Below are 576,716 nucleotides of genomic sequence, written 5' to 3'. Positions count from 1 at the left end.
GTACTTTATAGTGTACAGAAATGCAAAATAAATGTTAACATATATAGTACAGAATTAATTCTCAAAAGACACTAATGTACTTTTGATGCATGGCACATCTGTAGCCATGTACAGACCCATTACTAGTCAGTTATATAGATGCACGAACACACGTTTATATTGTACCACAAGATTTTAATTCCAGGTATTTGAGAACCCAGGAGGCACAGTAAGAACTCCTATTAAGGAAAAGGAGTTTTAACACACATGGTAGTTCTATATTTAACTATGACTTTCTTTTAAAATCTATAGATACAAACCTTTCAATGTGTACTTTGCAACAAAATTCTCAAGAAAACAATATTCTTGAATTTACTAAAGCAAGTCTACATATTATAGCTGTCAACCAATAAACACATAGGGACACTTCATAGGTTCAAACATTCATTAGAAATGTTCCATTTTCAGTCATATCTTTCCCATTACCTTCTCAAAGGTTTCAACTCATATATTCCCCAGCAATGGGTGGGCTTACATGCCCCAGCTTAAAATTGATTCTGAATTTTTACTCCAAACATAAAGAACTCCACTCCACATAGCATAACAAAAGCATAAATTACAACAGTGCACCCTTCATTTCAGATCTACCACAGCAAAATAAGATATTTATTTGAGAAAATGCACTCCCATGAATGCTTATGGGGAAGCAGCTAAATCCTAGTTAATAGCAACCCTATGCATGCATGTGTGTATTTTGCCACATATGGTGGAAATTCGGGTCAGAATTAACGATTAAGGCAGCAGAGTTAAGAGAGCCAAATTTGAAACCTGTTCACAAGTGGGTTTTACATTCAAACAGGTAACTGCAGCAAGGTTCTGCAAGATGTGTCCAGCTTTGTCCAGCACTCCTCTTTTCCAAACAACTTACTGCAGGACACAAAAGAACATAATTCGCTCCCTATCCAACAGGCTGCCAGCGCTTCTGAATTAGCTATTAACCTTATTAAAAAAGTAAGAAGTTAAATGGACTTCAGTTTTGCCAGAACAAACCCAGAGGGAAATTGAAGGTATTTATAATGGAAAGTTTGAAGGACATTTTGAAAGAACCATAACAACCCTTATGGGGTAAAGACCTGAAAGTTTATACAGAACATTATCCTCACTGTAAAACATTCTAGGTTAATTTTAAAAGAAAATCCATAAAATAACATTATTTTCTACTGAATAATTAATGTCATCAAAGAAGGTCTATAGAACTGTATTGGTTACTTGTCTAATAAATTCAGCATAACTTTTTCCTAAAGGAAATGTCATCTTTCCTATACATACTAAAAAGTTCCCTTCTCCACGTTCCAGAGGAGATTCTCCCAAAGCCATTTTCCCTTTCATTAATTGGATATCCACCATCCAGCTGTTTGGTACATCCCACAGAGGAGAGGAAGTTCCCTGGCCACAAAGAACGACCCAAAATTAGAGCATAACCATGGAACGCTGCAGTTGGAGAGAACGTTCAAAAAGGTCAATAGCAACTAAGGACAAGCAGATTCTATAGAAGTCTATGACAAAACCACCAAAAATAAGATTTTACAGTTGACTGCTCTTTCACCCTTGGAACATCTAACATTTCAGCTATGCAAATATGAAAACTTTATTCTTTTACAATTAACAATGACCAAGACACACGTTTATTCTCAGTAAGCACCAGTCTCTGCTCCAGAGGAGTTCTGTTGGCTAATTGTAAAATAGGAAATTACTCAGTATGAACAAAAAGATTTAAGAGTCTGGGCTTTATTTTAGAGCATTTAGACTTCTATATTGACACATACCCAATACTGTCAGATCTTATTTTTCTTTTGAGCAAGGAACTATGAAATATTGTTTCGTATGTGAGAATGTGCATAACACATCTGGTTTTAAAAGAAGTTTGCCCATGCTTTTCCTATAACAAGGCCAAATCAAAAACTACAGGGGAAGGCTCTTAGAATTTTGAATGAGTTGTAGTCTTGTGAATATCCTCAAGCATGTTCAGTCAGATTTAATCCTGTATTCTGGGAAAATATTTTTTCCTGTATTTTTTCTAGTACTTTGTGTTGACAGCTCTTGTGCTTTATTATATTCTCTGTCTTACCCTGAAATGCCATCCTATTTTGCATGACTGAAGTTTTGAAAGCTCTAATTGATTCATTGTAACTACAGTTAAAATCATCACGTATTATGTTATGTTATGAGAAGTCCCCGTTTCCCTCAAATAGAAGGGGGGAAAAAAAGCCATAATTATGAAAGAGAAAGAGAAGAGGCTTATATAAAATTTCCTTTTGCCTGGCTTAGCTATCCAAAACTTTTTCCACTGTAATCTCACAGATGAATAGAAAACCCACTTTAGGGCTTCCTTACAACTTCTAGTGGTTAAACGTTAGCAAGATCCCAGTACTTGCTCTCTAAATGGGGCAATTTTGCGCTATAACAAAGTCATCATCATTTCACTTCAGCAAATTTTACTAGTCCTGATTGTGGGGGTGTGTGTGTGTGGGGGGGGGGGGGGGGGGGAGAAAAAAAAAGTCCAACATTTGTTTTCTCAAGGTTTGGAACAGTAAAATGATGAAAAGTTCGTTTAACAGACATTAAAAATAGATAACAATACTCAGCAATAGTTAAGTAAATAAAACTGCCATTTATCAAAAAACACACAGACAGAAAGACAACCTGCAATTCAGGCAAGCATTTCAGAATATAAAAAATTACTCTGAGTCAAAAAAAAAAAAAAAAAAAAAAAAAAAAAGAGAAAAAGTACCACCAGATTTTCAAAACCCAGGTCAAAACCAATCTTTTCAATCTGTATGAAGTCCAAAGGCATATTGACATCTCAGTTCATGAATGCAGCTTTTAAGCACCACTGACACATAAATAATAAACCACTGGATGCATACAGAAAGCAAAGGCTCAAGAGTAAAATGAAGAGACTGAGCCATTCAGCAAAAGCTTTGGTGATTTTCAGACCCAGGCCCTAACCCTCCACCCAAACTTTGCAGAAACTACTCCAGCATTTTGGCCTGTGTTCAGATATGTAAAAGAGCATGATGCTGCAGCACAGAATCCCAGAGTAACAGGGATAAAAGCTCTAGACTTCTGTTTTTATAAAGTCACTCTTAAAAACTTACAAAATAGAAATTTATGTACTTTCTAACAGTAAACCAAGTCAGATTACCACAAGCTACGAATTCTCTAACAGAAGCCAGCACCTGACAAAGCTCCTTTTCATAGTAACAGACACAGCGGAATCGAAAACCCTGAAGACAGGTTGTAGCACTGGTATATGTAAAATGGTATGAATTCCATAAGCTATATGAAATAGTTCTGAAATGTTTATAAGCAAGCTTTAATAGGAACAGGATGTGTACAGTTGAACAGTGTAATATTTCATTAGATATTCCTCTTTTTTTTCCCCCAAGACAATTGGCGAGGATTACAGCATGTTTCAGCTGCTTCCACCCTTCCTACATTTTAACAGTGTTTTCTGCAATATACATGTGCTGCATCAAATATTTTAAAACAAGCACGCAGGGTCTGATTCAAAGTCCGCTGAAGAAGTCAGTAAGAGTTGTCCACTAAATTCAGTGGGCTTGTAGAAACATTATTGACAATCAACATTTTGATAAATTTACACCATTTCCACTTTGCTTCTCACAAAAAGCAGTTTGATTTAGCCTTCCAAATGAGTTTTGTTTGTTGATTTGTTTAAGATACCAACACAGACTCAGCACCAACCAGAGTTAAATAAAAGAAATGAAAAAAAGAAATTCACTTCCATTTTGCTTTGGATGTTGCACCTCTTGAGTCTGAGGAGGCAAAAAAAGCCAGTTACTATGAGAGAGTTTGCTAACACCAAGTCAGTTTCGACAGCAATAAGCAAGATGAATTTCCTTCATTTCACAGTTAAAAATGGAAGATAATAAATTTGGAAACCAGTTGTAATCTGAGCAATCCTTCCAGTTTCCAGCAATTAAAATGGATATTATGCTACACTGACATGCTTCCAACTAGGATATAAATGCTTTTTTGTCCATATAGGGCTACTTTCTGTGGTGACATAAAACTCAACACAAGAGGGAAGTTCCAAACATGGGCTTGGTCCTATTGCAGACTTTGATAAGGGTTCACTAAGGCAAGTTAATTCTTAAAACAGAAAGGAAGCCAATAATTGATCTAAGACTTAAACAAATAAGCAAATGCATCCTTCCCCCTAAATAAATAAATAAGTCACTGCACCCACCCACCCACATATATCCATTGAATCTGTAATTGCCAACCCTGATCATCTGCACCTTCTGTCAAGAAGCAAGGTGCTATGCCTCTGCCAACATGAAGATAAAAGGGAGAGGGAAAGCAATGGTTAAAGCTTGGGGGAGAAAAGAAGACAGCAGTGAATCTCCCATCCCCCTTTTAGAAATAGGATTCTGGAGACAGAAGTTTCAGTGGGGTGTTGTGGTAGATCTATAAGGAAATAGTGCAAATGAATGCCCCAACAAACCAGGCAATCCCAAGCACTCGCAACTAATCAATTTTGTTCCCAATGCAAGAGTGATGTGATAGGACAAAACAAAAGGAAGAAATATTTTAGTAAAGGTTTAGTTTTTAAGGAAGGAATATCTTCAGGAACTCATTGCCATGTAATAGCACCAAAGGCAGCAATTATGTCTTTAATCCGTCTTTTCCTCCCTCCCTCTCCCACCAATGCAAACCAACTCAAGAAACTTATTTCCCATGCAGTTGCACTGAGGTCATCATGAGTTTAATGTCAATCAAAATTGCTAAATGTGAACAATGAGAATATTTACTCAAACCAGGCAGGAGCAATCTTTCCACTCTGGAGTAGAGATCAATCCTTTGCTGACAGGTGTCAGGAACTGCCCCCATCATCCTGTTTACCCACAGAGGAATTTCTCGACTGTTCTTTGGGAGCATCTGAGACTTCTCAAGACTGCAGTTCTATCAGCTGTCCAACACCAACTCTTTTGTCCCTGAGGAGTCAAGGCTCCCTGTCTCAACTACAACTTTTTGGGGAGCCAACTGCTCTCAGCAGCACACAAGGGCACTGCTGTGGCACTGACAGGAATGGCAGTGCTGTTTGTGGATTCCCCAGGTGACTTCTCATAGTACCCAGTTCTGGCTTGAAAGCTTCCCGCTGCACGGTTTTCCCTGCTTAGCAGGATAAAGCTGATGGGGGAGCAGTATGACTGCAGCAGAATACATAACAGTAACGTGTCAGACTATCTAATAAGTTAAAAAAAGAATAGCCTAACTTTATGCTCAACACCTCTCTCTCTGGCTGTTCTTGGCACACTATTTTTATATGTATTAGAATAAAAAAAGTTTACAATGTGTTCACTATGCTAAGAGCCAAAGTGAGGCCATCCTTAAAATATGTTCAGTTTCCTACTCCCAACCAACTGCTCCTAGATTAATCTCTGCAACTAGAATCTTTGGATGGAGCTTTAATTTTTCATAGATTTTTTGTTTTAGTCAATTAGAATTATAGAGGAGCAAATGCAAAGGCTGACCTATAATTAAAGCAAACAAACACCCCCCCCCCCACACACACACACACAAAAGCAGAACAACCTCTGAAGAGATGTTGTATTATACCTAGAAGAAGTTAGGGACTGGAGGACTGCATATATTTCTCAGAACGAGTCTAAGGTGCTGATCATGAATTAAGAGAAAGAACACTTCAGATCTGAAAAGGATGGTAAAACACACAAGAAAGACTACAGCAAAGAGAGAATAACATCAAACTGATTTTGACAAGATGTACTCTGTACTCTTAATTTGTCTGAATGTTCTTTAATTGCTTTTGCTTTTCTAAAGTATCCTGCTTGAACAACACTGCTGTGAGGAAGTCGTAAAGCTTTGGTACCATCAAGACCATGTTCCACAATTATTTTTATGGCATATCAGTTTGTCCAAGTAATCTAGCTAAGTGAAATGCTACTACATGCTGCTATACTTTATAACATGACTGGAAAACTCTAGATAGAACCAAAATTTTCTGACAGATTGTCAGCAATATCAGATTCTTGTTCATCATTGCACAATAAATGTACAGACTTGACTGTTTTCTTATTGTAAAAAAAATAGCCCATAAAAACCAGTAAGAGTACAGGAAGTGCATTTCAATGTGACTACAATACTTCTGTTGGGTAAATTAAGTCACAGCCTTTGGCCATAACATGACCCAAAGTATGTTGTAATGGTCCACAAATTAAGTGCCTTCTATATGTTATGACTTAGGTATGTACTGCGAAACTTGGCTTCATCATACTTCAAAATATCAGAAGAGAAACATTTATGTCTTCTGACAGAATGCTTTATTAAAAATAATGATGTTTCAAGAACTTACAATATTTGCAGGAAAGACCATTTCAGCAGGGAAATACATCTTTGCAGCATTTATAGTTTTACAGTGAGGGAAGCTACTTTTTTTTTTTTTTTTTTTTTTTTTTTACAAAAAAAAAAAAAAGCACAACAAAACTTACCAGCCTACACAAATATGTTCTGGTCCTCTCTTCCTACAATATAAGAATCCCCCTTCTGCACACACATGCACACAGAGCTAGACAAGTTCTCACACACACGTCCTTTGACACAAACACTCTTGCCTCTGCATGCTTGCACACAAACACTGTGCTCACATGTTAAGCTTCTCACACGTAATCAATCCTCTGAGCTCTGGCACTCTCTCTCACGAACACAGACGTGCTTCATACCTTCTCCTGCATTAGAAAACCATGTGAACCATCTGTCACTATTTAATCTCCCACCCCAAGCCAGCCAAATATGCCCCATCTCAGCCCCAGGCACCCCAATCAGCCTTTCTAGCAATACACTCCTCACAAGCAGACCATTCTTTCAGCTACTCCCTACCTAACATTAACCAGTTTTCCACTCTCTTTCCCTTTCACCGCCGCATGCCGTGTAGAAGAAGGAGCTATACCACTGCCCTTGCCAGCAGTCAGGTCTTGATCAATCCAGTGCTGTGCACAGCAGAGCAGGGACCAAAAGATGCTTTGTAGCATGCAACATGCCAAAAGCTAGCCACTGAGATCAGTAGGCACCACAGGTTTCCCTCTCGGTAAATAAGTTCACCCTATTCTTTAACTGGATGCTTGGGTAAGTGAGCAGAAAGAAAGAATCTATAAAAAAATAAAAATTTAGTAATCACACGAGGAACAGAAAAGACCTAAACCTCAAAACTTCAACTGAATATACTTTCATTTCATAGATAAAAAAAAGGAAGAAAGGACAATTTTAACATTTGGGGCAAGCACTTCAAAATGCAGCCTAAGGAGAGAATAATGTAAGAAAGGCCTAAAAGCTCTGGATCAAGTACGTAAAAGACAGGCCAGCCAAAACACTGAATTAAGGAGAAAGACCTCTGTGTTGATAGGGCCCTCAAAAGTCCAGCCGAAGGCAGCGTGCTGGATGTTGGAGGAATGGGATCAAAAGCCAGGCTTAAGTACTTTGTGCATTTCAGGGAAAGCTCTAGTACAGCCCCCCCAACCAGTGCAGAAGGTTGCTATTACTCACAAAGATGTTTATGAAAGACCTCTCCAGCTTAAATGTCACTTTAAACGGCTTCTCTTTCTCTCCCCAGATGCAGAACAGAAGTTCACATCTGCACTTTGTACCGGAGATACTGCTCATCATACTGGTGGTGATACTGCCACACGGGAGCTTACGCTAGTCCTGAAGAACTGGTGCAAATTCATACCTGGGGACAGAAGCATAAACAGAGACACAAACCTCAGCATCTCAAATACTGAGAAGTCTCCAAACTCAGGACTAAGCCGTGGGGTTTCTGCTTAGCACAGGGTGGAACAAACTGCACAGTTTAAGAGGGGCCTGCATCCATCCAGAACCTCGTTTTACTTAAACATTCACATTATTGCCAGGGTTTGTTTGTTTTCACCTTGCAAACTCTTTGAAGAAAGAACTGTTATGAGACCTGTATCGGTACAGCACTTGGCATGATGGCATCTACCAAGGCTGTGACTTACAGCAAAGGGTGTGGGGTCCCAAGAAGATGGGGGAAAGGAATCCACTTTCCACTTTTAGGAGATGGTGCCAAAGTTGGGAATCTCTTCAGGCAAACACATTTTACACAAAAGAAAAACTACCCACAGGGGAAGTTGTCATTCAACAGCCTATGAACCATACTTTTCCAGCAGGACTAGCAAGCCACCCTTACACATTTCTGCAAAACAAGTTTTGTGGCAAGACAAAACTGAAGAAGTGTACAAGATGACCTCTGTATATCAGACGTTGTTGAAAGCAAAGCCCCTAGAAATGACCACCTGTCTTCAATACATATTGCAAGAGGTATGAGTACACATATGCAGTGATATGAGCAGACTCCAGGACAGAAAACAGAAACGTGTCTGCTCTGTGACATCCTGACCTCAGTAAAATTGGGGATCATATTTTTTCCACGACATCACATTTCCTTTATAATTCACACCAGGCAGCACATCTCACCTAACTGTTAGTTTCTACTAGGGCACAGACACCACATGGAGAAAACCTGTGCAAGTAAGAAGGACTATTAAAACTCTCAGTGAAATAAATGCCATGAGGACTGTAAGCAACAGATGAAAGAAGCATTATTCCATAGTGTTGGAACACCAGAAAAGCTGGACCTCCTACCAACCACTTGGACATCCAGTGAAGTTGCCAAGAAATGGCAAGTAACATTTCTCAGGAGAGACTGTATTTTGTCTCTTCTTAGGATACAAGAAAAACCTAAATAACATAAGTTGAGAAGCATCTAATCTTCTCTTTTCCAATGCTGTCCTGACAATGTCCTGACAACAACTGCAGGCAGAATCTACCTCTTCAAAATCTACTTACACCTGAAAACATGAAAGGAACAAAAACCCTTAAGAGACCATCTTGTCTCTTAAGGGAACTACCATTAGCGATGGTGCTTCTTCAGCAGATAGTTCCAGTACACACAACAGAAGGCATGCCTCACATGTCCATATTAATAATAATAATAATAATAATAAAACACCACATCTCCCTTTCTCTCATCTCATGGTGATCCAGAGGACTTTCCACAGAGGAAGGGGTTGTTTATACTAACTGTCTGTCACTTAGGCAAGAAGTAAGAGAAGTCAGTAGCCATGATATAAAACATCTGTTTGAGCTACCATAAAATAAATGATCCAGTACTGGAAGCAAAAAAAAAAAAAACAAAACAAAACAAAACAAAAAAAAAACACAACCACGACTGACTTCCAGAATAACACGAAGATGAAACTGCCAAAATAGAAAACATGCCTGTTTGCAACTGCTGCTAAAGAAAGAAGCCCACTCACAATAAGGATAATCCAGTAATTTGCCTTCTGCAGGGAAAGGACTCTCACAATACATACAAGGTGTTTGAAATGTGAAATTTCCATGGAAAAACAGTGACAATATTCAAATGCTGTGCAAGTTTACTACAAAATAAATAAATAAAATGTTCAACAAACAGTTATTAAGCAGTGTATTCAAAATGAATATTTTTTCCCATAGCGTTGCTTAGAATCTCATGCCACAGCCAACTCAATCACCTTAACCAACACACCAAGAATATTCACAGTAGGCCCCTCACCACCTCATGCAAGGGTGAGACCCTTGGATGAATGGTGGATGAATGTTCATCCCAATCTTGTTTTCCCAAGCAGTATCAAACTGGTGCTCTAGTGCAGTTACGTAGAACCCAATTGTTCTGGCCAATGGAATACCTCTAACTTTGATGGCTGTCACTAAGTAAGGATGTGACTTAACATCATGTACTATATTCTGTGCCATGTCAAAAAGAACAACAGTAATTTCAGAAGTAAAATTCTATTACTACATATGCTCCAATTCAAAGTATTGCACTTAACTCATGATTTGGAAAACAAGGCTGTATATCAATATATGATGAATTACCAACTTAAAATCAGTTCTTGTAGGCTAGCAGAAATCACAGAATCACAGAATTGTCTAGGTTGGAAGAGACCTCAAGATCATCAAGTCTAACCTCTGACCTAACACTAACAAGTCTTCCACTAAACCATATCACTAAGTTCAACATCTAAACATCTTTTAAAGACCTCCAGGGATGATGACTCCACCACTTCCCTGGGCAGCCCATTCCAATGCCCCACAACCCTCTCAGTAGAGAAGTTCTTCCTAATATCCAACCTAAATGTCCCCTGGCACAACTTTAGCCCGTTCCCCCTCATCCTGTCACCAGGCACGTGGGAGAATAGACCAACCCGCAACTCACTACAGCCTCCTTTTAGGTACCTATAAAAAGCAATAAGGTCGGCCCTGAGGCTCCTTTTCATCTTTATCATCTTCTTTAAGAAGAAAAAAACAAAGTAAGAAATAAAATTATTGCATATTTCTACAAACACCTACTACTCAAAGTATCTGTTCTGGTAGTTGGATGAGTTCTGTCCTGCAGTTAACCAATACCATCAGTCAAGCTGACAAATTCTGAAACAAGAGAAAGAAAGGCAAAAGCAGCCATTTCACAGAGAGAGCTAAGACTTAACAAGTGCAGCAAATCATAAACTATCCTATTACTATACGTATATAAACTCACTCCACTCTTGTAATCATTTCCAACATCCTTTCAGAACATCCTTCAACTCTTACTAAGCATCATCTGCTCCACCTGGATAATTCAATTGACTTTTTTGAGCAGGTGTTTCTCATTTTCTGCTACCTGACAGAAAAACTCCTGAGTTTAAGTTATTTTAAAATACAAATGTCCAAATGCAACACACCACTATGTGGATATGATAATTAGGTTTGCAGAATTAGATAAAGATGACATCACAAGTCATCTCTTCTTCCTTCTTCAGTTCCTAACCCTGCTTCTTACCAAGTCCCAAATCTGACAAGATGGTGGTCATTCATCTAGAAAGCAAATTGTGAGCAAATCGGGCTAGATTTAGAAAGAGGAGAAAAGACAAGAGAAAACAAGATGAGCAATGATAGGTGTAATTATGACAACCTGTAGCCAGCACAAAAAGATATTTGGGTTTAGTTCAGCACTGCCTGGTTATCTTTGTACTCTTCAATGCTTAGCAAATTGTGAGAGAACATCTGCTGGTACCAATCTCACCCAGCTGATGAAACAGCTGAAGAAGTTAATAGCTTCTGACCTCAGCTGAGGGGCTGGTCACGGTAGCATAAGACTCACTACATCTGGTCATCATTTAAATAAAAGTAAGCAGAGACTTCTGAGACAAAATCTGACATGTAAATAAAAGAAACAAAAAGCTAATTACAAAAAAAAAAAAAAAAAAAAAAAAGTGTAGGCATTTTGTTATATCAAACTACAAAAACATGCAAGGATTTAGTTTTAACTTCTGGAGTTTTACAAATGCCATGCTCCAGACTGAATCCATCTCTAATAACTCTCAGTACAACAGCTGCACAGTTGAACACCATTTCTAACAACACCAGCATAGCATTCACTTTTATGCAAGTATCTGAAGTAGATAAGAAGTTACTTAATGTCCCTTATTATTTTCTAATAAAATGTGAAAAGTTAAGAATACTGAAAGTTACTGAAAAGTAGAGCCGTGCCAGCAGTTTCCAGTGATGTCCTTAACATGATTTTTCCTCCAAGTGACATCCAAGTAGTTACAGAATTTATATATTCCAGCCCAGCACTCATTTAAAATGAAACTTTGTGTACCATGTGGTACTCCAGAGACATCTGAAGGATGGAAGAAATGGTTAAGAAAAATCACCACATTGTACTACTTTATCACAGCACTAATTTAGGTTTCCTAATTTAGGCATAAGCAATTGGAGAGAAGGAAAGCACAGCCAGTGTCCTGCCACAGAACGTGAAGAGTCATTTTAGAGACAAAAAAAATAAAAAGGGAGGATCCAAGATCAAACACCAGAAATATGGTGAAGGGTGCAATGAAGTCACAGCATTCCCTGTTTGGAAACTTTCCAGCATTTCCATACTCAATAAATCTGTCTAGAAACATATATTGTGTCTTTATTGTGAGGAAGCAATTTAAACTTGTGTTTCAAGAGTCATACTGAAACACACACACAAATTTTACCCACCACAACAACCAATAGATCTCCAAACAGAGATATTAGAAAAAAAAAAAACAAAACACCTCTATATTAAACGTGTGCTACTCCTAGAGTCTTATCTGTGTCCTCCTCAGTAGTACTTAACCAAGCCCCTTATCTGTGGTCAGTTCCCCTGCTTGATGCTAAAAAAAATACAGTAAATCATCACCATGTGGATTTGTTCTCCCTCCACTAGATTTACTGGGCAGCAGCAAGCAAACAAACAGCCCCAAACATCCTAAAACAGTACTCCCTCACTATCAACACAAGGTCTCTCTAAATACCCCAACGAGGTGCTTCAATTACTGAATGATTTTTTTCTTTTCTTTTCTTTCCTTTTTTTTTTTTTTTTTTTAATGAGACTTTTCACAGCAGAATAAAGGATGAACATTTTGAGTTTATCTTAAAGAAGAGTACATTCAAGCAATAAAAGAAGAAATAATGATCAAACAAGATGTTCTGTATGCTTAATACAACTACTTTCAGAAATAAATAAATAAACTGACTTTTGCTTTTAGTAAAAAGAGACAGGTTATTAAAGTCAATGAAACAGAGTCACCCTCAAACACCAATATAGTGCAAAGGACCACCTTACCATACCAGGATCGGCCAAGATCTATGTCCCAGCTGAGTTTGTATAAACTAACTAGTACCATTCAGGCTGAGTTATGACATACCTACACAGACTTGAACAGTCTATGTGTGTGTTTGCAAACAGAGGCAATTGCAGCAAAGGTCACCAAAGGCCGTCTAAGATATTAGGTGGTTTGCCATGACTATGAACATAAAACATGGCAAAAGACTTTTTTCTGAGCTTTTTTGACTTAGAAGCTCTGAAGAAAAACATTCGAGCCCAATCCTGCTTCAGTGCGTTTGGCTTTAGATATTTTCCTCTCACCTACATGTCCTTTTCCATCCCACAGTTTGAACAGCAACGTTATCACAAAGCACAGATGCAGCTGAGTACCACAGAGACAGCCATTTTTGATGAAAATGGAAATAGTACCAGAAAACGGCACATAAGGGAGACGGTAGGAGCACAGAGACAGAACTTTCTTGCCTGTACTCCCTGCCTACTTTGCTGGCCCATCACAACACAGTCTGTCCCATTTGCTGCTTCCCTTCTGTCCCCTCCTGGTTGTCTGCTCAGGACTTCTTAGTATTTCTTCATGGCAAAGAAAAGTACTGTGCATACAAATGGCTTGCTGGATTACCAAAACAGAGAAGAGATTCATAAATAGAGGGAGACATAGAAGGAAGAGCTCAATGACTTGAAAGAAATACCACCACACAAAAACTGAAACAAGCCATTTTAAAGAAACCAGCCCTGTACGTGTGTGTCAGATTTACAAGACTGCAGGCTCCTTGGAGCAGGGACCACGCAAGACAAGGTGCTTATTCAGTGCTCAAGTACAAGCTTGCCATCAGCTGAAGCTGCCTTTGGACATGACCTCACTCTAAAAACATCCCCCTTCATCACAGTGGTCCTTGAAAACTGCCTCCTGGATAGTTGATCCTTATTATGGATTTCACAGTAGCTATCGAGTATATTTGTGTCTTTTTTTTTTTAAAAAAAAAAAAAAAAAAAAAGAGAGAGAGAGAAAGAGAGATACCTGGGGAGTAGCAGGGGGAGAGAAGTAAAAAAGCACGTCTGAACAGATGATCTCTACCGTCCCCCCCTCCTGCTGCTAGAAGCTTCCCACTCAGCTTCTGCTCCTATTTGTTCATCTTTTTTTCTGGCAAGAACTGCTCTTAACTGTGTTAATTTTCCTTTTTGTGGGTTAATGTTGGGTAACGTGCTTGCAATTGCCCACAACTAATAGATTTCCAGTGACTGACTTTACTGCACTCATGGCAGTAAGTAGGGCACATTTCTTGATCCGGGGTCATTTTAAGGGATTCCAGAAAGTACCTTCAGACATTTCATGGCTTCATTTAAAGAGCTACTTTCCTGGTTCCATGCAGGATTTTGAGCAGGAGGACAGTATCTTCAAAGGGAGGTCACTATCCCCCTGAATATTAAGTGAGAACCATTTCAAGAGTTTGTACAAAGCATGAAGCATGACCTTTTTTCATTTATTTATTTAAGGCTAAACTTGGCAGATATGAAAATATCCAACTGTAGTTAGACAGCCATGATCTCAGCCTCTGGCTGTGCAAAGACATCTTAAATCTGTAGGTTCTGTGCAGATCCAGGGGATTTTGCCAAAATCTTTCCTGAAAAAAAAATAAATATTCCTTCACGTTGAGCTTTACAATTTTTATTCCTCTCTCCTTCATAGTCTATTATAATCCCAAATTAAAAATACATAATGCTTTAGGATTAGCGGTGCTTATTCTGCAGATTCCCAGCCAAAAATGACTGCTATCATTCTTTAATGATTAAAAAAGGCTAAAAGTGTTGCACATCTGCCTTTAAAAAAACAGCCAGACATAGCCAGTTCCTAATTAATCTCTGTTTACCTGGAAGTGATACAAGAAGAAGGTGGGAACACTTTGTCCGACCACAAAATCTCCAGAACGCTGACACCCGAGGCTGGGTTGTAGTTACAGAATAAAAGGAACCTGCCAAGATCACCCTATAAGAAGCTGCATACCCGAAGCCATCCGCATCATTTGATGCCAAGGCCTAGATAGATGATCATATAGATGCTTTGGCCTTTCAAAACCTGATAAAAGCATTCCAGACAATACATCTGTATATGTATAACTGCATCAGTCTCTTTCCCTCCTTGGATTTAGCAGCTTCACATCCTCATAAAAACCCTGCCAAATCTTCACGTGCAGTATTAGTTGCACTGTAATTGAGGTTTCTTCGTAAATACTGGCTACCACTGGACAAGATCATGATTTCATATTTCACAGGGCAGAGAGAAGATGACTACCTGTAGTTTTCCGTCTACCTATGCAGACAAACGGCAGTGGGTTTCTTCCCTGAGATGTGGCAGAGGAAGGCATGTGGCTAGGTCATTTGTCCTCCTGTGAGTTTTACATCTGCACACTGCCACTGTTGCTGTGCCAGCTGTAGGTTTCCCATCTAGTCAAATCCTGCATCTCACGTGCATCTTCAACTCTGCCTAAATCTCAGCATGCAGTTCTTAGATACTGCACTGAAATCCCAAGCACTTTCAGACTTCCTCATGCTAATTCAAGCATATACAGTTTGGGAAAAAAAAAAAAAGTAGCATAGCATGCACTAAGAGGCCATGCAAGCCAAAGAACTAGTGGTGCAACAATGCTGAATGTCTGAATAGGACCTTCTGAAGACAAGGTATCTGTATGTTAGAAATCAGCCTATTTCACATACCATCACCAAAACCCAAGGTAATTTCCATTATTGGCCTTAAAACCCTGTTTGAGCCACAGCACTGTCATCTGGACTCAGAAGTCCCATTGCAAGAAAGTGTTGTAGTTCTTCACATACCATAAACAAAACAAAACAAAGCAACAATAAAAAATCCACCAACATCCCCAAAATACTAATGGCAAGGACCTTGATTTATCCAATGCAAAGTTTGCCCTGTATAATTTTTTTTGCATTTTCAAGAAGTTACTGAACCTCACAAGAAGCCAAGCGTACCTTAAAATGAGGGAGAGTGGCAGAGCAGTGAGAACTGACCACAGCTCCATCCACACAGCCGAGGACACTTCATGTCCTATGGGCATGCTCACCTGTTAGTTACCACTTCCCAGATAAACTGTGATGAGCCCTTTTTTGATTTGGCCTAGGAAGAGACTGGGAGCACTCGCACATCCTTACATAAAATATTGTCTGGAGATAGAAAATAAAAGCAGAAAAGCAGGAGAAAGGCAACTTACTCAACTGCCTGTTAACAGCCTCTAGGTGTGAGTGCTCCCAGTCTCCTTCCTGGCAATGTCACACAGAGCTAAAACCACCTGTAGGTTATTAAATTTTCTTCCCCAAAACAGCTGGAGAACTTGCATGGGCAGTTACAATGGAGACCTACCATCCACTCTTACTCATTTGTAAACTGTAGTTACTAAGCATAACATTAGAAAGAGATTAACAATATACAGAGTGGATCTGCAAAGCCTGAACAATAACTATAGGCAGCATAAGCCCATCTTGGCAGTAATCAAGCTAAAGGAAATATAACAGAAAGACACTGCAGGTGAAAAAGGATTAAAAAGTGAAATGTAAGTCAGGACTTTACATGGGAATGGTCAAGGAAGCTGACCTGATCACAAACAGAACAGTCAATTTGCTTACCTTACATAGATACTCCTAATACTTGGTTATGCTAACATAAAAGCTACATACAGATTTAGTAATTTTTGTAAAAATGATTATAAAAAGGTCTATTCTCGAAGAGAGCATACTTCTGACATTTAGTCCATGCTCATGCAGAGGCTGCCATCTCCATACGCACTGTCATCTTAGCTTTGTGGGTATTTCAGCTTTAATCTCTAAATTAAGTTTTCCCTTGAAGACTCACCATTTTTAGTGATTTCCCAGTATAATCTGAGGGTTATCTCTGTTTCCTCTCTCATTTATTTATCATTATTAGCATTTCATATTGCTGTCATGTATGACTCCTCCACCTCTGATCTTCATGGCACTGTTTTTTAGTTTTTAATTCTCCTCTTATGTTGGGGCTAAACACTAACCAGAAAACAATGTAAGAATCAATCTATTACTAATGGACCCTCAGCTGACTTGACTCAAACACAGTGTGGAAGGCTTGACACATGAAATACAGTTGCTTACTCCACATGTTAGCAGACATACTCAGAATGAGCTTAGGAAGGCAAGCTCAATTGCCTAATGTGTGGGCACACCTTAAATGTCAACATTATTAGCCATCACACTGTGACTGACGCAATGAACACACAAACCTAATGTATTCAAGCCCATCGAACCCAGACAGTGTCCCTCCTCTCCTCCTCCAGCATAAGCCACAACTGTTGCTCAATGAGTTGCCAAGGTTTCTGCATTATCACTAGTAACCCGAGAACATGATTGTGCCCAAATACTACAGAAAATTTAAGGCCATGGGGAGAATACACAAAGCAGCTTTATTAATAAACTAGTGCTTTATTAGCGATCATTACAGCCTCTGTTTTTGCATGTTATTAACACAATGCCTTTTAAAAAATAAATCGTCAATTTCATGTCACTGGGTGTGCGCAGCTCTCCTCCTTTCCTATAGAAAAGCACCTGCCTGCGATATGTTCAAAGACCATGGCAAGCTGGTGATGAAGCCATAAAACGCAGCCCTCTGACAATACTGTGCTGTCAGGTGAAGGCGGACACGGATCCTCTCGCACATTACTAGTAAGGGTAGTAGACGCACATTCCTTCGCTGACCAGGAATAGGGAAGCTGCTTCATTTATTCTTTTTTTTTTTAATAACAGAAGAATAACTAAGGAAAATAAACAAAAAATACAATGTAAGGTCAGGGAAATGCAGGCAAACTCATATAGATCTTCACTCTACCAGAAATCAAAGAAAAACTGCTAACTTTTTACTTTGCTTCATCTGAAAGATTAGCCACATGTTTTCAATTTCATTTCATTTTGATCCTCCCACCTTTATGGCTGTCCTTTAGTTTTAGAAGGTATTCTAAGAGCCTTCCCTCTGTGTCAGCGAGGGTCTCTCTTGCCCAGGCAACACCACTACAAGTCGAGGAAGCATCTGAGGCCGCTCAGGCTCCCTGCGCAGTCCGTGGGATGTCTCCCTGGGAGATCTTTTCCACAGTTGCTCCCTCTCCATTGACTAGGGCAGGCAAACAGCAAGAAGCAGGCGTGGACTCAGCCAACTGTACAACCTGACTGCGTCCAACAGCAGCTGCTGCCTTGAGTCACTGCTCACTGGTAGACTGGAGCATCGCTGTCTCAGGGCTGCGGCCAGGACAGGAGGAACAGATTAACGAACATCTTGTGCTCGCAGCCAGATGGAAATGGGGAGACAGCATCATCACGACAATAATTATCCTACAGCTTCATGGAGCCATAAATGGAGTCCCATCACAAAGACCCAGGAGATGGTTTTCCAGGGAAATGGTTATTTAATCAAAGTCCCGCTCTCAAAAGTCACTCATACACTCAGGAGACCTCTCCGCTGTTTTTCACTGGAACTTCAATTTCTGACACTCCAGGCATTTTTATAGCATTACCATACATGCTACATGAGCAACATAGCTGAAATATCCAAATGCCCACAAATAATTTAAAAGTCATCCCTATTTTTAAAATGTTCTGATAAATTTATTTCTAGGGCAAGTCCGTAATTCATCCAAAGTCATGCTTTCCAACCAAAGCGACTATGTCAAGTACTTAAAATATCAGCACTGTCCCTGTGGCTCTGCCTCATGATGTTGGTCAGGATAGCTTTTTTTCCCCTAGAATATAGATAGTGACCTCACTTCTTGCTAGCAGCAGCTCCAGACCGAGCTGTGCTATGCAGTACTGCACATGCCCTCTCCTGCATGGAAACACCAACTCAGCACAATGCTTAAGAGTGAGCCTTTTATTTTACTTCAAACAAGGCTCATAAATTTGTACCTCTGCACACACTAACATACCTTTCTGAAACAAATGGGAACAGAAGAGCACCTCAACAACCTTTATGAGACAGTGGATGAGAAAGCAAGTCAGCAACAACCTGAGGAAGACACTTTTTTTCCCAGTAGTGCTTACAAAGCTATTTTATAGCATATGTACCCTGTCCGTGCTCTGTCTCTTCCCAAGCATTCTGAGTTTTCCTTAGCTTTACATCTTTCCACCATTCCGTTTGCAGCTCCACATACTTTGAAGTGGGTTGGTGAAGCTGTCTTCCCTTTCAGCATGTTGCATTTGATCCTCTGAAACTAAAAGTTAGACCCAATCTTTCCTTCCACAGCATCTGGAAGGCAAATCCTTGACTGTTGCAGGACAAAGTAATTAAAAAATCAAAATGTAACACAAGAAACAATCAGTAACCATTGAGATAATCATCTTGGAAAGCATGGTCTTTCCCCCCTTTAAAAAAACACCTTACAGAACCGTTGTTACTTTTCTGTGCCCCTACCATCGCTCCTTCCCCCCCTCCCCCAGTGACAAACGTTGCTGAACAAAGTCAAAACTATCACTTTTTTTTTTCCTTTATATTATAATATTGGCACAATAAATAAATAAATAAATCTGCCCAATAGGTCCCTTCTCTTACCCATGCCCTCACAAATGCATAAGCCTCTCTTGTTAAACTTCTTAACTCCAAGCAGGCAGATCTTCCAGAGTGGGATACAGAGGTACAGTGGGCTTGATTGTTTCATGGATCAGAAGCTAAGTGGAAAAAAAGAATGACCAGAACACCAAAGATGGAGAGGAGGAAGTACAAGAGAAACTGAAACCTCTAATAGCACTCACAAGGGAAGAACCGCTTTGCTTTTCCACCTGCATCACAGAAATGTGAAGAACGAGAGCATGCAGAGCTCAAATCCCAATTGCCCCATATGTGATAAAACCACAAATGGAGTAAAGACTGAAACTGAACTGATAATGACAGAGTATGAGGTTAGGGGCAGAATTCCAATGCAGAATTTTGGGTTCAACTCTGATTTCCATTAAATCGATGCAAGCTTTGAAAAAAAGGTCAGAACTCAATTTTCTATGTCTGATGATCCCAAATTAAGATTTAATAATAATCAATAGCTTCACACCAGACAAATGTGTTCAAGACAAATGTGAACATTAAGCACTCGCACAGATCATCTAGTATTAGTCAAAGACTAGTTCAGTATTAACTGCTCCCTGTAGTAATTACTAGGGAAGTATCCTTTGCGTAGACATGATTCTCCAGAGGGCTACCCTTAATAATAACTGAGACCCTCAAAATCCTGCAAGCACTTCCTTATGCACATGATTAACATCTATGCATGTGGCCAGTCACACTGAATTCAAAGAAATTAATCATGTATTAAAAGTCACTCTTGGGCAGAGGTGTTTCTAGGAGTTCAACTTTGCCTCTGGAAGTGTTTTGCAACAGTTCCCTCTCTAGAGAACAGTTTTGTAAAGTGCAGAAGTATCTCAACTATCACTCATATTTATGACAATGGAAACCGTTCAGCACCCTCAAAAACTGGACCACCGGGGAGGTGGAGGAAAAAATGCATTTATTTATCTTCATACACAATCCAAAAAAAAAAACCAAACCAAACCAAACCAAAAAAACAAACAAAACAAAACAAAACAAAACAAAACAAAAAAAAACAAACAAACAAAAAAAAAAAAAACAGAAAGAGCAGCCCAATGAGGATTTAGAGTTTCTTCCTCCCCTGGAGCCATCAAATCCATCATAATCAGAAATCTCTGCAAGAAAATGTCCAGAATACTGTATTCTGTACCCAGAAACTGCTGGATAATGATGAGCAGCATTACTGAACAATTTAAGCACAATGTCATGTCCTGAGAAGTGTCCATATTTTGTTTGTTTTTAAACCAACACCCTCCATTTTTGCATCTTCCACGCTAGCTTTCAACACATTCGTAGAAAACAGGGATTCACGGAAAATAAGATCCTTCCCTTGCCACTATTTTGAGCAATGGGCTTATCACAGAAGGGAAGCCCTCTGCTTCAAATGCAATTGAAAAATATCTTTGCCATCGGCTGGCGCTGAAGCCAGAAAGAACTGGTCAAAAAGGAAGGAGTCATCTGCTGAAATACTGTTGCCTACATCTATGCTAGATGTTTGGACTACTTTTGTATTCAATTGGCAGAAACAGCACTTCTCAGATGTGATTCTGCTGACTAAACATAGACTTTCACTTTGGGAAGAGATGAATAGCACCCTGGAAATGTTCTGCTTCCTGACAACAAAGGGAGGTCAGAGAGCTGCATTTCAACAGACGAATATCCCCTTCTCCATGCTGGGTGTCACTAACAAGGTGCCACAAACACCCTGAATGACCACATCTGGTTTCTCTGGGGAGGCCCTCTCAGCTTTGCCAGAGTTTCTGCAAAATAGGTAGATACAAGTAAACCAGTACAGTTGCCCTAGGCTCCATGCACAGTCATTGGGCACCTCTAAGAGACAATTCGGCCCATGTAAAATCTGAGCTTTCTATGGAAATGCCACTGTGTCTCTACAGACTCCAGGTATGAGCCTTAGAGGCTCACCTCTAAACGTGGTGATGCAGCAAAGTGCCGTGGGTTAGACACATGGGTTCTGGCGCTCGCTGTCGAGAAGCTGAAGGCTCTCATCCCTTACCTCCTCTCCACAACAGCGAGGCTTGAAACATGTGGCATCCATAGTATCAGACCCTGCTCTACCAGGCGAGGTTACGGTATGGATTACAGAGCCCTTCACAGAATGCTTTGAAGAAAAGTAAAACCAAAATCACACCAGAGAAGTTCAAAAAAAATCCATATCATGGCCTACATAGAGTCTGTCCACCCACAGCTTTGCCAACGGAGGATAAACAAGAGCTGAATGAAACTCCACAAGCACACGCTTCAGTTGGCCACAAACCCAACGGAGTCTGGAGCAGCTAAGAATGAGTACGTGCCCTCTCATGATTTAAAAACAGAAATGCAGACCCTCAGAAAAGCAGCAATGGACTTGTTAGCGACGTGTGCCCTCGCTTCATCAGGCGACACGGAGGCTTGAGATGGCAGACCGGGGCCCAGGCCCTCCCGCCCTCACGCTTGTGCCGCTGGGAGAAGTCACCTCGTTAGCCGAGGACAGCAGAGCTCCTGCGCCTGAGTTCTGCAGGAACACAGCATTTGGCAGCCTCCAGAAATCTGAGCTCTCTATTTTTCTTCCCTTCGTTTACTAATGCCCGTTTCCCCTTCCCCGCCTCCCTGCTCCCAGCGCACACGTTTTAACGCTGAAGCCCGGTGGTTACATGGCTTTTCCATACTTCTGGGCAAGGGCTGCACACGCTCCCTCCAAACTAGCAAGCATGCCTCTCTACAGGGGCAGTAAGCCTTCTGCAGGGACACGGTGCTTTGCTCTGAAATCCTTCAGATTAATCCAAAAAATCACCTGTGCATCTCACGCCTGCAGAAAGCCTCACACCCACCAGCTCACACAGAAACACGCTCACCACAGCATTGTGATACATGGCACACTCCTAATGGTTTCTACAGCTACGTACCCACAGACAATGTAATTAACAAGCCACATTCCTTCCTGTGAAACACAAGGCAGAAAATAAACAGAGGAAAAGTTCATAAAAATAAAATCTGAGCTCAGAAATAAAACTAAATTTTAATTTCAATTTCACCATTTACTGTGCCAAGGACTACACAAGCCCGGATTTCCTACGTACAGCGCAGGTTTTCAATCAGTTTGATTTACAAAATACCTTGTGTCCACTTAGAAGGAAAACGATACCTTATTTTCTCTCTTTGTATACACATCAATGCTTAATTAAATATTTCTTTGGTTTCTATTTCATTTGCTTTGTGCACATTGAAATCAAGAAAAAAAAAAAATCCAATTTTAAAGTTATATTTTGTTTTCTGTTTCTTGTTACATAACCAGAAGTGTCATAGGAAATACTATTGTGGAGTTAAAAAAAAAAAAAAAAAAAAAAAAAAAAAAGGAAAGGAAGGAAAAAAAAAGAAAAAAAAAAAAAAAAGAAAAGAAAAAAAAAATAAAAAGGAAAAAAAAAAAAAAGGAAAACCAGACACACACCACTGCATCACAATAATTTGTAAGGTGTTCCTACACCCACTAATGGCATACATTTAAATTAAAATTACACGTAATCTATAGCCAAGTTTCAGGTCTCTGCTGAATGCCCTTCCTGTGTTTAACCTCGTCTATTGCTGACAAAGAGGTAAGATTTTCCAGGTTAGTAACAGCAAAATTCCACATTGCAAAAAACATTGAATGCTGTCATGCAAATAAAGTAATTCACAGTGCCTGAAAATGTCCCTCAAATGTCAAGATTGGTCTTAAGCAGACAAATGATAAGAAAATCTGGACATGAATCTTATTTTCTTGTGGGAGAGCCAAGCAATTTAAAACCAACAACCACATAAACCCAAAGCCATATCTTTTGAAAGAGATGGTGAATGACTAGGAGTGCTCCTTCCTAACAAAACCAGAAGAGCACACCAGTCACTGTATTGGAGACATTTCATTGCAAAAAGCAAAAACATCCATGGTGGTGAGTGAATTTCATGATCTGGGCGACTCGTGACACGACGAGCCTCCACGTCCTTCACAAAAAGGGCCCCGGACTCCATGTTGGAGAACACACTCCTTCCATCCCTGCCGGCTGTCTGCCCAGGCTTACACCTGCCCGGACAGAAGCTGCGTATTTCTGAATCCCAGCAGACAAAGAGACTGGCTCTCGGGGCCACCTGAACCCACCGCACCCCCACCACCTCCCATCGTGGTCTCCAAAGCCATTTGCAACAGCCTGAAACACTGCTCTGAATCCAACTGGTATTTTTGTCTCTTCCCTGCAGTACAGCTCCAGCCCCAGAGCACCGTAGCTGAGCTTGGTTCATCTGGGCCCACTTAGTCGAAACAAACACAAGGAAGGGAACCCACTGGGCTGGCTGAGCAGCGAGAAATTCGGCTGCAGAACGCCCTCCCTCACACTTGTGTGCATAGCTGATTTTACACCACCCAGCCTCTACATCGATATTATCTTGTCAAAAAAGTGCAGAGCAGCTTTCACCACAAATACTTGGAGCTTGAAAATTACAGCAAAGCACCAAGGCTGGGGAAAAACCAACTTTAGCTGGATGCAAAGTGCGCTGCAAGAGCAGCACTGGAAGCCTCGACATGACGCAACCGAAATCACACCAGGGATGGGGGCTCGCCGAAGGAAGCGGGACCCACGCGAAACCACAACGCCTGTACCAGGTGCCTCCAGCTCAGCGGCTGCCCAAGCCGAGCACAGCCTGCAAGCAGATTTACACGAGCTACAAATCAATGAGGCAGCGTGGCTACACCACCGCCAGTGACGAGCAGCGGCGGGGAAGGCAGCCGGACCTCCCAGTGGACCCGCAGCCCCCCTCGGCTCCCCACCCTCGCCCCCTTCCCTCTCTCCATCCCCATGCCCCTCTTAACCCTTCCCCTGGCAGAAGTTCGCCGTCGGCACGGGGGGACCAGCCCTGCTGTGTGGAGCCCGTCGTGGCAGCAGCCTGGCCTACGCGCCCAAGTCACCCCGCTGTCGGTGGGCTGCAGGAGGCCAGCTGGGCCGACGCGCTCCTGCGGTGGGCTGCCGGCTGCCCACCGCCCGGCCACCTGCAGGCCTCCGCCGCCCTACCTTGCTCCTCGCCGGCCCCAAAGCGGGCTCTGGGGTCCTCGGGGGGGAGCCGGGCTCCGCCGCCCTCCAAGGCTTTGCGTTTCTTCGACATCTGGTCGGTGTTTGGGAGTTGAGTTTCTCCTCTCTCTCTCTCCGGGGAGATGAGTGTGTGTGGAGAGAGAGGGAGAGTGTGAGAGAGAGACACGGGGAGGGAGAGAGAGAGAGATTGAAAGAAATCGCTGCTTAAAGAGAGGGGAAGAGACTTTGGAGTGGCTGGAGAGCAAGTAGGAGGCAGGGACTAAGTGGAGAAATCCTACAAATCACAATCCCATCAATTCAGCCCCACGTCTAAAGGGGCTGTTTAGGTCCCCCCCTTCCTTGCTCATTCATCTGAGCGTGTGTGAGTGAAAATTGGAGAGGCAACCGTCCTCTGTTGTTTTTCCAAATGTTGGCGGGTGGTGCTTTTTTTTTATATATATATATATAAATACATATATATAAATGGGGGGAGGGAGAAAGGAGGGAGACGATTGATATTATCTTCCCCTGTTGGGATTCCTCCTGGTTAAAAAAAGACAAGGGGAAAGAAGGGGGGAAAAAAAAAAAAAAAGAAGGGGAAAAAAAAAAAAAAAGGTAAAAGCTGAATGGATTGGGTGGGGGGGGGAGGGAGTGGGGAGGATGAGAGGATTAAAAAGCAAACCGGGAGCAGAGGAGGAGGGATGACAAGAGCCTGCAGGTGCAGGGAGGCTAAATTCCCTGCAGGGGTCATGTGCTGCGGGAGCCGGGGATCCTGGGCTCCCCGGGGCCGGCGGCGGAGGGCCGGGGCCGGGGGCGGCTCGGCGGGGGCTGCGGCACCTGCGGGGGGCTCGCCCCCGGCCAGCACCCCCGCAGGAGGTCGGTCGGTCCGTCGGTCGGTCTGTCTGTCTGTCTTCCTCGGTAACCCTTTCGGTGCCGGGCGCGAGATGCCGTCCCCTGGGGGTCCCGAGCGCACCCCCCCCCGCCACCTGCCCCCTCTCCTGGCGCACTTGGAGGCTCGCTAGCGGGTATTTTTCGCGGGGGGGGGGGCGGGAGGGGGGAGGACACAACTTACCCTCCAAACTATGCACAAGCTCGTCTCTGCTTTCCCCTTCAGATCAACTTTAAGGAGCAGACTGCCGGTCCGGGAGGCAAGGAGGCAGGGGAGGAGAGGGGAAATGGCTTAGGAACAGCGGCTGCCAAGCGGGTGAAGTTCAGGGCACAATCCCGGCTCGTCCACGCTCCGGCAGCCCAGCATCTTCCCGGGGTCTGGAGAACAAGGTGTTCAACAAGTCTTCCTTGTTACCCGAAATTGATTGATGATGGCTTTCCCGCCCGGCTGTATTTAACAGAGCGATGCGGAGAGCTACTCTGACGAGCAGGATGTTTTAGAGGAGCTCGCTCTACAGCAGCAGCTTTAATTTCTCTCCCTCTGTCTCTCCGTACACATACACACAAACACACGTACACACGCACACCTGTGTGCATGTGCATGCATAGATAAATAAAAATACGGCACTGTATCAGTACGGTGGTGGGTCCATAGGATCTTAGAAAAGCCTGCCTGTCGGCTGCGTGGAAGTTAAAGAGTTTTTCTTAAGCAAAAGGGGCTGATGCTTGGACACATCTCACGTCCAACAGGAGGCAATGACGTCTGTAGCTTCATTGCTATAACAGCACCAAGGCTGCAATTGCCATTCACTGAAATGATAAGGGGCGCTCAGACGTAAGCAGTCTGGACCTCTAGCAAGAGACTGAAGCGAAGATGATTTTTCCCCTCCCAAAACAAATAATAATGCTAAAAAGCACCTAAGGAAAGAGACGGGGGAGCGGGGAAAGGAATCTAGGTCTTGCAGTCACACGCTTCTGCAACATGATCCTCCAGCTCCAGAAACATTTATTTTTTGCAGCTGACTAGACTTTGGGCAATTTCAATGTATTATGATTGCTCGGGCGGGGGGGTGGCGAGGGGGGGGGGGGAGAGGGGAGGGATTTTTTTTTCCCTTTAATTATTTCTGTCTCTCTTCAAGCAGGCATTGATGAGAGCCGGGTAAAAGTGCCCTTCCCCCCCCCCCTCCACCCCCCTCCACCCTTCCAAATATATTTAGGATCGGGTGCATGCTGAAGTGTTTCTGATCTTCTTAAGTAGCAATTTTTTGCTGTGCAGGCTGCAGCGATTTATTTATTTATTTATTTATTTCCAGCGCTGGAAGGTGCTTACAAAGGCAAAAATAAAAATAATTATAATAACACGATAAAATAAAGCCAACCGAAAGCCGAGCCGAACCAGCCGGCTCCCTTCCACCTGGGGTCACGCTCGCACCCCCACGGCTTCCACCGCATGCGGGGGCTGCCGATACCGGGGAGGGGGGGTCTCCCCCCGTCGCCGTGCTGGGGGCGGCCGCGGAGCCCCCCCCCCGGCCCCGCTCTCCCCGGGGGCCGCCCCGGCCCACGCGTGTCCGCGCCGCCCCCGCGCTGCGGAGCGGAGCCGCCCCTGCTCCGCGCCTCGGCCGCGGCCGCGGGTGGCCGGCGCCCGCTGCGGAAAGTCCTGAGGCGCCCCCCAGCCCTGCGCCCCGGGTGCTCCCGCCGCAGCAGGCAGCCCGGGGGCACGGCCCGTGTGTCCTTCCAGCGCTGACAGGCAGCCGGTGGCTACTTGCCCAAAGCATTCAGCCGGCTCCGCGCTGGAACAGTTTGACACGCTGGTGATGTAAGTGGGATCGCTACAAGCCTGAGTCAGGTTCGCTGTCTGCTGGGAACGCTGACAAGGTGCCGAGTCCTTTCTCCTCTCGAAGTTTATCTTGGGGAGAAGGGAAAACAGCAAGGCGCGCCAGGCAGCAGAGGACGCGTAAAGACTCTTGCTAGCATGGATGTTAAATTCGGCATTCACACTGGCCTTTGATATATCTGTTATCTCCCACATAAGGCTGTGGTAAGATTTGGCTGCAAAGCAAAGGAGGAGGTTTTCCAATCGGCAGCAGGAGATGCCTGCTTTCTTACGCTGTCTGATTTAGCAAAATGCCTATTTTTGTGAATGATTTGCGGAGTTTTTCAGGACCTAGTAGCACATCCCTTCCTTCAGAGAGACGCCCTAAAAATTTACAGGGAACTGAATTGAACATACTTGTCAAGTTTTAGAGACAATCCTATGACACTCTATATTTCCTCTTAAGTACTAAATTTGTACTTAATTTATTTTTATTTTCACCCACCAGCACACAGAAAGCGATACTCTACCACAATACAAAACATTGCATTATCCCACTACTGTGTTTTAGGAAGTTCCCGTCAAGATCTGCCTTTACACAAGAATTTCCAGCAAGTTTCTATCATGCTGGTAGATCATGCTCTTATCAGGGAATCATGGAAACCAGGGCTGGAAATACAGCACGCAGATCACTGCCTGGGGGTGAACAGGGTAATTCCATCCACAACGGTCTCTGAGGCTGTACCAAGTCAAGCTGTAAGTCTAACTCCCTTTGAGACACTATTCCATCCTATTAGATCTTGCCAAAGGAAAGCTTTCCATCATCATCCCCGAGCACTTTTAATTTCTTCCCACCACATACAACAAGATTTGGGCCGTTTAAAGGAACCACCTTCTCCACCAGTTAAACGCCGAGGTGTACAACAGGAGCGAAGGAAGAAGACAGCAAGGCAGCGCCAGTTTCCATGTTCCGTACCAACAATGGCTTTCTTTACTCACAGTCTGGCACTGACTCTGCGCTTCAAAATTCTCTGGGACGATCCCAGAGGGAGGATGAAGGGCAGAAGATGGCGTGCTGCTCATTGGCTGCATGTGCTCAGAGCTCTCACACCCACCTCCAGATGAAGGTTGCCTCCCTTCTCTGCCTGGCACTATAAGTAGCTATCCCTCAGGCCTCAAGGAAGAAAGTATAATACGGTGCCTGGGAGCTCTGCTATTAGTTCCTTTTTCATGCCTTGAGAAGAAATTAATTTCTATGGTCTCTTTCATTTAAATGTTAACCATTTGCAATGATTTTGGTAACTTTTTTTGGATAGGACTACACGCACTGTTTTGGTGGACTGGCCAAAGAACCGCTTAATGTCACCATACTTAAGCAAGTGGCATTCAGTATATCAAGTCCAAAGTCTTTTCATTAGAAGAGAGTAAGGTCCTGATCTAAACCTTGCGAAGGTGAGCAGGAACCCTTGCGTTGCAGTCATCAGGCTCCAAAGATGCCCACACTTTGGGCTTCCAGAGCTAGGCCTTGTGACCTGGAGGTAAGGCCCTGCTAAACACAGTCACATTCAGATGTAGACCTGAAGCACTTTTGGGCTTTGGGCTGGGTATTTGCCTCACATGCGTCAATAACTGAAATCATCAGTCAAAAGACCTTCAATAAATATAGCTCAGTTTGCAAACACTTTATTTTTTGCTTTATTTTTTAAAGCGCTACCAGCCTAGCATGTCAATCATCTTCACAAAGGAGTGTTCATGGTGTTCTTCAGTACCTAGCCAGTCTAAATGCAACATACTTTAAAAAAGGACATAAAATTTAAAGTTCAGAGGAGATAGAAATAGCATTGGTTAAGGCAAACTTGGTTTTGTACAATACACACTACACAGAACCCAATACCAAAGACATAAGACCTAGAGAGATCTTGCACTGCAAGTCGTCTTTCTCTTACTTTCTTCTCCCATGGCTAACTCAGTTCAGAAATATTTGACCCAGCAATACTTACCAATACTTAGCAAGCGGCACAGTGAAAGAATCAATTCTCTTTTGTGCCGTGCTATACTATCACTTTTCCTGAGCAGTTCCCAATTTTTACTTCTTATGTCTTTAGGAGGAGACTTATAAAACAGCGTTCCAGATATTGCAAACATCTGTATCGTTAAAGCCCTCTCCCAACTCAAAGCAGTTATTTTGGTAAAGTGCCCCTGAACTGTGAATACACTCCTGCACATCTTGACAGAATACTTAGCATTTATATAGCATTTGGTTTTGTCTTCAAAGTGATTTGCTAGCATGAGCTAATGTATCCTTACAACACCCAGAACAGTTGGTAAATTTTATTATCCTCATTTTATAAATTGGGAAACAGGAACAGAGAGGTGAAGAGTCTGTTCTATCATCTTTACTCACACTGATTACTGCTGTAATCCCTGGCTAGTTCCACTGCTTTGAGTAGGAATCCTTGCACAACAAGATGCTACTTGATATGGCTGAAAACCACGGTGTCTTCCACTGAGTGATCCGAGCGAGGCCTTGCAGAGAGTTTTGTGCAGGTTTAGAACTGAAATGCCTGTCTCATTCTTTTGCTTCACCCACTTTCCTAATTCAAAAACAAAACCCAGAACATGCCTCCGTATCTGTCATTTTTTTACCCCACAAGCTAATTTGCAGAGGTCATAATGATCAAGTAGCCCCGCTGCACTGACATTACATACAATACGAGTTGACATGTAGCACAAAGAAAACTCCGAGGCCTGACGCAGTTCCCAATTCCTTGTGCTATGAAAATGACCACCTTTTTGATCTCCTAATTTAAGAATTCAAACAAGGAGGGTGAAAGCACATTTAAGTTTCACAGGAAATTAAGCACTACTGGGAAGGTTGTACAAAGTCTGTTAAAAAAAAAAAAAAAAAAAAAGCGCCTCTGTTTTTAAATACTGTTTTTCCAGCATGCAATTCATACTCTAACTTCATAACACTCATTTGAATTTGCATAGAATACATCAAAATTAGTACATTAATCTGAAGATGCTGAATTTGCTCCATTAAGTTGGAGAGAACTGGGTGTTACCACCTTGAAGAATAAAGTTATTTTGTCCATTTTTCTGTCTCCTGCAAACATTTCCTATTTCTTCAACTTCAGTGGCCTCCAAGTCTTGATCCATGTCCCCTCATAAGGAAACCTTAGCTATTCTATCAAGAGATACTACTTGTGTAGTAGCATTTTTAATTGTAAAAAATATGGTGGCTGATTTTGCACAGTTTGAGCCTTAACCAATTTTTAGAACTGTGAATTTGTTGATTGGATTTTCACACACCTCTCTGCTGGGAAGGATGGAAGTGTTCAGGGCAGCAGCTACTGCTCAAGATTGAGGGGGGAGTGTACAAAATCTCCCCCCATCCCTTAGTGGCAGCAACTCTGATTCTCCAGCACTTTCCCCCCATTCCCTGTCCCTGTTCCAGCTCTTCCCCCTCCTCCTCTGTTCCTATGGCAGGAATTTCACAACTCCTTTGCTGCTGGGAGGTAAAATACACTATCGCTTACACAGCTGAGAAAGCATGAACCTCCCTTACCAATGTCCATGGCACCATTGTGAGATGAAGCAGTAACTACGATATATTTTGTAAAAGGCTGCAGGTCGTTCTGCTTGCAAGTTTTTAGGTACTTAAACAGTAGCCCAGCGTTAGAAGGTCAGTACTGAGAGTTTCCATGATGGGGGTATGTGAAATACTATATGCTTTAAAAATAATCTGTGGTACATTGGGTAACCAAAAGGGTTGTAATAGGAGAAAAGAGCCTGCAAAGGTCTCTTGTCCTCAAACGCTGCCACTCTGGGCTTTGTCCCTGGCATTTTCCATGACACTTTCTCCCAGTGATCCAAGACCCATTTGTTTAGCTACGTATTTACTTCCACATGCCTCTTCATTATAGTCTCCTTTCCAGACCAGTCTGTATCGTACTGCGAGACACGATGGCCCACCCTAGCCCCTGAGGGATGCAGGCAGCCCGTGGTGGCAGCAAGGAGCTGTCCCACAGGGAGCGCCACCAGCACCCCACTCTGCTTCCCACTCCCCCGTGGTGGCACCAGCTGGCCTGGGCCTCCTGGGCTTTTTGGGAAGCACTCCTCACCTCTGAAGCTGTTGCCCAGGAGGTGTCAGGGAGGCTTATAAACCTGAGCTGTCTCCCCACTTCCTCTGGCTTGCATGTTTGGCAGCACAGGGCCTGCCTCAGTATCTCCTGAGTTCAAGTATTGCAAGCAGTGAGTTTAGCTGGGGTAAAACCTCTCAAATTCAAATGAAAATCAGGTTCTCCGTGGCTTTCAGTCAAAAACCTTCATTTGAGATTGTAAAATAAAATAAAATAAAATAAAATAAAATAAAATAAAGTAGTGGTTGGTAGATATTTCAGTCAATATGAGTAATTCCAACACCAAAAACACACCATTTCACTTACTTTTCATTTAGCTTTCATCCTGTTCTCTATCTGCACCTCGTTAACCATCTCGGTGGCTCATAGGAGTTATGCTTTTAAACCACTGCCACAGTGTCCAACCTACAGGATTTTTGTTTCTTCACAATTTTATGTGGAAAGAGGGGAAAAAATCAATTCTAACTGCATGTTTCTGCAAGATATGCTGCGCTCCCTATTTCCAATGGTTTTTTTTTTCAACCCTTTAAGGAACCCAGAAACAAGTGCCGTCAGAAACAAGTACAATTACTATTAGGATTTCTTCTCCACAGCAGATCACCTACCCTTACTATTCTGTCTTCCAGAGACTTAATTTTTGGTATTTCTATCTGAATATATATGGCAACAAAAATAAAATTTAAATTGCATTCTAAGTATAGCATAGATAAACACACGGTAACATTAAAGGAGTAGTTATAACAAAGTATTTCATACAGAGAAGAATTTCCCCTTAAAGGTGTATTTTGATTCAGCAGCACTGTTTCCTCCTTTCACTTATGCAGGTGTAAGGCAGAAGCAACCACACCCATAGCCAGAAAGCTTAAAACCACTGTGAGAGAAGGAAGAATCCGGCTCCTACTGAGCCTAAGACCAGCAGCAGCTCTGCTCTCCCAAATATATATAATATATGGGAGAAGAGGGTAATTTGAGCTGGGAAACCTGGTCTCATCTCCTTCCCTTCCACCAGGGTCAGCCTACTGCTTTGACCAAAAAAGCCCCTGAATTGTACTGGTGGATGAGAGAGGACAATCAGATGCTCCTACAAATATCCTGCCTGGAGAAAAAAAAAAAAAAAAAAAATACTGGCGCTAGCTGGGACACAGCCCGCAGCAGCCCTCGTGCAGGTCAGTACTGCAGCAGATTGCGCCACGTTTACCTCTGGTTCTTCAGCCAGGGCCTGTGGGCTACATTTTTGCTTTCCCTCAGAAATCACCTTGCTTGGCAGAAGGCGAAAAACTCTTTCCTGTGCTGTCCTTTTGATAAAAAGGTTGTACTGAACACGGGGCTGGAAGTTACCGGACCGATGACCCCAAAACGTGAGGTCCTTTCTAAGCGCTCTTTGGGAAGCGCACCCCAGGCACACAGACGAGGTATTTCCAGTGCTGCTTAACAGCAGCTGGAGCACCACGGCAGGAAACCTGAGCGCTGCCACCTTTTACAGCTTTAAGGGAAGCCTTCAGGTGCTGGAGACAAATGGTTACACGGCAGTCACAGGGAAAAGCTTGTGAATGGGATTCGAGTTCACTGCGAAGGCTCGACTCAGCTTCAGAGACACGTAACCCCTGAGTGCTTTTATTATCAGCGTGTGATTCTGCATCATGGGGGGCAGGGGCAGCGGCCATGGGGGTGGTGGTGGATTATGGGGGGGGGCTCCCCTCAGCGAGCCCCGCGGCAACGGCCGCTCAGCAGCGGTCGGGGGCGGCGGGAAAGGGAAAAAGAGCGGGAGGGCCGGCGCGCGCGCCCGCGCCCGGCGGCTGTAGCGGAGGGAGCGCCTCCACGGCCGCGCGCGCCCGCCGCTGCCATTCAGCCCCGCGCCGTCCCCGCCGCGGCGGCTGCTGCCGTCAGAGCTGCCTGCGTCAATGCTGCCTCAGTGACACGCACCGGGGCCCTGCGCTCCCCCGCCCCCAGCCGCCGCCCCCTCCTTTCTCCTCGGCTGTTTTTTTTCTTTTTTTTTTTTTTCTCTATTTTTTTTTTTTTCTCAATGAGAAGCCTAATGGGATTTTTATGATCCCGCTTATAAATCAGGCCGTCAGGCGGGTGCTGCTGGCACGTTCGCAGCTAACGGTTCCTTTGTGTGCCCACCCCCCCCTCCCCCCAATTCCCTTTCTCATTTAGAACAATAAATTTTGAGAATCAGGACTGTAATCCCCCCAACACACATTTATTCTCGCTCCCTCCTGTCCCACGTCACGCATGTACGTGGGTTTCCTCAGGTGCCTGCGGCCACCGCCCCCCCTGCCTCTGCAGTGCTGGCAGCAGGAGGCTGTGCCCAGACCCCAGCGAAACGCAGCCCCCGCACTCCCGGCTTGATGTACGGCCACGGGCTTCCCTCGCTGAAAACCAGGCAACCTTTTCTTACACACATACCACACCTCCATTTTTAATAGCTTACTCCTTCAGCGTTTTTACATTGTCTGAATGTAAAAATCACTCACTGTCATTTCTCATCTTCCAACTGTTCCCCCCCCCCCCCCCCCTTAATCATCAAGTCCTGGGCTCTGCAGAATAATGGTTTTAAAGAATAATGGTTTGTAAAATGGTCGCTCTCTCTGTGTCCTCAGCTGCACACCCAGCCCCAGCCTTGAGCCTGTGTTTCTGTCCTGCTGGGCAAGGTCAGAGGGAAGGCTGGAGGGCACAGTTAAACCCAGAGCGCATTTAGCGTATTTATTTACATTTTCTGCCCCAGTGTCGCCTTCCACCCCGTTTTCTTTTCCTCAGGAGAATGTGATGGCACAGCTCCCTGCATTGTTGTAGGGTCAGACCTTGCCCTACTTCGGAAGGTATCTGTGCTCAGCTAGGCAGAGCAGACAATATCCCGGCCCTATTAAAGTCAATGGGAATCAGTGAATTCAAGCGTCACTGGGTTTGGCTGGCAGAGCACGGGGCTCTGCTCCAGCCAAACCCTGCCCCGGGTCGATTCAGCTTCACCGCGGCCCTGCCAAGCTGCTCTGACGCTGGCAAATGCTGCTGGCGCAGCTCGCGCTGCCCTCCCGTGCAGGAGCCCTTGGTGACGCTGAGCAGCTGGAGCAGACCCTGCAACCCCACAACACCGCCATGTGAGCAGCACGAAACAAGCCCCCACCTCCCTGCACGTCCCCAGCAGATAAAGGTCTTCTGAGGTCGGGGATCAGTGGGATAAATCAGAGCAGCCTGAAGACTATGTATTCATTCAGACTGCAAACGAGCCTGGGGCCACCCTGCTTCCTGTGGTAGAAGGTATTGCCATTTCTACAGCCTCTGAGCTGCACCTACCCCTGCTCCCTTCCAGCTCAGGGTTGGCTGCATTAACAATTATATTGTAGTGTATTTTTCTCTGTCCATCCTAGAAAAGCAAGAGTTTCAGAAACAGTTTAGTTCCATAGTACCAACTACTTTGAATAACCATTTTACCTCAAAAAAAAAAAAAAATCTAAAAAGGGCAAGCAATTAGACCATGAGCTAGATTTTTGAAGGGGAAAAAAGAATCTAACAACTGAATAACTAATGCACAGCAAGGGCTCCACTGTGCTTTTGAAATTCATTATTTTTTTTTATTTTTTTTTTTTTTATACAAAGAAAGGAAACAAACCTGGTGTCTTAAAAACAATGCTGCATGGCAATAAGGATCCAACAGAAACATGCTTACGCATTTTAATACCCAAGTTACACATAAAACTGCATTTACATCACCTCCTTGTTAAGGCATTTCATTTAATGTATGAGTGGGGATTCTCCTCCCCAAATACCCTCCCACCAGGCCACAGCACCCCTTAGGGACAGAGGTTCTCAGGGAAATGACCGAGCATGGCCTGGTACATGCTCTCCTGGCCAGCAAGCAGCTCACTGACCTGACCTGTCCCAGGCACAGCCTGAGCAAGGAGCAGCAGCAGCAGACCCTTGGAGGAGGTCCCATGGACTCCCAGGAGCAAGCAAGAGCCCATGCTCACCAGCAATCATTCAGATTCTGCTGCTGTGACTCTGCTGTTTTTCCACTTTCCTTACTGTCTCATTCCAGGGCAACAAAACCAACCCCAGGCTTTGATCGGGCGCTTTGCGTGTTATGAACGAAGTAGCCATCCGTACCCAAGCACATTAAGGGGGAGACAAGGCTGATAGCACGCACACATACATATTAATAACAGTGACTTTACTATTTATTTCCCCAGATTAAAGCTGACCTGAAAGAGCGAGGGCACCCACTGCCTGTGTGTGCCATATGACACTGAAGGAGGAACACTGCCTGCGGAGCAGGAACTGGCCTGCTGTCTGTTCAGAAATAGTCTCTCCTTCCTGTCAGCGCACCAGAGGGGAGCACAGTGGCAGCCTAATGGATGCAGGGTAGCTCCCTGCCTTTGCAGGGAATATGGAGCTGCACTTACTGGATCTGTCTTCAGAGAAGCGGGTTTGAAACAAGTCAATCTTTGCTCTGCCTTGGGAGTTGCTCCAAGTCTTTGGCTGCAGATTGCAGTGCTAAATTGAGACCATTATTTTGCATTGAGCTATTTTCATCCCAAAGTGCTTTAAAGGCTTAGCAGATACATGGGCTATGGTGCTATATGCACAGGAATCACTTCAGCCACTAATGAAATGCAGCCACCTATTAACCAAAGCAGTGTGATGCCTGGTCCCTCGGTGTGATGACTGCCAGAAGATTTTGTTTTGTCCAGCTAAGCAGACTCTAGTTTTTGGTTAGCAGAATGCTTTGGTGCCATTTGAAAAATAAAATTGGCAGGATATACAGAATAGGAGGAGGTATAGACAGTTATGGGAAGCCCTGGAATTTGAAATCCCACCTGTGAGAGATCTCTGGAGCTGTGCTTTGTTCCATCACCCATATTCAATAATACTTCCCAAAACAGCCCTCCTTCCTCCTGGTGGTCCAGGGAGCTGCAAAGAAAATCTGGAGCCTTATTAAAATGCTTCCGGGGCCACTCATGGATGAAATATCATGGTGTCTATGCAGAAAGGAATTAGTAGTTTCACTGCAGTTTTTCAGGGACAGGTGGCTGCATCAGTAAAGCACTACAGCCGCCTCCACAACTGGCCTTAACTCACACTTGACTGCTTTGTCTAGAAGGAACAAGGAAACTGAACTACTGCATATTTGCTATTATGGAAAATTCATTTTAAAATGGAAAAGCACAGTGAAATATAAACTGTGCCTAAAATGAGCTATACAATATCCACTCAGTACTGTACATACACCTTTGCATAAGATTGCATGCACCACATTAAATAACCATGCCTCCCTGTCTCTAGTTAGGGTAGGGAGGGAATTGTGTGGTGAAAGACGTAATTTGTACATTAGGAAGTCTCTGTTGCCAGATCAGCAGCAGCAGCACTGACGTCTGTACTCTCTCGCTTTGTTCCTGCTGCTATAAATCAAAATGACTACAGTCCAAATGCCTCACTTGTTTAACTATAAATGCACTGATAGTCAGAAAAATCCACACCATGAGAGATCTAGATAATCTGCATACACTTTAAACTGATTAGACAAAGTCCAAAAAAAGATGAGAACAACATTTATAAATTTATTGTTTCAACAACAAAAAAAAACTTTTAAAGACTGGAATCCAGCAGAGCTGTAAAAATTCTGTGTCTACAGGCACTGATGTCTTTGCTAAATGAACTATCAAATTTGCCTTTCTTAATGTGCGTTGGGATTTTTTTTTTTTTTCAGATTAATGCAATCTCTTTAGAAACCTATTTTCCCCTGTGTCCCTATGTATTTTCCTGCTTGCGTAAACTACTGGAAGCAAATTAAAACAGGATAGATGAAGTGGGTCAGGTTTTATTTTCTCTGCTTTTATATGCCTGTGTATTTATAGTAATAAATGCAAACATATATAGCTGAGGTTGACTCTCATTTATTTGGAGTTTTAGAAAGCTGAATATCTTCTTTGCAGATGAAATAAACCCTCAAAGCCTAAAATACCTCCTAGATCCCTTCCAGGTTCTAAAAGAGGACTCGACTGTTACATAAAAATGGTGGTGCCAGTGCCTGCTGCTAACCTGTTGGCTGGGGGAGAGCAGGGGAATTCTCATCCTAGCACCTACCGAGAACCTGGAACCAATTTATAAAATGCGGCACGATTTCTTGACTAAATGGAAAGGGAATGGGAGAAATTAAGAAGGTAGCCTTCCAACACCAACATTAGCTCAGCTGAGCTGTAAATCCTGTGTGTTGGGCAGCGTAGCCAGAAATATGTTCAGCTATACTTCTGAAGAGGAAATAACAGAATCAGAGAACAGCAGGTGAGCACGTTGTCAATGCCACGCTGACAGTGCTATTGGAGCCACTGTCTTACATTTCCTGAGACCACCATATTTTTATTTTTTTATTTTTTACTGACAATAAGACATTCAAAGAGTATTAAAGCAAAAAGTCTGAAGGTATTTGGTTTGCGGAGGCTGTCCTGTTAGGCCTTGGCTAATGAATTTGCAACCAGATGTTCATTTTAAGACCTGATCCAAAATGCACTGAAGTCAATGGAAAGTCAATTGGAAGTTCCAGATTACTGGAAAAAAGCTACTGTAGTGCCAATATTATAGGGGGGGAAAAAAGATATAAACAGGATATAGCCATGGGTCATTCTGCTTGGCGATGATCCTAGGCAAAACAATGGAAAAGCAAAAGAGCAGACCCAGGATCCCCAGTTATCTGCCACCCGAGGTGGGGTGATTATGTGGATGGCTAGAGATGACAACAAATGGAAAATAACTGTATTGAGCTCACCTCCTCCTCACTGCAGGCTACCCCAGCCAGTATCCCCCCCCTCATTTACCATTAAGAGCACATACACATGGTTACTATAGTGCAACGAGCACAACAGCAATGCCTTAGGAGGAAGTAACTATGCAAGTATATGCAAATTAAGGGAGAGCAACAAGATCAATATTGGTTAACTGTTTGATAGAAAGAGCCAAACAGGCCCCAAATAACACTATTGTTTGTTTTTCTTTTGATTTATAAATGTATGTCTTGAAAGAGAACCATCTTGAGGTGACAGGCTTCTGTAGGTCTTTGGAATTCACTTCCATGTGATGCCAATCAAGCTATAAACACTAAATAATAACAACAACAACACACTAAAGGTGCAAACTTCGATCCAATGCCTGAAAAATGAAGCTAAACAAGATCATCCATGTTTTAGAGTAACTAACCACTGCATCTGCTTCCCCAGGACACAATCCACTCTGTCTGGAGTTTTAAGCTCAAGACTTGTTGGACATCGTTCCAGATGTTACCATATTGCTAAAGAATTTTGGGGGTGAGATTCTGTGGGCTCCACTATTCCTGACGTCAGACAGTCATCCTAATAGTCCTTCCAACTCTGAGTACACAACATTTGGGTACCTGGTGAGCCATGAGCCATTAACCTATTCTTGGACCTCTTAGGTGAGCTTTCACTTGAGCAAAGTTTGCTTTCCTGTTTTGCACATATTTGCATCTATCTGGCTTGCACATAGATCTTAAAATAACTAGCAAATCATGCAGTGTCTTTGTATTACAAGAAGGCTGTAGGTTGTTGGACAAAAGATCAGTTTTATAGCAGAAGAAAGAAAACAAATTTCAGGGTTGTTTAACTACCATTTGGTGCAGTCCTCCCTCACATCTACTGGATTTGGAAAAAAAATGAATTAAAACTAACAAATAAATGCCCATGCAAGAACTGGTTAGAACTGCAGTGGAGTGGAGACATCTAGCTGCCTTCTGTCTACCAACAGCATCTGTGGATCAGGAAATCCTGGCTCTGGAGAGTGTCTATAGAAATCTGCTTCTCTAGGAAAAAGCAAGCAAGCCGTTCCTTGCCCAAGAGGGAGCATAAAGCTAGGAGGAAGAGTAGATTATATGCACTGTTTACATTTCCTCTTGTTCTCTCTGAACAAAAGCTTATTTCCTTTAATTTCTGAAGTTTGGTTTCTTACGAGAGCTTTCTGTTTTGGCAGTTTTGGTTACACAGCCTTGAAAAAGCAGCTTTGAATGTGCAAATTACCATGAGAAACAATGCTGAAAACACCTCCTTGATCCAGAACCAGAGAGGATTGCAGTGAGCTGATGGAGATGCTGTGAATAAGCCTGATTGCCATTGTTCAGGCTGCACCCCATCCCTGATTAGAAAGCCTAAAAAAAGGGGCAGTGTGTCATTCCTGCTCTATGCTCTCCCTTGCTGTGTAACCAGAGCCAGTTAAACCTGCCTCCATACCTCCAGTGGTCCAGGAAAGCGTAGCCCACAGCAAGGTGTGGCTGCACGCAGCACACCATGGCTGCAGCCCCATCAGGGGAGACCAAGCAAGCTGCATAATGCTCTGCCTGCAGAGGTACCTTTGTGGCTCTGTCTGCAAACCAGAGCCTGCTGAATGACTGCATCCACACCTGCAAGCACAAACACCACCTGCTGAGGGGCTGAGGACTGAGAAGACTTGCTGCATGTGTACTTGAGGGCTTCAAAATGTCACACACACCCTCAGTTTGGGACGGCCCCAGCTCCTGCAGGCAGCTGTCACAGACTCCAGGACTGCAGCAGTCAGAAGCAGGGTGTCACAGTCTGCAGCCTTATTCCCTCTGCTTATCTGCACTCTTCCTTCCAGTTTCAGCCTACGCCTGCTCTCAGTGCACATAAACACACGCACGTGCTAGCTCAGGCAGCAGCCAGACTTTCTGCACTCAGAAATTATGACTCTACAGATGGGGAACTATCCAAAATTGCAGTTGGAGCCCAGCTGTTCCCTACCATCGCCTGATAAACAAAGGCCACATAATTCTGCATCTACACTCCCCCAGAAGACAAACTGGGAAGCTCTGGACAGGTGTTGTGTAAGAAAGTGCAGGGATTATACCAGTTACAAGTATCTAATCACAACAAAATAATCCCTGTGACTGTGGAAGTGAGGCCAATACTCAGATAATGACATATCTAGAATGAAGTAGGAGATTTAGGACAACAGGACAAAGGAAGGATAATAAAAACACTGGCCCAAGCTCAAACACTAATGCATACCAAACATTAATGCATACCAAACAACAGCCTCTTCAGAGGAGTGTTTTTTATTTTCCCAGGGAAGAGATGGTACCAGCAGAAGAAAGTCTGTGGTATTTTTTGGTAGATGAGGAGGTAGCTCGTGTTCTGAGGCACGAGCCATACACACGTCAGAAGCAAGCACCATGAGAAGCAACATTAGGTCTGTGGTTCAGACAAAGGAAGGCACATCTAGCTCAGAAGTCATCGAGTTTGCAGTTATCTGATGCATAAGCAGCAATGTCACAGGTGTAGGTGCAGGAACAAGTACTTCTCTTCTCTAGGGGGCTCCCTTGAGAATGAGTTTGAGGGTGCCCTCATGGCAGCATATCAAGCAAGGAAGCTCGCACTGCGGCATCCACTGCTTTATCTGTAGATGGAAGACTTCAGCCTCCAGGAATGTCAATTTAGCTGTTCTTTGCTTCTCCTTCCTTCCTCATATCAGCCCAAGAGTAACAGTAGGACCAAACAAGATCTACCAACTCCTTTGGTCTTTCTAAGCCAGTGCTTGGCCAGTACGTTCTGGCTGGTACCTCTGGTACCTGGGATTTTCATGTGTCTCCCCCCGTCTTGCAGCTGTCTGAGAGTTCTTAGCATCTAAGATCAAGTGTATTCATTATAATATAGATGAGGCTTAACACTGTTAACAAGGGCTGAATTTATCAAAAAGAAATCATCGAGTGAGCTAACCGTGAAGGTCATTATTCTGGAAGGTAAATGCTAGCACAAGGACTAAAGTTTACCCAGAAATATTTGCGCATAACATTTCCCAACTATTAGGGAAAAAAGAAATCAAGGGATATATTTTCAGAAAGCCATGGAGTGAAACACTAGAGGGTTCTTGCCATTCTGTTTACAGGTGCCAATGTAAGCAACTGTGTGGTTTGCCAGTGAGAAAAAGATAAATGAATGAATGAATTTGAGTTCAAGCCTTACTTGTAAGGAGCCCTCGTATTGCCATGATTCATTTTGGCAGCCCACCAAACCTGAGAGAAACTCAATGGACCAGCATAATCTCTGATCACTGAAGTTAATTGAGGTTGAGTCACACCTGGAACAATCTTGCCCATTCATTCATTAAAACTAGAGGATACTAAAAACACTGTATAGATTGTTTGATCTGTCTGGGGCAAGGTGTGCTAAGAAAAGACATTTTTGACTTACAAGCACAGGCCCGCCTTCTGTTTCTCCATAGAGGACAAAAATGCAGTTTTGTGGGAAATTTTGATCCAGCCAGTCAAGGAATAGTTCCAAGTTGTTCCACAGCTCTCCCATGTGCAAGTCCAAAGTCTTCACCACCTGACTGAGGCCACAATAGCTCTGCTTTTTCCTGTACCTGCTGTACTGTGATAATTAAGGGCAATTAAGCTTAGTCTAACGTAACAGTACTGTAACAGGGATGAAGCCCATGGTAACAGCAGGAGAATGTTGGTGTAGCATTCTACCACTGCTTTGACTCAGTGCTTGGGACTGACAGATACTTTATTGCCTCAGAAACATGGGTATCAGTGAAGGATACCAAATAAATGATTCCTGTATAAACCAGTTCTGACCTAGCTCATTTTCAGAAACATACAGACTCAATAGCATCTTCCAAAGAGGTGTTTACCTTGGGTTCTTGACTGTCATGGAAAAGAGAGCCACTGGGCTGGGACTTCACATAAGCAACACAACTCCGGTTTGTTCTCATCACTGATGGAGTATGCTATTGTCTTTAAAATGACCTGTTTTGATGTTGTACTGAAACTAAGGGTCTTTTTTTTAAAAAAAAAAAAAAAAAAAAAAAAAAGAAAGAAAAACTACAGTCCTTTGAAAAAAAAATCTATATTACCTATGCTTTTTTGGAACAACCAAAGAAAAGACTAACCATGGATGTTCCATCCCAGGTTTTACTCAGTACTGTACTGCTTCTGGAACCAGACATTTTGGGGGTGTTTTGTCAATTCCGTGTAGATATCCGGCCAGGATGTATGTATTGAATAAAAACCCTCAACTTGCTGCAGTGAAGTACTTCGGTTAGCTCTTTACCTGAAGTAATAAATTAAAAGAAACCCATTATCTGGGTTGCAATGCAGCTCATTCTTCTTTCGAAAGCTTGACATTTACAGTAGATGAACTCAAATATATAAACATTTCCCACTTTTACTAATACAACTTATCTCCTAATTCACTTCAACCACAAATGATTTTAAATAGCTAATAGATCTTTGGAATCACTTTTATTTGCACTTCTGGAATAGTCATCTCATGCCCTAATATATCTGCAGTAAAGGAATATGTCCAGAATACAGTTTTAACCAAAAAATAATTAAAATAGGAGAAATATTTGGAACCATTCTAGTAAGATTTTTATATGAAAGCTCTTTCTGCAGGAATAAAAGGTTGCACTCAGAAGTTAAAAACCACCTCAAAATTTTTTGCAACAGACTGGTCAGGAAAAAATTAAAGTTGCCTGACTTTAAAAAGTTATCTGCTACTTGTTTGTGATAGATCCAGACCGCTTCCTTCCATAGCAGGCTTATATGGGGAACTAATTATGAGGTTGGGAAACATTGTGCTACTATTCAACACATTGAAGTTCTACTCTCATAGGATTTAGATGGAGGAAGGAAAAATAGGGACTACCACATGCATAAACATGGAAATTATCCACGCAGATCAGAAGACTAGCACAGTCACTGATAAACATCTCAGCAGTAGAACACAGCATGACAAGAGCATAGCAGACAGGGTGGAAGAGTTTCTAGCAGAGCTGACTAGGAACTAGAATTCCAGTCCTAGGGAAAATCCCAATACAGATTTTTGTCCCATATTACAACAAAACTACCATTTCAGATTTTCCTCACATTAACAGTTATGAGATCAGTCACAGGAGAAAAAAACATTCTGTTCCTTTTCATTTTCACATTAAGCTCTTGGTCCTTCTGTATTTCAGTGAGAACAGCATTTGGGTGGTTTTGGCCCTCTTTTCTTCAAAAGCCCATGCCCCATCTAGATCCTTCCTTGTAAGCCATAGCAGTCTGTGACTGCAAGAGGAGAAGCAGTGAGCCCCATGCAGATGAAGCACCTAGGAGAATGAAGGGAGCTCTGATTGCAATAGAAATCAATTAGCATATAAGAGATTAAGTGCAAGCCCAGAAGCCTTTAATGAAGGCCCAGGTAGAGTCTGCTTGCACTACATCCCTATCTACATACTCATCCTGTGTGTGTGCCCGTGTCTAACTTTTACTGCCAGATTAGCTCGAACAACAGGGTTTTAGAACTGGGTTATGATTATAGCAAAGTGGAGGGAGTGTCAAAAAGTGGAAATATGTCACTTACTGTATTCTTGTCTCAAAACCTTATGGCTTGCTACCGCAGAAGGAGGCAAGGGAGCTGGCAGCTAACAAAGTCTTCCATTGTGAAAGGAGTGACAGGTCTAATCATCATTTCTGCTTCAGAAATTTTTAAAATGCAGTATGTGAAAACATGCTGACCCTTGGGAAATAAGTGAGGCTGTTAAAAATAAATAGGTTCCAGCTTTTCAGGAAGAACAGATTCACTACAGTGACGTAAAAACACCCAGCAGCTTGTCCCAGCCGTTTCCCATGAGACACTGATGATTTAGGAAGAAACAGCAGCTCACACAGCTGCCTGGAAATTTAAATGGTAGGATGTTACTTCTTGAATCTTTTATTTTTAACACATCTCACCTTTGACACTGTGACAGTATCTGCACAATCCCTCTATATCCTCAGAAAGACCCTTTGAAGATTTAAGAAAAAAAATAACCTTAGTGGAGCATCCATCCCCATATGTCTTGGAATAAACTACATGACACTAGTAGCCTTAGGAATATCCTCTTACTGTTGGAAAAAAATAATTCATAAATATTTCCTATTATTCATTTGAGGGTTTTCAATTTTCTGCTGAAAGGCACGAGTCCCAAGCATGTTTTGGATGTTGTGCCCACAGACTTGCCAGCAGAGGCCCACTGCTGTGGTCTGACGTGCTGGTGCACAGGGATGCAGCACATCGGTGGCCTGAGCCAAAGCAGGCTCCAGGTCAAGAGTGAAAAAGTTAGTGCTGAAACAGAAGTTTCTCTGTGAATGGACTTACTGATTAGCAGCCACATCTACCAGTTACAGCAGATTACATCTGTGATAGTATAGCTGCAGGTTTGATAGTGGCACATAAAATCTCTTAATTTCAAAGCAGACGTTTGCATCTTTAATTCAGAGCAGTTCCCTAGGGGCCCAGGTGGAGACTGCAGGGGTGAAGTATTAAGTCATTTTAGTTAGGGAGCTATTTCTTCCAGTAAACATTTTATGATTTTCTCCTCCATTAATTCATCAGGATCTAATTCTTTTACAGTTTCCTTCTTGTGTTTCCAACTCACTCTTTCCATTCCCCCAAAATCCTGTTAAATCCTAACCATCGCTTTCCATAAAACAGAATGCACAAATTACTGTTTGTTTATAAAAAGGGCCATAGGGATTACATTGCTGGACCAGATTCTTTACATTTCAGCATGTCTTACCACCCCACTTGCAGTCTTACTGCAAGTGATGTTTACTCATCTACAAGAAAGAGGAAATAGCTGGTTGGTTTTACTTCTGCTCCTACAGAACTAAAGACAAATGTTTGTAAGCATTAACAAAATATTCATAAAAAATATAAAGCCATACAAGCATAAGTCCAGAAACTGAAGGAAAACCATCCTCCCCAAAGGCTCTCCTTATTGATAGATAAGGAGTCAGATAAATTACCTCAGACAAAATCCATAACCTTGTCATCTTACTATTTGCCCTGAATAGTATATACCCATTTGCTGGACCAGTCATAGAAACCTATTCTACAGACCAAGACCTTTCACAGAAAATAGTCTCTTCAGAGAACTCCTGGTGGCAGCACCTAATTAGAATGAGAAAAAGAAGCTTGGAGGCATATTGAAGTTGCACAGCTTTGTGGGGAAACCCTGTGATGTTTACAGAACAGGGGTTACACACTCAGGCAGGTCATCATAGGCTCAGTGAATAGGAGAGCGCAATAGCCACACAATCCTGTGATTTCTACCCAAAAGAACTTTGCTTGGCTAATTCACCACCACTTAAGATCTTGCCTTCTCATACCTCTCACAGGAAGATCTACATTGTCTGCAGTGACTGCAAAGGCTTGTTGGCCTAAAGAAAACTGCAAGTAGTTCTCAGAAGAAATCAAACACAACAGGAAGGCCATCAGTCTTGCTGTTGGCTTCAGCGTGGCCAAGGCTTTCTTTTTTTTTTGCTCACCAAGCAACACCAGAAACCAGAAGCAAGACGTCTCCGTAACTGGTTGCACTCAGAAGCTGCTCTACAAGCAGCACAGCTAGAAGAGTCTGGTTTCCTGCTGGTATGCCAGGAGCATTACTTCTCCAACATCTTTCCTGGCACCAGCCCAGCCCCCCCCTGCATCCACCCAGCACCCTTTGGGGTGAGCAGCAGCCCATGCCGTGACAGTCACCCGTGGGCTGGCTACCACACAGGATCCTGGGCTACCCCTTCTCCTCGGCCAGCTCCTCACATCCCCCAGGCTAGTGGGAGTGTAATGGGCTTTGAAGCTTTCTTTCAATACTGGCGGAAACTGAGCAATGGGGTTAAAAGCTATGAGAGGGGACTGGGGATGGATAAACAGACAGTGAGCTCACATGTCTTGTTTTCTTAGCAATTCAGGCTAAAAAGGAACATTTTATATACACACATATATAAGGAGGGGGGGGGTGGGGAGGTAACTGGCAAAATCCTCAGTATTGGAAGAGGTTTGGCCTTCTCTCAAGAAGCCAACAGCCTATTTGAAGTTAGCGGGTGTGTTTTTTCCTCTGGTAATGACTTTAACAGTGTTCTTACTTTTACTAGCCACACTGGGCACTAGTCCATCTTACAGACTGAAGCTCTCAGTTCTCCAAGTAACTCTGCAAACCCAATAAGATTACCCCCTGAATTCAACCAGAGATGCCACATTCGTTCCTGACATGCCCCTGTTGCTGGGGGGGGAGAAGGCCAACCTGAATCAGAACAATCTCCCCAGCAAAGACAACAAAATCACTATTTGAAAGTGCCCCTTGTTTTGCCCTGCTTCAGGTGGAGGCGTTCCAAATCCACTGGGATGGCCATTAATTGGAGCAATCCAAATCTAAGGGCCTTCGCTGGTGCTAGATGCCAAAGGAAAATGTTTTCCAGGCCTTCGACACAGCTGGAGCATTCAGCTTTGGGAAGTCTGGCTTTGATTCACAAAAGGGCGTAAATGTCACAACACTCACTACTGGGGCCCCTGGCCTTTCTGATAAATTATTGGCTCATCAAATCTCTAATGTGGAGGTAGGAGGCAAATAAGTGGGTCTGGGATCTGTTACTAAATTGGAATTGAAAAAAAATAGTTGGAGGATGAATAATACACCATTCCTTTTATTAATTTTGAAAAAGTTTACTTTTCCTGATTACTTTAGATTAAATGTATTCCCAAAACAAATCAAAAATCCCAAACTTAAAATAGAAAATTCAGTCCTTTCAGGATTTTTTTTGGAGACAATAGAAGCCGTATATGACATTCAACATGACTTCATGGCTAATTCCATCTAGGCCAATCTACAAGAACATGAAATTCCATCTGTCATAACAAAAAGATGTTGCTGGGGCCAGATCTCCTAAATTTATGTATACTTGCTCATCCCAAATGGTTACTTCTTCTGAAATTACTGGTATTAGGGCTGACTGGATGCCAAAACTCTATAGTTTGTTATCCACTTCATCACACAAGCAAGAATTCACAGCTCACTATCTCTTACAACCATTTAACCTCCCTCCCACCCCAAATTAAATGAAGATGCAGAGGTAACTCAACGTTATCTGCTCTGGGCCAGCAACTGTGACAAGCTCCACTACTTGTTGTGTCACTTATGCAGCACATGATCTTCATGCAGCTTTCATGCCCAGCTGCCCTGTTTGTAGAAGTTGACGTCTATTTTATAACACTCAACATCACTCAGAACAATGCTAGGTAAAGGCTGTCAAAATTATTCTATCCTCAGCTAATCATTCAGCCTTAAACTTGCCACTAAGTGGGAAATAGCCCTCAGAAGTTTGTTATCTTCTGTTTACATTTAATAGATGATCAGTTGAACCATCTACTTGAACAAAAATTTTGAGTCCTCGTTAAACAAAGTGTACATGCAGTGGTTGCATAAAACATACCCATTTCATTTTAGCTTTCCCATCTCTAGGCAAATTTGAGACTTCCAAGTTGCCAGCTATGTTTTACGTAAATGGCACTCGGGAAATGCAAGATCTGCTCTATTGTGTTGCAATTGCACTGTTATCCAGCTCAGATTTCTTTCTGTATTATGCTGTCAATGAATCTGCCTTGGGAAGAAGGCACCTGCTGTTTCTGTACGAAGTTTTTGTATTTACAAACAGGGACTGAAGCCAAGCTCTGATGCTCAAGTCCTTATAAGCACTTAGACACCTGGGTGAAAAAGCAATGTTTGGATTTGGGGTACTAGGAGCTTTTATGTTTGTGCAGGGAAAAAAAACACAATCAAAAAAATCATAATGGAATATTCTTCATGTAAATCCCCATTTTCCTTTGAATCCAATAGAAGCATCAAGTCTCTTTTCAGAAAGAATTTTACACAAATTCATGGTGTCCATTTGGAATGTAATACGAAAATTTACTTTTACGATTAAAGAACAAAGAGACCAGAGTCATTCCCCTACATCAGACCCATTCACTTCAGAAAGGAAGAAAGAAAAAATTCAATAAGCACTTATGAAATAACTTCTTAACTGAGTGATTTCTTTTTGACTCCACTTAGCTTTTGGCTCACATCCTGCAGCATGAATGTTTACATCATATACAAATCACCCTCACAACTTTCAAATGCTTATCTTTTTAAAGCCCGATAAGTGAAAGATATACATATATTTAAGTTTCTTTTAAAGTTAGGGATGAATGATTAATCTGTAGTACAGGAAGCAAGCCTGTTAAATCTCATTTCAACATGCTAAAATTAATGTATTTAGTTAGCTCTGTGGCTCTGCATGCAGTGGATAACCAAGATGATCATCATCAGGTGAACAGATGTGGTAAAATGAATTCCACCAGGATACCACAAACCAAATGACACTTTTCCAGTCAATGCCAGCGTGCATTGACTGTAAAAAGAGTGAAAAGCAACAATATAGGATAAACTCCAAACTGTACAATGTTTTTATAAGCTATATCTTCACATAAGCTCAGTGCTTCTGGTATTAGTGAATGAACAGCAGATCTGACTTTGTACCACTTACACAACAAGTTTAGTTTTATGCAATTTTGTAGTTATTTGCCTTTTGAATCGCTGAGTTTCTTGCCTTCCAAGAGATAGCTGCCCTCTTTTTCTCACCTAAAATCCCAACCAGACCTGATATCTATGTGCATTTATTGCTGCAGTACTGAACTTACAAGTCAGCCCCGAAGTGCAGCAAGGGTTGTTATTAGAGACCACCTTGAATTAGACTCTTTTCATGAATATAAATGGAGAAGCCTTAAGCTGTGCCTAGAAAAGGCATGCTTTCAATAGACACAACTTTATTAATCTTCCTTGAAGAATGTCAGCTATTACAAAAACATCTAAGAATGATTCTTAGGTATTTTTTGCTGTTGTTACAAATAAAAAGGAATGCAAGGTACAGAAATACTGAATTCAGCCTATCCACCTGCCAAAGGGATTATCATTGTACTGACATTAACTGGCTTATCACTGGTTACTGCGGTTGGGAAAGAAGGGAACGGTAACTCCCTCCCACATCACCCAGTAGGTTCAAGTTCCCCCTGAAAACACACAGAACTGCTGACTTGATTGCAATCTTGCCTGGAAACCTCAGTCCTGAATCAGGCAAACATCAGATAGGTGTCCTTCCAACACAGTGCTGAAGGCTGATAGCAGTTTACAAACACTGAGTATGCTTACTCCACAAAATCTATACTCCAGTGTTAATAATCCATACAGAATATACATACAGCTCCTATTGTTATGACCAATATGATGGTTGCTTTGGCTTAGCCATCAGCTGATCTCATGACTTCTGCTCCAAGCTGCAGAACTAGCCCAGAGTGCAGATCCAGCCTGGACAGTTCCCCAGCTTGTGAACAAGAGATGCTGCTGGAAAGTAGAAAAAAGACTGAAAATAGCTGAACACAGAGCTATTTTTCACCTCCTATAGAGAAGGTACAGGTAGTTACCAAGCCACTACACAAGAGGTGAGCATCGCTTCCTTTTGCACCCTTATGCATCAGAGAAGCACAGGCAGTGTGCTGCATGTTCAGTGTGTGCCAGCAGTGCTCCAAGCATATTGAGGGGAATCAGCCCCTCCTGAGCTTCCAGCCACAAACACAACCTCACCTTTAGGTCCTAAAGGCACCCAGGTTGTCACAAGGGACCCAGCTCTCCAGGATGGGCTACCTGTGTGCATGCTTGCACATCCAGCTTTGCATGCAAGGAACTTTGGGGACAAACAAGAAGGAACTAGCTTAGATTTACACATCTTTATTTATGCAGCCACTGAGTGCAGACTGTAGCTTGCTGTCTTTGATCTAGACACCTAGATATTATAGGAATCCTGCTTTATGTGTCAAAGCAGGCATTCAGGATCTCACTCCAAGAACTTTGGAATCAATGGGGGCTTTTCCATTTCCTGTAAACTCATTTTATAGAAGCTATCACCAGAAAGGGAGCCTTTAAATCAAGGATATGCTTCTGTTAACCTGAATATCCAAAACCTCAAGTCTCCAAAGATGGAGACTCCACAACCTCTCTGAACAACCTGCTCCACTGCTTGAGCACCTTCACCATAAAAGTAGCATGATATTTTGGTTGTTTGCTTTCAATTATGTTTAAACAGGATTTCTTGTTTTTAAACTTTGCATCCACTGCATCCTGACTTCTGGATTTTCAGTTCAGGAAGTTCAGCAAATGAAAGCTTGCATCTCTAACAAAAATCCTTGCCTATTCTTCCTATGGGTCTCAGCACCAGAGGAATGGCTATTGGAAAAGCACTGGAAGCTAAGCATAACAACACTGCAGAAGGTATGATCACTTCAGAAACATGTCTTCCCTCCCAGGGCACATCTGCAGAACCGTCACCACCTGCACACAACTGCTAATTCCAGCTCCACCCCAAGAGGCTCTTCATATTTCTGAGTGCCAGCTGCCTACATGTCAACAGACAAACCACCCTTCCTTCAGCCTCTCCATAGCATAGTATGTGTGTGGCAGCGCTGCCTCCTGAACAAGATAAAGCACTTTACTCTGTGACAGTATGTCAGAACTTGAGCTTCCTAAATTCCCACAATTTGGAAATTCCACATGTAAACGGATACCAGAATTGTGAGCCCAGAATATGCCTAATATTGGTGCTACTTTAATTTTCTTGAATGTTGTAACCCCTTCTACGTTGGAGTAAGAGCTTGCATAGGGAAGGATTCAGCAGCAGGGAGAGCTTCCACGTCATTTTAGGACTGAGAATACATCAGCAGAACAGTTTTTCATCAACTAAACAAAATATCCTGCTTGCCTATGGAACTTCTACCAGATTTCCTTTGGCATTGCAGTTATAGTCCCTGAAGCATATTGCAACATTTTTGTCATTTGATCAGTCCTGCACAATTTACTTGATAGCAGCTGTGTGCACTTTCTTCATACTTTCCTCCCAGTGCATTAATAGTTCTGTTCTTTGAGAGCTTTCCAGGGGGTGTGAAAAATGTCTTTTGTTTCTTCCTTTTCTTACACTCCTCCCACACTTTAACATGGTGAGCTTTGCTTCTGCCTAATGGAAACCATCCAAGATACACCTTTAAAAGACAATAAGATTCTGTAACTGTTCAAAATTTGGAAAAAGGATATTTGCTTCTGCTATGAGAGACCAGAGCTGAATGTATGCTCTGCCACAAATATACAATTTAACCTCAGCTTAGCTTACCTGGATCCTTGCCTAATTTTTCCTGGAGAAGTATTGAAAGTATACCTGAAGATTTATTGGGATGAAGCAGCTTTATATCACAAGCATTTTCCTAGTATAACTTAACACATTTTTGAGATTTCCAAACTTTACAAAAAGATAATAGAAGGTGGCAATAAAATCTGTTTTTTCAAAACAGATACAGACTTAAAATGGCAGCTGACATGTTGATTTCAGTGATGCTCATACTGGGACAAATCAGAAAAGAACAGCAGTGGAAACGAGCACATCACCTGTAGAGTTATGCTCACTAAGAGTCTTCCTCACAGAGGTTACACAGCTGGGGACTGAGATAAAGCAGAAGGAATATTGCAAGCAGCGTGCATCTTGCATGGTAGAGTCAACAGATTGTAATGTGGGCTATTCCTGCAATTGTTGTACGTGATGAGTTCTCCAAATCACGCTGCAGCTTATTAACCAGAGAGGAAGGAGAACAATGGGAAAATTGTTAATTTGTGACCCAAATTCCATACACTTCTTAAACCACCTTCCCCTTGAATGAAATATCTGAAAGCAATATCCTGGCATGAGTTTAATCAAATTTAAAGTAACACAGGCTAATCTTCTGAGGCCTGTTATGTCTGTGAAAAGTTATTTCTTTCCTTAAGGCCTGCTTCCCTTCTGGAAGTCTGTAAGTCATGAAATGAGCAAGCAGCAGGGTCTGGGGCAGTAAATACAGCATTGTCCCCCCCATCCCACCCCCGCCCAAGGTCTGCTTGCTGCCTCCCCAGAGGATACCCCACCAAATTCCACTAATAAAACAGCTCTTATTTTCCTTGGGGATAAAGGGTAATGAAAGAGAATGGTTGATATCGGTGGTAACTATCACAACAAACAGACATTATAAGGCTTTGGCAGGCATTTTCAAGTACAGGAACCAAAAGTTGAGCACTATGGTTTGAGGAGTTCAGTTTACAGCACCATTTTTTTCTCTTGCTTTTTTTTAAAATACATTTTCCTTAGCATATGGATCCAGTGCTGATCCACATCTGGATTTCTGGTTAACTGGAATTTCTGGAGAGTTCCTAAAAGCCCTCTTGTGCTTCCCCTTCCCCGCCCCCCAGCTCTCCTTACCCACAGAGCAGGATCTGCTTTCTTTCTTTACGCTCTTTTCTGTTTTTAAAACAGCCAGTATCACCAGCAGAACCTGCTTTGTGTTTGTTTCTATGCTTTTCCTTCCAGGAAAGAAGGCTGGCTCCCATTAAACCTTGCTGACACTGGAGCAGCCAGGTATCCCATTGGGTACTCACTGCATTTGCTTGAAATCCCTCCATGCACCAAGGCTCAGCAAGGCACAACAGCCAATTGCCAAATGCATCTATCTTGCTGTTTTCAAATTTAAGAAGCAATTCATACCTTAGGTCAAAGACTGCATCCAAGTACTATCAAATCTGCCCCTTCATTCTTAGCGTAGTCATAAAAAAAAAATGCACCTCGAAACTCAAAAACTGTTAAAGAGGAATGGAGATGCACATGGAAGACCTGACTTTTGTCTTCTTCCATACATCTGCTTGGAGGACTCATCATTCTTCACATTAATTCAAGTGTGAAGAATGTCAAGGGTGGCATAGGTTTGCCACAACACTGTGGACAGTTTAAAACAAAATCAAACCTTCCACAATTTGGACCTATCATAGCTGCAGACTCAGCTTCTCGCTGCTTTCAGTGAGATCCCACACAGAACAGATAACCAAGGTCAGTCCCCTGTGGAACGTGGAAGGTCATTCCCAATGTCTTTGCTCAAGCTACCATCCTTGCAGTGGAACTTTCTGCATACATGGTTCTCCCTCCCATGAATCTTCCTTTTTTCTTTCAGCTCCAATTTCTGGGCTTTCTGTCCTGTTATTTCCCCCTAGGCATCATGCTATTTGAGCTTCTCCTTCCCTCTCCTGTTCCCTTGCAACCTGCTGAGAACACTGCAAGAAGAATTATAGCCAATTCATTTGCCTGCCTGCCAATTAGAAGTATACTGTGTCAGAGGCAAGTGAGTAAATACCAATAAACAATATGACAGCTATTGACCCTCAGACAGTTTTCAGTGCTTTCCACTTTATTAAAATGAGGTATTAATAGAACAGATACGTTTCACAAGACATGGCACTGTAGTACTTTGAATCACAGAGCTGACTTTTAGAGCCAGAAAAACAGATTCTTCAACACGCTTCTTATGCCAGATACTGTTAAATCATGAAGTTTTGAGGGCATTTTTTCTAGTATTTTTAGCAATAAAATAGTCACACTTGTGAGTAGATAGTCTCTTAACTCATTCTAATATTTGATTATGAATACCTGGGACAGGAACCAGTTCATAATGTTTCCGTACCATGTAGCATCACAAAGCCTCCAGGTCTAGACTCAAGTACGACGTCCTTTTGTAAAACACAATAGTTTAGCAGACACTATGTCAACAGATGCCTTTAATGTAAATAGAAGAAACAAGTCTCTCTTCTAAAGAGTTCATGATAGAAGACCCCCAGCCCCACATGGTGCACAGTGCCAAAGAAATTCTGCTTGCCCAGAAACATTTTTATTTGAAGAAGGCTCAATATCGGCACAGAGCACAACTGCACACTTCTCAGTGAGGTGCTGGAGCATAAACAGACTACAACTTGGAAAAGGCAAGCAATCAGACATATGGTCTCATGAAAAGTTATCTATCTCATGTCACGCATTGTTGGATATTTTTAATGCAAGGCAACAATTTGACATAATTCAAACTCAAGCAAGTTAAATCTGTTCAGCAAGCTCATATTTAATATGTAATATGAGTTGGTAGTTGTAGAAGCACGAATGCAGTGATTTTCTCTTGCAAAGATATGACCTTATGCTGCATCCATTTCTTTTTCTTTTGAAAAAAAAAAATCGCAACAATTATTTTCACTTACTCATATTTGAAAGTTCATCCCCAAAATATGATAGCTGAATTCCTGGAGAAAATCCAAACACAGCTCTAAGCTGTGCAACCGAGCATGAAGTGAGAAAGGTATCAGCACCCCAAAGCACAAGCATTAACTCATGCTCAAACCAGGGCCATGTAACAGAGCAGTCTCTTCACAGCAGTAAAAGCAGGCAAGTTCTAATGTGTGTCAGCATGAGTAAATAACAAGTGCAAAGCCTAATGTGAACAAGGTGCTGTACTGAAGGATGCTTTGTGAGCTTCCAACAATGAAAGACTGCTCTTTTCTTCCAAAATTAAACTATAGCAAGTAATTGAGTCAGGACATCTTGCTGCTTCCTGGCTACTGCTTTTAGATAAAAGAAAATATTTTCTCTTACTACCCCCATGCTTTATGGGAAGTGCACACAGAATGTACATGAAAGAATGTTCCTATTAAAGGAGGATGCTAACACCAACTAACTACCAGAAGACCAAGGTTTCCCTTCAGAAATGTTGTACCTGTCCCTCCAAAACTCTCCTTTAAAGATCCCAGACCTTTTCTAAAAAACCTTGTCTTGCGCTGTGGGACACAGAAAACCATGCAGTATTTCCATGCCACCTATTCAGGAATTTTACCAAGAGCTTTCTCCCTTGCATAAACACTGCTGGACTCGCACCTTCAAACAGCCACTTCAAAGCAGCACATCCTGTAGCCCCCAAAAGTGCAGCTCATCGTTGCCCAGCAGTTAAGTGAAGCATTGCTTTATGCCCCAGCCCAGCCATACTTTCCAGTGAAACCCTAGTGTAAGCAGTAATTCTCTAGCAAGGCACAGATAATCATTTCCCCAAAATTTAAAGAAAAGCATGTGGTTAACAGAGCCCACTAATAATGCAGACGAAAGGCTGCACTCAGTGCTACCAAGCAGATTTAACTTACATGTGTGAAAAAACTTCCAAGCCATGACTCTCTCTGGAATAGCGATACATGTTGCAAAACTTCCATTGCTTCCCTGTGTACGTGCTAAACAGATTAAAGCAAGTCACACACTAGGTAAACCATGACTGCCTCACTGTGGATTAAAGCAAAGACTGCTTGCATTAGATCACTATTGCCACTGAAATACAGGAGCTTTTTCTTTTGCCCCTCTAAAAGATTGATGTTTTGTTCAGGTGAGCACTCCAAAGTATTTCTGACCATTAAAATACATACATTTTTAATAAAATATAGAATACTAGTATTGGCTGACAAATAGCTTGCAATAAATGAAGCTGAATAGTCAAGTTGATCTTGGCTGAAATCACAACCATGCATCTGAAGTGTCTTGAAGCTTGCATTTCTGATATATGTGGTTTTATTCAGAGACTTTGTTTTTAATCAATAAATTTGCAAAAGCTGTATTTCAGCTGTGATCGACTACTCTCCATTATACAACCACGTACTTGGAGATATTTTTAATACCAATACTTGCTATACCCAAGTTCACATTTCCTTCCTTTGAATTCTTATGAACTTCTCTTCCTTGGAAGCACAGTCTGGCTAAGCTCCAGCTCTGAACTTCCTGGAGGATTTGCTTAAACAAGTAATAGCTTGCATCTGATCAGATGGATAGCAACAAACCAGATTGTTTTCACAAGAGAATGGCATTCTAGCTCAGTGTGACCTTTGCACAACTTGGGACCCGCTTTGTATCTCACCTGAGTCTTTTGAGCCTAGTTCAACAACAACAACAAAATTGAGTTGCTATCACAGATTTGTTTCCAAATCTTTTACTGCAAGTTCTGTAGCATCCCACACTGTATACAGTAAAAAAAAAAAAAAAAATGCTTTGACAAAGCAAGGATATCTTGTACAGGAGACACTGGTACCTTGTGGCATACTGAACACTTTATTTTATGCTGAACCATGGCATTGTAGCTGGGCTTTGTTTAGTTGCTTTAGTCATTCCATACATAATTTCAAAAGAATCAGAGTGATCTGAATTTTGCCGAGTACAGTACTATTAAACACATCCTTGGCAATCCATGCATATGCCTTCTGTATGGACACAATCTGGTTACCAGATGCAATATTTACCTAGCTAGATCAGCAGCTATAGCTGCTGGTTGTCACACTTGTATCTAGTTACTGAAAAATTACCTCTACTGATACATATATACACTATGCTGCTCAATCAAAAGAGGTTTTCATCAAGTTTTATATGCTACCTGTATTAATGGAAGTGTCTGAGGAATATGTCATTTATTCTGCTATTATACTTTATTTTCTATCAGATCTTTTGGACACAGATCCCCGAGTTAAACATCCATTTTTTTGCTCCTTCATTTGGGGAACCATTTATGTAAGCCTGCATTTTCCCTCGATTTTGGGATGTGAGAGCTCCCTATGGAAGGAAGAATCCAAAACAAGACTGCTCTGTTGCAGAACTCATCATAAAGTATTTTATTTTGAGCATTTCTGTTTAAAATTTAGAAGCCATGCCCAACCCAGGAGCCTTGGGAGGGTGCTTGGCCATGCTGGGGTCAGGAGCTGTGGCCTTCCCAGTGCAGGAGCACCTTCCTCCCCACATAGCCACCTGAAGACACCAGGCACAGTCCCCTCCAGGGCTTTGCTTGTTCTTCATCCCCACACCTCCATTTCATTGAGACATCATTCCTCAAGCAATGAAACAAGAGCTGTTTTATCAGTGAACTCCCTCCCAGTCCCATTTTATTGACTTAAGTTTCCATCCCCTTGACCTGGCCCCATGAGCTATTTAGCTGGAGCTTAAAAAACATCAATAAGTTTCAAGTTCACTTGATGCACAACTTCCAACTGCTCATTAAAAGGTCTTGTTTCAGCAAGAAAGCATATAAACAATAAAAAAAATGGTTGGATGGATGTATAATGCTTTTTCAACCCTATAACAAGGCACTAAAGGCTTAGAGAAAGGTTGTAGACAGAAGCTCTGGAGTGATGCAGAAAGCAGGGCAGAGCAGCATTAGGAATACCTTCAGTTTAAGCACTCATGGAATATTTGTCCAGAGCCAATTTCTCTTCCTCAGGCTCTTTTCCAGTGTCTGCTGCTTCTTATTAGCATTATGGAAAGACTCAAGAAGTAGCTTGTCTTGTCTTCACCCAGGACAAGCCTGAATTTTAACAGCCCCAGTGCAAAGTGATGGGATAAATAATCTCAGCTGCAGTAGCCCCTGAAACTCACAGGCTGATGATTAGCATTTCTCTCAAGCCATATGAGACAGTTGCAGCTTTATTTTGCAATTAAGGTGACTTATCTGCAGAGAACAGATGGGGGGTAGGTAACCTCTCCTCAGCAACACTCATGCAAGGAAAACTGTAAATCCAAGTCTTTGCCATGACCTTTGGTTTTGCTTCTATTTACTTCAGCCTCACTGAAGTCAGTACCCTTTTGCAAACAGGTAACATCCAGGTAGTGTGCCTCACATCATGGCTGCTTCCTCACCTTAAGTCTTCATGTTCACATGCCACTGAAACTGAGAAACAGGTTCAAAACCCTTAGGACAATGCCAATCAACAGGCAGCCAGTAAAGCCCCACCACTAAATTCTCACTCTTGTTTCTTCAGAACAAGTTTCTTGTTTCTTCAGAAACAAGAGTGAGCATTTGGTAAGAGTTGTGCCAAGTGGCCAGAACCTCAAGGTTTGATGTGGGAAGAGGAGGAGAGAGAAGTGTGCTTGAGGATCCCTTTTTGTCCTTTGATCTTGATGCTTGCATACACATTTCTTGGAGTAACTCTTACAAGCTGTGAAAATTCACTTTTAATTTTACACCTTTTCAGTCATATAAGTAGCAATCAATTCATAAGCAGCACTGCCAATAGAAAGACAATTAAAGTTTTGTACGACCAAGGTGCTCCATCCCTGAACACACACATGCCTTTCCCACATATGCAAAGCATCTGGGGCTGAAACAGCTCCTGGAGGAAGCCTGGGGAGGAAACTCTAACATTACAAGTTGAAGCCACAGAAAGAGAAGCTATTCTTCACAGCAGAAGGATACAGACATCTTTTCCTGCTCTTAAGAAAAAAGCAAATGCATAGTACAAGAACAATACTCTCTCACTGATTTTTAAATAAATCTCACTCCAAAGACATTTTGACCTGATGTGCCTTGCTCTGTCCTGTGCCTTGCTTTTCTCCCAGCCCTCAAGGCAGAGCCTGCTCTGGGAATTATAACAGAAGGATTTTCAAAGAAATTTGGTTGCTGTTGGAATTCCTACCCTGGTTTTCCAGGGAAAAGGGGTTCAGTTGCCTGTCTCCACACCTCACCCCCTTAAAAGCACAGCACATGTGGCCAGCACAGAACAGCACCATGGAGAGGATGCAGAGGTGAACCAGACGCACCTAAAAGCAGGGGAAAAAAAAAAAAAAAGAACAGAAATGCACGGGCAGTGGGGTTTCAGTGCTCCGGCTGCTTTGGGCATCCCCTGGTGGCACGGAAGGAGCCGAGCTGCAGAGAAGCGGCTGCGGGCGCGCCCTGGCGGCGGAGCGGGGCCGGGGCCGGGTTCGTGCAGCCGCCGGGCTCAGCCTGTACAGGGATCAAATACAATATGCAGACTACTTGCTAGCAGCAAGTGTCAGTTCCGCCATCCCCAAATTCAGTGACATCAGGAGTAACGCACTATTGTTGAGGCCAGAAAGAAGCCTAAAACACTTTCAGGGACAGGTAATGAGTTAGAAAGCTTCATCACAACACAGAATTTGAAGCAGGGTACAGCTGCAGGAACTCTTCCCTACCCCCGCACATCACCATATCACATCACCTGGTGAGATGGTGCAGCTGCCTTCTGGAAGAGCAGGAGTCCCACTTCCCAGACAGCAAGAAAAACCTGCAGGAGCAGTGCTGGGAGCCCACCTGGCTGAGGAGCACTCCCTTCTCCTCCATCCATCGCACTGCTCTCACTATTAAATCTGAAATGCTTTTTTCACAAGCTGGGAGAGCCCCCTGGCAGGAGTCAGAGAAAGCCCCCTCAGGAGTCCAGAGGGAAAGCCCTTGGTCCTGGCAGAGTCAGACCCGAGCACCCCAGCCCCAAGGAGTGCTTCAGTCTCCTTGCATGGCTTTTTGAGTCCAGGCAGGCTGAGAGGCACAGAGAAAAGACACCTCTCAAGTGCAGTTCATTTGGAGGAAGTCGCCCAAAGCAGAAACATTCACGTAACAGAAATTCACATTTATTGCCAGGTTTCAGGATCCAGAAGGATGGCACCAAATCCTGACTGGTGCCATCTAAGTGGCCACACTAAGTGGCCACGCTTTGCTGTGCACAAAATCCTACCCAGCTAAACACTGTCCTCTGCCCGTGGACAATCTCCACTCCTTAAAACTCCAGTCAAGAGATTTAAAAGGACAAGAGAAATATCTCAAAGCAAAGTTAGATGGGATGGGGATCTCAGCAGAGCAAGCCTGGAATTGCTGCCGCAGGGACTGTGCGAGAAGTAGCCACGGGAAGGAGCTGCAGCACTTACATCGGTACGGCAGCAAAGGCAGCCAACACAGCACCCACAGCGCCGGCGAAACCGAAGTTCGCGATCTTGCAGTTATTTATTGTACAAGCACTTTTCAAATCAAGTTTTTTCCCATCAGTATTAAAATACTAGAAAATTTACGGAGAGCTCAGATGCTAAAACGCAACATATCAACAGGAGGGGACAAAACAAAAGGCAGCAAGTGACAGCCAAACCCGAGGGGCAGCCTGCGAAGCTGTTCCCATTCCCAGCCCCGGGTTTGTCCCGGGGGCAGCAGCCCTGCGGCGCACGGCAGAGGGAGCCGCTCACCCGGGGACACGTCCCTGTCCGCCACCCCCAAAACGGGGGCAGTCCAAAGACGGGGCTACACGCAGCAGGAGGCTTCCTTCTTGGGGAACAAGGAGCAACCCCTTGATATGAAACCAGTCCAAGTGGCTTAGGCAGTACTGCAGGCTCCCCGAGTGAGCACAGCGTCGGCCAGGACTCACTCAATGTGAATCCCCACATGAAGCATGGGGGGAAGTGTTTGGGTCTCTACTGAAACCAAATTTGAAGCTTTCAGTGGAGAGCAGGTGAAGTTTGCCTTATTTAATACCTAACAGCAGAAATTTAGCAATGACCAAAAAAAAAAAAAAAAAAAAAAAGAAAGACTTCCTTAATCTGGCAAATTACCAGGCTGAGAGAAGGCTGTCATCTGTGCACTTGCAAGAAGAGGCATACCAAGATTAGTTTAGCTGTGATTGCTGTCAGCGGTCAGTTTAAAAATACCAATCCAGCCTCCTGACAGGCAGTTTTCCAATTGCTACCATTTTTTTGGCAGCCAGCATGTTTGCAGAATCCCTGCTGGCATCCCCTCCCAGTGACCACCCTGCAGCTTCCAGAAGCCTCTGCTTTGAGATGAGCACCATTCCTCACCTAGGCAGAAATATGTGCCATGTCAAAAAGGCAAAGGAGAGGTGGCTGCACACCCAGCTGCACAAGCCTGTCTCTTCACACAGCCTGGAGTGGGAGGTGGCACTTGCCTTGCATTCAAATTAGGGTCCATAGGGTCCAGCTGCTGGGTGGTGTTAGTCTGCTAGAAAACAACCCTAGCCAGGATAGTCCCTATGGCTCTCGTTAATTTTGCATTAGCATCTGCAGCACAAAACCCCAGTGACGCTGCTCCAGTGCTATTTCCGTGCCAGATGGGGAGATCACCACAATTGTTACAAAGCTACTCAGAAATAAAAAATTCTCTTTAAATGACAGATGCCAAGAAGTTATAGGGTTCATTTTCTTATGTTTCCCAGCTGGGTGCTCCCCTTCCACCTACACATCTCACCTCAGGCTTGGATTTCCCCCTTGACCTACATGGATCCCCACACTCCAGCTCCACAAGCATCCTGGCTGCAGCACCACAGAAAGGCGACACGTCTCTACTGCCAAAGGGGCCAGGAAAACATGAGACTGGCCCATGCCTATCTTGCATTGTTGTTGCAAGTTCATTTGTGTCCAGACCAAAGGAAGAGGAAGAAGCCAGAAGTTTCCACTCACCGAATGGAAAGACTTCGTTTCATCTTGTAGAGACACAGTGGCTACAGGAAATGCAAAATCCTGCTGCTGGGGCGAATGGAAATTTCTGCCTCTTCCCTCCCACCCACCAGAGTCAATTTATATCTGGGCAAAGTGGCAGATGATGGAAATTCATATGAACCATCCACATATTAATAAGAGAGAGGCTATCCTGGGTTACAGGTATTAAAATCATCTCACACAGGCCACAGGCATTGGGCATAGGTTCAGGCAGAGAATGCAGCAGGGGAAATGTCTTGGTATAACTCTGCTTCTCACATATCAAAACAGAAGCTTTCATGTGGGACATTCTCAAAATGTTTGAAGTTTCACAATTACTATCACTACTAGTGCATTGAGATGAAGGACGGCAAAGCGCATCACAAATGAAGTGTCACATACTCAATGCCTACAACCCAACTCTTTGAGTCAAACCTCTGCAAAAAGAGGCCAGTGGTTATGCAGGAGAGCTGATAGCTCCTAAATTAACACAAAAGCCACCAAGTTGAGCTCAAACTAAGGTAGCTTACAGGCCTATTACAGTTTCTCTTGGAGGAACCTCCTCCCCAAGCAGCATCCAGCTTTCTGACACTGGGACAAGCACATACAGAGCCCCCAGCTCCCTGCCACTGCCTCACCTCTGGGGGTGCCCTTTCCATCCCCAGCCCAGCCATTACTCCCCACCTACCTGCAAGCTCCAGGCTGCCTACTCCTGAGACAAGGGGCAAACTCTTGCCCACCCCTCGTACCCAGCTATATCTGGGCTTCCCTCTCTCCACCAGCGAATCACCCTCCCCTGCCATCAGGGCTCTGCCTCCTCACCTGTGCCAGCCCTGGCAGCCCCACCTGCTTCTCCTCCTTCCCCAGGAGGCCATTGCTCCTGCCCTGGGACTGTGCCACCCGTGTGTTGGCCCCACTGCCCCAGCACCAGGGCCCTGAAGCCCCTGCAGACCATCATAGACATAGATGTGTGAGCCTGTTGGCTCACACATCATCCCCTGCATTGGGATCCTGGATCACAAATATGAACAAGTGGGCAGGTCTTGGCTAGGAGCTGATGAATGTTCTGATTACCTTTCTGGATGCCCCATTAGACTTCTTCAGCCTTTTCCCCTTTCTTTTTTTTTTCAGGTTACCTGTATAAACTGCCTAATTTTCCCCATGCTCACCTACACAATTTGTGTCATGACTGGCCCTCCAAGGAGAAGTCACTTAACATTATTCAGGGAGATCAAGAGCTGCTCTGGAGCAAGAGGAAAGGGGAACCTGACAACCTTCATCTTGCTCTACTGTCTGCAGAAAAGCCCGCAGACCCTACACACTAAGAGAAGAGAGGGAGAAACAGGGTTGCTGTGCCATTAGGGCAGGGTGGAAATTAGGGATATTACAGGGCTTCTTTTCATAGTGTTCATTAGTTTGCTTCTGTTCTTAGGAAGAAAGAGGAGGTACAATGTCGGGGCTGACAGAGAAGCTAACGGGAAGCAGGGCTTGGGAATGGTCACCTCTGAAAAGCAAATGAAACTCAAGCAGGTTAGCATAGTTGAGCTCGGGGAATAAACACATCATTTCTCCTCCAACATTTTTGTACTCAGAATCATGATCCAGCAGCAAACATTTGTTCAGAGCTGGCCTGCTGTTGCACACTCAGCAAAGAGCAGACGTAGGAGGCATACTTTCAGAGGAGGTAGCAAGAAGCCACTTGACCTTACAGAGCAAACAATGTCACCACGAAGTTTGACAGAAATGAGAATTAATGATAGGGAACGGAAGGAGAAACCGGTGCAGCCTTAGCTGAAGGCATCTCCACTCCCCTCCATCCCTCTGAACGTCCCACACTACTGGCAAGGCCAGGGGTAATCCACAGTGCTTGGGGGGCTTATAGAGGTGCATCTCTCCCCCCAGCACCATTTCTCCTGATAGCCCTGCCTTCACAGGTGGCTTCAGTGGGGTGGCCGCTGTCCCCATGGGTACAGGGCTGAGATCTTTCTCCTAAATCACAGTGAGCATGCCAAAGGTCCTCTATGCCAGCTTTCTTCAATGAACAATTTTTAGGAAAAAACAGTAATTCTCAGTTGTCCAGATGCCACGGAAAGCAGTGTTACAGTGTCCCATGAGAAATTACTGGATGGAGGGACAAAAAGTTTGGCAAGTGAGTTACGGACCAGATAAGGGCATAGCTACTGGGGAAGGATCAGGGTGTTAGCAGAGGACTTGGGCCTGTCTCAGTTTAGCATTCACATTAATGATTCGGTCCAGAAATTAAGAGGTCATTGATAAAATCAGAGATGAGGCTGAGAGATGTCTTGGAGCAATGAAAGTGGAATAAAGCTAATCAGGGTAAGAGCAAAGTCACAGTCAAAAGACTCATAAGAAGACTTGATGCTCCAAGATGGGCATTCATCAGCTGGGAATAGCTAAAGAGACTTGGATGACCACCACCATCCAGTCACTGATGTAACACTAGGTGATGAAAATGTGTTTTTCAAAGGCATGGAAGTGGCTAATTTCAGTGCAGTGTGGGAAGCATCATGCCATTGCATGGGCTCTTCTGCAATCCTTCACATCATAGCCCGCAGGCTCATGCCCCCCTCCATGGAGCCCTGCTGGCAGCAGAGGGACGTGAGCAGCCCTGCACACCCCACTGAAAGAGGGGCAGAGGCATCACTGCCTACAGCACACGTCAGCTTGAATGTTGCCTGGGGGGTGAACTAATTAAGCTGGGGACAGGCTTTGGCTCAAGAACAGATGGTCATGAGACAAATTTCAGCTGGCAGTTAAAACGTGGCTCCTAAGCATGGGGAAGTGAGGGGATTAAAACAGTCTCCCAGCAAAAGATGCGGACACCACTTACCATGAGCACACATGAAACACTCCCCAGAATCTTACTGAGTGCCTTTGTGACAAATCTTGGTGCCCTCAGCCAAGGCCTCAGTGAGGGGATGGTCCATAATTAAGGAACCAGATCCAAGAGACCCCTTCCAACTCTGCAGTGTGAGTCTGATAACTGCATCTTATGGATGAATCATTGGAGTTGCTGGATGGACAGAGACAGTTAATTAGCTCACAAGCAGCAAGGAAAAGTAACCTCCTTCTGCAGCACAGCAAGACTGGCAGAGGAGAGGGAAAGGCAAGAAAAAAGCTGCAGCTTGCCCAGGGGGTGCAGGCAGTCATCCATCAGGAGGACACGAGCTCCCTGGTGCACATACCTGCTGTTCACATTTAAAAATGACTGCAAGCATAGTGCAACAGCGGGAGCAGCCAGCTCTGGCATCCCTTGCTGCTACACAGGGGTTTCCCAGGCATTTTGTGACTGCAAGATTACTGGTGGGTCCAAGAGGAGACCCCTGAGAAGAGGGAGAGCCTGCAGCTTCTATGCGTGAATATGCTGCTCCTCTAGAGAGTCACAAAATCTTGTGCTTTTAAGCCCACAATGTCCATATCATTGGTATCACAGCCATGTGTGCAGTGGGAGAACTTGGATTTGGGTTTATTCTTATTTTATCAAGGAATGCTTAAGATTGTCACAAGTAAAGATATCTTTAAGGTGCTGTTAGGTGTGAAGAGAACTACCAGACCTGCTCCATGCACCACACAGACTGGCTCTCTCACTTTCTTTATCTGAGCTTCCAAAGGCACAGAAATCCGGGAGCAGCTGAAGCCAGACTCTCTTAAAAGGAAATTATTTTCTCCATAGATCTATGCCACTGGAATGGGTCTGCATATGATTTAAATAACATATGTGTTTCTGCTTATTGTCTTCCTTATGACTGCCTAAGAATGTATCATGTATTTTCTTTTTCTTTTTCTTTTTCTTTTTCTTTTTCTTTTTCTTTTTCTTTTTCTTTTTCTTTTTCTTTTTCTTTTTCTTTTTCTTTTTCTTTTTCTTTTTACCGCTTGGACTACTGACACCAGTGGTGCAGGAGCATAATATGTGTTATCCTACTTATCTCACAAATGTAATAGACATCTATGGGGAAGAAGCAGGAGGGAGAGGAGCATGGGAGTACCCAGCATCATGCTTTACTTCTGCATGTAACTGAGCATTTGCATCGCTCTTGCAGACACAGCAAGGCAAGAGGACTGTGCAAGAGGACTGTGAGGTCTACAGAGATTTTTGCAGCTGGAAATTATTTGTTACCCAAAGGGAAAAATAAATAAATAAATAAAGCATTAACATGCCAAATGGGTTTTCCTAAAACTCCTGATCACTTCCTGATGGATAGCTCCCTGAAAGCTATCAGATCCCATTCAGATCTCTCCTAGCCTGCCAGTAGTCCTGTCCCCAGAGTTTGCCTGGCATGTGGCACAGTGACAGGGGTGGCAAAGAATTGGCAGGGAAATCCTAGAGCCCCACTCACCCATGGGCAGGCTGAGGCTGGGCTCGTCATCCCCACCTTCCCTAGAGTCTGGAAATGCGGGGGACGTTTGTGCTCCCGCCTTGCAACCACCAGAAGCCACCAAGGCGCTCAGCAGGTGGGAGCACAGTGCGGCACTGGTGTCGTGGGCCCACGGGTGAGAAAACCCTCTCCAGATGAGTCACACAAGATCCACGCGGTGTTCATGACAGCTTGAGTGTTGGTAGCCTGCTGGGTCTGGTTCCCCCAGCAAATGCAACTCTAGCTGTAGATGTAAGGGAACCTTGGGTTGCCTTTGATGGATGCTGGCCATGGGAAACTGTAACTGAAAAAGCACAGTCCAGGAACGAGACAGTGGCAGAGCAGGTGTGAAAAGAGGTGTTCAAATGCTCAGGCTGCTTTAAAGATCCATGCAACTTATGCTCATTGGCTTGAAAGGTTTTGGTTTCTTTAATTCAAAAGTAAGGGAAGGAAACAAAAACCCACACCAAAAAAAGCAGATTAGGCGAGGGCTGTCTGATAAAGTACTGAGCTGCCTGGAGATGTACAGTGCTGTGCTCATGAAAGACTTGTGTGCCTGCGTGGCTATTCTCTATTCTTCATGCTCACAAATCTTGTAATGGTAATTAATTGATTTTAAGAGTAATCTGCTCTTAGTGGTAAAAGCACTTACTGCACTTGCATGAGGCCTGCTGGACGTGGCTGAAGTACTGAAACAGGCATTAGGGTTTGAGGAGCAGAGGAGTCACCCGGTGACGTTACCGAAATGAGAGCCAACGTTCGCTGCTTTTATGTGGTGCAGAATTCCCCCCCTGCATCACTGGGGGAAAAATCCGCCTTTACTTTTGAATTGCTTATTGAAAGAAAAAACACCAGCATTAAACCCAACAACCTGCAAAAAGACTTTCCTAAGGACGTCCAGAAACGCCCCCGGCCCCCAGTTTCACACTGGGTCACTGGTGCTGTGCCGCCACATCACCAGGTCATGTCGCACATGGCCTTGCTGCCCTGACCCAGACCCAGGCCCTGGCCCATGGGTCCTTCAGCTGAGGAACCCTCACCTGCAGCAAGCACAGGGCCACACAGTGTGTCTGAGCCCACAGTGAAATGTGGGGCTCGCTGCAGGAGTTGCCACCAAATGAAAACACTTCTGCAGCAAAACCCTGGACAAAGGCATGGCCATGCTTCTGGGCCTCACCTACAACTTCAGTCCTAGTCAGAGAATTACCTGAGGTGTTGCACACAGGAGATCGTTAAAAATGCATAGGCATATATCCAAGTGTGCCTGGCTGCCTGGGGCTGCCTGCCCTTCCTGAAGGCGAAAAGCAGCTAGCAGCAGCATATTGCTAGCACCTCAAACATTTTAGTCTTTCATCCCAGCCACGTTAACTGATTCTGCCATGTAAACGAGTATCTGTGCATCTGGGGTCATGTACTCTGAAAGAAGCATTTCCGAAGTCTGTGGGTTTATTTCCAGACTCATGCAGACAAATTAATGCAGGAGTCATAGCACGTAGGTGTTTTCTCAACCTCATTAGTAAGGCGCTGCTTCTTCTGAAGAAAAACCGATGTTACTGCAAATAAAACCATGAGGCGTGAGCAGTGTTTTCGTTGGGTACTGTGTTGCTCAGGCTCTGCTTCTCCTCAACTAATATCCCACTGCAAGGATGAGGCAATTACATCCTTCCAAATATATGTAAACATCAACTAAAACTAATTAGAAAAGTAAGTTACAGTGCAGGTGAAAAGGGGAAAAAATCATGAGCTAGAAAGGCTGAAATTTTTATTTTGAAATTCTAAATACAGTTTTGTGAAATGGACACTTTTCTGGTAGAAAAATGACCAGCAAAAAATGACACAGATTGAATACTAACACATAATACTGATTCCTATTGCTCCCCAAAGTATATAGCAACTCCTCCACAAGTAAAGGAGTCACCTCAACTACCCACCACAGAGACATGTTCTCTTGTAGCTACATGCTGAATTCTTTCAGGGGCCAGAGGGGATGAGAAATAATTTAGCTCCTAAGTTAATTAGTATCTTATGTTCTTCCAGGCATCAGGAAGCTCCTGCTGGCCTTAAGTGCCTATCAGCACTGTCACAGAGGCCTCCAAGGCCGTGCACCAAGTTAAGGCAAGAAATGGGTAAATTGTTCCTCATCACACCAAGCAGTGCCTATTTGCAAGCAGGTGAGTTGGCAAGCTCCATCTAAATCAACAGATGGAAAAACTATTTCAGTCTGCATGGATGGCAGTTGCTTATTCAATGGAAGCTTTGCAAGAGTCTGTGAAACCATTGACCCCTGTGCTGGGCAGCAGCTGTGCAGCAGGGACATCCTGCAGCCCTGTGCTAGCACTTATTCCACACCTCTCAGGTCCCTTCCCTTCCACTGTGTGTCCCTCTTCACGTGAAGAGCCTGCTTTGAGGGCACAGGTATCCTTAGGCTGAAGGTTAAAGCGGACTCTGGGCTTTTTGACATGGGCTGGGCCTGCAACCTGACCGTACAGCAATGCCAAGCCAACACCAGCTGCAGTCCCACCCCACTCAGTCAGGGAGGGAGAAATAGAGGGAGAAGCAGATGATGAGGATGTAGCATCTCACAAAGTCTCTCTCTTAAAATGCTCACTTCCGCATTTAAGATCTTCACAACTACATAACCATTGATTTGGGTGCAAAGAACTATCAGACCCTTCGCCCACAGCCAGAAGATGTGCTGTGCAGTTTGAACCATTTGTGAAACCATACTGTGGAAGTTCAACATACTGTAGGTTCAGCGTGTCTGGTGTGCATTTGTTTCAGCTTTCCCCTTCGCCCCCCAAAAACTCAAAATTAAACACTGAGTTTATTTAAGAATCTTTATTCTTTTTTTTCCAATTTAAATTATGCTTCCAAAGAACAAGTAAAAAATTACAGTGAAATACATTGCTAACTTCTACAAAATATTCTAAATAATAATGCACTTACATCATTTACACAATTTGCTTTCACAATAAAATAGGAGAGCTTAGATCAATATTTACAGTATTGACAGAGAGCACAGTCGTGCAGCCATCTGCTTCTGGTTTGGTCTCTTGCCGGAGTACCTCCAAGAAACCGTGTCCTGCAGTTGCACACAAATCCTTCTGCAGGGAAAAAAATCCTGCCAAAATCTTTCTGGGTGCAGGGACCTGCCCGTAGGGTTCCAAAGAGACTGATGTGGTGGCTAATACTGCTTCTTCAGCTTAAAGCTGCCACCGTAGCTCTTGTGCACACATTGGTAAGTTTAAAGAATTCCCTGATTCAGATTTTTGCTTCAGTACATTAGGCACTTCATTATAAAAGTTATCTACTATGGCTTTTGCAAAACAATTCACTTTCCTTGGGATATGCACTTGCCAGTCAGTGGGAGACACAGACATCTCCAAGGGCACCCTTTGAACCAATGTATCGAGTTGGTCTGTGTAAGAAATTTAGATCTTAGTACTTAGTATCAGTTCTGAAGGTAGGGTTTTATCAAGATCTGGCCTTTCCATCAAGTCAAGCAATGTATTTTAAAGCTTAGTATATCCACACTTTTTCCCTAGTTACTGGTAACTAGAGTTTTCCTCTCTTAACAATAATTTAACTACTGACACCCACGTAGTTCCATGTGCCATTGGGTGACATATCCCACATATGATTGTCTTTAAAAGTACACTGTGGATTGATGGATTATTTACATATCTTAACATGTAGACAACAAAGTTGCAACTTACCAAATAATAAATAGATCAACAGAGTACAACACTGAAATAAAATAAATTAGAATGCTTCTCCAGGTATTGAATTCCCTCCTTTAAGGCCTGAGCCAGAGACCATCAAAATCAGTGATGTTTTTTTCAGCAACCTGAGAAGGTTTTAGACAGGGCTCCTTATTAGACACTGGCTATTTGAAATGAAGATGTTTAGCAAAGCTGACAGGTGTCTGAATATGATCAAACAGCAAAACGTACCTCAAAAAGGAGTCTTTTGGGTAAAACAATTTAGACTAAACAATAATACTGCAATTAATTAGGAAGAAAAGAGTTCTTGCAGATTGTCTCAACGTTAATTCAGCAGCAAGGAAATAAGCATACAGTTAAGAACACAACGTATTTGTGAGACAAATACGCGTTAGTGCACGTGATTTTCCAAAAGTTTCTGTCCTCAGCTACATTTGTGCAGATTTCAGAATGCTTCTAACTCGACAGTTAATAACAGTCTTCTCATGGCTATACCTAAGTTTGCCATTAAAACAGAACAAATGACAACAAAAAATAATGAAAAACAGTAACAAGTAACTTACTCAAGAAAGTTGTCCAGGTACCAAACTTCAGGTCCAAACATATTTGAACACTGAAACTTGGAATCAAAGTCAAAATCTTAAAAATTAGACCTATCAAACTAAAAAAAAAAAAAAAAAAAAAAAAAGATTAAAAAGCAGTGAATCTGCTCTCAGAATTGCACACTCACCAGGTTTGTAAACTCTACATGACATTAACGACGCACTGCTCATTACCAGAGGCATGACTTAAATGCTCTGTGCAAAGCAGTGCAGATGCTTTATCTGTAATTTACCTCACATCTTCTTTTTCTCTTCCTTGAGGGTTAAGCATTTAAAGTAATTCAGTAGCTAAACAGTCTGTTTCGAAGGAAAAGGCCTGGGTTTACATGGAAGGTGGGGTGACAGGCGTCCACGTGGATGCCAGCCGAGCGTGCGCGGAGGCATCGTACTGGCTGTCAGGGAGGTCCGCGGGGGCCCCACCGTCGTACAGCGGGGACGCAGAAGCGGTGGCAGCAACCGGGTGCGGAAGGGCAGAGTAGTGCGCTGGGGAGCCACGTAGGAACTGCGAGCTCAGGCCGTTGGACATCCCACTCGACTGGGACACGGGCGTGATGGTGCTGTTGCTCACAGACCACAGGTTAGGGTACTGACTGGAAGACAAACATAACAGGTTATCAGTGACTGCAGGCTCTGCTGGCAGGTGCTCAGCTCACCACACAGCTCCCACAGGTTCATTTGCTGTACACAAGTACACCAGTAAATTTTAGGCCAAACTAAGGAATTAACAGGCCAGCCTAAAAAAAATGCACAGGACTGAGAGCTGATTCCTGAACCGTGCCACACCCTGGCCTCACAGAAAAGTGCTGTGACCTTGGGGTGGCTGGATACAGCAGGTGTGGGACCCAGACAGGCTTGAATCCACTGCCACGAGTCTGTCAAAGCCCTGACCCCGCCTTGGGTCCTCTATAGTCAGAGATGGACAAACACCAGAGGGTAATTCAGCCTTCCTAGTACCTTGTTTGTCATCTCATGTTCGAAGGGGAAGAGCTGAATTGATACCTATAGATTGCAGGGAAAACAGAGAAAGGGTTGCTTGAAAGGGGAAGAAAACAAACAAACAAAAAAAAACCCTTGTCAGGGTTCTGCAGCCTCCACTCTCTCACCCTCTAGGGGTGCACACACACGCACACTCACACGCACTTTCTACTTTAGATTCCAAGCAGTTGACCAAAACAAGAGAAATATTACTCTTGCTTTATACAGACAACAGCGATGGAAGAAATGCTATCAAGATCCCACAGTTACAGCTCTACACATTCTATCTACTGGACAATTCTTATTGCAGCAACCAGAACTCAGCGCACTTTGCAACTTTTGAAGTATGTACCCTGGGGGGCAGCCTTGGAAAGAAGTGCTAGGAGTACCTGTTAACATCCACTAAGGACTAAAACGTCTGTTCAGTAATACAGCTATCTTACACTGGGAATTAGTACATATTCTGATTAACAGCTACGCATCAACGTGCATGGCTCATAGAAGAACGTTTTCCACAAACCAAGTGGTAGGTATGAATTGCCAAAAAAGATGCCTGAACCTCTGTCCTCTGTGGTTAATAGCAAAGATTTTACCACTTTAACTATATTCCTTTGAATTTTCAAGTTTAGCTCCAAGAGATTGTAAGCTATATCATAGAATGCTTTGGGTTAGAAGGAACCCTAAAGATCATCTAGTTCCAACACCCTTGCCATACAGTTGTTTAGGCTGGAAAAGACTTTCAAGATCAAGTCCAACCGTAATCTCTGCTAAACGACTGAAACTTTAATTGAGATAGTAAGTACAAAGAAGAGAACAGAAACATTTATGCAATTACAAAATTGTCAAGGTTTTAACCAATTACACAATTTGATGTTACACTGGCTTGTCAAACAATATCTTAAGTAGATATTTGCTACTACCCCAACCACTTGCTCCTTCTCCACACTGCAGTTCACTGCCACTTTATTTGTAGCAGAATAACGGTGTGTGAAGGCGGAGGGGAAAACAGTGACTGGCTAAAACAAGACAGCTCAAAAAGACATATTTAAATAGCATTTTGCTTGAAAGCAAAATGAGATGAAACTTAACAGACCATCCTCAAATTCAGTGGATGCCTGTCTAAATCATTTTTGATCTTTAATCTATAAAATGTTGTTGTCACAAGTAGCTACATTTCCAAAGCATCAAAACTAACTTACCTATTTCATCAATCTGTTTTCATTGTAATTAGACCTTCTCAGTGCCCCCCACATATATAATGATTTGCCTGTGGCCATACAAATTTTTTAATTTAATGGTGACTCTCTACCTCCTCTTTCAGCCTTCTCTTAATAGGGTTTCTGAAGGATGCCTACCTGGAGCCAGTAGCTGTGCCAGTGCTGTGACTCATGGGCAGCATAGTTGTGTGTGTGGGAACTCCGAGAGTAGACCAGTTGTCATGGGACTGGAGCATGGAAAGGCACGCAGAGGAATTATCGGCATAGGCTGCTGAGAAAACAAGTAATCGCTTACACTAGAATCAAACCAAGTAGTTTTGTGTTCAAATGCAATGGACTGCTTTAAACCACCCTCCTGCACTACTGCCTTGAACCCCCCCCAAAGAAAAACAGTCACCTACCAGTTGTGTCAAGCTTACAAGTTCACTGGCATTGCCCCTACTGAAGCAATGCTTTCCTCAACTTACAGCTGCAAAGTCTTACTTAGAAAAAGATATCTATATTCAAACTACTTGCTAATTCAGGCCATCCTTTCTTACTCAATCAATGGAAAGAGGTGGGCTCCTTACTTATGCTACTCCAGTCTCTCTTCCAAAGCACCTTTATCTCTGTCACCTACATGGGCAATAACAATTTGGCGGCCCTGGATAATAAGCAGTCTGAATCACATATCCCAGCATTAGAATGCCACCACAGGCTCTTAAGTCTGCCTTAGGCGTCATCAAGAGTGACCAGACTGTGGCTTATTTTTTTTATTCCCACTGCTGGGACCAGACCTGTACGATTTCATTTCATTGTCTTTACTCTAACTGGCAATTAAAATCCTCACTTGCAAATTTAATTTTTAAAAAAAAAAAAAGAGTCTAAGAAAGTTTAACCTCAACAGTCATAGCAATTCAAGAACACACAGCAAAACCAGCACAATGCAATCCAATCAACTAGCAGCCAGCATTTCTGCACAACCGCATTTCTTTCCACTGTAAAGACTACAGGACACATACCCATCATCACTATTTCTTTGCAATTCTAGCCCCAAACCCTCTGCGTCAACTGAACTAGACAGTGACCTCTGTTTCTGTCCATTTCTGTGGACATCACTCTAGATGCACACTGCTCTACGCTCGCATACCATGGCTAATTTCCCATCTTTACATAGCTGCAAAGTACAACTTACTTGGCGAGTTGTTTCTATGGGTGTAGGGATTGGGGTAAGGGGCAGAGCGGTGGTTCCTCAGCGATGAGTACCTTTCACAGCTGTGAGCAGGGGAGAGCGACAGGGGTGCTCCAAACTGAGGGTGAGGATTGGCAGGAGGGCACAGAGTCCCAGTCCCAGGAATAAGCCAACTACCTACTGTGAGAAAGCAAGAGTTTTATACGATGAGTATGTAACACAGCCAAGAGCATAGCGAAGAGATAAATAATTGATCAGAGAGGGAGTGCACACTTGTGAAAGGAAAACAAGTTTCTGTAAAGCTGAAATGTCTGAATTGTACAACACTAAGAAATGGTCTTATGAAGGAAAATTCAGAAAACAGCTTAGAAAAAGCCCCGTGTCAAGCTGACATTTTTTAAAAGCTACCATTTAGTTACAATCACAGTAAGGAAACACTGAAATGGTTAAAGCCTCCCTTACCTGGGTAGGGTGTGATCATTTGTGTGCTCAGTAACAGTGTAATTGTCAGTTTTAAATTGCCCTTTTGGGGGTCTCAGCTTATAGCTAGGCTCTGACATTTCTCAGGCTGCTAAGAACTCTTAAAACCAAGTGCTTTCACTAAAAGGAAGTAATTCCTACTACAGCACAACTCCCCCTTTTATAGGCTGCAAACATTTTTTTGGCAATAACCCTTTAAAACACAAATCATTAAAACATTACTAGTGCTTTTTACTCATCTGGCATAACTTTTTAAGCAAATGTTCCTAGTTGTCTTCAGTAAGAACTATTTTGATAGTTATCTGCTGTATTTTAACAGAACTTTAGTCTCTGTATCCATATGACTATTGTTGTCCTCAGCTGTCTTTTCAGAAACAATGGTTGCTGCAAAATTCTGTTAAGGAATTTTGACGGTAATACCACTGTCTGAACCACACACACACACACGTATATAAAATATATATAAATAATAATATATAAAAATCATCACATTTAAACAATCACAAACCTGCATGAATGCCAACCTTAAGGATCAGTAATATTATTTTCCATAAGAACTAATAGGCCAACCAGCAAACACTGCTCTCAAAGTTTTGATTAATTGACAGTTGAGATGGAAAATTCAGAGTTACAGGCGTGATGCTGAATGAAAGGAAACATACACTGCGAATACCCAGACTGCTGGTTGTCTCCCACTTCCTCCATCATATCTTTGTGATCGCTTCTGTAAAAGAAATCATGCCAAATTATTTCAGAGCGTGTTTTCGTAAATGTGAAAAAAAAATCCAAACTTTAGAATTGAGTAAAGAGCTCTCACCTTTCCTTTGCATCAAGAAATGCCTTCGCAAATGGATTGTATTTAATTTTTAAAGCTGTGATCTAAAAGCAACAACAAACATTTTTATTTGCAAGTATTATTATTCATCATCATAAAGAAATTTAAGACTCAAATTAGTACTTTCCGTTCAAATCAGAAAAATCACATTTTTTAAAGAATATGGTTGGGCCTGTGATACCTATATACATCAATTAAAGAGCACCTTATATCTGAAATATTAACAGCAGGCTAGGAATTAGTCCCTAAATTCTACAAGACTGAATTGCCTGAGTTTATTTATTGAGTAAGGCAACAGTTAAGAAGGCACACTAAAGTTAGAAGAAGCTTTGCGTTTCAAGACAAAGCAAAAGAGGCATCAACAAATCTCAACAAGATTGGTAACTTACAAGTCCATTAAATACAGATGCACGTTTTGGCAGACAGAAAGGTCTGTTCCGAAAACAACGCTTACAGTTATTTCATGATTCAGTTGAAAATAACAACTGTGTTTCTTACCATAACAGCTTGCCCTAAGGAATCTATTAAGAATTACTCTTTGGCAATAACTTTACAGTATATATTGAGATGATGAACAGAACTTTGTGTTGTTATACATGGATAGAGTTTTTACATTTAACTTCAAACGAAGTACGGAAAAGCACAGCGAAAGGAAAGCTGTGCCAGGAGCCCCGCTATTTTGCTTTGTAACAGCGCTTTGCCACTTGAAAGGGTGCAAGCTCCGGGAGGTTTCTCCCCTGCCGCGCATACCTCCTCGTTCTGGTACGCCGTCACGGCTATAAACTGGGTCTCCGGGAAGGAATGGCTGGTGATCATCCGCTGCGGGCCGCCGACTCTCACTATGTGAATCCGAGGCTCGTACTTGTGCAGGGAGTTCAGCATGATCTGAGAAGAGCGAGACAGAGCAGGTGAGCAGGGGCAGCTCTCCACAGCCGGGGAGGGAGAGGCAGCAAACCGTACACACACGTATAGGGCTGTTTATAGGAACCCTATGCATATATGTGGGGTTGCATATAGGAACCCTATGCATATATATAGGGCTGATGAACCCTGAAAGTTAAGCTGTAGGCAGGAAGAGGCGCTGCAGGTGGGCTTTCTGCCTCATCACCACCTCACCCCTCAGCTCAGGGGCTGCACCCAGCGCCTCCTGCGCCCCCCAACCCCCCCCGTGCCGGGGCCGTGTCCCTCGCCGAGCCACCGCTTACCTGCCCGCCGCCGTTGAGCTTGTTGGTGAGCTTGACCTTGCTGAAGGAGACGGGCGCCTTCATCCAGTGCGCGCCGAAGTTGGGCGAGTCGGGGTGGATGTAGACGCAGCTGGGCGCCTGCGGCTCGGGCTTGCCGCCGGGCACCCACTCGCCGTTGACGTACTTCCAGCGGTGCCCGTCGGCCGCCACGAAGTCGAGCAGGAAGGAGTACATGGCGTGGGGGTCCAGCCCCGACACGCTCACCTTCAGCACCGGGAACATCCTCCTGCGGGGCGACACGGGTGGGACGGGGCTGCGGGCGGCACCCGCGGGCAGCCCGCCTCCCCTTCCCCCTCTCCCCCTCCCCGGGTCCGTACCTGCCGTTCTTGGTGACGATCATCTCGTTGGTGAGCTCCTTGAAGCGCAGCCACAGCTCGCCCTCCTCCAGGCTGACGCGCAGCTCGCGCTCCGTCGGGTCGCCCTTCTCGCTGCCCGCCCGCAGCTCGCTCTCCACGGCGCTCAGCAGGTGCTCCACGCGGCACGGCGCCGCCTTGCCCGCCCCCTCGGCGCCCGGAGAGCTCATGGCGGCCCTGCCCTGCCCGGCCCGGCACAGCCCCGAGCGGCAGCGGCGGCAGCGCTGCGGTGTCCCCGCTGCCTGCCCTGAGCGCCGCGGCGGGCAGGGGGCCGCGGTTATACCGGCCATAAACGGCCCCCGCTGACATCACGCGGCCCGCGGGGGGCCCGCGCCCATTGGCGGGCCGCCGCTTTGAAGTGCCCGCCCGGGCGGCGCCATTGGCTCCCCGCGGCCATATCAGACCGCGGCCCGCACCCCCGCCTGCCTGCGCCGCCATCAAAGCGCCCGGGCGCGAGGAAATGGCCCCGGCGGGACGGGACGGGACGGGACGAGGGGGACAGGGGAAGGGACGGAGCCCACCACTCTGCCCGCCCCGTCAGTGCCACCGAAAATGAGTGCTACTCGTTCTTATTTTCACATTTTTTTTCTCCCCAGAGTCTTAACGCATCCACACGTTTCCCCAAAGCACCCACTCGCTTTTCAAGCAGTCCCAGCGCAGCACATGTTGATTTGGGTTCGCTTTGCCCTCAGCAAGCGGGAGGGTGGCACCCTGCCTCTCCCCGAGGTGGCAAAACTCCTGGTGGCTCGGGGAGATGCGTGCCTGAGTACTGCTAAGTACCCTCTCCGGCTCAAGCGCTCAGATCCTGAGCCTGCCTGCATGAAAGTCAATGATCAAACTTCCCCTGGCGACAAACAACTGGCGAAAAACAACCAAATAAACCGAGGCTCCCGTGAAAGCCCTTAAGGGAGAGGTTGGCTAAAGGATGGGTTGCATCAGCGAATCTGTGTGAGGATTACTTCCAACTCAGACTCAAAATGTTTAGGTAGAATACCCTTTCAGTACCTAAAGATATCAGTTATGACACTAGAGCTACTCAAACCAAACAATCTTGTGAGAGGTGGCAGGAGCAAGCAGATGGCACAAGTCAGAGCTGCCCTCCTCACAGGCCATTTCTCTAAAAACAAAAGAGGTTCAGAAGTGATGGACCACTGGGGCTGCAAAGGGAAGCAGCAGAGCAAGAGATGCTGTTTGCCACTTTATCCTGGCGTAAAGGATAATCTTTAAACAAACAAACAAAGCAAAGCCCGCACTGAAGATGCAGTCTACCTCGGGAGTACAATGACAGGGCTTGCCTCATCATAAGCATCCTACCAGGAGTCCTGCTGACCCTATCATAAACATGTTTTCTATGCCTGAACCCACACAGTTCCCAAAGCACACCACAGTGAATGTTTCTTGCTAAGATACGTCAAGGTGAGCTGAAAAGTCAATGTTCAAGTCACAAATGCAGAAATCTTCAGATATCGGATATTATTGATAACCAAAACAACATATTTTAATGGAAATATTCACCTTTGCCCCGAGTACTGCCCCTCTTTATCAAAAATATGCAGTGCTAAGTATCCATACTCCTTTTACAGTTCTTTTAATACCGAAAACAGACTTAAGGGCAGTAGAGAATCCATAGTTTTTCCTTTCCCTCTCCTTTGTGCACTTCATAGAAATTACTGTAGGGCTTGAGAACTGGGTGCTTCACAGCTACAAAATAACAAGGCCTCTAGAAAAAGACAAAGATGTGAGTCCTGATTGGTCACTGCAGAATTTTAAAAAGAAATCAATTTCTTTTCCATTTTTTTCCTCTGCCCTTTTAACCATTTTCTTCCCTTCTCCCTCACCATTCCACAGACAAGGTAAACACTGTTTATTTTAAAAATAAGGCTATCATTTTTCCTATTCAGCTGGCAACTTGTACCTAAATCTTGACTCTCTATTTTGGAACTTGCAATTGCCTTGAATGCTGCCTTGGGGGCTTACAGCTTCCTCTGAGCCCTGTACGGCCAAGATTATTCCTGACTTCTGGCTCTAGGTAACTCCCTCATCTGTATGAAATAAAAGCACTTGGACGGCTTTCCAATAAGGAGCTTCTGAAATCAAATTCTCTGCCTGTCTCAGTAGGGTTGTGGCTATTAAAAAAACAGCACAGAAGCTACCTGAGTCAGACACTACTGATACCCACCAGTAACACATCTTTACAACCTCTGACCACTTTCTAGGCCCCTACACTGCCGCCTCTCACACTGCTCTAAACACAGCCAGCTCCCTTCTTCCCAGGTGTGCACCACCTAGCTCTGCTCTCCTCATCTTACTCTTAATCTTACCCACACCTGCTTCTCCAGTGAGGACTCTGCCACACCTGATAAAAATATTTTCATATTAGTATTTCTAGGAAAGTGAAAAACTCCCAGACTGATCAAGTCACTGCCATTGTTTCCTGTAAATCATGTTTTTCATTATGTATACAGCATTTATGTTGTGCATCATCCTGGGCAGGTCTGCTAAGAGGAAAACACAGAGCAGAAGACATGCAGAGGACCATGACACCAACAACTCTAAATCTGGGCAAGGTCTAAATAAGCAAGGCAGCATTCACTGCAAAGTGGCAACTGCAGAGAGAACAGAAACTATTGCTATGACAGCTCCTTGAAGAAGCTTCTGCTGGTCTCCCCAGGGAGACAATGGGCAATGCCCGCTTCTTGTCATGCAGCACTCAGACCTGGAGAGCAGCTTCTGAGACGTTCAGAGGTGCTCGTGCTTCTCTGTTTCATGACCAGGAGTGTAAAATGTTTCAAAACCATCAGTCTTTCCACATTAAATGCACCCACCAAGCTCTGGCAAACAGGAATGCTTCCTTCAGTTCTCTGTGTTGAACACAGCAAAGGCTAAGCAGGTCTTGGCCATTTTTTTCTGCCTTTGTCACCTGATGAGGTGAGCTGTGGGAAGACTGTGGATTTAATCTACAGCACAAGGGGCTGGGAGCCAAGAGAGCTGATTCTGAGAGAGTGACCCTCCATCTCGCCTTGGGCAAGCCTCCAGTATCTCTACTTTGTCAAGCTTTTCTCTTCTTAGTGAAAATATTCCATAGCAAATTTCTTTGGTAATATCTCATCCTTATTTTCTCTGGAACCATTTGCAATGAAAGTAAGTACCGGAGAAGCTAATAATGCATAATAAGATGTCATTACATGTCAAAACAAAAATTTAGTATCTTTGTTCACAGGTAATGCTAATACTCTGGTTCTCTAACAAGGGTGTATTTTATCTGCTGGATTCTTTCTGAATACTTGCACTTTTACCAAACTCCTTGTTTTAGTTCCACCTCATTCCAGCATGATGCAGAAGTTGGCTTGTTTTGCACTTCCAATTTGTTTAAAAAAATAGTCCGCATAGTAAAAAAAGAGACTATTTAAGCGGTATCTTTTTGTCTAGCAGTCCATGCTGTCAGTACCACATGCAGATACAACAGAGATGATGAATGAGCAGCAAATGATGAATGTGTCGGGACCACGTCATGTAATAACCACCAGTGCATGTGCCACAGGAGGCAGTGCTGGGAGTGCCTAGGAGACACAACAGACACCCTGGCCCCTCTTTGAAATCCATGCACGTCAGACACTTTCCCAGGGCCAGAAAATATTTCTTGTCCTTGCTAAGAAAATGTCAGCTGTGACCTAGGAGTAGTGGTCCACGTAGCCTGATGTCCTGTCTAACAGTGGTTAGCTGCTACGCAGGAAGACATGCCCCTTCACCCCCGATTATGCAGATCATTTTGTAATGCTTCCAGTCGGTGGGGCATTGCCTTTGTGGTTCTATTGACAAGCTTATTCCCCAAAGCATGAAGACTTACAGCTGTATTTTTTTGAAAGCCAATTTTACTTTAAATGCTTGTCTGATCCACCCTGCCTCTGACCTTTAGGCTAATTAAAACTGCTCATCCTTGTGAAACTACTTTTAATATCTAGCTCAGATCCATAGATGCTCATTGCATTCCTGAGTTTTCATAAATATTCTTGCAGGTTGCTAGGAAAATGTATGGGTCCCTTGTCTAGAAAATCTGTGCTACCTTTTCATAGTAAGCAGTAGTGGTTAACTAGTTCCAAACATTGTGGATGCACATTTTTGATCACACTGTGCACTAAGTTTCCTATTTTCAACACTGGCTCCAACAGCCTAACAGCAAATTCTCCAAGAAGAACAACAAAACAGCAGAGTCTAACTGGGACAGCTATTTCTTTTTACTCCCTGGGACCTGAGAAAGATTCTTCACAAGCTTCCTCCCATACTCTCATAAAAGCTCTTACATTCCCCTGTGGATGTAAGATAATTAAAGAAGGTGAATCATTTATTTTAAAAGTTAATGACAGAAGCATAGGCTAAGATCTCTAAAAGAAAATGAAAAAGAAAAAGGAAAAAAAAAAAGAAAAAAGAAAAAAAAAAAAAGGAAGAAGAAGAGTTCAGGTGCACCCAACTTTTTATGGTTAGGAATTTAATTGGATAAAATCTTTCAAAAATAACATCTTTGTCCCCTCCTTTGCAAATACAAACATAATATTTGATAGCCACTTTGACAATCAACGCTGTGCTACACAGCAGTCTAGAGTACTCACATCAGTATTCTTGCTGTATACAACTCTGAATCTTCACTGAATCCTCCTGCCTTGTCTTGACCTTTTCTTTACAAATATGTGTGCCTAACTTCTGCATGGGAACAGAAAAACACATTGATCTCAACCATATCTATCCATGTTAGTACTTTTGAACTTTTGATACCTTCTAATTCAAGAGATATTTTGTCATTTGCCCTTTTTGTTGTTCTGCACTATGGTATGGGAATTTTCTACCAGTGAGTACTGGAAACTTTTGACCCAACTTCAGTGTTATTCCAGAGTACACATTCAAAAGGCCAAAAATATCACAGAATCACAGAATTTTCTAGGTTGGAAGAGACCTCAAGATCATCGAGTCCAACCTCTGACCTAACGCTAACAATCCCCACTAAACCATTTCCCTAAGCTCTACATCTAAACGTCTTTTGAAGACTTCCAGGGATGGTGACTCCACCACTTCCCTGGGCAGCCTGTTCCAATGCCTCACAACCCTTTCAGTGAAGAAGTTCTTCCTAACATCTAACCTAAAACTCCCCTGGCTCAACTTAAGCCCATTCCCCCTCGTCCTGTCACCAGGCACATGGGAGAATAGACCAACCCCCACCTCGCTACAGCCTCCCTTGAGGTACCCATAGAGAGCGATAAGGTCGCCCCTGAGCCTCCTCTTCTCCAGGCTGAACAAGCCCAGCTCCCTCAGCCGCTCCTCGTAGGACTTGTTCTCCAGGCCCCTCACCAGCTTCGTTGCCCTTCTCTGTACCCGCTCAAGCACCTCCATGTCCTTCTTGTAGCGAGGGGCCCAAAACTGAACACCAGGTATATCAGTGAAAGGAGAAAAAAAATAGCCATCATGTAAGAGATGCTAAGCATTTTAAATCTGCATTACATTTCTGTTCTTTCAGAGGTACTCTCACATGTGAGAACTCAGAAATGAAATCTGCTGATGCTAACAAGTGTGCTCAGTTAAGCCAACAAGTTGCTTTCAGTCACGGACTTTCCACTTGCATCCTTGCTAATGTAATAAATTAATAATCTTCCAGGCACATTGCAAACATTTGTTTGCCTTCCTCAGCTTTTTAAAATGAGTTGTTATTCTTCAGTTGAATTAAAAGAAATCTCAACTGTGTTATATTTCTTACTTTTTAAAAAAGTAAAGAAAAGTAAAGAAAAAGATAACACAAACACCACTAATGGAAGCCTTCTCAGATTCTGCCCCATAGACAGCTTATTATTGGTGTATATCACTGGCTTTGCAAAAATTTTTTCTTTAAGAAACCAGATGCCAAGGACAGGGCCAGTCTGAGCAGCAGAGAAAGAACTGCTTTACTGTCAAGGCACCTTATGTTAAGGGGAAAACAAAACTACACAAAACAAACAACAATGGCAAAAAAAAATAAATAAAAAAATCTTCAAGTCCCAATGCACTGGCAACTTTCATAAAAATAGAGTTTAATTCAAGACTTCATTTTCAGCAAATGTCTCGTCTCACACATTAGGTTGTCTCCTACATGTACTGTAAATAGATTTCTATTCAAATAGTAATGGTTGCGATGCACTTAATGTAGCCTTCAACAGGCACTGAGCTTTGCCCTCGAAGAAGTTTTCTCCCTTTTTCACATCTACAAATACAAGTTTATGGTGTTCGAAATAGACACAATATTAAGTAAGTCAGGTATCCTTTTCTGATAAAGAAATTAGAAAATCCACAAACATACTTTATTACTGAACCCTTATGCTAAAAAGTTATTAAACATCAGCTATATTCTACAGTTTTCACCCAGGGGAAATTTCTGTTGAAAGCAAGGGAAGTTTTTCCACAAGTAATCCTTACAAGGATAGGACTCAACAAAAAAACGAACGCCCCCATAATTCTCTTATAAGAGTAGAAGTAAGCAGCTGAAAACCCTTAAAACCCTTGCATTTGCAAAGCTGGGTAATAATTTGTGCCTGTTTTATTTATATATTTATTTATTTATGTTTGTTTTGTACCCTGAATTACAGTGGAGAAGGGGTGTAACATGACAGATTATATACATAACAAGTCTTCCTTCCAGAAAAGATAGGATTGAACTTCAGCAAATTTCCAGAAATTCTTTGGTTCTGACTCCTCTTTAAAATCCCTGGTGTTGCCACAGGGAGGTTTTGGCAAAGCACTTCTTTTGGGAAGGGGGGAGGAAAAGGAAAAGCCGGGGGAGGAACCTGAAAATCTCCACCTTTTGGCTGTCTCAAGTACTTGTCTGCCTGGAAGCTCAATATGATGCAATTAATGAACGGCAATCCTCCACCTTTGGTGCTTCCTTCCCTTTCTCGAGACAGATGTGCTGACAGCATGGCACCTCCTTTAAAGGAACTCAGTTTTATGGAAGCCGATCTCTCGGGAAGGCACAACTACCTACAAGCTTTTGGCTGCCCCATGTATTTTCAAGCAAAATCACCATGTTTCATGCCAAATATCCAGGAACAGCATCACACAGAGAAGAAAAGCTTTTCCCTGCAGGGTCTAGCAAAGACCTCCTTTTATCCAGATCCCGAACTTTCCTTTGCTTGTCTTAAAAAAACACTCTTGCAAACATTTCTCACTTGCAAGCTACCTTTTTTTCTCGTGTGATGTACACATTTTACCCTGCCTAATTTTCAGTCAATTCCTCCTAGACATCTCTTCATAAACACCTGAAATCAGTTCTCTGCCTCCGTGCCCTTACATCTGACAAGGCAGCAACGCCACCTTCTCCTTGCTTATATCCGGGCTCAAGAACCAAACCAGCTCAGAGCGCAACACACCCAGGCGCCTGAAGTTAAATACCTGAAGGAATGAGTTACCCTTCATCGGTGGTGCTAAATGCACACAAGTCCTGCTTAAGTCCAAAACGCTTGAAAATTGGGGTACTTCAATGCCCTCCAGCCTCCGTTTCCCACCTGGCCCCAGGCACAGAGAGGTGTGCATATTTTCAGCTTTACTCTCCCTACTGATTGTATTAGCCTCAATCACACTGAGTAAAGCAATTGCAGAAATTAAGTAATTAAACTGGATTCACATGCTTACATCTACCCATAGAAGTCTGATACATTTTGGGGCTTAATCGTTAAAAGGAAAAAAGAAAAGAGGAAAAAAAAAAAAAGAAAAAAAAAAAGAAAAAAAAAAAAAAAAAAAAAGAAGGTAGAAGAAAACAACTAGCTAGATACACAGGACACTGGTCTGTCTTTCAGCAGGAATCCCCACCCCACAAAGCGTCACAAATATTTCTTCCCTAGAATCAGCCAGCTGTCATGAGGGGTAGAGGCATGTCTTCTCCAGGCTTTAAGTGCCTTGCAAAAGCCATCTGAAGGACGGAAACAAAAGAAAATCTCTTCTGTATCACAGTATATGTAACATTAGAGATGAAAAAAAGTTTTAACTTAACCTTCTGATTCCTATGAAAACTGTGTATTCTCTTATTTGCTGGGACTTTTTACCTTCCTCAGCTTCTGCAAATAAAAGGTATTTTCCCTCTTCCACTTATCTATACAAATTTCCTGAATGTACAGGCAATTGCAAAACTGAACATTGACTAACAAGGATGGCTTTAAAATCAACAGGAGTGGGCTTGGGTTGTTACAAGGTCCCAAGACACTTCTCAGATATCTATCAAAAATCAGTACAGTTGAATTCATGCAATACAACAGTGGTTTTTTTTTTTTTGTTGTTTGTTTGTTTTTTGTTTGTTTTGTTTTGTTTTGTTTTTTTCTTGGTATTTATTTTATTTTATTGGTATATATTTTCTATAGTTAAAACTGTAGGTAAGAGACATAAGACAGCTTGATTTTAATTATAATACATAGATAAACCAACAAAATGATTCTAGGTTGCAATAAAAAAAAATTAAAAAGGAGGGGGGAAATGCCAAATATGTACTGTAACTACATCATCTGCAAACTTAAGCACCCTTTCTATTCTAATCCACATTTTTTAAAATACATGTTCAATAATTAAATTATATTGAGAAAGGTGGAGTGCTTCTCTAAAATGTTTTGAAGAATAAATTTCTGTAAGCATGTATAGTACTCATTTGGTGCTATAGAAGCAGAACAAAACAAATTCTCTCTCTCTCTCTTTTTTTTTTTTTTTTTTGGGGGGGGGTAGGGGGGACAGGGGTAATATATTTTGTTTTTTCAAATTTGACCACTTTATGAGATGATCTTTTTAAGACCCACCCCCTTTTAATTTCATATTCTACCAGGGGTCCAATACATCCTAAGCATTCAAGTGATACTCAGCCATCTTGACTGCGGATATCTACATAATCTCCTTCTAGTCTCCCTTCTGATCCTTTCCTCTTCATTCTCTACAAAAAATACACATCAGCAGACAATGACACAGCGTCATCTGGGATATAAAATTACACCATTTAACCAATCACAAAGACTTTAACAAAATTTCCATTTCCTAGCATTGCCAATGTTCTGACTTGGACAAAGATCAGAAGAAAGGAGTGATACCCAGCATATTTGAAGTATTATCTAAGTTTTTTGTTTGTTTGTTTGTGTTCTTTTAAAAATCTGTATGAAGTTTCAATCACCATTCAAAACATGATCTGCATTTTTGAAATATTTTTTTTTTTAAAAAAAGATGAAAAATACATAAATTATCCAAGTTAACAAAGCAACATGAACTTCTACACAACAATTACTTATGGAGGATGCATCTTTTCTTGAATTAGCATCAAACTACAGAAAGTGAAGTTTCAACAGCTTTAGACCAACTCATACATCATTTGAATAGAAAAGAAACAGTAGCCGTAAGGGGTAGGGAGGCGTTTTCAATTAGTGTACTTCAGATGCCTCAATTGAGAAACTCTGATACTAAATCCCCAGTGTTTCTAATCATTTCTACTTTAATGTTTTATTACTAGGTTTCAACGTAGAAATCTTGAAATGCTTGCCAAGGCACTGTCTTCCCTTCCTTGTGTACCTGAAGAGCTTTCTGCATACCACTGGAGGAATTCCTTCTGTTGCTGAAACAGTCCTGGTGAAGGGCTTCTTCAAGACATTAAACCCATGCAAACCTCAGGGAAAGAAAAGCATTTGCCCATTTCATACCTGTTTTGAAATTACTTTCTTCATTCTACATAAAGTCACAGCCTAAGAGACTTTGTAAGAAAAGGAAGTCTTTTTATGGGTTGCTGGAAGCTGTACTTTTCATGGGAAATTGACTGAAGATCTTGCATTTTAAAAAAAATGCCAGCTACTGGCTTTCAAAAGTATTTCTTTTACTAGAGGTGACTGGATTAAATATTGTTGTGTTTTTTTGTTTGTTTGTTGTTGTTTTTGGTTGTTTGCTATAAATATTCATATTAGGGAAAAAAAATTTTTTAGATTTTTGAGTGCTCTTCACCTAGGACTGAACTTCCGGCTTACACCACCATCACATGCAGTGGAGCTTCAGTTAAAATTTAGAGACTGAGTCAATTCCCATCACCGGTAACCAGCCAGCTAAAAGACTACAGTGCAGCAGAATGAAACGGGTTGTTTTCTTTCTCATTGTTCCCTTGACTGGCTTTGATCATACACTTTGTTAGTCTAAGAAAAGAAGCACACAAACAGTAAGTGCTACTCTTTTGCTTTGCTTCATTTTTCACTGAAGAAAGAAGTTGTATTCTGAACCTCAGCCAGTTAAACCAAGCAAAATCTTAAGGACTTGACACACTGTAATTTTCAGATTTAAATCACAGACTCCCCATAATTTTCCATCCAGATGCAAATTTATGAGTAAACTATGATTAAAAAAAAAATGGAAAAAGAAAAAAAAGAAAAAAAAAAAAACAGTTCAAATTAGCTTTTCAGTAAGTCTTTTTCCTCCTTGCAAATTCACAATGAATGATTACTACAGTACTCATCATTTCTAAATCATTTCTACAGGGAAAATAAATGGAATTGAAGCTTACAAATCCAGACACAGTGACACACCGTGTCCTGGTTTGCACCATGGCATTACGTTTCTTACTTTCCATCCTTCATTTCTATCCAATACCTTACAGTTGGTAAATAGCTGACTCATCTATCTTGAGGACGAGGGTAACTATGTAGAAGCTGAATATATTCTTGCACAAGTTGAGAGTATGGTTTTACATTCGTAAAGAAGTTATGTTCTCAGCTTCAATAACATCAGAAAGTAAATGCAATGATTACTAACCCTAATAGCAGTTAGCAACCAGGCTTAAAAAAATCCTTCTGCATAAAAGTAAATCACATACATGATCCAAGTATTGTGTGTATATATAATTATGTGTATATATAGTGAGATTTCACTGACCTGCAGCCAGTGCACATGCAGCCACAGCACTGTGGAAACTCAGCCGTGCTGGGGGCTGCACAGTTGCTCAGAAGTGGTTTTGGGGAACAATGCACGCCCACACAGCCTGAGCCTCTGACCACAATTTACTGCCATGAGGGCTACACTACCTCCCAGATGCTGCCCCTTCAGAAAGACACAGCAGTTTCGATCAGAAAGGACCTACTTCAGGAGCTCTGGTAAAGGAAAACGACTGCTGGGAGACCTTAGGCTACCAGCTGGCTTGCTCTTCCTCTGGCAAGAGTGGTGCTACCGCTCTTGCTTCTTACCAAAGGGCTGGAGGCTACAACGTTTCTCAGGCAATAGGAAATGGGTTTCAGTGCTTTTCAGCCTGAGGGCAGTAAAAACTGCAGCCTCAGGTGAGCTGAGGTCCTGCACCCATATTGATGCTGTGCCATGCCAGGGGATAGCAGGTGGCTTGTGCCCAGACCTTACAGATGGCCTTTGACATGTTTCGTGTGTCATCTTGCTCTCCTGGCTGAGCTCAGTGCAGCTCCTACCTTAGGCAGGCCCAGGCAGACCTCCTGGATCAGGGCTCCCTGAAGCCATAATTATAGGGTGACCCAGAGTCAAGGCAGTTGTCATATAAAGGTGACCTCGTGGTGAGTAAGGCATTTACCTACCCTAGGTGATCTGTATGAAACCATGGTCTGTCTAATATTGAAAAAGCCTAAGAGGGACAAACAAAGTCTTAGACTCTTCTTCAGTTATATTCACTCCGCTTAAACCCTTTCCCTCCCTAGAGTCTTATTTTCTCTTAATTTCAGCGCAAGAGGTGTTGTGAGCCTTGTAATGCCCTACAGTATCTCTGATATTTGCCTGGAGAATGCAACCAGACTGTTGTTAAACTTGGCTCTTTAGGGAAGAACCATCAAAACAGGAGGGGAAGGTAGGTATTCCCCAAAAGTTCTGTTAGGAGTTTACCATTCCTGTTGTTTTCTGAATGTTCTCTTAAACTTTAGAAAAAGACATTAATAAGTCTCTCAAACAATTGTCTACAGAAACTCTCTATGAAATAGTTGCATCCAGTACTGAGATAAATTGCATACATATGCTCAGAAGCAACAGGATTGTAAGTAAACTGTTTGCTGGGTGGCTGCTATAAGAATCCTTTCTGGTCAGCAGCACTTCGATTGATGATTACTGTGTGGAAAGTTTTCACAGAGTTTCCAGTTAGTTAAGCATCTTACGGGTAGGATGCTAAGATTAAAATACCCTGGGTTTGACGACTGCAATGGTGATGACAAAGCAGGTATTGATTTGAGAGGGAGCATATACAACCTAGCAGAGTTCTAGGAATTACAATATTTCAGAAGTCAGACCCAAATATATAGTTTGTTTTCTTTGTGGTACTTACCAGAGGTTGGAATGTTTTCAAACAAAGTATGAAACAATGATTTGTTTTTCACAGTTGTTGATATACCAGCACATAAATTAGGAACATCACAATCTCTTGAAGACAAGATTAATCCTTGAGGTATTTTATTGGCTTTAAATTACCTGCCTTTGCTTTCATTATGTGAACTGGGAGGCCAACAAAATTTTTTTATGTTAGAGCAATTGTTTAACAGGAAATTGACCAACAATGTCTAAAAAGAAAAAAAAGAAAAAAAAAAGAAAAAAAATTATTTAGGTTTTCTTCACTTTGGGAAGTTCTCTCCAAAGTTAGTCAGCTCTTTCCCAAGTTTCTAATTACATTTTTTATTTTATTTTTTTTAAATACACCTGCTAGGTCTGAGGGTTCCAGTACCAGGAAAAGCTGCCCAGCAGTTTAGTCTCTGTCTCAGGCAGAGGAAGAAAACCCCTTTTGGGGAGCAGTCTAAAACACAGCTCAGCTGAATTAAGCAATTTTAGGTTGCTCCTATAATAAAAACTGTTGCACTCCTATTGGAGACTGATGGAGCTGCTAGTGTGCATTCACAAAATCCTGTGGAAAAGCTCTCCTCATCAAAAGTTTGCATTGACTTTGGTAACCAAATAACATTAGATGCAACATCAGGGTCAGAATGTAGCTCCCAAGTGGCTTCAGGATGCCAGCGTACCTGGTGATCTCTAGGATCAGCTTAATATTGCAAAGGCAAGGGGATTGGAAGATCTGGTTATCTGGTCAGGTTTCCTCACAAAGCAAGATCTCCTCTTCTTACACTGGTATACTGTAAATTGCTGGGGAATTGCTGGGAAGGATGACAGCATTTTGTCACAGTTGTGATTAAAAGACTGAATCCTTAGGGCCCCTTTAAATTGCCTCTCCTGTTGCCCTAATTCAAGTAGAATTTCATTGTTTTCAATGCGTGGGAGGAATCAGGTGGAAATGCCAGCAAGTTTCTGTTCTGTCCCAGAGAGGTATGCAAACAGGCAGCAAAAGTGAACTTTTAGAGAAATGCTTTTAGTGCCTATTCGTGTCTGCTGGTTTTCATAGGTTCCTAAGGAAGCAAGAGAACTCTTCTATAAAGTCATTGATGTGCTGTGTCGCAGAGCAATGCTCGACCCTTTTGATCTCTGATATTAGGGATAATGAATGTGTAGGCACCTTCAGCTTCCTCGGCATTGCCAGGCAACCCAGGGGATCCTGCTCCACAGCAGACTGCAGGACTGGTGTGACTGCTGCTCATCCCATTCACACGGTGATAAGTAGCACGCTGTGATTGTCTCAAGCATAAACTGGAGGCAGGCAGGATTTTTAAAACTGCTGGAAGAATTTGAGTAGAAAGCAAAGGTGTTTCTTTTGCAATCGTAACATTATTAAAGGAGGGGAATAGATAAGAAACACCTCACTTCAAACTTTTTTTTCTTGGATGCTGAAACTTCCTTTGGTAGTTATTCTGGTAATCTTAACTTTATTGCTTATGAAAGTCTTTTATGGTTCTAATAGGAAATTTTGGTGACTGTGTTATCCTTGCAAAGCTGGGGAAGTTACAGTTGTGCTTTCTCCCTCTTGAAAGAGGCTGTACTTCATTTATGCAGGGCACCACCACACCAACAGGTTAATGCTATGCACCTGAAGCCTTTCTGTACTCTAACAGCTAGTTCCTTGCTAAAAACTCAAACATTGGTTTGAAAAGGCACTTACTATTTCTACACATAAAAGCTTTCTAAAAACCTTAAGAGGAAACTTCACCCCAAACTGACTTTTTACCTTAACTACACTTTCCTTCACAGGTATAACTGTACTTCTAAAAATGCTGTTAAGACACATTACGAAGGAAAGTCTTTAATTTTATACAGATGTCTTGAACAGCAATATGTCATAATTGCAAGTGAGTTGCATGCAGTCTTCCTTGGACTTTTGCATGTCCTGTTGGAGGAATATATGATTGTGCTTAATGCTAGTGTTTTCTTGAGGCATGTGATGGTTCCTTCTTTCCTCTGCCACCTTGTCTTCTGTCAGTGGGGCTTCAAGCCACCCAAGTTCCCCCATGAGAAAAAGAGAGCTGGGCTCTGGCTGCACAGCTCCAGAGTGCTGTGGGAACAAAGAGGCAGGCCTGCTGGCAGGGAGGGTGGGAAGGCAGCCAGCACAGGCAGGAGAAGGGCAAGAAGGTGGGGGAAGGGGCACTGGTGGCGAGGGGAAGGAGAGCAAAGAGAGGGGAAGCCTGGTAGGAGAAACTCCTTTGTTCAGAGGGAAGAACAAAGGGGATGGGGAGAAGATGGAAGTGGCGTACCTTTCAGCTTAGAAGAAATTCAGTACTCATATCCACTCCCAGTCTGCAGCCATGAAGGGATAACATAGATGCACAGAGAGGACTAGAGGACTGATTAACATATGCAAAGAAATAAGCTTCTTTTTTTCCTGGTTGTGTCAAATAAAATTGACTTCTTTTTTTTTTTTTTTTTTTTTTTTTGCCACTTAATTCATTTTGGAAAAAAACAAGCAGTTATGAAAATGTACATCTGAAAATCTAGTGTGGTAATGGTAGAGGACTTGGTACTGACTTGGACTGATCTCATCACATTGATCCAAATATATGTTTTTTTTAGCAGTTTACAAGTACTGGTTTCTCTTAGACAAGGCTGACTGCTGCAAAGAAAACTAATCTCATCCTTGGCAATCTGAGTTTCTTGTAAAACTAAAGCTTAGATCTGTGATGTTTCCTTCTCTACTTCTCCTGAGGTACAAGAGATTTATCAGGAAGAAGCCTGCTTTAATGTCAAAGCTCTTGTACTGTTAGTAACTGCTTTGGTTTAGGTTAAAAACTTGTGGAAACCAGAAATGCTAAATGTTCACAGGAAATAAATATCTTTAGTTGTGAGGAAGAACATATAAAATATCAAAAACATACTTCCCTTTTCTGAGTTAGCTAATATTAATCCTTTACTGTAGGATTGAATGTTTTCCTCCTAGCAATATTACCACAGAGTAGTCAGCATTTCAATGTAATCTGCACTACAATGCCGTATGTTAATGCAGACAGATACTTCAAAAACAGAACAACATGTTAATGGTCCCTCCCATATAACTCTTTGGCCTAACAATTAGTAGCCACTTTTATTAGCAGTTAAGTGCAGAAATATACCATTTTAAAATGTTACAACCTTTGTTCTTGATTTTAGGTGACTTCAACAAAATGTGTCTCTACTAATCCCTTTTGAAATCTTGCATGTCTGTTGTAAACAGCATTTTTTTCTCCCAGCTTGTCACCTATAAGGCAAAGAAACAAGGCACCTTATTTTAGTAAAACTGCTGCTTTCCTTTCAAGGTTTATTTTAAGATACGAGTAAAGGCTGCAAAGTTTCTTTACGGCACGGATGTTGTTTTGGCAGTTATCTGTACTTGAAACACTGATAATGGTAGTTGGAAATAAATTTTATCTTGATGTGATTGGGTTTAAACTCTGAATTTTCAGTTTAAAAATTGGATTAAACTCTTCAACTCATTGATCAATCCTGGAAAAAAAGGGCTCAAAAGAGAGCACTACATATCAACTTCAGCAAGATTCTTCCTATGACTCATTTATCAAAATAACCAAACTTTTGCAAAGAGCACTGGCCAATCCTATTTTTGTTGTTTTGTGAAGTGTCATCACTGACTTCACCTTTGAAATATTTACCATTTTAATTGCTTCTGTTTAAAGACATGTTATTTGTATTGTGTTCTGTAGAAGATATACAAAATCAGCGGCCATTTCTGGAGGTAAGAAATTATAATTAATGGTAAATATGCTCCAAAGTCTTACTCACTTAGCTGTATCCAGTAACATGGTTTTGTAATACCTGCTGTAGGGCTTCTCTTCCAACAGTTTGAGGGGCTGGAGAGGGGTGGGGAGGGGCAGGGGAACAAGGAGGGGAGTAAAACTTGCTGGCACTTTGACTTCATCCATATTTAAACAAACTGAAAGTTGGCCAATTAGTTCTCAGGAATCAAGAAGGCAGCCTATGTATGTATATAAAAAATATGGGCAGGGGTTGAGGTACCTATATAAATCTTATGGGTTTACACATTTCCTTCTTGGTTTCATTACAACTCCTAGCTCTCAGTGAACATTTCCACTTGAAAACAATAATCATGATCCATCTATGAGTTGTTGTTTTTGTTTTGTTTTGTTTTGTTTTCCCTTCTCTGACCCTTTTATTTATTTATTTATTTATTTTTAAGTGTTCTTATCTCTTTCTTTGGAAGAGTCCTGTTCTCTCACACGGCTGAGTAGTGTCTTGCCTATGCTACATGTATCTCTGATATATTTATTTCTATAAGCAGTTATTGACAGTATAAGATAGCCCACTTATTTTGAACTACAAAGTCTTTCGTAAAATGAAACTGCAAAGAGTTTTCTTCAACATACCAAGAATACAAGCAAACTTCTGAGTTCAAATAAGCTTATTATATTGTTTCATTGGAAGCTTAATTTATTTTTTCATGTTTGATTTTGTTGCTTGTACGTAGTAGTATACGGAAGATCTTAAACTGAAAAACATTTGCAACTTAGTTGCATCACAGAATCAAGAAACTTTCTCGTTTTGTGATTTTCAGTACTTTAAGTGCATTAGCTCAAATTGAGAAATTCTTGTTTCATTATACCAGTATAAGCTTTCAGTTGCAGTAATACCGACCACTCTGAAAAGTTAATTTGCAAGTTTGTTACAGAAAAGGAAGATAAAATAGCAGCAAAAATTCTTATCTTCATGCAAAGCCAGGATGATCACTAATACTGAGACTTCTAAGTATTTATATTGTCTGTACCTGATGTAGCTTTTAGAGAATACTTTAAAGACCATTTTTAGCTTCCACATCCTTTTCCAGTTTGGGAGATTTCTTCTTTAGCAGTGTAATTTGTAACTCTTGATTTAGCTTCCTGAAGTTAAAAAACAAACACAAGTTCACCATTGTATTGGAGAGTTAAGTCATGTACATTAATAGAATTAGTCCTGAACAAGAGATTTATCATTATCATCATTTTTTAGTTATATTAGCTTCTTAAAAATACTTCAGTATTTTGCTACTTATTTAAGTAGGGAGAAAAATGCCGTATTTGCAGTAAGTATTTTCATAGAAAGTAAGCATTTTCATAGAACTCAATTAATTTGAACTGGAAAATAGATTTTAAATCTGTTTCTAAGTCAAATCTGAGTCCTAATATTTCCATTTATTAAATCAGTCTAAATGTCTGGAGCCAAGTACAACACCTGCCCTGCTTGTGAGCCAGATTCCACAAGGATGGGAGCTCATTCCCAGGGGGGCTCCCTGGGCTGGACTGTGTATTTGCATAGATGCCAGGATTGCTCCCCTCTGGTAATGCTCTGGAGATTTCACGAATAGGTGCAGCATGGGAGAGTGGTTTGTTGTGGGCATCTGGCAGAGGTATTCTCTAGTAAGTGAGTTACTGTTCTGATAAATCAGAGGGGCATGGTAAGAATAAAGACTAATACCAAACTGACCCAGAACACTTTGTGTCATTCCAGCAAGCTGAAATAACACATTTTGAGCTAAGAACATCAGTGTTTTCACTGAGGGCTTCTTAAATCAAAACACATCTTTGCTATTGCCAGAATAAGTCATGGGGAGATTGCACAAATTTTGAAACATTTTCTCCTTTCTGAACAAAGGCAAAATATTATAGAACTCCTTTTGGTCCTTCCAAAGGGAGCAATCTCATTTTTAATCAGACCTAATTCTAAGCAGACACCTAACACTATCTTTGAAGGAAAAGGTATTAATTCAGTTTGAGTGAGACTATACACAGAAAATACAGTTGGGGACTCTATGTGTTGCTGTGTTTGGACCAGAGTGCAAGGTCAAACCCAAATCTCTTCTCATTTAATCAGAAATTACACAAAGCCTCCAAACCTGGTACAACAAACTGATGCTCCCAGATTTATGGAACTGAAGGTGATGATGTAGAATAAATGAGAACCATCATATCAGCACTGGATACTTCAGGGCTACCTCTTCAAGAGTTAGAGGCACAGCAATTGTTTCATATGAAATTAATGCACTGGATTTCTGATGCTCTGGACTGCAAGATACACCAAAAAACTGTTCTTAAAAATCTTACTATAAACAATGAATTTAATGGACCTAATTTTAATGTCCACTCTATAGTGCTGTGTGTACAAAACAATGATATTAGATATCTATTTTCTAATGTAACTTATTTCTGTCTCTTCATTTAACTAGCTCATTTCTTTACATTAGTACAATATCACACATTCTCTCCCTCAACTGAAGCTACTAGTAAAATGTTACTTCAGAATAACTAAACAAATTTGTCTAAAAAGGAGCTGTGAAAATCGTATTTGCATGCATTTCTGCATTCAAAGAAATCTAAACCAGTTTCTTTTATGGGTACCAAAGTTGGCACAAATGGCACACATCACTGGAAGGTAAATATGTCTGAAGAAATCTGGCTTCAAAATAACAAAGTTATGGACTTTTCAAAACATGCATCCTGGCTTGCACAGCAGGTTTTTCTCAACTTCAGAAGCAAACACCAGGATGTGATGTTCTGAATATTCACTTTCAGTATATCTGAAAGCTCACACCTACTTGTATTTGAATGTGTGATTACTTTAAGAACTACATTGTTTGTAATCACAGTTACAAAAAGGTGTTTGGATATCTTATTATTTATAATAAATCTGGTTTCTGCTTTCAGTCTGCATGAGAGAACATAGGCATTTTACTCAGAAGAACTATTATTACTCCTGTAGAAATAAACTTTAGATAGAACTTCCTGCAAGAATGACTGTGGTCTATAAAATAGGCTGATTCAAATCATTATGCAGAGAAAATGTACTCACATTTCAGTAGCTCTGTTATTCTCATTTCTCAACTCATCAAAAACTTTGCACACTTTGCAAGGAAGACTTCTTGCAATGCTGTTCCAGCTGCTTCCTTCTGGATAAAACTGGAAAAATGTTTTCCTCTGTCTCTCAGTGGCACCAGGTCATTTCTATTCTCTTGGAAATAAATAATTCACCTTGGGACAGCAGAAACACATAATTGTTTTAGATAACGAAAAACATTGCCACACTTCCACAAGAGAAGGATACTGCATATGGCTAGAAAACATCAAATAACAATTAACAATGTACTCAGAATTGAATGCATCATTACCTCCAGCTTTGGATAACATCTATTAGTTAACTAGAGCTACCCACCACCTGTGAGCCTAGGTACTGGTTTTACACTGGAATTTTTGAATGAAGAAGTACATTTCTGACAGTTACTATGGTGAGATTCATGCCTAACTCAGAATTGATTCCTCGTGAGTAACAGGGTGGGTAAGTGAGAAGACTGCAGGACTTGCCCAGCATAAATGTTCTGCTGCAATGCCTGTCCTTCCCCAGAAACTACAGGAGATGAGACACTTAATGCAGATACTTAAAAATAGGTAAGGTAATTCCTATCTAAATTAACCACTGTTCTGAGTGGGTTTGCTTTAGTAGAGTAACACTTGGAGCTAATACCTATACATTGCTTATTAAGCACACAACATAAAAGAAGTAATCAGAGGAAACATGCAGGGGAATCTTGTGAAAGACCAGTGTTTAAGGGCTTTGGTTTTTAAGAGCCATACATCCATGAATTCAGCAAGGATGTCCCATAATCTGAGATTACCAGAACCAATTCTTGGGTTTTGCTGGTTTTGATACTTTTCAGTAAAATTATATCTAACAGAGAGAAATATGTATTTAGTTATAAATTGATTTTCTTTTATTGCTTAAAATAATGGTTCCTATTTTAATCAAATGTCTATCATTCATATAGAAAAAAAAAAAAAGAAAAAAACGATGTTCATTTTGAACAAAATGGGTCTTTACTTTCAGATTTTCCCTTTGGTTTTTATGCATTTCATTAGTAGTAAATAATCAGCATTTCCTTTTGTGGTAAACCATACAAATCAGAGCTTACTCCTGGTCTTACTACAGTTATAGATTCATACATGCAAGCTGGTGTTCTCTTAGGAAATTAAGCCTTACTTTAAGTTTATTATTTTTTCAAAGGCACAGCACCCACAGCTCATATCTTGCTACCCGGGATCCTGATAGCATTTGCTTGGAAGCCTTATCTCTGCACATTAGATATCAGTAGATATAAATCCCCAGCTTTAGAGCCTAGAAGATCTTAAAAAAAAAAAAAAAGTCAGTCTGATATTTTTGATATTTTTTTTCCTGGTTAATACTTGAGAATACAATATTTCTATGTAGGGTAACAAAAATGTATTACTTTGTGCTTTTGGTGGATTTCATTTAATTTTTATCTGCAAAACGGAGACAAGGATGACACTATTGAATAGTGGCACAACCTCCTGATTTGGCCATAGTTACAATGTAGAGAACAGTACTCATGCAGAACAGGGAGCTGCTGAAAACAGATGTGAACTCCTGCCCCTCCAGTATTCTGTACAGATATACCAGAAGCGCAATTTTTCAAAGAATCTTTTAAAATAAACCTTCTGGTTAGTTTTAGTTCTCAAGAGCCAGAGGACATTCAGGCTGCAGTCCTTACCTGCCCCCAAACTGCCATTCAGTATTACCAGATTTCTGCTGTGTCAGTCCTGAGCTCAACATTATGGCAATTATACCAAACTGCACAACAGATTAAAAGGATTAATTCCTGTGTGCAAACAATCTGCCTCTGATATCTAGCACCCATCTGTCTGTCTGCTACAAGCTTTCACTATGAAGCAACTTGTTTTAGTTGCCCCCACACACATACTTGCATGTGTCTCCTGTCCTCTGCCCTGAAGCAATACTTGGGAAAGGTTCTATAGTTCTTATGTCACCTTGTAAACCCTCCATTAAAAAACAAAACATAGAAGAAAACTCATCATTTGATTACTAACCAGATTGTGGACACTGACATGGAAATTATTTTCAACAGCTGCAAACTGGTTGTTTCACTTCAGCCACCTGTTCCAAATGAAATATATTTGGAGAATAACAATAAAGTTCATCAGTCTTAAAAATATAAAGAAGGCACTAGTACTATTGCCAAATCACTGTCCATTATGCAGTACAGCATCCCTAGGATCTGACTGTGGAACTATCCTGAAAAACTGCACCTCTGCACACACTGACAGGAATGGTTCTCTATCAGTGTTACAAGTGGTCTGCTGCATTTCTGGAGGACTGGGGCTCTTGTACCATGAAACCAAATACTTCATCAGAGCTCAAGTATGGAAACAGTTCCCCCTCTCCCTCTTCAGGGAATAAAACAACAATCAGGTATAAATTTTAAACAACTTAGATTCCTAAAGTTGCTCATCATCTTAAGGAGACAACAGTACTGTCAGGAAAGCCATTTGTATTTTTAAGTGTTTGTTAGAAGTTTTAGAAAGGTGTTTGCCAGGAGGTCCATCAGCTTCCTAATTACGAGTCTGGTTCCATGAGGAGAAGACTGTTTTAGTCACAATAAATGCAGGTTATCACTTGGATCCTCCAAGTTCACGGTCCTAGATCAATATGCATTACATTTCTATTGTATTGCTCTGGTAATTGAAAAAAAGGACTTTGAGATGGGAATACAATGATCTAATCAATATAACTGGGATTTTCTTTAAGTGTTGATGTGGTCTTCTCTCTCTAAGACATCTGAGTCAAACAGAAACATCTTCATTCATGCAACACAGAACATGAAACAGCAAATTTACAACACTGCTTTGCTAAAAATTGTTGTCATATGTAGGAAAATAAAGCTGAAGTTTAATCAGCTTTTTATGTACATACTGGTTTGTCTCTTTCTTCTGTTGAGTACATGGTTAACATGGGAGCAGTACAGTCAGCTTCTTTAATGACCAGAGGTTTGTGAATTTATTTTTTTCCATCATTTGGGTATTCACTGATTAACAACCATGAATACAACCTTGCCATCATTTTTTCAAATGGAAAAACCACAAGAAATGCTTGCAAACAAGTGTGAATATGACATCCTCTAAAATTTGATACTCTGGCCGAGTCATCGAGTTTTTAACTTTGCTTTTATATATGAATTCAGTTGCTTTCTTGTCTCCTGAAGGAAACACATCTAGTACAAAAAATAATAACATAAAAAATCTGTTTTGTTTCTAATGAGTCATTACATGACTTGAGGACCAGCTGTAAGCTAAGGCCACAGGAGTTAGACTTTAGAGGACTTCAGGAATCTTAACGCAGGATCCATTTTTAATATGTAATTAGCTGATGTTAACACAGCACCTTCTGTTCTGTCTTCCACTAGAGCAAGCCTAATGCAACTGGCAGAATTGTGTAGTAACACAAGCAGAACTGAACCCAGACCACATGCTTGGGGGGCTGCTCAGCAGTACGCTAAAGGCAACTGATTACAGTATCATTTGCAATAGTATTTGTGTCCTGCAGGTAGTGGTAGGCAAGAGGTGATACTGAATAAAACTATTGGATTGGAATAGCAAATTAAATCAGACACAATAGTGTAGCCTGATGTCATCTTTGGAAATAATCCATAAAAACAATAGGTTGGTGTATCCAAAATAATGTTGAAGAAGAACTGACTTGACATACTACAGCTCTGACCCTTCAATAAGCCTGCACCTACCAGGAGTCTTAAAGGCTTCAGTGACTTGTTTATGCAGAATTCCTTGCAAAGCCTGATAAAAATAAGCCTTTGCTACAGAGAGGGAAAGTGCTGCTTAGCTTTCATCTGGAACCTGTATCCTCAGGACTGTTTAAAGTTGCATTCCATACGTAACACAGCATAACCACATGTAGCACCTACAGATTTAAATATACACAGAACTAGTTCCATGAACAATTGTCCAGACTTCAATATGACTGCTCATAGGTACAGCATCTTTGCATGAGTGAGATTTAAATAGAAAATGCTCCCACATCTGCTTACTGAAATATTTCTCCCTTCACCTTTGAATCCAAATTAAAACAACCTTTGAAAGGGTTGCTAAAAGTCTTCCACTCTTGCCTAAATTATTTTACTTTTTGCAGTAACAGAGCGTGGCCATTGTTAGTAGAAAATCACACTTTTTCATAATTTTGTCCTTCAAGCATCTGAATAGACACCAAGGTGGGGACGATCAGGACTCGTGGGAAATATGGAGTTAATGTAACCCAGGTTTGCTGCCATGAATAGGAAATAGCTTAACCCTGCAGTCAATTTGCCTAATTGATTAGAAGCCTGATTGCATCCCTGAAGGGCTAGATGCCCTGAAGGGATATGCATGCACAGAGGCAGCAAGCTTACAAGGCAGCTTACCAGAAATGGAACCTCCAGTGCTCCCAGAACACGGGCTGCAAAATCATTTTTCACTGACCGATTTGGGAACAGAGCTCATCTCTCCCCAGGGTGTTCCCAAGCACAAAACTAGCTTGTAGACTTGGAGAGGGAGACCACAAAAGAAATCTAAGTGCTACCTCCTACACATTGCTAACAAGCCCAGCTGGCACAGAAACCAGCCAGTGTGTGAGGACACTCAGCCCCCTGTGGTGAGGCTCTCCAGCAGAAGAAATGTTGTTTTGCCCACCCAAACATCCCCATCTGTAAACAGTAAACCACAGAGCACGGTTCAGTTCTTTAGTGTTTTCTTCTCTTTCATTTCTCAAGAGTAAACCAAAATGCTTTGATTGACACAAATCCTAATGCTTGACAAGCTTCCCCTTGAGTCTGAAACAACCCTAGTGGCTCTGTAGTTCCCTAATCAGCTTAGTAAAGTTGACTTGTGAAGCCCAGTGGCAGGAAGTAGTTTATAGTACAGTAACTCAGCCCATTGTCTGGGCTTTTTCAGCTTGGCTTCATTACTATTACCATGATAAAGACCAGGGTATTTTTTTTCTACTTCCCTTTTGCCCCTTCAAGTCTCTACTTGCTCTTGACTTTTCTGAATTTCACTTTGATAGTTTGACACCTTGGTTGTTCTCCCAGACAGATATAATTACAAGAGTTCAAATAAACTTTTTTTTTTTTTTTTTTTTTTTTTTTTTTTCCCAGTAGTGGTGTTTTTTCTGTTTTTGAGGGAATGAGTGTGCACGTTGGTAACAGAGATGAAGATTTGCCGAGAGAACTCACTTCCTCCTGAGTTTGGTGTGGTCTTTTCTGCAATTCAGAGAGACAAGAAAGCTGCAGCTGTGGGACATAATCCAATATTTGGATTATCATAAAATAGGAAGAGTCTAAGTTAAGTGAGCCCAACAGGATAAGTAGGGATTGCAACCTGTCTACTGTGTTTCAGTGTACAGTGGGCCGCCTTCATCTAATCAAATCTTGCAGCTCTTAACTTTAGGAAGAATTTGACAACGATTTAAATTTAAAGAGGAAGAAAACCTTTGTGAAGGCTCATTCAAAGTATCACACAGTGAAAAAGCATAGTGGCTTACACTCTCTATCTACTCATTCAGTGCTGATTTGAAAGAAAACCACTTTTTTTTTTCTTTTTCGTCTTTTTTATTTTTCCCTGTCATTTGCTGGAATTCCTGTGCAGTCCCCAAACCAAACATAACTTGGTCACCTTCACTTGTAGGACTTAGTGATTCCATGTTGCTTGGGCTGAAAGGTACCAAAAGAATAATAAATGTATTTCTGTGGCCCCACACAAAAAGTAATCTCTCTGATCAGACATCACAGAATTCTGTTCCACTTTCCTGAGAGTGAAAAATGAGTCATAATATCAGTTATGCTTCACCTGAGAGTAGCTTAAAGAGATTCCCCTTTATGTCACTACAAAAAAAAGGCAGTCAGCTGGTAACAGCAACAGAGTCATCACCCAATCTCTAATTCAGAGTAAACAGGAAAACTATGGTGGGGATGAGACTTTTACTCTGGTGACATTCATAAATCCCTGGGAACTATGACACATGGGAAAGTGACCCTAGATTCAATGGAAGAATTATTTCTCTCATCTCCAACATCTAGTTCTGTTACTAGACATAATACTACATTATTAGGAAATTGGGTTGTATTTCTACAGAAAGGTGGATCTCGTTGCTTTTCATCCTATTACTTCCCAATTCCTTATTTTTTTCTAGGCCATCATTCCTTGCACATGCATACATTTCACCATTGCAGCTCCTGATTTAGTATTATAAGGATTACTAATAGGACCAGTAGACAGTTTTAGTCCTTTGACAAAGTATATTACTTTATATTCCTCATATATTAATCTTATAGTGAGTCCATGATATATTACACAGTGACCTCAGTGAGTGAATAGCGGATGCATTTATTAAACCTGTGAATGACACCAAGTGGGAAGAGACTACCAGGAAGCTGGGCATTGAATTCAAAGTGATTCTGACAAACTGGAAGAAGTGGCAGGCTATCCCAAGACAAATGCAAGATAGTGCACATGGGCAAGACTGATCCACTATATGAAGATGCAAAACAGATGACTAGATAGCGAACTCTACAGAAAAGAAAGCTGCAGAAGGCTGCAAGAATAGCAAAGCCAAACACTGGAAGAGTAACTAAAAGTCTGAGCCCAGCCTGGAAATCATGAAACATTACCCTTCTATTACATGCTGCATTACTGCTTCAAGGGGAGTACTGCGTCCAGTTGTGTGTGAGGCATTTCAAGACAGATACAGAACAGTTGAAAAGAGCAATGAAGATGAACAGAGGTCTAGAAAAGAGGGCTTAGCTTAGAAAGAGTGAAGGCAGTATGGTACTGCAATACCGCAAACCTGCAGAAATGAAGTTATAGTTTATCTATTTATTTTGTTATTCCAAGGGGAAAAATACAAAAAGAAATAGGTTTAAGCTGTAAGGAGGGAGGAAGGTTCAGATTCCAGATTAAGAACTATATTTTAATTTTAAGGAGTGGGGGCTCTAAGTCAATGTTTGACAGGAATACCAGGACCCGAAAAAGTTAGATAAACATCTGTCAGAAGTTAGTAGGTGTTATCTGGCTGCACTGGGCAGGGGAATGGACTAGATTATCTTTTCATGTACTTTCCAATTCTGATCCCAATAAACTAGTAAGCCTAAAAAAATGCTGTTAATATTTGCAGTTAATATCTTCTGAAGCCCTCATCCCTTCTATTCTACCATCCTCTACAAAAAGCTGTCGTGTGTTTATTATATTATGATGTCAGCATTTTCTCTTTATGCTAAGTGAATAATGCATCAACCAATGAACACTAGATAGAATTTTAAAGACCATTAGTCTACAGAATTTTTCTGATTTCTGAAAACATCATGAAGTTTACTTAGTCACTGATCTTAAAATAAATTTTAAAAATAGCATCAGTCCTATGTCGTGAGATGTATCATCTAGAAGGATACATCTGTCTGCATGTTCTTTTATGCTTTTCTGTTAACTTATAAATCCAGAGACAGAAAAACAAACATAAATGAACACACAAATATTATACTCTATTAAAAATAGATTAAGTAAAAATAAATATTGTAGACTAATTTACATCTATTTAAAAAAATACTATTTTTTCTCTGATATACAGAATTATGTATTTCAACTACAGCTTAAAAACATGAGTTAAAACAGTCTCTAAAATTTTCTGTTTAAAAACATCACATGAAGAAACATTAAAAAAAAAAAAAAAAAAAAAAAGACTTTCAAGTATTTTTTAATTTATACCAACCAGCTGTGTATAACACAACACAGTTTGGTGCTCTCTTTCCCATTCTTCAAAGTTTTTAAAACACCCTGCTACAGCAGACCTGATTCAACTCCTGGCTAAAGCTGAAACATTTCTACTGGATGCCAATATCCAATGTGACTTTTTCCTTTCTTTCTGTTTCTTTTTTTTTTTTTTTTTTTTTTTTTTTTTTCTTCCCCTCTCTTTCAAGCAGGGGAAGAGACCCAGGCAGACTACTACAGTTACAAACCACAATAAAATTTCACATCATTGACACTGCACCCTTGGACTTTACTGTGAGATCACTCTGCACTTTACAGCAGGACAGTAACAGGACAATAGATCATTTTGTTGCCTTTTTTTTTTTTTTTCCTTTGTTCTGAAAGATTTTTTGTAACTCCAGTATCTTCCAAAATAAATTTCCCAAAGCTTGAACAACATTCACTGAATGTAATCAGGAATTGAATGCATTTTCTTTTATTCACCTCATACAACTTCTCAGCCTGGCATGTAGCTCATTCTGTTCTGAATTTTTAGAGTGTTATTTATTATTAAAATTATCAGTTAGGATATCTTTTGCATCTGCTTTTTTGGAGGACCTTTTTGGAGACACTTCAAAATACATTTGGCTTCCTTTTTTTTCTTTCTGGTTTCTGTCTTCCATTTGGAGTACTGACTACACATGTAGTAGAATGCCTTTGCCAAATTTGTAGCATACGAAACATAAGATGTTTTCAACATATAGATCTCAACACCTAGTGCAAAGCATCACTATCATTGCACAGGCAAGAACATGCAAATAATTTGAATCCTCCTTACAAGAAAATCTTGATTTAATATCAACAACTATACATCCCTATATGGGCACGTGTAGATTTTCTTATGTTTAAAGCATGTTTATTTGTAAGCATTTCAGTCCTCAGAAAGGTCCATCTTAGAAAAAACACTGTTATGTATTAGGACCTAACCCTAACGTAAAATATGAAAGTAAAATGTACTTACTCTTGATTTATTGTCTTGTAAATTAAATGCATGTAGTTCTTACATAGAAGACAACTACAGTTTGTATTTTCCCTTTATCCATTTCCCTAAACACACATTAATGTTAATAAAAAGTACTAAGAACATACTAGTTCAAAATGAACTTTTTGCCTCTTGAAGACAGGAAAGTTTGATTCCTAAGTGACTTCAATTCTTTTGCATGACCCCTCAGATTAGGCTTTCAGTTACAGTAAAGAAAAACAAAAGTGACTTTCCCAGAGATAGCATGGATATTGACCAAAAGTTAACTCTACATACATTTATAAAAAATAAAAATAAATAAAAAATAAACAAACAAACAAAAAGTTCTACGCATGTAACTAGGTGCATTATGAGTGCTATGGGCACGGGAATTACAAGTTTTCTGGCTAGAGCGTGATCAAAATCCTAACTTTTAAACACTGTGTTCATGCCATTTTTTCATACTTGAAAAATGAAGAATTTAGCTTTAGTTTACACATTCCCAAATGGAATAAGCTCTTTTCCCTGATGTTTATGCTAGCATGTTAAACTTAGCCCCCCCCCAAAAAAAAAAAAAAAAATAATTAAAAAGATAAAATAATAGTCATGTACAAACGAAGCCACACATTTAGCTTACAGTATTACCATCAGCATTTCCAACAAACCCCCACCCCTTCACATTTAAGCTGGTGGCCAGTAGCTCAATGTACCTGAGACAGCTAATTAAAAAAGGAAGTGGTCAAAGTCATGCTTTTTTGTAAACTTCAAAGGTGATCCCTCTCCTTCCTCCTCTTTACATTTTACTGTCTGGCTTTCTGCCCATCCTGCAGCTGTTAGCGGAGCCTGTGTTTCATGGCGTCAAACCTGCCTCCTCACGGTCCATAAAGTTACAGCAGGGATCGTGATACGCAGGTGTGGAAAAGACAGAAGTGCAAGATGGGCCCGTTAATGATTTTTCTGGCACCCCATGCTGAGCTGCTGAAAAAAAAAAAAAAAAAAAAAAAAAAAAAAAAAAAAAAAAAAAAAAAAAAGAGAGAGCAACTTGCAGAAGGCAAGTGACTCTTTGTTTGCAAAGGTATTTGAGATCATATTACTTCTCCCACAGCAAAGGTGTTGGGTTTTCACTTTAAGGGCTGTTTACAGAAATGATTCACCTTTTATATAGCTTTTAAAAAATGCTTTGAGGCTTTAATTGGACACACGATTTGTATCACACTAGTATGAAAATTCTTACTTTTCATTTAACCCCCCATTAAATCATTTAATGATCGTACTCAGTGATAAGCAGCCAGCTCTGGCTATGTGACCTTAGCAGAGGAAAACAGAAGTCAAATCATCAGGGGTTCAGTTATGTCATAAGCTTTAATCTGGAACTCCTGCACCATTTACAATTGAGCGATGAAGGGAGAGAGGACCAACTGCTGGGAAAAATAAAAAAATGAAAGTAAAAATAAAAAAGTGACAAAGCATAACAGTTTGCTGTTCTTGTTGAAATACCTGAACAATTTAGTAAGAAATAACTAAAACTCTTAGCTTATGAAAATCACTTAAATGTCTGCTTTATTTTAAACACTGTTGTCTGAATTGTACACAGCTGATCTGCAGCCTCACCAAAGAGCAATTTTAAATAACTCAAGCACAAGATTTGGAAAAACTGTGTGTGAAAGTAACAGGCTACAGAAAACATTTCTGAGAGCGCACAAGTGAAACATGATACTCTGTGTTGTTCAGAATTGATGGGACATAACTTGCAGATCACCCAAAGACCAAAGCATCACCCAGATTTAGCAAAATATTTAGTGACCAACTTCAACTAGTGCCTCTAGCTCCCACTAGGAGTTAGAGCCTGAATAGTTGCGTTTGGGCTTCTAATTAAACTCCATCCCTGAGCCCCTAGTTAACCCTGGGACTTTCAACACTTCTGCAACCTCTAGGTCCTAGCTCCCCTAGCACCCTAATTTTTAGATCTTTAGGCTTAAAAAAATATAAAAAAAATAATAAAAAAAAAATCAGTATTTTAAATCCAGGAAGTATTTCGGTGCTAACAATTAATGAGGGAATAAAGACAGTAAAGCTGCTAGCAAGGAACATATTGTGAAAGGATAGAAGTTGAAGAGGAGCTACTGAGGCAGATTAGTACAGACTGAACAATGTCATCTCTGTTGTTTATCCTTACATCATTTATTAAATAAAATAAAACTGAAAAAAAAAAAAAAAAAAAAGCAGAGATTTGTCTTCACATTATTCTGTAAGACAGCTACAATTGCTGTTGCTACAGCTCCTAAAAACAGAGCTTTGCTGGGCACTTCCCAAAGCTCAAAGATGCAAGTTCAGTTCTAGAACTGCACTGCATATCCATCTACGTCTACGTGATGGACAGGCGCCCTCTGGCAAGCAGCAGTAGATGAAGTTCAGGCTCCTGACCTGTTTGGGTATTTTTTTTCCCCTAATACACAATTTCCCTGAACAGCCTTTTCTGATGCAACAATCTCCAGAAACTCAAACAAAAGAAATCACAAACCTGAAGAGAAAAAAAAAAAAAAAATACAGGCTGACAATAAATGAGTCGGAACCAAGAGCATTACGCCTCTGCTACCACTTCAGCATTTGGTTGTGCTACTGAGTGGCATCTGAAGCTGTGAAATAGCAGGACTTTTCTTTTTAAAAAGGCCAGAGGGAACCAAAATTGACCCTGTTGTCTGCAATTGAAGAATTTAGTGGTTTTTTTTTTTTTTTTTTTTTTTCCATGCTTGCAGTTAAAACTCTTACTCAGAACTAACATTGCATGACTTTGCTGACAAACACAATTTGGATCAGGTGTATGACTAAGGACGTTAGGGAATATTGTGATAAGTTTTGTGCTGCTCCTAAGTCCAGTTCTGACAACAAAGGCTGGTATACGTCAGATGTTGTCTCTCCTCTCTTCCACTAATAGATGTGAAAAGTTCTGCATGGAAATAACACAAACTGCTCATCCCAGGTCTCCACAAAGGTGAGTCTGTATCCAAAAACAAACAAACAAAACAAAAATAAAATTCAAAACCTCAGGAACAATTGACAGAAAGCACAGGACTGACATAGAGAAAGAAATATAGTGAAGGTAACAACTCTATATGTTTTTGCTAGAAACTTGTTTCCCAGCTGCCAGAAGGAAGAGTAAGGTGAGCTCATGAATAATTGCTTTTGAAGGTTCCTTTGATGGCCAGAGTAATCTTTAGATATCCATCCTGCAGACTAATATCCTCTCCTTCTGTGTGAGCAGATACATTTTAGCAAAGTGTGAGAAACAAAATCTTTTAAACTCAACAAATCTCAATACCTTTTGCTTTACTCTTAGAAGCCATCTAAATTCCATGAACTGGCCTTCTTAATGATGTCTGCAATGCCCCCAAAGTCTTTCCAACCATAAGTCACATGGCCCAGCTCTGGAGGGCTGAGACAGTCTTTTGTGGTCTCAGAAGAAAATTTAAAAATGCATGTGAGAAACTTAAAAGTCAAGGGATTTTGGGCATGGTGGGCAGGTACTGCAGAATACCATGGTAAATCTTCTGCTCTGGGACAGGTCTTTTCAGTGTCCCAGGCATGCTCTACAGTCCTTTTGTACCACAACTCTTTTCTCTGATGGGGATAGTATATAACACCCATCTCACAACAAGGGGTTGCAATGAAACAAGCGAACAATCATCAGGACCATGAGGTGCTCAAATATTAAAATAATTGAGGCAATAGATGCATCTTAGATTAATATTTTTTTGTGTGTTCCACTTTTCTCTAGAATTCTGTGATTCTTTATTTTGAGATTCCCAATTTCTTTTCTTTTTTTTTTTCCTCCTCTTTCTCTGGGTTCTGCCAGCCACAGCAAGTGCCACCAGCAGCATCCTGATTTTTGCTGCATTAATCCCTTTCAAAATGCCTTGGGTCACAATTTGACAAAGCTGACTATTAGCCTCAAGGAGTAGGCATTGCACCTCCAGGCGTGCTCACCTTTTCTCCACCAGCAATTAAGGACACTGACTTCACCTGCTGAACATCCAACTGAGACCACTCTGTAGGGTTTTCCCTGCCAGCCATAGCTCTGCCTTCCCCAGCACAGCTAAGGGCAGTGGCAGCTGTAGCTCCCAGCCACGAGCTACATGGGGATGAGTTGTGTGCCACAAACAGCTGTACTGCAGCCTTACTAAATCCTATAGGCTACTTAAAACATAATATTCATCAATGCTGCATGCTGGCAGCATAACTTTTGTTCCTGTTGCCATCTCTCATCTGTATCAGGGTACTGGTGGGACACATTTTGACTTAAGTACTTTTGTGGCATCAAACTTGGATTTCTGCAAGCTGGTTCATATTATTCCAACATTAAATTCCAGTTAAATTCTCATGACATGGGACTGCTTATTTTGAAATCAAAGGCTAATCAAACCCTAAGGCTGAATGAGGCATGGCACAATGTGGTGCAAGGTTAAACTTCCTCTTTGAACCTGAACAGAGCACGAGGCTATCCAGGCTAGCCTGCTTCTTGTTCTCCATGTAAGCCAGTAGGATTGGTTAGAAGTTTCCAGTACACCCTGATTTTTATAAATGTGTTTACAAACTTTCAATTACAAATATTTGGGTTTTGCATTGTTTCCTTGCATTCTAACTGGCCAGCTTATAACCAAAACAAGTGTACAACTACAGACAAGTTTGTGCTTTTATTTTTAAATTGAAATATAATTTTCAAAACTGCAACAATTTTAAAATTAACAAAATGCTGAAAGCACGTGAAATTTAACAGCAAATCAAAACACGGTGAAAATCAGAGTTCAAATGGGGCATAAATACATCCTATTTCTTAATTTTCCCTTTTTTGTCAATTCTAATCAAAGAAATACTAAAGAACTTTAAAACTCAATAAATCTGTGATAATATGACAATGGATAAGTCTTCTCTGAGCTGGCAAACTGCAGAGAAATGCAGGAGGAATTCTGAGTGAGCGGCGGGAGTGAGAAGTGAAACTGCAAGCCTGTGAGATTGTGATCAAAGGGAACAAGGGCTCCCAGGCATGGTGAGCAAAAGTGTTACTGTCCTAGAGAGGTGAATGAAGAAAATCTGTAACAAACAGGGTCCTCTTTCTGCTACATTTCCCCCAGCACTGTTCAGAAGAGTAGATTTTTAGCTATGTCACAATATCTCAATTAAGCTTTCTTAAGCTCACCTGGTTATTTCAAATGATGTCCCAGACTCTGCAATGCATTTCACTATGTGTTGGGTTTAAATACAACACCAGATACAACATTTTATGGACTGTACAGAGGCTTGATGAGCTGATGTTTGAAAAATATTTCATTTAAGGACCTTGGAAGGCAAATAATACAGCACCACATTAGTAAGAAACAAATTAACCAGCTGAGTTTCTCTTTTTTTCCTGTTGTCAACAACTACAGTCTATACATCAAGCAGACCACTTTCAGTCTCAGATGATCATTGTGTTTTAAAGCAATAATGAAGGCTGTTCAATTTTTAACTACAAGGAAGCCAGATCTTGAGAACTCTGAAGCCAAGCTTAACCAAACCACCCACTGACACAAGTAACTCTGTATAACAATGGTTAGCAAGGGCAACTCCAGTAAGGCCACTGGAAAAAACTACCAACAAACATGGTCTTTTTTTTTTTTTTTTTTTTTTTTTTCCATATACTCAGCTTAGTAACTGTACAGAATAATTCATCTGAAAGGGCCCAGCGAGGGCTGAGATTTTCACACTTACCTTAGGAAATATTTGCTCAGTTTCTTTTTGGGGCTTTGTGTGTTTACAATGACGAGGTGGATGCTGGCAGCATACTGATCCTCCTGTTTTAGCTGAGTGTTGTGAGCATAAGAAACAAACCAAAGTAAGGATGTATTTTCTAAATGAGATATTCAACTCACAATGGTGCATTTGCCTCTAGATATGCCATATTAAAGTTCATCTAAACCTGGAAGAAGGTAGCTAACAAAATACGTAGGACTGTTAGAGATTATATCAGGTCAAGCTCCGTTGCTTTGGGAAAAAAAATAAAAAATAATAATAATAAAAAAAAGAGATTCCCGAAGAGGACCACATTCTGTTTTTTCCTTACTTCTCTTCCCTTATCCTACATTTTCTTTCCATTAGGCTGGCTTCTGATCTCATTTACTCAAGTGTAAATACAGAATGAATGCTTCAGTGTCAGTGAAATGGGTGCAGATTTACATGAGCATAGCTGAAGTAGCCCTTCCACTACCTCTCTCAGCCAAAACAAGAAGTTACCAGCTAAAGTTCGTCCTGTACCCTCTTCATAGTATTTGTACAGCTGTGGTAAGCCAGATCATGAAACCAGCTCAAAACTAACCTGAAGGGGGAAAAACAAAATAAAACAAGTGGAGCAGGGAGATGATTTTCCTCCAGATCTGCACCAAGACCTGCCTCCCACATAGCAGCACAAGCAGGGGTGATCTCAGGAAGACACCTTTCCTTTACACAGCACATACTTACATCAGTCCAACATTATTGTGAAACTACAGTCTTGGCCCAGTTTGCAATTAAAGAGGGCAACACAGCAGAAAGAACAGAAACACTTTAGAAAGTGATTTTGTTGTTATTTGTATGTTTGAGCTCTCTGAACTGACTCACTTTGTTGTTAAACAAGCACTAGCAGGAGGCCAAGGATAGGAAGGGAGAGCAGGACTTGGAAGCCATAGTTACTATATCAGTTTAGCTGTAGCACCAACCCATCACTTACAGCATCAGTGGTGTGCTGGTTATTAATAGCAAAATAAATAAAAACACTCCTTAAGTGATTTTTTGATATTTTCTTACTGGCTTGTAAATTACCATGGTTCTTTCTGAGATCTTTTATGAAGGGCAGATATATGTGAAAATACAAGATCTGACTCAGAGGCCAAGAATTGAAATGCAAGGGCTTGGATTTAAAGCCTTCCCAGGCAATCTAATCCCCTTCAGTAGAGAGAACCGGGGGGGGGCGGGGAGGAAGAAAAAAAAAAAAAAAAAAAAGAGGACACTATTACTCCAGGTGCTTATTACACTTGCATGAGACCTACAGTCATTCTATTGCATTGTTTCACTGTTCTTTCCAGACATTTGCTCCATCTGTCTCAAATCACTGCTGGTCAAGCAGCTGCTCCTTGCAGCTCTCAGAAACACTGTGCTAGTGTTCGAGAAATGCCTGGTTCTTGCCCTGCTGAAGACAGTGTAAAAGTAAGGTATTTGCACATTTTCACTTCTAGACACAGGCCAACAGTGCAAAAGTTCATGAATGAGACAACAAAAGAAACCTCAGCCATGACATAGGTTTGATTTGCATCAGTTGATGGTGAGTTTCAAGCAAAACTTTGTATCAATGCCTCTAACAATTTACAATCCCTCAGATGAAAGAGTCTAATACAATGATTTACTAAATAAAAATAATGTATGCAGTCAGCATTTTGTGAGAAATGTTAGGCTGGCTAAATAGATGCAATACATTTTGATTTTATAATGGATCTGATATAAAATTTCCCTATGAATTTCTGAGTAAAGATGCACTTGACAGCAGATTCAGAACTGCTATGTCTATGTCTAGAAAGGTGAGTTTGACTAGAAAAGATCCTGAGCAACCTGATCTAGATTTGAAGTTGGCTGGTCTTGGAGCAGAGATTGGACTAGAAACCTTCAGATGTCCCTTGCAACCAACATATTTTCAGTGACTTTGAGTGCACAAAGCAGTGGATTTGATCCAGTCACCTCAACAGAGGTGTCCTGCTTTATTTCAGGTGACATCCTGAAAGACGAATGGCATAAGGTGCAATGCAGCTACCTGGGGTACCCCTAAGCCATCTCAGAAGGAAGGAGGTGCCTATGCTCTGGTGACTGTGTGGAAGCTTGCTGCAGAAAGTCTGCCAGCCCTCTGAACAGGCCCTGTACTGAAACTGATGGTTTCTACTTCTTATGGCTCCTCAGTGCTGTATGAGGTACATGGGTACAACACCAATGTACAACACAGCTTTCAGGCAAGACCTAGGTCATATCTCAGCTACCATTGAGCATGGTGGAGATGAAAAGTGATTGTCCATTCCCATGCATGCAAACATCCCCAGAGATCACAAAAGGTGGTGTGTTTGGTTGGTTTTGCTGTTTAGTTTGATTTTGTTTTAATCAGAATAAAACCCACCATTCATCTGGCCTGTCCCAGGAAAAACACCAGCGTGCAGCAGCCCAAAACTGTTCTGTGACCCAAAAGGAAATACAGTGTTGCCTCTGCATAAGCTTTTAGGCAACACAAATTGGTGTGATGATGAAGAGGTGGAAAAGGCAGACCATGGCAGTCATCCGGGTTACTTACTTGAATGGGTCGGGCTGACAGCAGGCGCTGTGGTACAGCCCCACTCCTTGCTGGGAGACAGGAATGCAGGCTTTAGTGGCAGAGCTGGGAACAACCCTGAAAAGGAACTGGGGATCATAAAAGAGGAGAAATGCATCAAGGGCTCCTGACGAGGTCCTGAGAAAAGAAGGGCTAATGAGATCCTTAGCAGAACAGGAAAGAGGGTAACTAAGAGATGCAACAGGTTTTCCATCTCTGCACACTGGTACTCCTGGAACATATTTCTATATTTCTGACCAAAAAAAAAAAAAAAAAAAGTTACAAAAAAAAAATGTAGAAGATTGTGTTTGGTTTCCTTCTGACTCAATTTCTGATTGGCTGAAGAAAATATTGCACAGTGAGAGATTTTTAAAGTATACTTAATTTAGCTGATTGAAACAAAATGAAAAGTGAATTGACACCAGGATGTAAATAGCTCCATTAGGGGAAGCATTACAAATACTGAACTATGCCTGAAAGTCAACAAAAATAAGAACAATTAATAGATGGCAGTATCAGGGAAAAATAAATAAATAAATAAAATAATAATTAAAAAAAAAAAAAAAAAAAAAACAACAAAAAAACAGAGCATAAGCTTCAAGCATAGAGCATCATTAACCACTAATTAATTGCAAATTAGCAGCACAAACCAATAGATTTCCCATTTTTAGTGTCATCCAATCAAAACTGAATGACACTTCTGACTGTTTTGGACAAAAATGAGTCACTGAACTCCCTGTGTAAGAGCTGGCAAAATATAATGGACTCTTAAACGGGATACCAGATTCCATTCAAGGTGCTAGCCTCAAAACTTAGTAAGGACAGGATGAGGAGATCAAGGAGGAAACATGTCTGAAGTTTTAAGTCTCCCATGACTATCAGGTTAAATGTTATGTAGTTACAGATTTTTCAAAATCACAGTCCTAAACACTTGGAGTTCTTCAAATTGAAAGATTAGTATTAGTCTGGAGTAGAGTTTGTGTGCCACAAACTGTCTGTCTCCTTTTTCTGACTGCTCTAATTAAAGAAGCCTACAATCAATCTTGTCTGTGTCTTTCTGACCATACAGTACAACACAAACTGCTACTGAGACAGACAGTAACTAGAAACATCCCAGTTACAGAAGGCGGATTAAGCAAGAGGCCAGCTGAGCAAAGAGAATGCCATACCAGCCTCCTGGCCTGGTGCCCCAGGTTAGCAATATATTGTACCTTGTAAACAACAAAGTCCTAGCACTACTCTCCCTGCAGAATACCAGCACAGCCCTCACACAGGAGTTAAAACAAGAAAGAGGAATTATTTCCAGAAACCTTCACAAGCATGCCCCCCCATATTTCTTTGTCAAATGTACACTGTGCTACACAGCCATTCAGTACTTTACATGTGTGCATCCATTCTGACAAAACAAAAGCTAAGGAAAGCTCAGTCTCAGAGCAAAGGTGTTAAAAAGTCCCTTAGTCTTTATTAAAGTCTTGAGCACAGGACATAAGAACTCAGCTTTTATTGCTCTCTGGTTAAAAAAAAAAAAAAAAAAAAAAAAAAAAAAAAAAAAAGGGGGGGGGGGGGAGGGAAAAAGGAAAAGGAAAATCTTACCCAAATGCTTAACTATTTTGCTTTAAAAAGGAAAATTGCTATGCACTCATAACACAAGTAACACTTGTATTTGCCGTTTGCAGGAAACAAGGAAAAAAACAAGACATTCAAAGACATCCATTTAGCCTCCATAGAAGAGAAGTATGAGCAAGAACTGATTTTTGTGCTACTTGCCTCGTGGTCCTGCAAGTCGATGCAGATCCCCACTTACTGCTTCAGATCTGTTTCATGAGAGATTTTACACTCAGCAGGCAAAGTGTGCCAGCACTGGAGTGAGCAGTGTTATCGGGTGTTAGCTGCAGCACTCTGGTACATCCTTGAGAACTAGCACATCATTAGTGATACCTTCACAATGGAATGTGTGGGGCTTTGGTCCATACGCCATTCAAAACTGAGGATGCTCTCTCTTAAGGAGAAAGAAAAAGAAAAAGTGAACAAGAATAACTTTTAATCCATAAGTGCTCGTTTTGCATTTGTTTTCAGCACTATAACTGAGGTCCTCAAAAAAAAAAAAAAAAAAAAAAAAAAAAGGTAACATGACTCTGTACATTCTTCCATCAAAGAAGGAAGACAAAGAAAAACAAGATGCATCTATTTATTTGAAAAGTGCTCTGAAAGAAAAATATGCTGGGAACATATTTTGCAGTGCTATATAGAGCATTGCAGATATGCAATACTCTATAAGGTCTGATTCTCTCATCTCTGCACGTTGGGTAGTCATTGCCACCTCCCTGAATTAGCAGCAGTTTACACCTACTTGCGCTGATATAAATGACAACACAAAGACCAAGGTGATAGAAAGCAGGCCTGCAATGTGTAGCTTCAGCCAAACACACCTGCAACCCTTCTACAGAGCACTGCGTCTAACTGTGTGTATGACAATAATGCTAATAACTTATATGGAACTACATACAGCATAGATCACATTTTATACACTGAGTTTGAGAGATCTGGCAGCATCCAATGTTTGTGTATACACAAACAGTAAAATGCCCCCCTTTCATATGTTACATTCTAAACACATTTTTTAATGAATCAAGGATTTGTTCTTTGGCACAGCTGAAGCCAAACCTGCTCACCCAGCAGTCACCTCGATGAAGAAATTGGTGAGAGTTCACACTGATAAAGGTTTTGTCAACACAAGGCATCTCAGTTTCTAGAGAGCATTTTAATTCCCACAGGCAAGGACCTGTCCCAGCGACACAGCTTCAAGAGCACACCACAGACTACTACTGGGTTAAATATGGAACTCCCTGACCACACTGACATGTGATCTTAGCAGTCACTATTCATAAACTGAATGGGTGAAAAACCTCATATTTTCTAATAAAGAAGTGATATTGTGGCTTTGGTGTGTTTTTGTCATTGTTGTTTTTTCCTCTCCCCACGGTGAGGTTGCTGAAAGCATCAAGACCTTGTGGTGTTCTCCAGCCATCCTTACCCATACTCTTAAAAATGAGCTGGCAGAGTTTTCCTCTTCTCCACATCATTACATAGAGCAATCACCCCAGCTGGGATGTCAAGAGACTGCTGATAGCATACCATGGACTCCTCCACTCATGAAAACATTGGTGGTTAACAACTCTAGATTTTTTTCCTGCTTATCAAGTCTCACTCCAGAGATAACTGGAATTACTTGATTTGGAATAACTTCAGAAAGGTCTGCCTTACAGAATAACCATTTAGATTATTCCCCTGTGTTAGTTTACTTACTAATCAGTTATTAGTGCTTACTCCTTAACATTGCCTAGTCTATAAAAGGAAGCTCACTGTCAGAAAAGTCACCTGTGAATTCACAATATACCAGCTATTTTACACTGAATTCCACAGTTGCTTCCATCCATAATCCTTCTGCTTCATAACCAGCAAGTTAGTACAGTGGGGCCGCCTTTGAGAGTCTTTACCAAAAGCACATTGAGCTTCCAGTAAAGAATAAAAATTAATTTCAAAACAAAGCCCTGCCTCTGATACTGTTTTTGTTTGTTTGCTTTGGGGGGGGAAGCACAAAAAAGCAAAAACCTATAAACTTCTGCATCCTCCCTCTAAAGTCTAATAACCCTGCTCACAACAACTCTTCCTCCCACCAGGGTATTCCTTGACTCAGCTTGGCTTCTTCCTTTTCACCTCTGTGAATCAACTATGCTGGATATTGCATGCATTTGGTTCAGTTTTGTCCCCTCCTCAGCCCGGTGACATCTGCACTGTATTTTCTCATCCCCACTCTCCCTTGTCATCCTTTTTCTCCTTTAACGCTTGTCTTGGTTTTGTCTCCCTAGTTATGTCTATACTGTATGGTAAAGATATCCAAAGTATTTTTAATGGGCAAGCTCAAATGCCAGTAAGACGTCTAAGGTACATGGAACAAGCTGTAGGCACTTCTAATGCCCAACAGCTCTAACAAAGCTATCTCTATGCCCAACACATACTTCTATTTCTCATCCCCCTCTAATAGTTCCTCCTTCTCCTCTGTCTCTTGTCTGAAAGAGCTCTTCAAAGCTCTATCCTGGTCTCAGCCCCTCTATCTTATCCTCAGGAAGCCTCCCCTCTTCACACCGATATAACTATTACCTTTTGGTAAATGACTCACAAATCTACATCTCAATACCAAACCAATCTCCCTCGGTTTAGGCCTATGCAACTAATGACACTTCTGATCTACTTCCCTGGAAGGATTACTGTTGGTCTAATACTAAACTTTGCAGCTCTTACCAAACAGCTTGTATTTCTCCTTTTATGTTATTTCCTTGTTTTCACTACTCCTAGCAGCAACATCCTTCCCATTTCTAAAATTTTAATTTTTGATATGTCTACCCACCAATGCTAGAATATTTTCTGTCTTTCAGGTCCTTATCCATAATAAAACAAATCCAGACATGTTTGTCCATATCTTGGTCATGTTGACCTACTACAAATATTTCCTCTTTCAGTTCCTCATTGCTCCTATCATTCAGGACCTGTGATGAACTGAATGATACATATGCAGCACGCTCCCAGGACTTGATGCCCTTTGATATAGCAAGGTAATCAAAGTGTAGCTTCAATAACAAGAAGTCGTTCCTTATACTCTATGACTTCCTTCCCTTACTGTTAAATTTCCACTTCCTGTCCATTATCCCTAAATTCTACACCAAGAGCTGGGCAAAAGGCAGCACTTGCTGGCTCCTTGCAGTGCCATGCTGAACATGCTGGCTGAACATGTTGTCAAAGTGAGACAGTAAAAAGACAAATCGAAGCTGTGCTGAAATGTCTCCTTCAGATTTGTGTCTGACTCACACCCCTGTACCTAGGTATCAATTTTCACAAACCTTTTCAGAACATTAAGATGAAAGTGGCAAACGTATTCAAAAGTCACTGGCATCAGTGGGGGGCAAAAAGAGGGACAAACAGTCAACAGAATGACAAACAAACCTCACTTCCTTAGAATAAGGGTAAGACTGAAGAAATGTTTTACTTAAACATTTAGTTCCTCTCATTAATTTTATGCCAATTGGGTATTTTCAGTCATAATGTGACAGATTTTTGTGCTGATAGCACATGCACTTTTCCATTTCAGAATGGGGATTTGACCACTGAGCAAAGAGGAACAGGGCTTCTAGTTATCAGCAGAAACTGAGTTCATCCACCTCCTAAGCCCTCCAGGAGCTTGTGTAGTTCTTTAGGACAGTGTAAACCTGAATTGAATTCTTCAAACTAAAAAAAAATCCAGTGAAAGAAGCAACAATTATTACATTTAAGCTGTTGCCTTTACATTTTAAGGCTATATTTCAAGAGTAATTAAATGAAGGCTACTGATTCAGGATATCCTGCCATTTCACAGAAAGCTAATGTACACCTGTTTCTTCTCCACATTTTCACTGCTTTCTTCACACACTGTACTACAAACATTTTAGGGGCTGCTGATCAATACCAATAAACCAAGCACACCAAGGGAAGTTTTCTAGCCCAAAAGTTACATGGCATGGAGATGTTCGTGCTTATGCAAGGATACTCTTAACCTTCAAAGAGAAGCACACCCTGACACAGCCAAAGTGTAGCAGTTCAATGGCAAATTCCTGCATCCAGGAATGTATAGCTTATTTTTGCTGTCTATACCAAACAAAGGTTACAGGCTTCAGTTCCATGCTTGAGATGCATTTTGTTAAAACTCCAACTTTCAACAGTTGAATGTGCGCAGTTCTGCTTAGACAAATAACGTTCTGAGTGTAAGTACCATCTGAAAACAGCAACTATTTTCTTTCTATTCAGATAGAAGTCATTTACTTGGACGTTTATTACATGTAGTGGTATCAGCAAAGTTAAAAAAATCTCTTTTCCTACATTTTAATTGTGTTAATAACTGCAGTTTGGGAGAAACTTGCAAGAACAATGGTTTATTTGTAAAATATTTTGTACATGAGTTTCTTTTTTATTTTAACACTCTGAAGAAAGTAAACGTGATGCATTATATACTCTGGATCCAGCCCTCTTCTATTCTAGGGTTGTTCCCTGCAGCAAGCCATTAAAAATGCTCCAGAGTAATAAGAAGTTGGCTTTGCTGTAAACAAAAGTCAGAGCTTATTTAATTATTTTAAAGATTATTTATTTATAAGATCATGAGGCTGAGGATCTCCATTTGAGCTATAGCTGAAGCACAGAGTTGAATGAATTAAAATTGAAAGACTTGTGTGTGTTTATACAATAGGTACAGGGAAAATAAAAGAAGGGGAAGAACATTAACATCTACAGATGTTTTTACTGTGAACGTAAGCACCTAAGAACACGAGCAAGTTCTAGTATAGGGGTTGCATGTACATCTCTAACTCTGGTAGGCAGGAATACAAAACCAGGAAATGCTCTAGGCAAAGTCTTTGTAGAACCTTCATCAATTGACTGTATCAGTTACCGAACACAGATACATTTAAATTAGTGCCAGTTTGTGAGCAGACAAGGCCTTTGATTGAAAACTATTTACATTTCACGGAGAAAAACAAAAGCTTTCTGGGCTTGATTCTCCATAGACTTGTACCTGGTGGCTAGCTATGTACTGCATTGCTCAGGTACGCTCTTATCACAGTTTGCTTGCTATTTCAACTACTTGTAACTGCTTATATGTCTAGGAACATATTCCTAAAATGCAAAATACAAGGGAAAAAATAGAAGAATATAGAAGCAAATCTGCCTATGTGCTATTTTTCCCCTTTTGTTTTTCTTTCTCAATCATCACCTTGAGAATGCTTTTAAGATGTCACAGGCCGGGCACAAAAAATGAGTCAACTCATTCTAAAAAGCCCGTTTAAATTCTTAACTTTTTTTTTTTTTTTTTCTATTTTCCATATAATATAATTCTTCTAGAAATACCTGGACTGAAGTTTGATTTCTCTTCTCATTATTTTGTCAATATACTAAGTCTGAAATGTTGATTTTGTAAAACCCAGTTTGAAGCGGCCTTTACCCCTTTTCATACATGAAAGGCCACCCCTTCATTTCTCCGCTTTATTTTTCTCTCACATATTTGTGAACAATCACTTCTGCTTCACTCAAGCATATAGAAACAAGCACTGAGCCAAGATATATTTGTCTTGGGTCATGCAAACAGGGCCCATGTGGCCTACCTTTAGACCAGGGCAGGATGAAAGGCCAACCAGGCCTCCTCACGGTTTGGTGACATCTTAGCTAATCCTCCCTTCATTTGGAAACAATTACAAAAAGTCACCTGTAAGTGTCTACAAATAAACCTCTTTCCAAAAGCTAAGAAAGGGTGGTTTACCTCCAACACTTAATACCCGTTTTCTGCTGTCACTTGCACCGGTGGGAATCCAGAGTGCTCTCAAACAGAGAAATCATTTAGGACTTGCGCTGAGTATGTGACTTGTCTTCCTTGTTGCTAATCCAGACAGGACACTAGTTTGTGCATGATCAGTGATACAGGGATAAACAATACATTTTTTTTCCTTTAAATAATGACGCAAGTGGTAGTTCTGTTATTTCACTTTTGCTGTTTATAAGGTAAAATTCACTTCTCCTTCAAATTGATTTTTGCCAGATCTGTACACTACATTAATATTAGGCTCACTCTCCTGAAGGCCTCAACTGGTGTCTATTTTATGGATGGATAAAACTATAGTTTATAGAAGTGACATCTACCCAGACATCAAAGTAAGATGGGCACAAACATTACCTCAAAGCTACTTCCAATGGTAATGAAATAAATTGGCTTTGGCCATATATATTTGTCCAAATAAGCCTTCCTACCAGTCTACAAGAACATATGAAACAGGCTCTAACGCCACTGTTCTATGTAGGCTGTCCAGCAATCTGACCAGTTCACTGCGTATTCCTTCCATGTTCAGCTCAAAGAGTGTAGCTGTCAGATGGAAAAATTAAAAACAGAGTGAAATTTGCTTATCCAAACCTTTTACAGCTTACAGCCAAAAGATACCTTCTGGTATCTTCAAGTCTACCGTAGATCAAAAGTAAGAAGTCCATATCTGAGTCAAAGGAAAGCTCTAACAAGCCTTGTGCTCCAGTGCTAAATGTTGTTGCCCACATGGAGCAATGTCTGAGATAACCAGATATTTTTCCATCTTGTAGTAAGTTACAGTGCTACCCAGGAAAGGCAGAAATGATACTGGGGAGAGGGTGGACAATCAGAAGTGGTAAATAGTTCACTGCCCTTTCCCTCATCTGCAGACATCCACTTTCCAATAGCTCAGGCAGTGCTTAGCTCTGAAGTGCACCATTATCTCCATGGTAGCAGCTGTGCAGACAGCAGGATCCTCTATCCCAGGTGATGTGATGGGAGATCTTGCCACAAGTGACTACAGGTGGGATGGGGCTGTAAGTAAGACATAATTGTTGTGCAGTACTGACATGTCTTTCCAGCCCTGGAGGTGCTAAAGGGAGGCCCTATCAATACACTGAATGTGGTATTCAGGTAAGCTGTTGGCATCACAGCTAGAATAGCAGATAGCAGGGGGGAACTAAGAGGACGAGCTGTCTCTTTACTACCCAATGACAGGAGCTGAAAGAGACCCAGGGGAAGATAGCTGGTCTTTGGCAGAACCATTACGGTTTAGTGGAGGACTTGTTAGTGTTTGGTCAGAGGTTGGGCTCAGTGATCTTAGAGGTCTCTTCCAATCTAGATGATTCTGTGATTCTTCTCTACTGGAGAGGATGATATTGGACTAGTTTCATGGTTCTGCAGGTCTGCTTCCACTCTGTAAAGGGAGCATAACCTGGTATCTTCTCTCTTCAGTCAAAACAGAAAGTAACCGAGACTGCATTGTTGAGTGGGAGGGAGGAGAAAAGTCCTCTACAGGAACACTAATAGGGTTGATTTGCTGATTCGTAATCATCACCTAGATAACAGCAATGAATACGCTACAAGTCTGGAGATAGGGAAAAAGTTGTTCTGATGATCAGTTACTAGAGTGTTCAATTTCACTTGTTCTGAGGAGAGATCAAAATCTGTATCACGTAAGAACATCAAACGGAGGTAACATCGTGTTATGGTAATCCATAAAAATATTTTAAAATGAAAAGTAAGGCTAGTTAAAGTTCTAACTCAAAACATCCCCTACTCCCTCCCTCCTACCCCCTTTTTTTCTTTTCATGAAAAAAAAAAACATCATTTGGAGAAAAAAAAAACAAAAAACAAAACAAAACAAACAAAAAAAACAAACAAACAAAAAAACACAACACTTTCTTCCCATTTCTTTCCATATCTCATTGCTGAAATAAAGGGGAAAAAAGGAAAAAATGAGAGGGAGAGAAATAAGATGAAACTCTCAACCTCTTTTACTGTAAGATGTTTTTATCAGACCAGATATACTACTCCTCAGATTCCTCATTTACACAAGTAGTTCTTTATCTTTAAGTAACATTGCTAAAATTCAACAATGCTGATTCCTTCAAAGATGACCAAAGGTTACAAATAGCATACAAACACCTTATGCATTTAGAAATCAAACTTTGAGCAATACAATAAAATAAACAGGAAACTCCTGATTTCCTGTTCTGTAATTAAAAACCAAAAGCACACAACTGCTCTCATCTTTCAAAACTGCTTCATTGTCTAAGTTATTGTTTGGTAAATAGGCTCTATGTTTGTAAAATGCATTAAATAGAAAATTCTAGCACGGCACTGTGTACCTAATTTATGTAATAAATACAGTAATTTTTACAGCAAAATAACATGGCCAGAACAGGTAAGTTCAGACACAAAATAATCCTGTGAATATCTATATGCAATTAAAAAAATGGATTTAAGGTTAAAGTATTTAATCTGGCAGGAGACTGAAGCTCACCAGGTTTTTCATTCCTGTAGTAACAGCATTTTATTTTTGTCCCTTGCAATATCAATGAAATCAGTGTGTCCAACATGTGAAATACCTTCTGGACAGAGATGACTTTACTAAAGTAAAGGAAAGATGGATGGAACCCTTGAGTTCATAATCATATGACTACTTTTGACTTGTCTCCAGAGCGCGCAGTACTTCGGAAAAGAATGCAAACTGCAAATTAAACCCTCAGTTATCCTCAGCAACCTGACAGCCTGGCCCAAGAAATACTGCTAAGTCCAGCAGATTGGAGAAGTGATGTGTTCATTGCATGGAGGTGTGAAGAAAGAAGCCCACCCCAGCTCATCTCACAGGGCACAGCTGGTGAACTGTACACAAACAGGGGAAACAAGTGGGCTTGAGGGGAGGAGGTGAGAAGGGGCCCGAGGTAAAAATTGGAGATATTTTTGCTTTCCTTCATATTCTGCTGCTGTTTTAGCCAGTTTTAATTGGCAGCTTATTTGAAAAGTGTTTTCTACCCGGTTTTCAGACAACAAAATCAATCTCTCCAATTAATACAATTGGAACTGGAAGTGCTAGGGAGTCTCTTCATCCGTTCTTCAGTACTGTCCTTTAAATGCAAAAATTCTTTTTGCATTTTTAGTCTAGAGCACATTCACGAAGGACACATAGCAATAACGAGATAGAAAGGAAGGTTCTCTATCAAGAAAATAGGGGCATTAACCGGTAAAGCTGCTTCTAAGCATTTACACCCTCCCTATCAGTCACTCCTCTTCCTCATATGTCCTCAACTCCCCCCACCTGCAGGCCACTTCGCTTTGCACAGAGCATCAAAAACTTGGGTATGGTCACTGAGGTTCTTTTCTTTCTTTCATTTCCAGACAGTAGCAGCAGTCCCCTGAATCTGATGCAGAGCTTTCCCCACATGAAAGCACTGCCTGAATGAATAATATTTTTCTCCTTTAACTTTCTATTGTCTCTTCCCACTATTAAGCACAGTGTTATTCCTGTGGTATGAAGGTGGACAGATTTTCACTCTCAAATTAAAATGGAAAGATTACCTCAGGCCCTCAGAGTAAAAGCCAGGAGCATTGATGCTCAATCTTTGCAGTTTGGAAGTTACAAAAAACTGAGGGTCAAATGCAACATACATATCCTGTTCGCCAAGCATGGCCTGGTACTACTCCCCATTGAAAAAAAGTGACTGATGTGATAACAACTTCCCACCATTGTAGGGAAGGGGTGATACAGAGTCTGAGGAGAAGGCAGATGAGCATGTTTCTAAAGCTATATCCACATTTTAAATCTTGCCAGGTAGCCATATGGCTTAATAATATTGCGGGGAAAGAGGGAAGCAATTCTACTGTTATGGGACTCAACGACTGCAGCAAAACAGCAGTGAAGATACAGCTTGACAGGCAAAAATGCTGCACTACTGGGAGAACTTATTCATTTTAGCAAACAAGCATCAGCAAAAGAATTATTTTGCTAGTATAAAACACAACTTTATTTGAAATATGAAGGCAGGTCTTGGACAAGGACTGAGCAGAGACTCTGAGGCACTGGATCACCTGCCAGAGCAGACTGGCTCACAGCAGGTGTCTCCACTATTCTCCTGTACCAAGCACAGCTTAGACACAGGGATAAATGGCTTTGGATTACTTAATTCCAGTCTGTGTAGCACTGTTTGAAAGCACAATTGTTACGCTTAACTGTAACAAAAATTGCTTGCCTTTTTCAGCTGCCCCCACCTCTGGCTTAGAGAGGCAATGGTAGGCGGCTCTACACTAGTTTGCCTTTCTGTGCATTTGTAAAACTTTTGGAAGCAACCACTGCAGAGCCAAAACAAAACCGTAACCAAAATTGTAATGCTGGTTTATAGAAAGAAGAAAGAAAATTCTGCCATAATCAATTAGTTTAACTCACCAGTACTGGGATTTTAGACTGACATTTATCAGTAATATTTTTTAATTTCTTAATATCATAGCAGTCAGGTTTCTTTAAGACAGAACATTTTGTGCTAAAATTAGAGTGTAAGCACAAAGTAATCCATGTTCCATAACTACTGGTGGAGATTGAAACATCTTCCTATAAATCAAGGGATGAGTTTTGATCAACTAATAATCTGTTCCCTTAATTCATATATCTGGCAGTTTGATTCATTGTGCAAGTTTAGATTAAAGAGAGAGCTGCAGTGAACCAAGAATATATTTGCAGGATTGTGGCAAAAAGTTAGGATACAAAACAGCATTGGGGTGTAGAATACATAGGGAAAGGTTAAGAGAAGAGCAAAGTAAAGACAGAACAAAATCTGCATGTTTCAATGAATTTTAAGATGACCAAAATGAGCAAGTAATATAGAAATTATCACAACCAAAAGTCACGGTATTTCTCATCCTAAACCAAGAAAGATTATCGTACTTGAATAATTACTTTAGTGCTATAGCAAAGTCATTGATGAAAATCACTTTTTATAAAACACTTTAGGCAAACTAATTTTTCTACATACTCTTACATATAGGCTCATTTTTTACTAAAATAATTAAAAGATTACCTTGGTGTTTTGCATCTCTGTTTAAAAGGAATGTCAGTTTTTCTAGAGCTCAAAGTTGTTTTTTGTTTTTTGTTTTTTGTTTTTTTTTAAACAAGCATAAAAAATGCGTTAAGAAGTGATGATCTAAAGGGATGGTATTAAATTGCTGGGGTTGATTCTCAGGTGACACAAATATGCACAGTTGCATTGATTTTAATGACTTATACATGCCTACACCATTTAAAGGTTTAGCTTCATTTCTTGCTGTCATGTTACTGACATTTTTAAAATCAGTTTTGTTTTAAATCTAAATTGCTTAAATATTCAGATATGGTCAAGTGTGCAGGAAATCCAACTTTTTGATTTTGTATCCTCAAGTTTTTCTTGTGACAGCTGTGAGCTGTGACAGCCCTGTGGAATCAGCATCCAAAAGTCTTCACAGTCCTGTTGGTTCTTTAAGACCCTACACCTAATTTATTTATTCAATGGTCCTATAATCAGAGAGAGAATTAAAAATAAAATACTAAATAATATTCAATGACAAGAAGGTATTAGCAAATAACAGATCTGGCATTTGCTAAGATAGAGACGTACTTAGGAATGAGAAATATACTACAATATACTAAGCTTCTCCTCAAATATAGGAGAAATTAGCTACTTCTTCCTCAAATTTTCTTTTGATTACCATCCTCCCACCAAAGGGAAAGTAGGTTAGATGCCTCTTTTTTCATACAGGTCATGACCCTTTTGAAGTTGTGGTAAAGGGCTCCTGTGTTAGTTAGATGTGCTTTCCCTGAGATTGACCTGCAAATTGCCAATCTGTCTGGCTGCCTGTCAAGAGCAATTTTAGACCCATTTTCCTTAACCCTTTCTACCATGCAGATAAGAATAAATATTTTGAACTTGATATCTAAATCTCACTCTTCTACAGCGGGTGAAATTTCCTTTAGCTCTTAGTAGCTTCTAGACTCAGTGCTTGATAAAGGGGGGCTCCAGTTTTTATTTTATTTTACCTGAATTGGTAACACAAAATAGCAGGCAATAACACCCTATGGACAGTGCACCTGCGAAGTGTACAATGAAAATGCATGCAGAAGTGATTTATAAGTGAAATAGATTTGAAATGACAGTCAATGGTAATCAAGAAATTAGATTAAGGTCATAGATATCTTAAGAATTCCTTCAAGAAGCTTCCTATTGCAGCAGTTCTTTGTATCACTGATCTGTCTAGCACTGCTGTATATTTGCAAATAAAAAATATATTCACTATAAGGAAAGAGAAGTTGGGGGGATGTGTTGGGCGGGATGCAGCTGTTTTCTTTTTGAAATAAGCAACAAAAGTCAAAAAACTCTTTAAATGACCATGCCTGCTTTACTCCAAAAGAACATATTATTCCTGCTTCAAACCCCAGGCCACGTCTCAGAGAAGCAGCCTGAGGTAAGGGAGTTACTTTCTACTGTCTCCAGATAAAGTACAGGTCATCAACAGATCAAGCCTTCCCAAGACAAAATGCTCTTTATTTCACTGAAACCTGCCCCCACATTATCTGGTTAGCCTCTGAGGGCATCACAAACACTGACTGAGATCTAACGTATTACTGGTACAGAAGTTGCTTTCAGACGTACCCTCATCTCTAACCAACTGATTCAGTTCTTTGCTGTTATGTTTCCATATATAAAGCTGAACAGAATGCAGATATATAGAAGTTATTCTTCAAATGCAGAGTAAGAATTAATTGCTAAATTGTGGTATAGGATTTTTTTTGAGAAGTCTGCATTGCTTTTTAGGTTTACTGAAATTAAATCTCCCCATTCACCAGACCAAAAAAAAAAAAAAAAAAAAAAAGTGTAGGAGAAACAGATGACTCAAGATTATGGGATTAGGATGTTTTCACTAGTTCTAATTCTTTCGTGATCAGTAACGAGTGTACATGGTTATTCACCACAAATTATTCAGTAGCCTTGTTAGAAATAGCAGTTTCACTCCTTTTCCCAGCAGGGAGGTGTTCACACCATAGCTAGCACTGGCAGGCAGCTTTGCTAGGGAGACCGAGGACAGAGCATGCAAGGGTCTGAAACACCAACCTAGATAGTATTGTGGATTTTTTCATCCTTTTGGATCAGAACAGAAAAAAATATCACTAAGCCAAAACACAGTTGCATCACATGTAGGAACTCTTGTAGGCAAATCCTGAACATGCAAGTTTTCATTTTTTTGTTGTCCCTTGCAGACCATTTACAAGTATACCACAAAAAAAAAAAAAAAAAAAAAAAAAAAAAAAAAAAAAGAGAAGAGATTTATGAGAGAAGTGAGAACAGATGTTTAAGAAAATGTTGATTTTATCTGAGTTTTTTTTTTTTTTTTTTTTTAAAGTATCTAACCACACAAAGCTTTGTTGGAACCCCCACCCCCAAACGTTGATATTGCATAATTTTGTTAGTTAAATACTACAGATTGTAATAAACCAGATAACTTTCAAAATTGAGAACATGATATGCAAAACACTGTAACTTTTGAAGTACAGCAGATAATTACAGGACTGAGGAATAGACTTGAGGTACTTAGCATTGTAAGACAATTTGCAGTACGACACTTGATGTCCAGGGATACACTTAAAAGCAAAATAAAGTTTTGGTCAGTATTTTTTTTCTTCCAGTAGCTGGGAAACAAAGCACAAAACAAATGACAAGTAAACATTCAGCCACAGGAAGCCATTAACAACAGTGGGCACCAATTAGGACTCAGCAGGTATTCTTTACACCGCCTGGTGCTCTAGCTCCTCCTCAAATACTTTGGCATAACACTCTCAAACTCAGTCTTAGGAAACAACAGGCTGTTTCATTTACTCAGCAATTTGTAGCCACATATTCTTGCTGATAGGCCCATAAACCTGTTTGTAGTCTTCTTCTGTTTCCCTTCAAGTTTGTGTCATTAGAAACTACAATTACTGTCTGTCCAAAGAGAATACTTTTCAGGAAAGAAAATAAAATTGAGATACTGTGATCCCTTTCCTCTTTGTCTCTCTTCTTTTCAACTTCTTTTGGAAGCGAATGTAAAGCACAATGACTGGTGTCAGAAAAAGCAGCTCACAGAGAAAATATTTGTTAATTCTTTGAGGGTTTTTTTTTTGTTTGTTTGTTTCAAAAAGAACATTACTTTTTTAAGCACAACTTTTTGGTAGAACGGGGGAAAGGGGTATTATTCTAAAAATTAAGCAAAAGCATTAAATAATTGATAAAGAACTGCATAAAAATACATTCTAGTTCAACCAAAAACATTCCATAAAACATAAGTAATTTTGACAAACTTATATCAGCAGCAAGGTATTTCGTATCTGCTATCCAAAGAACCTGAACAAATTATCCAATCCTTTTAAAGTTACTCATTAATTGTACCTCACTTGTTCCCTTAGCGTAAAAGTACAGAGTTTTATTAAAATGTGACACAAAATAGATTCTTACCTTTGCATCTTAAGATCGTTAAAAAACAAAACAAAAAGAAAAAAAAAAAAACACATTTTAGAAACTCACAAACCACCATTTTGCCTTATTGCTATTGCATTGCCAAAATGACCAGGTGAGGTACGTCCTCAGCACCATACCACTGGGGGGGGGGGGGGGCCCCAAAAGACATGAGAATTCATTTTAACATGTGCCAAAATATAATGCCCTCTAAATTAACTCTATCTTTTCAATTGCCAACAGCTGTGGTCTCACATGCCACTTTTCCATCATTGCTGCTAGATGAAAGGTAACCAAAACACCATCAGCTGAGGTTTGATCATTTCTTGATACTTTTGGCATTACAAGAAAACAAGGAAAGCAGGCCATGATTACACTAATTCAGAGTTCTCTGTGTCAGGTCAGACTCCCTGATGTCTTCAAGACATGTTCATGTCCATCTGCTTTTCCTTTATTTTTTAATAATTTCTTTTGTTTCAACCTCTCTCTGCCATTTCAAAAATAAGAATAATATATATAATCTCAAAGTGAACATTAGCAGATTAGTTACTTAGCTTCCTGTAGTCTGTTATGTTAAATCCCCACTGGCTGTTCACAGAGATGTGCTGAGCTACCTATCTATCAGCTAGCTTACCCACTGCTTCTGACAGGTCTTGTTTTAGCTCCCACCTGCAGCCTGCCAGAGCTATTCATGCACAGTGTCCCATACAGCCCCCACAACCTGCACTGAAAATCCTTGGTGACAGTAGGACAAACACTGACAGTGTTCCCAGGACTCCTGCCTGACCAGCTATGTGCTTTAAGCCCTGTGACACATCTTGGTACTGCCAACAGGAATGCAGAGGTGTCCTTGTGGTCCCCAGGTATTGGCAGCCTAGAAATGACAGCACCTCTTTCTGGCATGCTCATGGACAGGAGCTCTGCATAACTAGAGCTATCCAGGCTTTGGGGTTCCTTTGGCAATACAGAAAAACACTACAGACAGGGAAAGCTGGGTACCGAAAGCCTAACCAACTAGCTCACTGCCACAAACTTTCACAGAATTTAACAGGGCTGGGCTCTGCTGATATGCAACTCCATGAACACATGCAAGCTCAAACATCACCTTTCACAGTCAAATGGATATGGCTATGGCAGGAATTTACTCAATCTGCATAATGAAGAGTACTTATTCCATTTCAGACGAGTTCAAATTGGCCTTTACTGTGTACCAAACTGGTGGAAACTCCATTAATTCCAGCAAGAGCTACACTGTTCCTCTGTGAGAAGGGAACTACTGTGCCTGCGTAATTTTATCTGCACACAAAGGTTTCAGATTTGTCTTATTGCTTCTCAAAAATAAATCTGGGTCTAAATCACATAAAATATACACTTAACTACTGATCACTAAAGATCATTAATGCAAATCCTTGCACAAAACTCCAGTTAAGAAGAAAAGCTGTAATATTTGCATAACTGTATGTGTGTGTGAATATACACACACACACATACATATAAGCAATCCTTTCAACGCTAAGAAAATACCTTTGAAAATTACAATTTATACACCAAGATCAAAAGAGGTAGTCTCCCTGGTCTATAGCCACCAACAAATCAGGTAGCTAGTCTAAGCCAGTCATCTAGGCTCCTTCTGTAGTGAAGAAAGAGATAAGTGCCTTCAGATTGCCATTTATCCCATTCTAGGAGAGGTGAGTAAAACAGGTGAGATGAATCACCCTGGCATTGCTATCGGCCATGTGGGGGAGGGAGCTCCTTAGATGACTGGCTTGGGAATGTACTTAACTTTTAGCAGCTAACACTAAGAGAAAATCCCTCCTACGAGATGAGGGAGAATTATGTAAACTCACAGTAAATATTTCTACCCACTTTTGAAAAAAAAAAATCATGTTATACATGGGCTCATGAAGGAGGTCAAACTTCATATTCCCCGTGAAAAAGATCATCATACAGTCTCCTCATTCAAGACATAGGTCACTGGATCTATTAGTCAGTGTTGTTTGTTTTGTTTGTTTGTTTTGTTTTAATTATTATTGTTGTTGTATTTCTAAGGAAGTAAGGTTCACTGTGTTCTGCTTTCCTAAAGAAATGACATTCACATACAATGTTGAGAAATTATTTGTTGCAAACCTGTTAGTTGATTTTATTTAAGTATGACAGAGGGGTCAGAGAGGTATGAAAAAATAGCCAATTACCAAGCGAAGGACAGAGCTATCAGTGCTGACCAAAGGGGAAAGGCCAGAACATTGCATCACCCCAGAAAAGCTGCAAGAGCCATTTTGAGGCACAGACCCACAGAACAAACTTCTTTAGCTCACTGCCCCAACTCATCCAACACCACAGTGTCAATTAGAGACAATTGTGTTTTGTGGTTGTTGTTTTTTTTATAACATGAATTGATCTGCGACAGTGCAAGATGTCTGTTTAGATTTAGCATAATATTCATGCAAACAGTAGAAATAGCTTTCATTAGCAATAATGCTCAATGGCACCACTAATAAAGCATCTGTTTCTCCATTCTTGCTAAGTATATGCTAGAATTCCTACTACTTATAGATGCTAAGTAAACCCATACAAACAAAAAACTTGGAATAAACCTACTCAGATCAACTGGACACAGATTGACATCTATGCATCTTAGTTTGTATGTTGTTTTAAACTACTAATACTTACCTTAAATAGGGAACAGTATGTAATACTTTGATATGATTCACACCTGACATACTTGCAAGGCCAGCTGTCAAAGGAGTTGAAAAATTCAGGTCTGTGCCAGTATCATACATTATCTTTAGTCCCAGTTTCTCCCTGCATGGGAAAGACAACGTGCTATTTTATGAGCCCTGTAAAACTAACATATAACTTGGAAATAGGTTTAGAAAGGGACAGACAGTGCATTAATATTTTTTATCTGTGCATCTCCTGCAGTCTTCCCCCTTTAGGATTTTCTTTTCTCCTATTATTTACTTACAAAAAGGGGAGAACACGAGAAAACTGATTAAATGAACACCTGATTGAACGTAGATATAGATTTAGAAGTCAGAGCCTGATCTCACAAAGCAAGTAAAATATAGACATGAGATTTGCCTTTCTCTGCACTGCTGTGGCTGGCTGAAGATTCAGAGATACCGACCAACAACATATTGGTATTTAGATCTTAATAAGTAACTGTCACAGTCACAACCGAAACATCAGCCTACACACAGTATTTCACAGTATGTGTTCCTTTAAACACAGCTATAACCATATCACGCTAATAATCTTACTGAAAATCAAAATGGTTGAGGAGAGAAGCAAAAAGTTTCCATTTTCTTGTTGGTTCCTGACCATTTTCTTTGCCCTATTCCCAGAGCCTGGTTCTGCTCTGCAGTGCTTCAAACACTGTTCAGGCTAGTGAGGTATAGAAGGATAGCTAAATAAGCACTAAAGACACACCATGGAGATCAGCAGATCACAAGCTATGTTTTCACAGCCCCAGTTTCCAACGATGCTGGCTTACTGAGAGCCAAAGGCTGGGCATCTGCAGGCTATGAGCAGAGCAAAGCCGCACCTACACTCTGCATGCCCATGTGCTCCCACTCTCCATGCCTGGTGACATACGTACGTTCATACAGAGAGCAACTGCAATGTTTGGGTTCAGCAAAATAGTGAACTTAAAGAAACATTAAATTATGTATTTAAATGCCTTCCTCCATAGGGGAGGAACTTCAGGGAGATTTTCTTGTAATATCCACTGCAACCAACAGAGAAGCATATTCTCTGGTATTCTAGAAGAAAAATCTGCTCTCATTTTTTCCCTGTAGTTGGTTTTCCCCACTTCTTCCTCAACACTCTCCAAAGTGTACTGTTCTGAAGAAAGCAGTTGAGGAAAAGTTCCCAAATTACCCTGTCCTTTTTCCTACAAGATTTATTTCCCTCTCTCCCCCTCCCCCCTTACACACAATGGTACAACCTGGATTATTTTATTTGCTAAAAATATCTGCCAAGTCTAAAAATAAGCAATCTTTTGCTCACCTATTAGTGCATTACATACCTGAGTCAAAGATTTTAAGTCCTAACAGTTTTACAAACTTCATCAGTGCAAATGACTCAATGGATTAAGAACTTCACACCACCTAAGACACGTTACAAACACTTTAAAAGCAATTAAAATTATCAGAATCTGAGTGCACATCTCTGGCCACGCCACATCAGCAAGTAGCACAACACAGCAGAAGCTGAGCCTGCAAACTGAAAGCCAGTGCTGAGGATCCAACATCCACCTTGAGATTTTTACGTTGGGCTACTTCTGGTTTGGATGTATGGACTGAAGCATGTACTAGCAGCTGGCATGCATGAGCTGAACACATCTTCTCTCTGCCTGTCCTCTCTGGGAAGTGAGCCACAGAGTGCGAAGAGGGGACAACTGGAGGTTCACTTCAAAGCACGTTGCAGAAATCGAGTTAAATGCTGCTGTAAGTAACTTGTGCCCATCAAATCTAAAGATGGTTTTAAGTTTGTCAGTAACCACAGCAACTTATTTCAATATGCTTATTCTCATCACCACTGCTGTTTTCCTGCTGTATCCCTTACATGCCCCACTCTGGGCTTGCATGAGGAGCTGTGCCTGCCACCAAATAGGACTGCAATTCAACACATACAGGCCTTCACAGCAAGCAAGCAGCATTGATTTACTTGTTTCTACAAATGCAGTCTGCTACATACATAGATTTTGGGCAGAGAAAAAAAAAATCTTTTCATTTCCATATTAATGGAAATTGTTTAATTTCCATATGCTTGGCATACATCCATACATTCAATATCCTGTAGAAAATACTTTAACCAAGCTTAACATATTGGAAGAGCAGAAAACTTAGGCTGGAGTTTCTTTTTAGGCTTTGATGCCCCAGTGACACCATCCACAATATTATAAAAGTTCAATCATTTTGCGTGTGATGGCCCAGGCAGAGGAAGCCTGTGTTTTCCAGTCATCGATGTATTTGTTTGACATACAGTGGGAAACAGCCATGTGGAAACCCTGAGCAATAATGTGCAAGTAAGTCCTGTAAAAAGCAGCATTAGCATACTTTTACAAATCTGAATGACAATTTAGTAATTGGATCCAGGGGTTTTCCACACAGGCTTCTAGACCCATTGGCACACCAGTGTGGGAAGAGCTTCCTGGAGGCTGCTTATGCTGCTTCTGTGGTGCAGTTAACAGCAGGCATCAGGCTGCAGGCAATTCAGGGGACACTTTCACTGGCAGCTACAAGTCATTAAAATAAAGGGGAAAATGTTTCCAAAAAAAAAAAAAAATCCTAAAGAACAACATGCAAAAAAATAGACTCTAGGAAGTTTGAACAACATAAAGCTCTTGGAAGCTCTTGGAAACTGTTTTTGAACTGTTAAATTTAAATTAAAAGAATATTAAGAATATTAAATTTATTTAAAGAATCTAAGTGTCTGGTCTGATTTGAAAAACACACACATCAGCTTTGCCAAATGAAGTTCTTCCTCAACCCTCAAGCCTTAATAGAATTTCCTTTTCTTTCCTTAAAAAAAAAAAAAAAAAAAAAAAAAAAAATCTCTACCAGTACATGAGACAGGCTTGGGTTTTCACTAGGCATGGCACAAAACAGTACATACAGGGGGGTCTGTCCTATTCCCTCTGCACCTGCAGCTCTCAGCTAGCTTTATAGAAACACCAGGCTGAATATGAGTCCCCTTCTGGCATCAGTTACACCCCACACACGGCATCTTTACTCTGTTCACAGGGTGCCCCAAATTCTGATAAGTCAAAGTGATTCTGGAATCCAGGCCAGGCTTTCAGGCACAACTTCTCTACTAGCTTGGATCAAGAAGAGATGTGCAGTACACTTTCCACAGCCAGTTGACATTGGATTCCCATAACACCACAAGTTAAGAAATAATAACGGTCAAGTCGTAGTCTGACTACAAGTGCAGTTGGGCATCCAGTGAAAAAAAAATAAAAAAATATATATATATATATACACACACATACATACTGACCTAGGAAAAAAATATTATGAAAGAGAAAGGTGTATATGACAGAAAAAAAAAAGTTAAATTTCCAAAAACCTATGTGAATATAAAAGAATAAGTATTTTGCTTTGAGAGCATTTTTTGTTCTGACAAAATTAGCAGTGTGTTTCTCCATCTACCTTACAAACAGGCAGTGCTTAACTACCGTCAGACTTCAGTCTACATGACTTTACAACTCCAAAAATCTGTCTGAGCACCAGGTTGTGCTGGTTTAGGAAACTTTTAAATTCTGCACTGAATTTAAACTTGTATAAACCTCATCTTTCAGTTTGTTAGTGACTTATATCAATCCAACATAAATAAAGCACTACATACACAGAAACAAGTGACTACTATTGTTCATATAAATAAAACAAAACTCGTAACACAGTTCAGCCTTTGCAGCCCTTTCTTTCTAACCATTTGATTAAATAAGTGAAAGTACTCGGTACACAACATTTCCTTTAACCAGAAAAAAAAAAGTCCCAGATGGTTGACATCTTTAAGTAATAGATATTTTATACCAGCCAAAATTAAGATTCAAATGTCATGAATAAAGTAATTCTCTCTTCAGTGACTGTGTTGCTCCAAAAATAATTCAATGCAGTATTCTTGTTAAACATGGAGAAAAGTGTTTCCTTTAGAAGAGGAAATTCCCTTAAGGAAGTTGTTTTAAGATAAATAAAAGTTCAGGATGAAGCCAGCAAAAGGTGTGAAGGATTTCTCTTTGATTTACCAGCTTGTGTATTTGGGCTCAGACACAGACTACATTTTATGCACATATTAATAGGATGCTAATAAGCCTACAACTCCACTTTAACAGGGACCTGTAGAGACAACCTGATATGTGGCACCAGATATATTGGCCCTCTTAAGCAGAAGATTTATTTCTTTCTTGTGCAGGGAGAGAATCAGATTACATATTTTTAATTACAAGTTCAGATGAAAACGCTTTGCAAAGTCAGACTATTACTTTTGTTAGGATTTTTTCTCGGTTAAGGAAACCTTCAAAAGATCAAGTTAAAAGCCAAGACTTTTAGAGTAACTATGTGCAGTTTTTACTCTTTACTGGGAATATTATACACAAAATAAGGCCACTGAACTGTAAACCTGCTTACTAAGTCATGAAAACAATTCTAGTATCAAAATCATGAAGCACAAGAATTGGCAGAATGTCTGCTACATTGAAGTGTTTGCTACATTTCATAGAAATGTTTGAAAGAGATCCTAGTTAGTTTTAAACATCAAAGGTATTTCAAAGTTATATCTTTTAGTGTTCTTTTTTTTTTTTTTTAAACTACATCTGCAAAATGTTAAAAAGGCATTAAAAGAGAAATAAAAAGCTAGATAAGGCTCATCTCATCTATGTACATATATCCTAGTTTATAGTTATCCTTAAAAAAAATCCTGAAATTTTATTGAGTAGTATCTTAATTAAACCACACATTCAAACAAATCTTCTGTACATTTTTTCCTTGCAAAGCAACTTTTCACAATTTCAACTTGCTTTTTTTTTTTTTTTTTTTAATTTTTTTTAAATACAGCAAAGATAGATTTGGACAAATTTGCTTTCATTATTAGAAGAAAGAAAGGCTAAAAAAGGTTTTGCTTAAAAGTCACATACAAATCAGAATAATTTAAAAACCCAAGTGGCTTCCATTTAAATTTAAAATAAAAATTCTGGGAAACAATTATCTTGTTCTTAGCTTGTTAACACAGAAACTTATCTCTTGTATTAACTGCTGTTTTAATATAATATAAAAAAATATAGCACAGATCTTAATTTTAATTAGAAAAATCAATAAGACAACTGTTTTGTTTTTTTTTTATTCCTTTTCTTTTTCCAATCTATAGTTGTATTTCCAGACTGGTCAACATGTACATGGCTAGACACTATTAAAACAGCATACAGATACCTTCTCCTAGCCTGAGAAGGTTCTCAGCTTAAAGCTTATTTTGTCAGCTCAAGACTGCAGTGACAATATTTGGCCCATTTGATTTCAGCAGCCAATAAAAACAGGCAATTGCCAATTACCGGTTACTTTTCTTTGTCAGCTGGAAGGAAGTCTGGTGGCTTTCCTATTTTTAATGCAAAAGCCAATAGACAAGTAGAGTTCTGAAATTACAAAGCAATGCAGTAATTTGAATGTTGGCTAATATGGGATTCCCCCACCCTGTCCCACCGTTTCTACAAGGCAAGTTTCGTTTGTTTTCTTAACCTTCTTCTCAAGGAGACTGATCTCTCGACTGTGTTCAAAATGCACTTGTGCCCATGTCATTGACTTCAAATGATCCGTGTAAAAGTAACCACACATATACTGAAATGATGCTCCCAGCACTTCTCCAAAGATGCTGTTCCTCCCATACATGCCACAGCCATCATTGTACAAGGGTTCTTTTTTTTTTTTTACAAAGTTGTTCATTTTTGAATCTCACCTGCCCTTCTGGCCACTGATGAGAAGTCTCTCACCCTCCTCCCACCTGAACTCCAGCTTTGAGAAGGCACACAAGAAGGTCCCATGTTTCAGGCCACAGATTCTCTTGCAGATGGGGGAGGACAGCTCCAGGGGACTGTCACAGTGTCTGGAGGGCTGTGCTGCTCTGACTGCGTGACTGGGTACAGTTGCATTCAAAGATTAGCAACAAGTCAAGTAACCACTGATATCTCCTGCACATCCTCTTCCGTTTCTTGGGTGTACGATCAAAATAGCCAGGGTGCAGGCTCAAGGGAGGAACACCTAAGAAAACAGGAGACCCATAAAGCAGAGCTCAGTGAACCACAGAGACTGCACGCAGAAGTACATACATACCAATGTAACGTATGTCCAAATGTACTGCAGGCTGCGTTCTGTACTGGAGGCAGTGAGATGTGAAGTGCACATGTGCCTGCAGCGCTTGGGCAGGTGTTCCCCTTCTTTTGGAAGCCTTTCATCCAAAGAGGCTTGTTTATGCTGCATGCCACCTCCCTCAGCATTAACCACATACACAGCCCACTCCATGGCAATAGAAAAACAGACTGTAAAGACAAGGCTGATTTATGCTCAAGTGGACTTGGTAAAGTAAGGAAACTGACCTTGGCAAAATCACCTCACAGCACCTCAGAAATGCTCATGTTTTTTTAGCTGTCCTGCCATGGAAACACATTTTTCACAAGTGAAGCTGAATCTTAGCAACCCACAAGAGCTTTAGAGGGTCTGGAAGCAGCAGTGTCCTGTCTAGAACAAGGATAAATAAATAAATAAGCAAAACCAACAGCAGCAACAACAAAACCAACTAAAAGTAAACAAACAATGAAAATTCACAAGGTTATGACAGCTTAATTTTCTTTTTGGTATGGGACTATATATGTTTACAGTAATAATCTTGCTTTCACTCCCATCATAAAAGTGTATTTTTCTCTCACCACAGAGAAAATCTATGGCTAAGTGAAAATCACAAATGTCATTTTTCTCTGTGAAGACAATTCATATTTTAGAATATAAGATCATCATGGTATAAAAAGGTATTATATATAGTTTCAATATTTTAAAACCTGGAGAACAGAAGAAGCAGCACTCTTCATTATTTATAAAATAAAGGACCTTCTGTTTGGAAAGTTTCTTCTTCCTCTGATTTTTATGTAATTTTAATTTTTGAAGAAGTTTTAAACTAATAACTAAACAGGAAAGCAAATTGCAACCATTCAATCTACACATTCATCTTACAGTGTCCCATCACTCTTTATTCACCACCGTAAGATATGCCTAAAATTTCACAACAAATGCATACTTAAATAAAATAATAAAAATAATAATAAAAAAAATAAATTAAAAAAAAAATAAAAAGAGAGAGAGAGAGATCTGACACCTGTAGGCTTAAAAATAAAGTTCAGTTGATGCCTATGAGAAAATTACAAATGTTTGGAAGAACCTATACTTGATATGAATGTTATTTATTGAATTGTGCATTCTCTTCTTTTACTTGCCATTATATTATGGAATTAGGAATGTCTAAACTTCTTCACAGAAGGCATCTGAAACCATGTTCTACCATTTGCAATTACATTAAAAGAAGCAAAGTACAGGGGGAAAAAAAAGGAAGAACATTATTCCCAATCCTGTGGAAACCATGTAATCACATTTAAAACAATCCTAATCAATGAAACATAGGATGAAACAAACACTCAGGCTTACACACTTTCCACCACATTATGTGTTGTATACAATGCTGCAAAGAACTGTAAGAATACCGCACTAAAATAAATAAATAAATAAGTATGAGATGTTCCCAAGGGATCTGTAACATTGAAAAACCTGCTTACCCTCTGTCTTAATTTTTGGAAACAAGCCTCCTAATTTTTTGTTATGGGGTTTGACTAGACTGGTAGTGCCAGCCAGTGCACAACAGGCGGGCTTTGCTGGAGCATGGCTGGAGAGACAGGAGGGCTTTGCTAAAGCATTAATCAAAGAAGAGTCCATGGAAGCTGTGAGCAGCAGATGAACCACCTACATAAAACAATGCTAATGAGGGAAAGAGTTACATAACAAATATGACAAAGTCCTGTAAAGTAAGTGGCAGATGAAAAGGAAGATATGTATTGCACACTGGTGGTCTGTGGTAGGAATATGGAAATGGAGTGTCACCTTATACAACACTGTGATGGCTAAGGTATAAAACTAAGATCAGAAAGCATGGAAGCTTTGTATTGGTAAAACAGTGCTTTTGAGATGTGCCTTTTCACAAGCACATCTACGTTGCCTGCCAGGCCACAACTGTGCAAAGGCTGTGCTTTACTGAGACTAAAGCTGGCAGAGCCTTTGCCATAGAAGCAAGGTCAGGGTCATTTTCTGGGACACAAGTATAGCCCTGAGGTCTCTGGAGAGGAGAACCATCAGCCCAGCAGGGTCCTAGGAGGACCCTGAGGAACCCACCACCACAAAATGCAAAAGACATCACGACCTAGTGATGCCTTTGGTCCAGATCATGTGGTTGCAAGGAGGGAACTCTGATCGCTGATCTTTCTGCTGCAGACTACCAAGGACCTGGCACATGAATAATACTGTAGATTTGCAAGCAATAGCGAAACTATACTTCTCAGTATAGGGAATGCCCCCAAGCTCTCTACCAGAATAGTTCAGCTGTTATGACTTCTTTGCAGTGCTCTGGTGCCTCTGAACCCCACAAGATTCAGTGCAAAATTATTCAGACAGAGTAATTACCTAACACAAAATGTGAGCTCCTCCCCACAGTGAGATTACAAATCGGTGTGGCCGAAGCACAGCTATGCCATCAAAATGCACGTTGCATGCTGTGCGTGCTGTTAACCCAATAAACCCCATTGCTGAATGTTGCCACAGGAAGAGTCAGCCTTCAAGGACTGCCCAACAAAGGCTGAAGGGCTTACATTGAGGTAGAATGGAAATGCTTGTGCGACAATATTATGCACTAACAGATGGTACCGTCTTCATGTTTCTTCCTCTATCCTTGTTTAATTGATTTGCATGGATTTATCAGAAACCATCAAATTCCTCATACTGCTTAGACAGCTTACATACCAGGAAAACTGTGCTAGCCTTCCAGAAACAAGTCTCCCATTCAAGTAAAAGTGCACAACATGATTGATTCATTCACTGTTCCTCTACATAGACTATGCAGATGAACTGAATTTTCAGTTTAGCAGAATTTGATAGCAGTTGCTTAAAATATAATTTCCCATGTCCAAATGGGAGTAAGTTTTGGAAGGGGAAGTTGTAAATCATGGAATGAAAAGTCCTGATGGAAGATCCTTAAAAACAAACAAAGAAACAAAAAAATCTGGCATTTGGTTTAGGTTTTCTAGTTTTCCTTTTTCATATTAAAGTTTGGGAAAAGGAAAAAAAAAATCAACATTCCACCCACCAAACTAAATGTAACAATAATAAACATAACAAACCTCAAATTTTAAGACCAGAAATAAAACAAAATACTTGGCTTGCACAGGATTGATTAATTTTTATGCTCTGATATCCAGAGGCTTTGTCTCAGGCTGTTGAGCAAAGTTGCTGCTTGCACTGTTTGAATGTTCGAACTTTTTGTTGTTGTTGTTGTTGTTGCAGGTTTCCTTAAACAGTGACCAAAGCTTTTTAAAAAAAGAGGGTTGTAATGGCTTTGGACACCTAGTTAAGCGGCCTGTTTCCCCAAAGTGCTGATGACCCAGGAGCTCCTATTCACTTCAAAGCATAGGATTTCGGAATGTTTGTTGCTTTAAGATTTATGGTCTCTCTACATCCTAACTGAGAGATTCAAGAAATTACAACTAGTAGCTCATCTCCATTAAAATTAGAAAGAAGTGCTAGACTGATTTGTGGCATCTATTCCAGAGGCCAACACGTTCATGTCTTCACAGACCCTGCAAGTGGAATAACTAGCGTGAAGAAATGAAGATGGCGCAGAGAAAGATTTGCTAAGGGTAAACAGGGCAATTCACTGCAAAACCCACGAGCTGACAGAAGCAGCCACAGCAGATGAGAGAGGAAAGGTGGGAGATGTTTCTGCCTGCAAGCTAGCGCTAAGTGAACAAAATATTGTTCAGATCACTGCTCTGACTATATTCCAGTGAGAGAACCAGCTTAACAAGATTTTGTAAATGCAGAACCACAGGCTTGGCAATAACAATCCAGGATGGCATGTGGAAATTCATATCTAAACAAAATAATACCACAAGGAGCGAAAACTTCCACACTAGATTGTTCCCCAGTTCTTACAGAAAATGAGACGAGTTTAACAGCAAACATTTCAGAGGACTTTCTCCTCTTCTGAGGAAAAAAAAAGTAGTAGCTACTGAGGAGGAAGAGTCCATAAAAGGATGCCAGTGTTAGCGACTTGAGTGACAGACAGGAAGGAGATTTCCACAATTGGCATTTGGTGAATTGCGAGCTATAAAAACTGTTTGGAGTTCGGTGGGTTGTCTGAGGTTTCTAGGCACAGCAGTTTAATTCTGTCTGTTACAAAAAGGTCTTGTTTTATTTAAAAAGATTTATTTCAGAATTTCTTCATATATTATATTAGAGGAATAAAAAAGGGAAGAAAACCAAACTTCTTGCTCTTAGTAGGCTACATTTTTCAGCGACTGCATGGTAATTAGTTTTTTTTCCATTTCACATACTCTGCATCTATCATTACAAAAAAAGTTACTTACACTTGTAGTTACCGTTGCAAACTGCCTTCCTTCCCTTTTGCCTGATTAATTTAGCTTTTATTCTACTGAGTGTTATACATGGTAATTTTTTGCTTTTAAATCTGCTTAGTGTTTACTATTATGCATAAATTGCTGAAACATGTTTGCATCTCTGCTGAAGCCTAACCTTAATAATCCAGGCCCTCAGAGTGTATTTGTCCATTTCAGCTGAACTGAAGTGAAATCCTTTCCTGTACCAAAAGAAGGACAAGTCTAAAGCTCTGTAGGCAGTCTGAACTCTGTGTCTGATTGAAAAGAGTGCATCTCTAAAATATTTAGACTAGGAAAAAGGTTTCAGAACAAAATATTTGTAAAGTCTTTTTGAAAGCAAATTCCTTCCCTAACCCAAAGTATTTCATCCACCTGATGAGGTAGAGGTAGGGGGAAGAAATTTGTCCTTTCTCTTCTTGTAGCACAAAGTCATATCATAAGAACAGACGGAAATCTCGAGAGAGACAGATAAATTTTTAAGGCTTAACATTCAGACATTAGAAGACAGGGTTAAAACAAAAACAAAAAACTGCTTTCTTTGTTGTTAATGTGACAATGTGTAGTGGTCTGATTCAGAGGAAAACTTTCGTAAGTGTCACTGCTCTGTTCTGTTGAAGGAAGCACACTGTCTGACATCAACTCTGCTGAACTAATGGCTCTAAAAAGGCACTTTTTGACATCGGCCATCAAACTGCATCTCTTAATCAGATTTCTCACTCTTTTTGACTATGTTGTTTCTCGTAACAACCAGACTTTCCAACAGTGTTCCCTAGCTTGAAAATTGTATTAATCTTCAGTAATAGAAACAGTGTAGATCCTCCACTGAACACATCAGTCGTATTAAAAGTAATAAATATAGAGTGCAACCTTCTTGTTATGTTACCTTCCCCAACATCCTCGAATCCCCCAGCTTCACACTTTTTTTCTTTTTTCCTGTTCATGATTTTGTTTGAGCCTAAAATCAGATATTTGAATCTGAACTCTGTTTCTGAACTTCTTTACTCAGCATCTTGGTAGCATGCATACTTAACATTTCTCCACCCACAGAGACCCTTACACATTTTAAGGTGGTGCTGGGAAAAAAATGCCTCTCTCATCAAGTAATTTATGCTTGGCAGGTCTTTTGTTAAATAGTTGTGTGTCAATAAAGCATGAAATATATATATAGCTTGGACAAATGAAAGATAAAATAGAGAACTGAAGGAGTGTGACTTATTTTGCAAGCTGAAACTATTTTAAATTATAAAAGCCCTTTGAATAGTCATTCCACATATTTGTTTCATTGTCTTTAAAAGGGAATAGACAGAATAGACAGATAAAACTACTTGCTGGCTAAACTGGAAATTGGGATGAGCTGTACCCAGAATGCCCATAATAAGCAAATAGAAGCAAAAATACCTCATACAGAATCGTTTACAAAGAAACGTATAGAAGTCACGAACCAGTAATAACTTCTGGAGGGTCATGCCTCCTGAGGAAAAAAAAAAAAAAAAAGAAAAAAAAAAAAAAAAAAAAGGAAGACTCCATCAGATTTAGACCAAGAACTTTTTCCCTTCCTCAGTTTCTGGAAGTTTATTTTCTCTATTCTCAATTAGGAAGAATTAAGATGGATTTTCTTTTTCAGATGATGATATACTGCTAATCTGCACACACTATTATCTGCATATTTTCAAAATCCACAATGTTATGTAACTACAAATATCTATTTATGTAAATATATATATGTATCTATAACTACCGAATATCTATAACTATAAATATCAGAATTTATTTATTTATTTATTAAACACTTCTGGCAACTACAGCGATTCCCCAGCAGATGGCAACATTGATCTGGCTTTGATGCAGTAACTCCTGGTGCCCACTCACCTATCCAGAAAGGATACAAGGATACATCCACAGCAACAGGTCTTCCCTCCTTTGAGCTTCAAAAACCTGCATGCCTTGAAGCCCTCTTTCACTACATACACATATATTTTTTGAGCAAAGCTTACTCTTTGTTTCTACATTCTGCTCGAGTCTCCGTGAGTTTCAATTACTAACTGCCTTAATCTATGTGTTCCTTTATGTCACAAATCTCCGACAAAGGTGTACAGAGAAGTGATTATAGCTAAATATAGTGATATATGCTAAATAACAATGTGTACTCAGAGATACAGTACAAGAAGGAAAAGAAGTCACAGGACTTCGCTTTCTGGAAGAAAAGCAGATTCAAACTTTCAATAGAATGAAAGGTGGCTTTTAACTGTATACTATTACTGTCTCTGGCACTAAAAAATTGTAGCTGTCATGCTACTGCATAGAACTGTTATGCAAACTTAACAATTGTTCTTGGACTACAGGTAAATCTCTTCTAGTTATCAGCAATGCTTGAGTTGAGAGATAGGGAAGTCTGCCCCTGATTTCCCTCTGTGCTTTGTTAGAGGAAATGCTGGAGTTAAGTATTAACTGTAAGAAGGTATTAAGAGAGCATCCCACAACGCTGACTGCAAAAGGGTTTTAAAGTTCTTCTGACATTCCATGTATTTGCGTATGTCATTACGCAAATAAATACTGATGAATACGGTGCCTCTAACTTTTAGGTTAACAAAGGTCAGCTATTGTTTGATGCACAGGTGAATACACTAAAAATGGTAAAATAACTCCCTATAAGCCTTCCTCTGCCGACCGTCATCTGTCTGTTGAAAATAATGAATGCCATAGCACTGTAATAGCAAGATAGCACACGTAAAGGTCTCATCTCATTTCCCTTAGTTTTAATAAGAATGCACAATAGGAGGGGTGTTGGTTTTTTTCTGAGGACATTTAGCACTAGGCTAAATGGTCCATTTTTTCCTCTTTCCCACGCAGAGATAAAGGATAAACAAATGAATTAAAGAAATGGATAAAATAACCACAAATTTTACCACAGGTAAAATGAAGCACAACCAGTGATATCAGAATCAGTTCTTTTATCACCTAAACCAAGGAATTACTTGGGCACTCCATCAACAGAGGAACTCCCTTTGCACCAGGGTACTACACAAGGGAGTTCCAGCCTTTGGGCAACCGAGACATTTCACTGCTAATTAAATCTTTAAATCCAGCAGAATCAGTTACCTGAAAACCTATTTTAATGGTATTACCTGATCCATCAGGTCTTGTTTAATTACACCTTCTTTGTCCTCATCGCTAAATGCTGATCTGCTGTTTTTCTTCTTCTCTTTGTCATCTTTGATAGCCCCCTCCTGCCTGTGGTTGTTCTGCACAAGGAGATATCAGTGTCAGAAAAGGGAAGCTGTACAGTTGTGGCAATGGATACACACTGCTCTTCTGGTGATGCTTATCTTTGCTGATATACAGTTCTGAACTTTGATAAATACATGCAATTCATACTTCTGTTTGAGTGTACATTTTCATTCATACTTTTCATTTTGCTACTATTAAGCAATAGCACAGGCTAACAAACTATTTCAAAGTATAACAAGTAGCATCAATGCTGTTTCTAAGGCTTTTGGTAACTGACCCCAGCATGCCTGCCTGGGTTTGTAACCCTAGCTACAATTTCAATAGATAACCAGAATGATGCTAGAACTTGGCTGGGCTTTTGCATGCTAAGCAGACTTCAAAAACCAACAGCCTGCTTCTGGTTCTCAGACATCTCCAGTAAATTGGTGTTGAAATTGTACATTTTTAAGAACCAATTAACACTCAGCAGACACTCTATGCAGCTGTACAGAACAGAGTTTTACAGCCCAAACCCTGCAGGCTGCACCAGTAAACTACGAAGATTTCCTCCTATACAACCTATGAATCCTGCTGAAGTACAGGAACTGTTGCACCATGCATGATGCTATAGTATATCAGGGACATCCATACAGGTAGGCAGATATGAGACAGGACCTGCAGGACATGGGAAACAGCTGGAGCTGGAGGGATATCCTGTGGCAGTAAAACAGCACTGGTTGCTCACCTATAGGCAAAGCTTTAATTTACTTCTTAATACAAGAAGTAAACTATGTTAGTTGGTTGAGTGCACGTTGTGCATTTTGAAAAATCTAGAATTTTACTGGAATGTCAAAATTACATTTCTTAGACTACATGCAAAATTAGAAGCATGAGTTTTTAAAAATGTTTCACCAATGTCTCACTTAGACCAGACTTCTCTGAAGAGCAGCACTACCTGACTGAACAAGGTGTCTGTCAGACTTTCTCTAAGTTTTAGAAAATAGAAAGCATCCCAGGCAAGCACAATGCACAGGTTCAGAATAAGACCCTGACAAGCTCTGTTTTTTGATGTCTAGATTGGAATGAGTTGTTTAATGCCATGAACACAAGTCAGCTCTTTGTCCAGCACTGACTTATGATCTCAGCTCTGGCTTGAGGAACTAAAGTACTCAAGTACCACATAAAGGAAAATCTAATGCAATTTTATGAATTCTATCAGTGACATTATTTTTTCTTGGTTTATTTTAAACTACCAATAGCTCAGCACTCATCTCTGCCTTAGCCAGATACTCCCCAGGGCTCATTAATTTTTTAAGTGTCATTCCAAGAAGCAGACCCTTCAGAAAGCAATCCTGTTTTCCCAAACCATAAAAAGCCATAGCTTTTGTGGCAATGCTTCTGGTGGTACAAGGTCCCACACCAATCAAGAGGCAACACAAAGCAGTTAAGAACATATACATTCACTTGCTCCTAGCAAATGCTATTTGAGACTATGTCTGAACACACTTTTCCCATTTGCAGGAGATGGAAGTCTGCAAAGAAAATAGTTACCATTCTCACAGGGGTACCTGTCATTACTGAAAACATTTCTGTGCAACTTTGCTTCTTCCTTGGCCCACTGGTGCAATTTGTTGCTATGAAATCTCAAGAATGCCAGTGACTGATTTTGAAAGTTGTTGCATATCTGATGCATATCTAATAAGCAGCAAAAGGAAGCAGATGCAACAAAAGACAGCAAAATAAAAATGATAGGCATACAGAAAGAAAATTTGTTTTGTTTAGGAAAATAAAATAAATTAAAAACACCACTACTTCCTTCTCCTGCTTATTTGCAAAATCCGTCTCTTTGGCTAAACACCAAAGTAGTGCTCAATAGGCACATTGCTCACAGTGGGGAGAATCCTGCCCGTATTGTAAGCAATCCTTTGCTACCAAGGACACGAGCAAACATGCATAATCCTGGCTGTTCCCACCCTGCAGAAAGGTCTGCAGGCACCCACTGAGCTGAGAAGCCCAGAATGCAGCCTTGGCACAGAACCTCCCAGCCCTCACCCCCAAGGATTAGGCAGTAACAGTGCCTGGAGTGAAGAAACACACCAACTGTACCTTATGGCTTTGAGAGCATTTTGTTAGAGGAGAGGGCTAAGGGAAGAAACTTAAAATCAGTATTGATAATTAACCCATTCCTGTTCTAACTTCTAAAGTGCTCTGGGCAGTGAGGTGAAGCAAACCTTTACAGTCCTACCAAAAGCAGTGAGTTGAATAAGCACCAATTGCACTATTGATTCAGACAAACATTCTCCCACACTGGATTAATGTTGAATGACACAGGGATCTCCTGTCTCAAAAAGGAAGAGACTGATGGATGGTACAGGTAGTCGTATTCTTCAGAGGCAAGATGATCCTACTGAAAACCACACGGACAGATTTATGAGAGAAATGGAACAGTGCCATGGGCCTTTTGTTCTTTTTGCCATAGCCCTTACTTCAGTATTTTATTACCACCTCCTACCCCTCCCCCCAAAAGATTAAACAAAGATCTTAGGTGTGCAAAATCACCTGAATCACAACACATATAAATCAGGGGCCTGAATCTACAGAAGTCAAAAGAGGCATACCCTTAAATTGAGGCAACACCTGGCACTATTCCTTCTTTCCCATCATTTAAGGCATTCAGCTCACAGTCTGGAATTCACAAGTCCAAGTCATACAGAAAAACCTACAACATTCAGTGGTGCTCCTGCCTACTCTTCTTCATGTCAGCCCTATTTTTCTATTTTCACCTTGCAGCAGTTCCCTGACACCCCATTTGCCTCTTCCCACACAGAGGTTCCCAACAGTACCATTCCGAGACAATGCTATACACTTCCTGGAGCTGAGTTCACATCTCAGTGACACTGTTAAAATAACAGACATAGATTACTTCTGATGAAGAGGGAGCATTGCAAGTCTGTGCCTATTCACCTCTTCCCTACCAACACAGTTCAGAAATTTATGTATATACTTAGTGCTGCAAAAGTGCAGAAAGCTAAACAAAAACAATTAAACCATCACGAGAAACTTTTCCGGACCAAGATAATCTAAGATTCCTTTGAAGCTTGTCCAGCACAAATCTTCACCTACAACACTTAAGATTCTGCATGCAACATGTCTTTTACTGTAAGTTTCCATACCTCCTGCAATACCAGCTGAGGGGAATTCAGTCTCAAAACAGGTGAGCAACAACTCAATAGGTGTTTGTTGTAGGAAAAGGAAGTAACATAAGCAATAGAAGACTGCCATCACATCAAGGTGAGTTATGTTGTGTAGCATCCTGTCATGGACACCAGGAAAAACAGAAAAGGTATTCAGAAGATATTCTGAGATACCTGTCCTTCTTTTACACAATCTAAACTTTGCCCTGAGTAAACACAATTGCTAAGAAGTCTCTGTAAATGTACTCTTAAATCCAAGTAGGAATCTGCTGGATGGCATGCAAATGGCCAAATTCTGATTAGTCTAGTGCTGAATTATTTACCTGCTGTACAAAAGGTACTGTGTTGAATCCACGCAAAACAACATTGCCTTGTGTCCACACTGCTTCATTCCCTTCTGTGGTAGGTGATGTTCTGGCTACCTTTTCTAAAGAATTTAAACAAAGCCCCACAGAAAGTACACATTGTAGTCCTAACCTCAGTACTTCATCATTCTCCTCCCTCCTCAACCCCCCACCCCCCCCCCAAAAAAAAAAAAATAAATATATATATATATAAAAAAATTAAACACAGAAAATTAAACACAGATCTTAGGCGTGCAAAATCACCTAAATCAAACACATATAAATCAAGGGCTTGAATCCACACAAGTTTAAATAGACCTACCCTTAAACTGAGGCAACACCTGGCACTGCTCCATCTAGTATTTAAGGCATTCAACTCTCAGTCTGGAATTCACAAGTCCAAGTCAGACACCAAAACCCACATCCATCATGCTTCAATGAGCCCGAGGATGAAGTCCTGGAGATATGCCCTCTCGCAGGTACACAGACATTTCCCATGCCCTGACTGCAGAGGGGAAAATAGATCCTAAGTAACAAAGTACCTAAGAAGGTTTCTCAAATCTGCACTCAGATGTTTCACTATAAATCTTGATTTAACCAAAAAGGGCCAATAAAAAGAAGCACTGCTCTGTTATCTCTGATAGTGAAAACTGTCCAAAGTTGGCAAACTTCGTATAACAGGCTAGTAGCTGTTAATTCACTCCCTCTGCATGAAAGAATTCAAGCACACATCCTTTTACCTTCCAGGAGAGCAATGTAACAACCACGCTGTTGACTAAATTGCATGAGAATATTTTGCCTCTCTTCTCTGTTAGACAAGGTGAAGATGGCACATGAGGCTATAACTTTAGCCTAAAACAAGTGCGTCAGCCAGGTAGAGAGGAATCTTGCTTTTTATTTGCTTCTTAAACTATGTGGTTTCTCTTTTAATTACAGTAATCTGACAAGAAAGAGCATTTCACAAACAAGATTTCCTCTTCCAAATCCTAGTCTCACAGATCCACACAAACACGCAGACTCCCGCATACACAAAGTTGCCCCTGAAAATAGAAGAGCCACTTTTGAAACTGGAGCTCAACAAGCCAGGCCACAGTCTCACAGAAAAAGCATTTACTGCTCACAGACAAGCAATAAAAATACCCCTTAGGCAACTGTTCAAACTGTGAAAAGAGACTGAGTCGCATGAGCTTTATTTGTTCCCTTCACACACACAGATTCCTGAGCAGATGAAATGCGAGAAAGAAGGACCCTATTAGTATGCTCAGGGAGCAGAAGCTCAGGTTTGCCAGCCTTTTACCAGGCAACATGGTCAACATCAAGCAGAACAAGTCAACATCACCAAACAGGTAATGTAATTAGATGCGGTTTGGGAATTTTCCATACATTGGTGCAAGAAAATGTTGTAAAAAACATCACAGCAAAGGGTAACAAACTCCTAGGAAGGTAACTAGGCTGCATAAGGAAGAGCAGATCCTAAACAATAAACGAAGCTGAGATCACTTAGAAAAAGCCTATACAAGTCCACAAGTAAACTGGGTGGATGAATTACTGAAGACCTAACTTTTGTGTGCTTGTCCTCTCAATATCAACATGTATGTGTATGCAACTTCCTAGGGCACTATTTTCAAAAAGGAAAAAGCGAATGCTGCCTTCCACCCAGCTTCTCAAAGAAATGACACTCCGTGTGCATCATGTTTTCCCCCCACACCAGCCACCAGCAGGATCAGGAGAGTTTGGGTGCCTGCACAGACCCAACTGAAGGAAGTGACTGTCTGTAGTGCCAGGCTGTCACTTGCTACCCGAGTCAACCCCAGAGGAGCCAGGACAACCATTTACTTCTAGGTCTTGCAGAGGTTTGCCAGCTCTCTCAACACAGTCTATTGAGTTCTGTCAGCTCCAAGGGCAGCAAAGCCTCCAGCTCTGCTCCTCCTGGCTGAACCTTTCTGTCCCTTCAGTCTGACTCTGACCCAAATCTATCATTTTCCCTTGTGCTTGAGGACAGTTTCCCTTGCCCCAGATCTGTTATCTCCAGCTCTATTTCTTGTGTTTTAATCCAAAGCCGAGGCTGGCAGAGAGTAGTGCAGTTTAGGAATGGCTGTTCCTGCTGCCATGTCCCACCTCCTCGCCCCAGGAGGCGGCTGTGGCTGCTCATGAAGTTCTGCCTCACTCCTCAGGTCCTCATTTTAAACACACTTCAGGCAAAAGAAGCCTTCAGGACAAAAAAAAAAAAAAAAAAAAAAAAAAAAAAAAAAAAAAAAATTTCTAAATCAACAAACACTTTGAGAGAGTGTGCAAAGTAACACATCATTTGATCAAATACAGATAATTTTTTCTCACAAGAAAGGGTTGTTATCAGACACAAAGGCAAAAAGCCAATCAAATCATTGCTACAAAGTGTGGAGATGCTGCATCAAGTACACTGATATAAGTGCACTTTGTTGTTCTTCTCCAATTTTAATCGAGTGCAATTGAACATTTTTCACTGAAATTTCAAATATATGTATTTTTACCTGCTGCGCATACTTGGAATATAAACTCACCCGCTCTGGAGGTTGTTTAATGGTTAAAAAATAGCACCAGGATCTAAGAGACACGGTGAGTCCTAAACATAGAAAATAGTTTACCCACTTTATTCTTGATTAGAGCACAAGTATTCAGTGCTGCAGTACAAATATTTGGCAATAACTACAACCAACTGCCACGACAGAAATATATTAGACAGAAGAGAGCGAGCGGCTGGTCTCATGTAAATTTAATGTCAGAATATATTATCTGCGGCTGCACTTTGCAATTCTGCATGGCTTTGTGTGGAAGATAAAATGCTCTGATTTACAGCACTATAAATGTTTGCTAAATGCCTTAATTGCTCTCTCTTCTTTCAAAGTGGCACTTTATTATTAGCTTACAGAGCGTGCTATGTAGGGCAGATAGTTTTTTCCTAATTAATTATTGACATGTTAAGAATCTGTATTTTACTAATATTCCTTTGAATGAGAATAGTGTCTGCTTTACCTCTGCTTCCAGTGATGAACAGCCACATCCATCTTGTTACTATGGCAATATTACGTAGGAGGAACAGAAACAGACTGATGCTTTTATCTTCTGCCTTTGTACTTCAAATATACCCTCTTCCCCCCTCTTTATTTTTGAACAAAACAGCCACAAAGGGGGACATGAATTGTTTAGAGAATCAAAACAAGGGTTATTTTATTAACCTTGTTGTCATATTAACTGAAGATAAATTTCAAGGCTATAAATGATTATATAAACACCTCAGACCTTAAGATCTGATCTCATAAACGATGTATTTTTGTTATTTTTCATTAAAAAAATGAAGTGCTAGTGATCTGCTCAGCTTTCTTCTCAAGTAAAGCAGAACCCCTTGGCTGTCAAGCAGAACCCAGGCATGGATGAGTGCATCATTCATACAACCTGCTGTTTCCCCTGGAAACAACTAAAACAGTTCATTTAGGCACATTTGTGAATGTCAGGTGGGATGAAATCCATCTTTTCATACGACCTCATTTAAAAGGTAATGGAAATAGACTGGTTTAATGACTACTACCAAGAACACCTTTTCTGTATCCATTTGTTTCTGACTACATTTTATATATATAAAATATATATAATATATATATATGAAAGGCAGGGAGGGGAGAAGAAAAATGTGGGATGCAAAGGACAGCTATTGGAATGCAAACACTCTGAGTCGTCAGTGCACTATGAGCAGTGTTTGGTCATGCTGGGTATAACCAAGAGATTTAGAGGAAAACATTTGCATCAACTCAGCCACTCGCAGAAACTCTCCCTAGTCATATTGGTCAAAGCAAAACAGATGAGAAAAAAAATCTCCAACTTAAACAGGCTGAGGTCATTGTGAATGCCCAAGCTGGGGAGCAGTCACATTAAGCAGCTCAGCCTGAGCTGTGGGGAGAGCTTTGCCACAGCTGGATATCAGCCAGTACTGGCACAGCCATCTTCAGACCAGGCTTGCTATGCACCTCCCATTCTGCTTAAAATCTGTATTAGTCCACCAGAGGTTACAGATAGTTATTGCTTGCAAATTTATTTCTGATTTATTGCTCTGAAATTATGAAGAAAAATAACATACTCTCCCCCCCCAAAAAAAAAAAAAAAAATAAAAAAAATCAACACTTCAAACTCAAGAAAGGTATGTTTTAGGACTTGTAAAAAAACTTTTTATGTTGCAAAAGAACACTAGCACAACATTTCTTTAGTCATATAGTCAGACAAGAGATTCATTTGGCAGTTGACTTCTGCAGTCCTTGATTCTACTTCATTGTCAGTACTGCATTACACAACTCATATTTCCTTCTACTTTGATCCAAGAAGTCTGTAGTTTTGAAATATATGCACTCTTAATGTGTATTCCTGTAGCCTTCAGCTTTTTTTGTTGTTGTTGTTGTTCAGGTTTTTTTGTGTGTGTGTGTTTTTTGTTCTGTTTTGTTTTTTAATAATTTTCAAGTTGAGATAGGTATTCCTGATTACCACATTTAAGCCTACAGACCACTGGTTTACTCTTCTTCCTGAAATTTCATGAAACTCTTGGAAGCAACACACAAACTGCAAGTAATACACAAATTGTAAGATTTTTAATTCCTGATGATATACAAACCAGTTTATTCCTGTAAATAAAAGAAAGGCATGGCATTTCCCATAGGAGCAGAGGGAAACACTGTAGAGAAACATGTTTTGTAAAAACAGGGGAAGGGAAGGGAAGGGAAGGGAAGGGAAGGGAAGGGAAGGGAAGGGAAGGGAAGGGAAGGGAAGGGAAGGGAAGGGAAGGGAAGGGAAGGGAAGGGAAGGGAAGGGAAGGGAAGGGAAGGGAAGGGAAGGGAAGGGAAGGGAAGGGAAGGGAAGGGAAGGGAAGGGAAGGGAAGGGAAGGGAAGGGAAGGGAAGGGAAGGGAAGGGAAGGGAAGGGAAGGGAAGGGAAGGGAAGGGAAGGGAAGGGAAGGGAAGGGAAGGGAAACCCCCTCAGCTTTCAGTATGACCCAAAGTAGGGTTAGCAGTAGGATGTGAATTCCATATTCTGCACACACACACACAAAACTTTCTCAAGCATGCCAGGGAGCAAAAACCAGTCCAAGAGGTACTATGAGCATCAATATGAATTCAGGATTTGCTGTTCCACAGTAGTTCCCTCTGCAATATTACTACCTTGATAGACACCATAGTTATCACTAATAGTAATTGGATGAGAGTGTTTCCCCTTTTGACAGAAGCCTACAGTAAGCTCAGTCAAAAAAAAAAACAAGGAAGTCCTGTGATCGAAAGCAGCAAAAAGACTAGTATTTTTTTCTTCTATTTGTAATTCATAGGATTCACATGCTAAGCACACCTTGTGTATTATCAGTCAAATACATCTGCCAAGCATCTACCCTAAAGTAGCCTGTGTAAATTAATTTTCTCAATATTAAAGCAAGCTCAGTGACTACCTATGAACTAAAAGAATCATTCTGCATAGAACATATGGTTGCATACCGTAACAAATACAAAATACCATAACTTTGTATTTAATGTCAGGTTATTAGAGCATGCCTTTTCAATGTTTGTACGGGGCATTTGAGGCTGAAATGAGAAGAGGTTACAGTCATTCCCATCTAACACGGAGGAAGCATATGCCAGCTAGTCCACTTGGTTAGAATAATGAAATTCACTCTTAAGAGCTGTTCAGTACTGCACAAAGTGGCAAATAAATAGATATTCCCAATGATGTACAGTCCCACACAACAGCCTCTGAGAAGCATTTATTCACCTGTCTACTCTGCCTTTGCTAGGAAGCTTTATACTGCATGGGAAGCAGGGATAAGAAAGGGGAAATGTCTTTAACTCACTGCCAAGAACAGTACAAAAATTACAATAGTAGTAGCCACAGAAAAAGAAATGGGGAATTGTATCATAGAAGCATTTATTAAAATGGAGAGAGCTTTGTCAAGGCCTTCAGAAACCAGACAGCAAGCAAATAAAAATAGTGATTTTTTTTTCTTTGTTTGTTTAAATCAGTTTAAAGCCACAGCTTCTTGCTGAGAAACAAGACCTGTGCCCCACCATGAAGGGCCTGACAGCCACTGAGACGGGACAGGCCAGCACCCTGTCGGCAGAGCTGCACAGGGGTTGCCATCGCCACTGAGCCTCGCTGCCAGCCTGCCAGGAGAAAAGGGGTGGCCAGCAAGGCCGATAGGGAAATATCCCCACATCACATCAGCTCACAGGAGCCCAGCTACACGTGCCCATACCCAGGCACACGTCACAGGCTTGTTGTTGCAGTGCCCTTCGAACAGTACCCCACTTCTACAGGGCTCCAGCCCACCAGGGCACCAAGTGGCCCCACGCAAAGCCAGGCCTGACAGGGCTGCCCGCCAGCCTACCCCTGCACCTCTGGTGGCACCTGCCTGAAGAGAATTAAATAAATGTAATGAAAGATGAAAAGAGCTTATTTCATTGTTTGTGGGCTCATCTTTCTGCTGTCACTGGGAACTAGCTGCCTTCTCTGGAAGAGGCTCCCTGCCCACACTGCATCTATTTTGCTGGCTTCCTCCTGAAGCTGTCTTGGGCATAGATCCAGATGAGAGTCCAGCAGCTGAGCAGCCCTGCTACAGGAAGGAATTCATTCAGCATCCTGATGTTTTTCCCATATTCTCAGAAGCAGCAACAGCATCTATAAATAACAAACCACCAGCACTATTTCGTGAGACTGTTGCCACAGGTAGTCCTTACTGGGAAGGGAAAAAAAAAACAACACATCTTTCTTTGGTAAGCCAGGTACTGAGCTGCTGTAACTTGGGTGCTGACTGAGCTAAGCAGAAATTACAGGTAATCAGCATCACTTGAGACTTGCCTTGTTGTACAGATGGCAGCTGGGAACTCAAACATTGCCGTAATTGGTTGTTGCAAAGTGGTGATTTCTCTTTCAGGAAGTATCAAAGCAAAACCTTTTCAAAAGCTCTTGCTCGCTCTTTACAAAACCAACACTTCGGAGAGTCTTTTCTTAAGAGAGGAAACAGAACTCGCCTTCAAGTACATCACACACACAAAAAGAAAACCCAACACCCCGAAGCAACCCTCCTCAGCTGCCACCAGACTGGAAGGAGAGTTGCTACCTAAAAAGAAGCCATCCCACCAGTCCCCTCAGGAAGGCCACCACCAAGTGCTCCCCTGCCCCTGTGCTATCAGGGGCAGACACAACCATTGAGCACCTCACCAGGACCATGGACCAGCTGGGCTTACAAGAGCCTTCTGGTGAGGAAGCACACAAAAGCAGCTGGGCAGCAGCATGGTATGCCCTCAGTTCTCAGAAGAAGCCAGTGATTTTGTCAGCGGGGTGAGGAAGGTTAAATGCAGGCAAAAGCTAGGAGAAAACTGAGTGATGCTCAAGGGTGAGTTGTTTCATTAGAGAGGGATGGGGATCACCTGCCCCTAGCTTCTCCAGGCTTGCTCACGTCAGCAGAAACCCTGATACCATTTATTAGCTAACTAAAAAAATGACCCGTTTTCTTTTTATTTTCTTTCTTTTTTTTTTTTTTTTTGTTTTCCTTTTTCTTTTTCCTTTTCTTTTTCCCTTTCCTTTTTTCTTTTCCTTTTTCTTTTTTTCCTTTTCCTATTCATTTTTTTTTCTTTTCCTTTTCCTTTTCTTTTTTTCTTCCACTGTAAATCACACTGATGTGTTTGGGGGAAGACAGGAAGCTATCTACCCCAAAGCAAGAATCAATTATTTTAAATACCTATGGCACCAGCTGCTCATAACTCTCTCAGCAGCTAAAAGGGTTATGAGCTGGGAGTCTCAGGCTGAGGCTCCTTGGGGATATCTAATATAGAGTAAAACCCAGCTGTATGAAACTCAAGTCTGCTTGTTGGCTCTTAGAGGAGCGCACATCTATTCTCCTGAGCACATCCAGATGTGATCCATCATATCAGATGGGAGAGGACTGAGACAGGATGAGCCAGACAACAGGCCCTGACACTTCAAAGGGCTCTCAGACTTTTAGCAAGAAAAGGAACTGTGGTTAACTTATGACATCATGCCTATTGACACCCAGAGGTACACTACATGCAAAATTAACAGTTTTTGGTGGTATGAAGGAAATAACTTTTTGTGTCTTTCCTAATTTTGCTTATAAGATTTATGGACATTTCAAATGAAAATACTTACACTTTATCATTTACCATTAAAAGAGAGCAGCAGATGTGGTAAATACTAAAACCAACAGGTGTTAATGTTCATCGAAGGAGGTACCACTCCAAGCAGGCATCAGCTGTATGACTCCAGGGACACCAGTGGCTCTCACCATCCAGACCTCTCCACAAGCCCATCTCAAGCCCACTTCCAGATATCACACACAAAGAACTATCCAGCACAAAAGATCCTGGCTGCATGATTTCTGGATATCTTTGTTCAAATCAATGCTTTAGAAAAGACCTACCCTGGCAGTTCCCCAATTCTCAAATTCTTGTTTCTAATGTACTTGTTCCTTTCTTTGTCAAACTTGGCTGCTTTTTTTTTTTTTTTTTTTTCTTTTCCCTCCCCAATCATGCTATTCATGCTATTAACAGCATTTTCTGCTGTTACGCATTCAAATTTCTCAAATTTTCTGCCACCCTTCATACTCTGAACAAAGCATTTTTCAGCTTCACAAGTAAGCTCCTTGATACTTCAGCCTTTAATGAGTGAATCACTTTTTGATCCAGTTAGAGATCTTAGTTATATTGGATGTGAAAGCGCTCAGAAGTTTTAAGGAACTCAGTATCTGTCCGGGAGGCTCTTTATACCCTCACGTTTCCCATGGAGACACGAGGCAAACCTAGCTACAGCTCTGCTACCAATGTCCTCCTCACTGCTCAGGAGGGGAGGGAAAGCAGATCTGACATCGGTCCAGCACCAAACAAATTTGGCAGGAAGTTTGCCATTGTTAAGGCAGACCGGCTGAAAGATGGTCGATGAATACAGCAGATCCTCATGCAAACTTGGTTAAAAAATACCAAGATGCACGTGTTTCATAGCTAGGAAGCTATGCAGAGCCATTTGTATTAAGTGAGACAGAATTACTGCCCGTACGTCCGTGTTTTGTGAAGCAAAATGAAACACCTTACAAAGGTGACATGCTACCGCTTTGTGCGACCAAGCTGCAAGAAGCCTCACCCCACGGCCAGTCGCACAGGGTTACACACCCACCCTCCGACCCACCACGGCAGGAGCCGTGCCATTCCCAGCCACACCACCACCCTTCCTCCTCTTTCTCCTCCTCCCCACTGTCTCCCCCTGCCCACAGCAGCCCCCCGCCCGCCCGCCCCGCGGTACAGAGCCACTGCGGCACGAAAGAGCTGTTTTATTCCAATAAATACAAACGCACCGCTCTGTACAAATATACAAAAGCGCCCCGCGCGTCTTACAAAGGAGCCGCGAGGCTTGTTAAAAGGGCAGGGGGAGGGTGCGGGAGGAGGCTCGGCTCGCCCCCAGCGCCGGTCCCGCTGCTTTGTCCCTGGCCCGGGGGCTCAGAGGGCGCCGAGGTGCGGCAGGCTGTCCAGCCGGTCCCCGCGGTCGCGGCCGGCCGCGCTCTCCACGCCGCGCAGCCACTCGGTGCATTTCCGCACCAGCCCCTCGTCCAGCGCCGCCGCCCCCTCGTCGTCCTCCTCGTACTCCTCGTCGTCGTAGCGGTGCCGCTCGTTCAGCAGGGAGATCTTCAGCAGGGCCCGCAGCTCGCTGCCACCGCCGCCCCCCGCCCGCGCCCCGCGCCGCGCCGCGCCCGCTGCCCCCCGGCCGCCGGGGGCGGCGGCTCCGGGCTGCCCCCGCTGCCGCTCCAGCCCGCGGCGCTGCAGCACCCGCACGGCCTCGGGGGGCAGGCTCAGCGACAGCCGCAGCGCCGCCGCCCCGCCGGGGCTCTTCTCGCAGGGCCGCCCGCCGGCACCCGCCGCCCCCGGCCGCGGCTGGGGCTGGGGCTGGAGCTGGGGCTGGAGCCGCGCCCCCCGCTCCCGCTCCGCCGCCGGCCGCCGCTCCGGGGGCGCCCCCCGCGCCTTCTTCTCCTCCGCCGGCCTCGCCGCCGCCTTCCTGGCGCTTGGGGCCGCCGCCGGCTTCTTGGGCTGCGCCCTCACGGCCGCCGGGGAGGCGGCGGCGGCGGGGCCGGGCCGGGCGGGCGGCAGGGACGCGGCGCGGCCGGGCGCTGCCTCCGGCTCCTCCCCGCGGGCCCAGGCGGCCCCGGTGAGAGCCGCGGCCCGCCCCGCCCGCGGGCAGGGCCCCGCTGCGCGCCGCGGCTGCAGCCCCATGGCCCCGGCAGCGGCGCGGCTCTGGGCTCGGTGCACGCCGCCGGCCGCCGCCCGGCCCCTCGGCAACCCGCCCCCTGCCCGCCCCGCCCCGGGCACACCCCTGCCGCCGCCCCGCCGCTGGGAAGGGCCCGGCCGCCCCCCGCGGAGGGCGCACGGCGAGACCGAGCCCCGCTCACGGGCACCGCGCACCCACCCGTGTGCGAGCCCTGGGCACAGGCACGGCGGCGAACAAAGGGAGGAGGGAGCGCGGCTGGGGGAGCGCTGCTGAGTGAGGCAGAGCGTTAGGGGGGGCTGGTAAGGGAGCAGAGGATGAACGACACCGCCACGGTGCCAATAAAAGCACAACAGTGCGCGGATCTCGCTTAATTCCTGATTCCCTTCTGTTGTGGCAGCGCAATATAAACCGCTAAGCTTTACAATGAAGTGGCAGCTTTATTTACCAGAGTGCATAAATGAGATCTGCATGACTGACACAGTGCTAATTAAAGGTCGCAGCAATTATGATCCTGCACAGGAACTGGTAGGTGATGGGCAACAAACCCCACTGCAACCTGTGAAGGACAGCCCTTTCCACAACAGCGTCTGTCATGCCCTAGGCACAGCCTAGCTCAGGTTCAGGGCAAGCTGCAAGCCCAAAGCAGCAGCAGCAGCACCCAGGGTCCACCAACAACCACAGCTGATAAGGGGCACCACTGGACAGGCGCTGCTCTCTGCCCCACCACCAGTCTGGCTGCCCAGCCCCTCTACCAGCAGCAGGGAAGATGCCACTGGCACTAACCCGTTAAGGTGGGGCTTAGCTGGCAGCTTAACTGCAAAATTCTGCTGTCATCTTTTATACAGCTTCCCAGAAGTTATTTTGTACGACATAGACCAAGATTTGACAGGAATGCACTGCAATTCATCTATTTTGTCTAAGCCCTGAATACTAAGTGGTAGTTCTTCCCCCTCTTCTTGACACTGCAGCTCACATCTTTTCAAATCCCTTCTGTATTTGTGGAATTTAAGTCAGAACAAGTTGTTTGTCTAAATTCGAACACAAAGAAGCTTTAAAGTAGCTTCCACAAGTCTAACCAAATTTGTGTAGTCACCTATGTACTCCCCCACTTTTTATATATTTTCATACTTATTCAACTGCAGTGGCTGAAGTTTTCAAGCCTCTATAGCTGATTCTTAAATAAAAAAATAGTTTAAGCACCTGTAAAACTAATTTATTTCACAAAGCATTCATACATTATCCTTAAGTTTTAAGTAAAAAGTATTTAATTGGAAAGTAACAAAAATGTTTAAAACATAATTTTAATAAAATCAATTAGCTTTTAACAGAACTTTCACATACTTTCATTAAGCTTTTTCCATAAAGCACAAGTATAGACATTTCAAAGCAGCAGTTAATTATAACTTACCAGATCTTTACAATGTTTATAAAACTCTGTCTTTGGAAAAACATACCATGAATAACACATAAACATAAATGGCACATTACAAGTTTTAGACAGAACAGTAAATGAAAACTTTATGCACATTACCCAGATTCTGGAGGCCTGCCTACACTGGGGAACACTCCATGTTACTAGATGCAAGGGAGTTTTAACAATCTTAACAAAAGTTTTAACTGATCTTAACAAAGAAGTATTTCAATGTACTTTTTTTTTTTTTTTGGTTAAAAAGCCTAAAGGCTCCAGGGTAAACATATAGCTTCACCTGATTTATTTTAAAAGCTGTTTCTAGTAAAAATCACTTAATCCCCCAAAGGCAAAAGGAAAGGAAAATACTAAATTATTACTGGGTTTTTCAGGAGTGGAGAAGTATAGTTCTCCAAGTAAAGTTCACAGAGGAGTCGGAGTTGCTTTCAAAGTATACAGTGGTTCTTGTTTTCAACTTATGCTAGACAGGACGTGAAGCATTTAATCACAGCATCCCTTTAAAAAGAAAAAAAAAAGGGGGGAGGTTGGTTAAGCTATTTGTAGTTTCACTCATATATATATATCAACCATTACATGTTTAAAATTAAGAATACTACACAAATTTAAGACAAAAAGCAATAGTTTGTCAAACGCAGGCTCTTACTGGCCATCATATGTTGAATGCACATCACCCCCTAAAGCAAAGGCTCAAGCCCCTCAGATCTGCCCTTATTTTTGCACTCAGACACATGCTACAACACAGACCACGTTGTTAATTGTTCTCAGGCATGCTGGGTGGCTTAGCAAGGGTCAGGGCCCTACTTCTCAAGGGCTGGCCAGCACAGGCAGGGCTGAGGAGCGTGCCAGATCCGGACAATCACCAAAGCACAGGTGCTTTGAGTCCAAGCCACTTCTGAGTTGCATACAATTGAGCTAAAAAAAAAGGCACAGCCTGAAGGGTTTAAAGTGACAACCCTAACACTGCAGGATAAAGAGCAGGCTCAGCCCAGAAGTTTGAAATATCTTGAAGGGTCTATTTCTTTAACCAATAATTAATAAACTCTCTTTCGACTGAACTATTTATTCTCTTTATTCTTCTTTATTTTTCATTTCCTTAAAAAAATGCATCAACTTATTAAGGAGCAGAAGTTATTCTGTTGTCAATCAATTTGAAAGAAAAATGCTCTCATAACTGCTTTTTTTTTTTTTTGTCATGTCAGCAAAATAGCCAGCATTAACTGGAAAAAAAAAAACATAAGTAAATTGGTGCTAAGAGTAAAACATTAACGAATTTAAATCAAGTAAGAATAACTTGGCTGAAATCAAGATAGATAGATACTTTAAACAAAATACATAATCCTGTTCTCTAGCACCTGACAAGGCTTAAATAGCTATCTTCATATGAAAGGCAGCCTATTCAGGAAGTTTATGATGGCACTCCACGTACGTAAATAAGTTCATAGCCCTTAAAGACATTACTGTATTACTGAAAGCAGCCTGTGGAAAATTCAGTTCTTCAGTGCCCCATAAAACATAATAGCCAAAATAAAAACAAAAAAAACCCTCAAGTGATGCATATAACCTAATTGTTTTCAGAGCTCTGAGTACTGCAGGTAGAGAAGAAAAAGGCTTTTAACCAAATTCTCAGATGCATAGGCTATCTTTAAGACCTGAAAATCAACTATGGCATCAATGCATTTAAACAAAATGCAAGAATTTAAATAAAATATTTTTTTTTTAAGAAGAAAAGCATGACGACATTTAAAAGAAAGTTACCATGTACTTTACTTGTATCTGAAGTTTGTACCAATTGTTACTTCTAGTTCACCTACATCATTTTCTAAAATTAAAACCAGGAATGTTGTGTTTCCACATTCTGAATTTAAGGGCTTTCTTCCCTCTATAACAAAGATTATTGTTTAAAGTTTTTGTTAAAATAGAATTATTCACTCACCTTGCAAAAGGAATATATGACAGACTATACCTGAGGAAAAAAAAAAAAAAGAACAAAACACATATTTGACAGAGTTCTCGTGTCCTTCAGACAGCCCACCTACTGCACTTTAGTGCAGCACCAATAAAAGCACTCTTCTACTGAAACTTTAAACAAGATTACCTACTCAATTCAACGCTTGCTATTAAAAAAAAGACAACAGAATTGGACAAGAACTAAACATACTGACAAGGGCTTACTGGCATACTTTTTCCTTAATTTCTCATATAGTTCATGATTTTCCTCTCACAAATTCAACTTTAAAAAAAAAAAAACAACACAGAAGCAGATTTTTTTTTTAATCACCATTGAATTCAAAAGGAATGGAGATTTCTGGGCAAAATTGTATCCTTCAAGACAAGAGAGGCTACTTTTTCCAGTATACATTACGACATTTCCAGTATACATTACAATGCAAATACACATTTGTGTAACTATACAGATGTACACTGTGGTAAGAATAACATGCCATGGTTTTGACACTCAAACAGCTGACATCGTCATCCTTTGAAACTTGCTTCTCACAAACACAGCCGTGGGCTATGTTTTGTCCTCATCCCCACCAAGCTCCGAGACACTTAAATGAGAAGCTGTCTGCTGTAAACAGGTAAAACACAGAAGACTGCTAACTAATGCTGCCTAGTAGCAAATATTAATCTGGGCCCAGCAAAACACCAAATAGTCCCTGTCCTGAACAAACACAGTTATTTGTGCTCAGATTTAAGTTCTGTATAAACACTATGTATTCAGGGCAAGTTCAAACAAGAACTGTGGTCAGCTGGGATCGGCTAACTTTTAGTAGTAAGTAATTCAGCCGGGACAAGGAGACCAAGTAGGTACAGTTACATCTCCATGGAGAAGGCAATAACTTCAGAAAATTCTGCCAGGCTTGCAGGCATTCATCGAACTGTGCCCACATATTTCCAGGCCTAGCCCCTGAAAGTACCTCTATGGCCATCACACCATCACAGTACCTGCTGCACTGAATTTACCCTCTCACACCCACTCACTGAATGTTCTCAGGGACAGGACAAACCCTATAAAAATGTGATTTATATTCTTCCACTTAAAAAATGAAGATTTAGTTAGAATTCAAAAAAGAGGGAGTAATTGTAAGCAGGGCATATGAATACACAGATACTTTTCCACCAGAGAAAAGGCACGACAATTTTTGCCTACATTTTCCATTCGTAATGCCTCAAGCATCCACACACTGCAGAATGTATTTGAAATTCCTATTTTTACAAAAAGACTGCATATAGATTTTGCTGAAGTTACACAACCCAGCTTCAAAAAATGTGTGGATGAGCATTTACATTATACCAAGTGTGTGTGTACATACATACAGGTTTATAAACATGCAGGTGTAGGGACAGAGAGAAGAAATCAAAATGAATCTTACCAGGTCATTGCCAAGAACTGCAATATGCAGAATAACAATGCCAAACCTTTTTTGTTCCACTATATCAGAAATAGAACAAATATTGCAAATTAGTTCATTTCTCATAAGTCTATACTGCGGACAAGTACAATAGCCTAGTAGCCAAAATTTTAGTTAAGTGACTATGTTTAAGATCTCATCTTAGCTTAATTAACTCCTCCTTCCCATTCTAACAACTCTTTCTACTCTCATTTATCACTTCATCAGCACTGTGCTACGAACGTAGTCTCTAGCTTTAAAAATACTTAAAAGCATCAATGCTAACACTTTCATTTTCATTCATACTACAATTCTGCAAACACAGAGTACAGCATTCACTTCTACATAATACGTTAACTATCCCATTTTTCAAAACGATCACCCGAAGCTATTTGCTCTGCCTCTCAGAACATTAAACTGATTAAGACGAATAAAGGAAGAATCTGTGGTTTCTAAAGACTGCTACACATTTTTTGACAGAAGTATATAAAATGTTTTAAGTTGCTTTTCTCAGTTCTTAGGCCAGCGGTCTGCAAATTAAACTGGATACTCTAGATTTTGCACTCTTATCCACATCACATGCAAGTGGAAAGACGCATTTGTTTTGTAATCATCAGGGTCATCACTCCACCCAAACTCAACTGCAGCTGGAAATCGAAATCACAAACACAAGCTCATCTTTCCTCAACCACTGAGCTGAATTTTAAAGCCATAATACAATCAATAAGATAACAGTTAGATTGTTCTTTAGGGGAACAAAGTATTCTCACTTACCCAGAATACAGCACACAGAGTCAATAATAGGCAAAGCTGGAGGGAGACAAGACAAGAAAAGAATGAATATTCAAATACACACCAAGCACATACAGTCACATACAGTACTGCTTTCATGTTTTCAGTGGATAATCAGCATTTTCAAGAATTGACTCATGAAGCAAGTAGAGCCAAAGACTGCCACACAGTGACTACACCTTGAAGTTCATACAAGTCAGTGTTTTCCATGAACACAGTGCCCCATGGCCAGAAGTACTGAGACTCATCTTAGAAGAAAGGGGAGGCAGGAACTGAGATCAGAAACCAAAAGCAATATAACCAGAAAGTAGTGTAGTCGTGTGTCAGGACTATAAAGTGGTGAGCTCAGATGATAAAGCGTGTTCAAAAGCACTCAAGGAGCCTGGGAATCACTATTCTATTAATTTGGTGCACAGTATTCTTCTGAATCCACTGTTCATAGTATCAGTTTCTGACATGACAGATAGGTGCATCACAACCAACAATCCATTACTAAGCATCCATTCTTAAATATGATATTTGGCAAACACAGGCTCTGCTGCTTCTGCCAATTATTGCTATTATTATTTTAAATCTTCTGACAACAAAGAAGAAAAGGCCACCAGGGATCAGCTGCCTCATACACAGTGAAAAAGCTCACGAGGATTTTTTCAAGCTACTCATGCAGCTCCTTTTTAATCCTTTTTAGCTGGTAGTTTGTAGTTAGAATTATAAATGTAATCTCTCAGGTTTTTAAAGAAACAATACTATTTTTCCTAGGGGGTGGGGTTTTTTTCCTCCTGGAAGACGAAATGATGCTCAAGGAAGTAGAGAAGCGAAGAACCTCACAACGTTGAGCTGCAAAGTTGAACATGTGGTTTCCTGGACTTTGAGGGGAGAAATTATTTTTTTGAATTGCTTTGAAAGTGTTGAACCACTAAGCTATACCAACTGAGTTACAGCCAACAAACAAATGTCCAGCTACACTTGGTGACCACTGGCTTCTCAAAGTAGCTGAAAAGTCTATCTCTAGCCTTGCTCTTGAACAAATTATTCTAGAAAACAAGTTAAAAGTAATCAACCTAACAGTAGTATTTAATAAGAAGTATTTAGTAATGAACAGTTTACTCCAAATTATTAAAAGTTTCAAACTCAACAACAAACAAGGTCATAGAAAGGAGTGAAATGATCTTTGATATAAAGGGCTAATCAGCTTGACTATAATTACTCAGTACAAACAAAATGCAGATTTAGAAATATCCCGCCTTTTGCAAAGCCTCAAAAATTTTAGCAAAAGCAGCTAGAAAGAGAAGTATATTTACCAGCATTACAATTGTAGCTACTAATCTTTTTGGCTCAAACATAGTCTTCAGTTGCTTCAGTGGCCCCATCAGAAAACACGTACTAACAGGAGGGAAGGAAACAAAGAAATGGTAAACCACAATCAAATAAGTCTTTGCAAAAGACAACAGGTATTTAATCAGTTTTCCAACAGTTAGATGACCACAAAAGTTCAGAAAGGCATTTCATTGCTTATCAACAGATACCTCTTAGGATGAAAGGTGAATTAACTGGGAAATCCAGAACTTAGTTCTGGAAGTAGCTCACATCCTGGGCTATGAAATTCTTTCCAAACACATTACCACACGTAGCAGAGGGTCGTTAATTTGGACTTGATTTTGAAATTGTTTTAAGAACAGATTTGACAAAAGAATGCGCAGAATTTAAAGACAAACTTCTGTAGAAAATTTGTTTAGCAGCATGTGAGTAGCTACGTTTAAGATTACAGAAAAGCTCTAAATCTTTGCCCAAACTCATTAAGAAGAGAAACCCTCCAGCCTTCTTCTCCGTGGTTAATTTGAAGAGGGAATGAAATCTATCACCAGCTCCAGGTTTATCTGTTCATCCAAAGAAATGCGATGTGAACCAACCATAGGAATAATGATCTGTCTACAAATATTGAGATGAGTCCCTTCCTTCTCTCTTGTTGAAGCCCCGCTGCTTTGCAGAAAATGTTTAATGAGAATGAGGATCTTGTCGCCTGGTGGTGGTCTGAATGCTTTACTACAGAATAAGACACCCAACCTTAACTTCTTTTCTAGTTAGTATTTATTTATATGAAGTGGAACAGTCAGTGAGCTCTCTGCCAAGATCAATCATAAGTCTGGTGAACTATGTATCTTTTAGGATAGAAATCTGGAGATATATCTCCGAAGAAGTAAATCGAACTATAATTTCCTACATCTAGATGTTACCCTGCTGTTAACTTTGTGAATACACCTCCCTTCTCTTCAACTTTTTTCTTGAAGTCACACAGATAGGCCAGACCTCAACATCTCATGTTAAATGAAAAAAAAAAATCGCAAATATGAAATATTTTAAATTCACTTCAATCCAAACCAACTTTTCTCAGTATTTCTCATCTTGGCTGCTGTGCCCCAAATTAAATTAAGATTAAATAAGAAACCTGAAAAACTAGAAGTAAGAATTAGTTCACCAGTGGAAGGATAAAGATGATGAAAATTTAGTGGAAAAAATGCAGGAGGCTCAAACATCCTAAGATAGGCAGAAAAAAAAAAAAAAAAACACATAAAAAGCTAAATGAATTGATGCTAGCCTGTTTAGCATTGAAGTATAGATATCACAAGAAGAACTTCTGCAGAGAAGTAAGAGAACCCAAAGGGTGCAGAAAGGCTGTAGGGAAAAGACACACAAAAAACAAACAAAAAACACCCAAAGGTCCTCCACTTTCATATGGTATTTCTCACACACAACACATTCTGTAGGAGACCTACCCATCAGCCCAGGGAAAAATCAAGTACGTATCATTGCTTTCATGGCTGTGGGTAGAAAATTACAGTAAAAACAGGCCAGAAAGGACTATTTACAAGGGGTGGTAGCTTCATTTTTGTTTGAAACGAAGTTTAAATCTCCTTGTCAAGCTGGGGTTTCCATTGTCATTTCCTAATATTCTCAGAGCGCACCTGCCTGCTGTTTGTATCTAACAGAATACCTGAAAGGGAAGGGGTCGTCTTTTTACTTCTTCAGTTAGAATCCAGACTAAAAGCATTTTCAGCGTTTTTCTAAAACAAGTACCAATCTGTAAAAGTTCTCCTCTTAGTTCACAGAGAATTAGACTTGATTAGTACAGAATTCCTAAAATGCTAATTTAATTTGAAACAGTGGAAACACAACACAAGGTTTAAAAAAAAGCAAAGAATGGAAGGGAGAGAAAGGGGAAGACTCAGTTTTGCCTAACTCCCAGTAATAACTTAGTACCTCAGAAAGACTTAAGATGTAAGAAGTGCAAGATTCAGCCAGCAATTTGTTATTCACGCTTCAGACAGGGGTTGTGCTATGTCTACAAAGCAATCACGTCAGGGCAACAAGAAATGATTAGGTGATATTCTTTGATTTTTAGTAACTTCAAAATTGTAAGAAAGATTTTTACAATATAATGGAATATTAGTATTCCAATATCAAATTGGAAAACAATGTTGTTTATACATAACAAATATATAACACTTTAGAGTAAAACAAATGTAAATGTAGATGAAAAGGAGAACATTTTCCTATTAATAATAATTAAGAAATCATACCTGGCCAATGCAGAAATATTTCCCAGGGTATAAAACACTGCAAAAAGCTTGATTCCCTTTGGGAGCCATAGCAATCCTGTTCCCTATTAAAAAAGATTGGATTTTTATATGTTTGTAATTAGTTAACTCAATTTATTGAGATTTTATAGCCTAGAAGTTTATTTTTAGAGATTAACCATTTAACATATCCCAGCAGAGCATATTGTTCTCAAATTTGTATTAGACAATATTCAGCATGCCTCTGTTGCCACCTACTGGCAAAATAATGTATTGATTTAATATATTTTGCAATAATTTTTACAACCAAGCTATGTTTACTTATATTGTTCATAACGGTTATTTATACTGTTAACATTATTTTTATGGTATTTTCAGTTTTGTTAAGAAGCCCTGTTTTCAGTTTTGTTAAGGCAAGGCAATCTACCTGACAGTCTGCACAGAAACTGCAAGTGTTATCCGCACACGCTATTCAAAGAACATCTACATCAAAAGCCACGTTCTGTGAAGAATCAACATCCTGCTTCATAATGAGAAAGAACTTAAAGAGCACCATGCCCACAAAACCCACAGACTGGGTACTTCCCTCAGTGTTACTTTACCTGCATCTGACACTACATGCAGATAAAGAAGTGCTTTATACTGCAAGTTACCCATGTTTACCCATGTCAGATTTTGAAAGACACAATCAATTAATAAACTCTGCTTTTAACTGCAGACTTCAGCCTCCTGACAAGTTCAAGAACTGATTTTAGTCACCAAATCATTTGTCCAACAGGAGTACAAGCTTTTCAAGTATCGTCACGCTACAGCTGTCATCACCTACTGATCTGCATGACAGGTTATACTTGTAGTTTCTTCAGCTTTTTAAAAATCTTTCAAACTTCCCCTCCTTTTCGCCCTTTCATGAAAGAGTATAAAAATAAGATGAGAATATTTTAAAGAACAGCAAAACCCTCTTTCTACTGCACCATACATATCTAAGAAATATAGTACATTGTCAGTGTTCATGCCTTTTGGTAAGAAATTGTTACCCTACAATAAAAACACTCGTTGCTGTGAATGCAAGAAAGATGGCCCAAAATGTGATCTACAGACCAGCAGCCCCTGGCTGCTAGTTATATGTGGTAGTGTCCACACAATCACGTATATGAATATTAATGATATTATTCCCGAGAACATTAATAAAATACAGGGGGAAAAAAAAGCTTGACTTACGAGAATAGAACACACAACACCAGCAATAAAACATATGGCAAACCACTTGACTCGCGTACTAAAGCTGAGCGTTGAGGCATCAAGAACCTTAACAGGAAGAGAAAGAAAAAAATATTACAAAACCAGTTTCAAGCAGCCTTAAGAACATTTCTTCATTAAGTCCTTAATTTTAAACAAGTGTTTTTTTCAGCCAAAACTAATTATTTTACCTTGCTTAAACACAACTGCTTACATGTTAGTTATTTTCCAGTTTAAGAATTACATCAACAATTTGGAAACGTTCACAAAAAAGACAGAACCTGTGAAGGTACATGCTGGCACTCAAGCAACATTGCTCCACTTTCAAGCTGCACGTCCTTTCCCCAGGTAATTACAACTGAAAAATCTCATGACGGTACCAAAGCAGAACAAATGGACCTTCCAGCAGGTTGCCGATGAACACACCTATTCGTTCAGTGCTCTATGTTCCTGTCGGTGATACCACCATTTTCTGTTACCAGACAGAATCCACTGTCCATATTTCCACAAGTACCCGTTGCAAGCACTACAATTCCTTTTCAGTTACTGTTCCTTATAGGGTGAAGGTATGGGCAGATTAACACACCATGTCTCATCAGACAGCTAACTTGCCGAAAGGCATAATTTTGCTTCCTGCTTCTCCGGTGATTCCAGAACCTGTAGGGTCCCTTGATGAGCTGAGCTGAGCCAACCAACATTGCCTGAGAAGCCGGAAGAGAACTAGGGTTCCTTTCACTTTGATGACAGCCCCATGCTAGACTCATGAGCCAAACCAGCTCTGCAAGATGACAGAAAAGCAGCAGGGCTTCCTGACTGCAAGACAAGAGGCAGGGCCATAGGGCTGGCAGAACTACCCCTTTCATCAGAAGTTGACCTTGTCCACCCATGCTGTGAGATCAATGAATTCCACGTTACTCCAGGTGACTGAAGTTAACTATGGCCTCTATTCTAAACTGCTCCATTAAGAAAATTGTAGCTTCAGCTTAGATAAACTGGCTGTAAATCTAACTCTCATTTTTGTTCAGATGACACAAGCAAACTTGTCTGCACTTGTCATCTGTTCTACAGATATTTTCAGTCAAACATTATTAATCAAATATACAACAGTTAGGGCTTCCTTAACCAATGAGTTTAATGCTTCTACTCTTCAGAAATTTCGCTTTCAGTAAACGAATGAATTAAATTTGTTTACTGCTTAGAACGATTTCACATCTGTATGAATACAGAACCTGTACTGAACTGAATCAAAAGGAGGCACAGACAAGCACACTGTTACGGCTGCAGTGAATGAGTCTTTGGACTTATGTCAACAGAGAATAATAGCCTGGACTACTTCCTACTTATAACCTTATTTAATCAAATCAAATACCTTAAGTATTTACTTAAGAAGAAAGATCAGAATACTAACAATGAACCTGTTACACTTGCACACTGACTGAGCAGACACACTGCTGCAATACAATATTGGTATGAATTTTTTCTTCTTTGTGTTCAACAGTCAAGACATTAGTTTCCAAAGGATGGAAGGTACAGCTTACCTTGTTTGTCCCAACTCTTTATCCTTACGTATGCATTAAAGAAACAGACAAAAACAATAACTGAAAGACGGTTAATGATTCAAAACCATTTTTGACAGTCATGTTCCTGAATGCCTCCATGGGTGAGAATTGCAGGAAGAGCTGGCAGTGCTCAGCTGAAGATGCACACTCAAAGCGCTCTTTGAAACATGTTTTTTAGTTACACCAATTCATGCAACTAACCACACTTCCACAAAAAGCAGTAAAAAACCTTTCCCTTCCTGCTCTGAAGCAAAGTCAGGACGTGCTGATACGATCAGGACGTCCAGCACACACATTGCAGATTGCCTGGATAACAAGGAAAGCTGGAAGGCAAATAATGCCAAGTGTATGAAGCAAACTGTTGCCACTTAGTGCTATTCTATTTCTAATAGCACTACTTGGTGGTCTTGAAGCATCTGTTCCTTTACACGACTATCAGGAAATTACATTTTCCACATAAATTTAAAAAAAAATCAACTTAAACTCGTAACAGTTATTTGGTCAAAAAGCCCACCATAAACAAATGAACCATACAAAAGGCCAGGAAAAATACATTTAAAATATGATTTTAAAACTAGCTTAATACATTTTGTAGATTTAATTTTTAAAAGCTTGGATTGGCAATGTAGATGAATTGCAGGAAAATAAGCAGCAGCACGAGGGCTGCCACAGCATTGCAGCATAGCTTTCTCTGTAATAACAGAACTAAATAATTGAGTTGGCATTAAAAATGAAGCCTGGTCCTCCAACCATTCCTGACGTCATCACTTTTTATGTTATCAAGCTGAATGTCTTGGAATCATAGAGCTCCAGTTCCTCCAATGCATTTCCTCGGTTCCCGATACCTGCTACCTCTTGGGCTTAGTGGAAGCAACAGAGCTGGCTGCATTTCTACGATGCCAGTTTCACCCCACAGTAAAGCACCTTGCAGCAGAAGCTGAACAACAGGTACACAGCTAAAATACTTAAATCATTGTTTTCAGCTTGTGCAAAAATGCCAGGTTATGATCTGTAAAAAACAAGGAACTGACACAGTGCCTGTTCTACCCAATCTACTGCAAGAGCAGTAATTTCTAGAGGAGGGGCTGTGAGACACCCGGAAATAACAGCTACACATCTACGTGCAACAGAGACTGTAAACCAAACCTTAAAAAAAAAAAAAAAAACAATTAGGACTTCTTTTAATTGTCTGGCAAACTGCAGTGCTGATCCTAGACTTCAGATAACAAGAGCTGGCACCACACTCTACAATATTAGAAAAAACTTTTACTTAGAAGACTGACAAAATTGCCAGGTAAATTCTGCATCTGGGGAAAGATTCCTAAGTGAAGAGGCAGGAGCAAGGACACTCCTGTAAGACATACCACTTGCTGTATCTCTGGGCTGTTTGTTTCCAAATGGTAAGAAACACAACCAACCAAACAACAATAACAAACAACCAGAAACTGACAAATAACCCGCCCTCATTTTGCTAAGCTTTACCATCAAACTCCTGGGAAAGAAGCAAAGATTTTTGCTCACAGGAGACTCCAGAAGAATTAATTATTATATCAAAGAAGTGACGTGGGAAAATAACAGGAAACCTGAAGTGGAAACTGGAATCAGGAAGGCAGACTTCCTGAAACGTAAGGAACAGTCTTGCAACAGGCCAGTACACCATTTGCAAGTGACAGAAAGCAGTCTCTTTACTGGGCAGCAGACACTCAGTATGGACACGCAGTAAATCACATGAACGATAATCTGCAAGGCTGCCTTTGATCAAAAGCGTTTCTTCTGGTTTTGATCATCTGAGGCTCCACCCACATACTTGTGTGATCTTATAGAAGTCTTCTACATGGGCAGAAACAATAGGGTTTTCACTGATTTTAAGAAGGACTCTATTAGTTAAAAATTTCTTTCCTTGATAGGAAACTTATGAGTATGCAAGTAATGAAGAAAACCCAAATTCAAACAGATTTTTTTGCAGGATTGAATTCGTAATCAATGTTTCAAAAGTTTCAGAGATGCATTTTCATATTTCATTATATGCATTTTTATCAAAACCTTGAAGTAAAACCAGAAGTTTAAACACCTGGTCTACTCCTCCTTGCTCAACTCTTACTGAATGCCTTCAGTGTTGCCAATTGACAACCATCAGGAAACTCCAAGAAGCCAGAAAGCAAGCCACTCAAAAGTAGTGACTTCATACTATTTTGGTATTGATAAAAATAAATGGCAGCATGTTACATTGTCATCGCTACACTGGTACATTTACAATTTATTATAAGTTCCTTTTTTTGTAAGAATTATTTCTTCTTCCCCTGAGAATCATTGATCTAATTGCAGCAAGACAGGTCAGCTTTCTGAAGAGGCTGGAAAGTGCATAAAGACTTCGTTGACTCACCACACAGTCGCCTCACTACACACTTTTCCTCTATTTAACAAGAATTACTGCTGACCTCATGGTTATGGTTCTGCAAAGATCAAGAGTGAGCAGAGGACAGAGATACCTATGAACATGAAGCATATGATCGCTGTTAAACAACCAGCAGCTACTCCTCTGAGGGGGTCATTGTTTTTAACCAAACACGTGAGTCAGTTCTGGAAAGGTCATCTAAAACACTGAAACATTTCACACGCAAAATGCAGAACCTTGCATTTCCTTTCACAGTGTCACCTCGTTAAGTGTCCTTCTCTGCATGGCTGCATGTACTTTTTTGCTCTGTTACACACATCTTTAAAGCAGCCAATACCATCCAGCTGTAAAGCTGTAGCTTTGGAGAACTTCACATACAAATCCCCTCACTAAATACAAACCCAATTTCCAGTGCTCCAGAAATAGAGTTACTTTGAAAGAAACCTACAACAAATACCTCAGCTAGACACCTGAGTTTTCTCTTTTGTGGGTATTTAGTTACTTTAAAAAAAGACATTTCTGGTTCATCATCTCAGCATGAAGTCCCTTTGTGCTATGCCAAAAGGGCATTAAACTTACATTTTATTCTTCTATCATGTAATAGGTAGTTTTAAGATATGTATAGATTCTTGCTGTTTGAAGTCTTCCATAACTATAATGTGCAATAATCAAACCACGATATAGCTTAATTACTGGCCTTAATAAATGACATTCTTATCTCAGTTTCCTCCTTCTCTGGATATATCTCTCCAATTTAAAATGATTAAGCATTCAGACATTTATTGATGGATTGCTGCCTTGAAACAAACAGCACAGTATCCAGTAAAGAACTCCAAGCCACCATTTGTGTCTCATGTAAAATGTGCCTGGAGACAGTAGATTAAATAATTTTCTTGGAATTCAACTAACGCTAATAGGAATAAGCATTCGACAATCTTGAGTTCTTGACTGGGGTGAAGCACCCCAAACACTGGAAGCTAGCTGAGGTGTGAGAGGACACAGATGCTGCGGTGCTTCCAGAATCACACCAGGTCTAGACGCACTTCGGTGCCTGCCTCACTATAACAAAAAGGCAAAGCTCGTGAGCCTCATGGGCCAGCATCAACTTTGCACAAAGACAGCTGAAGCATGTTAGCATCAAGCTGCTTGAACTAGCGTTATACTACAGACACCAACTGTACTGGTTCACTGAAACCCAGACCCAGGCTACCCCACATTCCAGCTTCCTCCACCACCCTGCAGCACACAGAGCCAAGGCCTTCCATACCTTAGAATCATTAAGGTTGGAAAGGACCTTCGAGTTCATCTGGCCCTACCACCAGTGTCACCACTAACCCATGTCCCCAAGCACCACGTCCAGCCTCTCCCTGAGCACCCCCAGGGACGGCGACTCCACCACCTCCCTGGGCAACCCGTCCCAGTGCCTGACTGCTCTTTCTGAGCAGAAATGTCTCCTCATTGCCAACCTGAACTTCCCCCGGCACAACTTGAGGCCATTCCCTCTGGTCCTGTCACTGGTTATCTGTGAGAAGAGGCCGGCCCCCAGCTCCCCACCCCTTCCCTTCAGGCAGCTGCAGAGAGCAGCGAGGCCTCCCCTGAGCCCCGGCAGGCCCGGCAGTCACGGCCCGCACAGCGCGGGGAGCACAGCCCAGCCTCCCCGACCGCCTCCCCCGGGCCGTGCCGTGCCGTGCCGTGCCGGTACCTGCGCCGTCAGCCCCTGCTCCTCGTCGTCCTGCCCGCTCAGCACCCGCCGCAGCTTCTCCATGGCGGGGCCGGCACCGGCAGCGGGAGCGCGACCCCTCCGCACCGCACGGCCCGCGGGCCCCACCGGAAGTGACGGCAGCCCCTCCCCTCCCTCCCTTCAGGCTCCGCCCCCGGCTGGGCGGCCGTTGGGCGCGAGGCGGGGCCGGCGCTGTGAGGGGGCTCGGGGCGGGCGGGGAGGCTGCGGGAGGGGGGTGAGGGGTCCCGGGGGGGCTGTGCGGGACAGGAGCTTCCCCTCACCCGCTCCTCTCGGCTGCGGGCGTGTGTTCCTCCCCACGCAGCTCCCTGCTCCGAGGGAGGGGCTCTGTGTGGCGTTGTAACCGCATAGTGGGCTGTCACATCTCGGGAAGCCTTAAATTAAGACCAAACCAGGCAATGGGAGAAACAGCCGCAGACAGCGGTGTGTGGAAGTAGGCAAACGACAGCACCCATCAGGTGCCCCCGGAGGTGGTTGGTGAGACCTGTACGTACCGCATCCAGTGTGCTGCGTGATGGCTGCACGGTGCAGTTTGCTTCACTGCTGTTTGCTTGGGCAGAGGGATGGCAAAAATTACCGACAATTCACAATTTCCTCTGATCCACAGAAATACTGTGTACTTGTGCTTCCATTGGCAATGGTGGCATGACAGCAAAAGTGTCAGAGCGTGGCAGTCTCTTCCCCACCTTGTCTCAAGTGACACAACCCACAGCTGAAATCTTTGGTCTGCCCCCTAAAACCCAAACCATGCAAGTATTTGTCCCTCTGAGCCTTCCAGCCCCAGGAACCCAAGAGACTGCCCCCAGTTGACTGCTCAGGATCCCACATGTGATCTGCAACGAAGCTGTGTGTAGCCAGGGCATGTGACCTCTCTGTAGCTCCGAGCCCAATGTCACAAGCCTCCTCACACACCTTTTTTCTCCAGCTTGGTCCCTCCCCACCACTTCCCCATAGCTAGGCTCGAGTTGGACACTGCTCAACCTGGATGCTGTAGTGTTAATTGCAGGAATTCCTGATGTGTTGGGGAGCAGGCCAGAGAGCTATCTCTGGTGGTGGTTTCACAGAAGTCTTCTGTGTGGTTCATGTATGGGGATCTGTCATGTTGCCAGAGAGAATATTCTCTGGGCTCCTTTGTGGCAGCAGCAGGACTGATGCCATTATAAGATGTCCAAACAAACATTAGATCTCAGCTGATGACCTGTTCAAGACCTTCATAACTGAAGCACATCACCTATGCTACCTCCAAAGTGCAGATGTCAGTTTTCAAACACCACAGCCTTTATCTTCAAGGCTTTAATTTTCCTTTCTCTTATTAGATTTAACTAGATACAGCCAAAGAAAATAAACCTAAAATTTAGAGCAATTTTGTGGATTACTACAGTCCATTAAGACAGCCTGGCACTTTCAGGGGGCACTTCTTCCCATCTAAAGCAGCTCTTTCAGCAGGGGACAGGCTGCCTTCCACTCTCTGCTGACTGTAGAGGAAGCACAGATGACTTGGTTAGACCAGACACCTCACTTGGTCTGCTGAATTAGGGCAATGAACCTCACCATTACCTCTTTTAATTTAAATACAGACAGGACTAGACTTATCTACAATTTCTCATTACTTTTCCAAAAACATTGTGTGTAGTGAGCATGACAGGTCTGTTAACTTCAAGCACTGGGAGGAGATTAAGTCCAAAATGCCCCTCAACTGGTCCACAGAGCTGATGGCATCAAAGCATTGTCAATGATTTATTACTTACAAATGTGTCTTAATTTCAAAGCATATTTGAGAGCCAAAAAAGAAAACAGGGACTATGGGCATGTAGGCACTGGACAGAGAGCAGGCTGAAAGTGTGCTTTTGTTTCTGTGTGAACATGCAGTCTGTGCCACTGCACAGCAGAGAAGAGCAGTGCAAACAGGGCTGCTGAAGCCCCAGGCGGTGCAGGGACCTCTCGCATCCCGCTGCTGTGCCCTCCCAGTTGGCTGCCACAAGTTTCACTCCTGACTGAGATAAAATGTGGCTTTTGGCTTTGTTTAGCTTCTATGCTATTTTCTTGAGCAGAAGGTTGGCAAAAGTTACCCCAAATTTATTTTTCCTAGTTTCTTGGCTTGACAGAAATTCTTAATTCTCTGCATAATCATGAAACACTGTAAGATGGTCATCATCTTGCCATGAAAAACAGGCAACCCAGAATGGCCCATTTGCTTAATATTTCTGTGCTGATAAATCCTGCTTGATGAGGCAGGAGGATCAAAAACTTATTCTGCTTTTGTAGAAACCTCAGTTTCATTTCTTGGGACTTGCCAGTTGTACTTGATGAGAACCCACCTGAATCCTGCTCCTTGGTGCAAACATCTCACGTCAAACAAGGCAGCAGCTTCTGAAACGCACTGGAAGGAGGGGAATGTACCAGGGAGGACAAACATTCCCTGTGTCCTTTGAAATGATCCCTTGCTCCTGAAAACACAGTTATGAATCTCCTCCAACAAACCTGCATCGCTGTCAGTGACTGGTAACGGTGACCCAAAAACAAGTAGCAAACAAGCAAAGGCTGGAAAATGCATCCCCTTTGTTATGCCTCAGTTCAGGAAACCCGCAGTTTCACACACCACTCAGTCACACTAGCAGAACACACACAGCAGCTTTGTACAGCTCCACAGTAATTGTCTCTGCTGTGACCCAAACCTTTCCAGATGCAGCCACCACTTTAGTGTCAGACATTGATCTCATCCACAGGTCTCTCATGCAAGGAGCTGAGGTCTACAAAGAGCAACTGCAGAAATAACAGCTGCTTCCCGAAGTGCTTGGCACCACATCTTTGTGTTTGTGCTTCATGTGAGCTACTGGAAAGATTTGCAGGGCAAGGCAATGGCCTTCATTGTGGCTAACGCAGCAAATACAAGGCCACAACAAGCAGCCTTCTGAGCTCAGCTCTTTCTGGGGCATGGAGCACTCAGATCAGGCATCACAGAGACTCAGTTACCTGATACAACATTGGGTACCCTGCCAGACCTTTGACCCTCTCCCGAACAATAATCAGGCTGAGAGCTGATGCTAGTGTTTACCAACATACACTATGAGACACACAAGGCATTGGAAAGGTTATCACATTGCTGGTTTCATGCTGTGCTCCCAGGTGACCCGCAACAGCCAGAGTGTACAAAAATAACTTGTAATTGCTTCTTCAGAAAACTTCCCGATGAACAAAATACAGTAATTTATTGCCTTGGGATGCCAGGGGCAAGGAGGCAATGTCTTTCTGAATCTGCAAAAGAGGAATGTTTGAGAGAATCTCTCCATCCCACTGATGTTACTACAAGTTACTACAGGTTTAAATTTAGAGATATTTCTGTGCTTAAGCCACAGCCAGACTGCAGGGGGACAGGTTAGAGGAGATTAGTATCTTGTCCTGCCAGGAGAGCTTTACAGTTTCACAACACCACATGTCCTCTTCAAAGCAAGAGAGATGCTCCTAGTCTCATTTACATCACTCAGCACCACCCTGGGAAGGCATCCCCTCCGTTAATACACCTCCTAGGACAACAACATGATATACAACTATTTCAAGCACCCTAAACACCAACTAAAGCAAGTCACAGCATGGTTCTGCCTTGGATAAGTTAGGGGTTAAATTCCATCAAAATTATACGCAGCTTGATTTGTATCATGTGTTTCTTCACAGATGGCCACACAGAACCATCACGTAAGCACTTGCAAGTGCTGCTGTAATTGGCATTGCTTTCACTTGCACCAAGGGCTGACTCCGTGCCACTTATTCCCGTGCAATAGTTTCACTTAATGAGAACGACATGACCCAGATTTCAGACTAAATGAAGAGGCTGAAAAGTCTTAGGCTTGTTGCCATAGCTACCTGAAATCTGCTGTTAGGAAAGGTAAGAATGAAAAGAGAGAAAGAGAAGAAGAGAGCAGTATCTTGGGCAGGGTTAGGCCACGTGACAAGGGGCAGGCAATGATCTGAAGGAGCGCAGCCTCAGCGACGGCACTCAGGGTGAGCTCTCCAGGCAGCCCGTGGTCCTGCAGTTTGCCATTGGGTTGGTGCTACGGACATAAGTTATTTGTAAGTGGTTACCACAGTGACAAAATGAAATGCACTGGCAGCTACTGGACCAAGAAAAATGGAAAAGGCTTGCGTGGAGAGAGGCAGACCTCCACAATTTCTTTAATAAAGAAGTTGCCTCATCTTAGAACAAAAGACTGCTTTAATTTCACTAAAGATAGTGAAGCTTGCAGCCATATCTTATTCAAACAGAATACACTTTTTAGCTTAAGATGACAGCAGAAATACATTCTGTAGAAGCAGAACTGCTGACATATTACATTAGCTAGTTACTGTTATTCCCCAAATGCAGATGGGACCAAATTGTCTTGTAAGACACAAGCTGAAGACTTAAAATAGTAACCGTATTTTTGAACCTTTCACATATTACCACTTTATATTGTTGATAGCTTGTCACATTAGCATAAAGAAACCGTTTTATTCATACAGGGTTTTGTGCTAAGTCTACCAGTGAATGTATCACTTACTATTCTCTTATGCTTTTATTCCTGCTCTTCTTTACTCCTTTCACTTTTTTTTTTTTTTTTTTTTTTATAACTGGCATGTCAGTTATACAAAACTATGCCAGTGTAACACAGGCTTGCCTACAACAGAAACATCCACAGCTGAAATAAACACATCTGATGCCCTATGGAGACCATAAAACAGCTTGTATCAGGATTCACTTCCCTGAGCATGCTCAGGGAAAGCATTGCAGTAGCTGGAAGGCTTCTCTGTCACAATCCAGCATTGCATTTTCTAAAAACTATTTCAAAACCTGTCTCGGCCCCAAGGAGTTAACTCTCCTGTAACCTTGCTAAGATTTTTCTCTGTTCCTTTCCCCCCAGTTCTCTACACTGCTGTCCTTGCCCAGATTGCACCATTGTGCTTTGTATGGAGAACAAAAGATAACCCACAATACCACGGAGAACTACATTTTACTAGCAATCTGTTTTCTCTGAGAGCTAGCAGGCTGTATCAGCAGTAGCCTGGCTAAAGGGGGTTTTCTGCTGGTTTTTGAGTAGGGAGAACTCACTTATTCAAACAGAAGCCAGAGAAGCAAAGTGGGGTAAAAAAAAAAAAAAAAAAAAGAATGCACTGAATACAGCAGCATTAGCTGAAATTATTATATAGCTTGTAGCATTTGGGGGAGGTTGAACAAAATTCACTACAAGTAGCTGTTATTACTGCCATTAAAGAAAACTTGCAGGTAATTTGTTCTCTTCAAAGCCCACAATTATGGTTATTGCTTTTTTTTTTTTTGGTCATTTATTACCATGCTACCAAATGACCTCCACATTTGAATCACAAATCAGCAAGCTTCCAGAGCAAGGACATTTAATCTTACAACTGCAGAAGAGACTGTGAGCTATTTTAATTCCATGGCAAGCTATTAGTCAGCCTCCCCTGGAAGAAGAGGGTCAAGAGATCTCAAGCTCAGACTGGGAGGCGAGGGGGCACAACAGAGACCGAGAACTTCGCTGGAGCTGCCGCCCACCCGAATTCCCAAGGGTGCCACATTCCTTAGCAGCAGTCTAGCAGCACTGCTCAGAAAGGTGACAAATTCTTTCCTGTCTGAAAAGATGAAAGGAGGCAGCAGCTGAGGCTGTAGCAAGATGGGAAAGGCCACACAGCTCCTGGTTGTGCTGTGGTGGAGCAGGAGACTCAGGGAGGAACAAGGATTAGTGCAGCACAGGTTTCTAGTGGCAGAACATATCTCACTGTTGAAAAGTTACTTGGATTAAAGCAAACTGTGAAATTAAAACCATTAAAACCAAATAGTTATTTCAGAATAATGGCAGGTAGAGACAAGCTCTATAATCTTATAAATCAAATGCAAATACTGAGCACTTGCTTTGGATTACTACTAAATTGGCACAGTCCCATTCTTTTATGCAACACCACCTGAGTGAAAAAAGGAAGCCCTTATCTATATTAAGATATTCAGGTTTCATATTGTAAAAACCTCTGGAGTCTAAAACATTGTTTATTTTGGGTTACTTCAGAACACCATTCTTGAAATGCTCATATACCGATGGATCACAGTATTCTGCACTAGGAGAACAGGACAGATTAACTGTACAGTTATTTATTGCAATAACTCCTCCCTTCTACCCACTATACCCTACCACCCCCCTCCTGCCCCATACATACTGCCAAGCACCATTGTTTAAACAAAAAAAGGGCAGATAAGCAGTTTGATTATGCTCTGAAAGAAGGACATGGGCCACTCCACCCATATAAACTATTTTAGCACTAGGTAGACTGACAGGCCATGTAACACCCGCCCCAGACTGGGCCCTGTCCTTTCAAGTCCCAAGAAAGATCCAGATCACTACACCTTGGAGGCTTCCTAAATAAAATCAGACTAGGATACATTGCAATTTGAACTGATGACAATGGTTACTGAACAGCAGAAGTGTTGCAGTCAACCAAAGGTTGTTTTAATTTGCCCAGAATACTACCGATCCTGGATTATAAATTAGTAAAAACTGCAAGGCAGATGCCTCCCTCAAACACCTGGAACAACACAGGCATTCAGAGCACAATTCAAACTGGCTGTTGGTCTATGAGATCAAGCTGTGAGGGGAGACCAAGGAAACAGTTGACAAGATTTATCGAAAAAGATCACACAGTAAAAGACCACCTGCAGCTTTCTAACACCTGAAGGAAATGAATGCTGAAGAGCTCATCTGCTTTTTGTCAGCTGCACCAATTGGTCAAACAGTAAAGACTACTTCCCCACACAACTTACAATTGATCTGCCTCAGCATTTCTACCACTTGCTGATCAACACCTGTTGAACAAGCTATTTCACTCTTTTAAATGCAGCCCTCATGAAGTCATTACAGCACACTCACACAGCCAAGGCTTTTTGCATTTGATCTCACTTGTGTAAGCAGAACTGAGCCACTTTAACCATGTAAGAGTTAATTATCCAAGTTTACAAGCTCCTTGCTCTTTCCTAACCCAAGCCTCCTGAGAATATCAAGTTGCAGCAGTTACAGCCCAGCACGTTCAGCAGCCCCCAAGTGCTGCTCCAGCTGTTCAGACTTGTGCATCAGCACAGCAGCAGTATCAGCATTATCTGCTGCTGAGACTGTGGTGCTTGGGAGGGGGTGCTGCTGTAAATAGCCTGTCCTGACACCCCAAGTCATCTGTGTTACCTGAAAGGAGCTGAGGAGCCAGCATAATGCATCTCAATATTCCATTCTACCCTCCCCCCCAAAAAAAAAGGGCTAACAGCCATTTATTTATTAATTTTAGTGCACTTATTTTGTCATTCAGTTGGAAAACTGCAAAGCTCATCCTTCTTCCAAGGTCTCTACCCTACCTTACAAACTACAAATGTAAAGGCCTTGCCTGCACAGTAGCCCTCTGCCACAGGCACATCTGAAACAGTAGAAGCAAAGCCTGGAATAAGCCTGGACCACATCACTGCAGGAGGCTATTTGGGTTGTCCAAGCTTGATTTTTCCCTTTGTAAAGCCATAACCACAGAACTCACCACCTTCTTATCCTTCATATATATAAAAATGGTTTCCAGGACTTTCTCCATCACCTTCCCAGTACCGAGATAAGGCCAATTAGTCTGTAGTTCCCTAGATCCTCCTTAAAACATAAGAGCTCTACTCACACTTTCAGTCTCTGGAAACCTCTTTCAGGCACCAGGAAGATTCAGAAATAATCAAGTGGCCATGTAACATCAGCCAGCTCTCTCAGCACTCATGTATGCAAGCCATCAGGCCCCAGGGACTTGCATCTAGTTTCAGTGCTCCCTGATCTGACCCTCCTCCTTGGGGGTGTGCATATGCATGTCTTCCTTGTTTGAAGCTCCCTCCTGTCTTAGTGGCCTAGGATTCATGATGGCCAGTTTTACTCATAAACAGTGAGACACTGGAAAAAAAAGGAAAATTTTTTAGTATTCAGAGGACATTTGCCTGAACTCATTGCATACAAAGGATATTTATTTTGCCAGTCTGTTTTTGCTTCATGCCATTACTGTAATGTGCCTCTTCATACTAATCTTTCACTTAGAATCTGGTATCACAGTATGATAAACAGAATTTTTCAAAATTTTGAGATGGTTTATTGCCATTTGGAATATGTTTTATTGTTCAAAAACTGCACCAAGATAAAATCCATCATGTACATTCTTCGTCATCTATAACTTTAACATCAATGTAACATTCAGGCAAGTCATGCATGAAAAAAAATCTCTCTTCCAATGACATCAAAAAACTACTGAAAGGCACCTTGTGTCCTTCAGATCTTGGAATCCAAAAAAGCTTTTGCCTGAACAAGGATTACATACATCTAGAACTCAAACAGCAGGAAAAAAATCCATTTAGAACTTCTTGATAAGTAGTATCAGACTGTTTCTTTCCTTCATTCAGTGCTATGCTTTTGCTTTTCCACATCTTCATTAAATAATGTGCGACTTAAATTGTGTTACTGATGTCTCTACTGAGACAAGGCATGCAGTAAAGGAAGATGGAAAGCTGGTCGCTTCCAGGCTGCCTGTCTACTCATTTGTTCTTGTAGATTAGCAAGCCATTGCTTAAGTTTAAAAAAAGAGAATAGGAATGAATGCACCTAAGTTAAATGGCTTTTAAGAATATGTTTACATAGAACAATACCACCTACAGTTCTGCTGTACTGACCTCTGATCGTATTAATTTGAAAACAAGTTGACAAACCATCATGAGCCATCTATTTTTGCAGACTTAGAGTTGGTTTTAAATATTGCTGGTTATTTACATGACTAACTCTTTATTAGAAGGGTAGTTAAAGACCTGTAAGGCAACAAAACATTAAATGCAATGTTTCCCTCCCATTGCTGTGTAGTACTTTTTTTTTTAAAGGCAAGCTAAAAAATTAGAAGGATCCTTGATGGGGTCATTCACAACAGGTGTTTTGGTTTTATCCCCATTGTAATTGTCACAGCAACTGTAGATGGCACATCTTCCTTGGTTGTGATTCGGGATGAGCATATTCCCTGGCGTATTTCAAGTTAGGTATTTAGTTCTTTTTCTCCATCCTGCCAAGAGAAGAACATGCTTTATAATAGTGAATACTGGACTTCATTCCTTGAGTTCTACTGTGCATCCAGGACTTTGCTCACAACTGAAGGACACATGGCCAGTTATTTATGCAAGGGCAGGTCCACGTATAGTTTTGTCAAGTCTTTGAGTTTACAGTTGAGGAGGCTTCATCCTCTTATTGCTCTGCATAGATTTCTTAGAGCAGAAGAGAAAAGCCACAACCTTGACTCATACAGATTGCCTAGGGGCAGTGGTTGCATTACTAGCTAGAAACTGCAGGTGTGAGACTTGCAGTATGAACCCGTTACACAGTATCAGATCTATCCCATATAGGTAAGACCAGTCAGCTTAGTTTGTTCTTGATTTGTCTTTCAGACATACAAACCCTTGTTTCATGGAAGCCTCCATCTCAGGAGTTACTGAGCTGGACACATGTAGATTAATCAAAATGCACAAGCAAAATCAAAAATAGCCAGCAGCTGCTAAAATACATCCACGACCATAAGGATTCAGCCTTTTCTGTGTGGACCTCTCCAAAGCTCCACAGGAGGTACAAGGCAACAAGCCACATTTCAACTTATCTCAACATTGTTCTTCACTACTTTTTGCAAACCTATTAAGAAGTCCAGAAGCCACCACAGTTACATGTCACTGAAAGAACACAGAGAGCCAATGGTTTATGGCTTCCCATTTTTAAAGTTGAACTTGCCTGTATTTGATCAGTCGTCCTCCTTGAATAAGTTGTGCAACTTCATTAGTCAAGTGGCATGCAAAGAGAAGCCAGTTCCTTGGCTGCACTTTGTAGGCAAATCTCATGAAAGTCAAGGAGTAACAACACAGTGCTGCAAAGTAACAGATACCAGTGATTATTTTAAAATACCCGTATTTTTTTGAGAAATCATTTTCACACCAGCAGAAAGCTTCTTATTGGCATTTGAATTTTCCATTTGTTTTTATAAACTTGTCCACTTTAAGTATCCAATGCAGAAAAATGTATAACAGCACTCATTTTGCTATACAAATTGTTGGGTTGCAGCCTTCCACAAAACAAGCTTGCTTTCCCTCAGAGTGTCCCATGAGGGAACTGAAACCTTTTTAGGTTACTACCTGAACTATCTCAGCCAGAAAATAAAAGGAGTCCTGTTAATCCTAATGAGACATGGCAAAAATTATCCTGACAATTTCTAGGACAGTGTTTTTAAGATAATTTTAATATAGTTCTACTGGAAAAGTTCTAAAAATGGACTTGAAGAGAAGCAAGTCTCCCCTCCCCCAAGATACAATGAACAATCAGAAGCATAAAGTTTTGTTACCAGCTTTCCAAGAAGGCAAGAAACAGCTTTAATCTACCTTCCTACCAGAAGTGGCCTTTAAAGCTATATTGCAAGATACTTAGTATCTCTAACTGCTTCGATCACCAGTTCATAAGCAGTTAGTAGTACATTGCTTCTTGAAGTATGGAATCTGTGTTCTGCAGTCAGCTTACTGACAAGAAGTTCCCAGTACTTACCAAATGTCATTCGGCCACTGATGATTTCTGGAGATTTCTTCATGTCATTAATAGCAGCAACAGGAAGTCCCCAGTTGGCTACTGGCCCCCAAAAGTGCTATAAAGGAGGGAAAAAGGAAAATCAAGTTGGACAAAACCACAAACATCCAGCAGCATACACACAGCTTTCCTTAGCCACACAAATCTTTGGACAATGGGGTTCAGGGTAAGATTCCAAGTTAAGACATACAGATTTGAACTCCTGTTTTAACAGAATCTAGTCTTCATGAAGGAGGCAGGAGGAACCCACTTCCAATCTTCTTGCAAACTTGAGAAAAGCTACTCTACGACTGCTGAAATGCAGTTCCATGTAATTCTCCTCAGATATTAATAAGCAGTCTCATTGGTTTAGCCTTACAGCAATCTCAGTTTCACAGCTCATGTCTGTGCAGAACGTTAGCATTCATCTCTCAAGTTGGAGTCTTCAAAAACATAATAACACGAGAAATAGCTTGAAAAACCAAGAACTCTTTTCATGTTATGCTGAGAATCAAGAAATACTCAGCATGTGCCTTCAACTGCTTACACTGCCTCTTCCAAAGAGCGAGGCCATTAAATTAAGCTAAATTCCAGCTTCATCTGCAACTACTGAACCAACTTGGTGACAACCTAAAGGTCAGTGACTAGCTTTAAGATAAGAACAATTAAGTGCAGGTATGTTCATGTGGAGACAAAGAATCAAGTCAGAAGTCAGTTGAAAAACTGACAAGAGATCAAGTTGTACTGGCTAAATGACTCCAAACTGAGAAAGATGGTGTCAATTTAACTTCTACTCTTTTTAGGAATAACGAGATTTTCACAGACTTCTTTCTGCAGAAGATGCACATAGTACTCCCATGAGTTTCTTTTCCCATAGGAAACTAACAATGTTCAAAACTGACTTGGGCTAGATATAACAGAGATGAACCTTGCAATAAAAAGCTTTGCAGATACACACTACGTCCATTTTTTTGTCTCTCCCTATTGGTAATACCACAGATATTTCAATGATTTGGAATTACCAGGGGGCAGTTCAAGTCTCTTGCAGCTTGAATTCCAAGACACCTTTTTGTCAGGCTGAATTATAGCTTCTAACATCATAATAGGACTCTGATTAGAAGTCATACTCACTTCCTGCAAATTTGGATAATACCAGCAACTAAGTATATAGAAGACGGAGGTAATGCCGCACAGTTTTGATAGTTTAACCTTAGTGCAATATGCAAACTCAGTATAGTACTTCTCCAAGTGTTCACAGGTTGTGCATTGGCACAAATTCAGACTTAAGAGTAATTATGGAGTGCATTTTTTTTAAAACTATATTTCTACTGATAGGAAAGGTGACACCTGCAACAGCTAAAGCCTCTTGAAGCCATTGTAGAGCACACAGCATAACAGGGAATAATTACATGGTTACACAGTATTTATACTTTACAGGTATGTTTAGATAGTGTAAAGAAGTATACCTATAGTACAAAATATTTGTTGCTACAGAATGAGAACATTCACAGAAAGTCAACAGCATGCAGAACATTTTTTTAGATGCTTTAATGCAACTATTTAAATAGTTTAACTGACAGTAAGAAGGCCAGCAACAGACGTACAATCACATAACCATTGTCTGCTCAGTAAGATAATCTAGGACAACTTGTGTTTGAATCACCATGCTAAAGCGGACTGCGAAAAGGTTACTGGTGAGGCAGCACACACTTCTGAACTCTTTATTGAGATGTCAGGAGTAATTTACATGATTTCAGTTCCAGAAAGCAAGTCTTTATGGTTTAACCCTGACATTTTTGGAATGTATAAAACAATTACAGCTTTGACAGTTTTAATGGTGACTTCTATTTTGGAAGTTCAGTAAAAGTGTCAAGTTGGCCATTAGAGCACAGACAAATAGCGCACACTATGCTATGGACTGCCTCAAGCTCCAGTAACACAAACTAAAGAGCCAGCAGTTCTGACTTCTGGTGCTGTAACAGTAACACTCCTCTGCTAACCAGGAAAGTAGATGCAAAGCCTTTCCCTGGAGACAGTTATCCAGCTGTAAGTGCCTGCAGGCAGGCAGCCCTTTGAAGTTCTCATACACAAGAATTAAACCACCCTTACACTGTTTGTCTTTGGCTTGCAGCAATGAGCAAGCCTTCCATAAAATTGTGATTATTGCTATTAAGAGTCAACCATAACAGTATGATTCACAGCCTAACAGGCCTGAAATATCAACTCCCAGTTTCAGGAGCAAACCAAACTCTACCTACGGAGTTTTTCTTTAACTGTTACCATTTACTGTCTTGAGTAAAGCTAGTTAAAATAAAATCAAGCAAGGTAATTCAATTAGGTTACCGCTGTATTACCAGTATTGTTGCTATATGAAAGGGTTGCTCTGGACTGATTTGATCTCCTTTGGAAAGGATATGGAAAACCTCTGATTTTCTAGTGATTACTTTAGGAGACAGCCTAAAGGAGCTAAAGGTCGGTCACATTAACAAAAGACTTGCAAGTAAGTATCACTAGTACATCATTCCTGGAGGTCAGCAGTATACTTTTCAGACATAGGCAGGTTTACTACAGTGCCGGGAGGAAACAGAATTACAAGTTACTGGAGCCAGGCAGAAAGTGAAAACACAAGTCCCCTCCCCTTCCTTACCGTGCTGTTCAAGTGGGCCATCGGTGTTTGTCAAACAGCACATGGAAGACAAAAAGAAATATTAGTTTCCTTCATAACCCACACAGAAAGAAGTTTACCACAAATAAAGAGAAGACAGTATATTTCTCTAGCATTAACCTACATTAATGTAACTGTACTAAAAGTGCATTTCCTTCAAGAACTGTTACTTTGACAAGTGTTTGCTGTTCAAGCATCTTTTTCCTAGTGAGACAAACCTCATTATGGTCTGTGGAAGACTTTCCTGCCCTGTAGACCTCAAAGCATCCAAGATCCCACCCTAAGCTAGTTTCAAAAGAGGACAAAGCTGAATAACAACAGTTGCTCTGTGAAGGTTTTTGAAGACGCTGCTTTGAATTCTTTGTATACCTACATTTAAGTAGATCAAACAAAACACTGCCAGACATCTTGCTGTCACTAAGTTCAAGCCAACTGCAACTGGATTAAGTGATTACAAGACATTTTCAGAGATCTAACATGCTATTTAAATGAACTCCATAATTGGTGTGTAAGTGATCATATAATTACTAGATAATTTAATAACTTAGTAATCTATGCATAAATCCCAGACTACAGTTAAGATTGCTTGCTACTACATCTTTCAAAATGCTTCCAAACTTTTAAGCATCCTCTTCCTACTATCCTGATAGGGTTCAGCTGCAAATTATGACTTAACAGAAACAGGCTATTAATAGAAATCCCGCTGCTGACCAGTTACTGCTCGTGTCCTTCTGCAGAAATAGCAGAACACTTGCTAATAGGCACTTCCATCACACCGGCTTCAGTATTCACTTACCAAATGACCACAGTAAGCGAACAGTCAGGTCTACTCCAGAAGTCGAGCTGGCTGTGCACTTCAGTGCATCTTTGTTACAAGCAGAGTCTGATTCAAGAGGTTTTGTGGTTTGTCCTTGACTAGCCTAACCACTTGTTCTTTTGTTTTTGTATTAACTGATCTTCAACAATAATTGAGGTTTTCAGAGGACAAGTGCACATTTCACCTTTTTCATAAAACCTCTACCAGACAGGTTCAAGTGTAGCTCTTAGCACAGGGCTTTTGTGCCAACAGAAGGCACCCTCTATTTTTCAAGGGGAAGTTGTTTTCATGTAAATAGGAGCCTAAAATAGAACCACACAGCCAGCTGCTAGCAGGGTGGCCAACTCTGGCTAAGGTCTTGCAACAGTCCCCATGCTCATATGAAACCACAACAGTTACTGTAGTCCCCGAGCAGGGCAGATCAAGGTTACTGAACTCTTCAGAAGCAGACATCCACCCCCAAAGCTCTGCAGGTAATACACTGCATTTGTTGAAGCTGTATCTGAAACAAGGACACCAGGGCACAGGCATCTGTTCCTGCCGAGATGCCATTCCAAACTAGTAGTTTCCAAGAATTACATTCAATCCCCTCACAAAGGGAACATTTTGTCCACAGTTCCAGGAACATCACTACTGCGTCTGTTGGATTTACTCACTCAGCAACTACACTTCCTGTGCAAGCATCCAGACATCACAGGAGGAACCAACAGCTGGTCAATACTTGATATTGATACTACAGGTCATACAAAAAGATGTATTTTCCCCAAATTTGTACACATCTTTATGTTGTCACATTAATAGGCCAGAGACCATTCTGCAGACAATGTCACCCACCAGGCAGAAAGGGTATTACTCCTCTGAAAAACTTGCAGATTTGTTCAGTTCTCAGAGCACACTCCATGCCCTTCAATTCCTAGCACTAACCTGCAGAGGGTATTTATTTGTTTAGATACTGTGTCCTTATGCTTAAAAGTTTACTAGAGAGAAGAATTGAAGATCAGCTAATTCAAGTTATACTACTAATGTTAATTGAAATAGAGTTTAGGAGTTAAGTTGTCTAAGAATTTCTTCTTACAAAACCATAAGGGCTCTTGCTTCACAAGGAATGAACTATCTCTATTTCAAAGCCACCTACGTTCAGTCACTCTGTTTACATTACTGCTGAGTTATCAGTAAGACATTTCAGAGGTGCCCCAAAAGATGTAGCCTCCATGCTTGCTTTTCTTTTACTAAAAAACTTTGGGATTCCTTGTTGCTAATGCCATGAGAAGATCCCACTTGCCCATAGTGGCCTTAACGTCCTTTTACACCAGAGATGGAAGAAAGCTGTTTTACTCAATTTTTTTCAGAGGACATCATCTATTAACCATTAGGATAGGAAACAGAGGACTCAGTCGCCTACTATTAGTGGCTTAAATTATACAGCTTTAGTGATAGCTGACCTTTTTAGGATCTTTAGAAAAATGCAACCTCAAGTTCATAGTATAGAGCTATCAGGCCTTCATATGCTAATCAGCTAGTCTGAAGTTAACATTACCACTGCATTTTACAAGCAGCACGAGAAGCTATACCTACAGCTTACGTTCTTACCACGTTTACTTTAAAGTATGAAGGCAGTTAGGCATACTATAGTTAGATGATTTACAGTCATTCAACTCCCTATTAAACACCACTTCAGAGAACTCAGAACTGAAACTGGCAAAGCACTTAATAATTAACAACAGCTTTAAAAGCAATTTATCTTGTTTCCTTGTGCACAATCCAGAAAGCAGCTGATGACATAACACAGTGCTGGTGCCAGCTGTAACCACCTGAGAAAAGCAGCATGCCTTCATTACATTGCCTTTCAGGATTTCTAGTCACAAAGCTGAAACCAAAGGTGCTCATGCTGATAGGTGTCTGTCAGATTTGACTGCCCCAAGCCACAAGTGTGACATCAGGCACTGCCACACTGAACTCCACTGCTTTGGGTAACTGCAGTTATTCTATCTAGGGTCAAGCAGTTGAGCACAGCACAGGTGTTGCAAGCAGTATCTCTAGTCATCTTTTCCCACGAGTGAGTTACACGTTTCAAAGCCTTGCGTGACTGTAGTGACTAGATACTGTTTCCTAGAACAGATACCATAGCCTTGCAGCTTTGAGTAAACCCTTGCTCTGGCAGAGACAAGAAGAGAATTTTCTTTGGGATAGAAAGAGTCCTGCAGGCTGGCAAAGCAAGGGCTTTCAGGAAGGAATGCAAAGAGACACAGCTCCTAAATATACACAGCTCCTAAATATACACACTGCATTTCTGTTACAGCACAGACTACAGCCCTTTGTTGACAGCTATCTAAATTTTAAGCTCAGCAAAGGGCACAATCAAGAACTCACACAGGCTGCAGTGGATGGCACAACTGACCTGGGCCCTTCATGACATCCTGAGTAACCGAAGTACAAATTAAGCAGGTGTCTTTGTGCATCAGGCAGATGTACAAAGCAAGAACTCTGAGGTGTTTTTTTTTTTTTATTTTTTTTCTTCAATACAGCCTTTGTTTATTTTAGGACTAGAGCAAAACACAGCTCATTTTTTCCACTGCCTTTAAGTCTCCGGTAACGAAAGAGATACCTCCAGCTGTTAACCTTGGTGGTATCAGGAAGCAGCCACCTCTGCCAGCATTTGTTTGTTCCTTTAACTAGGGCTCAGGCTGCTGTTTCACCACGACCCCAGGTGAGTTCCGGACCCCCTGGCTACCCGCTGACGCTGCCAGCCGCGCCTACGAAGCTGACCCAGGCCCGCAGAGCCCTCGGCAGGCAGGCAGGGCGCTGCCCGCTCTGACCTTCACCTCCCCTCAGGGCTGTCCCTCCCCTCTCCCCTGCCGGCCACCCCCGGCGTTATCTACCCCTCCCCACTGCGGCAGCCGCCCGCCCGCACCTCATCAGGTAGTCGCGGAAGTCCTTGCTGCGCAGGTACTCCACGGCCTTGCGGCCCAGCGCCCCCGCCATGGCGGCACCGCCGGCCGGCAGCGCCCGCACCCGCCGCTCCCAGCGCCCGCCCCCGCCGCCCGCTTTATAGGCTCCCCGCCCTCCGATCTCGCTTCTCATTGGCTGAAGGGTTGAGTCCCCGCCCCCCTCCTGAGGCGAGGCCCCGCCCCCTCGCCGCCGGCCGTTGTGGCGGTTGGGCTGGGGGCGTGAGGCGGAGGTGAGGAAGGTGACGCCATGGCGGTGCCCGCGCTCTGTGAGGGGCGGCTTTCCCCCGTGCCGGGGCAGGACACACCGCCACAAGCACTTTCCATTTCCCACCCGAGCGGAGGCCGCTTGTTTAGAGTGGCAGATAAACTCTAACCCCGCTAATAGCGTCTCCATAAAGCTCAGGGCGGTCAAACAAATGCCTGCGCGCGAGCGGCTCCGTTTATCTTTGCTCCCTGCGCTGGAGATAGTGAAATGGGCGTTTATCTGCTCCCACTGCTGCCCGGAGATTTGCAGCCTGGGTTTTACAGCCTGGAGCTGCAGTGAGTGCAGCCTGGGCCATGCCTGTGCTCTGCGGGAAGCCCTGGTGACCACTGCTCCATCCCCTTCTGCTCTTCCTGGCAGCATCTTGGGGAAATATAAAAAAAAAATAAAAGGAGTTCTTCTCCATTCTGCCCTTCCTTACTTGCTTGGAGGGCAGCAAATTTGAGGAAAGACAGGGTCTGTGCACGTCCTCTCCTTTTTACATATCCTTAACGCATGCTATGACACCACACAGTGACTGCTGTGTGGGAAGAAAAGCTTTAATCCTCCTGATACACAGCGTTACACAACGCCAAGATGTAGTCCAACATATTCCCATGGCCTATTTAGGCTCCTCATTTAGAAACAAGTGTAATTCAGAAAGAGGACTCAAGGAATCATTTGTTTGAGTTGATTTGACTTGGGCTGACACAGGAAGGGGCTGTGGAAATCAGTCCAGTGTTTGCAAACGGACCGTCACGTGCGGGGATTCCTCATATCCCACAAAGCCTCTTTCAGTCAATAGTTTCTGAGCTACAATTTTAACTGAAACAAAGCCTAATTCTTCTTTACTGAGACTTCTTTACTGAGAATACATGCACCTTTTTCTTGACTGTGTGTATAAAGAAGAAAAAAATCTTCCATCTGCTTTGGAAGATTCTTTACTGTTTCTTCCAAGAATACACAAGTTTTATCAGCCTTTTCTCACAGGGTTTTTAGTCTTCTATCATTTTCCTTACTCCATCTGGACTCTTACCTACATCTTTACATCTTTCTTAAAACAGTCCCAATGTGGTTCATAACGTTTCAATCAAACCCTTCCAAGCAGTGCAGAGTCCTTCTCTAATTTTGAGTGTTTTCAATTCTATGTGTTTTCAAAATAGTTAATGAAAAAATCATTAACTAGATATGGGCCCAGAATAAACCAGTCCCAAGTGACAGGCCATACCAGTTAAACAACAAAAGCAGCTACCAATGATTTGAAGTATGCTTTTGTTGCAGTTCTGTATGTGCTTATAGTGGTTTTATTTACATATATATATATATACATATATATATATAGGTTTCTTGTGTCATATAGGACGGTGTTAAATGTCATTATCAAAGCTAGACCATTTGACTTGCAATTTACATGATCGTTGTTGACCCTCTCTCTTCAGACACATGCTGTTCTCTAGCGCTCCTGGACTGTCCCATCCTCTCCATGAGCTGGGCAATGATCACTGATGATCTCAAGTTGCTTCTGCTAGGGCCTGGTGGCTCTCGGAGCAAATTTCATCAGGTCCTGTTATACATTTTTGTCTAAAATATATTTCAAACATTTTTTTCCTCCTTGTCTGGACAATCATTTTATCAAACTTTCACTCTTCATTTAGATCTACTTTGAGTTACTATTGTCATGTTTTCACCTTTACTGTTTATGGGCTCTTTCTGCATTATTCAAAGGCTCTGCAATTTTCTTCATCTTATTTTATTTTTAATGCTTTTATCAAACTTCTTTACTCATATTTTATGCCCTTTGATAGCTGAAAAGGATTTCATGCCTTACCTTTTCTGATCCATTTTTCTGCAGGCTTGGCACCATTTATTTATTTTCATCTATTCATATGTCCTTTTTTCCTACCTATTGTATGTTCCCTTTAGATTTTAAGGTCATGATGTTCTTGTGAATAAGTCAATCCACTTACTTCTGAGGGTGGTTCCTATGTATCTTCCAATCAGAATAGTAATTGTAGCTTTTTGTTTTGTTTTGTTTTGTTTTCAGACAGATAGGTCCCCTGCAATTTTTATCCCTTAGATTATCCTCACAGAAGCCCTACCTGCCATTTCCTGACATTTCTTCCTGGAATTCCCATTGCTTTCATTTGTTTCTCTTTAGCCTTGTACTTCTGACCTCTCCAAGAAGACCTCTCTGGAGTTTATTAGGCTGTTCAGTTATTCTTGTTTTCCCTCAGCCTTTGGCCAGGTCACTACTTTTTAACTCCCTTGTTGACTTTTGTTACTGGTCATCTTTACTTTAAGCTCTTCCTCACTAGATTTGCACAGTGGTGTCCTTGAATTCCCTTCCTTGTTTTTAGCAGGTAGATGCTACTTTGTACAGCAGTTCTACACAGGACATTCTCCAGAAAAGAGGAAATCAGAGGCTTTTTACAGATACTGCTTGTGCAGCTCATCATTTTCTTCCTGCCAGCACACATCTGCCCTCTCCTGAACTGCTGCCTGCAGCTGGTGGGATGGGGAAGAACAACCTGGGCTCCTTCAGCTTTGCACGTGCAAATCTGAGGTGCTAGAACACCTTAGCACTCACATTTTTGCACACAGGAACACATATAATGTAGTCAGGGCTGGGTAACCCTCAGTCATTTTTCAGATTTTGGCTCTGTGAGGAGTTGAGATGTTGGCTGATGGCTCTGCTTTGCAAATGGCCAATGGTGTCTCCTTCAGAAGAGTGTTTCTATAGCTAGCTGCTGTGTAAGGGAGCCTACCATTTTTCCTCCTTTTAGGGCAGCTCTTTCTTCCTGTTGGCATGCCTTTGCAGGCACGTGCATGGTGGCATGACCTTGACAAGGAGAAAGGAATGTAATACCTGTCTGGCATTAAAAAACAGCAAAGAAAGTTGCATTATGGACATTGCAGAACTGAAGATGGTGAACTAATGTTATTTGGTAGTTATGCTTCTGGCATAACACATGAAATCAGCCCTAAAGGAAGTATCTGTTATAACTGTTATAAAACAGCCACAGGGAAAAGTGGTGGTGCTTTTTCCCAGCTGTGAAAAGAATTGCACATAATTTGCGATTTGAACCCATAATTTGGAGTGTTGCATGACAGACAAGGCAACCAGGAAACCAGGACAAGTACCTAAGCAAGCTGTTCAAGAAATTGTGGTTTCAAGACTGAGGTAGGTATTCTTTCCCTGGTGCTGTAGCTCCTAAGGTGCAGAAAAATACAAAGAAAAGATGAATTGCTATCCCAGTCTTCTTAGATACAGTCACGAAATATCCGTTCACTAAGGTAGACACAAATCAGTACTGAGCTCTCAGTAGGATCTGGAATAGGATCAAGCATCAAAATAAAAATGTTATATTTGCAGTTGGGGACCTGCAGGAAGACAATGACGTAATATCTGTAAAATCACAACAAAAAGACCCTCCGTTATAAATGGCCACAGGAACACTGTGATGTAGGAGTTATAATGGTCCAGGTCAAGAAGTGAAGAGAAAAATAGATGCAAAGTAGATATGGAAAAGAGGTTGGATTGCTGGGAAATAAATTTTGGCAGATTAGCAAGTAAAGTGATGAACTAATTTAACTGAACAGCAAAGAAACAGCTGGGCAGCAGGAGCTGAAATAAGTGGTACTACTTATAACAAGGAAAAAAGAATGTATTTTGTCAGCGTGGAACACAAGCATTACTGGTAATCACTGCAATTATCATTACCTTTCCCTGCAGAAAGACCCATCTGTCAGTTATGGTCAGGCAGGTCCAAACACTTGAAACTTATTAACACAGCAATTCCTAGCCTTCTGAACTACATTCACAGAAATTGAGCCAACTGGTCCTGCCACAGTCTATAGTGCATGAGCATAGCAAACAGAGTCCTGTGCTGTGAAAACCCCATCCAAGAACCTACCCTGGTGGGGGGGGAAAAAACAACCCCAAATGAAAAAACAAAACCACAATGTCTTCCCCTAGTTAAACTTATGATATAACTCTTGTTTTGGGTAAGTTTTCTCCTGTCAACTTTTTCCCTAAAGGCCAAGTGGTTGTAGACAAAGGATTCACCACACACAGGTAGCGCTTGGCATGGGTGGAGCAGGCGGAAAGCATCAGGGCTTTGGGACAGCTGGAGGATGTGTCTTCTCTGTGATGAGGCTGCTCTGAGTCCTAAATTAGTCACATGTGATAAAACAGCCAGCTTGGATTATTTAAGCAAACTTCATGCTGAAGTATGTGTAGTGGTGATGGCTGTATTCATCTGAGCTTTCACTGTCATGAAGACTGAGCTGATATAAAATGCTTTGAGGCTTTCTGGACAAAAGATTATCTCTACACTTCAGTTATTCAACAGTGCTTCAAATAAGATCATTTTAGATTCTCTTTTTAAATACAAATGTGTATTGCTAAAGCTTTTTTAGAGTAAGTCAAGTTTTACAATATAGGGAAAGAAAAATTAACAGCTTTATTTTCAGGTTGCTTATGCTTCCAGTTGGTAATGTAGCTACAGGTATTGGGCTCCAAAGGTATAGTGATTGTTGTTTAAAAATGAACGCTTGTAACAGTATTTCTTTTTTACTTGGGTAATTTACTTCTTTTTTCTTAGGTAAAGAAATAATTTTTGGCTACTATGATAATAAATGGTTTGGTTTTGTTTTTAATGTCCACAAGAGAAGAATGACTGAACTGCTGCACTGCTGGTATCCTCCAAGCAGTTGTTGATGATTATCTTGTGTTTGGGGAGGAAGGGATGAAGCCTGCTTGTTCATCAGGTGCACTCTGTACCTTATATTGCTACATCGGGTCAGTTGGGGTAAGAGAGCTGCTTCTTGTAATACTGCATTGCAAAAATCTCCTCCTTCACTCAGTTGGGGAAACCTTATTTTACAGTTAAATGACATGTAATCACCTCATCACTATAATCATCCTCTCCAAAGGAGCAGAGCAGAAGGACTGGCGGTGCTCACCTGGCAGGCTGCACCTCCCTGCAGGGGCTGAGCTGGGCTGCAGAGCAGAAGCTGCTGGTTATTCCAGCTGAATAAAGGGGAGAGACAAAGTTTTCTGAGGAAAAAGCATTGTTGACATAGCATGAACAGCTCAAATAAGGTTGTGAGGGAGGTTTCAGCTGACACATATTTCATCTTGTGTTTTAATTTTTATGTTTGTTTGGGTTAATAATATTAAAACTGTGGAATATTGGGCTGTGTATTCTGCAGGTGCTTTGCAGAAGGGGCAAAGCCTTGCAGAGTGTCTGCTGAAACACATATTTTATGTAGAGAACTAGTCACAGGTTTCTCCCAAGTTTTGCATGACCATCCTGAAGTGTTTTATCCAATACAAATGCCCCAGGGTTGCAAGGAGGATACTGAAACTGGGGTCCTGACTGATGGTAGAGACTGAGGGGATCAAAGTTCATCTGCACTGTTAATTAGTGACAGTCGTTTTAGTTGTATAATCCTCTCCTCAGAAATCATGGGTCACTGTGGAGCTGAACAAATATAAAGCTAGATGATGATTTTTAAAAATACAGGCTCCCAGTCTGCTTTGCTACTAATAAATTCATGTCCAGCATTTAACTACGCTGCTTCACTGGACCTTGGCTTCCCCCAGTTGAGGCCAGGGGCGGCCAGGAGTGGGGATGAGTCCTGGTGGAAAAGTACAGTTCTGGGCTTCTTGCCACTGTCAGAATAACTAAAGCACAACTCCCCAGAATTGTGCTGCTGGAAAACCTTGAACACAAATAGTGATAGGCTTGATTTAGTAAAACAAGCAGATTAGCACTTTTGAGCCGGAAAGGTGAGATTACACCTGGGCACTCTTTGGGCTTACTACCGTATCCTCAGCAGTGTTAAATCTGCTTCAGTGGGAGTCATTTTTTGGCTTGGTGGGCTGAGATTTCTGTGATTTACTGGTGAAAGGTGAGAGCAAGGCAGTATCTGGGATGCTGCTGACTTACGAGAGGAAGCCAAAGGTTGTCTCTGATTGAATTGGTGATGCTCACCCAGATAGGGACCCTGACATCACCTTTGGCCTATTTCTTTAACAGGCTAAAAGGGGGGATTTCAGTAGACTACAGTGAATAAACAAACTGTAGGCATACAAGATGAGTAACTTGAAGGTAAACATACCAAAGTCCTTTCCAAAGCTGCTGGGATCAAAGTGAAATAAACAATACGTCCTGGTGGACTTCTACAAGGTCATTTGGGACTCAACAGGGAGTCATTTGGGTTTATATAGGGAGTCACTAGGGTTTATACAACATCCAGCAGAAAAAAAGGTAGTGATATAGGTGGGCATACTTTTAAGAAAATAAAGACACACAATCCAAAATGTGCATGTGCAGAAGTGAGATGGGTGGCTGTAGATAACCTAAGTCTGTGGTGTGAGTCCTCTTATCAGAAAACTTTGAAACATTGTGTCCCACTCAAGTCAGAGGACCACTTGTATATGGATATTGATCTTTCCAATAAACATAAATACTAAGTGGCAGTGCTACAGTTTCAGTTCTCTCAACGACTTAAATATATATGTATTTATTTATTACACTGAGAGCCTTACAAAGTAAATGCAAGAGCTGACATCCAAAAGCTGTGCAATACCTAGCTACTGGTACTTGGTGCGTGGAGAGGAGCGCAGGCTGTCTTGCATGCCCAGCTTTGCCACGTGGGTGAGCAGGGAAGAATGAGCCATGCCAGAAGCAAAACCTTTCACTCAGAGCAGGAAGCCCCACAAAACCCAACCAACAGGAAATTTGGAGCAGAGGAATGCCCTTATTGTGACAGCACCCTGTGACTTTGCTGCTGCTTTCTGCTCAGGGTGTCCTTGAAGGTTGTCCAGAGGTCGGAGCAGTTCATACTTTTCTGTGAAAGCTCAGGAGGAGGCGGCGTGAACACTGACTGCATCATGTGGCAACCCTGTGATTCCAGCGCTTGCCAAGGGTGCTGCAGATCAGCAAAGGGAACCCCGTCAGCTCCTTCCTCAGGCTGGTGTTGGTTAAACCTGCACATCCCGCCTCCTGGGAAGCTGAAGCTTCCAGCTCTGCAGGCTCTTTGGGCTAAAAATGGGGACTGTCACCCCATGGCAGGGCACCCTGGCAGGGTCAAAACACATCTCTGCTATGTCACGCTTCAGGGACGCTGCTCCAGCAGTGTTTGACACAAAGGTGGAACAGCTCTCACTAGGTGTGAGCTTTATCTCACATCTCATGGATGCGCAGAATCTGCATGTAGCCTGTCAGTTCACGAGCCATCACTTGGCTCCAGGAAGTGGGAATTTAAGAACTGAAGGTTTTGTGGTCTGCTTTTCACTCTTTAAAACAGAGTAATTCTAATTGGAGAGCTTCTTCAAGATCTGTCATCATCTCTTTGTACTGGAAGGTTTCATTCATGCCTGGCATATATTTATTTAAGGCCCTCTTGTGGTTCACAGGAATTAGTGCACTACAAGTACTATTACTACTTATTTTGCTTTTAGGCTGGTAAGTCTTTTGCTTTTGGGGGGAAACACCATTGACCAGCTCTTGTTACAGGTTTTATCCATATGGTATAGGTGGTGTGAAGCATTGTTAATTCCCTGACAGAGTTTTTGCCCTCCTTATTAGTATCCAAACCCCACAGCAGTGACCACAGCCCTGGTGCAGATGGCAGCAGGCTGGTGGCTGAAATGAGACCTGAGCTCCACATGACAAAAGATCGGCAATGCCAAAAGCGTGTAACAGCTAACAGGTCAGTCTTATTGCTTCTCTGAAGAAGTGAGACATGGGTTGCTTCAGTTTGCTGTGTTTATGGCCCTATTGTAACAGCTACTGATCCTAGAAGTGAAACTGTTTCATGCCAACAGGTGACATACATTCAGGCCTTTAGGGAAAGTCTCACATGCATTAACGCAATAATGTTCTTCTTTCAGCAGCAAGGTGACTAGCGTTAGAGCTCAAGCCTGCTAGCTGCCGTGGGGCAGACACGAGGTTTTATGGCCAGGGCTATTTTTACTGGTGAGGGCAGAACCTGAAGGACAGGAAGAATCAATTAGGCAGCAGCAGGCCAAGCCTGCCCAACCAGCAGCCTCGCCACAGACTGACTCACCAGCCTTTTATAGACTAATTTCCTCAACTAAGAGCGAGCTCAGGCCAGCTTTGCTTGTTTAGAAAACAGGGAGAGCACCACGAGTAGCTCTCCAGTCCAGAGATCCCCTTCTTCCACATTGCATCCAGAAAATGGGCGCATGGCATCTTCATCAGACAGTGCACAACAACATGATCCGTGGTTAATCCCAATAGATGGGCATAGGCTAAAATCCTTGTCTTCAGTTCTGCTCCATAGCTTTTAGCACAAAACCTGTGCTTCTCACGATCTTCAGACATGAACTGTTAATACCTGCTATTTGCTATGCTGCAGTGCCTGAGGCCCTCAGCCAGCAGTTGTGCTGCCCTTAAATGAGACGCCCTTAAAAGAGAAGATATATAAGAGGAAATGGATGAATGGTGACTAAAAGGCAGGATTCCAAGAGGAGTTACTTGCTTTTTTTTTTTTTTTTTTCTGTTACAAAATGCATTCATCTCTATCCAGAAGAAAAGTTATGGTCACTTACCAATAGCTGCAGTGATCTGAGACGTTTGCTAAAGCAGATTTCCTGAAAGGTCTGTGTCCTTTATCAGATAGGGGAGCATATTCTGGCCAGCCCTCCTCTTTTGGGAGTAGCGTCAGTGCCAGCATGTGCTACACCACAGAACAGGGAAAGCCTCCAGATGTGTAATCTGTGTGTTTTCTGGGGTGAGGGGGAAAGACTTACGTCTGCCTGCCCAGGGCCTTGCACACCACAGGGCTTCTTCACCATATCTGCTGCAGAGCCACGTGTGTCAAACAGTGTCTGAGCTGGGGTTACCCTGACCATGGTCATATTAAAGGAGGAATTAGAGGAGGTGGGGGAGAGTTGCTTGCTTTTTTTTTTTTTTTTTTTTTTTTTTTTTTTTTTTTTTTTTTTTTTTTTTTTCCCCTTGGTCTTCTCGTTTGGGTGTTCTTGTACATGATTGGGGTTCTTCTTTTGTTAACTTTTGGGCCTATAAAGACAAATGTGCATCAGTCATTGCCCCACCTCCCTGGAAAGGCTATGACGGTGACAAGATGGACCTCTGGGAGAAAAGCTTGGTAAGAGAAAGGATGAATAATTTGTGGCAGGCACTGGGGCACAGAGGAAGAGAGCAGCAAGGGACATACAGGTGTCCTAGCAATGGAGGACCACAATGAATGAAGGAGCAGGAAGGGTTGCTTCTGCTAGGGACACAGAAAGGAAAGAAAGGGCAGAAGTGGGAGGAGGACAGGAGCAGCTTGCAGAAGAACAGAGGCACAAGGCTACCTCTGGGCAGAGCAGAAAGCCTATGCCATGTATCTGAAGTCCAAGTTTGCTTGGTTACGCTTACTTGGACCTGAATGTGGTAGTGGGGGACCAGAACCAAGCCCTCCAGGTAGGAGAGGCTGATTGTGCTTTTGTGGTCACTGATAAGGTCAGCAATCAGAAGAGGCTATGCAGGCAGCTTGCCAGCAGTTCTCAGAAGAACCGTGCCATAGAAGGGCTCTGAGGGGTAAGGGAAATTCACGTCAGGCAGCTTGTGTGAATGCTCTCGTTGGTCTGGCAGTGAAATCCCAAATTTGCCTGGTGGGTGAACAGTCTAGCTGATGAGGGGTTAAAGGCTTACTTGTTGCTTCCCAAATCAGAGGTCTGAGTGTACCTGCATGGAGGTACCAGCTCCAGGTGTAACTTGGAAAGGTAATGGTATGCCTTTACTGTGACCAATACATAGCATTCAAACACAGCCAGTGCTTGTGAGCTGGAAAGGAGTCATGCAAAAACAAGCAGGACTTGTTTCTTTCTTTCTTCTTCTTTTTTTTTTTTTTTTTTTTTAATTATTATTTTTTATTTCTTTATAAAGAAAGGAAAGGACGGGCATGCCAAGCCAGAACAGCAGAATACAGACAAAGGTGAGCACTGAGGCTTCCCCTCGGGGCCACCCACAGCCTGGTACAGCCCAGCTCCCCATCCTCCTGCCGGGATCCCAGCAGGCAGCCAGCCCTTTGGCACAGTCACAGCTCCTGGCAGTCAGCTCAGCTCGCACAGTTTCACAACACCGTCAGCCCACAGCACCGCGGGGCAGCAGCAGCTGAGGCCAGCAACAGTAGCAGCAGCAACACGCGACACAGTGCACAGAGAGAGGGGAGCAAAGAGCTTATTTGCAAACAGTTGTATGTAACAATATAGAAAGTCCAAAGGTCATCGTTCTGCTATAAAAATATTACACTTCATAAAACCATGTACTATAAAAAAAATCTATTCGGAAACGCTGGTAAACGTAATAAATATCTGTACACTGGCTGCCCTTTTCATACAGAAAACGTAAAAAGTGTGAGCCTCAGAAATCATTGTAAACATGAATATGGAGCCTGTAAACAAAGTGCTAGATCATGGTTCGTAATTTGACAGATTCATTTAATACTGCCCAAGTAAACCCCTTGCACACATCATCACCTAATGGCCAGGCTCCACCGCTGTGACACCAGGAGGACCCTGCTCTGAGCTGACCCTGGCTCGCATCAGAGCCACGTACAGAATAAGGTACGCATACAACAAGAATAAGGGAGGCAAGATTTAGCTACAAGGAACAAATCAGAAACAATCTTTTTGCAATTGGTTTTCATTTTCTCTGCTTCCAAATGCTTATGTCCAGACTCCCCCTTCAAAATTCCCCTTTATCCAAAAGGGGAATTTTCCCCCTTTGCCTTTCAGTCTATGATGTCTGAAAATTATGACTGTCACATCCATTTATGAGACAGTGGAGCACAAACTAAATCTGCAACTGCTTATACTTAGCCAAGAATGGGTGGTTGTACACTTCAACACTGAACATCATGGTTAACACAACACAGGTGGATACAACACGACAAAACTCTGTACTTTAGGCTGCAAAACCTCTACATGTGCAAGCCAGCACTTACATGCATGATCAGATGCCTGGTTAGCTGTCTGACTCGCGTGTGTGGTCACCCACTTGCACGTGGAGATGCTAGGCCGAGGCTCACAAAACTCACAAACTGGTTTTGACTAAAATTTGGCTGTAAGAACAAACATGACTTTATTTTCTCCATACCATTCTTGTTCTCCACAGGCTTCCACCCACCCTTCACCAAAACACTGAGGATTTTTGTTATGTACATAGCGAGAGCCTTACTTTTACCTTCATTTTCTGAGTAAAAATACTCAAAGTTTTGCTCTCAGACCCTGAGGGATGTGTGATTTTTACTTGTGCCTGTTATGGGCAGCCATGGAGGGGGCAGCCAAACCCCAACACCTTGGGGCAGCACAGAGCTGTAGGAGCAAGGTCGGCTGGCATGTAAGGGTACACACTTCTGTAGTATTTTGATGTGTACTTCAAAATGGAGAAAAGAAAATAGGTATGCACATTTTCCTTTATTATGAACTATATTAAAACACTTGATTGGCATTATTTTAAACCTTTTTATGTGAATCTAAAGGATCTTTGGCCCAGTTGCGCTGTGTGTCTGTCTGTCAGGATTCAGATGCGTGACCCTGGATCTCACTTGGCTCCTGTTTAAAGGAGAAGTCTGCAGATGTTCAGAGAGGGAATTTTGCTTTGAATTGTCTGCTTTGGCAATTTTGCTACAAACATCTTAACATACAGCTTCAAAAAAAAAAAAAAATTGTTTTGTTGTGGAAGCTAAGATACCTCCTTTTCTGCTTCAGTAATCCGTTTTACCTTCCATGTTTATCTGCCTTCCTCTTGTGAGGGATCTAGAGTGCCATCACACTCCAGAAAATTGGTGATTTCCTCTGTAAAAATGGATTATTTATAGACAGATGCCAGGATTTTTACTATCTTCTTTATAAGCTCACCTGTGGCCAAAATACACAGTCAGCACTGTCTCCCCATGGCATGCCATCTGTAAGTCCACACCTCCCGATTACAGGCAGTTTATGTGAACTTGTGGTGAACTTCGAGGCCTCAGTTGGCCTTCTACCTCTGTGTGCACAGCCTGGCTTAGGTAACCCATTTCCCTACAAAAAATGGTGACACCTGAGCCTAGCTCAGCATAAGGCAGAGGGAGGCGGATGGCATTCGAGCTGCGACCCAGCAGTGTGCTGACAGCGCTGCCGTCAGAGAAGATGCTGCTGCCTTGCTGCTGTCCCCAGCCACTTGTTCAGACACATTTGCTTTGCCCCACTGTGACCTGGATAAGAGAGGTGGGAAAGCACAGAAAGCATCTAAGGTCAAGACAGAGTAACTGGCTTTTTTTAGCCTCAGCACTGGCACACACTGGCTGCAGCTCAAGGGACAAGTGGCGTAAGAAAACCTTGTGGCATGCAAAAGTGCACACAGGAGTGGTTTAGGGGATGATCCGAGCCTGGCCATAAGTCATGTCAGACACTCAGCAACTGCCTTTACTGAGCTGTACCAGTGCCTGGTACGAGTTTTCAGTTCTTGTGCTGTGGCACAGCACTACCCAGGCAAACAGATTTGTGTCTTTTCTGTGTGCCTTAAAGATTCACGTGTTAATTCCTAATAGAGTCTGATCTACCCTTTAGGCCAACAGAATTATTATCCATTTCAAACTCAGTCCAAAACTTGTTCAGCCATAAGTCTGGCTGAAAACAGCTCTGGTGCTGCACACAAGGCTAGGTGAAGCTCAGGGACACACGATCTGTGCTTTAGAGAAGCGCGACACACTCTGATCCTCCCAGCACCTTGTGCCTGGGTCAGCCCCATGCCCGGGGAGAGGGGGTGGGGAGCTGTTCATGCTGGTTTTCTTCAGAAGCAAATGAGAATTTTTTGTCACTTTTTTTTTTTTTCCCCTCCTTTTTTCTTTTTCTTTCAGATGCAGGGATTGATTACAAAGTGTCTGTGGGGTTATTTGTGTTCTGATGAAAACGTCAGGCTTTATAAATTCTGTCTATCTAAACAGTCAGCTATTCAGCTGACTGTGACAGACACAGTGAGGATGCCTTGGACTGTCACTGCTTTATGCACTTTGATGGTTTGAAAATTGAACTGTACTATTAATAATAGCCTAAGGCACTAGGTCGCTTTGTGGACTAATAACTTGCAAGATGGTATTATCAAAGAGAAAAAAAAATAATTCAAAGAGATTTTTATACTTTCAGGAATTAAGCACAGCATTTAGTAAAGTTCCTTAAGATTAAATACATATATATATATATATATATATATAGAGAGAGAGAGAGAGAGAGAGAGGCTAAGCCTTTTTCACTTAAGTTTTCTCCTAGAAAGAATAAATGCTTATTGCTGAGCTGTCGTGTAGCAAGGCGCCTGGAAAGGAGATGCTGGTATAAAGCAGGCAGAGCAGCAGTTAGGCCATGGTCATGCATCTTCCCCTGGATGCAGCTGGGCTGGGGGAAGTGGCAGCTGCTATCAGTCTGAAATAATGAATGCAAACCAGCAGGAGTGGCTGTGCCTTCAATTTGCTGACAGAGGCTCTTGTATTTCAGTCCAAGTGAGTTGCATCAGCCAGATCAACTATGAAAATGGATTAATTGGGTTCGTTTTGACTGAAACAGATCAGAAAAACCATCACAAGGGTATCTCCAGTAGCAAGCCTGTGCGGTGGGTGATCTGCTGTGATATGCACAAGGATACATAGCTGGGGTGGAGGGGAGGTCCCACATGACAACTTCATCCATGTGCAGAGCTGCTTTCTAAGCCACGTGCCTGTCCACACCCAGAGCAACTACTACTGTTACCAGTGTCAGATTTTCAAGAAAACCACAGACCCAACTCCTCTGAGTATCACTTCAAGCACTGACTACACTGATATCCTTCTAATTTGGACAAGCTGAGATGGCATGTTTTTGTGTATTTGCATGGACACAGACACATGCATACATCTGGATGCACTGGCAACAAAATCTTGGTAATCAAAAACCATTATATGTAATTTATGGGCCTTTAAAGGAAAATAATCAATGATCATCAAATATACCAATCAGTACACATCCCAAACCTTGTATGATTAATAGGGATATAGATGGTGAGTTTGAAGAGCTAGACCAGGAACAGATTCAAACCATCAAGTTTCTGGAAGACCCGCATCCAGTAAGCTTGGCTTACAACAATATTCAGATTAAAAATAAAAATAAAAATAAAAATAAAAATGCTCAAAAACCTAAGACTGAATGTATATCAAGAGGTGATCAAACTGTTTCCAATGGCTGTGAAGAGAAAGCAAACTGAACCAATGAAAGATGACCAGGAAATCTCCAGGGGAGACAAAAACTGTACCTAATATTTACAGCACTCTTTCTGCCCACATACAATTACACATTAAAAAGACATTTTGTTGAAATAGCACAAATCAACTGGGACACCAGAACATCCAGCCCTCCCTCCAGATTGCCCTTAGCATCCTTGTGCTCATCTTGCCTTCCTCTGGGACAGAAGTCACTCCCAGGGACCTGGCCAGAGCATTTTTGCACGAGCCAGGACATCCCCTACCTGCAGACTCACCTCTCAGTGTGCTGACAACAGAAGTACATGGGACTTAATTAGCTTCCAAAGAGAGAAAAAGTGTAAAGGCAGCAAAAAGCTGATACTGAGCACAGCTTAGCCAGAGTAGCTTAGCCAGTTAAGGTATATTATTCTCTGCTGCTGTGTAGATAAACATAGACACACCTGCGCGTGTTCACACACTCCAATTCAAGCCAATTCATCCTCTCTGTGAAGTTTTACAGCATTGTTTATTCTAGAAAAGAGAAGGGCTTCAAGGAGAGCTGCTTTGCAGCATTCCTGTGTGCACAGCACATAAACCTGAACATTAAATATTGGTTTAAATTATTAAGAATAATTTTAAATTTAAAAATAGACTAATGCAAACAAACAAAATTCAGTCAACACTGGAACACAGATCGTTTTAGGGAGCATATTGCTATAGCAAATGCAACTCCTTGTTCCCTTGGACACCAATGCCATGGTCTGGAAATTCCAGTTTGGCACCACAATGTACAAACTACTCAGCAAGGAAAACTGCTATCTCTAGCATACGAAGCTCCATGTTCACATTTTTTTTTCCCCTTCACAACAGAAAAAAAAAGCCAACATAGCACATTAACTTCTCCCACAAAGCATCTGAGGTGACAAATTCACTTGGAAAACAAAAGTTAACAAATGCAGTACAAAGAAGAATCCCGGTCAGCTCTTGACCACCATATGCCACAATGGATAAGAAAAACAATAAAAAAATAGCTCAGGGAATGAGAAAAAAAAAAAGGTCCATTTTGCTGAGATCCTTTCAACCATGTTTTCTTTCCATGAACCTGAAAAATCCAGGTATTAGGTACAGATTTTTTTTTATATTTATATATAAATACACGTGTATATATTTATATAAATATAAAAGCACAGCATCCTCCTCTTTCTCCTCAGAATGTACTGTTATTAAAGCTTGTGACAGAGCTAGCTGGGCCCCTCAGAAGCAGACACTGCAGGAAGGGCAGGAAGCAGGGCATCGGAGGAGGCCTGGAGCAGGATCATCACTATGGGAGGGCAGCTGCACCACCCTGCCTGGCCCCTCTGCAGCCCAGGCATCCACAGAGCCTCTTCTGGACCACCCCCAGGTGGGGGACCATCCCCTTCCCTCAGAGGGAACCTCAGTCTGCCTCCAAAGCACCTGCACGCCAGCTCCCTCGGGCAGCGCTCACCACCATGCTGCCGTGGGTGGCTTTGCCTGCTGGTCTCCTCCTTGCTAGCCAAGACCAGATACCTTTGTGTCCCCTGACCCACAGGCTCCTACTCCCAGTGTTTTACATGAATGCTCTCCCACAGTCTCATGAGACCCCATAATCTCCTCAGAGGACCAAGTTTCTCAGAGACTTTCTGCTCTTGGTGGGTCAGGCCTCCAAGTAAGTCAAGCTCACGGCACGCACTCCTCCTCAACCAGTGTTGACTTTCTTCCAGAGAGATCAGGGGCAAGTGCAAAAGATTTCTTGAAATTGGATGGTATTTCCACCACTGGCAGCTCGCTCTCCTTCATGTCGTATAACACTTATTTCAAGTAAGATATCACCCATGTGTTTCTGCAGCCTTCACTCTTCCTGGAGCGAGTGGAGATCAGTAGGTGTTTAGGGGTCACCAGCCGAGCCACTTCATCATGACGCCTGCTGGAACCTCTGAGAACATTCAAACTTGACTGCGTCTTCATTACAAAAAGTGCTTTTCTTGAGAAACAAAATGAAAACTATGTTCCCACGGAACATCTTCAAGACTCAAAAATAGTATTTCCTAGGGAGGGAAGGATGGAGCACGTCTACATTATTTGGCTTTATCTCAGTAAGGAAACAGAGCTACCAGCAAAGTTGGCACATCTTCGTGAAGTTGTTGAACTCAGGATCCTGGATGGAATGTAAAAGAAATGATGGAGCAAAGGCAAACTTTGCCTTACGCTGGGCTTCTGCTAGTTCTGGTGATTTCGTATGCAAGGTGTCCAAAGAAGTTCTAACCAAGTAAAGATGAATCTGTCGAATAATAAACTGTGGGTTTCCAAAGAGGCCTCTTGGGGTACTGCTACAACCTGGTTGAGGTAAGTCTTTTCATGCCCCTCCGCTGAGCCAGATTGGAGGACAATACAGGCTCCAGCCTTGGTGCCTGAGGTGTTCGGTTTAAAGCGAAGTAAGTGGCTGCCATTGCACCCTGTGAAATAGAAAAAGAGAAAAAAAATGGGCTCAAATTCAGTTCTTTCACGCTTCTCCCCTCCATTTCCCTATCCAATCCCCTTGTGTAGGGACAATTTCCACAAAATGATCACAGCGTCTGCTGGCTGGGAGACAGCTGGGGTGTCTCTGATTCAAAGCAGTGGGTAGAACGATGTGCAGACTCTCACCAGTTCATTATAATGCAGCTGGAAGTTAAAAATATCAAGCAGACAATGGGTCAAAAAGCTTTACTGTTAGTCTACTGCCATATTACATTTGGCCTCTGTGGCAAACTATTTTCCCAATTCCTCTGTCACTTTCCAGAATATTTACACGAATCCCAACTCTTTCTGGAAGAAATAAAGAAGAAAGGGTGTAGGGCATACCTTCACCAGGTGAACGTCCTGTCTGCTGAGTTGATTCTGAGACAGGTACTCCCTGTTCACTATCCACGGATGTCTTAACACCTGAACTGCTGTGAGGCGCTGATGAGGGTCTACGTGAAGCATCTTAGACACAATGTCCTGGGTTTAAAAGGAAGAATACAGTAAAAATGAAAAAGTAATTACTGGTAGTGCAGGATTTACCAAGATCTTCCCAATGGCAGTCATCAGCATGCCGAATGGAGAGGGGGATGCATTTCAGATATGCTTTATAGTTTTTAAGTGTAAAGTCTGATCTTCAAAATTTTCAGGGCTAATGTTCAATTCTCAACTGATAATCCAAACAAAAGATAAGGTGGCAGGTATGCAGCTTTCTGAAAGACTGTTAACAATTATTAGTGACCTTGTAGGAGTGATAAATGCTACCTAGAGAGGATGCCATCTGGAGGCATCTCCTCACTGACTCTGGAGCCTGCTTACAAGGGAAGCATAGAACAGAAACCAAACATTCAAGGCAGCTAAAATTCAGTGATACCAGTTCCACCACATCTGAATATCTTAATTTCCAAACCGGATATCTGATGAAAAATTCATTGTCTGACAATGAGCCTCATAGGTGCTGTTAGCAAGATGAATAAGTTGCTAGGATTTCTTGTGGTTTTGTGGTGGAATATATCAATGTTTTTCCATTGGATACTGCCAGTTGCTAAAACTGATATCTCCTGAGGGAATATAAAAATTGTGTCAAAGTTTCTAATCGATGCCAGACAACTGCAAGCTTGCCAGCTCTCCTGCCCATCCGCCTGTCTCACTAGACTGTCTCACTGTCAGACTAGTGCATGGTTTCATGTCCAATAGTCTCAGCACCAGTTGAATTCCAGCTCCTGGGTTTTTCAGGTTTTGTAATAGATGGGCAGCCTCAACTGCAGACAGTACGAAAGTTAAAAATGCTACCTTATTTACTGCCTGCTCATGCTTAAGTTTGAGGAAGAAAAAGGTGATTCACATATAGACCACGTATTTGTGTCACTGACTACCCTACACTTCTTTTAAAAGTTCAGCTGCATGACAAAACAGTTCTGTGCAATATTAATTTTGACAGTGCGTAATTGATGGTGCTATATTATGCCTTAGTTTAATGAAATAAACTACCAAAATTTGTAGCACTTTTTAATTTAGAGTAGTATGAACAAGTGAGCTCTTATTTCATAAGACACTGAGAAATAACCCTTCTGACTGTCTCTAAGTTTGTTACAATTGCAGACTGCCATCCCGTTCAAGAGAACAAGAAAAAAATCTGAGAAAGTGTCCACTGACCTTTGCAGTGTCAGATACTGAATCCCAGTTTCCTCCTGTAAGTGCATATTTGCCACTGCCAATCCTGGCCAGAATCTCCTCTGGGGTATCATCTGGTCCATTTGCAAAAGGAGTGAACCTATTAAAAAAAAAAAAAAAAAAAAAAAAAAGTAATTTGCAGGTATATAATTTCTAGAATCTAATATTAAATACCATTGATTACAACGGGAATTTGCTTCCAGAATGGACCACCATAGCTACTTCATTTTCACTCAAGCTACATAGTACAATGGTTCCTCATATTAAATAAAAAAAAAGATTTTTTTAAGATATATTTCCATTTCATTCTTATTTTTAAGCAATGTAATATATATATATATTTAAATTCACAGGTTTTCACTTTTTCTTTGTTCATTTTTTACTCAGTTTTATTGCTGATAGAAGAACCTTGATAATGTGAACAAAGAGTAAAAATAATAAAGGAGAAAACTTCATATCTGAAACAGAAAAAAAGAAAGGAAAAAAGAACCCTTTGTAGTCTGTTTTGCAGTTCTTTGTTAATCACAAAATCACAATGTGCAAGTCTGCTGGACAAAACAAATAATATGCAATGGGTTATTTAAAATCTTCCTGATCTAGCCAGACAGAAATTAGTAGTAACATGTACTCAGCTTTACAAAATCAGTGCCACATGTACAGGGCCTTTTTTTTTTTTTTCATAAAGTGACAAGTGGTAAAATTTTGCAACTGACTAAAATTTGCCAAGCCAAATTTTATTCTGCAATCTTGAACAGCTGTGTAGATTTATAAGAGGAGGGTATCTGGGATTTTTATATCTTCCCTTCCATCTGCCTTTTCTTTTCTGGAAACCTGCCAGTTTGGTTTTTAGGTTGTTAAACAGACGTCTTGGTTTGGCCACAGCTTCCTATCCCCCCAGCACATTCAATTCCTCACACTGTATTTTCTAGCTTTCCAGATCATTTCAGATTTCACAGAAGTTCAGCCCAGAGAGATCCATGCTGTTATTCCATGCTGTAACTACTGAAAAGGATGCAGTGAATGTTCAGGACTGGCCAATACTCCAAAGCCTGTCATTCCCACTGCTGCAATACCAAATATTAATAGGATCCAGACTCGTACTCTAGCCTTCAGTGTCTGAGCTCATAGTGATGATGGGAGGAGGATAACATCCTGAGTGCAAACAACAGTCAGCTCCTGCTTCTCTCCTCTGGTAAGGAAGAACAAGAGCATCCCTAATGCAGTGGTGGCACCTAAAAAGTCAGCACTTCTGATCACATTACTCTTATTTTCTCCTTTAAGTGTAGAAAAAGGTGAGATACAATTTAGTGGCACCTGGTGGCAAATTTAGAATCTGCTGATTATGTAATATGTATTTCAGATTAAAATATATTTGGATTTTTTTTAGTCACATTTCAAAAAGAAACATTTTGAATATAATCAGCTAAGTAATGTGACTCTTGGTAATGGGTTGATTTTATTTACTGATTCTGGTTGTGTATCAATGCAAATCCATGACATTAGCCAAGTAGAAATGGCATTTTTGAGAGGATCACAGCAGACTGGGAGACTGCTCCAGAAAGTCCCAGTGTATTTCAGCTAACGCTGAACACAACTGTAATCAGGAACAAAATATGTGGGACAGAAACTCCTGGCACCTTTTCTGAAAGCCACAAAGCAAGTGACATGAATAACGTAACAGCAGGATCTGTTTGTTTCCTGTATGAATTTAGGAATGAATCCAAGCTTCTTGCCGTCTTGCCAGCTGAATGATCATGAAGTAGACTAAAGAGCTGTCAGAGGTCACTGAAAAGTTTCAAGCGGCACTTAGCTGGGATAAATACACACATACCACACCCTGCAGCCAGCAAAAGAAATGAAGTGCAGGGGCCTGATATCTCCAGATTGGCTTTGTACACTGTGTTTCCCATTCACCCAGCACATCTTATTCTTATCCCTCTCTGCTTATTTCAATCTTCCAGCCTTCTTGTGCCAATATTTAACTTTAGAGATTGGTAGTTCTTTAATCAAAATCATGCTGCCTGTTGCTGTTCTTACTGATCTATTCATTTACTTTCTGAAAACTGCTTTTTTTTTTTTTTTTTTTTAGTTTGTTTTCTTTGTTTTAGCCTTTGAAGGAGCTGAAATACCTCATTAACAACAACCGCAGAAGAATGAAGCTGAAGAGAATACATGTATTAATAGGAGTGAATAAATTTCTTACGGGTGAGGTGACCATGACCTGCTCTCTGCATGCCACTCCTAAATTACTCTTCTGATGTAAAACTTTCATGTAACTTAAGTGGAGCGTAACCTTTTAGATGTCTCAGTGAACATTTACTGGCACAGGCTGTTAAAACCTAAGCTACTTGTAAAGTGTCAAAGATAATTATATGTTTTGGAAAAACTTATTCTAATTCTGGGTCTTGACATCTATTTTTTTTCTGCCTCATACAATTGAGCACATCTCCCTGAGGAGGACAGCCAGTTTGCAGCCTGTGTATGACTCCTCTCTGGTTTGATCACTGCTAAAGTACGCCCTCTGGAGGAAAACCTCTCCACTTACCCTGCCAACATGGTGTACAACAGGATCCCCAGGCTCCAGATGTCACAGGCTGCATCGTAACCTTGGCGTTTAAGGACCTATGTGAAGTAAAGACAAGGGTGAAAACTGGATAATCCACATTCTTGAATTTTTGCTTTTGGTTTCGAAAAGTACTGATCAGGGATTGCTTCTGGTAACATTTTCAGGGCTTGCCCTAACGTCTGGCTTGAATAGGTGACTGCCTCAGGAGTAAGATGTTCTGTATGTTTGTGTGCAAGCCCAGCACAGCTGCCACCTCCACCATGGTGGAGCTGAAGGCAGTTTGTTGGCCTTCAACACCTCTGACCACCTACCACACAGCAGAGCAGAACAACCCTCTCTGCTTACTTCAGTTAATTTAAAACATTTCTTAAAGAAAGCTAGTTAATACTTTGAAATGTGTCCTCCTAATGTGGAGGTCACCAAGTCCACTGTGGATACAACAAGCATGGGGCTGAGTGACAGTGGTGGGCACTTCTGAGCTTTGGATCTGGCAGAGCAAACGGATGCTCACTAACTCAGGTTTAGTGTCAGAATAGTACAGATGCGTGACAACTGCAAAGAAAAACAAAAGGGTTATTCTTATCTTACTTTTAGTTTAAGAAAAGTGGCCACATGTAGACTGGGCTTAACAGGTAACAGGCTGAAACTTGATCCCATTTCCATACAGGTAAACCAAACCCCACAGTACTCAGCAGAGATCTGATTAGGTTCAGTATTGGTACAGGATGGACAGTCAGACCAGTAAGGGTGTGATCTGGATTTCATTTATGCTAATGCATGCCAGAAGAAATGTCTGTTTGAGTCAGTACAGGTCCAAGTGAAAGCAAAGTCACTGACTGACAGAGCACTGCTGAGGCTAGGGGAAGAACTTTGTTTCTCTGGCTCTGAAAGGCTCAGGAGCCACCTCTGGATCTTCTACTTGCTCATAAAAGCAAACGACCATTCTGTTTACTTAACTTCAATTCTGACACACAAGGAGAGTTTTTTCCCCTTCTGCTGGATTGGTAGATAAATTATTGCTTTGCAACACACATGAAAAAGGAAGGTATAAATTCAACAAGTCTTTTTCTGTCCTTGGGGCTTAGTACCCAGTATTTATTTCAACTATTGGGAGTTTATCACAGAAGAGACCAAGAGTTGCTAGAAAAAAAGAAAAAAAATTCAGAAAATGTTGCCTTGACAGATTTTACAAATGATGAGTGGTAAAGCAACCATCTGCCAGGTATGCTGCTAAGCGAACATTTGCTACCTTGAAAAAATATGGAGAAAAAAATGCACTTTCTCCTGTTAACAAAGCTGCTAAAAATCCTACTTCTGCCTCTCTCTCCTGCACATTATGTGTACTCTGTGGCTGTTATAATTGTTTCTCTTTCTTTAGTACCTGCATTCCTTGGCCCTCTATTATGTTAGGTTTTATGAAAAAAAGATCTTTGCTATTTGTTAAGCTCAGTTGCTTTTTGCTCCATGTGTGATACTGAATGCCCAAAATTTATCTTTTGGTGTGGGCATACTTGTTCCTTCTAAAGCAGTTACATTTTCACTGCCATCACTGTCCTTCCTCAAATTACCAAGGAAAATTGAGTCAAAAGCAAATGACAGAAAGATGGAGCAGTTATGAAGTTTAGAGGAGTAGGCTATTAAGCAAGTGGTGACACAACTCCAAAATAATGGGCAGGTGTCGCTGCATGCTGTCATTCAGTTTGAAACAACTCTGCTAGCTAACATGGACATTCACTCTGTGCCATTGCCTAGGAAAGCCTTGGTGGCAATTATTTCTCATCATCAGCAATGTCACCCCACAGATAACAACAGCGGATAGCAAGAGTCACTAGTTAACGACACTGCTATTGTAAAATGTCTCCAGCAGGTTTTTGCATCTGTGGTTAAAGTGAAAATGTTAAGCTGGCAGGATCAAGTGTTGGAAACGTTGGCCAAAAAGATTAGGTTTTGCCCTAGGGGGCAGACACCTTCAAACAATAACAGACATGTGTCTTGAAACAAATCTGAGAGCAAGAAATCTAAGCTCAGTGAAAAAGCTTTGCAAAAGATGCAGTGGGTTCCCGCTCTAGTGGGTGCTGAAAGATTTACCATATAGAAGGGTTTTACATCACCCTTCATCACCCCAAACATCAGAGTGTTTGGTGAGATCTGAAATGCATGCATGATCTGGTTCTTAGCTCCACACACAGCAGGGCATCGTGGTGCCAAGGACCAAAATTCTGCTGGGTTTATTCAGTTCTGATAATAGCTCAGATGCTTATCCAGACGTTTATTATTTCTATATGTTTTGATTTATTGGATTAACAGAGTTATGAATACAGGCTTTTCTCAGCTGCGGTACAAGGAAAGATGTGTATGGACATGAGAGATAATAAAAAATCTTATCATTTCAAATGCAAAAACAAAACAAAACAAAACAAAAAACAAACAAACAAACAAACAAAAACCACACACACACACAAATCTTCACGGATTTTGTAAGAAATCTGCAGAATAAAGTCCTTTTCTAAATGGCCCTGCCGCACTACAGTGACACAGTACTGTTGATTTTCCTCCTGATCAAGCCTGGCTATTCTCTCTCTGCAAAGGACACAGCCCGCACTAGGTGGCAGAGTGCTTCTTTCTCTCGCAGAGCTTTCAGCTTTCCCGATAGTCTCAAATTAAATGTTTCCACAACAAAGGGAGACTCGAGTATGCAAACATGTCATAATTCCTCTGCCACTGTCCCCTTGTGTCATCAGCCTGGCTGACTTTCTGCCTTCTCGTTTGAATGCTGTAAGCACGCTGCAGAGAGGCTCGGAGAACACACGAGTCAGGTCCAGGCTGGAGGGCAGCATCATATCGCAGGTAAAACGTAAAAGCACTTAGGGCTTTATTAAGCTCTCTGCCAGTTCTGGTAACGTTTCAGCTAATCTCCAGCGTTTCCTGCATTAGCCGAACCTGTCTTACTCATCACAAACGTCTGGGACCATGATTTCTGCTTTCAGTTCAAATCGGAAGAGGCGAACCTGAAAAAAACAATGTCTGGCAAGGTTTGTGATTACAGACACTGTACAAAATAGCCCATCATGAAAAATAGCTGCACCTATTTTAATCACATTAGATCCCAGAGAAAACCTCAATTCTTTAAATCTTGGAAACACAATTATTTTTCATTTTGGAAATTAAAATGCTGTGGTGCCCCAGAACTTATCTTGATAAATTTTACACAGCTCATTCCAGTATCTAAAATGAAAAAAAGAAAAACAAAACAAAACAAAACAAAACAAACAAACAACCAAAGAAAAAACAGACATCAAATAGCAAACCAATCTGTCTTGGCAATGGAATATTTTTGCTGAAAAAAATCTGCTTTGAATTTATACTGCCCCTGGCAATGGTCTCAATTTAACAAATTCTCTTTCTGATGCTGGAAGGTTCTCATTCCTGTATCTTTTGGCATCACAAAAGGAAAATGTACAGAAAGATCACCCCATTTTTCACTTTCCAATTGCAACCACACAGATGAGGTGGAGGACAGTTATGGGGCAGAAAAGATTGATGAACGATATCAACTGAGAGAAAGTGGTGTTTGACAGCAGAGGACAGATGAAGTATTGAAAGGCAATAGTTTTGCATTTTTCTTACAGGGACTGCAGCAAGGAAAAGTAGATGCTCATTTGAAGCTGTGTATTGCAAATACAAAAAATGTTGATGAGCATTGCTGCAAGAAATAGAAAATAACCCAGAAAAATAACCTCTTTGTCTTTCATTGGAAAGAAGAAGCAATGAAATACCAAGTACCCAACAGAGTGAAAGGACAAAACAACCCAACCAGCTGTGGGAACCAAACCCCACTGCAGTGGGTCTGAGTGAAAGGAGCAATGCTCACTGGTGATACAAAACCACCTTTCCCCAGGCTTGAGGCAAGCTCTTCGGCCCACCTCTATTTTCCCGTCTGCAAAAATAGGAAAGCAGCCCTCTCCTCCCTCTCACAGGTGATGTCGGGGCAGACAGGGATGAGAACCCCAAGGTATTGCAATTCATCAAAAAAGGGAAAGCCAGTTCTGGTCTGTTACTCATATCAGACAGTCTGTTATCCCATGAGCAGCTCTGCAGGGTAAGGTAAAAGAAATGGGTATAGGAGGATAAGCCCAGAGATTTGACACCACAAAGAATTTCAACCATTGTTTCCAAAATGAGTGGAAAGATAGACCTGGGAGAGAGGAGTTTCAAAACCTTTACAATTTTCTTATCTTTACTATAGTTCGTACATCCCCTCTAACAGGGGGATTGGTGCTAGAAAAGCTCAAGAGGAGAGATCTTTCTCTAGCTCAATCAAATCAATGGCAAAGCTTCCACTGACTTCAGCTCTGTAAGGATTTCAACCATAGATATTTCTTTCAAGTCTTATTCCTGATATCAAGATTTCCCTTCTAAGCCTTATTCTGTTCTGATGCAATGCACTGGAGGGCAAGCACTCTGAGAAGAAGCAGCTAGAGGAAAAATGGTATTTATCCCAGTAATGAGCCCAAAGCATGCTGTACGTCAGTACGAGACAAACACCGGCTTCTGTCAGGAAAGAAACAACTGGCCCGAGAAGGCTGACATGAACAGGAGACGTATGGTAATAAAAGCTGCAAAAGTGCCTGTAGCCTGCATTCTGCCCTGCTCCTCTTTGAAAGGCAGTGAGAAAAAAGGTGAGCAGGATGGAGGACAGCTTTCTGTGCCATGCTCCTTAGTCATGGCGTTGAAACACTATCCTACCTCAGGGGCGACGAAGTTGGCGGTGTAGCAGGGAGTCATGAGCAGCCCATTCTCCGCTCTCAGTTGCTTGGCAAAGCCGAAGTCACAGATCCTGATGGAGTCTGGGTTTCCTGACTCATCCATGTAGAGGATATTACTTGGCTTCAAATCCCGGTGCACCACCTTAACGAGAAAGCAGTGAATAACAAGTGAGGGGAGGAGGTGGGGGAGCACCCAGGGTTGGCTGCCCTTTCTGCTCTGATATTTGAGGTCGGTCAAGAGCTCATGCCTAAAATATTTCAGTTTTGGAGAAAAGCTGCTTAAAAAAACTCAGGTAAAGGAAGGGGGAAAAAGTTTAAAATCTATTAAAATCAGGAAGAACAAGTCCTAAAACCTCTGCTGATACATTATGATGGAGACAACTGCTCAAAGTGGGGGGACTTTCTTCCTGAGTGAGAGCAGCGGGGGCTGTTGTACAAACACATTGCTGTCAGAGTCTCCTGGATAGCCCTAAATATTCAGCTGAAAGGTGAAAAAGAAATCCTGTCAGAGGAGGAAAATGAATAAGGGTCTTCTTGTGACTGTTCATATGAGTAGCTCACACTTGAAGGGAGGGGTTACTTTTCACACAAATCCTTTCTGTAGGTACCCAACTTCAAGTGGCTATGTGTTTTACAACAGGCACTGCATTTCTACGTTGGGAAAACAGCCTCTATATCTACACTGAAAAGCTATCATGAAAACATACAAGTCCAAGCACAAAATGCACTTGTTTTAACCATGAAAGGAAAAAGAAGCAAATATTTGACTAGTTATCCAAACTGTTTGTCCCTGAAAAGTGGAAAAGGAGAGATTTTCAAGCTGCTGTATATAGAAAGCTTAGATTTTAGAAGTCAGTTCTTTAACAGCATGTCAGAAACCTTTCTCATCAGCTGCTCAAACTGCTACTTTGCTTTGAAAACTGAGCATTTGATTTTCTACTTATCTGCTGACTCAGATACCCTATCTGAAATTCAGTTAAAAGATCAGATATGGCAATAATGACTGTGATAAGAAGCAAACTACCTCAGCAAGTTACACAGACTTGAAAATCAGTGTAGTTTGGGGACGAAAATACCACTTTGACATACTGTAGTTCAGCCAGGAAGTGGCTAAAAAGCCTGTGACCCTATTTCACAACCTAAACGCAATTCCAAACATGGGAAAAGAATGAAACATTATTTTGTCTGAACACTTTTTTTGGGGGTAAAAACATATTTATATTTCAGAGAAGTATAATCACAACTATTCACTTTTTCTAAAAGTTGGAATTTAAGAGAACAGCTGCAGAGAACCAAAAAAGCAATGCTTACACCCTGGGAGTGCAGGTAGTCCACAGTCCTGGTGATGGTGCATAGCACGGCGCTGGCCTCTCGTTCTGAGAAACACTTCTGCCGAAGAATGCGGTCCAGGAGCTCGCCTCCCCTCATCAGCTCCATCACCAGGTACACGTATTTCCCATCATCATAGACCTGGAAGAGTAATACAACAAATACATATTTTAGACCCAACTTACACTTGGTGAAGGTTGGCCTTTTAATCACAGTACTGGCTTGTTTATGTAAGATGTTGTAGGAAGAAAATATCAGCTAATGTGTGGGAAATGTGCTTATTATGCTTAACAACAGAAAAGGCAACTTTATAACAAGACTTAATCATCACTTTTTTTCTCGTGTCTGTGGCAACTTGCTGATTTGTCCACATAGACAGGCAGCTTTCCTGATCTGCTATCTTGTCGGCAGAGCAGACCAAACTGCTAAAAGCAGCACCATTTCACACAGCCTGAAATGTCTCCTGGCTCTCACCCAAGCCTCCTTCTCAGTAATGTTCTCTCTTTCCCGTTCTACAGGGTAACATTTGCCATTTTAAATATCAATATTTCCCTTTGACTCATGATCAGCTAAATGAACTGCATTATACTGTTGGCCAAGACGTGTTTCCAATGATATCATATAGTTTGTATTTGCAATTCTGGTGAATATATTGTTGACACGAGCTGCAAGATGTATTTACCATCAACGTCAATTGCAAGGGGGAAAAGACATTTTTTGTCTAGATTGGAAGATGGCCATTTTCATGTCATAATCTTTTATCTGGACTGCAATAATAGACAGTGTTATAGTCATCAATGCTAGATGTTTTGGGAAAGGAATATAAAACCTTTCTTGCACAGATTTTAAGATATTCTCTAATACTTAGGAATTAGGTGATACTTTCCCAAGGGTATGTGACTAGAAATTTTATATATATATTTCTCTAAGGTCTGAACCATATTGAACTGGCCAGTGACACAAGCAATTTTGTTCTTTAAACTCTGAATCTAACACAGTATGGACAATCCTAGCTGAGATCCCACTTCTGAGAAGTGCTTCAAAACTAGGTACATTTTGTTGTTCTCCAGCACTGCGGCCCTTTGGTTTTATCCTCAGTTGTTTAGACAGGATTTGGAGAATATAACCTGACCAGTCTTTCCAACTATTAGCCTGTAATTTGTTAAAGTTATGTTTTCCCCTTAATTTCAATGAGTCTTTTTTTTAGCTCTGACCTTAAACTGGAGAATTTTCCATATAATAAGTGAGCCTGATCATTAGGTGAAAATCATTTAGTACTGTAGTGGTCAAAGATTACTCACATCTTTAAGAGTAATGATGTTTGGATGCTGTCCATATCGCAAGAGAATCTCAATTTCTTCAGAGGGGTCTCTCTTGCTCTTGTCAATTATCTGAAATAAATGAAACACAGTGTGGTAAGGTACCAGCTGGCAGCACTAAGCACAAAACAAGCAATTTATACAGCTTAAATGAATTAATATTTAAAATTCTTCTGTTAATCATTATTCTTGTAGAGGCCAGCTCAAACCCTGCAAAAATGAGAGCCATGCTGACTGTCTGCCTCAGGCAGATGGAGCAATAATTATTTTGGATTCTGAAGGTGTAGTCACACTTTTTGATGCCTATAGCTTTGTTTGCCCATAAATAATGGCAGTGACAAGAAGTCTCATTTAGAAATCAAACAACCTGAAGAATTCGAAAATAATAATAGTTTTAGAATGACATCTTTGACAAAAAAAAATAAAAATGTATATGTTTGTAATATTGGCATATGCTTGTATGTCTGTCAATAAATTAATAGAAATTACTTGTCAGGTGGGCTTGGCAGAAACAAAATTGTGTAGATGCTAGGGAAGATCTGAGTTGAAGCCATTGGTAACTGGCTGTGCTGTTGTAATAAACAAGAGCCATGCTGTTGTAATGAACAAGAGAGCGGCCAGAGTTTGCACTTGGCCATCTAACCAAAGTCTACCTATTCCTAAGCTAGAAAGAAATCTGCTCTACACATCACATTTCTGCATTCAGCACCTTTCATAAGATCAGAGAATACAGTGAGACATGAAAACTTTTTGTTCGTCTAGCAGCAGGTCTCAGAAAAATGCTGCACCTGCTGCTTAGATAGCATCACTGCATGGGAAGCCTGCTGTTAGAATGGCACTGACTTCGCATCAGTGCTCCTAACACTTGTATTTGGGATGTCAGTCTAAGAGTCTCAATCGTTTGCCCAGTTGAGAGCACTGATTAGTGATTCTTGCTTTGCAGAGTTAAGTGATATCTACAACCCCCCAGATAGCTGCAAAATAATCCAAGAAAGATATTTGCACTTTGGAATCTCAAATGTAACTGCACAGGGAGTGGCAAAAAAACCCAACTCATTCTACTAGGAACTCATTTGGAGTAAAATATTTTGGCATTAATTTCTTATTGCTAGAAAATGGCAGCACTACATTTGAATAACAGGTTTACAGAAGAATAATGGGTGGCTTTTTCAGAAATTCATAATTCCATTACTGGCTTGGATTTGAAGGCTTCCAACCTTCAATGTGATTAGTTCTCCATAAGAACTCAGCACAGAGCTCAGATTTAAAGCAACAGTGTTTGCCTGGAAACGTGTTTTTAAAAACTTCTTTTGTTAATGGAGATAAATGCCTGGCTGCTTTTGCATGCATTTTCATGGCTTACTTATGGTGACACAAATTTAAGTACAGGTCTAGAATTTAGTGCGTCAGCCATAATAACATCAGAGGTTTTGTACTCCTCATAACTGACATGTGTTTGCACTGATAAAGGTGGTTAGTGGCTGTGGCAGGCATCTGAAACCATACCAGTGATTTGATTCTGAATGAACAACAGTGAAATGATGCAGAGAAGCAGCAGTTATCCATATTTGAATAAATGAAGGGAGAAATTCAAAAACAGATGAGTAGAAAAAAACCCTACTAGCAATTTCTCCTTAGAATAACGTTGCTCTCCCAGTTTAGTAGAGACATTCTCAAAAACCCAATGAAAATCCTATTGAATGACTCCTCATAAATAAAACTGCAGTGGCCAAATGTGTCCCACTCAACCAATAAGTCTAACATATAAAAAGATATGCAGGGTCACTTTCTTGGCTGGAATAAACTAATATAGCTCTTGTCAAGTTGATGGAGCTACATAAACGTGTGCCCGCTAGGGCACTGCTTACCTACTACAAACCAGCAGAGCAGCAAGTATTACTGCTTCTGTGGTAAGTTCTGCTACCACTATGGTGCTGTAGCAAGTAATATATTCCAGATTGTTTTTCTGTTGTATTTCCCTGTGAAAGGGGATATCCAGAGTTGTGGAAAATTTTAAGCACCTATTAGTAATGCAGGAATATAACTGTATATATATCGTCTAAAAAAGAAAATCCAAACACTTAAAATAGTCTCAGCTATTAACACAAAATTCAAAACAGCATAATGTGAAGCAGTCTGCTAGTGATTTAGTAGCAGCAGCAGTAGATGTTATGTAAGGCTTCTAATTCACAGCACGCTATATAAATATACATCTCAAAACCATCCTGCTAAACACACTGAATTTTTTACTTTAACATGTGTACACGCTGCCATACAATGACTAAAGGTGACTAAAGGGGCAAGCTCCCCAGGAGCACACAGCAGATCACCACTGGAGCTCCCAGCACTGGGGGCTGGCATTTCTGGTGGGGGACATGGTGCACACAGCAGCAACAATGGTGGCCAGGCCCTCAGCTACCTCTCTGCAGCTCCGTGACACCACACAGCCAGAGTTCTCGTCCCTGCCATGTTAGGACTGTCTAGAAAGGGGAAAGCTTTAGTAGGAATGGAAAGATGTTCTGGACTCTTTGAGGTTTAACTAAAATGCACCTATACTTCATTCATGTAAGTGACATTCATGTGAGACCAGAACGTCTGTGCCATCAGCCACAGAAGAGAGGCATGTGACACTCTCACTCCAACATAAGCCAAAGTACTTATTACATTAAAAACTCAATGATTGGTACCAATCCTGCCTTCTTGGTAATGATCACTCTCATTTACGGGGACAGTAATCTGAAGGAACTTCAGTGTGAGCAGGGATAAGGCTGGGACAAGAGGTTTGCAGGAGCAGCAAACCTCTACTAGAGCAGAGAGACACAAGCCAGACACTTCACTTTCCACCTCTTTGTTACTGATTCTTCCTCTTGTTGCTGCTCTGGAGCTTAATTTACCTCTGATTTGTAAAGGCCATCTCTGTTTTTAGTCTACCCCTGTGTATGAAGAGGTTTTAGCTCTGCACATTGAATCAACCAGGGCAGATTGTGTGGACCAGAAAACAGTGCAGGTGGCACTTCACTCCCACCCAATGTGACCATTAAGTATGTTCCTCAAATGCAATCTAAGACAATATTTCTCAGAGCTATGCTTTTCATGACAACTACAGTGGAGTAGTTGTCAGCTACTCCACTCCAACGTGGGCCAAAGCCTCTGGGCTGCTGCCTACCTAGGTCTCTCTGTGTTTCCTTTGAGATATTGTGTCTTGCCTGAAGACAGCTTCTTCCCTGCTCCTCTCTGTAATGGCCCATGAACTGTTTGAAACTCTTCCTCTGTGCAAGGAATGATTTTCCTTTAAGATATTAATTCTGATTTGAACTAAATGTATACACAAACATCCTCTGTTACAGACTTCATGGAATACTTTCTCTGCTTCCAGCCCTGAGGTTCTGAGAAATATGTAATGCTGCTACTTTTCTATTTCCCTCTGTAGCTGTGTGGTGAAGAACACCAACTCAGAAAGCTCTCAAAATGTATAAATAACTTGACTGAAAGTGTAACAAGAGCTCTATTGTACCTTGGTGGGGAAGAGCTATGAAGCAGAGAAGCTTGTTATTGTCCTTAAGAAAAATAAGAAACTGAACCATAGAACAAATATACTTTATCTCTGTGTATTGGGTACCCATGGATTCAACACATGTAATAGTGTCCTTTGTCCTAGCAATGGGCTTTTTTGTCCTTCAGCTAGCACATCCTTTGTCTCTTTTACTGACTAGCTGAAAGCAAAGTTATATTTTCTTCAGGGGAATTTAGGGTAAAAACCTCATGATATTTTAAAATGAGGCAAACTCCATCAAAGGATAATACTGAACTCTTTCTCTGTCCGGGAAGAAAGGATCAGGGGAGAATATTTTCAAAATCCTATTTAACAAGTCTGGCCAGTTTTTGCAAGTCCTTTTACAAGTCTTTTGTGTAGAAAAAAATTGCCTGATTCTTCCTTATTAATGGTTATTCAATATTTTCAGCTTTCCTGGGGTGGACTGAGGAGTATAAAGGAAAGTGTTGGTACAGTTCTGTATGGGCCAAACCTTGCTGAAAATGGTATGGCATCTATACAGACAGTATGTGTTCATATTTGCTGGCTGCAGTTTTGTGAAGGTATTCATGTGGCTGTGTAGATGAATTTCTTCTTTTGGATCTAGTTATGCCATTACCAGATGTTACAGTCCCCAGCTGTCTGCTACCACCCACCAGCTGGGATTTACAGCCTTCACAGCTCTGCCAAACAAAGGGTATGTGTGAGCACTCCCTAATCTGCTTTGGGCAGAATTAGCCCCGCTAATGTAAATTGCCTTTTTAAACAGCTGAAATTAACCCAGGTGACCTTGTGTGAGGAGGATGCCTGTGTTTCTCACATGCAGCTCTCCATCGCTACAAGTTGCAAGATTGGTAAAGGGCAGGTGGTAGGAGGTGACAACTTAACTGCCTTGGCTGTCTGGAAACTGAGCAGCTTAAAAGAAACAGTGAGAGAAAAGCAATGGAGTGAGTAAGAAGATGGAAAAGGAACATGAGATGCCGTGACGAGAAAAGCTGTAACTGGCCTGAGGAGGAAGGATGGCGCTCTGGCCAGGGCAAACTGGAGCAAGGAAACAGTTCGCTGCTGCTTGAGGCTTCCTGGGCTGGGGAAAAAGGACTTCATGCATCTTTAATGTACAAACAACACTGCATTAAAACGTTTGCTTGGCTCTCACTTGATTTTTCCTCTAAGTGAAGCAGGACACAAAAGCTCTGTCTAATTGCGTCAATAGAAATGGGCAAGACTAGTCCCCTCCCTCCACCTCCGGTCTTGGGGAAATCAAGCTAACCGTGACAATGCTGGCACTGTGCTTTAACCCTGTCTGCACCACTACCATGGAGTAAAGAAAAAAACCATATATATATATACATATCCATTTTATTTTAGTGAATTTATTCCACCGGAAAACTTCCACTTGCACTGGGATCAACCTCAAATACTGGGAAACATTAAAGATACACTCTGCGGCACTCACATGGGTATAAAGGAGGTTGTGTGGCTTTGACTGAGGAACTTTGGTGAGCTGTGCTGCAGGGGCATCAGGGGTAGCTCTCCTTGGCTGCTCTTTTTGCCCCCAATCCCAAGTGGGACGGTTGCCTGCCTTTTCTTCAACGGCCCCAAATCACCTTTCCTTGAGCTGAAACTGAGATGTGAGAGTGAATTAGGGCAGTCCTTGTCTCCTGCTCTGTCTCCAGCAGCAGGAAGTCCAGCAGAAGACCAGGGCAGAGACCTGGGCACTGCAATACCTCAAGTGGCCACAGCTGAGGCTGCCAGTGTGTTCAAGTAAGCAGGGCAAGTGAAAGCTACTTTTGATCAGCACCAGGGAACATAGACGGCTTTGTGGAAAAAGCAAGGAGGAGAATAAGAGTTTTATACACTTCCTAAAGATGCTTTATTTCCTCCTACATGGTTTGAAGTTTTTCTAAAACCTGTCTGTAGTATAAGTATGTATTAATCACATTTAAGAAGAGATCCATATAACAGCATGATGTAATGCTCCCTGTAGGAATCTTTTTCTCTCTCTCTCTCTTTTTTTTTTTTTTTCTTCTTCTTTTTGTTCATTTTACTGGGTGGAGACATGAGGGGAGGAAGAAGAATTAACTCCATATCTCTTTACACATTGTTTCTATGCCATATTTATGCACTGAGTTTCATATCTGAAGCTGGAGGCATGACTGGTGGAACAGGCTATAGCTGGGATACATATCCCTTCTGGAAAAAAGACAGCATAACAACGCACACAGAGATTTTAAACTGACAGCTTCATCTACAATATTAATTCCTACAGAAGTATCACAGAGATAGGCTCTGCAGTTCTGTGAACTGGAAAATGTACAGGTTTCCATTTCAGTAATATTTCCTTCTAAAAATAAGTCCTATTCATGCCAAGCATCTGTTTTAATTTGGTTCCTTTTTTGATGTCAAATTACTCAAGCTGGATGAAAATCACTGCAGAAAGGCTAACATTATTTAAAAAGCCATGGTATAATTTTACATTTAAGATGTCTCCAAGGAGAACTATTCCAAGCCTAATAGTTTCTGAGGGACTATTTGCTGTGCTATTAGTTCTGATTAGCTCCAGAGATCCACTCCCCCTGTCCATGCTTAAATCTTTCAGACAAAAAAAAAATAAAAAAAAAAAAAGTGAAATGAATGTTAAAAGAAACAGGACTAATTAGCACTAGTTTTTTGAAATAAGCACTGGCCATCAGGCCGAGCTGTGTGGGTGAGGCATTACGCTTTCTGCACACAGAGCATGCCCATTGCTGACTTTGCACTCCAAAGCTGTCGGTTGCAGCCGTAGCACTAATTAATTGGCACCTAAGCAATTGCACACATTTTCTAAGCACACAAATGCTACCAAAATTTGTTTCGATAGCACCTTTGAAATAGTAAACTCATTTTAGAGAGAAGTCTGCAGTTCTGGAGGCAGAATAGCTGAGTGGGAAAGGCTGTGCACTATTTTCGCCTGCTGTGCACAGCCCTAGCACACGCCTGTGGATCAGACTGATGAGTTTCCAGTCCACGAGATGACTGCAGTGCTACTCCCACCTTCTTTTACAAAAACCTTCAGGGATGAAAACCAGTGTATCATATTCAGGTATTACAAAAGGGGAAAATTATTACATCAATACAGAAGACAAATACGAGAAACAGTTTACACAGCCCCAAAAGAGAAACAGAGCCGCAAAGGAGCAAATGCTGTCCAAAACGCTTAGGTATTTGGCAAGCAAGCCAGAGAAGAGAAACATGATATTACTAAGATGTAGGAAAACTGCTGCCTGATCTTAGGTCTCAGAGAAGATCCAGTTAGGACTGAGAAATATCATCATCTCACATTCTTTAAAAGCTCAGCAATGCCAAGGAGAGAGGCACTGCAAGCTTTGTGAGCAAATGGGAAGCAGTCTGCAATAATCCTTATGCCAGAGGGAACACACAACCACTGCACATCAAAGATTCACTCTGAAGCAGAGTTTAAGAGGTGGTTTGCCCACAGTTCTGCACTTCTATCTGCCTCCTCTGCTTGTTTGCTAAGACTTAAAGAACACCTTGATCCCAGTTAGACAAATGTCACCAGTCAGCAATGGTGTTTGCTGCTACCAACAAGTGTGGTGCTTGTAAAAGTGCTCAAGGCTCTTCTGGCTCTCTGCCCTGCCTTTTTCCAAGTCTTTCAAGCAGAGACCAGTACTCTGCACTGGTCCATCCTTTCTGAAGTTGCAGCTGCAGAGTCCTGCCCATTGAAGACGTGCCCCTCTGAAGAGCTGATTTGTGGTGACACTACCTGTCAGAAATCTCAGCATGCTAAAATGAAACCAATAGGTAAGTGAGGATAAATGAAGTTTGGCAGGTATTTGACTAAACCTAAATCTTACAAAATGAGGACAGTATAAAATATGCTTCATTGCCTCTTGCTATGGTGGGTGAAATTGTACACAGCAACATCCAGCTTGTAAGCCAGACCCTTTAATAAAGTTACTCAAAGTGGGATAGCCAAGGAAGCCTTTAAAATACTCTCGCATATATAAGACCCTAACAGACAGCTTTCTCCACTGCACTTTTCTGTTATTTCAACCATTTTACTGCAATCAGTTTTCTCTCTCCATCATACCTGTAGGATGACAGGGTATGTTCTTTGTAAGCACTCTTCCTGTACCCACCATGGTTTCCCAATTATATTTAAGGGCTTTCCATGCTGTTTCTTTGACGAGTGTTAGATGAACAGCTCTCTGGAAAACAACCCTATGCAAATCCAAAGCATCACAGAAATTTGCGCCTAAATCTGTTCCAAAACCTGTATGTTCTACATGGCACCCTACATCCAGCTGAGTCTGTTGCCGCTCTACCAGCTTAAGTATCCTTCAGACACTGGAAAGAATCTTTCACTTAAGTGTTTGAATAATACGATCTCAAGAATCCTGGCTTAATAAACCAAACTTAATGGGAGAATGCGGTAAGCGTTCTCTCTAGTTTATTAAGGTAAGGAAGGGTCTTGCCATTCTGACCCTGTACGTTGTAAGGCTACATCTCCACTAATGACAGATGTGACTTTTGTGCGTGCAAGGGGGAACATGTCTTGGTCATTTTACTGAAGAGTCTGTTTTACCAACAGGTCTCATGACCAGACTTTTTCCTTAAACTCCCTTTTTTTAGCTTCAAGACATTTTGTCTTGTCTTTCCACCTTCAGCAACTGAATTGTTGTCATCCATAATTTATATCACCTTAGAGATATTTATAGATTTTGATCGCATCCTATTGGACTCAACTGTCTTACATCATATAAATTTGTAGCTGTCTTGATAGAAATTGCCTTGCAATTATTGCATATTGCCTGCTATTCATTTTTCAGATTTTATCTAATTTGTTTATCATCTATCTTAAACCAAGAACACCAAAATAGTACCATTTTTACTTGTTGTTATTGTTGTCATTCATGCTTTCTACTTTCAGCACTAATCTCCTGACATAACCATAATATAGGTTATGGGGAAATTGTTGTAGAGCCAACTATATACTACTGTGTATCTTCCTGATTTCAGAGAAGGATATCTACTCACACCAACCAACTAAAACATCAACAGAAGGGCAACATGAAGTTTAAAGAAATCATGAAACAACTCTGGTATTCATACAGCATTTGGTGACTGTCACTCACTGCTATTATCACATAAATAGATGTATATAGCAAGTGTAATTACACATGCCTGCTAAAAACAGCTCTCAGGAGTTACTGACTTCTCTTTATTGATAGCATGTTGACATCATTTCTCCACTGTTATAGCATTTTTATAGCTCATTAAAATGCACCTTCTCCCCAGTCTGTACATCCCAAAACACAGTGAGATAGATGTACTTTCACTGCACAGCAATTACCAGAATTATATACGAACTCTAGGATTTACTAGGTCTCCAGCAGAAACTAACCTGTATCCCAGAGGCAGACACAGACGGCAAAATTTAGCTTTGCTCACAGCTGGGGAACATTTGGAGCCAAATAGTTGGTTAGTACATTACAGAGATAGGAAAAAAGACATGAAATTCACACATGTTTTGAAATCCAAATTCCACTGTAGTATTGGCATCTGCAAGATTGATCTTGTCATTTGAGACTATCTCTACTGTATGTTTTTCCTCCTCAGGGGGGAGAGAAGTGCATACCCTGTCCTTTTATTCACTCATTTGCCCTGTCTCTAACAGCATGTGAGAAGTAAAGATCTGTAAGATTTAACCATGTAGGTAGTCTCTTGACCTGGAAAAGAAAGTACTTGGCATCAAATTGTTGAAGCTGGCCCCAGTCCACCTCTGCATTGTTTGGGGCAGACAACATACTGAGGGTAAAACAGGCCATAGCAACAGCAGTTTTTACTTTGGCTGTTATTTTCCAGTATTCTCTCCTCGTGGGGGGAGAAGTCAATCTAAATCCAGCTTGAAAGCTTCGCTATAAGTAGGGAGCTAAGCTTGAAACCAATGCAATTATTCCAAGTAAAGAAAAAAAAAATATTCTGGAATGCACTAATTGCATCAAATCTCTGGCAGATTTTGAAAAATCTGATTCACCAAAATCTCTAGCATTTCCTTTGTTTTCCAAAAGAGTGCTCTTAATCTGTTTAGGCTTCCATCACAGCCTTTTTTTTTTTTCATCCACAGAAATCCCTCCATCTGCTCTAGCATCAGTCTCTTAATTAATTGACTTATTTTCTTTAGATACTGATGCGATTGAAATAGTTTGATCTGATTTTCCTTTGCTTCTGATCTTACTGTTACAGTTGCACCCATTTGATGCTTGCAAATGTGATCAACTCTGCCAGTTTCCTTTGTTACTAAAAATCGTTATGCCTGCTTTAGTCAGGATGATCAAAATTCTAGCAGAAGAATCTGAAACACATTAGCGGTCCATCAGAGGAGAAACACTCTTCCTCTCTCTCTCCCCAGTGTTCTCTTCTTTATACCAGAGTCTTATAAAACATTCAGAAGAATGAGCAGTATACTTACTTGTATTTCATAACTTTATACTTTCTTTCACTTGAGAATGGGATGGAAAAAAATCCTAAGAGTAAAATTTTAAAAGTGCCTCAGGGTATGTACATGCAGTAGAATATAATGGAAAGATTTCCTAAAGCCCAGTCTACCTGCACTGACCCAGACAGGTTCTTACTACTTTTAGGGTAGACTCAGTGTGCAGGAAATATATCTGTCTGTAAGCTTTTCTGTTGCATGGCATTGATATGCTCTCAGTAGTTTAGATGTGGTAAGTCTCAATTCTTAAATATTGTATTTAGAAGCCTGAGGGCAGTTCTAAAATAGACATAGATTTTATTATTAGCATTTTATTCTTACAAATTACATGAAAGAAAAGGCGAGAGCCATGAAGAAAAATCTGTTCTGAAAGTTGAGATTGGATTTACAAAGGTAGCTGGGTGCCCAAAGGTGCAGAGAAGTCTTGGGAGGGATTTCCAAAAGCCTCTCAGTGAGCAATGTGCCATGTCTCACTGAACACTGAAAAGAATTAAATTACAGTTCTGTTCAAGTGTTTTTATCATGCCAATGAAGAAGCTTCTTTGCACTGCTACACATCTAATTAGCTTTATAAGATGGCCTCCAATTAGTTGCAGATGGCCAGCAAAAGCAAAAGGGATGAAATGTTTCTGACAAATACATGCTGCTTTTAGATTAGGAAAAGTTTTGTTTGTCAGTGTGGATTTTCTGGCAGTAGCTCTGACTCAAGTTACTCCGGCTCAGTACTCTGCTGTCTCAGTGTGGCACTACACAGCAATAGTAAATAAGGCTTAGTGAGTGGCATTCTCCATGGAGGGATTATTTATCCGGTGACATTACACGCTTCTTCCTGCGGTGATGCTACCATGTCATTTCCTAAACTCCTTCATCTCTGCCAGTGTCCCCTGGGGAGAAGGGATGATGCTCTCTGACGTGTCAGCAGTCGTTGCTAACAAGGGAGCTTTTAATGAGCTGGTACCAGACAAATGGGGAAGCTGCCTATCATACAAACTATCGCTGTAGATATTTTTTCCTGTGACTGTTATATATTAGAGAGCATGGAGAAAATTATACTTACTGAAGACTCTAATTACAGTGATTTCTATAGAGAAAGTTAAAGGATGCGTGTCAAAAGGGACTGATATGTAATTATGATAATGCCAGTTGCAACTCCTGTGCTATCTAATTACTTGAAATGGGTGGCATTGAGCAGTCATTATGAAAGTGAGCTACTTTTATAACAAAATGATATAATCTTGATATCAAATAGAGACAAAAATGAAAGGATAATAAAATTAGTATATTTGTATGAATAATAATCAAACAGGCAGCAGTCAATGTGCAAACAGAAAACCACCAACTGTCTCCAAGCCCAAATCTGTGCTACACTTTTGACTCACTCTGTGTCAGAAACTGAGATGCTGTGTGTGTTGGTAGTCAAACTGATAGTCAAACTCAAAAACTACTGGCATGACAAGAATAGAGTGGAGGGAGAAAAGAATAAAAAGAGAAAAGATTAACAGAAATGGAAAAGAGCATAAACCTAGCAGTCAAAGGGCTAACCTCTCCTGGGCCCGGCTTTGGGTTTCTCCACGTGTTGAGTTTGCTCTAGATTCTCTAATATACTCCAAACCCACAACCACTGGGTAGGTGCTGGACCCTTTTGGATTTATGCAATCAGACATCTTTGACGATAGAGGTCTTTATATTTTGGTTTTGTGCTGTATTTGTATTACATTGATAAAGCCGTCAGCAGTACTTGATATACATAAAATAGTAAAATTATTAGTTTAATTTAACTCACATTTTGTTCACCACAGATGTCATTTAATTGCACAGAATCCATACCTACTATAGTCTAATGCCATCTGTTCACAAATGAACTGGTCATTGGAAAATGAGTTTTTCCATTCATTAAAAATGAAAATCCTAGCATGTTCATACAAAAGCCCACAGACCTGCTGGTAGGTCTCTGCTCCTAATTATGGTATAGCCTAGAAAAATAATCTGTTATTTGAACGACATCAACAAATTGTCAATTATTAACAGTTCCCAGAATTTTGTGGGCACCACTTGGAGAAAACAAAACTTTCAAGGGCTTTAAAGGACAATGCACTATCTTCAGTTTTGCCATGGAAAATAAGAGTGTATAAAAAGTTTAATATTATTTTGTTGAATACCTGCAGCTCACTTATCTCATGGACTGCAATTTGGATCACTTCTTTAAACTCTCATCTTCTTATTTAAAAGCACAGAAACAATTTCATTTAAAAACTAAGTTTGCATATTTTACTACAATTTTTAACATACAAAAAATAGAAAGGCAGTTGACTACAGTACTTAATTTACTGCAATACTACTAAATATATTTCTCTATGTACTGATTTCAAGGAACTACTTTTTGTCTTATACTCATTTAAGCAATCTGTTCCTATGAGATCATACAGAATGAAAGGATCTGACTTAACTGTCTGTGTCCTTCCAAATTTATTATTCTAATTCCTCATTTAATCCAATTTTGCCTCTTTTTGGTACAAGAACAAAATCACTAAATACGTTTCTAACATATGAGTGTTTTAATTAGTACTACTTTCTCCCAAAGAAAATTCAGTGTTTGGAACTTTTCCTCTGAGATTTAACCTCATGATCACTTGCTACATACACTAGACTTTTCTGCCCTCTGTAAAAGCTGCACACTATTAACCAACAGCACTTAATGGAGGTTGTAATTTAGCCCAATGACTGTGACCTTCCAAAGCAGTTCTGCTGGAGAGCCATTCTTTCCTATCAGAACAGATTTCCTCCTACATATATCCTTGCAGCTTCCTGGCTGCTGGCTGCTGTGACATATAGTATTGCTTGACCAGCTCTGAAGTTCACTGATTTGTCTTTAAGATCCAACTAATTTCCACTGAATTTACATTTTGAATCTCTACTGAAGCTTGTCTTTTGCTCCTTTGTGTAGCATGCTGGTGCTGAGTGTCAAGAAGACAAAAGGAAATCTAATTATTTGAAGGTGACTACGTTTTTCACTGGCATATCTCTCTTATTACAATAAGAACTGCAAGAACTAAACTTAAGAAGAACAAAATTGTGTTTTGCAATCAAGTGGGAATCAATTTTGCAATCATTTTATGTGTTATTTTGTTTATTTATGATGATTCAATGTAGGATCAAAATCATAATGTATTATGTAATCATTATGTAGGATAAAAATCATACGTAGAAAGCAAAGAGCATGGCTGGAATGATTATCAGAATTTCCTTGAAAGGGTTTTTTCCATTTTACTTGATGAGATTTAGGTGTGAGAAATAATGTAAGACTTACTGTTAACCCCCTCATCTTTTGAAAGAAAAAAAAAACGGGCAACACTGACAAGAAATAAACCAACTAAATATCCACTGACCACACTGCTGCCCAGGCAGACAGAGCAATGTCAAACCACATTTCTGGCACCTGCTAGAAGGATTTCTTACCTTCACCGCAAACTCTGTTTCTGTTGCTTTATGAACACATCTCTTGCACACTGAATAGGAGCCAATTCCTATGTCCTCCTTGATCTCATATCCATCTGTAAAGTGAATATTGTTCCCATGTAATTGCTATAGAGAAAGACAAAATAAGGAAATCAGGACATGGGTATGTAAACACAAGGACTAGCCTAGTCTTAAGGAAGTGCTTGATCTCACCTTCTCCACAGAATTCTCCTGTCTTAGTTGGTTTTCTAAGTCCAGATAAAAATAAAAAATCAGAAGCCCTTTACCTAAGCAAGTGTATCCCAACACTTTTTACCACTTTTCAGTCTGGAAGATGGAGTTGCTCATGTAGAAGTAATGGCAAAAAAAAGCAGTGATTTTCTAAACTATTTATGGAATGCAGACAACCACTTCCTATTAGAAATTCAGAGGGAACTGTGGGCCCAAATCTCTTGGCAAACCCATAATTCTTGACAATATAAACTTGTTTCTAATTAAAAAATACTTAAAAAACTAATTTCTAACTGAAGGGCCAGACAGCATAAACAGCTAATAGCTTCACAGGTTTCAAAACAGATACCCCACATATGGGGTGTATCTCCAGTCCAGTGGAGGTCTTGTTAAGAATATGTATTACTATGAATTCTGTGTGAGAGAAAAAATATCATGTTAAGCCAGCATAACTTAAGAAAATATGTTTCTAGTGAAAATAATATGACAGTACTTTAAAACTTCTTATTTTATTATTGAGCGGTATAAAATGAATTATGGCACCACTAGTTCATATGCCCTTTGGAATGCATTTGGGCAGGTGGATTGGTTAGGTGGTGATGGCTTTCCAAAGCCCAAATCTGAGGCCTTGCTGCAAACACCGTTTCAGGACTCAAAAAATGACCAGCAGCTCTACAAATCCTCTAGGATCTTCTCTCTGAAAATGTATGTTCCTTAGTAAAGTTCACATAGAACCTTCTAGGACATGTAACCTTGAAAGACATGCAAATGTGAAATTCAATACATTTTCACACACACACACACACACACACACGCACCATCTGGGATGTAATTGCTTGGTTAATAATTCACTTAGTAGTGCATAAGAGAGTCTTTAAGAATAAACTATAAATTATTAAAGCAAGCATGAAAACTGATGCCACAGACAGAGACTCTCCTCTTGAAGCAAAGTACCTCTCACTGTGGGCAAGGGAGGAACTCTTTCGTTATGGGAAAATTTGCTGCCTTTTTGAGCACTGCAATTCCTCTCCTGCTTCACTGTTCCTCTGCTCTGTTGAGCCATTTGTAGCAATTTATTTCTGGTTTACACTAATGGGAAATTACAATAAGTGGAGAGCATGTCATAGGGGAATGTCAACAAGAAACCAAGTGTCTGGCAATTTTCTTCCCTCATCAAGACACTCTGGGTTATGTGAGTACAACCGGGCTCTTGTGCAAGCACAACAAGAGCAGAGTGGCCTTTTACATCCAAAAGCTTGGGCTCCATGTGTGTGGGAGCCTACAGGAGTCATTCATTAAGCCCCTCTGCCAGCACAGACTGTATAACACAGTTCAAGACAAAACTATTGAGAATGACATCGTTTACTGAAAAAACAGCACTCCATTACCTGCCCTGTATGCACAACTGGAATAGTGCGTCAGGTATTCGGAAGTGCATTTCATTTGAGCTGTGATAAGGCGTGATCCCTATTTCATTTACAGGAGAGTGGAGAACATGAATATAAAAATAAAAGCATTTGGAAAAAAAAAATCTCATTTTCCATCTCCTACATGCTGTGTAGAAACAGATGAAGGTTGGGTAGCTGTGAAATCCTGAGACAGTTTAAATACAAATTACACATTTGTATCTGCCCATCAAATGCAAAGTTTAACATCAGAATCTGTACCTGTACAATTGGATGAACAGTGATTTTGTGCACATCTTGCTGTGCAGGCTCCTGCACCAAGTTAGAGGCAACAAAGCTGAACCCTCTGAAAAGATGATGAGCATTGGCACTTGGAGGAACACCTGGGGAATCTGTAGAAGGAAGAAAATTATTTCATGAGCTGCACAAAGGATTAGAAGTAATGGCACAGTACCTGCAATAGACAAAGTCACCCCTGCCAGTCAGCAGAAGACTGCTGAACTGGTAGACACGCATGAATCCAATTCACCTCCATAATCAAAACTTTGATGTGCCTTCTCTGTCCCTTTTCTCTGGATCTGAACAATGCAGGGATATTATCTGCAAGGATCTTGGATACAGAGGTCTGTTTTTTTTTTTTTCCACAGTGGCTGTCCTTTCCATTAGGAAGCACTGCCTGTGCCAGGAGTCTTCACACAGAGAGAAGGCACAGGACAGTGAGGCGAGAGGAAAGATGGACTGCTCAAGGCAGTGCACCCCTTTGGCTTAGCAGAAGTTCTTCAGAGAGTGGAAAAAAGCTATGGGATGCTTTATCTGTCCTTTGTGGCACACTGACTACAGAAATTACAAAAGCTAGGGTAATGTGGTGTGTTGTGTGGGCGACAAGAATGCAAAGACATGAAGCAGGTGTAAAAGCACGATGTTCCAGCAGTGGTGGTTTGCAATCTCACAAGAGTCTTCCTGGAGCAGCTTTAGGAGCTGGGACCTACTCCAGTGAAGAGGTTGGTTTTGTCCTCAGGTGAACAAACTATCTGGGGGTGTTTTAACTAACTTCCCCACTCAGCAGAGGAATGTCTGAAGTTCATAGAGCCCTGAATTTTTCTGCCTATGGAATGAAACAACCAGAGAACAGTCCCTCTAATCTATGCCACCACTCACTGAGAGAAACATCCCACCAAAGCAAGAAGAGAAGAGGTGTGCTTCACTTAAAATTCTGAGATGCTTTGAAGAAATCTTTCTCCCCAGTGTATGTTCTGTCCTGGGCATTTCCTTAACCAGTAAGAGCAGCACTACAAACCATTTCTGGGGAGCTGGCTGGGTGTTTTGATACATATGCTGTGCAAATTTGCTCATCTTCTAGTCATTCTTTTACCCACTCTCCTTTGTATTTCCTCCAATGCAACATGTGATTTACCATGATGAGGTTTAGTCTTCTGAAGCCATAATATGGTAAAAATAAATTATCTGCCCAGAAATAAACAAAACTGGGACTGCAGCTAATTCTACATCTCATTACAAAGTCTCCTCAGCTTTAACCGGAGTCAGAAATAAGTACAGCAAGTCTGACCTCACTCCAAAGCATGTGAAAAATCTATGTGTTTTTTGGTAAAATGATGTGGGCTATTTGTTTATCTCAGAGTGTTGATGCATACTGCCCTTGCAAATACATGGATGAATCACACCAGAACTCTTGCATCACTGGGTACTTCTCACAATGGCAAATATACTACAGCAATTTTCTGAGAGAGATTAATTAAGGGAAAAAAAAATATTTGCTTTGAAAAGGGAATGTTCAGATCTGAACACTCCTGATTTTTAGGAAAGCTGTGATCCAGCTCCAAACCACAAATGTTAGGTCATCTTTATTTAAAATAACTGTTCCTTCATAATTCCCCACTAATCTCTTTATCAAACACTGTAAAAGAGCTACTTATTATTTGGTGTTCAATATAAAATATTCATCACCACTGACTGATATGCCCATCATATGAACTAAATGTTAAAACACTAGTGTTAAATACAAAACTGTTTTTAAATCATGTTAACTAACTGTGATAGTTATGAATTATAATTTTCACAGTCTTAATAAATCCAGAATCACTTCATATATCTGAATTAGAGCCACGTGCAAACACCAGTCTCATATAATGTTTACCTTCCTAACTGTGAAAGCCATAATGCTTTGTCCCACTTATGCATCTCACATTACACGACTTATAAAGAGTTCATAAATCTTAAGTAATTTACATCAATATGCTTCACTAGGGTTAGTAAACATTATTTTCTTATTTGCAGAAGAGGAGATTTAGATACCTGAGGTATAATCTTACACACTTTTTCTCATCAGTAAAGCCAGCTTAATATGTCTTGCTGGTTATGGAACCCCGTCACTTAAAATAACACAGCCATTTGTGGACTGAACTCTGAGTTGGATCACCACAATGTCTTGGTCTGATCCTTGTTCAAATCACCACTTCTTACCTGGATCACTTCAGTTTCCTGCTCCCTATTAGGCTCAGGGACAGATAGCTGAGTCAACATAAATGAAATTTTGGTCCACAGTGGTGGACTTCAGAAACCAGAGGCCAGAAAAAAACACCTCCAACTCAGATGAATCCCTGAGAAAAGTTAATGTGAAACCATATCTGTAGAAAGCTGTTTCAACCTCCAGGCCAAAGAAAGCTTTCTATGACAGAGGAAACAGCAAGACTGGCAAGGTACTGGATCCAGAACTTTGACATGAACCTGATGCTAGGCAGTAGAGTTTATTCATAAAGACACGCTCCTTGTAATTACTCTCTTTGGTAATATGCATGTGCTGCCAATCTGCAAGGGTTTTTCTATTGCTCTGGAACTCAAAATTGTACAGGAACTCCCATTTGGAAATTATAGGGTTTGGTTCTCAGGCCACTTTTCATAACAGCATGAACCAGAAGCCATGGCAGTCCATCCCCCTACTCTAGCTCCCACCCCAAGACAAACCTTCTCAGTCAGTGTCTTGCATGAGATACTAAACTGAATGAGGCAATAGCAACAACACATACAGTGTAAAATATAATCCTGGACATCAGCACATGCATGAAGTACAAGGGTTTTCATGGCAGCACAATGGATGATGTGTGAATTTCCAAAACAATCCAAAATCTTAGCTTTTCTTTGAGACTTTCCAGGGAAGTGGCCTACACTTTTCTCGAGATCAGACTAACTTGTACTCTTCATTATTTTAGAGAAATGGCCATGTGGGTCCTCTGAAATCTGAACTAAAGCTAAAATCAGAAATATGAAAGTGTGAAATATATTTGCCATGTTTCCAAATACCCAAACTTTTTTTTTTTTTTTTTTTTAAATATACATTGTGTAAGACTGCACATTCTCAACAAACAAACAAACAAAAAAACACAACCCCAAACTAAAACACCCTAGGAACCAAGACTAGAATATATGTCTAGCAAGAGGCAATGTTATAACTGGGATTACCCTTCTGAGGTTACTGATATTCTTGTTTTGATGTTTTGTGCAGCAACCAAGATATATTGCACAAAATGTGATATACTTGTTAGGAAAGAGAAATTATAAGAGCAACATCCTCACTACAAGAATTTTCTAAGTATTGTAGACCAAATTCCCCTTCAGCATAGTTCCACTGATCTGAGAACCTGATGATTCTTTACTATTACTATTACTATTACTATTACTATTTACTATTACCATTACTATTACTATTACTATTTACTATTACCATTACTATTAACCATCCATTACTATTAACTTCCAACAGTCCACAGTCTATGTCAGTTAATAATTAAAGAAAACACCTATGGAATATGTATTTAAATACTACCTTGCAGAGATTCAAGGTTCTTTGAAGTTGAGATAACTTAAAACAGTTGAGGTAATTTAAAACAGATAAATTCAGCTAACATAAACAACAATAATAGTAATAAAATAGCAAATCAACTATTAGTTTTACTCTAAAAAATGCAGATATTAATGTCTGCAATATGAAGATGTTATTGTGGTAATGTGAAGTTGGTGAAATGTTTTATGAACTTCTTTTCTTAGAAATGCAAACTACTCTGCTTTCTGCTGAACATTGCAAAATCCAGCAATCCTATGGGTGATCAGACTTTTTGACTCAGTTGGAATGGGGAGGGAGAGTATTGCTGAATCACTAAAAAGATCAGTCACCCATGTGCAATTGCACTAACCTGTGGGGGTCCGAGATGTGAACTCTGGATCAAAATGAAAGGTGTCTTCTGGTCGTCCCACTGCAGGCTTGAAAGGTGGCTTGATTTCTTTCCTGTATAGTTTCTACAAGAAGAACAGACCACAGTCAGCAACATAACAACAAACTCTGTACCTTCAGTACCCACATATATGCTCCCCTTTGTTTATCATGTCCTTTGTCATCTCAGTGCCAACCTTCAAGACTGACAAAGAAGATGATAAAGTTCTGGTTCTTCCCTGACTGGTAGGTTCTTCCCTGACTGGTAGGCTTAAAATCCGTGCTCTGGATGGTCCCTGCAGTTTTTACTTACTAGAACTTGGCATATAAACACAGATATTTCTGGTTGAACATGGACTGATGGAATATTCTGTCTGGGGCATCTGAAAATTCATTGATCTTATGGGCAGGGCTGGCACATGCAATGGTAGCACCAAGAAACTGCACATGGGTGAGTTCAGCATCACAGCAACGACAACGAGCACAAATAACCACTAGGAAGTGGTGACTGCTTTAGCATTTATTAGTATTTATTATTTGTGAAGAACTAGCAATATGTTGGGTGCTCTGCCAGATGGAGCTGAGCAACAGGCTTGGAGCTCACAACCTAAACAAGCGATTTGTTCTTTTGGCATATCTGGTAAAATGGAAGGGGTTTAGTAGAAGAAATTCCCATCAAAACACAGTAGGAAGAAAGCACTGCAGATGGACATGAAATCATGTTAAAGGCCTAAATGTGCTTGTGCAGAGGAGAAAAAACAAGGAAAAAGCTGAGGAAGAGCAGAGTGTATAAACAGGTAAGGACTGCAAAGTGAGTGAGGGGCATGTAGGGGAGTATGTAAGTAACAGTCACACGTATGCATGGCAATACTCTGCCTTCATTACCAGGGATTTTCTAGCCTCTTTACTCATGCTTAGCAATGGTTAAGAAATTGCTTCACTGTGCTTCTTTGTAAGCATTCATATACACACATGTGCATGCACTCTGGGAGATTAATAAACCAAAGCTCAGTATGTCTGAATCTAACCTGAAGCCTACAGAGGTTAATGGAAAGAGTCCTATTGATTTCAGCAATATTTGCATCATCTCTCCTCGAACTGGCAAAACCTGAACACCATGCTGATGGCAGCATGACAGCATGACAGAGCTCACAGTTGACTCCCTGCCCCACGTTTCCATCCCTAGGCTGTACTCTCTTTCTAGCAATGCTTTTGTTCTCAGATTTCAAAGAGCTGAATTAGTTGCCACAGACAGCCCCCAATAATTAACATGTCTAAGCAAAAATATACATTTCTTTCAAACTTTTAGGTCACAAAATTGCTAGAGAGCAATTTTATGACTGCCTGCAATATGTATTTTCAGGTTAACTCAAAAAAAATTCATAATGAGCTGATTTTTCAGAATATTTAATGGAGATTAATACATGTTTGTCCAGTTCTCAGCATACAGGAAGAGTCTTTTATCTCTGCCTTTTTTTTTTTTTTTTTTTTTTTTTTTTTTTTTTTTTTTTTTTTTTGTGGTGAATTAACTTCTATAATATAAAGCATGTGGTCAAACCCAAGATATATATACATCAACATAATTTAAACTTCATTTTGCATAGATTAATGGTTCTTGAGGTAGGACATTCTGCAGCATAGTATTAGCATTAGCATAAAGCAGATGTTTGTGGCTGAATTATGATTCCTTGGAAAAGTGGAATGGTGAGGCTGGAAACGACTCTGCAATAATTAATGGCCATTTCAACATAAAAAGTTCTTGCTTGCGTAAAACTGCTCCGTATCTTCTGAGAGAAAAAGAGATGAATAATTGCAGTGAGCCACAATGGAAAGCCAGTCTTCCAAATAATTAAAAGCCAGTTGCGATCTTAAGCAGGAAGTGTCAGTCATCAACTGAAAAGTATCAACCTAGTAATTAACATATATGTTTTTCTGTCTGCACAGAGCTTTAAAAGAGCACTCAGCACCTACTGAGGGTCTCTCTGTTGCTAGGATGTCACCTTGCGAAAGCTATTTGCTTCCAGCTTCCCTTTATTTGTCTTAATTCACAACTGCAGTCCTTTTACTGCAGAAAGCAATATGGTCACACACACGCTTCCTTTTTGAATCAAATGCACCCCTCATCCTGTGAGGTCCAAAAATTGGAAAACATTTTACAACTGTACATCATTCGTGAACTGCACTCGCTCTTGATTATCGTAACCATATTCTCCCTGGCCTCTCAATTCTGCACCCCCCCATCTGCAGTTTCTTAAGTGCTGCTGGATCCACATTTGTGTTTTGAATCCCTAACCCACATCCTCCACTACTAAGGAGGGATTTGAGATTCATCATGACTCACAAGCCACCTAAAGATGTGTAATCACAAATCCGCTTGTTGGGAGGGGATGGAAACAAAGAAGTTTCTTGTGTGGGAGAAAGGAACCTCCTCTGAGTGTAAACTGGACGACACCCTTTTCCATTTCCTTTTCTACATGCAATAAAAATTGTTTCTGGTCTTTCTGACCAGACGATTAGGAACAGCAAAAGGTAAACTGCCTACAACATTTTTCCCAGGCTCTTGAATCAGGTAGCTAGATGGAATCATTGAGGAACAAGAAAGAGCAAAGCAGTGTCATCTGTGGGCTTTGCCACCCCACACTGGCTGCACTGTCCTGAGAGAACCAGTACAATCAAAGCCAATTCTCTGAAGCAAACTAAACCACAATGCAGAGTTAAATGTGAAAGCTTGCTGCAGGCAGAGAACATCTTCCTTTAATGTCCTTTAAATGTCCTGTATCTTGTCTACTCCAATATACAAAGTGACAGAAACTGACCTAAGAATACAGGAAGAATCACAGCCATTGTCTTCCATGTGAGCAGAGAACAAATCTCTTGGAGGGTTTGAGATCCTTCTGGACTTTCCAAGAATATTTCTCATTTTATGTGAAATGTATTAACTTATTATCTCTTACCATGCTCCCAAAATTATTCAGGGTTGATGGACCAACCAAAGTGGCAAATGACAGAGCAAGGTAACTTTGAAATCTTTCAACAGTTTGGTGTCAGTCTGTAACAGAATTGGGTACCTCCTGCTCTGAAGATGTTTCTCATTGTAGCTTGGTTAAGCCAATGTTTGGCTGCTACCAAAAAGCCCACCTGCTTTCTCTGCTTGCATTGTGTCTGCACTGGCATTCATATGATATTGTTGTGTACCAGGATTTTCACAGAATTATCTTTCTACTGGCATAGCTTGCTGAACTTGTTAATCACAGCATCAGACAAGAACCAGAGACGGTGCAAAAACGGAGATAGGTGGCTGCTGGTGTGCACTGTGGCACGGTGCCATGCTTTTGGTGCCACTACAATTTCAGCTTAGCTGGACAGTAAAATAACATCCTCCTTCCCTTCTGTGCACTGTGACTCCTCTGAATCACCTACACCTCTGTGACAGAACTCTCATGCTGTCCTTTCTGGCTGAGCTCTCACAGTCCCCTGTGGGACCATTTCCAAGTGTGCATCAACGGAAATGTACTGCAGCCCATGGGCTGGGCTCAGAGCAGGGACCAGAGACAAGAACATGGGTTGCAATCTCCACATGGCACTCTGGCAGCTCAGCAAATGCTGAAGCAATGTGAACTTAAACATTTCTCTTTTGCTAAGTCAACATGTGAATATGTAAAATACAGGAACTTTCAAATTGAATTTATTTCCAGAACCTTGCAACCCACAATATAACACTATATTTCAACATCTTTTCTGATTTGTGGATAAAGAAAAATAAAATAAAAATAACTAATTTTCTTGCAGGTCCCAATGATCTTTTCTTAATATATATCGCCAGATCCCTGATATGAGCTTCATCTGAACATACCTCATCAGCTGGGACTCAAACAATACACCAAGGAGACCAGTAACCAAATGCTGGACATATGTCTGTCCTTTGCTATTTATAAGCAGTTAATTCACCATTATCGTAAAAAAAATGCAGAGAAACAAATGCCTGTATACGTGCCTTGAAAATGTCAAAACCCCCAAAACAATAAAAACGACTCCCATCCCCCATTAAAAAAATAAATAAAAAAGAAAAAAGTTTAATTTAGTCGAAATCTATTTAGTCATTTCCTCAATGGTTTCTTTAATGAAAATTGAATTACTACTTAGACACCTTCCAGAAACTGAAAGATGCTACCCTCCACAGTGACGCATTCATAGTGTGAGAATAAACTCCCTTGATACATACACCTGTCACGGAAAACCTAATAGGCAGACAAAAGGATGAACTACCTCCTAAAATGTTTGTCCTCCTCTAGATTAATGACACAATGTTATTGCCTACAAGCGATAGAGAAGTTAGTAGAATTCAGACCTTGGGATCAACTTTTGCTGTTTGCATAATCTGTAATTAAATGATTCGCAATTCCAGATCACTTTGATCTCTGATTAATATTAGAGGAAAAAGAACTTGTGTCTGCTTTCTTCTCACTCCTTCCCAGCAGTATTTGACAGTTCATTTTCTAGGATGTCAGTTGCTCCAGTTACAATTTAGCCTGTCATCTAAATAGAAACCACTGCTTTAGTCCAAGTCCTCTGCCTGCAGTCTGCAAAAACAGATTTCATTTTTTATTTTCAGAGAAAAGCCAGAAATTCTTTAAGCATGACCTGGAAAGAAGAAACAGAAGTACAAATACCAAGAGCCAGGCTGTGCTTTCTAAGATCCATTGACTGAAATTATCTGAGGTCAACCCAATTGGGGCCTGCTTGTCTTAGGGAGAAAAGGGGTACATATGTAGTAAGCAGGTAAAACTTGGAAGGAGCTGTGCACCTAATCTTCTTGGGAATCACAGCCTTGATCATGAAAGACAGTTCATTCATTTAACACAGTATCTATCCAGTTTGCATCATAGTGTCTACTAAATGCCTTAGAGCAGTAAGAGTGATATTTGCAGAAACCTTCATCTATTTTTCACCCTGCAAAGTGAGGACTTAGGGTTTTGTTACTGGGTGACAATAGCCATGAAAACAAGACTCATACAGAGACTAGCTCATGACACAGTTTAAATTTTGTCATAAATACTCTATATTAGATCGTCCCCAGTTCATTTAGTGCTACCTACACAACACAAACTACATCTGGACTGAAAGGCAGCACCCCAGAGTATGGGAATGGAGCAAAGATATTGTGGGAAAGGACTGGGGGAGGACATTTTTCTGTAGCCACATTCATGCTTTCCAGGCTTGTACCTATTGTTTCTGCTGTACTTGGCATGAGCATCTGCAGCATCATAACAATACTCTTCACACTGTATGTCATTTCCACTGCATTCACTGTCTTCATCCAAACCAGACGCTGCGTCTGGTTGTGTCTGTTTGAAGACAGTGAGAGACGGGAAACAAGTGGGAAATGACTGCCTCAACAGGTAAACATTTCAGTGATAGAGACAATAACCAAGCCTGAACCCAAAACCCAAGGGAACAGTTCTGACAGTAGATGAAGATTTGATTTACACATTTCTGTCTGCAATTCTAATGATTTCATCACCAAGATGTCTAGACATCACACATAACTTGGAAACAAGCAACTAACTCTCATTTCTGTTTTGAAACTTTTTTTTTTTTTAACTGAGATGAAGCAGCTTGTTCCTGGTTACCATGTCACTCCTATTGTAGGAAAAAGCTTGCTTAAAAAAAGACCTCTTTTGTGTCAGGTTTCTAGAAGACAATAACCCATTCTGACCCTTCATGATAAAGGGACTTCTGATAGAGGATCATTTTACTACAGCCTCTGAAAGTTCCTACACTGCTGATTGCAGCAGTGTTATCATACCTGTCAAGGTAGCTTAGCTCTCCATGAGAGCTTGCCTCCTTGCTCACTGAGGCCTTTATATTACCAAAGTATAAAAAAAATCAACATTCATATCCTGCCTTATCAATGTCATTGTTTATTGATTTTATATACATGATGGAAATAAAAAAAATGAGGGCACTGGGGACTCTTTTCCTGTAACAACAGAGAGATCAGCACTAAACACCTGTGCATGACCCATTTTTTCTCTATAACCATGCTCTGCTTCTTTCCACGGATGTGGAATGTGCTAACGGTTGGATCATCATCATAACACAAAATTCTGGCTTCAGCTCAAGGCTGGGGTGGCTCATGCCACTCTGAAATGCATACTTTGCTGCTGCTGTAACTAGATAAACCGCACAGGACCTCCATGAATGATAGTAAAATTAGGATTAAATAAGGAAATGGATTATAAAGATGATAGCTAATGTGTGTAATAATGATCCATCAGTCTCCAAGAGAGTGCAATAATGTTGGATTAAAATGAATCTTTACAGCTACATTTTACAGCAAAGTTACAGGGATAGATAAGTCAACACAGGGTGGTTAAATAAACCTCCATCTCTGCCTCCAAGTCATGTTTAAGCACACCTACTCTCTTGATGGTATATATTTCCCTGACCTCCCCACAAGAACTTTTCAAATGTTGAAGGACTATACAATGGACCTTGCTGAACATGTTTTCAAGATGCAGAGACTTATTTCTCCATGATGAGTTACTGAGTTGCTCCACTAGCAAACAGAAAAGGAGAAACTCTGCCACCATTTCAGTGCTCCCAGATTAATTAAGATTTATGCACCTAACCTGTATTTACTTTAATTGCAAAGCTAAGGACCAGAGGAATGCAGACAATAACAACATCATCTCTGTAGGATTGTCTATATTTAAAACTACCCTTAAAGCTGATGCAACATACCCCGTAATTTTTTTTGTAAATGTAAACTCTTTAAACAGAATCTTATGATTAGTAAAAAGCAGAAGGAAAAAAAAATCTAGACTCCAGAACATATATAATAGGACTAAAAATCAGTAGGACCATAAAGAAAATTCTCAAACTCCACTTTCATTGATCATCTTGTAGCATGCTTATGAGTCATGCCAACTCTTCAACATGCAGTCCAAAGTAGATTCATGAGTTTTTCCAAAATAAGTGAGTCTGTGTGTCTTCTAAAGGCCACTTGGGCACCGCAAAATGTGCTTTCACAGAGATGCTAGCTTTATTGTAAAGCCCTGGGCAGTGTTTTGAGAATGGCCGTGGGACAGATTCATACTGTTTTACCAGAATTTATGGTAAGAATTGCATTAGTAAGAACAGCGACCTGTTACATTGGCATTCATGAGTGAATTCAAATCAAATATTAAAGAGATGTAATGACACCATAACATAGGTAAGACAAAATTAAACTAGAAAATTCTAGTGGATGTGGAAAACAGGAGCTATGATGCATTGGCAGATGCTCAGATAGAGAACAGTTTGCCTCCATGATTGACAAAAAATATTGATTTGAACAAACACGATACTGAAAAAGAGAGGTTTAACCTCACTGCAAGTCTGAATCAAGCACTTAGATAAACTCTACAGCCAGCTTTATGAGCTGTAGCTGATAGCAATAAAATAAATCCTTGTTTACCACTCTATGAATCACGTCTGACATGTCTTATTAGAACCATGTTATATTTGATAAAATGTTTGCTGTTCCTGTTTTGAGTGCCGATGTTAAATTAATGACTCACCTTAATAAAACATCAACCACTTGTAAAAGGAGTTGCTATTTCCTGTTCTGGCTGGCTGACTTGCATACCCAATGATGCAAAATCACTGTTCTGAAAATCCACCTGTGTTGTTTTCTGTTGTACCCACCACAGCAGAAGAGCCAGATCCTGTCCTACAGTTACTTAGAAGGAGCCAACAAAGCTATTTTGCTAGAGGACTTACAACACCAGCCAGTCCCAGTAGTACCATGCTGTGTTTCAGAGATGGGTACACCTTGAAGTCTTGGGGCTTCTTGGAACTACATGGGCAGATATATGCAAGAGTGGACCTGGGGCTATTCTGAATATTTTCAAGAGAGAAAAAGATTCCTGGAAGTCTCTGACACTGGGAATAATAAAACTTGCATTTAGTCTAGCTTGTCAGAGCTAATGAGAAGGACAAGTATTTCAGTATGGAACATAAAACCAGAAGGATGGAGGGACCTAAAGCATCAGACAGCTTCACTTTGGAGTACCTTTTTCAAACTCAGCCCTTTGGCTCTGTGTTCCTTTGCAATTGAAACATGAAATATTACAGGAATTCCTTTATTTACAACTGATCGTTTGCACTTCGATCCAGTGCCCACAATCAATGAATCATGCTTATTAGAGTTGAATGTGGAAACTACTCTGCAGAACACTGCAAAGAGCCTCAGGTAGTACTGTGATTAGCCAGCCCGTCAGACAGAACAGAAACAAACAGTCAGAGAAAACTGACAATTGCAGAAAACAGATTTCTATTTCTTTCACTTTGGGGTATGAGAACAAATGTTTATATGTATGACAGAGACATAGGTACCCGCTTAAAAGGCTCTAGATCCTGGTTCTTCTACGTTAGAGATTAATTAATCTCTTTTATAAACATGCTAGTTGGTCTTCAAAAATTTAGCTAAGAAAAAAATAAAAAATTAAAATGCTGCTCCACTTACATTCCAGTCTATAGTAACAAAGAATGGGTGACGTTTAATTTCTTCCACTCCATCGAATCCAGCACCTGACAAGAGAATGAAAGAATCAAAATAAAGTCATGTTTAGTAAAGTGCTACATGATATCACTTCTCCAGCTTTCCTCCCCATCCCTCTTTTCTTCTGACAAGCCAGAATCACCATCTAAAATTTTCTTCTAGACAAGAAAGCCTGAACAGTACAACTGCCACAACCATACAAACAACCATAAATGCAGACAATGGCACCTCATTAATGGATATTTGAGGACTGAAGGTTTTTTCTTTTTCTTTAAGTGAGGCTGGTGTCAAGGCTGCTCTCTTCAGGCTTCAGATGAGACGTGATTTCAGCTGCAGCAGAGCACAGGCACCAGCAAGACCAGGAGGGGTCCCAAAGCTCCAGCAAGGCTACTGCTGCTTCTTGCCACCAACAGGAGATCCCCTGCCTGCACTGATTAGCAAACCTTCTATAATCACCCATTCTCTGAAGGCAGGAAAAAATGCATTGCTAGTAAGTTCAGACTCAAATTATCAAAAGGCTCCAAATGATTTCAGGCAAGTCAGGTTTTTAGGTTCTCCCTTCTCAAACACCATCTTCAGATTTGCATGAGTACCAAAATTATCACTCTCACTGGTATCTTTCCTTCACTGGTAGTACTGTTAGACTTCTCTATTAAACTTTCTCTATTGGAAATTTAAGGAAACTCCTCTGAGATCTGGTAATGAATCTAATCTTAAAAGATTGTTTGTTTGTTTTTTTCTTCCCTTAGTTGAATTTATATGCTTCAATACCGTCGCAAAAAATAACAGGTGCTCAGTAATAATTAAACAACTGTCAGAGATGACTTAGCATTCCATTTTGGAAGAGTTGATCTGACTTTATTAATAGTAGCTTTCATTTTTTCAGAAGGAGAAATAACATCTGGAAGCAAAGGCTTCACAATGCAATTTTGGAACCAGTTCCTGAAAGGTACCCAGCGCTTCTTTGCAAGGATGCTTAACATCCTGGATTCTCAGAAGGACTCGGGATTAATAAGCATCTTGCAAAAGGCACCTTAGAGGACTCAGCTTTTTAAATGCAATAGTTGTGCTTCCTGAGGATCTGCATTACAAGCAGTTTAGAAAGGTCTTGTCAACTCAAGCTTTTGTAAAATGTGACATCTGCTCTCCTTGTGTACAAGACATTACTGATGTTTGCCAAAATGCACTGATCAGGAACGGCTTCCTACAGTCTGCTTAATGTTCACTGATGAATGGATATGAAAAGCAAACATTTTGTGAACATAACATACCGGATTATGTCAGGCCTGCTGCATAATAACTCAAAAGTAATGCTGGTCTGATTACTTCCCCATCCTGGTAATCTTATAGTATAGACAAATGTAAGAGATGCACACAAGGATAAACAATCCTAGCCTGGCATACAATATTAGGTGTTCTGAGGTGACCCTCCTCCCCAGGCAGGAGTGAGGTCTTTGGGTTATAATGGACATTTCTAGGAAAACACACCATGAAATCAAATCTTAGAGAAAAGAGGACAAAAGAGAGAACATCATTATGTAGCTGTATAAATCTATTGTATATCTGCAGTGTTAGTGTGGAATCTAGTTAATTCCCTCACCTAGAAAAGGGTGTATCTTATAGAGGTAAGAAAAAATCAAAGTGTAACAGTGTAACAACAAAGGGTATGACCTGGAAACAGATGACTGAGGAGGGTATATGACAGAGATCTGAAAAGTCATGATTATTTGGAAAGGGAGGGGGAGGAGAGTTAGGGATTAAGCATTCCACATCTTTTTCTGTATGAGAATTTATGTCAATAAATGATGCTAGTAGGAATCAGGTTCAGAGCAATCTGGAGGTCCTTCTTCAGACAGCAGCCAGTTGTGTGACGTGTGGAATTACTTGAAAAAGAGGACACGGAGGCAAAATACTTATATAGGTTCAGGGGGAGACCAAAAAAGTATGTGGAAAATAAATCTGCTAAAGATTGCTTCATTGACAAACCACAAGAGGTTCAGGAAAACCCTTGCTTGACCTTAAAGCACGTGGAGACTAGGAGAGAATTTGTGTGAAGTATCACATATGCTTACCCTATTCTTGCTCTTCCCAAGATAGTTGTTTATGACTTCTAGGTATTGGACAATAAAATACTAAGACTTAGATAGCAATTAGACTTGTTTTATTCCTTTCTTAGCATAGTTTTTGCATGCACTGTCTGAAGTCTGTACTAGATACCCCTGACAGATTCATTCTAATTTCAGCAATGCCAACAGAAAAAAGAAACCAGCACAGCTACTCCGAAAAGAATCATATTAAATAACTCTTCAGAGAAGAAATATCTGTGAAAAATATCTTGTGTTCAGTGGTGGTCATTGGAAACTTTGTAATGTGCTGTGGATGTTCTTTACTAAATGAGGGTGAAACCTAAGTGCCAAACCAATTTCAGAGGACTAGGACACTCCAAGTTACTGGTAACATTCCTTAGTCTTCTCTGCTCTGCTTCCTACCCTGCTGCTTTACTTCTCTGTCTTGTAGGCTTATGGATAGATCATTGTGTGATGGGAATGACTACCCTTTTTCAGATGATATACTATTTGAAACAAACACTTTTTGCTACCATTTTTGTTCTTTCTTTTCTGCAAAAATGCAGAAATCAGAACCAAGGAAAAATCCCACCCGTAGCTACTTCTATTTGTGGAGTACTAAAGTGTGCAGTAAGGAATGTAGCATGCAGTTGACATGGGTATTTGTTTGAAAAATTAGCGTTTCCCACTTGGGGCCACCTCAGAGCTCTGGCACAGAAAGAACACGTTGTTGGGAATGTCATGGCTTGACTCCATCTTTGGCTAGCTTAATGTACTAAAGAGATTTAGGATGGTAATAGCCTAATTTTGCAAAGAACGAAGGACTTCTAATTCACAACAGCTGATTTTACATCAGAGAGAAGATTCAGTCCTTCCTGCAGTTTTTATTCCCCAATTTTCCCTGCGGAGAGACCTGATTGTGTAGCCCACAGCTCCCTCATGGCCCCTGCGCTCTGGCTGCTGGCTTGTGACTGGGTCTCCTTCAAAAAGAGAGGAAAGATGTGGCCCGAGGGCATGTTCAGGGATAGCTCTGAGTGCCCCTAGGGGCCACCCTGACCCTGTGTAGAAATCAAAGGGAGAAGTTACAGCATTAGGTACTTATGGGGCAGCCTCTCTAGATTTGTTCTTTGTGTTTGGGCCATTCATCTACCCTCTACAAATCTAGAGTGGTATTGAAAAAGAGATGTGCTCTCACAGAGAAAAGAAGCCCAGAAGAGGTCCCATCTGGACTGTCCTACTTCATGGGGGTGGACAGTTCTCAAAATAGAGAACCATCCATAATCTGTAGTTGAGGACTGAGCACTGAAGTGCAGCTCATGGCTCCATGACTGTACACCTGCTGCCCTCTAGTTTTCTACTTGCCTTTTTTTTTTTTTTTTTTTTTTAACTTCACTTTAACTACAATTTTGTAACCAGACCTCTCTGTGAAGAATAATCTGCACAATCAAGCCTACTGCCAGCAAGTGTTCCTACATGCCATGCAGTCCCACAAGGGTCCAAGATGATAAATAGTGCTTTTGGATCTAATTGCCAGCTTAAACACATTATGGAATGCATATAGATTTATATAAAAGTAGCCTCATGTTAATAAGCGAAAACTTCATTATCTAAGATTGTTTTATGACTGTAATAAAAGTGTCTGCATGCAGTAATGAAAGAATGTTTTATTTATAATTGTTTTTGATTGTTGAATCATTACGGACAACATGAGCCCTGAAATACACTAAGGGGAAAAGAGACCTATGAAAATTTATTATTTGAATATGCAAAATGAGTAGAAGGGTTTTAAAGAATTTTAATTTCAGGGAATAAAATTTTAGTGACTCTACATTTTCATGATCTGGGCCACACATTTTAAAATTCATTCTAAGATTTACAAAAATGACACACAATCACTATGATGAAGGAGAAATTTGTTTTTGAGTTTGTTGTCTCATAAAACTGAAAAATAAAGCTTTCTATGCATCAAAGAAGAATGTTTCTTCCCCAGTAACATAGGACTAAGGAAAGAATAATCATTTCTTCAGCTTCTATGATGACCCTATCAGCACATGCTTTTATTGTATACTTTCTCGGCCAAAAATCTTAATTATGAGGACTCTAGAACTTTATGGTGCTTAGCAGTGTAAGGAGTTCCTGAAATGCTGTTTAGATTTGTTTACCTGCCTGAACAGATTGAGGACTTTGGGTATGTGAGAATTAGTCCTTTCTTTAAGTTACTAGAAATGCAATGAACTTAAACCTTTACTGTTCAGAAAAGGGCAGACAATGCCCATAACAAAAGATGCCAAAGAAAGACTTTCATTTCCTTTAAAATTTGTTAAAATTGTTAAAGTATTATCATGGGCACCAGACTTAAAAATAGAATCAGTTAAACAGTATCACTAAGTTCCTTCTCTGCCTCATTTATCTCCCTCCAATCCTAGTATATTTTCGTTTGTACCTAAAGCTTCAAAACAAAGTTTCAAACAAAATTTTATAATTCCTAGTCAATCTTTACTTCTATTTCTTAAAATATCAAAACCGAACAGCAAAAAGTGAAATGGTAGTCAGAATAAAATGATTTTTTAAGCCCAGCATCTTTTGGTTTGCCAAAGTTAGAAATATTTTAGGACTAAATACAAACACTCTCCAGATTTGCAAACTTCTGAAACAATGACTGAAAGCAAGTGTTTGATCCATAATATGGTTCACACTTTATTTTAGCATGCTTCATTAATTTTCCAAAGATTTTTCAAAACAGGATGTCTAAGGCTACTTTTCTTTTATCTTCAGACTGATTCCTTTCCCAGAAAAAAGCTAGAATCTACAAAGCTGAAGTAGTCCTTTTATCTACTGACTTCTGTTCAGCATTTAGGCCAACCATTTAAGTATTTATTCTTTCATTACCAACAAGCTTGTTTTCAACATCTTTCATGCTGATTCTCAATCAGTTGATAAATAGAATGCCTTCAGAAGATTTCCACTGGTATCCTCCAAAAAGTTAAGGTCTATTTTTGTGTTAGTCTTTATATTTTATTTCCTTGAGTGCTTTTGTTATAAATAATCTCTTCCATTCTCCCAGCCTTCATACTATTTCAACAAATGTCAGGTTTAAAACCTTGCCCCTTAGTAATTCCCCATGTTAAAACTGAGAAAATACTGGGGCTAGAATTGTCATGGCTCATTTCTAAAGCTAAGCAACTTCATTGATTTAAGTGAGCAGCTCATTTTTTAAAGGACCAGTATACAGAAATTCCCAGTGATTTCACTGGAGCACATTTTGGATACACAGCAAACTGCAGGAAGCCACAAAATGAGCAGTGCAGAACAAAACAAGAGAGAGAAAGAGAATATAGCAGAAAGAAACAGAAGAGGTGAGTGAGGAAAAGTTTATATTTGCTGCAGTGTCTTACTTTCCTGAACGTGGATTAAACCTAGAAATGTCTTGACTCTATTTTTCTTTAACATCAACCCAACTGCTTGATGGCAACTGAAACCTGCTGAGAAATGTGTTTTTGCACTGTCACCTCTATGACATATCAGACTACAAGAAGTGCCATCAGGTTAGGAATTAAAACCCATGGGAGCACAGTGCCTCCACAGGCTATGCAGGTGTCCGCCCGCAGGGAGGAGAGGGATCACAGCAGTGTGCCAAGTGCCTGGTTCCCTATTCCTGCCATCTTCAGAAGATGGCTTTGCAGGAGGCTGGGTGGTCTCTGTTCCCTGTGTGGAGCAAGGGCTCCTGTCTCCTGCTCTCTCCTGGGGGCAGCCTATGCCATACCATCCTCCTCCATGGGAGTCGGGCTCCCTCAGAAAACAGCTGAGCCCCCATGTCAGGTCACTGCATGAGGCAGGGGCTTCAGCTGAGTTGCTGGATTCATGCAGAAAACATCCATTCACCTAAAATGTGACAGTCCAAGATGGCTCATTGTAAAGCAGAGGGCTGGAACAGCCCACACGCTGCCTCACCTGAAGCAAGGGAAAGAGATACTGGAGTAAGAATGTCAAGCAAGAGCTCAAGGGCACAGAGCACAGCATTCATCTTCCCCACGTACTCATGCACACCCACGTGTACCTATTAGGAAACGCAAGATCCATTGCTCAGGCAGATGGCGGTAGAAGTGGGCTGTCAGGCAGTTTGCTCTCTGCCGTCTGTCAGACCACTAATGCTGTGACAGTAGCACAGAGGATTAAAGGTACTACATGGCAGAGCTTCAGCAGCACCACCTCCAGCATCTGAGAAGTGAGTGTGGGTACCACAAGGAAAAGGAGAAACCTCTCTTGAACCTCTTGCTCTTTCCACACCTCAGAACAAGTGATTTCCTAATTCAGCTTTTCGCTTCTAACCTTATGTCTCCAATCTGAAATAATCTTGCAAGTGTAAACAGTTGCAAGCAATACCAGCAAATTGCTTTTCACAAGTCTCAATATTTAACCGGTCTATGCCATTCCTTAAAAGACAAGTAATTTATTAGCTGCCAAAACTCCCATGGATGACAATGAGAGCCAACTACACATTTAAATAGGACCAGCCAGCTCCCTTCTTGTGATACAGTTTAGAGAATTGAAGGATTCAGTTTCTGGTCACAAGGTCGGTCGGTCTTTTACAGAGCTTTTGAGTTTCCAGAGCAAAGCATTTCCATCTAAAAGTACTGACACAGAAAAACATGTCTAGAAATTTCTTAAGACATTGATAGCAGAAATCTATTTTCATTGATAGCTACACAGGTTGGCTGTGTGGCAGATGCATAAAGAAACTCTTGTCCCTTCAAAAATAATTCATTATTCCAATGAAAAATAATTCTTATTCTGCACTAAGAAGTTCACACAAGGAAATCAATTCATTCCAACACTATCAGGCAAAGATGCCTCTACTCCTGTGACAAATATAACTCTGACTCTTCAGAGGTCCTTCATATTTCCATTTTTTCAGGTATCTTACTGCTAGCTTTGTAAAATCTCATGCTGGGCCTGGATCACAACTGTTGTGTCACCTCAGTCAAGGGCTTCTTCTGTCAGAGCTGGCAGACATGAAGGGAGGAAGGGAACCCACTTTGTGGCACAGGCTCAGGGATAGCACGCTTTGGATGTGGCAAGAGATGAACGGAGCATTTAAAATTATTAGGGAAATTTAAAAATAGAAAGACTTGAATGAGTGGAGGATACCAGTAATCAAAAGATATTGGTAAGTGGTATATTAGAGTGTAAAAACAAACAAACAGAAAACCTACAAGAGAGGTACAAAGAACCAGGAGAAATATAAAATGTGTACTTTGGAGTTATTCCCCACTGCCCTCTGGTTTGCCCTCTTCCTTTAGAAACAAGATTTTCCCTTGCTCATTCAAAACACAGCAGAATCTGAGACTATTATGGTGAAAAAAAATAATATATATATATATATATATATATATATATATATATGCATAAATACATATATGTATTTTCACAGAACGGGATATAACTTCTAAATGAAAAAGAATACAGAGCTATTATCATGGTATCATTCACTTGATATGACCATTCTTATTTTTCCATGTAATAAATGAAGACTAAATTTCCAATGAAAATTATGTGCCAGGCATGGTCCATGACCTGAACAAATGTGATGAATTTCTTAATTAAACTCCCAAAGGTAGAGACAGCATAAGATACATGATTCAATAAATTCCTTTAGTTTATCACTACTTAAATGGAATTAGTAGTAACCAAGGGTGAAAATACATCAGTAAGAAAGGAGATAATATGTTCAGGGTAACAAAGAAAGCCTACTGTTAAAATGTTCCCAGCAACCAGAATGAAACAGCATTGAAATGCATTTTAGAATGGGAGAGCTCATGAAAAATTTTACTCTCTTTCTCCCTACCTCAGATCTGCAGCTAACCTACACAGAATAAAAAAGATCCCTGTCATCCCAGTTCCCTATATTATCATATGCTGGAGTTGCCTTACACAGTTCATAAATGATGGTGGTTCACTCTCCCTCAACACTGAAAAAATAAAATCCAAGCTAATAACATGCTTGGGATTCCAGTGTTTTGCCTGCACTCTTTGCAAATTTCTCTAGTAATGCTGAACGTTCCCTGCACTTGGGGAAAATATGCAAAATGCACTCTAAATGAAGAGGATAACTCTCAGGGAAATGATCTCTGAAGGAAATGATCACTACTTGACAAGACGAAGCACACATAACGAATGCACTGATCAAATGCACACCCATACCTAATCTGTTGGATGGGTTCCTTTTGAAGAGGGCTCGCAGCAGGCTCTGGGCTTCTATGCTCAAGAACTGTGGCATTCCCAGCTTGGCTCTGAAAGAACACGACACTTGAAAAGAAAATAGATTTTTCAAAAATTTTCTCCATCATATTGTGGTTTACAGAGTGGAATTGCAGTAGTAAGGAGGGGGCAGGCACATGAATTTGCTGACCAAAGGCATGATTACCTAAACACATTGCAATGAAAACTGAGGGCTTGATCCTTTCTGCTGAATGATTTATCACTGGCATCACTGAAGTAAATCTAAGTAAATCTAATGAATCTCATAATATCATTTGCAGCCTAAATAGATCATTTTCCTACTTTTTTTTTTTTTTTTTTTTTTTTTTTTTTTAGGAATAGATTTGGGAATCAAGAGAAATTTAAAGATGCAAAGAAACTATTGTGTAAATAATGATAATAAATTACATTGACTAGAATGGATACAACTTTTCCCTTGGTGTTTCAATGCTGCAGAGAAGAAACATAAATGTAAGGTGTAAATGAAAAAATGTAACAATAAGAAAGGTAAGCTTCAAACTCCGAAATAATTAGGTCTGTGCTTAACATTAAGTGAGTGGGAAAATTTCAAAGGAAAATATGTGAAACCTTGAAACAACAAAACATAAGCTATCCTGCAGAAATCTATTTCCACATCTGTATGTATAAAGACATTCTGTATTATGGAAAGTAAAATATGTTTCTTTTGTAAAGCCTGCTCAGTAATTCACTTCATTCTATATATTCTGAAGGCAATTTCAGAGCCACATGCAGGCATTAGCTGTGCGCACCTTACCAAATCTATGACTTACAAAGCTTTGAAAAACTCAATATGCACATTATTATTTGCCATCCTTCATATACATAGGACCTATAGGCTGCCCCAAGGGCACAGCTAACTCATAGTTAACCAAACGAAATAGGTTTCAGTACTCACTTGAGAATAAGAGCCATTGTCTCTTTTCTGTCTTTTCCCTGGAATGGTAACGATCCTGTCAGCATCTCAAACTGTGGAATAACAATAAAATGTCAAATCAAGTAAGTGTTGAGACAGTCTGCATAGTTTATCTACACCATGACCATCTTCTATTCATTTCAAACATAACCGAAAACTTGAGGAAAAGAAATGGCTCAACAAGCTGTAGTTTGGAAAAAAATGATGCAGCAAATGTGGATTTTGCAGAACATCAGGGACTAATATGACCGTTTAGCTGAAGAGCCTTGTTACAAACTGATACTCTGGGTCAAGTTTTGGTATGTTTAGGGACAAGTATCATACTTGCTTCTTCTTCCAGCACCTGTCCTATGGCCAATATTGGAGATGAGATATTTGGCTGGATGGACCTTTAGTCTGAACAGGTATGGTTGTTCTTAGGTGTCTGGCATAGATTGTGGTGCAAGGAAAATGGGTCTACCACACCATTCCACATCTTTTCTTCATCCATCACGTCCCTTCCAATTTGGGATATTCTACGATTCTATGCTTCTCTTTACTTGAGTCCAACTACATTTGCACTACTTAGAAATGTCATTGCTATACTTTGCATGTTCAAACCCGACATCCTCAAGGCATTATTACGTGCTTTTTTCTCTTCCATTTTGGTTTCCCTGGCTGTACTCAATGATGAATTTTGCAAGTGTCACATTTAAGTGAACCCAAGTCTCAAAGCAAAACTCAGCAATCATCATCAATTATTTGCCTAACTCACTTGTGAAAACATCAATCAGTTATAGCTCCTTTGAAACAGAGCAATGCTTTCAGCAAATTTGACAGGAATTTCACATTTGTAATAAAAGCAGCCAAATAAGTCTAGCATGGATTCAACACCAGGTCTTTCATGCAGCTCTAGACTCAGGGTTTCATAGGGGTATCAGTGGTAGCTGATTCCTCTGACTAAAGGATGATGAAGGTTATGCATCAGCAAATAAAAAAAAAAAAACAAGAACGTAATTTAGCCCGGGTATAAAGGAGGACAATGTCCACTGAAGGTAAGGAGGACAATTATTTGCTTACGTCTCTGATTCAGGCTTTGGATATCTTCTACAGCAATAATACCTACTGATTACTATTAATTGCTATAAATTAAATATCAATTAAAGTAGGACAGATTGCAACCATTATGTGTTTTTTGTACCTTACCACACAAGTAATTTCACTCCTCTCAGGAAGCCAATTTGTTGCAAAAGGAACCTTTTTATTAGTAAAAACTGTCAAACTGCTTCATCGCCTGACTACTCCCTTTTTGTAGATTAGATAGGGTCATGTCATAAGAAAACTATGTGAAAACATAAGAAAATTATAACCATGAAACTGCTAGGCTAGACTTGTGAAGAGGGCAAATGAGAGGCTTAGAAGCCTAGTAATTAACTGACTATAATTAATCAAAGGATTTATCTGCATTATGAACAAAGTACCTCAAAGGGATAAAACACAAGGCAGAAGTAAGGAAAAATACTTTAAAAATATGCATATGACTGACAAATATAGACAAGATTTGGAAACATGAAGCTGTTAGCTCCTGCTTGGTCTAGGAAAGTCAATACAGCAGCTGTCTTGCAGGACTGGTGGAAAGCAGCTTGTCTGCTAGAAAGAAACGTGATGGGTTAGAATTAGTAAAACTGCCTAAATGACATAGGAGCTCAAGCCCCATTTTCAAAATAATTCTGACCTATAGGAGATTTATTCCTGACCAAAATGGTCATATATCCTAGGGATGATGGGCAGAGAATGTTGCTTCCCAGGGCAGTAACAAAAGTGGCACATATTTTACGAAACCCTCATCACAAATTCTCGAGTTTCCTTTGCATTCTGGATAAGTACCAAATGCTCACTTACACTTGCTCATGTTACTTTGTTGTAATAAATTTAATTTAACAGCACTAACAATGCCTGCTACAGCTCATTTATTTTGGCAGAAATGGGCTTGACGCTGCCGATGCAAAATAATAACAGATCTAAACCACTGCTTGGTCGGTGACTATGCGGGAAGACAACTGCAGCTCCCACCCACTAGGATATCACAGGAAGATCTACAAATGCAGTGTATGTGCAGGGCAAAGCAACCTGAGGGCAAGAAACTTGGATACAATGTCCAAGGAAGAAGAAAAGGAAAAGGAAAAAGAAATCGAAGTTGCAGGAGGGAGTGGGGGAAGTGACTGTCCTGGAGGCTGCAGGGAATATTTACTGCACTGCTTTAATGGCTAGCACTTTGTTACAACATGTCTCCAGTTACACAGGTCTAACACTGAGATTAATTCAGACTCAGAAGAAATGCACTTAACATCAACATTTAAAGTAAAATGCAGCTACTGTGAGTTAAATTTACTTGAGCTTTTGACTTCAGTGAACTCAAATGAGCAGCAGCTGGAAGAAAGCACTGGTTCCTCTAAACGCTGTCCTGATTCTAAAATTTGTTGAAGAAGATTAAAAATGAAATAACAAAACTGAAAAAAAAAAAAAACAAAACAAAACAAAACACAATTTGAGATAGTTAGTCTTATCAGTTAAGGTTGCTGCACAGCAGCCTAATTTCCTGTTCATTAAAAAAAAAAAAAAAAATCCAGAGCTTGCTAAACCTAAACATGCAAGCAGAAGTGAGCATTTGCTGCAAACAGCCTTTCACATAACTACAGTATGGGTCACAGAAGGCTGACTAGGAGCTGAGCCTAGGTGTGAAGAAACTTTGCAGTGTTCTTGGCAATTAATGCAAATTTTTCTTTTTTTTTTTCTTTTTTTTTTTTTTTTTTTTTTTTTTTTCCCTGGGAAATGCAGTTTTCACTCTCCCTGTTTCCTCATCTGTATAAACCTAGTTGGTTTGTTCCTTGCCTTCCTTGAGAACAGCTCACTTCTTGAGTATTCTGGGGCGCCACCTTCTCTTAGCCAACACCTCAGAAGACTTTGCCTCCCTCCAACCTTGGCTTCCTTTCTGTACCAATCAGAGAGAAAGGCAATTATTCCCTGCTACAAATCAGTTGCCTACTAATACAACCACAAAATGAGCTTGATGGGAAAGGATATGAGAAGTGATGCTGTTAGGTCATTTAGGAAGAGAATGAACAAGAAAAAATCCACAGCCTGGGGTGATTGCCAGATGAATAATCATAGCAGATGGAAGGACAGCAGACAGCACAAACCATTTCAGCCTGAGTCTGCCCAAATATTGTGGGCAATAAAAGATAAAATGTAAAAGTTACAGAAAAAAACTTGTCAATACTCTGTTCTGGAGAGTAGAGAGACACTCTTGTCAGAAAAGCTGGATTACCCTCTCAGCACTTCCAGTCATTTTCCAGGAAGCTGGGAGCAGGTCAGCCACTCAGTTTTACCATTTGTAAAATGTGTTATTTACCATTATTAGCCACCTGTGAAGCATAATGAATTTGTGTTTCCAAAGGGTTTGTATACCTTCACATAGCAGCTAGCATAGACATTCAAAATACTATTCATTAAGACCATCCTTTGCAATGAAAACAAAACAAGAATGTTATGATAGGATTTTGTACAAGAAGATAGTGTTGCTTTTTTTATCTTGTATTTTTCCAATGTCACTGCATGGTTAGGTTAAAGTGAAAATTACTACAGAGCAGAATACTTGGGCTAGCAAGGGAATCTTTTCTTATGCAGATTTCACTTCATTGCTGAAAAATATAAATATATTTATTTTTATTTGGGATGGTCTATGGAGTCATCACACCCTTTCTTTCTCTAATTATAGTCTCCTCTCTGCTGACATGACTCTCGGTAGTGGGCAGTACTTTTTCCTGAAGTGAAAAGAGGTACAACTTCCACAATGGCTGTGGCTTCGTAAATCAGTACGATGAATTATAAACCCGCTGCTATGAGCCACCATGTTATGTTGCAGACAAGTTTATATGGACTTCAGAAATGACATAGTGGGCATCAAGGCTCTTGTGGAGCTGCTTAAAATATATCAGTCATATACACAAACAAGTTAAATCAATTGCTTTGTCCATGCAGATCTATTGATGAGAAGAATATTCTTTTGTAAAATAGTGTTAAAACAGAGCAACGCTCTATCTAAAACCTTCAATACAATAAGTAAGATGCAGGAAGGCAAAAAAAAAAAAAAAAAAGTAAAAAAAAAAAAATAAATGTCTGAATATGATAAACCAGAACTTCTCCGTCATTTACTAAATGAGAGGCAGGTATGTTGTAGTTTAATGTGGCTGGCAGCTAAGCATCAACAGCTGTTTGCTCACCCTGCCCCATGCGATGGGGGAGAGAATGCTTGAGAAAGGTGAATTTCAAGATTCATGTAACTATATGCATTGAGACCTACTATGCTACCATAAGATAACTCAAACAGTCTGAGCAGCAAGCAAACAGCAAGTAATATTTTTGGGTTTGTGGTGACTGTCAAAGACATAGCTGGTGGTAAATGAAGTTTCACTTTCACTGTCTTTAATAAGACTAGAACCTAATCTTTGTCAGATAAATTTGTCCTGATATTAATAATCACATCTCACATTTGATGTTGCCTTCAAGGATCACTGTTTGACTGTAGACTGAGCCTGGTCAATGCATACCCCTGACTCCTCTTCATGTAGTATTAAATCTTGGTTCACAGAAAAGAACAGATGAGAGAACCAATGTTTGGTGGCTCTTCTGATGGCTAGCTTACAAGCTATTTTATCACTATTTCCTTACTGTGTTCCTTCTACTGACCAAAATTTAAACACAAAAATTACACTGTCTAATTTCTTTCCTTGCAATCTACACATATGCCAACTGGTATATTTTCTAAGTATATTTCATTCTATACTGCAAATAACTTCAAGAAATGCTAATAAATCATTTGGATTCCATTTAACTCTCTGCTCTTTTTCAGACTGGCATAAAAACAGCTTCCCTAAAAGAAGATTCAGGCGACAGACTGAGGAAAACAAGAGCACAAGACAGTATCAGAAATCTTCATGCACGTTTAGTGTTTGGAAATCCCCTTTTTTCCTGCCCTAATCAGTTAATTGTTAAAAAGGAAAAAAGCTTGAACTGATTAAAACTGTTTTTTTTTTTTTTTTTTTTCTTTAAGATGTTTGGTAGCACTCAAAAGCTTAAAGCATCAGCTTACAGTTAAAATGATTTTTACTGTCTGTAAAACATCTCCTTTTACATGGATTCTTATCTTTCCTAATTCTAACATACTGAATACCTGGCAGAGGGTATGGAGAAGAGAGAGATGGAGGGGAAAAAAAAAAAAAAGAAAAAAGAAAAAAAGCCTAGCCAAAAAACGAAACAAAACAAAACAAAACAAAAACAAAAACAAAAAAACAATGTGGGAAGGAACCATTAACAGGTGAAAGAAAAACAATCTATGCACCAAATACATCAATGTTTCTTTTTAACTGGAAACAGACAGTGAGAAGGCACAGCTATCCTCCAAAAATAAACATATAATAAAAAATTTAAAGGGTTGGTGTGTATTTATTTTATGAGACATAACTTATTGATTTTCCTGAACAAACATACATGATTCATAAGTGCTCGGCACCCACAAATGGATTTATGTCTGTAGGAGATAAGGATGTTCTTTTAAATTCAGGTAATAAATTGCAATGTTTATCTAGATTAGCTGCTGTCGACCAGCTAGATCAGTGATGTAGACCCCCTCAAACATGTTCCTGGTTTGCAAATTGCTTCCTATTCTTGCTTCCTTTGGTGATGCTATTTATTTACTTAGGGCAAACAGAACTGAAACAAACTCTTTGCATTGTGGTGGGTAACATAATATACAGCTACCAGAAGTAATTCCTGTGCCACAGGAAATTTAGCTGCATTGTGGCTGCCTGTTAGTGGCTGTGCCCTGAGTGAGGGGACAGGCCTGCAGCCTGCATGCTTCAGGATGGCAACCTCATCTTTGTTACCTGAACATATCACAGCGGGAATAGTAAATGAGGCTCAAGGTACAGTGCTATGCTTGATGAAATAACACTGGGAGTAACCACATCAAAAAACCTACATGTACAGTGCTTTAACCTACAGGTTTTAAATGTATAGCAATGTCACAAAACTACTTCCCCCGACCTTCCCTTCATCCTGCTCAGCAGTAATGACACCATAGACTGAAGAGGCGGGATGGGTACAGGAGGAAGCAGGTTAGAGCTCAAAGACCTAATTTTGGAAAGGCAGGCATGAGGGGGATTTAATGTTTCTCTGAGAGCCTTTTCTGGCATTGCATCCCAGCATCAAACACTGCAGCTCTCACAAGCGTGTTATCAACCCCTTGTCATCAGCCAAGCAGCTTCACTGTAGTTAGTGAAGAGATCATAGAGATCTTTTTGGAAAGTGTTTTCTAGGGACTCATCTCTTATGCAGGAGCTTCCTTCTACTTTTCAGGCTAACTGTATTTTGTGACAGGTTTATTCCTAAAGGCTCTTGGGGCAACATAATTTTTTAGCACAGATAGCTCCTTTCTCACTGTGGTATTTTTCCTTGTGATGTATTCATATATGGTAGCTCTTGGACTAATAAGCATCTTCAATCAATGACTCACCCCCACAACTCTGAGGTATCTGATCACTTCTCCAGCCACCCCCCCCAACAAACAAATACCACTTTTCCATTACCATGAGCACACCAAAAGACCACCAGTCAGCACTCTGCGTGTGTCCTCGGCGGTTGACCACCTCTGGTGCCATATACTCTATTGTCCCACAGAATGAATATGCTCTCTTGTCATGGTCGATGGCTTCTTTACTTAGACCAAAATCTATATAAATTGAAAAAAAAAATGTCAGGTCTATAAAAGGGATTATTAACACTTGTGCTCACTAAGGCTGTCCAGACCAAACATATTTGGAGAAAAACACACCAAACAACTGATGAAGCACCTTCTGGCTGCTCACATATTTTGTGTGTGGAAAGATCAAAGGCAGGTGTGCACTTATGCCCTGCCTATGTGGAGTGCCTTGCCAGCATCTGTTAAAATGTCTTGAAGGCAAGTATACTCCTTTCTCTGAGGTTCTGGCTCAAAGCAGAATAGAATGTTTAAATGAGCAGAAACACAGTTCAGGTTTGGCAAAGAATGCTGGTAAGCATTCTTGCTCAGATTACTCTGATGAATAATAATTGCAGAAGGAAAACAGTTATAAGGATGGACAGACAGCATCTCCAGAGTAGCAAAGGAATGGTTTTCTAAGGTGTCCTCTACTCAGTTATAAATTCAGAGAACTTAATCTGGAGTAAGCAGTCATACTGGGAACAACCTTCTGTCCATGGTGGTAGGCAGTTGAGATTAAAAGATTCAATTCAGTCTGGAGAATGATTTTGCCAAGAAAATACTGTATTCTCCATGTGATGTGCAGCACACGAGTGCTTGATGAATTGCCAGAGGAAAGAATGCTAATACTGAATCTCTTCTACCTTCTGAGTTTTTCATAAGCAAAATTTTTCCAGGCACAGACCAAGTTGCATGGAACGTAGTACAAAAAAATAAAAATAAAAAATCAGTTCACAGGCATTGAGTTTTCTGTTCCTCACATACCTGTTATCTTAATGTGTCCCTCTTCATCAAGAAGAATGCTGTAAAGCAAGAAGCAAAGATAAGTTCATTAGGTGGTCACAGATCACAGTTAACAAACATGAATAAAGCATGTTTAAGGCGAGTAAGGAGATATACATGATTCAAATACATTTGCAAACAAACCCTCAGTGCATTATTTTCCTCCAGAAAGAAAAATGATTCCCCAAAGGCATGACTGATCTCATACCTGAAGCAAGCAGAGCCTGTGGCAGTTGCACAGGGTGCCTCCTCTTTTCTCCAGAGCATGCTTGGGATGGGGATGTGAACTGAGCTCAGAAAGAACAGGGTGTTCAAAGTAAACAGCTGCAGAGAATTTGCTTCCAGCAGGAGAAGGAGCTATAGGTTCTCCCCTGTTCTTATAATAATAAAGGCAAGGGCACAAATAATAAAGGCTTGGACTCTCTGGACCTGAAATTAATTCCAAAGGTAGATATGTTCATGCTGAAGTAATAAAAGTGATCACAGAGCATAATGACTAGTCACAGCCTAGCTGCATGGAATTCAGCCCTTGCTAATTTATTCTGTCCGGAAGCATAAATGAAAATTCAGCCTGGCAGCCAAATCCAAGTGTTCTCACGTTTACCACCTGCCAACTTTTCTTATTCTCACAAAGGCACTTCAACATTTCTGTGAGAAAAATGACTGACTGTAGTTTGCAAAAAGCATTGCTAGTTTTTTTTACAGAAATAAGAAGGCACACTGAAACTGAAAAATAATGATCTTTGGTAATTTTTCTGTCTATTAGTACTGACATAGTAATGAAGGTGGTGTTTCTTCAGTCCTAGTCAGATTTAGTGTATTTGTCTTTTCAAACTGGTCTAGCGAGGTATCAGCTATTTTTGTATTTTCATTCTCTTAGAAAGTCACTTTAATCCATTTATTCAGGACTAAAATAAGACAGAAGAAAAACTAACACATTAGGAAAGGTTGTGTGTAACTTCTGTGAAAGGTTGTCTCTGTGCTGAAACATAATTGAAAAGAGATGATCTGCCATTCGTGTGTGCATTTGGAACAGATTGTTATTCTGTAATTCATCAAATAAAGGCCAGCAGCTGAGCCACTACTATATGTTCAATAATTAAAGCTTTTTCTTCTCAAAAAAAACCTCTTCACTTCTATTTTCTCTCCAGCTTTCCTGATCAGGCATAATTTTTAAGTACCAACCTATAACAGGTTTGCTTAAATGTATTTTTGTGGCTATAATCCATAAACAAGAGGCTTGTGCTTCAGAAAAGGACAGAATGAAACACCTGCCAGCTTGGAAGTGAGCATGAACGTCTGAACCCCACAGACCCAGCTCTGCAAGAAGGGCCAGGGCAGCACAGCTCACAGGAATCACCCCAGACTTTGTCCCATGCCCAGGGAGCCCCTGTGAGTAACAGCACAATTCAAGAGGAGTGGGATTTTCCCCAGAAATGTTAATTTTATATTCCACTGACTTCCTACAGAAAATTCACGTAGCTTTTCTATGTAGGCAATATATGGTTTTCATACCTTTCGCCTCCATTAGATATGAAGGCAGCAGTCATGCAGCTCTCAGACTGATAACACTCTCTTGGGTTAAGTGACCCAGAAGTACATGTATACTTTCTCACATTAAATGTTTGCATGAGCAACAAAATATATGGATCCTGGTTTCCTACATGTGTGTAGCCTATGTCCCCAAAAACTTAGTCTATAATTCCCTCCTGTTCCCTAAATACACCCTTATACAGAGCCCTCAGCTGCCTTCAGCTTCATGCTGCCCCTGGCAGTATGTTTTGGACAGCTGGGGGTTTCCACATTTGCCATCTGCCAGTGCATAGAAAGTTATAGTTATGAGCTAAAAAATTATATTTGATGTTAAAAGAAAATAGCATAATGCAGTGGAACAGCTTTGAGTGACATTTAGAAGCAAAGAACAACGTATCTGCTGCTAAATACCCAGCTTACAGCAACTGACAGATATTTTTTCTTTGGCTGTAGAAGCAAAGTTCCTCTCTAATCATCCTTTCTGTCTTCTCTTTTTATCTTTATCACTTTACTGTTCCTTTTTATCCCCCACTGTCAGTAGTAGAAACTCTATTGTGACAATCAAATTGTATTACCTAGGGTTTGTAGGATCAGGTAATCTGAAATAAGCTACTACTACTACTTTGGGGAAGGGAAAAAAGAACTGGAAGTTGTTAATCTGATTCAGGTTTGAGATATATTTTTTTTCCTAAACCAATGCTTTGAAATAGTAAAAACCAAAAAAAGTTGACTACTTAAATGTTAAACTAGGCTGTAATTCCAGTGAGTGATATCTTTCACTATTAGATTTTTCCATGTTATCTGTTTAGTTTTAACTTCGATTGTGTTTACAGGATACTACCATTGTCAACCTGTTCTTTATTTCAAAACAACAACAACATTTTAGCCTGAGGATGATCCCACAAAAATAAATAAACAAAACTGCTTTCACTGACTTCAATTTAAAAGTATGTCTTGGGATAATAAAAGCTGAAATCTGCATGTCAGAGGCCGAGAAGTTAGCCTGCTAGCAGGGGAAAGGCGTTCCCCTGGCTAGCACCAGGAGAAAGAGAAGTTTGTGTTAGAGCTAGGACTGCAACCTCATTTTATTATTTTTTTTTTTTCCTGCAGCTTTAACACAGAGATAAAAGACTTTGAATATTAGCTGTTCATATTATTTTATGTTGTATCTTAAATCAAGGCCATAGTAATTCTCTCTTATTTCTCTCTTTTATCTGTAGTTTTGAGTCAAGTCTTTTAGGCTTTATTTTAAAGCTCCAATATACCCAAATCAATGTGAAGTTCTGCCAAACCTATTGAAGCTGTAACTCTGTTTTTTGTTGTTGCTGTTTGTTTTGTGATGATATAAGTTTCTTTCAAAGTCAGCTCAGTTTTGCAGAGAATTTAACCCACACTTCGTGTTTTTCAGAAACCATAGCCAAAAACTCAGGTTGGAAACAAAATCTGAAACGTCACAGAGAGCATTTAATTTGGCTGCAGGCTTTGTTATGAAGTACCGGACAGAGTGAAATATCTCCCAAATATCCAATATATCAAAATATCTCCCTGAAATGAATATTCTCCCAGGCAGTCCACCTTTTTTTAACATTCCAGTGTTTGCATGTTGCCATACTATCTCAGGTACGCTGAACAGTCTTATGCTGAACTCATCTCTGCTGTAGTTCATTGGCACCATGAAGTCCCCAAATGGGACGGTTTGGCTTTTGTGGAAGCTGATAGCAATCCTCCACCAAAAGCCTTTGACCCTTACTGATCCTAAGGTCTTCCCTATAAAGAGCTACACTCATGAATAAATTGCCATGGCTTACGGTATGCTGTATTAAATGCCTTTTTGTTTGTTTGTTTCTTTCTTTTTTTGTTTTGTTTGTTTGTTTAAATATATGTTCAACAGCTCAGGAGCTGTTACATGAGCAGTTGAGCTCTCCCTTTTACGGACAGCTGAGGGCATCACAACGTAAGCCTCTCCTTGCTAACTGAAGCCCTTACAATAGAAGCCTATCAAGATGCAGCTGGGTACCTGGAGTTAGAACAGGCAAAATAAATAAAATTCTACATTCTCAGAAGGTAGAGTTACTTCTAAGTCATCCATACTCTTAAACCACAGCATAAGCAATAACATGTTTCATATACTAATTTACAAGTCCCCATTTTTCTAGCTCAACATAGCCATACTGAATAGCTTGATACTGTAGTTCTTAAACAGAAGCATGTCTCATGGTCTAAGTGAGGTTTTAATGTGACTGAACAGCACCTTGTTCCACACAGCATCCCACTGAAACCACCAAGACAACCCAAAGAGAAGAAACTAGCTTCGGTGTTTTTAGAGAAGCAGCATCTACTTGTTCCATACAAGACTTTAACCAGCAAACTCAATTGCTTGCCTTTTTGAAATAAGTACAGCTAACTTTATAACAACTCCCTGAGTATGTATATATTCTGGATGCAGTTAAAATTAAATCATAGCTTTGAATTGTTAATATGATTTTTTTTTTTGCTCAGGGAATCTTAAAAAAAATGGTGAACCTGAAATTTTAATGTACTGAGGTTCTCTCAAGTGGTCTGGACAGTGCTATTTTCTAACCACTCTTCTTTGCCATAAACAATTCCAATGAGCTTCATTTTAAGATACTTGCAGAGCTGACTGAAGCAATCTCAAACCTATTAGCAGTTACTGTTGGGAGCTTCTGGAGGACAGCAAAAGCACTAAGCAATGAAGGAAGGACAAATGCAGTGCCTATCTTTTAGCAAAAGGGGAAAAAAAGAATTGGGAAATTACAAACTAATTTATCTCCATTTTGACTGACAGAGTAAACCTTTTGTGCTCTTTCAGCCTGGTAATGCTTCTCCCCAAGATGTTGTGTAGTTCATGTTGTGTACTTCAGAGGAGATATGGATCAAGAGAAATCAAAGGGGAGAAATGAGAATGACTGAATGCCTAGAAAGAATGACTTAAAAAAAAAAAAAAAGAGTTAAAAAGAGTTTGGTAAATTTGTTGTTTAGTATACAGAAGTCAGGATTAAGGACAAGGCCATTCTTGCAATTCCCTATGACTGCTGCCAAGTGCAAACATGCCGCATGGGGAGTCTAGGAGTAGAGGCCAAGGACCAATGGTCTGCAACTACAGCACAGAAATTTCAAGTTAGATTTTAAGAGCATCTTTCTAGAGGTCTGCTATGGATGCTCTGGAGTCTTCACCAGCTATTTTAAGAACAGGTTAGCCACACACTAGCAGTGACCTTAGTATATTTGACCCTCCACAAGGACAAGTGGAGGATGAAATTATCCTGAGAGACTCCTTTTTTTTTTTTTTTTTTTTTTTCTGTTATTGTCTCATTTAGAAAGCTATCCTTTCCTAGATGTAACTTAAAAATATAACATTTTTCCCCTTCAGAATGCATGTTTTTCACCTGTACATGTTTTTCTATTCTAAACTTAAAGCTCCAGTGAAACCACAGTCAATCATCCTTTGCTTTGCTAGGCATGGCTACACATAGGTTTAGTGGTTATAAAGCTATTTTTAAAGAATTTTGTGTGTGTGTGTGTGTACTTAAACAGATGCCTTGAATTATCCCCAGGTATGACCATCAATTATACCAGTCTGGGTCATTCCCATTCTTGTACAGCAATAGTAAAAGCAATATATATATATTTATATTTTAACAATACAATATATATATATTTATATATAAGTATAAAGAATTACACTTATTATAATTTTATTATTATATAAGTCAAGTTGTAAAAACATACATTCAAAGTTAGGAAACACCAGAATGAGGGCTGCCACCTTAGTTTGACCTTACTCTCTAAAGGTCTTTAATTGCATGGAGATACTTCTTGTTTTGTTCCAAAAAACTCCTGCCACAGGTAGCAGAACAGATAGATAGTATTCAGGGATTTTGGCACAGCTGAAGAATGAAGGGGATGGCTAACTTATTTTAAGACATGAAAACACAGAACTGGATTCCACTTTTGCCTTTTCTACTTATTTCTGTGTGGTAGTGGCAAATCAGTGACACCTTCCTTTTTCAGGTGAGCTCTAATTTCCCAATTCACTGATCCCTGATATGAGACACTGCAGTTTGGTCTGCAGAAAGAGTAAGTACTCTCTCACTTGCAACTGAAGTCAGAGAGAGATGTGTACTGAAATGCAAAGTGACACATAACGCTGAGAACCTGCGAAATCAGGTTCTGCGTGTCTCAAATACAGTGAATAGTTTTGACAAGCACTTAATTTTCTCCTTGGTTTCTGACTTCTCCCAAAGGAAAAAAAAAAAAGAAAAGGTGTATGCCTATAAATGTAGCAGCACCATGACTTTTATTTGAATACACAGGGTCATATTTGGATAGCTTCTAATAGCAGCTACATATATCACACGCTTACATGAAAAACAGCATCTAACACCAGAAAGAAAAATAGTACACGATTCATATTAACACTCACCAGAAACAAAGTTTAAAAGCAAAAAACTATAGTACTATAGTACTATGTCATAGATAAATAATCTCCTCTCCTTCAGCTTCTTACCTACAAAATCCAATTTCAATTAATCTTGGTATCTTTTTTTTTTTTTTTTTTTTTTTTTTTTTATTTTAACGTGACAGTAATATAATTAGCTTTTAAAGAAAGATTTGCATTTTTAAATTTTGTATCACAAAAGGAAAAGGCTTGCTCTGCTATTTTGGAATTGTAAACAGCAGCCAAGCAGACTGCTCTCAGCGGTCAACTTTTCTAAATGATCGTGACCATTACATTAAAAAGGCTGGTAACTTTGACATGTTGCAGCCTGCTTTATTAGCACTGGCACAGAAGATGCAAGCAAAGCACCATCCAAGTGGAACAGAATAAAGACAATATCACATGACTGCCAGTCAGAGCACTGTGGCTGTGATTTAGTCTATTGATGTACTGCAGTGGAAAAAAGAGAAGGAAAAAACCTACATAGAACCACATTAGGAATAGCAAGCAATCTAGAATCATTCTGGGACAATATTTTGAATTGTTAATCAAAATTGTTAGTTGCATTAGTTTTCAGAGATTCTCATTTACTTTAAACAATGGCTATAGTAAAACTGAACAGTGCCAAGACATATTTTGTATGACCTGGAAGAGGAGTTGCTTTGAACAGTCTATACCCATCAGAGGGAAGGCCAGATTAAATGGTGTGAATCATGAATTGTTCTGCTGAAGTCAACAGCACAGGTCTGAACCCTGCGCTGAGCACATTCATAAACTTGAGGCCACATCACATTGCACTGCAGCTAAGTATTTGGCTTCATGCTTAAGTGAGATAATAGGAAGACCCTGGAGAATGGGACTGTGGAGACCAGAGCTCAATTCATGCCCCAGCCTAGTGGAATAACTGAAAATAAACACTGGTAAAGAGACTGCACTGCTTCTGTTTTAGACTGTACGGGGTCTTCCACTTATTACCACCTTAGCCACTTCTGTATTTGGTATCTCAACCACTGCTCCACCACGTGTCACCACTTCCCAAGCTTCACTTGTGAGAGGATATGGTACTTCCCTACCTTATCAACTTACATGGAGTGGACAAAACCTACTCTTGACAGTTAGGCTCTTGTGTACTGCCTCACATACAGGAAGGAAGACAGAGTCTCTGGTACCTTTTGACTTGTTAGCAAGACGAGGAGCAGAAACGACCTAAAAGCTCACGTATTTATGTTTCAGTTCACTCTTTCTCATTAACTTACTTTTCTGGTTTCAGATCCCTGTAAATAATTCCAAGCCCATGGAGGTGGTCTAAAGCCAGGGCCAGCTCAGCTAAGTAGAACTTGACATCCTCTTCTGTAAACATCACCTAGAGAGAAGGAAAAGAAGAACATGTCTATTTACTAGACAGTGGTGGGCTGGCTTGCATTAAACAGACATGGGGAAGGAATTGTCTAACTCAGGAAAGCTGGAAGGCCCATCATATCAGGTTCAATTTTCCATAATTTGTCTGAGCTCACATTAACAATTCTTACCAGATTCTCCTTATAAAACAAAACTTGATCTGATGAGTACTTCTTCTGTTCCTTAAAACATGCTGCTCTCATTCGTCTGTTTGATCTGTTTAGATGACATCATGTCGCAATAATATAAACAAGGTTCTAACTCCTTAGCCTTTGGAAGTGAATGGCAAAATTCAATGTATTCACTGCAGCCCGTATTGCTTTCACATTTCTTAATTTGCTAAGATCTTGGCATTTGGTTCCTAAATTCTCACATAATAATATGGGGAACCTCTCTGGGGAAGCATAAGGCTTCTTGTTTTAGAAACAAAAACGCATCTCATTTCCAAATATGAGCAGAATAACACAGCGCGAGGACACTCAGAGATGGATTGAAGCCTCCATGCATCGAGGGTTCAGGGAATCTGCAGGGGGTCTCTTCAGTGCCTTTAGTGGCCACCAGACTCCTAGGCCCTGGCCTCACTGCCAAAGGCATGTGCCACAGGGGAATACCCCCAGCTTCTGCACAGGAGTGGAAGGGCCTTGCAGCTACATTGCAAGGCAGTGCTTTTAGAGCCGTGTGGCCTCATTCACTCCACATAGTACTTGTGTCTCCCATACACCCAGGATAGCACTGCTGCAGTCCTGGGGCACAGCATTGTGTTTATGGTTTTCCAGGTGAAAATATCTGACATAGGGTGCCAAGCATCTTCAGTATGGTACTGCTTGAAGGTGTGCAGCCTGGGATAGCATTTGAGGTGTGTGCAAAAAAAAAAAAAAAAGAAGACTTGGCATATCCTTGTGCATGGCAGCTAGAAGAATCTCCCCTGATGCAAAGGGGCATCTACAGAGGTGCCTGTGTTTTAGCTGTGAGAGAACAAACAGCTTCATCCTGAGCCAGAGCCAGGGACAGAGGCAGATCAAGGAGCAGGACCTTGTGCTGAGCCTTAGTTATCCGGGTGCAGATGTCCTGAGCAACAATGTGCTGGCCAGCACACAGGGCCTGATGAGGTCTAAGCTGATGTTGGTTGTTTCCTTTCAACATCTGACACAGCTACTACTAACACTGAAAGCTCTGGTTTAGGTGTGAAAAAAATTCTGCAATCAAAACCAACCAACCAAACAAGAAAACCCTACCAAACACTAAGCTCAGAGAAACAGAGTTCATATGGCAAGAAAACCCTCTGGTTCAACTTTTATTACAACTCAGATGATATTAACTTCTCTTTAATTAAAGTTCAGTACATACAGCAATAATAATGCAGAAGGAGAAGCAGATATATCGGATACACAAGTGCAAATACTACATATGACAGAAGTAAAATGACTCATCTCAACACAAATTTTCATGTCATATGTAAATGTAAATATGTCCAGTAGAAGTTGTTGAGCTTATTTTTAAAATTAAGCCTCTGCTCTTGGAAAGGGGCAGCCACAATACTTGAGTGCTTTGAGAAGCTGCAGAAGGTTGACAGCAAAACTAGAGGATTCTGAGGGCAGATGTCACACAATTTAATTAAGAGTGTCACTGTAAAGGATAGAAGGAACTCTGATATATATAAAAGTTATATTAAATATAAAAAATAAATTTTGATTATTAATATGGTTTAAAACAAATAATTTAAGCATGATATGAAATCAATAGAATCAGGGAAAAACTTAATCTATAAAAATATATCCTGTTAAAGTCACAGTTCTCAGAAAGACAGACAAGAAAGAAATGAACTTTGCATGTACGCATGCTGTAATGTGATCTGACTGAAAGGCCACTAAAATCACTACAGTTGGACCAAGTCCATATTTCATAAACTGCAAGCAATACGAGTTTTCCTATAACATCCTCCCTTGTGATACATTGCCACTAAAGAGCTGCAAAGAATAGGTAGACAAGACGAGTTGCAAGCACTGAAAAGAGAAGCATATATCAGGACTGTCAAGTTAACAGGACTCATTCTTGATAGTATAAAGTGGGGTGCACTGAACTGTAAAAGCATTAGGAAAATCTGAAATTTCATTGGAGTACAAAAGCTAAGATTTGCTCTTTCACTTCCAAGTCCCCTGATTGTGCAGAATGTGCCAAGAAACACTTCTCTTTTCTCCCATGAAATCAGAGAGGTTCTTTAAGACAGCACATGTCGCTAACAAAGCCTGATTTCATGGCAAGCAGCAGGAAGATATTTTTATTTTCTTTAATCCTTTTTAACATTTTAAAAATAATTGGTACAATGTAGTAAAATACCTTTGCTCGGCACTGCAACTAACCTATTGCGAAAGTCTTCCTGCATTAGCAGACAAGCCTGGAAAGCAAACACTTCATCTCCCAGACCACAGTGGACACAACAGTCAGCCAGCCCACTCCACTGCAGCATCTCTCAAACCAGGAGCTGCTGCCACCACCATCAGGACTGCCTCGTCCTGATGAAAAAACAGCTCGGGAACTTTTGGATGAAAGTACTGTTCTCACAGCTTTTTTAGTCCACCCATAACTCCTCTAACTGAGAAGATCAAACAGAGGTCCCCCTCGAGATGTCATGTGAGACATCCTTATCTCATCTTTAAAGATTCTGGGTCAGCTGCATGCTGGCACCCCTCCCGCAGTTTGGAGAGAGACCAAGGGCTGAGGACACTACACCAGTGACAACAAACCGAGGGCACAGACAAGACCTCAGGACCCCAAACAACCCCTGGCTCCAGTGAATGCAGTGATTCCAGTGAATCTGGAAAACTTGCTGCTGCCTCTCCCTGTGGGCATTAGTGAGACTCAGGTTTGGTTTCCTGAATTTCTTACTCTTCATCAGCAGCATGTCCCCATAGGAGGGAGCTGAAGAGGGCAGGGAACAGACTGAGCCCAGCGTGGTGATAAAAGCAGCAGCTGTCCCCAGGTAGGTATGACAGCAGGTGACAACCAAACCACAAGCCCTGGGCAGCATGTGGCCCTGACCTGCTGCAGGAGATGGCACGCTCCTGCTGGTGACCAATGCCCTGCTCCATCTGCACACCTGCTGCAGGGGTCAGCCCACGACCGATGGCTTTTTTCTGCCAGCAGTGGTTGTGCTTCTACAACACTTCCATGCCCATGCCCCAGGCAGAACAAATTGGGGATGGGATTTTCATGCTGCTTCTAATCACAGTCAGGATGCGTCCTGTGAGCAATGAACTTGGAGCTTTTTTGCTATGGGAATGGCTTTCTAGTTTTCTGTGATGTGATACTTACAGGTTATCTGCTGTGTTTCCTATAGTATAATTCAAACATAATTATTAAGAACCCACTTAAAGATGGAACTCTGTTATACGTATACACACACACACACATACATATATATCAGGGCTATTCTCAAGGCACTCCCACCAGCTTCATTGGAGTTGTGGAAATCCAGGATAGTCTTTCATTTCTAAATTTAAAATCTATCAGCTTACCTCTTTGGAGAGTCTTGTGAAAAGGTCCCCTCCCCGCAGGAAATCTAGTATTAGATACAACTTCCCCTCTGTCTGAAATGCTGCATTAGAAAAGGATGGAGATGTTGGAAATTTGAATCAAGATAAAGTCTCTGAAGAATAAATATTGTTGACTAATGGTGTATCATTCATTATATTAGTTCTCCTGTCATTTTAGCACTTAGAGAACAGAAGAATTAACTTCTCTACAGCATTAAGCAGTCTAGCTTAGACTATGGGGAAAACGATATCAGTTGAGAGACAATGATATATTACTAATATATTCCTTTCCATTCTAAGCACCTACAAATTAATATTGGTTTCTACTGTAAAAGATACCAGGAGTCACTGAGGGGTGGGCACAGAAAGCAGCTCCCAGACCTGTGCGAGGGCAGAGCCCACACTATCCACAGCATCCTCAGAAGGCTCTGTACAGCAATAACGGGGCTGTGTGGGGGCTCAGGGAGCTGCTGAGGCTTAGGAAGGCAACTCCAGCAAGACACAGCATTCATAGACACAATTACAAATATTCTGATTATTAAAAAATAGATCCTCTGTTTTCTTAAATGATAGCTGACAGCAGGTGGGGGGGACTGGCAGATGTAACTCACCAGCTACCCTACCAGCAAAATATATCACATTAGACTTTATGTCAAATGTATTTTGATGGACGAATGACTAAGATCTGCTTATACTAAAATTCTCCTTCGATATAAATGAAGAACTTCTTAGAGTTAGTCTCTGTGATTTTCTTAGAGACAGTCGTATGTAGGCAGGGGATACTTATATGAAATTATAACACAGCTAGTTACAACTCCCCAAAAAATTTAAGAACAAACATAAATTGCATTTTATTATAGTTACCATAATGAAGCTTGACTATGAAAGGATGATTCACTTCTGCCAAAATATCTCTCTCCATTTTTGACCGTACCCGATCCCGAACTACAAAGAAAGAACAATAAGAACAGAAATACATTAAGAGGCAGCATAGTCCACTGGGTACAGTACTGGAATGAGCTTCAGGTGGTTTGGGGTCTGCTTTTCAGTCTGCTGAGGGTTTGTGGTGTGACCTTTAGCAAATCACACCATTCTCTAGTGTCCCCTTTTCCTGACTATCTTGACACTGTAAGATTTTCAGGGAGGCACTATCCCTTCCTCTGCAGAGAGCAGCCCTCACTAAAAGCATCACAGTGTTACCAGTGAGGGGGAAGTGATTATGCTTTGCAAAAAAAAAGAATGTTAATGTGAGTTAAAACTATACGGAATTAATAACTCTATCTCATTTAAGATTAAATGGAATGTATCATTCCCAGAGCTTGCCGGGTTAACCTTGTGCAAATTAACTTTTTGTATTGTGCTGATGCTAGCAGCCTTTATTAGATATCTCTGAATAACATTCTCTGCAAGTGATTTATATGAAATATTTTAAGCTTCCATTAATACCCCCAAACAATCAGTAATAAAGAAAAAAGCTGATTAAAAATAATAATAAAAAAATATTTTCCTGTGTAGAGAGAAATTCCTATGGGATAACAGTGAGAAAAATATTTTTTGTGGTTGAGATGAACAGAGAGTAACAAAAAATAGCTACAGAGGTGAGCTGGGTTCAAATTAATCAAAAATGATGCTGAAGGTTTCATAGCAAACACATTTAACAATGTTCAGATGTTGAAGGGGATTCAAGCTCCCAGATTATCAGCTCCTGATCTGATACATTCATTTTTCAGTCAATCACTATTTTCCTAATTCTGTAATGACAGTATGACAATTTTCTTTTCCTTTCTCTGTGTTACACAATGCCAATACGCTTTGCAGCCAAAAGCATCCATGAGGAATGCTATGAGACTATTTTAGGTGGTAAAGCCTGAGATCTCAGCGAGATTCTGTCATCGCCCGCATGTGTTGTGGATCTGCCGAGTACTCTCAGCAACCAAGTAATGAACATGCCGTAATGAAAACACATACTCTGCTGCTGCACGTTGAGAACTGATGCACAGAAATAGGACCAAACCAGCTGATCTGAAAGCCTTAAATAGGAGTGGAGGAACACTTGGGTTTCTTGCTATTTTGATGCTTTACTTGGATCAATAGCTATGTAAGACTTACTAGTTCGCTCGACCTAAGTTACCTCGTAGATAAAAATCAAAACAAAGGGAATCTCAAAATTTTAGCCTTATCTCAAGAACAAAAGTGACAAAACACACACTCACAAAATGCTCAGCATATGTGAAAGTGGTGTATTTCTCATGCTGTAGATACAAACCTTTGTGATATGCTTCAATGCTCCTGGGCTCCAGGAGCTCCTGGTGGACGGGTGAGCTTTGCTGAACACACTGTGTGGGATATTTTCTATTAAGCTTGGTTAGATAGCTAAATAAAGTGCTTCTCTGTAACCACACTGATGAAATCTGAGGCCCTGCACAGTGACACATCCCACAAAATCCACAGGATGTTTTGTACACCAGCAGGGTGACTTACCATGCACAGCTGGATAACAGCATAAATCACGCTGGGCAAAGAACAGCCATCAGATGCAATTCACGCTGTCATCCATCTACCTGTGCTACCCAGCCCTGAGTGCAGCAGCGCACGGACACAGACTTTGGTAATCTCAAAGCAGGGGGAGTGCTGGCTGCAGAGAGCAGCAGTTATCTGTCCAAGTAGCAGTCCACTGTCAGCAGCGAAGCCAGCATTTGCCTGTCTGTAAGACAGACGTGTGCTTGTGCAGTACAGAGGCCTAACAATCAGCTGGCAGCATGCCCTCCCACTGCCACCATTTCAACCTCTGATCAGGTGAAGGCACAGCAAAGCACAACAAAGGCTATGTCACCACAGGAGACACCTCATTCCCCAGAGTCATGGCCTGATAGCCTTTCCTGAACCTTGACTCCTCCAAAGCTGTTCTAATCACTGCCTTTGCAGTGGCTGCCAGAAGAGATAATTGGAACTTGTAATCGGGATTACAGCTTGGCACATGAGTTGGTGACCTGCCCTACACATCTTCCAGCATCAAACACTGCCTGATTTAAATGCTCTGAGAGCAGAAGGTATGTAGGCCGAGATCTTTTCCAATCCTGCCACTATAGAAGCTATTAATTATACTCTCTAGCAGGTCAAATCCACCATCTTTCTCTCTATATCTTTTTCTTACCCTACTATTTGCATATGTCTGGTCCACGACTGATTTTATACTCACAAGTTGCCTCTATGAGGGCATCCACCTGGGAAAAATTCTTTTCTCTTATTCCTTATACACCAAGGAATTCCCCTGCTCTTCCTCAGACCTACATTTTTGGGATTGGGTCTCATATTCATCAGGAAAGGTCTTAGGAAGAGTAGGCAGTTTGATGTAACATTTCCACAACATGATGCTCCATCTCAGTCTGACTTCTCTGTCACCTTCTACATATAATGGGCAGGAAAATACCTCTCCTGAATTTCGGAGACTTTTCTAGCATCCAGTCGTCCCAGCCTGCTCCTCTGGGGGAGCCTCCTTTCTAGTTCTTACATCCTGGTAGTCAGGTAATTAGGCCAAATTGCTCATATATGATCTGAATTAGTTCTGACTGCTTATTCAACCTTCTTGATCCTGGGTAGGCAGGGACTCCAGCTGTATATATAAAGAGGGACAGGGTCTGAATAGCTGCTCCAGTGCAAGGCGTGAACATTAGCGGTATGTATTTCTACAGAGGTGATCAAGTAAATATATCTATTTTGCCTAGTCTCATTGGGGGACCAGCAAACTCACCATGAATTTCTCAGATTCCCATTTCCAAAATGACTGAATCTCTGGAAGGGACATATTTGTATGGATTCCTTTCCAGGTGAGCCTGTTTTCTCTGACAGTCATATCACAGACCTGTAAAGGCAGCGCTGGAGCTCAACAGCCTCAGAAAAGTCTGAGGCTCAGGTCCCTCTTCCTCCTTTCAGCCACTTGCAGGGGCTCAGAGCAACACACAGTGTGGGGAGTGCAGGTGGTTTAGGCAGATCCTGCCTATGCCACTTAGTTAACTATATGAGTAAAATGCCATTGGAAATGGTACAAAACTGCTAAACTCTTGCCCCTTCTACCCAGTATTCAATTTGATTTGAAAGGTGGGTTTTGCAGTTTATCCTTAAATCATACATCAGACAGAAGCAGAGCATATAACCTGAAGCAACGAGCACAAAGCCATGTTGATCATTTGCATAATCTTGGGCAAACTAGCTGTTCCTGAAATAATCCCTGGTGTTTCAGAAGAGACAAAACTGGCAGAACCTGTAACAGAGGAGGAAGCACCTACTACCCTGAAATAAAAGCAATTCCTATTTCTAGGTATTAATGTGCTATGAAAGAGAAATGGAGACAGATGAAGATGTATGCAGATAACACAGCTTATTCGCTTCTATCTACCTAGCTCTGAAAATCAAAGAGGATGTTAACACTTATTTTATTTAACACCAAATGCTTAAGGAGAGGGTTTCATTTAAAGTATGAATTATATTTCTTGGGCTGTTTTAGTTTCAATAACCATGGGAAAAGAAAGGGAAAAAGGGAAAAATATATTCAGAGCATCTTCCAAGGAGAAAGAAAATATTTCTTCTCAATACTGGACTAGCAGTCTAGTTTCTGAAAAAGAAAATAAAACCATAATCCTGCTTCCTTCTCTGAAGCTCTCATGATAGTAACTTGGGTTGAGTTTAAATATAAAAAGATAAATTTTCAGCCAATGAACTTCTCAAAATTTCTCACTTTAAGAGTTAGTGTCTCTCTAGCTATGTACACTTTCAAGCCGTGATAATCTAGGGACCTCCCTTGATGCACACACAATGACATTTGAAGCAGTTCAGTAGGATGTCAAGCCAACCCTATGAGAGTTTGTAATTAGAGAAACTGTGGCCTACAGGAGCTGTAAAAGGGGAGCTTATAAAAGAGACACTAATTTATTCACTGTAATACTGATTAAAATTTATAGCTAATCCACCATAATGGGAAAGTAACATTATATTTCTAGTGACTGGGTAGCTGCACTGAAGTCAGAGCTCCATGAAGTTAAACACCATTTAGCTGCCAATTTCAGTGGAGACAGAACATTGCTTCTGGGAGCTCTTTGGCTAAAGAATAACCTCCAAACATTTTAATTCAATATTACCCTTCTCACTACTGCCCAGAATAATTCTTAGTTCCATCAAAAGAATTTGTTCCTGAAGCTATCACCTAAATTTGTGTTTGTTTTCTCTGTCTTCAGTCTAACCTATTTCTATTTCAAGAGAAATAATTTTCAGTTTATCTTCCAGTAAGTTTCTGTTTTCTCTGCATATAAATGCAGTCTTACAAGGTATGAGGGTTTTACTTACAGCCTTGTTTAAGTCAAGAAGTGCTGAATTTAAGTCAGTATTAATTTATGAAGATTACACTTCAGCTTTAATTTTCAAGTGAAAAAAAAAAAATAAAAAGGAAAAGCTTTTGTTTATGATCTATAAGTTAGTTGTACTGTTGTTTCTTTGACAAACACTTGTTCTAGAGGGTGTTTGTGTAGGTATGCAAGTGCATACATACACCAGTATGTAAAATATGCTTCCTGCTCATAACAACCAATGCAAACAATGCTAAACTCCAAACAAGGAAGATGCTTGCTTCCAGAGTGCCTCTTCTCAACCCTGCTCCACTTGTGGCCACAGTCTTTCATGTACTCAAACTCTGTGAGCACCTCTGACTTGCTAACACAGACCGGCAAAATGCATGCAGAGAGCTAGGATGCTCCAGTAAATTCCCAGGGCAAGTTTCACAAAACTGAGGCCACTGCAAAATTCAAAACTTGAACTGAGGAACACTTCTACAAATAATTAATAGCTTCTCGCTTAAATCATATTTTAAAAAGAGGATTCAGACCACGGAATCATTTAGGTTGGGAAAGACCTTCAAGATCATCAAGTTCCAACCATCAGTCTGACCTACCAAGTCTCATCACTAAACCACGTCCCTTAGTGCCATAGATTTTATGAACTCTAAAGCTTTTTGTATCTAAAGCTGAAGTTGGTTCTATCGTGCTATAACAGCACTAGAGTGGTAAATCTTTAGTTATTTTTTATTTTTGTTTTTATTTTTAAGTGGGTGGTTAGTGCACAGTTCCCATGATAACTCTCATCCCTGTGTGAATACCTGCTGGTTGCCTTGAGGGGCAGGAGCTAGGTCCCTCCCTTCTCTCTTTTACAACCAGGAATGGGTTGTAAAATGATGGGTTAGATGCCTCGGTGGCTCATCCACATGGCCTTTTGTCCTTTCTGACAATTTCAGCCCAAGCGCTGTTTAATCCCCTGAGAAATCCCCCTCTGTGTGCAGCACCAGCAAATGCCACTTAGAGAAACACACTTACACAGAAAATGCCTGAATAATGTGAAAGATTTCACAATCTGTTCAGATGTTTGTAAAAAAAAAAAAAAAACAAAAAAAAAACAAACATAATTTATCATAAATGACTTGCCCATCCCCGACTTTTAAAATGACCTTTTGATAAGAAAAATCCCTGCTTAGGTGGGAATAGAGCCCTAATTAATTAACAAAGCAAGAACGGGGGCAGTTAGAAACTATGTTAATCATATCAGCATTTAAAAATATCAGTAGCAGGAGAAATCAGTGAATAAAAAAATGGATCTAAATTTCATCCATTACCTTTTTACTTCCCTAAAACTCATCAACGTGTCTCAGGAGGAAAAAAGGCAAAATATAACTCAGACTTGGGGACACACAACTCCATTTCAAATTCTTTACGCAGCACTGGAATGCACCAATGACATAGAAAATCAAATATGTATGTAAAACTATGTGGTACGTCCTTTACATCCTTTTCAATCCTTCAGTCCTCCCCCCTGGCTCACCCATGTAGGCAAAAGCAGAGAGTTAGATTCTAATTTCAGATCCACACTGCATACGTCTGGAAGACAAAGTACTTGTCTGGTGACTAATTACACAAGATATGGAGAAATGCAGGCTTTCCAAAAGAAATCATAATCTGGCTTCAGTGTTTCTACTTGGAAATACTATTTGCTTTATCGCACTTATGTTCCACACAGCATTATACTAGAGTCTTCTAAACAGCAGCCTTTCATGTTTTATATTATCAGCAGAGCATTATTATAACACAAAATAAAAAAGTGTTCTGTTGCCACCTGAATGCAGAAGTACACCAGTAGGGACATGTAGAGATTTTACATGAATTTCTTCTGAAACGTGTATAATGTTATTAAAGCTACCCTACTGCAAGAAAGATCCCCTGTTCTCCCCCAGATTGAACCTTTTAGAGATGGGGGAAGAGCCATTGCAACCAGAGCTTTACTACTCAGTCCTACAGCTGCTGTGGCAATGGAATAAAGCAGAATTACAGGGCAAAAAATGCACCTCTGTATAAGGGCAGTCTGAAAAGTCAACAGGGACACAGACTGTTTTTAGGAGACCAGGATCTGGAGGAGATAATTTTATTCTCCCCATTTTTTTTACTTTTTTTTTTTTTTTGTATATATATATAAAACAACACATTTCACTTTAAAACAAACAAACAAACAAAAACAGACTGCTTTTTTTTTTTTTAATTAGAGTAGCTTGAATTCTTTAGTGTTGATTTAGAATGACAGATGTATCTAAATTAACCCAAATCTTCGAATATTCAGCTTCAAAATATATTATTTATCACCTGTTCATGATATCACCTCTCAAAATATTTGGAAAAGTTGTCTAAATGTCACACTACCCCACTGCTCAATCTTCCAAAAAGAATTAAAAGACAAATTGAAGAAGTCCATCCTTCAAAACAGATCAAATGGGAAGTGTCAAGAGCAAACATAGGTTTCTAGGACATACTGACTTATTGAAACACAAGTCAATAAATGGTAAATCCCTAACTATCCCTGAAAGCCCAAAACAACAAGCCCTAACGTGCATCCTTGAAAAAGCCGCACAAAATATTTTAGTGACAGTGAAAAGGAAAAACAAGTTGTGTGAGCAGGAGACCCAAGGAAGCCTCACTCCCAAGAGTTTCATGACTTACACAGACACAGTGCTTCCCTCCCTGCAGTTACCTGAGCTCTCTCCTGCATCCTCCCAAGCCCCGGATCTTGCATGGGCTGCATCTGGCATGAGTGCTGCTTGGGGGCTCGCTCCTGCCAGGGGGACCTCTGGTACCTCCCACCTCCTCTCCGCTGGGACACAAACTGGGGTCTGGCTCCTTGACCAAAACTTCCCACAGACATTGCAGGAGCTTAAGTGTGTCTTTGGGTTTTGGTTGAAATTAGCCAGTGGGCTCAACCCTGTCATTAGTAAAGTACTGACAGACAGACCAACAGAATGATCGTATAAACCTCATGTCCTTACACAGAGGTGAAATTTGAATTTTCATGCATTTTGAAATAGAGCTGGACTGACTAGATACACACAGATGTGAACCCCTTCCTTCCTCAGCCAAGGTCTCTTAACAGCAGATGTGCAGCAATATCCAATAAGCCAAATCCTACGGTGATGTACAACACCCATGAAGTTACACCCCTCTCAATCACACAAATCAGATCTAACTAACATTGTGAAAAAAACACTGAATAAAAGGCTTGATGAAGAGCAGAGAAAGCTGCCAGCTGCCAGTATGAAACATCCTCTAAAAAAAAAGCCAAAATGCACAGCTGGAAATACATCTGTCTGTGACTTGTGTGAAACTGAAAGTTTTCAAGCGCTCTACATAGCAACACCTTGGTTATCTTTTTCTGATATAAGGCAAATGTTTTATTTAAACTTATTTACCTTAGTGGACAGGTTATTGTGTCAAGTGAACCATGAGATATTTCTGTTTCTTGGATTCTGCTGTGGCCTATCCCTATTTTGCATTATATTTGCTTTAGTTGAATAGGTATATAATTATTATTATTATTATTGCAAGCAATAACAACTATTTCACTGACAGGCAATAATTACCTATGTTCTAGGACAAGGTATAATTTCCAAATGAGAAACCAATAAAAGGGCTGGCCTTAAAGTTCATAAATGCCCGTAAATGCCATTCATTTGTAGCTCTGGAAATGTTGTTGTCCTGAAGGGAGAAATTGGTGGCTATTTCTTAATGTTTTGCAATAAAGAAAAGTTGATTCAAACTGTTAGGAGAGAGTTGCCCTTTCCCCCCCCCCCACACACAAATTTAAGACTCGGTACCAACTTACAAGAATCCAACTGAGAAAAGACACACTACAAGTGCATATAGCCCTCAACCCTCCTCTTAAATGGAGTCCAAGGAGGGATAAGTGCTCTCCATGACACTTCCCTGGCATCACTGTTTCTCCCACCAGGCTCTAGCTCCTCTCAGCTGCTGCCACTCTGCATTGCTGGTGCTGGCCAACTAGCACACAGCTGCAAAGGAGAGGCAGCACCAAGCTTCATGTTTCCTATCCTTGGACATTCCAGTATTAAATGAGTGTTCGCCTTGTTTTTGCTATTGCGATGTTGCTAAGTCAACAGGAGCAACAAAGAATGGTTTTTCTCTTGTCCTGCTTGAGACAGAGATGATTCAGGCGTCCAGGAGCTGCTGGCTCTCTCTGGATAACCAGTTTCACTACTTCCCTTTTAAGCTTCAAGTCCAGCATGGTTTAATCAATTATTGGTGTTCTTTGCTCTTAAAACACACCTGTTTTGTGGGTTTTACAGGCAGGGCTGAATAAACTGTGCAGGTTACTTTACTCTGGAAGTGTGAAACTGTCTGTGTTTTGCCATTCACCACAAATATTTTCTGCAGAGTATCTTCAAAGGCAAAAATACAGCTTTTCTGGTTGAAAACTACTGGGAGCAACCACTGACTCCGAGGTAAAAATGCAGAGGCATTCCCTCTTGTGCCAGCCCTTACAAGGGGAAAAAAATAAAATAAAAAAAATCCCTTTATTTAGACTCTCTGCACCTAAAAAGCTAGTAGTATTGGAAGGGAAGATCATTCTCCTTCAAGACCTTTGGGCAACCACTAATTCACTTGCAAGGCCTGGCAGAGCTGGAAACTGTGATTTAAAGCCCACTCAAGTCCATTCTATTTTGTTAGAGGAGACCCTAATATTTCCTCAATGACTCAGTATGGAATCTTCTGCTTGGTCCAGTTGGGATTTTTATGGAAAAGACCAACAATCTTTTATACAATATTAAGTGAGAATTCCTGGAAGGAGAAGAAATGTAGTATTATCCCTCTGTGGAGAATGCATGTACTGGGATGCTGTAATTTGCCACCAGGGCGGTTTTGCTCATAGGCTGAACTAATCCTGGTAAATGTCTGCTATAGAGCTGCTTAAAACTTGTAATTTCGGACATTTTCAAAGATGTTTTTGCTGTGGCTTTTCTTCTGAATGGAAACAAAAAGCCTAAATTCAGCAAATTTTGCCAAAATTAAGTTACAAAAAACTGTTTTTGGTACACCAAAGTAATGTTTTTTTAAAGGGTTTTAATTTCAAATTGGATCTATTATTTCTTAAATACTGGTTACAACATACAAGTATAAAATCATTTAAAAAAATAAATACAACTAAACCAGAGCATTCTGCCTGCACTGAAATGCTCACTGTCAATGATAGCTCAAATTCAACTTCCCCTAACAGTTCTGCTCTCCCTGTGAATAGACACTCTACTAGAAAAGGTATGCTGAACCTTTTATCTGCCGATTGTAATGCAAATTTGGAAGAGCTATAGGAGTTATAGAAGAGTTCAGAAGAGTCAGAGAAGTTATAAGTGCTAGTGAGAAAATAAGTTCACCAAACCCACAAGGCATTTTAAAGCAAAACCATCCATTCCTGTGTCTTCCAAGTGTAGTGTAGTGACACAAAAAATAACTAATATTTTTGCGACTACCTTAATTTGAGAGCTGTTTGCTAGCTTAGTTGTGCTAGGGCTAAGGAAAGGCTGTGTCTAGCTGATGACACACATTTCTTTGGGAGGGGTGGTTGCATGGATTTGTCATGGAGCACGAGGCAATGTTAATGTTCACCCCAGCTAAGCAGCAGCCCTGCTCACAGCCACACCAAGCTGCTTTTTCACTCCAAACACTTGCTCCAGTAAGCTGTTTGGACTCAGTAAACACAGAGGCAATATTACTTGCTCTAAGGAAATGTTGTGGATGAACATTTTAGTTTCTAAATTCTGAATGTTTTGATTTGTGAAATGAGCAACTAGTATGTTTAAGACGTCACTGAAGAAGCTGGGATAGCGGCTAATCATCTAAACACAAGGAGCCTCACTTTATTTAAGAGATCTGATGCCCTGACACAGCTTCTGTTTGCAAACCCCACAGGACAAGGCCCACCACAGTCCATCCCACTCAGTTACCTGCACATGGTGGAAATGGCAATTTAGGACACAGACTTTTCAGGAAAATTGCCGTGTTTAATGTCAACATTCAGGCAAACTGAACCTTCACTTTGCCCAGGCCTCAATGTGCTACGCAGACATGCTTTATATAGCTCAGTTGATATGTTTGCCTTGCAGAAGGAAATGAGCATCTGTGAGACGGCTGTCTGTCACTGAAGAAGCCCTGAATAAACCTCCAGCCCAAGCAGCAAGTAGGGTGTGAAGTCAAGGCGAGGTTATGTCCTAAATTAGAGCATAAGGAAAAGCCTGGTCTCATGTCGTTAACGAGTCACCAACTGAAGCATCGCAACCAGCAAGACTTGGCCCTACAAATACTAAGGAAAGAAAAAAAAAAAAAAAAAAAAAAAAAAAAGGCTGGTCTAGTTTTTTTCTCCTGCAGGGAGAGAAACACGGTGCTCAAACAACTGCAAATGATTTTGCAGCCCAGACTCTACTCCCGTATAGGGAGCCCAGTGGAAGATGTGACTAAGTTCAGAGAGTCTGTGGGTGAAATCATGGCCCTAAAACAGTCAGTAGTAAAACTGCCGTTGACATTAATAGGATCTCACCATCTGCATCTCTGTCCCTGTAGTTCTGAAAATATCTGTGGCTGCTTGAACTCTAAAAGAATACCCAGCAGAAGAGGAAATCTTTCTTTTTCCTATGTCACTGGGTAACTGCCAAGAACTAAACATAAACCTTAATAAGCAATGACTAAAGGGAGACAGGAGGAGAGCAGATAAATATTTAAAGGACATAAACATGATGGAGAGAGAAGAATTATTTATCAAAATAAAAGGGAAGAAAGGAATATAAACAGGAGGAGCCTATAAACGTAGACTTTGTCAGGCAAACCCTAACAGGACAAACCCCTAGGAGCAGAGAAAAGAGCTGTGATTGCAGCCTTAACTCTTCACCCATTTTTAAAAACAGAACCAGGCACACACAAAAAAAATAAATAATGATTTAGTAAGAAGCTGGCCTGCCCTGGCAGCAGCAGAAAGAGACTGAATATTTCACTTTGTGCTACTTCACTGACTCCAACTGAATAAAGGTCCATTTCAGAAAAACATTCTAGACCTAACTAACATACACAAGTGTTTGGGTGACTGACTTAAACAGAGCAGTCATTTGCACCAGGATTAATGCCTGTAAGGTTTGTTAGAATATTCCAGCAAAGTAAAAGAAAAATCAGGAATCAACTTGAAAACCCCATGCAGAATTGCAGTGAGCAGGTGAGCTTTCAGCTGAGCTTTAATTCCTAGATCAAAAATAGCCTTACCAAGATCCATGCATCACTATTGCTGTTACCCTACTACAAGGAGCAGCTGCAAGGCAGAGTCTCCTTCAAGCCTTTTCCATTCCCCACAGCAATAGGGCTGAATTTTGCTCCCTTTTCTCCAAGTGAAACCCCTGACCACCTGCTCTGCCAGCACTTGAGCCGAGCTGCCCTCTTCCTTTGCAGCCCCCTCTTGGGATCCCAAGCAGAAAGCAGCTGGAGGAGGGTGATGCTCTGGAGAAGCTGGCAGCCAGCTACTGCCTGCTTCCTGACATTGTAGAGGAGGCTAGACCCTGTCTTGTTCCTATCACAAACCTCAGTCTTCTCCTTGTAATGACATCTGGAAAGATTCCAATGTAGGACCAAGACAATGATGAAGGGTCTGGAGCATCCCTCCTATGAGGAGAGGTTGAGCAAGCTGTGACTGTTCAGCCCAGGGAAGAGGAGCATCAGGTGTAATCTCAACAGTACGTATAAAGAACCAATATGGCAAACACCATGTAAAAACGAAAATATAAAATAGTCTTTTTAAACTTCCACTTGACAATATTTCTTTCTTTTGATAAGATGCAAGAGCCAAATTATTACCATTTATTTACATCCTCCCTAATTATATTAATATTTTACATTGTATAGGCTTCTTGTTTTGTTTGTTTGCTTTTATTCCACAATGAGACCAAAGTAGAATTGACAAAAACTATGCAGCAGTACAATCCCATAAACCTAAAACTCCCTATGAGCACGAAGGCAGCTCTGAATTAACAGTGTTGATGCTGACAATTGCCCGCTAATTGGGAATTATGTCACAGCACAAACGAAGTCTGAAAGATGACCAGGACACAGTGTAATTATCTGAGCAATTCAGACATTGCCTAAATTTACAAAAATAATCTACCACTGCTGAGAAAATATCTGTTAAATTACTGTGCCATGGAAACCTTTTGAGTATGTCAATTACTGTTGCATGCAGATAGAAAATGCTGTAGACAAAATAGAGAGGAGAGGCTGTCGTTGACACTCAGTGATTGCTGATCTCTCTTTGAACATCATCAAAACCTCCAACTTGGAGCAAATGCCACAGCCATGAGGAAACCATAACTGACATGTGTAGCCCACATGAAAAGTATAAAGCCACAAACAATAATTTTGCTTCCGTTGAAACGAAACCCAGATGGAAGTTTCCTGCATGGTGCCATCTCACTTTTATAGGGAATCAGCTGAGTGCTAGCACACCTCCAGCAGTAGGTGCGAACAGCACGCCTGGCCAGCTGCTGGTGAAGATTTACAAGCAGTCAAACTGCAATGCTGTGGGGTGAACTGTCACCAGTACAACCTATGTCCCACCTCCTGGGGTCATTCTGATTTGAAATGCCTTCAAAGGGTAGTGCTGACCTCTCTGTTAATTTGTCGTCGTGCTTGAATGGAAGCAACATTTTCTGTTGTATTATGGGAGCCAGTAAAAGCAGTGGGATGCAGCTCCCAGGGGATGGTTATGAATTTGGTTTCCAACCAGCTATAAATGTACTGCAGTTGCAGGCAGCTGAAATTGGTTAAATGGCAATTATGTTGGATGCTCCAACTGGTACGACTTATTCAGTGAACAGAGCAAACAACAAATGCTTTTCATATAGATAATGGATTTGTACCTCAGACAAAGATTTTCAGAGTCCATCAGTGATGTTAAAAATCCCAGGGATATGTAGCTATTGTATTTCCAATTCAGCTTTCCTCTACAGCTACAATTTAATGTAGAAGTACAGGTGGTTCATAGCCCTAATTATTTCAAATAGTCAATGCATTATACAGGAGACATAACCTAACAATTTCTTGTTTTGGGTTCTTTAGCCATTAACTTCCATAATGCAGTAGATTGCACTTAAGTGAGGAGAAGTGTTAATAACATCATCACTAGTATCTGATTATTGCTTTTCATAAAGACTTTGAGCACTGTGAAGAGGAGGCTGGCACAATTAGGTTAACATTACAGATACGGAGATTGAGAAGAGGAGCAGCAGTAACAGTAGCTGGTTGATGTTCATGTAGCAGGCTGGTGGCAGAGACCTGAGCAAAAGAGAGTCTTGAAACTCCTGAACTGAGGTACCAGCTCCTATGCTAAAAATGGCCTGCCATGAAAAAACAGACTACATGACTCAAATTCAAAGGAAATGAAGACTGAAAGCATCTGAGCCTGTACGTGCCAAAAGAGCAAATTCTCTACAACTTCCCCTAACTCATACAGCGTAGAGGTACCAACAGCAAGCTCTTGGAGATAGAGCAGCATTAAAAGTGGTTCCCAGTGGTTTCTTCATGTGCTGCTCAGATGACTTGATGGCTCACAAACAGTGCCTTCTGTTTTTCAGCACTGGGTTTCTTAACAGTAAAAGAATTATAAACAGAAAGCCTAGAAGCCTCCTTAAAGGCAGTTCAAGATAAACAAGGAAAAAAAAAGTCCCAAGACCAAGACAAAAAAACATTCGATAAAGCAGACTTGAAGATTCCTGTCTGGCCAGCCAGAAAGGCAAAAGGAAAAGGGCAGCAGGCAGGAGAAAACAGTGACCAGTGTTATGTTAATACTGCTAAACCCAGACCAGCCTGGGTATGTCCTGCTCAATGATGCTATGCCTATTTCTGAAACTAAACGTATAAGAGAAGGAGAATGGAGGTTGACAGCTGTCGACAACCATACAAAACTGAAAACTGTCCAGAAATGCTATTGTCTCAAACAGCAATGCAAAGAGCAGCCATGCTACAAATCCTTCTGTTCAAGGTCTGGCTTTTCCTGAGAACTTGCTCTGAATGGGACTCCCCAAATGAGCAAATATTCAACAACTAAACAATACAACCACTCGGCTGTCATTGCTGCAGGACATTTTTATCCATTTCATTTAATAAATAAATAAATAAATATTTTTTGACAATATCTGTTGGGAGGGGCTGCTACTTCTGTGCTAGCATAGATCCACAGAGGATCTGAGACCTGAACCAGCCAGGCAGAACAGATCACATTTTGTTTAACAGTCACTGCTGACTTACCTGCTGCTAGCAAGGGTAAGTCAGGGTATAACTAAATCTTCTAACCCAGGCATCTAGAAAAAAATGAACCCTGAGGAAGGAAAGGAAGGCAAAAGAGTATTAGTCTACAGGAGATGAAGGCTGAACACATAACAGCCTTTGAGATCTGAAAGAAAACTACGGAGAGGAAACTTCTCAGCACCGAGGATGTGAACTAATGGCTTCAGTTATGGCAAGGCAGATATGGGACAGATACTGGGAAGCTTTTTATAATAGTAGGGATAGAGACAGTCTAAGAAGTTAGGTAAACATCTGTCAGGAATGACAAAAGCATAGCTATAGAATCATAAATCACAGAATGTTATAAGTTGGAAGGGACCCAGAAGAATCACTGAGCCCAACTCCTGGCTCCACACAGGACCAGTCAAAAATCAGACCCTCTCAGCTGAGCCAGCCTAGGTCAGAAAGATGGCCTAATGACTTCTTGAGGTGCCTGACAGCCTATGCTTCAGAAGCTTGGAAAGCAGAGGATACTCCCAAAGAGTCCCACGGCATACCATGCCTTTACCTGGCATAGACCAGGGCAGGGACAGGAGCTAGAGTCTCACTGCAAAGCCACTGAGGTCCTGCAGCTGTGCTGGGTATCAGCCAGGGATTGCTCTCAGGTATGTAGCCAGAGCAGAGCCTGAGAGGGGTGAGGCTGAGAAAGTCCCCTGCACCACTCAGTACTTTCCTACTAGAAGCATGTTTTCTGCAGATGAAGTGGAATTACATCACATTTGTCACACAGGATAAACACTTCACTCATGGCTTCAGGACAACTGTCCGTGCAGTCTCCCAGCTCCTGAAACCACAATAAAAGCAACTAACAGCAATCTGCTACTTGATAATAGAAAATATCAAATGTGGTCTTTTCTGTACTGTGACAACTGATTTGGGATTAACTGCAACTGCAAATAACTGCCATTAGATATACACTGCAACAGATATGACAAAAAGAATGATCCAAGGGAAAGCAAGTAGTAATGAAATCCCTGTGATCAAGTGTACTGTGGGGACTTGGATGAATGAGTTTGGGTCTGAAAGCTATTTAGTGATGACACCTATGGGAGCTGAAGTTTGAAGTGTCTTCAATGCTACTCATTCACTGTGTCAAGCACAGCAGGACCAACTGAAACTTTAAAGAGTTACATGGCAAACTGACTGAAAATTACAAGGCTATTTTGAAAACTGCTTTTTACTATCAAAAGTGAAATAAGTATGATGGACTACTCATTCCTGAGAAAAGGGCCACCGTTACTTTCCTGGCTGGAGTAGCCAGAGGATACATTCAATGTAACCTGTTGCTTTTTTGGAAACTTTGAAAAAGCAATTTTTTCTGTATTTCATTGACAAGAGAGTATGACTTAACAAATGTTTAAAACAAACTTGTATAATTTGATCACAAGCGAAGAATATATCCTTTCTGCCGAAGTAGTAAGTGGACTTTTCTGTGCTCTCTCTTTCTGACTTCAGATTTGAATCTTCTTTGTGCACTCCAGGGAATCATCATATCAATATCTGCATGTGCAACACTAAGAATAATTTAAGACAGGTCTGTGCTACACCTACTGAAAAGCACAAACACAGCTGCACTCAATGTCTTCTTAGCATATTTTGAAACTGGTTTAAACCTACGTCTACATTACTATGCAGTGTGGTATAGCTGCAGAAATCTACTGAAAGTAACTGTGGGTATTTGGACCTGAGGTCCTCTGCACTACACATCTTTTTGGGGTTGACATCACACCTTGGTCCCATGGCCAGAATGCCCACAAGAGCCTGGTGGGTACTGGGTGTGCTCCTGGTTTAATTTCATTAGGTGGGAATCCAGCTTGTGGCAAACCAAGGCACAGCAGATGGGGATGACTGGGAGAATTGCTTCAAAAGTGTGGTATGAGCAACAGCACCAATGCTGCCAGATGCTAGGGCTCTCATCACTGTTTCTGCTCTACCACTGAGCTTCTCATGGAGAAAGATGGGGCTTTCTTGTGAGTCCTGTGTTGCTGTCAGAACTTAACTGGGCTATTTTGGGCAGCAAGATATTAGGCTGCTGAAGCTGCATTCCAAACGAGCATACGAATATACAGTGAACTATATTTTCATGTTATTGTATTAGCACAGTTGTACTGGAACAAATCTGGGGACAGGAGAGGAATAGGCAGTATTGCTACATTTACCTATACTGTGTATGACAAGTGCAGAAGTGTGTGCTCCCATGTGAATGCCAGGAGAAAACACAGGGAGAATGATTATAATTTTTACCAGTATTTAGGCAAAAACTTACTAATTCTGTCCTCCTTAGGACAATGGGAAGAACTTTCTATCTAGAAATCTGAGCAGCACTTTTAACATGGAAACTGTTACAGAACTCAACAGTCAAATTTTTCATGAACAAAACCTTGAATTTCCTTTGGCACTTAAAAAAAAGCTCTATAAGTAACAGTGTGTTTCCATTAAAAACAAACAAACAAACAAAACAAAACAAAAAAAAAAAAAAAAAAAAACAGCCCAAATGCTCTCTTGCTGGACAGCAGAAAACATTTTAAACATCCAGAGTTAATTTTCTGAACATCTAAATGGTGGTAATTTTTGCCTGATAACAGGATCTGCATCATGCACTTAGCACTGTGAAGAGGCTATAATTTAATCAGGACTTTATACAATGAGAAATCCCACATGGCTTGTATAGAAACAGACAATAAAATCTTTAAGTGATGCATGCTCGGTTTATTTTTATAGGAGAAAAGTATTCCTTTCTCATCAAAACACTGTACAGAATCACAAGAGAATATTGAGTATTTAATGGAGAAGCTACTAATTCAACGAATGCATATCATTGCTTTTTAGCAAACCCAAGGAAAATAAACTTCCAGCAATGTCTGATATATTCAGACCGGGATGCTCTATAATAGATGCTGACACAGTAAGCCAGGTTCCTGGCCACAGTTCTTTTTCCTTATAATGTATGAACACAGCCTATATAAGTGTGCTCTCTCAAACGTACTGTATCCTTCCCTCCTCATGAATGCAAGACCTAGATAAGGTGAATCCTTAGAGGAAGAAGAAATTAGATGCAAAAAGACTTGAAAACGCACAGTAAAATCAAAACCTGATTGTGACCTCTCATCACTGAAGGTTGAAGACCCTTCAGGTTTCGTTTTCAAAATTCCCATGGAAGGAAGGAAAACTCAGCTTCCCTGGATGACAGTTAATAACTCCAGCTTGCTCCTAAATTGTGGGGGGCACAAACTTGGAGATCTCATTGACTCTTGGCCCACAGTGCTTGCATGCAAATAGGTGAGGTCCAGATGGTGGCCCAAGAGTGTTGCTGTGTGGCTGAGCACGTCAGCTAGACTGATCCTTACATTTTAGAGCCACTTGTGAAATATACAGAAAGATCAACTCTTACTGTGTTTGTGCACAGACAAGCTGTTATTTCCTCCCCCAGTTTTCCCCTCCCAACTAGAAAATTTACTGTATTCCTAAACTTCATCCTTATACAGAAGCCAGAATGCTTCCTAATTATCCACACAGGCTTGTGTATTCCTTGTCACTGCTCAAGTTCAATGATAGCCAAGGCGGTTCTGTTCTGGAAGTGGGGTGCTCAAGGACTTTCTTCACTAACTCAGCACAGCACCCCCAGGTGAGAGATTGAATTGACTGAAGTAGGCTTGGGGTGCAGTGGGCTGCAAGCCCAGGTCTGTGCAGGAAACCATGCAAATAGGCATTAGACTGCAAATAGATTTATTTTAAAAAGCAGAAAATCCAGATCCGAAGGCCCCAAATCAGAAAATGTTTTGTTGTTTCCTAATTGGTAATTGGTGACAGTGTAGTGACAAGGACAATTAAGGCAGAAGCTTCCTTGTGGGGAAACATTCAAAATGCAGAATATTTTGACAAGTCTCAGCTGGATCTTTAAGTGCACTTCCAGGCCCAGAAATGTTTTTTTTTTGTTGTTGTTGTTTTGTTTTGAGCGTGGAGTCCTGACATTTGACAAGTTACACTTTTCAGAGTAAAGAAGCAGCACACTGTGGCGGTTTCTGAGGGTACCAAGCACTTAACCTTACCTCAGATGGCAGGGCAAGGGGACTTTGCTGTGGGATCTGGATTTGAAGGAAATTGGATATGTGGTCAGAACTTCCCCAGTGAAATATTTAGAAGAGTCTAATAAGAGGTCAAGGAAGATACTAAAAAGATTGAAGAGCACTTTAGAATAATAAACCAAAATTTAAAAGTTGGAACAGGGCAAATAACAGGGCCTCTCACCAAACACAGGGGACAAATAGAATAGGATGACACCTTGAGAGCCTGAGCACTGTAGATCTATGCCTATCTGAGATGAAGGCTCTTTGTAAGTCCTGCCTCATGAAGTTAACTTGTCCTTAGATATTTATTCTGTTGCATTTTTGTTCCTTTCAAACCAGAGGGAAACCACTAGTGTTCAATGGCTTAGATCTAAACACAACAAGCAGTAGCATGAAGGGGAAAAGTGAAGAAGCCTCTTAGGCTGATGCCCAAGCAGGAAAACCACTATTACAGTTTTATCAATGGTTTGGATGGAAATCACAGTCCAGCTGGTGACATCTCAGTTAGTTGTTAAATTTAGTATATAATTATTATCAATGACCTAATGTCCCCTGAAAACACAGGGAAAGCTCTCTGTGAGTCAGCAGAACTGCTCGCAGAGCTTACTGCATCTATAAACATCATACACAGTCAGCACAACTATAAACCCATAAGCCTATTGGTTTAGTCTGAGGGGGATCATAAACTGCAAAGCACTCCAGAGCTTTTGACAAAACAGATTATCATTTCTAAACCCCATAAGCGGAAACAGGTAGAATCTCTCAGTTCTCATTGTCAAACAGTTCTGAGATTTACATAGCTCATTACTAACAAGATGGGCAGATGCAGACTACTTCCTTGTGACCCACCACGTAACTTCTGCTAGATCGTACCTCCTCACTGTAATATTTACAAAGTTCAGAAGCATTATATCAGTGAATTATGGTTTCATGCCACTTTCTGTAAGATTACATATCTCCTGGAGGGATAGGTCTTAAATTTTCAAGCTCCAGAGGTAACACTTCTATTGCAGCCCAGCATCTGTGGGGGATTTACGAACATTTCTCGTGTGCTTAATGAGGCTTACATTGTAAGCAATGTAAACAGCTCTTGTTTATGGAATCCTGAAGCACTTCCAGTAAAGTTGATGGAGCCGGAGACACCTTGAGAGAAATACTGAGTTAATCAAAATAATAAGCCTGCCCTTTCCCTCTGTCTCAGTTTTGCTGGAGAATACAAGGCACATATATATGGACAGTCCCTGTTTTCTTCCCATTTCCTCAATTTCCCAGTACATTCAGGGCAGGCAGTCAACACTCACTTGACTCAAGTTCCATTTAATTAACTTACTTTTTTTAATCTAAAAACTCATTTTCAAGAAAAAAAAAAAAAAAAAAAAAAAAAAAGTTTGCAATGAAGACATGAAAACAACATTTTAAGATAACATTTAACAGTATAATCTGATGATGTTCTACCAGACAACAGTCTCACCTTGAAAGGTATCTAAGTGCTTAAATATTTTTCAGCATCTGGACTCCCCAGTAAAGGTTTATATTTGCAAATGATGGTATTAGGATATTGCATTTTAATTAAAACCATTTCAAACTGAGAAACGTTAGACTTAAACACATACATTCAGCATTTTAATACAAGGTATTCCCCATCTGCTACCTAACAGACATAATATTCTGAAAATTTTTTGACAAGGTTTTCCTAAAATCAATATTTAGAAAGAAACTCTTATCTAGTTTCTCCAGGGAGTTCTCTTCAAAAACAAACAAACAAACAAAAAAAACTCAACCTCTTGCAAAAGGAAATGAAGTGTGAAGGAGAGAAACTTGTGTTGGTGTTTTCATTTATAACCAACAGGAGCAATGGCTTTCTCATTTTCAAGCACCCAATGCTCCTATCGGTGTTTATTCAAATATAGTTTACATTTAATATAAACTTTCATAAGGTAAAGATTAATTTTATTTTCACAAATGTTTATGACTACAGCATGTGCCTCAGCAAACTTAAACTGGAATACTTTGGATTTTAATTCTGCTTTCACAGCTGGAGTTGCTCTGCTGTTTGGCAGATCTTCTTCAAGCTTGAATCTACAAATGCCTTTTTTGTATCAAACGGCTTATTTGGGCTGCAAATGTTTGGAGAATGCTACTACAGATTGCTGTAACCTTTTTAAACTAGCCTTTTCTGTTGGTGAATTTTCATTGGTCATACTAATTAGAAAAGGACAAGTACTTTGGGGAGAGGCAGGAGGCAGCAGACCCACTGGAGGAAGCACTATTTTGTACTTCTTACACATTCTCAGCTGGTCAATGCCAGTCAGGCTACTGGGCTGGGAGACACTTTTACAAGACCCATCATGGTTGTTCTTCAGAGCAAGTACGAAGCTAATTTTAACCCTTCATTCCTGAGGGCATTTAACTTCTTCAGATTCATATTTATCTGTATTTTGGTTCTTCAGACTACTCCAGAAAAGAAAAAGCAGTTTTGTTCCCTCATCTTTTTTTCCCCCTTCCTTTCTTCTCATTTCTCCATTTTATGTTTCACAGATTTGCTTTGCTAAAGAAAAGAACAGAAATATTTGAGGCTGTTTCAGTGGCACTGGCTCCCGGAGCTTTGGCTTTCTTGCTCCATACTGTACTGTGCAGTACAGATTAGGAAGTAAAATTATTCAGAAATTTGTCTTGTAGCATGTCTTTTGTCAGTAAATAGTGAACACAACGCTAACAAGTACTTGTGGCTTTGCTCCCATTACTTGACATGGTAATAAACAGTTCACATTGGAGTGACTTCCAGACTTTTTGAGTGTAGGTAGGCAGCAACGATTCAGCACTCTCATTTAAAAGATGAAATTAAGCTGTCAGAAATATTATCTCTGTGCCAGAAGTTACAAGGAAGTTCACTGACAGCAGTTCTCATTTTTGCTCTTCTCACTTGCCCTATGCCAATGGGATTTTGCATTCATTTTTCTAGTTCAAGTTAAATAGCTGTTAAATTTAACTTATCTGTGGAAACTAGTGCAGACAAACTAGTTCCTACCAACGTGTTAGTTATTGTCAGATTATTGAGAAACTCTCAGTTATTAGTCAGAGGGGTAAGGAGTTTGAATGGGAGAGAAATGCAATCCAGAAAAGATCACAAAGCAGCCTCAGTTTTTTGATCTTGTCACTCATGTTTGAGGAAATAATTTATATATATATTTTTATATATATATATATATATATATATATACACACATTATGCTGTAAAAGGCCAAAGGAGGAAAGAGGCACCAGCTCCATGCTATAATGAACTAAGGAACTGTAAACACAGAAGGCGTCTGGAGGTATTTATTATTCTTGATGTAACAGAGCTGAAACCACTTTGAGTGGTTTAAGATCACCATTTAAGTTTTGAAATTTCCTAAAAAATTTCCATAATACAGGCTATTTTTTCCAGTGGAATCTAACATTACAGATATAGCCATTATACATTAAGATACAATAAAGTGTTTGACAATCTATAAGAAATCCTCTCCGTATCCAAAACTGGTTTTGCTCAACACACCTCAGTTATAGAAAAGAAAAAAAAAAAAAAAAAAAAAAAAAAAAAAAAAACTAAAAGAGAGACACTACCCAATTTTCACCTTAGATGAAAAGTTGTGGGTTCTCAAGAGAAATAGAAACAAGTCTCTGATATGAGTTCACATCAGAGGGGTCACACAGTCCTTCTTCCTCAGATGCTGTGCTCTGCAGGAGACAGCTTTCGCTGGTGGGGAAAGCTCTGAGAGTTAAGTTCAGTGCAGTTAAAGCACTTTGTGCTTCTGCTATTGGGTGAGACATCAGAGGTTCACTCTATTACACATACTGTATACACAATCTTAACCTTTTACTTTCTACATATTAAGTCCAGAACTATTTAAGTGGCTATTTACACTCCTCTCTTCTGCCAGAGCAAACTTTCCCATCTACTTTCTAAACAAAAAGATCAGCACAACAGCATCACCTCAAGTTACTATTTCTTTGAAAAACCTTTGCTAGTGTAAACGACCTTGTAAATTCCTGGTTTGCCACTTCCCTATCTTAACTAGTGCTCAGAAGAGGTGCTGTATCTGCCTGTCACCACCTTCTGAAACTCTACCTTGCAATTATTGGTAACTTCACTGTTTTACTTCCTCAAACTGAGGCATGCTAAAGTAAGTTGGATTTATAAGTCATCAGAACTATCTCACACATTAGAATAGACACTTAGGCACGATTCTGCATTGTGCAAACCCTCATGGTCTCAGAGTAAGTGGAAAAGTTGCTTTGGGCAAAATGAACCCTGTCATCTTCATCTGTAAAACATGTCAGACATTTGAGGGTTAAAAACAGTACAGCGCTAGGTCAGGAAAACAGGAAGAAGAGTGGATCTTATTAACTCTCTGGAGGAACAAACAACAGGGACTTCAGCTGAGATCAAATTTTCCATGTTTGCTATTCAGTCCTCTCCCTTTACTAGACACTTCCTTTTTGTCTGAGTGAGGTGGTAGCAGCCAATGATCCCAGAAGAAGATGATCAGATTAAACTGTCAGTCATCAGGCCTCAGCCTACTGGAGGCCATACACTCTTGAGTTAGGAAAACAAGATGTCAAAACAGAATCAGAACAGCTCATCACACTTGAAAATATGTTCCCATGAATTTTCAAGCATGTAGAGAAACACCAGCAGGAGGGCCTTCCTGCCCAATAGGAGTCACGTTTTACTTCAGCAACACCCTTATTTGAAAAAAAAAATATATATATATATATATATATAAAATTGTTTCAGTTTACTTCAGAAACAGAGAGATACTGCCATTCTAACACAACTTAATATATGCCCCATAGACGTCCTATAAGTAATGCTAAGAAAGTAAAGAATGCAAGCAGCTAGAAAACACCAAAGCTCTGTTTTCATGCTCTCAAACTGTATAGGTAATGTTTTCTGTGTACCTTTCTCTAGAATATTCACTACAGTGAGGCAGAATTTTCAAGGATGACAGAAACATATTTTTGCACTGATATATACCATACAACAACAGCAATGTTAAAAAAAAAAAAAAAAAAAAAAAAAAGACGAGAAAAGAAAAGCAGATGATAAATTATCACAGAAATGTGTACTGCAGCTACTGTCCCAATCCTTACCTTTCAGAGTTGCTTTCTTAAGTACCTTCATGGCATAAAGCTGACCTGCATCAGATCCTTTAATCTTCCTCACTAGAAATACCTGTAAAAAAAAACAGACATCTTGTGTAAAAGGGGAACAAGCTTTTAGTTACAAGGCTTGCTGTATTTGATGGAGGAACAAATACTAAGATTCAGGAACTCCAATGAAAATTCTTAGCTAAAAGTACCTCATATTTCACTTGCAATTTGCTGAGCTAGCTCTAGAAAGCTTCAGTTTTAAGCCTTTACTCCCTCACAAAGAAAATATGTTTGACGTTATTAATAGCCCTTTCACATTCAGTTCAAGATGAGTGAATAGTTGTAAACAATGTGTGCACACTTCTTCATATTCTGAACAGCTTTACATGAAAAAAAAGCAATGGATCATTGTGCTTAGGAATGTGTAGTTAAAATTATTTTTATCAATTAAATTAAGAAGAAAAAACAAATTGGTATAATTTATGTCATAAGTCAGGAGTGATGACTAACCAAGGATGTCACTGAAGCAAAAACTTGATACAGCTGGAAGTCTGTTCAAGCATACTTAACAAAACGTAGAACCATTTTCATTGACAAACAAGCTATTATAATAAAGGCAGCTTTCCTTGCTAGAGTCTCCCATGTTACATCTTTTGGTGTAAAATTTTTTAATTGGAATAAAATATTGTTGTAGCTAAAATTCTGATTTATTGCTGTTGTTGTTCTTGTTTTACTCCATACATCTACTACTTCTTGTCTGACTAGAGCATATTTTTGTTCTTGTTTTTTATTACTATGTATTTTAAAGGGTGTTCCAGTATTAATATTTGAAAATAAAAGAAAGAAATAATTTAGTTGATTCCTAGGGCTCACTCTGCTAAAATCAGAACCACCAAATGACAGTGGCTCAGTTGTTATTTCAGCACCTTTGCTACTGGACAGAAGCCATAAGTAAAGCCAAGCTACAAGTCTACGTACATAGCACATACTTATAAATACATGAATCAACAAAGGCTAGCTGAAATAATTTTACTGAAGAATGTCTACTTAGATTACAAAAATCTGTGGAAATTGTTTTAATTCATCATGTTCAGGAGTTATGCAGCATTGTCACCACCTAAAACATAAAAGGCCCCTCCCCCTCCCCCCCCCCCCCCAGAAAAAATAAGAAAGGAGGAAATCTGTTCTTGGCACATTATTTGCAAGTTGAAAGACACTTCCTCCTGAAAAAAAAAATAATAAGTAAATCTGTAAACAGATTACAATTTTCTCAAACACCCTTTGAGAAAAGGGTCATGGGGAGAGATAATGACTTTTAACAGCCATCTAGAGCAACTGGGGAAAAAAAAAAAAAAAAAAGTAAATTCTTTCCAAACACCTTGAGCAGGGCTCTTACATCTGTACAGCACCACAGCTACAACACCTCTATGATACGATCTGATACATTTTTGGTGAGTCTTTTATTCTCAAGATAATTCCTGTGCATGTGAGATATGCACAGTTCTTCAGTTGAGCTGCCCTGACTGGCTGAGATCAGGCACATGTTGCTTTTTCCCATCTCCTTTTTCCTAGTCTGATGAACATACAAGAACCTCCGGTACTCAAAACTGCAGAAACAAATTATGAAATCTGTATGCAACAGGAACACATAAGACTTTCTGAAGTGTTTTTCATTAACATTCATGATAAATTAAGCTCAGCTGCTCCAGTATTAACAGGAAGTCAACTAATTTAGAAGTTCAGCTACAGCTAGAGAGAGAAATGTTGGGACAGTCATAAAGCAAGTTTGCCCAAACACCAGATTTTAATCTTTAATAATATTGTGTAAAAATTATAATGGAACCCAACCTTCCCCCTCACCCCCAAGCAAATATTAAACTAAAACAAATCCCAAAACCTTAAGATAATGATTTTAAAATGTACAGCACATACAACAGCACAGCATGCTGCATCTGCAGAAACATTAGGCTGCAGTTCAAGAAATACATTACCTGCCATGTAAAGCTAGTTATACCCCTATTGCTGTAAAAAGCAAAATTATCAATTTATGTTACTAGTCACTAGTCAGTTGTTCTCTGCTGCATGGGATAGGGCACTTGGTCTGCATTCCCTCCGAAACAGATGAGTCAAAAAGAGTGCGTGCTGTTTCAGAGAACATTAAAATAATTATCAAACCAAAAAGGGAGCAGAACAAATTAAAATGCATTGTATTGCAAAATGAAGTTTGCCTCCCAATTATTCTTAAAGGTATAGTCTTGATAGTAATTGAAACTATTGAGTGGTCCTAGAGTACTTACCAGGCTGTTTATGTAAGCTTTGTAATACTGGTTTGCCAGAATAGCACAGGTATGTGTCTGAAAATGACTTTCAATTGTCTAGTTTTATATGCATGTAAACACCTCTGGTTATGCATAACTGAATGGACTGATAGAACTGCTAAAAGTTCCTTAGCTGGAGTAATAGGTATATCACCAAATCCCAACCCAGAAACCTAAGCAAGTGCTGTGACTTTCAACAGAGTTGGGCATACTCCCTCTGAAACCAAAGGCATGTTCTTTAATCCTGCAGGAAATGATTTAGGTGATTTTTGCTCCCTAGGTAAACAACTTGAAAAACAGCAGATCTGCATCCCCAAATAACTACAGATTTGATCAGCTGAAATACTGAAGTGATGAAAATTTAGGTGACTAAATTAGAATAAGCATAAGAAATAGCATAAGAAACACTGACCAGACTTCCTTCCTCCATGTCTTTGCTGCTCTGGTGAGTTTACTGACCTGTTTCATGTAAGATACTACAAGTGACTTGTAATCACACACAACTTCAGACAGGTATGATGTCCACACACCCACACTCTGATTCTGCAGTGATTTCAGTGGAGTATGCCCCAGAAATCAGATCTCCTTTTGGGAAGCGGTGGCAGAGAATAAACATTTTGCTGATACAACGCCTAAAACTAGAATGCCAACTTGAACAGATAATAACAAAAACACATCAACACAATCTGAGATAGCCAGTGAACCATTTCTAAAATATTTACTGCTCAGGTATGAAAACTGGCCGTACTGCTTCTTTTACTTTTGAAGAAGAGATTCTCTTGTACTTCTCCTCCTTGTATTAAATCAGAAGAAATCTAATTCTGAGTTGTTTTATTTCTCATATTTCTTTAACATTCAAAACTCAAATATCATTATAGTGCTTTCAAACAATTCTTTAGAGTAAAACTTTGTAGTTAATGCTAACTCTCCTGATTTCTCTCATCTCAGGGATCTCCTAACAGCCTTACTTATCAATACAGTTCTGGAATACTTGGAAAGCTGCTAAGTACTCCTCAAATATCTTTATTCATCAGTAAAATGAAGACCCTGATTCATTGTCATGGTGCTCAGCTTTGTGCTGGATGCCTCAGCAGATTTTAGGTAGGAGCCATTTCTTCAAGTTGGCTGGAATGATCCACCTCTGAAGGCTGAGAAGTGTTAATTATATACATATATATAAAATAGCTAAAATGGTAAGTGCTTCCATTTCTAGTGTAAATTAGGCTCACCATTCTGCAAGTTCCAAAGTCTTATTTAGTTAATCCATAGAAAGAGTTTAACATTAAATTGAGTCCTCCCTCTTTCTCTGTCTTTCCTTCCTATTCTTAATTGCAAAGGACATATCGTGTTGAAGAAGACCTTTGGGATTAAGCAAAGCCTTGGACTTAAGACAAAACAAAAAAACATTGTTTCTTGATGGCTTAGCTTGTTGTCATATAAGTAGGCATTTTTACTTATTTATTTTTTCAACAAATGGTTTATATATATAGCATACATACATATACACTTACATAAACACTCAACAATTAATTACATTAGGAAACAGATATTCGTTGTGGGCAACAAAATCAAACCAAAAATGAAAACATTGTTTGCTGGTTAACAAATGAAAGCTTGCAACTATGAACTGCTTTATATCTCATAGTTAGAAAGGAATATTTCTCACAAAATCACTATGAGGTAACCAGCAGGGTAAGTGATGGGGACTTCAAAATATGCCTGGGATCCCATCTGCCCTTAGCAGAAATTGGGAAGCAGACATTTTAAGCCTTTGAATGTTCTTACCACTAAGCAGCAGTAGTATGCTCACCTCCCTAGTGGATAGGTCAGAAAGAAGGAGTCTCACTTCATAAACAGTGTTGCTCATTAATGCTCACTTGTGCTCATTAGTTTGGGTCCAAAGCTATAAACTTCTTATATATAGGAATCCAGCAAAAGACAAAAGTGCTATTAAAATGACAGAAGAGATTTGGTTTTGCTTATCTGCTTTTACAACACAATTTATATACAAACAGTGGTACCAGTGTAAATGAACTCAGAGAAAGGACATGACATTTTTTATTATTGCTCTAGGTGATTAGATGGCATTAAAAATTACCTTTCCATATGAACCTTGTCCTAATACTTTCAGTAGCTCAAACTGAGAAGGATCTGCTTTTTCAAAGCCTTCCTTCACATGATGACTGATGTCTATTTCCTTCACTATACCTTCCTCCTGCAAAAGAAAGAAAGAAACAAACAATGATAAAAAATAAAATAAAAATCCCCAAATCAGAACTTTTATCCTAAGGAAACATTTTGTTTATTAAAATCACATCTTCTCTGACGCTACAATCATATATGAAATCTTGAAAAATGGAACCAAATACTTGTCCAAACATTCCATGTGCCTGTAAGGAGCAGGAGAGGGTCACGGGTCAGATATCAGGACATCTAGGCCTGTTCCTTCTGTTTATTAAACCTTAAAATTATATCTAAATAAAGATATAGCAAATTGAAACAGAAACACACTGTAGAGATTTATGCTCATCACAGACCTTGCTAACAGTGCCATGTACCCCAATCTATACTGCATAGACTCCAGCACACTACTCTGCACATAATTCCTAACTCTTGCTCATAACATCATTTAAACCCACCTTAAAAAGTGAAGCTCATTTGAGTCTCAAGCAGCAATTCTTCTTATGAGTAGGCAATAAAGGAAAGGCATTGTTAAAAGTGGCTCTTCCTATTTAACTAGGAGAATGGAAAGTTACTACCAGTAACCTCCTAAATAAACAACAAAGATCTAGATGTGAAATTGAGGTGGTGGGAAGAAGAACATAAGAAATCAGCTGAACTAGGACTTTCATTTTTGTATATATAACACAACATATCCTTTTGAATTGTTTGCTTTATGTTATTATGGCATGTTCCTCTAAAAAGAGAATGACTGGGTCATGTGAGACCCAGAGGGACTATGCAGAGTTTGCAGCAACCCAGAAAGTCATTGAGCTGAAAATAAACCTGCAAAAAAATAACTTATCTTCAAGGATAAAGTAATGAGGGAAGATGCTACTTACATACTTTCTTAAGTGTACTGTACACCTGTTTTTTGTTTTGTCTTGTTTCCTGTTCAAACTACTTTTCTAACTTCTGAACAAATGCAACATGGGTTTTGAGTACAATTATTTGGTTTGTTTCATTTCCCAGATCTAAGTGAATTGCTCTCTTAGGAATAGGCTTGAATATTTCTGCACCTACCAGAAATTATTGAAATCTCATACATGTTACTTTTAGATGGATTTTTTTTCCTCAAGAAAATATCTTGATGAAAGCTATAAATGTATTTGTAAAGTTTTTTTTCCCCTTCTTAAACTAAATGTGGAAAAAATAGAAATAGCATCCTAAAATGAAAATGCATTCCCAAATAATTTGGCCATTGGGCTTTGAAACATATTCACAAAACACATCATTTGGCCATGAAACACATTTATTTACTAAACAAAAATAAACGTGATTTACCTCTCCCCCAAGAAAATTGTTATCACTTTCTACCAGCTGTAATAACACTTCCAATGCATGGCTATTATTACTCTAACTGCTCTGCTTACTACAGCTTCATTCTTTCTCTTCCCTTCTCTGCCTCCTTACACTCATGTGCTTTGGAACAGAGACTATATCCTCTTCTTGGTTTGGAAAACTTCCTGTACTTTGTGCATGCTCCCAGAATCATGGAAAATAATAATCATCCAACAGCAATTATTTTTTTTCTGATCCTAATTTCTCTAGTTCAAGTGATTTGCATGAAAGGAAATGCTTGAAACCAACAACCAATTTTCATAGAGAGATTTAAAGGTTTTCTAAGTATATAGTTGCCAGGATGCTCTTGTTTTTCTGGTTTTAATTACCATGGGAGACAGAGTATTTTTCTGATTTAAAAAAAAAAAATGATTGTTTCATTATTTTTTTTTTCCTGTACAAGAGAAACAATAGTGAACTAAAACAGATTCGATAACACTGTATTAGGTCTGTTTCTTAAGGAAACCAGGTATTAGAAACATGGTGTAATCAAAGCCTCTATCAAGTTCTGAAGTGAGGAGCTTTCATACTGAGGGATGTGCATTTTACATAAACTGCCTGCACCCAAGAGACTTGCACTCTGTTAAGAACATTATTTTGAGCTAAGCCTGCCCTGCCACACTACAGTTTTGGTAAAATATCTGGACTGCCTGGATCACTAGCCATTGTACTCATAAAGGCTAAAAATGACTCCCTGTATAGTCAGGCTTCTGCCCGGATTCATCACTTTTTACTCTGTATGCTTGGGAGTTTACTCTCCATTGACCAAAAACAGAATCTGGGAGGGTTGGCTTTCACAGGCCAACCTCTGCATGTGTACAACCCCCTGAAAATGATCATATTATGAAAAAAATTAAAGATTTTTTTCCCGAGTTAGTGTAGCTTGAGTACACTTGGTCATCATTTCAGGATTTTGCCCATCTCAGCCCAGAAGCACAGCACAGCAAGGGCCATCAGTCAGAACCAGAAGAAGTAATAGGTGGATCTAAATTTCACAATATATTTAGGAGACAAAGCTCTACCAAAAACAAACAAACAAACAAACAGAAGCATTTTTATGTACACTGTCTTCCTCAGATTTACTTTTCCTCTGAGGTAAAATTTTGATCTCAACAACCGTGGATGAGATCTACCACCTGAGGGAAACATTAATAACCTGTTTAATTCTGGAAGGCTGCATTTCCACCTGAACCATGGAGATATTTCAGCTACATTTACAGGTTTAAATGATGAGTCACCAAAGTCACAAGCCTTCAACCATAAGCATATTTCTCAATGTACTATTAAATTTAATATAACTTTAGTTTGATGCATTTTGTTACAGGATTATATTGGGAGTATTAAAGTGATGACAATTCAGCTTCCTTGAAGGTTGCTCAAAACATTCTAGCATAATTATTTCATAACTTGCAATAAAAACAATTCTTTAATTTCATGTGCATTTAATTAAACCTCAAAATATTACTAAACAGAACAGGGCTAAATACAATCTTAACAGTGTTTTATCAGAGAAGCTCTGATTTTAAAGATTGGAAAAAGGCTGTTGATTACACGACTTAGCAGAAATACAGAAACTCTGTTTAGAAGGAACTTTTGGAGGTAATCAGGTCCAACACTCCTGCTCAGACTATCACTGACACTTGATCAAGCCAGCTGGTTTTCGTCCGCTGGAGCTCTCAGTGCCTCAAACAATGAGGCCTGGGCCACTTCCTCTGAAAGGTTATTCTTCTTCGATTTGCCTGGCTCAGAAAAGCCCACAGTCATGTCAAGCTGCCTGCTCCACAGGGTCTTAGGAGGAAACTGGATATTTTTCTAGGAAGGCAGGATTTCCTGTGGTCTCCTCACTAGGAAGGGGCAACAAAGCAGCACTGAAGAAAAGCATGCCAGACTGCTCCTTTTGTCACCAATCATCACTACAGTGGCATTACTTGTGAGCTGCCCAGGGGACAGCTGGTATTTTAGCTGGTACGACAAACCCGCCTCCCACTGAAGCAAAAAGCAAAACTTTCACTACTTGAGATCCAACATGGGCACAGTCACTTTAAGGAAATATATTCCAGTGCACTGTGTTTCTGGCTCTCTGACATTGGGATGAGGTATTTTAAGTTCAAGCAGTTACAAGACTCCCACAGTGAAACAGCCAAGGCTAAAAAACTTCCATTTTCCCACAACATCCGAAGACTTACAGGTGGTGAATGCCTTTACCTCTGCCCAGAATCAATGGAGGAGCTGGTGGTTCTTACCACACTGTTAAGCATTTCCTTTAAGAGACAACCAACACCAGGCATTCTTATTTTCATAGAAGCATCAGCATGAGGGTTGTCCTGCTAGATCTGCTCAGGAAATGTAACTTGCTGGAACTATGTAGAGGGGAAGGAAAAAAGTGAATTGGAAATGCAAGACGAAGCACTGGTCTTAGAAATGCTCTTAGCTGAGCGTCCATATGGCATGCAAACATACTTCAGAAAGAGTCACAGCAATCTAAATTAGTTCTAGTTCTGGAAGGGAATCTGTTCCCAAAGAGATGCTAAAAGGACTTTTGTTTCTTGGTGTGATTAGCATTCAGATAGACAGGTATGATCTTAACAAGTAGGACACAAGGTATAAAGGCACGTGCAGGTACCCTAATTAGTCAACCAATGCTAAGCTTATTCCTGAGCTGTTCAACTTCTTTGAGTAGATTTCCATAACAAAAGTAATTGCTAGAAAATTGTCACTGATATTTGTCTAGAGTTATTCAACTAGCTTTTCTCTTTTTTTTTTTTTCTTTTTTCCTGTCTTCTTCTCATGTCTAGAAACCAATGCTGCAAATGAAGTTCACTGAAGAAGAATCCAAGGGTTATCAGTGCCAGACCTTTAGTTACCTTTGCATGGATTTTGATATTCTTATCACTATTCCCAGGGAATAAAAAAATAATAATAAAAACAAAACAACAGCAACAAAAAACGGTATTGGTTCCCTTTTAATATTCTTACTTGGATTTTCCCCTATCATTCCAAAGATAGAACGTGGGATAACGTTTTTCAGGTACAGAATGAAAACCCAGACTATCAGAGCACAAAGTTCTGTGGTCAGATCACAGAATGGCAGAGGTCAGAAGGGACCTCCGAAGATCTCTCTGCTGTTTTTGTGCTCAGTTATATTTTTTCATTGGTCCATTAATTGTAACTTATTTGCATTTGGAACTTGTATTACAACAACCAAACAGAGGCAGGATATTCACACTGGAAATGAAGTCTGGACTCCTGTGCACAATGAAGAAGCTAGTTCAGTGAAGAGAAATTCACTCCGGGGGAAAAAAAAAAAAAAAAACACACAAAAGAAAAAAACAACAAAGAAAAGCAACTCACACAAGCCAATTTCCAAAATGGTTTTGATCAGTGAGTCAAAACCGAATGTTCCATAGTTTGGTCTTGCAACAGCTGTGCACAGCAGCCCAGGCTCTTGTTCCCTGCTGACTTGTCCCGACACTGCATTAGCAGGAATGTTTGACTTGATGAGGCTTAATCTTTTGTAAACTTCTGTAAATATTTATGTTTGCACAAAAAGCATCATCCTGAGACAAAAGTGAGATGGATGTTCTTCGTGGCTCCAAGAAAGCACACAGCAGAGCAGCACAGACGATGAGAGGGAGAGCAATGACTGCAATACATGATGGAATAGGAATGGAGAGTGATTCCCTCTGCTAATACAAGACAGACCTAATCAGAGCCTGGTTATACACTGTATTATTCACTTCAGAGCCCACCCTCCATTCGGTAGAAATTTTGACAAACTAGTAACCCAGAATTGGAGTGGAAGTGCCTTTTTGATCTCCTTTTCTTTGAGACACAGGAGATCAGAGCCTCTCTTCTTGCTTTCTTGAGACTGCAGACAACATAGCTGTGTCTACTTCAGTGGTTCCCAGAGGCAGCAAGGGCAGAGCAAGAGGCAAGCTGCTCCCTCTAGCACTGCTCTCAGCTCACTTCTAAAATTTCTTCATGGAGATCTTGGAGAATGAGATTCTCTAGTGCTCCATGGCTGCCAGGGAGCAACCACAGAGAACTCTTCCAACTGCCAGAATATCTCCTGACTCACTGTCACGTGTCTGAGCAGGACCGGGAAGCGCAGGCACATAGCACTGGGATACAAAAAGGCTTGTGGAAGTACAGGCCTTCCAGAAGAGTTGCTAATTTCAGCTATACAACCGCTTACCTTGGCTGCTCAATGGCCTCGCAGCAACCCTCCCACAAGTTTCTGAAGAAGAGGAGCTAAGGTCAACCTCAAACCCAGAGACCACCTTAATTATGCACCATATATTTCTACACAAGCAAAACCTTTCTGTCCCAAGACTTCCTGAAGTGGTGTGAAACAGCTGGAAATGGTGTAATTCCAGAAGGAGCTGCTTTTAGCAATGGACAATCTTATGCATTTGTATCACATAGGAGTGAAGATGTGGTGCTAATGCAAGATGATTATTGTTTTTCAAAACCAGTAAGACAGGATTATGATTTATTATCTTTGCCTGCCCACATCAACTACTTTTACAAGATCAAAACTGTCACATAGAGATGGCTGTAGAAAAAGGAAATTTTCTGATAGAAATATGTGCAATTTGATATACATGTTCTTCAGTCTTCAGGTCTGTTGACTTTGCATGCTTGAGGGCCTGAAATCAATGAAGAAATGAATGAAAATGTGGCAAGAGGAAATCATAACAATGCTAAAGAGAAGTTATTTCCATTCCAGAGAATCATTATGAGTCTATAGCATGTGCTCCAGATATGGACTTTATTTTGTTACCTGTCTTACCATTTGGCAGGTTACCACCTAATATAAAACCAAATCACAACTGTTTAATGTCCAAATATCACAGGCAACACAACATTCCAAAATACTATGGTTCTTTAGGAAAGTACATTTAAAACTCTGATGTGGGAATAGTTAGAAGAGCATACGTCCAACAATGATGAGGCCAGGTTTCCACTTTTGTTTCACAGGTTCTAATCTGGTTCAAGCCACAGGAGAGTAATTTTTGAGAAGACAAAATAGGTTATTCATAATAGTTACAGGCAAATGGGTACAGGAAATGAATTGTTGGCCTGTGTTCAGTTCTTTGAGGACAAGTATTCATGTTTAAAAAAAAAATACCATTGGAGTATTTTCATTAGCCTCCTCTCAAGCCTGTCTCCAGCAGCTGAGGTAAAAATTTTGAAAAAGTAATCTTACATTTTAAAAGGTTTGTAATCCAAGTTCTGGCTTCTGTTGTGGTCTGCTTAGATGTAAAATAAGCAATATTGTAAAAGGGTCCGTTTGTTTTACCTTCTACTGTCAAATTAACAATTGCTTTAGCAACAATGTCTTGCTTTTATTAAGTACTTAGAGAAGTATGTTGAACTCCCTGTGAATTCAGTGGAATTTGTGCCAAGTCTGTGTTTGGACATAAGGTTACCTACCTTCTCAAAAGTCATCTGGAGTTAAATAATGCACAATAGTTATTAGAGAGGTTGGGATTCTTTCAGAGACCTCTCACAAATTTGAACAGAAAGAGTTATCTTTCAAATGGAATTTCACCAAGCAGGTCAAAACCTAGTGGAAAACAAAAACCTTAGAGAAATTTCAGTGGAGTGCAACACTATCAGTCCCTACTAAATTCAGTAGACATTTTTCCAAAGAGAACATCTATTACACTCCCTTTAGCATCTCTCCAACTCTTTTTGTCCTGCCTTTTTTTTTTTTTTTTTCCTCTCTTCTTTCTTGCTAATAAATTTCGTGACATTTGAGGTTCATCTGAAATAACACAAACTAAAAGTAAAGAAAGATTTCCAGGAGAATCACAGATATCAAAGACAGAAGCTACAATCTGCTGGATGAATTGGTGAAGGCTATGAGTTGGAGGTTTAAGTATCTGAGTGATTTGGGTTCAGTCTTTTGTGCTATTTGACACTTCCTCTGTATCTTTGGTTAATCAATTAGAGTTGGACTTCGCTAAATAAATGCATGTATTTATGGCATATATACCTGAAAAATAGGAACAGTTGCTTTCTGTTACCTCTTGGTAACACTGTGAGAATTAACACAGAAAAAAATGTGAAATTATCCCATACTGTGGTAAGGGATAGACAAACCATCTGAAATGCATCCAGTAATATGTGATATTGGGCAGCCTCTAACTGGATTCTCCTTTAGCTCAGATTAAGACACTTTAGGATTGAAGACAGGAGCTGTTTATCTGTGACTTTACAGAGTCACTTCCTGATTAGGACAAGTATGTACAAGACAACAACTGCGAAGTTGCAATATCTTCATATTCAAAATGCAAGTATACACGAAGTAGAGAAAGACACCAATTTTCAGTCCAACTTCCAATTCTCAACTCAAACCATTAGCCAGCATAAGACTAATCTTGCATTGATTTTGATGCAACCTGCAAATGTTTATGTGGAGTGGTGAGTAGGAGGAGGTCATTAAAAAAAAAAAAAAAAAAAAAACACACAAAAAAAAAACTATTAAAGCAAGGGGTTAAAAAAGGCAGAACAATCTGGTCAAAAAAAAAAAAAAAAAAAAAAAAAAACAGTTGGCCAGACTTACTCATACAGCAGCTCTCTACAAATATCCAAATACATTTGTGAACTTAAAGAGAAACAGTCTCAAAATGAGTCACACTATTAAAGGACAAAGAACTCAGCTATATTGCTCTGAGCTACAATAAATAAGAGCAAGAACATTTTCATCAACACCCTACTTGGCATGGTTTACATCTGTGCCTTTTGGTCTTACACCTCAGAAGAGCTGTATGGTCCACTACTGACTGTTTCTGCTGGTGAACAGGGAAAAGAAAAGAACTTGCTCCTCATTCACCAAGGACCAAATAGTAATTAAGATTGGATCCAGTGCCTAGAAAGAACTCTTATTACTTCTATAATGATAAGTATTCTTATTTCCTTAGGCTGATGCTTCGTGACACTAAATAGAGTTATGAAGACTACATGCAATACTAATGGACAGACAATATGCATTATGATACTTGAAAAAAAAAAAAAAAAACAAAAAAAAAAAAAACAAAAAAAACTCATTTTATACAGAAGAAGCTGGAATACCAAAAGACTTTCAAAATTTTTTACCCTCCACTACAGCTAAGGTTCTGTTTCCAGGTCAGTAACATGCCGTGCACTCCATGCTCTGGTATGAACCCCTTGGAGGCTCTTTATTTATGAATGGTTTGAGTGTCTCTTGCTGGGGATGTTCCAGGAGTGCCACCACCTTCCATCACCACAGCCCACTCTCCAGAGCTGCCTGGCAGCTGCTGCAGTACACCAACCCTTTCAGGGAAGCCCTGACTATCTTAATGTGATGGCCATCTTCTGTTAATGCACTGGTGTTACAGGATATGGACAGCCTCCATATACCTCTGTGTCCCAGTGTTCCTTCTTTAAACTACAGGTAAGGCCATCTTCCTTTTTCATGGCATTACTGGAGTAAAAGGGCCCTGGAAAGATTATGAAATGTTAAAGTACTGTGATATTAGGCTCAGAGAAGCAGGAAGGTGGACAAAAAGGTCTGTCTGTTCTGGATACTATTTTCAAGAAGCATAACTAGTTACTAAATGCCTCCAGTTCACTTACTGCTATATTCAGCTTCTTCAAAGACTAGAAAAGGAAAGAAAAAAAAAGTTGTTGTATTAGTGCATTCATTGGGAAATAAAAAATACAGCTGCACAAGATAAACTTCTTAAGCAAAATATATTTACCACCATTTCCTCACTGTTTCTCATGTGATCCCAATAAAACACTGCTCACCATAGCAGTGTAAATGGCACTGCTGCACTGTGAGTAGAAAATACTGTAAAAAAGGCCTAGTAAGTTTGTATGGTGATTTTAAAGATCAGAATAATCTCTAATAAGTGTATTCAAGGCAATATATCAGATTTTATTTTAAACTGTAAGGCAGTGGACAGAACTCTGTACAAAGAGCTAATCACATTAATAGCATTGGATCAATCAGTTCAGGAAAAAATACTAGCCTGCTGTTTAAAAATCACTTGTGGAGTTTGATAATTATCATTTTCTTTCTGAGAGAAATATAAGCCTGCTAGCACATTTTGAGCCAGCCAGTAATTACATTAAGCATCAGCTAAGGATTTAACTAGCTCGTACTTCACAAACTGGAATACTGTTGCTATTAGGTTAGGAAAAAATGTGTTGTAATGAAGTTTGTTATCTCAGTGGCATTTAATGGGCAGTCTTAATGGGGAAACAGAGTGATGTGAAGCCATTACGGAATCAAGGCAAATACAAATTAGTTTTAATGCTACTGTTCACAGCTCAGAGCTTCAGTGAAGGCACTGAAGGAGAGAGGGAGATGGAGACAAATCAGGCATAAAGAAGATGGTATTGGCAAAATGGAAATTATACAGAGAAAATACTACAAGAATTAGCAACAACATGGACAGAGGAATAATAAGAGGAAGACATAGAGACAAGGAGGCACCTAGAAGGAAAACAATTACACAACAAGGGAAACTGTGATTTGTGCCTGCATTGACAGAAAAGTAAATTGAGAGAAGACTGGTAGAAAGTTGTTCTGCCTTTGCAAACTATCGTAACTGTAGCATGAAAGAACTTTAAATACAAAGCTAGGCAGAGAAGGCTTTTTCCAGAGCAGAAATGAGCTGTGGTACAGTTCAGATAATGACCAAGAAAGCTAATTATATGCAGGCATATGAAGGAGGAAGAGGAAGTGGCTGAGGAAGGGCAACAGAGTAGTGTGAATGGAGAGGCCACAACAGCTTGTAAAGGCGAGATCCCTGGGACCAGCGTAACTGTGCCTGCAGCCTAGATGGTTTCCACGGGACATGAGAAAGTATATTGCTCTCCCCTTTTTGCTGTGCTTTTATTTCCCATTTCCAGGAACAAGGGCACAGATGACAACTGGAGATGTAGAGGCCTACTGCACAGGGCTCCCTCACCTACAGGCAACCTGGCAGGGCCACACTGCTTCATGCAAAAACAGCCCTGTAGAGGAGACGTGGTTTTGTGAAAAGGCAGGCCTGACAAGAAGCCATCAAAACCACCCGCCACATGTGACACAGGAGTTTCAGAAGGCCAGGGGCTGCAGGCTGTTGCACTGCAGAGAGGCATGCTGGAGCTGCTTGGGTTCAGGCTACAACCACCAGTTCCAGTGCTGGCCTTGAGAGAAGGAAAGGATTGTGTGCCCTTTTTATACAGCAGCTTAATCCTAGTTGAATACTGAGCCATTCACCTGGGTGGATGAGAGTGCAGACGTACATCATAGAATGATCCCTGCAAGAGCTATAACTTTCTGGATGGGGACGCTGCTGGTAATAGCCCTGCTACACCCGGCACTGCTCCTAGAAGAAAAGGCGACACAAAGTACCTTATGGCACCTCAGCTCATGGGTTCCAGTTTCATGCACAAACATTTATCAAGAGATACTAGATCTGTAACTCACAATTTAAGCATATTTATATCTTCACATGCGTACTTTCATTACATCCATGGGTGAAACCCAGGTCATCTTTGCGGAAGTATGTATTTCAGTGCCTAAGGACTTTTACCACACACAAGTATCTCTCTAACCACATTTTCAGCAGTCTACTGGATATCTGGCCCAGGGAAATTGCATTTTGAAGTTTTGTGAAATACTAAGAAGCATCTAGCACAGCTTAAAGATTTATATGGTAGATCTCTAAGGAATGGGTTTTTAACTGATTAGCGCAGATTGCCTCTTCTGTGAAGGCAAAAACTGTTTACCACACATGTTATACAGTGCTAAACAAATGCATATATTAGGTATATACACCACACTGAAATGATGTGTATTTTAGGGATTAGAATAAACAATGCAGAAAATCCATCTGGACATAAAGAAACACCTTTGCCACACTGTTTGGAAGACTCTCATTTCAGAAAGGTCAAACTGTTGCACCAGTCTGTCTTTTTGCAGAGGTTTCCACAATACGATGCTTTCCTATAACAAAAGTGGGGGGGGGGAGGGGGGTTGTTGGTTCTCAGCTTATTCATTACAGCTTCATGGTTGCAAAAATTGAAAGCTTTTTAAATACCATCGCAATGCTAAATTCCTAACACCATCAGATAAAAATATTGAATTTTAACTATTATTTACAAAACAACTACATGTGTGTGTGGGGGGGGGGGGGGGCAGGGGGGCGGACCAGGGAGGAGAAGAAGCCATTAGATGAATATGCTCAAATAAAGAAATGGATGAACAGCTTGGCCAAGGCTGATGCAGAGTCTGGAAGGATTTTCAGGGTCAGATTCATCTAAACTTGTCTGTACCTTTTGCAAAGGCAGCAGAGAAATGGGTACTTTTAGGCTTTGATTTGTATCAGATAAAACTGCTGACTATAAAAGAAATCTAGGCTGACTAGTTCACATACAGATTAATTCTCGCTTTTTGAGTGCCTCAGTGACTCCTTCAGCTTCAGCTGGAGCATATGCACTTTTTATAAAGTGTATGATGCGTTATCATCATCCATCCCACCTTTTTCACTATAGATTTTTTACAGTCTCCAGCAGACCATTGGAGATACTCCCATCTTCTCATCTTTCTGACCTGACCTGTACAGGTATACCTGTAGCAGTCATGGCAACACCTTTCTGCAGGGAGATTCTTATCCTGCCCAATGACTACAATGATCAGCCAACACAAGTCAGTGAAATCATGGCACGTTGGTGCTCTTCTTGGGCTTGAAACTGGAAGCAAAACCATCACACTGTGGCAAACATCAGGCCAAAACTTCAAAGTGGGGGAAGTTCCAACAAATAGAAGAAAACCCTATTTTCTTCTTCAGCTTCTTAATTCAAAATGCATTTTATTCTTCAGCACAGTACTGACTGTATTTTGCCCATTAGTTCCACTGACATCAGTCATAAGACTTCCAAGACAACTTAAAACTGAGCCCAAACGTAGTGCACTATGCTAGGTGCCTGCAGAGCGTGAGACATGGCTTTTAGCTATCCTGCAGGCTTCTTACTCTGTTTCAGCCATGTAAAGAGACCTTTATATCAAGTGCTCTCAGTTCCTGTCTTCAACTACTTTATTCACAAAAGCCCTATTGAAAGTGAAGGTACATGATGATGGAAGCAGGCAGTGGAAAGAAACTCTTTTTGTTTAATCCATTTCTGCGTATAATCCTCCAGTATTTTAAAGCATTGAGGATAACAGTTTTAGAGTAAATTCACTGCTCTAGCCTCCATTCTACGAGTATTTTTTTCTACGTATATGCAAACATGCAAAAGGTCAAACTGAGATTAACAAGATCCTGCTAGGTATTTTTCATTGATCTGTTAATATTTCAGTGTTTTCCTGTTCTGGCTGAAATGTGTTATGACAAACCCAAATAACCCTTAACAAAAAAAAAAGGGTTTGTAATAAAATAAAATATGATCCAAATGGCTGTACTGAAAATAACAAGTGACCTAGACTCATACACATCTTCAGGGTAAATCATGACACAAGGAGATTTCCTGTGAAACTCAATGGTTCTGTGTTACAAGCAGCAAACCCAAAGCCCTGATCTGCTCAGGACTGCCAATCTCAGCATATACATGGGACACTTCTTCGGGCCCATCGAAGCTATCCAGTCCCAAAGCATAAGACTCTGCAGTCCCCTTTTCTGCACAGTGTAGAGTTAATGGACAAGGTGAAGAGAGGAGACCAACTCATATCTACTGTTCTACCAAGCAGATGGATTCGCTCGTAGATGATTACAAAACTATACCTACAAAAGGAATAGAACACAAATGAAGATACTACTCTCTTTGAGCCAGCAGCAGAATAAGGCATATTGCAACCTCATGGCTTCTCTCATGAGCATATCCCCAGCCAGCTAGAACTAAAGGCTGCAATACAGAAGATTGGGCAAGAATGTTCCTGTGCTCAGGGCAGTCACAAAGCCTTTGGGGACCTGTTGAACAGTCTAACCTTCCATTCAGAGCATAGACTAAAGGCATTCTTCTTATTCCACTTTTAACTCACATTTCATATAAAACTCCAGTTAGTAACCAACAAGCACAAATGAACAGAAACAAACAAAACCCAAACCAAATCAAACCCAACATCCCCACCCCCCAAAACAAACAAACAAACAAACAAAAAAAAACACAAAAAAAAACAACAAAACAGCCCTTCATATATACATAATCTTTTATTTATTTATTTATTTATTTAAGTCAAGGTAATGAAGGAAAAATGCTTTTTGATGCTCTCTGTGGCGAAGAATATCACATTGATAGTCTAAATCACTGGCTGGCTCCATCAGGGTGAGATGCTAGCAAAAGCTACGATGGAACTGGACAAAATTCTGAAGATGAAGACACTAAGAAACTGGTGCAACATTATCATAACCAGCTTTTTTTTTTTTTTTTTTTTTTTTCCTCCTCCCCACATTAAAAATTGTACTTGACACAAAAATTGTACTTGCCCACTTGTACTCAGTAATCCTGCATGATACACAGGACACCAAGCAATATCTACCTGTGTTTCTTTATAGATAAGGCATTTATTGTGCTCCTTAGTGAATCCTAGACAATTACACATGAACTAGAGTATAGCATTTATACTGGGTCTTATTTTTATAACCCAAGTCAACCTACTGTATCTGTACCACTTGCTACTACATCAAGGTAGTATGAATATACCTTTAAGACAACTGAATGGGTAAGAGAAATAATTCACTCAGTAACAAGAGGAAGCTGAAATTAATATTTTGGCCAAAGGACAACTAGACAATACCATCAGAGGACAAGTGAAAGCCAAAGAGGAAAGCTGAAACTATACAAAAGTTTTACTTCAAAGAAATGCTTAATCAAACACACAAATCCATTGCTTGCTTGTTTTCCCCATTTGTCCTGTCATAAACAATGAGCAATGTCACAGTTTTTCCAAGAAGCCATGGGAGGTAAAATTTCTGTAATTTAAGACAATACTTTAAGGAAAGAAAAAAAAATCTTTAATGTAAAACACTGTGAAAAACTTATTATAAATTTGTCACACATTTTGCATTGTTTGTATTTCTCAAGTTATTTGCATTTAAAATATCTTTTTTTTTTTATTTATTACTAACTACACAGCAGGGATCTGCTGTGCCTGAGCAGAGCTTCAGTTTGCTTTGCTAAATGCTGAGAGTTTTCTCAAAACACATTATTTTGGGGCTGCTTTTTTTTTTTTTTTTCTGTTTGTTTTTCAATATTCAAAATGTTTCTTCATGCACAAAACCTGAATAAGTGGACATTTGCTATCACTGAACTTTATCCAGGCTGTATATCATACACTTTTTGTGCAGGGCAATATCAAAACTTTTAATCCTCATAAAATTCCTTATGCTTGTGAAGATGCATATGGATGTCATCAGTGAGTTTGAATTAAGCTGTTACTGGATCCATGTGAAACCAATGTAAGAATTATGGCCCTGCACAGTTGTAATATCTAAACTTCTAGTTATATGAAGTAGTAAGTAAAGCTGAGTGACATATAATACTGCTGAGTAAATACTCTTCATTTAGAAGTAAGAGTAAAGGGAAGTAAAAATTCACAACAGATTCTAATAACTTCTCTTTCTATAACTGCTCTTATGCCAACAAGCAGGAACTGTATGTTTTAAGGATGCTGAAGGCTGATTACGTGTGTTTGGAACTGAAATTCCCAGAACTGCATAGCAGTCTAAGCCATTTTTATCACAGTGAAGGATACTGAAAATAGAGGCATCCTTTCATACACGGTCTGTCAATTGACCAAGTCTGATGTATACCAGACGTGATAGTATTACAGGAAACACAGCATTATTTCCAGTCTTTAACAAGAAAAATATGTATTATTTAAGTATACACATACATACTATGTTTTAACTGGAGCAAAATCAGAAGGAAATTACTATTTTGTTTGTTTGTTTTGTTTTTAATGAAAGATTAGCTAAATACTTAAGGAATCCATCACGTACTAAACAGTGTCTATCAGCTAGGCTTGATACTGAACACGTCTCCCTCGATAGTCACCAAAGAAAGGCACATAGTCCCTTGCCATATTCTCCATCAACAAACAAGCAAACCAGATCCTTCCTACACTACCTATAAACTCCCCCTCTTCCTTTCTACCTATACTAATCAGATGATTATGTGAGACGGAGAGACATGCACAAAATCTAAATTATCTTATGGATAATGTAAGAAGCAGTAGGCTTAATCACAACATGAAAGATTCAGATTAGCCATCAGAGAAATCATTCCATGGCAAAGGCAGAGAAACATCAGAACAGATACCACCTAAACAGCATGTCACCTGTTCATATCTTACCTCCCTTCAACTGTCTCTTTCATCTTTCACCCTGATATTATGCTGTTTGCCAGCTGCCCTGTGTGCACTCAGCTGTAAATGTAACAAGTACTCTTAACAAATGGCGGGTATTATGAGATATATAGCAGATATGCAGGATCCACCTTATGAATATTGAGCCCAGATCTAAAAAATCATCACTTTATTAATAGGCATAGTTCTTATGCTTTTAGCTCCATTGTGGCAATGTAAGCAGATGCTTGAGAAGCAACTGATCCTGTAATAGTTTGCAGGATTGGGCCCTAAGAAAAGGCGGATACAGATGGTGAACACAAGAGGCACATTGAGTGAAAACAACTCTCACTTTCCTTGGTGGCAGAATGCCAGCTGGTTGGAGTCTGTTGATGATGGTACAAGAAGAGGAGGAACTGTCATGCATATGTGCCAAATTTACTCATTTAAAAGTGAATTGGGCATCACCGTCTGTTGCAGCTAATCAACAAAATGAGATAAGTGGGGCAACAAATTATGCCCCTTTTAATCAACTAGTGCTGTCATCTTCTTTGTAAACAAGGAGAGTTTCTAAATTTGTTTTTGCTAAGTATGAAGTCGTAAAAGAAGATGGAAGCATCCTGTTAACAAATTACTGTCTCAATTCAAAGACAATCAAAAGACTTTCTACAGACTTCAGAACAGGATCAAACTCTATAAATAACATCATTCCATGAAAGAAATTCAAGGATGAAGAGTACATTCCTTACTTGAATTTTAAAAGTTATTCAAAGAAAAAAAAAATAGATCCTGGTTGTGGAAAAGCATACAAATGGTTTTAACAACAGTATGACTACAATATGTTGGTGAAGGCATAAAGGTCTGAAGAATTAGACCTTTGTTTTACTTGCTGCTTGGATCTATCAGTCATACAACACATATATTGTATTATTTTACATCTCTTTGTAAAAGGGACTAGAAAGAAAACACTTGAATTGCACAAGTTTATCTCCCTCCAGTACATAAGCCTTCTCTGAAAGTGATCAGTACTACTGATTCTTTCCATCTTTGAAAGAAGGCACCTGGACAATGCATTCCTGATGTAAATATCTTCAGGGGAGACTTCCTGGTGCTCCGGACCTACCATCCCAGCCAGAATAGCTCCAGCACCTCACTTATTTATATTTTGACACTCCTCAGTGTAAAAGAGCTCAGTTCCAAAACACAATACTATGCAAAGAACAACTGTAAATAAACTGGATTAAAAAATAATCCCTGGAGGTGGCCTAGGTATGTAATGAATTTTTTCCTGAAGTAATACAGGTCTGAACACACAATCAATTAAACAAACCAACAATAAAAAACACCCAAATATATAGAAAATGACTACAAATACCTATGTTTTATCCAGGTTTTAAAGATCCTTACACAAAATTCCATTAGATACTACAGTATTTACAAAAATCTTTCCATTACTTAGAGCTTAATCAAATCCAGTAATTCAAAACTAATTCAGCTGAAGGCTAAATGAGAAATTGCATGGTTCACCTGGTTTACTAAAGACTCAAAATCTTTACTAATCCAGTTAAAATAGTTTGCCAAACAAAAATACTTGACTACAGAAGGTCAATACACAACCTTTACTTATAAACACATAAGGTAATTGTTTGAGGAGCAGCAGAGCATTGCATTAGTACTGCAGCATCCCTTCATTTTTTGCTTTCCCTCTCTGTGAAATTCAATTCTCTTCAGTTTCCACTGCCATTGCAAAACATTTCAACAATCCGAATACAAGGATTACTATACTGACCACTAATGCCAAATCTGCCCCCAAACCATTTACTCTGAAAGAAGATGAGTTTTGCAATATGTAGCTGCATCTATAAAGCAACGAAAAATTGATGGCTTCCTTCTGACTGCCATAGAAAGGGCTGCTTTGTGCATTTCTTTCCTCAGGGAATACATTGGTATAATTTTCCATTGGAGAGTTTCTGTATTCCTGCATTGCTAAAGTGGCTGCAAAGCTGACCTAATTTAGGTCATCAAAAATTTAGGATTAGTCACATTGCCAAAACCAAACAAAGAAAAAATGTAATTGCTACAAATTTAGTTGCTTATCTTAACTTTTTCTATCAGAAACTATGCAGCGTTCTTCAAAATGGTAAAATTCATAACCTGTAATGTCTACATTATTTTGTCTATAAAATACATAAAAGATTAATCTATATTTAATTTTTGTCTGTGTTGTTATTATCAAAAACAGCACATGCAATGTGGACATCATCCATTACAGGATGTCAAAATAACAGAAACATTAATGTAGTCTCAGAAAACCCTGCAAGATGGGTAAGTATTAACCTCAGATGCTGCAAGGTTAAGCTGCTTGCCTGTGGTCACATAGTGAATTTGACAGGATCAGGGATAAAACACAAATTTCCTGATTCCCCAGCCCTATCACAAGACCACAGTGATGTAATTAACTGCTAAGTTTTAATTTAATGGTCTGTGCAATTTGTATTTCTAAATCTCCAGAGTTTGTAACAGCAGGTATTAATGTTTTACTTCAGGTTCAAAAGTACAAAGTACCCTAAAAGCTGTTCTCAGTTTAATGGAAATGAAATGGCCCGTCTCAAAACACTGTGCTGTTAAGAACATGCTAATGCTTATAGAACTGTATAGGAATGTTAAATACTCAACCTTCTGGTTTGATTACTCATGCCCTCAGAGCTGGCAGTCCAGTTCAGCTTGTACAGGGCTGCCTCGGATGTCTCCATGCAGCACCTCTGTCTGTAGTACAGGCATAACCTTAATACCCCCCTCTCAGGCAGAACTCTACTCAGCCACCACAACGAGAGGTCAGTTCCACGAGGTTTTGCAGATCTGCAGTGTACACTCACTAGGTGTGTGGACATGTGTCTGATGAAGGAGTGGGAGTTATCTACCCAGAACTCAAATTATATTCTAGTTTCTGAAAGATTAGACAACAGCTCATTAGAGGAAATGTTACTGGCTTCAAATGCCTGTTCCCCAATCCCAGTTCTGCTGATAGAAGTGGGCCCAAGGCCCAACACATCGATTTGGAGGAACCCCAAACTCTCCTGCCCTGCTTCCCCCCTTCAAGTCCTGGAGGAAAAAAAAAAAACAAAATGAAACAAAAGTAACAAAAACAAAAACAAACAAAACTACAACCATCATTTGCACCCATCACAAAGCATGGAGAAACATACCCATTTCAGAGCACTATATGGGTGGACAACCCTTTTTGAGTTGAGAAACTATCACTAGTGCTCACGCAAACCCTGAATCTATGACTCCAGAAGTTTCTGTATATGCAAAACACAGTTTCAAACTTTATGTTTAACTTCACTATTTTCATAGTGCCTTCTCCTCTCCTCCTAGCTGATTTTTCCTTCTCCATCTTTTAACTGAAACTTTTCCTTCATCTTGCATGCTTTATTGATCTTTCAAATCTTACCAGCTATTTTGTAGGTTAAGCAACATCTGTTTGGATAATTAAGGAGATTAACAAGCCAGAGAACAGTCATTACCTGCAGACACACTGAAAATAGCCTTCTCCGCAAATCCAACAGACAGACATCAGTTACAGTAATCCTCGAGGTAGACACTATTTGAACATTTTGTATGTGGCACTGACGCTGAAATGTTTATCTCCTCCAAAATATATCAACTTCAGTATTTCAGGAAACAAACACTGAAACAGGTGCTTGTCATGTCAGTAAGTGTAGGCTCACACCGACAATCACATTTTCATGAACTTATCTTCTGTGTCTACTTAAATGTGCAATGTCATACATGTGTTTGACAGCAGAGCCAGAGGCATCCAGTTATTCAAGTTACTGGGATAATATTAAAATAAAGATGCTTTTGTGAAGAATTTCAACATAAGAAAGACTCATTTAACCTCTAACAGATTTCCTCGTTTCCTGTTTAATTTGAAGAATCTACTTATTGGAAAGTATATTATACTCAATTAAGAATCTCTTGGAAATTTTACTGAATTATATTGGGCTTTGTTTAAAATGTCACTTGACGTATAAAAATCAAACTACAGCTAGATTTTTTTTTCTTTAATCAAGCATATTCTGGTAAAGTTTTTTTGTTTGTTTGTTTTCATTTTTTTGAGCTGGGTTTTACAACAAACCTTTAAAAGAAGCTATAAAAACTCATTTTTCTTCATATTTTTAAATGTTACTTTAATTTGACTTTGAAGATGTTTTAAAAAAAAAATCAATATATTGTTTTCTGAGAACATCCTAAGATAAAAAATGAAAAAAAAAAATTATGATACAGTTTTCAAAAAGTCTAAGGAAGTGTTTGTAAAATTAAATAAACTTTTGCAAAGCTTTTATAAACATTATGACCTTGTAACTTTAAAAAAAAAAAAAAAAAAAAAAAAATTTAAATAAACTGTGTCTACATGGAAAATCATATTGTCTGGGCCGCTGTGTCTTGAACTAGGTAATATAGCAGTAGACATACCAGAGTTACAGCTGGAGACATGTGGGTAAGGCTGAGATGGAAGGCATGTACGCAGACATGCACACAACATCTGCCAGGCCTGTTTTTACCTTGAATGGCAAAATTTCACACTAGCTTTCTTTGATTGGTAGCACAGGACAGAATAAATTGTTCCCAAATTAGAAACATAATCCTGGTCCTGAACCTGTGAGTGTGGAGCAGATCAGAGCCCATCTGGCCCTGGCCAAAGGAGATGGTCTGGGCTGTGGGATGACTGAGGGGGACGGTGGGGCCCTGCTCTTCTCCCTTCCTTTTGGTCACACAAAACCCCCATTTCCAAGCTATTTGCTCCCTCCTGGGAAGGGGCAAGCCCTGCCAGCATATCATATGGGCAGAGAGCCTTTCATGAAAACTAAGCGAGCTGTAAAGGGCATATACATACACTGGGGGCCATAAGGCAGCAGCATAAGGAACTTGACGCAGAGTGGCTTAAAGAAAAATAAATAAATAAATAAATAAAGTGGCTTATATAAACCAGTGCCATAAAACCCCTGTAAAAATGCAGCTAAGGATACTATTTCTGCCAGCCTGAGGTAAGCACTGCAAAAAGGATGAAATTAAGGTTATGTAATGCCTCCCATTCAGCCCAAAATAAGTAGTTTAAAGTCAAGATTTGCACTTTGAGAGCAACATGAGCCAAACAACCTGTGATGCTGCTTAAATGCCCCATGCTCCTTTAATAGTCATGGCAAGCTGGGCCAGCTGAGAAACAAGCAAGGACTGCTTGTGGAGCAGAATCCCCAGGAGGAAGGAATCAATACCAGTTTCTATACAATAGATCTCCTGAAGTATTAAATAAACCTTTTTTTTTTTTTTTTTTTTTCCTATGAGTAACATAATGTGTAGGAAATAATATGCAAGCTGAAAGGAAGGTATAACATCTAAAGTATATATATATGTATTTTACATTTTGCTATTGAGATAGATATACAAAGTTCATAATGCTGTGGCATATTACTTTTATTTGTTGTAGTCAATCACTAATAAACCAATCCATCTTTACTCCTAATAGAATTAAACATTTTGATAACTTTTTAGTAAGGTAACATTTAAATAACACATGAATGCCAATTCCATATAAGCTTTGTCTATAGGGAACTGAATTTAAGACCAAAAGAAAGAAAAAAAGGCTAATTAAAAAACTTCTACTGAGTTTCAAAAGCTCTGTGCATCTACTTCAGAAGATTGCTCATAAATTCAGTAAAGCCCTAAAGATTACTCATGTCTAGAAGCGTTATCATCAAGGGCAAAGTAACATTCTTTTTCCTCTTACTTAGAAAACGGACTTTTATTTTGCTGCTAATCCCACCTACACTTTGAGTACCCATCAGTGTCGGAAGCTGAAAGATATGAGCAAGTTTTATTTCTCATAACTGGAAGAAGATAATCTTTTCAGATTATTCCTTCAGACTTCAGAGATAGGGCTATGATTTTCCTAAGGGTATGTATTAGATCAATATCAAGTGCCCTTAGGATCTTGTAAAGTATCTTTTTATTTGAAATTACACCCAATCTCAAACATATATTGAATTAGAATTTCTAATTGCAACTGAAATCTCTGAAATAGAACATGCAGTATAAAATCTACACTGCTAAATTTGGACATCATTCATATGGATCATTATCATTTCTAATGAATAACTTACTGCTGAACATTTCTGCTGAACATTCCAAAAGATATTATTGAAATTAAAAGATCTATACATTCCTGATAGTATAATAAAAATGTTAACATTTGAACCTGTAATTTTCAGAGAAAAATTAAGAAGGGAATTCCTTTATTTATGTTTGTTTTTTTTAAACATATGTGATACGCCTTAATTATATGCATAATCCTTGGCTTCATATGTCACCCACAAATATCGGTATGAAACATTCTACAGTAGGCAGCTACCATTCCCAGAGGAAATTTCTCAAATATCCCCCAAATTTATTCTTAATATTTACTACCAACATTCCTTTCATGCTGTCATAAAAGCTGAGTGACTTTCAAAAGTTGCCAAGACTGAAAGAACATCGCTTGCAAAGCAGAACAGTCCTCAAGCTCTTCTGCAAATGTGGTAGCCTTTTAATTGCATCAGACATAGCCTTAACATGCTGAGCAGTATCAAAGCAAACAATTGATGAGAACCACTTTGTTAGGAAGCAGAGAGTGCAAATGAAAACATTTTTTTTTTTTCTTTATTCTTCACCATTTTGTACGTACCTGGAAAGGTCACTGGGATGGACCATCTGTCCTCCATGGAGTGCCAGAGTAGTGGACCACGGCTCATGGCCAAGGTTCATTATGGTGATGCATGCAATAAGCAATAAAAATGCTGGAAAAATCCACTCATGTTTGATGTAACAAGTGGCTATTAGTCTCCTGTGTTTATATTAACCTTCTGTCCCTAGGCAAAATCCTGCCCAAACTCCACGGTGCTACCCCTTAGAGTTCAGATGGGGGGAGCAGAGAAAGAAGAAAGTCTCCATGGAAAACATGGAATAAGCAAGTTGTTCTCCAGCCTCCCCATCAAACTCCTTGGGCAACTCATTGGTGTTTTGCCAGGCCCCGATCATAGAAATTTGACTCCCTTATTGCATTTAATGATTGGGAGCTCATAATCTGCCTATCATGTCCGATCTAAAACTGGAAAATAGCCATGCACCTTTTAAAAATAGGCTGTTTATCACACCATATATTGATTATCTTCTGGAAGCACTCCAAGACACATCATTCTGGAAGCCAATCTAAAATAAATATGACCTGAATTTATCCAGAACAGGTTGAACGAAGTCTTGTTACTAGGCATCTAGCTTTTTTTTTTCCCCCTGTCCCAAATTGAACACATTTAACTGATATGTAACTGTCTACATATTAATATCACAGCCTCCTGGCAATTATGAATCATTAAACAGAATTTTAATATGGCTTATTTCACATGTGTGCACTGATATTTAGAAAAGTTCAGTTCCCATTCTTTGAGTCTGGAATGTCTTTCAAAATACTAAAGTTATATCACTGAAATGGCCTGATACATGCACAGAACTAACCCCAGCCATCCAGCTGTGACCTGCCAGAACAAGACAATAGCTGTTCGGCCTGCAAAAAGTTCGAGCACAAAGGGAAGTATTACTGACAACCCTGTGAAAGAGAAGATGGAGATCTGCAGCCCTACTGCTAATAAAGCTTTGTTGCCAGCCCTCATAAGTGCAACTTTATCATCTGAGAGAGCAGCCACTGCAGCAGATTTTACCTGACTGGAGCTGAGACAGGGAAGACACAGACGTCTTTGGAACAAAGTTTCAGATGATTCACTGCTAAAGAAAGGCTTGCATATAATGGCAAATGATTGCTAATTACTGGGTAAATTAAGTGCTTCTCAGGGTTGATTGCTGCTGCTGTTTACTGCTACAACCTGAAAAAGTCAGGTTCTTCTGCTCGATATTTGAACATACTTAAGAGTTTCCAGAAGCTGAGAGAACAGGTTTCATTTACAGCAGTCTAGCCTCTTCCTCACTGGAATAAGCTATTGATACGTCAGATATTTCCTGTGCAAATAAAATGATGTTTTATGCCTGCTTCATTAATGCTGCTCATGAATATGGATGAAATGTCAGACAGAGAAGGGTGGATACTCTGTGTGGGGAAGGCTATGACTCTGGAATAACTCGTACCTGCAATTAATAAGTTATAACAAATTATCATAGGACAAAAATTTTATAGAACATGAAACAAGTAGCATAAAACAATGATATCTTATGGACTATTTAAATTAAAAGGCTTATATTACCTTCTTTCCTGTACAGAGAGAGTTCAGTATCAGGGGGCAACCCAGAGCTTAGGCCTTCCTAAAGGACATCTGAAGTGTGGGCATCATGCCGAGAGAGAGGCATGTCTCTGTCTCAGTTCTGCCTTGATTTACCTCTTGCCCTGAGAGAGTGGTAAAGATCAAGGTGTCAATCTATTTTATGGACTAGATGCAGGCAGCACTACTACACTGCTGGGAGAGTAGGAGGACATCGCTGTGATGTGAGAAGCTGTAATGCAGCTGTGTTGGCAGGTGCAGCTCCATCACGTCTGCATGCCGGGTTACGGCTAGAAATCCTTCAATCCTTTCAAAATATATCACAGATAACACTGCACTCAGTTGTCTTTGCCCAAGCTGTACTCCAGCACAGCAAGCAGCAGAGTCAGAAGCAAAAAGATTTGTTTGCAGCTTCCTGAGGTGCAAGGGGTTTTTAGAGATAAAGGAAAAGCAGCACCAGCAGAAGAGCATTATCCTTCCATCACGTGTTCTGTCTCATCTCATCTATACCAGGAGGAATAAAGAAGGGGATATTCTGTAGAATAGACCACTGTGGAGGTAGAGATACCCATAACAAGGAAGTTTTCCATGAGGACTTCCACTTGCCTTCAACATCACTACGTACCATGATGTATCCATCAAGGAAACTGGCTGTAGGGGAGTATTCAGCCCACTGTATTTAAAATGTTGGTAAATTGAAAATGGATCATGCCACTTCTCTCTGCTCATTCCTCCTCCTGTCCCCCCACACACCATGAATATATTTTAGAAGAAAACAATACACCTACTACTTGTGTAGCTTCTAAGCATTTTACAGATTATGCATGTGAGGAGGAAATCATACAACATTTCAGCGAATCTGCAGTGCTCTACACATGCAGAAAAAAAAAATAAATAACAGTACAAAAAGGAGGTACTATCCTCTGTGAGGCAGAGACCAAAGTACAGCAATGGCTGAGACCTGCTGTGAATAATTAATGTAATTAATGACATTTTTTTCAAGCAGTTACTTGTGCCTGGATTCCTAAAGGAAATAGTCCTCTTAAGCTGGTTTATGAAAGCTGTATCCCAAGGAAAATCCAAACTCTGTTTAATGAAGCAATTTGACCAATTTGTGATACATTTTCCCTCTCTAGTTCCTCTCTCTGTTATTCAAAGCCATACAGCACATAATTAAATCAAGGATGGCTATAATATCGCACTTGCTAAATTACTATACATTTGCCTAATTAGCAATTACAACCCACTGTTGCCACAGACATTTGCTGAGTAATACTGCTCCACTGCAGGCTGGCACACAATGACAGAAAGCAGTACCAAAAATAAAAAAATAAAAATGCTATAGTTAGATGCCTAACAAGTACTATATATAAATCAAAAAGATGGCCAAAACCTCAAAGCAACAAAATATTTGTCTTACAGTGCAGAGATTAACAAGATACTTAATGATAATTGTAACAAAGGGAAGGGGAGAAATCACTGAAATTCTCTGACTGTGCAGCTTTGGGAAAAACAAACAAAATCCAAATCCAAAGCAACTGCTGCCTAAAATGCTTTATGGGTGCACTGCGCTTCTGATCTGTGATCCACCCCCTTCCCTCCCCACCAGTCTCCTGGTAAAAAGAAAGGAAGATTTCACACCAGTCCCACATTTTGGAACAAGGTTTCCAGGAGGCTTTCTTCTCCTATGATCTAGGGAACAAGCAATGATAGGGCCATATAAAAGCACATAATGAAATTGAGTCTCATTTAACACTCCTCTTGTGCTTCAAAGGCACTTACAACTATTAAAGTACAATGCAAACAGCACATACAGCTACAAACAGAACACTCGCATGCACAGAATCATAAAAGTTGGAGGAGACCTTCAAGATCATTTGGTCCAACCATCACCCTACTACCAATGTCACCTACTAAACCATGCTCAAGAGACCTTACACTGCAGAAACTGCATTTCTTTCTTTCCACAGAATGAAATTCAAATCAAATGACCGATTTTTTTTTTCTTCTCTCTCTATATATGTAAATATATAGAGAGAAGAAAATATATATAAAATAAATAAATAAATATATAATATATATATATAATATTATATATATATATAATAAATAAATAAAACGTATATATGCATGGATTTTATGTTCTGGATGAGGCCTGGCGATATTAGATGGGGTACTTGATACATCTTTCACAGAAAGGGTTTAAGAAGAGCTAAGCCTGAAAGACCCCCACGCTCAAAGGATTATCACCTATAACACTCTGTCCTGGTTTCAGTTAGAACAGAATTAATTTTCTTCCTAGTAGCTGGTGGAATGCTGTGTTTTGGCTTGGGATGAGAAGAGTGCTGATAACACCCCGATGTTTTAATTGTTGCAGAGCAGTGCTTATACCAAGCCAAGGACATCTCAGCTTCTTGCTCTGTCCTGCCAACAGGCAGGCTGGGGGTGCAGTAAGAGCTGGGAAGGGACAGACCCAGGACAGCTGACCCAAACTAGCCAAAGGGGTATTCCATACCATCTGACGTCATGCTAAACAATATATAGGGGTGGCTAGCCGGGGGGAGGGGGCCGGACTGCTCGAGGTTAGGCTGGGCATCGGTCAGCGGGTGGTGAGCAATTGCATTGTGCATCACTTGTTTGTACATATTATTATTACTTTCCTATTATCACCATTGTATTATTATTATTGTTATTGTTATTATTATTTTTGTTATGATTATTTTCCTGTCTTATTAAACTGTCTTTATCTCAACTCACGGGCTTCACTTTCCATTTCTCTCCCCCGTCCCAGAGAGAGAGGGGGAGGGGGAGCGAACGGCTGCGTGGTGTTTAGCTGCCAGCCGGGTTAAACCACGACACACTCAGAGTAAGGAACTGCCTTTTTGAAAGGAGCACCTGGAACAAGAGCAGCCCAGAGCACTCAGTTGCCACGAAGTTGCCCTATAAACTCATCCTCCGCTGCAGCCACATGTTACAGAGAGTGGATTTAAGTCACAGAGCAGGCTGAGGACCTGCTGCTACCCTGAGCACGTGTGCAATGCTCACAGCTGCTATCCAGATCCCACCTGCCTGCTGCAGGCAGGTCTCAAGTGATTTATTGGGACTGGAATTTCTGGCTTTAAAACACAGAAATTACAGGAATTAAGTGCCTGACCTTTAAGAGAGAAAACTGTCTGCAAAGCTTTTGCAGGAAACCCAAAAGTGTTACCATCAAATTTGACTTCTAAAAAGAAAGAGAAATAAAAATATTTAAATAAAAATTGACTTTAATACAGGAATTACCCTGAATTCAAAGGTTAAATAATTAAGTTGAAAGAATTCAATTAACAATTATTGAAAATCAGACACAATCCTGAATAAAATTATATTAATATAGCTTTAACAGTAGCAGTGAGAAATCAGGAAACAAATTTAATAAATTCATTGGTGTATATAATTCCCAAATGAGATATGTGTACATTATTTTGCCACAAAGAAGTTCTTCTTAATTTTCTACATCTATTGCATTAGTCCTATCTTTATATTTATTTTCTTTATGAGGTATATAATTAGGTTTTTTTTATTAGAAAAAAATCTTAAATTTCCACAAAAAATACATGATGCATGTAGCTTTATTTTTGATTGAAACTTTGTACTACAAAATTCTTTAGCTAAAATCATAAAGTGATCCTCTAATGGACACTGTTCATCCTGATTCTGTGAGGATGACTGACAAAATTGCTAGAAATGAATCCTTAAGGTTCAGTGCCATACAGGTCAAATTTAGCTAGAGATTGACCCTAATCCTAAATCAGATTTTCTAGCTGGCTTCTATTCTGCCAACACAGAAAAGCCACTGATGGCAGGAACAGAACAATACTAAATAGGAACATTCAATTTTAAAGACAATTTAAAAATAAATTTATCGTAGTGACTTATATTTGCTGTTGGGTAAAATAAATACAAAACAAGATAAAACAAAAAGCTGCCTGGGATGTAATATTTCTGGAAATCCACCCTTTCCACTGAAGACAGCTCAGAGGCCAGACAGGGTTGCAGACTGGAATGGAGATGATGTTGAGGGCAGTGCCATAGGCGTGGAGTCTTTTTTTTTTTTTCATAAATTCTGCATTTCTTTCCCCAGTTTCAGCTTCTAATCAGCCCTACTTCATTGATTACCAGTTTTGATGGTACTGTTGTTTTTTTCTTGGGGACATAAATGTAAATGAAAACTAAATGTCTCCAGAGATGTTTCCATTTTGCAGTTAATGCTATTCCAGTGTTTCCTTCATGTCACTTTTGAAATGTAAAAAGGTTTTGCAGCAGGAGTATGTTACATATATTCTCAGTATGGGTCCCTTCAGACTGTAAGAGCAACAAGTGAAGATTCACTGTCTGCACTGCAGCAATTTCGACAAAACAACATTTTACCACTGCAAAGTGTCCGTAACATTGATCTTCACAGTTTCATACATTATTTATGAGATATAGGAGCACACCATAAAAATGATCTCCTCTGACCCTAAGGATAATTAGCACATTCCTGTGGATTATATAATAATACCCTAGACCCAGGCAGATTCTTTTCAGAGCGGTTTGCAAGCAGCAATCCATGGATTTTTATCAATGTCATTATTTTAACAGAAATTCAATTCACAGTCTATACATATTCTATGCTTCATTTTTATATAGCTAAACATTATATTTGTATTTCACCTAGGTGAAAAGTTCTGCTGCCAAAACTTTCTCTAGTGACAGAGAAATAGTCCAGATGGAAATGCCACCGTCACCAGGTGTCACAAGAAAGTTCAGCTATGCTGTAGAGTCCAAAAAGGTCCCCAAAACCTTTTTCCACCAAGCCCTGGGGCATCAGTTACAATCCAACGGCACAATAAAGCTAAGTCTGGCAACAGATCAAAAGCCAAAGCCACTCTGAGCATGGCATTTCTCCAAAATATTCACCCTATCACACACCTATCCCACAAACAGCATGAAACAAGCTGTGATTAGTGGACCTTCCCACACCAAATTGTCACTGTCTGGGTGTTGCAGAAAATATTTTTAGTATATTTGTGGAATCTGGTAGCAAGGCTCTGGCAGCATGACTTGGCCACCACAATTTATAACGAGGAAAATGTTCAATCCAACTTCACACAATGGCCATTTATTATAATAGCAGAGTATGTGGAAAACATACAGCCATTACTTATGTACTTGCAAATGTGTTAAGTTAGCTGCTTCTCAGATTAGGATACTAATTCACACTACAATAGAATTAAAATCCATTCAGCTATAAAAATGAGGCAATAACACATCTCTTATTAGGAACTCTCTCTTCACCCACTTAGGAAAGTCGCTCTCCCTGACAAGATTTCTATGAATGGTTTTCCAGTTTCTCTGCCTCAAGGGTTGGAAACTCAGATCACCAAAAATACCCTCAGAACAATATATATATATATATGCACAGACAGAACTATTAAGATTTAGTGAGCCTAGCACCCTGGCACTGGGGAAGGAGTGCGTTCCATCACCAAGTACTGACCAAATCTATTTGGTCTCTGTTGGAAAACAGAAACTTCTTGCAATGGGGCACTATTCTATTTATTTTTTTTATCACAACTGGGGCATTTTCTGCTAAAACCAGCTCAGCGATAAAGCCCAGGAAGTTGTGACATTTATAATCATGTTCAGAAAAGGTAAAGCCTTCTGTGCCTGAGCTCCAGTGCTGAACGACTGCTACCATCAACATTAGTGGTGTGAAGTACTGCTAGGTGAAGCTGGCTCCAGGAGTTCTTTTCTCAGATAAAAGAAAAAACCTTTATTCAGAAAGACTCCCTTCCCTTTAAGTCAAGAGGACTACATAGCTCTTATCCTCTCCCAGAGCTGGCTTTGCTCCATAGGTGGAAAGATAAGGCAGGAACAGAGGAGCTCAGGCTGTGCAGCTATAAACAACACCCGCAAAGTGGAGAGCCCATGAGAGGCAATGTTGAGCAACCAACATAATTGGTAGACTAAGAGCAGACTTCGAGTTATGAGGATGGGCAGCTTAGGGCAGCAGCTGTGGTGCAGGGTCCCGGTTGCAAAAAAGAGACAAACTAAGCCTGGGATGGCTGTAGACCCTCAAGAATTGAACCACCTGCTCCAGGGTCACGACTGGCCAACCAGGCAAGCTTCTTGGAGGTGGACAACAAACTGAAAGAAGAGCAAACCTCTGGGTCTTCTGCCTTGTGTTTTGTAAGATTGTGCTGCTATGGTTGGTATTTGGGCTTTTTATATCCTCACAGCAGGAGACAGGAGTTTTCTTCCAAAAAGGGAGACCAGAATGGAGATGGCCACAGTGGCCAAAGGAAGATTGCAGCGGGGATAGGTCTGACACACAAGGCAGCAGCAAAGCAGAAGGGTTGAATTGGGGGAGTCTGATGGTCTCTGGGGACCTACAGACGAGGCTGGAGGGGAATGCCAAGAGGGATTTGGGCACAGGGAAGGGTCTGCAGGTGATAATGGATTCGGGACTGGGAGATAAGATAGGGAGTAGAAAAACCTTGGAGGGATCTAAAATGGATGAGGTGTGTTGGGGGTGCAAAATGGGGAGGGGTCAGACGTAAGGGTATTTGGGGCAGAGCTGGAACTATGGATAGCTGTGGGCTGGATCAGTGAGGAACTGCAGAGTGGGTAGGAAGGGTTGTGAGGCTCTGGGGCTGGTGTGGGTACTTCTGAACTGCACGGGGACTAGGCTGGAGGAGGGACACGAAAAACTCCATCCAGGACAAGAGGTTTGGGAACCTCATTTGAGCATAACTGCAGCCAGTACTTTCTTCAACTGCACCTGGGGCCAAGGGTGCACCCAGGACTACTTCTCTGCCAAGCTCTCCTATTTCTGTGTTTGTTTATCAGAGGGCTGTTGCAGTGAGTCCTGGGACTGTGATGCAGGCTGTCTGGCAGAAGTGCCATGTTTCCTTATTGCAGAAGTCCTGCCAAGTGATTCTGACACCACTGTCATGCCTGCATTGGCACTACCTTCAGCATTACACTGTAATGAATATAATTCATGTAGCTGAGCTAGGGAGTGTACAGAATTGCAGGCCTTAAGGAGAATGTATTGCAGAGCCTATGGGTTCTCACCTCTCTACCCACACCTACAGTGGCACCACTAATGAACAATGCTAGGTGTCTGCACCAAAACACCTGGGCTTGACTTTCTGAAATTCCGAATACTTACAGATCCTGTTCAGTCTGAGCTGTGACTGATTACCCAACTCTGCAAACTAAAACCCCTCCTCAAGAGCACCTCTAATCAGGGCCTTTTGAAAACATTAGCTCCATATCAACCTTCCCAAACTGACAGGAAGGACTGCGGCCAGAGGATATCAATCAGCCTAAGCTAAGTTGCAATGAGGACTATTGTAAGGCAGAGTAAGATTTAGAGGTAGAAAGCACATTCCTCAGGCATCAGTTAAAAAAAAAAAAAAAAAAAAAAAAAAAAAAAAAAAAAAGACACAAACACAAGAAAAAAACTTTAAGTAATGTGTTTTTCACTGCCTGCAATGAAAAGTAATTCATCCTGCAACCTTAGCAGCTTGTGTTAAACTGAAGCAGTCACAGCTGACCTTCCTCAGTCACTCTGACAAGTCTATATTAGTTGTCCTCATTACATAAAGACAATCAATCAGAAATTGGAGAACAATGGCCTTATGAGGGTTCATAAAAATTGAATGCAAATCCTCTATGCCATTCAGCCGGGGACAAGCTATTCCCAGAGCTACAGACACACATCTGTACTAATGTCAAAGCAAATATTTTTCTGAGCAGGGACTAGGCTCAAGATGAGAGCTTGCTGATTGCCTAAGGAGGGATAACGACCAGAAACCTACTCATGTTTTCCCATTTAGTGTGACTTCTTCATCCTCTCTTTCTCATCAGTGTAGCACAGAACAGGAAAGGTACAAGTAGCTAATGTAAATTGTTTTTATTATCCTGGAATTACTCTGATGTACATGCCCAATGCCAACAAATTTAGCTAATTTACAAATGAATGCCAACTCAGCAAGTTCTTATTACAGACCGAGATTATTAGGGTTGGGCACTGAACAAGTACCGTTCCACTTCCAGCCCTCCTGAAGCACCTTTTGTATGGCAGGCCATGCTGGATCCACATCATTGATTTCTAATGCGGAGCGTACAGTATACCACTGTCACACATGATTGAAACAAGCTAAAGCCTTCAATTTTCAAGGGAGATGCCAGGGAGAGAAACAATTATCAAGGAAGAAATGAGATCCTGGGTACTTAAGTCATACAGGTCTGCTAGAGGTCACCAGAGCTACAATTTCTCATATATCTTCAGAAGAAGAAATATGAGGTCTTGTTCAGAATAGTAATGGGCTGCTGCATATCACATTCAGAACTCCAGATGCCTGTTAGAAAAGTCGATAGCTGATATTCGGGGATCCTGTTTGGTATACATGAAAAACAGCTGTTCCTAATATACATAGTTAACCTGACACCGTCAAGCTTATTTTCAGTCATTGCTGGGTCAACTACCATTTCTTCCTCTTCCTGCAATACTACACATCTCCTTCCCATCCAAAAACACTCATGGCCCCCAAACTAAATGGACTTCATCAAACTTTATATTACATAAGTATCATTCTATTTTTTTCCCTCTGTTTTCTCCTAGTCCCACATACATACCTAAACTGAGATCTAAATATTACTTTTAGTCCTGACTGAATGGAACAAAAACTCAGTATCTGGATTTAAAAACACGGTGTTATCCTGAATTCCCTTTAATGGGATTTCTCTCTAGTTATATTTTAAAGGTGGAAGCAGTTTTCACCACTACAAACTACAAATTTCCAGCAATTATCAGAATGTAAAACAGTCCTTATTCTTATGTTGTTCCTTCTGTTGAGTTGATCTTCACCTAAATGGTATTAAAAAGGTAGTTAGACTATATTTGGCAATTTTGTTTGCCTTTGCTGTACTGAGTAACCAAGGTCCTTCACTAGACTCTAGAATCCTTCTAAGCAATATACATATCACACAAAAAAAATCCCAAATTTTTGAAAACCCACACCACATCTTTTAGATTCTGAATCCTCCTCCACAATCATAGATAAATACACTTGCACATCAGTGCTTAATGCTTCTCCAAGGTAATCCAGGAGCAAGTGCAATCAGCTGACAAAACATTAATTTTGTTTTCATTCCCAAATGAGCGTGCATGCTGTTTGACAATATATTCACTGAGTCTCCAAGTTTCAAATTGCCATCCAGCCAACAGCCATGGTCCCATGACTGCCAAATAATGGTAGTCAGGAGCCCTCTGTAGCTCTGGGCAAAACTGTCTCTGCTTCAAAGAGTAAGACATCCCCTACAATATTTAGGAAATAGAATCCAAGTACCACATTTAATAGTAAGCAAAAAGTCTTCCCAGCCTTAAATGCATTGGCAAGTGTGCTCCTTTCAGGTTTCTTTTTGAGGGGGAGCAGGGGGGGGGCACATGGAGCTCATGAATTCTGGACTTCCTAGAGTTAACACTGACTTGGTTCCAGGCCTCCTTCTTGGACCGGGAAATCATGCCACATACAATGCTGTCAGGCTACTTCCATTTACACACTGCAGCTGCAAATGTAACATTAAAGTAGGGTGAATAAGCCCTGTGTATAGGACTAGGTGTATGGTATGCACAGACATTTCCACGGAGTCAAAGAAAAGACAGTAACATTATCCAGACCTAACCTAGCCAGTTCCTCTGCAAGGATACGTATGCTGCCTGCCCCATGCACTTTGAAGTAAAGGGTAGTAGGATCACATCAACAAGCTAGTTTGAACTTCTAGCATGAGATAATACATGCTTGCAAACACATTTGGCAAGCCAATCCATAAAATGACCCAGTATTTTGATGACAAAGATCTCAAATATTTCATTTTGTGAAGTAGTAGTTCTATCCTCTATGAAGAAACTTTTCACAGAAATGTCATACATGTTCACAGCCTCATAGATTACTTAGCTTCCCACTTTTCATGAGTGTGAGGAGATAAGGAAACGGGAAGCAATATGTTGTGCAATGCAGCACTTCTAGTCAAGCAAATATAAAATACAGCTGACAACTAACTATGTGACTACATAGATATACTGTTGCTACTGTCAAATCTATCTTTAACCATGCACCTAAATAAGGGTTTTAGAGCCTGTTTCAAACACTCTCTTTTATTACTTGCTAGGAACACTAAAGCTCATACACAAGAGATAGAGGCAGGTACACCACACCTAAATACAACACACCTCTCTGAAGTGGTCGTTAACACATTTTCTCACTGCACCAGCATTGTTCTTATGAGAGATACAAATCACATCGAAGCATCCCAGTTCAGATGATGCACAAGCACATTCTCGTAGTCTCTTCAACAAGCCAAACAGGGACACTGTAGGTCAAGGCACAGTTGAAGCCTTGTATTTCATGACCTGTATAGTTCAACAGTTTTTGAACAATATATATGCCTATATTTATGCTTAAATTACTTATCGTATCTCAACATTCCTGCAGCTGGAAAGGTGTAAAAAGAAAAAAAAAAAAAAAGATTTTTGAATCATGGATTTGGATTTCTGCTTCACTGAAGATTTTCAGGAGGATGTAGATACTTTAATCTAGCACAAATAATGCTGTTGGTTGGAAAAAAAAAAAAAAAAAAAAAAAAACACCTATAGCATATACTTTAAATATAGCCATATATATGTATTCAAAGCAGACATTTTTTGACAGATTCTACATCTTAGAGAAAGAGGGGAAAGAATGGCAGTTGTAGGATTTGATGTTTTTTAAGACTTTGGTCTTAAAGACCATAGCCATTTTAATTCAATCTTGGAAAGACAGTCTTTGAAAAACATTTCACAGCAGGAATAGAATTATTTTAAGTAACAATAGATAATGTTATTTAAAGTCCATTTGTGCGTTTATACTTGAAGACAAACAAAAAAGCCAACCTCCTACCCCCAAGTTTGCACACAATAATTTTCTCTAAGGTTTATGCAGCAGCTGGCTATCTGCTTAACTGCCTTCATTTAGCTCACACTAATTTCTAACCTACGTTTTCTTTCTCCACCAAAATTTCATTTAAAAAGAAAATCCTGAAAGTATTTCCAGACAAACTCAGACCATGAAAATAAACTGTAAAATTATACACACTGATTTATGTCTTTAAAATTTCCAAGATTTGAATAGAGTTAGAGCTGTTAATGATTTTTACCCACGCTCTCCCTGCCCTAGCTCCAGCTGAATAGTGATCGCTTTCCTCTGTCCTGATTTGAACAATTTGGTATTAACTGCATCAGTCAAAGGGATGGGAGGGTGCACAGCATGTAATTTGGGTAGGGATACGATACTTTGGCTGCAAGGATAATAGCATTCTCTGATCACACCCCCTCTGTAAACCAGACTTTCTGCCTCCAGAGGGACAAACCCTATTCTTTACCTCCTTGGCAGCTTCCTCTGTGTGTGCTCTTCTTTATGTGCGGGCTGCAGCAGCAGTTCCACCTGGGTCATCAGCTCTTTCCTTTAAGAGACTATGATCAGTACAGAAAGGAGCAAAGAGATAGCCTTCCTGAAAGTGAGCTATTGTTTCATTTTAACAGTAGGAATAAACTACCACGCAGCTTATGCATATACCTCTCACATTCTGAAGTGGAAAGCTGGAAAGAGGTATGAACCTGAATAGGTGACTTATCACACAAAGAACTTGAAGACCTTATAGAAGTTGTGTGTGCTGAGTAAGATATCTAGGTTAGAATCAAAACTGGTGGTTTTTTATCAAAAGGTTCTGCTCACAAGAGCTTTTCAGGGAAATGGAAAGAGATCAGAAAATGAGGCCGGACAGAAGACTGAGATGAAATACAAACATTTTGAAAACTGATAGTCTGAAAAGTTCTTGAAAGGTGTAGGGAAAGCAGCGTAGATTTGTGTGCATTTTTATTTATTTAATTTTATTTTTATTACTATGCATGTTCTTTCAAGTCTCCATCTGCATGGACAATAATCTCCAGGTTCAGCTCCTTTCATAGGTGAGCTCCCTTCCAACAGTGTGAGGCAGATCTCCTGGCAATGTCACCTGCAAAACAGTCTCTGGAGCTGTAACCTTCCTCAGGAATGCTGGACGATTTTAGCTGCTTTTACTACATGGCTAATTTTACTGGCCCACGTTCCACTGCAGTCCTCATGAGCAGCCTACCAAAAAGCAGAAAAAACAGTCTTGCTTCTTCTCTCTGTCAGTAATTGAAAATACTTACTGCTATCTAAAAGGAGCAAAAGGTGAAGGGTAAACAGTAGTACTAGGAAGATACCATGAGAAATATTTAGCTTGCTAGCACGTAACACAACAGAAAGTTTTTTTCTTTTTTTGCCTTCCATTGTCCCCTATATCAGCAGAAGTCATTTACTAGATAGCCCGATTCTGGAAGTCATTTTCCAGCTGATACTGGAAATAGTTTTCATTCCTACAACTTATTTCTCTTCTGTTGTTGGCTTCCTTTTTCTCTCTCCCACTGCTTCTGCTCTCCTCCAAAGTTCATTAGATTACAGTGGAATTTGGATATATTCTTCAGCAATATTTTGATAAAGACAAATCAGAAACCAGCCCAAGTCCTCTTTCTTTTTTCTGGCCTCACATTCTTCCTTCAGATGGACTAATACCAGAAGTAAATATTGACTCATTTTCCTGCTACTCTCCTATTGGTTAAATGCTTCAAATTTTATTTTTATTTTTTATAAATACTGAAACACATTTTTTCTATATATGTTTTATCCAGGAGATAGAACTTTTACTGGTCCCTGCAGTTCACCTCAGATCTTCTCTCTTCTGCAGATGGATCTGTTTATTTACATTTTTCCTCAGCTCAACCCCACACTGTCATTTTCACCCTGCAGTTCCATAGGAAAAAGTGTGTGCAATGTATTGTCTTTACTGAATTACCAAATGGACTATTTTAAGGAAGATGAGTCACAGAAGACACATTGAGGAAAAAGAAAAAATCAGATATAAAGTACAATAGCTTATATAAACAAAATGGCCAGGATTTTTAAAAGAGCTGATTCCTGTGGGTCCTCTGTAAATTCCGGGCAACATGTCTACTTACTGTAACTCATACTTTTACTGCTTCAAATCTGCTGGTTTCCATTATCTTTCAGATCTCTCTAAAGTGTTTTGTAGGGAAATAAACCACACTATTGACTTTCTCTTGAAAACCTAATAACAGAAGACCGAATATATTTTACAAATATTTGCCTGCCCATCAACTCACAAATAAAATTTAGAGGCCATTTTACACATACATATTGGATTCATACCACTAGAGCTGGTGAAATCCCATAATCACTTATGATGTAAAGGCTTAAACTACATTAATTTACTGCAGTATACTGCAGTATACTGCAGTTACTCAATTTACTGCAGTATGATGAAAACCTATTTAGAAGTAGACCCACTGACAATGGATGGCTAATATTTTTGACCACTTTTACTGGAAGAGGGGAGTTAATGGAATTAGCTACTTACTTCATGCAATCCTATCTATAAATCAAGTGTAGCCGTAGAACTGGAGAAACTGAGCCCTTTTTCCCTGGCATGAGACCTTGGCCAGACACTACCCTACCAAGAAGTTTGCCTGAGGCCATGCAGAAAGTGAAAGCCAGCTTCTGTGATGCCTCCTCTGTGGGCCTCATTCCTGTCTCCTCACAAAAAGTTTCATTAAGCTTTCTCCATTTCCCTGAGTTTTGGCAATCCATCTCTGACTTCTCTGCTTTGCATGTAGCCTATAGCTATGTTAGTGTTCTCATACCTATGAGCTCTGTGAAGGGGATTCTTTGCTTGCATTTCCTAAATGAATGGGAAGCAAGAAACTAGCCTCAGCAAGATTTTACCCAAGCCTTCACTGAGCACACACTTGAAATCTTCGTGGCTTGGCTGCACAACTACATAGCAACATGGCAGTACATTTCCAATTCATGGGATATTTTGAGATATTATAAGAAGTCAAGGCCAGCTGAAAGTTCACATAAAACCTGAGCCAACACCCCAAAGCTCCAGCCGAATTTTGTTCACTTAGTAAAAATGCACTGAATTTTTTGTACTCCTGAGGTAGCATAATATTTCAAAGTGAATTTACTTTCTTGAGTTAAGGCGCAGTTTGGTTCCCAGTCAGTTAATTAGAAGGATTAATCCTACATGTATGTTCCAATAAATTTGAGGGGACAGCTCATCTGCATGAAGCGTCTCGTATCTCTGAAGTGTTTGTAGATTTTGACAGCTTTGCTATAAAATTCAGAAAGTACTTGCACTACACTGTTCTTATTTGAACTGCACCTGAATTCTGATTTTGATTTGACCAAATTTATTTTACTGGATAATTCTGGTATCTGCACTACTTATTCATAATTATGCAATTCCCACTGCTCTAATTTAGTTCTCTGGCTACTATGACAAATGAGAATGGACTTTTTGCACCAGAAACAGATTTTTCAAGAAGCTATAAAGTAAAGGTAATAAAATTCTATAATATGTGAAGTAAATTGACAAAAGACAACAGTTTGAAAATTTCTCCCCCCTTTGAAAATATAAACCAAAGCACTATTTGTATAAACACTAATGTACAGGATTAAATATAAGCATGCCTACTCATTGGCTACATCTGCATAAATGTCTGCAGGATATGGGCCTAAATCCCAGTTTCCTTCCAATTCACTCATGTTTCCAGTCCATACTTTAGAACAAAAATAAATAACTCCAGTTACTGACAGCACACCACACTTCCAAATCACTCTGTGAACAATTAGATGACAATTAGGGACATAAGTACCTTGTGTAACCTGGACCTAAACAGAGACTCTAGCTTGGGACCTGAAAGGCCTGAACCACATTATTGCAAACACTTTGCCAGTCATTAATCCTGCCTCTACATAGGGTTAATGAGTCCATGCGCAGCCTTGTGCTGACGATTTATAGTGTTCTGGAGACTTAGGCTAGTATATGAATGTGGCAACACGCTGTGTTTGCTTCTATATATGTCTGAAAATATTTATCACAGTCTTGCAAAAAGATTAATTCCCAACTCCTTGTCCACAGCCTTAACATAAGCAAAAATTGTAGCATAAGCATCCTTGTTGAAACAAAATAAAGCCCCTGGATTTAATAAACAGCATATTCAGATGCACCCTGTTTTATTTCACCTAAATCACTTTTTCCTCTTTCACTGCAGAAAAAATATTTTTGTGTTTGTTTTGTTTTGTTTTTTTGTTGTTGTTGTTGTTGTTTTTTTCATGTTATTTAGCTTTTCAAAGGTGCAGCATAAATGTTTCTGAGTGTAACTTAAGTCATAAAACCTTAAAAAATATGTTCTTCCCATAGAAGGATCTCTTCATACTCACAGGGACTGCTTTATATATCTTAAATGTGCTTGATGTGCAATTTATATTCTCTACCTGTTCAGAGGTGTTACAATGGGCTTGGTGTTGGTAGGACTGGAACTCATCATCCATCCAGGATGGTATTAACAACAGCAGTTCTGGGCCATGCTCACAGCTGTAATCCATATTCCTCCCTCCTGACTGTCAGTGCAGGATGGACTCTTCCCAATAGAGAGTCTCAACATTACATGGGTCTTATCCTTTACCCATATGGCATACGTCAGGCTGGCTTTCTTGGAAGCACATGGTTACAACACTGCATAGCTACATTTCATGTATCCAAGTTAATTTTCTAGCCTCACTGAAGAGAGCAATTGATTGCAAATCAAATGGTGGAAGGCAGTATGAGAAACAGTAGGTAGCCTCAAAGTGGGACTTTAAAATACAAATTTGATAAATGGAAAGAAAATATACTGGAGAAACAGTTTCATCAGATCCACAATTCTGCTTGATTTATTATAATCTGAGAACCAGAAACATTTAGCATACCAAAATCTCATGAGCACTGCCTGGGTAAGACAGAGCTCAGCAATTCTGACAAAGACTATCCTTAGTCCTTGCAGGTTCTAAGTGAACTGCTAAAAATCACTACTAAAAACAACATTACAAAAATTAAGTAAATATAATGAGTCAAATTCTGTCATCAGTTCCAATGAGGCACCTCCCATTAATCATTCTCATTTTGGAACAGACTGTTGAAGAGCCTTTTTTCCATGACCTTTTACTATTTTACAGTAGCACTAATCAGATAAAGAGTTCCAGTGATGTCCAGTGATGTAAGAGGAAACTGAAGGCACTTTTCTCCCCAGTTTTATAAATGTTCTTGCCCAGTGGTTCACAGTTGGCTTTTTGTTTCATCTTGCTGATTTTGCCCACGTGGAAGATCTGTACTTCCACTTTTTTTTTTTTTTTATTTCTTCCTTTTTTGTGTGTGTGGGAATGACTTATCTCCTAATGCTGAAGATAAGAATCTTATTCATCATCTAGTTTCTCTCTCTTGACAACTTTACTTAAGAGCCACTTATAAAGGCTGAAAAACAAGCCCAGATTTTGCACTCTGGCTAGCATTGCACCGTGATTGTGAACAATTGCTGCCACCTTAGATGCACTGCTGGCAATGTAGTACAAACCTTCAAAGGCCTTATTTCATTTGCAAGCTCAGGTAGCAGCTACAAAGAACAAAAGGTTTATGACAGAGGTCACTATCAGCATATGACAAGCCTTCAAATGAGGACTGTTAATGAGCAGTAGCTCATATCTGTCCTGGACCCTCTGAAATAAAACTGCAATACCTTTGGATTCTCAGGAAGGAGTTTTTTTCCTTTTTTTTTTTTTTTTTTTTTTTTTTTTAATATATATATATATATATAAAAAAAATTACAAGCATCTGCTTCAAGGTGTGAAGTGCTCTGTTGGTATTTTTCACACAGCTTATCATAAGCAGCTGTTTTTTCACCAAACCATGGTGATGCAGACAGGAACAATATGCAAAAAGAGAAACAGAAGACACTGAGATATTGACAAAACAACTCTGAAACAGTTTTTATGCTTAAAACAGTTTTTTCCGGCAGCAGCTGCAGACCCTTTGAGAGTTTCAAAAGAAAACCCACCCTTCAGAATACAGAAATAGTAGCATTTTGGGGAAAAGCAAGACTGAAACCTGAAGAGTTCAAGGCTACTACATAGACTGTTGAGACATTACTTCTGTCTTTCACCGAAATGCAGTGAGGTTACAGTTATCAGAAGCAAACTAAGTTGTATATATGACTTTTATACTCTGCAATGAATTCCCATAAATGTGTGTGTTAAAGACTACTGCCATACACCATATCCCCTTAATGTTATTGGCAGAAATACAATTGGGTATAAAAACTGAATTTTTGTCTTGTCTTGTTTCTATTAGATCTGAAGCACACTGGTAAAGTAGCAAAGGGATGCTTCATTCTGCTGCTCATAAAAAAAAAAAAAAAAAAAAAAAAAAAAAAAAAAAAACTTTTTTTTGTTGTTTGTTTCCAAAGCTGTAAACCCATCTGTTTTCCTCCCCACACTAAATTCCCACAAGAATTGAAGGAAACACTAACTGCTGATAAGGCTTGGGTAAACCTGTGGGAACAACCGATGTGAGCTAAGGCAACTTGCAGCAGCTGAGCATCCTCCTTCTCCTGTGCTGGGCACTCAGCTCAGTTCAAAGCATTCTGATCTGGTAGTGATGGTAGTGACCCATCACTACCAGAAATCTGGGACAGCTGAAGCTGCAGTTCCACCTTAGTGCTCTTCCTGGCACAGTTCTTTGGTGCCTTTCACATGCCAGAGATTTTGCAAGGCAGGGAAAAGGTGCATAAAACATAAAGCTCGTTTTCTGAACTGCATGTTAGGTCAGCTCCTGTACAAGTAGTTATTGACTTGCACAAACTTTAACAGGCAAGGCATAGGCTGCCTCCATTTTTCACCTGGTCATGCTGTTTTCTTCAGTTAGCATATAAGATGACAATAAGATTCAGCCTGCTAGTTTGGACTAACCTGGCTAGCAGGTTACTTTGCACATTTGTACTAGGTCTCCTGTGTTCTGGAGCCACTAAAATTGATGTTCTAATGCACCTAACCTCTGCACATGCTGCAACTGTTTGTCTGAGGTGACTTTTTAACAAGCAGATGGCAACTCCAGCTGTAAAAGGTGTTACAAAGATGGGAGTAAGAGAACACATGAAGAAAAGGGTGACAAATGGAAAGGAAATTGCAAGAGTAGGAACTTCTTGCAGTTTCCAACATATTTTAATAGCTACGTTTCCACCCTGCTCCTTCAAAGAACAACAGGTGTCGTTGCCTAAAGGTTACTCCTCCATTGAAAACTGAAGTTCCTTGACTGTTTGCTCCATGGACTGCTGGCCTTTTCACATTTCCCAAGAGATATATTGAAGTGTGTCATTTTGTCATGGCAATTCTGGACTGTGTGACTGCTCACGTGTCTACTATAGCCAACATGCTGGAAGGCAGTCAGATGTGACATGTCACTCAGAAAATTCAATAAAAATTGTTTCTCCCTGCTTGTAGTTCTTCAAAAAAAAAAAAAAGGGGGGGCAAGAGAGGAACGAAAAAACACGCAGATGAAAACAATGGGTCTTATTATTGGTGGAAAGACTACAAGTGCACTTTTGCCAAGCAAATCACTGTATTCAATTATTTGTGACAATTGTTGCCAAGGAAAAGTATATTTCTAATAGGAACAAGAAAGTAGAGGCTTGCAGATATCTGTCCATTTCAGAACTCATACATTCCTAAATGTATGTTTAAAGTTAGTTATTTGAACTTAGAATCTAATTTCTAATACTTGCAGTCACACATATTGGACTGGCGCACGCTTCGTTGGGTTAGAAACTGGCTGGATAGCCGGGCCCAAAGAGTCGTGGTGAATGGAGCCAAGTCCAGTTGGAGGCCAGTCACTAGTGGCATCCCCCAGGGCTCGGTGCTGGGGCCGGTCCTCTTTAATATCTTCATTGATGATCTGGACGAGGGCATTGAGTGCACCCTCAGTAAGTTTGCAGATGACACCAAGTTAGGTGCGTGTGTCGATCTGCTTGAGGGTAGGAAAGCTCTGCAGGAGGATCTGGATAGGCTGCACTGATGGGCTGAGGTCAACTGCATGAAGTTCAACAAGGACAAATGCCGGGTCCTGCACCTGGGGCGCAATAACCCCAAGCAGAGCTATAGGATGGGAGAGGAATGGTTGGAGAGCTGCCAGGCAGAGAAGGACCTGGGAGTGATGGTGGATAGTCGGCTGAATATGAGCCAGCAGTGTGCTCAGGTGGCCAAGAAGGCCAACGGCATCCTGGCTTGTATCAGGAACAGCGTGACCAGCAGGGCTAGGGAGGTGATCGTCCCCCTGTACTCAGCTCTGGTGAGGCCGCACCTCGAGTACTGTGTTCAGTTTTGGGCCCCTCGCTACCAGAAGGACATCGAGGTGCTTGAGTGGGTGCAGAGAAGGGCAACAAAGCTGGTGAAGGGCCTGGAGAACAAGTCCTACGAGGAGCGGCTGAGGGAGCTGGGCTTGTTCAGCCTGGAGAAGAGGAGGCTCAGGGGCGACCTTATCGCTCTCTATAGGTACCTCAAGGGAGGCTGTAGCGAGGTGGGGTTTGGTTTGTTCTCCCACGTGCCTGGTGACAGGACGAGGGGGAATGGGCTTAAGTTGAGCCAGGGGAGTTTTAGGTTAGATGTTAGGAAGAACTTCTTCACTGAAAGGGTTGTTAGGCATTGGAACAGGCTGCCCAGGGAAGTGGTGGAGTCACCATCCCTGAAAGTCTTCAAAAGACGTTCAGATGTAGAGCTTAGGGATATGGTTTAGTGGGGACTGCTAGCGTTAGGTCAGAGGTTGGACTCAATGATCTTGAGGTCTCTTCCAACCTAGAAATTCTGTGATATATCTTTAAGTAGAGCATCTAGCAAAGGAAGCGTTTATAGGAATTCCTGTCATTGCAACAGTCATTGTTTTCATTGCATTTTTTGCAACTTGATTAAGGAATTGATTACTTTTTCCTAGAGTGGAAGACATGAAGTAGCCCATGACTTGCATTTCTTCCCCGTGATCACCTAGGGGAACTCCACTGTTGTGTGCCAATGGAGGGACCACAGCAAAGCACATGAGAACTGGAGATGAAGTATTCCTGGTTGAAAAGCCTGAGCTCTAAAAGAAGTTGCCAGAGGGATCAAATGGAATGAGACCATCTCTAAGTCATGCTATAAGACTCTCCCGCAGATTTTTTCATCACAGTTTGTACCCATTCCCAAGGAAAAGCCTCTCTACCTAAGGACAGCAAAAGAGTGGAATGCTTCAGGCACAGTTCCTCATAAAGGCATAATTTACCAGCCAACTGCTTAGAGACACTTTTGACACATGCTGCAGGAAACCCCCTGAATAACTAGAGAAGGAGGAGAGAAAGAACACTAGGATCCAACATCAAGATGTAAATCCCTTCTGTCAATCTCCCTTTTTTTAGCTGCTTCCAAAATTCAATCTCATTTACATTCAAATTACTGTCTTATTGCCAAAATAAATTCTTCAGCTCTAGTTTTCTACTACCTGTCCTGAAAAAAAAAAAAAAAAAAATCTCAGGAGGTTTAAAGCCAGCCTGTGTGCCTACTGAAATCTGAGATGCATTGATCGAGGAGGGTTGCTGAAGTTTCCTTTCATCTGTAGTCCTTCAGTTGAGTGGCAAGCCATCCATCTAGGCACAGACATGGCTAGGAATAGGCTTTGGGGCAAGGATGCAGGCAGCACAATGCATTTCATTTCTTCAGCTTCATGACAGAAATGAATTTTTGCGGAATCAACAAGGGGATGGTACTAGCTTGCACTTGCTTGTGTCCCTGCAACAGCTTTTTGTTTCCTCCTCCCTGGCTACACCTTACTGGCAGTCACAGCTATAGATGATAAGAAGCTTGCAGTTCACATTTGTGACCTCCCTGGGTTAACACTGTGTGCCTCCAAGCAAGATGGAAATGTTTTTGTCCCAATAGAAAGAGAGAGTGGGGAATGCACAGGGGACCACACAGAAGGTAGTGGGGGAAGGAGACAAACCAGTCTGAGGTCAACAAAAACAACCTGGGAAGAAATAGCGGGTGGTGATGAGAAGTACGAGCTACAGGATGTGCAAACCAACAATCCTTTCCCTTCTGAGAGCCAACAAGCACTATTTAAGAGGAAGCTCATTCAGTTTGCTGAAGTAGTCAAAATTCTTGCAAGGAGTCAGTCACAACTAAAATAGACAGTGTTGTATTATTCATAAACATTTTAGCGGTCTTTGCCCGGACTTGCCTAGCAATTGTGATTCGTATGACAAACGCAGTGGTAACATTTGCATTCTTTTCCTAGTATGCAATGTGTTATATCATTAAATAATAAGCACGTAAATAGCACTACAAGGTCACATGTTGCTTTTCATAGAAAAAAAAAGTTCCCTATCTCCCAACCACTCAACAAAGAGAAAGCAGTTCAGGTGACAAATGCCAACATAGGTTATATCAAACTCTGTAAGATGAGGAAAGAAGTTGCTTTCCATTTATCATTAACTGCACGGTATGCATTGCACTTTGTTCATGGTCCCAGTTCAACACCTTTGCTGCCCTGCCTGGACCCCTTCCAGCAGGTCTAGGAGGGAACTGAGCTTCAGTTCCTATTCCCTCCTGGAGCAGCTGCCCCTGCACACCTCTTGATAATGGCCTGTCACAACACACCCACGGACCTGCAGTGGTGGGAAAAGGCCAGAGACCCCAGCTGTAGCCCACAGGGGTAAGTGGAGATGTCTACATTTCTAAAGTGACCAAATCAAATAACTGTCCTATGACGCCTTTTCCTGTTTTCCACTCCCCAGCCAAATAAAAAGGTGAAGGAAGAAAGGGAGAACAAACTCTTGACACTGTGGCATAGAGGCTGCAGACCAAAACCATGCTCAGTGCAAGGAGTGGAAACACAACAAAGGGAATTAGCATAAATTAATTGCAGAGAGACAGGAACAGGAAATGTATTTAAGAAGGCAGAATCTCACTATCTGCCTTGGAGTAAGTGCAGATACTCATCACTATCATGCTTTATTTTATAAGATGAACCAGGGCCAACTCACCTATTTCTGAGATTACTTATTCACACCCATTAAGACTTGCAGCTTTCAATTCACCACTGTGATTGGAAACAGTTATGTTTGTCACAAGAATCACATGAAGTTTCATAAATTTCTGCATTACAGGGCTCAATAACCCATCAGGATTGCTAGACAAATTTCTGAGCTGTGTATAGATTACCATGGAAATTTAAAACAAACTGCACTTCTCAAAGGGAAAGTATATTTCTACTGTATCTCAACTATTCTCTGAAAACAAAATGAGGAAAAAATTATGTTCTAATCTCAGGAGAGATTTTTGCAAAGTTAAATGAACTGAAACTAGTTTTGCCTCCCGCTGCTGCTTAGTGGTAATAAATAGTTTCGGGGCAACACTCCCCCTCCCAAAGTTGCATCCTCGTTTCATTGTTTAGATATCTATAGGCTGGAGGTTATTTTTACTACATCCTGTCAACAGAGAGAGGACAAAACTGTCAGGAAGAGGATGCATTAAGCTTTTACATTAACCGCTGGTAAAACTAGTGCTTGAGAGCCAGACATTTACTTGTTCACACAAGCGTGCCGTGTGTTGCTCTTTGGCTTCACCACAGTAATGCTTAGTTCATGTGACACGACAGATCCTATGACCTTACAGACTTATAGCTCAAAGACAGAGAATCACATTTCACTAAAAGGACTTGGGAAAGGTTCCTAGTTTTCCAGATTCTAGTCTGGAAAAACACGGCCCATGGTGTTTATGGCAGCAAGTTCACACGCCAGCCCTGAATCATTTGCCTGGGCAGCCCAGGGAACCACTGCACTGGAACACATAATTCCGATAGAAAATTGATCTTCTGTGTATATCTCATGCTCACAGAAAATAATGCATTCTTGCAAGTTGTAGTTGGAAATGTTTTTAAGTACCAAGGTCGAATTTGCTATCAGATCCTCAATGATTTGCATCCAGCTAGAAACACACATGCATTACAAGCTCAGGCCTGGAAACATACATGCATCTGTAGGTTGCTATTATTATTTTATACAATTTGCATTACTACACAGACACATGACCCAAAAAAAAGTTACCTTTGAATGAAAAAATTGATTTAAGAGGCCATCAAATTAGTCCAGGAACTCAAGGTCTCAGAGTGACGTTCTAATAGCTAAACCTTAAGCCTTAGCTTTCTTTGTACTCTTAACATATTACTTTTATGTTCCCTGTAAAATGAAGTCTTGTCTCAGCTAGTAACATTGGCGTAGGTCCTGAAAACATATGTTACAATTTTAAATTCAAGTTCTAAATTTTATGTTGAAAGTCTTGCTTAAACATACCATCAGATGAAGTGATATTACAATATATTTTTAAGTGAATAGAACTGGTTTGGAAAGGAATAGCATTACTTTTTGGAGTTAGGGTAGTAATTGTAGTAAATACTATCATTATTGAAGAGTTAAATAGAGGATTATTATTATTTTTTTTTTTTTGCACATCTTTAATGCTTTGTAGTGATAGAGCTACAGAAATGCTCCTCTCTCCAGTTCCATATACTCTAGAGTTATTAACACTGCATTTTCGGAAAAACTGACATGGGCCATGTATTCCCAATAGTTAATCAAATAAACATTTATGTCTGTGCAACCATTTCTTCCAACAAAAGCGACACAGTGGATTCTAACTGAAATAAATAAATAAATAAATAAAGTCTCTTGGCTTGGATTCATTGTCTAAGCTTTGGGAAATGCAAAGTACATGAACTGTGTGAAAAGTAATGTGCAAGTGAGATTTTAAGAATTATTAACTTTTTAATTACCAAATAATAAAAACATGATCTGAAAAAAAATATATGGATAACAACCCAGAAATGCTGGTGATATTTTCTGGCTCATGGCTGTAGCCCAGGCCCATACAGCGGACGCCATAAAGGGCAGACTCTTTTAATAATGTACTTAAATTCTTAAATGGCTATTTGCCATTGATGCTCTGCTGAGTGTGCTACAAAACAGCAAATCTAACTTAGAAAGGATGGTATTAAAATTGGGACAAGAAGTTTGCTAGGCTTATGTCACTGGTGTTTTAGGTTTGATCTAAAATGGCAAGCTTTTGCTGTCCTAGGTTTTTCATTTGTGAATACAATAAATAAAGAAATGATGCCCAGTACACAGATGTAAAGTAGAGCAGCCACAGTCCTATTCATTTTGCTTCCCTCTTTCAGGGAGATGTTTTATTGCATTCCTCTGTAACACTGCTGGTGCAAACTGCATGTTCACTGCTGGACTTTGCTAGCACAGCTACGCTAGAATAAGGGACGACCTGTGGAGTAGCTATCAGTTGCAGGATTTCCAGCCAAAACCTGGAAACACTGAAGGGTATTAGCTTTCCTCAGTTCAAACTCCACATCCACAGCAGTAGTTACTAGTTGTGATTCACCACACCGCACCTCAGGGAGGACTGAGGCGGGGGCCAAGATGTGCAAAGTACAAAACCAGCTGGTGGGAACAGCTGCTGAAACAGTCAGAATAGGGTTGTGGTGGTTTTTTGTTTTGTTTTTCTTCTTTTTATTTATTTAGTTTTTTTTTTCCCTAGACATCCAGCACTTGCTATGCTTCTGAGAAGAGTTTCTCAGTTCTGTATTGATTGCTTATTCACTCCAGCCCTCTCCAAACCACTGTTCCTCTGCCTTTTATTTCACTGGACCTCCTTTCCTCCTCTCTGCCATCTTCTTCTCTTCTTCCTTCTCTCATTTTAAGATATTACATACTTTTAGAATATGAGCTGACATGAAGAGCTCCAAAAATGCAAAGTTTGCAACATAGGACAATAAGATTTATCTGCCTTAGAGAAACCAGGACTCTTGACCTTTTACCTTCTTGTTAATCCTCAGTACAGATTGCCTAGTACAGATCAGACACTATCAGAAATTAATTTGGCCTTCCGTGTGGATGTTGCTGATTCCAAGACTGAAAACTTACAAAATATGAATATTAATAAGTTCCTTATGAGCACTTTCTGAAAAATCAAAGCTTGAGGTACACTAGTGAAATAGTTAAGAAGCACAAAGACCCCTGCTTCACTCCTGCAGACTTGTGTATATATGGTCTCATCAATGTGTATATATGGTCTCATCAATGATGACATGCATTTCTACAAGATAACAGACTTAAATCTCCAGTGCTCTGAATCCAACAATACTCATAAATAAATGTTCTGTTTATATATAAACAACTGTAAAATAATATTTTTTTAAAGAATTTGGTTTAAAAAAAAAAAAACGGAATTATTCCCCATTTTAGAATAGATATGAATGGTTTCTCATTATAAAATGTCATTATCTGTGCTGCCTTCCTTCTTTCCAGAAAACAATACCTCTTACAGTTTTTTTAGTTTTCTTTTTTTTCTCATGTTTGCTCATGAGAAAAAATTGCCTGAAATGAACATATGTCTAACTTTAAGAATAAAAGACAGGATGAACAATGTTACTGAACATTAAATAGGACATACGATGGATATTTTCTATCAGTGTATTTTTTCCACATGTGCTTCTAAACAAGAAATATGACTAATTGCAAACAGAGAAGAGAAGACAAAACACTAAAAAATTGCTTGGCAATAAAAAAACAAACAAACAAACAAACAAACAACAAAACCTAAGCAATATCCATAATTCCAAAAAGAGGTTACCAACAACCAGAAGTTTAGCCCATGCAGGTCTGTTGGAAGGATGCTGGAGAAGAGAAAGACAACTTATGCTCATACAGAAGCCACAGTAGGTTTTGAATCCAACCCTAATTTACACAGGATGTCCTTCCATGGATGACCTGAGACCTTGACCCTCAGGGCCTGGCAGATATAACAATGGCAATTAAATATGTTTTTGCTTGCCGCCATTTGCTCCATCTCCCTCAGAGAGTGCTGACCCTGTGCTGGAGGCAGCAGAGCAGGTAACACATCCACCTGCCTCTGCCCTGGTTTACAGCCTGGCATGTTGGTGCCAGCCCTGTTCCATCCATCACTTCAGTTGGCACACCAGGCAGTAACCTGCAGGCTGCCAAAGCACATCCACCATTTCTTCCTGCTGCTGCGAGGCAGATAGCACACCATGGGAGCACCTCATCACCCCAGGTGGCAGAGGCACACCTAGCAGCACACGCCAGCCAAGAGCTGCCATGAGCAGTACTTTGAAGCAGGGTCCTGGTGTGCATGCACAAGTACACAGCAGTGCTCCATGTGCACATCCCACCTGGCTTGGACAGAAAAGATGATGGCTGAGCGAGGGCTGTAGTGAGGAGAAGAAGAGGTGAAAGGCTCCTCTTTTCCCTCCCAAGCCAATCTGTTGACCGGGGTTTTTTGGGCTGTTCAGGGTCAGTCCTGTTAATACAGAAGAAGCCAAAGCAGGAGGCGGCTTGAAACAGTATCTTACTAAGTTTCTCTTACTCTTCAGTTAGATAACATTTATCTCCTGTGTAACATGAAGGCTAATCTCCCCTCCACCAAAGCACACCGTCTGGCAGAAGGAGGCTGCAGCACCCCAGGGCTGTTCTCCTGACAAGCTTGTGACCAAGACGGCAGCTACTGCAAAGCAAACAAAATTTCAGCTCTGTTTTGGCCTCTTTCTCTGGTCATGCTAACCCTAGTTTATTAAAGGCTGCTCCAGGGAACAGAGGGATGTTCTGTCCACTTCCTTTCTCTCACAGACTGGCTGCACTGTGGGCAAACCTCTCCCTCCTTCCCCCACATCTCTGTTGTTCATTCTCAACCCTCTCTCTCTCTTCTCCAGATTTCCTCTAGGCCATACACCATCTGTCTAAGCACTCTTTCTCTTTATTCACCCTGTTGCATTCTATTCCTTTTCATTCTATGATCTATATTTAGTTGTTTTCCTGTTTATACACCCCTCCAGAGAAGGGTATTGTTGAATGTGACTAGTCAGGAAGACAAACAAAGCGGTTAGAGCACAAACCCTTTCACAGAAGGGTAATCAGGATGAGAAGCCATACATGATTGGGTAGGATATAAAACTTTTCCCTGGTTAATCAGAAACAGAGATCTGAATATAAATCCATAGAACTCCTTAGAGCAGCCAGATCAAAGCCAAAGAACACCTAAGCAGGAGAGGAAACAAAAGCAATGAAACACATCCAGATTTTTTCTTTTCCAACACAATATTTTTATTATTTTTTTTTCCATTAGTAAGATTAAGCAATTTGATTTTGGAAACCTTATAATATTGCTGTCTCTTTTCTCAAACTACCAGGAGTCCCTGAGTGTGAATCTTGAGTGCATACATGATGAAAACTCTGGGAAAGGCAAAAATCTTATAGGCAAGAACAATGAAAAAGCTGGCTACCACAGGTCAGACATCAGGACCAATGAGAACACTCAGCCCATCATGGTGGGACAATAAATAATTAATGTGGTGTGCACCCATGAGGAGACTCTGTCTGGTCTGAGTGGCACATGCACAGCAAGTAAGCTCAGTGTTCCCCATCTTTAAGTTCCTTCCAGGAATAAGTATCTTGTGAACATGGGGTGGAGATAAGCATTGGTTGTGAAATACAACAGACACTAACACTGGCAAAGCTTGATTGCACAGCTATTCCCCTGTGAGAGCTACTTCCCACTGTGAAATGGAGCAATTTGGGTAAAAAGAAATGTCTGGAATTCTGTTTCACAGTTTAACCATTATAATCATTTAAATATTTTTTATTAGTCTTTAAGATAGTAAATGCACTGGCAGCACAAGCAGCCAAGGGAGAATGTTGGTTGCAAATCACTGGTTTCCCTGATATGACCACTTATAAAAGCAAAAGCAGAAGAACTTTATAAAACATCAGAGATCTTTGAAAAAAACTCCACAAATGTACGTGACTAGTGATTTTGCATTAAATTTTGCAGGGTCACATTTCACTACTGAATAATGTGGATTACAGAATACCTGTGCAATGGTGATAAAATCTCTCAGTAGTTAAGTCTTAAATAAGAACAAGGTTCTGCTCTTGCTGAATAGCAGCCATCCCCTGACTAAAGGGGGTCTACAGCTTTTGCTACAACACCAGAAGAGAGGACAATGGGAAAGGCTACAGATTGGGAATGAAGGCAACAGAAGGATCACAGGAGTTTCAAGGAAAGTACACTTGCAGCATGACATGCTCTTCTGAGTTTGTTTGCTTCAATTAGTGGCAGCAATTATTGTTTACATGATATTTAAATACACGGAGGGAAGTGGCTTAATGTACAGGATGGGCTTCAACTGGCCTTTATTCATACAAGGCACAGTGGAACATAAGATGCATCTGAAGCAATGAGCAAAAAGATGATTTTATTAGCAGAGATTTTCAGGGGCAGGAAGAGCCTCTTAAAGAACAAAAGAGAAAAACCTACACCTGTGTTGAGAGAAGATGATCTAGAAAAATGGCTCCATCATGAGAACAAACAGGAAGGAACAAGGCCAGAAATTGTTTGGTCATGTCCTGAAAATCACTGTGACAAGTGCTAATCCTCAAACAGAGAAAAAAATTAGTGATACAGTACCATTTCTGAGGAGTCATCTCCATGAAAAAAAAAAAAAAAAAAAAAAAAAGTGAACTTTGCAGTAATTTTAAGTTTGAAAGGAATATCAGAAGCAAAAATCTGATTTTCTCATCTGTTTGGTGTCCAGCAGAACTAAACAAACCTCCACTCTGAGTCAATGAGAGGTTGCGCATGGTATTATGAGATCAAACTCTAATCCTCTTAGTAGCATTTTCCATGGAGAAACTGACATACTATATGTATTTACATTGTTATATGCATTATTCATATAAATTCTATGTACATCCACATAAAATATGGCTATAATTGCAGCATAGTCCTTTATATAGGGTATAATCTGAATCCTGTTCAAAAATTTCCTAAAAAGGAGTAAAAGTAGGATTAGGAATTTGCTTACAGTGTCTTTGTTGTGAACAACAGAACAGACTGTCTGACAAACAGATGCGTCTAATCTGCTGGTTAGCGTAAAACATTTATTGTACAAGCCCACATTACACCCTCTCTCTCCTGTATGCATTGATGCCTCAATGTCTCATTTGTAATTCAGAGGCAAAGCGCAAGGAGGCTGTACAAAGCAGGTCAGTTTTAATTCCAGGTTGTGGGGCACAGTTATATAGCCAGAGCTTGACTAAGAAATTTAGCAGCTCTGCAGTGTGACCATGCAGAAATCTTATTTTTCTATTGACATGTCCAGCAATTATTGGGAAATGTCAAAACTCTCTATATAGACACACTTGATTATTCAGCATGTAAATATAAGACATCAAAGTACCTAAGCAGTGTGGCAGTGTGTAAATATAGCCTTATCCAACAGAAGTTTGTAATAATTATAATTATTTCAAAGGTAACACAAGTGAAAAACAATATTCTTCCTAGGCTTGCTTGCTCCAAAGATTCCTTCCTGAGGACTCATCATTACACACTCCAAAGCCTCTCTTACCAGACAGTCTAAATATTCACTTGCATCCAGATAAATGAATTATTCATGTCAGCAGAAGCAACATCAGCTAGCAAAACAGGATGTTTTAAGCAAACACTGGTGCCTTATTATAATTCTGTACTAAGTATTCTTCTAAAGCCTAGTGAGCTAATGCACTATGATAATTTTTCTGATAAATTCTTGCTTTGGTAGCCTACATTTTCTATTAATATCTATAGGATGGTTAAAATAATTCTACTGATAAATCAGTCACTTGATGTTCAGTTCTGTGAGTTTTTTTCTTCACAAACTATAGTACAATGCTGCTTCCTGTCCACCACCTCCTCCCCCCCCCCCATCAGTACACCATACTATAAGTGGCTCCAAGCAAACATTTTTAATACTTCAACAAAAAGATGATCACTGGACTCAAAAGAGAAGAATGTCCAGCATTAAACTATACTGCACACTGCTTATCTCAAAAGCATCTCAGTAACCTTGACAAAATACTGCTACTAGTTACTTCTGCCTCAGCCATTAGATTAGAAGTAGGAATTGCTAAAACAAAATATCCTGCTTATTTTGGATTATAGGAAAACATTACTAAAAGGCCACATTGTTATGGTAAAGTCATGATGGGAGTATTTCTAAGCCCAAATATTTATACAGGTAATTAGAGTAACCTACTTGCTTCTGCAGCAAATCTAAATAAACACCTCACAAAAAACCCTAGCTTGCTTCCTGGCATTTAAGTGTAGAAACTGTTCTGTAAGCAGTGCAACAATGAAGCCCAGCTTATTTTAATGTTCCCCCACTTTCTCCTGCCGTCTCCCCCTCTGCTTGGCTTGTTTATTGGCCACACAGTATACTTCCACTCAAGTTCCTGGGACTAGTAAGGTTTTCTTGTCTAGCCTCTTATTTTCACAAATCTTACATGAGCATTATGTCATTAAGAACACTATTCTTCTGTCTGCATCTGTTGAATTTGACAATGGTTCAAAAGCAAATGACCAACAGGGTAGAAAGGACAACAAGAAAACTGAATCAAGTTTCATTTCTTTAGGGCACTAGGCTAAAAATGGATCTAAATCAACAATTCAGTTTTTCAGTGATTTCTTGTGCTCATGTTCATGCAATTCCTTTCAGATAAACTACAGACACACAGCATACTGACAGATCACTATTTCAGAAAAGTAAAAGAGAAACAATATGAGAATCTGACACTTCTGTCTGCATACAGTAAAATTGGTCTCTTCCTGGGTACCAGAGGATCTCCTCCTTCCCTTGGTCAGGAACTTCAGCAGCTCAAAATTCACTTACTTGCACTGTACTTAAACCAGATAGAGAGATGAAAACTTTCCATTAATATAGTCTTGTTGTAAACAAATAGCAAAGTGACTGCTACCAATAGATTTACTGTTCTTTTCTCATATGTCTTGAAGATTATTCAATTTAAGAGGTAAGAACAAACCACTTTATATCTAAAATCCTATCTGTTGGGCAACGATTGGAATTGCACTGAGAAGAAGGGGGATTCCAGATTTAACTGTCTCAATAAAGGGCCCATATAGAACATCGTGATTTCAGACACAGATATGTTACCATCCTATACCTACAACCAACTCAACCAGATTTAATCCACCAGGTTCCCAGTCTCAGCCAGGGGATGGCTCCCCTTTAGACATCTGTTTATGAAGATACCAGTTTTGTGTTAGATCTGAAGTTGGTAATAATTTAGGATGTACATAAATCAAGTCTAAAGCCAGAAGACAACATTTATTTGGTGTAGTCCTTGTAGACAACTTGAGGTCAACAGCTAGAAGATATACTGAAGCTGAGGAGTATTTACCTAGGGTAGGTTGCCAGTGACTTCTGTTACATCTTTCATGTTGGCAGGGAGGAAAGAATATTGATGTAACAATGACAATGCCACTCTGGTAACATGTTAAATGTCACAACAAAAGCAACACATTTTCTTCTGACTCAGATCTGATTCCAGGGAGTAAAAGCAAAAACAAAACAAATAAACAACAGAGCAATTTGGATTCACTTTTCATTTTGCTTTGGACTGCGTAGGTTTGAACAGACAGGTTTAGACTTCATAGCACTTCATTTAAAAGAAGAAGTAGCCCTCAACTACCAGGGTAACGTACTTTGAATGGAAAAAATTTTTATTGTTTTTTAACCATACATGCCTAAATTAATGCAGACTCACTCAAAATTGTAATGAAATTCCCAAGATGAACTACACAAGCTTACGCCTTTTAGTTGAGATGGATGATGATGACACAACTGAGCAGAAACCATGCAAAGCCATTAGACTTCGCATGAATTCACACATCTGAAATGACAACATAACAGCTGATTTTCACTTTGAGGTTTTTCATTCAAAGTTCAAAAGAAAATTCAGAGGGTGCATACCAGAGGAAAATGGTAACATGGATAGCTTTATTTCATTCTTTTCCAAAATACTGTAAGACACTATAGCAACAGTGCTTTAAAAACAGAGTATGGTGCTGTGAAAATGGTTCTGTATAGACCTAAAATCTCAGACAGACGTTCATGCTCAATTGGAAGCTGAGTTGAGTCAGAGGTATGAAACCCTGGTGCAACAGGGCTCACTAGGAACTTTTGCTTCTGCTCCATCTGAAAGGGAAACAATTGCAAGATGTTTGAACTATATAAAAGTCAGAACATAGAGACATCTGAAGAGAAAAAGGTAAAGACTACACGTATCAGGGGGACATTTCTGAGATATGTAGTAAGCACTGTATTACGGATTTGTTTTGGAGCTGTCTGGCCATCATGCAGCCTCCAAGCTGAGTGTCTCCTCTGAATCAGCACTTCCTAACATAAAGCTTTGTTTTTACTGTTGACTCTTGAGTCACCTCAGTAAACTGAATGTGGAAAGTCTCAAAACAGAGATAGTGCAAGAACTGCAAAATTATGGGATTCCCATTGTCTGACACTAAAGCATAAATAAAATAAAATAGAATAGAATAAAATAAAATAAAATAGAATAAAATAAAATAAAATAAAATAAAATAAAATAAAATAAAATAAAATAAAATAAAATAAAATAAAATAAAATAAAATAAAATAAAATAAAATAAAATAAAATAAAAGCTGAGTCAGATGAATGACTGGGAGAAGGAATAAGATGGAGCTGTTACCTTACAAAGGAAGTATCTGAGAAGGCAAAATTAGAGTTTCAGTATATACTAGGATCCCAGAATCAAGGGCATGGTGTATGGAGCTCTGCATTTGTGTGGTCCAGCCATGGGAGTCTACACCCCAGTGCACAGCATATTCCAATCCTCAAACTTTATTTATGGTAGGAAAGCAAAGCTTCAAGGAAAAGCAAAGAACCATATCGCAGGAATGCAGAACAACTCGACTTCTTCTCAGAAACAGGAAAATGGGGAGTTGATGTGCCTCCTTGAAGTGATGATGTAAAGTCCCAGGCAATGACAGGTCTCTGGTCACCAGAAAGATAAATGAGTGCTTATAGACTACAGTGGTACTCCATGAATACAGCTGTATTCTTATTTCTATCTCAGTCCCATGAACATCACACTAGCAAAAGAATTTAAAAAGCAAGGGGAAAAGGGCAAGCTTTCTCTTGGCTGTGGTGTGCACAGTATGTTAATTTTTTTCTAAGTACACAGTTTCCTGGGGATGGGTTATAATCACTATGGCTGTGCATATAGAAAACAACCAGGAGGAATAGATGTCCACGGAAGAGACAGAGAAAAAAAAAAAAAATCAATAAAAATCAAGTGCTGAAGAGGGAAAGAAAAAATCCAACCCATTTTCTATAAATAAGTCTCTTCAAAAAGCTGTTTTTGAAATGACCCAGATTGTCTGCATTAGGAAAGATTACATTTTTAATCCACTCATTTGAACATACATTATGAGAAAGATGGAAATATTAAATCCAAAATTTAAGAACTTTCTTATAACCCAAGGGAAAAACTTCCCTAAAAAGAAAGATGCCCAAGAACAACTACTGTAACATTACAAATGTCTGCCTGCTATAGTATTTCTTTAAATACAAGCACAATTCAAATGAATTTTATGGCTTTTATAAGCCTATTACAAAATGAGAAAACACTTGTGAGCCAAGCAGGGTGAGAACAGGTAGTTGGCATAATGCACATGATTTTTCTAAGTAAACTTCCATCCTTTAATAGATATCAGTATCAGTTTTCAAATTAAATTGCCATGTAAACTTTATCGTGGATTTTGGAGAGAATATTTTCAAAAAGACAATGAGGATAAAATGAACACCTTTCAGCTGATAATCACTATAGGTGGTGTATGTTTTGATAGAAATGACAGTCCTCAGTAAGGTCACTTCCTTAATTAGTTGTTAATTAATAAATTAATAGCATTCCTGCAAAGGTCCTCTTTGGGATTTCCCATCTGGGAAAAAAAGAAATTTGTTAGCAACATTACAAAGCACCTGTTGTTGAGAATGCTTTTAGAAATTCACTTCATCCTATTGGGCTATAAGATGTGTTTTTCAGCACATGGTCTTTCAGAGAAAAGTAAATATAGAAAATTTCTCTGTTGTGCAAGGGTGCAGCAGCATCAATGGCAATAACAGCTGTGAGAAGGACAAAGAGAACCTCTGAATGCTGCCATATTTGCACTGGTGGAACAGAGGGAAGTAGGTGAGGAAATACTGTACATCTACTGTACAGGTGTAGTAAACTCTGCTGCTCATCATCCTTACCAGCATTGCTGCTCAATGTATTATGAAGTGATATTAAGTTTTTCACAGAAGTGTGAACAAATGCACGTACCATTTGATGTACATGTTTTGTAAGGATTCTTCCATTCGGAAAATGCAAAAAAAAATCACTAGGAAAAGTTAATCCTCATGGGAAAATGGCTTCTACAGCTCTGGTAACACTGGCAATTTATATATAATATTGTACAACTGTCCTTTTTTTTTTTTTTTTTTTTCCCAGCCTTGAGCAAATATTCCCAAAATGCTCATCATAACACTCAGGATTTAAGGAAGGCTTGAGTTAGGCACCAAACTAAGGCTACTGCACCTCTGTAGTTTTTAAAGGAGAAAAAGTCTCTCCTCACTCCCCCCAGTTTAGTTGGACCAAATGTCTGCTTTAGTAAGTCTGCATATTTTTTTGCTTTAAATTGTGAAGCAGTTTTATTACTTTAAACTGGCATGCATCATAAACCCGGATAACTTTGCATCAATGCAGAGACTGAGAGGGATTATCTGATACATGTTTCTGCTGGGGCTTTCCTGCTTTCACACAACACAGCATGTTTTCTGTGTAGATTCACATAACACCCACCCATCCACTTTTTGACTGTCTAAATACAGAGTCCCACCTTTGGGGAAAAAAATAAAGAAAATTTGTAAAAATGCAGAAATTAGAGCTAAGATTAACCACCATACTTTCTTTTCCTCCTTTTGTGCCTATTTTACTTGTTACCACATTCAAAGAAGATAACTCCCCAGAGTTTGAGAGTCTGGAAAACAAGGGCAGACACATCTTCAGAGAGGCATATAATCTTTCAAATTAAGGCTCTGCAAACTGTTTGAAATCAGCTAGAAAATGTCAAGATTTTCATATTCTTTTGTATTGCCACTACCTGAAAATCACGCACAATTTGAAAACGTCTTGGATTGGATATCTTGATAACACTGATTTAATGAAATGTTAAGGAGTTCATTTCAGAAAAAAAGAACAGTGGTTTTACTTGCCGGAAAAAGCTTCAGGTCTTTTTAACATAGTGAAATGTTATTAAAAAAACATCTGAAGTATGTACTATATAACATCTGTGCACATTTAGTAATCAAAAATTCAAATTCAGTGATATGAAAGATCTTTAACCGTGTCATGGAAATAATCCAATATAAAGCCTTGCTTTCAGATAACAGTTTAGTTAGAACTGCAATGCATAATCATACAGGAAAAAATAGATACTGTGCAGACTAGCATATCCAGCAGTATTTAAGCTATTTAGACAGATGACTTTAAAATGGATGCAATTACAACATTCACTTGCTGTCCCAGGCATTTTCTAGTCACAGACTAAGATTGTCTCATACAGGAAAGGCGGGTGTGTAGATGTGCTGATGCAGAAGTTAAAGGCAAACATATCTGCCAGGGTCACAGAGCCTGTCCATGAGTTGCTCTCAGCAGAAATGGAGAAGACAACATTGAACTGCTGCAGGATTTTCTTTGTTACTCACTAGCAAAACAACGGAAATTTCCACTAAATAAAATAAATAAATAAATAAATAAACTCTGAACCCAAAAAACACAAACACTCACCCAAGCGTTTTACTTATTTGTCAGGAAAATTACTTATATAGCCATGAATGTATTACGGGGGTTTTCTTTCATATCTATCAGTTCTTGCCAGTTTGCCTATAAATTATATAGCATGTTGGGCCTCTTAGGAAACAGACAAATGAGTTATTCTCTATCCAAATGTTGGACTGAAATACCAGCTCTGGGGTGGCTGGGCTGACAAATGCCAAGAACACATTCTATTTCTCCAGTGTTACCACCCCAGAAGAGCTCAACTCGGGAGCACATTCTGTAATACACAGTTCTCACCACCACCTAGCTCATTCACCGTGCATGGCACACAGAAGCCTGTGCCATACTGGTAGCTGAAGAAACTGATGGATTCCTCCTCTCTCAAAAGGAAATACAGATTATTGCTGCTTTTACATATCAATAATGAAAAAGAAGGAAAAAAAATAGGGATAGGATAAAGCTTTGTGTCTGGAAAACATCTTTGCACCAATTTGTATATGGAGATGTCTAAGGCTCTGTCATGTTAACAATGATAGAAAAGACTCACAAGTTCAACACGTAATAAGTCTTTTTCACAGCTTTTAAGACCAACCTCTAATATTTCTTTGGAACAGAAATTTAGTTTTTTATTATGCTCTACATGTTATTTCATTGCTTGTAGCAGAAACTGAAGCCGCTACTAAATCCTGTAGATTTTAAACTGATTTTCCATACAGACTTAAAAATATCTAATCATACCAGTTTATCCTTGAGTTCTACAGGATGTATGTATATTAAAAAAAAAAAAAAAAAAAAAAAAAAAGCTCTTTTCTTGCCTACCATTGCTCCCAGCTCCCCACCACTTTATACTCACACTGTAACAGGCTCCAGCAGACTGATCTCCCGGCACCCAGATATTCTTAGGGCTGTCCCATGCTGTAGCACCGGGCCAACCTTCCAGTTGCACATGCCACAAGAGGGTACTGCAAACTTGCCTGAAGGTTGGTACTCCTGAGAGCAAGCAGACCTGTGCAGTCTCCATTGTGTGACAAGAGGTACAGGACAATGTAATAGATAAAATCACACTTGTTCCCCTTCCCTTCATGTGACCTTCAGCTTATTCATAATGATGTTGGAAGAGAACCATTTACTGCCCTGGGCTATTCATGCACACATCCAAATTTGGCCCTGTGGTAATGAGGCACAACGTGCTTTAATTACACCTGGAGTTCATATGAGCTTATTTCATAGGATATCTGTTGTTTAACTAATTATTACTCTTATTGGAAATGCCTGTCTTCTGCACATTCAATTCTTTGAGCTTCCAGTATCATTGGACTCCTAGCACTCAGCTAGAGGACAGCTCGAGGCTCTGCCAAAATTCTGATGCTGGCAGTATTTCTAGGCAGTTTAGGCAAGTTGGATACAGGCTGTTCCACTAACCTGCATCACCTTGTACTGCTGACTGAGTGCCAGACTAACAAACCCCAGTAACACAGCAACAAAGGAAGGAACTAACTCAGGGCATTTAAATGCTCTCATTCCAATTGTAGATGGCAATGCTTTCTTAGGCTAGATAAACTGTAGTGCTACACGTGCTGAGACAGTCCAAACTCTGAAACGTGTAATAGCTCCACAAAGCAATTGTAAAGACTGACTCAAGGATTACAAGCGTTGACACACCATCAGGAGCAGCACATTTCAAAGCAGCAAGAGCAATTTCACAGCTAAAGGATGGCTGCTCCCTTCAGTCTTCCAAAGCCATCCTGTGGCCACCTCATGCTCATGCATGCACCCACTGAGGGAACCTACACCCCACACTATCTGTGAACAAGGTATTTCCCTGTGCACGAGTGGTAGCTGACTGCAAAGTCCTTGAATAGATGCATTGCTGGCCTCCTTATACATCCTCAGTCAGGAAGCTAGAAGATAGATTCGGTGGTCCAGTCATCCTTTTCCATTTCCTGAGACTTTGTTCTTCAGGAAGCAAAAACATAGCTGGTGAGAGCTGATGGTATCACAGACACACACACCCCTGAGTGCAGAACTAGCTGCTGCTTCCCCGCAGTACTGTGAATCTTTCTTAACAGGGAATACTTCTACAGAATCGTTGCAGAAGTGAGACCATAAGTCTTGTTAAGTGAACAACAGGGACTAGCAAATATTTAGGTTACAAGTATTTCTACTTCAGTAACTGGTAAGTTCTTTTGTTCAGATTTCTGTTTTACTTGAGAAATATTTCCAGTTGCCTGCAAGGACACAAATGCAAAACACATGCACAAAACTAATCCTTTCCTGACACTAGCAGGAAAAAGGTTGTTTCAAATGCTACTGATAATAAAAATAAATGCAGGAGAGCTCAGACCCCCCGAAGCAGACTTCTTGTACCACAGGGTCAGACAGCACGTAACATTAAGAGCTAAAACCTAGAATAAAACTATATATTTTCCACTTGCATGAAACCAAGTTAGTTCCAATTACTGCTAGGCGGGGTGTGCATCCACCCGGTTCACCAGGTCCAGCTCTCATCCTCCTGAACACCCACACACAAGTAACTCCAGGCTCTGGGAACCGCAGCATTACCTGCCACACACAGATGCAGTGAAGAGGCGCTGGCCTTTCCTTGTCATTTGTTTCATCATTTGCTCATGGCCAGGACCCAACATGTGCTCACCATACCACTGTGTCATCACCAGTGGCATAAGGCATGCACGCGTACATCCTCTCAGCTGATCAGACCCATCCCGCAACCAAACAAAGTTATCTTCTGTTACAGGGGAGGGTCAGACTCACACAGGGTCATGATCTTGAAAGTCCCTAGCTTTCAGGAAGGAGGAAAAACATTTTTCTCACCCTACTGCAAAGACCGAGAAAGTGGACCCGGAAATCTTGTAAACACACAAAAATTCTGCTTCAAAGAAAAGGACACAATCTGTTTTGCGGTTACAATGAGTAGGACAAGATGACACAGGCTTAAATTGCTATAAGAAAAAATTGCATTAGACATTAGAAAAGCTCTCAGACTAAGGATAGCATTGTAAAATAAACCTCCTAGGAAGGCTGTGGGGCATTTAGCATGGGAAGTGTTTAAAAAGGGACCAGACAAACATGTTTGGTGGAATAGTTGAGATATAGCTATTATTGCCTAAGGAGGAGGGAGAGTCCAGATCAAAGTTTTTTAGATCTGTCCAAGTCCCATTTTTTTATTTTATTTTTTTTTTTTTTATTTTCTTTCTGTGGACAAGTTATCCCTACATCTGCCTGCTTAATTTCCATTTTCTCTAGCTCAGCACAGTTAATTTGAGGCTTGGGGGAAGCAGCACATAGCAAGCCTGATGCACAAGATACTGTTTATTTGGAATGAAGTCAGAAGTATTTGGAGATTTTTGGAGCAATTTCTTCATTACAAATATGTAAGTATGTGAGTAAGCTCTCTTAATGCCATAATATAAATAGGTAGACTTCTGTCAAATAACTTGAACAATCACATAGTTTCCATCTTAAAAACAGGGAATGTTGGACACAGAGCTCTGAACCACATGTAATGACACAGCAACTTAAAAAAATGAATCTGGAAGTTAGATTTCCTGGCTCCTCAAGTGACCTGTTTGATGGACTACATGCTCCTCCTGCTCTCCTTCCCCTGCCTTGCTTCACTTCCCCACAACCAGGCAATGCAAGATTACAAGAACTGCAGCATTTCCTCATAAAAGTCTTGCCTGCAGCTGGGGGAAGTCAGACTACAATAGCATTGGTAACTTCTGCTATAACAAGGACACACATCACAAAAATTTTAATTACCAAGGGGGAAAAAAAAAATAATACTAAAGCTGCCTCAGGACTTGCACCTTGCAGAGCTGATCTTGGACTGCTAATCTTCATCCCTCTTCTTTATCTTGCCTCTTTCTGTCTAACATTTGACTGAAAATATATTCCTCCACAAGATGATTATCTATAAAAATAAGAGAGAAGTCAGAATAAAGGACTCACTACTGATAAAGAACAGTATTGCTGGACAAGTGCAGAAGAGTTCACACACGTTTGCAAGTGAAGCATTGATCCAGCCCACTGTGCAAAAGGAGACGGCTAGCTCAGCATTTCCCAGCCTCTTTCATAAGGCTGCTGTAATTTAAACCATTAGGAAATCAGAATACAAAGTGAAGATTAAAACTGAAAAGCTCTATGAACAGAGTATCATAAAGCTAGGGCCTGTCCTTCTGCACTATTCCTTACCAGACTTGATAGTCTTATTTCAATTTCCTACACAACAGCATTGGAAGCCAAGGAGGACCACACTCTTGTCACCCCCACAGGAGGTCTAGCCTCTCACAGCTGGCTGTGTTGAGAGAGGCTAACTCAAATTTAATTTGGAAGCTGATTTGGAAAAAGTTTGGTAGGCCCCATTTATCGACGAAACAGAATTTGGATTCACCATTACCAGTAAAACAAAACAAGAATTAAAACCATTAAAGAATAAGTATAAAGATTTAAAAATGCACTAGGAGTGGAAAAGTCAAGAAAAATCTCCAAAAAGCATCAATGTCAGTGTTTTAATTGGTCATTTTATTTTAAAAAGGCTTTTGCGTCACTGGAATAAATACAATCAAATTCTTTGCATGCTTAAGTCTTTCCTAGCTTATTCGAATGGCATAGTTAACTTTTGATTTATAAATCAAGGATATTGCTCACTGCTATAAGATGCATTCCACAGGGGCTCAAAGTCTTTAACAGAGCCACACTGTGCGTACATTCTCCTAATGGTTTCACATTTATGTTCATCAACACTCAGCAAGAACCATAAACAAAGCCCGTCTCTCGGATGCACACATGCAGTTCCCATTGACTTCGTCGGATTTTCAGCTGACTTCAATAAGAACTCTGTGTGCACGCAGAAGGGCAGAACTTGGCTCTGCATGTTTAATAAAATTACATCACTAGATACCTTATAAATGAAAGGCAACACAGGCCATACTGAAAAATAACAAACTGAAAACCCAAAGTGTGGCCAAATCAGTTCAAATTTCAGCCAAGTTTTCCCAGAACAATAAAAATGGCACACGTTTTAGGCAAGATAAAATAAAAGCCCAGCGATATCTTATTCACCAGAGTGTGCTCTGCCTCCTTTAGCAGGACTAAGTGGAAAACCTATCTACATGAGGCAATGATCTTGTTGTCTCAGATGGAGCAATGATATTGGCATATGAAATGATTAAGTAAAGGTCAAGTTACAAGCTGTGATTTGCTAAGTCATTTCTGCTTCTGTATCCCTGCTCTGTAAGTTATGAAGCTCATTGCAACTGGATTTAAAGCATAGCAGAATACCACAGAAGAAAAAGTAATCAATCCTACAGCATTAACAACTAATATTCTATTATTTTGAACCTACTCCAGTAGTGGTATTTTAAACATTTCAAACGCTTGAATCCAGAAGCATCTATCTTTATAGACGCTTCACCCCTCTTCATGACCCCCAAAAAGAACAGCATAACAAAAATCCCACACAACTTAGAAACAGCATTCCTCTTCCAAATTTCAAATGACATCTAGCAACACATAATTTCTGCCAGGTATATTAGCTAAGGCACACTAAGCAAAGCAATGCCACATGTTTTCTCCAAATTTCTTCCCTTTATTTTACTTTTACTCATTCCATGATGTAATAACCTGTGCCTTTTTACCGCCTCTTTAAAAATATCTACCTATTAGGATGAAGAATATCCTGACTTCTAGAAATCTAACTACCACCAGGCTTCTTTGCACTATTTGGCTGACAAACTCTCATTAGCCTGCAATTACAAATTTATACACAAAAGTACTCAGAGATGGAAATCACAGAGGGGGCTTGATGTTCATGTTTGGTTTTTCCCCTCTAAGCAGGAACATCTCTGATGATTTTCACACTTAAATAGCAGAACAGATTTCATGAATCATTTTTTCTTCCTGGTTGGAACAACCCCTATTCCCTGTTGCATTATAATACTGAGTCACTTTGCATAAAGTTGGCTATTACTGCCAAGCCAATGGAGAGAAAAGAGAAGTGGATGCTCTGAACTTACATGTGCAACAGGATACGTACCAGGATGCTTCTTGAAGCAAATTATTTTTAAATATATTTAAAATTACTTTATAAGACAACTCTTGATCTCATGTAAGGAAAAACTATATCAGATATTGAATGTAGATGTCCAGTGTATCTAATATAATATTGGTGATCAAAATGATGCTAACCCCTCCCTGTTCCCCCCCTCAAATGAAGTAAAGGTCTGGCCAGTTACCATTTCTGAGTTGCGTTGGTTATCAGCACTATATTATTCAGTAAGTTAAATAATTATTGTGGTGAAATCTGTTTCTCCCAAACTACAGCATCATCAAATTACTAGTTATGAGGTCTGGTAGGGCTCTGCTGTCTCAAAATCATCTCCCCTTAACGTGGCACCCTGAAACTGACAGCCCGTGAAGACACTTGTCTGTCTCAGGAGAACTCCTTCATGCAACTCAGCGACTCCAGATCTATTTTCTGTTGGCTCTGATGGAGCATGAGCCTGGTGAATTTATAGTGCGTTACAAGAACATCTATTTCGGCTTAGCCTTTGCAATTTGGGGTTCACAGCATATCCCCCTCAATCCTGGAGGGTTAGGGTTGGTGGAGCAAGGGAGCACTAACAACTGATGTCAACTTTAACTTACTAGCTTTAAATTTATAACTCAATGAGTGAAACAAATTTAGGTACCTTACAGGATCGTTTTTAAGGAAACTGATTTTAAAGAGTTAAGAAAAAAAAAAACACCAGCCCCAAACTCTGCTTTTCTGCATGTCCCATTTAAGCAATGACACATGAAGAACTTTATGTCCAAACAATTACCTAGTACTTTAAATAGGACACCAAGGGAATAAGATTTTAAAACGTATTCACACAGTATGAAACTAATCCTCCTCTTGGGAATACTGGTGCAAATCAGAGTAACTCCTCGGAGGTCAGCTGAAGTACACCAGCATAAAACAAATGTGAGACAGAGGAGAATCGGGCCCCATCTACCTTTATTTTAATGCAGAGGTTGCAGATCATCTGCAATGATAAAATGAACAACATAAATAAAACTGACATTTATTCAATTGATCTCACTTCCTGCCGACTATTCACAGCTCCAAATATAGGGCTGAAGAACAATGGTTCAAGGAAGAGAGGCAGAAATCCTGCTTCTACCCCATTCACACATTCCTATCCGCCAATACCTCCAACTTGAACTGCTTTTAATCTCCTGATACTGCTGAACTGTTTTAGGTTTAATTTGGCATTGCTCCCCAGCTCCTGAAGAACAACTTCTCCTTAGAATAAAATAAAAAGAAAATACAGGATGCAGGGAAGAGATGTGTAAAAATCTGTGTAGCATGAGAATCTATAGAAAAACAAGCAAGAAAATCTGTCTTGCATACAATATATATGCAAGGCACTAGCAAATTGACCAATTATTTGAAAATCTAGCACTAAGAATCATATGCTTGCAGGGGAGGAAGACTGAAATATAAGGCTATTACAAGTCATGCTGCCATTTGTGCTAATTTAAGTGAATATGTAATTATTTCCTACAACTTCATGATGTCCTGAACCAGCTTCCTCCCCCTGTGCCAGGATGATAAAAGGATCCTCAGCAACACACTATATATATTATGCAATGTATTGAACGCTACCAAGGAAAAGCCCTGAATTACACTGAAACAAAGAACATCAGGTGCGAGCAGCAGCACCTCCAGGGAAAGACCACCTTTAACTATTTACTGTGTCAGCAAAGGCAGACGTTCTCTTGTATGAATCTCTGCTAGCAGCAAGTAACGGTATTTGCTACGTATAACAAAGTTACCACGGATTTTACCTCAAATCTACTTAGGCTCGAGCTCTTCGACCGAGACTTCTTGCGGAGATAGACAGAGAAGAACCGCCGCACCGTGAACTTCTTCATGTTCATTTCCATTGCCCCGTCCGAGCTCCGGTGCGGAGCACGGAGGAGCTGCAGTGCCGGAGGAAGCTAGCACATCCCAATTGCCTCCTATTTATATCCACAGGCAGGAGGAGATCCTCTGGAGCCTCCGCTTCTCTTCATCCAGCCGGGCTCGGCTAGATGGGCGAGAGGTGTGCTGCCCTGAGTGCGTGCGGTGCGCTGCTTGCTGCCAAAAGGCGTTTCACTCCGTCCGTCTGCCTTCCCACTGTTTACATTTCAGTGCTGCAAGCCTAACTCTCTCCCCACTCCCTCTCCCCCTCGCCTTAGGTCCTACTACACCCAATCAGGCTCTGCTGCTGCTGCATGCATAATCAGCTCTGGCAGATGACAGCTCCCCAGTCCCAGGCGTAGCAGGTTTGAGATAAATATTAGATGCATCTGTGGCTTTGTACTGCCCTCCTCTCTCAGCCAGGCTTTTTCGATTTCCTGGTTTCTGAATCACATGGGGAATAGGCACATGCTGCACTTCTGTTTTTAGCCCGGAATTTCGCTACTGCTATAATTACTGAGGGCTACGGTGGTCAGATCTGAGAAGAGGCGAGCTCCTGCACCAGAGCCTCTCCTGAGAGAAGGCTGAAGGACGCCATGAACCCACTGTCAGAACAGGAGGGTCTGGACCTCCCTCCTCATCCTGGGGACTGTGCACAGTAACGCTTCCCACACCCTTAAATCAAAAAGCTTAAAATCCTATTCATAGCTTACCCACCAGCTCCACATTAAAATACCTAACACTGGCACAGCTCTGAAAATAGAAAGCACACTCTAAATAGGAAGTATTACTATTCTTATTGTACTACAGCAGGGAGCTACAGCCCTTCTCAGAGGTTAAATATGTACATCTATTTACAGGCTGCAGTTTGAGCTGCTCGCTATACTGGAAGCATGCATATTTACAGCTGCCCCCACCTCCCCCCAGCATAAACACATTTTTCAGCTTTTCTTCAAGAACTAATGATCTGAATGTGATCCAGAGACTGAAGAGCTTTCTCTGCCTGCTGTACACAGCTTCGGGCTTCCTTGTCCTTGGCAGCTTTCCTTTCTGACTAGCAAGGAGCATCCAGACATGCCTTTCTCCCATATCCTCATATGGAAAGTGAATGTCTCTGATGACTTATTAATGACTCAGATAAATAATCCCAAAGAGAGCTGACACCACTACAGCCTGAGAAAACTCTCCGGAAGTTAAATGACAATACCTCTCCAATCGATCTGCTCTACACAGAGGGAGTCAAATTTTGCTTTAATTGCACATCTGGCTCTGCCATGAACCACGTTGACTGGTCATGCCTGTCGCTACCTGCTTTGTTTGCAGGTTTTCTGTCCCTCTCATTTGTTTAAAGCTCGCCATAGTCTTTGTACCCGGAAAAGCAATAAATTTTTAAAAAGTAAAGGAGTATTTTGGCACTACATACTCTTTTACCACTACAGCTGTGTTGGCTTCTGGCTAAAGACCCTGGAGTGAAGGCAACAGCCCAGCAGAAACCCAGCTATTTACAGATACACCAAAACCATTTTCACAAGCAATAAAGAGGTAAAAAGCAATGTGGTGACCTGATCTCACCAGTAGTAGCCTGACCAGAGTGAGGGCCTGAGGCACTTGCCTCACCCCAACCTTGCCCCGATTGATTCCTCGGCTATTCCTTGCTGTAGCACTGCTAGTGCTTCTTTCTGCACCCTGCCCTCTGCCTGCAAAAGGGGCAACCTTAGCCTTGCTTTCCTGCTGACAAAGGCTTTTCAGGGCCACACATGTTCTCATGGTTGTAAACCACTTCAGCTTTAAATAGTAATCAGACTAATCAGGATAGATCCCTGAAACCTTCTCTTCAGGTATACAACGAAGTCCCACCTGGACACTGACATCGTGCAGAGATGATCATTTCCCTGCTCTGAATACACAAGGTATTATCCTGCCCTATGTAAGTAAAAGCAGTATATGAGAGGCTGCTGCTACTTATGCTAGCAGATTTATCACAGCCTTCACTTTCCATTAGGCAAGCAGTACTTTAACATGCAAGGACATGTGGTTACCATTAAACATACATGTTCTGCAATAAGCATCCAACATTATGCATGCTACAACTTATTACTTATCAATTACATTTATTATGTTCAGAATTTTGTTCTTTTTGTTCACACACACACAATCAGTTACAATGGATTAGCAGTGTAATGTGAACATTAGAGTATAAGCTGACCTTTGATGCTACAGGTTATACTGCAATGTTAACAGCATCTCCAGGCTAGGAGGCAAGTCTCCTCTTACATCCCTGCTAAGATGCAGGCATGGAAATAGGCATGATCTGCTTGTTTACTTACTCTCCTCCCAACAGGTGATTAGGGATTAAATACAGAAGGATAAATAACCACCAGTGCCAGGACACTGCTCTTCACCTATGGGGCAGCAGAACAATAGAGGTACTGCTGAAAGCATCTTCCAACTGTAAACACCACAAGCAACAAAGTTACAAAAATTTACAGAAGAAAGAGTACAAGTACAGAAATCAAACAAAAGGCATGAGCATTGAAAACTAAGCACAGGGACAAATATCTGAAAAGTAAATTCTACTGCAGTTGCATTCACACAGTAAGCTTCTGGGACACGGAACTTAGCTTTACTTCAGAACAACAAATACGAGGAGGTGTAAAAAATTATCTCAAACTTTCAGCTACTGAAACAACATCCAATTTTTCCAATGATTTTTTTTAATTTTTTTTTTTTTTAATTTTTTATTTTTTTCTTTTAAGGTGCAAGCCAAAAACCAAATTAGATGACACTGGAACATTCATCATTATATTTATAAACTTATAACTGTCAGATCAGCTTGCAACTTGAAAAAAAAAAAAAATAAATCATTGCACTTAGAAATTCATGGCTATAAAGTATTAACAACTCCCCTCTGAGTAATTTTAACTGCTAAGGAACTGCTGGAAAAATAAATCCACTGAATGTTTCCAAGATAAAAAATAAACAACAAAACTGGTGGATGGGGCATATAATGCATTGATATCAAGTATTGATACTCTGTATTCTGAATTATACTTTTTTAAACTGTAATAATATTTGTTGCAGCACAAAATAAAGAAAGAAAAGATCATGGCTGTTCCCAGTGAAGTTAATAGCAAAATAAAGTTTATTTCAATTGGAAAAGGGTTTAAAAAAACAAGCAAACAAAAGAAAACCAAATCCAGTATTTGAAACAAACTCTCCAACAGAAACCACTTGAAATTTGATATCAGACAGCCCAGGTTCAAAATTCTAAAAGTTAAAAAGAAAATTCCCAATAATATCCAATGAAAGCTGAAGGACCTCTCCTTTTGTTTGCAGATGGACCATAACAACAGTGGTAAAAAATTGAAGGACGCAGTGTGAGGAAATTCACACAGGGCAACAAAGCAACCTGCACAGAACCAAAGCAAGAAGGATGCCAGCTGCCAATGCCACAGGAATCACCAATTTCTAAAGAAAAAAAAAGTAACTTGATTTTTTTTTTTCCATGAAATAAGGCACAAATCAAAGACATCTACCACAAACCATGGCCTTGACTATGAAATTTCTTAAAGAAATTCTATACTACAATATCATACAGCATGTCAGACCTACGACCAAAATGGACTTTCTAATTTTTATGTGAATCAGCAGTTCATAAGCAAAACCAAAATGATATTGCTACTTGAGCAAATTAAAGGACCGCTGTAAAAGTAAAAATACATAAATTGATAGTATCTTCCCTGTGTATGCCATCAATATCAGCTATCCTTCCTCAATAAGTTCATGAGGAAAACAGAAAAGCATGAAAGCATCAGAGGCACAGACACTATAGACAGACCAAATAACATTAGCAGAAAACAGCATGCAGAGAAAGGGAAAAACAGAGTACTGTGATAGAGGCCACAAGAGACAATGCTACAGAAAAGGTGAATTACACAGTACTGTTTATGCTCTTATTAAAGAGGATCAGGATCAAGAGCAGATGTTTCCAAGAGACACCAACGAGCAGAACAAGGAATAATACCTCCCCTCAAGGTGATTAGATGGTACATGACTCTCAGTTATTGCTATTGCCTGATTTTGAATGCTGGGCAACTTTCCATATGGCTTTTTTTTTTTTTTTTTTTTTTTCTTTCCTCAGTGAGCAATTGAGGTAGTTATTTTTCTTATGATGTTTCTTTTAAAAAGAAAGAAAAATAATGGGCAAGAAACACCTGATCCCATTATATCAGCATTCCAATCTGGATCCCAGCCTTTCCAGCTGCTATATCTAGTTATATACCTTGTCCAGTTTAGCATCTTGCTGACTGGACTAGAGTACTCTCATAAAAAGGATACACTGTCCAGCCAGCATTATGGAATACAGGCAACAGCTTGCATTCTCAGACACGCTTCTCACCATCAATGATAAGCAAGTGATCAGCAAGAGTGGCTGAATGGGGATGTAAGAGAAGTTTCCAGTAGAGGTAAAGGTTTCCAGGTCCCTTCAGCCATTTTGCAAATTAAAATTACTGCTCAGAAGAAAGAAGAAAGCAAAGTCATACATCTCATCTGTGTCCAACGAATGGGCAAGTTGGGAAGCAGTTGGGAATGCAGACTGCTTGCCTGCCATCTTCTCCACTCCTTGGAGCAACACAGCAGACCTACAGTATCTGCTTAATCTTGTACCTGTAATAATAAGGCCTCAAGAGATTAGGCAAAGACAGGGGACTGTTTATATATGCATACTTTTAATTCCTTAATTGCTAAAAGCATTATCCAACACTGGCAATTATATAACAGGTTATCGGTGTAAATACAACTGTAGCAATTGTAGGAGAGAATGGCTTCCTTCGAAAAGATCACTTTTGCTCAATATGCTGGTATTCCTATAAGTAGGTTCAATTCAACAGATTTGAATGTTCTTGAAACTAAGTATCAAGATAATTTCTAGGTAAATTTGAAACCAATATTTCATAGGAATGCAAGTAGCTTAGATGGAAAATCTTCCATACTTTTCTTTCTAGTAGACTCCACTTCAGCAGATGAGATCAGAAAAAATATACTTAATGGTACTGAGAGGGTAAAGTGTCTCTGCACATATCATGCTGGTGCACAAGAAATCTCCTTACTGAAGTTGCCTAAACATCTACTTCTTCAACTCCTTCTAAACACTTAATAGTCACATGATGATAGAGTAGTTCTGCTTCTGGAGATATCAGATGGGGAGCACTATAAAGACATATGGCCTGTTCTTATTTGTGCACAGAGAACTGGGACTGCTGCAGAAATAATAGCTCAAGGACAAGATTACAAGATTTGATTGAGTATTCAGCAGATGACAGATGTTTCAACTCTCACAAAAGCATCTTGTGTTAGTGCTTGAGTATCATATTGGCAAGCGTCACAAGTGCTGTATTGACTGCTCCCATATGTGTTTTACTACTTATAGACTCACACTATCATGCAACAACATCACTGGCCACATACATGTCAGTTTACTGTGGTCTGTTTCTAGGATAGAGATCAAGTCATCTAGCAGTCTGCCTTGAAAACAGGCTTGGAATAGTATCAGATTCAATTTTCTTTTTATTGAGGACTTTTACGGACTTTTACTTTCTTGGATGATACAAGTGTTGCTTGGCCTTAGACAAAAGTACAAGACAAAGAATTCAACAATCTCATTTATATAATATAAGCTTCTACTCCAATGCAGTTGAAGGAGATTGCTAAAGATACAATTCTGCTTTGGCTAATATGCAGAAAATCATACTCCTATAATGGATTAGAAGTTTCATAGATAGAAAGATGCTACTTCATATGAACAATTGTATCACATGAATATTTATGAATATTCACTTTGCCTGAACGTTGTACAATACAAAATTGGATAGCAGAATTTCATTATGTGCAGCATATGTTTACTATTTATTCAGACTAGCCGTGAACAATACTAAAAAGGAATACACTCATTCAAAATCTACTAGTAGGCAAATTTAGGTTCTGAAAAATATACACCTAACAGGAGAAAGTGCACAGAAGATTTAACACACCCCATTTTTACTTTTATTAATCATCAAAAGACTAAATGGACTAAACTGCACTAAACAGAGAAGCCAGACCATAGCTTGCTCTTGAAATCCTGACATAGAAGTGCAGAATTGGGCTTAGGAAATTTCACTCAGGAAAGTATCAACTGTAGGAAGAACTCTTCCCTTCTATTAAATAACAGAAATACTCACTGAGGTAGTAAAGCAAATGAGGTAGATATAAAGCATCATATGTAGTTGAGCTCACTGACCTGAATTAATACCCTTCATATCTGAGACCGTTTTGTATAACCTGAAAAAGAACGTTGATCTCTCTATGCCTAGTTGAAGTCCATGCGCAAAACCCAGCCACATCCTGATTCCCTATGAGAACAGGGGCATTGATTACACTGTTTTTTTCTTCTTATTCTTTCTTACTGGTATATCATGTCCTTAGTGAAGAAAAAATACAGATTTTTAACCAGAAAGAAGCCAGACTGCACTCTTGCCCGTTTCCTGATTTTGACAAATGGGTGTGTAAATTCAGGTCCTTAAATGCATGTACATGCACTGACATTTACCCACATCTTTGTTTCAGATCTCCTTCTATAAAATGGAACTGGAATGCTCTGCCACTTCACAAGACCTGTTTCAGAGTAAACACAATGATCACTATTATGTGCTCATAGTCAAAATTTCAATTTAGGCTTAGCACATATATGTTAGTTTTGCTTACAGAACCAGATTAACTGTAATGTCAAAAAAAAAAAAAAAAAAAAAGAATAAATAGATGACACATGCAAATTTACCTTGGTAGAAATTATATCTAGCAGGGCAAATGATATATGGGATATTTTCAAAATATATGACGCATCTAATTCCTGCCAAAAATCAGTATCAAGGTTGCGTGAACACCTACCCCACGTTAAACACCACAGAAATTAGATTCATATATCAAAAATCAATAGTTACTCTTGAAATCTTGAGCATTAGCTTCCTTCTTGTTAGGATAAGTGTATTTCTTATAGGACTAATTTTGAAGGCATGCTTTAAATTTCTGTAATAGCAGTACTTAGATTACAGACACAGCTCACAGCTTGCCCCCTTCCCCCTTTTTCTTTTTTTGGAAATAGAAACTGAAGAAACAGAGCAGAGAAAAAAGTGTTGTGATACACCCCCTCTTTCTTTCTCTAATACAGTTACACAGGAAGTGTGAAATTGAAAAACAAAAATATATGCAAAATCATTTCAACCTTCGAAAATGTTGGTTAGATTCCATCTGACATTTACAAAACCCCATACTGATTTCACCTAGTACAATACCCCATTTTACAATGGGATTACAATGTCCCATTTTACAACTAGCAACTAAAGCCAGTATTAAATTTGACTTCCATCCACTTTACACAGTAAAGCTAACAAAAAATTTACATCAAGATTTCATAACAACAAAACAGAAAAGGACATGGGAACAGAACTAGCAAAAATGATTATGTTAGCATCTACTCTAAGATCTGAAGTAATCTCATGAAGAAATAAAAACTGAATTTTTAGAGCTACTTTGAAATCATCCACATGCCCTGGATGTACATGTATAACTTCAAAGTAGTGAACAATTGTAGCCACATATGTACAGACAGCTCACTTGGGATAAAGTAGCCTCCATCCAACAGTACTCTAATCACACAAGGACAGATGACAGGACATACCCTTAGCACAAGGACTATGTGGGTCCAGAGACAGGTGCAGCAGGCCAGTGAAAGCATCTTACGTGAAGACAAGAAAGGCAAGCTATATAAACATCCCCTGGGTTAGGACTAGTTGCTGTTACAAGGTTGAAGGTTGGTTTAATTTAGATATGTTCAGTATGTTCCATGACCTCTTCCTGTAGCCTTACCTGAATTCTGCTACATAAAGTGTCTCCATCTCTAAACTGTAGTGCCACGGCTTTCATCTAAGCCACCACGTAGCAGGAAGTACATGCTCTTTTTGCATAAATGTTCCTGCCCACATTGGAGATGAGTCTTCTTAATTGATGCTTCAACAATCTGGGAGAAATTTCAACATCTTGTGTATGTCTTCCTACTCTTCTAACAAGTGTGTGAAATCTGTTGCAAAGAGCATTTACAGAATATGAAAAATTCAAATGTCTGATTAATCTAATTATAACCTAATGGACAAAGAAAAGTCACCTAAAGCCTTGGACACCTCTCAGTGAATTTATTATATCCTTTCAAATCCTTAAATAACCCTATAATTCAAAGAGGTATACATAGAAATAATCAACACTATATATATAACACAAACACATATGAAACGAGAATCTATTGCCCATATGTGCAATGCCAAATTGGCAGTTTGTTTTGTCTGTTGTTCCTCAAGTACAGATAAAAATGTACAATCAAGTCTACCATAACGTAAGCCATGCCATTTAATACAAGTTCAAGTGCTTATATAGGTGTGTGTGTATATATACATATATATACACACAAATATATATATGCCCTATATATATATATATATATATATATACACACAACTTATATATATACCCTCAGAAACACTGATTAAAATACTGAAGAACTACCAGTGTCCTCCTTAGTATACTATGTAGTACAATGCATCAATGCATACTTGTGGTCAAGGCATCATGAAACTATCTACCTAAATACATATTTCAAGCAATGCAAAATACGTATTAACACAAAAAAAAAATCTTAAATTCATTACTTCACCAGTAATCTTTTCTTTTTTCTTTTTTCTTTTTAACCAATGAAAAATCCTATAGGTACCACTTATCTCCAAACTGCAAACTGAACATTAATGTCACAAAACATCTAAAATTCATAAAACATGCCATGCATAACATGTGCACACATTATACGTTCACTGAAACATGACGTTTTAATCCTAATGACATTACTGGGATTTGTTTCTGCTGTTTCCCTGAATGTCCAGTATTCAATCTTATCCTCCAAAGCAGTGTGGAACAGAATGTCTATCCATTAGGAGACTGGTTAATACTGAGACTCCCAAAAGAGAAAACAGGTATCTATCTCCAGTAGGAGGAACAAACAATGCAGTTGCTATACAGCCATGTAACAAGATTCCTTCCCCCTCCATTACAGACACCTCAAGGGCAGCTTGGGGAAGCTTGGGCAGCCTAAGAAACTGCTGCAAGCAAGGCCACCGGGCAGCCTTTCCCAAGGCAGAGTGGCACCCTCAGTAGGCACCAGGGAAAGCAGGGCATTTCAGGAATGTGATGGTCTCTGCAGTCTGGCTGCCAGGCAGCAGTGGCTGCTCCTGAAGAGTGGGTGACCTGAGAGCAGAGGTGGCCCCAGTGCAGGCCATGCCCTCACCCACGGGCACCATTCCTCAGTGCTGAACACAGCTAGCAGAGCTGGTGCTGGTAACAAGGCCCATGGGCAGCCGCAGCCATGGCAAGTGGATGGGCTGGGACTAAGATGCAGCCAGGAGCAGCAGGAGACGTGGCAGCTGGCAAAGCTACAGTACGAGGGGCCCAGGCTGGAGGCAGAGGCCAAAGGCAGGGCTGGAGGCAGCCCACAGCGCATTTTCAAGGAACCCATACAGGGCACTGCCTCATTTTTGGCTTGCTAATTACAACATTTATTAGAGTATCAGTGTTATAATTTTTTCTCAAATAAGGGAATAATTTATTATGAAGACCCAAACTACTTCTTACAAATACTAGCTACCCTTTGAAAGCACAAACAATAACAGTTAGGTCTGGCAACATGTAGGGTCTAGTCACATTATCACACTGGTGGCGAGTAACTGCTCTCATTCTCTTGAGGCGGACCAAGGCCTACAGATCATTACAAGTGCTATATTATTTCATAGAAAATACTTCTTTCACTGCTTATCCGACTTTTGTGGTGCTCTTAACAAGTATCAGGCTAGTACATTTTGCCTGTTATTTTTAATTTGCTTTAAAACAAACCCACACAACATTCAGACAGAATTTGACCACCACACACCTATGATTCACTGGGAGCCTTGCTGTTTCGCTTATAAACAACATTTCTTCTCTAGCATTGAATTGACTCTGGCATAAGAATAGACTTAAGATCGTATCCAATTGCAGCTGAACATCTTAGGAACTGAAAACCGCTCAACTTATCACTGTGATTTTAGTACGTTCTTAACATTTATAACATCTTTTTTTTTTCCCTCTACCTTCACTCCTTCATCCTCTCCTCATCTTCTCTCTCGCTTCCCGTTACTCAGATCTTCTCTTCAAATGTGTGACTCACATCTTACCTTCATCCCTCTTGTCTTTACTCAAAAAAGCTGAAATAACAAAAAAATAACTTGAGCTTGAAGGCAGAAGGATTGCTTTCAGCTATCTGACTTTTAGGAACTACTTTATGGCACCTGTCTGGAATTCAGAAGGTCCAAAACATACAAGAAGTAAGAAGAATCAAAAGAGAAAAAGAAAAAAAAAAAAAAAAAAAAAAAAAGGAGTCAGAGGACTCTATGTGCCATTTACATTCTGTTCCAGGCTGGAAACAGAGATAAATCCTTTCAGTAACATGGCTGATTTCTACAGTATTATTGCATGTCTTCTAGCACACCTAACTTTAATACCTCTTGGCTTCTAGAGAAATGGAAATACACAAGAAACATATTCTTTCACTGAAGAAAAAAAAATACAACTGGCTACCTCAGTCCAGTTAACCTACTGCAAGACAGATGTAGATGTTAGAGATGCTGGAAAACAAGAACTAAATCAAGTTCTTCATGGCAAGGAAGAGTGAAGCTAAAGCCACCTGCTTCTCATAGAGCCAGTAATGGGTTTGGAGGCTGCACAGAGTTTTGTTGCATTTTAGACAAAGATCTTGGGTTGCAACAGTGATGTCATTAGTCCTGGCATAAGCCCATCACTTGTGGCCTCACTCTGCCATCTCCAGGCCACCGTTTCTTTCTTCCTTTCTGTTGATATAATTAATTCACAGCCATGGGATGAACCTAACTAGAAAACAGGTCCAAATTAAAATTAAACCCAAACCCACCCCATAATGTTACCTTTTAAACCAGTTCAGTTCCCTGATCTGATTCACTATGTGGCTATACAAATGTCTGCGCCAACCCAATATTTGTTCCTGTGGTGTGGGCAGGAACATGTGCTTGTGAGTGGCTCTTCCTTCTTTGGCCAGGATGGGTTATGCCAACATAAACTGCTTGCTTCCCAGATATGAAAGCGGCATGCTGTTGCTGCCTGGCCCAGCAGAACTGGAATCACTGAGTTGACCACATCAAACTACCCCTTAGATGATAACGAAAGTTAAGAGAATAGCTCTGGCATAGACAGAGCATTTTAAAATCTTACAATGTATTTCTTCTTTATAAAACCAGCAGAAGTAAATTAGATAACAACATACAATAATTGGAACCACGGACTGCCGGCCGTTATGTGTATTAAAAACTTGAATCTGTAATTGATTCTCAGCTTTTTTAAAAGGAAAAGGATTTTATAAGGGAGAGAAACAGTAACCTAGAGCTGCACTGTAGAAATTCAGGAGGTTACATGAGTGTTTAATTGACTCAGAGGTGCCGATAGTAATACTTTTCTTGTCAAGCTATTCCACATTCTGCTACATCTGTATAACTGCACACACAAACACACATCTCTCACAAATCTTTGCATACAACTGTAGTATTTATGCTGGTATATGCAGAACTTGAGTACATTGTGTGCTACAGGTCTGAGTGATTTACCTTAATTATTACTAGCTCTATATCATCTCTTCAGAGACTGCTACTAAAACAAGAGAATGCAATGAGACTCTCAGGAACAGAGAGCTTCAGGTTTGCTTGAGCTTGCGTCTTTGCCATCCAACAAAAAGGAGTACCTCCAAGTCAACCAGGGCTCAGGTTTGTATATATGTTCTATTTACTCATTTTCCCAAGCTGTGCAATTTGGATGTGTTTGATGCACATCGCTTAGTGAATTTGAGAACCACTATCAAATTGATTATGGATGTAACCATAAGCAGTCATTCAATGTGCAAGTGCTCAAACTATCATAAACTTGGTTTAATGCCATCGTAAAGTCATCTCATGCAGTTAATTTAAGTTTCCAACTCTGCTTAAGTTTGCAGCTCCACTTGCAAGACTGTCTAGAAACTTACCTTCCTCTAATGGTGAAAATCCTTGCTGTAGTGCCTAGTACAGATGCATTACAGCCAATTTAAAATCCTTTGCTCCTATGGCAGCACCTTTCTTTAACTTAAATATTTATTTTCCCTACCTATAAATAGATTTTTTTTTTTTCCAAAGTAACCATATCCTCTCCCAGTCTTGACTTGGCTGTGCTAAATGATAATGGGCTCTTTCAAGCATCTCTCTTGTCTGTGTCACAATATACAGCCCTATCCTAGACTTGTTCCAGCCTTCCTTGTACATGCTATTAGCAGAAGGTTTTATCAGAGCCCCAGTAGTAACATTAATTAGAAATTCTTCATCACAAAAGGCACTTCAGGGTGTTTCTCAATTTTTCCAATGGCCATTTCAGACTGGAAGTTCACTCCTGCCCTGTAACTGAGCATCATACAAAGCCCATCTTTCTCTGTGGTATACTCTGAGGTTTCTATTCCTGTTGTGTACTCCATGGAGAGAGAGACATCTCTCAGATACCTTCTTGGTGTCATCTAAGATACACAGGATGAAAAGGATTATTTATCTTCTGGAATGTCTTTGTATTAATTGCAAAAGGAGCTTAGACAATTATCTTTCATTAGAGACTTGACTTTAGCTTGCTAAAGTGAGACAAACTCCTTCCTTTGGTATGATTTAGTCCAGTAATTTACTAACTTGCATTCTACTTTTAATACTACAGAAATAAACATCAATTACTTTTTCTATACCACAATGCAATTCTTTGTATTGTTGGCACGTCCTAATTCTGTGCTATCAACAAATTCCACCTGCCTTTTTTTAGCTTTGTTTTTGATGCTACTTGCACAAATATTAAACCAGAAGAATCTCAGATCTCTCCATCAGGCCATCTGACAGAAGCGACATTCTGATGCTGTACATATTCCTCTTGGCTGTGTCTGTTCTTTCTTGTCATTAAAAGTTATATTATTTTTAAAAGGAGGGGGCAGGGGAGAATGAGGGAAGAAGGCGGAGAGGGGGTGACAAAATGCTGAAGATTGCATGCCATACACAATAAAGGCTGAAAAGTATCTAAAATTACCACAAATTTAACTTTTTCATAGCATAATTTTAAAAGAAATTCTTACAATTTGGGTATTTTGACAAAATCTATAACACACATGGAGCTAGAAATACCATTATAACTGAAGTGTTGTTAATTACTTGCTGTGTTAATAACATGCAGCTAACTCATAGCTGGATCTAAGGCTCCTTCCTTCACCCCATGCCAGCTGGAAGGTAGAAACTAACTACAAAGACTTTTATAACTCTAAAGCAACATTTCACGCTATGAATTAGTTCACATGCATACCTGTCTTGGGAGAAAGGCATGCTTATTTCTCAGGATCTGCTCTTTCAAGGCACCTTCAACAGATAGGCAGAAATGTCAAGCAGCAGTTATAAAACAGAGGTAGGGTGAGACAAATTTTTGGAAAAAAGACTGACAATAAAAAGAAATTAGACAGTCATCAACCTTTTTGCCTACATGTTTCTCTATCAATTTACTTTATCAGGGAGTTCCAAATAATAACCTACATTCTCAGACACACAAAAGGTAAGAAGCAGTGGAAGGCAAGTAAATGTTTGTTATGCTGCCAGTTTTGAAAACATTAAGAAAAATGAAGTTGCCTGAACACTAGTTCTGTGAAGCTGTGTAACCACTCTCCCTAGCCATGCAACATTAGATCAATTGTATCCAGTGGTGAATACACAGAGTTTTCTTGTACACAAAATTCAGAGTACCACCTTCCTTTTTTTCCCCTGCAGAGAGTTGATTAGAAAGGAAAGGTTTTCAAGAAGCAGGTAGGAGATCAATTTAAAAATAAAATAAAAAAAAAGTAGGACTCCAAAAAAAAAAAAATCACAAAGCAATCATTGCAGCAGATAAGTCATCTCCCTTTCTTATCCTTCAAGGCTCCCTCAGGATGGGAGCCCACTTTATAATCCCTCACTCAAGTCATTAGCTGCATTACCATACCAATGAATTACACTGACCTTTTCTATATATCTGAATTCTTCTATCAGGTCTTAAACTTTATAGAGCATTAAGAAATTACTTTTTTTTTTTTTTTTTTTTTTTTTTTTAAAAAAAAAGTGCTATTTCATATTTTTGTGCTTCTTGGAATCATCATCAATGGTCAAAATGAACCTTGGTCATTTTGTCCTAACAGTGCATTTCTTCCTTTGATATATATGAATTTCTTTTAAACACAACATGAACTTGGAATTTATTAATGTTTGTTTTGATGATAGCTTGAACATTGCTGTGAGAAATTTTCCCCTAAGAACCACTAGTGCATAATTTGAATTTTAACTTAACCTTGATTTGAGTTCTGTTTGGTTACATCTTTAGGCTTTTTATTTGAAAACGAAGGAAGTTAAGCAATCACAGAATAAATACTACCATCTAATATTTCTTAGATAAATTTACTGCTCTTAAACCACTTCTAAAACTTTTAAGTTTTGAAGTCTGTGGCTCAGTAAAAACTGATTTGTAAATGGTTAATATTCAGTAGTTCTTAAATATATGCAAAAGTAGGTATAAAAAAGATACTTAAAATTTCCTGTGAAGTTTCAGGAAAACTCTGAGAACATTTCTTAAATGGCTAGCACATTCTTTTTTGCTGTGACAGATTTTGAATTATTTCATCATAGCAGAAATAGTAGCAGATAGCAGAAATAGCAGATATAGTAGAAATCATGTTAATGTGAGTGGAAAAGGGATATCTGCATATCTCTAGCCCACTTGCTTACTTAAAGCACAACCATTGTCAGCACTAGGTCACATCAGCTATGTGTTTTTCGAGCTAAGGTTCAAACATCCGCAGATGAAAACTACACAGTCTCACTGGGTGACCTAATTCATTGCTGCTCTACCCGGTATATCAAGGTGTTTTTTTGTTTGTTTGTTTGTTTTTGTTTTTGTTTTTTTATCTCCAGCCTAAGCCTCATTCAGTGGCACCTGTGGCCACTGACCACAACTGCTTTGCCTGCCATGAAGAGTTTGGCACCTTCATCTTCTGACCACCCTTCATGTAGATGGGGACTGCCTTTACATCACTCCCCCTTCACATCTTAATAAACAGTGAAAACCCAGCTTACTCAGTTTGTAAATAATGTGTTCTATGATCTGTCCCTTCATAGTTTTTCCATAACTTCTTGACACAGGTCTTACCAAAATGGATTCTATAATATAGGACATAATCATTAGTAATAGCAACCATGACTCACAGTTACATGTATTTTTAAATTAAAAACAAGTAAGTTTTCATAAAACTTGTCACTAGAAGGTATGTATGTTATGTGTTGTGACTAATATCATGAAATAACTAAATGTAATTCTTTAAATTCCAATGATAATTAGTCTAATATATACAATCCTCAAAAGTTTAAATAATTTAAATTCAAAATTTCAAAGTAAAGTCATATTTTTTCTGCCAGAACTGTCATTAAGACTGAAGCCTGAAAGTTTAAATTACTTCAGCATTTCTTATTCAAAAGTACATAAACCCATTTATTTTGCAAAATGATTTAACTAGTTGTAGTTATTACTTTCCTTTGATTACGTGCTTTTCATTTTTGCAAGAATCACTGATGAAGCAGCTCAAATATTTCTCAGCTCCATGCACCTCAGCATCAGAACTAAAAAAAAAAAAAAAACAAAAAACAAAACCATACACAACTACTAACAATAGCAGCATTACTTTCCCAATGCTTATACAACTCTGCTGCATCAAAACAGACATAAAGCAATCAACCCTGAACCAGAATTTATTATTGCTAACCTTCATGCAAGCATGATAAGCAAAGTTGTGAAAACACTACCTATATTATTTAAAGTAGTCATCAAGGTTACATGGGATTTCTTGTACTGATCAAATTAATGTTCCTTACAGCGCAGTAAGCAGCATCTTTTATTGACTAATAATTAATGCTTCAGAAAAAGAAAACAAGCCACAGTTCACCCAGACAGTTGCATAATTGTCACCAGAGATGATGGTGAAGGATATTCTTCAAACAGTTTCATTCACGTATATCCTGACTGGTAATGTAGGATTACCTTTATTTTGGCTTGCACAACTTGAAAACACTTCTGAAATAAATTATCCTTCAGTTCGTAATTTCTCAGCACAAAGGGTGCTGCCATAGCCTCTTCCAACAGCAAGCTTACTGTGTTACCTTCGATTAGGTCTGAATTTAACATCCCATAGTGAAAATTTTCCTGAAGTTATATAAGCATGAAAATGATAAGGTAAGATAGTCATTTTCTTCATTGTGATTTTGAAGACATTATTGATCAAGATAGACAATCTTAGCATTGTTAATCTAGTAACTAAATTTTGATATATCTCCAGACATTTGCATTACTTTTTCTGGACCTTTGCTATTTTCTGTCATTATATTTTCAGATAAAATACACAGGATATTAGGCATCTCTCATATTACAGGTGCATGTGTGTTTTCTGCATCTTTCTACAGCTTTCCACAAACATCCTACCTTTTGAACTGTTTGTGCTAATGGCACAGACACAGCCAGTGTTACTCATAGTTTCTGTTCCCATTTTCAATCTGGTCCTATCAGCTAAATGACATGGATCAAAGTGGATAACAGCAGAATATGTAATGTATGGAATGCTCCTATTTAATTTTCTGTGTTTGTAAACATACTTTTCTTTGTTTTAATTACAGTACCGCATTAGCATTGTTCTAGTTGCCTTCTTCAGCCAAAGTACTTATCCTAAGCTATCAGCACTTAGTTTCTCAAATCTCAGTGAAGTGAAGTAATGCCAATAGCTTCTGCGAATCACTCTGTTCACTCTTTCCAATGAAAAGAAAACAAGCCTCATCTCTCAGCCTGACTTTATTTTGTATAGTCATGGGAAGATACCATCAAACGCTGCACCATTTAAAAGACACAAGTAAGGAAAAGGAAGAAAAGTTGCCTGAAAAATTCATATATCCCAGGAAAAAAGAACAACTGCTGTGAACCATAGTATGAATATTAGCAACTGAAGTTTGGAAAATACAAGAACATCATACGTATGCATATTTGATGCTGGCAGCTAACAGATGGGTCGTGCTGGGCACAACGCTACCTTCAGCCCTCAAGGACCAACAAGTCATTGCCTAACCAGGTTAGATGCTTCATGGTTAGTGGGAAATGCATTCCTCACAAACACTCTCACACATATCCTTTTCATATCCTAGTATTATGTCTACAGGCAACATGTTATTTTCATAGATATTAAGTACTGAGTGTTGAATTCATACCCAGCTGTGTTTGAGCTCTGAGACACTCGGCTACTGCAGCTAATGTGCACAGGCTGTGTGGACAACTTACTGTTATTACCCCATGGTTACTATTTACAATTTCAAGGTACAGAAAATACACTTATTTTTCCTTTCTCTCTTGCCTATGATCAGATTGATAACTTCTCTTTTAGGGAGGTCACAAAGCCACATTGAATATCTTACAACTGGCATGATGAAAATGTTTGTTCTTAAATGTAGATGATTTGGCCTTCTGCATTGCTTTTACTTGTGCCTGAAACCTAGCATATTTCCTGATGATATCTTGATGGAAAATGAACAGCAGGTCTAATGCTCATACAGACAGATTACACAAACTCCATGTCAGCTCTGTTTTCCAGATGTTTCAGGGAAGCTGCATATCCTCATCAGGGATATTGAAGGCAAACTCCACACCCTTATTTTCCAATGGGAACTTTGCTTTTTGGAATCCTTTAGCAGGCAAAAACCACAAACAGGTTTTCCAGAATATTAAAAATAATTGAGGTAACGTAAAGCTAATAGATTTTAGCTTAGAGGGTTGCAAAGAATAGCCTGTCATTGTACAGACAGCTCTGTAATAGAGCACCTTGTTAATTAGAGATGATTCACAAATGCCTTGCAATAGATTCTGGTAGTTCTGAATAGCAATGATATTTTCATACCGAGCTCTTATCTACTTAGGAGTAATGAAGCTTTAACTTTAATTAAAAGGAAAGATCCTTTTTTTTTTTTTTTTTTTTTTTTTTTTTTAGGCCTGTAAGCCCCAGCAACACCAAAGTACAGAAAATTAGCATGCCTCATAATAATTTTCTGTATTTAGGGCTCTGCAGTTATGGTTTAGCTTTTGTAATATTTGCCACCAGAGGAAATCTAAGTACCTGAATAACACCTGTTGACGAGAAGCCAATATTATTGCTGCTTTAAATGAAGGAACAGGCAATGAGGTGGAAAAACTGTTTGCTCATGGCTTCTAAGCCAGTCTGTGAAAGAGTAAGAACAGAACTGCATCCATCAGGATACAGGGTCAATTGCTTACAACTGCATGCCTCATCACATAATGCCATCTGCTTCACTTGGTGGGCATCCACCGCTTTGGGTCATGATCATTACAGTTGTGCCACCTGACAGTATAACACCTCTTTGCTACTGAACGAGGAGTTCCCACACTGTCTCCTTTCCCCTTCATCTCTCTTGCCTTGCTAGCACAGTTATTTGCACCAGGGAGCCTGCAGTGGATTAGTCCAAGGACCTAACCCTGCAGAGGAGGAAACCTACACATGCAAGCTTTCTGCTGGTTTAGCTCCCTGGAACTTGCCCCTGAGGGGCTGGATGAACTTCGGGACACGAGCAGAGATGTGCAAGAGCAGGACAGCTGGCCACAAGATGGGCTTAGCTGCAATGCCAAACAGGACTTTAAGTTGGTATTACCTGGCACTGAGACCTCATACCTTGAGCTGTCTTAGGCACTAAGGTTTTCAGATCCCAGAGCAGCCTTACATTAAGAAGGATGGGGCTCCCCAGCTTCTGCCTGGGGTTTCCAATGGTAAATGTGTATTTGTGCCTACATATCATGTGTGCATAAGGGAGCTCAGTTAATTGCACTGCTCTTGGGTTGACCTGTGCTAATGCGGTACGGAAGACTGGAGTAAGGTTGAATATATGCTTGCATATGCACGCACATGCACATTAGAATCAATGGCAAGATCCTCTATCTATCCTGTCACCATATCTGTCTACCTGTGAGCCTAGGGGACTTCCAAAATGTTTGGTTGGCCTGGGTTGCCAGGCTTTCAAACATGACACAAAGAGACTTTAATTACTGTATTCAAGAAACTTGAGGAGAAGCTTTTAATTCACTAATTGATACAAGCAATGACACATCCCCTCCCCCCTCTTTTTGAAGAGGGAGGATGTAGGATGACCTGCATCTAACATTATACTTTCTAAAAGATCACCACAAAATTCCTTAAGATTGCTTGCCAATAAACAGATTTGCAGGATTCAATACTGTGAATCATAAGGACAACAGTAATGCTATAATTGCAAAACAAAAATAAAAGAAACAAACCCCTTTGAGTCATTCAGTATCTAGAGTATGCAAAAAAAATACTGTAATCACCTGCGAATTTCCAATTACATTAAGTGGCAAAATGAGAGAGTATGTGCAACACAAATGCAAATATTTAGCCTTTCTACTTCATTTAGGACTCATGGCAAGTATTTACAAGCATGTTACTGTTTAATTCAATAAAAAGAGTTGTATTCAAGCAGGGGGTTTTGTTGTTGGTTGTCGTCATGTTTTTTTTTTGTTTTGTTTTGTTTTTGTTTTTTTTTTTTTTAGGATTAGAAAGGGATTACTCATCTCCAAAAAAAAAAAACCACCTGCATAATTCAGTTTTCTCAGGATCAAGACCTTTTTCCAGTGAGCTCTTTGGAGAAACTGCATGTTCTCTATATCAGCATTAAGCATATATTAGGTGCTTTGCTAATACAAAAATAACAGTGCAAAAACCAATAACGACTGAATCTCAAGCTGAAGAACTAAAACATCTTGTAAAATATAGAACGAAGCTAATCAAAGGCATGACAGACAAGCACAAAAAGAAATCAAAACTTGTGATTATTTCAAATATAATGAACAACAGCTTATTATATAACAACATGTTCCAACAGTTTGCCTTTCATAACTGGCTTCACTGTACATCTAATAATATGATGTTAAATGTAACAGCATAAAAACTTATCTTTTTTTTTTTCACTCACCAGGCTTGGCTGTTGACTGTGGTTTCAAATGCTTTTTTTTTTTTTTTTTTCCTGTCATATTTACTGATCTGAGTTTTACCAGATCCCAAATTAAAGAAAATATCTCCTTAATGTAAATTAAGAGTTGGCTGAGATAAATTTAGGGAAGTCTAAGGCAAAGAAAGCATACTTGTCAGAATCTAACTTGTATTTAGCTTTCAACAAGCACCCATGCTAAGGACACTATAACTTCAATAAACAGCAAAATAATCAGGACATATATCATTTATCAAGGAAAGTTTTTGTTACACTTTCAACTGAAGTCTTTCATTTTTTTCAGGGAAAAAAATCAGGTGGCAAAAAAAAACAAACCCCTCAAATCACTATGTCTTTATGCACTGTGCTTTAAAAAGCAATTTTTCAGTAGATGCTTCCACAATAAAGTTTTTTAATAGAAAACATAACTGACAGTTCAGTTTCATTAGAAACCTTCCTCCAAAAGCACTTGATTTTCTTTAGATGCAGTAAACTTGCTTGTTAGAAAATAGCACAAACACCTACCCTCACATTATAAGTCTATAAAGCTCCTTACTAGAGCAGATCTGAAGTTTCAAATTGTTACTTTTTCTCCACAAATCTTTTGTGTGACAAAAAAAAAAAAAAAAAAAAAAAAAAGAATAACAACTCAACCATTAAAGTCTCTTTATACATAAATACTTTTATTGTCCAATATGGCACTTAGATTTCTACGGCACTACTTCTGTCACCTCATGTGGGTTTACCAAGACACATCATAGACACTGTAGTATGAAAAAGTCTCAACATTTTTTTGTAAGGACTTTTTTTTTGTTTGTTCTTTTTGCTATATAACTCATATAGCACATACACGCATCTGATCTCTGTCACACAGTGGTTATCTTGGGATCCCACAGAATCATTCTAGCTCGTGTACCAGCCTCATGTCACCCCAGCGTACAGCTTGGGATGGTTCACAGTGAGCCTCCCAGAAAATGCAGACCCTGAATATGGAGCACACAGGAGGGTTAAGGTTTGAAAAAGGTCAACGGCTTTTATCTCGCATATTGGAAGTTATGCAGAGCTACTCTCTCATCTGGAAGACAAGATGGAATTGCAACATTTAATTTTAAAGCTCATTTTGATTATATTTTTGCTTAAAATTTCTTTTAAGAAAGCCTATTTTGTTTTATCTGTATTACCCATTCCATAGTCTTTCCCAGGTCTAGGCAGGATTCTGCTCACGTACTTTGTAATGAGCCTTCCCACAGTAATCATAAAACAACAGACAACATGACACACATCTACAACAGCTCATTACTTTCTATGCTTCTCAGCACAATTTTTCTTAACCCTTCTCAGCACCTCCTTTTTTCCCTGTGCATAATTGCACTTTTCTAAATGCAAAGCTGGATTTCAGCTGGGCCTTCATCCTTTATCATGTGAAATATCTTATGGCTGTTGTCTTTTTTTTTTTTTTTGTGAGTTCTTTTTAACATCCATGATGTTAAAGACTCCTCCTTTAACAGGATTTCTGCCCAGTGACACACACATGGCATTCTCTGAATTTCTGCAATTATATGTGGTCCAAAAGAAAAAGCTGGATACATAAAGCAGATGTGTCCAAATTAAACATCACTGAGAAAGGAGTGAAATAGAATGCAGAGTAAAGAAAGAATACTCTCTCAATTTCAGCTGAAGTAACTGGTAAGCATATGCTTAAAGGAATATGTATTCATTCAAATGTGGGTGCTTTGGGTGGTTTTTGGTTTTACACACCTGGTTTGAAAACTTTTTCAAAGATAAATTCTGAAGTGCTGTCATTTCTTTCATTTTCCACTAACATTAATTGGAAATAAATTGGAAATTGGAAATAAAGAACTCAGAGTGCTACTGAAATCCATGGGTCTGAATGAATCAAAAGGATACAAGAGCAGAATTAACTCTATACTCAGTACTAAGAGTACACTGCCAGACAGGTTTAGTTAGTTATAAGTAGATAACTTACTTTGTGAGCAGTCCACTTGAAATCAAGATCTGCAAGTGCAGTGGAGGGCCATTCAGTTGAACATGAATCAGCACACGAGAAAGGGGAGCAGAGGAGCTGCAACATTACTCGTTTGGGTTCTGAATCATCTACACATTTATATGAGTTTAATATCATAACCACTTGGAAAGTCATGCACATTACACCTCTTTCCCCTGCAGCCTAAAATAGTCTGCTGTATCCAAGATTTTGGTTAAAGCCATGGGACTTCTATGTCAGATTTTCATTGTTCTCACATTCAATCAGGCTTTCATTTAAACCAATGCTCTAATTTTGTGCCAAGAGCAGTCTCTAAAAATTTCCTCTTCTGGAACGACAATTCCCATTTGAAGCATTTTTCCCTCTCCCTTATAACCAGACAAGTCACAACAGTTGTTAACCAGTGGACTTAACCTTACCACATGACCAGGGAAAATATTAACATATCCCCAGTTCAGAAACCAAGCAAGAGCTTACAGAGTTTCTCAGAGAACCTTCTGACACATCAGGAAAACTTTCATGGGCCTCAGTTCTATGTGGAGACAGAAGCAGAATAGGCACAGGTTACAGGACAAGTTATATTTCTATGGAACTAGTTATATTTTTTCATCAGAAGGAAAAGAATCCTGCTGGAGCCAATGAAGCCAGCAGAGACCTGTGCAAAGGCTCTTGACTTAAGTTTTGGGTACTTCCATGAAAAAAAAAATAAAAATCAAAATAGATCACAGAAAACAAATAGCATAAAGTCTTCCTCTGATTTATGTGGTTTACATCAACACAAAAATTATAAGCAATTTAACCATCTTCAAATATTTATCAATCTCATTTGACTAGATTGCCAATCCTAACTAGGATTAGCACAGATTGAAGAGGTCAAACTGATTTCTTCTCAAAGCCACAGCTTTCAAGAGCTATGCAGCAGCTCAGTCAGTTGGACTTTCTGCTGGAGAAACATTCAGCAGAGTAAATTTTGCGTTAGCCACTGATAAAACGTTGCAGTTTTTAAATTTTCATTATTGATTTTATTCTCCAATTTTGGTTCAAGAATCTAGGGGAGGGGACAGTAGAATAGACAAGAGTAAAACGAGGTTGCAGAGAAATGAAGAATTAATTGAATGGACATTTAGCCTTGGAGCTACTCTGTTTAAACTTTGTGCCAGTGGTTCCTGCTGTAGTTCAAATTTCAATTTTCATTAAAAAAAAAAAAAAAAAAAAAAAAAACTAAGACAAAGTGTGAACACATTTACACAGGGTATCAGAATCTAGTACTTCATCCTCTCTTTTTTGGAAATAAAACCCAAGAATCAGTTCATAAGAAGATCTCATCACATTCCTTACTACTGCTCCTGTGATAATTTTCTAGTAAGGATAACAAATACCAGTTTTGTTCCTACATAATCACACAGACACCCTCATAACGCTTATGAAAGACAATAAAATGTTCCACATAAATCTTTGCAGGACTGAGTCGCATAATGCTATAAATTATTTTTAATTCTCTGGAACAGTATGCAGATGACATCGCAGAATTACACACACGTCATCTGGAATGACAGCTGATGCTATTATAGAGACGTTCAGAATCAACACAGAGTTAGTGCTCAGCCCCCTATCAGCAGATCTTACAGATTTATGTGCTGCCCTGCCTGCAGATTTAGGAGAGGATCCTGAATTACACTTATTCCCCTTGCACCTCAATTTTCATGCAAAAGAAATTCACATGCAAAGGCAATGAGCTGCATGATGCTTAGGGAAGCTGGTCTGCAAGTTCCTACATAAAACTCATTGACTGCATCCATTACAGAGCACTTTTTAGCACCTCCTGAGTTTAGCTGCCTCCCTACTCAAGGCTGCTTTGCAAGTAATGGCTGGGCTGTGGCTGTTTTCAAGGCAGGACAATAAATGATATCACCTACAGCTGAGCAAATTTACATTCCCACATGAAGTCTCTCCTCACTAAAATAACATAGAGCAGAACATTATAATTAATACAATCATCATCATTTAACTACAATCTGCCTGGGCCTGCCCTGTTAGTAGAAAGAGGCCTAAAAGTGGATAAAACTGTTTTCACCTCCTCCATATCACCAGAAGGAGAAAAGGGGCCACCATGCAAATAGATACAGTCCCAACACTTGCGTAGATCAAGAGGCTTTTCCTTTCTACTTCAACTCTTGGAAATGAAAATTGACCTGCATTTACAATATTTGATAAGTTTTGCTATGTTATTAATTTCCACAGCTGTGACAGAACATTTGGTCCTGTGCAGGGCCAAGAAAGACTGAATGGTTTAGCAGCCATCTGTGCCTTTGTAAATGCCATGCAGTGTCTTCATCCCAGTTATTTTTGTATGTATGCATATGAACACATACTATTTTGAATTATAACCATGGGTTAATGCCAATATCAAAGTGTTATGATTTTCAAAAAGAATTTATATTTGAAAAAAAAGTTAATTTTAATATCTTTCTTAATTATTCTGAAATCCACTAGCAGACCCTCTCTGAGAAGCAAGACAGACTGCATAATGTGCTTCTCCCAAGTTTCATCATATCATAGAAAGGAGAAGCATAAAAAATTCAGCAGAACCAAAACATAAGTTATTAATTGCAGATATTTAAAAGAGTATAGAGATATGTGGGTTCTGTGGATCAATAGATTCATATCTAAAATAGACACACCATAAAGGATGCCTTTTGATTTTGAACACAGAAGTGTGAAGACATTCCCTATTCAGCTGAGAAATACTAGTAAATACTGAAAGCATCTCTAAAGCAACACAAACGTTTTATATATTCATCCAAAATATATTTTAAAAGCTTTATATGTGAAATCATTATGATTTTATTAACTGACCTTCCCCTCCCCTCCTCCATTTTTTAATCCATGGGTGATAAATATCTTGACCTTGAAAAATTTACATGAAATTCCCAGCACTGAAAATAGTTGGCACTTTGGGCTAGTCCAGTATCTATCCAAGTAAAAGCAATATAAAATGAGTAGAACTTACTTTGCATTTGAATTAAACCTTGTGATATGTAAAAGTAGTGTGACATCATTGTTTCATCGTAATGAAACCTCACAAAGAAAGGAAATCATGTAGTACAGTTTTATCATAATTTGTGTAGGGAATGCATAATTATTTATTATGTCCATCCTAAATAATATATTCATCACAAATGGTGTTAACAAGAGCTGTTAATAACCTACTGTGTATGCAAATAGGCTCACAGGCAAAACTAAACCAAAAAAGAAAAAAAAAAAAAGAATATTTTAACCGACATTTAGTTAAACTGAGGTCAGATATTCTAGGAACACTGAACTTTCAACTAAGACAAAGCCAAAGCACAGAAAGCTTTGGCCTCACCAATGCCTTTGGCAAAATGTTCATTGCGACTGGTTGGGAAGATGATGCCTGCATTTCCCTTGTTCAGATGCACATGGTAAGATGTGACGGACAGAACCCAGCCTGTCTCTGCAGAGGTACCAAGATGTGGAAGCTACATCCCTACTTTTAAACACTGGTAGCAGATGACTAGGCTGCTGACATTCCCCAAACCACTGGTTCCAGACCCTATTTGCAGTGATGCTCAACTTCAGCAAATGCAAAACTCCAGCCCCAGAACACCTGAAATGGGGAGAGAAAGAAAGGCTCATGCCATAACCCTTCTATTACCAGATTGTAGAATACAGTATAAACATCACCTCAGTCTCAATGAACAGCATGCAACACATCATATTCCTCCTTCTGAAGGGCTATGAGAGCAGGCAGCAGCAAATACACAGAGTGGAGGCAAAGTACTGCAAATGGGCACACAGCCCCTGCAGAGCAGCAGGTGCCAGAGGAGCTCAGCACCAGGCAGGATCCCTCCCCTCCTCACCCTGAAGATGTTTCTGTGTACTGTGATTCAGTACCATATCAGTCCAAAGCAAAAAATCTACAGTGATTTCCTCTCCAACGTAGTTACAGATCAATCCTACCTGATGGCAGGAAATAAATTTCTGATACTCTTTAGGAATGTTTATTTTTCCGAACTCTGTCGTTCAATGACTGAGTCATAGGTGACACGGCTGGGAGAACAGGGAGCTCATTAACATCCATCAACACTTGGAATAAAATATGCTAACCTCAGATTTGTACCCCAACTTAGTCATGCTCTTGTAGCTCTAGTCAGCTTATAAGAAATAAAGTCACTTGGATATTCTGACAGAAAAAGGGAGAAATGAAGCAATGAATTAAATTGACATTTGCAACAAGGCAGAGACACTGACTGAAGAAGAGGAGGAAGATGGTGTCGCCCAAAACAGAAATGTTGTTTACAGGTAAAAACTGCCCAAATGCCAGCACTGGTAGGAAGTATTCTGCTTACGATTTTATAATAACAGCACCAACCCTGTCCACAAACCATGAGGTAGGGCAGAAACTGGTTCAGTTTGCTCTCTATCACTTCTCTACAACAATTTAAAGAGGATAATGCCCTTCTAATTTTAATACATAAAAGTTTCTGCTGAAAAAAGGCTGATGTTCCCAAACTTGTCTGGGTCAGACAGTAGATACATGACCCAGTAACTTTTACAAGAAATCTCCAGAAGACCAAAGTCTAGACAGAACATATTACGTACCTGGCAGAACTCCAGGAATATTTTATGGGATGGAGATGTTGGGCTCCTTGGGACTCCACATCCTCACTCTAGATAAGCCTAGCCACAGCATATAATGAGTCCCAGAGAATCGATGTTTTTGATAGTATCTATTTCAGGTCACTTCTTCTAACTATAGGGGTTTCAACTTTTTCAGCAAACCCCACATAGCCCCAGTGCTGGCCAGGTGAACCCACACCATCAGCACAAATCACCTTAGGAATATTTCCAATTGTATGGAACAGGTCAAGGACCAAAGACTACAAAAGACAGAAGTGGACTTTGTAACATGTAACCAAGACCTATATTAAGATGTAGTATGTACTACACAAGAATGTCATATACGACCAGGATCTCTGTTAAATTCTTTTCAGGTGGTCAAAATGGAAAATGTGTGATGCTAACAGACAGCATCTGATGACTTTAAATTTCACTCTGAGTCACGGTCAAAGCAATTCCTCTCTAAAGCAAAAGGAAATCCGAGGACAAGCTGCAATTGGACAATTTAGGCCTGTCCACCCCTCATTGTTTCTAATAGGATGAAAATAATAGCTTCAACTAAAATTTGTCTCAAGGACTCTAAACTCTTCTTCAGAGAAATCAAACAGTGAAGGAAATAGCTCCTAAGTCCAGTCAAATATATACTGAAAAAGCATTTCAAAATCATCTCTCTCAAGAGTTTCAATCAACTTCCATATCATGCATAATGGCACGAAGAGGATTCTCTATGCATTTACCTCCTCTGACAGTGAGTCAAATTAAAAAATATAAAGATTCAGCCTACTGAGCTCAGGTTGCGAATGACAACGTGTGCTGCAGTCAAAACTAAGATTTGTTGCTCGAGAAGCGGAAGAATAATTTTCTATCTGGGTCATGTAGTGGTTCACAACAATCACCTTATCCAGAGCTACCAGCAAATGACTGCACAGCATGCATTAGGACAAGCACTAATGGAAGTAGCGGACCTGGCTGAGAGTAATGAGAGCTGACTGAGCCAATGCATTACAATTGACTTTCAGAATCCCAAAACAATTTGCAGAGCTTAGAAATAAATACAGTGTGTTGTGGTTTGATACTTAATACAAAAAATTGTGCCTGCATCACGAATACAGACCTCACCCTTTACCAGCTATATTATTCATGAAACTGTAAATGAAAACAGACACAACTACAGTAAATACTACTAAATATATAATATTTATGAAAGAAGCAGCATTTAGAGTAGATTTAAGATCTATGTTTAAAAACATGGTTCTAGAAATTTAAAGGTGACTTTGACAAGAGCACTTAAATTTTTTGCCACTGAACAGTGATTATGTTTTTCAGACTGATAGAGATTAAATGAAGTATCTTCTGAAACAGTCGCTTTGCAGTCTTAAGCAGTGCAAAATTGATCTTGCATAGCTAGTAATCTGTAATGTATACTGGGCTGAAACCTACATACATTTCATTACAATTCCTCTACCCTGCTGTGTGTAGACAAAAACAATTTATAAATCCATTGTTAAAATTAAATACATGTTAAATTTTTCTTCCTGGGTTTATCTAAGCAGCTGACTTGAAAAAATTTATACTGTAAAGCAACATAGAAGCAAAAGAACCATAATTCTCAAAATTGAACTTTAAGGATATTCATAAAGGAAAAACAGGTTGAAAAGAAACTCCCACTTGCCAGTTTTCTAACGTCTACAAATAATTAAAAGAAAAGGTTTTGTCAACTTTCAGAAGGCAATTATTTATTTTTTTCTTGAACAGGAGCAAAGAAAACAAACAAACAAAATCCCACTCTAAACCAACAGATCTTCAGTTTCATGGAGTTCCTCCACTCTATCAAGGTATATATTTTTCTACTGGAATATCCGCTTTTCAGTTATACAACTTTCCACTAAAAATCATTAGAATGAATAACCTCCTAGGAAGCCCAATAATTAAAGTGTCTATTAATGATTTAAATACAAAAGATGCCAACTAGAAAGTAATGGAGCTGAGTACCTAGATCAATGCAAGGCCTCAAAGTTATAGACAAGCTGTTATCTATATCAATGGAAATAAATAGCAAATGGAAATTCACACATTGCACATACCAACTTGTTAGACTGTCCTGCCCTTAAACTGACATAAAAGCAAGCCAAGCTGTCAAGATGCCCCTGATTCTCTGGCATGTAGTGCCTACAGTCCAGGTGAATGCAAGATAGAGAACAGCTCAAGGCGTCTGTTGCTATTTTCTCCATCATGGATGTGGAGGCAAAGGGCTGGCTGAAATGGAGAAGTCTAGAAACATTTTATACACATTTTATGGGAAAGAAACTTTTCTCAGAATCTGCCTACACTGTGCAAAAAAGAATACAAATTGAACTGGGGTCATAATTAAACCCCCTGCCCCCTTCTGAAGGTGGGTGCTGCCTTTCATATATCTAAAATAAGAATTTTCTAATCTGTAAACTAGCACACATCTTTTGAGTGCAAGAGCACTCAAAATAATGGCTTTCTCACTCCCTGAGGCTACAGCCTCCCCCAGAAGACCCTGTGCAGCTTTCTCACACCTTAGGAAAAACAACAGGAATGTATCTTGGTGATGCAAAGGAAGTCCACAGGCCATCAGGGTGCATCTCTAAACCTGGTAGCTACAGAAAGGCCAATTCCAAATTCATATACACCACACCTAGAGGTATTGAGAACAGATAGACATGACCTCTAGGAAGGAGACTGGTGCTAGTGGACACCCATGTATGTACAACTCCATCTAAATAGCAGGAGGCAGATAGTATTTTCCTATTGGCTTTCTAAAATCATTAAGACAGCTCTTCTTGAAGACCTGTCTACCAAAAAGCCCAAGCAAAAACCACACAGTTCTGCATATTGAGCAGTCTTCCATTTCAGTAACAATTCTGAAACTACATTCCTGTAAGAAAACAGCAGCTAGATGGTCTCCTGCCAGTCTGTCATTCCCCGCTGCTGCTCTTTTATGTTCATCTTAATTACAGATTTCAAGCAGAGGGCTTAGGTCAGGTGAAGCTGTGATGTCACCAGGAGTCAAGAGGCAGGTGAGGTAATCAGGTGAACCCAACAAGCACAAGAGGAACAGGGACCTGGGACACAGCCTTGGCAGATTAATGAATATGCATCTCACAAGGTCATTTGCCAGAAACCACATCTCAGCAGCTTGTTGCAATTTTACTGCGACACCACTTTGCTCCGGAGAGGGGACATGAAAGCGTGCAATGATATGAGTGTAATTGCATGACTCAATTTGCCAATACATTTGAATATTTATACTATTTAATGGACTTCTTGGAAAATTAAGCTGTTGATCGATTCCCATTTGGTAGATTAAGACAGAAATCTAATGCTATGCCCTAAGAAAATCTTTAGAGGTGCAAGATGCCTTTAAAACATAGAATTCTTCTAAGCATGTATCTATTATCTTATGCCACTAATGGGATAAGAAAACATGCCAGTATGTTTAATTTCTTATATTTTAGAAATAAAATAGCAAATTATTTACATTTACTCTTGAGCTTTTGCTGCTATCAAACTAAAACATTTTCAACTATGTATATAATATGCTAGCACAAAAAGCCTGAAAACTGCACGGTCTGTGGTTTGTAGATATGCAGCAAGTTCCAGAGGTGCAGCAGGGGAAGACCCAAACATGACAGCTTAAAGAGCACCCACAAAAGGGAGACAAAAGTGAATCACTTTCAGGCCAAGCTTCAGAGCCAGCCTGGTGGGAGAGGCCCAGATAGGGTGGCCTGCCTCGGCAGATGGTGTTCTCCCAGCGCAGCCTGCATGGAAAGCCTTCCATCTGCTAACGCATTCAGCAGAGAGTAAGTCAGGAATTACAGGACTTTTATTATAAACAACATTTGTAATACTCTTTGAAAAATATTTATTTGATTCCATGCTAACATTGATGAACTCAGGCTACATAGCCCCAGAAATACTCAGGAGGGGCTGAAAGGATTAGCAGGAGCAGCAGATTGCTGCTTTCAGTGCACAAAGTCACAGCTACTACACAAGCTGCAGAAGGAATTTCATCTGTTAACAACACAAAATCGTTCTGTTGCTACTGTTTCCCTTAAACGAAATTCTGGGTACCTAGATATGCACTTATTTAACCAGTATATTTCCAATATGCATTTGTAAATACCTTTTTTTTTTTTCCTCCCTTCTAAAGGGAAGATACCCGTCACAGGTACCTGTTTCCTTACATTTTGCTTTATCTCTTGGTCATTGTTTCCACAGTTTCTCAGAAGCAAAGTGACTAATGAAGTTTTGCATGGATATGGGGCCACAGGCATAGCTAAAAGTCTGTGGCATAGATTTGGCATGTGAAATTTGCTGTGCATGTTTTTCAATTATAATTATTGTTCTATGCTTATGCTAACAGGGTTATTCAAAAATTGTCCAAGTCCCAGAAAGAAAAAAAAAAAAAAAAAAAAAAAAAAAAGGTATCATTTAGTTCAACACATTTTCTGTAAGATTATGATACATGGTGATGTTGTAAGGTTGTGCTTAGCTAAGGAGGGCTGGATCACCACCTCTTGGAGAGAAGCTTGAAGGGTTATTGGAAACACAGCTGGCCAGCTACTTGTCAACATCTCAGAAGAAGAGCAAGCATCATCCTCTCTCGAGTCCTAGAAAAAGTATCTCCAAGAAAAACACAAGCTGCTGCCCTGAGTTAAATTCTCAGGGATATGCTCTAAGCTTCCTAATTTCTGACCATCCTCTGACTGTATATAACAAACAAAACTGCCACAGCATTTGAGACAACGCACCTGTCCCCATGGAAATGCACCCCACAGACCTTCCCCCTGGGCCAGGGGAGCACTAAGCTTCTAGTCCAAGAGCAAAAGAAAGTGCACAGAATCAAACAAGATGCGAGCAATTTTGCTTTTCTGCTTACTCAGATAGCTAAGAAATATCTAAAATTAATTAATTAAAAAATATAAGAGCAAGGAGATACTAATTGGGATGGTAATAAGGGAATGTTAGGGAGGATCATGTGTATCAGAACTAGAAGCAATAGGATAAAATTAGCAGGGACTATTTAGGTTGCATACCAGAACAAGCTTTTGGACAATAAGAAAAATCTTTGACAATTATATTAATAGCATGGACATGGAAATGTTTATATCAAACTATACCTTCTTGAATCATTTAGAAAAATTCTGCTTTATAAAGATACAAACTACTGAAATAAGAGTCATTTTTCATTTCCAGTCATTGTGCATTGTGTTTTTTTTCAGGGCAGGACAGCACTTATCGTTGATAGAAATCCATTAAGTAACCATAGCCATTTCCTGAACCACCTACCATACACTGTTTCCAAAATAATACCTTAAGGGAGTCTAAGCCTGCATCTCAATGCAATATTCATGGATTGCAGTATTTGTTCATCCTTTCCCTGTATTTGTTATTGCACTATCTCTGGTATTCAGGGAGTGGAAAATTCAGAATAAGTAAATAAACAAATAAAAGATGCTGGGGAAATCATCCATATTTTTATATATTGGTTTTAAACTTTTTTTTTTTTTTTGTAAAACCTAGAAAACTATTTTATACTTAACATCATGAACACACTCATTAAGTTACAGTTCAAACCAAGTGACAGTTGAACTTTTCCCTTGCAAAGCATTTTTCCTATGCTGCCTTGGAGTCTGAAGTATATAACACAAGGAAGTAAATGAAACACCAGTTACGTGTCAAGAAAAGAAAAAAGATACTTGATGAGAAAAAGCCACCAGAGCAAGGGCACTGAAACAGAAGCAGTCCTCCCTGACATCTGGATGCCTATTCCAATGACAGCAGCAGCAAAGAGCCATTTTTTAACAAAGACCCTTGAGGAAACTAAGAATATCATGCAACCACCTGAAGCACTTCCCTAAGCTCACATTTTGCATGACATCTTCCACTTTTCACTGAATTCCACTGAAACATGGATTATTCACTGTGTAAAGCAGCAGTTGGCAGAAAAGAAGGAACAGGAGGGCCAGGGGAAAGAAAGAATCAGGTCTGTGGCAATGTAAGGATCATGAAACTCCCTTTTTAAATATCCTCAAACAGGCTCACTTTTTCTTCATGGAAAGAGGAAAATTATCTACATGGAAAGGAAAAAAAAAAAATGAAAAAAAAAAAAAAAAAAAGGAAGAGAAAAAGAGAAAGAAAAAACTGAATGCAGTGACCTAGAACTTTTTTGCAGCTAACTGGTCTTGTTAATACCAAATAGCATTGTCTCAGCTGTGGATTAATAACAGAGGCAAATAAGCATTTCGCTTTATTAGAAAAAGGAAAGGAACCAGCCCAGTTCAGTTTTACAGACAGGATAGCAATTATCATTAGATATCATTCACTACAAACTTGTATCAGACAGATTGGTACACTTGCCCTTGTTTCAAGAAATCAGAAATAACATGGTACCTCAGACTAATTGTCAGTGATGTCAAAGAGGACAAATTACTGACATAACTATTTGGCTCCCTGCGAAAGCTGAGGAAGTGATCCTACACTCAATCCCATATATACATTACTTTCCTTTTTGCCTTCAAATTTTCTACAGGCTAAGTACAACTGAGTTTATTGAGGGTGAGCAAAAAGGAAGAAAGGCTGGGGAAAGTACTGTGATCTATGAAAAAAGTTCTGATAAATAACAGGCATGCTCAGTTAGTTATGATAAAGTTTCTGTTAGCTGTTGACAAACGTTGAAACACAGTATAAAGCTCGGTGAAGCAACAGCATTGTTCTCTCATTACATGGCCAATTCAGAGTGGAAGTTGCTTTCTGATGTAAATTGTGCTAACAGATGGCTCGTTTCAAGAGCCTAGTGATAAAATTGTATGTCTGTCCTAACTCTGGTGCAACTTGAAATGAGTAAGGGTGGTTAATTCCTTCTTAGAAAATTACTAAGAACTATAATTTAGAACTGAGACATTTTTATTTCAAATTAGTTTATATACAATGTATGAATTCCCCTAAACTTTAGTCATCGACTTTTACTTGCTTTTGCATAAATAAATTAATGGATAAAAGACTAAGTCACACCTAGACAAAAAGAAAACGTTTTTTAAATGGGTAAAGTCTTCCCAGCTGCTTTTTTCTTTTGCTTAGCCTCAGGGGACATGTCTGAAAGAGTGCACCAGCCAGGGCAGATGGCAGCCAACACATTCCTTGAGTCATACATCCTTGTTCATACCAGGTCATGAGGAGTGCCTCAAGGCAGTGACTGCAAACTACCAGCAAGTCCTATAAAACATGCCCAGAAGGAACCACTCATTCATTTCATATAAATTAACCTGCACAAAGGAATAGGAATGACTGCCTTATTCTTTTGTTCTGTGCAGTCAACAGGGACCACATAAAGCCAGCTGAGCTTGGGGGCACACTGAGCAGTCCCACTATACTCAGCAAATCAGCTGCTGTCAAGGTTTGGCACTGATGCTCTTGGGGCCTATAGAGAGCAGGCTGTAGAATAAACTCCCAGGCTCAGCAATCAACACAATATTGACATGAGATGCTGAAGTCTGGAGGTCACAGGCAGGGGTGAATTGCTCAGGGCACCTCATCAATAGTGAAGTAGGGAGGTGATCTAAAATGCTGCATGGCACAACAGAATATCATTTATTTTCTTCATTTGTCAGACACTAGACGCTTACCATGTACCTTCCATGTACCTTCCTTTGTTGCAATCGTAAAAACTAAAGCAGATACTTGACTTGCTGAAAATTTGGAAATTAACTAATTGGCAATTAGCAAAAATCCCTGTGGAACCTACTTTTCCTGAGGGCCAGAAGTACAAGGAAGGGAGTGGAATAGAAGCAAAAAAAGTATATATATATACTTATATATATATATAATATATATAAGTGTATATATATATATATATATATATATACACGTACATATATTATATATACATTATATATGTAATATTATATATATGTATACATATATATACTTTATATATATATATATATAGTATATATAAAGTGTGTATATATATATATATATATATAAATTAGATGTGTTTAGCAAGCTGTTACTGTAATTCTTTTCCTCCCTGGTGTAAGCAACATTCTAAAAAGATTCAAACTTCAATGGTTAATTTATAGTCTTGCATTTTAATGTTAAAATATTTTGTTGTTCATCGTGCTTGTCCCTCTGCCGTATCACCTTCATTTTAACTCAAAAATATGCCCATATTCCCTATGGCCTAATAGAAATTGAGCTAATAATTCAGTGCTACATTGAAGAATATTTCCTCCCCAAATGTTTCAATATGCACTGTGTGTCACGAGAAAAAAAAAAAAAAAAAAAAAAAAAAAAAAGGTAATGGATTGCCACACAATTCAAAATGAAGGTAATTTTAGGCAACAGGACAGCAAGTAAACAACAAAATAGAAGGTAGAGTGATTTGAAATGCAACAGGCAGAATACAGTCATCTATTGAAATAAAAGTCAGAGGAAAATTTATGTAGACAAGCATGTAATTACCTAGACTGAGAGTTGGCCAGGATACCAAGTCATTGTAGCTTTACTTCTGCAGAAACAAATGGGTTGGATGCTAAGCTAATATTTGTCTGCAAAAAAACTAGTGGATTCAGCAGCAATTAAGTGGGTCACTGATTAAGTGCAGAATGGGGAAAGAATCAAGACCAGCACAAGGATTTCCAGCATTTACTTTTTTTTTTTTTCTTCTCTAAATGTATTCTGCCTGATGAGGCTTAGAAATACTCTAAAAAAAAAAAAAAAAAGGAAAGAAAAAAGGAACGGTATTACACCACTGAGAACTTGTAAAGTGTTTACAGTTTTGAGATTGGTTGTAGATGAGTAAGATGGGGAAAGGTTTCCAGGGAAAAGCTCTCTTAAGTTTCCACATAAACCAAAGTAAATATTTCGTGCATGATTCTGTTCTCCTTCCTGCAAGTCAGGAGCAACTCCACCAAAGACAACCTAGTAAAACATGTGCTAGAAAGTTCACTGTTAACTGAGATTCATAATCATAACCAATCACCTATAGAAAGGTGATTACCTACAATCAGTTTACATTTTACATCACTTAAATGATGCATGATAACTGGTCTTTCAGAGAAGTGTTGAGAAACACCCAATCCATTGTTTCAGTCATTACCAACCATTTTTTTCTGGCAATAACTTTAACCGGATGCAGTCAGTTGCTACTGGTATTACCTGTCACAAGGAATATGCCATCAGCCTCTAGAGAGTGCAGCCTAGATAGCTGTGCAAAGATCATATACTCCTAGTCAGGACTTTCAGTGGCAGGTACAATAGGTGCCAAAAACTTGACTACATATTGGCAGAACTGTGGAAAATTTGACAGGGAAGAATGAGTGAAGTACAAAAATGTTCCCTTTCCTTCTTTGACCTGTAAACCCTGGTGTTTTCTCTTTTGTCTAGCTTTCCTACCTAGGCAATGGTTCAAATACTATGCTCTGATTTCCACGGGGGGGGGGGGGGGGGGGGGGGGGGGGGGGGGTGAGGGGGGGGAGGAGAAACAAAAAAAAAAGTTTCTATAGAGTAACTCTGAACAGTACAGAACAGGCAGTAGATTTACTACTTCAGGGATGTTCCTCCTACAGCTGTACCGAAAGGCATCATTATGGAGATGTAAACAGACTAAAGCACGATGATGTCCACTTATGTGACAAAACACTGATGACAACAATTCACTGAATAGAGCAGAGAATAGAGTGCTGGCTACATGGGACTGCACCTCTACTTCAGCTACGGGATAACCTATAACTTACTCAGGGCAAAGGTGGCAGTGTTGTTGCCTGGTTTACCTTTCTGCTTTTCATTAGGATCCAAAATGCTGAGCATCTCAAACCACTGGAGATCAGATTTGGTAGAATGTTTTCTCATGATTCAAGTTTTGTCAAAAAACATCCATTAGTTGCCTCCTAATATTTCTCAGAAATGTCTTACATTTGACAAGCTTTTGCTGCAGCCACAACAGGAACCCTGTTTGAAGCCTTCCTAGTCTGTCCTGTGATACCACGTATTAAAGCTCCCTAGTGAATGTATAGATCTAAAGGCTGATCAGGAGTCTTGGAGAGATCTCCTACATTTTTAGTAATTGATACTGACATTGAAAACAAGGGATTTATCGACCTTATAACATAATATTGCTCAGACCAAATGTCAGTAGTCTGACAACACTCACTTCGATCCCTGCTTTCCTCTAGTAATTCATGGCAGTCTGTTGTGTATTACATGGCTACTGAGCACTGTGCTGACATTCTCCCTGAATGGTATGGAATAACATCTACATTTGTTATTATTATTATTTTTTTGAGTAGTAAGAGTCAACCCCAGGCCAATCACTATGTATATAAACTGGGATAACTTTACCCCACACACAGCCATTTAAATTTATTTGTACTGAAAGTCATCTATCTTTATTGCACATTCATTCACTGTAGCAAGGTCCTGCCATTTCTGCATATGTAGCCCTTCTCTATAACTATGCCAAAGAGACACAGTACTGCTGAAGTCATTGTTTCCCTCATCTCTCCTTGTCTTGATAATTACCAGGTCCCATGCTTTTTAAATAACTTCCCTACACTGAGAAAGATTACCACTGAATACTCTTTCCTCATCTTCCAAACAGATCCTCTCACTTGGGAAGAAACATCATATGGGTCTCCCCAGATTTCAGGATACAACAAACAATTCCTAAATCCTAAAAACAGTCTATGAATTTTTCTCTTATCCATACACTAACACAAACAGGATTCTTCCACTGCAGGACTTCCACCAAGCACACGCTTTTAAACTGTTACCTCTCTCAAGGGACAGCTTCTAGTCATGCAGTGTCTGAAGCATTAAGAGTGATTTGCAAGATTTTCAGATCATTTATCCCTGAAGCAATAATTGCATTAGTTTAATGTCTTAAAATTGCGCTACTAAAGGGAAAAAAAAAAATAAAAAACTGCATAAAATGAACAAATGGAGCTCAGAATCAGTGTTCCATGTAATTTCTCGGTTGTTCCCAGAATCTTGTCTCATCAGAGGTTTTTTCTCCATTTAACCATCAACTGACCACAAATTGAATTGTATTAGCATTAAATTCCAGTGTGGAAAGGAAAGTTGTTATCCATACAGTTGGAATTTATCCCTGCCTGAAATGTGGATATTCTTACCTGCTTGTACTACATCATGCCAAGGAGTCCTAACCACGGATCAAAATTTCACTGTGCTCTCTGCTGTAGAACCAGCCAGTGCAGCATGCTTCACTGATTGAAACTGGGCCAAGAGCAGCTCATCCCACTTTCAGCATGAGGCTCTTCCCAAACTTCAGAGTGCCTAGACATGAGCATTTGAACTCAGAGCAACACCAACACTGCACATGCCAGACTGGTAGAACTGAAAAACAACAGTGTGCACAGGGGAGTGGAAGCAGAGAGGTGAGCCCTCCAACAGTATAACCACCGCCTCTGTGGAAGTAAACATTCATGGTCAAAACAGTTACTTATTTCCCTTGGACAACTCAGCAATGTTACAGTAACATTTGCAATTTACCTAGCATGAACTATAGGAAATGCTGCAGATACCAATGTCGTCATACCCTTTACTGAGTGCAAAACTGGGACATCTGAAGTGGCTGCAGTAATCAGCACACTAGGTAGCTTTTCTAGAAAAAAACTAAATGGAAATCTGACTGCCCCTTCTATAATTGGATTCTTGATAAACCAGGTTTCTGAATCTGGCTATGAACAGTTCTAATAATAGTAAAAGAAAGAACTACTTAACTGCATATTTTATGTGAATAAGCTGAACCTTAACTTTGCTGGATCATAGCAGCATTCAGCCATAGATAAGAGGAAAGCTTTCATGTAATTTTGCTGCTTCAGTTTGTCTCTGAGGGAGAAATTCCTGGAACACAAGTACCAGCAGCATCAAAGGGAATTTGAAGTAGTTTCACCAGACAAGAAACTACTACTGGAGTACACTGTGTTACTACAGCCATTTGCAAAATATGCACATTTGCCACATGGTGGACACAGATGCAGTGGGAAAATACCAAAATAAAAGTTAAATGGGCTAACAATAATGTGACTGGGGCAGTAACAACAGAACACATAGTAAGACAGGGGATATGTTTTGTTTTTTTTTTTTTTTTTTTTTTTTTTTTTTCCAGTTAGCTTCCTCCTATGTGTGTACTAAAGCTGTATTGTGACCACCTGAGCAGTTTGGATAGACAAAATCATTTTTTTTTTCTCCCCATATTATGGTGCCACTAATTAAGTGTGCTTTCTATAAATTGATATGCAAACAATATTGCACTGCCATAGGCTTCTGTTTGCGAGCAAGATGGACTGTTTGCTTCTGTGCTGAACAATCTCCTTCACACCTAATGCCTAGACAAACTCTTACCAACTATTTGCTTTGCAAAAATGAGATTATTTTGCCCTCAAGATAGCTGGAGGGCAAAATTAAAGCCCTCAGTCATAATCGGGTTTTAAGTACTCAAAATCAACCCACATGCAGCTTTATCTACCTGAAGGCATCTTCTCTGCAGCTAACAGCAGCTCACTGTACAGGTGTCTGGACTGTCAGAAGCAGCAGTTAAGGATCAGTACCTCTGGCAGATGCTTTCAAAAGCTGCTGAATTCCTCAGTGGGCATGAGCTGGTCCAGCATTTCATGAGACTGCTGCAAGATGCTGCTGCTCACACCTGGGATCCCACTGCCAGCACCACTGTGGGTGAACTGCAAGTCACACACACTGGTACACTCTGAATAAAATAAGTTCTACCATGGGCAAGGCTCAGGCCTAACAGAGAGGCACATAAAAATGGGAAAAAAATACTTTATTTTCCAGTAAAAAGATAGCTGTGTGTTCAGTTTTACCATTTTCATCTCAGGCAGTGAGGCAGGGGGAGTGTTGGTGGGTCAATGAGTTGGTGACAGCAGTTTACTGATTTCCAGAACAGGCCTTCTGCTGAAATAACTGTGTCCCGGCACTGACTTCAATGGGTGCTGGAGCATAAGAATGCTCTGAACTTGACCAGCCACCAAAATGGAGATGTCTATCCCTTTAAATCCCTTGCAGAGAAATTGGATACTGGGCATCAAGAAGGTGCAGAAATCAGTCACCTTAATGTGGTATTAAACTTCTTAAATCACCGGTAATGTTACCAGGATAAGTGAAGAACTGGTTATTTGTTTTTTTTAATGACATACGAGCACTACGGTATGAACATGCACCATGATGCAACCATTTAAACTAATATTCAACTACATAGCACAAAAAAAGCCTTTCCAGTACACCATCAAAGAAATAGATGTTTGCCTTTCAGTACTGAACAGTAGAATAGTAGAATGCTTGAGGAATTCATTTTACAAAATACTTCAGATGTGCTCAGCTGTCACCAACATATGAAGATTAATTCTTCCCTCACCTGCACTGTTATTTATCCCAGGCAGTGTAGCTTACTGAGCTATTAAAGCAGTCTCAAAGTAGTGAGAGAATTATTTTCAGAAATACGCTGCTCTGAACATACATGTGTAATGTTTTCTGAATAGCAGGAAGTCTTATTAAATGGCCCATTTGGTCCTGCCTGCCCTTAATACATGCAAGTCTTTGAAAAGCATTATTTTATCTAATCATTACAGAAAGGTAATGAGCAAAAGTTCCAAATAGCTCTCACTGAAATCAATCTGCTGATACACCTACATAACACTTGAGAGTGGCTTACAAGAAATATATACTGTAATATGCAAAGAATACTGATGTTACTTGTGGGAAAAAAACTGCTTGCACATCCAGGAAGTATTACCATTATACATGTATTTCCACAGAGCTTGTTCATTCATAGTTATTCCTATCTTTTGAAACAAATCTTGCCTTGCTGGTTTGCCCATACCAAGCAAAATGGGTGTGCACAGACATGCATGCCATTATCACTGCTCTACTAGTTCATGCAAGCTCTCCTTTAGAGCAACATACTTCCAGTCTGTATCAGACCTTGAAGAATTGACTCTGAAAATAGCATGGATATTCACAACCAGTTTTACTAAACATTTCTGTTGCCTGTGAAAGTACTATAGAAAAACAAACAAATGAACAGAGGAAAAAAAAAAAAAAAAAAAAAAAAAAAAGTCTGCAATCTCATTTTTCTTTAGAAAGAAGGGAATCATGAATCAGATTAAAAAGAAATTATATATGAGATTTCTAGGAATAAACTATTATGATTAAAATTTCCATGGGCCCCAAATGTCCTCTGTTTTTCTGATGAGCAGGGTGATCCACATATAGTTAAAAACATTGTTACTGAGGAAGTTTAAACAAAGTACAAATAATCTAAGCACCAGACTCTACTTCTCTTCAGTCTAGTTAATACCGAGACAGATTTCTACAAGATATGGGACAGTTAAACATAGGTTGTTGTGTTCAATAAAGAACTAATATTTTAAGATAAAAAGTAGATTTAGGTGATTTCAGATCCTTTCCTTCCCTTAAATTATTTCTTTGCATTTATCAAAAATAGCAACACAGCAATAAATTCTGGCTGTACTGAAAATTTTAGCTTGTGGTATCAATATTTTTATAACATTCTTTAACTTTTCAATTTCTTTATTTCGCCTTGCTCTTATATAGCTATAGCTTGTCCTCTTTGTAAAGCAGCATCCTTTCTTCCCCTCTTCTGACAGATTTGCATGTTACTTGTAGTCTATGCATCTCATGGTGGCAGAGCTGGTACCTCTGTGGTGGCGTAGATATCCTAAGTTCCAGGCGCTTTTAGATTTGTCATGTGGATTTCACAAAGAAAATCTCAATTTAGGCCCACAGTACTACAGAGTACTACTGTTTGATGTGAATTTTCCATGTCTTCTTTTAAATTAACTTTTGCAATAGTCAGAAAACAGTTACTGTCACATACTAGAAAATACAGGACATAAATTTTATATGGATAAAGTGAAAATCAAAGATAAGAATCTTAAAAATGGATTCAAGTTAACAATTGTTAATTGAAAGTTCAAAACATAAAAAATTACTTTTCACCTTGAAGACTTGGATATCTTGTGATAACCACAGTTATTCTGTAGATTAGATTAGACAGCATAGAAAGTACAGTTAGAAATTAGAAAGGCTTCCACAAACAGAATTAAATGAAAAAGGAAATAATAGCTTTCTGATGTTATTTTGGTACCAGTGAGAAAAAGCAAACAAAAGACTAGATAAGAAGCTAGGAGAAAAACAAGTGACAAAAAGTCTATAGTGACATAGATTGAAAAGCCAAAATGAGTTCAAAAGAGATCAGAGGACACATTTTGACATAAAGCTTCTGGAAACTGAAAATAAGAGAGAACTTTCCCTCTTTTATAAGAACTTTGTCTTAAGGCAACTAAAGAGCTAATAGATTTTTTTTTATTTTTTTTTTAAAGCAGTATTGGAGGTCTTGTTAAGCATGCAAGCATAATATAAAGTGATAAATAAAGAATAACGAAAAAGCAAAGTTCAAGACAAGGCTATGTTGTCTTACACAGATCAAGTCTAAAAGATAGACATGTCTTCATGATCAAGACCTTCTGACAGTCACACTGATTTAAAAGGTTCAAAGCATACAAAATGACAAAAATGATTAAACACCAAAAGGGAAAGTGGTTAGAGAGCATTTGTTAAACAAGTGACAAATAGTCCCTTAGTCACCTCTTATGCTTTTGAAGAGATTACAGAACATACAAGTGACACCAACGCAGTTGAAGACTCAGAACACGATTTTCAAATGATCATAGCATTGTCAGCCTCAACATCTAGCAAAAAAAAAAGTGTTATCCTCAGTATCAGGGAAAAATCAAGAGCAATTTCCTTCTGCAACCTGTCAAGAAGCAAGTAGGTTTCCAGAGCAGAAAACACCAAACAGATTTTAAATCATCATTATCAAGTGAGTGCTTTCATTTTATAGACCTAAGGTGAAACGATAAGTACCTTTCATGAAAAATATTAGATTTTCAAAAATCTTTTGATAGCAGTCATGCTGTCAGAAAGTCCAGTGGTTTGTAATGGTAACTGGAGTAAGACAAGAATGTACAATATTCCTGTTATCGTTATTACAAAATTATCTATAGAAAGCAACTAAGAAGTTTTGTGGACAAAAGATGCAATACACTTGGATGATTTTCATTTCACTCCCCAGGTGGAAGATATGAACCAGTTATTAGTAGACACAGCAAAACATTTTGGTCACTTTATTGGCAGGGAAGACAAAAAATGTGGCTTGTAATTATTCCCAACCAATCCCAGAGCAGACAAAGGAACATTAATAAATATTAATCATTTAACTTTCTTAGGAAATGGAATAGATGATGACTAAGCCACCCTTGAATTCATGCAATGAAAACCAAGTCCGGAAATGGCTTTTGTAAACTCGTAAAAGTTGGGGGGAGAGAGAAACAAGGGGGTGTGTTAAAAAAATTAATAGATCAAAATTGGCATTAAATAGAAATTTTTCCTTGTGCTGTTAAGTCTCTTCTTGCTTGGAGCAGAATCAGAGCTCCATAACATTTGACAAAAGAGAGTAACTCATTTCAAAATCCTCATGGGAAACACTTGGAATCCACTAGACAGAAATACAGCATCGGGTATCATAGGCTGAGCACACAAGCATAAAACATTAAAGCCTAACAAGAGCAAGTGGCAGATGTGTTTAGTACATGTTTTGAGAATGCCACTGATATGATTCCGCTATCAAGTGATAGATAACCTGAAGACTGAGTGAGTGCAAAAAGGAGAGCTAGGAAAGTAACACAACTAGAGCCAGATCTCTGGTTAATTGCCATAAAGAGAATGGGACCATGACACCAGAGAAACTGGTTCCCTGACTGGCCCAAAAGGTGCTGGAGTAGAAACAACTCCCATCTGAAACAGCAAAACATCTCTAGGGAGGATGCAGACATACAAGGCACCAGGGAGCTCAGAGTTGGAATACAATAACAAAATCAGCTAGCTCACCGCTGAATACCAATCTAGCCATGGTAGTGGGTCTAGGCTTCACTTCAGAGTTTCCAATTACTGAGCATCAGATAGAGCAGTTAAGCAGAACAAGGCTTCTTTGGTGATGTCTGACTCTGAATGCCAAAAAGAAGAACAACCCAAAAGGAATAAAAATGGGCTGTCAGAGAAAGAATGATCTACTGCTTTCTGTTGTATTGAGAGGGCTGCTCCAGTCAAGGCTGGCACAGTATCACAGTCTTGCATAGATGAGAGAAACAGTGTATTTTACAATGATTCACTGGCACCAGCACAAGGGAGTTTTCATTAAAAAACAGAGTCTCTGAAGCAGTCAGAATTTGCAGTTAAGGACAGCAACCACTCTGATTTGCAGAATCAATAAGCAGCATGTCATGTCAGAAATATAACTTGGACCCGGTATGCTCATTGCCTCCTAAAAATTATGGACCAAAACTACTTGCAGACAACCAAAACAGGTTATTGGACAGATCAGCTTTATATACAGATCTGATAATTTAGAAAAAGTTTTGCAACACTGAAGTGAGCCTTCACACAAATAGGGATATATAACCTTGTAAATGCTAAAACCAGCAACTAGTGCAGGCTCACTTACCTTCTTGTTTTTTAAGACATGACACAGATTTGTCAGTTGTATGCGATCAGTATGCCTTTACAGGAGACTAAAAGATTTTCCATTCTGCTCAAAATTCTGTAGGGAGTTAACACAATTTGTAGTTCAGATTGTTACTTGGCGTGCTTGGACACAAGTTCTCCGTTCATTTTGAGGAACAGATCTAGTCAAGAGTTTGGACAGCACAAGGTTCCCCACCACATCTCACCAACATTCCTCACAGTCCAGCCCTGGCACGCAGAGAACATCTGGCAGGGGACAGCCCCTGTTGCAGATGTCTGGGACCTGTCTGTCCCGAGTGCCAGCAGGCACGCAACCACCATGCACTGTGCAAGGAGGAAGCTTGTCATATCCTATGAACAGCAGATAGGCTGCAACTTTTCCTTGAGTTCTGTTTTCCCAAAGAAACTGCTGTGAAGTATGCAGAATCTATCATAATCAAGTGCTAAGGCTTTTCAATACTCCCAATGACAGGAAAAAGAAATATGTGTAAACAATTGGAGCAACCAAGACACACATACAGGCCAATGCAAATATCATGCTTCCCCTCATCTACTTCTCCTATTAGCAACAGGAGTGACTTTTGTTATGGATTATCATGAAGCACAATATAAACAAACTAATGATTTCAGGAGTCAGTAATTTACTGGAAAATGATTTTTTTCCTGAAGTTCCTAAAATTTCTTGTGCAGTTATCCTTAGAGCTACGTGAGAGGAAATTTCTTTCATTACCAAAAATTGTAAGGATGTATTTTATCATAATTTTCATCCAGAGAAACCCCAAACCACCCAACAATTCTTATGAAAATCCAGACAAGCTTTCTATAAAACAATCCACAATCTCGGAGTCATAGCCTCACTGGGGATTTAAGATACTATAATTCAAATCCCAGCTCAGGCTAAGTTGTAGAAAGAATATGAGTGGATACCCCATAACCTAGGTGAGTGAGTGCACTAATTACCAGGCTCTTTGATATTCTCAGGTGAACTGCTCTCAATTATTCTACTGGAGTAACCTCATCTTGTATAACTAATTACATATCCACAAGGCTAACAAGGCTGTTCCTCTAAGCCCACTGGTTATGGGACTCACCTTAAGTTGTGAAAGATCCAGATTCAATTAGTATTTTAATTACTTACATAAAACAGAACTATTTTCACAAGAGAGACTGAAATTGTAACACCCAAAAAAATGCCTCAAGGTTATGACATCCATAATAGAACATGGGTGGCAATTTCAAGCTTTCAACCTGAACTACATTTATAGGACTTAAATGTGTGACTGTGTGCGTGCTCTGCTAAGGTAGGCAATTCCATCTGGATGCCAGAAACATCCTGGGTTGAGAAGTGATAACTCTTGATGTAGAGCAGCTGGCCTAGACATAGCTATTAAGTATGATAATATGCATACACACACACTCACACAGAGGTATATAGATATGAACAATAACACTCCTATTCCATGCTAGAAAATAAAGAGTAAGAAAGATTATTTTCAAAGGAAACAGCAGAACTATCCTAATGGAGAGCCTAATAATTCTTACAGGCAACACAGGCCTTGTCTGCAGTCGATATTTTGCCATTTCCAATACCTTTTATATGACTCCAATAGTCTCAGAGAGAAATGTAACAGAATTGCTTCTCTCAGAAGCACACAACCTTAGGAGTTTTCTTCTGTGCTTTCTCCCTCTTCCCCCTTTTTAAACTGGTAGTCACATACTCTAATGATTGAAAGTATAAATAACTAAATATGCTCAACAATAAAAACAACGCATTTCTTCACAGTATGAAAACTTAGAATTAGGAGGCAATACTAAAATTTTGTCAGTTATTAAGAGCTTGCTGCTACTTAACTTCTTCCGACACCCCTCAATAATGCAATGACTATTACAGATTTTAAAAGTATGTTAATTACCTGTAAATAACTAATACATTTTTAAAGGAACATTCAAAACAAACAAACAAACAAACAAACTCCTTTACAGTCTACACTTCTAAAATGTAAGATGTTGCAGAAAAGTTTATGATTGTATATCAAATTGATAGAATGGTTATTTGATTAATATATTGCTGTAGAATCAGTCTAGCATTGGACATGATTCCAATTTGATTTGAATGTACTGAGTACTCAGCACTAAATCAGGGCTTGGATTACATAGAAGACCATTCTTCCTAGAGAATTTTGGAATAAAAGTCTGGAACTTTTCTTCAGAATCTTGGTTTCTCACTTAGGGAACAGCAATGTAAACAAACTTAGTAAATAAGTATATACACATACATATACCTATTAAGCATAATAATTAAATGAATAAATGAACACAGTATATGGTACACTCGGCCTATAAAAGTCTGTTAAACTATGTGGTTATACACAACTTTTATATATATTTATATGTAAATGCACAACCCATGCATGTTCACACACGCAGTGTTGTTCAAGCTAATTTTTCAAGCTACAACCAGCTTATGCCTTACAGAAAAATTAATTGAGCAAAATTTTAGCCATGAAATTTTTAGAATACAAAACAGTTTCAATTTGCTCTTAATATTTTTGAAATTTTGCCCTAGGAAAATAACGACCAAATATTTTGTTTCAAGAAGTTTGTACTTCAACATAATGATATTCTTCTGAAGCATATTTAATTTTTAATGTTTTATATGAAGACTTGTGATGGTTTGGGGCTTTTGGGGACAAATGCAATCAAAGCTTTGGAACCGCTCCAGAGGACAGGAGTTGCATTTGGCAACCACTTCAGTAACATCTCAAAGGGGAATTACTCTGGACAGCTTGAGCTCCACAGAACTGATCAAATCATCACAACATTTCAACCCAAAGCTTCTTAAAAATTTGCCACTCAATGGCATGTGTATCTACCTCTGTTCCTAAGGAATCTATAAATGGAAGTGGAATTGGTACTCATGACTCACATACGTTGGCTGTGCTGTGTGGGCAATTCAGCACAGCATGTTCTCACTCCAGGACTGATCTACCTGGCTGGGACCTGTTTTCACTTTCATTTGTCTTCTCAATAAATTTAATATTGCATCCTGCCTCTTAACTAAATGAGGTCATAAAAGAAAGTAACATGGATCTGATTTTGACAGATTGTCAACATCTTATCTTTATTGAAGCTCTGTAGACATAATAATGTTTCCCTGACTCCAAAGTCCATGAAGTTTTATGAAATATCTGGTGTGGTCATGTCTTTGCTGGATCCAATAGACATAACATCAATTCAAAAAATGCTTTTCTAATCCTTTCAACAGCTCAAAGCTTTGCCCATTCTTCCAATGTTTTTCTAATATTATTTTAATAAATAAAAGTTATGTATCACACAATGTGTTGTATTTATTTTTTTTTTAATTTAGTATTTTTTCTTTGCTTCACCATCCATTTTGTCATTACACATCTAACAAGCAACTTCAAGTTTTTCTGTCCTGCATTACCTGTCCTTTACTCAGTGACAGGTTATCCTGGACAAGACAGACTCATATTACAAATTCTTCAGAAGGAAAAATATCTGTTTTGAATTGAACTTTTCTAACTTGCTTTTACTATTATTTGTCTGAGTACCTCATTCTACAGTTGGAGCTATAAGTGTCCATATTTATCCCAGAGTAAGAAAAAACACATTACTTGGGTTTCTGCCGTAGTGAAACTGTGGTAAGCAGTTGTCAGATTTGTGTCACATTCCTCCTTCCTTCCAGAGTCCTCCAAGCAGTCACAGGGTAATTCACATTTCTGGCACTACCCCTCTGTCATCTTCAAACAAACCAGTTCTCCTCAAGTACAAAGAACCGCTCTGCAGCTACTGGGTGCTTACTCCAGCAGAGCTCTGAAGCACCACAAGGCAAAGGCCTTCACCTGAGCATCATCAGACCCTTAGCAAATGACTTTGGGGGAAGTTCAGGGAGAGGGAATGAGCTGTAAAGAACTGTGCAAGAACAACCCTCAAATAGAGTCTGCCAATGAAAACATCCACTCCCTGGAACGCCAACAAAGACAAGTGGGTGAGTAAGAAAGGAGGGTTTGAGGCCAGCTTTAGAACAAAATGAGCAGACACTACTCATCCTGGAGAGCTTGGATTGAGGTAGGTGATGAATGGTACTACTGTACTGGGTCCATTTCTTTTGGCTAAAGAATTTTGACATGCTTAAAAAAGCAACATAATCTAGTCAAAATTCACTAAATGAATAAAGATCAATTGATAAGACAACACAAAAATACAAGCAATAAATCTGCATTCTCTGTAGGATAGGAAAAGTCTAACAGGAATAGTGAAATGAACAAAAACCCACAGTGTGCTGTAGAAAATTGGTAAGATGTTGTACCAAAACATGAGACAAAAATATCTCCCATGCAGAAAGGATTTTGGCTAAGCACAGTTCCTGGCCTGGAGCCTCTTCTGGTAATGATTTTCTATCCTCCCTTTTCTGAGCAGAAGAGATCCAGGAGTTCACAGAGATAGCTATAGTGCTAATTAAGAAAACAGATGTGTGAGTCTTCCCCACCTTCCATACTACTCCATTCCACTTTTGCCATAGAGAGGAAAGAGGAAGAGAAAATCTCAGTCATTGAATGAGCTGGAACACAGCAAACCTGAAAAGATGTAAAACCTACCACCATTCCAACCCTGTAAAATCATTATCCAGATACCTGCAAAAAACAAGATGTTAACACAGTCAAATTCCACTAGGAACACAGATAATGACAAAGAAAGGAAGAAAGAAAAAAAAAAAAAAAAGTAATGGTAACAAGAAAAATCACTTTTCAGCAGTCACAGGAAATTGAAAAAGAGAGGGGCTGTGGTTTAATTGAGAAGATAGAGCTCTCAGGCATAGGGGTCTCTGGAGAAATCTGAGACATCCTATTGAATGAAGCTCCAACTGTTCCATGAAAGTATTCATTTCCAACTTTAAAGATTGAGCCCTGTCTTCAATCTCAAGGGAGCAAAGCTGGTAAAAGTGAAGTTCACTGTGAACAAAACAGAGCACCAAATCTAGATGGCTGCTTGCTCTGCCTGCATCTATTGAGCCATGAGGCATGCTGGAAGAAGGCTTTGGTTGTCAAAGTGGGAGACAGATAAGCTAGCTATATGCAGGCTAAGTGGTGTACTCAGAACACACTAAGTGGGAAGGTCTGCTAAAGTCAGTGACCCTGCTGCTTACCCCAGCCTTTCTGGCTATCCAGCAACATCTTTGTAACAACAGCTGCTAAATGATGCTCTCTCATATTCCTCTCTGCTTTCTCTTCAAATCCACAGAAAGGCCACATGAAGTAATAAACATTTGTGGCAAAAAGAAAGAACAACCATTAAATATTACCTTCTGCTTTTAATAGAGGAAAAACAGGCCCTGGATAGGAACCAGAGCTTCAATCAGTTTGAAACTCCTTTCCCTTTCAATCAATGATTTGCAGACAAGGTCTGATACATGCTGACAGCAAAAAATTGCCTTTGCTCTCACACTCTGTCTTCCAGGCACAATTTCTCTCACATCCTTTGTCATATTGAAGTCTTTTTTACGAAGAGGTTGAACAGGAGCAGATAAGGTGAGGGGAAAAGGAAAGGAAGGCAAGAAATATCTTTTAAACCTAGACTAAACTGTGATAAAAACTTCCATCTACAGTACAACAATATTTGCCTCAAGAAAGCAGTTTATTCAGCTGCTCAGGAAAGAGGCTCAAATTCTTTCTGATAAAGGGTTTTCCTAATTATGCCAGTGAGTCAGAAGCAATGCATTCCATCCAGCCACCGAATGTTTAAAAAGACTCCGTTATTGAGGGTATGTACTACTTCTTAGCATTTCTCCACAACTAACAATCAAAAATAAATACCTAGAAGGAAGCCTCCTCCAGCTCCACAGATAAGTCTCAGGAAAAATAGGCTGTTCCTTTTGACAGGACTCCAGCCTACTTCTCAGCAAGCCCAAGTTCAGCTTGCTGCTCTGCCACAGCCTCCCTTGGAAACCATCACAAAGTCACTTGGGTATGCTACATGGACTAATTTCAATAGCTTACACTGTTCTTCCTGCAGACCCCAGTGAAACAAACCACTGCAAGTCTTTGTAAAGCAGAAGAAAGATTTGCCATTCTAATGACTCATCTACAAAGGTTTGGCTGTGGCATCACTGCAAATAGCCTCTATTTCTGCAACAAGAACTGAAGAATTTGTTCTTGAGCTCTGCTGTACAAAACCCCTTGCCAGTAACACCTCCAGCCATATCTAGAAGGATTCTGGGACACAGGACAACTCTAAGATACCTCACATTCAGAAGCTCACCCTTTCCCTTTCTTGGGAAAAGTGTAAGACAAGATAACAGAACAAACAGCATCTGCTCAGACCCCTTAACATGCTTTTCTCACTACTTAACAGACCAGGAAAGTCCATGGTTTCAATGTAGCTGTGAGGACTAGTTCAGCTTTTGCACATATTACAACGCTTAAACTCATCCAGCAGAATCAATAGACTTTTTTACCTCTGCTTTTCAAACCTGAAAGAGCATAAAAAGCATCATGTCTGATGTGATCTGAGACAAAAAAAATATCTAGTAGATATTGCAAACAGCACAGTATAATGATAAAATCAATGTGTGTCCCATCTTCATGTTAAAAGGTCAGCACAGTGTACAACACCCGTCTCTCAGACTCATATTGTAAAGACATGCTATTGTAGAGAGCCTGAAACTGTCTCCTCTGCTGCATATTACATAAGGCGACACGTATGATTCATGAGTCATCATTGCCATATCCCCATATTGTCAAATGTATATTTTTTTTCTTAAATACAATTCCTATATTAGTCTAGATCTTTTCCCAGACAAAACGTACGCAGAGAACTGCTGGAAGAAAAATGTTGAATGAAATATGATCTATGATAAAGAACATCAACAACCAGTTCTGCTGCTGTTATAGGCAGGGCTACAGCACTGTTTAGTATTAAGAATTATTCCTTTATGCAATCTTGTTTTCAGCCACTTTTACCTCTAGCAGAGACTGGCAAGTGAAGTTTCCCTCTACATGGTTACACTTCTGCTGCAGAATTTTTGTAGGTACATTTATAAATTAAAACAGTTTATCTCATTTATGAAAAATTCTCCAAAACACTTTCATTTTCATATCTACGGTATAGTTTCCTCATCTTCAAGCTGCAAAACAGCCCCACTTATCTCAAAACAATATTTTTGCTACAGCACCCTTGGATTCTATTAATGCACAGCATATGAAAGCACATGAAGGAACTTACCAACACAGCCTTCAGAGCAGGTAACAATAATATGTAGTAAGTTCAATCCTTCAACCTTATGTTGAAAGAAAATGAAAGCAAACCATCAACATGCAGCAGTTAACTGAATTAACGAGGCACTAGTGGAAAAAAAAAAAATGGTTGTGACTGCATATGTAGATGCAGTATCAGGCCACCTCATCAGAACTATTCAGAGTCACAAGCCAGCCATTTTACTCCCAAGCCTTTTGAATGCTTTGACAACTCAAAACATTAAAATGACTTCCTCCCAATGTCTTTTTTTTTTTTTTTTAAATTATTTTTTATTAATTAACTTCACAATTTGAAAACACGTGCAGAATATCTTCAGTCTTCTGGAAAGATTTTGCTGGGAACATGCCATTTTGATGACAACTTTCCCTACAGCTACTTTTGTAAAGCCAATTCTTCGGGAACACGTAGAAGGCTGAGTCTTACAAGGACTGTGGGAGGAGCCAGGTTCTAGGTCCTTGCTCTTCATCATGCGGCAGTCTCCATCCAAGTGTTTTTCATGAATATTTGGAAGTGTTTCTGCTTCATTTCATTCTCGGCCAAAACAAAAATGTTAAAGCCTTCCTGCATGCTTGTGCAAAATATTTTCACACTAGTGAGACCACACTGCAAAACCCTTTATGCCTGCAGTCCCAGAGGGCTGCCAGACGCCCTAACAGATAAAGCTACAGCAAGCATAGGCTCTATTTACACAATGTAAACTACATATACTTAGGGCAGATCTACCCAATGCTTCAGCAGCATTCTCACTAACTCTTTCAGTGTTGCTTTATCCCTTTATCATTTAATTAAATCACCTATAATAGAATTTGTAGATGAAGCTGAACAAAAATTACTATAAAATGCCAAAAGATACTGAAAGCATATTTTACAAATCAGGAGTGTGGAAATTAAAGTCTACAAACTCTGCCTCACAACAACAAAGTTGTGTGGAGAAACATGCTACAAATGGCTTTTGGCTCAGAAAGCCTCATTCTTTCTGATGTGTACAGCAATAGGGCTGCTGAGTCGGTGTCAATAGAACATACAGAACATATATAGAACAATATATAGAATATATCCATATACAATATAGAACAATAGAACATATGGATATCCTTCCACGCCACTCTTACACAGTAGGGTTATCGGCCAAACAGTAATCTGACCAAAACAAAACAAAACAAAAAAAACCAACAACAACAAAAAAAACACCTTTGAGAAGGTTCAAAAAGAAAGCTATTCAGGATGAAAACCCTGGTCTGCCTTCTTTTTCTGAACTCTTCTCAATAACCACAGAACTATCCCTTCTCCCTGGCATAACGGATTTGCTTACCCATAAAAAGCTGACATTATCCAAATGTACTGGTTCTAACTGAGGTAGGGTACCCAAATTCTGGCTGTCTCTATGGTTGGGCAGCTGAAATAACACTAAGACATTGTATGAGCTTCCCTAATCATAGCTGCTGCTTGTTTTATGGAAACCAACCTCAAGATGAAGTCAATTAACTGGTTAAATTTCTCACACATTTAAAAGAAACAAAACATACTATGTTGAAAGATGATCCAAAGCAAGTATTTTTATTGTGAATCTTTAACTGAGAATCCTCTGAAGTGATATATAGAACAGCAGTTACCTCTTTGAGATACTAATTAAAGTTCCAAGATCTTAAAATCCAGAAAAAAAAAAAATGCACTATTATTTGTTTTGACCAGATACACTGATCTCTCAAAAGGTTGAGATGATGCTTGCCTAATTCAATAAGGATGCTGCATAGCTTAATTATGGCTTTTGAAGCTCTTTGTGTCTTCAGAGAAATCAAAGAATAATTATCATTGGGATTAATACCAATATACATAGAGTCATAGAATCTAAAGAATAGAACAAAAAGCAGAACACAAGACAAAACCACGACACTTAAAATACAGGTTCTATTACAACTCAGGTTCAGTTTAAAAGAAAATATAAATCCATGTAACAAATATGAGATCTGCAGGAGTCTGTTTTTTATGGCTTTTACTAGGAAGACTGAAATAAATTAAAATTCAGGAACCAATTTCATCCTGAGTGCAAGTCTACCAACCTCAGCTGGGCTTCACTAGGGACAGATTTGACTCAGAACTATAACTGAAGCATTAAAGAGTTGAGATTGTTCAGGAATTCAAAAGAAACTTGAAAGTATTCCCAGATTACCATGCTAGACCTTCTGAGGAATAGGAGAAGCACCATGGGTTTCATTCTGTTCTCTCTGAAATAACTTCTAGTCTACGTTAAGTTTCACTGATATAAACACCACTATTTCTTCTTTCTCCTCACATAAGCAAGATCAGAATTAGGCTCCAAGTTTCTTGCCATCTGGTCAGAGACCACCCCCAATCAGTATGCTATTGCTCCTTGAAAAAATTGTAACAAATGCAGTGAAAGGCTGCTGGTGTGCTAATGTGTGAACGGAAACAGACTGCAATGAAAAAACTAAGCCGAAACAAAAGGTAACTAATGAGGCATTGTTATCCACATCCCACACATCTTTGCTTCAACAAGTATTTGCATACTGTAGACGGTCATTGACTCAAGACTTAGAAAACCTTAATCTCCTTCAGCTACCCAAGCTGAGAAACAGTTAGCTATTTTTTCCCCCGATATAAGATGCATTGAGTTACAATTCAGGTTGTACAATCACAATGAAATCATAGTCAGAACGTGGTAAAAAGTCTTCTCCCAAGTGCACAGGATATACTTATTTCAATACTTTAAATTTATTCATTTACAATACAGTAGATTAGTAAATTCTGATTCCATAATCAGAAAAACATAAAATTATAAATTCATGTATTTTCTCATATATAGATTTTCAACATGACAACCACGCAGATTGAGACAATCCAACTGAACTCCTCCAAGACATGATAGGAGATGCAAGATTTATTTTTTATTTTTTTAATCTTTAAGAGACAGATGCATTTCTTTTCTTTGTAGAGGAAAAAAATAAAAATAAAAAGCACTATTTCAAGCACTTTTTCAGAAAAGCACTTCAGCCAGCTACCTAACTCATACTCATGTCCATCATGACTGACTTGTACACTCCTAAGCACTCTCTTTGAGGAAGACTAGCTACAACTCATTTTGTCTCCTTTATACCAGGATATATTGCAATATATTGCAATACATTGCAAATATATTTATCCAGTCTTGTCAGATAACTGCTTTATCAGCCCTTAGAAGAGCATAGATAGAAGGACTCAAGCTCTCAGACAAAAATAAGATTTCACGAGTAGCAGAGATAGCACAAGTTTGCTTTCTTGTCTCATCTTTTCCAGATCTCACTACACCATAGTTACTTCCTTCCATATCCTTCTAGAGTACATTTAGTTCCCTCATTTCTAGTGTCCAACTCCATAAACATCTTCCCCATTTTCTCTTTCTACTTTTTGGCCATGCAAGCACTACTATGTGCTGTAGCTCATTTGGTACAAGCAAGCAGAACAAAAAAGGAATACAGAAGTATGGATGGAAACAGAATTAACCCTTTCAGGGACAAATACATTAGGGTGCAGCTTCACAATGGGACTAAGCCAAGACATATGTTCTAACTTTAAAGGTCAGACTGAAACATCTGAGAACTGTCCTTCTGGAAATCAGAAACATGTCATTGAAACACAGCTTCCATGAGAAGACTTCTCATTCTTTATTCCACATTGTGATGAAATATATCTTAATAAATAAGCAACAATATCCACAATGACAAGGTTTCTCTTAACAGACCTAACCAACTCACACTTGGTTTTAATGTCCTCATCACCCCAAATTTGGCCAGCCACAGCACATAAATCTACTCGCAGGGTCCTTCCACTGCATACAGTTTGATCTGCAGAGCATGTAGAACTGCACGTATTAGAACAGACCCACACTGTCCACCACACTCAACAATGCCCACAAAAGACTAGCTATAGTTGAAGTTCAACCTCAAGAGATGCTACTAACTGTTGTATAACTATAAATGGATACCAAACGTTTCAGATTATGTTATTTATATTTTTGATTTCTTCCTAAAAGCCTAGAAATTTACTCTTGCAATTTTTTTCAGGCTTATGAAAGGTATTTCACTACGCAGTACCCTGACATAATTTTGACATCAGGAAAAACAAAACAACACAATATGAACTATAATATATTACTCTTCTATTCTGTAGCATAAATATTCACAGTAACTCATAGAAGATTTGGATTTCTTGGAGAGAAGAAAAAAAAAAACACACACTTCACCTGCAACGTAATCTAAGTTCCCTCATCTATAATTCTGATTATATATCACATTTTCAAAGATTATAAATCTTCACTCATATACATACTATATTCCCCTTCTGAGAACATGAATATATGGTAATGTAGTATGTTATATGAGGGGACACATCTCCTAAGAATTATTCCAAGACTACCAACTAATTTTTCATAAACAGCATAGCTGATTTTGGAAGTAGCTATCCTGATATTTCTACTATAAATCATAAGAGTTAAATAAAGCTACATTATTATTAAAGGAAGGTCTTCATTGATGACATGAACACTTTGTATGTCATCATTCGCAACCACGATGCAATAAGCCACAACTCAACTCTTGAATCAGACTAGTAAAAATGTAAGCAGGAACCTGGAACAGGAATGTTCTGATCTTAGGAAAAAATATTATAGGAAAACAAGTATATATTCTTGCTTTTGAACTTCAGTACTGCATGTCTAGAAGTATGCAGATATATTAAGAATAATTAAGTAGTATAGAACTTGGGACACCGGTAAAGGGGAAGGATGAAGAAACAGAACAAGGCAGGTATTTTCCTATTTGATATAAATGAAGCCCCATTTTTAGTAAAACAAATGTAGCTTCTGTTTTTCTAACTTGATGGATAATCTAAGTGATGCAGACCATCAAATCTGCTTTCTTGTTTAAGTCTTGTGACAGAATCTATTGCAAAACATAGTTTAGTGATCTTTTGAGAAAGCACTGCTACTTTCAGGCTTTATAAAATGATATAAGCAAATTTGCAAAAAAATTTTTTTATCAGTATTGGGCAGACCTATATTTAAAGCAGATGCTGGAGAGCAGATGACCACCTTGACTCTCCCATCTGAACACTTTTCCCCTTCAAAAACAGAAATTTTACCTTTTTTTTTTTGTTGTTTGTTTGTTTTTGTCCTCCTTTTAGGCTGTTCGAAATTTAATGGCCCACCCCCAAGTAGCCTCATAGGGTTGCTCAGATGACTGAGCTTTTCTCATAAAATATTTCTCATAAAATATTTCATTTGTAGGTTTCTTCCACTTCCTCTTTACTTGAGGACTGAGTCACCTAACTTGTCCTGATAAATAAGGATTAAGATGCCATCCCCCAGACAATCAGGTTCGCTCAGTGATTTCTAGTTTAAGCTACAATTTTACTAGACTTACTATTGTGATAAGTGAGAGATACTACACCAATCCCTCCTTCTAATTAGAATTACAGATAAGGATTTATTGTGTAGGAATGCATCCTTTCCCATTAGCACTCCACAGCGTGTACATGCCAGGCTAAAAAGCAAGACAGCAGTTATTCATCCAAACTGCTTGTCTTTGCCACACCATCTGCATTCAGCTGGTTGCAGCATCTAGCCCCAGCACTCTGTTTGTTATGTCTTGTAAAAGTACCTCAAAGGCAAGAGGAACAGATGTGTCAAAGATATAAGAAGTATGCCAAAGGAAATAAGTTATCCCCCTGAAGAAAATAAAAACCTGTGTGGGTTAGAAAAATGTTTTTTTTCTAAATCCTTTATTCTCTTCTTCTGTCATCAGATGCATGCTGTATCATATACAGCACCAGGTACACTGTCAGAACTTAAAAGAAAATGCTGAGTGCAAGAAACCAGTTCCAATTTAGTTTGTTTCCCTGCACAAAGGATTTTTCTTTCCTTGTGCTTGTTTTGAAAATAAACTGATGGAATGACCTATGGTATTTTTCTTGGGAGATAATTAAATAGGTTCACAGGCACCACTATTACAGGACTGTCATCAATATTTACTTTCATGTTTTCTTAGCTTAATTTCATTTACACATTCTTTCAGAAAATCCAAGTTGTACCTCCTTCCTTTTCTAGATTCTAGAAGGAAGCCTGACAGGTTCTTCATATTTTAAGACACAAAACCATTACATCATGATTACTTTACATTATTAAAGGGGTTAACCTAAGGGGTTTTAACTCAAGAATAGTAAAAGGTTGAATAAATAATCAGATTGTTATAGAAGTAGGAGAACCATTACTTCAAGTACCCATAAAAGAACATGGTTAATGTATCAATACCTTTTTGTTAATAAAGCTTGGAACAAGAGCATTTATAGCATTCAAAGGTTAGTGTTCAGACATCACACTGTAGGTAAATGTTGGAAATAGGTAGGGAAACTGAAATGGTATTCAGAAGGTATTATTCTCGTACTAATTTCAGTATCTCTTCTACACTATATTTTTGGGGGGTATAAACAATGAGAGAAAGAGCATGTTACTTTCTTAGTAGAGAGGCTTCACAAGGTAAAACAGAAAATACAGAAGACAAGGGTCTTGTATATAGGTGTTTTATTTCTTTATGAATCTACGTTAAGTCTGAAGAGAGGATACTCATCTTTTCCCGAGTTGTACGTGTGATTGAGAAAGCAGAACTGATCGCCCTGCAAGTTTTCCAGGAGAAATAGTCTGTGATTCTTCAAAGCATTTTGAAGTTTTAAGACAAAATTTTAATAGGAATTAGCACAATATACTATTGTAAGAGATGCTCTGGAAGCACTTCAGCCATGCTGACAAAATAAACCCATCTAAATAGAAAAGACCTAGCATCCTATAGTCCCTACAAAGATATTATTAAATTTGTTCTTGTGTTGTATAGTTGGTTATACACAGAATTATTTTTTTTTTTCTAGGTAAAATTAATGTTGTACTGCTCCACTTCACATACATTATTTAGCCACAATATTGGGTGATCTGAAATCTTTGACAAGCACATTTAAAATCTGATAACATCAAAACAAATAAATGTGCCTGACAAGCAGGAGAAATAGGAGATTCTCTGCACCTTCCTCCTGAATTGTTTTTAATCAGTTACAAACAGATACCTTCAGCCAGCAAAGCATCTTCTCTTCTTGATGAGTGTAGTTCTCTGAAGGAGGGCACTGTAATCAACGTGACTCAATGTATGCAAGCTACTTATGCTCTCTTAACTATGCTATCGTTTGGAACATGTGCAATTTTCAAAATCTAGACAAACTACAGATAGTAATGCAATATAGCTTCACTTCTCACTCTGTTCTCCAAATATTACATGAGTGTGTTCTTGTTAAATAAATCTATATACATATGCCATTCAGAAATTCTTAGGTGACTACCAGCCAGGAAAATGTCAAGAAGAGCTATTATAAAAATATAATAGGAACATACTGAAAGAATTTTCTCTGTTTTCCTCAGTAAATAACTGCTTTTATTTATATAAACAGGGATAAATCCCAAAATCAAACTCGACAGTGCTCAAGTACACCAGTCTGTGCTCTTACAAACTTGCAAGCCATGAGAGCAAAAGGACCAGAGGAGCCACAGGCTCAGTCAAGCTTCTCAATCCTGGCTCTCCCTGTGGCCTGCTCCAACACCTGGACAGCCAGCACAGAGGTCCTGCAACACCTGCTGTAATACCCAGTGCAAAGGATTATCTTGGAATAAAGGAAGGGGAGAAGTAACAGCTAGAACAAAGAGGGCACAGGTCCAAGGCCTAGACATCTGAATCACCAGCTTGAGTACCTGCTCCACAGCACAAGGCACATGTGTACCCAGCTCACATGGGAGGCTGCCTGCAAATCCTCACACATCTCAAAGAACCCCACTCTTACACCCAGAGTTTCTACTAGAAAAATACATAAATAAATAAATAAAATTGTTTGCAGAAACCTGTTCACTTCCCTAAGTACAACAGCTCAATTACCTGTGTATGTTTGTCCTTGCTCTTGGGCAAAAGGAACAACTTCTACTCTCAGTCATGCCAGTGCAAATCTGGAATAAATCAACAGCTTTCAGTAGGGTTATAATTTACACTAGTGTGACTGAAAGCAAAATCTCCCATTTTGTTAAGACAAAGATTAAGATCTGAGACAGTATGGATCTCTATACTGGTGCCAAATCCCAAATTTCCCAATTTTTTCATGTGTTTAAATAGAGTATCCACAAAGCTTTTTATGCAGCTTAGACAAAACCATGCTCTAAGTAAAAATGACACATTTCTACACATTGACAGGCTCTAAACTGTTCTAAATCCTCCTTCTTTGTTCTAAACCAGTAGATTTATTTCAAATATTCTTAAGGAAAGAATGAATGAAAAGAAGCTATACAAATACCATCCAACTGCCCCCAGTTTGCCTGGAAAAGATGCAGCTCTGCTCTGCATGGCAACAAAAATGTCATTGAGAGCCAGCTCTCCTAAAGATCCTATAAACCATCCACACTGAAGAAGGACTGAACTCAGATGTTCTCTACTCCTTGTAAATTTATATAAATAGAGCAACTCCAGCATGTCTCTCTGTTCTCCTGGCAGGATAGATTGAATTTACAGAGGAATTTCTCTAATATGGTAAGAGGTCTGGGCTCAATTCCTTCCCAGCCAGCAGCTCCACATGCAACACTGGGAAGCTACTATTTACATGTGCCTTGCTTGTTCCTAAAACAAGAGTAACAAGGGTTGAATAACAGTAGACAGAAGCATCTGAAATAAATGTGTTTAGCCCAATGTTGTGAGCTAAACACATTAATTTAAATATAAATTGTCATTTTATGAAATCATTTGCTATACTTTCTAAATAAAAGTATTTTTGGAAGTGTTTGACAGGAAAGAGGGGAATACTTTAAAATGACTATCCAAATGTTTACTTTTAGTTGAATCTATTCACTTAAATCTTTGAGTTAATATCCCTTGATAAATTTGAAAGTTATCACAGGTAAAGCTAGAAACTTTACTGTGAATTAAGAACCTCCTTCCCCCCCCCCAAAAAAAAAAACAAGAAAATGTAACTCTTACTTGACAAGCTCACATACTATTTGGCAATTAGTTGCTTATTACAGGGACTGTGAAAGCAAAGTTGTCAGAATTAAGCTCACTGCATTTTCCAATCATGTCAAAGTTACAATTTGCTCCATAAGTTTACAGATTAAAAATGCATGCAAATATGTCCTATTAAAGAATTGCAAATATTTTTTCATGGATCAAAAGAGCGAAAAGTAGAATTTCTCTACACATCTCAAGTGCAGTGGTATTACTCATGCAACACTGAGTACTAAATACTCTGTACAATTCTTATTTTGGCAATGGTTTTAAGCCACATATTCTATCCAAAGTCTCCTGGGTAATGAGTGGTAGATAAATAGCAGCTGTTGTGTAAATCATCCAAAAGAAAGAAGTTACCTAACTGATGAAAATTCTGCCAGTTCAGCAGCAACAGGTAGCACAAGCTGCCTCTCTATACTTAAATTTCACCAAAACAGAGCAAATAGAGCAATGCCCTCTGCACATTCACCTTTGTAAATTCTGAGATATCAGAAAGAGCTATACAGACCTTAGCAGCTGTTTAGCTTTTCTTTTTTTTTTTTTTTCCCTTAAGAGGCCTATTAAAACTTACAAACAAACAAAAAAAAACTAGAAACTTGACTTAATTCCTTTGTTCTTTGCGTTATCACTTATTCTCCAGCTAGAAATTTTGTGTCTTCCAAACCTGATGAGCAAGTGTTTTCCAAAGGTGATGCATCTTCCATAAGGCAGTGATGATTTGCACTAGAAGAATATGCTACTTCTGGTGGCATTCATTTTCAAGAACAAATACATTTTACCAACGGTAAATGCACATAAATATTTTACCGAGAAGACACCAAGCTGTGTTTGCAGGTGACAATTCCAAAAGAATTACTTAGTTCTGCAGCTCCCAGGCTTGGGTCCAATCTCGTGACAAAAGGAATTATTTTTTTCCTTCCCTTTTCTAACAGTAGCTCTCCATCCTTTTACCTCACTGGATTTATGCATGGAGATTGTACACTGGAAGACTCAACACAAGCAGGATCAGTGTTTCTTGTTTCCCCCATTCAATCTCTGATTTTTGCAGATTCTTGAGGATAGATACCACCTGTCTGATTCTCAGGTAAATTCCCCCATGTATCAGCAGGGAGTAAACATACTTTGTAAAAACACTCCAATATGCTGTAAAATACTTATCATTCTTCCAAGGCCGTGCCCTTTCTGGAAGCAGACAGTCCCATCGTGCACCTGAGGAGCCACACTCCAGGTTACTAACCTGTTACCCGCCATCCTTCGAGGTCAGTGAAGTTCTTTACACAGCTTGAGCCTATTCAAAGAAATCTATTGACTAATCACCAGGTGCTAGATTGATGGTTGACTCCCAAGCTCTGGGTTCTTCCTCCTTGCTTGTTTTTTGATGCCCAACACTTTCACAGCCCTGACAGAAGCCTCTGGCCATTACCATAGCCCAAGTGACATTTTGGTGAGTTAATTTATTTCATTTTAATAACATTTGCTTTCCTGGAGCATGCTATTTCCCAAGAAACACCTACTATAAGTTTTGTTCCAGAGGCAGGGAACAAGGGAGCTGTCACCTTGCTGTTAATACAAAGGGCAAATAGAGAAAATGAACATTTACAGAGAAATACTCTTTTATTTGATGATAAATGCACAAATCCTAGGTCAAATTTTGCATACGAAGCAGTGTGAACAGATATCAAAACCACATTGCTGTAGTAGCTAGTCTGTGGTCTTAATTTTAATATGTTTGCAACCTAGATGGCCTAATAAAAGGAAAGCTTTGAATGAGCTGCAGTGACAGAAAATCCTACTCAACAGCTGTACCTGTCCAAGTACCTTCCTATGGCACCTACAAGTGATCACTTCCACATAGTTTCCACTTACACTGCAATAGAAACTATACCACTACTACCCATGGACTGGTAGTCAAATCCAGTCATGTTTTATTCAAAAATGTTAAAAAAATATTATTTTTTGAGCAGTATTACCATATTGTATAAAAGGTCTGAACTGCTGGTTTCAACAATCAACTCAAATTAAAATAAGGTAGGATATAAACTGCTGGTACTTTGCTATGAAATACAGTCAGGCACCCTATCATGTTTAGAAACCATTACAAGCATGCATTGCACGGACAGCGCTTCTCAGCGACATCCACCAGTGGCAACACAAGTCAAACAGCCTGAACGTAAAAGTGATATATTAGAAGTCAGCATAAACGTTCCCCCCATAATTTGTTAGAGGACTCAGAAGTCTAGAAACACTTGTGAAAAGTTCTGGTTCTGATGAGGCAGTATTTTTCACTGAAACCAGCCAAAATACAGAGGGTTGGTTGGTTCTGTTTTTTTGTTGTTGTTGTTTACCCCACAAACAGGAGTTGGAAATTTGATAAATAATTTAATTCCAGTAAAAATTGTTATTCTAAAACTGAACAATAAATGTCAACTGTTTTAAGCACAGTGAGTCATACTTTTTATCACCATTTATATAACAATTTTATTTAGATTTTTTGTTTGGTACGTTTTTTCTCTTCCTTTTTTCATTCATTACTTCATAGTTGGTTTTCAAAGCAATGAAAGAATCCACACAGAACTGCTAGTGTCCAAAGTTCAAATAGTAATAAAAAACTGTTTCTGATTTGTTTTTCCCAGAAATAATCATATAGAGGAGCCTTTCTTCTAAAATCTCACAGAACTATAAAACCATTTTCAGTGCCCTTCTCAGGCAGATATGCATCTTCTCATAAATACACTGAAGCTTTAAGACATCAAACAGCCCAGTTCCATATGTAAAATAAGCGTTACTCTCCACACCAAAGTCCTGACTCCTTTCATTACTGTGCCTACTAAACAACATCTGTCCATGACAAAGGTCTTTCAGACTTGAAACAAGCAGATTACATTTGATTTGGTATTTAAATACAAGCTGGAAGCTGAATAGTTTAGGATTAAATATTAATGAAAAACCTTTCATGGTGATTAATTATCGCTCAATAAAAAACAACAACAACAACAAAACTACAATTAAATCTGAGTCAGGAAACAAGCACTTCTGAGTCTCCTGTGGAGATCTTTAGGAGGAATAAGCAACAACAACAACAACAATTGAGTGGATAGGGGATAACTGTGGACAACAAATGACGTGAGGAATGGTTACTGCTGTAAGGGAAAGTGGTGAGTCTCAGTGGAAGGAAATTTGGTTGGGAAATCTGGAATCCCACATTGTCTCTCCTGTCATTGCACTGTAGTGCAAGTTCTACTTCTGCAAGTGGGGCTCCTCTAGGTCTGGTGTGCACATTTTTAGAAGAATAGCTAAGTCAGAAGTCACAGGAAGTACAAGCCAACAGCTAGAGAACATCCTAAGAGACACATTCACTCCCTTTGTGTTCAACTCAATAGAACAAGCTCTTTGGAGAGGTACCACAGCTATAGAAAACACTGGATCCTACTACATCCTTTTACCGGAGATGAGGAGGATACTACTAGAAACAAGAGTGGAAGCCAGTGTCCAACACTTACATAGTTTCATTACAGCAAAAAAGGTTTTGAGAATGTTATCAGTAACATGAATAAACCGTTAAGGCATTTATCCCTCCCCAGGAGTCTTCCAGGGAAGCCTGCCTGCACTCTGGGCACTGTAAGCGCAAGCTACAGGCTCTGTGCAGGATAACAAGGGATAACCAGGTGACCAGTAGGATATACAGCACAGGAGTTCATTACAGGCTTACACCCCGTGAATACGTAAAATAGGAAGAAGCAGAATAAGTTAGAGAAAAGGTGTCAATTATCAGAATATGTTAAGTAGCAGAAGTATAATTTGGGATAATTTACTGAGTCACCAACACCTGTAACAAACAGGGGATTTGACAGATCTGTGGCTTTTCTGCTCTTTGTCGCTGACATACTAGCTGCTCCTGGGACTTTATGTGGTTTTCAGAGACATTCAGTGGTTGAACAATATACTGCAACTCAATGTTAAAAAAAAAAAAAAAAAAAAAAAAAAAAAGTCAGATCTCTTAGCATAGTGAAAGCTATGAAACCAACCTTTTTTCCTTGATTTAGACAAACAGAGGACTACGAAAACATTCTGCTCCAGCTTTCTTACATGAGATTTTCTCTGGCGATGCACAAAAGTTAGCAAAAATATTTTAGAAGAACAAATACCTCTCCCACATGGAAAGATGAGTGTTTGTTCTACTGTTCCTCTACTGTGGATTTATTATCAGTAGCTCTGGAACAATGTAGATTACTTGCAGTATCTAGAAATCTGCAGTTTTAGACCACCACTCTGCTGTGCCAGAGATTTTATGATTGTCAGTTACCTTATTTGTGATAATATTACTTCATGTTACTGAATAGATTGGAAAGAGAAGTCTCTGTCCTGAGACTGCCTATTGCTAGCATTCAATTCCTACTCATAGAAAAACTCCCACCTTGCAATTTAACACCAGGGGTTTAGGGCAGACTCATCAGTAACACGTTAGCCACATATTAGGACTTCTCACCAACTTGTGCAAATTTTAGCATTAAGAATATATTTGTATTGTGGTGCTGCACATGTACGTCTTTCAAGGAATACTGATATATTATTGTACTCAACTGCATTCTATGATTTACATTTTCAATAATTTTTTTTTAAAACACAGGGGGAGGATGCAACTGGTGGTTTGATTGACATGAAGTTGAATGCCTTCCTTGCCCTCTGCAGTGTTGCCTGCTGAGGGCTCAACAGCAGCTCTGGGCTCAGCAGCTCTGCACAGAAGTGTAAGAAGTGGGGGCTTGGCTGCCAGAAACTGTGGTATTTGCTCAAAAATGAGATCTTCTGGAACTGATTAATGCTGAGAGCTTTTTTTTTAATTATTATTATTATTATTATTTGCCTTCCAGCTTTTCAGGCTGTGCTGCACCTGATTCACACTTTTAAGGCTTCTTCAAGAAGGACAAAGTAAGCATTTTGCTTTAAAGAGATAGAGTAAAGCTACGTTTCTAGTGATAAACACACTTCTAAAAATAATGCTAGAAATCATGATAAGAAACAATAAATACAGAGGCAAAGAAGCTTAATTCCTCAGAGTTTCTGAATCAAAATTGTAAATCTTATTTCATCCAGCTTGTTTAGGAGCTGAATAGTGGGAGCAAGCAAGAGCCCCAAACATCTGCTCAGCAATCCTGGGCTAAGCTAAGATTCAGAACAACAGTTCCAACTCTAATAAGCAGACATCACTCAGCTTAATAACAGAGTGATTTTAACACCACTGCTGTTAAACACTTACCTGACAGGAAGACAACTTTCATAAAACAAAGATAGCTTATTCCCTGCACAGATTATAACATGAGATCCAGAAACAAAAGGAAGACTAGAGAATGAGAAGAAAGCAGGGGAGAAAATATAGCTGTTCACATAGCAGAAAGCAGACACAAAGCAGTCTGATCCCAGATACACAGATAGGCTTATCCAGGATCTTGCTGGCTCCAGTGTAACTATCCACTGAAGTGTTGCTGACAGCAAGAAGGGAGCCCATGAGAGCACTCAGTGACAGAACAAATGAAACAAGCCCCAAGTCTATCAACTATTGCAGCTCGAAGAGATGCAATTCTGCAGATGTGTAAACTAAGAAAGAACAGATGGTTTTAATGCTTGTTAAGACAAAACAAACACTGGCAAATCATATGCTTTATTTGTAAATAAGTTTGTCTGTGTGCACATACAACAGCCTTACTCAAACATAGATGGGTTTTCTATCTGCATGACAGACCAAACAAGTAAAGGTCATTCTAGTAATGAAGAGACCTCTGCTTCTGTGCAGCTTCCAGGTCAGTTCAGCTGGAGACAAGAATGAAGTTCCACATCAGAGCTACTCCAAGCCCAGCGCTGGCTGCCCCTCAAATGGGTGGTCATGCTCCCCTTTACCCTGGTTATGCAATGCTTCCGTTGAGCAGGCTCTAGCATCCACTTGACACCCCGTTCATTTCAGGGAGATAAACTGGAAGATTGATTTTTAATTTTGTGAAGTTTTTTGCTAGATCAACATCCACATCAGTCCACACAGAGATCTGAGAAGTACTAGAACTTGTGAAATACCGAAACTAAAGCCTTTATAGGAGCATCAGGCCAGAGCAGTGAAGAATGAGACAACCTCCATCTCTCTCTGGTAGCTACCCAATAGATTGAATAAAGTAAAAATAAAATAAAATTCAATGGCCTCCTTAAGGAAGCCAGACATGCGAATGACACAGTAGTTCCATGAACTCACAGAAGACATTAGATACCTCCTGTAATGGTCTCCTCATCTCTCAGCCTGAAAATAAATGGATCAAGCATCCTCCTGTTGGGAATGGAGACTTCTTTTTAGCTGTACCTACCTCTTTCTCCACTTATTCTTACTGCTGCTTTGGTGTGATCAGGCAAAAATGAGAGTTAAAGTTTGAAAAACTGAGAAAGACTTTTTCCTGTATTTAAAATTTTAACTAACTTTATTTGCTTTCTTCTGAAAAAAAAAAAAAAATAGAGGAAGAATAAGGTCACAACTGTATTCTTCAGAATAGCAGTATGATTTAATTGCTATCTGAAAGGCACTTAAGCACTCTGCAGGTGGGTGCCAGACAAGCACACATCTTATAAGTGACAAATATGACCTTTCTGCAATCAAGACAGCTTAGTGGGTGCAGAAAAGTTCCTTGGAAATAAAACTGCTCAAAGCATGTTTTACTTCCTCAAAAAAAGCTCCTGGTCAAAAGCAGGGCTGAGTCATGAGGTTTGGTTTTAGGCTGCCTGCTCTGGAGGCATGAGGCTGTGCTGGATTCAAGAGCAAGGCTGTACCAGCAACAAGGTTCAAACCTGACAGTGATGGATCTGATGATGCAGAACAGCAGGACTATGAATTAAAACATAACTTTAGAAGAAGTCAGTGCCTCTCAAATCAATTACAGAAAAGACCTAAGAAAGCTAGAGAAAGATTAAAAGGCGAAATGCAGTAAATCAAATATGTACATATTAGCTGGAAAATGAAGCTGCATGTAATCCAAAGATTGCATACTCTTTTACACAATTTTTTGTCCTTTAGAGCCTGAAAATTCAGAACTGCCACTTTTCTAAGGAAATACACTCTAGTTCAATCAAAGGCTTTTACACCTTATGCAGGAGTTGCTCATAGAAATTCTACAGCCTCAGTTACGCAGGCACTCTAATTTCTATTTGTTCATGAAACTTAGAAACCATTATTTTCCCCTCATTTTAATCACTTCAAGTGTGGAGTGTGCACCTGAAGTTGTAATCAGTGTATTTAGATATTTACAGCACAGTGCTATTGGTTTCAGGGGGTATTTTTATACTGATTTTTTTTTTTCCCCCGATGACCTTTCATACCTTTATTGAGTTTTTAAAATTGCACCTCATTCCATCTCAGAAGCAGTCTTCATTAGTATACACTTACTTTGAGATGCCTAATCAGCACCAGCTGCTTATCTGCCTATTGGACACAGGCACTGGGGATTTGTAATGATTCCATCCCACACCTCACACTGCCACACTGTGGAGATCCTGCTCTTAGTGCATACCGCCCCAGTTGTCAATACGTGAATTGCAGTACAGGTTAGCTACATGTAATCCTGCGGAAGTTCACTTTTTTGATTTTCCAGGGACCCAAACGGATCAGGCAACTACTGACAAGCTTCGCTACAGAGTTGTAATGATATGGCAGAAGGAGACATACAAATTAATTATAGTGGGAAATATGTGGAGATTTGATGTTCCCTTCCCTTTCCTCCTGCCAAAGGTAGTGTGTGTGATGCTGCGAGACCACAGTGTGCAGAGTGAATGGGTATGAAACAAGGCAAGAGAAAAAGTTCATTTAAAAGAAACAAGTCAGTTTTTCACAACTACGGACTGAATAGTTTGTTCTCCGTTTACAATCCAGCATAAAAGTAGAAGCTTGGATACCCATTGTCTAGATAGCTGATACATGAATTTAAGGTCATCTGACCCTGCTTCTCACAAGACCTTCATCCAGAATAAATACCTTTGGGGCACCTACAAGGTAGGTTTACATGAGGTAAACTGCTTCCATAAGAAAATGGTTTATTTCATCCAGGTCCTAAACATATAAATACCAAAGCTGCATTGAAGTCCCCGTGCCTGCAACTCTAAACCAGCATCCCCACGTATACCATGCCTGTCCTGCTCAGAGCCAGGTGGGGTGTTTTTCAGGAGAATCATCAGCCACTATATAGCCCAGCAGCACCCCCACATTTTAAGTCAAAACCTGACTGCCTGCACCCTGAAGTAAAAAGGTAAGAGCCCTAATCCTCGGCACAGCCCCCCATTAACTGTCCCCTGAGCACACACTGAAAAAACAGTATGCAAGGCCAACTCCTACCCATTAGTATTTAATCTCTGCCATGAATTCTTCTAAGAAAATGGTACCTGGCCACCATTTAAAAAAAGCTTTAAAAAAAGCTTTTTAAAATAGTTTGCCTGAAATAAAATATCAAACAACATATGGCATAAATGTCATTTACTTCTGATTCAAACTTGCAAATACTGCCAATCTCAGTATGTGGATCAATGCTAGGCTGAAAGACAACTATAACAGAGCAAATGGAAGGATTATTGTAGTAGCTAGAAGAGATTAATTTCTAGTTATCTTACAGAGGATAATATTAAAATGAAATCCATAATGGATATGATTTTATAACAGCTAAGTGAATAAAGACTCGTGCTCCCTGAAGACTGTGGGATACAGACAGCAATAGCTATGGTTTCAAACCCAGTTGTTGCAGCAAAAATAATACTAATGAAAAAAAAAAAAAGTTCCTTTTGAAAATAGAGGATATATGTACATCTTATATGACTGCATTTTGACCATGATAGCAGAAAATCACAGAATCACAGAATTTTCTAGGTTGGAAGAGACCTCAAGGTCATCGAGTCCAACCTCCAACCTAACGCTAACAGCCCTCCACTAAACCATATCCCTAAGCTCTACATCTAAACGTCTTTTGAAGACTTCCAGGGATGGTGACTCCACCACTTCCCTGGGCAGCCTGTTCCAGTGCCTCACAACCCTTTCAGTGAAGAAGTTCTTCCTAACATCTAGCCTAAAACTCCCCTGGCTCAACTTAAACCCATTCCCCCTCGTCTTGTCACCAGGCACGTGGGAGAACAGGCCAACCCCCACCTCGCTACAGCCTCCCTTGAGGTACCTAAAAAGAGCGATAAGGTCGCCCCTGAGCCTCCTCTTCTCCAGGCTGAACAAGCCCAGCTCCCTCAGCCGCTCCTCGTAGGACTTGTTCTCCAGGCCCCTCACCAGCTTCGTCGCCCTTCTCTGCACCCGCTCAAGCACCTCGATGTCCTTCTTGTAGCGAGGGGCCCAAAACTGAACACAGTACTCGAGGTGCGGCCTCACCAGAGCTGAGTACAGGGGGACGATCACCTCCCTAGCCCTGCTGGTCACGCTGTTCCTGATACAAGCCAGGATGCCGTTGGCTTTCTTGGCCACCTGAGCACACTGCTGGCTCATATTCAGCCGACTGTCCACCATCACTCCCAGGTCCTTCTCTGCCTGGCAGCTTTCCAACCATTCCTCTCCCAGTCTGTAGCTCTGCTTGGGGTTATTGTGCCCCAGGTGCAGGACCCGGCACTTGGCCTTGTTGAACTTCATGCAGTTGACCTCAGCCCATCGGTGCAGCCTATCCAGATCCTCCTGCAGAGCTTTCCTACCCTCAAGCAGATCGACACACGCACCTAACTTGGTGTCATCTGCAAACTTACTGAGGGTGCACTCGATGCCCTCGTCCAGATCATCGATGAAGATATTAAAGAGGACCGGCCCCAGCACCGAGCCCTGGGGGACGCCACTAGTGACTGGCCTCCAACTGGACTTGGCTCCATTCACCACGACTCTTTGGGCCCGGCTATCCAGCCAGTTTCTAACCCAACGAAGCGTGCGCCAGTCCAAGCCAAGAGCAGCCAGTTTCTTGAGGAGAATGCTGTGGGAGACGGTGTCAAAAGCCTTGCTGAAGTCAAGGTAGACCACATCCACAGCCTTTCCCTCATCCACCCAGCGCGTCACTCTGTCATAGAAGGAGATCAGGTTCGTCAGGCATGACCTGCCTTTCATAAAGCCATGCTGACTGGGCCTGATCGCCTGCTTGCCCTGCAAGTGCTGCGTGATGACTCTCAGGAGGATCTGCTCCATGAGCTTCCCTGGCACTGAGGTCAAACTGACAGGCCTGTAGTTTCCTGGGTCTGCCCTCCGGCCCTTCTTGTAGATGGGCGTCACGTTTGCTAGCCGCCAGTCGATTGGGACCTCCCCCGATAGCCAGGACTGTTGATAAATGATGGACAGTGGCTTGGCCAGCTCCTCTGCGAGTTCCCTCAGTACCCTTGGGTGGATCCCATCCGGCCCCATCGACTTGTGCACATCTAAGTGCCGTAGCAGGTCACCAACCAGTTCTTCATGGATAATGAGGGCCACTTCCTGCTCCCCATCCCCTTCCACCAGCTCAGGGTACTGAGTATCCAGAGAACATCCGGTATTGCCGCTAAAGACTGAGGCAAAGAAGGCATTGAGCACCTCCGCCTTTTCCTCATCTCTTGTAACTAAGTTTCCCCCCGCATCCAGTAAAGGATGGAGATTCTCCTTAGTCCTCCTTTTTGTGTTGATGTATTTATAGAAAAGTTTTTTGTTATCTTTAACGGCAGTAGCCAGATTGAGCTCCAGATGAGCTTTGGCCTTCCTAATTTTGTCCCTGCACAGCCTCGCTACTTCTTTAAAGTCCTCCTTAGTGGCCTGCCCACTTTTCCAAAGCTTATAAACCCTCTTTTTCCTCCTAAGATCAAGCCACAATTCTCTGTTGAGCCAGGCCGGTCTTCTTCCCCGCCAGCTCGTCTTTGGGCACGTGGGAACAGACCGTTCCTGCGCCATTAAGACTTCCCTCTTGAAGAGCGCCCAGCCTTCCTGGACCCCTCTGCCCTTCAGAACCGCCTCCCAAGGGACTCCACCAACCAGTGTCCTGAGCAGTTCAAAGTCAGCCCTCCGAAAGTCCAATACAGCGGTTTTACTGGTCCCCTTCCTGGCCTCGCCAAGAATAGTGAACTCCACCATTGCGTGGTCACTCTGCCCGAGACAGCTCCCGATGATCACGTCCTCCACCAGTCCTTCTCTGTTTGTGAAGAGAAGGTCTAACGGGGCACCTCCCCTGGTAGGCTCACTAACCAGCTGCGTCAGGAAGCTATCTTCCACGCTCTCCAGAAACCTCCTAGACTGCTTTCTCAGGGCTGTGTGAAAAAAATCTCATACCATTTTCAATCAGAAAGAAGCCATGTCAAAATGAGGAAAAATAGTGGAACGAAAAAAGGAAATTTTCTGCCCTTCAGAAATAAAGTATTGAAGGTTGAGTCATAACTCAAACATTAGACCATTACAACACACATTAAACAGAGATAGTGCTTAGCAGCAATATACTTAAACAATTTCAACAGTAACTGCCTTAATGAGAAGCTATTCAAAAAGGCTGCATCAGTTCTATCTCCCCCAGGCTTATATTTAAACTATCCCAGTTAGTCAGGAGAACCTCACATGATTATGAAATATGAAGGAGGCAAGAGCAAGAGGACATCCCGGATCAGACCGGCTAGGGCAGCATTTGCCCAAGAGTTGCTGGTAGAATACGTGAGGAAACAGCACAAACAGGATGAGAACAAAGATTTCTCTCTTCCCTTTCCCACTCTTTTCCTCCCCCAGCCTCTGCAGAGCTTCCCAGCTTCTAATAACAAATGGTTGATCAATTGCCTGAACCAGCAATAGGGATAGGATACATTAATTTGCCACTGGTACCGCTAAGTTAACTTAGCACCATTATAGTTGATATCCTTAGGTACATTTGGGTCTTTCAGATTGTTCCATCTCGTAAAACACACACACACACCCTAATGGGCATAAGTCACTGAAACCTGGAATCTGTAAGCCCCAGATACCTATGTGAATGTCAAAAGCAAAAGGACTATGAAGAGAGAGGCTGTCAAGAGCACTACTGAGCCTAGATACACAGCGTTCAAGAGCTGTCAGACATGTCACAGACTTTAGTAGGTGTCTGGCAGTTCCTACATCTGTACCTTTGGAAATCTCCAATTCCTAAAAGAACATTTATTGCAAATCACTGTGTAGTGCTACTGCTACTCACAGTTTAAAAACTCATCACCACCAGTTGGAATATAGATCTTGAAATTAAACACTATCAGATTTACATTTAATACATTTCAAATAAAAATTGCTAAGCAAGTGAGAAATATTTTACAGCAAAATAAACTATACTAAAACTTTTAAAGGGAAAACATGCCTCATTATCTTCAACAGTAGCCATAAATATTCTTTAGCTTGTAAAGTATGCAAACTAATAAAAATTACTGTAGTAGGTGGTTGTCAATTTTGATAGTTATGACTAATAGTTATGACTTGATAGATAAGTCTCAAAAAAGTCATTATGTAAAAATATATTGAGCTAAACTAGTTATTAACTTGGAAAAAAAAAAAAAAAAAGGCTATCTGAAAAGAGGGAAAAAATCTTTTTTCTTTTTTATTAACAGTGTTTCATTCTCTCCCACTTTTGTATTTTCTTTTCCACAGTACTATCAGCAGCATAGCATCTGAACTTTTCTGTGCTTCTAAAAGGATATGAAAACAATAGCCAATGTTTGACTGTAAAGTTACATCAAATCTCCCTGAAAGCTGGACAGTGATGTTCATAACAGAAACTTAAATTCCCAGCGTAGCCAATAAATTACTCCATGTAATGTTCACATTTATTTAAAGGAATATTCTTTTTTTTTTTTTTTTTTAAATGCATTTAAAAATATAATTCAAGCCTTTTGCATAACGTAACATGGGAAGGAAGCCCTTTACCCCCAAACTTCATGGTTTAAAGAAAACAACTATTTCCATTTTTATGTTTTAAACCACTTCAGTCGTAACAATCTTCCAAACTGCGTGAAATATTTCAGGGTACATCAGTTTCACACTAAGCAAAAGGCATATGATACTTAATAATGTAGCAGAGCAAGACTGAGTATGAAGCTAAGCATTAGTAAGGAGAAATCGTCATTGACTCCTGGCATATTATCATTGCTTTTTGGCATAACCACTCTGAACAAAGGGAAACAAAACAAAAAAATATTTTATCCAGAACACTGAGAAGTGCTGCTTAAAAAATAACGTGTTCAGGAACCACAATGCTGAAGCTGCACAACAGTAAATGGAACTATAGCAGGCTACTACAGGATTTCCACGAAGCAATACAGAATTTCCCTTGTGCTCTTGTTCTACAGGAGACAACCTTCCTCCCTGCTCCACAATGCAGTAGTATTCCTACTATTATGCCACTTTAATTCCTCTATTTTTTATTTTTTTTTTTATTTTTGCAAGTTCTTATTTGGCCAATAAGAACTCAGTATTGTGCAAAAGCATATTTGCAATAATAAGAGCTGAGAATCAATCATTTTCAGGCAAGTTGGAAAGTTTATTTACTCTTTGGAGCAGCTCCTCTGACCTGGCAAATAAGGGAAGACAAACATTAAAAAAAAAAAAAAAAAAAAAAAAAGCAAAGTGTTTCATTTGTTGAGAAACCAAGAAACCAGCTTTCACTTTTTCAATACACATGAAGTTGTCAGACGTCTGTTTCAAGTTAGCAAGCTTCTAAGAAGAGGGCAATCTTTTTTCCTGAATGCTTGTGACATTTGATAAAGTAAAATCCCTGTCTTGACTGTGATAGACCTTGACTCATCCCACACAGTGATATACATGGGAGAAACAGGGGCGTGCTTTTCAGTTGTGTTCATGGAGTCTCTTATGTTGGCCAGGTGGTCTCAATAACCACAGTCCAAACAGAAAACACTAACCCATGCTGAGATAAACAGCTCCAAGAGGTAAAGGCAGAGCAGAACCTGGCCTGTAATCTCCTTTGCTTCTTGTATTTGAAGAATTATCATCTTTGGTTGAAAAAAGCAGCATGAATGCAAGATGTCATGCATGGTATGCATTGAAACTCTCTACAGCACCATGGAGCTAGCGTAGCTGTTTACCAGTTTATGCTCTCTGAAACCAATGGGTCCTCTAGATATCCTAAGAATATTCTCATGAAGTTGTTTCAGTGGATAATATCCAAGCCCTTCTGATAGTATATGAATTACTGCATTATTTACGTGCTTTCTTTCTGAAAAAAAAAAAAAAAATATATATATATATATATATTAGAATAAAGCTATGAAAAAAAAAAATCCAACTATTCAAAATGTTTCTTTTACATGCTTCAAATATTGAAGAGCTTGCTGTTGCATAAAATCAAATAGCAATGCTCGAATAGCCTTGGAAGAATAAGATGTTAGATTTGTTCAACATTTGCCCTCAAAAAACTTGAACTGGAATATTTTTTAATCAAAGTGTTCCATGAAATCATTCCAAAAAAGTGCTGCCACAATCCATTTGCGGCTCTGGTTCAATAGATGTACACTAATTATAAAGCACATGGTATGGGCAGCCAGCTCAAAAATATATATATCTCTTGTTGGCTTACAGAAAATAAGGGTGAATTGAAAGCTTGTGGTTAATGAAGTCTGCAGCCAAAATGAAATTCCTCAGAATAACTATATATTAAAGGTGAGAGAAAGTCCTGCCTTATTTATGAATGACTAATAACACTGTTGTAGTGTAATTGAAAAGATGACAAAATTAACAATTATGAAATGCCAAGGTCCAGGCAACCTTAAATATAATTAAGGTGATGTTGCTACCTTGAAAATATTGTTACATCATGCACTGTGGTAGAAACTTGAGATGCTTCTGCCCTAAAATTCATTTCACCATTTTAAGGAAATAAAAAATACACAGTATGTCTACAGTCCATCAGAGTGTTAAAGAAAGTGATCGAAGAGATGCTCTTACAAAGAAACCGTGACTTTCAAATTGGAGCAAGGGATATAAACATGACCTTACTGGCCATTTTCTCAATTATCCCTTATGACTATGCTCCACCTTTTACTTGTTAATGAAGAAAAATTGTACACTCCCTATTTTAGCAGATGTATCACTACAGCTTCTATTCTAGGATCACAGAATGGCAATTCTTATTTGCTAGTGATTAGAAAATGTTAAAGACAAGTTCTGAAAACAGAAGCAACATTTAAGTCTACTACATTCAGAGCATCTAGTGAAATACAAGGAAATTAGTTCAATCCATCCACAAAGGAACTGGTTATGCTTCAACACTTTTCCAAGTTCACTCTGTGAACTTGGCAGCTGAATGGTTAAGTGACCAGACACATAACCTTTCAAAGGAATGAGGCAGAACAGAAATCAATAATTTATATTTTGGCTCTTCATAAATATTTGAAAACTTTAGTTAGCACAAAGCATTAAACTGAAGCGTACAAAGTCAAAGAAGAAATCATAGCAGAAAAAGTCTCCACATATAGGCTTTGTGCCCTTTCTTCCCCTCCACTCCCTCCCAAAGTGCACTTTTAACAGCCAAGAGCACAGCTAGAAAACGTGTTGGAAAAGGGGGTCATATAATTGACGGATTTTACTGAATACTTAAAATAAGTTTATGGCATTCCTTATTATGCATGCTTGTTTCAGTAGCATAAATCTGAGAAACAGGAAATATTTACCTTTTTCCTACAACCTCTCTACTGCTGAGACTTCAGTCCACTACTTCTTTTCTCAGCAGAAAAACCTATGTTAGCCAGATATCATATTCCTTACTGTTTACTGGGCACTCTGCTAACAAATGTTAGCAAGGAGATAGTTCTCTGAGGAAAAAAAAAAAAATGTTTCAAAATAAGTAACAAAGATAAGCCATTGCTTTGTTCTAGGTGCATCCTAAATAAGCAGGGACATAAAAGCAAAAGCCTCGCTGTGTACTCTGCTGACACAGAGACTGACAAATTCTTGGACGAAGAGCATGAAAACAAATCAAGTCAGACATGGATATTGTCAATCTGAAACACTACCAAAGCACCATGGTGCACACCACCTGTCCCCTCACAAAAGAAGAGTACAGCAATTCCACAAATATAAGAGCTTGATCTGATGAAGAAAAACAGGAGTGAAAAAAGGGAGAACAGTGTAAAGCTCACAGCTGGTACTCTATCCTATAAAAGTGGCAAAAGAAACATTTCTGCTGGGACTTTTCATCACTTCACAGGGCTTCATTTTGATACAGGAAGTGAAAGTCCAAGTCCATTAGGTTTAGAAATAGAATTAAGCAGTCTATGAAACTTCTTTCATTCTGTTTTGTTTTTTTTGGCGTTTTTTTGTTTGTTTTGTTTTGTTGTTGTTTTTTGAATAACATATCCACAAAGAACAATACTTCTTTTTCCACCAAAAACTGAAACAGAAACATCACTCAAGTCAAAGAGCAAACTTGTCTGTTTTATTTTTCAGCAGTAAGTTGACTATTTCTTACGGGATTTTGTGTTTGACACCCAAACTAAGTCACAGCTAAATCTTACCAACAGCTAGCAAATTAAGGTTCAGCTTTAATCACAGATCAGTAAAGGAATGTATCAGTAAACAAGCCATTTACCTGATATATAGCAAGTTATTATCTAAACAACGTTATAGGGACAAGCTGGAAGACAGTGAAAATATTACTACACCAGGAGACCACAAGCTAATAAGTTTTATTACAGCTTTATGCATCAAGGTCATACTAAATTACTTCTTTAAACACCATAATTAATTTCCTCCCACCCACCCCACAAGTTATACTTTCCTTCAGCTAGATACTAACTCAGTTTTGAAAACAGTCTGCCTACACAATACTTCCAACTCAATGCAGTTGTAGTATTACATTTTTTGTTAATAACATCTTTTACACAAATGACTCTCGCAGCACACTTCAATCAAGTTTTATTCATTGTACATTATATCTCTGATGGCCTAGATCCCCAGCTGCAATACATCAGCATCAGTCTTGATTTATGCAAGCTGAAGACTGTGTATACATGAACACTTTCACTCCAGCTGCTGCACTGCCATTTCTGAAGTGGAAAATTGTAGAGTGTTCAGCCACCTCCTGAACTACTCAGGTCAAGTAACTGAATAATGTCGTATCAAAATGAGTCCACAGAGAGAATTTAAGAAACAAACAAGTCAATCCATATCATTAGATGCATGAACAATCTAGACATCAATCCACATGCTTACTGTGCACAGTACAAATTAGCTGCTGCAAAAAGAGACCAGGGTATACATGTTTTGAGGGTACAGTCAGTTCTGCCCAAGTTAGCCATTAGAAAACAAACAATTATTTTATTGCTAAGAAAAGTAAGGATCCACCAATTATGTCATTGCATTCACTCCCTGAGATTAGAAAACACCGATTTATTTAAGAGCAGTAATGGCATTATGAAAGCAAATCCTTTCATCATCCATATTAATGCATGTTGCTTTAGATCACCTAGTAATTTTGGTGTATATACACCATATTCCTTCAGAGAAAACTAATCCGTAAACTCTTCTTCAGCTGTACACAAAACACATCTTAACTCCTAAAGGGAATGCAAGTGTTTGAACAAGCTACCCTTCTTTTGGATCACACTAAATCATTGCTTTCCTTTGATAGTTGTCTTGAACATGATGGATGTCATAGAATGACAAAAGATCCTGAGCAGGAAGGGACCCACAAGGATCATCAAGTCTGACTCCTGACTCTACACAGGCCACCCAGAAAACAGACCTTATGTCTAAGAACATTGGCCAAGCACTTCTTGAACTCCCCCAGGTGACCACTGCCATGAGGAGCCTGTTCCAGTGCCCGAACACCCTCTCAGTGAAAAAACTTTTCCTAACACCCAGTCTGAACCTCCCCATAGAATCACAGAATATCCCGAGGAGTTGGAAGGGCCAAAGATCCAGTACTGTAAAAATTTGAATACAGTTGCTTTCACAAACAGATTTAGTTGTAAGAAACCATTATCACCTGTCTGAGAAAACCTTTAGAAATATTAACTATGTAAAAGGACAATGTTTTTAACAATACTGTCTGACATTAAGCCTGAAACTAAGCGTTGTTAAATAGTGCATCATCTGCAAGACCATTTTTCATGACAATCTTCTTAAAAAGCTGGTTTGAATTAGGCCTTCTTCCAATACCTCACTAGATTCCTGGAAGTTTACTCAGCAAATATTTGATATTATTGGTCATCATTAAGTAGATCAAACAGTTACATTAACCTTTTATATCAGGTCAGCAACATGCTTGGAAAGCTGCTCATCAGCTCTGATTGGTAATGCCTCAAACCCCTAATAACTTCTCCACACATCACAAGCCCAAGGTCACGGTGGTTAATGTGTTTTATCAGCATTCTCAACCAAGCAATTGAGAGAGAAGAAAAAGTATAGCAATGGAGAGCAATAGAAGGAACTAATATTCTAATAAATTAAGTAAAGGGTGAAGCACATAAATTTCTGTGATTCCTCTGTAAATTATGGTGAACCAGAACCAGTACCACTGACACGCATAACAAACATGGTTCTGTCTGAGGTATGAGGTAAATAGGTGGAATAGTGAATAGCAATCTTTGGAGTAGATTGAAGAGCTTGTAATAGTTTTTTGGAAACACATTTCCTTTCCTTTCCTTTCCTTTACCAGCCACTATTACTTTGAACATAGATTTCTAAATTCTGGATGACCAAAAGATGTAGTTATGCCTTTTTCTGATGCTGGGGCTCAGATCCTGCAACAGTATCCCTGTAGGAACTCCTATATTTTTCGCATGGCACTGTGTTTCATCATCCAATTTTTAAAGACAGCCCTTCATCCCTAGTTAAGGTATTAAGCAACCCAGAGAAAGTAGTATGACCTTTCCACTTAAATTACGAGTCTTATTCATTAAAAAAGTAGAACATAAAAGCTAAGTACTTCCTACTGTCTGTCCCATATAATGTCACTTACTTTTGATTTTTTCTTTCTTTAGTTCATACATCAATAGGTCCCCAAAAATGGTTTAGCTCAAAAAAAGAATGATGAAACTTGCAAGTTTTGTGAGCAAGAATTAACGATGACTTGTCTCATATGCAAAAGGAAATGCAGTTTTGAGAACCACCATTGACAGAAATAACTGACACACATTTAGATGCAAGAAGCAAATTCATTTTTGAAAGAACAATACATGCTTAAAAGCTCCTCTGCATTTGATGTTAAATCCTGTAGGTCTGTACAAGTTGAGGGGTTGCGTTTGGCTTCAAAACTGCTTCACATACTTCCACATGCTGTAGAAGGCAACAGCAATCAGTTAATAGAAAAAGGATCCTAAATCACTAATTTCCCCCCCAAAAAAAACTAGCAAACAAGTTCTCAGACTGCCAAAAGTGTAGACTAGGACTTTGTTGTTTTCATATTTGCTTGTTTTGCTCTCTCTCATTATTATGTTTGATTTAAGATCTCTTGACAAGTCTGGAGATTGCAATGATTAATAAGTCATGACTTATCAGTGCAATTTCTAATCTTTTCCAAGAGATTAGTAGATAGGAAAAAAGTCCTTGTGTCAGGTTGATTTGCAATGACTCATGCAGGTTGCTGAACATTCATATATACAGGAATAATGCTTTTTTAATTTTTTTGCTCTCTCAGTAAGACATATTATAATTGATGTCTTAAGACCTGTTTCCCCCAGTTGAATGAAAACTATTTATCTGTATTTAAATACAATTATATGATTTTTTTAATCTAGTATAATATATTAAAGCTGAAATAATCAAGAATCCAAAATGAGGCTATGAGAACACCATTTAAGTGAAAGAACCATCCAATTTCAAGAAATATTAGCAAGATTTTCAGGAGTTCCCCTTATCACTTGTTAGCATTGTTGGGAGCAAAGCTGCATCACTTCGTTCCAGTACTAATGCTGCTTTTTTGCCCACCCTAAACCCAGCTAAACCATTCATGCCTACTGTCACTGTTGATGAGGCAGTCAGGTGGATTTAACATCACACCATCTGTCTGCCTGAACAAGTTGTAGTAGTAATGCTGCTAAAGCTTAAAGAGGCTATTTGCACAGAAATGAGGGTTGCAAAGAGTAAATAAAAGCTTATGAAGCTTAGAAGTAAACAAAGATGATTTTCAATTAAATTGTCTTGGTATTGAAGCACGTGAGATTTCACCTGTAAGGACTCTTCCCCTGTATCTAATCCTTCTTCATTTTCAAGTGTCACAGATTCAAGATGACTTTGAAGTCCGTCTTTTGAAAACAGAAATTACACTATATTAAATGTAGAGATCAAAGGAATAATTAAGTGTGCATTTAACAAGACAGACTGTTTTAACAAGAGAGACTAACTTCTCTATTTACAAGAGACATCTTAATTCCTCGCTCTAAACTTGTGGTTGTTTTGTTTTGTTTTGGTGGTTTTTTTTGCTTGCTTGTCTTGAAAAATATTTTAGTGTCAGGGGAAAATAGGAAAGAAGAGGAATGAGAGTAGACCAAGTAGGTCCAAAGGTCTTTTGAGGAGAAAGAACATTATCATCTTCAATTTAAAAAAAAAAAAAAGGTTGAAGCCAACAGCCCCAGCAAACTACTTGTAAAGAGATGAACATGAAGATGTTAATTTGCCAGCAAACCAGAAACCTTCTCATTTTCTGTCTTCATTCTTGACTAAACATGACCTAGATAATGTGTCTTTAGATCATTCAGAAAAATGTTTGCATTTTTGCACTGTCCAATGTAACAGTTTCTTGAGGAAACCTAAGGCAAGAAGGAATAGGGTAATGAGGTCATTTCTAAATTTCAAGACACTTGTACTTTGGTCAAAGAGTAGAAAATTACATGCAATACAGTTTCTGAAAGGTACCAGGGGAGTTTAAGTAATGCTACAAGGCTAAACATCGTGGTTATGGCTACACTCAGCATACTGGTTTTGGTACCGTTTCAAAGGATTATCTACAATCACATAGATTAGTGGGGTTTTAAAAGGAATTAAGGGATTTTATATGTTTTTGTACTCATCATTCTGTTCAATTCACTTAATGTGAAACATTATCCCATTGCTGACCTCTGCTAACTGTCTACAGTTACAGGTCACTTTCAATTTGCATTTTAGTCATTTGCAAAGGTGTATAACATTTAGAGAGTCTTCTGCTCCTGATAAAAAGTGCAAAACTCAGAAGACTCTCCAAATGAAGCAAGTAGGCACAATCTGTTACTTTATCATACGCTAATTTTGGTGATATGAAGTTTGCTTTATGTAAACATACAACTTATAGTAGCTTATGTGATACATCAAATTATGCTGTTCTCAATCAAACAGCACCTTGAATACTGTGAAATTTGTTACAAGCACCTTTTCCAAAACTGTGACATTACTTAATCTTTAATTACAAGTCACCAAGTTTTTTGTTTTGGTTTGGTTTGTTTTTTTTTTTTTATTATTTTTATTTTTTTTTCCCCCTCCCCTTTAGCCACAATCCTGTCCCAAAGAATCTAAGAAGAAAATTAAGAAGTCACTCATCTGTAAATACCGGTTCTCAAATCGGCTTGTAGGATTCCAGAATAAACTTCTTAATTGAAATGCAAGTATACAGATCCTTCCAGAGTGACGCAGATTGGGAGGACTTGGAAAACAATAGCAAGTAGAAGCATTAGCTTCCCCTCTCTGTTTGCATTTTGCCTGGGTATCTGCCTCTAAGAAAAGAGAGATCGCCAGCGGAAGGCTGCAGGAATGGCCATCACCTGAGTCATCTCCTTAGAGATGCTCCCTCCTACCTTCCTCTCCACTTACCCCAAACAGACATTCATCCCCTGTCAGGTCACCCTTTATTTTCCCAGTCCTCCAAAGGCCATTGCCAAGATTTTTAATTTCACCTGCTTCCACTTCCACATCTTCTTAAGTGGACACTTGGGGCCTGTCTTGTTCTCACTATTCTCCTAGTTTTTCCTCTCTATCAGCCTTTAAATTAATTTCCATGAGCTCTAGCTGTTTCTGTAAGAGACATTGCTGTCCAGACAGCCAGAGTGTAGAAGCTTCTCCCTCACGCTCCCTTGGCACATGTGCAAGAAAGGCATTAGCCTGATCTGAGGCCAGTTTGCTCAGCTGCATCAAGCCACTGTGCCCCATGCTGCCTTGGAAACTGTGGCCAAAAACAGGACTCCAGCATATTTTATTCAACAGGCTGTTTGCGTTTTGCACCCTTAGCTAGCTGCCATGAAGCTGGTTACTAATGCAACCTTGTTTGGGGGGAACATCTGCTATTCTGTTTCAAGCTCTCCCCTAAAGTCTGGCATTGAACTACAGAGTGGCTTTTGTAGATGAACACGTACAGCATACTGAACAACTGCTACTCATGACTGCTAATATTGAATAAGTGGTTGAATCAGATATTAACAGGTAAACAACAGACTTTTTTCCCTGACATATCAGTAATGGCATGCAGTTTCAAACACAAGGATTGCATATACACTCTTCAGAAGCAGAAACAAGTACTCTGAAATCTAATGAGAGAGCTTATAAAACATTAATGACAGGCTGCCCCTGAGCCACCTAAATAGCTCGTGTAAAGTTTCCATTGTGGACTTCTCCATTTTCTTCATGGTATTAAAAGTCTCAATTTACAAAACTGAATCCATGTTTTCCAGTCAAAAGAAGATGTTGACAACAAAAACAGAATGCTTACAACACATTTTGAAACCACTAACTTTCAACAACTTTGAGGTGTTGTCTTAATTTCATCTCCCCATCAGCTGATGGAAGGGCATTGTTTAGGACATTTTAATACAAAATATTGAGTAATCATGAATGTTGTAAAAACTAAGCTTTGAATGCTGTGCATGAGATATTGGAAATACTTTACTTTCCATTTCTTCCTAACAAAACTGTGTACATGGTAGACAGAAGAATAAAATCTGAAAAAGCTTTACTAATTTAACCATGTTCCTTGTTCAGGGTCCACTGAGACAGACAGGCATTACTTGATTCAGTAAACCCTCTCCAAGCAAGCTTTTTCCCCGAAGTGGTTTAAAGGAAAATAATTTCTTGGAAGTGTCTTACCTCCTAAGTGCATAACCCTCACATAGGTTTGTTCCCTTCTCCTTAACCTCTCCATCCTATATTGTCACCTCTTCCAGAGCAATACAAAAATCAGATTCTAAGCTTTCCAACAAACTTGGACAAGCATCAGCTGTACCTTATTGTGCACTGAAATAACAAAATCCACTAGCAAATACCGATTTTTTAAGTGGAGCACTTCGACAAGAACAGACACACACCTGTCTACAGTAAACAACATTTTCATCTGCAACAGTTGACCATTTGCCCTTATCAAAAGATGTTCAGCATTAGGGAAGACAATAGCAGCAAGCACTCTGCTCAGAAGCCAGGGAAAATCATAGGTTTGTTAGCCTGGATTTACTGAAGTGGAATACAAGCACAGCTGCATATAACCATCTCCGTGAGCAGGGCCCATCTTTGAATCAAGTGGATTGCTTTCTGCACTTGAATTTCTCTTTTTCATTACAGTCAGAAGCTAAGTCGAAGAGTTTAGCTACAACTTGGAAGAGAACAAGGTTATTTAAAACCTTCTTCTGATGTAAAATTGGTAGCATGTATGTTAAGCCAGGAGGCCACTAAGGATGCATTATTCCAATATTAAACAGAAAAGCAAAGACCAAAATAAAGAAAAGCGCTTTCTTCTTAGGTTTACCCTCATTTTCTCCTGTGTTTTTTTTTTTCTTTATTAGCAAGTCTCTTGCTAGCATCTTCAGCTATTTTACACAACTTCTTATGTCATTTGATAAATAATGGAGCCTATTTTATTATTTCAGTTTTTAGGGTAATAATAGTATCTTTTGTCAAAAATCAGAGACAGCAGAAAACCTTTGAACTTCCAGAGAAAAATAAAGGTTTAATGACAGATTTTTTTTTCATTTTTTTTTCCTCCTGTTACTGCTGTTGCACCTTTCCTTCATCTATGGAAGGGAAGTTGTTTTCATAACTGGATATTGTCCCCCAGCCCCCCTGAGCACCTAGTTCTCTCCCAAACATCAGCATATTCTCAATTCTATGCCGTAAGGTGCTTCAGACAAATCAATACTAGACATTCAATTTCCAGTGTGCAATTCCCCCTATTCACAATATTACTTTGGAAAGAATAAATAGGTGCAAGGACATGGAAGTTCACAGTTCTTCAAAAAAAATCAATGCACTTTTACTTTTTTAATGCTCTCATGAATGGCTTATTTTTCTCTGCACAACCATACACCTTCCATCATTTTCTGTTCTAGAAAATGAAGTGCTATTCTCTGAATCAGTTTCAAAAAAGGTACTTTTAGGCATTTATTGTCAGTTTTTCTCTCCAATTACAATAGCTGCTACGTTTGTACTAAGATTAGTCTCTTCCCCACCAGACTCAAAAGTGAGACACATCTGCATGCTGTCCCATGTTAAATAGCTGTTCTTTAGGGAGGCTGCAATATCTCCTTGGTTTTCAGAGCTGAACAACACATCCTGCTAAGGCCTCCAGAGAGTTTCCCCTTGAGACGAAGTTCAAGTGTGCATTCATTTTCCTTTTTATTACAAAGATTAAGCAAAAGCCAGAATGTCTGTTATCAGTTGTCTTATCCATTTCAATCTACATAAATGCACCCTTATTTTCTAGATTTACAGGTTTCTTACATTTGAGCAAGAAGTTGAGAAGGCTTTTTTTTAATCCTTCAAGAGAAGAGATAACTTTGATTATCAAGCAAGAGTAGAAGAGAATTAGATCCTATCAACATCCTGTCAAAAAAAAAAAAAAAAAAAAAAAAGCCAAAACAGAAATAATGCCTCAGCCTTCCACAGAAATAAAGTACAAACACCTTGCAGCTGATATCCAAGAACTAAACCAAATGAGTAGGCTCATAAGATCTTTCTTTTGGAAGCCTAGATTCACTTCCCATTTCTGTGACTTGAATGGCTCACAAAAAAAACATTTATACAGTTTTCATGAAGAAGGCAGCCAGTTAAATTCTAAACAATTTTGGGGAATAGTAATTTTCCTTCAGAAGACACTTAAAAAAAAAAAAAACACACCTCTACAAGCCAAGTGAGGCTCATTTCAAGTGATGTCAAATGATGGATTGAGAAAAGGCAGAAAATATTCACTTTGAACAAGAAATACATGCTGTGGGATTTTTTATATATATTTATTTTTAATGTGAGAATTTTCTATAAGGGAGAAGTGTATTGTAACATAATAGGGAAAAAAAAAAAAAAATGCACACCAAAGTAACTCCAAATTCCAGAGAAAGAGAGTAGTGAAAAGCCACATTAAAGTCTGTTCATTACTTCTATTGTAGTTATTAACTACAGCAGTCAGGAAAAAAAAAAAAAAAATCTAATTACACAGCTCCTACTACATTGTAATTCTTCAAGATCAGAACTGAGGAATATCTGAATCAAAAAGCTCCTAAAAGAACAAAAAAGATTTGAATAGGAAGTTTAAAAGAAACCAAACCACAGTTGAAGGAAAAAAAAAAAAAAAAGTACAGTATTTCTATTAAAAAATCCAAAATTTGATTCTAGTATTGAGACTCATTTTCTAACTATCAAAGATGTATTACGATTTGTCTTTCCTTCGAGGCAAACTTTAAAACTTAAAGGCAAGTAGCAGCGTAGCATCCTTGTTTTTAATTCAAGGAATAAAAATAAATACTTGTAACCTTCTGTGTCCTAACCCTAATCTGCACCCCAATCCAGACTTCTCAGAGATCTCAGTGAACAGATATCTACATGAAAGGGGCTTAACTGCTTCATCTGGGAATGGTCTGTATTGCAAAATCTCATTTAACTATCACCAGTAATTCAGATGAAAGACGGCACATCCTGGATTAGAGCTAATAAAGTAATAGTCTTATGTTTCTGCAGAGCACATTCTCTTTTTACATGCACCTCAGCCTTGCCCTTTTCAGGCTGTTTGTCTGACACAGGTCTTCCTCAGGACTCTGCTGACTGCACGCGAGACAAAAAAGTAGCCTGTGACTCCAATGGACTATCACTTGAGATATAATGCAGACCTCATAGCCACATCTTGTCTTCCTTCACCTCAGAAGGTATCTTTCAGAAACCAGTCCAATTTTAGAAATAAAGCAGTTAAAACTACACAGAACATTCTTATCAAGTACTAAATCCTCACTTATATGCTAAGTTACAAGCAGACATGCACCTTCTTTGCATGACTCATACCTGCCTTTATATAGTAGCACCAGAAGTAATTGAGAAGACATTTGTGCCAAGATCACAGTTTTCACATCTTGAGATTCAAAACAGAAAATTTGTGTATTTCTCCCTTTTGAAAGTAATTGCTGAAGGCCAGCAGTGGCTGCTGGAATAAGATCCTGTATCCCCCTGGAAAACTAGAAAAGATGGCATGTAATATTTACAAGACTGAGTAAAGCAAGCAAGTAAATATGGCTGCATGTGAACTGCAAGACCACAAAGATCATATAGGGCGTACCTACTGCACAGACGCTTGGTGCCTATATTCAAAGGAATGCAGCTAAAGAAGTGGAAGACCACATGAATTCAAATGAAAAGGGAAAGACATATGACACTGGAAAAACTGGGAGATAATATTGACTTGGCCTGAACAACACTGAAGGGTACTGGAACAGCTACCTACAGGAAGGATGACTTGTGCCTGCAGCAGAAGGTGCACAGCATGCACACTTCATTGTCAGCTACGGTGCTGAATCCTGGATACGGACAAAAGAAATGTGAAATCACTTGAAAACAAGCTAGTAATGCAGGGATCATGCTAGAGAACAGGAGACAACCTGAGAATTTAGAACAGAAAGAAAATAAAGTCATTTAGGTGAAGAAAATTGAGTTCCATTTTCCAAGTTACATCCTTTAGATGTAAAGTAAGAAGACCTGACGGAAATCACCATGCTTAGTTAATAGTGAATCCTTAGGGGGGAAATGTGAAGAAAAAGGTAGTTTAAGATGGTGCCTTAGGTTCAGCATGGGGGACACAGAGCACAGCCTTAAATCAGCTGACCCAGGCCCTCCTTTTTAAAAGAAGGTATTTGTTACTTGAAAAGCTTTAACATTTACACCAGCACACAGAGTTCAGGGATGTATTTCATAGTACAGGGATGTATTTTTCAAGTGCCAATGGCAAGCATTACGACTTGCCTCTGGCAAAAGCAGAGATGTTTAAGTCGAATTCTTTCATGAGGTGACAGGGAACAAGTTGTGCAATCTCTTCAGACACCCTGCAGTGCCAAGTGATGTGTTAATAAAGAAGCTGAGGGGAGAAAGCTGTGATCTACCAAAGCCCACCCCCACATTTTAATCCTTGCCCACATGTTGGGAGCACCAGCTGCACAGCACAAAGACCCACAGGGCTGTGGAGGCCCTTCCATAGCAGCAAGGCTGTGCGTTTCCTGCGCCACGCCCTGCCAAGCCCTGCCATGGCACCAACATGCCATCAGCCACCTTGTGCCCTGCTATGTGCTGGGGAGGGACCCGCACACAGAGAGAAAGTCTGGGGAGAACAGTTCCTGTCACTTTAACACACACCTAAACAAGACAAAGGCTAGCATGCGTCTGGTCACACATTTATATATAAGCAATTACTTCGTTGGTTTTCTTTTGTCTTATCTTACAGTAGTGTCTCATATTATCTTCTTCTTTACCTACCAATGAGGTAATAAATCACAAGACAATTAATGGATTAACTAGGCTAATGACTGAGTGAACTGGCATCAGTTTTAGAGGTGAGTGTCAAAATCTGCCAATAGTGCTTCCCACCATGGGGCCACAAGCAGCACCCCTCAGCCAGGCCCTGCTCTACCACCTTCCCAGTCTTACTGGGGTGAGAGTCTGCCAGAGCAATCACCTGCCACAGCACACACACAAGCCTCAGGAAATGGTTCAAGAGGTTGATCCTCAGAGAGGAAAAAGGACTGTCCACTGAAACAACATCCACACCCAGCACAACAGGGTCCATCTCTCCCCAGCACTCTTGAGGAGATGGTGGTTCATATGGCCAAGGAAGATGCCTTTGCCCTGCCTCACAGAGCTAGCGAGGGGTGCAGTGCAGTCATGGCAAGCTGAAAGTAAAGACTTCCTGCTGGCAGTTACAACCTCCAGGGTGTTTTCTCTGCCGAAACACTAAATGCAGAGCATTACCAAGGTCTGTCTCAGAAGACAGAATTAGGCTCCACACAACAATTTTATCAAAGGTCAACAGGTATATCTAATAGGTGGGAACTTTCTGTCATGTCCACGGAACCTCCTGTGTCATTGTCAGGTTTTTTTTCTTGTTTGTTTAGAAGACATCAGAAGAAAGAAGGCTGCCAGTAAAGAACCATGAATCAGCACTACTGACCCCTTGGGCTCAGGAAAGCATAGCTGTTACTCTGTGTTCTTAACTCTTATTAGAAATTCAGGGGAGTTTTCACATTGCATGTAAATCTGTTTCACAGAACTATTACAGTTCTATCCAAACCTTCTATTATGAGCATCAGAACACATTAGAAGCAATCTATTTTTATTCCCCTAAGGTACAAGTATGAGTACCTTGTTCATATGCATCCCCCTTGTTCTTAAACCTTGAAGTGATCGCCATATCATGCATGGAAAATAGAATACCAGGAACTCCACCCAGATGGCACTGACTCACATTCACCACATTCAATAAATTCCTGATTGGGCCTCATCTTCACTTGCTTGACACCTGCATTCCAGTTACACAACCCATGGATAACCATAGGTGTTCCACTGACTGCAGTAGGAGCACTGACATAGTAGAGGTGTGCACGTATGGAGGTGTTTTTGAACTGTCCTCATACATGTATAACTGGCTACAGCATTACTCAAGACACTCAAGTTGGAAAAAGAAAACACAAAAAGGACATAGCTCCTCAACATCTGACTTGTGTTCTCCTTCAGCATGGTGGCTCCCACACCACCTTCATGAACATCAGTTTCTGTGGAATTTGCTGACATCCCCACCACAGAATTATGCTTTAGTTGTTCCAATTTCTGCCAAATCAAGTCTACTTAGACTGAAATCTTCTATGTCTGCCCTAGGCTTAATTCTTTTTCAAATTTTCAAGCTTGACTGGTTCAACTGTTTCTGAGCAAGGGGCGAGGAAAAAAAAAAATACATTGCTTAGTTCAGAAAAACTCTTTCCCACTTCCCTCAACTAAAATACTCGTTTGCAACCCTGACACCAATACAGAGGGCAGGAACTTGTACAAGTCTTCTTGCATGGAGATAGAATTGAATACAATCCTGAAAAATTGTCTCCCAGTAATCCTTTTTGGAAATAATCAAGGAATTTAAGTGCAAAAATACTTTATAAAAATAAGGTTGAGTATTGTAAGTGGATAACATTTTTGGTTACAACATGCAAAAACTGTGTAGTGTTTACATAATTACACATCAGTATTAACATACATAGCCCAGTGATAGCTATTATTAAACTCAGTATGGTTTCTCTGCTTTTAAGAGCTTGTACCTTGACCTGAAAGAAGATTCCAACTTTTGTCAGGCTCCTTCATTCCACATAGTTGCTTACAGAGAACACATTACTTAGGTTACAAAAAGAAAAATCTTCAAAAGCATATTTGTCTTCTTAATGTCTCATGAAATTTAGACTTGCATGCATTAGAAAGCTTCCCCTACAATCTTTAAAAAACGGATTACTAACAAACACACAGCTGCATTCTCTGTCAGTCATAACATGAGAGCCAAAACCTCAGAGTCCCAACTGTTGCCTGTCTACGAGATATTCCCAGTGTCACACACGCAATCACAGAATGTGTCTTTTTTAAACATGCAGGAAGGAATACAAGAGTGAGAGGCCTGGGCTGCTCCTGCTTGCAACTTTTCCTTTTAAGCCCAGCCAAAAACGTGTACAATGGCTTCTGCTTTTCTTTCCTTAGAAAACAGCTGCTTCAAGAGTTAGTCCGAGAATGATTTCTCTGTATGCGATCACTTGCTCAAATAGGCATGCATAGACATTACTAGTTGTGGACTTTGGAGGATCTAAATTCTAATAAGTACATATTTCTTGGAATACAATTTTCAGCAAGGTTCCTTGCAAAGGCATCTATGGACTTGCAGTCAAATACTACATGTTCAAGGGATCACAGTCATTCCCTAACACCAATTTACAACTGGAAGACAATACAGCATTGGGGTCAAGTCTTGACATAGACAAAGCAGGTGGTTGCCTATAGAAGCAGACAGCTGTATGTAGCAGATCAGTCAGGTTTTCTTATCTTGCCTATACCAGAGCCCTGCAAAGAGCCAGCTGGATGCTGTTGCAAAGCACAGGGTATGGAGTGCAGGGGAGCACCTGGTCCTGTACATGCAGAAGAAATGAACAGAGCCCTCCCCAGCAGGGCGCATCCCTGGAGTCCCCCAGCAGCTGCAGTAGTAATGCAAGCTCATCTTTCCAGAACTCTGGCTCTGACCTGGTGTCCCAGCTCTAACCCGTTCTCCATCCCCTGCCGCACAGAGAATAAGCCAGGATTGCCTTGCTGCAGATCTTCATACTTGTACTCACCTACCATCCTCCCACCTGACCAGCAGTCTTAGTATTTAAGTCACCCCACATTTCTGAGTAGTGACTAGTGCCACCACTGAGGACAGGAACTGTGATAATATTACAAGGGGTGCATGTGGGTAGACAACTTGAAAATGCTGGTGCCAGCTCAGTTTCCCCCATTCTGAAGGGTTCCAACCCAAATTGCACAGACAGCATTAAAAAAAATAACAGTCCCTAGGCTCAACAGGCTGCTCAGATCCACCAGAAGACAGCCTGCTTTACAAGAGACAGCAAGCACACCTATGAAAAAGAAAATTATTATAGACATGTAGAAGCGTATTGCTTTGTATTAAAAAAAAAAAAAAAAAAAATTACAAAAGATTACAAAAATACCTTGCCCATGTATATGACTTTCACATGTGTGAATGTACAGAAAGATATCTAAAAGATCTGTCCTATCTGATTCTTTTGGAGCTATGCATCCTTTCATGCTTCTCTCCTTTGTATCAGTGACTCAGTCATATGTTCCCTAAGGACAGAAACTTCTGTTGATAGTGATGGGGAAAGGCAGAGACATTTGCCACAAGCTACAAGAGATAATAATCTGCCAATACTGCAGTTGCTACCAATTCATTTTTCATAACACGGGGGGGAGATCCTCATTTTTGATGCTACAAACATGCATTTTAGTAAATCATACAATCAGCATTTACAGCATCAGATTGCTGTAACAGTGTGTCAGCTAAATCTTAATTTGTTTTGCTTAAGTGCTTCTCGCCTATTAACAGAGATTACATTTTGCTCTTAAATGGCGAAACCCAAAATTACCTATTTTTAATAAAACCTATTTTTCTGCTAGAAAGCAATTCAAATCAAAATGTTTTCCACTAACTTATTTTCCTACTGACTTATTTACTGAACTATAGTTTGTTACTACTAGTAATGACTTTCATGTCCTTTCTATAAATCAAGCAGTTTATGTAATGTATTTTCTATGCATGCCAGTTTCATGACGTGTCCTGTTCAATGGTTTGTTTGACAGTATAGCAGGAACACCTCTCTGCCACTGCATGTTTGTTTTGGACAAAGCTCTCAGAAGAAACTCTGAACAGTACAAATAAATTTATGTGGAAGAACATTTGCCCTTGAAGGAAGAACAAAAAAAAAAAAAAAAAAAACACATTAAATAGCTGTCCTTTCTTTGAAAAGGAGGACAACCCTTTCAGATTTGAGTAGACAACAAGGATGTTAAATGTACTGTTACCAGCCAATTTTTGCAGGTAAACAAGGTTATTATTGTTGTTTATAAAACAGACAACATACTCAACAAAATTGCCTTCTAAATTCCTGTTTATGCTCTCAGATGTTGTGGACTATGCTGGCTTTGCACAAGCGTAAAGACTCTAGGTTGAGACTTTTATATGGTAAGTACAAAAAACAGATTCACATTTCAGAAATAAACGTGAACTTTCAGACGTATTAAACAAAAGCCCTAATACCTTGTAAACTGAACATATCTGATACATAACCAATGAATAATATTGTGAGCTTAAAACACACCATACAATCTTCAGTCAAGGCATACTTTCCAAAGCAAACTCTTACACTGTAAAAGCTCTCACACACAGCTGTTGAGGGGCTTACTTCCAAAAACCCTCACAAAGAGAATCACTGACTTATGTAAGGGCTAGTGGTGCCTATATGATTAGTAAGCTAAGTCTCAACTTCTACTTCCACACATAAGGCTAAAGAGTAAGCTCTGAAGGAAGCTTTCATTGCTGTAATTAGATTTGTTATTGTTCAGTAGATATTTTTTCCAGGAAAACACAGGACTATCCTAAGACCTATTTATTTATTTTAAGGAACTTGCCTATTTGGGGCATTCTTTTGTTTGCAATGTTACAAGTATGTTCTTTTAGTTACTTAACTGCACAAACATCTGAACAGGTAGGCAAGCATTCAGGTAACTGTTGTACAGTTATACTCATAAAAAATGGGAGCTACAGGTCCTTTCCAAAACTTTCTTCAAAGAGGGATCTCTGTGGCAGTGGCCACATAAATGAAGGAAACAATCATCAGCTGAACAATACATCTAACCAAGGGACCCAAGTTTGAAAACATCCGTTAAGAAAGTAATCATAGGTGAAAAAAGAAGCATCCGTTAATTCTTTCCAACCATCTCTCAAAGATGAGAACAGTCCATCTAGTTGATCTTCCAATTATTTGAGATTACTCCCCATGCCCTAAACATGTATACAACTCAGAGGGGAACAAAACTCTCGACACTAACTGGCTATGGTCTAATCATTTAACCTGTGATCACATCGCCTGTTGATCCCATGACTTAAACCAAAGCCCAAGACCAGAACTCATTCTGAATCACGTTTGTCTTAATATGCTAATGCACCCACTTCAGTCAAAGGTATGCACATATAGTAGAGGAAAGGATCTAGCCACTGGTTTTGTGGTACCCTCCCCCTTTCCCAACACTTATAAAAAGACCCCTACAAACTGAATCAGCTTACAACTTCGTGAAGGATCACAGATGTTTTCAACAGTTTTGTTCCAGACATTACCACAAATCAAAATATAGTTTGTTGAAAATTCCCCATCCACCTCCAGGGAAATAACATGAACCATCAACACAGGCAAGTATGTGAATCCTATTCAACATCTCTGTTGTGTGGTAACACAAACATCTTTTCACAACAGAACAAGTTGCTATAGAACTCCCAAGACTCTGGCTGCCCTACTGCTATTTGAATGTTAAATTACACTCATTTCCTTCTTGGTTAAACCCACCTTCACTTTATCACTTCAAACCACTGGCTCAGCAATGAAATCGAATTTTCAGCAACTACTCTAAATTCAAATTTAGCATAATTCATCACCCTCTTTCATTGTTACCTACATTAATCAACTGGGGACTTCTAGTCCTATGTGCGAGAATATAACAGAATATCAAGTTATAGTTATATCACAGTAAAATTATGGCCATTTGATCAGGAATGGCCAGCAGCAAGAAATATATACTCTTGCAAAAGGGAAAATGATTTTCACTTGGCATAAGGAATCTCAGGAGGACAGTTCAATTGTGTGACTGTGATGTCAGTGTTTAAATGCTGGAAATCAACCTCAAAATAAGCAGTACAACCAACCATCTGTGTCTTAGAAAGTGCCAAAATCAGCGAGCTAAATGCCAGATCCTAACTTACACTAGAATGTGACCACTGTCTTCCCTTATAGCCAAATTGAATATTTTTAACTAAAACCATTTTAATGGGGTATATTCTATTACAGATATCAGTATGAAATAGCATACACATGAAATTATACTATGTGGTGAAAATGTAGGACTCCAGTTCACTGTAATTGAGAATCCCATACTATAATCAGGATAACCCTACTGAATAAACAGACAGTTAGAGGTTTATCAGGAATGCAAACTGTGCACATAAGTAGCCAAGAGGAGAAGGGGGGGAGGTTATGACACAGTACATATGTCTTTTCATAACTAGGGGATAGTGCTTAGATAGTGTTTATGCATAGTCTTAACAGGATCCATAGATAATGGAGACATTAAAAACTACTACTTAGATTGCCGGTCACCATAGCACTTAATGCCTCACTAGGTATAGTGAGGAATAGCAAGGCATAATCTAGAAGTAGCTTTAAACTAAAGCCCAGGTAGTTCTGAACACAGCTCTGTTTGAAAGCGTAATGTGCTTTCCATAAGGTCTCTCCATATCCCTGAGCTACATGGGTATATTTGAAAACAGAATAAGTGTACAACAAATTTGAAAAATAGACATCTGCTTTCAATTTGAACTATTTCTCCCCTCCCCAACCCCCAAATAAGCACCAGTCAATAAGCAACATTCTTTTTACACTGCAAACAAAACTTGTAGAGAACACTAAAATTCAACGTGACAGATTCAGAACATATGGTGCCAGCAACAGGGCTAAAAGGCAGCACAATGCAACAGGGAGACAGAAGCTGTAAGCTACAACTGTAATCAAGTGAACCCATATAGCATGAGGTCCAAGCCTGGTTCTGACGACTTCCATCACATCCCAAACCACAAGCCAAGAAAAACATTACATTGAGAGGACAGTCTGAGACAACTCAAGATAAAGAAAATAGGAGGCTGACTGCACAAGAACAATGCAATTGTCAAACTCTGTCATCAACCTAATCAAAGCAGCAAGCAAAAAAAAAAAAAAAAAATTTTTACCTTTTTAAGGAAAAGTTTGTGTAGCTTCTTGTGAGGCAGCTTTATCATCTTTTTTCAGCATTCAGGATCACAGTGCAGGTCAGACAGCGCAAGCCCTTGAGCCATTCTGCAGGGGTTCAACACCTTTCCTCTTCTCTATTAACTCGCTGCAGCCAGCTTAGCTCAGCGCGTCACCAGACGCCAGCCCAGCCCAGCAGCAGATTAAAAAAGAGCTAGGCTGGATCTAATCTTTGACTCAAATCAGAAGCTGTACACAGACACCCTAGCTCCAGCAGAAACCTGGCTGTGCTGGCAGCATAAGGATGAAGGGAACAGGTACCAAGTCTGCAGATTTTCTGGGAAGAGAGGCAGAAGTTAAAAAAGATACTCATCCAATGGCAAAGATTTGCAAAAAAGCAGAAGAGGCATTGAGGAGCTTGGTACCTGGCTGATCCTTTCAGACCCTGATCTGGAGAAGAAAGGAGCTCGACATGCAGGACCGCAAACCCTACCCAGCGCTGCCGGCGCTTTGCCACTGCACACCTGCAAGTTGTGCACTGCCTGTGACTCAGCCCAGCACAGGAAGAGCCTGTCGTTTGTTTGCATTACAGCACTTGGAGATTTATTTTTTTGGAACAATTTTTAGACAAAAAACAAAAGGTACAAAGACGACAACTATGGGCAAAGGTGTTATATACAGATACATGCAGAGGTACAAATGCCAAGTCTGATTCAATGCCATAGGAACCAGAGACCATAGGCATTGCTGCTTCCCCTTTGAGAACCTGCCAGTGAAGTTCAGTTCCAGATTTGGAGGGTGTGGGCTCAGCAGCACACCAATGATGCTGCACCACCTGTGTCAGTGGTACCCTAAACCAGCAGGGTGCTGTGGAACAGCCTGATCTGAAACTGTGTCCACTTCCAGTTATGCTGATGGGACAATCCCCGTATTTAATAATTGAGAATACACTGAAACTAGTTGAGTCAGTTTAAAATAACTATTCCCATCTAGCCTAATCAAGCTGCCTCCCTGACCCATACTATCTCTTCTGAGGTACTCTATGGGGGAGTCAAGTCTTTTGAAACTGCATAACAGCATTAAAATATAATACCCTCTAGCAAGGGCCTATATCCCTGATCATCACCATCATGTAAAGCTGTGAGCCTATATAACCAAGAAGAGCAGAAGTGCATGCTGTGACACAAATATAGAAACACAGAACGGTTTGGGTTGGAAGGGGCCTTAAAGACCATCTAATTCCAACCCCCCTGCCACAGGTAGGGACAGCTTCCACTACAGCAGGTAGCTCAAAACCCCATCCAATCAGACCTTAAACAACTGGTCATAAGAAAACATGCAGACCCAGAATAATCACCAAGATAAGCCAACAGCTGAAGGTGAGTGAGCACAACCTGATGAATGCAGTACTCAGGAAACAGCATGGCTATCAATACTTCGCCTGCTGTTGGAGAGCCACGCAAATAAGTTTTGAGTAGCACCCTGCACCAGGACCACACCCATAAAGAGAAAGCCAAGGGGAAGAATCCGGATTTCTCTTTAAGAAATAGAGCTGAGCAGTAAAAGTGTCTGTTTTTCTGCTGTGTTATATGCATTGGGTTTAATTTTGATAAAAAGATAAAGGGAACATTTCTTAGGACAACCTCATTATGCATTGCATAAAGCAGAGAAAAGTCCAAGATGCCTGTAGAAACAATGCAGTGAAAACGCCATATAAACTGTCCACACGCAAAGAGCAGGAATATAAATTGGTACTAAACTTCCAATTTAAAATAGAATTGAATTCCAAATTAAATTGGAAGTCTAGTACCTTTCTCCATAATTTCTCCTATAAAATGCTACTTTTGTTTTGAAATTTGGAGCCCTTCAACATTATATACATACATACATACATATATTTATTTATTTATTTTTAAGTTTGCAACCTCTGGGTTTGTATAACCAAGAATGTTACTTTTAGTTTCAAACATATACAATTCTCCAGAGTTTACATCAATTCTTAATATCTTGGGTTTTACCTAAAAGCTTACTACAGTCAAATATCATTGGCTTAAAATTCCAGTTCTCCATAGTGCAACTATTTAACTGTATTTTTATTTTTGCATTCATGTCCATAAAGGTTTTGAGGTTTTCCTCAATATATATACACATGCATTGAAGTACTTTAGACTTCATAGAAATAATTAAACAAAAAAAAAAAACAGGCTACTGCCTTCCTTTGAGACAAGGTGTCATCACCTCAGCTCCTAGAATTAGCCAGTTCTTTAAAGAGTGCATCTCAAACTAAATAATTAGGTTTAAGCTGGAAGTACTGTAACAATAGTATTTTGTACCTAATGCATAATCAGATTTCAGAAAGTAGATGTATTAGAGAGACAGTAAAGGTAGAATCTCATCTGTAATTCTGAATTTCTCGCTTCTTGAAGAAAAAAGTCACAGTGAGGTGCACAGATACATACAAATTAAACTAAACAGCAATGCTAAGTTATATCTAAATATGTTCTGAATTTTCCTGTAGTTACTATGGTAGATAATTTCTTTTTATTAATTGTGGTGGTCAGACCCAACACATAGAGTCTCAGCTTATCCACAATCATTTCAGCTAGATGTATCACTTAATAAACAAACAAGATCTCCAAACCCCATGTGCATAACATCTTTACATGCAGGCACTGCCATGTGCCCTTTTGAGTCTGTGTGCTCTTTTATGCTACGGAGGCTTTATACAGGCAGGTTAAATGAAAGATGCTTCATTCACTGATGAAAGCTTACCTCATCTTTCTGAAATAACTATTGTAAGAAACACCTTTCAGTAAAGTGCTTTTTCATCTTTGTTGACAAACTATGCAGCTCTTAGCAGCCCTGCTCCCATCTGATCCTAGCTCTGATTAGAAAGACAGCATTTAGCACCCCAACAGAAGCCAGCTAGCTATAAGTAAATTTTGCAAGACTGAGGAAGAAAAAAAAATGTATTCCGCAGTTCCGTTTAGTTTGGAATATATAACATCCAGTACAGTTTTTAATATAAGCAACAAATATAGCTCAGATTTTACTGAAAGTGTAGTATTACTCTGGACTGGAACCGAAGGTAGAGAAGTAGATGGTGCTAAAGATATTTTCTGTCCCTATTTTTAAAGTTACCCTTCTACATACCTTTGTAACTCAAACCTGAAAAGACAAAACATCTTACTGCTTTAGCTCACAGTGGTACAAATGAAGTGTGAGGAAAGCACAAATTGAGAAAAAAAAAAAAGTATGCAAATTATTTTATCAATATTTCTAACTGAATGTCTACCCCTGTAGTGGAAAGTCATCAGTTTTTAACCTTGTCCTGGTTTTGATTCAAATTCACAAAATGTCAGGAGAATTGGTTAATACAAGCCCATTTCTTCCCTGGCTTACTCATCCCTTTACAAAAATCAATTAATAAACATTGGATTGAGTTCCAAAATATTTGTGTTTAGAAATGGGTAGCATGACAGCTATGGCCATACATCCTGCCCCGGTATCAAAATGTCTTCACTCATGGTGCTATAGATCCACATGTTCAAAACAACAGAACTAGAACTTTTGTCCCATTTTCCCCCATTAATTTTTAGAGGTCAATACACAGAAAGAGGTGAATTCTTTCCTCTATGGTGAAAAAAAATATCTTACCCTCAGGACAACTGGCTAGTATAAATCTGTTGAAGATAATGGAAGTTGCACAGCAAAGGAACTGATGTTCTTATCAGTGATTGCTAGATTAGAGCAAGTAAGATGCCAGCATGACTGTTTTCAGGCTTTTTGAAATAGGCATTTAAAAACAGACTGACTACATTTGATCTGGAAGATTTTATTGCAGGAAATTTTTTCACATCCCACTTCTCAAAAAAATCTGGAAGTATAAGACATCCTTCCTTTTTCCTTCCTCTGCTCTGAGGCATCAATTCCAGCTCCTCTAGAGCCACCCTGAGGGAACAATGAGAAAGCAGAAGCAGTAGACACCACCTGTGTTCTGGGTAGCATTACACACCTGGTAGCAAATCAAGTGTTAACCTTGAAAAACAGAACTCCTCTCCTCCACAAAAAAATAATTGATGCTAGATCCACAGTGGCTTGGCAGTGCCCATTAAAGGCAAAAGCATTGAGATGCGATTTCCCCCCCTTGTTCTAACCAGCAAGCATCACTGCCTGACAGATCCTGCTCAAGTCTCTGAAACAGCTCTCAAGCAAGCCACCTTCCCCTTGTACCTTCCCAGTTTTCTGAGTGTCCAATATGGACTGCAGAGTTGTACACAGTAAAAGAAATGAGGTAAGAGTGCGTCCCGTGAAGGAGCTCCAGTTTCTCTACTGCCCTAAGGATCCAGGGGTAATGCTTTGGCATGTTCTCAATCAAGAAATAGCTGCATGATCTTCACACCCAGAAGAGTTAATTTTGCGAGTAAAAAAGGAAAAGCAAAATCTGCATAGCCTGTAGAACTTCTAAGGTGAAGTTTTGTGCAGGGAAATTAAAACAATTTCTTAAAAAGGAGAAGCATATATTTCTTGAAATTTCTTATACTCGAAAGCTTATGAAATCACGGCCAAGGTTTTAAGGGTTTTATTCTGCCTTCAAAAGAGAAAAAAAAAAAAAATAATGACAGTAATTTAGCCCCAAATGAGTTGTGTTGAAAGCACCTGGTGCAAGGGGACACCACAAAAACATTCAAATACAAGGTCAAACCACAACCTTACCATAGGCACGCTGGTTCTGATTTCAGACACAAAGCTTGGCACAAATTCAAATCTTCAAAATTCTCCTTTCAAATTCAAGTTTTAGGTATAAATTGTTCCATGTCATCCTGAAGGGATTGCTGGGGGGAGGGGGGCGATGGGGAAAAGGGAAGCCTTCAAAAATGTTTTTCATTAAGTCCTTCTGAATGCAAATCAATGCAAAAAAAAAATAAAAAGACAAACTTCCACAGGTGTAACTGATCATTCATTCAGTTCTGGCTGCAAACTGGAACTGCACAGGGGTTTTGTGCTCTGAGCTGTTTTTTCATGTCTTTGTGGTAGACGTAATATAGAGAGACAAATCTGGAATATGCTATGTCAGCAAGTTGTTGTTGGGCTACAAACTCTAACACTTCCAGCAGCTGTAGAAAGACAGATTTTGACCACATTTTTCAGCTTCTCCTGACTTTGACAGTAGGCAGAATAGATCCAAGTGAATAATCCAAGTGCTTAAACTGGTATGAGACTACGTTAGCTTTTATACCATATACTGTTCTTACTACAATAATCACGATAGGGATGAATTCACACTGTAAATTAATTCCTTATTGTGAAATAGGAAAGCCTATTGCCAAAAGTAAATGCCTTATATACTCTGACTTGCATCTCAGCACGTATTTAGTGTGCTCTAACAAGCATTTACTTCTTGTACATCTTTTTAGACAGCTTAGTTACTCTAAGAATATAGATGATCTAAGAATGCAGACTTCATCAGAGCTACAGTAACAATTTATTCTATCCATGACCTTTATGCCTTGCTCATAGCTATAGAGCACATCAAAACAGACAATTAATGCATCGTCTTGGCCATAGACTTCAGAGAAGAGTAAGAGAGCCCACAACTGGAAATGTGTCACATCTTCCCTTCAAGGGAGAGGAAAAAAAAAAAAAAAAAAAAAAAGCATAATTCTATTCTCTTCATTTATTAGATTCCATCTGAGTCTAATATTCAATGTTACAAGCAATTTTTGCACACTTCAGATGCCTGTCTAGAAAACAAGAAAGTTTTAAACTGCCTCTAATTTGATTTTCATTGATCAGTACATACTCAACAGAACAAAGCAAAACCAAACTGTATCTTATTTTTTTCTCACCTTTAACAAAAGGGATCTAATATTCTTCCCACCTTCTCATACAAATTCCTGTCCATTCCTCTAATCATATTCACCACCTGTTTAGTCTCAAAAATCACGTTCCACTAGGTTTTTCAAAGGTGAAATTAAGGGAACTGAGCACAGGATTTCAAATGAGGAGAAACCAGCACAATGACACAGCTCCACTGTTGTAGCCTCTTCGCTTACCTCTGTCCCCAGTGCCTCCCATATGCTGTGCAAGCAGGAGGAGGGCTGCAAGGGGAATACCATTGTGCTCCAGTCTGCGTTTTGCACCTCCCAAAGGCACACACACTGGCACAAAACCTGGCACGACAAGGCTGTACCTGCATACTGTTAAACATTTTAGAAGGAATTTCTAGAACTAATTAAGCAGCTGATGTTTTAAAAGCTTCTTCTATTCACCCTCAGCACTCTTTCCTCTCCTGATTTAAAAAATCCTTATTCTTTTGTTGTGACATAACCTCAAAGTACTGGAAATAGGAATGCAGCATATCATGTTGCAATGACGCTGTGCAAGTTTTTTGGCCAGATAAAAAGGCCCCATAGCCTTTGTTATCTTCTCATTGTCTCATGTAGGGTAGCACAATTATACTCTGTTATAAGGGATTTCAGCAGTGGATCACATCCTACAGCAAAACAAACCTTACTATGTAAACAAAGTTACCTGAAGAAAATGGGAGTTTCTTATATATTAACCTGTTTCACATCTTCTCCTATTTTGTATCATTCTTCCTCTCCCCCTAAAGAGGAACAAATCTCTAAAGTTATAAAGGCAACAAGGACAAGGCAGCAGAAATGCCATCCATACTGGATGTTTCTGAAGTTATATTTAAAACATACAGTTAATACAAAAATTTGGAATAGAACAATACAATAAGATGCAGTTTGATTTAGGCAACTTCAAGATCTGCTTGACTACAGATCAACTAATACAGCATTGTATTCACACTACACAGCAAGAACCAGTCACGTTCAGCTGAAAGTGATAATTTTCAGATACACATTTTTTTTTTAAATATATTTTTGCTCTGTCTTTGCTTTTCAAAATTTTTGAGCTAACATGTATCCAAAGAACTGCCATTGCAGAGCAAACAGAGCAAACGGGAGAGACCCATCCATCTGCAACCTATGGCCTTACATAAGAAATCCTGCCCCTCCACAAACATTTTTGCAAAATTAAGAATGGATTTGAAAACAGGATTTTGAAATCAATATTGATCAGGAGCAAAACACATGTTAGGTTTGGATAGAGAGAACAGGAGAACCATCTGTACATTGTATTGCTAGCCAAGCTGTAGGATGCTTTACTTGCAAGACTATTAGCAGGAGCTATCATAACTTTGAGTCAAATGACAGATTGTGTGTTTGGGCTGAGGTCACTCAGATTCAACAAAACCAAAAATAAACCTTTGATGGCTCAGTGCAACACAGCATCACACCTTAAAGGGAAATAGTCATACTACAATAGTATAAATAAATGGCTAAAAAATGAAAAAAATGTATTTTAATAGATAACAATGCCAGAACTAGAGAAGGTATGAGCCATAAGTAACAGGAAAGGAGGAAAGGAGGAAGGGGGGGGAGGAGGAAAAACACATCGGAGTCCTATGCTTTTTAGCAGCTTCTGGAAAATATTCTAAACTGCCCAGAGTTCCTCCACTTACAGACATAACAGATCAACCAAATACAAAGAATACTTAGAGCTGATGTGGGTTGAATTAAAAATATCTGCCATCATTTTTATTATTTTTTTTATGTTAGAAGAAATAGATGTGATCTGCCTTATAAATTCATGTCTAAGGTGAGCCATTCACTTTCATCCACTTGCACCTACCTGAAGCCCTGGCTAAGAGCTGCCTGTCCTGGCTCCTTGCACCATCTGGCAGTGTTTCCCAAACTACTGACTAATATGATTCATTAAACAACAGGCAGCACTTTCAGGTCAGCCCGTATCATCATCATAGAAGTTTTTAAATCAGCATTCAAAGAAATGAAATGAGAAAAGACTGAAGAGCTACTTTGATTTTCCCAATGCTGATCTATTCTTAACTGATAAAATTGCATGTTTTCTAAACAAGGCAGACCTCTACTGTTGGATGAAGTTACTGCAAGCTCAACAATTATACTCATTTACCCCTGAATGATTTCATTGCTCTAGCTAAAGGTCACAGCTACACATTCAAGGCACTTGCAATTAAAGAGCAAGATAAACGCATATACCACAAATACCAAAACATGTCATTACAGCCCTGCTTTAGATTGGCCCAAACTGAGCTCTGTGACACCATTATTAATGCATGCCACCCAGAAAGGTACAGTAACCCAAACAGCACTGAAACCCTGACAGATTTAAACTGATCACTGTATCCAAGCTGCCCAGTGCCAGCCTCCTACTGCACCAGTTGCCATGGCCTGCAGCACTGCTGTATCCCTGCAACTGCTTCCAGCACAGTCCTAGAGTTGGTGTGCTGTTTATTTTGTTAGCAAACAACAAGCACTTCTGCACCTTCCGTTAAAATGGCAGACTGGGATTGAGAAAGAAACACAGAATGGATCTTTCCTTATCTATAATGCCATAACAGGAGGGGAAATAATATAATAAAGCTAAAATCCTGATCCTTAGAATAATTTAGGCTGGAAGAGACCTCTAGAGGTCACCTAGACCAACATCCTGACACGAGCAGAAACCACTTCCAAGTTAGACTGGGCTCAGACTGTATCCAGAAGTGATTATGGTCCAGGGAGCAGGATTTGGTAGATTTTCAATGGGAGAGTTTGTTTTTATTTTGTGTTTTACACTTAGCTTGGATATGGCTGTGCAGAGAATTATGATGGAGTCTTGTAGCTATGTTATTTACTGTCTAAGAAGCACTCGGTGTTATCTCCCACACTTATACCACATGGAGTTCCTCAGGGTATAAGGATACATGATGCATATCACACAAAGCAGTTTAAAATGTGTTCATACAAAATATACTTGGGAGCTCTGCTACAATCCATGCTGTAGCTTAACTTCAAGGTCAGAAATACTTACTTGCCATACTGAAGTTTCACCCTGCTTCAGTGGTTTGTTTCAGCTCCCCAGAACCTGCTTTCCTATGTCAAGGACATAAGGCATCCCAGCAAGCACTAACCAAAAGGCACAGAACCGCATTACTGTCAGCAGCACAAGCATCATATCAATATCCAAAGGGTGACAATAATGTTACTGAGGCTGTGCCAACACAAGAAGACACTAGAGGGATGGCTGCCTGTCTAGCATGATGTGGAAATATGTCCTTGATCACCGTAACCCCACCATCCAGAGAAGGAAGTCACCACAAGCAGCAAGGGACCACGCTTCCCAAAACATCAGGCTCCTGAGGACACACCACTCACTACAGCAACAGTTCTGCCAGAGGCTAGAAAGAGGAGTGAGGCACATGTGAGCTGCCCAGTGTCTGAACTGAAAAATTCCCAAGCACCAGAGGCACTGTGATATATTAAAATTAAAGAAACTGAACTCGATAGGAGGAGCTTCGGAAGCCGACTGTAAGGGCTGTGCAGCTACAGCGCAGCTTGAGTTGAGCCTCACTAGATGTCAGCATTGCTTTCAGGATAGCACGGCTGAAGCCAGCCAAGCACACGCTGAAGATGGGTATTTAGGAAGTGCTGCACAGTGTTTCACTCCCAGACAAATGGGGTTCATGTTTGTATAGCACTAACAAGAATAAAATCTGCTCTTTGCTCTCACAGACACGTGCTGAGAAATAGCATGCTTTGTCCTTAAAGTGCATTCTCCCTCAAAGCTGATCTAGTCTCATAACTAGATGAAATCAAGGTTTAAAACCAAGTCAGTGTGTGGCCACAAAACAGTACAGTCCAGTTTCTGTAGGGAAACAAAGAAGCTGGCACACTTTCAATACCTATTTTGGGGGGAACAACATTCCCAGAAAGAACAGTAAATCAGAGGTGTTCACTAAGAAGCAGAGCTGGCAGAGCCTGGTTTTGCACAGATTGATGGCTGCTGTCCCTTAGGCTCCTGTCTGCCCCTTCCCCTGTTTGGACAAGGACAGAGGCAGGCTAGAAAGCCTGCTTGCTAACTCATCAGATAGCCCTCTGCTGTTTCTTCCCTTGGAAGGGTGCCATTCTCAGTCTCATCTCTACTCATCTGCTGACTTAGCCAAAACTTCTGAGAACACAAATCCATCTAAGGTGTGACCCCCTTTTTCAGGTCTGACTGAAGCTGGCCCCAATTACTGTTGGGACTGTATTATCAGTGCAATCCTAAGCATTGTCTCCCCAGGAATATGCTGAAGATTTATCAAGTGAAAACTTAGTGTTTAGCACAGATTAAATTCAGAATCTATCAGCTGCAGCCTTCAAGAGAAAACTGCTGCATAATTGCTTGCCCACAGGCCATGCCATCTCAGCGTACAGGAGCTTCCAGTACAAGTCTGCAAATCAGAATTATTTTTGTCCCCATGGCAACAGACCGCATATGGTCACACTGCAGTCAGAAGATGCGTCTGCCATTTATTTGCTTGATTCAGCCTAGCTAGTCCAGCACAATATAACAATGCAGCCAAAACAGCATGGGTCAGGCTCTTCAGACACTGACAATACATTTAGTAGCTAAAGCTCATGCTGCCATCCCCTACCTGGTACTGCACCTACCGTCTCACAAATGCAGAGACACCACAGCCTGCTACTGAGTGGCACCTGGTAAAGAGATGCACATTGTGTTCTCTGAAATAATTTTGGCACTCATTTTTCAAAAGTGTGATATATTAAATCAACTTTAAGAGACACAGGGCATAGATCATATCGTGTCCCTGCCACCCAAACAGCATCACCTGAATTAATAGACACAGGACTGGATAAGCAACACTTTCCACACCACAGATGGAGGTACCCAACAGGCTTATTGGTTCAGTTGGCACTTTGTCTATGGACGCTTCCAGGTTTGACATGATAAAATCCTCGTTGGTTTTAGTAAGAACGTCTGAATCCCTCTAATCAACCTTATATTAAAATAAATACATTTGCTTAAAACAAAACAGATTTAAAAGTCCCATCTACCAATCAAAACAAGGAAGTGTAGCCCAGTGAAACTATTACATCACAGCAATACATGATGAAAGTGGTTTTAAAGCCAGTATCTCCCATGAGCACAGAAACCTGAGTCCCAGAGTACTGTCGCCTTTGAGCTGCCTCAGACTTATTCTTCAAATTAGACAAAAAATTAGAAAAAAAAAAAATAACCAAAACAGATGCTTTAATACTATTGTATGCAGTTGGTACCATTTTCTGTCGTTGAATACTTATATTAACCTGAACAGGCTAAACAGTGTCTCTTGCAGCAGAGAGCACTCAGCCCCTGAAATACACACATCTGGGGAGTGAGTTATTCCCTTTCTTCATGCAGAGAATAAAGCTGATCCTGACCTCCCACATCCTTTTTTTTTTTTTTTTAAATAACTATTAGAGAAGTCACACAGGAAGCTCTCCTGCTTCCGCTTTAACAAATTTAGTCCACTATTTATTTTGCACTATATGAGATCAAAATATCTCAGCAACAAGGAGAAACAATTGTTTCAGTCTTGAAGATCTGTTTATGACAATAACTTTGCATATACAATGCACAGAGAGACTTGGATGCCCAGATCAGTCACCTGACTCTGCAGTACTCCTCCCTTGACTTCTAAGCTCATAAGGACAATTATTTTTGATCTGATGGGAAGAAAAAACTTGTTCCTCAAATCTACCTGGTAAAACCCTAGCCTCTCAGGCAGGCCTGTTGTCTTCACACAGAGGACAGTAGTATCTCTCCCTTTAAGCTGCAGAACAGTGTTCAGCCACGTTCATTGTAAGGAAGTCAGCTGTTCAGGCCCAGAGAAACTCCCCTGTCCAGCTACTAAAAAGCTAAAGCATTTTTGTTTTCCTTCTCTCTCCTGCCAGACTATAAGCAAGGAGATCCACCCTGCAATGCCACAGGAGGCATCCGGTGCCTGTATTCTCCACTGCAAAGTGAACAGGATTTGCAGGTGCTCACCATACTCCAGAAAGCCTTTAATTAACACAAAGGAACACCCTAATCTGGGTTAGATTTACTCTTCAAAATGGCACAAATCATTATACCCAGACAGCTAGGGAAACAGCCTACACTGCTGCTCCTGCAGTCAGCATCTGCCTTGTGCAGCATTTATGGTGTCATTAAATGCTCCCAAGCTGTCAGCTGGAGACACAAGACCACGCTGCATTGCTCGCAGAGAAGTTCCTCCAACTGTTCATGTGTGGAGCATGTCTACATTAAAGGAGAATGAAAGGGGCAGGAGGGTAAGCTAGGGAAAGCAGTACTTTAATGGCCCATTCCTCCTACAGAACCAGGCCCTGATCTCGCTCCAGCTATACCACTGGGATACTGTGCCTCTGCTCAGCAGAAAGGATCAGAAGTTCTGCTTAAGTTAACCTGCATAAGTATCCTGTAAACATTTGTTCTGCATGTTTCCTGCTGGCCAGTCTGATTTAGAAAAGCCAGCTATGCCTTTACTTATATCAGCAAAGCTGAGGGCTAAAACCTTCAGCAAGAATGAGGATTATTGTGCCAGGAATAAATTATCACATTTAAGGAGGTTCAGTAGATTGTCATAGCTGAACAACCTCTCCCACCCCCCCACCCTTAATAACAACAGCTAAAAAAAATTGACTTGGTACTCCAGAAGTACCTTGACTTCGCATTCATAACTGTGTCATAAGCAAAACCTGTTAGAAAGGAGGTTCACAAGTGTTCACTAATATTTACAGCTGTTTAGATCACCAAATAGTAACATTCTTGTCTTCCTTTTGCTGTCAGAAGTATGCTTGCAATGCACTTTTAAAGGCCACCAAGACAGCAATCTAAATACCATGATGTAGTTGTAATGTCTTGAAGGCAAACAAACAAACAAAAAAAGTAGAAATATTTATAGAACAGATACTAGATATAGGCCTTCACAAGCAAACAACAACACAGAAGAAATACAGAAAACGTTTCTGTTTAAGCCTACTTCAATTCATTCTGCAGCAGCCAGAAGGATCTTCAGCTCCAGACAGAGGGGATGGATGGATAGATGGATGGATGGATTTCTCAAGAAAACATCCTGTGGCTGTCCTCTTAACACCACCATGCAAGACCCACCATAGTACCAGCATCAGACCTTCCAAACTAATCCATGTTACAGTCCAAGTCAAATCCATGTCATTTTACACACATAGCAAGCACTACCCATGGCTCCAAGTTTTCTGAAAAGCGAATACTGTGAAGATGAAACATTCCACAGGCAAGAGAAGCAATGCAAATGCCATGCCTATCTATTCTGTACTTATAGCCATAGCACAGCGTACAAAACTTAACTGGCAGATATAACTAAATATAACTAAAGTACCAGAAAAGGTAAAAACTAAAAATCTCAGGTCCCTACAGCATACTTCCAGTCCACAAAAATTGGAATTGAATGCAAGTGTCAGGTTTGTTGAAGAGCCTTGGTCAAATTGTCTCGTTTTCTCCCGAAGCTGATATGACAAATTATAGTGCTTTAAAGACAACCATTAGAAGAAAGAATAGAAGAAACTGGTAAAAGCATGGAAGAACAAGAATAATTTCCTATTGCCTTATGCAGTCACAACAGTGATTCATCAGCCAGTTAAACAGTTAGTCTATATGGAAGCTGAACTTAAATTTCTTCTTTTCCAATTCAGATATTCTAGCTGGTTTTCACCACAGTTACAGCTTAAAATATTCAATTTTGTTTTAAATGCTACATTTGCAAAAGTATTCACTGCAGAACTGAAGTATCAGGGAAGTCGAAGTGAGGATCCAGGAGTCACACAGTATTTGAGTGACTCCCAGCTGATCTCCATGAGGACACCTGCTTGTCTGCCTAAAATGCAGATAGTTTTCAAATTTCTGCTTCAAACCTAGAGAGACTGCATAGCTCCAGGAAGGGCAGCTGGATTCTGCCTGGTTTCTTCATCAACAGGATTACATCAGCTTTAGCTAGACAACGCAGCCTCCAGGGTTTTCAAATTCTGTGATGAGCATGAAGGAAACAAAAAAGCACACATTTTTCACTTGCAAACTGAGTATATACCCATTAGTCTTAGGCATTTTTTTGTTATTAAATATTCTTTTTAATGCAGTTACTTCAAGGTTGACTATAAACAGTACGTACACCAACCCTCCCAGCACCAGTTATTTATTCAAAGGCTGGCTCTGAGGACCAAAGAGGTGTGCAAGTCTGCCAGCTTACACACAGCATGACAAACCATATTTCAGGAAAAATGACTCAGTAAGTTCAAAATGTTTTACACATTTAATTAAGCCTTACACTAACTCCAGTTGGCAAGCATGAGTATGAATCATGGAAGCTAGATCACAGGAGCAGCTCAGAGCAACACATGAACTTAAATGCTTACTCTGGGAGCTGAATAATTACTACAGCAGGAATCCAAGAGGAAACATTCTGCTTCCTAGGCAATACACTGTGGATAGGAAGAAAGGGGGGGGGGGGAAATAACTAAGCACAGATGCTGACCAACCAATACTAGTATGGGCATTAACATCAACCCCTCTTACAATCCTCAGCATGTCATCAACTGAAGCTGGAGCACTCATCCTCTATTCTCGTTTTAATGTCTTCTACAAAAACTGCGTCCAAAAATGGATGGCATATCTGGCCCAAATACTAATAGGAAGAGACAGTGGTAATGCCATTAGCATGAAGTTGTTCATAGTTGTGCATGTCATTTAATTTACTCAATAGTTAACACATTTATTTTGTGACACACTTTTGAATAATGCAAGACACTGCAGTATCCTGAGCTTCTTGACTTAAGTATATATCCTATGATGCAATATTGATCTGAAAAAGAGAACTGCTGCTGCTAGCAGAAAAGATCAAGCTTATAAAACGTAACCCTGGTGCTAAAATGAAATGCATTATACAGATACCTATGTATGTTCCTGTTGTTCACAGATTATCCATCCACAAGACTTGCGACAATTCACTGAAGATGACTGAGAAGAAACTTTTAGTATCTGGAGACCCAGAAGACCGTGTAAAACTGTGCAACAGGTGTCTAGTTTAGAAGGATCCACAACATGCCCATAACAGAGCTATAAATCACTTCCCATCAAGACGTAAAATTTGAGACTAACAGCAACTTTAAAAGATATATAATATACCACTAGATCATTGCAGAGAAGTGGAAGCGAGGTGTTAAGTCATTGTCCTTTGCTCCCTTCCACCATTTGAAGTTTTATAAGTAGATTGCAATGAAGTAATAAGTTATCATATGATATTAGTACTACTTATGTCTCCCTCTCTATCGTCATTGTGCTGACCTGCACAACAGTTTCCCCAACCAATACAGGGCCCACAAGATCAAGGGCACTTGGACTAAATGTCAAAGAGGCAAACTGAAACACCTCCACTTGCTTCTTGCTCACACTCAAGTTATGAGGTTAGCACAGCAAAGGCAGTGTTAACATCCTGCAAGTCCTGAAGAAGACAGCACTAAACATTTGATGCTTTGTTCCTATTTCTTTTCCATCACACTGGTAATAGGACTGCTACACAAAATATCAAAAACAGTGATGGAAGCAACAGGAAGGCTACAGCAATGCTGTGTCCTTCCTCCCACTGTAACAACAACAAAACAATCGGTGATTGGGAAAGAGGTGAGCAGCTTTACATAACTTTGCCTTAGCAAACAGGCCTTACATCAGCAAAAATCATCAAGGTCTTTTACTCGCTTCAGGGAACAATGGTGTGCATTGCTGCTAGCACTGACCAGAGCCGCCCAGTTTAGGAGATTACTGTCTTCTTTCATGGCCTTCCACAAAAATGGCTTAAAAATTCACCATGTTCAAGACCTGCTGCTGCTCACTACCTTCCGCACTGCTTGCAATGTGTCCAGCCATTGCTATAGCATATTTTCACTGTTTCCATCACTCATCTGGATCAAAGCTCCATTTTACACAGCTGTCCTGATGTTGACATCACAGCCCACTCAAAAGAGCTTAGTTTACTCCAGAGACCAGATATTTCTGATCTATTTGATAATATCTCCAGAGCAAAGGCTTATCTCCTCCTCTCTTGAAATACTTCATTCCCTATGTAAGATGTGCTCTGTGCCTCTAGTGTAGGTCTACAGCAACCCTACCAAATTTAAAAAAAATGGGTACTCTCAGTTTTCAACTAGAAGTTTTACATAGCATTACACATACCATGCCTAATTATTTGGCTTTGATCTCTTGCACTGTGAGGGACAGAGTAATTAGAGCAGACAATGTCACTTGTGCGCCTATGGAGAACCTAGACAGGGAGTTCCTTCTTGTACCACCAAACACATCTCAGGGTGACTCAGCTTACCCAGCACCTACCTGCTGGGGTGACATTCCCAGCACCAAGGAACAAAGGCCACTTTTAGACCAAGCTGCATGTTGACAAGCAGGCCAGACCAAGGAAGCTGCCCTAGGGAAGCTTCTCTTCAGACTCCTTCAGCCCACCTCTGCCATCAACTCCCTCTGCAGGGCTGTGGCAGGACAGGCTCTGGGCAAAAATCAGGCCACAGAGGCCCACTGTGTCCAGCCTAGCCAGCAACGCCACCACTAGGAGTATGAGGAGTGTTAAGCTTTGTTTTTAGGAACAGAAAATAGCCTTCCTTCTCCCATTGCTCTCCTTCTAAGGAGCTTTCCAGGATGATTTGAAAGGAGATGAAGAGACCAAGCGTTTCAAATAGATTGTTTTTAGTTAAAAGCACGTAAAACCACTCTTAGCATTACCTCCCTATTCAGCTAGACAGGGTGCTCGAGGTAAGCTTCAAGACCACAGCTGCAGCACATCAAGCAGGGCACTCTGCACCTTTAACGACCTGTGCTGTAACAGCCCTCAGACACCCTGTAGGGTGGGGAAATTAACAGGTACACTCTTCCAATATAAGGCAGAAACAATTTTCAGGTGACAGCCAGAGAGGGCTCAGTGACCTAACCAAGGCACTTTTGCTTTTTAATTTCTGTGTATCAGCACCTGTTGTAGGAAGGATGATTCACATCCTTCAGTCTCCTTAAAAAGGAAAAACAGAAAATCATATTAAAAAGCTGCTGTAATAGATACCTGCACAAGAGGTCTCTCAAAATTTATTTATTTTCTTTTTTTGTAGAAGACATACGTGAGACAATATACGTTAAACAAGCATATTAGTGCTTAACAGGAAGCATTCCAGACACATTAAATAAGGCACATTCCTGGAAATAAGATTTATTATTTTTTAAACAGTAATGTATTACTCCTTCTGTTTTTATATTTTCTTCTGTAAGAGGTACTATTAAGTATTTCAGGTTTATCTCCTCACTGCAGATGAGAACTGAGAAACAAACTAAAAAGAATAAAAAGAAGAAAGTTTTACCTTGGCAAATGTTGAGGATTCCCTCGACTTCCAGATCACGAGAAGTGAGGGGTGTGATTGCTGCAGCATATGAAAGGAGCGGGCTATCTATTCAGGTTTTTAAACATGAATAAGCATACGTTAATATCATGTTTAAACCTCAAGGCACCACAAATGACAAAAGACATCAATAAAAAGGTAGAATATTTTAATCATCCATCAAACATGCAACTGCTCATTAGTACACAGAATGCTCTGCTTCCACCCCCCACCTCTTTCTTTTCAGATTGGTGACAGAAAGAATCCTACACCAGACTAAAAGAACCCAGTAATCAGTCTGCTAATTACTGACTTCACACAAACAGCAATTAAAAAGGGAAGAAAGCAGCTACAAAACAGAAACAATAATAGTGAAATAACCATGAAGAAATCCAAGCCCACTCCAAATGACACAGATCTGAACACAGTTAGAATTTGCAATTTACTAAGCTCCTTCCACACATCCAGAAGGAAGGTAATTATAAAGCTTTAGGGTTTAACTTCACGTAACTACTAAGAGGTCATTTGATCATTTTACCTACTTTAAGCAACTTAGGTATGAAAACCTATGTACAGATACTGAATCAGTTTTGAATACCTGGGAATTTGCAGTTAACTTCACACAGGCAGTGCTGTAAAAACACCCACCTGCAACCCTAGGCATCAAAATTTTATATTCCAGCTCCACACTTCTCTGGGGTGGATGTAACCCTCCATCCTCTGTAGAGGTGTTTATACAAGGTGAATTTCCTGACACCTGTTACAAATAACTGGCTAAATTATATAAAACATCTGCTTAAGTATCCAGGTGATCAAAGAACACCTTTTTCCCTTAATTTCCAAACATGTTCAGAGCAACCACACAGTACAGATTTCACTTGCCACTAACACCCAACATGATATAACTCATGTGAAATTCTAGGAGTAACATACATGTGCAAGTACTGACTACAAGCCCTTTAAACTTGTACAAGTTCTGGGTTTGACTCATTTGATCAAATGTAGCCAGACAAGTTAATTACCCATGATTCCCCTTCTAGTCAACAAGGAAAACTAGGCAGGTCCTTGAATAAAATAAACTGTACCCTAAAGCATGTAAGTACTTGGAAACAGAAGCTTGACACCTACAATGACAACAGGATAACTCTGTGTCTAGCACACACATTTGAGAATAGACTTTAGTCAAAGTTGGTGGAGCTACCTTCCCCATCTTATATCTGAAATTAAGCAGCTAGAGAAAAACTTTTCTTCCAGATCAGCAATGTTTGTCTTCCTTCGTTCATTCTTTGCCATATCACTTTTTCTTTGGGGAAAGTTATTCATAAACCTTGGAAATAGCTAAAAGAATATACAGGTAGTGAGTGGAGGTAAAGAAGAGAAGAAGATTCAGGGGAAGAAGGGGTATTTCAACACAAAATTGGTATTTCAACATGCTTTTAATGAGAGCAAACAGGAGTCAGCAGGAACTTTAGAGGAAAATATAAACAATTGACTTTTTCAGTTCACTGTAATGAGGAATAATGGACTTCACCCTACAGCTGCAGCCATCTATGTGTAAAATTGTAGTTTGTTTCCCCTTAAAAAAAAAAAAAAAAAAAAAAAAAAAAAAAACACCACAGCTCTCTAGGAGGTACCATACACAACACAGAAACAGTTTATCCTTGATTCCAGGGATTTCCAAGTGACTCAGCATTCTTGATGACACAAGGAGCTCACAGCTAACACACATTCTTGGGCAGGTAGCTGCCATTGTGGGACAGGTTCATTTTCACGAGGGAATAGTTTTCCCACAGTTTTTTTGTTTGTTTTTAATCCTTGTTCAAAATCAAGCATTCTAACTCTTTGACAACTTTCATACAGTTGTAGGATTTCTTTTCCCCATTCAGCATGACATTTGCTCAGTGATGACTACTATGGTCCAGTCTGTGAAAATTATTATAAGAGCTTTAGAATGCAAATATTGCTACATACTGAGTGCCTGTCTGATTAATTGAATCAGAGTTGAGATTGCTTTGATGTTCACTTTGGAGTAAAAAAAAAAAAATGTGGGGGAGAACCTCACGCACAAAATTTCCCTGAACTATGTGAGTTGCACCATCCCACTGCAGCAATACTTTTTGTATCATCAAGAAGAGAGGTGAGATCACTCCCACAACAAAGTCGTGATTCATTAAACACTTGAGATGACCATGGCCAGCACACATACAAGTCACACTTCAGCAGGAGTGACCATCAGCTGTAATCTGAGGCAAGGAAAATTCTGACACCAATTGTAATTACCAGCTATGTTGTTTCATAGCTAGGAACCCATCACACTTCCTCATTAGCGTCTCAGTGCATATTCACCCTGAATTCATTTTTGGTTCTCCAAGACCAAGGCTTTTGAGAAACTGGATGTGTCAGCCATCAAGGATTCTCTAGGTGTTTTAACACAGGTTGTCACTCACCGTATGTCACCAGCATCTTCACAATAGCTGCAGAAAGTACAAAGTCAGTTGTGAAATAACCCTTCACCTCCACCAGGATATTTTCTACATAACTAGATACAAAAGATTTTCTACATAACTAGATACATAACTAGATATCTTCATCGATGATCTGGACGAGGGCATCGAGTGCACCCTCAGTAAGTTCGCAGATGACACCAAGTTAGGTGCGTGTGTCGATCTGCTTGAGGGTAGGAAAGCTCTGCAGGAGGATCTGGATAGGCTGCACCGATGGGCTGAGGTCAACTGCATGAAGTTCAACAAGGCCAAGTGCCGGGTCCTGCACCTGGGGCACAATAACCCCAAGCAGAGCTACAGACTGGGAGAGGAATGGTTGGAAAGCTGCCAGGCAGAGAAGGACCTGGGAGTGATGGTTGATAGTCGGCTGAATATGAGCCAGCAGTGTGCTCAGGTGGCCAAGAAGGCCAACGGCATCCTGGCTTGTATTAGGAACAGTGTGACCAGCAGGGCTAGGGAGGTGATCGTCCCCCTGTACTCAGCTCTGGTGAGGCCGCACCTCGAGTACTGTGTTCAGTTTTGGGCCCCTCGCTACAAGAAGGACATCGAGGTGCTTGAGCGGGTGCAGAGAAGGGCGACGAAGCTGGTGAGGGGCCTGGAGAACAAGTCCTACGAGGAGCGGCTGAGGGAGCTGGGCTTGTTCAGCCTGGAGAAGAGGAGGCTCAGGGGTGACCTTATCGCTCTTTTTAGGTACCTCAAGGGAGGCTGTAGCGAGGTGGGGGTTGGCCTGTTCTCCCACGTGCCTGGTGACAAGACGAGGGGGAATGGGTTTAAGTTGAGCCAGGGGAGTTTTAGGTTAGATGTTAGGAAGAACTTCTTCACTGAAAGGGTTGTGAGGCACTGGAACAGGCTGCCCAGGGAAGTGGTGGAGTCACCATCCCTGGAAGTCTTCAAAAGACGTTTAGGTGTAGAGCTTAGGGATATGGTTTAGTGGAGGGCTGTTAGCGTTAGGTTGGAGGTTGGACTCGATGACCTTGAGGTCTCTTCCAACCTAGGAAATTCTGTGATTCTGTGAAAACGGAGCATAAACTGAGTTCAATATTCATCCCAGAACAAATAGCAGTTTAGCTTAAAAAAAAAAATTAAACACTGCAGATGAATCCCCCAAAATATTTAAAAAAAAAAAAAAAAAAAGTGATTTAAGATCAATTCAAAATTATTACATATCAAACCCTCCATAAAAAATAAGTCTTGGAGATCCAAAAACCCCTTCAACACAAGAGTTAAACAACTTATATTGCCTTTATAGTATATTCTTAAGGAAACAAAAATGAGAAGGAGAACAGTGCCCATAATTTGCTTCTTAAATATGTCACTAGTGTAATTTTGTAACGATGTATGCAAGGTCATCATTTCTCAGTAATCAGATGAGGATCTGCATTTGAGCTCACTCAGTATCTACATTTAGATAAAGAATCACATGATCCCTGGAAGACTTGTATGGGTCTCTGTTTCAGATCAGCATGCAGCATAAAATCTGGACTCACAGTTAAAGTCATTCACTGACTAGCAGTCCTGGTGAACAAGTTGAAAATAAGCCATAAATGCACCCTTTCAGCAACATAAGTCAACAGCAGACCAGGACTGCATTGGAAAAAGGCATTGCCAACAGGTTGTGGGGGATGATCCTTCCCTTCTACTCAGGGCTAGTGAGACATCTTCAGTGCTGTGTCCAGTTCTGGGCTCTCCAGTCCATGAGATACTGAAGCAAGCCCAAGGTGGACCACCACAAAAGCGATAAGGAATGAGAGCATCTGAAAAAATGGGGGGGCTGAGAAAACTGGGGTTGTTTCACTATGGACATCATCATCATGGTAGCAGCACTAGAGCAATGAACATCAAGTCTTCACTGTTATGGGAGGTTTTATGCTGTCTTCAGTATGATCACAACACGTTTCTTCAGCTAAGAAATAATGCCATCACTTCTATGTGTAACTTTAATAAAATTGTTAGTGTCATTAGAGCTTGGTCTTTCATTAAGATTCAATAAATTAATCTCCCCTGTGGACAGAGGCAGAGAGCCTGCAGTGCATGCTCTCCATGAGACAACTCTGGACACCCATCTTTGCTCCCTCTGATTTTATTGTTCACACTTACATGACAGCATGCAGCGTCAGCAGAAAGTTGTGTGTGTTTTTGGAAACTCAGCCCAGGAGTTGACAGTAAATCCAGGCCCTGACATTTCCAGTTTTGCCTTGCAGATTTCATAGGGTAAAATCTAGAAGTTTTACACAGTTCTGTTTCTGCTTGGCTATCAGCACTTCTACTGCATCTCCCCTCTACTTTCCTGAAACTCCCCTACAAGCTTTCAGCTAGAGCATGCACCCTCCCCCCTCCCCCCCCCCCGTAAGGGTGAAGCAAGTTGAAGCAAAGTAATACTAGCTTCAAATGCAGCAATTTCAGAGTGCTATGAGCCATCTTGCACATATGCTCACTGTCTAAGAAGGATGTGACAAAGAACATTGCTGCCAACTGCAACTTCAAGGAAGAATTTAGATAGAATATAAATGCTTAACTTGGACCTAGACCAGACCACAAAGCACAGTGCCTTTAAGTATGTGTTTGTGCGTCTAATATGTGGTCAAGCTTATTATTTCCTATTTTATATTTATATATATATATATAAAAATAAAATATGTTTATATATATTTAAATATTTTAATTTATATATATATATATATAAAGTATATTTCTCTTTGACCAGTTTGTCAAAAAGAATCACCTTATGGAAAAACTGGATCCCACAAGTCTAAACAAAGACTTCTCCACAAGCTAGAAGTTCCCTCTCAAGGAAATTCTCATCAGCCAACTTGCTTGCCTTTGTGACAGGACAAGCAGTCCATGGTTTTAGGAGGGCCTGCTTGAGGAATACCTTGATGAGAGCAACCCTAAGTAGCCCAGGTACACAGCTCTAGAGCAGCCCTGTCACATGCTGCTCTGGAAATGAAATGTGCCTCAAACACTTGCTGTTTCCAAAAATCCCATTAATCAACTATGCCCTCCAAGACATTAAAGAACTTCTCCAACAGAAAGATCAGCCCTCAGAAGAATATGAAGTACTGTTTCTATAATTCATTTGTCATCATCTCATCTGTCTGTACCATACATTTGATAAGAGAAACAGCAGGAAGCCTACGTAGCCTAAAGCAAGCTCATGACAAACGTCCTTTGAGCAAATGTCACCTATTGCATTACATGATTTCAATTCACCCCTTAAGTCATACTTCAATGGTTTACGGAAAAACTCTTTGAGATTGGGCACAGTCAGGATCTCAGTAAGACAGTAAGAGTCACCTCAGCTGCAGTCAGTTCTCTTCAAGAGCACTACAGTAAGATACAAGCTTCATAGAAATAAAATGGGCTTACAGACTAAGCCAGACAAAGTTTGAAATAACATGACAGCAGCAGAGGAAGGGGAGAAGAAAACAAAAAGATTCTTATTATATTCTCTGTAGAACTATATAACAAAACCACACGGAGTGAAGTTCAGTGAATAGTGAGGGCACTTCTACATTTCACTCATATTTCGCTGCCAAGGATTTGTTAGTAGTCATCGTGTGCATGTTTTCTAATGCATAATTACAGCAGGTTTTTCAGTCAGGCATAAGGACCTAATTCCCATTTGAAACACAGACACAGCAATTACTGAAGTGGGAGCAGACATACAGGAGATAAACACAATTACAGATACCAAATAGCAAATTGTAGTACTTAAAGCAGTAAACATATTAAAAAGAAAAAAAAAAAAAAAAAAAAGAGAGAGAGAGAGAGAGAGAGAGAGAGAGAAACCTCAGTCCTGTTTTCTCTAAGTAATCATTAAACACTTTTTTTCCAAAGTTAAAACTTAAGAATCATAAGATGCATCCCTAATGAAAATTAACTAGGTTTAAATTCATTTAGGAAATGAAGCAAAAATAATCCTCCTAAAGCTCAAGAGTCCACTACCCAGAATTTTAATCCTCAGCAATATTCTGAAAAGATAATGTGACAAGGCCAGTTACCTGCAATTAATTTCAGCCCCAAGCTTTTTGAAAATAATTTTTGTCCTTTTTAAAATGGAAAAAGTGGAGAAATTTACACTTCGAAGTTATATCTATTTCACAGAGCTCAAAACTGAGACTTTATTTCACTTTCTAACATTATCAGGTTGAAACTTTTCCTTTGGCATAGTAGAAAGCAAGAAAAACTTATCCTCTACCAAAACCCAAGCATCACAAAGGTAAAATGTCAAATTCCAAGGAGTAAGAGAAGCTTGCTGGAAGTTAGGAAACAGGAGCTTAGTGTTTTTAGAAGTGGTAATTCAGGGAAACATATTTGTAATCTCCCTTCGGCCCCGGAGAGATTTTAAGTCTCCTTTACTTTTTGAAATAAGGAAGTTTCTAATAATCTTTCAAGCACCCTTTGTTTACTCTACTCAGACCTGCAGAAGTACTTTTTACTGACACCAGTGTTCAGCAGCAGCCCCTTTTATAGTCAAGTTTTATAGTCAAGTTTTGCACTTGGCTCATCATAATAATGAATATTGATTTGTTCTCACCTGCTTTGTATCTTCTTATCACATTCTATTTGGCATTTAAGATCTTTAAGACAATAATCGTTTTCCTGCAATTCTTTGTAGAGAAATAGCACAATAGTACAATGCTACAATAACGCAAATAATAAACTCATTAAAAGGTTAACTTAATCTTGTGCTAGAGGAAGTGCCAGCCTAGTAGATGAACAGGAATGAATTCAAAGCTTAATAGCATATAGAGCTGATTAAGCAGGTACAATTCACAATACAGAAGCAGTGTTATGATGATGGCTACTCTTCCTGAAGCCATTACACAATTTTCTCTGTAAGAAAGATATAGATCTAGGGAAGTTGTGTGCCCTTCATTGGAAAGCTAGTAGAAAAACAATATCTGTGAAATAAAACTCTCTAGCCTCCAGTTAGATGACTATGACTAAAAACAGGTTGTTTCTTGCATCTTCAGGGCTTGAAGCATGCAGATATGAGATAGAGACCTTTTATTTCCATGAAGGCAAAGAGATGATATAACAGTTTACTAATATATGGGAGACAAAGAGACTTACCTCTTTTACGGGTTCTTCATCCAGGGTAACATCTTCCACCACAGGCTAATGAAAAGATAAAAAAAAAAAAAAAAAAAAAAAAAGAAAGGGAAAATCATCTTGTAAATATACATTATTGCATATATAATATTGCATTATTGCATAGGTACAGCTCTAAGCCAAGATTTAGTGCAAAATGTAGTCAGTTTACATTTAGTCTGTTAAATCACTCCAAATTTGTACTACCACACCAGGCATGTTATTCACACTTAACACTGACAAATTAACCTTTGAATCTAAGAGGATCTGCTTTCTCTCAGAGAGATACGTAAACTAAGATAAAACTACGTACTATTTGCTGAGTCTACACATTACTTATTCAGGTGTCAGCACCTTTAGAGGTATGTATTTACTCTATATTTACTATATTTATCTCTCTGAGAGAAAGCACATAGAACACTGATACTAAAATTACTGATGAATTATCAAAGCTGGGTTTGTCATAGAAATACACAAGAATGAATGAAGAATTAAACCAGATTATTCATTAATAAGCTAAACTGGAGAACAAGAAGAGTATTTCTTGCTGAGGAGAAGAAAGAATATATGTATGCTTGGAAAAGATTTTCCAAGCACTCAAATTCCATGTGAATATTAACATTTAACTTTTCATGCTCAGCTCAAGTCTAAGTGACAAACCCCTTAGGAAACAAGTAGAAAGATTAGAGCTTGAGAATGCATCCCCTCCTTGGGAAAACATTTCCAAGGCTGTAACTTGCTACCCCATCCATCCAGCTTGAGAGGGATCAATAACTTTGAATAAGCACAAAGAAATTCCAGAGCCAGCAAATATCAGTGTTCTTGCTTACTTGTCAGACAATTAATGACCTCCTGAGTCAACAGGTAAAAGAAACAGGACTTTGTTCCAATCTTCCCTTGCAAAACATAATACAGAATATGCCGTCAACGCATTCCTCCTTATGAAACAATTGATTTACAATAAATGTTGTCTTTAATATCTGCAAGTCATTCACCCAAGTCATGCACAGGCACTCTTAAATGCATCTATTTTAAAAGGTTTTCTGGCATCAAGAGAGGGACGAGAAGCAGGTCCATATGTATAAGACAGCGGAACTGTCTCCCTCCTTGTCTACCAACTGTGAAAAGCTTCCGTGAAAAAGAACAACTTGCAGACAGTCATGAAAACATTTTATCCCACACAGACTCAAAGCCCTTGACAGCTCCCTAGAAGGGGTTCAATCACAAATGTTTAAGCTGCAGCCAACTCATTAAAGAGTCATTGCCATAACCGATCGAAAAGATGACTGGTCTTCAAGGACAATAGCCCATGAGAGACAAAATTAATTTTTACGCACCGTAACTAGATTTGAGCAAATGATTCTTTAGGAATTCTATCCACAATATGACTTAAGAGGGTTATAAGCTCTAGCATGAATTTAACGTGCTTAAAAGATACCAATAAATTCAAGAGACCAAGTGGTGCTTTATCTGTTCTTCTTATCTAAGCCACAAAAAGTTTACTCCTGTAATTCCTTAACCATCTGTAAACTTCTTATAGCTGAAGTCTCACAAGGATTGATCATCTCAACATAGCTCATAACTACAGTATTCCTGAAAGCAGGAAACACTAAACAAAAAGCATCTGATTAACTAGCTTTGTAAAGGGTTAGTTACACTTGACAAGGAGACCCTTATAGTTTCATCCCTTTTACTGGAAGAAGGACAAAAATGCTCCCCAAGCAAGGGAGATGAAAGTGGAAAGCTGTTGTCTCAAGCAACAGTCACCGGGACTTAGTGCAGAGCTGAGAGCTCATCCTACTATCCAGGGATGTTCTTCCCAGGGGCTGATACAGATAAAGCAATCTGGGCAACAGTTGAAGTGTTTTCTGTCTAGGGCATAAAGAAAAATGCTGGAGGAACCCACACAAAGATTAGTTTTAGGATGGAGGAAGAGAACAACTTTGCACGTGGACTTTGAATGCTGTGGTTAATGGGGAGGCAGACCTGGTTTTGAAAAAGAAGAGTGCAATTTCTCTGATGTCCAGTAGAGAACTGTTCATAACAAATACAGCTATACAAGTCTCCTCACTGAGAAAGTGGCTCAACAAGGTGCCAGCTGACTACTTTAAATTGGGAAAAATATGCAATACCCAGATCTTGTCAGTTGGCACTCAGACTTCTTGCACAGCACAGATTGGAGCAAGAGGCAACACTTATTCAAGGGAGTGAACTACAGAGTGCAAATCTATCTGAGCCCCCAAACTATTTCTGAACCTAAGGATTCCACTGTATTACACACTATCGCTGTACCAGTATTACACACTATCGATTCTACTGTACTGCTCAGGTATTTAAGCTAACACTTCATACAAAAACCTTCTCCAGAGTTCAGCAACTCAGCTTTTAAGACAAGTGCTGTACCTTCCCTGTAGCCTGGAAATTTAATTTACCTCTCCCTCCCACCCCCCAACCAAAATCCATTTCAGAGCTCTGGCCAAAGAGCTTGGGAAATCTGCAAGAGTAAATGAAACTCAGTGGTACAAGACAAACCCATCCACGCACCTCCCAAGTTTTACTGGTCTGTTTACATCACCTAGTACAGCCACATACCCTGCGCAGGAAACAGTTGACTAAGAACACATCACTTTTATTGCTCTACTAAAGAGCAACAGAAGTGCTGGAGAACTCAGTGTGCCTGGGACTGCACAAATGACGATCCCTTCCTAGACACAAGTAAGAGTCCTAAAGCACAGGTAGCAAACATGCTACAGGATAAATCATGAGCATGTGTACCACAGCAGCCAGGCAGCTATCACAGTGTTACACGACCCTGGAAGCACAGCCTGGTGCTTCGAGGGGACGGCCGAGGGTCTGACTTCCCCCGAAGTTGTGCCGATGCCTACCCAGGCGCGGGGATGCTCGGAACCCAAAACAGACACAAGGACCCCGGACTCACCCCGGCCTCAAGTCAGAGGCCACGCAGGCTGCCCTTTCACCACGAACCCAAGTCCCCTCAGTTTCCCACCCCGGCACAGGCGGGCTGCTACCCTCACACCGTGCCCATCACCGCGCCTTGGGACTGCTCCGACAGCCCCCGGTCCCCTCCTGGTTTGGGGCACCAAAGAGGTTTCCGAGCCGGGAGCGGAGGGGGGTGCACGATGCTCGGGGGGCTCGGAAGGGAGGGTGGGGGTCCCCGCAGCCCCCCTGCTCACCTCCGTCTCCATGGGCTCCACCTCGATGCCTTTCCATAGCTCCAGCAAGTGGGCGATCGGCATGCTGGGCGATGCCTGCCGCGAGCCGGGAAGGGAGAAAAAAGATAAAATAAAACAGAAAAAGCCGGAGGAGAGCGCAGCAGGAGGAGAGGATGGGGACGGTGCGAGGCGGCGCCGGGACCCTCTGGCTGCTCGTAAGGAGGCTCGGAGCCCAGCCAGCCCCGGGGAGCACGGGGGAGCCCCGCTGCGCTGCGCTCCGCTCCCCGCCGGTGCCGGGGATGCCGAGGATGCTGCGGCGCTGCTATGGAGACCGAGCGCCCCCGCCCCCGGGCCGGGCCGGGCCCCCCCAGCACCGGGCGGCCCCTCCGAGGGGCGGGGGGAAATTTGGGGCCAGCCCGGGGGGGCTCTGCCCACCGCTCGGCTCACTGCCAGGGAGCGCTGCTGGCAGAAGGACACGTGAAGTTTCCCCAGCTCCGCGTTCTGGTCTTAAAACATGTAAGCCAGGAGCTAAGTGCTTGTTTTCCCTTACTACGCCGCCTGTAGTAAGCCTCTTCCTCCTCCAGCTCTCGCAGCTTATTGCAAGCTTACTACAACTGCCATGACACACCGCGCCAGCGGCAGGCACCAAGGCCCCTGCAGGTGCTCGGCCAAACCCAGGGTGAAACGGGCAGGTTACCTCCTTCTGGCAACTTAATTATCATTTCTGAAAGGCACTGGTGCTAAATAAGACACTGTTCAAAAGAACTGTTTCAGAGCAAATAGTGTGCGAAGTACATTTCTCTTCTGTTCCACGCTCCAAAAGCCACGGTTTATTTCCATAGCAGCAGTGCTCTTCACTAAGATTTGCATAGAGGAATGGTCAAGCAGTGTTCTTTCCCGGATTCTGTTTCAACTCCCTCTGTGTTCAACAGTAAGCTGCTGAACCCAAGATACCACACAGGGTTTCGGGAGAATCAACACCTCACTGACCGCAATAGTAGGAGGCGCATCAAACAGGACCATGAAGAGAGCTGTGCATTCAGATCCTCAAGAATTGGTCTTTTAATTCTCTAATGAAATACAAATGCCTCTCCTGGCATGTGCCAACACTGAACTAACAACTTGTAACACCAATTAAGCAGCTTTATCTGGTTTACAGATTGAACAATTTGATACCTATATTACTAGCTTTACTCACCACTTCCAAAAAAAAAAGGGGGAGTGCAGTCACATCCCAGACCCATACCTGAAATCAGAAGCTGCAGCACCTGGCTGCTGCACAGCCCCTGGCTCTCGTGCTCTGCCCATGCTTCTCCTCCAGCAGCACGTGGCAGAGGGGGACACAATTACTACCTGGAACATGACGCACAGGTGCCCCTGAACTGCCTCCTAGTGCCCAAACTGAGAGATCAGAGCCAAGATCAAGTGTAAAATGCATTCAGAGCGCAAACCATGCTTGCTTTCTAAAGCCCAGAGGCCTTCATTGATCAAATGGACACATTCCCAAAGACATACAGAGGTTGTACATGATACCGTGCCATCTTGATATTTATAGAATCACAGAATAGTTTGGGTGGGAAGGGACGTTAGAGACCACCTAGTTCCAACCCCCTGCCCCCAGACCCCATTGCACAAAGCCCCATCCAGCCTGGCCTTGAACATGGATGCCTTCCAGAGTTTAGGCATACACACCTCTGGGCAACTTCTGTGCCTCACCATGCCCATATTCAATAATTGCTTCCTTTATACCTAACCTGAATTTACCTTCTTTCAGCTTAACTTTATTACCCCTTGCCCTATCACTACAGGACATGATAAACAGACTCTCTCCAGCTGTCTTGTGGGATTCCTATAGGCACTGGAAGACCACTCTTCTCCAGGCCAAACTACCCCAATTCCTTCAGCCTGTCTTCATAGGAGAGGTGCTGCATCCCTCTGATCATTCTCATGGCCCTCCTCTGGACCAAAGCTTTGTTTTAAAAAGTTTTGTATTTAGGTCTGACTTACAAGATTACATTTTAGTCTTTGTGACACAAGGCTCAGGTGCCAGAGGCTGACAGCAGCAGTAAAGTGTCCACAGTCAATGTGGAACAGCTGAAATTGGACATGCCCAGATAATCCTAGGGGACAACAATCAAGGAAACAAGCTGGGGATCACTGACACCTGCATTCAATTTACACAACAGGTGCAAGCACATCTAATATACAACTTCCTCACAAGGGGGAGTGCAGAGGCAGGTGACCTATTCTTTGTAAACACCAGTGATAGGATCTGTGGGAATGGTGTTAAGATGAGGCAGGGGAAGTTTAGGCAAGACATCAGGAAGAGGTTCTTCACTGAGAGGGTGCTCGCACACTGGAACAGGCTGCTCAGGGAAGCAGTCACTGCACCAAGCCTGTCGGAGTTTAAGAAGTTTGGACTGTGCACTTAGTCACATGGTCTAAACTTTTGGGTAGACTTGTGCGGTGCCAGGAGTTGGACCTGATAATCCTTACGGGTCCCTTCCAACTCTGGATATTCTATGATAATATTTTAAAAGTCTTTTCTAACAGATTAAAATGCATATCTCACGATACCAATGTTTCCTTAAATATCTATCACTAAATCTTGGAGTAATATTAAAAAATTAATTTAAAAAGTATTTTCATATTTGTTTGGACAGTCTGAACATGCATGAGGTAAAAACAAAGGGAAGGCCAAGTGAAGTCTTTCTATTCCTTTAGCATTTATGTTTTTGTTTCAAGTGTGATGCATGTATCCTGGAGTAGTCTCACTGCACTCTTTCAGCACTGGAAGTTGAATTGGACCTAAATCAAGTATTCAAGTTTATGAAACTAACTGAAAAACGTATTTCATATTCCACCCCTTACCACACCTGAAAAGAAAAAAAAAAAATATATGTCTTCAGTTAAAAAACTCAGATAATGCAATTTTCACTCATTTCTTTCTGTTTTACTGCCTTTATGAACCACAGTAACCCCACTGAAGTCTATGACATATTTTTTTACTAGAAATTCTGCAAGAACCAAGCCTCCTTCACTAACAAGGGTACCATTTTTCTTCTTGATGATATAAGTATTGCTCTAGGACCTTTATTCATAAGGAAAAAGCATCTTTGCACATTCACAGCCTCAAATTCCTAAATATTTGGCAAATTAAGTTCATAATAGGAATGGGTATATTTGATCTACTTAAGAATCTGAAACAAAGGTTAATCATGTAGCACTAGAAATAATCATGTCAATGCAAAGCAATCAGTAACATTTACAGTAACACCTAATGGACAGCCAGAACTGCTATTCTTTTAGATGAATAGAGTAGCAGAAAAAAATCATGCTCCCCTCCCCAGATCTCTGGGGTCTACTTATTGGTAGTAAACTTATTGGGTCAAAAAAGGGATGGAATTTTACAAAATCAGGAACAGTCCTCTTCCAAAAATATCACCTATGGGTTGGGATAAACAAATAGGAGGGGATGGCATAGGTGGAATATCACAGAGGCAGAATATGTGAGAGGGAGGAGATGAAAGTCCAAAGCAATTTGTCTCCAAGGACACACAATAAATCTGGTCAGAGCAAGAAGTCATTGCTAGAAATAGTTATGTTTTTTATTATTATTATTATTTTTATTTTAACCTACACACACACACACCCCAGAGAAGTTAGTTAACCACAGTCAGTTTAGTAGCAGAAGTAATAGTTGCAGATATGCTAACTAGGTCAAGAATTGCACAAAGATTACTTAACTTGTTTCAAGAGTATAAAAGCATTTTTATCTTCTGTGTAACAGAGCACTGGACTACTTATATGGTGGTTTTAATCTATTTTTACCTGTCTCCTGAGTACTAGCTAATGGCTACTGCCAGATGCAGAGTGGGGGATTAGATACATCAATATCCTGCGGTGTTATGGTAACTCCTACATGGGCAGGAGATGCACAAATGCAGAAGAAAATTTCTGCAGTGTTATCTACAAATTGTATCAAGACACTTGACACTTAGAATTTATACCTTCACTGCTTTCAGAAGATGACAAGTACTATTTCCCATTTGAAACACAGAAGGGAAGACATGCAGGCAAAGCATTACTTTCTGTTGGTAGCTTAACATCTTTTCTAGGCTCTTAAAACCACACACATGCACGACTCCTCTTCACTCAAAGCTTGAACTATACAGCCTGGCCAGAAGTGTTATCCGAACATACAGTATGGCTGGAACGTACTAGTAAAGCCAGTGGAAATCCTCCCTGCTTCAAAGGATTCCCAAGTCCTGCTCCACAATCAAATACCTATTCCTGCTTGCCACAGCATGAACATCACCTATTATTAGGCAGGCCACACTGACACCAGCAGCATCTGCCCAACTTTTCAAAATGTTTTCTGTCAGCCCTCTGGCCAAGCCAAGCCTCCTTTGCTGCACACAGCTTTCTACAGCAAAGCTGATACTCACCCAGTCTGTTTCGTGCCATGCCAGCAAAGCTTCAGCTCCAGGTTTAGCACCTCCCAGGTGTGCAACAGGCACAGGGAACATTTGTTTAGAGGAAGGATTACTGTGAGTGCTAGCACTGAGAAGAGGTCAGTTCTCCCAAGTGTCAATATCACTAGACACTAGTCATTTATTTTATTTTTTTTTTGGTGGGGGCTGAGAAGCAATAACAGCAGCAACAAAAACCCATGCCAGACTGCTAGAGACAAAGAAAAAAAAATAAAAAAAGAAACAAACAAACAAACAACAAAAAAAAAAACACTCCCTTCCCTTATCCACTTCAGCTATTTCACTAGAGAACATCCAGCCATTTAAGTGCACCTCGTGCCATTTTGGCTGCCTAAAGGCTCCAAGACAGCCTTGAATGCTCAACTTTGAGATGCTCAAACATAGACAATTACTGTAATCTCTCAAGCAGATAGATTGCATACTGAAACACGTGCTGAAGTTTCCCCAAAGGATACCTAGCAGTTAAGAAGGGAGCCACACAGGAGCACAGCATTAGCAATATCTCCTGCAGATTACTTAAGATTCTTGAGGAATGAAAATAAGATTTTATTTTGTCCTTTACAATGACTCCTGCCACATACAGCAACCAAGAAGGATGAACACCCCCCTTTCAGGAAAAATTCTGCCCTGCGGCACATACACAGAGACTTCAAGCAAGAAGCCAACTTATTCTGCAGAATATTTTTACCTATGGGTTACACACATGTACTGTCCTCTCCAAAACACAAGCACAGATTTGAGAGCAGCACAGGAAGACTAAGGTGCACTTGAACACTTTGAAATATATCAGTTGACAGTAAATGACTGACATGAACTGGAGGAACAGAACACAGAAGTTCATCAGAACATCTTCTGGTGGAGACCCATCAGTAAAGGATCAGTCATGCTGCAGTCACTGCACAGTTGCCTAAAGCAATGCATACAGAGACCACACATGAGCAGAACCACAACAGCAAGTGGAGATGTCCGAGCACATCACAGTAGACCAGCACAGCCCAGTGCCCATAACTTGCGGGCAGGGGTATAGTAAGGAAGACCATAGTCCTGTATTATCTATCTGTACACTCTGGGAAGCAAATGGATGAAACTTGCTGTGTGTGACCAGTTTCCTATACTCTATGCAACTCACCTCTGCTCATATCCAGTTAGGCCAGTATTAGGGGGATGAAATCTAGCAGTGGATGGATAGATGTCAAATGCCAGAAGTAAGCTGGTAAAAGTAGGGCAGTTTAAAAACTACACAGGAACCATGCATCACTATGATGGATGAGTGTCTGTTGCCTATGCCCTTTTTATGAGACTGATATAAAAACAAAATGATTCTTCCTGATTGAAAGCAGGCAAACAAACAAGATCCCCCACACTACTTTTTTTTTCCCTGAGAGAAGATGTTGAAATGCTTTGAACTCATTACTAAAACACGATGACTACAGTTTCTCAGCAGAAGGTGTCTTGATTCAGTGCTACAACATTAACTGCTTCAGGTTCAGCATTTGAATGTTCACCATCACTTGTGTGGAACATACAGAGGAGCACACAACACTTACACATTGCTAAGTGAGCAAGGTACAGGGGAAAACATTGCTTACTCCAATGTAAGGGGTGTCCCTCATGCTATTTAATTGTGAATTACAGACCTGACATTACTGAGAAACCCATAGCAAACTGGTGGCAGATAAGGCATTCAACAAAGTAGCAGATATCTGTTCCCTGCAAAGCTCAGAGCTAAACATATGCAAACTAATATGGTATTCACTGTCTCTCCTGAAATATGAAGTGCTAAACACCTGTGAGAAGGCCTGCTTGATTGGTGCCCTTTACAGCACTCTGGCTTGACCACGTGTACTAAATGAGGAGGTCTAAACTAAACAGCAAAATCAATGCTTAGAGAGCAACAGTGGTAATCAAGCGTCTTCAGTTTAAAGGGTGACAGATTGGTATTACCAACAAACAAGCTCCTGTGAAGCACCACTGGCTTAGGTCAGGTGCAGTGCAAGGACTGGCCTCAGTCTGGGTGCCTCTGAGTTTGAGAGCCAACACAGAAACCAGAACAGCACAAAGCAGCATCACATGGGATCTGCCAAGGCCAGTCTCCGCTGCCCACTCTACTTGAGTGCCACTTACACTAAGCCAAGTGGTAACTGTTTTCTCCAAGGTCAATTAGGAGATCTGCGTCGTGCTAGCTCTGATGGGCCCACAGGGTAGGAAAGCCAGGGCTTATTTGCTGCCAGTTTACCCAACAGCCAGAGATTGTTGGCCTCCTTGCTGAAAGAGAAGCAAATCACTGGCAAAGCTGAGCTGCCAAGCACAGGGCAGTCTTTTCAGCTGCCTCCTATGCCTAATATGAGATTAAGGGACTCCTGTGGCAGAGATGCTGACTTCTGGAAGCTTTCAGTCAAGTGATCTCTTACACAGAAAGCCCACAAGCAAGCTCCTAGGAGATTCCCCATTGAAGCAGTACTTCTTGTCACATTGAAAAAACACCAGTTAAACAAGTGGCTGTATTGGCAGTAGAGAAAATTTTCCTTCTTTAAGAGCTTACAGTAGGTTTTGTGACTTGATGCTTTCAGGTCATGAGTACAGAACAGACCATTTTCCCCCAAATAGGTTGCATAAATCCTCAAGGAGGAGCTCAAAGTGCAGTAGGGTAAAGACTTGAGGGGCGCACACAGTCACTATCGCAGCAGTGACACCTTAGCTGATCAAATGGGCTCCAGCCAGCAATACATGGACCCTTTCGGAAGGGGACTGTAGGACAGCTCCAGCATTGTTCTCATGACAGAATGCTCAGGAACTAGGATTTTCCATGCAAACTTTCACAGTTTCCCATTCCCCAAAAATATTCAGCGCCAACCCCCTCCCAAAAAGCCACCTGGAGATGACGTCTAAAACCTAGCATTATAGAAAGAAAACTGGGTAAGCAGCCCAGGAGACACTAAGATAGCAGAGAAAGTTAAAAAATTAAAAAAAAAAAAAAAATATATATATATATATATATATATGCCTGGGCATATATGTAGAGAAATATCTGGAGACTTGCTAGCAGTACTTCTCAGAAATAAAAGCCAACAAGGGTAATGTTTATGTAACACAATAGATTACATACAAGTCATAGAAATCCAAAGTAATTTCCCCAATAACTCTGACGCAGATGTTTTAGGTAAATGAGGACAGGAATCCCAGCTCTGGGCACACTTGCATTTAGAGTGTTTTAAAAGACTGAAGAAGAGATGCACTCCACTTAAACAGCATCAAGATAAAATAACCATAGATTAAAGCCTTTACAAAAGGAAAATTCAACTTCAACACCAAGGAAAGCAGCAAAGCACGAGGCAAAGAACATTATATATGATGCTAAGTGACACTTAAATAGAACACGCTATATTCACCAGTTGCCCACTTCTCCTTCAGTGTGCCTATCCAGGCAGATAAAACAAATTCCCTCTGCATTTAACGGAAGCATGAGCTTCTCAGCAGCTGCAGAGATATTTGTAGGAGCAACAAAGTAACAAAAAACCAGGCATTGTGAATATTTGTGTGGAGGCCTCCTGGCTTCAGCAAAGCTCAGGACACCACTCAAGTTACTTCAAGACCTGCTCGCATTGCTCAGCTCTCAGGCAGTAAATCGTGAGCTCACCCACACAGAAGAAGAGTAAATGCAGCAGTGATGGGAATCATTGTGGCTGGCTGGGGCTGTACAAATTCCCCTATGAGGGATCTAATCTACAGGCAAGAAACTAATAGTCTGCTCAAAATAAACAGAACCAGCCCGCCAATATTACAGAAGTTTTGCTGCATCAAGTGTCCTTAGCTCTGAAGGGGGACTGCTATCTCTCAAACAGAAGCAACAAAGAATGAAGAAAGCATAGAAATAAAATAAATATGAAATCAAGGATTTCTTGCCAAAAAAAAAAAAAAAGTATGATTAGTATGATTTCTATGCCTTCAACCAGCTCACACTTTCATCTTTTTGAAGATGACCTTAGCCTGAAAATGAGAACATATCTAATAGAATTATCCCATCCCTTGCAGTACCGAATGTAGCTTCTACCAGTTTTCATAAACATTGCAGGTGCTAAGCATCTGATTCTGGCAGAGTAAAAAAATTACTCGGAACAGCTATTTTTGAGTGAATTTCTTCAGTGTTTTCAAGTTTAAACATGCAAAACACAGTAACGGGTTGTTGTTTTGTTTGTTTTTGGTTTTGTGTTTGTTTTTTTTTTTTTTTTAAAATGTGTCATGCTATATATTTTGATTGCTTTTCTTAGTTAATGCCTCTATTCCTAGTGAACACCACCAGTTATTTTTCCAGGCATGAGTGTAAGATCACTGAGGTACAGCCTTCAATACTTGAACTCAATAAATGAAGTAATTTACAGAGGATAAGTGAAAGTTTTTTTTTAGACTGTAGTCCAACCTGCATCTATTAACTGCACAATTCCAGGAAGATTTCCCCCCTCATCACTGCAGTTGCTGTTCACAAAGGTGGCAGTAGGAGGAGATTGCTAGGGACAGCAAGCTACAGCCCAGAGCTATATCCTGTCATGCTGCAAAAGCAAATGGAAAAGCCAGGCTTCTTCCCCTACCTCAAAAGCAGTAAGGAAATAAGGTTGTTCAAAGCCAGTTTCTCACCTTCACAGGTCACAGCTCAGCAGTACAAAGTCTCCAGAAGCCAATGGTGGTACACATCCACATGTACCTCACAGAAAAGGTTGCAGCCCCATACAGCAGCAGTACAAACTACAAAAGAAGACCCAATCAGTGGAGTGCTCAGTCTGCACTAATTTACAGCTCCTTGTTAGCACAGTGAGGGCCACCTGGGTGAGGACCACCTGCCATCAGGCCTCCACCTGATTCTGGGTTCTAGTGGGGAAGGCAAGTATTAAGTCTTTAGTACTAAGAGTGTTTTCTAGGGGTTTCTGGGCTGGAGTTTTCCAGAATAAAAGTTTCCTGGGATGGCTGAAGTAGTCGCTTCTTTGCTGCATCAGCAGCACTTTACTTCTTATGGAGCTATTTGCCATTGGTTAGCTACAGGTCCTGGAGCAAAAAATTTTAGTAATAGTGACTTATAGTAATGTTAGTCCTATTGCTAACAGTGGTTATTGAAAGAAAGAGGATGTAATAGAAAAAAATCGCATCTAGCAAAACAATCTGAGTTATTGATTTCCTATGTTTTCCTTTGTATTTTGCTATCTGATGATGCCAAGATCTGGTAGAATTCGTAAGCTTCAGTTCCAAGTTCTTCACCTACAGAAAACACACTAGCAAAAACTTGGAAAAGATTTGAGCACTTGACTTACTGAAGCCACTGAACTGAATGAAAACACTAAAAATTTGTGTTGGTCTTGTAAATTTCTTGTTCCAATTTTGTCTGTTTTCTTAATTCTAAATAAAATTAAGTTTACAGTAGAATTTTATATTTGACTTATGTTTGTTGTCCCCTTCTAAATTATGATTTCTTTGCTCTGCTTCAAGAAACATTATATCACTAGCTTGCTTTTGTATTTCTCAAAAAAAAAAAAAAAAAAAAAAAAGTAATTTGAGAACTACAGCATGAAAAGCAAAAGCCTGACAAATTGCTGTACGAATAGCAATCAATAAAAACTTACTCGTATTGGAAAAGAAACCCAGTTGTTCTACAAGAATAGAATAACTTATTATCTTATGTAATTTTTAAGTCAGCCTTCAAGAAAATGTCAATGTCTTATGCACAGGAGAGCAAGTGGACCTGACTATCATCTGACCAAAGGCTTAACAAAATGAGACAATGTTGTGGTTTAACCCAGCTGGCAGCCATTCACTCACCCTCCACCCTCCCTCTCTGGGATGGGGGAGAGAAATGGGAAAGTGAAGCCTGTGGGTTGAGATAAAGACAGTTTATTAAGACAGGAAAATAATAATAAAAACAATAAAAATAATGATAATAGTACTACTAATAATAATGTGTACAAACAAGTGATGTACAATGCAATTGCTCACCACCCGCTGACCGATGCCCAGCCTATCCCTGAGCAGACGGCCCCCCACCCCAGCTAGCTGCCCCTATCTATTGTTCAGCATGATGTCAGATGGTGTGGAATACCCCTTTGGCTAGTTTGTGTCAGCTGCTCTGGGTCTGTCCCTTCCCAGCTCTTGCTGCACCCAGCCTGCCCGTTGGCAGGACAGAGTGAGAAGCTGAAATGTCCTTGGCTTGGTGTAAGCACTGCTCTGCAACAATTAAAACATCAGCCTGTTATCAGCACTGTTCTCATCCTAAGCCAAAACATAACACTCTACCAGCTACTATTTAGAAAATTAACTCTGTCCTAACTGAAATCAGGACAGACAAGAATTAGACTGGTGAGGATTTAAGACTGTTTGTAGCACTTCTATAGCAGCACTCAACCAGGGAATGGAGGGTGACAGCAATCAAAGCCAAACCAAACATCTTAGCTTTGACTGTGCAAATGAAGGACGATTTTCTTTGCAAAGAACAGAATTCTGCAAGAGCAGTTATGCTTCTGGATTTCAAAACAAAGCTCCCTTATCCTTATCAGAGCCACTCAAACAGACACATGGAGTATATTGCAGGCTCTGAGATGCTCTTACCCACTAGACCTGCAATTTGCTTTTCAAGGCTTGGCAAGCTCATATAAAACCAAGGTAACTGCAGAAAGAATAAGAACAAAAGGTTTAAGTTTAACTGGATTGCAGTTTCATTCAGTCCTTGAACAGCTGGTAGAAGTCCCTCGCAGTGTTTCCATCTATCTTCCATAAACAGTAAAACAGTGCAAGGAATAATTCCTCTCTCCTTCCCCAACATAATTTAATGTACCCACACCCATGTTCATTCTCTCACAGGTGTAGTGTATCCCCATGTGAGTTTCATTACACTCAGATGTGTCTTCAGCGTTTAACTCCCTAATCAAACTAACATCTAATTAACAAAATGGTTGCCTTCAGCTGATTTTTGAGTCTAAGGCTGGGAATTAACCCTACAGGTCCAGCCATTCAGGTTGGAAACCAGGAGACATTTCTTCTCAGAAAGAGCAGTCAGGCGCTAGAACGGGTTGCCCGGGGAGGTGGTGGAGTCACTGTCCCTGGTGCTTAGGGACATAGTGGGTGACATTGGTGGTAGGGGGATGGTGGGACCAGGTGATCTTGGAGGTCATTTCCAACCATAATAATTCTATCATTTTTATGGTTCTTTTCAGCTAACCTGGACCATCTATAAGAACGTCACTGGTAAGAACTTCAGGGCCTTCATAATGCTGTCAGGAGCCTTGTGCTCCTCACCCTAGGAAGTCCAAGTTCCCCACAGTGCCTGTCCCCTTGACGTTCTCCAGCAGCAGGCTGCACTCACCCATTTGCACCCAGCTTTTGACCTGAGTGAGCTCCTACTTCCACCTCTTCAAGCTCTGAACGTTGATGTGGCATTTTCAAGGGACACCAGATGAATCTGCTTTTACCTTCTGATTCCCAGGTGGCTGCCAGGTGTGGACTGTCTGGTACCTCCTGTAACAAGTTCACGTTCATAAGCCAACAGAACCTATGAAATGTTTCAATAAGAGATGTGTTCATATATAAGTAAGATGCTCAGTCTCTTCCATCCTTAAAAAAAAAAAAAAAAAAAAAAAAAGGCACTTTCAAATTTCCTGGAGGTGTTGAGCTCAATGAAGGGGAACTGGGTTCTAACTTATTTGCAATGCAGAACGATATTCCTCATAAAATTAAAAAAGTAATAACAGTAATAAAAAACCACAGGAGGACAGAAAAGATAATGTATAATAAAATAATTATAGAATAATGAGTCTCCAGATTGGCTGACACATACCTATTATTGTATCTACAGTAGGTAGGAGCTTACTCCTACCATTTTTTTTTTTTTTTTTTTTTTTTTACTCATACCTCATTTTACGAATATGTCTTCTAGAAAAAGAGGTGCATTGCAGAAATTACCTTTCCTTTTCACAACTGCAGATCTGCTGTCAACTTTTTGCCCTGGAGATACTTTAACCCACACTTCCTACTCTCCACACCCAACAGTGTCCTTAATTATTTGAGTGGAGGAACACCTTGGTCTTCTTGAAAAAGCTGCTGAACCTTTCATAAAACAACTAAAAGTTCTCTGAGAAGTAGGAAAGAGGCAATTAATATTCCATGTCCTGAACATTCAGCAGATGGATGGGAGTCCCAAGACCCAAAAAGTCAATGTTGTGCAAAGGGAAACAGTGATACTAATAGTTGAAACAACCCAAACCAGATGGGTCTGCCAGGCCAGGATTCCCAGGAGCATAAGAAAATGCAGATCCTCTGGAGCAAAAAAGGGAGCTAAAAGAAGGATCCCTACACCCTGAGTATTTCATCCCCTGAGCTAAACCAAAATGTTGTCCTGTAGGGAAATTCTTATTTGTGCTGCCTTTTTACATATCATTTCTTTGCATTCATCTTTACAAAGCTATTTTTATCTTCCCAAACCATCAGGATCTCATGCTTTATTTAGCATTAATTGAAATATTTTTCCACCTTTATGCATCGCATGTATTGCTCTATCTCACAGATCCTCAGACTGTGACAGACCAAAGCTGTCCTAATTTCAGTCTTTGATTAACTTTCCTAAGTAGTCTTTAGACAGTAATGTGTCTCTGCGGTAAAAGTATGATTAGTCTATTTTAGCCTTTAAAATGAATTTTAAATCCAGGTAACGTCATGGGATCAGAGCGTCTTGCACCTAAATGGTTGTACAACATTTAGGTTAGCTGCACGGACAATGAGCAAGAATTCCTGCCAAGTACTGAAGGACCCTTAAATCCACAGTTCAACCACAAACAAGTGAATTTGCTATGAGATCAGTGTCAATGTTCTTAGGTCTTGGAACAGTTTTATATAAGCACAAACTTTCTTTGAATTTTCCTAGTAGCTCTAAGGCACAATAAAGGAAAATTATGCTTAGAATTCCTCAAAAGATTTTAAATTTAACAATTTGTCAGAAGACTATACAAACAGGACTTGAAACTGAAGGAAAAATTTCCTCTGTCAGGTAATTTAACATTTTCAGTGTCAGCCACATATACAGCGAGGAAAATGCAGTAAGTTTTAACAACTTGCTTGATTTCATATTTATATATATTTGTACATATTTATGGGCAGCGTTATATCCAGCATTTTTTTTTAATTATTTAAGTAGAATTTTTATGACAGTTTGAACCCCCTGCCTGATTTACAACTATATGTCATCCATATTGAACTGAAATACTGTGATAATTTGTTATTAAAATAAGAGATATCGGGGAACCACTCAGCCACAGATATGAATGTGTAATAGAATTATTGGTCCACCTAAGAGAAAATGTAGCATTTAGCTACAGATTCATATTGTCTTGAAGACCTTTTCTGATAATTAAGTTTTGGCTTGAAAAGAACAAAATGCTATTAGTGCAATGAGAAGCTCATGCTTTATTTCTTTCCTGTTGGAAGAATATTCTGCACCAACCACTGAAAAGGTAGAAAGCTGTGTGTATTTGCTCAGGGGCTTCAAGATATTATTTTTGCTGAAATAATGACCAGACCTCATGGATAATCTCCTAAATATGAAGGTCTCACGTTGAATACAAGTGACCTCGGGGGCCACCTGTGCAGCCCGGACCATATGAGTTTTACCTCTCACTTTTAAGAGCAGATGAAGAGAAATCAAAGCTCTCTAACAAGTTAGACTTGTGCAGTGAGCAAAGAATTGTAGCTTTGCATCTGAACAAAACTGGTTAATAACTTTTGAGTGTTTCAGCAGCTCGTGTATTTCTATGAAACTTTGCAATGCTTAATATTCAGATATGTGTTCTTTGGCGTCTTGATTAATGAAGTCGGTATGCATGTGGTTATCTAAGTACCTAAGTATCTCTATTTTTAACACCATAATGATGGCTGACCTATGTGTTGTCTACTGTGAATAAAGTTCCATTTGTTTTTAGCTACTTTAGTTGTGAATATAAATTTCAGCTTGTAAACTGTTCTTAAAACCTAGCTTTACCTTATAATTTGCTGTTTTTCAAATGCTTCTACTGAAAATACTTCCAATGCTTAAATGCTTAAAGTAATGGCTGGCTTAAATGTTCTAGAAATAATTACACACCTATCATTTCTATAGGTCACCAGTACTGAGTCGTGTCTTTAAATCTCTGTTCAACCTAGTTAATTGGAGTTTGGAAAATATTCATTTCTCATGTCAGGATATTCTGACTTCAGTAATAACTGATAAAGTTTTCACTGCAGTATAACCAGCTTCATTAATAAACCCTCACAGTAGCATGTTTAATATATATATATATAAAATTGTTGGGCAGCATGTAATAAGGAGGCGTGTGAGACAGTATTCTTCTCCATGTTTTAACCACTTGTCTGTTATCACTTGAGACGAGAAGGCTTACACAAATAAGTATATCTCAGTGTCACTAAAAACAGACAAATATTGTTTATGACATCCTAAATAACTTGTATGACATTTTAATAAATTTTGCTGTGATTTTCCTTATGACATTACTGTGACATGATTGACTAGAGGTTTCTTACATAAAGCGATTTAAACCATTTCTGTGACTGTATTATCATGCAAAAACATGACTGAGTAGCTAAAAATCATGCAGCAGGAAAATAAAACAACAACAACAAAAAGTATAACAGGCAAACAGCTGCCCTGACTTAGATGTATATCTAATTAAAAGATCTCTCAGACAGCACCCTCCAAATGATTTTAACAGGGACAACTTTCCTCTGTTAGCCCCTGCTCTGCTTGGTGCCAGCTGGAGGAATCTGCTGGGATCAGAACATATGAGCTCCACCACAGATTGCCAATGGAGTGGAGAGGCTACTTTAGGTTGGCTGAGCCTATTCATGGGGCTGGTGTTTATTCCACAAAGTAATCATACTGCTATTTCAAAGTTCTTCTATTCGTTTACTTCTTTATTTCTGAGTGTAACTGATTAGATTAATCCAAGTCCTACGAGGAGCGGCTGAGGGAGCTGGGCTTGTTCAGCCTGGAGAAGAGGAGGCTCAGGGGCGACCTTATCGCTCTCTATAGGTACCTCAAGGGAGGCTGTAGCGAGGTGGGGGTTGGTCTGTTCTCCCACGTGCCTGGTGACAGGACGAGGGGGAATGGGCTTAAGTTGAGCCAGGGGAGTTTTAGGTTAGATGTTAGGAAGAACTTCTTTACCAAAAGGGTTGTGAGGCATTGGAACAGGCTGCCCAGGGAAGTGGTGGAGTCACCATCCCTGGAAGTCTTCAAAAGACGTTTAGATGTAGAGCTTAGGGATATGGTTTAGTGGGGACTGTTAGTGTTAGGTCAGAGGTTGGACTCGATGATCTTGAGGTCTCTTCCAACCTAGAAATTCTGTGATTCTGTGATTCTGTTAATCCACTACCCATTGTCAAACCTCTGACACTCAGAGACTTAAACGTGAAATACCCAAGAGGAAGATTGACCCTTGCTGCATGCTGTCCCTTTGCTCCCAGTTGCAAAACAATCTCCTGCCTCACAGCAACTTTCAAGGTGCAGAATTTATCTCAAAGAAACCCCCAAACCACTGGCAAAGACCTAGAGCAAACAGCGATGTTGAAACCACCTTGATAACAGTGGTGCCACCCCTCCTGGCACATGGTGGAGGACAACTGCCCACATCTGGCTTTGCAGCATCTAGGCACGATCTTAGGTTTGGGGAAATCCTGATACAAGACTTTTTTCTGCTTGTGAAATAGGAAAGCTTTTCACACCTGGATATCCCAAATACAGCATGTTTGTAGGGGGCAGCACCCTTCGTGAAGTTCAGGAAAGCTCTCTCAGGCCCCCATGTTCTCAGCTGGTGGGTACATCATTGAAACACACTCTTCAGGCACAGCACAGCTTTCCACCCACTCCGGTTTTCCAAGTTTTCAAGGGCAGTAAAAATGCATCTCCATGTGGGCCGTGCATATTGCCTAGGTGAAATGAAAGTTGTCTTAAAAGTGCTTTAAAATGGATGTTCACTTGCCTTAATGCTCTAAATAAGTACATTTTGAACTCAGATATATGGCATTTAGCTTTCAGACTGTTTTGCTCCTGCAGTCATTTTATTTGTAAAGCAGCACCTGTAGGCACAAAATAACATTATTTATAACTCAGATCTATGTCACACAAACCAACCTTCTGCCAAATCCATTACAGAACAGAGCAACTAATGGTGCAAATCCAGTTTTGCCTAATATATGCAGGACCAAACAAGGGTCTGGCCATGGCTTTTGTTATTTCTCTGTGTGAGCTGCAGCAAGTCACTTGGTCCTTCAGTTTCTTCCCTTCTTCTGTACAAACCAGAATAGGAAGGCTCATGTAAGCTCTGCAGAGGTTCAGAAGTATTAGTACCAGAATTTCAGAAGTGAATTGTCTGACATACTGCTGATACTTTGAGCCAACTACAAAGCACAGCCCCACATCGCAATGCTCTTGGAATTGCAAGTGTCTTTGCTGCATTGGTATTTTCTAATGGATGTTGAAGTCCTATTTTTAGGAAAGGCTCACTGGGAAATAAAATTCTGACTAGCAAAAAAAGGTTGTCTTGGGAAGCTGTTCTTCCCAGTTATGAAAATGTGGCCAATAACCACAACATCAGCAACTGGGAGTCAGAAATGTTCTGGCTAAGTTCAGGAACAAATTGGCTCTTTGTCTCATATGGACATGGTTGGTGTGTCAGCTGGTTTGACTGTCCGTAGTTATGACAAAATCCCACTTTTTACCCAGAAAACTGGAAAATGTTTCCCAGAACTGAATTGTTTCCAAAAAAAATGATAACTAGCAGAATCTAAAATGACAAGAAAATGAACTGCTTATTGTCATATAAATTACACCAACCATACAAATTTAATCTATTTTAAGCTACCCTGGAATGCTTCTGAGAGCAGTGTACTTGGTTGTTAATTCCAATAATACATAAAGCACAGAAGAAAATTTGGTAATAAACCTTCTCGTGCAGTCAGGCTGCATCAAGGATTGCTCCCTATCTCAGTCTAAGAAAATGAAGACAAAACTGCCCCCTTCTTCTTATGAAAATGTAACTCCTTTTCTCAGGCAAAACTATCTAATTGATATGCTTTTATCTGAAAACCTTTCTGCTCTCTTACTTAAATGCAAATTGTGGTTGTCTTGGAATAGCAGCTTCTCTTAACGAGGCTGAAGGTGGCTGTGAGAATCCAGAGGATGACCATGTAAATTATATCTTCACAAAGAGTGAATACAAAACACAGCCTCTTGGTGTAGATACAAACAATGCCTAATAACCTAGAAGAGAAGCACACTGTTACTGCAAATAGGCAGTTAAAACAGGAGTTTTACTGTAAGCCATTTCTGATGCAAAGGTTATTTATTAATTAGCAGTGCCTGACTGTGATTTGTTCTACCAATAATAAATCTTTGTCTTGAATCAATAGGAGCTCCAAATGCTGTTATCTGGAGTCAACAGGATAGGTCTGCTGTGCTGCAGAGAATTTCAGGGAAAAAAATGCTAAGCAAGTTTCTGAAAAGCAGCCTCAGTCTATGGCTTTCTTTCTCTAAATTTAGTCCTGATTATACTTAATATTTTACTTTGCAATCCCTAGCTAAATGGAAATAATTTTATTCCAGTTCCTCAGCTACAAAGTATTACTCTAATATTGTTAATTGGCTTTTGGCAGCCTTATCACAGCTTAGGCAATCTTATTAAAAAGAGATAAATATAGTTAAAAAAAAACTTACAGAGATAGGTAGAATAGAAATCATACAAATTTTGAATCATAACAAGAATGAATATGTATTTTGAACTGAATTCTGTATTTCTGTAAAACTTTGTATTTTTTATGTCATTAAACTCTAAATTACTGCAAATTCCTAACATTTTTCACATTAAGCAAACATAACAAACTAAGCATGTCAAATATTACTTTTTCTTTCTGCCTTTTTTTTTTTTTTCCCCATGGATAGTGTACTGGAAGTCACTGATGGCTGATTCAGTTCCTGTTGCATTAGCTAAAGTAAAGCTTTCATTCTAGTCATCACAAAGGCAAAAGCTTAAAATAGATTGGTAAAAAAAATTGCCGATAGGACATCCATTGTCACACTCACTATTTCACTGCACAATGACGTAAAATGACATAGTACAATCAGATTACCATAAAACATCAGGACTGGAAAAAGATCTCATTAGTTCTTTATGAAGAAGGCAGTACTTTTACAGAATAACAAAGCAGCAACTTTTTCTTACAAAATATCTACTAAAATATTCTTTTGAGAAACTGTGATAAATACCTGCAATTTAAGTTCGTGTAATTCTTCTCTGATTGACTCTAATGAGTCTCCATTTGTCTTGTAAACTGAATACTTAATCACTGTGTTCAAAACGACATCAGGTTATTACAGCATTCAGTGTGTCTAACACGAAAAGCTATTAAGTGACTGATTTGCAAGCCTTCAGGGACTTCAGAATCTGTATTAAATAATGCATTATTTATAGTTCAGGATTATGGAATTGGCTCCATCTGGCTCCCCGTGGCTTACAAAACGACCTGCCTGCTATGAAAATTTCCACCACTGACCGCTGGTGGCTTCCAGCAGAATTCTTCTGGAGATGTGAAATACTCAGAAATGCCACTTACCAAATTCTCAGAGACAGACTGAAAACCCACGTGTGCTTCTTGTGACATTCGGGGGACTTAGACATGCAAATCATCAGCTCTGATTCTGAGAAACTCAGGTTTACCTGGTTTCTCCCAAAAGGCTTAGGAAGGGAGGTCCCAGACTGCTACCTGGTGTAGTGAATATTCATTTTTGCCATCTTTTTAAATGATCTTTTCAGGCATTGTTCTCAGTCAGGTGTATTCATCAGGTGTGTGCAAGCCTGATCATTGTTCAGACATGCCACAAAGCAGGTGCCAAAGGGATAATGAATAAGGGATTAAAAGCTATCCATCAATATGCCTCCTCTCCTCTGGACCCCCAGTGATCCTCACAGCCAGCATCTCTCAAAACAAAAGGCTGATAGAAGGGTTTCCAGGAAGAAAAGAAGAGCAGAAGAATGTAGGTATCTCTTTTCCAATTATTTTGTCTGTGAGAGGTAAGAAATTTTTCTTTTCTACTACATCTGTGCCTTCATGAAAGATTTGGTTACTCTGTGAGATCAAAGAGCATGGTCTGTCCTTCCCTGATGATAAAGAAGGGAATCTAAGAGAAAAAAAATGAGGCACTGGAGATGAGAGAGCCACTTGTGTCCCAGAGCTATTTTGTAATGGTGATTCCCCAGTAGATTTTACAAGTAACAAGCTGTTCTCTGGATCCCCCAGAAATGGTGAGGATGAAATCTCCTAAAATACAGAGGGGATGAAGGATAAATGATGCAGGAGCAGCTGTGGCTAGTAAGATGAGTGCCCCCAAAGCAGGGTACCTGCATGTCAGCCCCTGACACTCAAGGGCCCAGGAGACAAAAGTCCTTCCCACTTCACCCATCAGTCAGCCAGCCTCCTGGCTAGTAAGTCTTTCTGAAATGCATGCCTCAGGAATTTGGCAAATACCTGAGAAACAGGGTCTAGGAGTCCCTTCACAACATTATTTTGAAAAGGAACGTGCAGTAGCTGGCATTGGGAACTGATAGCACAAGACATCTGCATTGTGATTTTCATGATCACAGCTGAACCTAAGCAATAAGGTCTGTGGAAGGTTGATGGGCTAAAATGAGAGCACTTGTGTGATGTGACAGCTCTTCCTGCCCCAGCAAGCATCGTGCCTCCCCTGGGAGTGTGCATGGCTCCTCTGCCTGCAGCTGAGGACCTGTCAAGAGGGCAGCCTGTCCTCAAGGCTGGCAACAGCAAGTTTTACTCAGCCGTAATAAGCAGAAGTTAGTAATCTGGTGGCAGGTGCCTACTGGGATGCATCAGGCTTGTTTATGGAGATGGTAACTATTACAGGGTAACTGCTGTTCTTTTGGTTCTTGCTAATTTTGTTTTGACTTCTCTTCTCTGATGTACATGCTCAGCACAGGTTCCTAATGAAAATGATTGTGTGACTTACAGAAAAGTCTTAGGTGAACAGCCTACTTTCTGGTAACTGAGGTTGTTCTCAGAAAAGTATTTCTTACGAACAGCACCATGGGATTCTTCAATAATTTTCTTATTAAATATGATAATTTTAGCTTTTTTGTTGTTGTTGTTAATAAAAGACAACTAAAACGTCAGTCCTTCAAATTGCACGCTGTATCTGAATGTCAGTGCTGTGATTTTCATGCTGAAGATACACAGGGGATTCATACCACCCATCTGGAGGCACTCCTGGCCATAGCTGCTCTTGGGGTCTAACAAATCCCTGCCCAATCTATGTCCATCCAGTCAGGTTTTTGGGTAAAGGAGTAACAAAGATCATAGTATACAAGCATATAATAAATTGCTCATCTCCCACATAAGGTCTCAATTAGCCTGTATACCAGAACTCTTTATCTCCAAAGCACAAGAATTTGGAATTCCTTCAAAAATGCATGATTTATATCAGGTTTGGGTGACCTAAGGCAATTTTATATAGCAGGGAATCCTAACCCACGGGAAGGGAAGGTGTGACTTGAGCCTTGTGAAAGAAGCTGCCTGAGCAGCAAGACAGTCTGAATTTAGGATAAATATACCATTCCTCATCATGGATTGCTCCATTATTAGGAAAGTGACTTGCAAATGCCTGACATTTTCCCTTTGTGTTCTCAGTACCATCATCAGGCAGCAATAACATGGTTAGTGGCGCCGCTAACCTACTATGGCCTTGGCTACGCGGTGCTCACAGCTAGATCTAACAGAGCACAACTGCCTGAAGCGCAACTGCACCAGAGCTGCAGTGGACAAATATAGAGAGACATCCCTCTGAAAATCCCCTGTCCACACCATCAGAGCCAGCAGCTACTGCTTTGCTGCTGTAGGTATTTAGACTGTCTGCACTTATGTGACTTGGCTCACCTGCAGAGGTTCTTGGTGCATCAGCTGGGCAGTGGTGACTGGTTGCTGCTCCTGCTAAGGCCAGGAGCACTGGGGAGAGCTCTGCTCTGCTCCTCACATCTTCTGCTCCTGTTCAGTGCTGCCAACCAGCTGTCTGCTGGCAGGGAAGCCTGCTCCCACTTACTTTGTATGCAGTCCCACGTCATAACTCAGCCCCCAGGCCTTCTGGCTTAACTGAGTTATGAAGGTGTTTGCAGACCAGGGCCTGGATGTGGCCTTAAGCACAAATAGACACGCACTTGGAGAGCTAACTGAAGAGCACAACTCTGTGTGCCTGCGCGTGTTACACTTTGGATGAGTTGAATGCCTCAACACCCATTTCATGCTTGTGTTTTAGGATTCACAGCCTACAGGCACACGCAGTTACCTCAGGGTGCCAACCAGAGGAATGGACCCAGAGGTCACAGAGCAGGGCACCCCATTCTGAGCTACTGGGACTCAGGACCACGCTAACATGCTTAACAAAGAAAATGAATAGAGGCTGCTTTTCGCAATCTCATATTCATGCCAAATTTGTCTGAAATTGGACTACTATGTGGCCAAAAGAAGCCTAGTACATAGAATCACAGAATCATTAAGGTTGGAAAAGACCTCCAAGATCACCTGGCCCAGGAATCCCCCTACCACCAATGTCAGCCACTAAACCATATTCCTAAGCACCACGTCCAACCTTCCCTTAAACACCCCCAGGGACGGTGACTCCACCACCTCCCTGGGCAACCTGTCCCAGTGCCTGACTGCTCTTTCTGAGAAGAAATGTCTCCTCATTTCCAATCTCAACCTCCCCTGGCGCAACTTGAGGCCATTCCCTCTAGTCCTATTACTAGTTACCTGTGAGAAGAGACTGATCCCCAGCTCCCCACACCTTCCTTTCAGGTACCAGTAGAGAGCAATAAGGCCTCCCCAAACCTGCTATGGGCACGCTCCAGGGCCTCAACGTCCTTCTTGTAGTGAGGGGCCCAAAGCTGAACACAGTGCTCAAGGTGCAGCCTCACCAGAGCAGAATAGAGGGGGACAATTACCTCGCTGCTCCTGCTGGCTACACTATTCATGACACCAGCCAGGATGCTGTTGGCCTTCTTGGCCACCTGCACACAGGCCAGGTAGAGGGTGAGGGAACAAGAGAGAAGAAAAGAATAATCGGTGTGTGGTCTAGGAAGAGGGGATGTCCATGGAAATGGAACAGCCTGTGCTCTAACCTATGCACCAAGGGATACTTAGGCATTTTGCATGAGAGAGCAGACAGACAAAGGATATAAACAAGCTTAATCCCTTTGTGGAATTGACTAGAGTTTTAAAGCACTGAAACTGCACAAACAACTCCCCTGGTGGGATTTAGTTAATTTATTTAATGATGCAGAAAAAAATAAAACTCTCATCTTCCCCAGGCAGTGTTGGTTCTTCAAGGCTGATAGATTTTATTTTGCTTAAGGAAGTAAGTGACACTTTTCAGAACTGAAGTGATTTTTAAGGCTTCCAATATACTTTTGTTTACCTCTTGTATTTAAATTGTGTTAATCAAACTCCTAAAATTATATACATTCTAATGAAAAGCAATTGCCAAGGTTGGTATCCAGCTGTGGGCCATTGCTAGAGATAGCACAAAGGCTGGACATGATCTTTGATCTGAACTGGTGCTACCATTCATTCATCTGCTCTTTTGGTTGTCCACATCCAGACAAAGCCCTTAAAGCATCTCTTGTACACATCACTAATGTTTTATAATGTCTTGCACTTCTCTGCATAAAAATCTGTCAGTTGTTTTTAAAAAGCTTTCATAAAAAGCTTTTAAGAAGCTTCCTAGAAGCTACGCAGGTGGGATTGTCAAACAACAAACAAGGGCAGTTGTGTGTAGCGCTGCAAATACATTAATCACAGCAAATTGAAATACTAAATGTGTAATAGCATTGCCAAAATAAAAAGAATTTGAGTGTTTGTTTCTTTTTTTTTTTCTTCAGGCAAACACAATACCTCAGATTTGTCCCTTAAACAGTACTTGAGCGTACTTAGTATGGAGCCAGGCTCTTTCCAGTGGTGCCCAGTGCCACGACAAGAGGCAGTGGGTACAAACTGGAACACAGGAGGTTCTGGCTAACCATCAGGAAGCTGTTGTCACAGGTTGCCCAGAGAGTTGTGGAGTCTCCTCCTTGGAGAACTTCACAACCCTGGACACGGCCCTGGGCAGCCTGCTCTGGGTGACCCTGCTGGAGCAAGCTTTGGACCAGGGGACCTCCATAGCTTCCTGCCAACCTCAACCATTTGAATCTGTCTGTAAGGTTACTTTTAGCCCACCTTGAATTAGCCTTCATCAATCAATCATTTTTTTTATTCAGTAGCAGGATGTTGCTTAGCATGCTGCTGACTTTGCAGTCTCCCTCTCCCTCTCCTGTTTCAGATAACACAATTTCTCCTCAACGTTTTAAAACCTGGTAACTCCCTTACATTTCTTGCATTTGAAAATGAGACTGAAAAGTGCATGGAAGCTACACTGTCTACTCTGCTGCAGAGGCTGGTAGTTTCTGACTCTTGTTTGTATCTGCTGACTCTATTTGATAAGATTAAGCTTTACCCTTGAGCATCACACCATGAAGGCTGTTAGTGTCCATGTTAGTTCCTTCTGAAGCAGGTATTTGCAGCTGTTGGCTTTACTTAAACTAACGCATTATGATTGAACTGCAGAGAACTCTTATACTGTAAATTTTGTCTCCCTAAGCATTATTTGGCAATATAGAAGAAAATATAATTCAAACTGCAATTAAAAAGAAAAAAAAAAAAAAAAAAAAAAAAAAAAAAAAAAAAAAAAAAAAACAGGCTTATCGATTCAAGCTTCCATTAAGCAAATGCCTGTACAGGAACCAATAATGCTACCGTTGCTTCTAAGTTCGGGCTTTCCTTGCAACTGTGGAGAGGAAGAAGGAATTGAAACAACTGGCAAACTTTTTCATGCCACACCTGCTCCCAGGATGACAATATTTCTAGTAAGATTTTGAGAAGTCTATTGTTCTAATTGAGAATTGTGTTCACAACCTAACTAGTGACTGAAAACTGTTGAACAAGATGTTCTTGCAATGGTCTGATGGTTTCTGCTTCCCTTATAGATCAGATTAAATAACCAAGGACGTGGCACTGTACTCTGTGAACTTGGAATGGAAAAAGAGAGCACAGGACTTCACCAAAGGAAATAAATAAATAAATAAATAAATACCATTAACAAAAACAAACAAGCAAACAAAAACCTTGTTTCTTTTAAAAGCTTATGACGGTAATTATAACTTATCATTCATTCTAACTGGTTTTCATGCTATAGTCCACCCAAAACCTATGTACCATTTAAGTACTATTTAAAAGAATTCAAGATTTTGGAAGTGTACAAGCCTTGGGCTGGTCCTTTTCAGAGGAATGCATTTTCACAAGCCTCTGCTTTCTTTAGGCAAAGATAATTTTTGTAAGTGAAAGGAAATAATGTTAGTCATCTTAAAAAGATTCCATAGAAACCAAGTACACTCTTGTCTTTCCAAGCACTTTGTTTCCTTGCCTTTTCTCATACAGAAGATGGCAGAAATGCAGGAATGAGGAATGGTGATTCTTCTGTTCACGCCTCTGTTCACATTCACATGGCTAGCATAAAACCACAACATCCCATTAACATTGCTTGATTTTGACAGCTTCCACCTGCCTAACTTCTGGGAAGATACAAAAGCTTTTTAAAAACAACTGACTTTTACACAAAGAAGTGCCAAGCATCTAAATAATCTAAAATGTACATACGTGAGCATTCTGCACACAGCTTCTGCTGTGAAAAGGAGTAGAAGATGGCGTCCTGAAGTGCCCCCCAGCCATTGCACTAGATACAATCCTGGGCAAAACTGCTTCAGGTATTCCCACTTAAGGGGCAGAACAGCATGGCTTGCCTCCCATTTCCCCTTTCCTACTGCTGTGTGGAGAGGTTTTGCAAGGATACCACTGCTCCTTGGAGGAGACTGGCATAAGGGAACAACACAATGGAGCTGGATTGCACAGGTAGGGGAACAAGGCTGCCATCACAAGAGTCACTACAGTACTCACATTCAGCAATCCTAGTACCATTTGTTACTGTGGGTATTTAAAATTGTAGCATCAATACCACCCATACTCATGTTATTCAGTACTGACTGCAATCAGTAGTACACACAGACAGCTGACTACCAGTTTCAGAGACAGGAACTAAGCAGAGCAATCCCAGCCTTCGAGGGCTAACACCCTATGTAGTGCCCCAATAATGTCCTCGGCTTTAGTGTGTTATGTTAGATCAGTACCATAACACATGGCAGTATCAATAACATAAAAGTAAAGTCCTGCATAGAATCACAAATGCAGCAATGGGAAACTTGGTAATGCTGAAACAGAAATGGAAGAATTTAATTTAACTGAACTCATTGTGATTTTGTATTCATCTTTTATTAGCTTTTGAACATTAACAATTTCTTAAACACAACTCATGAATAAAGCAACCCTCTAGCAATGTCCTTAGTTGCTGTACTGGGTCTGTACTGCTATAAAAAGCAATAAAAGGTGGAAAAAGGGAAGGCGCATGACAAAAAAATGCTGAGTGTGACACCATATGGTATGGAATATGCCTTTGGTTTGTTTAGGTCAGCTGCCGGATGTTCCTTCCTCACCTAATGCTCACCCCCAGCCTGCTGGCTCCTGGGGGATTACACAAAGTCCTGATGCGGTGCCAATATTGCTCAGCAGCAGACACAGCACCGGTGTGATACCACTGCTGTTCTAGCTGCAAGTGCAGAGCACAGCACTGTATGGGCTGCCACAGGGAAAGTTAACATCCCAGCCAGAGCCAGTACAGTTACAAACATGTTACCATACACAATACACACAAAAATATACATACATATGGGAATTTTAGAAAGTGCTGTCTGCTGTTCCTAGTATCAGAATATTACACATAATTATTAAAGTCAATCCCTGAGAAACTATTGAATCACCATAGTATTTCCAGACAATAACATACCTTTTCTGACTGTTTCAGAGAATGTCAGTGAAATGTCCAAAAATTACTGATAAGCAGTAGATTATTTCTGGTCTTTGAGTAACCTTTTGCACTCTGAATGCATGCAAAGTTCTCACTGAATTCAGTATGAATTGTGCAGACACAGTCAACAGCAAGATTCATCCTGTTATACACTGCTGAAAAATGATGTCTGAAAAAGGATGTAAATATCAATCTTAGCCTTACCATCCAAAAATCACTGGAAAAAACACTTCTATCTCAGATTTAATACAATCAAACAGCATTTGAAACCAATTCACCCGAGAATACTAACATATTTAAAACAGCAGTAAATTTATTGCTTTATATAGCAAATACCATGTTGCATCCTTAGTCTTTTCCCTTCAGAATTCCACAGTTTTGATGACAAAGGTCTATTTCTAGTACTTCCAGTAAAACCCTAGGGGTGGAAGGGGAAAGAGTAACTTTAAAGGCTGTATAGCATGCTTCATATAGGTTACAGTAGTTATGCTCCTGCTCTCAGGAAGGAAGACATTCTGAAAGAGACACCCTCACTTTACTGAAATGTAGACATAAAAGAGTGCAAATCATACTTATTACTTGGGTATTAAAAATAATTAAAAAAAAAAAAAATCCAAGTTTCTAAAGTGAGAATTTGAAAAAAAAAAATGACAGCATTCTGGAAGGGCAAATTGAGCCTTAAATGAAAGGGACAGGGGCAGTCAAAATGGGAGTAAATGTAAATGGTTTCTAAACCCAAAATACATGATAAATATGTTCTTAACACTGCATTTGATGTTTTTACAGTTCTATTTTTTCTAACAGGTGTTTCTTTGAGCCACAATTGTCTTTTGAGAGACAACTTAAGACACTTGCATCAACACAGCACTGTGTAGAGGATATTAGCCAAATTTGGTTTTATTTGGAAACATCCAACTTTGTGGATTGTTATCAACTGTTAATCGACAGAAAAACACTACTGCTAACATTTGTACTTTTCACTGAAATTCCTGCAGTGTTTACTGCTTACCTATAAAAAGCAGTTTCTTGGAGCCAAGTGATTTTGCAACAATCTCATTTTTAAATAAATATTTGGGCTCACACTTCTGTGGAAACGTTAAATATTCAAATACTATGAAATATTAAGAATAATGTGTTTCTAAGGTCTAACACTATTTTACTATGCCAGCAGGTAACTTAAGATCTGTCATTCTTCATGATTGTATGAAGTCACTGTAATAAAGTCAATCTGAGAATAGGCAAGGCTGCAACTACAGGTTTCTGGGGGTCCTTTTGGCAGAGAAGCCAAGACCCAGTGCATGCTATTTCATTCACTGAGGAGTTATGTAAAGGTTGTCATCTTTGGTTCTTTCTGATCTCTGGGTGAGGAAAGGTTTAATGCTTCAAAGGACGTGGTCTTTGCTCAGAACTTCTGGAAAGCAAATTTACACAAGGCAGCGGGTATTATCTGGAAAAGGATCTCCAGATAGGTCTCAAGTTATTCTGATTTACAATATTTTCTTCTCAAGAAATTGTCATCTCATCTCAAGCTGATAAACATCCTTTCAAAACAAAGAATGACTTAATTTCTCTGAATCACTGGCACAAAACAGAAGTGGCTAAAGTGGCAGACTGAACTGCATAGGAAACTAAGAAGTCACATCTCTAGTTTGAACACTTATTCAAATTAAAAATGAGCCAAGAAGTCCAGGCAGAGCTATAAATCAGATAAAGATCCAGCAATATCAGAGCTGGATCTTTATATTCAAGACTTCAGCCTAAGTAACCAATTCTAGAATACGGACCTTCCTTCTTTAATGGCAAAAGACTTTTTTTTTCACCAGCAAAAATCCACACAGCATCCTGAAATAGACAGGGTTTTGTAATATTGCTGAGTCAAGACTGTTTTCCAAGGTATACTGTTTAAGCGATTTGTTGTTGTTGATTTGTTTTGTTTAAACAGTTTTTCAAATTCTTGTGGCTTCATTTGCGATGTTGGACCTGTGAAGGATAATAGACTGGAAGAGTGTCATTGCAGACAGACAGCTCCCGAGTTCCAAGCTGCAAGTCAGTCTGCAATCTGCTGGATTCACCCTTCGGCTCTGTGCAGTTTCTCAGCTGCAATTCCTTGGTGAAGCAGAATTCAATCTGACCAATTGTTTGTGCTTTTTCACCCTAGAAACATGAGGAATGAGCTCAGTTTATCGTGGAGAAGATAATAAACCAATTCTTCAGATATACTACCTGTCTATTGAATACAGTAGTGCTTGTCTGTACAGTTGCCTCATGAAAAATATGAAGGGGGCAGATATTAGAGGTATACACTTCAAACAGTTCATAGCACACACTTGCCTTTAAGGAGCAAGCAGACAAGAAAACATATTCCATCGCCATAATTCAGTAACAGTTTGGGGAATCTGCTTAACTAGTAAGTCTCATTATGAAATGCTGTGACAGATTATCATAGAATGGCTCAGGTTGGAAGGGACGTTAAATATCATCTAGTTCCAACACCCTTGCCATGGGCCCACTAGATCAGGTTGCCCAGGACTTCATCCAACCCAGCCTTGAACACCTCCAGGGATAGGGCATTATTTTAGCATTTGCCAAAGTTGTCCAGTACACAGAAGCTGTTCATCTTAGAGAGGAGCTCTGTTTGAACTCTGTGAATATTAAAGGATACGTTTGACCCAAAACTCATCTTTCATCAATTTTTTCAAAAGAATGGGAATTGAAGCAAAGAAAGTTCACCAAAGAAAATCGTTTTTGTAATAGTTTTTTTACTGAAAAGAACACAGAAGTAGGCTGCTAAAATTAGCAGAAATGTAGTTTCTGGATTTCAGAACAGACTAGTGAAAAAATATTGACTGGAAAGAAGGAAGAAAGGCATGAAAATCTTTCATATAGGAAAGGAGATTACAGGAAAAATCCCAGAGAATGCACACACATAATAAAATGCATATGGAAAAAAATAACTCATTTTGAATCCACTAAGAATATAAGAAATAATAAAAAATTTACTCTCTTAAAAATTATTTTAGTTTTGGCTTTTTGTTTTAAGAAGCCTCAGAACACTGCAATGGAGGGGGTAACATGTTTTAAGCATCAGTCTCCAAATATGGCCCTTCAGGCATTCATAATATTAGGTCCCTGAAAGGGGCTACCTTTAAATACCTGAGGTGTCCTCTGTCTTTTCTACTACCCATTAGCTTTAGCTGTTAACCACAGGAGATTCAAGCTGTAAATTACTGTCACATAACATGAGCAGTATCCCTATTGTACTAAAAACAATGGCAGAACTACAGTGAACAGAGATAGAAACTGGGGGTTGTGTTAGCTCTGTATTTCAACATCACGATGTGGGTGAGAGTTCAAACTACATTCAACTCATTATTTTTGCTGCTTAGAGCAACTTAAAAATACATTTAAAAATAATTTTATCCTTGAATTCTTTTTCATGTGAAGTGACATCTGAGTACAAAAACCTCAGAGCACTACTAAAGCAAATGAGCTGACAACACAAGAGCTATTAAACTCCAACAGCAACTGTATCTTGGCAAGTTTTTGTAAAATTGCCGTCTGTGTATGGGCTCCTTTCAGCTCATTCTTGTTGGTTCTAGCAATTTGCTATATGGCAATTAAGCTTTAGCAGGAGCAGAAAGTACTCAACTACAGTTCACTTCTAGCATGATGGCTACAGCATTCATGCAAGAGATGAGGGTTCAAATCTTTTAAGGCAAATAGGTCTCTAAAACCCAAAGCTCCTACTTTATAGGTACCTAACAGCAAAGCTGCTACATACAGAACGGATAGTTAACATTACCAATAACGGATAGTTAACATTAACAATATTTCTATGTTAAGAAACAGCTACAGATTAACATAAGCTTAAATTTGTGGTGCCACCATGTAGGCAATGCTTTTGTGAACTCATTTCTAAGAATTGAGCAATATCTGATCACTAAGGAGCTGCACCCAAAAGGAACACCCAGACCATGCTGCAGATTTTTCACTATTTTTTTTTTTTTTTTGACAGAAAGTGTTTATTTGTTTGAAAGTGGCAAAGTGGTTGTGTGTGTGTGTTTGTTTTTACCTCTTCTGGAGGAAGACATTGGATCTTTGGTGTTACACCATAAAATTTTGTAAGACCTTCTTTTATGGCAGTCATCTGAAAAATTAAAAAGCTTGTATAATTTATTAAGTCACTAGCACATCTTCCAACAGGTCTCACATTTCTAATTTTGCAAAAAGTTTTAGAAAAGCACTACTTTAAAAAAAAAAATAAAAAAATAAGATCATTTACTCTCTAGAAATTAATTAACTTATGCTGAAAGAAGTACACATGATTTTGTTTCATATAAAAGATTGCTTCTTACCTGGTAATATGTACTGCTTGGCTTTATCCCAGCCTTCTGGAGATAACTGAAACAAAGATAGAACACATTTTCATGGTTCCTGTATGCAAATATAACTTCATAACCATAAGGTAAATGAATAATCTTAATGAGAACCTGGCAAGCATTACAATGAGAGGGAGCAAAAGAAAATTGTCCTCCATACTCTGCCAGGCCAAGGGAAGGTTTCCTTTTCTGAAAGGCCACTGCGCACCCAGCTTAGCAGGGTCAGCACAAACCCTCTCCCCTAGCTTAGCTGGAGGAGCTGGGAGAGTTGAGTCTTCAGAGGCAGCTAGAGGAAAGAACTATGCTACTGTCATTTGCTGGATCTCCATATGCTCTGTTGAGTGCCAGGCAGGGCATATAGTTTAACCGTCTCCTTTCCCCTGCCCCAAGCCATACCCCTGTACTCTGACCCCTGTGAAGGAACTGAGGCAGATTTGTGAGGCCTCTTGACACACCCTCGTGTTCTAATGCAGGGAGGGCTTGGCTGGGACAACCAGTGCACAGCACACACAGAGAGGGATGAGGCACGAGGATCAACATCAAGGTCAGAGCAGAAACATTTCCAAAATCACTTTGTAAGGATGTTTTTTTAATACAATGGTTGTTCACAAAATAGAAACAAGGCAACTCTCAATATGCTGTAGCTTATATACACCCCTTCCTTTAGATTCAGTCCTGAGAACAACTTAAAGTGTGGACTTCTAACAAAACTCAGGACCCAACAGGTTCTGAGTATTCAAGTCCTGGCTTCTTCAGTAATAACTGGGAATGTTCAGCATATCTCATGATTTAAACCGTAAGTGCTAATAATGCTCAGCCCTTCCAAGATCAAGTTCTGCAGTGAGGAAATTTAACCCAATTGTCTAAAGGTCTCCCTGTTTATGAAAGTCATTTGACACTGCATATGAGCAGACCAATAAAAGAGGTGATGTTCTGTCATTCTTACAGGAGCCTGTATGACATCCTCTTTTTAATAACTTCTCATTTGGAAAGTTTTAATCACTCTAACACTACTTTTTCTCATAAAAGTATAAATGAAGCACAATGAGAACATTAGCAGTCTTTACTCTTTTCAGTGAAGATTAAATTATGTTCATTTTTACAATGCAGAATATGCTATGAGCAATTAGCTTCAAGATGTTTCAGTCTCTATTATTTTTCATTACACATGCTGATACAGAGTCACATAATCGGTCACTGTGCCATCTGTAAAATGTTTTAATCACACCATCACCACTACTTAGGCAATTGACTTATCAGACATTATTAATTTTAACACTACATATGACATGCTCTTAAGCACTGTGTCTAGAAAAATATGATTAAGTTTTACAAGACACCTGCAAAAACAGGAGGGGGATGGAATAAAGACATTTTCTTTGTGCATACGAATGAGACACTGTTAAAGAGACTGCCTGGACAAGACACTGACAGAACATGAACTGTTTTTTTAATTTTATTTTTTTTAAATATACATTTCTAGATACAAAAGGACAACTTTTCTCCTCTCTCAGATACTGTCTTTTTACACACACGCACCAAAAAAAAAAAAAATTCCTGGTCAACAAATCTGAGTCAAACCCTTTCCCACTCACACCAAGCATTTCTCAGGAAAGGACTCTGCATGTTTGACATTCATTGGCACCCATGTTGTGCATATAGAGTGCTTGAACACACTGCCCTTTGGGACACCCTCTCTTGCTGCTAGCTCTCAACCCCTTCCCAAGATGTTCTGCACAATTTTGCCTGCAGCTTGTCCTTCCCTCCGAGCAGAACGTTGTTTTTCTAAACACGGTTGAGTGTTTAGGCATGACTCAGAGGTCTGAGAGGTTCAATGCCTGGTTTATAAGTCTACAGTTACCATACCTTTTGGTAGTGAGATATATCTGATACAGCTGCTCAAAATGTTCTGGCTTACATTGTCTAAAAGGTTTCTGTGAAGCATGCACCTGCCTTAACAGACTCTGAAGTGACCAGAGACATTCTTCAAAGTAGACAACTCCTCTGAATTCCAGTACCAGAAATAATTTACACTAATACTGATTTTCCCTCTGCCATGAGATGTTTATACTAATTTCTTAAAGTTAGATTTTAAACGTTTAGAAACTATTTGAAATAAGAGCAGAACATAGAGTTCACTAACATACCCATTAAGATTAACATGCTGGTAGAGCTCCAGGGTTTTACCAAAGTATTTCTTCTGAGAATTGAGGACCTCAAGTGTGGCTGCACAAGTCCCATGTTTCTCCCATTCATGTTTCCTACAGGAGGTAAGCAAAATTCAAGTTTCAGAAAACATTATTTGCAAATATCAAGAACCTTGATAAATCTTAAATCTTAAAGTCAAGAATCTTAAAGGGTCTAAGTAAGAAGCGTGATATTGCACACAAAAAATACTGCTCATACAAAAAACAAACAAACAAACAAACAAACAAAAAAACATCACTCCTACCACTTGAATTACAGGATGGAATAGAATGCAAAAGAAAACAATTCCTGTAATTTGAAGGAAGACAAACTCAAACAGGACAAAAAATGTTAAATTCAAAATACATTTGTATCAAGTCTTAAGTTTATTGAACCAGTATATTTTTTAGTAAGACCACCACAGTTTTTATTTTGTTTTTCAAGTTTTCATAAGCCACTTGTATTAAATAAATATGCACAAATAATTACCATCTAATCACAAATCCCTATCACTACCAGAGCATTCCCTGACTTTATGATGTCTTAGTATCTCATGGAATGGCAGAGGAGCACAAGGACAATTTTGTTTTCACATGAAAATCTGCCTTTGAATTGTCCGTTTATAATAATTAGATTTTTTTTAAGGAATGAAAACACTTTGACTAAATTACGCTTGGATCTAGAGAAATTTGTATGCTACTTCTAAACAGAGAATGAATAAATAAATTTGTAGTGTCAAGAGGTTTGAGGCAGGAGAGAAGATTTTAACTCTAAGTTCCCAAATTCAGCCTAGTTAAGTGTTCTCATCGTGGTTGTAACACTTGACTGCACATTAAGCAAATTTCTTACCACCTGCAGAAGTCCACTTCACATGGGTCAAAGAGCAGGTTTCCCAACAAGGGACTTGAAATTACTGATGACAGAAGAGACTATATTTTTAAAGGAAATTGAAACTATTTCAGGTAAATTTGGCAAGAGATACTCACTGAGCAGTTGGTTTGGACCAGAGGCAGACAACAATCAAATGCAAATAGCTACTGGAGCAGCAATAAGCTGGAGGCAAGGATTTGCATGTAGGATGCCTATTTTTCTTCAGAAAAATGTGTATTTATGCATGTGTGAAAACCTTATGGTAAAGTGTTGTGACTGTCTTTTACAGTCTGTCAGTGGTATGTGAATTTAAACGTCCTGCTGTTTCCAGAAAGAAGGCAGAAATAGAGGGCCAAAGATCTGATGGTGCTCAAGAAGCATATTGCTGCTAACATGAAGCTGCTGTTGGACTGGTTTGGGCCAGTTTGCACTGGTCACAGTGGTCAGGCCACAGGGCTGTGAGGATGCTGAATGGAAAGGCACAGAGCTACCCGCAGACAGTGCCCATGCTTCATCAGCTGCAGCAAGCCAAGGACACGCTGGGTCCAAGTTTTTGAACCTGTCTTGTGAGCGCTCCAGACTGGAAAGACAGTTTAGAGTCACTATAAAACAATTACAGCAACTTTAAGATAACATTGTTACTTGATTTTTTGCAGTACAACAATGTGGAAAAACAAAGTGACGCAAATATAGCTAATTCTGACCGCTGGAGCACAGGCATACGAAATTTCACCTTCACCTCTTCCACTTAAATACAAATTGAAGCAGGTAGGAAATGAAGGAATTGTGGGTAAAAGGGAATAATAAACAGTTTGTTTAGAAATTGAAAGAATTAACATCTCCATGCTATTCACTGAGACATTATCCTTCACGTAGGCTGCAACTGACAAGGTCATTTTACTTGAGCCTTAACTCATATGCAGAACATAGCCTCTTGTATTCCCGAAGACCAGCCTCCCTTCTGTAACTCTTCATAATTATAAGCTAGGCAGTAATACAGAGTGTATATGTTACAAGAACTTCGTGACATTTTTTCCTCCTCATAGGACACAAGTACTTTGGCAAGCACACAGGAGTGAAGGTTGCAGCGTTAAATTGGGTGCCACTATATAATTCGTCCTTCTCCATAATTTTCTTGATAATGCTCTTAAGAATCAATGCTACACTTGCATATCTGGAAGCTAAATCCTACAAATGACATCTTAAGGGGCTGCAGAAGTACAAAGGAATCAAATAGTAGAACTCATTTGTATGGAAAAAATGTTGAACATCAGAAGAGATTTTGCTTCTTCTTACGTACAAGGACAGAGTTCCCCCAAGCTCAAAGTCACGGAGATATTGCAGACAAAGTTGGAAGCACATCAGATGGATCCAAGGACTGTAGAAACAACCCAGCCTGAAAATTGGTTCCTTGGGATAGGAACTAAGGTCTGCAAGTGCTGCCCACAAAATATTTAAGATGAATGTATAACAGTTTACAACCAATTTCCGTTACTAAATTTTGAGATCCAAAGCACCCATACCCCTCTATCCTGTTATAAGCAATTCAACACTGTCCAGTTCAAATTCTTTAAGACAGAACTACAGTTAGAGATAGACACATGAAGAAACATACTATGAAATTACAGCAGTCATGGAAAAATCCTGATGTGATACACTGAGATATCCAACAATCATTTTGCTTGTCACTGCTTATGTTGTTTACTTAACTGAGGTGCCTTCAGTGTACAACAATGAAAACCAGATTTACTTTCAGATTCTCTTTTCTGCCATATTGGTCCTTTCTTTTTTTTTTCTTTTTTTTTTTTTTGGAGGGGGTGTTGTTTAACACTAGAGATAAATATGTTTTTAAAAAAAATCGAAGTAAATATTTTAACTGAATTAAGATGTACAACAGGATTTTATTGGCTTTCAATTAGCTTAAAAACTTAAAAACTTGCATTTACAAAATCTGCAATTAGAACCGCCAGTTATAGTGCACTTGTCACCATACTGAAAAGGAGTGAATTACTCTGTCAATCAAAATATTGGTTATGGTGTTCTAACCTAACTTTTCTATCACTTGTATACTAGTGACATTTCCAGATATTAAAATAAGTTCTGTTTGCTAGCCTTGAACTGAAACTAAAAAGACTTTGTATCTGTTTATATCTACTGTCTACCAAAGTATCTCTGTTAGTAAAACAAGGACTGGTATGCACTTGTTTTCATGAACAGGTAGGTGTTCGGGGCATGGGAGGTGCTAGATTTAGGACACGTTTTCTTGTTCTTATTCCAGGAATGGTTTAAGTTGGTATAAACCTGTGATACCACTGAAAGAGGCAGTTGTGCTCTCCTTGGAATAGTGCAAGGAGAAAGAGAGATTACCACTTTTGACATTTACAAGTTCAGACTACCATGAGACACTTGTAAGACCAGTGTAGGACTTGGAGGACACAGATCTTCTGTAGAACAAGGACAAGACTAAAATTAACACCCATTCCCTTCAAGGTTCTCCCCTAGTGACACAGGGAGGAAATAGTCCTCCAATCCAAAGGAAAGCCCCAAAGGCACTTAGAGCTGAGACAGCTAGAGGCACCAGCATTTAAAGCTACACACTCTACATCTTATCTGATGTTACTGCTTTCACAGTAGATCTGGAAGAACAGATTACATTGACTGCATTATTTTAAACTGAAGTCACAGGCAACTCAAACTGAAGCCCCTGCAAACTCAGATAATACTCATACTGCTCTTCAGTCCAAGCATCTGATGATTTAGAAGTAAAAAGAAACATAGAAAAGAAGGAAAACTGTTGTCAGGAGAGGTCTAAGTCTTTTCCTTTCCTATAAGCCAAGCAGGTTGATCACTAAACAAATTCCCATTTGGTCTGATTTACACTGCTAAGAAAGTAAATAGGAAAGTCTGTAGGGAAATGGCTAGGACCATACAAGGAATCCTATTTGTCCATTCCCTCCACTGTGTGAAAGTCCAAAAGGAAAGGTCTCTCAAAGCCAGCAACACAGTGAAGCCAGCTTGGAAGAGGCCTGAGAGCTGTTCTTGCAGCAGGTTTTCACATCCCTAGAGCACAACTGCTATGTAGATTTAAATGTGTCAGCAGCAGCTGCTTCTCCTCCCTGGGGACAAAGAAAACAAACGCATTCTCTCTCTCTCTTTCACTAAGTTCCACTTCTCCAAAATTGCTGCCATAGTCCCTTCTTCAACAGTATGCATTTTGCAGGTGCTCTAGCAAGAAAACTTTAAGAGAAAAAACAAACAAACAAACAAACAAAAAAAAAAAACAGGTGAAGATGTATCACTTTCAGTGGATTCCTGGATGCTGCTTCTCATGCATAACATCTTACCTGAAGAGTTACTAATTCAGATTGACTTTTTTGTAAAATAATATCCAAAATACTTTTTAATTTTGTTCATACTCACCAGAAATGGGTGCGATTCAAAGATGAATGAATTACATCTGGCCAATAGCGTCTCATGTCTGACATAAGATCCTAAAAACAACACAAGTAATTTATCAGTAAAAACTTACCTGCAGCTAAAAAAGTATTTCATACACAATTTATATATATTGATAAATTTTCTAAAACTGAAGCCTTTTCTTTCAATAGGCACAAAATAAACATTTACTTGCAGAAAAATAAGAGAAGTCCTTTTCCCCATTATTTTGAAGATGCTGTTGGTGGTAGTGACAGGTAGATGTGACTATCTGAGTATATTAACACTGACACACTGCCTTGAAGTTAGATTTTCCTTCTACAGTCCCTGCAGAAATTGTTCAATCATGGAGCTTTTCACAGATGTAGACTCACGTCTCCCATCCCCACTTATGTGAGGGGGTTGGACCTCACGGCCTCCAGAGTCCCCCTCCAGCCTCAACCGTTCTGTGCAATTCTGCAAATTAAACATGGGTATTTTTAATAAATATATAAATAAACTTTTTTTCTTTTTTTCTTTTCTTTTTTTTTTTTTTCTCTTTGTGAGAGGACTATTCCCACTGGAGAAGACACATAGAAACTCTGTCTTATTTTCTGTGTTCTGGCTTTTCAGTGGAAAGTGGAACAGGGAACAGGGAACACAAAATGGCTCTGCATTTTTTCACAGGTACTTATTACCAGTGGAGATCTGTGCCTATGTTCTCTAGATTTTTTTGGTAAGGAAGAAGTACCTGAAAAAAACAAATCACATGTCTGCAAAGCTGAGTTTGAATAGATGAATAGCCACTAATGAACACAAGCACTGCAATTTCAATTCATACCAGAAGCACCTAATGAATTTTTTGACTCCTTAAAAGAACATACCTCTCAGCAAACTACACTAACAGTGATATACTATGAGCTACAGATTTTGCACATAGGAAGTGCAAAAGTAATGGCACTCAGCTCTGCTTGGTATGACTTTTTTTTAATTTCATGTTTTAAAATAAATACCTTAATCTCTGTGACATTGAAATGCCATGTCCTATTACATTCTTCACTTTTGTCAGGCCTAGAAAAGCAAAACAGAAGTCAGAAAAGATAGTCTTCCAAGTCACTTCCAAGTAAGAGCAACCTATTACTAGCCTGAATCTTAAATATGCAAGATTATAGCTATAAATTTGATTTAAATATGCAAGTAATCCATCAGCATCTACAGTGTTTTATAAGTAAAAAATTATTAATCATTATATAAGTTATGGCTAAAACTTTTCCCATGTAGAGGCTCTGAGGCCTTTCAATGGGTCACCCTCTGTAAATAGTGCATAGGGTGAATAATGATATGGAGGAGTCTTGCACATCATGTCACTGATGACACTGACCTTCCCAACCATTGCACCAAGTGACAATTTTGCAAGTACCACTAGAAAGTCACTGGAAATCTATACATAATGCTGTTCACCTTTCCAGGACATATAGCTTACCAACCTCCTGTCCTGAATTCTTCCCTATGTTTGTCATGAAAACCTTCAAATTGCTGCCATGGACAATGATTACAGGTAGTTGATTCCTTTGAAACAAATTAGTTTTTCATGTACTTTTACAATATTTGTGCTGAGTTAAGGTACTTAAAGGCACAGGCAGTCATGAGACATTAACAAATCCTGTGTACTCAGGAAGAAAAAGAAAGAGAGGAAACCATACTTCCCTTTCTGTTTGAGAACATCAGTGATGCTGTAAAGAGTTGTATAAACAAAATGCTCATGTGACAAGAAGATTTTAGTAGCTCAGAGAATCATGGGATATACAAGAGTGCATAGTAGTTTTATATCAAAACATAGATTTCCAACAAAACAAAGGCTTTTGTTTGAAGCAATTATAAGATTAAACAGATAGATCGTGCACTTCAAAAACATCACTAAACATCCTAATATGAAACTTAAATTTCATCCTTTCCAGGTTGAAATAAAAACAATCTACAGTCATACCACAGTCCATGAATTGTCCAGTACTCCGGAGGGTCTTGACAATCATTAGCAGCAGTCTGCTGTGGGGAAAAAAAAAAAAAAAAAAAGTAGAATATTTGTTATGTGTACCCAGGAATAATGGTTTAGAGGGAAAATTAAAGCTCATTCACTGGTTGCCCAAAGCACTATTAAGACATGATAGTTTTTGCTTGCCCATACCAGTTCAAGTGACCTCCAGTTACTTGAACCTGTTATGAATTGTGAGCTTAGCTGACAACAGCAGGCATTAAAGTTTTGAAGCAGATTAAGTGAACATCGGGGGGATCCTGAATGGGCAGTATGAAAAGAAGACACAGGTCATGAATAGAGTTAATTCTACATTTATCTTATATTCTAGGTGGCAAGTATTTTTCTCATGATTGGATCTTTTGAAGGAGTGCAGAACCATTAAAATAAAATTTAAAAAAATATATCAAAATAAGCTATAATATTGGACAAGCACACTTTAAGTGTCCAAGAGTACTTTTGGTCTTATATTAAAAATAGGGAAAAAAAAAAAAAAAAAAGAGTAGATTATTAAAAAAAAAGCACTTATTCCAAGTAAAATTATTAGAATGTGTTTCTAAGTGTTTTGGCTTGAGGGACAAGGAAAGGGATAAAGAGGAGGAAAGAACATATATATTCCTACCAACAACACCCCCAGCCAAAACTTCTGATAATACAGGAGAAATAGCCTAAATGTTAACTCTTGTTTAGAGCAGAATATATATTCCTCAACAGACAAAAATTTCTACACTCAAACATCACAGAATAACATTACTGCGTTTTCCTTGATTACCCCACTTAATAATTAGAGATCTTTTGAGTAAACACTTTTCTCCATTAAATAACAGCCTCTTGAGACTTTCCTTCCCCAAAATAATTGCTTTCCTTTTTAGCTTGCATCCCATACCCTGCCTTAATTATGCTACAATGCCTTTTATGCAATGCTGGAACAAGAACAGTGTAGACAAGTGCAGGGAGACCTGTAATCTCACTAATTGCCTTCTGCATGCCACAAACCAGTGGCTGCAAAACTGCAGGATCTGCAAGACTTTCTTGTTATGTGCCAATTTCCTTCCTCTTCTCTCCTGCCACCAACAAACAGAAGCAATTAAACCCAGCAACAGCGTTTATTCCTGACAGGTTTTCAGCAAACACATTTTGAAAGCATCTAAATGACACTGCTTTTGTAATGACACAAGCTTTGTGGAGCTGAAAGACTGCAGCTATCCAGCCCAAAATACAGTAAATCAGTAGCCAGTGGGTAATCACCCCCTGAAAAACAGCCTGCCAGATAATCAGCTTGTGCAACCAGGGTGGGAACAAGAACTGTGCAGTTGTGCTTCTTACCCAATCTTTTACCACAGTTCCCATTCAAGCTAAAGGAAACCCCACAGCATTTAAAATTCAAGGCAGCTTACTCAATCAGGGTTTAGACTGAGACCCAGGACCCATTTTGTTTCCAATCCGAAACAATATATTCTGTAGCCAGATGGAAAGCTAAATGGTCAAAATGTGATTAGACTGCCAACATCTTGAAGTCTCCCTAAAGACCAGATAGGACCCCACACTGACTCTGAAAAGCTCAATGGCATGGCACTAAAAGTCACCAGTTTGTTTTCTGTGGATAAAAGCCCCCTCAAGCCAGTTAGCACCTAAACACTTTGGATAGAAGTGAATGAAAATCTAGTCTCTTTTTAGCTTTAGGTTTGTGGGACGCCAGGAATCAGCTCTACCCTATTGCAGCACTAACCCAGTTAGCTATTTTTTTCTACACATTTCATGATGTTGGTGGTGTTATGCTGCAGGCTGGCAGCACCATACAGTCAGTGCCACCTGTGACACAGAAGGTCATACGGCATTTTGGCCAGCTTCATTCACCTTTCCTTTCTACTAGCCACGGTATTTTTCCAACATTTCCCTTAAACCAATATTGTAAAATACGTAAGCATGAGAAGCTGGGTAACCCTGCTACTTCTGCAAAACACTTTGTGTTAGCCTTCCTGTTTACCCTATACTGACTGCTGAGGGATTGATTCAAACACAGGCAGCTGCCAACTTGAAATGGAGTTACAAACGTGTATTTACAAGTAGGCACTGGACCTCAGAAACTCTTCCAGATCAGGTTAATTGGAAAAAGGAACATTGTCTTCTCCTGTTTTAAAATAATCTGACAACCAGACCCACCCAAGCTAACTATGTGGCTGGTAACACCAAGAAAAGCAGCAGTGGGCTTCTGTGGCACCTATACATAGTAAATCAGCACATATACGTAGTAAAAAGATCACAACAGGGTTTAGTACCCATTTCTTCATAATCCTTCCCATTCTTACCACAGCAGAAACTGAATAGCATACACACTTGCATCAGATTTGCACCATTTCACAAGGGAACACCCAGAAAAGATCTTCCCTTTTTACAATCTCCAAGAAACAAAAGCTGTAATCATAACATTTCTCTAACTTCAAGAATTAAAGATCTTCATAACCCCATAACAGGGGAGGAAAAAGTCCCTCTGGCTGCCCTTGAGTTTCTCCTACTTCCACCTAACAGGATTCACACTCATTTGAGACTGAAAAGTACAAGTTTGAACTTACCACATTTTTTTTTCTAAAACATGTACTTTCCAGTTTAATTGTACAGATCATACTCAGTATTAAAAAAAAACACCAGTCGAACACAATTGCATACAGCTTAAAGCACAGGAAGAGACGAAAGATGTACAGTCTCAAATTTCTAGAATGATGAAATGTGTCTACTACATTTTAAGAAAAGGCCTTTCAGGACTCTGAAAACCTTAAAACTTTTTGTAAACAGAAGTAATATAATGCATTATGCAGTTCCCTTCACCCAGATACTGTTTTTCCTTTTGATATCATGTCAACAGTTTAAAACTGAAGAATGATTTAAAAATACGTCCTCACTGAAATAAAATAGCAATCATACATAAATACACTGCAGATGCTGAATAAACTATATACTTTTCTTAAAAGAAAAAAAAAAAAAAAGAAAGAAACATCAGGATTTGGGAACGCCTCTAAGTTAATACATAGATTAACAAAAAGAAAGCTGTTAGAAGAGTGGAATTGGAACTCCATTTCTTCATATGACTCAGGGAAGTGAAACTGGTCAAAAAGTCATTTCACACGATTTTAATTTCATTTTTTCTTCCCTCCTTTGGGATGCTTCTGTCAGAAAATCATAAGGAATTAACATAATGTGTAAGAAAGCCTACATTTTCTGAAGCTTCGTATCCTCAATTATTCACTGCAATTTCACTGTAAGTACATATAGGTTATTTGCCAATTTACCAACAACAGTATCCTAGAATTAAGAGTAGCAGCCCACACATAGTGCCCAAAGTGATTGTTTTTCTCACTCTTCATGACTCTGCATCTCATTCACTTATGCACAGGCTTTGAACTTCTACTGAGTCTGAATGCCCACTCAAGCCAGGTGCTACGTATTCCAATAGACCAACACCTCTGCCTGAAGTTAGTTACAGTAATGTTTGTTAAGCAAAAGAAAAAAAGAAAAAAAAAAATCAGACACAAAGTGCATCAGGTCTCCCCCTGACCCACCTCAAAAAAAAAAAAAAGCAAACAAACATAAACCAGAACAATGGCTACTCCTTGGTCTCAGTTAAATACAGAGCTTTCATATTGGTATCTTCCTTATACATTTAACTAATGTAAAGCGCATCGTTTTCTCCACAGAAGTTTCTGTCATTATATGAGTTTTGCTGCTACTGTTTTTATATGTAGTTCCAAAAATAGGAATGAGAAATTAAAAAGTACCTAGAGCATTAAAAAAAAAAAAAAGAAAAAGACTATACTATTATAATAAATAAACCTAAATGTCCCCGAAGTGGGACCTCTTTAGCTCCAAAACCATTTGACTGAGACTAAACCTTTTGTATTACCCTCTGAGTATTTAATCCTTGTGTCAGTAAATCTGATCACATCTTCCACTTTGAAGTACAGCATATTTTAATTCAACTATATAAGAAGAGGCCTTCAAAGATTTCCCGCATTAAAAAAAAGTTCTACTTACCAGATGGTAATAGGTATTTAATAGCAAAAGGTGCATAAAATTACAATTCTTATTTATGTTCTTGAAAGACATATATTGGGAGGTTAGGTTCATTTTTCATTCCTACCCCCAAACACAGAAATGCTCCAAGACACCCACAGCTTTGCAGCACTGTCTTTTTCCAGACCAAATCCATATTTGATCCGTTATCATTAAAACTTTAAAGCCAACATTATAAAACTAAACCTTGTTGTGCAGCAAACAGTTTAATACTAATCTGCTGTCTTCAGTCAAACGAGGCATGCAAGTCTGCTTGCAGAGTCTGGTAAAAGTCTAGGACTAATGAGAGATGAAAAAACATGTAACAATTAAGACAGAGTATAGTATGTCCCACATTGACTATTATAGTTGTAGCATGCCATGGTTCTCTCGTTTACAGCTACACTAGAGAAAAACTCAAGAAGTTACAAAAGCTGCACCAAGATCAGTCAAACCTTTTATAAAGATACAGGTGTATAAACAAGATTAAATGCTTAAGGGGCTTTATTTACTCTCTTTTCAAACATTTATTGTCCAAGGCTCCCTTTGACAGAATAAAGGAGAACGAAACACAAAAATCTCACCTTACATACAGTCACGGGCCAATGATGAGCAAGATAAAGCTTCTTCCAGGTATGAGGGTGGCTGTCACTGGAGAAAGAAAATATATATTTTTTTCTCAAGTATTTTAAAAAGAACAACACCTCCAGTTAGCAGCACAACGTCTACTATATATATATAAGACAACACATTGCCTTTATAGCTGGCTGGTTCTGTTTACAGCTTCTATTGCAATAGAACTCCAAACACTGCAGGACCAAACTATAACAGATCACTTAGAAACAGCATATTTAGAAACCTGCTAATACCCCCTCATTGTTAAACAAATTCCATGTCTGGCTCCATATGCTTCCTGTTTCTTAAGATATGGAAAAAATGTGGTATTCTGTTTTATATTTAGGAAGGTGCCTACTGGCAAGCTTTAACAACAACAACAACATATACTTGCTTAGGATATTAAGAATCTTCTAATTCTGCTTGATGGGTGCATTAGCTAAAAAGAATGTATACAGCATTCTTGGAACTGTAAGTACTCTTCTGAAATAAAAGACTACAGACAACCACAAACAACGCAGTTGACACTACAGGAGATGTAATTTGATCTGGCAAGTGTCACCAACCTTTCAGACAAAAAAAAAAAAAAAATTGAATAAAAAATCAGAATAAAAAAGGAACAACCATAAACCTCAGAAATGCTTAATTCATCATTTTCTAGACAAACATTGCATTTTTAAATGCTTTACATAAATTAACTAATTTTTGAGTATCAAACTTGCAAAAAGTTATCAAAAAATTATCAAACTGTGACACAGCCTGTAAGACCGTACCTAAGAACTAAAGAAGGAATATCCCATATTTTACCAAAGCACTTGTGCTTCAAAGCCTTTTAGGACAAAGACATCTATAATTCACAGAGTCGAAAGTACTATCTTATTCCTACTCCAGAAAAAATAATAAAAAGTTTACAAATTGTTTAAAAATGATGCATGATTTGTTTAAAATGACACTTTAAAAAGTATCTTCAACACTTCTACAGAAGCATCTTCATTTTCCAACAATTCCAAGAAGCCATTCTGGATAAACTGGATGTGGATAAAAACCGGTTGCTTCAGACACTGCAACAGACGCATTAAGCTATAAAGCAACCATATTAAGTAACTATATTAAACAACAGGTGAAAAAAAAAAAAAAGAACAGCAAAACTTTGACTTGTTCAAACTGACAGCACTATGTGCAGAAGTGTTAAAATAATTATTTTCTGGAAGCCAGTAGCCATGTCTCCATATTTTTGCCTGCTGGAGTTTGTATTTAAAAAAAAAAAAAAAAAAAAAAAGTTATGTGAGAAAGCTATTTCTCAACTTGAAGGAGTAGGGATATTCTCATGTTACATCAGTTCCCTTTTTTTTCCCTTCTGGTTTTGCTAGTCTGTAATGGTCATATTTATTCTTAAGTATTCACATGCATATGTGTTTTCTAAATAATTTAATCAAATAGGTCTAGAACAAATCAGGCATAGTCACAATGAAAGCTATTAATGCTTCTAACTATTTTTTACTGTGGAAACCTGAATACAAGAGTTCCCTAATATTATAGAGCACTTAATTTCCTTGCTTAGAAAAATATAATCTTTCACCTGTATTTGAAATAGTAGGTGAATTTCCACAATGACAACCAACAAGTTCTCCTAAAATACAGATTTTGGCTAATGACAGGTCAGAAAGTTAATCTGGGTTATTCAAAAATGTAAGTTTTAGAAACTTAAACTCAGTACTAGAATCCAAGGAAAGACATTTTCAATACATCAGGAATGTCTCCCTTTGTTTTCAACAGAAGTTACCCTGCTCCATGCAGTTCAGCACTGTGCCTCTATTCAGAGGTGCTATTACTGTTGCCACCATGGCCAAGCTATAGCTCAAGTCCCATGAATTTGAGAAACCTCAGGACAGTGTCTAAGTCACCAACAAGTCGACATCTGAGCCCAGAGTTTGCCAAGTGCAGCAACAACCAAAAGGCTGAACACCTAGCCCCAGATGGGATGCTGTATAAAAAGAATTTAAAATTAATGGAACTGAGAAAATAGCATGCAAAAAGAAAAAAAGAAAAAAAAGAAAAAAAAAGCCAAACAAACAAGCAGAAGTATACAGTTGGTGCAATTCATCCCATAGGAGTAATTGCAGTTTTTATTGGTTTTTATTTTTAATAAAGCTCTCCTTCTAGGCATGCACTCCACTCCCCCAGCTAACGTATGTGAATCACTTCACCAATCTACGAAAAGCATAACACATCAAAAATAGCACATAGTAAAGCAAGAAAATTTACACTCATTAGAAGTTAAACTATAATGTTCTGCCTTTAAGAAGTAACTATTAGGAGTATCATTTTTAATCATATCTTACCTCTGATGGAATTTATCTGAAGTACACCAACAACATAACGCCATAGAAAAACAACCCAAAATCCAATAGTGCAACTTAGCAGGCTTCATTTTGTTAATCAGATAGCTGTAAAAAATAAATAATTAAATAAATAAATAAATAAATAAAAATAAAGTTGTTAAAGGAAATCTTTTACTTATCCAATTACAAGTGTAGAAACACAGAAAAACAGAAGTACTTCAGAAAAAGCAGGCAATATCAACTCTACATTTACAATGACTAAAATGAGGATCTCTTTCAAGGCTATGCCTGATTTTCCAGTTTTTATATTCTAACTTTCATAAACTAATGGGTGATATCAGCTTTGAGGGTTTTTCTTTGGTTGGTTTGTTTTTTGGACTCAAAAGAACCCCTCTCCAATAAACAAAGATGCATACACTTCCCATGCAACTATACTTTAGGAAATGTAAGACTATGCTTGTGGTCAGCTCATGTGCTAGGAGTGACTCATTAAAGAAACTTTGAAGTTAACATTGGACATTCATGTTGGATTGACCAAGGCTGATATTAAAAACCCACTCCAAGTAAAGTATGATGTCTAAGGATGAAATTCCATCCAAATGCAAGTCTGCTACTAAAAGGATGTTTAAAAAAAATGCTGCTAAAAACAAATTGGTGCCAGTTCTTGTTATAAACCTGTAAGAGCCTCTACAACAGGCATTTGACTGGTCTACCTATCACCTTGTGAACCCTGGAAATCAGGGGAAAAAGACAAACAAACAGAAAACCACCTTAACTTTCACCAACAGGCAACTTTCACTCAGCACAATTCTAAAAACCACAAATGCTTACTGTACAAATACAGCACAGCATTTCAAATGCTGCCTCTTAGATGCCAGAAATAGGAGCACAAGTACATATTTACATGCAATTTTTAACGCCTTACCAAACCTACTTTCCAACTTCCTCATTTTGACAGCCCCACAGACTGCAGCACATGCATATACCCTGTGTATAGTCTATGTCCCCCTTCCAAGAACACTCACTATGCAACTGATACTCCTTTTTTTTCATGAAGGCTTTAAAATTAATCCTCTCTTATAATGGCCAAAAAAGCGCCCATTTTGACGGCTGTAAAGACTGCTGATTCAGCCATAACAGCTAACTTTAGGAAATTCATTGCAATTCTAATCCACAGCTGTTTATACGCAAGAGTCCATTTCTCCACTGTTATCATGCGACTGGACCAAGTTACAAGCCTGACACCTGCAATTCTGCAAAACATCTGTGGCAGAGCTCATCTACACAGGAGATGGACTCCCAGCTTGCAAAATGTGTCAAAACTTCAGTACAGGTGTGGGGTTGGGGCAGTAACTGTCTAAGTTAACCAGATAGATTTATTACAAGTTTTTGCCAAATTGTAAAGGAATTGCAGCCATTAAGCTATTTATTTATTTCAAATGTTAATGCTTCTATAATTTGTGATGGATATATATATATTATCAAGGTAAACAGCGTGGCCTACTTTAAGATACAATGTCACTAAACAAACCTTACCTGGCAACTTTTTCTGATCTAGTTTCAGAAAGAGACAGAGAGAGAGATGCAGGATTTTCACTAACGAGGTGAAAATGAGCACACAAAAAAAAATCATGAAACTTACTGTGTGCTATGTCATATACAAAAGTGACTAATAATGTAGAACTAAACTTTTGATAAAGATAGCCAAAACAAAACAATTTCTGTCATATAAGATGTGTTATATTCATGTACTGTACACACACACACCAAAAAAAAACAAAAACAAAAACAAAAACAAACAAACAAACAAACAAAAAAAAAAAAAAAAAACAAGTAAACAATTAACTGCAGGGTATTCAATTTCCTTAGGAGTTCTGCATTTAAAGTGAATTTGAGTCTTTTCACTTGAACAGCAGGAATTAATAAAGTGATACTGAGCTTTATAGACCTATTTATGATTTTACCTACTGATATTTTCATTCGACAACCAAGCAAGCAAGACTTAGCTTTCTGCATGATAAACCACCTAGCCAAGTTAAAATACTGAGAGACATAAGGAGCCTTCACGTAAGATTCTGCCCTGCCTCCAAAATCACATTTCTTCAGATAGATGAAAGTACCAAGTAAAGACAATAATGTTACACAGAGTAATCAGAAAGGCTACACTGTAGAAGAGTCTGGGAGAAAAAACAAACATCTTCAGGAAGTAAACTGTGAAAGAAAGATAAACTAGCAAACATTATGACACTTCTTTTGCAAACTGGTATGACTGACTTAACAGGACAAGCAGGCACAAAGAAATGGCTTTTTCCAGAGACAAAGTTGCAAAAAAGCATAAAGACAATAATCTCCTTTTTCATTTGAGCCCTACATTTGGTCAAATAACAGCTTGATTGGGGGCTTCAGAAAATGCTGTTATCTAATCAGTGGAATAATATTTATTCTGCATATTTCTTTGCCCCCTGAAACTGGAGCATAAGGACAACAGGGACAGCAAATAGCTCTAATAGCCCCTAAACTTTTATATAAGAAGGACACTTTCCACTGATAAGCAATACATGCTGAGGTTTTAGTTCAGAAGACCCTAGCGGAAACCAGCAAGAAAACAGTGCAGCTATGATGACATCATCATGACTGACTGATTACTAGAGTTTGTCTTTTATCAGTCTGTGACATTGATGTTGGGAGAGGAAAATTGTCAGTCTCACCTGAAAAGCACCCAAAGGTCTGAGGAAATACATATCCAAATTAAAACTGTATTAACAACTAAGATGTATGAAGCATGTTCATGTTTTAATGGAAATTTGCTTTGTTTAGTAAATTACACTGGATTTCTAATTCCACACATACAAGGAAAAAAAAAAAAGACGTGTGTAATTAGCATATAATATGTTAATAAGAGGAAACAAATTTTGTATTATGAAAGTTAGTTATAAAAAGTCATAATATTCCTAAAGATTGTAATTAGGAAAACCTACAACTTAAAAATGAAACATGCACAGAAGCACAAAGTCACTGCTTGAAACTTTAGTCTATTGACTCATTTTCCCTATAGATAAAAGCCCAAGTCATAAGAACAGCTTCAGGATGATTCTTGGTTTACTGTGTCTGGATGCTAATGCAGAGCACTACTACGTGTGTCTGTAACTGTATCAGGACAAGCCCACTTTCAGCTATACAAACACTGCTCTGTGCTGTCAAAATTACCTGCCCAGACTTAACAAGGACTGGACAGAACTTGCTCTTGTAATAAATAGTGACAGGATCTTTAACATGTTTACTGCTGTTTGAATTCTGACACAGCATATTGAAGAGACTGTTGACATAGCACACGCTTCTTTTGGACGTCAGCAATTAACTTTATTCTACTCCCTTAGTTTCGTTTTGGCTTTTAACAACTAGCTTGACCAATAAAGGTCACGTAAAGTTTCCTGGTTTACACTTAGTTCAGGCGTATAGACTGAGAGAATAGAGAAGAGGCTGCAGAGGAGCACTTAACACATCTGTGAGAGGACTTGCATCGCTAACAGCATAGCTCACAGCCTGCTTGATGCCGGCAGCAGTGGCTAGAGAGCACAGGGCACCTCAGCTACCCGGCAGCTAGCAGTGCGAAAAGGTGCACCCATGTTTGGTGCCATCTCAAGCAGGGGCACACACACTACCTCTGCCACAACAAGGCAGACAGCCATGTTATTTCTTTCTAGCAATGTTCTCAGCTCTAGCAGTTTTCACCTCCATAGCGCTCTCCCTGCTACCCACTCTTTCCCAGCCTGACTGCTGAGTAACTAGAGACAGCACTTTAAAGATTTCCACACGCAGTACTCACGTCCACCGCCACTGCAGCCCTTTAGCAGGAGTTTCTCAGGCAGCACAGCTGGGGCAGGAGGGCTGGAAGGAGCCTGGGACCGCCCGGTGCTGCGCTCAGCAGCCGCGCTGACTTCCTGGGGAAGTCCCGAGCAAGGCTGCACGCGTGCCCTCCTCGCACATTAACCCGCACACCGCTCCGCTCTGGGCGCGGCGTTAGAGATTTTTATTTTTTTTTTCTGAAGGGAAAAAATAAAAAATAAAAATCACATTTTAATACAGAGACATTTCTGTACAGAGCGCAGCACGGCCAAGACCTCAGAGAGATGACTGCAAGTGACAAGAGGATACCAAAACTGTCCGTGTCCTCCTCCTCCTCCTCCTCCTCCTCCTGGTCCCGGAGGCTGAGGGCGGAGCGCACCCGGGCCGCCCGCCCCGAGGAGGCCGAGGCCGCGGCCCTGCCGGGCCGTGCCCCCCTCCCCGCCGCTATGGCGGCCCCGCAGCCCCCCGGCCTGCAGGCGGCCGAGGCAGGGCTGTGCCCCGGGGAGAGGGGCTCAGGCCCGGCGAGGCCGCTGCGTGCCCTAAGCGTGCTCAGCCCGCGGGTGAGGGGAGCCAAGGGGCGGCTGATGAGCGAATCGTAAATGCCATGTGGGATTGTTAATCCCCATTGTCTACTTCGGAGCTATGTCGCAACCGCCCTCTGTGAATACGCTTGAGAAATATGTGGGCAGATCTACTTCCACAAGCAAAACAGCAGTTGTTTTGAACAAAATAATGACAGCCTTTGTGGTGAAGTCTTTGTTTAAAGTTGCCTTATTACTCCCTGGTAACATATTCTCGTTATGTTTACACAGTAACAAGGAGGATGAGGCAAAACTAATCTTTGCCTACCTTTCTATGGAAACATGAAAATGTCATGCTGAAAGGAGCCAGTGAGCCATCTGCTGTTGTCCCTGACGGTGTCTGAGGTATCAGAAGTTACAGAAATTTTGTTGAGAGTTAAAAACAATGAAGTTTGCCAAAGTCTTGTATTCATCATTGCTTCTCCTCCCCCTGTTGCTGAGGGCATCCACCACTCCATCTGGCACAGAAATCTTCACTGCCCATGAGGAGTCAGCAGCAGACACAGACACTGGGTTATTCTCTCATCCTCAGATTTCATCTTTGCAGAGTAGGGATGAAAAGAGTGAGCTGTGCTGCATGTACAGTACAGCTTGCGAGGTTTTGTGCACCAATGCTGATCCTGTTTTGAGGCACAAGGGGGATTTACATTCTGAGGCTGCAGAGGAACACTTTGCGTTTTGAGGAAACTAAGCCCAAAAACAAGTTTCCCCTTTAAGGTGGTTTTAAAGGGAGGTTCAAAGCTGATCTGAAATTACGTAGTATGCAAGTTATTAGAACAATGAAGCCATGCTTTTATGTCATGGTATCATTACAAAATAGTGTATGTTAATGGAGGCTATTATTAAAATAAGTGTTTTTGGTAAATATGAGAAACGTAGACAAGGGATAGTGAGTGACTTTGGATAGATATCACCCTAAGAATTTCCATTTAATATTTATCTATGTACTTGAAACAAGAAATTTGTTAATAAATCAAAAATCTTAAATCAATCATTGTATCAGATGCAGATGCTGACACCTTTAATGAGGAAGAAAGCCAGGTTCTATTTTCAGTGTTTTCAACCTTTTTATATCATGAATATATGACTACAAATTGGTGGAAGATGGAGGATGCATCAAAACATTTGAATAATGTCATCTAAATTTTTCGTGGAAAGATCACTTTCCTCAAAAAAAATCAAACAAACTTAATTGTATCTTATACTTATAATGAATGCTGAAATGTTTTGTTTGGAAAACAATAACAACAACAACAAGAGTTTGGCATGATTCATCTTCTTTAAAGATCTTATATAAAACTCTTCAAAACAATACATTTTTCTAGCTTCCAGCAATTTTCATTCATATTGGGATTTAAGAGTCAAGATAGACTATTATGAGATGGTGGAGTTCAGGATCCTAAGGGCAGAGAGGAATTTGAAAACCTCGCTCATAACCCTGGACTCTACAAAGATCTGCTTGGAAGAATCCTATAGGATAAGCTCTTGGAGGTAGGAGGGGTCCAAGAAAGCTAGTTAGTATTCAACAATTACCTCATCCAAGCAGAAAAACTGTGCATCCCAATAAATAGGAAGCCAGATAAAAATGTCAGCAGGCTTGTATGGATGAACATGAGCTCCTGACACAAAAAGGAAGCATACAGTTGGTGGAAGCAAGCAGGGGTAACCTGGGAGGAATGCACACATGGAGACCACAAACTAGCAGTGTAGCCCAGAGGTGAATACCGGTTTCACTCCTGTTTAACGTAGAATCACAGAATCATAGAATGGCCTGGGTTGGAAAGAAACTGAAAGACCATGTAGTTCCAACCCCCTGCTGTGGGCAGGGACACCTCCCACCAGACCAAGCTGCTCAAAGCCCCATCCAGCCTGGCCTTGAACACCTCCAGGGATGGGGCATCCACAGCTTCTCTCTGGGCACCTGTTCTAGTGCCTCACCATCCACATGATGAATAATTTCTTCCTAATATCTAATCTAAAGCTACCTTATTTAAGTTTAAAACTGTTACCCCTTGTCCTGTCACTACACCCTGAAAAAGAGTCCCTCCTCGTCTTTCCTATACGCCCCCTTTAAGTACTAGAAGGCCTTACTCCTCTCCCTGAAGCCTTCTCTTCTCCAGGATGAACACCCTCTCAGCCTGCCTTCATAGGAAAGGTGCTCCAGCCCTCTGATCATCCTTGTGGCTCTCCTCTGGACCTGCTCCAACAGGTCCATGTCCTTCTTATGCCGGGGGTCCCACAGCTGAGCACAGTACTCCAGGTGGGGTCTCACGAAAGCAGAGTAGGGAGGGTGAATGACCTCCTTCAACCTGCTAGCTGTGCTTCTTTTGATGCAGCCCAGGTTACGACTGGCTTTCTGGGCTGCAAGCACAAATTGCCACCTTATGTTGAGCTTCTCATCCACCAGTACCCCCAAGTCCTTCTCTGCAGGGCTGCTCTCAATCCTCTCATTGCCCAGCCTGTCTTCACACACGGGATTGCCCCAACCCACATGCAGGACCTTACACTTGGCCTTTTTGAACTGCATGAGGTGGGCACAGCCCTTGAGCCTTTCAAGATCCTTCTGGATGGCATCCCTGTGTCTACAGTGTGCACCACACAGCTTTGCTTCAGCAACAAACTTGATGAGAGTGCACTCTTCTCCCTGGTGACCAGCAATAGGACCTGAGGGAATGGCATGAAACTCCAGCAGGGGAGGGTCAGGCTGGGTGTTAGGGAAAGGTTCTGCCCCCAAAAGGTGGTTGGGCACTGGGACAGGCTCTCCAGGGCAGTGGTCATGGCACTGAGCCTGCTGGAGTTCAAGAAGCGCTTGCACAACACTCTCAGAAATGTGGTTTGTTTTTTGGGTGGTCCTGTGTGAAGCCAGGAGTTGGTCTCAATGATCCTTCTCAGTCCCTGACAACTCAGGATATTCTGTGATTCTAAAGGGTCACCAAGAAGGTGACTGGAGCACCTCTCCTATGAGGACAGGCTGAGAGCAGAGACTGTTAGGCCTAGAGAAAAGGAGGATCAGGTGGGATCTTATACCTGTACATAGATACCTGTAGGGAGGGTGCAGAGAGAATAGAGCCAGGCTATTTTCAGTGGTGCCCAGTGCCAGGACAAAAGGCAATGGGCATGAACTGAAACACAGGAGGTGTCATCTGAACATCATCAGGAAGCACTTTATTCTGTGCAGGTGACTGAGGCCTGAAACAGGTCCAGAGCAACCTGCTCTACATGTCCCTTTCTGAGCAGAGGGATTGGACCAGATGACCTCCAGAGGTCTCTTCCAACCTCAACCATTCTGTGATTCTGTGGTAGGGGCTTTTGTATTTTGTTTCCTTAACACAACACTTTGATTATTCCCATTGCACAAACAGAACAAACGAATCTTGCTAGACTTTATTCTTGATTGTGCGATCTTAATTGTACAATCATTTGCAATACTTTGATCAGATAAACACATTTTAGAATGTACGTATATTACCATGTCCTAATTTTAAGATAATGGAATTCATCCATGCATATTTTAGAGAGCGTAAGTTTTATTTAAATTGTGTTAAAATCTGTAGTAATGCCACCACTTTTTTTTTTTTTTACTTTTTTTTTTTTTAATAATGCAGTGTTCGTTTTATAGAATCTTTTTAAGCCTATATTGGGTTTCCCATGAAAAAAATGCTTTCTCTTCCTTCTGTGGTAATGTGTTAGTCACATTTACACTGCTGCACAAACAGTAGGAATAATTTTTGTGTCTCTTGCAATGCAGTTTTATGATTTCCATAAAGGTAGACTTGGGAATTATATAGATTTAAGACAACATCTTTTTTTTTCATAATGGCATGTGAGACTGTCTGAGACAGTACGTTGTGTGCTGGATAGGAAGTTGGACAAATAGAATGTTTTGCTGCCCTCTACGTGATGAATATTTAGCAAAGTAATGTTCTGGTATTTTGCAGAGCTCAGAAGGATGGTCTGTAGGCAGGATTTTAAATATTCTACATGCTTTTGAGCTGGAAGCCAGTGTTACTGAAATGCTGAAGTGAATGTTACAAACCACAAATATTCTTCCACTGATAAACTGTCTTCTAAATCTAGTGAGTTTTTTTTCCTTTGCTTTGCAAACTATCGAGTATTTTGTCAAGATGGTTTTGTCAGGATAACAAAACATAAAGCCAATACCTACATCACATTCATATTTTGAATGCTGGTGCATTCATAATAATTTGGGGAGGAGGGGGAGGGAGGAATGATATATGTCTGTCAAATATATACCAGAAAGAATAGACCTACTGCCAGATTCCACAGTACGGACTGCTGGCTTAAACAGACATGTCTTGTAACTTTGGGCAATATGTGTATTTGTTTTAATTTAGAAGTGAGTGAGTGCTGCTGTGCCTCCATCTCACCATCCATAGTACTACCAAAAGCATCCCCACTCATGCCACCCTTGATGTGGTTCTCTAAGACTGGATTTCATTAAGATATTATAGAATGATATTTCTGTGAAGATATCAGAACTGAAAGAGTTGATGAACTTGTAGTGGAAAAGGAAGGCCGGTCATAGGATTTCAGTCAGAAGTACTGGGTAAAGCAGGACTGGTTGTAGCAGGTAACAGAGCTGAGCCATGGAAGATCTTGGAAGAATGGAAGAAAAGGAAAAACATACATAGTGAAGGAACACAAATCAGAGAGGTTAATTATAGTGGAGGAAGGAAAAGGACAGGAGGAGAAAGCAGTCTCAGAAAAAAACAAGTATTGAGAGCTCTGTGGGAAACAGATCAATGTGCAGTACAGAGGGAGGCCAAATGCTTGTCTCAAAAGGAAAGGTCAGCAAAGAGAGACATTTTAAGTGTTATTTGTTGCTGAACTGTGGTGGTTTCACACTGATCACCAGCTAAAATCCACTAAACCACTCTCTCACTTCCCCTTTTTAGAGGAAAAGAGGGAGAAAATACAATGAAAAGAGGCTAAGAAACTGAGAGATAAGGACAGGGAGATCACTCACCAATTATTGTCATGGGCAAGACAGGTTCAATGGGAGATTAATATAATTTATTGTCTGTTACTAACAGACCAGAGCAGTGAGGCTCTAAAAGCCAACTAAAAGCCAACTAAAACCACCTTTCTCCCATCTACCCACTTGTACCCCTGGGAAGTGCAGGGGAACAAGGAATAGTGGATGTCAGTCTGTAACATTTTATCATCTGCCACTCCCTCACAGTCACTCTCATCCCCTGCTCCAGTGTGGGGTCCCTCCCATGGGATGCCATCCTTCCTGAGGTGACCCTACGTGGGCTTCCCACAGGCTGCAGTTCTTGAAGAACTGCTCCAACACCGGTCCGTCACTCACTGACCCAGCTCTGGCCAGTGGTGGGTGTACAGTGTGGGAGGGTGTCTGAGGTTCCAGTAACACCTCTCTAAAACCGCTGGAGAAAGTGCAAATAATGGAGCAGACCTTTGACTCCAGGTTGTGCTGGTCAGCTTGGACGGGTAAGTAGTATCTGTCAGCTGTAGAACTGGCACAAAATAGATTTCCTCTGGACAACTGACAAAAATTGACCATTTTTGATTACTGCAACAGGACCCAAATCCATTCCTGTAGCAGTGATTCCATGTGCTGGCCGTTTCTTAAGGCTTGTATGACTGATAGAAGAATGTCACCGTTATTTTGGTGGCTTTTTTTTTTTTTTTTTGGTCTGTACTCTTCCCTTCTGATCCCTAGACAGAAACTCATTTGCCAGCTTAGACTCTTAGCATGCTGATCCCTTTGATTGGGCAGTACTGTGTGGATCACACTAGATGCTTTCATGGTTTCATTGAACCAAATAAACTTTCATTATGCCTTTTGGAAGACCTATGATACCACATACAGCAGAGATTTATAGCCTGAGATAGCATGGTTCTTTTGATCATAACATCATGAGAAAGTTCATGTGATAACTGAAAATAAGTTAATTGTATTTTATAAACACATCATTTAAATTGCAACTGGGAATTAAGAATGAAGCTTAGTTACTCATGGTCTTGTTTCAAGCCTGACATTGAATCTTATAGACTCTTGCCATTTAAATCAATAACAGTACATATTTATTACTGAAGTAGAGCCACTCAAAGAACCTTTTCATGTGTTTTTTTTGTTGTTTTTTTTTTTTTTTTTTGATTCCATGTTTCTAAAGTCACACCTATAGACATAAAAGGACAACTAAAAAAGCCCAGTCTATTTAAAAAAAAAAAAAAAAAAAGTAATTTCTCCATTTACATTTATTTTGCAGCACATGATACGGTAAGATAGTCATTTTGTTTTTGTATGTAACTTACAAACAGAAAAACTCTGAGTCCCTTCTAAACTTTTCTATTCAATTTGAAGGTTTAATGGAGGAGTAAAAACGGTAAGTGTTGGCTTTATGTTTCCACACTTGTCTTGCTTCTGACAGGGTTTGAGAAATTAGATCTAAACTACTACTATTCTGCTTTAAAAAGCAGTGGTTTGGGTTTATTTTAACACATTTTTGCACTGCAACTCAAGACTGCCGAGACTGGCGCTGCTGAAGTCAGTCAATGTGAACAGGACAGTTGTAGGGGCACCTGTCCCCGGGGCTGTCTGCTATTTTTAGGGCACCACTGAGGAATTGGACAGAGTGAAGAGCATGCAGTGCCACCTACTGCACGTTTTCTGAAATTGTATCAGCTTCCAATGGTATTTTACTCCATCCACGAGGCAAATTTATTTACACTTTGGGTATAAGAAGCTTATGAAACTCTTTATTATGTATTTGAGTTCTTTTGAAGAAGATTCAGAGGAAGCTCAGCCTGGAAAAATTATAATAAAAAGGCAACACGCAGAGCTACGAATTAAACGTTACGACTCACAGACTTTATTTGTACACATAAAATCGCCTTGAAACCCCCACCGCCTCTGACGCTACCCTACACCTGCAGCATACCGCTGATAAAATTAGCGCCCTAGGCTGGCTTTTAACACTTGCGTGCCGGCTCCGAGAGGGAGCTGAGGGCGGGGGTGAGGGGCAGCCGCAGCGTGTGGGAAGCGCCGCGCTCAGCCCGCCTGGGTCCCGGCACCTCCTGAGGGAGCAGCCGTTACGGGGGCAGCCGTTACCGCCCCGGCCGTTACCGCCGCCCGCTTTGAACTTCCCGCCCGCCCCTCGCCGGCCGCGCTGCCCGTTCGCCGCCGCAGTTTCCGAGGCGCTGCGGCCGGAGGGGCTCGGGGCGGCCGCGGCCCCGCTGCGTCCCCCTTGGGGCTGCCGCCGAGGGCGGCCCCGTCCCGCCGCGCCTCCTTCCCCCCCGGGCCGGCCGCCGGCTCCAGCACCACCCCCGCGGCGGCAGAGGCGAATCTGCGGGCCGCGGGCCGCCGCTAGCGCGGTTTGGGCGGTTGTCAGGGAGAAGCAAGATGGCGGCGGCGGCGGAGGAGGACACGGAGCTGCGGGACCTGCTGGTGCAGACGCTGGAGAGCAGCGGGGTGCTCAACAAAATCAAGGTGGGAGCGGGGGGCGCCCCCGCCGCCCTGCTGATGGGGGCATGGGGGGGCTGCGGCCGGCTCTCGGCTCTACGGCCCCGCGGTGCCGCCGGCTCCCGCCGCGGAGCTCCCCGGCCGCTCGGCCCGTAGCCGGGGCCGGCCGGGAGGGGAGGCCCGGGGCCGCAGGAGCCTGCCCGGCCGCAGCAGGAGCCCGGCTCGGGAGGGGAGCTCACGGCCGCCGCCGCCGCGCGGAGCCCGGAGCCTGTGCCCTGTCGCGCTCGTGGTTACGGCGTGGCCGCAGGAGCTCTCTGGCTGATCTCCTGCTGCTGCCAAACCCGCTGGGAATCATCTGCCGCCGAGTTGTGTGGGATGGGGTCCCGAGGGTTTCTCTCAGCTTCATAGATCATAGAATCGTTAGGGTTGGAAAATACATCCAAGATCATCTGGTCCAAGCATCCCCCTACTACCAATGCCACCCACTAAACCATGTCCCTAAGCACCACATCCAACTTTTCCTTGAACGCCCCCAGGGATGGTGACTCCACCACCTACCTGGGCAACCCATTCCAATGCCTAACCACTCTTTCTGAGCAGCAATGTCTCTTCATTTCCAACCTAAACCTCTCCTAGCACAACTTGAGACCATTCCCTCTGGTCCTATAGCTAGTTATCTGTGAGAAGGGACCAAACCCTAGCTCCCCACAATTTTCTTTCTGGTACTTGTAGCAAAAAGCCACCATGGATAGCTTTAAGTGAGGGTCCTTGATGAGGGTCCTGTTTAAAGATAGCTCCCCCAACCCGTGCTCAAAAGGAACCATGGTAGCTGTGTCTTGGAGGTTTTCTAAAACTGGGAAGTGTCTGGGAGTGCTGTCTGCATATAGGGCATCAGTAACACTATGTTAAGAAACTTTGTTGAAGAACATTGTAGTGGGTTTCCAAGCCTGTAGCCTGGGCTTGCGTCAGTAACAATATGAAAACTGGTTCTTTGGATTCTTCTTCAAGTTAAAAGCTTCCATTAATAACTGGTGTATGCAGGTACTGAAGAATAAGAACTATTGAATCTCCTGCAAGCTCGAGGAGAGAAAAAGTTCAGGTATCAAATCAAAGGTCGTAGCATGTACCCTCAGAACTCTACTTCAAGCATTTCAAAAGGTGAAAGATCATTACAGGTATATCAGAAACATTTGAACAACTGAAATAGTTGATGGCAATGAGAGTATTGTTAGGTGTGTGTATGTGGTCCACTGAGTATTTGGCTAGTTGTCATACTTTTCAATACGTGATTATTAATTTTTTTTGCTCCTGCATTTCCAATGCATAATCATAGAACCACGGAATGATTTGGGTTGGAAGGGACCTTACAGATTGTCTAGTTCCAACCCCCTGCCACGTACAGGGACACCTTCCACCAGGCCAGGCTGCCCAAAGCCCCCTCCAGCCTAGCCTTGAACATTTCCAGGGATGGGGCATCCACAGCTTCTCTCTGGGCAACCTGTTCCCGTGCCTCACCACCCTCTTAGTGAAGGATTTCTTCCTAATTTCTAAACTAAACCTACCCCCTTTTAGTTTAAAGTCACCCTTTGGCCTATCACTATACTCCTGTGATGAGGTCCCTCCAATTTTACCATAGTCTCCCTTTAGGTACTGAAAGTCCTCCCTGGAGCTTTCTCTTCTCCAGGCTGAACAACCCCAATTCCCTCAACCTGTTGTTGTAGCCAGCCTTCTGATCATCCTCATGGCCCTCCTCTGGAGTCATCCTAATGCAACCATGTCCTTCTTGTTCTGGGGGCTCCAGAGCTGAATGTGGGGCTCCAGGTGGGGTCTCAGAAGAGCGAAGTAGAAGGGGACAATAACCTCCCTCAACTTGCTAGCTCATGTAACTCTGTTTTGAGTAGGGAGGGTTTTTTTGTCTAGATAGGTGCCAAAACAGGCCTGTTGGGCCACCTGTTAAATCTTTTGCATGGTGTTAATCAAATATAGCAATAATAAAATGCCAGTAACAACTTTTTATTTTTTTTTAAAAAGCATAAAAGCTTTTTTTTTTTTTTTTTAAAGCATAAGCCCATTAAGAAACTACAGCTCACATGCTCAGTATGACCTAATTCCTGCCTTTGTGCAGTATGCATGTTTTTGAACTGCTGGTGACAGCTTGAGTTTCATGTCAATATTTTATTATTGTAGTCTTCACTATTCTCTAATATTAAAAGTGTGTAGTATCCAATATGGTGTATGTTATCCTCCAGGCAAACTAGCAAATGATTTACAAAAATACAATCTGCCTCCTATTTGCCAGATTCTCTCTCTCTTTAATACTGAGAGTTACTGTTTAATAATTGGTAGGCTTATGGTTAATGCTACTCATTGAGTGAATTTCTCTTCTTTTCTTAATTGTAAACCTTAATTGACATACTAGTTTGTTGGCTGTCTGTTGATTGATAGCATTAATGATTTAGAGAAGTTGTTCTGCTGGTACATGACAAAGAGCCCTTTGTCTTCCAGAAGAACTTACGGTGAACGAGTCTCCTGAAATGGTTAGTTTTTAGTTTAGGTTATACCATGCATTTAAAAAAAAAAAAAAAAAAAAGCCTTTTGTTAAACTAAATTAAACATAGTTGTTCTCTGTGGTATTTCTTTATCTACTGTATATATGTCAGTATGTTTTATTAGGTTGTAGAACTGAGAGACATCTAAATATTATTGAAACAATTGTTTATTTTAATACTTCAGGATGAGCACTGGCCATTTTTTCAAAATGGATGAGGCTAGAAAGCTAACTAAAAAATTTGAGCTCCACTGAAATAGATATATTAAACAGAAAGTTACATGACCGAAGTATAGCTGTGAGGTGTGAGGTACTACAGGTATAGGCAGCTTTGGAAGGATTAGAATAAAAATGGAGTGATTTCAGTGGGTAAAATGTATCAGGCTGTCAGTGTATTATACATTTGGGAACACATAATTACTGGGTAATTTTTAGCAAAGAACTGATGGTGCATTTGTTCTCTCATAAAACATGATTTTGTAATGAATTACAATCGATCAGTTTCCTATTTTGAATTAATTTGGGTACACATTGGTAAAGATGTAAAATATTTAGCTGGAAAAGAAAAAAAAAAAAAACAAAACAAAACAGTTGTACGACCACTTGTGAAACTGTTCAGGGCTTGTCTATTTACATTAGGCTTTAAGCATTGGAGTATTTAATGAAGTCATATTGTGAAAACTGGGAAATGTGTAAATATGTTTGCCACTTGCAGTTGAGAATTTCCAGCCTTTTCTCTAAGCTGCAGTGTGTGTGCGTATATACACACAAACTGTGTACATATATATGCTGCCTATATACATGTATATAGCACTTAATGGACTGAATCTGATGAATAAGACTGCTTCCTAATGAATTCTGTAAACATATAAAATATAATTCTGGATATTTGTATTTCTGTGAAAATAATCACTGATACTGTAAACGTGATGCATGCTGTACAAATACAAATGATCATCTGTCTTGAGGAGCATGTGATTGTTCTTACAGAGAAGTTGTCATGAAATCACAGAGTCATAAACGGTTTGGGTTGGAAGGGGTCTGAAAGATCCTCTGTTTCCACTCCCCTTGCCATGGGTAGGGACACCTCTCACTAGGTCATAAGCTAAGGAAGAAAAGCCTTTATGCTGCTTATTGTATTGCTTTGTTATTTTGTTTTGGTGTGTACCTTTCAATCTCTTTCCTTCTGGAAAATTAAGTTTATGTCACCCGAGTTTTATAGCATCTCAGGAACTTGCTATTGCTAGAAATATGAGGGGAAAAAGCAATACAAATGTCATATGTTTGGTAATGCTTTGTTTTGCCAACTGACACTCTTCTTGCTATTTTGGTTCAAACCCTAGACAGTTGAGGTGCTGGCAGATACTGTGTTGTAAGATAGAATAAAAATACTTTTTTTTTTTTTTTTTTTAACGAGCTGTTGGGTAGGTCAGTTAAATTGTCATATTTGTTTTCTCATCTTCCTTCTAGTATTTTAAAAATACATTCCATGTGTTTTAAAAGCATAATGCTTTTAAATGTCTTTGAATTATTAACTGTCGTGGTCAGTACACTGCACACTACCATACACCTGTTTTGTGCCTGTTTTTCTTAAAGCAATTCATATCCAAAAATCACTTCATTTCTTTGACTCAATGGGTTTGGTTTTTTTTTATGTAACATCTATTTCTTGTTTTTAGAGGTTAAATAAAATATGACCATTTATAATGATTTCAGATGAAATGAAATTCAACTTTTAAATATCAGTATGGTCCTCGTAACCTTGGGGATGTATCCTGCCTTCAGGAATATGAGAATGAGGACTGCATGTGACATCCAGAGTAAGCGCATGATAAACACAGGTTCACGTATTTAGGGTTTATGGCTCATAAGCTTTTACTGCTTCCTCTGTGGTATGGATTCTCCATCTTTCTTTTTCTACCATTCTTCATCTTTTCAGTTACACTGCCAGCAAGTTTATCTGGCTTAGCCAGGGAGGGCTGCTGTGTTGAAGGGTTTGCCACTTAAGCAGACAAAGAATAGTCATGGAAATTACTGGTCCCGCTTAGGGGTGAGGACCTCACAGACTTTGCAGCTGGGAAGTGACAGGACAGAGGTAATAAAGTTGCTTTTTCCAGTCTGGTCCCAGCTTTGGATATGGGCTGGTACAGGCTTTTAGCCTGGGGTGATCACTTCAGACAGCTTGATGTTTTGCCTGCTCTACAGAGGCAGATAACACTGTTTCTCCCAAGGTATGTGACAGCTATTTTGGAGTTAGGAAGTGGCGACAGTGAAAGTGAGGCAGGAGGGTGCTCACAGCAGCTAAATTTCATGTGTGCAAAAGGTTGTTTGAGCCTGTGCATCTGTGGAGTGATTTCACAGCACTGGAGCAGATGGCAGCAACACAGCACTGCACTTTGTCTGGAAGATCCATAAACAGTTATCTCAGTAGTAGTGCGTTCTTTTACCATGTGAAATCTTACGCTACAGTTATTCATTGCCCTAAGCATGTACTGAACTGTACCATGTTCTCATGAGTGCATTATTGTTAACAATGTTGAATGCAACCTTGCAGAAGGAGAGTTTTACACCTCCAGCAGGCTATTTGCAGACCTCTGAGGTGAATTTATTTATTTATTTATTTTTAATTAAAGCATAACATTAAATAAACATCTTTTTTTAGCAGTTGGTAAGAATGTAAAATGTAAAGTGATTTTGTAAGAATAGTATTAAATTTAATAGCTTCTAAGATTATTTGCTGATTGGATGCTGTACCTCAGCACATGGAAAAAAAAATGAATTGCTGTATATGACCATTGCATACAACTGATGAGCATTTTACTCTTCTTCTAATGAGAAATCTTTCACATTTTTTTTGCATGACTCTTTCCTTTAGAAAGGTGTCCAAAGGGAGTTACTTCTAAGTTGACTTTCCTTTCCTAATAAACATGAGAAAAACTAGGCACTCTTCAAAATGTTCTTAATTTTAGTTATGGAAATTGGTCTTTCTTTGCAAATCTTTCTTCTTTGCTCTTGACCAAAATGACATACAGAGTAACTCAGTCCTTTATATTTGATGCAGTGTAATCTACTGTCTGCTTAAAAATGTCTAATTAAGGGTTGATTAAAGTGGTAAACTACTTCATCAAATGTAATAATATATGTGTTTGTTTAGTATGTTTAGTGAAAGAAGCAGAGAAACTGCAGTGTTTAAAAAATAGACTTAAGCTTAAACATTCAAAGCCTTCTTTAGAAGAATTGTGATCCTTGACGTCGCCTCAAAGTCAGGCAAAACCTCAGTACAGAAGTATTTGAATGGCTGGAATCATGTTCTTTTCCTTGAGAAATGTTGGTTATTTGTGTGTGATCTGACGAGAAATAATAGGAATTTGTATATTTTAACATTAACTTTTTAAAATGTATTATCATAAGCTATTTGTTTGTCTTTCCTGAAAGAATTGTAAATTAAGGGTAGGTGTTTCAAAGCTGCATGAAAAAGCTGGATTTCTAACTCTCAGATAAAGGTAACAGGAGGTAATACAGGTAATCTGGAATCTTTTTGAGCACAAAGAAATAATTCAGGAAGTCTTGTATCGAATCCTCCCCTCACATACACACACCCCATTGCTTCTCTGGAAACTTTCTCAAACTTTCTCACCCTCGAGTCACATTGCCTGCAATCTTAAGTGTCTTAATTGCACTGATGTAGATTACAATCAATGCCAAGTTGCTTGAGGAGAAACAAATAGATGTTAAGATACTTGCCAGCTCTTTGCATTCTATTTGCATAGGGAAAACAGTGCTTGTGGAAATGCCATTCCTTTTTTTCTTTTATTTGGCAGGCAGAGTTGCGAGCAGCTGTTTTTTTGGCACTAGAAGAACAAGAGAAAGTGGAGGTAAGAGAATTTAAAAAAGTGTTTTCAGTTCAGCCTTCCTGACAGTTCTTAATGTAGTTCTGAATTAAAAATAATAGCTTTAATACATTATGTTTGCGAAATGTGTCAAGAGAAAATTATATATTATTGCATAAGAGCATAAAGGAAACAAAGCAGGGACCGTCAGGGTGTTTCCCAATATTTAGAAATAGGAATCGTCATATAGACTTTACTGTAAAACTATAGCTTTAAGTAATCGTCTTTGCTGCTTTTATATTGCTTCTGTCTAGTTGATCAGAATAACTTATAGATAGTAAAATCAAGAGATAGTAGAATCAACAGAAAGGTAGATTTTGGTACAGTGTATTACATGTGACAGGCATTACATGGAGTAGTATACACCAAAACAACCACTTGCTGTGATTTTTAAAACTTCTTAGAAGTACAAGGGTATTGTTAATTACCATTTGGTTTTTGCTTTTTGACAGAACAAAACACCTTTGGTAAATGAAAGCTTGAAAAATTTTTTGAGTACAAAAGATGGTAAGTTCTTTGATTACTATGGCTCTCAAAATAATAAAATAGTAAACAAAGGATTAAATCTTTTATTAGCAGTGCTATCTTGATGCTTTAAAGTATGTGTTTATTCCTGTGAGATAAATGTATTACTACTCCAAAATAGAATACAGTCTAGAATTTTTAATGTTGCTGAAGCTGTATTTTTAACTGAGGTGACCAAAGTTAATATTTCATGTTGAGTTGTGATTTTGCTATCTCAATAAAGCCCTTCTAGACAGTAAGCAATGAACACAGACTGTAGAGGTACAGTAGTGAATACATATAGGAGTGTTGAGGGATTTTTGAAACAGCAAGGAGGCCATGACTTGCTGCAGCTGAGCAAACCAAGCTACCAGGACGACTATGAGAAGTTCCCATGACAATGTTCCCACATCACCCGATTGAGGAATTTAAAAAATATTGTTGCCAGCAGCTGGCTTCAAGGACAAGATCTACATGACTGCTAATCACGAGGGGGTTGTTTTCTTGCAGGTGGGGTTGTTTTCTTGCAGTTGTTTGTCTGAGTGCTTTTTACCAATAATCTTGTGTGAGATACTATCTGCCCCTGTTAAGTTTGCTACAAAAGTCAGGCTATTCAGGTAATAAAGGGAGAGCGTGATCTGACCATACCGGTGTCTGTCGTGTTTTTGGCTGTTCTTCCTGCAACATAGGAGAGGAGCCAAAACAACGTTTTTAAAGCCACTGAACAGTTAAAAAAAAACAAAAAATAATCATTAAGGCTGAGTTTTGTAAGCTATCTCTATTTATGCTCCTGCAGTATTGCTGACTTCAAATAATTCAGATACAACGGCTGAGATAGAGATTAGGTAATTAGCACACAAATTATGAAGTGGATGCGATGTGAGTTTGTGTAGTCAACTGTGGGATGGTAGCTTGCTGAATGTCTAAATGATACCTGTAGAAGTGTTGATTCAACATAGATGTTCATCCTGAAGCCATATACGTGCTATATTTTTGAAGTAATAATTGTTGCTGTCTGGTGTATTTTTACCTTTCTCATTTACTTTTTAGGTCGCTTGGTTGCAGGTCTTGTTGCAGAATTTCTACGTTTTTTCAATCTTGATTTTACGCTGGCTGTTTTTCAGCCTGAATCAAGCACAGTAAGATATACTGTTTTTACTTGTACGATATGCTGATTGTTTGGAGTGCATGGCACTGAATGCAGAAGCTACGGTAGATTTGTTTAAGCCAATCGCTTGTGTTTAGTCTAAGAAATTTTTCATATTTAGTCTACAAAAGGTATGCGTTGCCATAGATTTCCCAGGAAAACATGCCAATAAGAATGATCCTTGCCTTTCAAAAGTCAATGCTTGGCAATATGTTAAGTTTAAGTTAAAAAAAAAACAAAAACAAAAACTTTTGTGAAACCCTAGAAGAGTATATATGACAGAATACTGCAACATTTTTTGTCGGTAATCTCACAGTGTCATATTATTGACTTAATATTGTTACATGAAGGTTTAAGTAAAGTAAGTAATCTACTCTGAAAGAAATTTCACTGAAACAATGAACTTTTATGAAGTGATTGTTTTTAGGTTTTTGATATTGAGGTAGTTTTTCTGTTATGTTTATTTTGTTGTCTCTTCGTGATACAAACGTTTTTGTAGTAAATTTTGGGTTTGAAACAGTTTGACTTAACTGAAGAATTTCTCTTTACATTTCAAATGCTTGTTTTTATTGTTATTTTCACTTAAATAGTTAATTTATTTTTAAAAAATAAAATCCATTCATTGACTTCTTATTTGAACAGTGATTTTCTTTTTTTGTCATTTGAATTGGATACTGATTTAATTGTTTTAGGAAAAAAATACTGCGGAAATGCACTGAGTACAGTTTAAATCAACTGGTGTTATAATAAAAAATAATTTTGCTGTTTCTCAGAAGTCCATGTGTCTTTTTAGGGGCTTAACCGTATAAAATCCTATACACTCTTGTTCTTTGCCAAATAATCTTTAGCTGTATGTATTACATTAGGACACATCCGTGCCAAGATTCAGATTCATGCTACCAAACAGAAACAGTCATGCTTTCTCTCATGCTGCTACTTGCTGTTGGGAGGAGTGCTTTGTTTGCAGCATGAAGGCATCTTATGCTCTTTGAAATGCTTTCTTTTTCTAACAAAAGCATCGTCTTCAGCTGTTGCAATGTTTTTCTGAAACTTGGCCAAAGTTAAGCAAATTGGCCAAGACTGCTGTGTATAATGCTGAAAGGTTTTACTTTGCCTTCATGTACTAGTCCCTGTCTCTGAGCAGTGTATTGCATTGTCTTATACTCTGTGTTTCAGTGTGTTTCTGTATTTAAAACAACTTCAGATGGTCAGTGATAAATTCACATACAGATCAGAAGTAAATGATTTAAATAGGCTATCACTTTATTCTATGTGTAACAGGAAGTCTTAAATAATGACTGATTATTCAGATTATTGCTATTTTTTAAATAAGACCAACAAGCTTTAGGAGTTAATAGAAAATATATGTAGTGTTTTCAGACAGTTATTTCTGTGTTGTGAGTTACTTTTATTTTTTTTTCCCTAGTTAAATGGCCTGGATGGTCGAGAAAACTTAGCTCGAGATCTGGGAATTACAGAAGCAGAAGGTACTGTGGGTGGTCCCCTGTTGCTGGAGGTTGTTAAAAAATGTCAGCAGAAAAAGATTTCAGGCAGTGGAGAAGTAAGTAGTTATATGTAATTTCTTTTTTCATAATCCTTTATTTTCATTTCAGTTAAAAAAAAAAAAAAAAAAAAAGAAAAAAAATTAAGAGCGCTTGGCTACTGTGAATTGTTTCAAGTCTTTACTATATGGTTAGTATAGAATGAGAAGCTTTCAACATAGCTTATTGCAGAAACACGACTACCACTATTCTGTTACTTCTAAACCACCCCTTAACTAATATTCCACAGCAACATACTAGCACAGAGCGAATCTGGAAAAATGATACAAAACATTTTGCCACTTTTTTTCCTATTTCTTTTGTGGTTAGATAACATCTTTAGCTGTTATGTTTTTTTATTCTTGGTGTACTTCTAGACTTTTCAGGTCTTATTAAAATAAAAATTGGTTTTGCCAAAGCTTTATAGCTCTTTTTAAGACAAATACATAATTTTAAAAATAAATATATGGAAGTACTGAATTAGCTGATAGCAGTGAGAGTAATATTTTAATATAGTATAATAATAAGTTGTTAATTAAATGAATGAAATCCAACAAATAGCATTTTATTAGTGTCTGTAGTGATTGTGGTTTGAAAGAAAATCCTGTGTACCTGAGATGCAGTTGATACATTAACCAAAGCTTAAATTTAGAAGCAGTTGTCATAGACTTCCTAACATATCAGCGTAGTGTCACAACATGCTTACGATATGATGGTATTATGGCATGAACCAATATATTTGAGTAAGTATTTGTGTGAAACGTTTTAGATTGCTCCAGTTCTAAGTGACAGCCTGTGCTCCACATCAAAATCATCAGATGGAAGATCAAATACACACCCCATACCAAGTAAGGTAAGATTATTTAAATAGAATGACAAAGCTATATAGCATACAGGAGATGTGGAAGTTAGGACTCATGGAACTCCAGGTACAATTTCATTCACTTAAATGATCAGTGGATTTTTCTCCATTTCTCTCTACCACTAGTATTTTATTTCTGTGCTCAGATGCGTAAGATTTTGTAAATGGAAAAAGTGTTTGGATTAGGTGGCTGAGCCGGTAAAATGCCCGAAAAGAGAGTATGTTAGCTAATGTTTTAGACATTTCTTTAGAGGAAGAAATAATATACAAGTTGTTTCTGAGCAGCAAGAAGAATGGATCAAGGCTTCTTACAGAGTAGGCCCTATATTTTGGCATGCAGCAGCAGCTGAGGTGGTGATCAGAACATTTTAATTTACATGCTTTTTCTAATGTGATGAGTTTCCAAGTAGAATATTAGTTCCAACAAGTTGGTATTTATGATTCTGCTTTTTATACCCATCTTCTTTTGCAAGTGCATCATAATTCCATTGAAGTGGGAGACAGACAAATGTGCTCAAAATGCTTTTCATATGTTCCAAAATCCTCGGTGAAAATATCTTCTCTCAGAAAGAGGCAACAGTTAGTTTCTGTATCAATATCTGGTTTAAAAACAAACAAACAAACAAACAAAAAAACAGCAACAGCTCTTGTTTGGACAAGTTAACCTCTAAGAATAAGTAGTAGATATCTTAATGGGACTACAGTTCTTCAGTTTTCCTGGTTCTCTCACTCTTTGGCAGCGTAATGGAAGAATATTATGCCTGTGCACCATACTTGGGGTAAAAGTAATGCAGGAGGAAGAAATGTTAGCAAGTCCTGGTTGTAACAAGGTGAAAGTTAGCTGAACAATGTAGGTTTCCTGTTGGAAAATTGAAAATTTCTGGTGGATTTTCGGCAAATCTGAGCTGAATTGGCTCTGGTTGTGACTCAGCAGCCAATAGGTGTCATAGAAGGGATCGTGTAAGAAGAAACCAAGACCACAGCTCCTGGCAGCAGAAAGAATGACATTTGTTTAAGTGCAAGTGTGAAACCACATTCTGATTTATCTTATTAACAACATTAGACTGAAACCCAAAGTAGGCACTTTGCTCATTGAACCATTAGTCATGCTTAGCTTACCACTACAATTTGAAAGTAGTTATTTCCCTTTAATAAAGCTTTAGGATATATGAATTCAAGCAAAGATCAACTGTTGTGCTCCCAGTTTTTCAGGTAAGATAGATGCAGCTCACTCCCTCAGGGCCCAAAAGAGAAAAGTGGCTGTAACTTCCCTTGTACTCTGATCAGGGTATTGCTAAACTCTTAATTTTCAGCAATTCCGTGTCTCAGGGACAGGGAATTAGAAAATTGTAACTACCACTTGCAGGTGTAAGTACTACTTCTTGTCCTGGAAGAACTGAGCTGCTGCCAGCAATCAAATGTGGTTCTGTGACTGAGGTAATATGATCTTGGTAGGCCTTTTTAAACTTCCATGGCCTGCGTTTTGAATTGACTACTTTAGCCATCTACATTTACTTATTTATTTTTAAGATGATATAATTTGCTTGAGTTTAATTTATTTTGAAGATGATAGCTTTAATTCAATGCATTTTTTATAAAGAAGTTGGAAAATAACACTAAGAAAGCTTCACTTAACTTTCACACTTCAAAAAAAAAAAAAAAAGTATTCAAAGCTGGAACTTAAGAAGCAGCATGCATGTAGATTGCCTTTTGTGATGAGTGACATCTTTCAAAATAAGTTGCTCTTATAATAGAGCTCATCTAGATAGAAAAGCTATGCAGAGGGTGGAACAAATTTTTTTAAAGGCAGCAATATTAAAAAAAAAAAAAAAAAGCACCACTGTCTAAAGTGGTAGAAACAGCTTTTTTCTGTTCTATGATTTCTGATGATTGCAGGGGAGTACTAATAAAATCAAAATAACCAATGTCGGTTGGTATATATTATGCAACTGCTTACAATATTTTAAGAAATAAGTTAGTATGTTTTTTTTTCAAGAGAAATTACTTTTCCTTTCTGTGAAGTCTGTTTTCTTTATCTTTCAAGGTTGCTGAAAGCACTCAAAGTGATACAAGTGTCTCATCAGGGGAAGCAAGCAAAAGAAGCATTCATTTCCTACCTAACGAAACAAAACTAGATCCTCAGTTGCAAAACAAAGACTTAAATACCAAAGAAAAAAGTGACCCAGGTATGGATGAAGATGATGTAGAGGGAGATTCTTTTTTTGACGATCCTATACCCAAACCAGAAAGAACTTACGGCTGGTAAGTGACTTGGACTCTCTACTTGATTTAGGTTTCTTGTGCTCAATATTCTTGAAGACCTTCAAGAGCTAGATGACGTTTGATTATTCATACTTTGTAAGTGCAAGTGTTCAGATCTGTTCTGAAGTATTTTTTTCTGAAATGCACAGTGTCAAGTGTGATCTCTTGAATGTACCTGAGAGAGAAACCTCTATCATTTTAAGGTGCATCAGTTAAGTTGTGTAATGTCCCCAGGCTATTACTTTGGTGGAATGAACACATGAGGTACAGACACCAGTGTTTCTTCCTGCAGCAGAGCTGCAGTTGTGACCAGCACTAAAAGACATCAACAATGAGAGGGATGGTGTTTTGGATATCTGTACAACTTCGCAAGGAGTACAAAAAATCTGGGGAATGTGTAAACAGTAAGCATAAGGAAAGCTTTTTCACAGCTGAGGATTTCCTCTTCACACTGCAGCACCTTTTGCGTGCAGATCTGTTTTCAGCAAATTGTTATTCTTCCTGCATATGTCAATTTTGCAGACCTTTATGAAGGGCATTTTTAATTGGTCTACCGTGGCTGTCTGATTACTGAAAAATACCTTTTGAAAGAATAGCTAGTGATTGAACTGTGCAACTGTTTTTTTTTTTGCTTGTTTTTTAATAAAACTACAGTTTATCTTTGCATTATCGCTGCAGAGTTGTGATTCTTTTGGAGCTTAGTTTAGCTAACTGTATTGAGAAGTGCTAAAGATTGTTTTATGGGGTTCTTTTGATGTGCTTCAGTAATTGGACAATTTTTCTAACAATTGGAGGATTGTCCTAGCATGGTAGGGGCTACCAGAAGAGGCTGTAGTAACATTTGCAAGTCTGTTTCACAGTAGCTCTCCTCAAGTTCACTTTTTCCCAGGCTACACTGATAGTGGGCAGAACAGTATAAACCTTTTTGTATTAGTGACACAGTGGATACTTACCCTTGAAACAGGATTGTTTGGGTACATCACAAAGTAATCATGCTAGGTAAGCTAGGTTTCTGTCCAAAAGATGAATGGACTGTTTGAGAAAGATTATTGATAATTCATTTTTAGTTAGAATAATAGAATATCCTGAGCAGAAAGGGCCCCGCAAGAATCATAAAGTCCAACTCCCATCTCCACACAGGACCACCCAAAAATAAGACCAGATGTCTGAGAGCATTGCCCAAACACTTCCTGAACTCCAGCAGGCTCGGTGCCATGCCCACTGCCGTGGGAAGCTTGTACCAATGCCTGACCACCCTCTGGGGGCAGAACCTTTTCCTAACACCCAGCCTAACCCTCCCCTGTTGCATCCTTCTGCCATTCCCTTGGGCTGTGGATAATTGGATGTCTACAAAGAGCAGAATTTCTTTTTCTCAAAAAGCAGTGATTTTTTCTGTGGATAATACTGTGTGTTACAAATAACCCTATGATAGTAGTTCTTTTCTTTTTCTTATTGGAAATAGCAGGATTAAAATTGCATCTTTAGTGCATTTACTGTTCCATATTCAATAACATGGTTAAGTAGCTGTTAACCAAAACCTAACCTTTGTAGCATGTGGTTGCATTGCCATTAAACATGTTTAAATGATAATTTGTAATATTAAAAATCTAATAATTGAACTTAATCTTTAAACTGAACTATTAAAGGAATTCAGTCCTTCAGATATTGAACCAGAGATTGTTATTGAACTAAAAATAAAATAGGAATTACTGCAAATTATTATATTTGCAGGTCATGGTAGAAGTGTTTCTTAGGTTATTTGTTGATGCAGTGGCCAGGTGGTAGAAGCACAACAGACTGAACATCTTCTGGGTAATACCCATTTCTCATTCAAGCATTTTAATATCACAGGGCAAATTAACTCTGTGGGTATCTTTCTTTAATGCCTACTAAAAAGAACCATACAAGAAAAAAGACTCTTAATTATTGATTAAAATAAGGATTTTCTTAGTGGAGAAACTTCCTACAGAAAAAACGATTTTCAAATTACATCTGTAGTAGAGTCACGGTCTACTGACTAATTTTCACTCATCCTCAGTCCCTGACCTGTTGTTCAAAATTTAAGTGGTAAAATATATGGTATTTTGGTTGTCTAGGTATAATGAACAATTTAAATGATGTTCATTCTTAATAGGAATACAGTCAGAATAAGAGTTCCGGTAATATTAAATGTGAAAATATTGATCTCATTTTTAATAATAGTCTTTCTTTATTTGTAAGAACTATTTGAACTTTGCACTTCGAATATATGAATGGAATGTGTAATAACCAAGTAAACTTTAACTGACGGTGATGAGATCCATCATGCCGTAACAGAGGGTTTTCATTCTGTGGACTGATTGCTGTTGGGATTAATAGTTTTATTAGACCTAATCTTTTAATTGTAAAACAAGCTGATTTAAATACTGATTTACATTTGAATCTTTCTTCTTTTGGCTGTGTTTGTCCATGGGGATAATAAAAGGCTCCTTGATAAAAAAAAAAAAAAAATATATAAATGATGATGCTGATATAGGTGCAGGAGGTCTGTCTGTGATGAAAGAAATCAGAAGTCTTTGCATGGAGAATGTCTCCGTAGGCATTTTGCAGCACTCCGGAATACTTGTTTATTTGGTTTGTTTTAGGAAAACTGAATCCAATAAAGCAGGAGGTCTAGCATCCCTTTCTGATGCACCGCCTCTGAAAAGTGGGTTAAGTTCCCTGACTGGTGCACCTTTGCTAAAGGAGCCTGATGGTAAGCGTTTATGTGGTTTTGTGTTTTGTTGAATGTAGGAGATATTTCCCATAACACAATGAAGGTCTGTACATTCAGATACAAATATGATGTAAGTTGACTTTGTGGCCCCCTGCTGGCTGTAACATGCTTTACAGTCATGCTTATTTCACTGAGTGATGGCATACTGTTTATGTAATGCACCCCAGTGGTAGCATAATAGAGCAAAATTTTTCCTACAGTCCTTTTTTTTTTGTGTGTAAAACAGTTTTCAGGAGTATAAAATCCTATGGTTCGTTTTTAACTGAAACTACTTGGGTCCTTTCTACTGCTGTTATTTGCGCAAGTTCCTTGGAGACACTTAAGGATATTTGTAAAACCTGCTCCTGAATATTGGGATATTGTCTGTGTTTCTTGCTCATGTCTTTAAATGTTAGCACAGTTCAAACCTGAAAATTGAATGCAATATTGTCATGCTATATATATTTTTATATATACATATACATATATATATATATATAAAAATTATATAAGGTTATTATAAAAGACCACTTTCTATAAATGGTTGATGGGTATGTTTAAGTGGGAATTTATTAGAGTCACAAGCCAAATTTCTGTTATAAATGGTTTGGTTTTCTTACAGATTTGAATAGAAATTCCGTTTTGAAAGACCTGCGGTTGGTGAATGCAAAACTGGGATCTTTAGAATTAGGCAAGTAGAAGCAACACGAGCTCTGATATTTCAAACCCTAAGTTCTGGCACAGCTTTATAGAGGAATCTGAGAAGCTGAAAAATACATATTGAACTACGATTTTCAGCTTCTGTTATTCTGTTGAACACCATTGTGAGACTTGCTGGAATTAGGAGCAAGATCCCATATGAAGGAATACAGAGAAGTGAGAACCTGAGTTTTGTGTGCAAATCAGTGTTTCACCCATGCAGCAAAAATTTGATTCATTCCACGCATACATTTTCTAATATCAAGTGTCTCTGTTTCTAATAAAATAAGGATTTTACATCTGTTTAAAAAAAAAAAAAAAAAATAACCAAACAAGTCTTGCTGTTTTTCAGTGGCATATTTACTTGCCCTCCACACCTTTTGAAAATTGTCCTGAAGGCTTTAGCAGCAGCAATTAGATGTGATGCGAGAAATATCAGTTGTCTCCAAATACAGCTGCTAAGTGTTTAAATTTTGTCTTCAGCAACACTGACAATATTCTGGAAGTTTGTATCTGATTTCAAAGCATTATTTCAGTGTGAAAGAGATTGAGATTAATCACAAACATAAACTCGGCTTCTCGTCCTAATCTGCCTAAGTAGTTTGATCTGTTCCCACTATTGCTGTCCATAAAAGTATGTGTCTCAGTGCAGGAATAGATTCTTCTCTTGCATTTTATGAAAAAAAAAACTCATTTGATTAATACTATTTAAAAATTCTATAGGAAACGGAGATGACGATGAGTATGCTGATGACTTCAACAGGTAAGAGATGTTATTGCAGTAACTTAATATTTCAAACATTATAAACATATATATATCTATTGATATATTTACATTATTTCCATAATATTTCAGCCAGTCATGATTGCTGGACTCTGCTAGTATCTCTGAACTCCTTTAAATTTCAATTAAAAATAAACTTAAAAGCCAGATGCTAACTTTAAGATGCTCTCTAACTTCAAGTTGCTTTTTTAATGGAAGTTCTTTTCTTGAACTGTGTACTTGACAATGTTTTAACATTTTAACTAATGATATTAGGGAATTAATAGGGTGAATGCTGAATTATTCCAGTATAAAATAAAGCTTTATGAATAGTCAGTAATAAATATTTAAGAGCTTCATCCTTCTAATGCAAAGATATTAGTGTTGTAAACTGCAGGATTACAGGCTTAAGCCAGTATTTATCATGGCTTCATCTAGGTAGAAGGACTCTGATTATTACTTTTTTTTTTTTAATAATTTCATATTTAACTTGCTAAGGAGTGAAATCAAAATCAAATGTCAAGTATAAATTATATGAAGATGAATGTAATGCTTGGATGTTTGAAAAGAAAGTTTTAATTATGGTTTTCTTTCTAGTACTAGCCATCGCTCAGAGAAAAGTGATATCAGTATTGGCGAAGAAATAGATGAAATTTCTGTTGAAACAGAAGACTTGAATGCCAGTGATAAAGTATGATTCTTTTAAATTTTTTCTTCTTTATACTCTTCTCATCTTGTGTTTTTAATTTTTAATCCCTTGTGAAAGAATGTACTGTTACATATTCCAAAGTTATGTGTTGAAGTTGTATAATCTATTATACTCTGTATTTTTATACCTAGTATCATGTTATATATACTTAGTATCATGTTAGATACTATACTGATTTAAAAACAAACAAACCAAAAAAAAAAAAAGCAACAACAAAATTGTTCAGTAGTACAACCCACTCTATTTCAAGGCAAGTAAAATGGATTTGAGACTGAGTTAGTATCCAGCAAAGGAATGCATTATCCCTTTATCTCAGGATCTATCTAAGCACCTCCTGGTGTTAAAGTCCCAGTGAAAGAGCTTGAGGCCAAGAGGATGGGGTGATAATATGAAGGACTATATGAAATAATGCTTGTTTTTTTCTGTGCTTTCTGAGTTTGTGATTTCATTGATTTTTCTAGCTTGAAGACATCACACAAGACCACACCATTTCTCAGTTAAGTGATGTTGCAGATTATCTAGAAGATGTGGCATAGAACTGAACAGCAAAAACGTTTCATTGTGCTGGACTAGAAGACTGCTGTGGACTGTTAATTTCAGACAATCACTTTTGCTGGAATGTCCACTCCCTATTTGTGCCTTGTTTCAAAAAAACTGTAGGTGGAGAGGGCTTTTAAATATTCTTAACCAGAACTAAATGAAACTGTGTTCCTGTTTGAGTCTGATATTAGAATTATTTTCTTCATTTGGTTCAGCCAAATCTATTACAACAGGAGTTGGATTTTCCAAGCAGAATGTCCATTGCTGGCAATGGGCATAATAAAAAGCAATGCATCAGAGAACATCTACACAGAGGCATATGGCTTTATAATGAATTTTTTTTTTTTTTTTTTTTTTTTTTTTTTTTTTTTTTTTTAGAGATAACCAAAGCAAGAACCTTCAGAGGTAGTGCTTCAAACTTCTCGTAGTTTTTAACACAGTTTTTTCGAGTCAGCATGTCATATACTTACAGTAAATCTAGCCACAATACCTAGTTGCTCCAGACTTACTTGAAACTACAGTTTTTCAGACTTCTCTGAAAGTCAGACTTCTTTTTAAAGTCATATCAAGTTAAGCATATCTGAACTCTCAAATCTAAATTTAGCTAAATTTAGTACTAATCTGAACTCCAAATATTCTTGTTTAGATACGTTTGTCAGACCATTGATGGCAAGACCTAAGCTGTTATGTATGATAATTTCATTGATGTTACTGGTTGTTAAATCATGAAAAGTAATTCTGGAAGGATCCACAAATCATTAACTAAATCTTCCTGATTTTTTTTTTTTTGTTGTGTTTTTAATAGTGTGGTAATGATTTGTGGAGCTTTTGTTATTGAGGGCTCTTCCTTTGCTGTAAGCACACTTTCATTCTTGAAAATCCTTGTACAAAAACGAGCGAGCGCCAAAAAGTGAAACCACTAACTGTCTGTTTTTCAGATTCTAACTGCTGTACGGAAGTAAATCCAAAAAATTAAAAATACGATACCGAAGATGTTATTGACACTAAGTTCTAGCTAAGAGCAAATTTCTGTATTTTCATTGTAGTTTTGCAAAACAGGGTCAGTAATGGAAACATTGACAGTTCCTTAATGATACTATTGTGCACGGCGCTGCTATAATATATAGGTCATGGACATTTAAAATACTGAAACTAGACTTCGAAATGTGCACTTTCTGAACATTGTGAACACGTTTGGAAAATATACATGTACATGAATATAAATAACTTAATCGTTTTTTTTAGACTTTATAATTTTTTTTTAATTTTTTATTTTTCAGGAAAACCATTGGCCTCTCATCAATGGCCACCTCAGAAGTAGCATGCTAAACTAAAGCCATTGGTTAAGCATATAGAGCTGCTACTAGCTTTGGATGCTGACTTGGATCTTTCTTGCACTGGGCCAGCAGGCATGGAGCAGTGCTGGAAAGTTAGGCTTGTACAGTACATAAATAATGAGAGGAGGGGGAAAAAGTGTGCCTTTTATTTATGTGCACCCCAAAATAAGCCAGCAAAAAGCATCAGAATATTTAGTCACCATGTTAACTTCTAACTTTGTGCCATGTTGTAGCAGCTGAAGAGAATTTTTTTTTAACCCCAAAAAATCGATGTGCCATAGACTCATAGACTTCAAATTAAAGCGATGTTGTAAAAAATGATACACCCTGTGTAAAATTTACTTAAACTTTGGGGGAACCTGTGCCTCAAGATACTACATGTAAAAAGGTCGTTTCTGTTTGATCTTTTTTTAAGGGAAGTAACAGCATGTCTGAAGGATGTAAAATTCCACTTGAACACTTGGGAACAATTGATTTCTGGCATTCATTTTTAAGGTATATGAAATAATGTAGAGACAGTGCTATTTGTGTTTTAACATGTCTTGGGAAACCATGATACTGTTGCCTGTTAGCTGTAGGATATCTAGCAGTTTGTCATACCAAAAGAAGCTAAAATTTTATTAAATGATTTCTAATTGCAATTGAAGATGTGGCCTTTAAATAACTGATTAATATTTTAAATGTTAACATGACTTTTGTTAACAGTGTGGTGTTCTCTTACCTTGGGAGCTAATTGGAGACCTTGCACTTTGGCTCTCAATTAGGGAATGCCAAAAGGTGGTACGTCTCTGTGCTGTTCCTCCTGTGGGATTTTACTGAATTGTGTATAATACTTCAAGTTGCAAAATAAAGCTGTTGTGCTGGCTAAGTTGTATTTTTGAGACTTCTTGAATCAAAAATGTTAATGTTTAGGAAATTTGGGAAGCCCTGTGATTTTGCATGTTTTCTGGAAGATTTTTTCTTCTTCTCAGAGTCAGTGTAGACTGCAGTTGAGAATGTATATGTGTGCTGGGGTTTCAAGCCCAAACTATCCTGCAAATTCCTCATGGTGATTCATAAAGTCTGATTAACACCAGACTGCATAGGGTTATTGGGTATCAGTCTGAATTGTCAGATGGTTTATGATTCAGCAGGGGACAGGGTAGCAGAAAATACAATCTAGATCAACAACATTTCATATTATTTACCATTATTAGTTCAACTAAGTTTCTTAATAGTAACTGACAAACTACATCTGTTCAGAAGCACACACTCTAAAACACTCATACCTGGTAATTTCTGTAACTAATCCTAGGATTTCCAGGAGTATAAAAAAAAAAAAACTCAGGCCTAAGCTATAGTTGACAGTCCCATATCATTTATATGACTGTGCTGTTGCTGACAGAATATTAAATAAAAAAAAAAAAAAGAGAGAGAGAACCTATGTCTGCTGTGCCTGTCTCAGTTTTTTGCAGTGCAGTAATGTGTTCCACTTCATTTTTTTATTATTATTATTTTTAAGCAAATTAAAAACTGCAGTGCATCTGACCAAATATTTCCTCATAAATGACTGTTTCCCCTTAGCTGTGGGCTGTTTGGGCAATATAGTTCTTATTTAGGCTATATATATAGCTGTTCAGAAAACATTATTGGGATCATACTTCTGTTACTGACAGGTGAATTGGGTGCTGATGATAAATGAGGTTTTTCTTCTTTGTTTGCATTTTAGCAAAGCCCAGCCTTCTCTCCAGGAAAGAATGCATTCTTGGATAATTTGGTTTGGTTATAGATAAGACCCAGCTTCAACTAGTTTTTAGTACTGACTGGGCTGCAGGAGTTGAATCTCAACTACAGAGCTTGCTTTATGATGACAAAGCTTACTGTTTGTTTCAGAAATGCCAAATGCATTTTTTATTTTTTTTTTGATAGGTGTTTTTGGTTTGGTGTTTTTTGTAAGCTAAGGACAAATAGGAATTTTATCTCAAGAGATGCAGTTTTGGTAGACTTGAGATTTCACTCATCCTAAAGCAAAATCTTCTACAGACTAATTGTAATGGCATATTGCAAAACATGACTTGCAACATGACTATATTTATTTCTACCCAAGAAAAAAGAAAAAAAAGGAACTTGGCTATTCAAGACCATTGAGTCACCATAGGTTGA

The 576,716-nt window shown here is 39.9% G+C and overlaps 6 protein-coding genes across 11 annotated transcripts; 1 reads left to right on the top strand and 5 right to left on the bottom strand.

The window, feature by feature from the left end:
- Positions 1-70,173: 70,173 nt before the first annotated feature.
- Positions 70,174-76,296, bottom strand: TBXT (T-box transcription factor T). Of its 4 annotated transcripts, none has more exons than XM_032185249.1 (8): positions 76,091-76,296; positions 75,735-75,999; positions 75,280-75,414; positions 74,512-74,573; positions 74,357-74,418; positions 73,218-73,394; positions 72,182-72,314; positions 70,174-70,441 (listed from the first exon to the last, which is right to left on the bottom strand). In XM_032185249.1, exons 1-8 carry the CDS (start codon positions 76,294-76,296, stop codon positions 70,174-70,176), a joined length of 1,308 nt encoding a protein of 435 aa, XP_032041140.1. The 4 variants fall into 4 exon arrangements, with proteins under 4 accessions (XP_032041140.1, XP_032041141.1, XP_032041142.1 ...); XM_032185250.1 differs by having other exon boundaries at positions 72,182-72,311; XM_032185251.1 differs by having other exon boundaries at positions 72,182-72,311; positions 73,218-73,391.
- Positions 76,297-159,782: 83,486 nt separating this feature from the next.
- SFT2D1 (SFT2 domain containing 1) lies at positions 159,783-174,697 on the bottom strand. The gene is made up of 8 exons (XM_032185312.1): positions 174,580-174,697; positions 168,906-168,992; positions 167,691-167,773; positions 165,414-165,495; positions 164,095-164,130; positions 163,303-163,361; positions 161,862-161,891; positions 159,783-160,423 (listed from the first exon to the last, which is right to left on the bottom strand). The coding sequence occupies exons 1-8, from the start codon at positions 174,640-174,642 to the stop codon at positions 160,384-160,386; spliced, it is 480 nt and encodes a 159-aa protein (XP_032041203.1). The 5' UTR covers positions 174,643-174,697; the 3' UTR covers positions 159,783-160,383.
- An 8,056-nt stretch (positions 174,698-182,753) lies between these two features.
- MPC1 (mitochondrial pyruvate carrier 1) lies at positions 182,754-191,726 on the bottom strand. The gene is made up of 5 exons (XM_032185018.1): positions 191,628-191,726; positions 187,882-187,885; positions 185,217-185,313; positions 184,416-184,548; positions 182,754-183,702 (listed from the first exon to the last, which is right to left on the bottom strand). The coding sequence occupies exons 1-5, from the start codon at positions 191,696-191,698 to the stop codon at positions 183,684-183,686; spliced, it is 324 nt and encodes a 107-aa protein (XP_032040909.1). The 5' UTR covers positions 191,699-191,726; the 3' UTR covers positions 182,754-183,683.
- A 10,639-nt stretch (positions 191,727-202,365) lies between these two features.
- Positions 202,366-497,020, bottom strand: RPS6KA2 (ribosomal protein S6 kinase A2). Of its 2 annotated transcripts, XM_032183722.1 has the most exons (22): positions 496,780-497,020; positions 493,568-493,612; positions 305,247-305,363; positions 300,831-300,912; positions 276,806-276,886; positions 275,924-276,003; positions 272,267-272,373; positions 265,001-265,038; positions 264,084-264,226; positions 257,440-257,510; positions 256,467-256,555; positions 248,164-248,228; positions 239,638-239,740; positions 235,691-235,821; positions 233,793-233,918; positions 220,291-220,380; positions 218,972-219,130; positions 217,641-217,802; positions 212,874-212,950; positions 210,311-210,428; positions 208,997-209,134; positions 202,366-208,608 (listed from the first exon to the last, which is right to left on the bottom strand). In XM_032183722.1, the coding sequence occupies exons 1-22, from the start codon at positions 496,840-496,842 to the stop codon at positions 208,483-208,485; spliced, it is 2,211 nt and encodes a 736-aa protein (XP_032039613.1). In that variant the 5' UTR covers positions 496,843-497,020; the 3' UTR covers positions 202,366-208,482. The 2 variants fall into 2 exon arrangements, with proteins under 2 accessions (XP_032039613.1, XP_032039614.1); XM_032183723.1 differs by lacking the exons at positions 493,568-493,612; positions 496,780-497,020 and adding an exon at positions 372,952-373,315.
- A 26,013-nt stretch (positions 497,021-523,033) lies between these two features.
- On the bottom strand, positions 523,034-547,362 carry RNASET2 (ribonuclease T2). 2 transcript variants are annotated; one of them, XM_032185035.1, is made up of 10 exons: positions 546,991-547,362; positions 543,165-543,269; positions 540,792-540,858; positions 536,116-536,174; positions 535,142-535,199; positions 534,135-534,205; positions 529,805-529,918; positions 527,634-527,679; positions 527,351-527,425; positions 523,034-525,432 (listed from the first exon to the last, which is right to left on the bottom strand). In XM_032185035.1, the coding sequence occupies exons 2-10, from the start codon at positions 543,251-543,253 to the stop codon at positions 525,241-525,243; spliced, it is 771 nt and encodes a 256-aa protein (XP_032040926.1). In that variant the 5' UTR covers positions 543,254-543,269; positions 546,991-547,362; the 3' UTR covers positions 523,034-525,240. The 2 variants fall into 2 exon arrangements, with proteins under 2 accessions (XP_032040926.1, XP_032040927.1); XM_032185036.1 differs by having other exon boundaries at positions 536,116-536,171.
- A 7,609-nt stretch (positions 547,363-554,971) lies between these two features.
- CEP43 (centrosomal protein 43) lies at positions 554,972-573,555 on the top strand. The gene is made up of 12 exons (XM_032185731.1): positions 554,972-555,065; positions 561,408-561,461; positions 561,929-561,983; positions 563,031-563,119; positions 564,554-564,688; positions 565,438-565,521; positions 567,575-567,792; positions 570,417-570,526; positions 571,149-571,217; positions 571,949-571,988; positions 572,586-572,679; positions 573,159-573,555. Exons 1-12 carry the CDS (start codon positions 554,979-554,981, stop codon positions 573,231-573,233), a joined length of 1,110 nt encoding a protein of 369 aa, XP_032041622.1. The 5' UTR covers positions 554,972-554,978; the 3' UTR covers positions 573,234-573,555.
- The last annotated feature ends 3,161 nt before the right edge of the window (positions 573,556-576,716 follow it).

Source organism: Aythya fuligula, chromosome 3 (genome assembly GCF_009819795.1).
Source record: "Aythya fuligula isolate bAytFul2 chromosome 3, bAytFul2.pri, whole genome shotgun sequence".
NCBI classification, from domain to species: Eukaryota; Metazoa; Chordata; class Aves; order Anseriformes; family Anatidae; genus Aythya; species Aythya fuligula.
The sequence above is the reverse complement of the archived record's forward strand: the minus strand, read 5'-3'. Positions and strand labels throughout refer to the sequence as shown.

What these genes read in the sequence shown, in the direction of transcription:
- TBXT (XM_032185249.1), bottom strand. Translation starts at nt 76,296, where the DNA reads ATGAGCTCTCCGGGCGCCGAGGGGGCGGGCAAGGCGGCGCCGTGCCGC. An exon ending in CGGCGTACCAGAACGAGGAG is followed by an intron (nt 74,574 to 75,279) that starts GTATGCGCGGCA and finishes TGTTGCTTTTAG; the next exon opens with ATCACAGCTTTAAAAATTAA. An exon ending in TTTCTTGATGCAAAGGAAAG is followed by an intron (nt 74,419 to 74,511) that starts GTGAGAGCTCTT and finishes TTTCTTTTACAG; the next exon opens with AAGCGATCACAAAGATATGA.
- SFT2D1 (XM_032185312.1), bottom strand. Translation starts at nt 174,642, where the DNA reads ATGGAGAAGCTGCGGCGGGTGCTGAGCGGGCAGGACGACGAGGAGCAG. An exon ending in AGCAGGGGCTGACGGCGCAG is followed by an intron (nt 168,993 to 174,579) that starts GTACCGGCACGG and finishes CTTCCTGTTAAG; the next exon opens with GTTCTTGATGCCTCAACGCT. An exon ending in AATATTTCTGCATTGGCCAG is followed by an intron (nt 165,496 to 167,690) that starts GTATGATTTCTT and finishes CCCTCCTGTTAG; the next exon opens with TACGTGTTTTCTGATGGGGC.
- MPC1 (XM_032185018.1), bottom strand. Translation starts at nt 191,698, where the DNA reads ATGGCGGGGGCGCTGGGCCGCAAGGCCGTGGAGTACCTGCGCAGCAAG. An exon ending in CAGTGGCCGAATGACATTTG is followed by an intron (nt 184,549 to 185,216) that starts GTAAGTACTGGG and finishes GTTACTTTGCAG; the next exon opens with CACTGTGTTGTTACTCCTTG.
- RPS6KA2 (XM_032183722.1), bottom strand. Translation starts at nt 496,842, where the DNA reads ATGCCGATCGCCCACTTGCTGGAGCTATGGAAAGGCATCGAGGTGGAG. An exon ending in GGGACACATTAAGATAACAG is followed by an intron (nt 264,227 to 265,000) that starts GTATGTGAGGAA and finishes CAATTTATATAG; the next exon opens with ATTTTGGTCTAAGTAAAGAA. An exon ending in GAACCCATCCAACAGATTAG is followed by an intron (nt 248,229 to 256,466) that starts GTATGGGTGTGC and finishes TTCTCTTGTCAG; the next exon opens with GTGCTGGATTCGATGGAGTG.
- RNASET2 (XM_032185035.1), bottom strand. Translation starts at nt 543,253, where the DNA reads ATGAAGCCTGCTAAGTTGCACTATTGGATTTTGGGTTGTTTTTCTATG. An exon ending in GGCCCGTGACTGTATGTAAG is followed by an intron (nt 536,175 to 540,791) that starts GTGAGATTTTTG and finishes TTTTCCCCACAG; the next exon opens with CAGACTGCTGCTAATGATTG. An exon ending in TCAATGTCACAGAGATTAAG is followed by an intron (nt 534,206 to 535,141) that starts GTATTTATTTTA and finishes TGTTGTTTTTAG; the next exon opens with GATCTTATGTCAGACATGAG.
- CEP43 (XM_032185731.1), top strand. Translation starts at nt 554,979, where the DNA reads ATGGCGGCGGCGGCGGAGGAGGACACGGAGCTGCGGGACCTGCTGGTG. An exon ending in TTTTTTGAGTACAAAAGATG is followed by an intron (nt 561,984 to 563,030) that starts GTAAGTTCTTTG and finishes TTTACTTTTTAG; the next exon opens with GTCGCTTGGTTGCAGGTCTT. An exon ending in TTCAGCCTGAATCAAGCACA is followed by an intron (nt 563,120 to 564,553) that starts GTAAGATATACT and finishes TTTTTTCCCTAG; the next exon opens with TTAAATGGCCTGGATGGTCG.